The sequence below is a fragment of the Homo sapiens genome, chromosome 3, assembly GCF_000001405.40.
Source record: "Homo sapiens chromosome 3, GRCh38.p14 Primary Assembly".
NCBI classification, from domain to species: Eukaryota; Metazoa; Chordata; class Mammalia; order Primates; family Hominidae; genus Homo; species Homo sapiens.
Genome location: NC_000003.12, coordinates 105099241 through 105653481, shown reverse-complemented (window position 1 = coordinate 105653481; position 554241 = coordinate 105099241). Strand labels below are relative to the sequence as shown.

The window sequence follows — 554241 nt, the reverse complement described above, 5'->3', positions numbered from 1 at the left end:
TCCTTCTATGGGGAGATGATGTGGGATGGATAGATGCATTTTATTTCTCTGGAAATACTCCCTGCCTGGCAAGCTCAGAGGGCTCACCCCTGGAGATGCAAATTCTGCCTAACCCCTCCCACAGTCTTTTGAGCAGAGATCCTCTCCTCTGTCCCTTAGCAGTGCAGGGCCCAATCTCACCCAGTTCTCCCTTCACTGCAAGCATTGCTTCCCCCTCAGTAAACTACCCAAACCTCATTTGTTAGCTTGTTTATGAAGTAAATATCAGGGACATGAAATAAAACGTCTGGCAGCAACTTCCCTAGGACATCAGTGACTGTCCTCAAACTACTCTCAAAAGGAGCTGTACATTTCCCTAAAGAACCATTCCAATGTAAGATGCAAAGTATCCTTGCAGAAAATTAAACCTAACCACAAGTGCCTAGGCCCTAGGCTATTTAGACATGAATCAAAAACAGCAGTACCAAGGCACTTATTTGTATAGATGTTTAATCAAGAGTGATGCTTAATGTCTATCTGGAATTTCTTGCAAAAAAAGAGAGGATAGATGGTCTAAAACAAGACTAATATATCTCTACTGGGCATTTTAATCAGTGCTAACATAATTAAATATTTATACAGCACTTTGGGTTTGGGAACATTTTCTGTTTGATTTTCAAAGTTGCATTTCTCAAAATTCTTGTAAAGTAGGTCCATTACACTTGATACCTTCTCTTTGCACATAGAATTTATAAATCAGAGAACATAACTTTCCCTGAGTCACTCAACAATTGACAAGCACTAGAATTATGATCGTATCAATTAGTCCCACCTCATGCATTAGATATTAAAAATAGACCTAAAAACAGTTAGGCAAGATCTAAGCAATCCTTCTGTGGGCAAGAAAGAGAATTTAAAATAAGTATGTGACTTTCACCTCCTGCTATTATCACATATTGCAGGAGGTATCACCCAGAAAGATAAGTACATGTTGACATGATTTGGCTGTTCTCCACCCAAATCTCATCTTGAAATATAGTTCATGTAATCCCCACATGTTGTGAGAGGGACCCAGTGGGAGGTAATTGAATCACAGGGGCAGTTAACCCTCATGTTCTCGTGATAGTGAGTAAGTCTCACGAGATCTGATGGTTTTATAAGGGGCTCTTCCCCCCGTGGCTGGGCACTTCTCTTTGTTGCCGCCATGTATAAGAGGACGTGTTTGCTTCCCCTTATGCCATGATTGTAAGTTTCCTGAGGCATCTCCAGCCATGCTGGACTGTGTGTCAATTAAAACTCTTTCCTTTATGAATACCCAGTCTCAGGTATGTCTTTATTAGTGTGAGAACTGACTCCTACATGTTAAACATGACTAATACATGTAAACATGTTACTTATTGACTAGTTGGGGTGTTTAAAAAATGATTTGCTAATTGGTCAGCACTAATCATGTAAACAAAATCATGTAGTTGAAGCTGAACTACATATGCACAGCAAATTTTGCAAAGAGATCAGCAACTTGAAAGTGTGGATGAGTTAAGCAACCTGCATTCTAAAGTGGCTTAGCACTATGGGTCTTTCTAGTGCCATTTTTAATGTGTGTAAGTACCTATTTTTAAAATTAATTTACTGTTTACTACGAAGAGGAAAGGAAAAATCACCTTACTGCTTGCCATTTTTCAGCAAAGGAAGTGTTCTAATTGCTCAATTCAGTAAAAAGGCTAATAGGGAAGGAGAACAAATAAATATCCTCAGAGGTTAAATCAAAAAAACACCTGTTTCATTTGTGAACCTTTAATGTGTAGGCACAGAAGCAATTTTGGCAGCCATGCTATTAATCTGTAAGAGGCCATAAACTTGTCATGGTGAGGACACTGCAAATTCAACTTGAATATACTTTGCTTTTCACATTAATGACATATAAGGACACTTAAGCCTCTCATCATCACTTTAGCACCTTGAGAAGACCAATGTTCTTGTTCTCCTCTCAAAGGACCATTACCACTTCAATGTGTGACTTGTCAATCCTTTGTGATACTAACCCCTAAAATTAAACTCTCTTGAAGTTGAAGATGACAACAATTTCATTCCACCTGGAAAATTTAGAAGTATTCAAACCCTTCACTGTTGATTAAAATCAGATTCAAGCTCCATTTTCCTCAGGAAAATGGCCAGGCTATTTGATAAAACATTAAAGAGAGAATGCTAACTCACAGACTAGATCTAGCAGTGTTGTGGTTGTGTGTTTGTTAGCTAAGTTAAACTCTAGTGTCCTCTGATTTTACTTTATGCTCAAATCTCTTAACCTAGAAAGTTAATATATGCCTCAGCATGTTGTGAAAATCCACAGGTGAGTTTAAAAGACCTTAAATGGCTTCAACAATGCTCTCCACATTTTAAAGTATGCATTCTTAAATCCATTGCACTTTTCACAAAGATTAGGAACCAGAACTTCCTTTCAATGGTTGTTTCCCAGCATCATTTAATATACTGCTTCTACATATAATTCCAACTCATCCAGGTTCTTAGAGGGAAATTCTAGAAACTTGGTTGTCTCTATGGGAAAAGCCTTCAGAATGAGTTTCTGGCCTCAACATTGTTTACCCATAACTTCAGAGGTCATTAGTCCATGATTTCATTCTACTGTTATCTTCCTTGTCAATGGCAAGACTATCCGACATTCTGGTCCTCTTCATATTTTTATGTATAGTTAGAAACAATTAAGTTTATTTTAAAATATATAATCTGGCTGGGTGCAGTGGTTGCATCTGTAATCCTAGCTACTTGGGAGGCTGAAGCAGGAGGATCACAGAAGGCCAGGAGTTTGAGACCATCCTGGGCAACATAACAAGACACTGTCTCAGAAACAAAATTTTTATTTTAAATTAGCCTGGCATGGAGGTGCCTGCCTGTAATCTCAGATACTTGGTAGCCTGAGGTGGAAGAGTGGCTTGAGCCAAGGAGTTTGAGGCTGCAGTGAGCTATGATCACGTCTCTGCAGTCCAGCCTAGCAATAGAGCAAGACTCTCTATCTATCTATCTATCTATCTATCTCTATCTTTAGACACACACACACACACGTGAGAAACACACACATATATATATAGTTTGCCTACCAATAATTCAAATTACATCAGAGAATGTTCAAACTTTAGCTCAAACTATAAGTAAAACATGATGCCAGTTACAATCCCATGTTTCATTTTTACAAGTGCAGCATCCACTGTTGAGTGCCGCAAAGGCAATTGCTTCACTCAAAAATATCTCTCTGAGGGACTTACTGTCTAATGGAATGGAATGTATGCATTAGCCCAACAAAACTTCACACTAAGAATCTGTATTGACAAACTTTAATGTTATTAGAGACACATCATTTTACATTATTGCTATCTCTTTGTTTTTAGATTAACTGTGTGTGTGTGTGTGTGTTTGGGGTTGGGCTGCATAATCTGAAATTCGTTTAAAGGAAAAATACCCTGCAATTCTAGTTCTGTCATCACTGATGACTCCTCACAGTGAGGACAGGAAAGATAATTGAAGTCTTTGTGACCTAGTTTCCTTATCTATAAGGAAAAATAGAAGGACTGCCTTGCAATTATTTAAAAGAACTTGGGAAAAGCTAAATGAGCATTATCTTGAAAAGTCCTGAAAACCAATTAATAATATATTGAAAGATATATTGCTTTGACCACTGTGGATGAGTGCTCTAGTGTATGGTTGGTGATTCCATCTTTACTTGAAGAAAGAAGGCATTTGAGAAGAGATAGTTACTTCCTCATTTGAGGCACCCCTTCAATTAATCAGCATGCAGCAAATCTGCTCTTTAGTCAGTGGTAAAATTGTGGCAGCCTGCTGCGCCTGCCGTCTCGTCACAGCAATTATAGTGTGAGAACAGGACATTATTATCAATCACTAGATGCTGAACCAGTGACAACCCCCTCAAAAGGGAGTAAATCAGAGAAAATGGAAGAAAAAGACAGGGAGACAACTGCACAGAGCAAAAGGGAGCAGGAAAATGCAAGACACAGGAGATAAAACAACGCTCTGGAGGAGTATAAAGATATTAAAGGGACAGAAAATATGGTACCAAAAATGCACTGCTGGATCACATTTTATGTGCAACAGGCACATTTGGCATATTTAGCATATTTGATTAGCATTAATCAATAAAACTTACAGGGAACTTCGGAATTAGTATGTGAGACTGCAATTTATTTTCCACCATTAGAGATTCAAAATGAGAGCGGGACTAGTTTTAAGGAAAACAGTGTAAAGTAGGACAAGTTCATTTTGAAAGATCTGTCAGTCCTTTCCATTTAACTCAATACACATTCATGGTCCTTCAGTGTCCCATACCATACAGGATAATGAAAATGAGACGTAGTCCTTGCTGCAGGAGTTTAGGATCTGGGGGTATAGTGGGAAACATTCATAACTAGTTAAGAGTGTTAGGAGTCAAGCGTGAAGCGCGAACAACATCTTCCCTATTGCTGACACTTTATCCAGAGGATAAGTGCTCTACGGGTACCTACCCTCACCCTCACCCACACCCTTTATGCTAGAGGTCCTTTTAGTCTTACTCTTTTGACAATGCCCCATGCTCTGGAGTTTTCTTTTTCTCAGTGTTCATATCCAAAAACTTTCCTGGCCATGTCTGCAGAACCATTGCCCTCTGCTAGCTAACTACTAGCTAAAAGAAACTGTGTAAAGAATGTAACCTAGGAATTAACATAGGGACTTTAGAGTCAAACAATACAGTTATATTACTGGACTGCATCTGAATACCTTTATGATCTTTGACAAGTTTAAGTTTCTTCTCTGTAAAACGCATAATTATTGTATTTACTACATAAGGTAGTAGAAAGGATTAAATGAGTATATTAAGCACTTACATTAGTTACTGTTTTCTATTTTGGGAGTTCTGTTGGTTTACCAGGGCTGCCATAAGAAAATATCACAGACTGGGAGGCTTAAACATCAGAAATTTATTTTCTCCCATTTCTGGAGCACGGAAGTCCAAGGTCAAGGCACTGGCAGCCTTCGTTTCTCCTGAAACCCCTCTCCTTGGCTTGCTAATGGCCGCTTTCTTGCTGCCTCATCAGAAGGTCCTCTTCCTGTTAAAGCAGGCGCCTGTGTTTCTCTGTGTGTCCAGACTCCCCTTGTTATGAGGTCTTGCTCTGTTTCCTGGGCTGGAATGCAGTGTCACAATCATAGCTCACTGCAGTCTCGACCTCCTGGGCTCAAGTGTTCCTCCAGCCTCAGCCTCCCAAGTAGCTGAGACTCCAGGAGTGTGCCACTATGCCCACCTAGTTTTTCAGATTGGATTAGGACCTACCCATATGTCCTCATTTAACCTTAATTTCTCTTTGAAGGCCCTATTTCCAAATGCCTTCACATTCTGGGGTACTAGGGGTTAGGTCTTCAGCAGATGAATTTTGAAGGGACACAGTTCAGCTCATAACAGAGAGTATAACATGCTTACAGTAAATTGTATGCATACACCCACAGAAACACACACTCATACTTGCATGACTGTGTCCTGTAAGATGATTTTGCAGTTTTTTTCTACACTCCAAATATTCCATCATGTACCTTCCCAATCAATACCATCTTCCCTTCCAGAAGTATTTTTTGACTTCTATCATGAGAGAGAAATTTTACCCATCCTTGAACGTTATATAATGCAATCATACAGTGCATATATTTTGGTGTCTGGATTCTTTTAATCAATAACATTTCTACAGAATTTATCCACATGGTTCCATGTAGCAGCAGTTTGCTCTTTTTAATTGCTATGTATGTATGAATATACCATAACTTGTTTATTCATTCACCCAGTGAAGGGCATTTGGGCTATTTCCTTTTTAAGAGTATGAAATGCTACAAATGCTCTCATGTATGTGTTATATGGAACATATGCATTCGTTTCTCTTGAATGGTAGTGCTCATCTAGAGATATATTGGTTAATTTGCAAACAAATTAAATTTTCTAAGTTTCTTTTATTTTTTCTAGTTTAATTTTAACATAGTCAAAAAAAAATACTCTGAATTATTTCAGTCCTTTAAAATTTTTTGAGATTTGCTTTGTGACAATATATGGTCTTTTTTGGTAAATATTCCATGTGCACTGGGAAAAAGTCTATTCTGCAACTATATAGCACAATGTTCAATAAATGTAATTAGTGGCAATTAAGTGAAGTTAGTTCATTTTTTTTTCCCTTTTGAGACAAGGTCTTGCTCTGTCTCCCAGGCTGGAGAGCAGTGATGCAATTATGACTCACTACGGCCTTGTCTGCCTGAGCTCAAGCAATCTCCTGCTTCAGCCTCCCAAAGTGCTGGGAGTACAGGCATGAGCCACTGCACTAGAGCTCTTTTTTTTTTCATGACTTATATGTCTTTACTCTTCGGTGGACTGTTAAAATCTCTAGTTAATTATGCTTTTCTCTATTTCCTTTTTTGTCTTATATGTCTTTACCCTTTGGTGGACAGTTAAAATCTCCAGTTAATTATGCTTTTCTCTATTCCCTTTTTTGTTTTCACCTGACTTATATATTTTGAATTTATGATATAAGATGTATACAAATTTGGGCTGTTTCATTTCCTATTGAGTTGACCTTAATCATTATGAAATATTCTTTCTTAAAGTTTGCTTTTTCTATATTAATAAAACCATATTTATTTTCTTTTTATTCATGTATTCATGTACAACTGTTCTATATTTTAAATTTCAATTATTTTCTCCACGTTTAAAGTGTGTTTCATGTGTGTGTGTATATATATGTGTATATATATGTATATATGTATATATATGTGTATGTATGTATATATGTATATATGTATTATTATATAATTACCTTATCAGCCAGGCTGATGATCTTTGCCTTTTATTTAGAATATTTAGTTCAGATAAATGCCAGTTAATTAACTACATACTTGGGTTTAATTCTACTGTCTTTCTATTTATTTTCATTCACGTGTTTCTTTTTTCCTTGACTTGCTTTGTATAATTCAGGCTTTTTTTATTATTCCATTTTTTCCTCCATCATCAGTTTTTTGTTTTGTTATTTTATTTTATTTTATTTTTTTGAGATGGAGTTTCACTCTTGTCACCCAGGTTGGAGTGCAATGGCGCCATCTCGACTTACTGCAAACTCTCCCTCCTGGGTTCAAGTGATTCTTCTCCCTCATCCTTCCAAGTAGCTGGGATTACAGCCACCTGCCACCACACCCAGCTAATTTTTGTATTTTTAGTAGAGATGGGGTTCACCGTGTTGGCCAGGCTTGTCTCAAACTCCTGACCTCAGGCGATCTGTCCTCCTTGGCCTCCCCAAGTGCTGGGATTACAGGAGCGAGCCACCATTATCAGTTTTTTAATGATACAGTCTTTAATAATTCTCTTGATAGTTACTCTCCTAATTTAGAGATTACAATACACATTCTTTACAACTATCGAATAATTAAAACATGTTTTTCCATTTTAAAATTGAATTTTTCTTTGAATTGCTTTTATAGATTCCAGGTATCTTTTGAAACTACAAATACAATCCTATATTTTCTTGAACAATTTAATTGTATTCATTTTAAAATTGTTTTCTGAAAATACGAATATCTGAATCATCCATACCATATGTCCTTTTCTACACTTTTTTTTTCTTTGGTTTAGCTTATAGCTTCTGATTGGATGCCAGACACTGTGGATAAGAAATTGTGGAGGCTTTTGATGATGTTTTCTTTCTCCAAAAACCACTAAAATATCTTTAAGGGTGTATTACGTTCACATGGATTACTTATAATTTTAAAGGATGGCTTTAGTCTTTGGGCTATTTGGGTTTTGCTCTTAATCCTAGGACATGGTCTTTCAGGGCTTCAAGAGAATGCCTAGTGTTTACTGGGCCCCTTTAACTGGACAGAATTTGAACATTATCTACATGTCCCCAGCATAGTGGAAAATTTCTCCTCAGCTCTTTAAACTCCAACTGCTGCCATCTTCCTGATTTTGTAAATTTCTCTGTGACATTTAAGAGTTAATACCACGAGGAAAAATTATATGTGGAATTTTATCCTCCCTTCTTTTTTTTTTTTTTTTTTTTCTGTCTCACTCTGTCGCCCAGGCCAGAGTGCAGTGGTGTGACCTCAGCTCACTGCAACCTCCGCCTCCCGGGTTCAAGCAATTCTCCTGCCTCAGCCTCCTGAGTAGCTGGGATTACAGGCACCTGCCACCACACCCAGCTATTTTTTTTTTTTTTTGTATTTTTAGTAGAGACGGGGTTTCCCCATGTTGGTCAGGCTGGTCTCGAACCTCTGACCTCGTGATCTACCCACCTCGGCCTCCCAAAGTGCTGGGATTACAGGCATGAGCCACCGCTCCCGGCTTCCTCCCTTCTTTATGGCTGCTTTCTGTCTGGGATTTTACACTTCTGGTTGCCATGATGTCTACATACTCAGTCCAGTTAAATTGATGTGTTTTGTTTTGTTTGAGCTCTAGTCCCCTGCGTAGTTGCTCTGCAGTATCATTACACACACACACTGTCTCTCTCTCCCACCCCCACCCCTTCTCTTAGTTGTTTTCTATTGGCCAGTGGGTTGATCAAATACCAGCTACTCTATCATGAACAGAGCAAGTACTCTGGGTTAAGGTTTTTAATATATTAATGTGTTTCCCCCAAGAATAAATTTGAAGTATAATAGTAGGTAGTAAAATACTAGGCTTTACTGCACAGGTGCAATAGTGTTCATGAGTGTAGATTTCTGGTATTAAGGCAGTCCTCAGGGAAATTTGTAGTGCTTCTAGGAATATTATAGATAGACATGACCATAATTATAGTATTCAGGTGATACATTCATGAAATAGCCTCTTGACGATCATATATCTATGGTTTCAAGAGCGTGTACAGTGAGAGAAAGGATGAATAAATAAACTGGGAAAAGAGTAGAGAGTGGGTAATTATGTGGAAAACGCATGTCAAATAAAGGCCATGAGATCAATTAGACATTTATGGAGTACCCCTATATTAAATGCCTATACTAGGCACAGTGGTATAAAATGATAAGCGTACTTATTTGGGGATGGTTGACCCCAAGAAATTTATAATACTATTCAGAAAAAAGATTAAATGGAAAATTGAGAATAAAATTTCAGGTGCTATATAGCAGTTTAGAGTGGCAATAAAAAGATTTCTGAAAGAGATACAAAGTAGAGCTCAGCAAGTATGTATTGAGCTTAATCCTATCTACATTTAAAACAAAGCGAAGTTAATAAAACAAATAAGCAGGATGTTTAATTCTAATTATCAGAAGGATAAAAATTTTAAATTTCTGCACATTCCAAAAACGAAATGGGGTCAACTGGCACTTTCCCACATAGGGTACTAGGAAAGAAAACACTAGTTTGCACACCCTACATAAAGGTGTATTGTTCAAATGAGAGTTTTTTGTTTTTCTCTTTTTGTCAATTTCAAATTCTATGGCTAACAGGATATTGGTTAGCAGTGTTTTAGACTTGGTGGAGCACAAGATTTTTAGGGCTTGAAGGCTTCAGGACATGTTATTTGAAGTAGGATTAAGGTTTAATTCCATTTATACATGGCTGCACCCAAGATTTACTCAATCACAACCTCAAATCATGTTCACCAAGCTCTAAAAATGTTTCTGATATAGAGCCAGGTTTACAATCCACCGTTTTATACAGGAATTAAATTATAACTCCTTAATTTACACAGTGACATTCAAGGACTGAATACAAAACACCTCTGCCTGATTGACATCATCAGTAAGATATTTTATTCATCAAAATATGTAGTAAATATATTCTGCCAAAAATTAAATTAAATAGATAACTCTAAAGATAGGAAAGGGTTAGGAAACTGTGACCATTTTGAATTTCGTGTCTATATTATGTTCATATGAGAAGCAATTTTCATTTTTGGTTCTTTTAAAAATATACAATTTCTGGTCAGATTATTGTCTATGAAACTGAAACATTTCCTCTTAAAAGTAAGTAGAGATGCTGAATACAATAAAACAAAAGTAATTTTGAGTTTATAATGGAACTTTTCAAGAAAGAAAAGGAAATCTCAAGATGCAGGAAACAAATAGTGAACTAAAAACTAGAATAAAAAAACATGAGAATATATGTTGTGGCTGCCCAAGGGTCCATTATTGTTCTGAATCATGGAAGAGCTTGTTTCATAAAGCTCATGCCCTACATGGACAGTAGGTAGGCCATGGGACCATGCCAAGTAAAAGTTAAAATAGAGATTCCTACATAAAACTAGAATCTCAAAGCGCTAAAATTTCAGCAAAAGGCAAATTAGGGAAAAGCCTGTGCGTAAACATAGGGAGTTGAAGGGGAGCATACCTGTCTCTACCTAGACTCTAGAGAGACAATAAGTATCCCTTGAAAAGCCAAGTTATGAAAATTTTGCCTATTTAGATATTGAAATTATAGCACCCTAGATTTCCAGGACCTGTAAGTCAATCAATTATTCAAAAATAGTTCATGATGAGTAATACCCCTAAAATTCCTGAAAGAAACATTGAATTCCACAATCCAGATCATCCACTCTTTGTACAGAAAACAAAGCCCCACTTTGTGTAAAAATGCTACAAAACACATGATGTAGTTTGCCTGTGTCCCCACCCGAATCTCATCTTGAATTCTCATGTATTATGGGAGGGTCCTGGTGGGAGATTATTGAATCATGTGGTCAAGTATTTCCCCATGCTGTTCTCATGATAGTGAATAATTCTCATGAGATCTGATGGTTTTAAAAAGGGATTCCCCTGCACAAGTTCTCCCTCTCTTTGCCTGCTGCCATCTATGTAAGATGTAACTTGCTCCTCCTTGCCTTGCACTATGATTGTGAAGCCTCCCTAGCCATGTGGACCTGTAAGTCCAATAAACCTCTTTTTTTGAAAATTTCCCAGTCTCAGGTGTGTCTTTATCAACAGCATATAAATGGACTAATACAGTAAATGGGTACTAGTAGTGGGGTGCTGCTGAAAAGATACCCAAAAATGTGGAAGCAACTTTGGAACAGGGAAACAGGCAGAGGCTGGAACAGTTTGGAGGGCTCAGAAGAAGACAAGAAAAGGTGAGAAAGTTTGGAACTCCCTAGAGGCTTGTTGAATGGCTTGGACAAAAATGCTGATAATGACATGAACAATGAAATCCAGGCTGAAGTGGCTTGAGATGGAGATAAGAAACTTGTTGGGAACTGGAGCAAAGGTGACTCTCATTATGTTTTAGCAAAGAGACTGGTGGCATTTTGCCCCTGCCCTAGAGATTTGTGGAACTTTGAACTTGAGAGAGACGATATAGGGTATCTGGTGGAAGAAATTGGTAAGCAGCAAAGCATTTGAGAGGTGACTTGGGTGCTGCTAAAGGAATTCAGTTGTATAAGGGAAGCAGAGCATACAAGTTTGGAAAATTTGAAGCCTGACAATTCCAGAAAATTCCATTTTCTGAGGAGAAATTCAAGCTGGCTGCAGAATTTTGCCTAAGTAATGAGAAGCAGAATGTTAATCCCCAAGACAATGGGGAAAATGTCTCCAGGCATGCCAGAGGTCTTCACAGCAGCCCCTCCCATCACAGGCCAGAGGCCTAGGAAGAAAAGATGATTTCATAGGCTGGGCCCAGGGCCTCCCTGCTGTGTGCAGCCTAAGGACTTGGTGCCCTGCATCCCAGCCACTCCAGCCATGGCTAAAAGGAGTCAAGGTACAGCTCCGACTGTGGCTGTACAGGGTGCAAGCCCCCAAGCCTCAGCAGCTTCCATATGGTGTTGAGTCTGCGAGTGCACGGAAGTCAAGAATTGGGGTTTGGGAACCTCAACCTAGATTTCAGAGGATGTATAGGAACACCTGGTTGTCCAGGTAGATGTTTGCTGCATGAGTGGGGCTCTCACGGAGAACCTCTGCTAGGGCATTGCAGAAAGGAAATGTGGGGTTGGAGCCCCCACGTAGAGTCCCTACTGGGGCACTGCCTAGTGGAGCTGTGAGAAGAGGGCCACTGTCCTCCAGACCCCAGAATGGTAGATCCACTGACAGCTTGCACCGTGTGCCTGGAAAAGCTGCAGACACTCAATACCAGCCCATGAAAGCAGCCAGGAAGGAGGCTGTATCCTGCAAAGCGACAGGAGCAGAGCTACCCAAAACCATGTGAACCCATCTCTTGCATCAGCATGGCCTGGATGTGAAACATGGAGTTAAAGGAGATAATTTTTGAGCTTTAAGATTTGACTGGCCCGCTGGATTTTAGACTTGCACAGGGCCTGTAGCCCCGTCATTTTGACGAATTTCTCCCATTTAGAATGGCTGCATTTACCTAATGCCTGTACCCTCATTGTGTCTAGGAAGTAGCTAACTTGCTTTTGATTTTACAGGCTCAAGGCTGGAAGGGACTTGCCTTGTCTAGGATGAGACTTTGGACTGTGGACATTTGAGTTAATGCTAAAATGAGTTAAGACTTTAGGGGACTGTTGGGAAGGCATGATTGGTTTTGAAATGTGAGGACATGAGATTTGCGAGTGGCTAGGGACAGAATGATATGGTTTGGTTGTGTCCCCACCAAAATCTCATCTTGAATTCCCACGTGTTGTGGGAAGGACCTGGTGGGAGGTAACTGAATCACCGGGGCAAGTCTTTCCCATGCTGTTCTCATGACAGTGAAGAAATCTCATGAGATTTGATGGTTTTAAAAAGAGGCGTTCCCCTGCACAAGTTCTGTCTCTCTTTGCCTGCTGCCATCTACATAAGATGTGACTTGCTCCTCCTTGTCTTCCTCCATGATTGTGATGCCTCCCCAGGCATGTGGAATTGTAAGTCCAATAAAGCTCTTTTTTTCGAAATTGCCCAGTCTCAGGTATGTCTTTATCAGCAGTGTGAAAATGGACTAATACAACACACAATGAGAAAACACCAAGAAGAGGAGTCAGAGTCCCAGCAACCATGAGGGTTATGTAAGCAAGAATTTAATTGATAGAATATAGTCTGGAAATAACACAGAATAAATGTGGATATATAATTACTGAGGCAAAGAAAAATGAATTCTATCAATGAGAAAAGGAACAATAAAAAAGATTTGAATAAAGATAAATAGAATATCTAGAAATAGAGATTTAATAATGGGAAGACAGATTATAGGAAAGTAACCAGAATACAACAAAATTGATAGAATAAGAGACCTGGAAGACATAATTAAAAGGCCCAACATAAGCTGAAAAGAATTCCAGATGGAGAAAATGGAGAGATTTGTGGAAAGCCACTGCTGAAAACATTAAGTGTGTGAGAATGTGATAGAAATAGTGAACTAAGTGAAATCCTACATTTGAGAAGCACGAAAATGCCAAATCAGGATAAATAAAAGTAAGCTCATATCTGGATACATTATAGTAAAATTCACAAAAAAAAAACATGAAAAAGGGGTTGAAATAATATGTACCAAAAAAATCACATGCAAACAGATAAGTAGATTGATAGAAAATGTCTGAAGATTTGACTTCTGCTTCCAGTGATGAAGACAACAAAAGCAAGACTTAGCCTCCTGATATAAATAACCAGAAAACTAGGCCTGAGTGTGGAAAAAATATTGAAAAATGTTTGAAAAATATTGAAAAATGTTTGAAAAATAACCATGTTCCGATATTAGGCAACAGTTTCCAGACTATAGGCGAACAAGGTGAAAACTAAAGAGAGTGTGGCAGTCTTATGAAGTTAAGTTGGCAATCAGTGCTAAAGGAGACCAATGCAGGTGAAATCTGTGGGCAGAGTTCCAGAAAAGGAAAGAGATATGCAGAAAATATATCCCAGATACCTGAATTCGCTTCTCCTTGAGTGTCTGCTAAGGACTATGCCACACATGCATAGAGTAAAACTCCACAAAGCAGAATGAAGGATGACCAAGGAATTGTATAAAGAGCAATTTCCAGAGCTCACCGTGGGTACTGGGTTACTGAGCTCCAGTCGGGCACAGTGGAATGTCCCCAGTGGTCATCACGTCATTCAGTGGAACCCAGAGGCATCATGCCTCAGCAGTAGGCCTGAACTATCCAGGCCCACTAGAACAAAATTAAAGCAGGATTCAAAGTGATCAAACTCATCCATAAGTGCTTGATTCCCTGATAAAAGAAAGCTCAGCACTCTTTAAAATTAGACAATAAAATCCAGACCTTCAACCAAGTAATCATCATAACGTCCAGCATCCTGTCATAATCACTAGATATACCAGAAGCAAAAAATGCAACTCATAGCCAGGGGAAAATTCAATTAATGGAAACAGATACAGAAATGCCAGAGATAATGGAACAAGCATATATTATAATAGCTATCATAACTATATAGAAAGAAAAATATGAATAAAATTAGATAAATGTTAGACATTTAAAAAAAATCAAATGAAAGCAAAAATTTCACTGGATTAGTTTAAGAGCAAATTAAACACAGTATTTGAAGTTATATTAATAACATACATCCAAATGAAGCAGAGAGATAAACTGAAAAAGAAATATTAGTGACCTTAGTTTAATATCAAGTGTTCTAATATATATGTTATATATTTATATATACACATAATTACATATAATTATGTACATAATTAAGCTATTTATATATGTGTATATCCTAGGATATATATTATGTATAATATACGTACATAATCATATACATATATATGATTCAATATATATTCTATGATTATGTATATATATTATATATATGTATATAGCCTAGGATAAGGACAAAGCCTAGCCTGAGGATAAAGTTATATATGTACATATAATATGAATATATATATGCACATAATTAGAGACGTAAGGGGAGAGGAGGAAGGAACATAAAAAATATTGCAGAAATAGGCCAAGCGCGGTGGCTCACGCCCGTAATCCTAACACTTTGGGAGGCCAAGACGGGTGGATTGCCTGAGCTCAGGAGCTGGAGACCATCCTGAGCAACACAGTGAAACCCTGTTTCTACTAAAATACAAAATATATATATATATATTAGCCGGGCCTGGCAGCGTGGACCTCTAATAGTCCCAGGTACTTGGAAGGCTGAGGCAGGAGAATTGCAAGAACCCAGGAGGCGGAGGTTGCAGTGAGCCGAGATCGCGCCACTGCACTCCAGCCTGGGTGACAAAGTGAGACTCTGTCTCTAAAAACAAACAGAACAAAATATTGCAGAAATAGTCTTTGCATTAGGTATATCTTCTAATGCTATCCCTCCCCCCCCCGACCCCACAACAGTCCCCAGAGTGTTAATGCTAAATGACAAGTTAATGGGTGCAGCACACCAGCATGGCACATGTATACATATGTAACTAACCTGCACATTGTGCACATGTACCCTAAAACTTAAAGCATAATAATAATAAAATTAATTAATTAATTAATTAACTAATTAAAAAAATAGTCTTTGCAAAAATTTGAAATTTGATAACAACTGTAGACCCTGATCTAAGAGGCTCAACAAATTTATGTAAGATAAATGCTAGGAAAACCACACAAAGGCCTGCAATTTTTAATTCTGAAAAACAAATATTAAGAGAATATCTTAACAGGCAGCTTCCTGCCACCACACCAAGAAAAAGAAACAACATATACAGGACATTTTTTAAGCGATGAAATAAGCAAAACTTCAATCTAGAAAATGTATATCTAAAAAAAAGAGAGAGAGAGAGATGACTAAACAAAGTCTTTCAGACAAACGAAGGCTGAGGTAATTCAATTTAAGCCCGAGATGACACTTCACAAGAATACCCAGAGAGTGTAAGAAATTGTAGATTTGTGGTTGGAGACCATTTCATTTGATGCACAAAAGACAAGATGATGTTATCTGATATCTTGGCTATACACATTATCATTTCAAATCAGTGGGGGAAATCTGGGCTATTTAATACATGGTTTTAGAACAACTAACATTATTTTGAAAAAATAAAATTAAATCACTATTTCATACAAAGCAAATCTGAGCTGGAGCAGAAACTTAAACATAAAAGATGATACCATAAATGTGCTAGAATACAATATGGAAAAAACACATTATCTTGTTCTGGTCAAGACCTTTTGAAACAGGACATTAAAAAGCCAGAAAACATGAAGGGTAAAGTATATATATGGGCGGGATAGATGGACAAATACATAACTCCCCCATTTTCTCTCCCCACTTTCAGAGCAATTTTAGAAATAAGGCTCATGAGCTGTAGATCAGAACACTTTCATTACTGATTGAGTTCACTGGAGAAAGTGACTTTGTTCCCCTGCGAGTTTGTTTTCACCATGTGATATATTGGTCTGCATGTACCTGCGGGGAAAACTTGGGCCAAGAGGAATAGAAGATCTCCCCAACAGATAAAGTTCATACATCTGATTACCTAGAATAAAGATAAACAACAACAGACAGGGAAAAATACCTTCAATGATTATGACTAGTGATACTACTCCTAAATTCCCACAACATGTGGGCTGTAAATGATTTTGGATTTTATATTTCTCGTGCCTGGAGTAAGCATGTGGCTGAGCTTTTCTGGTTGTTCCTTGCTTGACTGACTCCTTGAGTGAGACAGTAATCTATGCTTTCTTCCCAATTTCTCTTTCGTCATCCAATGAAAATAGTTTTCCTCCATCACTGGTAGGTGCTTTGATTTCTCCAGGGAGGTAAAGAGAGCAGCTGACTTACAGATCTCTAGTATTACTGACTACACTCTTTCTATTCAGTATGGATAAGTACCTAAAACTCTGCAAGAATGCATTCCAAAATACTATCATGGTATAGTGGTAGGATAATGGTTTATTCTTAATTTCCCCCTAAATCTCTTTATTTCTATCATCACAGGTCACAAAGACCCTCAGGTCCCACTGGCTCTGAATCTCATGGAATTAGATTAAATTATTAACTACATTCTATTGTTGCAGGCCTTAACCAACTCCTGGGGCATTTGGCTTCACCCTTGCTCTGCTAAAACCTGGATGAATTAAGGTCCCTCTCACACTATTGCTGTTATAAGAATTAGTGATTTTAGTATATAAGTAGATGATTCTTCCAACACCGTGGCCTCCTAGCTCTTTGACCCTCTCTACTCCAATTATCTTGTCTTCCATTCTACCTTGGCCACTCACACCTAGGGTCACACTCTAGACCTTGTCAATGCTAATAACAACAACCCTCTATAGTCTCAATTTCATGCAGCAAGTTATCTGATCACTAGCTCCTATCTTTCTAATTCACCTCCTCTAATATACTGGGTCCTGATTCCTCAATATTCTCAGTAACTCCAATTTATTAATTCTACCACCTTGTCATTCTCCCTCACATCCTTGATGTTCTCTTTCTCTCCTTTCACAGCTTAAATTCTAGGCCAACCATTATAATCCCTCCATTGCATACACTCTCCATTCTCTTGCCCCTCTCTTGTCATTAGGTTTTCTTGGCACAACTAAGTCCTCATTAGATCACATTTAAACACTGGTTAAATCAAATTCTCTGCCTACTCCATGTTTACAGCCGTGCAGCTACTCATGGCAAAAGAAAGATTTCAACATGCTGACTAGTCTTACTTTAAAAATATGATCCCAGACTTCAAGAAGGACTTTAATGCTGGCCAGAAATCCTGCCTATCTACCCAGGCTATTTATTCTCACTGTTTCTTCGATGAGAATTTTATATCCTTTCTGTTTCCTTAAATCTCCCTAATCTCCTGCCCCACCTTCACTCTAGCTGATTGTTTTACTTCCACGGCACTGAGGATATGAGAACATTGAAGCAATCAGTAAAACCTTCCTACGACTGGCACTACCATATCTGCCCACCTATGAGCCTCTGCTCTCATAGACAGCTTCCCCACCTGACACCACAAAATAGCTCTTCCGGTGTAAGTTACTCCCTCTACACGTGTGCTAGATTTCATTCTCTTTCCAGGCCTTTTCTTAACAATGGTGGGGTGTAGGAAAAGGGTGCAAATGTAATATTCCCCCCGACCAAGTATATATGTGTACATCATATGATATATATGTATGTATTCACATACAGTAAAATAGTTGTATTGATATATGTCATATATATTACATGTATATATGTATGTGCCTATATAATAGTGGTGAAGAAGACACAAACATGAATAAGAAAGCAAATTTAAATTGGTTTTTAGTAATGTTTAAAAAGAAGGGATAATTTCTCTACTCCATAGCAAAAGAATAAAACAAACATTTATTGAATGTTTGCTATTTCCCAAGCAGAGGGCTAAGGTCTTATATCATCTCATTTACTATAGAAACAAATGCATAGAAGGAAACTAAGACTTTGAGCAGTTAAATAACTTGCCCCTGATCACACAACTAATAAATGGCCAAATTGATTTTTCTCCCAGGATTGTCTGATTTCAAAGCCCATGTCCTATTCACTGTGCTGTGAGAGAGAAACATCATAATTTCCTGGATGACTGGTCCTAATGAAATTTCTTAAAAATTTTCATTTCAGGACCATGCTTTGTAATGCACAGCTCCCTGGCATTGAATCAGGAGCTGACATGTGGGTCGGTTAGGACCCGGCTCTCTTTGCCCGTTTTGGAGTGCAGCATGGCTGTCTTTTGCTAACAAGCTGCCTGGACGGGCCCCGGAGGTAGAAGTATTTCAGTTGTGGGTGAGCTGATTCCTAGATGTATGCTTTCTAATCCATTTATAAAGTGCTCTGGGATTCCTCTGGATGAAATGTGTCCTATAAATGTAATTTGTAGTTTTATTTGTCCTACAGTTTACAGCTGCCTGGTGATTTAATTCTCACTGCACTGTATTTTTAAAAGTATATTTAAAAGCATCTTTTACCAGTGGAAGACTTTCTAAATTGCTCTTTCAGAAGTTTCCAAAACAAAAGGTAACTTCTACAGAAAATTTCACAAATAACTATTTCTTATCTCTGGCCTTATTTGTGCTCAGTGCTTTAAACTTCTTAGCCATCCCTCTCTCTTCCCAATTGCTATGCTGTGAAACAAACTTTCAGCTCAATGTAAGGTAGAGGGCCTCATTCTAAATTCCTAATTCCACAATTTAAAAACGCTAATGTTTTCTTCAGTAAGAAGAGTGGCAAAAATATATTGTGAATGTATTTATTTTCTGAAAGCATGGAAAGAAATAAATTTGGTCTCTTTCCCGTAGGGGACTGCAACTTAAGATGCAAGGCAGGGTAGTAGAAAAATTGCACCTATCATGTTAGCATCAGGAGATCTGGTCTTTAGCTCTACTCCTGTAACTGCATACAGTTTTATAGTCCTGAGCAAATCACGTCAGTATTCTGAGACACCATCAATATCGTGAAATAAGACAGGAGCAAGCACAGTTTTCTCATATGTACAATGAGAGTGTTGGACATTTCATGACTTTATGAAGCTTATAAACTGACATTAAGATTTGTAGACAATCAGGTAATGCTACGATGCACTTAGATGGATATTATTATACAGTTCATTGACTGAAACATTCCTCATTTATGTGTGTGTATGTGCATATGTGTGCACAGATTTTAGGGTTAAAGAGGGCTTTATATGTCTTTCAACCCCTCATCTAATGCTGAAACATTCTCCCCAATAACCCCAGCCGATGGAGATCCAACCTAGTTTAGCTTGGCCTTCCATTTTAGGCCAGCCCTTTTCTTAAATTTTCCCTATTTTTGACATAGGTTTTCCATAATCTGAAAGTTTCTCAATCAATCACTATTGTCCTTGGTAGGCGACATCAGCACAAGAGAGAGATTGTGGAGCCACAAAATGAGTTCCTTGGATTTCATTTTTAAGGGTAATTTCTTTTTCTGAAAGTGCTTTAAATTTTACCTAGAATCCTTAAATTGTAATGAACTGATGAAATTGAAAATCGAAACGATATTGTCACCAGCTCTTCCTGTGTTTTCTATTACATTTGGCTCTTTGCACTAAATATTTTTGAAATTAATGTTCAGGTATCATTTATTAGATTTATTTTCGATCTCCCTTGAAGAAATTAACAGCCCTTCTATAAATAACAGCAATTTAAAAGCGGGCAAAGGGGACATCAGAGAATATAGTTGTATAATACATTTTTGAATGAATGAATGATCTCAGTTGTAGACATGAAATTGGCAGGTTAACTTAGAAATGGGGGCAGAAAATCATTGAGGTAGAGGATTTCATCTTCCCAAGTGCAGTGTCTCACTGGGAGGCATCCCTAATTCTTTCCAAAATTGAAGAATTATCCAAAATACTTCTCATTTATCTTAATAATAGACCCAGTATAATTCATCTGCCCCATTCTTTGGGGGTTTCACTGTGTTCTTAGATGTGAATAATATGAAGGTCTTTATCATAAATAAAAGATAGAAACATCACTTTATTGAGACCCAGGATGGATTTCTTTGTATTTAGTATTTGACTGCACAATATCTAAAGTAGAGTGAAATAAAGGCACCTGACTTATAAGGAAGGTTTAAAAGGCACATATAGGTCTATTTAGCAAAGTAAATGAAAAGTACATCTGCATTTGAATATTGCTCACAAAGAAGAAAGAAGGATAAATTAGTTATTTCATTATAACTAATTGTTATTAGTTATAGGCCCAATTGTTATTAGTTAAGGCCCAGGAAGATCTAGGGGCCATTCATGGGCATATAGGTGAGTCAAGAAGTTGGGATGCAGTTTCCTTTGTTCATTCACTAACTCAAAAAATATTTATTTTACAATCTCCCTATGTGTCAGTCTAGGTACAATTACTAGGTATAGGAAATACAGTTTTGAGCAAAAGCATATAAGGTTCAAACTTTCATAGATTTGACATGGAAAGACACTATTCAGACAGTCATGCTAATCAATATAACAAACTGATACAGGTTCTGAGAAAGAAAGAATGAATCATAGTCCTAGGTTCAGGATAATCAGATGTGCACACAGCGACTTTCCAAATGTGACCCAATCAGCCAGTCTGGGAATTCCAGGTTGACACATTCTTATTCCTCCCTCTTCAGACAAAGGCCACAGAAATTGGATCAAGCAATTTGAATCAAGCACCACTGTTTAGCTTTCCAATGTCCTCACTCCAGAACTACAGGGAGAGGGTATACTAACATGCCTCAGTCAGCCTCCAGGGTGAGGCAAAGTTGTGGCTAAGTGAACACTTCCTCCACTCTACTAGGAACCCAGAGGTCCAGTGAGGTGTTGGAGCCCACTCCTGAAGGTTCCCAAGAGCTGATTATGCACATCATGTCCCATGTTCAATGGCATCAAGTTGGTACCCTGAAATCAGACACGCAGGGAGAATTTAAACTCCAAAAACAATAAACACTACAAATCAAACAATAAACACTGCATCTGGGATTGTCTGACCTGGTTTGGATTAAAGGAAGTAATTGATGTTATACCATTGAAAAATAGTTTTGCCCTCCAGAGAGCTGTTTTACCACCCACCACTGCAGGGTTCCCAAAATCTTATAAGTGTCTTAGGGTTCTACAAGAAGGAATATCATCTATGAGGTGTAGACAGGTTGATTAATACAACAGGTCTATAGGTAGCATTTCTACTTATGGAATAGGGAAGCCTGTCCTGGCCAACCAATTTTGAGTGCTAGATATACCAACACAGTGTTTGAAAATGAACTCAGTGCCCTTCAAAGCAGTCCTTTCCAAGTCTTCTGACCTCATACTTCCTGGGTGAAGACTGAATTAGGAAGACTATGAGATGGCAATGGATTCTGTCATCTATAATGGAAATTATAGGGCACTGGAAACACAAAACTCCCACATACATGTCAAAACAAGCAGGATAAGTCCTTAGCAAAACAACCTTATAAGGGCAGGTCTCCATCTCATAGACTTTTTAAATTTCTTTTTTGCAGATGATGTCTCACTATGTTGCCCAGGCTGGAGTGCAGTAGCTGGTCACAGGCATGATCACCCTGCACTTCAAACTCAAACTCTTGAGCTTAAACTATCCTCCTGCCTCAGCTTCTCCAGCAGCTGGGACCATAGGTGCATATCACCACACCCAGCTCGATTTCTACTTTTGATAAAAATTGTGGAAGGGCTTGCTCAACCATCAATCCACCCCCCTATTTGTGAGATTGGAAAGCTGAAATCTGTATATCCCAGACTTCCTTGCAACTTAGATTATGTACGTTAATTAGATTCTGCCCATGAAATGGACTAGTTTCAGTTTTGGAAGTTTTAACAGAGGCAGAGTTTGTGGAAAAGTGAGATTTTCCTGAAGCAATGCTCCAATGTCCAATATATATCTCTCTCTCTTTTTTTTATTTTTTGGTATTAAGATTCAAAGCTTGTATCAGAACCTCAGGGTTGTTCTTAAACTCAGCTCTAGTAATGGCCTCCAGTGAAATAGACTCTTGTGAGTCAGTCCTATATATGTCTGGAAATCATTCCTACAGACTAAGCCTAGAGCATTCTGGCTAAGCCCTTCCGATGATTTTTTTAAATTGTTTAATTATCTGTGTCAAGATTTTTCTTCTGAATATAACTAGAGTGGTTTCTGCTTTCAACACTGATAAGATATTTGGAGCAAGAAGTTAACACTTAGGAGTAAGCATCTGGGATTATCTGACCTGGTTTGGATTAAAGGAAGTAAGGATGTAGTACCATTAAAAAAATGGGATACACAAAATAGATGAGGTACACATGACCAAATAAAGTTACTTAAATTATTGTCCACTGTCACCTGGAATAAATGCTAGGCTTTGTTAGAACAGCAGGTTGCTAAAGCAGGCTTGTTTGAGGACAAAGAGGAATACAAAGTGTAAATTGGTCTGAAAACTTGTGATTGCAATCTATATCGGAGGAGGAGAGGAAGGAAAGAAGGAAGGAATGGAAAAGGAAGTAAGGAAGAAAGAAAAGAAGGAAGGGAGGGAAGGAAGGAATGAGTGATAGGAAGGAGGGGAGAGGGGGAATGAAGAAGGGAGGGAAAGATGGAGGGAGAAAAAGAGGAAAATAATTAAATCAAGGTTTTAAATTCTTAGCTTCAGGAATTGATAAGGACCAGGAGACTTTGTGACTACCCTAAAATGATGTCTTATCAGGATGATGTAGCTAAAAATCAAAGGCAAAGTCTGATCGTGTAGGCTGCTGAAACAGCTCTCCTATGTAATTTAGGGCATTTTTTTAGATACAGGTGGGAATCCATAGACAGATTCTAAAGAATCTGAGTTATCTGGCCCTCCAAATCTATGGTCCTCCCATGTTAGCAGTAGCAACTCCTCTTCCTTGTCTTATGAGGCTGAGTCTACTCTGTTTGTAGATCCTATAAGTCCTCACTTGGGGTAGTTTCCTTGCCAAAAAAAAAAAAAAAAACAACTTTTCTTGTGACCCCACCCTCAACGTTATTGCTTTTTGACTTACAATCAGACCCCAGCATGCCCAGGGGGTCCCAAAGAAAGTCTTCAATGGTATGGGATAGCTTTACAGCAAAAATTTTCAAGATTTTGCCAATTTCCTTGCAACAACATGAGGTTCTAAATTAGGGAAAAAGAACCAAAAATATTAGATTAGGTGAAATTTATAATGTGCCTGCATTTTCCAGAGATTTGTAAATCAGTGGGTGAGCTCAAGCATTTGAGAGTGCTTCTGACTCAAGGTTGTCTCATATGGAATGATGTAAGCATTCAAGGAAGGTTTTGGTATACTGTAGTAAGAGGAATACAAAGATTTAGGAAGGTAGGAATGATGGAATTGATTTATTTTCTATCTTACCCATTCAGCCTGTAATTATGTCTGTTATGGGACCTAGAGAACACACTCTTCACCAAATCACTCAGAAATGCAAAGTGAGAGATACTCTAGATTATCATAAAGCTCTGTAGACACTCTTCCCTGCAGGCCAGCATTAAAGTGGGAAATGCTGCCATAAAAATGGTCTGACTTATTTCGTTGAGTTAATGTATCTTAGAAATACGACTGTAATAGTTCCATGTGTCAAGTTGGCTAGGGTTTAGTACCCTGTTATTTAATTAAACACTGATCTTGGTGTTGCTGTGAAGGTATTTTGTAGACGGGTTAACAGCCAATATTATTTGACTTTAAGGGAAGGAGATTATCCTTTGAAATCTGGGTGAGCTTCATCCAAAGCCTTAAAAACATAATTAAGATGTCCCCGAGGAAGAAGAAATTCCACCTGTGGAGGGCAAAGTTGGCTCCTGCCTGAGAATTTCCAGCCAGCAGTCCTGCTCTACAGATTTCAGACTGGCCAGCAACCACAATCACATAAGTCAATTCTTTGAAATCTCTCTGTCTCTCCTGCCCCCTCTTTCTGCTGTAGTAGAAATCAAGTCCAGAGTGATAATCAAAATGCTTTTATAATTAGAAATCACTGGCAATGGATTAAAATAAGTGGGCAGAAGATTTTTGCCCTACAGATTTATGTAAAATTAAGACAAAAACAAAAAACTATAGGTTTGGCCTGTGTACACCTCACTTGAATTGCTATCACTACAATGATTAGCACTTCTTCCCACTTTCCAGACCTGTAGCAATTCCAGACCACTATTTCTACAGACATTTGAATGAAGAGATAATATGTCCCCTTGACATTGCCACACGTATGTAATATGAAGTTTCTTTGTGGTCTTTCCCAAATTGTCCTGCAGCTATTTGCCAAAGTTACTGTCAACTAGGAAAGGGCAATAGTCAGGCCCTGGGAAGCCAGAACACCATCACTAGACAAGTCAAACCAGGGGCTTAGGGCATAGGGTCAGGAGATAAATGGAACAGCCTAAGTCCATGTCAGAATAGGCCTCATGAGTTTGCAAGTACACCCTGAGATTATTTCCCTTGTTTCTGAATGCATAGTTGGTGTACACATAAACTATACTCAGCAGAATCCTAATAAATGCTCCCTGACCAATGAAGTAAAGGTTATTAAAAGAAAAGGGGCATATTTGAAGCCCCTAAAACAATTGTTCTTCTCAGATCCAATACTGAATTTTTGGGGAAATTGCAGAAATGAGTACCAATGTCAAAGTTTTGAAAAGATACAGGGGTGATGTTATGGTTTAAATTGTGTCTTCCAAAAGACATATGCTGATGTCCTAAGCCCCAGTATGGGACTTTATTTGGAAATAGGGTCATTGCCGGTGTAATTAGTTAAATTATGATGAGGTCATACTAGGGTACAGCGGGCTCTTAATTCAATATGATTAGTGTTCCTATAAGAAGAGGAGAGAGACAAAGAGAGAAGAATGTTAAGACACAGAGGTGTGCATAGAGGAAGAATGCCATGTGATGTGATAAGCAGAGATTGAGGTGGTGCACCTGCAACCAAGGAAAGCCAAGAATTCACGGCCACCACCAGAAGCTAGGAAGAGGCAAGGAATCTTCTCTCCTACAGGTTTCAGAGAAAGAATGGCCCTGCCAACACATTTATTTTGGACTTCTAGCCTCAAAAACTCTAAGACAATAAATTTCCAGTTTTAGACAAGTTTGGGGGTATTTGGTTACAGCAGCCCTAGGAAACTAAGACAGCCGCTATTCTTTCACATCTTCATTTAACTTTTCTGTTTTACCACTGAAAACAATAGATAGTTCTTGGAGAATGATATTGGAATATCTTAACAGGTCAGGTAGTCACCTGAATTGGAACTGCTTTGCCAAACACGGACACTTTACTGGAGTGAATCAGCAAAGCATTTTAGCAAACTGATATGAAACTATTGAGATAAAAATTGATTTTTAAGTACCAATAAGCCAGGATTATCAGAATCAATTTTCTTTTATGTGAAAGAGTCAACAGTATTTTTTCACAATCTTATTCATGTCTATGTTAACTTTCTGATTCTCTATAATGAATTAGTCAACAGGGATGTTGATCATGGTATATTTCCACAGCACATTACCTTTGCCTACAACATTGAAACATCAGACTTATTGTACCTGGTGAGTATAATACACAAAATATCTTGGGAAGAAAAACACATGCAAATTAATGATGGATAAACCCCAAGAAAATTCTAGAGCATGCCAGTTCATTGAAATTTCTGGCTGCCCAGTTTTCTGGGGCATGTCCCAGTTGTAGTCTCCAAGGAATGACAATTCCTGTATCTTGTACTACCAACCACAGAGAATGGTTAAACATTTAGTGAGCATCATTGATTTGGGATGTAACATAAATCATATTTGTGTATGCTGCTCTGACTAGTTACCAAGTAACCTGTACAACTTTATATATGGCCTGGAGAAAGCTCCTTAGCTTTCCCGGTTTGCATTCCAAATACCGTATCACTTGAACCTTAACACCAGCTTATCCAATGGTGCTTCAGTTTTTTTGTGAGATATTAGAATGTTGAGTGAGGCCTGCCAAAACCTTTATGTGAGTATTTCAGAGTTTTCAGCAATAAAATGCACTCTTCAGTAGTTACTTTCCATTTGAGTTACAGCTCTGGATTGTTCCTTGTCCTGGTGGAGACTAAACATGTTGGTCAACCTAAGACAAGTGACCAGGAACTGAAAATACTCGTCTTACGCGGAGTGTTCTCTATTCCACTAAGCCATATCTGGGCATGTGCAGCAGCAGCTCATTATGCAATGGAAGTGGTATATTGGAGATAAGGCTTGAGCAGCTCCTAAAGGCACATGAAATTTGCATAACCAAGTGATTGACACACACGCTTAAACCGGATGCACTACCCTTCTTGCTCTCATCCCACACTTTTGGTTTCATAAGAAAGTTTCCTATGACAAGTTGACTGAAGAATAAAACTTGGGAGCCTGATTTACCAATGCCTTCCTAGGCTATTTGGAAGATTTGCCCCTTTCTAGAAATAAATCAGTATTTCTCCTGGCAGAGTTGTCTTAAAGATAGAAATTGTTTATATTTGAAATATGCCAGAATCCCTTCTCATAACTCTATTTTGGATCATAAAACACACACATAAATTATCTCGTAATTAATTTCTGCTTTACCGATATTATTTTGGTTTGATTTGTTTCTGTAATTAAAGATGGGTAGCTGAAGTCCTGGTGCTTGACTTTGACAAATTCACCAATCAGCCACAAGGCTGAAGGAGTCAGAGACAAGGGGAGAACACAAAGCTTGCAATAAGGCCGGGCGCGGTGGCTCACGCCTGTAATCCCAGAACTTTGGGAGGCTGAGGCGGGGGATCACCTGAGGCCAGGAGTTTGAGGACAGCCTGGCCAACATGGTGAAACCCCATTCTACTAAAAATACAAAAATTAGCCAGGCATGGTGGCACATGCCTGTAATCCCAGCTACTTGGGAGGCTGAGGCGGGAGAATCATTGAACCCAGGAGGCGGAGTGCAGTGAGTGGAGATCGCACCACTGCACTCCAGCCTGACAGGCAGAGTGAGACTCCGTCCCAAAAAAAAAACAAAAAAGCTTGGAGTGAAACTTTAAAAACAAACACAATGTGAAATGAACCCATTAGTGGAAAATAGAGAGACATGCACAAGTGAAGGTAAATGCCACAGATGTTCTAAGCACATAAGATCAGAGTGGCAGATTTGCAGTTGTCTTGAGAGTACAATAAAGGGAGGTTCATGGCAGGTGAGGTAGTGTTGATTAAAAAAAAAAGTATAAACAGAACTTTCAGGAAGATTTTTCTCTTTTTCTTTATTATACCTTAAGTTTTAGGGTACATGTGCACAACGTGCAGGTTAGTGACATATGTATACATGTGCCATGTTGGTGTGCTGCACCCAGTAACTCGTCATTTAACATTAGGTATATCTCCTAATGCTATCCCTCCCCCCTCCCCCCACCCCACAACAGGCCCCGGTGTGTGATGTTCCCCTTCCTGTGTCCATGTGTTCTCATTGTTCAATTCCCACCTATGAGTGAGAAAATGCGGTGTCTGGTTTTTTGTCCTTGCGATAGTTTGCTGAGAATGATGGTTTCCAGCTTCATCCATGTCCCTATAAAAGACATGAACTCATCCTTTTTTATGGCTGCATAGTATTCCATGGTGTATATGTGCCACATTTTCTTAATCCAGTCTATCATTGTTGGACATTTGGGTTGGTTCCAAGTCTTTGCTATTGTGAATAGTGCCGCGATAAACATACGTGTGCATGTGTCTTTATAGCAGCATGATTTATGATCCTTTGGGTATATACCCAGTAATGGGATGGTTGGGTCTAATAGTATTTCTAGTTCTAGATCCCTGAGGAATCGCCACACTGACTTCCACAATGGTTGAACTAGTTTACAGTCCCACCAACAGTGTAAAAGTGTTCCTATTTCTCTACATCCTCTCCAGCACCTGTTGTTTCCTGCCTTTTTAATGATTGCCATTCTAACTGGTGTGAGATGGTATCTCATTTTGGTTTTGATTTGCATTTCTCTGATGGCCAGTGATGATGAGCATTTTTTCATGTGTTTTTTGGCTGCATAAATGTCTTCTTTTGGGAAGTGTCTGTTCATATCCTTTGCCCACTTTTTGATGGGGTTGTTTGTATTTTTCTTGTAAATTTGAGTTCATTGTAGATTCTGGATATTAGCCCTTTGTCAGATGAGTAGATTGCAAAAATTTTCTCCCATTCTGTAGGTTGCCTGTTCACTCTGATGGTAGTTTCTTTTGCTGTGCAGAAGCTCTTTAGTTTAATTAGATCCCATTTGTCAATTTTGGCTTTTGTTGCCATTGCTTTTGGTGTTTTAGATATGAAGTCCTTGCCCATGCCTATGTCCTGAATGGTATTGCCTAGGTTTTCCAGGCAGACTAGTGTTTGAAATTTCAGATTAGGTTGGATGTTATTGATTATGCTTTCACTGATAAAGACATTATATCCAGAAGTGTTCAAACTTTCCTAAAGGAACCTTTAAACATTTTTTTAAATCAAATATTTTCTGGAATTCCAATATTTAAAATATATGAAAGCAGAGACATTCTAATTAAATGGAAGAGATGGTGGAAGCTGAGACCTTTCTTGTCTTGGCCTCCTCCCTACCTTGAAGCTGTTACTGGTTTGAAAACCATCACTGTTTAGCCAAGATTTTATTAAGAACAAGATAATTCCTACTATTTTTAAAAATATTGTTTTCAAATAAAGGACAACCTAAGTTTTCCCCAAAATGCATTTGAAAGCAGTAAAAATGGTAGTTATAAATTACTCTCCTATAGCTTTGACTACTTTCTTAGTTATAAGTCTCCTCACTCATTTTTTGCAATCTCATTGTGACTCTAGAAGCACAGAGTACTATCATTGCTTGAAATAGGGAAAAACATGTTTATTTACCAATTGTATTTGGGTTCCATGGGGATCTAATAGTTTTATCCAACACCTACCTTGAATCAGGACTCAACATTTTGATTAAACCTATAGTAGTTTCTAAGGCTTTGTGGGAATGTGATTTGATTTGAAAGATGCTCTGAAGATTTTGTAGGAAAAAAAGAGGAGAAGGTTGCATCTGCATGCTACACAAAATTACTTAACATAGGCAGGCACAGGTGGTTCCCTCCTGTAATCTCAGCACTTTGGGTAGCCAAGGCAAGAGGATCACTTGAGTTCATGAAGTCAAGGCTGCAATGAGCCATGGTTGCACTACTGCACTCCAGCCTAGGAGACAGAGAGAGATTCGGTCTCATATATATATGTGTATATATATATGTATATATGTGTGTGTATATATATGTATATATGTGTGTATATATGTATATATATGTGTATGTATGTATATATGTGTGTATATATGTGTATATATGTATTTATGTGTGTATATATGTGTATATATGTATATATGTGTGTATATATGTGTATATATGTATATACGTGTATATATGTATATACGTGTATATGTGTATATATGTATATATGTGTATGTATGTATATATGTGTATGTATATATGTGTATGTATGTATATATGTGTATACATATGTATATATGTGTATATATATGTGTACATATGTATATATGGGTATATATATGTATACATGTGTGTATATATGTATATATATGTGTGTATATATGTGTATATATGTATATATGGGTATATATATGTATATATGTGTGTATATATGTATATATATGTGTGTGTGTATATATATGTATATATATGTGTGTGTGTATATATATAATTTCCAATTAGACACTTCAATTTTACCCCCAAAGTTCTAATTGATCTACAGTCACATCATTTCCCTTCCACTCTTCCAGCATCCAACTCTTCCAGCTCTCTTGGCTTTGGTATTTTTCATTATTTGACCATCAACTTTTGCTATGTCTCTCCCTTTTCACTTCTCCCTAGGTCCAGGGCTATTTAGCACTCATTCCCAGCCTCACCATTTGCTCAGCAAAGAATACAGCTTTTGTATATGCCATTCTTGTAAGAAATCAGTAAATAACTGATTATATTTCCCTACTGTCATTTTTTCTACCATATTTTTAACTTACTTAGCTTCACATGACTGGTGGAGCAAATCTTCATTGACATCCAGTTATTTTTTTAAGTGTCTTCATTATAAGTATATAGTTTATAGCCCTACCTCTACGTGTGGCCTTTTCATGACAGAATATGACAAACTTTCTAATATTGTATAGACTAGTTGGGAAAGGCTAGATTATGTTGCAGTAATAAAAAAATCAATGATCTCAGTGACAAAAAACATCAAAATTTATTTCTTGCCCCTTCTATGTGTCTATAATTGGTCAGCTGGAATTTTGTGCTTTTTTTACCACCATCTAGAACCTATCTGATGAAGTAACCACCATTTCAAACAGTGCTGGTCACAATGGCAGAGGAAAAAGCTCTAGAGAGCTGGCAGTAGTAACTGAATGCTTAGGCTCAAAAATGACATATATAAGCCTAGCGTGGTGGCACACGCCTGTAGTCTCAGCTACTCAGGAGGCTGAGGCAGGAGGATGGCTTGAGCTCTGGAGGTCAAGGCTGCAGTGAGCTACGATCACATCACTGCACTCCTGCCTGGGCAAGAAAAGGAGATCCCTCTGTTTATTTTTAATTAAAAAAAAGAAAAAGTAAAAGTGACATATATATTCTATTCATACCTTATCACCCATCCATAAAGGGATCCCAAAGTGCTCAGAAGGTAGAAAGCCAGAAACATAAATATTACAGCAATCACTACACTGTGTTAATAACCTTTACATCTACTTCTTATTTCTTTTCCCCACTAAATGCAGAAGTGCCAGTCTAAGGCTTTGGCACTATTTGCCCCTTGTTTACTAATTTTATTTTTTGCAAGCATGTGTTGCACAAACAGCTCTTTTTACTCTGCCTTCTATATTACTTCCCTTTAATCTCCAGTTTCCTTTTTCTAAAAATTATCCCCCAAATATTTTATCTGTGCTATAGAGGAGCCCAAAGTTGAAATGTGAAACTTTTCCAAATTGATTCTAAAATGTGACTTAGAAGTTTTCTGCATAGAAATTTTCAGAAAATAATCAGCAGACTCTCAGTCTCTTCCACTCAATTATTCTAAGAAATGCTACTGTCTAGCCAGATATTGATTTGTGGTGGAGAGAAACCAAAATTAATTTTTGTTACTTGCAATATTTAGTTTATTTGTAAGGAGAGTAGAAGTAATTTACAACTGGATTATAGTTGATTACAAAACAAAAAAATTTTTCCCTTGTATTTAATTTAGAGGTGATTGGTAGCTGGTGTCATCATTTATTTATTATTTATACTAGAGCACCCAATACAGCTCCACACATAGTAACTGGTCCATAATTATCAATTAAGTTGTATGATGAGACACAGGTTGATTTCTTTGTCAGAATTTCTAAGCAGACCAGCGGAAACAAGAATTAAACTATTTTTTGTAAAGGCCCCACACACCCCCAAATTTACAATTATTAGTACTTTAAAGTGTATAACATACTTTTCATATGTAGCTTTACATTTCCTTCTCAGAGCAACATTATACATACACATTATTTTCTCAAATTTTAAAACGATGAAACAGATTCCCAGAAAGATTAAAATCACTTTGCCCATTGTAAGTGATAACAGTTTTCAGGGAAACTGGCAACAGGAACTCATATTTTCTGAACATAAATCCAGTATTTTTAAAATTAATAACCTATTGTAATTCTGGAAGCCAGGTATATTAGTTAGAATTAGGTTCAACTGCATGTAACAACAACAGCAACAGGATAGAAGTCGCCTTTTACTTACGCCCGTATTCTGAGCTGGGCAGCACTGAGCTGCTCTGGTGACACTATGGCGCTATCAGGGACCAAGCTCCTACCTTTGTGCCTCACCATCTTAGTGCATGGCTGCCATTCTCAATATCATTTTATGTCCCAAGAGAGCTGCTGCAATTCCAGGGTCTCCCACCATCATCTCCAAGTTGAGAGTTACATGAAGAATTGCAGAACACTGGTAAAAATAAGTCCTCCCCAACTGAGTCAGCTCTTTTTAAGCAACGTTCTCTGAAGATGCCACGGCACTTCCATCTATGTCTCATTTGGTCACAACTTAGTCACATGACCACACCTCCACACTTCACTATAATGGCTGCTGGAAAATCTGGGAAACAATAGTCTTTAATTCTGAGAGGACGTGTGCTCAAGGTAAAACTCAGGGATTTGTCATTAAGAAGGAAGAGAAAATGGATATTGCATAGGAAAATGGCAATCTCAGCCACAGTTGAGTACCTGACTTTAATCTGAATTATTTTTCTCCATCTTCAGCTTCAGGTCAATAATAATTAAACAAGAGAATTGTTATGAAATTGATATACTACATTTCATCAGTCCTGATGTATACCTCTTCACACACACCTCTTAATGATATGTCTTACTATCAACAGAATCAACAAAATTAGTGAACAAAATTTTTATTATCACCATCTGTCAATTGCCTTACCAGCCCCTGATTCTCTGTGCCTTAGATTTTATAGATAAGTCTATAGGTGCTGCCTATATGTGGGCTTGCAAGAACCCTAGGACCTGAGCCACTCCAGACTGAGGTAGGACAGGGTCCTACACCTTGTCCTGCTCTGATATTTATTCATTAACTTACCATTCTTCAGTTTGCTTGATACTTCTAAAATATTTACTAAGGGCCTAAGGCCGGGGCCTTTACTGGGCCCTGAGAGGCACCAGAGAATCATGCCACTGTTGTCATGGATCTTGCATTCTTGTGGGGACAATGCACCACAGAAAATAAACAAATTATATAAAAAAAATACCAGAAGCGATAAGTGTAAGGAAAACTATAGCAAGTTATGAGACAAGAAGCATGTCCATGGGAGGTGGGGGGCCTTTTAGAATCTAGAGTCAAAGAAGGTCTTTGTGATAGGTGACATCTGAGTAGCTACTTAATTGAGAGTGACCCCTGTACCTACATGGAGGAAGGACATTCCTGATAGCATGGAAATTAGTATTAAGCTACTCTCTTATTTCCAAGATCTAATCCAGTGGCCAGTGAGTGAGTTTTCTTTAATTAGGTCACCTTATTACCAACACGATTTTATTTATCCTCCTCTTAGATGTCTACAGATTTCTCTGTAGCCAGGCTCAGTCCACTTGCCAAAATACAATTGCTCTTACTGGGCATTCAAAAGCCACATTTCTAGAACATGAATTTGTCAACTGCTGTCTTTCACTATACTCTCCTGCTACATGTTCCACTTGCCTTATTAGTCTCCCTCTTCCTGTGACTGATTGTGCCCCCAATGGTCTGTCCCTGCCCAAAGTGTCTGCTGAGTTTCTAATAATAAATCTCTTTTTACAGCTGGGCATGGTGGCTCACACCTGTTATCCCAGCACTTAGGGAGGCCAAAGTGGGAGAATCTCGTGAGGCCAGAATTTCTGAATCAGCCTCAGGAAAATAGTGAGACCTCATCTCTACAAAAAATGTAAACATTAGCTGGGTTTGGTGGTGCATGCCTGTATCTCCAGTTACTCAGAAGTCTGAGGCCGAAGGATCACTTGAGCCCAAGAGTTCAAGGCTGCAGTGAGCTATAATGGTTGCCACTGCATTCCAGCCTGGCCAACACAGTGAGGCCCTGTCTCAAAAAAAAAAAAAAAATTGAAATACAAACCTCTTTATACTACTTTTCCAACTCTGATCCCCTGATTCCAGTCCAAGGTTGGCATCTAGGATAAAGGATAGTAGGTATTTCAAGCTTTTTGTGTCTGCACTTTGATAGATAATGGCTTGTGCTTGCCTTGAAGCATTTATTTCCAGAGGCAGAAATCCTCTATTGCAGGGAGTCCACAGTATTCAAAAAATTGTTCAGTATGATTACAGAAATACCGTGGAAATGTCCTTATCATAGGTCTATGTTTATTCTTGAATAAAATGAGATTGATATTTATATAGTTCATATTGATATTTATTGATTTTTAAATTTAGGAATGATGTATTATTTTAAACTCCATGAAGAAATGGATATTCTTTTTTACAGTTTTCTCTGCTACAATACATGCAAAACCCAATTTATCTAATAATCATCCAAAAGTTTTTATCCTCATGATCTGTTCGATAGATTAAGGACAATAGCCTTCTAAACTTCTTGTTTCCAGTTTCTGACGTCTCATCATAAAATACAGACCACTTCATATTTAGTACAGCATTGGTATGTTAGCTTTCACTGGATAACCACCTACCCCAAAACTTAGCGATTTAAAATAACAATCATTTGTTTAGATGAGAGAATCTTGGGTCAGCTGGGTGGTTCTTCTGGTCTGAGCCTGCTTTGCTGATTTCTATCAGTCTTTCATGTGTTTAAAGTTGACTGGCAGATCAGTCTGTGGCTGAATAACTCAGGGTGGTCTCATTGGCTGTCAGCCAGGACTACCAGCAATAGTTCGGTCTTGTGCCTCATCATCCAGCATATTAGCCCAGGCTTCTTTGCACAGTGGTGGCAGGGTTCCAAGAGCAGCAAGCACGCAAAGACCCAGTGTCCATTCTTCGTGCTTCCTAGTGAGCCATAGGCCCAAACTAATCAAATGGGGAAGCCTGGCTTCAAGGGGTAGAGAAAGAGATATCGTATGTTGCTGAGGAGAGCTGCAAAGTCACATTAAAAAGAGGTGTGCATGAACACTGATAGGAGTTTTATTCATAATTACCAAAAATTTGAAGCAACCAAGATATTCCTCAATAGATGGATATATAAACAAACTGATACATCCAGGCAATGGAATAGTATTTAACAATAAAAAGAAATGAGCTATCACACCATGAAAAGACATGGAGGACTTTTTTTTTTTTTTTTTTTTGAGATGGAGTCTTACTCTGTCACCCAGGCTGGAGTGTAGTGGCGCAATCTTGGCTTACTGCAACTTCCTCGTCTGGGGTTCAAGAGATTCTTGTGCCTCAGCCTCCCGAGTAGCTGGGATTACAGGCGTATGCCACCACGACTGGCTAATTTTTGTATTTTTAGTAGAGACAGGGTTTTACCATTCTGGCAAGGCTGATCTCAAATGCCTGGCCTCAAGTAATCCCACTGCCTCGGCCTCCCAAAGTGCTGGGATTTTAGGCGTGAGCCACTGTGCCCGGTCGACGTGGAAGACTCTTAAATGCATTTCACTAAGTAAAATAAGCCAATCTGAAAAGGCCTCATATGTTGTGTGATTTCGACTATATCAGATTCTTTTTTTTTTTTTTTTTTTGAGACAGAGTCTCGCTCCGTTGCCAGGCTGGAGTGCAATGGCGCAATCTCGGCTCACTGCAATCTCTGCCTCCCAGGTTCAAGCGATTCTCCTGCCTCAGCCTCCCAGATAGCTGGGATTACAGGCGCACCACCACACCCGGTTAATTTTTTTGTATATTTAGTAGAGACGGGGTTTCACCATGTTGGCCAGGATGGTCTTGATCTCCTGACCTCATGATCCGCCCGCCTTGGCCTCCCAAAGTGCTGGAATTACAGGCATGAGCCACTGCACCAGGCCGATTATGTCACATTCTTGAAAAGACAAAACTATAAGACAGTAAAAGATGAACGAAGGCCAGTGGTTTGAGGGAAGGAGGGAGGGATGAATAGGTGAAACACAGGGAATTTTTAGGGCAGTGAAACTGTTCCTTATGATACTTTGATGTTGGACACATGATATTATACATTTATCAACACCCATAGGATGTATGACACAGCATGAGCCTTAATGCAAACTATGGAGTATAGTTAGTAATAATGTGCCAATATTGGTTCATGAGTTGTGATAATTGTATGACACTAATACAAAATCATAATAGGAGAAACCATGTGTTTTCAGAGTGTAGGGGGAGGAGAAGGAGTACCTGATAAATCTCTGTACTTTCTGCACAATTTTTTATAAATCTAAAATGTTTTTAGAAAAAATAAAGTCTATTTGAAAAGGGGATGGGGAGGTTGTGTGTATAAAGGGATGAGAATAATTTCTGACTGCTTTTGCATTCTATCACAGCACCTAAAATCATTCAAAGTTTACCAAACCTCATTCTCCAGATTCATCTCCTAGTCACGTCTCCTTGCCACTTGGTCCAGAGACCTAGAAACCCCAACCCATTCCCTGAATACAGTTGAATTTCTATGCCCTGTTGTGTCTTATTCCCTTAGCTGGGAGACTTCAACATCTGCTTTTTCATATATTAAAGTTCTTTTCATTTCTTCTCCAGACTCCATCACTTTTTCCATGAATCCTGTCGGCACCCTGTAGTCTAAAATAATTCCTTCTCCCTCTGCATTCTGACAACGTCCTACCAGTGCTGTATTATTTATCCTGGCTGGCCTTTTATTATACTCAGTTTTCACGTCTGTTTCTATCTATTCTCCTTGAGGGCCAGTCCCTTGTCTTAATTTTGATTCAACTATAATGCTGAGCACAGTGCAAGACACATAATTGGAACTGACTGAATGTTGATTGGAATTAGCAATTAAATTTAGAAACGATGTGGTAACAACCATGGAAGTCTTGAATTTTGCCTTAGGCAAAAAGTCTAAGTAGTTTGGATTTTCTTATCTGTCTTCACTGCTAATGACCCAAATGGCATTTTATTTGTAAACTATAAAGAACATTGTGGAAGAAGTTGTTAACTTACACAAATGATAACAACAGTATATGGTTTCATGTAAAGTACGTGGTAGAAAAGGGAATCAGATCTATTGCCTGTAAAGACTATCATATTTCACTTATGGCTTGTGGTAAAGGAAAAATACATATAAATTATTAGCTATTAGAACCAGCAGATTTCCACTGCAGTTGACATTGCTAATATTATACACATTGCACTAGGCATAGTTTCATATGAATGAATTTAGTGATCAATACAGTACCACTTGGGTGTACATTTTTCTTTATTACCATGACAATTGAAAACAGTGGGGATTTCAGTTTCTAATTTTAATTAATAACTCAATGGCCTTTCCCCCAGTATTGAGCTCTAATGGCCCAAGGTCTGCTCACTTTTTCAACATCATTTCTGTGCAATTGAAATAAGATGATCAATTAGTCTTTTAAGCACAGCATCTGTGTTTTGAGGGCAAATTGAGAATGAAAGTAAAAATCAATCGCCTGGATGAGTCTCAGAGGGGCACTGGGTTTTTCCCTTCAGGAACGTTCCCATCTCTGAGCACAAGGCAACTGCCAGAGTTAGGGCAAAAGTGACAGATATGTGTAAGTTCAGTATAGGACCTGCGGTAGAGTTTTCAACTGGTAACAATGGACATAACTGAATGCAAATCTAATGCTAAATTAGTTGAGAAATACACAGTGACCTAAGGAGAGTGATATCTAATTAGTGTTACACACCTGAAAGAGAAAGAAAGCCAGGACCCTAACTGTTTAATACATACAGGATGTAATACTGTCACTATGGGGGATGAGCTGAGCTGTGATAGGAACGGAGGAGAGAGAATCTCCATTGACGGGACTCTCTTTCCTCTTCAAAACTAGGTAATAGCTTCACATATTTCCCTGGGTTTTGTAATATATACTTGTCCATACCAATACTTATAGGGATATCCTGCATGAGTACTGTTTATTTGCAAAATGGCCCTCAAGAATATATGCACTTTAAAGTATATACATAAGACTAATATAACTAAATAATAATCTATAGTAATAAATAAGAAATAGTCTGTAGTAATAAATAATATTCTTAGATTAATGGATGTAGCTCACTATGTAGGAGAAAATGATCAGGACCATGATGCGTGTAGACTCAACTGGCTATCAATGTCCCATATGATGGCTCTACCCAATGGAGTGGAAAAATGCTCAAGCAAGATACGCCAAGTTGAAAAAGATCCATGGCTTCACTGTCATCCCAAATTTTCGTTAAAAATATGCCCTCCTGTTGTTTAGTTTCAAAGATGGAGACCAGAGCTCGTAAGATTTATTTCATCACTATCAACACCAGACGACTGTCCAAGCAGTCATCAGTATTCCTCCTACCTGAAACACACACACACTCTCTCTCTCTTTCTCTCTCTCTCTCTCTAGTCCCAAGGAAAAGAAGGACAAAGTTTTTCACATCTTGAATCAGAGTACAAATATTTACCTCATTTTGTTGTATTGATTATTAAATGAGCCAATCTTTATAAAGTGCCTAGCACATGGAAATCTCACAAAAATGCCTGCTGCTGCTGCTCCTCCTCATCCTAGTCCTTATTATCCTCCTCATCCTTCTTGTCCTTCTCTTTTTACTACTAATACTACTGTGTCTGGCTCCAAAGTATTATATAATTAGATATTAACATTTATGCCTAATGAGTCAGCTATAGTATACTGAAAGGAGCTGATCTTGGAATTAGACCAGCATGGGTTTGAAAGCCACTTACTGACCACAACAAGAGTTTGGCTAACTTACCTAACCTCCCTGAATGTCCATTTCTTTATCTGTAAAATGGGACAGTAATATTTACCTCATAGGATTGCTGTAAGTAATTAATGCAATGTGTCTAGGAAGTAATAGGTGATTAACAAATGTCAATACTTTTGCCATTTCCTTCTAAACCTCCACTATGAGAGTCTTCACTCTAGACAAGAGGATGCCACACTTGAATAAGTGGGCTGTAGCCCCAGACATCATTTCCTCCTCTGAGTGATTGATGGAAACATGTTATCTCTTTCCAAGCAGCAGTTGCTGTTGACTGCCACACAAGTGTTCCCTGGAATGTGCTGTTAGCAGATAGTGATGCTTTATTGCCCACAGTCAGCTGACCATTTCTCTGGAGGAATGAGGAAACCCAAATAAAGTGGGTGAACCAATGCTGTCAGCCAATTCAGAATATGGTCCTAGATGGATACAAATGTAATCACTCCCTGACTACACCATTTCCAGCAATTTTATATGCTTACACAGCCCTGCAAAGTCGAGTCATTATCACTGCATACCCAAAATGTCCTAATTTTTATGTTTATCTTTAAAGCCAATTATATTCTTAAATTTGTTTTGCAGAATTTCTTCCAGGATGTTTTCCAGTCATTCTGGATTTAAGCTATTGCATGGCTTTTAATCTCTTCCCACAATTCCTTCATATTCTATCTCCCACCCAGGTGTTTCATGAGATTGTAAGTGAATACTAATGTGAGTCCTTTACTAGTCCTTCAAAGAGGCAGAATAACCTTGGGAGTATGGGCATGGGTTTTACAGTACATTATGGCCCTTATTGTCATGGGACCTACATCAGTTTAGCCTCAGTTGTCTCAACTGTGAAATGGAGATAGTAAAGCACACTGGTAGAAAGAATTATTGAAGCTTAATTGAATGCGTAATAGAAAATGTCTAGCACATGCTTGATGCTCAATACTTTGCAATACTCAGAAAACTTTTACACATACAGACTTGCTTCATCTGTCTTCTGGATACACCTTCTATTAAAAACTCTTACTCTGAACTTTTTGCACATTTTCCTATTTTTTTAAATTGCTACCTTTTTTTTTAATTGCTAGATTCTGTCCTCAACTAGCTCTGTCATAGAGAAAGGCAAATGGTGAGCAAGCGACAGTGGACACTTCTCCAGTTGTGTCTCTGTGTGTGGTAGTGGGACATGGGAAGAATGGAGCCTCCCTGGGGAGGAAGGGGCCACACTATGTTCCCACCTTGTGTAAGAACGTAGGCAGCTTGACAAACAAGAACGTTTCCTGGCACCCACTGGGCTCAAAGCACCTGATTAGGCCTGGTGAGAGATTACAATGGGATGAGAAGATGGGCCTTCTGCCTGGCTGCTCAGCCAACCAGCTGCTTAGAAGCCTGAGAGAAGCAGGGGAGTCAGGGCTGGCTGGGTGTTGTCACACCACAATGCATTATACTCAAGAGGAGCTAATTTTAAGCTGGCAAGTTGTTCTATCTGTTAGCACAGAAAATATTCATTCCTGGAGTAAAGGAATTGGGAGTTAACCAGATCCAGGGCACCCAGGGGGCCTTGTAAATCACAGAGCTGCTGAGTAACCTGGAAGCTCCATTGAGAACAGCGAGAGCATGTATTCCAGCCACTAAGGAGCACAGAAGCCTTTTGTAAGCCAAGTGAAGGTAGATGCTGTGCAATCAGTCCACAGAGAGGACAAAATCTAGGACAGCGGTTACTATAAAGCCACAGCTAAAGTTCTCCTGTTGTCTTTATTTACTCAGCCCTTCCTTTAAAATTTCCTGATTTGTCACTGTCATTTGTGAATATTGCCTGATCAAAAGGAAGATCTGTTTCTCCAGAGATGGGGCTGGGAATAGATAGGGGAAGCATGTAGCCTGTGGAGGCTGAGCATGTTCTTGGGTACCTCTGTTGTAGAATTATTCCTCTGCCTGGCCAGAGAAGAACTCTGAATAGCAGGCTGTTCCACTTGGAGATAATGTGGAGCATGATTTCCCCTGCTGTCTCAATTATTTCTGAAATGCAAACTTGCAAAGACCAATTCATGTGCTTGTGTTTAGGAAAACCTGAGCCCTCCCAAACAGTCACGGGCTTTGTTCTCCTGGTTTTCTTCTGAGAGTTTCACTCTCCAAAGGATAACTAGATTCTTGTAGAAACTAAATTGAAGCTGGAAGATTAATCCAGGTGGCTTACATGTCAATCACTTTGTAGAAACCTTTGAAGGTGGATGTGTGACAAGCATATCTAATTATTTATAATGACACTTTTATTACTATGGCTCTTTTCTCCTAAGGATTTTCTGATTTCAGAGTACTTTAGAAGGTTATTGCTATTAATCACAGCATATTTATTTAAAAATTGGAGTGAGATGATATGCAAATAAGCAAGCTGAAACTTCTTTTAAAATTATATTTTATATATGTTTCTATTATTACATTTTTATTTGCCAGTACCGAATATTTTCTTTTACAGTTGAATTATATTTATTCTTTCAAAAGCAAATTTCAAAGTTGTAACTTAAAATAGTAATTAAAGACAATCAACATATTCAGTAATGCTTAGAAGCAACTTTAGTTGAAACTGTCTTTGCAAAATTATAACAGTGAGGCAAATCCAAACTGATTTAGATTCTTGCTTCTAACCTGACAAGCTAACTGCATTTGTTAACTTTAAAACAAAGAGGATAACAGTCCCTTCCCAAAACTAACCCCCTCCTTGCTTGGGGACCAAAACCAACTTTGTAAGACTTATAAAAGGCCATGAGGTTAGGGTTATGGGAGGGGCCTGAATTCTGCTAAGATGTATGCATAGTTCAATGATAACCAGCCATTGTTCCCTAGCTTGCCTTTCTATAATTGTTTGCTACATCAGAGGTCATATGATTTGCAACTTCCCCTATTGTTCAGATAGATAACATCACTATTGTCACAACCTAAGATTGGTCTTTGAGATATTTTTCAGACTTTTGCATTCTGGCAACCGACTGACTCTACTCAGACCAGTAAGTCATACCAAGGAACCGGTTCAACCAGTCCTGTAACCCTTATCTAGAAATAGAGTCAGCGTGCCAAAATAATATGAACATTCCTGTAATTTCATCCCCAACCAATTAACAGCACCTATTCCCTAGCCTTCTGCCCACCGAATTATCCTTAAAAACCCTAGTCTCTGAGTTTTCAGGGAGGTGGATTTGAGAAATGTATCCTGTCCTATTGCTTGTCTGGTCCTGCAGTTATTAAACTCTTTCTCTGCTCCAACGCCACTGTCTTAATGAATTGACTTTATCTGTGCAGCAGGCAAGAAGAATCCAGCTGGGTGATTACTTAGTGTAGGAGGAAGAAATCCAGATTTTATACAAAAATATCAGGTTTAGTTTAGATGTACTGGCTAATAAAATATTATTTACCTTTCACAGCCCTGTGTCTTTAAATATAAAACAAGGATGACATATACTTGACTTAATTGTGGTTATAAGGATTGAAAGTGATCAAGTGCATGAAAACTACCAAGTTAAAGAGTTTATAATAATTTTTTTTTCCTGGATAAAGAACATATGGAAACTAATGTTCACAGGATAGCTTCAAACAGAGGTTCATATCTGAGATCTATGGATAAGAATTCAAACATGAACTTCTTCAGGAAGTCCATGAGTTCCCTAAAATGATGTGTAAAACTGTGCACAAGTGTATGTCGACTCTCTGTAGAAACTGAAATCTTAGTAACTTATCCAAAAGAGAGCTTAGGCCAGGCACAATGGTTCACGCCTGTAATCCCAGCACATTGGGAAGCTGAGGTGGGTGGATCACTTGAGGTCAGGAGTTCGAGACCAGCCTGGCCAACATGGTGAAACCCTGTTTCTACTAAAAATAGAAAAATTAACTGGTTGTAGTTCCGGGTGCCTGTAATCTCCGCTACTCAGGAGGCTGAGGCACGAGAATCACTGGAACCCAGGAGATGGAGGTTGCGGTGAGCCGAGATTGTGTCACTGCCCTCCAGCCTGGGTGACAGAGCGAGACTCTGTCTCAAACAAAACAAAACTAAACAAACAGGAGCTTAACAAAAGTATAATGGGAAGCCTGGGTATTGAGAACAGGTGGAACCAGGGCCTGAAATATAGCCAGGTTGCCACTTCAGCCTAGTGGCTTGCTTTCCTCCTTCAGTAGGCATTATTCACAGCTGAACAACTAACATATGCTAGGAAACATAAATTCAGATGATCACATCACTCAAAGGAGTGAGAGACTGAAACTGATTTTCTCATTTCCCAAGTTAAAAGTTCCAGGATAAGACACCACTTGTCATGTCTTGATCAGAACCAATCACTGTGACCAGGAGGCAAGGTATTTAAGATGATAGTGGTGATCAGATGCAAGATATAATTAAATAAGAAAAAAAAAGATTCTCAGAAAGAAAAAGGTGCCTGGGTCTGGTCCTGAGGTGAAAAATTATTTTGTGGGAATTCTTTCTTTGATTTTCAAATGTTTTGACTTATCATAGAAGGACCACATATTTACTGATCTGAGAATTAAAAGAGTGTTCCCTGTTCCATTGTGGCAGATATTTGTTAGAGAAATGCAATGTTTCTGTGATTATGTAAAAAGTATTCATTTACCTCAGTCCTATGATTATAAAATTCATGCAAAGTATTATTTATTAATAACCTTCATACAATCATTAAACAAATTATTAATATTTAACAAATAATATTGTAATTGAATTGTATAAAACTCTAATAAAGCTTTAACAGCTCTTAGTGGGCATCCTAGGCTCTGTAAAGAAGTTTAATATCTGTAAATAGATGTCAATATTAAATAGTAATAAATATTTACTGTATACAAATTTATTTATTATTTATTATTATTTATTTTGAGACAGGGTCTTGCTCTGTCACCCAGGCTGGAGTGCAGTGGCGTGATATCGGCTCACTGCAACCTCTGCCTCCCAGGTTCAAGTGATTCTCCTGCCTTAGCCCCCGAGTAGTTGGGATTACAGACACGTGCCACCATGCCCGGATAATTTTTGTATTTTTAGTAGAGACGGGGTTTCTCATGTTGGCCAGGCTGATCTCGAATTCCTGACCTCAGGTAATCCACCCGCCTGGGCCACCCAAGGTGCTGGGATTACAAGTGTGAGCCACTGCACCTGACCACCATATACAAATTTGAGCTAGACACTGTCAGAAAAACAGTTGACAGCTTGCTGGAAACATCCTTGTAATTTGGGATGGTTAATTTTGTGTGTCAATTTGTCTAGGCTATGGTGCCCTGCTGTTTGGTCATATACCAGTCTCTACGTTTCCTTGAAGGAAATTTTTAGATGTGATTAACTTTTTAAAAATCAATAGACTGAGTAAAGCAGCAGATTAGCTTCCATAAAGTGACTGGGGCCCATCTAACTGTTTGAAAGTCCTAAGAGTAAAGATTGAGGTTTCCTGAACAAGAAGCAATTCTGCCTCAAGACTGCAGCATAGAAACACTGACTGTTTCCAACCTGTGAATTTTAGACTTGAGACTGTAACATCAATTCCTTCCTGAATCTTCAGGATGCTAACCTGCTCTACAAATTTTAGACCTATAACTTACAAGCTACCATAATTGTCATAATTGTAAATGTATACTCATTTTCCCTGAGTATCTTTCATGTACACATGAGATATGTACACATGCACACACACACACACACACACACACAAACGCACACATGCTTTTCTGGTGAACATGATACAGGGTTATTCCCTTGACCTTGATCCTCTTCATAGGCAAGCAACTGGAGTGGCTCATTTTACTTAGTCTGCCACTGGCAACTCCATGTGAGAGGGAGCGTGCGAGCAGGTGAGTGCGGGAACCAGAGCGAATGAGCGCTGGAACCAGCTGGTTGCTCCTCTCTGGCAAGAGCTGCCTCTGTGCAGGCCCCGCAGCAATGTCCAGGCCCCTGCTCTTTCAACACCCAGATTCTTGTCTGGCGTCCAGGAAGAATCAGGTCACAGGAACGGATTGAAGGGAGTGTATGCGGAGGATTTTATTGGGTGATAATTCTCGGCGGGATGGGAGTAAGAAAGGGGATGGTGCGGGGGAAAAGGTAATTTTCCCTGAAGTCGCACCGTCTGAAGTTAGCTCCATCCCTAGTCTCCGACGCTCAGCCGCTTGTATTCCCAACATTCAACAACTTGTATTCCCGCTGTTCAGCAGCTTGTGTTGCTCTGCCAGCTGGAATATTTTGTGGGCACAGGTTAGGGGTGTGGCAGGCCAAAAAGGTAACATTTGGGTAGAAAAATGGGGTCAGCTGTTTTCACTTAGGGCTGTGATTCCAGGCGTAAGGGTGCGGTTAAGCTGGGAACCCAGCTGTTCTGTATCAGACATACACATATATAATATATGGGAAAACAAATAGGACATATATATACATATATATCCATATTTATGTATACATACATACATATGTGTATATATGTGCATATATATACATATGTGTGTATATATGTGCATATATATGTCCTATTGGTTCTGTTTCTGTTTCTCTGGAGAACCGTAATGCAAAATACAGAAAATATAAAAAGTATATAAAATTAAGAAGAAAAAAGCCAACAACTCAAGAAGAAATGAGCAAAAGTTATTAAATTGATTAACATAAAAAGAAATGCAAAATATATTTAATTTTGCTTAAGATAAGAGAAATAACATTAAAACTAAATTAAGATGTGTTTCTCACACATCAGAATGGCAAAAAAAAAAAAAAAAAAAAAAGAAAGAACTGCCCAATCATACTCATTGGTTGTGGGAAAACAGGACTCTCATACATTGCTGGTATAGGAGACCAGAATACGACACTCCAAAATATGCCTTTTAGGCATAAGGATTATTTTGAGCAGATTATATAAAGACACCAAAGACAGAAATGCTCTGAAAAGTGAGGTTACCCTTTTGTAAGGGAAATTTAGATTTATAAGAGAAATCTCCATTTGGAAGGGTGTCTCCTTGTCTGTATCAGTAAGAGAAGGATGATTTAAAATTCAGTAGAGTTTCTTATCAATAAAGAATGCACAGAATTAAATCTGCATAACAAACTTATCCTTGCCTACTGTACTTTTCCTGGTCACCTCCCCATAAACAGCCTCCCCCTTCCTCTTTAATTAGTTTAAGGGGATGATTACATTTTAGTCTGAGCTCAAAAATTGTCTCCTTGAGATTTACTCATTTTCCCCAGTGTAATGGTTAATACTCAGTGTCAACTTGAATGGATTGAAGGATGCAAAGTACTGACCCTGGATGTGTCTGTGAGGGTGTTGCCAAAGGAGATGAACATTTTTAACATTTGAGTCAGTGGGCTGGGAAAGGCAGACCCATCCTTAATGTGGGTGGGCACCATCTCATCAACTGCCAGCATGGCTAGAATATAAAGCAGGCAGAAAAATGTGAAAATGACTAGGCTGGCCTAGCCTCCCAGCCTACATCTTTCTCCCATGCTGGACCCTTCCTGTCCTTGAACATGGAACTCCCAAGTTCTTCAGTTTTGGGACTTGGACTATCTTTCTTTGCTCCTCAGCTTGCAGATGGCCTATTGTGGGAACTTGTGATAGTGTGAGTTAATACTTTATAAACTCTCCTGTATGTGTGTGTGTATATACATATCTACACATACATGTGTGTGTGTATATATATATACACACACACACTTATATACACACACATACATACATATGTATATATATACATATATATATGACCAAACAGCAGGGCACCATAGCCTAGACAAATTGGCACACAAAATTAACCATCCCAAATTACAAGGATGTTTTCAGCAAGCTGTCAACTGTTTTTCTGACAGTGTCTAGCTCAAATTTGTATATGGTGGTCAGGTGCAGTGGCTCATGCTTACAATCCCAGCACTTTGGGTGGCCCAGGCGGGTGGATTACCTGAGGTCAGGAATTTGAGACCAGCCTGGCCAACATCAGAAACCCCGTCTCTACCAAAAATAGAAAAATTATCTGGGTGTGATGGCACATGTCTGTAATCTCAGCTACTTAGGGGGCTGAGGCAGGAGAATCACTTGAACCTGGGAGGCAGAGGTTGCAGTGAGCTGAGATCATGCCACTGCACTCCAGCCTGGGCAACAGAGCGAGACCCTGTCTCAAAAAACAAAAAACAAACAAACAAAAATTTGTATACAGTATTTAAATATTTATTGCTATTTAATATTGACATCTATTTACAGATATTAACCTTCTTTACAGAGTATATATATGTGTGTGTGTGTGTGTGTGTGTGTGTGTGTGTGTACTATTACTTCTGTCCCTCTAGAGAACCCTAACTAAAACAGATTTTGGTATCAGGAGTGGTTCTAGAGGAACACAATATTAAGGATGGAGTTCTTTTGTTGATTTTGAGGTTTCTGGAGTTGGCTGTTTAATGTGATTAGACTAAAAAATGCTGAAGACTCCACTTCTAATAGTATGGAGAACACTGAAAGTCCTTGGTGTTAGCTGTTTAGAGAGTTATGCCAAATAAATGCATTTGACACTCCTGACTCACCACTCTTGAGAGGCAAGGAGTTTAGTGACTCTATCTGTAATACCTTTGTCCATATATAGAGAACCAAGGAACATAATTAAGCTGGCTGGTTGCTTCTCAGTTCAGTGGAAAAAGTGATGGAAGAAAATGGTAAGCTCAGGGATTCTAACTCTTGGCTTCAGAAGCAGATACTAAACCTCAAATCTGCTAAGATTGTCCTGAATGACAGTCTTATCTCCTGTAGAGAAACAGCTGAAATTGTGGAAAAACAGACACAAGCTTTTATCGTGCAAGTGGCTGACTTGCAATGACAAAGGTACATGCACAGCCTCACCAGGTGTCTACTGTTAAAGTGAGGGCATCAGTTGGAAAAGAACGGGACCCTGCAACGTGGAATGGGGATGTATGGGAGGACACTGATGAAGCTGGGGACACTGAGTTTGTAAATTCTGGTGAAACTTTTTTGCCAGGAGTAACAGCTTCCCCATCCCCAGTAGTGGCAACATCCCCTCTACAACCCGACTCATGCTGCCATCAGCCTTTCCACCTTTGTCTGAGGAGATAAACCCTGTGCTGCCTAAGGCAACAGTGATGGCCTCCCCTGAGGCAACTGCCAGGCAAAATAATGTTGACTCTCCTCAGGAGACACCCCCAACACCCCTGTTTGCTTCTAAACCTATAACTAGATTGAAGTCCCAGTGGGCCCTAGAGGTGAGGTTGAGAGTGTGATCCATGAGGAGGTGTGCTACACTCAAAAAGAACTGCTTGAGTTTTCTAATTTATATAAACAGAAATATGGAGAACCGGCATGGGAATGGATATTAAGGGTGTGGGATAATGGTGGAAGGAACATAGAGTTGAATCAGGCTGAATTTATTGATTTGGAACCGCTAAGTAGGGACTCTGCATTTAATGTTGCAGCTCAGGGAGTTAAAAAAGGTTCTAACAGTTCATTTGTTTGGTTAGCTGAAATATGGATTAAAAAATGGACCACTATGAGCAAGCTGGAAATGCCTGATTTCCCTTGATTTAATGTATAGGAAGGGATCAAAAGCCTTAGGGATATTGGGATGGTGAATTGGATTAGTCACTTTAGACCTACTCATCCCAGCTGGGAGGGTCCAGAAGCTATACCCTTGACCAATGCCTTGCAAAATAGATTTGTGAGGGCAGCACCTGTGTCTTTGAAGAGCCTTGTAATTGCTTTTCTCTGAATGTCAGATCTAACAGTTGGAACCATAGTGGCTCAGCTAAAAAATTTAAATACAATGGGAATAGTTGGATCCTGAGGTGGCAGTGGCCAAGTGGCAGCACTCAACCATCAAAGGCAAGGTGAGTGTAGCTACCATAATGGACAGCACAGGCAAAGCAGCAATCAGAGTAGTCTGACTCATGTAGAGCTCTGGCATTGGCTAATTAATCAAGGTGTTCCTAGGAAGCCTCCTGCATTCCTACTTAATTTATATAAGCAGAAAACTTCTAGGGCAAATGGATAGAATAATAATTTGAAACAGAATAAATAAATAAAAACAGAATGGCTGGGTGCGGTGGCTCACGCCTGTAATCCCAGCACTTTGGGAGGCCAAGGAGGGTGGATCACAAGGTCAGGAGATCGAGACAATCCTGGCTAACACGGTGAAACCCTGTCTCTACTAAAAATACAAAAAAATGAGCCAGGCATAGTGGCAGGCACCTGTAGTCCCAGCTACTCGGGAAGCTGGGGCAGGAGAATTGCATGAATTCGGGAGGCGGAGCTTGCAGTGAGCCGAGATCGCACCACTGCACTCCAGCCTGGGCGACAGAGCGAGAGTCCGTCTCAAAAAAAAAAAAACAAAAAACAAACAACAGCAGCAAAAAAACAGAATAACAACCCCTCAATCAATTTCCAGACTTGACCCAGTTTACAAACCCAGAACCCCTTGAATGAAGGGGAGGCCAGGTCCCCTTGAGGAAGGACCTACTACACTACTGACAATTGATGCTGTTACTCTTTCTCCCATCCTTCCCCAAGGAGATCTCTGACCTTTTACTAGTGTAACTGCACTGAGGAAAGGGAAATGATCAGATATCTTGGGGACAACTGGACACTGCCTCTGAACTGACGTTGATTTCAGAGGACCCAAAATGTCATTGTGGTCCTCCAGTTAAAGGAGGGGCTTATGGAGGTCAGGTAATTAATGGAGTTTTCACTCAGGTCCGACTTCCGTAGGTCCAGTTGGTCCCTGGACGCATCCTGTGGTCGTTTCCTCAATGCCAGAATGCATAATTGGCACAGACATATTTAGCAGCTGGCAGAACCCCCACATTGGCTCCCTGACTTGTAGGGTGAGAGCTAGTATGGTGGGAAAGGCCAAATGGAAGCCATTAGAGCTGCCTCTACCTAGAAAAATAGTAAATCAAAAACAATATTGCATCCCTGGAGGGATTGCAGAGATTAGTGCCACCATCAAGGACTTAAGAGACACAGGGGTGGTGATTCCCACCACATCCCTGTTCAACTTTCCCATTCGAGCTGTGCAGAAGACAGATGGATCTTGGAGAATGACAGTGGATTATGGAAAGCTTAACCAAGTGGTGACTTCACTTGCAGCTGCTGTAACAGATGTGGTTTCATTGCTTGAGCAAATTAACACATTCTCCTGTACCTGGTGTGCAGCCACTGCCTTGGAAAATGCCTTTTTCTCCATTCCTGTCCATAAGGCACACCAGAAGCAATTTTCCTTCAGCTGGCAAGGCCAGCAATACACCTTTACTGTCCTGCCTTGGGTTATATCAAATCTCTGGCTTTGTGTCATAATCTTATTCAAGGAGACCTTGACCGCTTTTTACTTCCACAAGATATCACACTGGTCCATTACATTGATGACATTATGCTGATTGGATCCAGTGAGCAAGAAGTAGCAAACACACTGGACTTATTGCTGAGATATTTCCATGCCAGAGGATGGGAAATAAATCTGACTAGAATTCAGGGGACATCTACTTCAGTAAAATTTCTAGAGGTCCAGTGGTGTGGGGCCCATTGAGATATTCTTTCTAAGGAGAAGGATAAGTTGCTGTATTTGGCTCCTCCTATAACTAAGAAAGAGGCACAATGTCTAGTGGGCCTATTTGGATTTTGCAGGCAACACATTCCCCATTTGGATGTGTTACTCTGGCCCATTTATCAAGTGACACAAAAGGCTGCCAGTTTTGAGTGGGTTCCAGAACCAGAGAAGGCTCTGCAATAGGTCCAGGCTGCTGTGACAGCTGCTCTGCCACTTGGGTCATATGACCCAGCAGATCCAATGTTGCTTGAGGTGTCAGTGGCAGAGAGGGATGCTGTTTGCAGCCTCTGGCAGGCCCCCATAGGTGAATCACAGTGGAGGCCTCTAGTATTTTGGAGCAAGGCCCTACCATCTTCCGCAGATAACTACTCTCCTTTTGAAAGACAGCTCTTGGCCTGACTTCCACTCACCAAGGCTGGCCTGGCTACAGCCACTGCTGAGGGCTCAATTCACTAGCAGCAGAGACCATCACTGAGCCCTCCATATGGCACCATTCCTCGGGGTGATCAGCCAGCTACCTGGTGGCAGGTTGATTATATTGGACCTCTTCCATCATGCAAAAGGCAGAGGTTTGTCCTCACTGGACTAGACACTTACTCTGGATATGGGTTTGCCTATCCTGCATGCAGTGCTTCTGCCAAGACTACCATCCGTGGGCTCATGGAATGCCTTATCCACCATCATGGTATTCCATACAGCCTTGCCTCTGACCAAGGCAATCACTTTAAAGTTAAAGAAGTGCAGCAGTGGGCTCATGCTCATGGAATTCACTGGTCTTACCATGTTCCTCATTATCCAGAAGCAGCTGGATTCATAGAACCACGGAATGGCCCTTTGAAGTCACAATTACGATTCCAACTAGGTGACAAGTACTTTGCAGGGATGGGGCAAAGTTCTCCAGAAGGCTGTGTATGCTCTCAATCAGCATCCAACATATGGTACAGTTTCTCCCATAGCCAGGATTCACGGGTCCAGGAATCAAGGGGTGGAAGTGGGAGTGACCCCACTCACCATCACCCACAGTGTTCCACTTGCAAAATTTTTGCTTCCTGTTCCCACAACATTACATTCTGCTGGCCTAGAGGTCTCAGTTCCAGAGGGAGGAATGCTGCTACCAGGAGACACATTAGGGCGTCTCTTAGTATTATCATGCCCTGTGATTAAGGTCAATGGAAAACTACAACAGCCCAATCCAGGCAGGACTACAAATGGCCCAGACCCTTCAGGAATGAAGGTTTGTGTCACTCTACCAGGGAAAAAAACCACAACCTGCTGAGGTTCTTGCTGAAGGCAAAGGGAATACAGAATGGGTGGTAGAAGAAAGTTGTCATCAATACCAGCTATGACCACAGGACCAGCTGCAGAAATGAGGACTGTAATTGTCATGAGTATTTCCTCCTTCTTTTGTTAAAAACATGTCTGTGCATGTATACACTTGTACTAAGAAAATATCTTCATTTTATTTCCTTTTTCCTTTATCATATGACATGATTTATCGACTTCATATCAGCATTTAAGTATTGGTAACTTTATGTAATAGCATTTGGGTTGAGGATTGGTGGATTTCCAGTTGTATGAAGGATAGTTGTATTATGGTCATAATTATGACCTTATTATTGTCTTTATTTGAAGATTATGCATGATCTCAGGAGATGTTTATGGGTTCAAGCTGACAAGGGGTGGACTTGTGACAGTTAATACTGAGTGTCAGCTTGAATGGATTGAAGGATGCAAAGTACTGACCCTGGGTGTGTCTGTGAGGGTGTTGCCAAAGGAGATTAACGTTTTTTAACATTTGAGTCAGTGGGCTGGGAAAGGCAGACCCACCCTTAATCTGGGTGTGCACCATCTCATCAGCTGCCAGCGTGGCTAGAATATAAAGCAGGCAGAAAAAATGTGAAAAGAATAGACTGGCCTAGCCTCCCAGCCTACATCTTTCTCCCGTGCTGGACCCTTCCTGCCCTCGAACATTGGACTCCAAGTTCTTCAGTTTTGGGACTTGGACTGTCTTTCTTTGCTCCTTAGCTTGCAGATGGCCTATTGTGGGGCCTTGTGATAGTGTGAGTTCATACTCAATAAACCCCCCTTTATAAGTGTGTGTGTGTGTGTGTGTGTGTGTGTGTGTATATATCCTATAGTTCTGTCCTTCTAGAGAACCCTAACTAATACACTTGGGTATCTTTCATGCACTCATGAGGTAAGCATGTTAATACATTTCTGTTTGTTTTTCTCTTGTTAATCTGACTTTTGCTATAGGGATAACTTCCAAACAAGATTGCAGAAAAGGCAGGGAAAAAATTAATTTTTCTTCCCCTACACTGTTGAGAATAAAAAGTGATACAACTCTGTGATGTAGTGCTTGGTAATATCCAGCCAAATTGCTTATGCATTTACCCCTTTTTTTTTTGAGACGCTGTTACCCGGGGCTGGAGTACAGTGGTGTGATCTCTGCTCACTGCAACCTCCGCCTCCCAGGCTCAAGCAGTTCTCCTGCTTCAGCCTCCCAAGTAGCTGAGATTACAGGTGCCTGCCACAATGCCCAACTAATTTTTTGTATTTTTAGTAGAGACAGGGTTTCACTATGTTGACCAGGCTGGTCTCAAACTCCTGACCTCGTAATCCGCCTGCCTTGGCCCCCAAAGTGCTGGGATTACAGGCGTGAGCCACATTTACCCTTTGACACAACAATTTCACTTTAGGTATATATCTCAAATATACACTGGTTAAAAAAAAGACTTGAAGTGTGCACAAGACTATTCATTGAAGCTCTATTTGTAATATCAAAAAATTGGACATGTCAGGTTGGGGCTCAGAAACCAATACTCCACAATATGGTGGTTTTTTTCAGGTAGGCAGGCATGAACGGGGCAGGAGAGGCATCTCCCCAACTCACTAGCAATGTCAGGTGATGGTTTAGCAATGATCACATTGCCTTTCTAAAAGTGATAAATTGGCAGCCAGCACCATGGAGAGGCCATTTCCTGGTGGTCCACGCCTGCTGCAGTAAAATGTTAATCGATTGCAGATGCCAGGGAGAAGCAACTTCCTGACCATGTGCATTAAGAGACAAAATGGTGGAGTATGACCTTCTGGGGACACCCCACTGGAAAAGGGAAGAAAGCCTCAGATGGGCAGGTGTACCATTTCCTAGACATGCTGCAGGTACTCACTTCCCAGTTGTAAGAGGGCACTGTGCATGCTTGCAGCCCACCCTAAGGGAAGAATCATAGGAAAGGGGCCAGCCTATAAAGTGCTAGGATCAAGGTTAAACATTGCACTTGTTCTTCAAGTTGCCCCCTTGGGTCTCTTCCAAGAGTATGTTCTTTTCCTTTCTTTCCTGTTCTAAAGCCTTTTAAAATACATCTCCACTCCTCATCTGAAACTTGCCATGGTCTCTTTTTCTTCAGTCGAATTCTTTCTTCTCAGGAGACAAGAACTGAGGTTGCTGCAGACTCATGCAGATCCACAGCTGGTAACTCGGATACCTGTCACCAGTAACATTTTGACATGCTGAACTGAAGAAACCCCAAAGTCTCTATAACCTTCCTCCAGTCCCCCACCATTTCTCTGAAAGAAGCTGAAGTTCCTTTATCTGTGTAAGATCCAGACTCACCAAGGAGAACAACTGTTTTTTCTTCCCCTCCCTATTATCTAATTGTCTATTGCAGAAAAAAGCAAGATGTGACCACGCCTGTGTAGATTCTTTTATGAGCATCTGACTGTCTCCGAGGGTTATTTAAATTCTAAAGAAAACTACTTACAAGTTCATGTCTGTTCCTGGATCCAATCTTTCTCCCTAGCAATTTATTAACCTTCCATAGAATTCTTCTTCTTCCTGTCCCACAACACACTTTATCAGGATCCAGGTCCCCATTCTTTCTATAAACTCAAGGTTGTATAGAGGCTTCTGTGCCTCATTGGGAAGTTGGGTCTTCAGAATAAAGCCTCCCATGTATGAACATTAAATAAATATGTATGGCTTTTTTCCTGTTAATCAATCTGCCTTGCTTCAATGATTTCTCAGCAAACCTTTAGGAGAGCCAGAGCCTATGGGCCCCACATTGACCTAAAAGAAAAAGGCTGAGGCACAAAATATAATTCAAAGAGTTTACTTAAGCCAAAGCAAAGACAGCTGCCCAGAAAACTCAGAGCCGATAATCTTGGATATGAACTTTATTTCTCCTTCGTTACAACCAAGCTTTTAAAAGTTAAAAACAAAGAGAGAGAAAATGGGTTGATACAAAGTTGTTTGTTAGGAATTCTTATTGGTTTAGAGAAATAACATCGCTTAGTGATTGACTACATATATTATTAGGTTATAGGGTGTGTGGTATAGTCTCTGGTATGGCATTATTAAGTTGTGGCAATAGCAAGCTGTTTCAAGAGATGGATACATGGTTCAATAAGGTAATAGGACATGATTGCTGACTCATTTTCATGTCTCTCTGGGCCTGATAATTTAAAAGGACCTGCATTTCTCAGATAAAAGTTATTTTCTTTTTTAAGAAACAACCAAAACAACCAATAGGGAACTGATTAACTCAGTCATGGTGTAATTGAAACTACCTTTGCAAAAATTATGACAATGTGAGAAATCTGACGTAGCTGACTCCATCTTGCTTCTAATCTCAAAAGCTGTCTTTACTCATTCCTGGGCATAGGCCAAGCTAACTATTAGAAGAATTTAGTTTATATTTTAACCTTAAAATATGATAATAGTCCCTTCTGAAAATAACCCTTGCCTTGCTTGGGGACAAACACCACGTTTGTGAAACTAACAAATTGGCTACAAGGTTAGAATTACAGTTAAGCAGTCATGTAGCTGGAGGTCCCAAGATTTGTAACCTCCCCAGTTGTTCCTATAGATAATATCATTATGGTAAAATCTAGGACTCATGTTTGAGGTATTTTTCAGACCTTGCATTCTGATGGACCAGCTGGTACACCCTGACAAGTAACACATACCAAGAAACTGACTCAACCAGTCCTGTTTTCCCCACCCAGGAACTGACTCAGAGAAGAAGACAATGTTGACCCCCTGTGATTTTATTCCCTAGCCCAACCAATCACAGTAGTCCTCGTTCCCTAGCTCTTTGCCTGCCAAACTATCCTTGAAAAACCCTAGCCTCTGAATTCTTAGAGAGGCAGGTTTCAGAAACATTTTCCACCCTTCTGCTTGGCTAGCCCTGCAATAAATGAACACTTTTCTCTGCTGCAACACTCTTGCTAGTGTCATTGCATTGGCTTTTCTGGAAAGTGAGCAAGAAGAACCCACTGGGCTGTAACATGATCGCAGAACGGGGTACCATGCAGCTGTAAAAATGAAGGAGGCTGATCTCTACATACTTATATGAAGTGATTGCTGGGATATGCTATTAGTTGAAAAAAGACAAGGGGCAGAATAGTATTAAGAATATGCTATCCTTTATATAAAAGAGGAGGAAATATGGAAACAAGAACATACAAAAATACGTGTATATGTATGTATGTATCTGCATGTGTGTATATATACATATATGTCTACACATGTGTATATATACATATATATGTCTACACAAGTGTATATATACATATATGTGTACACATGTGTATACATACATAATAACATGCAGATACATGCATACACACACATCTCACATGTATTTGTTATATTTTCTTCTTTTGAAACTTTTATTTTATGTTTGAGGGTACATGTGAAGGTTTGTTATATAGGTAAACATGTTATTTGTTATATTTTCAAATAGAAACAATTGCAGAGTAACTAAAAACTTCCAATATAATGGTTACGTATCAGGGAAGGAAGCAGGAGACAGATTGCAGTATAAACTTGTGTTGTAATTTTGACATTGAAACCATGTAAATGTTTTATATAAGAAAAAATAAATAGAAAACATTTAATAAATTAAAAAATTTATTTAAAAAATAATAGAAATGAATAGAAAGAAAAATAAATGGAAAGAAAAAATTAAAAACAAATATAAACTCAACCATTGGATAATAACACAGAAAAAAGTCACATCAGGTTAAAAAATTTCAAGTGTCAAGTTTTAGTAGTACATATATTGTTACTTTAAAACTATTATAGGTATGTTTAAGATAAAATGAATAAGTAATTACATTGATGTATTTAAGGAAGGAGATTTTCAGCATGAGAAAATTGAAAACAGATACCTATATAAAGTAAACTAGATTAAATAAAAATCTTCAGTCTTGAATTTGAATGACAAATTCATTTTTTTCTCTTAAAAAAACTTTTGTTTCCTGACTCTATTGACAGAAAGTGCCCAGTAGCAAGGAGAATTCTTACGTTTTCTAAATATGATTTCCACTAAAATATTCTAGCAATTTTGGTGAAGTAGCTGATCTTAATTAGGCCTAGGGCAAAAAATGGGAAGATAAACCTGGGACATCTTATTGTAATAGGAAATAAGGAATTTATCTAGACCAGTGATCTCATAGAACAAAAAAACAGAAACCAAATGGGAAGGGCTCCCTCCCATTGGCCTACAATAGGACAACTGAGCATCAACAATAATAATTACTGCAAATCATATAACACACAAAATATATAAGATTCCATTTGTTTAGTAAGAATCTCAAGAAAAAAATACTCCTTGGTCTCCATTTGGGGCTCTCTAGATCCAATCTCTTTACTCTAAAAATTAATAGAGGAAGAACCAAACATCCATTTCCTGTTCCTATGCAAGCTGTGTTTCAGGTAACCAAGTAATTAACTTGTGCATGCTCTTCTTTATGGAAGAATCTCCTTTAATACGTGCAGAAAGAATGATGGAATTAGAAAATGGCATATTTCAACCACTGAATTATCAATGGAAGTCATCAGTGTATGCTAAACTGTTAGTTAAAAGGTTAATGGAAATCTTCATGATGGAATGATCGGTCTGACAGCATCTCAAACCCCAAATCTAGTTGTCACTAAAAGTGGGACAATCAAACATCATATGCCTTCTGATATGATACGAAGGAAACTAGGTATTACCACCTATCGAGGATCTTTACCTAAATAATTGAAACTAAATCAAGTTAAGCATCCAAAACTATAAGTTAACAGGGAATACAGGGTAACAAATGGGTTGAATATGGAATGAGAAGCAGGATTTGAAGTTTGACATGAGGACGGATGGTTGATGGGGAAGGCATTAGAGGTAGGAACCAAACCACAGAGGCAAAGAAGAAGCAAATAGTTTCTGTGGCAAGTAATAGACATTGAGGCTGTGTTTTGGAAGCCCTTGAATGCCTGGCTGAGAAATGTGTAACATAAATAAATGAAATTAACAGTAACCACTTTTAAATGCTTTCTGTGAACCAGGAGTTGGGTTTGTTGTACTGATTTACTTACAACGATCCTTTGTGGGAGGCATTATTTTAATTGTTTTATAAATGGACAACCTGAGGCCTCAGAAAAGTAAAATAGCTTAGCCTTGGGTACCCAACACTTAAACACAGAGATGGTTTCAAAGGTTCAATGTCATTGCTTTCTCTACTGTAGAATTGCAAATTCACTGAAGAGAGAACAGTTGACTCTCAAGAAATACAAGTTTGAACTGCATGGGTCCACTTACACACTGACTTTCTCTGCCTCTGCCTCCCCTGAGACAGCAAGACCCTCATCACTCTCTGCCTACTCAACCTGAAGATGACGAGGATGAGGACCTTTATATCATGATCCACTTCTACTCAATAAATAGTAAGTATATTTTCTCTTTCTTACTATTTTCATAATAATACTTTCTTTTCTGTATCTTATTTATTGTCAGAATACTGTATACAATAAACATAGTGTACAAAATCTGTGTTAATCAACTCTTTATGTTATCAGTAAGGCTTGCAGTCAACAGTAGGCCATTAGTAGTTAAGTGTTTGGGGAATCAAAAGTTATTGGTAGATTTTGGACTGTGCGGTGTAAACTAAAAATAAAATTCTAAGCCCCCCAGCTGATGGAATGGACCCCTTTTCTCAGCCAAGGGAGTCCAAAAGAAACCTGAAAAGCTAGTTCAGGCCATTATGGGAAGGTGGGGTTGGACATGCCTCATACTCTCCTCCCTTTGGAATTCAGGCACAGCTGACCAACAGTAACATTAAAACAGAGATCTTTAGACTGACAAAACAAACTGTAGCAATAAGATACCAAATTCCAAACTGACTCTAGTATAGCATCACAGGACAGATAGCAGGCCCTGAAAGAAATAAAACATTTTAACCCAAAATATATTTCTTTTATGTATTTTGAAGTGGCCCTGCAAAGCTGTCTCTTGTGGGAGAAATTTACATTCTGAAGAAAATCCCCTTCCTTTTCAGGTCTTTTACTGATCCTGAAGAGGTTAGCTGAAAATCTAGTACCTATTGAAAGTCGGAATAGGAAACATTCGCCATCTATTGCCTCTAAAGGCAGTCCCTAATGAGACTTCATTTACTTAATAAGAACCTTGGCCTCCATAGTCCCTCATCTTATCCCAGACATTCCTTTCTATTGATTCCAGTTCTTTAGATAATGACTTAACTCTTTCAACCAACTGCCAATCAGAAAATCTGTGAATCCATTCATGACCTATAAGCCTCCCTTGTTTCAAGTTGTTCCACCTTCCTGGACCAAACCAATGCACACCTTACATGTATTGATTGATGTCTTATGTCTCCCTAAAACTATAAAACCAAATGAAACCAAGCTGTAACCTCACCACTTTGGTCACATGTTCTCAGAACCTCCTGGGGCTGTGTCACAGGTCACAGTCCTCACATTTGGTTCAGAATACATCTCTTCAAATATTTTACAGAGTTTCACTTTTTCCATCAATGGTGGGGATTGGTGCACTTAATCCACCCACTGTTCATGAGTCAACTGTATTTCTTATACTTTTCTAGCTAATGTGAATCATTCTTTGTGATTTATCCTTGGCTTATTTATTATATACTATATTTCATTGACTCAGAATGCCAATTGTAAGACACAATTGTTTTATGCCGTAGGAAAGAAAAATGTTGTAAATCAAGCTATAACACATTCTTTTATTTATCACTTAGAATTTTTGTTTTCTACCTATTGAAAGAGCTCTGATGGTATTGATACAGACAGGAGATGGAAATTCTGGGGAGAAGAGGGCAGTTCCCGGCAAAGGCTCCACCCTCAAGCCTGAAGACCTGTGGCCCTAAATGAGGACTGGCATTCTTGTTTTCATGCCAAAAAGTTGCCTTTTGGTCCACCATGCCCCCTTTCCTGCATCCATATAAACCCCAAACGCTAAGCTCCAGAAGCAGACCAGCAAGCCAGCCGACCAGCAGATGGACAGCAGAACAATGAGGCAGAGAAAGGGAGAAGAGGAGGAACATCTGAACACTGAGAGGATTTCAGCTAGGGGTGGTCAGAGAGGAATCCGGCCGCTGGGCAGCCCAACTCCAGGAGAGGGTCACCTTCCCACTCCATCCACCCATTCTGGCTCCCCGTCCATCCTGCTGAAAGCCACCTCCACCATTCAATAAAACCTCACATTCATCCTTCGAGTCTGTGTGTGACCCGATTTTTCTGGGACACTGGACAAGAGCACAGGATACAGAAAACTGTCACACTGGCCCTCTGCTCTTGCAAAAAGGCAGAGGGACCATTGAGCTGGTTAACGCTCAAGCCACCTGTGGACAGCAAAGCTGAAAGAGCTTTGTAACACTGGGGTTGCAGGCACCCACCCCTAGACACTACCACGGAGCTGGAGCCGAAATCCTGGCCAGGCCTCTGCACCTGCCAGTCTGCATGCTCTCCCTAGGGGTTTGAGCTGCTGGGCGACTGAACAGGCGAGCCACACCCCTCTCGCACGTCCTGCTAGGAGAATCAGGGAACTCTCCCGTTTCAGTATTATTTAGACACTAGTTTTTAATTATATATATTACTCTTGCCATACAAATCAACAATATTAGTAAACTATGTTGATTAACAATTCCTAGAATTTCTCACAATTCTGAATATGACTCTTCCACATTGCTTTTCAGTTGACAGTCACCAAGGTCTACGCTTCTCCACACATTTTTCTTTGTCCAATTAAGGGCCAACCTATAACTAAAGACCATGGGTGCTGGGCTCTTAAGTCAATTTTACAATGATTTCGAGAGATTCTACCTTAGAATTTCATTTGGAACTTGCTCAACCAGCTTGATCCATGCCCTTCTCATCTCCACCCACAACATTTGTATCTTATAGATTAAAAGAGTGTCCTTAATTTTCCTCCAACATTCTGAAACTTAATTTTGCAAGTTTCGATGCTGGAGCTTTTGTTGTTTTTTTTTTTTTTTTAACAAAATGATAACTATATTATGATTGCTGCCAGGCAAAGTAAGGGTTCGTCAGCATAACTTGCGTCTCAGTTATAGAGAAGGTAAAATATGAGAAAGAAAAAGGCAGACCTTAGCATTGCTGAAATATGGTAGTTATAAAAACAATTTGCTTAAACATCATAAGCATGGGGAAAAAATTCTTTAGCGTAATAAGTAGATTGTTGAGTTACATGGTCTCCTCAATTACTATGTGTTCTGTGATATTTCTTCCTCTCTTCCCCTGCCTTCTCCCCTTTTTGCCTTACTTCTTTCCTATACTTATTTACTGAGGGTCTGTCACGACCAGACATTTCTTTTTTCTTTTTTTTTTCTTTTTTTTCTGAGACAGAGTCTCGCTCTGTCTCCCAGGCTGGAGTCCAGTGGCATGATCTTGGCTCACTGCAAGCTCCGCCTCCCGGGTTGACACCATTCTCCTGCCTCAGCCTCCCCAGTAGCTGGGACCACAGGCGCCCGCCACCACGCCCGGCTAATTTTTTGTATTTTTAGTAGAGACGGGGTTTCACCGTGTTAGCCAGGATGGTCTCGATCTCCTGAGCTCGTGATCCGCCCACTTCGGCCTCCTAAAGTTCTGGGATTACAGGCTTGAGCCACCGCGCCCAGCCATGAACCAGATATTTCTAAGTATAGGTGCATGGAGGTCATTAGAAAATAAAATAACGATCACAACTTTATTCAGCTGAATTTTAGTCTTAAAGAGAAGTATTTTTGTCTTTGGCTCTGTTTATATGCTGGATTACATTTATTGATTTGCGTATATTGAACCAGCCTTGCATCCCAGGGATGAAGCCCACTTGATCATGGTGGATAAGCTTTTTGATGTGCTGCTGGATTCGGTTTGCCAGTATTTTATTGAGGATTTTTGCATCAATGTTCATCAAGGATATTGGTCTAAAATTCTCTTTTTTGGTTGTGTCTCTGCCCGGCTTTGGTGTCAGAATGATGCTGGCCTCATAAAATGAGTTAGGGAGGATTCCCTCTTTTTCTATTGATTGGAATAGTTTCAGAAGGAATGGTACCAGTTCCTCCTTGTACCTCTGGTAGAATTCGGCTGTGAATCCATCTGGTCCTGGACTCTTTTTGGTTGGTAAACTATTGATTATTGCCACAATTTCAGAGCCTGTTATTGGTCTATTCAGAGATTCAACTTCTTCCTGGTTTAGTCTTGGGAGAGTGTATGTGTCGAGGAATGTATCCATTTCTTCTAGATTTTCTAGTTTATTTGCGTAGAGGTGTTTGTAGTATTCTCTGATGGTAGTTTGTATTTCTGTGGGATCGGTGGTGATATCCCCTTTATCATTTTTTATTGTGTCTATTTGATTCTTCTCTCTTTTTTTCTTTATTAGTCTTGCTAGCGGTCTATCAATTTTGTTGATGCTTTCAAAAAACCAGCTCCTGGATTCATTGATTTTTTGAAGGGTTTTTTGTGTCTCTATTTCCTTCAGTTCTGCTCTGATTTTAGTTATTTCTTGCCTTCTGCTAGCTTTTGAATGTGTTTGTTCTTGCTTTTCTAGTTCTTTTAATTGTGATGTTAGGGTGTCAATTTTGGATCTTTCCTGCTTTCTCTTGTGGGCATTTAGTGCTATAAATTTCCCTCTACACACTGCTTTGAATGCGTCCCAGAGATTCTGGTATGTGGTGTCTTTGTTCTCGTTGGTTTCAAAGAACATCTTTATTTCTGCCTTCATTTCGTTATGTACCCAGTAGTCATTCAGGAGCAGGTTGTTCAGTTTCCATGTAGTTGAGCGGCTTTGAGTGAGATTCTTAATCCTGAGTTCTAGTTTGATTGCACTGTGGTCTGAGAGACAGTTTGTTATAATTTCTGTTCTTTTACATTTGCTGAGGAGAGCTTTACTTCCAACTATGTGGTCAATTTTGGAATAGGTGTGGTGTGGTGCTGAAAAAAATGTATATTCTGTTGATTTGGGGTGGAGAGTTCTGTAGATGTCTATTAGGTCTGCTTGGTGCAGAGCTGAGTTCAATTCCTGGGTATCCTTGTTGACTTTCTGTCTCATTGATCTGTCTAATGTTGACAGTGGGGTGTTAAAGTCTCCCATTATTAATGTGTGGGAGTCTAAGTCTCTTTGTAGGTCACTCAGGACTTGCTTTATGAATCTGGGTGCTCCTGTATTGGGTGCATAAATATTTAGGATAGTTAGCTCCTCTTGTTGAATTGATCCCTTTACCATTATGTAATGGCCTTCTTTGTCTCTTTTGATCTTTGTTGGTTTAAAGTCTGTTTTATCAGAGACTAGGATTGCAACCCCTGCCTTTTTTTGTTTTCCATTTGCTTGGTAGATCTTCCTCCATCCTTTTATTTTGAGCCTATGTGTGTCTCTGCACGTGAGATGGGTTTCCTGAATACAGCACACTGATGGGTCTTGACTCTTTATCCAACTTGCCAGTCTGTGTCTTTTAATTGCAGAATTTAGTCCATTTATATTTAAAGTTAATATTGTTATGTGTGAATTTGATCCTGTCATTATGATGTTAGCTGGTGATTTTGCTCATTAGTTGATGCAGTTTCTTCCTAGTCTCGATGGTCTTTACATTTTGGCATGATTTTGCAGCGGCTGGTACCGGTTGTTCCTTTCCATGTTTAGCGCTTCCTTCAGGAGCTCTTTTAGGGCAGGCCTGGTGGTGACAAAATCTCTCAGCGTTTGCTTGTCTATAAAGTATTTTATTTCTCCTTCACTTATGAAGCTTAGTTTGGCTGGATATGAAATTCTGGGTTGAAAATTCTTTTCTTTAAGAATGTTGAATATTGGCCCCCACTCTCTTCTGGCTTGTAGGGTTTCTGCCGAGAGATCCGCTGTTAGTCTGATGGGCTTTCCTTTGAGGGTAACCCGACCTTTCTCTCTGGCTGCCCTTAACATTTTTTCCTTCATTTCAACTTTGGTGAATCTGACAATTATGTGTCTTGGAGTTGCTCTTCTCGAGGAGTATCTTTGTGGCGTTCTCTGTATTTCCTGAATCTGAACGTTGGCCTGCCTTGCTAGATTGGGGAAGTTCTCCTGGATAATATCCTGCAGAGTGTTTTCCAACTTGGTTCCATTCTCCACATCACTTTCAGGTACACCAATCAGACGTAGATTTGGTCTTTTCACATAGTCCCATATTTCTTGGAGGCTTTGCTCATTTCTTTTTATTCTTTTTTCTCTAAACTTCCCTTCTCGCTTCATTTCATTCATTTCATCTTCCATTGCTGATACCCTTTCTTCCAGTTGATCGCATCGGCTCCTGAAGCTTCTGTAATCCAGCATATAAACAGAGCCAAAGACAAAAACCACATGATTATCTCAATAGATGCAGAAAAAGCCTTTGACAAAATTCAACAACCCTTCATGCTAAAATCTCTCAATAAATTAGGTATTGATGGGACGTATTTCAAAATAATAAGAGCTATCTATGACAAACCCATAGCCAATATCATACTGAATGGGCAAAAACTGGAAGCATTCCCTTTGAAAACTGGCACAAGACAGGGATGCCCTCTCTCACCGCTCCTATTCAACATAGTGTTGGAAGTTCTGGCCAGGGCAATCAGGCAGGAGAAGGAAATAAAGGGTATTCAATTAGGAAAAGAGGAAGTCAAATTGTCCCTGTTTGCAGACGACATGATTGTTTATCTAGAAAACCCCATCGTCTCAGCCCAAAATCTCCTTAAGCTGATAAGCAACTTCAGCAAAGTCTCAGGATACAAAATCAATGTACAAAAATCACAAGCATTCTTATACACCAACAACAGACAAACAGAGAGCCAAATCATGGGTGAACTCCCATTCACAATTGCTTCAAAGAGAATAAAATACCTAGGAATCCAACTTACAAGGGATGTGAAGGACCCTTCAAGGAGAACTACAAACCACTGCTCAAGGAAATAAAAGAGGACACAAACAAATGGAAGAACATTCCATGCTCATGGGTAGGAAGAATCAATATCGTGAAAATGGCCATACTGCCCAAGGTAATTTACAGATTCAATGCCATCCCCATCAAGCTACCAATGACTTTCTTCACAGAATTGGAAACAACTACTTTAAAGTTCATATGGAACCAAAAAAGAGCCCGCATCGCCAAGTCAATCCTAAGCCAAAAGAACAAAGCTGGAGGCATCACACTACCTGACTTCAAACTATACTACAAGGCTACAGTAACCAAAACAGCATGGTACTGGTACCAAAACAGAGATATAGATCAATGGAACAGAACAGAGCCCTCAGAAATAATGCCGCATATCTACAACTATCTGATCTTTGACAAACCTGAGAAAAACAAGCAATGGGGAAAGGATTCCCTATTTAATAAATGGTGCTGGGAAAACTGGCTAGCCATATGTAGAAAGCTGAAACTGTATCCCTTCCTTACACCTTATACAAAAATCAATTCAAGATGGATTAAAGATTTAAACATTAGACCTAAAACCATAAAAACCCTAGAAGAAAACCTAGGCATTACCATTCAGGACATAGGCGTGGGCAAGGACTTCATGTCCAAAACACCAAAAGCAATGGCAACAAAAGTCAAAATTGACAAATGGGTTCTAATTAAACTAAAGAGCTTCTGCACAGCAAAAGAAACTACCATCAGAGTGAACAGGCAACCTACAACATGGGAGAAAATTTTCGCAACCTACTCATCTGACAAAGGGCTAATATCCAGAATCTACAATGAACTCAAACAAATTTACAAGAAAAAAACAAACAACCCCATCAAAAAGTGGGCGAAAGACATGAACAGACACTTCTCAAAAGAAGACATTTATGCAGCCAAAAAACACATGAAGAAATGCTCATCATCACTGGCCATCAGAGAAATGCAAATCAAAACCACTATGAGATATCATCTCACACCAGTTAGAATGGCAATCATTAAAAAGTCAGGAAACAGCAGGTGCTGGAGAGGATGTGGAGAAATAGGAACACTTTTACACTGTTGGTGGGACTGTAAACTAGTTCAACCATTGTGGAAGTCAGTGTGGCGATTCCTCAGGGATCTAGAACTAGAAATACCATTTGACCCAGCCATCCCATTACTGGGTATATACCCAAATGACTATAAATCATGCTGCTATAAAGACACATGCACACGTATGTTTATTGCGGCACTATTCACAATAGCAAAGACTTGGAACCAAGCCAAATGTCCAACAATGATAGACTGGATTAAGAAAATGTGGCACATATACACCATGGAATACTATGCAGCCATAAAAAATGATGAGTTCATATCCTTTGTAGGGACATGGATGAAATTGGAAACCATCATTCTCAGTAAACTATCGCAAGAACAAAAAACCAAACACTGCATATTCTCACTCATAGGTGGGAATTGAACAATGAGATCACATGGACACAGGAAGGGGAATATCACACTCTGGGGACTGTGGTGGGGTCGGGGGAGGGGGGAGGGATAGCATTGGGAGATATACCTAATGCTAGATGACACATTAGTGGGTGCAGCGCACCAGCATGGCACATGTATACATATGTAACTAACCTGCCCAATGTGCACATGTACCCTAAAACTTAGAGTATAATAAAAAAAAAAAAAAAGAAAAAAAAAAAAAAGAAAATGGCTTACATGAATTTCTCCTTTTTATCTTTAAAAGCTTCCCCCTTTCCCCAACCCCTTTGGATGTGTCTATGGTTCACCATAGCATGCATATGTCCCAGATTGCAATCCCTTGCTATTCCTGAATAAACTACTTTTTGGGAAAAAAAAAAAAAAAAGAGAAGTATTTGGATAATTACAGGGAAAAACAAAGGCATTTTAGGTGAATGGGCTATTGCAAGTAAGTCAACAACGTTGAAATAAAAAATATTTTTTCATACTGTGGAATACAGACTCTTCAGAAAGTACTTTTCTGAGCTTCACATTCCTTATTTACATGAATAGATTGTGTGTGTGTTTATAGGTGTGCATTACACTTTAAAATCTAAATACAGGCTGAGCACGGTGGCTCACGCCCGTAATCCCAGCACTTTGGGAGGCTGAGGCAGGTGGATTACCTGAGGTCAGGAGTTCGAGACCAGCCTGGCCAACATGTGAAACCCTGTTTCTATTAAAAATACAAAGAAACAAACAAAAAAATTAGCCCGGTGCGGGTGTCCTGGTGCATGCCTGTAATCCCAGCTACTTGGGAGGCTGAGGCAGAAGAATCTCTTGAACCCAGGAGGCAGAGGATGCTGTGAGCCGAGATGGTGCGACTGCACTCCAGCCCGGGTGACAAAATGAGACTCCATCTCAAAAAAAAAAAAAAAGAAAAACAACAACAACAACGACACACACACACACACACACACACACACACACACACACACAAAACCTAAACGCAGATGAAGCTACCGTCTATAGAATATCATGTATTCTTCAAGGTGAACAAGAAAAACTGCCTAAAATGATGATCAGTGAAATGCAAAAAGGACACTAGCATGGAAAATGAAATTTAGATGAGGTTTATAAAATTATCTTGGTTATATTTCTCTAAGGTGTTGTTTGTAGCCTGGATGACCCTCTCATTCAGCACATGAGTTCTTGTTTAACCAAGTTGCTTTTGGAGTTACTTTACTGTCATTCAGGTGTGTTCTGAATTTTCTTTTTCCTCCTTAAATCCACAGAGAATATGAATATGTCATTCCAGAATTCAGAGTCATTTTGAACTTGAAGTATTGCTTTGGATTCTTCATATATGAAAAAAATCTATTATTTGGTACGTGAGATATTTTTTTCTTTTGCTTGAGATCACAGGCTAAAGAGCATATCATTTCTCAGCAATTTAAATTTAAATGAGTTAGTGTGCTAACTTTGATTTGCCTCTGTTCCTTCACAGCCACATATAGTAGTTTGCATTAATCAAATTAATAATAAAGGGATTAGAAATTGCTAGCTTCTAAGGGAGGAACATGTCAGTGGTATTAAAAGTTGCATTTGGAATGATTATCCTTGCATATTAATTATAAGCTGGCTGGGATGCAGAGGAATTTCAAGGAAATGATAGTCTAATCATGTGTTATTTTAATTTCAGAAAAGATCCTTTAAGAAACAAATTGCATTGCGACGTACTTTGTAATCAGCCCATGCATTAATTTAGATAGATGACCTCAAATCCTTTAAATCCACTATCACTGGCAATAATTAAAAGGACTCTATAAGGCCGTTTACTAAGTTTTGTACCAGGACACAATGGAAGATGGATTTGTTTACAAAATAGTAATTGAATACAATAGAAAGCTGATAGAAAGCTCATCTCATTAGTTGTAATGGCGATTGGATAATTTGTGCCGTCCACTACTTGGTTTGTGTGTAAGACTTGCATAAGAGAAGAAAAACAGGAGGAAAGGTAAGAAAGAAATTACCACTAACAGTTCTTCTCCACAATTGCCTAATTTCTTTTGGCATTCTAACGGATGTTACTTATGGCTCCATATAGCAGGTGATTTTTCCTTTGTTAAGCGTAGGCATAAAAGTAATAATGTGGCAAAAATTAGCAATTGTTAAATTTGTTGCTGTATTGTTCACTCAATGACTTTCAATCTAAAGAAGCAGATCCCTAAGCAAAAAGGGCCTTATTTTTAAGTTCCCTGCCCCTGGATGGGAACTGGGGCAGAATTCATAAGTTTCTAGCCCACTCATAGATAATAAACAGTTTTATAGTCACTTAAAATCACAAAACATGGACTCAACTCAATAAGGGTGTCTGAGCTATTAATCAACAATCCAATCTTCATTGTAAGGTGTGGCTTTTCTTTTTTTTATTTCTTATAACTAAGGCTTGGAGACAGAAGTGAGATCTGACTGCTCTTTTTCTCCATTCCCTCCCAGTGCTTGCTTTGCATCTGCAGCTTTGATTCTCTCAACTTGAAGCATAAGGAAGGAGAAGGGAAAATAGTGGGAGGTACGAAGATTCTTGTTTGATGATGCCCTCTAAATCTCTGATCGGTGAGGATCTTTAAAGCTCTTTCATTAAATTATTTAATTTTTTTCTCCCAACATAGCATGCCAGGTTATATAGTCAAAATAGACTAGGATACAAAGAAAGCAAGTAACTAAACTGAATTGAAAATTGAAAGAGGTGATGTCACCTAAATGTCACACTGTCAATCTTAGCTGTACTGAGCCACCTGTGTCCACATTATTTAACTGCTGTAGACAAGGATAAGTAAGATGTACTCATATACATTGAGTGCCTGCTGTGTAGGAGGTAACTGTTGAGACAGGATAGTTCCCTTGACACCCTTTGTGGGTGGGAACTTGGATGGCTTGTTTTACTCAGCCTGCCACTTGCCACTCCTTGAGAGAGGGAGCATGCAATTGCACAGCAAGTGTGGGAACCAGAGGGAATGTATGCAGGAATCTGCTGGTCGCTCCTCTCTGGTGGGAGCAGGCTCTGTGTGAGCCCTGCAGCAGTGGCCAAGCCCCCACCCTCTTGGCACCTGAGTTCTTGTTCATCCAGGAAGAATCAGGTCATGTGAATGGAATGAAGGGTAGGGTATGCAGAGGAATTTATTGGGCAATGGTTGTGGCTCTCAGTGGAATGGGGAGTTGGAAAGGGGATGGTGTGGGAAGAAGGTGATCTTTCCCTGAAGCCTCACTGTCTGAAGGTAGCCATGTCTATCCATAGTCTCTGATGCTCAGTTGCTGCTTCTCTGCTCACCACTCTGCAGCTTGTATCCCCGATGCTCAGCAGCTTGTATCCCTGCCTGTAAGCTGCTTGTATTACTCTGCTAGCTGAAGTCTTTTTATGGGCACAGGCTAGGGGTGTGGCAGGCCAAAAAAGCAACATTTGGGTGGAAAAATGAGGTCAGCTATTTTCACGTAGGGCTGCAGTTCCAGGATTAAGGGTAGTGTTTAGCCAGGAGTCCAACCATTCTGTATCACTGTGATCTTTAGCCTATGATAAATTTTGACATTGCAATCTACCCTGCTGACAGAAGCACAGATTTGACTTTAGCTAAAATGAGAAATGCTTCATATATGTGGAGATAATTTCCAGGAGTGACTAGAAACAGCTAGGCCAGTATTTGCATAAAGATTAATCTATTAGACCAAATACCACCAGCAAGTAAGCAGCTCTCAGAAACTGCTTTCCCAAGATGGGAAAAGATACTGCTTATGACTGTCATTAAAAAACAAACAAACAAACAGACAACAATTTTTTTTGTTTACTGTCTCTAATTTGGAACATTATCCTTTCTGTTGAATTGGGTTTCTCTGCTATGCAGTAATCTAATCTGTACTTAATAGTGGGTCCCACAGTCATTTCCGTTTTTTATAATTTTAACAGTGTGTATTAGTCTCTTCTCATGCTGCTCATGAAGACATACCTGAGACTGGGTGATTTATAAAGGAAATAGGCTGAACGGGCTTCCAGTTCCACATGGCTGGGGAGGCCTCACAATCATGGCGGAAGGCAAAGGAGAAGCAAAGGCATGTCTTACATGGCAGCAGGCAAGAGAGCTTGCACAGGGGAACTCCCATCTATAAAACCATCAGATCTCGTGAGGCTCATTTACTACCATGGAAGAGTATGGGGAAAACTGCCCTCATGATTCAATTATCTCCACCTGGCCCTGCCCTTGACACATTGAGGATTAATTGTTACAATTCAAGGTGAGATTTGGGTAGCAACACAGTCGAACTATATAATAAGGTTTTGCTCTGTTGCCCAGGTTGGAGTACATTGGTGTGATCATAGTTCACTGCAGCCTCAAAATCCTAGGCTCAAGTGATGCTCCTGCCTCAGCCTTCTGAGTTGCTGGGATTGCAGATGTACACCATGATACCTGTTTTTTGTTTGTTTTTTTTTTTGGGGTAGATACAGTGTCTAGCTGTGTTTCTCAGGCTGGTCTTCAACACCTGGCATCAAGAAATCCTGCCACCTCGGCCTCCCAAAATACTGGGATTGCAGGTATGAGCCACCATGCCCAGCCCCCATTTTCTCTTTAATGTGTGCATTTTATCCTTTAAAGAGCAACAAGCTCTGATACAATTAATATTGCTGCCATCCTACAGATCATGTAATTGAGGCTCAGGGGTTTAGGTATTATGCTCAAGGCCTCACTTCTAATAAGTTGTAGATCCATAGTATTCATTTAGAAGTCCAATCAGAGTCTGCTTATTTCTAAAGGTCATGGTATTTCTATTAAATCATTAAGTTCATCTGTCCCTCAAGAATGCCCTGTGCCCTTTGGGAACATAAGAACAAAGTACGCCTGTCTCCCCTCTCATCGTTGTTACTGTTGCTTCATCCAGGATATGGTGGACAGTCAGAATCCGAAAGCTTGCAGCAAAATGGGTGAGGATGTATGCATCTGTAAGTATGTTTAATAACTACTTCCCAAGTACATGTCATTTAAATAGACAATCCATATTATTTCCACCTCCTTTCCCCGAACCTTGTTGCTGAGCAGTTTTATAGGTCTAGAGAATAAGTGCCTGAAATGTGAAAACGTAAGGAAAAGGTTAATGAAAGCAGTGAGAAAACTTTTTTGATTTCTTTTAGGGCTGTTGCCGGTGATCTTTTAGATTCGTGTCTCCATTTAGTGTCTGGACACCTGAGTGCTTGCTGATTTGTATGATTGTCCTAATGACCAATGACATGAATTACTGAAAACCTAATTAGGCCTTTTGAGCTTACAGTATTTTTTAAGAGACTCTGACATTTGGTGAGGAATGTGGTGTCAGCAGAATCCCTTGCCTGAATATAATTTCTAATTTGAGGAAAGGTATTGGCATGTAATTATGTGGGCACAAAGAAAGAGCAATTGTACGAACCTATCTTGAACGATGAACTTTTGGAACAATGAAAACGGGCAAATGTGGCCCAGCCCAGGCAAAACACATCACATGCCCGGTCTGTCAAGAGACTTGTGTGTGATTTGTATACTTAACAATGATCTCTAAATTGCTACCTGGCATTACTACAATAGATTTTTATTTATTGATACTAAAGTATATTCAATAGCATATTTCTATACGTTGAGGGTTTTGGGTCGTGAATGTTGGTCCCAGAAAGCTCAAGGAGGAAGGAAGCATTTTGATAGCACAAAAGACTTATCAGTGGAGTTTTAATAAAATGTCTCTGAATTTTTATGGAATGACTGTTCTTGATATTACCATAACCAATAAGTCAATCAGGAACTCAGCTGCCTGTGAAAAGGTGTACTAGTTAGTTATTGTTGCATGATAACAATGTAAAAGTGCAATGGCTTAAAAACGACAATTATTTATTATTGTGGCCCACATGTCTGTGGATTGTCTGAGAGACAGCTGGTACAGATTGGGCTTTAGTGACATTGGCTGGACTTGCTCATGTACCTGTGGATTGGCTAGGAGCTCTGCTCCAGGCTGGCCTTGAATGAGGCACCTTATGTGGTACAGATCTGCTCTCTGTGTCTCTCAACCTCCTCTTGGCATTAGCAGGGTTATTTGCTTCTGTTTTTCTCATGGCAGTGACAAATACAAAAGGGCAAGAGGAAACACAGTAGGCAGTTTCAGGCTGAGGCTCAGAACTAGTGGACTGTCACTTCCATATGATTTTCTTGGCCAAAGCAAATCATATGGCCCAATGTAGGATCAAGAGATGGGAAATGATGCTCTGGCACTTTTGTGGGAGGAGCTGCAAAGTCACATGGCAAAGGATATGGATATAAGTAAGGGTAAAGAATTAGGGCAACTAATGCAACAAATGGATCATCAAAGAAACAACAGGATGCTTTTTGCAAAAGCTTTTAACTTAAGGAGGCATCTTCTGGTACCTGCACAAACAGGGATGGAGGGAAAAGACTTACACTGTGGTAGCTTCCTCTAAGAAGCTGCTGCCTCCAAAGTCCAGAGAGCCATCCCTGCCCGCATGGGACTCACCTTAAAACTGAACACAAACTTCCCACTTTTGTAGAAGCCCTGGGAGGGAAACGGAGAGAAGAAAATTTTCTTCTCTAAGAAGAAAATGTGAACCAGGGATAAAACCAACTGTTTTGATTGGTGCTGATAGTTAGTCACATGCGTCATTACACAAAGACATCTTTCAGCAAATGCTCAGTTAATTGCTATTATAAATACATGTGGTTTAAATCTGGAAATTCAAGCTGATTTGGAGACCCAAATCATAACTGAACCGCTCCCCATACTCATCCAAGTTTCCAAACCTCAGCTGCTCCATTCTGGACTTTAATTTTTAAAATGGAATGCAAATTATTTTGGTAAAGCCCACTTGATTTTGCTCCCAACCACAGGATTTCCCCATTGGATCAAAAGCTTGGAAAAATCTTTTAAAGGAGAAACTGAGAAGCAGATTTCCCATTCACAACTTATACAAGCATTCATATGCGATATCCAATAATAAGAGTGAGGAATGATGAAGCTGAACCAACAAAAGCTGCCCCGCCCCTGCACTGGGTTTTCTTTGGTGCAATGCCAGGTACTACTGGGCAACGATGCTGAAGAGACCAATGTAAAGTTCACTCCATCAACGCTATAGAAACTTCATGAAATCAACTATATTCCTCAATCAATGTAAACGTTTGAAATGAACACTGATTACATACATTACTATTGTTATCAGGACAACAAAACATATAGTTAAGTGCTGTGGTGATAACTGTGAAGTACATATTTGATATTTTAATGAGTTTATTTTATTACATTCAAGAAAGGTTAAACTCAAATTAACAGAAAAGTAACAAAGCCACTACAGGCAATCTTTTAATGACATTTCTCTGTAAACAGATTCATCAGTTAGGAACATGGGGGCAGATGGATCTGTTGTTTATGTGGTGGTGTTTCCATTGTGACCAAAAACCCATCATCTTTTACACAGCTTGTATGCTGCTATTAGATTTAAACAAAAAGCTCTCTAAATTAAGAAATGTTATAAAAAGATTACTACTTTTTGTAGTAACTTAAAATATTTGTGGTAAATAAACCTACAAATATTTCAAATAGTCCTTCTTCTTGGAATCAGATTCAACAATAGGTTATGACTATTTGCTTTCAATTAAAGACTATTTTAAGGATATTCGTAGACAATTATAATCAAGCTAAGAAAAAGAAATTTAGTGATTACCAACAATGTAGAAGCCCAAAATTTCAGAGCAAACTTGGTTTTTAGAAAAGGTTTAGCATACAAGGAATGACTCTAATGCTTAGATATAAACCTTTTTGTAACAGAAATATTCCATTTCCTTAATAAGTCATTCCAGGGAGGGTTGTGAATCAGTTTTCAAGCAGTAACCCCATCTTATTTAACTAAAAAATGTGGCTTCCTTACTGATGAGAATTCAAAGAATTACACAGAGCTGTCCAAAACTGCTATCTCTGTGCAAGTGAGCCTCTCAGATGTTATGTGAATCAAGCCGTGAATTTAAACTGCTAATTGAAGCTAAAATTATTATGGCCTACCTGAGAAAGTAGAATCAAAAGAAAGATATTTTTGGGAGATCTTAAAATTTTATTTTGATTATTAACTCCAAAATAGTCCAAATTGAGTTGCTGACAGCATCCAAAAGTACTTTTTTCCCCCCCTGAGACAGGGTCTTGCTCAGTTGCCTAAGCTGGAGTGCAGTGGAGAGATCACTGCAGCGTCCACTTTCTGGGTTCAAGTGATCTACCCACTTCAGCCTCCCAAGTAGCTGGAACTACAGGCTTGTGCCACAACATCTGGCTAATTGTTTGTGTCTTTTGTAGAGATGGAGAGATTGGGTTTCACCATGTCGCCCAGGCTGGGCTCAAGCAGTCCTCCCACCTTGGCCTCCCAAAGTGTTGGAGATACAGGCATGAGCCACTGTGCCTAGCCCCAGATTTTTCTTTTTTTAATCAAATACTGTACTTTCTGGCGACTATAGCTTTTGCTCTCTGATAATATGTGGTCTTTCAAAGAATGTAAAAACATTATTTTGAGCCTCTGTGATATTAAGGCTCTTACTTGTTTCTTGGTAGCATAGAGATTATATGATTAGGTTTACTCAAACAAATTTTGTTGCAACTATTGGGTCTAATACACTATTGGACCTTTGACTTATGAATGCCTCCCATCAAAGCATCATGAATACTTCCACCTCTTAGCTGCTTTCTATTTTTGACAAATATTTTGTAGTCCTTCGATTTCTTTTCTGATAAGCAAATCCTGTGTTCTCTCTTCAAAAAAAAAAAAGGGATAAAATAGCCCATAGTGTGTGTGCCTCTGTGTGTGTGTGTGTGTGTGTGTGTGTGTGTGTTGTCTGCCTCTGTGTATTTGTGTGCATGCGCATGCATCTATATACCCAATTGAAGATCTTTTCTCTCATTCAGAGGCTTGATCATTACAGGGTAAAACCTTTCCCAGAGACAGACAATAAAAATGGATAAGACAAATAACTTGAGAATGAGATCTGCTTTTGGAGTCATGTGCCTAGGTATTAATTTTCCAGTGAATATTTGTGCATGTGAAAATCATTTATCAGGAAAAAATATGAGAAGCAGAATTAGGATAAAAAGAAATTTGATTAGAATGAGGATGAACAGGTGATGATAGAGTGCTAAGAAAAAAAATGAGCCCCAGTTTTCTGGCTTCATGTAAAAATACAGAGTATTTTTAAGAAGGTTTTAGTGAAGAAGCCTACATAAGAAATATATATTCAGTGTTTAACTGAAATATTTCCCACTGTGAAAGTATAATGTTTATACAGCCAAATATACTGCACTGACTTTTCAAATAGTAGTTAGTTCCATTTAATTCCTTAGATATAAGATTAAAATGCAGCTAACATTTACACCGTCATTTATTATTTTCAAAGCAGTTTTAATGTCTTATTTTAATCATATTACCTTGAATATCAATGGCACTAGTTACTAGAAAAACAAATAGGTTATTTAATGCTAATATATCTTTTTGTTAGTCTCTCCAAGTGTAGACGGATGTATATTCTTATAATGGGATGATAAACAATATAATGAATCGAGCCTGAACTTCAGCAACTTGAGCATGGGTCCTGGCTCAACCACTCTGTATCTGGAATTGTGACAAAGTTATATGCATTGAGTCTTCATCTTTAAAATAGGCATCACACCTCTCCTATCAGAGAAATTCAATGAAACATTATTTAAAACACGCACCAATACAGTACTGTCTCATAATAGGCACTTAGTATGTAATAACATATGTGAAGTTTAAAAATATGATGTGGAATATATTATACATTCTAATAACATGTCTAATATGTTTAAGTACTGTAGAAAAATTATGCAATTTTGCCCTTCTGAATGATTTAAATATCTCAGAATAATCCTTTTATCAATGGTATAACCCGTCCATGTGTCAATTAACGTTTTCCAATTTTACATATTATGAAAAGGAGCATTCTTTAGAGGAACTTAGGGAAGTACGTAGGTTGGGGCAAGGATTCAGATCTAGTTTGATACCCAACTTATCTACTTTGAAGCTAACGGCATTTGGGAATTATGAAGTTTCTCTAAACCTCAGGTTTTCAGCTGTTAAATGAGGGGGATATTTAGTACTATTTACAACTGTTAACTGTTAAGCGTTAATGTATGAATGACCCTAGCACATAGTATGGGCTCAATAAATGTTAATTTCCTTCTCTTATGTACACAGCTGGCTTTACCTTATTTTGGAGGGAATATATTTTCTGAAAGTTCAGGCCTGGGTAATTCCAAATGACAATCTGAATAGAATGTTATTGGCAGAAGTGAACAAATATGAAAATGTTCTCGTAATTAAGGTCCTAGGAGAGTTACATGGGACACCCAAGAGTAAGTATGATCCTATCTTTGAAGACAGATGCATTATAGAATCTATCACTGGTGAAATCTAGGGACTAGCTAAGGTAGCCCACCTGACCTAGTAGGAAGGCATGGTGAATTTTATTTTTCTGCACTCCTTCTCTGGAAAGATGGAGAGTCACAGTGAGTTTTCCACTATTTGATAAAGACAATCACTTTCCACACATGAACATTCTACTTTAGACAAGAGTCAGACAGCTGTGGGAGACCTGTGAAGACATATTTCAGTTTTATTATCTTTTAGGCATAGACGGGTATGTTAATCCATTTCCACAAACAATTCCTATAATCACATATAGGGAGTGAACCTTGAACTTGCAAAACCTGTTTCCTGTTGCCAAAGAGTTAAATTGGAGAGCCGAAACCTCAAAAGTTGAGGATTTGGAATTCTTTTTCTTCTTAGCATCTTCGTGCATGTGGCTGCCATTAAACAAGTAAGCTTTCCTCTTTATCCAGGCACTGAATCGATGGTAATAATGTTGTCTTTTTTTTTCCCGGCAAACTTTCTGCTTTCGGTCCAGAGCTCTGAGTTTCTCATGTTCTGCTCTCGAGGTTCTGACAGCTGTTTTTGGACTTAATTAACCATTGCAAGTGGAAACCAAGAAATAATTGTAGCATAACTCTCTCTATTGTCATGTTGCTTCTTTCTGCAAATATATCTTAGAAGTTAGACTTTAAACCTTTGATCTCCCACACCAAAAGAGAAAATAATATTTATATGGAAGTAATTTTATTTTAGTGTTTGTGATTTATTGTGGAGAGCAGGTGTTTAAAAATTTTAGAATTTCTTTAACAAAATTCTAAAGAGAAAATAAAAAAGAAATCACAGTATTTACAGAGATAACAGAATGGCTTAGCCATGCAAAACAAATAACTTTGGTTTTTCCCCTTTTACTTTGGTTTAAATGTTGACCAAGATTCAATTTTTTTTCCTGCCAAATAAAACTTCAATAAAAGTTTAGAGGCAAAATAACGTATTTTCTTTTTTTCCCATAATATTTTATACAGCATCGAGTCTAAGAATATTTTATGCATTTAATCCATACCAATGCACTACGGAAGCTTTTATTAAACGGAGTCACTATTGCCCAGACAGTAAATGGTTTACAAATGTACAATAACGTATGTTTCTAAATAATGCAGAAGTGGCAAAGTATTATTCCTATTCTCATCTGACTTTAATTTTCAATTTATTTTTCATTGCCTTCATAATTTTTTATTTCATGAGTCTAAGAAACAAACACCAGTTTTCCTTTTCCTTTCAATAACATAGTTCTATACCTAGAAATCTGATGTTCATTTATCTTCCCTTTAAAGTTGTGTAAATCCTGGGAAAGAAATCGCTGTGCAGTGTTCTCCCAGAAACCAGGCTTCTGCTTGAAAGAGCAAAGTTTAAAAGTCTAGTCACAAGTAGCCCATATCTGGTCTACTTCAAAAAGTTTCCATTTATACTACCACCTTAAAAATTTCCTCAAGCATAAAACATGTTTATAAAGTTACAAATTTGAATGTAACTAAAGATACATAGACATTTTATTATTACACTTTCATGTACTGCTTGATAAATTATGTATCAGTTAAAAACACTAAATTATCTCAAGGTGCATTCAATATCTGTAGGGTAGTTAACAAAAACACACACGAAAAAAATATATATTCTATATTCTGTGGAAAATAACACAGCTTTGATAATGACCACTGTTAAAAACTCCAATTCTGATTGATATCTTTTTAAACATGAAATAGGTATAATTTTAAGGCAGTGGATAACCCAAAGGATTTAACACCAATTTGTAATTATAGTGATTTACATTGTGATCTATGAAAATGGGAATGTTGACCATGATTTTTCCAAACTGTCTCTCACACATGCTTGTGTTTTTTCTTTTGACAGAAAATAATTTATTAGCAGGTGTCTGTAGAGGTAAGTGCTACCAAATTCTGTTTTATGTCTTTTTCAGAATAGGTAAAATTGTCAGTTTGGGAGTACCATTATGTATGTGTGTCTATATGCATCTGTGATTTATTTCTGAGAGTTCGCTGGTGGCATATCAAAGAGTCGGCTCCTATGGTGTCTATCAGTCTGACTCTCGGCCTCCCCTCCCTTGTGATAAAAATCACAGTTTTTAATTAGGGCAATATGAGTGTCCCCAATCTTCACAAGCTGCCACCTTTGGGTTTTAGGTGCTTATGAGAAAGTTTGGGGCATTGCTGATAGCAATCAGAATCAGAAATGTACCTGCTCAGATTATCCATATAAACAATTGAAATAAAAACATTACATTATACATCAGATTAACAGCAACTCCCAGAACAAAGCTTACAGTGTATAAAAATAGCTACGTAAAAAATTTACATAAAAGGCAAACCAAAAAGAAATCCTCAGTGCAGACATTTACGGAAAAAAAATTGAACCAAACACAACATATGACCTATTATCATGGCTGCCAAAACTTGTTCTTATTGTTTGTAATTAAATTTCATTTGTTTTACTTGAGATAATTCTCTGAAAACCTGTGACAGCTTGGTAGAATGAACTGCTTAATACTTGAACCATGAATTGCTGTCAATGTCTTTGTTTATGTCTTAAATACAATCCACGTTCATGCTTCAATTGGTCTATATGATTTTTATCTCTGAAATGAAAAAAAAATAATTTAGATAAGCTTCCAAAGCAATAATTTTTTAACATCAACAGATACTTTGTACTAAAAGTAATTTAGTAAATTACTTTACAGGAGGGCCTTTTATAAAACTCCATTGTCCCCAAGCCCATCTATAATCTCAGGCATTGCTTCATCCATTCTACAAATAGTTTTTGGAATTATTCAGAGTTTTCTTTTTTTGTAAAATTAATACTAATATTACAAGTTTTTTTTCAAGAAAATATTTCATTGCATTTCTCTTTAGGTTAAAAGTACACTCATTTCTTCAAATCACACTATTTCGTGGGATTTGTCTTCAAGTACAGTTTTTCATTGAGAAGTTATACGATTTTGAAGAAAACAGTAGTTAAAATCTATGTTTACAAAGGACTGGGGAAAAGAACCCTAGAGAAGTGGAAAAAACAAACAAAAAAAGTCATGTGGGAATGCTGCATACTTGACCTCCAATGAAAGGTGAGATAGAGAAGCAATCCAGTTCTGATTCCTTTCACCCCATCAGTTTAAAATCCTGGCTTTCAGATTTTAAAAACCAAGTCTTGTTTCAATTATTCTATTGTTCTCCCCTGTGTGCATCCTTTTAAATTCAGTATTTTCTCACGCTCCATCCTTACTATGGGATTAACTTGGATGACCCACTCAAATTGTGACTTGTGGTTTATTTATAATGAACCCGAGGTTTACTGTGGCGGTTGGGGCTTGTCATATCATATCGGTAAGCTATAGTAACAGTTATTCTAAAGGACACATTAATAGTCCAAATGGCTCTTCTATTTGCTTGGTTTAAGGGAACACAAATAAAAAGAAAAACCTCAAATTGCAGGTGGCAATGCCATGGAAACATACCTCTTTTGAGATTGTCTTAAAAATCACACACAGCTATTTTATATGTTAAATATAACAGTCATATGCCTCTACATATGTGCATATAGATACATGGATACATATATACACATACACATACATATACTACCTATAAAAGCATATGCGTATATGTATACACACGTGCACAAGTTTGTTATGCTTTTCATTAAAATGATTTGGGATATTGGCTGTATAAATACACTCACGCTTTTATTAAATATCTAGATTAAAGTTTTTTATTTTTTTATTTTTATATTTTGAGACAGAATCTCATTCTGTCACCCAGATTGGAGTGCAGTGGCACCATCTTGGCTCACTGCAACCCCCACCTCTTGGGTTCAAGTGATTCCCCTGCCTCAGCCACTGGAGTAGCTGGGATTATCGGTGCTTGCCACCAGGACTGGCTAATTTTTGTATTTTTAGTAGAGACGCAGGGTTTCACCACATTGGCCAGGCTGGTCTGGAGCTTCTAGTCTCCAGTGATCCACCCGCCTCAGCCTCCCAAAGTGCTGGGATTACAGGCGTGAGCCATTGCCTATACCTGGCCTAAAATTTTCATATTTTAAAATTATTTTCATAATCATTTATTTAAAACAAATCTAAGGTATTAGAATCTGTTCTTACTGAACCCAAACACCAATTCAAAAAATAAAGCTTCTTTGCACTTAAAGTTTTTGCATTAAAATATAAAATGATAGTTGAATGTTAACATCTCATAGTTGGTTTTTATTATTCAGAAGATAATGATTATTTTGAGGAGGGAGTGGGGGAAACTGGTAAGTTTCCATTCTTCCGAAAACACTTTCTGAGTCACGAAAGTTTCCTTTCGAAAAACTCTCTTCCTGTTTTGAGAGAATGTGGAAAAATAGGAACGCTTTTACACTGTTGGTGGGAGTGTAAATTAGTTCAACCATTGTGGAAGGCAGTGTGGTGATTCCTGAAGGATATAGAACCGGAAATACCATTTGACCCAGCAATCCCATTACTGCGTATATAGCCAAAGAATTATAAATCATTCTACTATAAACACACATCCACATGTATGTTTATTGCAGCACTGTTCACAATAGCAAAGACTTGGAACCAACCCAAAGGCCCATCAGTGATCGACTGGATTAAGAAAATGTGGCACACATACACCATGGAATACTATTCAGCCATAAAAAAGGACGAGTTCATGTCCTTTGTAAGGACATGGATGAAGCTGGAAACCATCATTCTCAGCAAACTAACGCAAGAACAGAAAACTCAACATTGCATGTTTTCACTCATAAGTGGGAGTTGAGCAGTGAGAACACATGGACATAGGGAAGGGACCACCACACAATGGGGCCTGTCAGGGGGTGGGGGGCTAGGGGAGGGACGCATTAGGAGAAATACCTAATGTAGATGATGGGTTGATGCGTGCAAACTACCATGGCACGTTTATACCAGCGTAACATACCTTCACGTTCTGCACATGTATCTGAGAACTTAAAGCATAATAAAAAGAAAAAAAACCCCTCTCTTCCTGTTTTGAAAGCTGTAATTATGGAGCATCTTAACATAAAGGACTTCATCTTTAAGGATGTTTCCTACTTGCTAGGGAATTATTTCTATGAACCTCGTACAGACTACTCACCTGGACAACTAGGACAGTTTCTCTCTTAGGCTTCAGTTTTGTGATTGTTTTCTTCTAACTTTTTGTTTTCTTCCATATTACCGAGGTCCTTGTTTACATGTTTTGATGCAGTCCTGTAAGAGAATTAAATAAACTTCATCATATTGACACATACATGTTCAACTTTTATATTTAATTTTAAGATTTGAATTAATGTGTCTTTGAAAAGCAAATGTTTTACAGCAAACCGCTAGGCAAAAATTTCCATATCTGTGAGCCTTGACTGATAATGGAGCACATTGTACTGAAATTAGCTTGGTGATGGGGTTCCAGTAAATGTATGCTAAGAGAAAAAAAAATCAATTATTTTGAAAACAGACTATACAACACTTTGTGCATCATGTTTTTAGCTAGGTTATTTTTCTCTCCACTTTCTGGGAAGTAACTCATTTGATAGTGTAAATTTTTGTTCTAAGCGAATTTTCTCCAAAAAAATTTTCTTAAGGACATTTCATGAAGGCGCGTTCCCTTCTGGTGTTCCCTATCATGTATCCCAGTTGAGCTAACACCCTATGTCTATCTTTATGAATATTCTGTTTTACTGAATACAACAACAACCAGATTATTGAGACCAAGTTTATGATAGAACATCGACAACAGAAGCTATAGCAACTTTAACGTGGCTGGTTCTCAAATTATGGTCCCCAGACCAGCAGTATCAGCATCCCCTGTGAACTTGCAAGAAATGCAAATTCTCGGGCCCTATACCAGAACTACAGAAACAGAAACAGAAACTGTGGGGATGGGACCTGCGATCTCTGCTAAACAACTCCTCAGGTGATTCCACTGCCTGCCACAGTTTGAAAACCAATGCCTTAGCGGCTACTTTGATTACCCATGCCTAGGCTCTTATTCTTTAAGACATTAAATCAGATTTTCTTAATTACACAATTAAGGGTTTGTGGCTAACTAGGAGAAAGCAGAACAAATGGTAGCTGTATGTCCAAGAGTGCACCCCTTCCACCTTCCCTCCCTCCCTTCCTTCCTTTCCTCCCAGCATCCAGAATAAGAGACAATTGCAGACCATTATATGACCTTGCAGTCTACTTCCTGCCCAAAGGCTACTACAACCTGAATTCTCACATAATAGTTTTACCTGCTATTGTAATTTGTACATAAATGGAATCATCTCAGATTTATTCATTTGTGTTTGCCTTTTATTTAAACTCAACCTTAAGTTTGTGACATTCATGTATAATGGTGCATATGATTATAGATTGTTCATTCTCATTGGTCTATAGGATGTCATAGGGTGAATAAACCACAATGTATTTATTTATTTTACCGGTGATTGCTATTCTTGCTCTTTCATTCTTCTGGAATTTCAATTCTATACATAGCTTAGACATGTGTGTGTCCACATGTTTCTTATGCTCTTGTTGGTCTTGGCTGTTCTTTTTCCTCTCTGTGCTTCAGTCTGTGTGTCTTCTATCGATGTGTATTCCAATTTCCTTTTCCTGTGCTCTGCTGTGGCCCATCTGTGTTAAATTCATCCACTGAAAACACAGTGTTTAATATTATGTCTTTCAGTTCCCAAATGTCAATTTGATCCTTTAAAATCAAATTGACATTTTGGAACTGAAAGATATAATTCTTTTTCTCTTTTCAATTATTGCATTTGAATTCTCTACTCCTTTTATCTCTTTTGAGTATCTTTTCTTACACATTTTCTTATATATTTATAGTTATTTTCATTGCCTTATCTATTAACTACAATATTCAAATAATTCAGTTATTGTTTGCTTATCTTACCTACTTTTTCTCTAGATTATTGATTGTATTTTCTTGACTCTTTGAATATCTTGTCCTTTTAAATTTTGCTGACCCTATGAACAAAAGAACTGTAGAGACCCTACAGAATGTTATTTTCTATCAGCTATGGCTCCCCCTTTCCTTTGTTAGGCTAAGGGGCTGATTACACAATTCTATCAGGTTATTGACTTTTGTTGGAGCCCCACTGCAATTTTAGTAAAATTTGGTCTACCTTTGGCTTGCTCCTATTCCTAAGGCATGGTTCTTTCAGGCTTCTAATTGACATCCTAGAAAGTATCCCTTTCTTTAGCTCAAAAAATGCAAAGAAATCCAGCTTTTCCCTTCAAGCTCTTAGCTCATTTCTCCATCCATCTGCCCCAAGGAAACACTGAGATGTGAGACATCTCTTTAGTTTCCTTGACTTGACCACAAACTCTTTGAGAATAATAGCCATGTTTTATTTATATTTTATCCATAGCACATAATACAGTGACTAGAACATGGTAGGCATCCAAAAGATCATTATTCTACTAAGTTGAACTGACATGATCCTTTATGTCTATTTCCTTCCACTGTTCCTTAATATATTAGTGTTCACCAATATGAAGTCCATACATACCCAGCTGCTTTTTTTTATAAGCAAGTTGACAAAATACTACATTGAAATGACAGAACTTGAGTGATTCTTAATCCAACCTTTCCAGATAGTTCTGCACAAAATTATATTCATAAACAGGTCTTTGATTATTCTAATAGCTACTAACTATATATCCTAATAACTATAATTTCTATAAATCAGTAAGATATTGTGGCAATTTAAAAAAGCCACATAATCCCCAAAATCTCTTCTCTCCTCTCTTTTTTCTTCCCCTTGTCTTCTCTCAGTCCTCTAATTTTTTTCTCCATTCCATTCCTCCTTTCTTTTTCTTTCTACTTCTCCTTTTGCTTTCTCTTTTTGTCTGTTTTCTTTTAAACTCACTTCATTAACTGCCACTCCTTTCATCTAAAGTAAGAATCATAACTTGTTTGGAGCAACTAGAGAGTGATACATAAAGAAGTCAACATTCAGTTGGTAAATCCTAAAAAATAAAATTAAAAAAAAAACAACAATGTAATACATCAGGACAGTGACTACTATAATATAAATTGCAATTTTAAGTTTTTTAATCTGCCTTGACCTGTATGGTAAGAATAAAGCCATATTCTCATTGAGTGTGCAAATGATTTCACAACCTTAAAATAAAGCATGGACTACAAGGAGTTCTGTTTTGAGTAACACTGAAAAAAAAACAAAACACCAAGTGTACTTTGTTAACTCTTATATTTATAACAATTATAAACCCTCAGAAAAGTACAGAATGAAGTATGTGAATGTATTTGAGAGTGACAAAAATAAAGTAGAAATTGAAAGAAAATTTTACATGGCTTTTCCTCTGAGGGCACTTCTCAGCTTGGGAGGCATGGTCTAAGTAGACCAAAAGCTGGAAATCAAGGAAGAAAAATCTTAGAAAGGAGACAGCCACAGGGTGGCAAGAATTCCAAATTTGCGTATACACTATGATAAGCTCCTTGGATGACCCCCTGAATAGCATATGTGGGAGAAATTTCAAAGAGCTTAGTGGAAAGCAATACCAGAAGGCTTAGAAGCCTGATAGATTTTTAGGTACTACCCACACAGTTTGGAGTTGAACTTCACCAAGCCAGAAGTGCTTAGCAAACACATCAGTCTTGGTACTGAAACCCCAGAAAAAACAAGAAAGACTATGTGTCAGAACTAGACACAGGCTGGGCTCAGTGGCTCACACCTGTAATCCCAACACTTTGGGAGGCAAAGGTGGGTGGATCACTTGAGGTCAGGAGTTCGAGACCAGCCTGGCCAACATGGTAAAACCCCTACTAAAAGTTTTTTGTCTAAAATTTTTGTCCCTACTAAAAATACAAAAATTAGCTGGGCATGGTAGCGTGTGCCTGTAATCCCAGCTACTTGGGAGGCTGAAGCAGGAGAATCGCTTGAACCCAGGAGGCAGAGGTTGCAGTGAGCCGAGATATTGTACCATTGCACTCCAGCCTAGGTGACAGAGCAAGACTCCATCTCAAAAAAAAAAAAAAATAAAATAAAATAAAATAATAAAAAAAATAAAATAAAAGAACTAGACATTCATCCTAAGACAGACATGGAATACAAACCGTAAAATTAACCATCACAAGCGCAAGGTGACAGTAGAGTAATTAGCCAGTAATCTAATTGTCTGCTAGGAAAAGCAACTCATATCCTTTAGAAAAATATAACAGAAATTATAATCTAAAACATATCACCCACAAAATCCATTATATAGTAAAAAAGTTACAATACATACACTGAATAGAAAAATGTAACACAAAGTCCAGGGAATGTCCTTAGGTGATGCAGATTTACAGATTTTGGAATCAGCAGGCAAGAATTTTAAGTCAATTATATAATACTCACTTAATGGCTTAAAGGAAAATTTGGTAACAATGAGAGAGCAGATGGAAATATCAGCAGCAAAAAATGTGAACAAAAATAATTCTATGACTGAAAACTAGAATATTGATATTGAACAATTCACTAAATGCTCTTAACATCAGATTAGAGGTGGCACAAGAAAGCATTAGTGAACCTAGGAACAAAATTGTAAGTCACAGATTCTGGAAAACAGAGAGAAAGAAAACAGTAAAAAAGTGAGGAGATGGTGGAGTCCAGGGCAGTGGAAAAAAAAAAAGTGAGCAGATCTTCAGTGGCCTGTGAGATGATAGTGAGCAGGCTAACATATGCTGACATACATGTATTTGAAGTCAAACAGAAGAGAAAGAGAATGAGGCAAAACTATATTTAAAGAAACAATGAGAAAATTTCCCAGGTTTGATGAAGCCCATTAACTTGAAGATCCAAAATGCTCAGAAGTCCGGAAGGAGGAAATGCAAAAGGAAAAACACACTCAAGTTAATCATAGACATACTAACCAAAAGCAAATATAAAAAGAAATGTTTGAAAGTGCCACAGAAAATTTGTTCAGGAGAACAATAACATAAATAACAGGTGATGTCTCATCAGAAAAAAAGTGCACACCAGAGATAATTAAACATCTTTAAAATGCTGAAAGGAAAAGTTTTAAACCCAAAATTTTATATCAGTGAAAAGATCCTTCACTTAAAGGCAAAAGAAAGACATATTAAATTAAATGAAAAGAAAGTAGAAAAAAGTATCACCAGCAGACCTTTCCTAAAGGAAGCATTAAAGGAAGTTCTTCGAAGGGAAGTAACACCAGATGGGAATTCAGATACGTAAGAAAGAATAAAAAAATACAGATTGTAGATATGTAAAATATTTTAAAAGACAACTAACAGTTTAATATATATGCTTTATATGCATATATATGTAAAACACAGTTGATCTTTATAATATATGCAGATAAAACAGATGTGACAATAATAGCAACAAAGATAGAGGAAGTTAAATGGGATTATGCTTCAAAAATCTTAGATTTTTAACATGAGTAGATTGTTTTGAGTTCTTATTGTAATCCTTATAGCAACCACAGTAAACGAACACAAAGAGGTATAGTTAAAAGGCCAGTAGAGGTATTAAAATGTAATACTAAAACTTAATTAAGTAATTCAAAAGAAGGCAGGATGGAAGGACAGAAGATTCCTAGAAAACAGATAGGGAGGTGGTCTTACATATAATTGATAATTATCAGAGATAATGAGAGATATTTTGTAATTACAAAGGTTTCATATATAAGGAAGTTATAACAATTGTAAGTATATGCACCTAATAAAAGTATAAAGTAAAAACTGACAGAACTGAAGGGAGAAATAAATAAATGTACAATCTTTATTGAATGATTCGATATCACTTTCTCAATAATTGGTAAGACAATTGTACCAACATTTAATATGTATGATCCTGATGAAGTAAATAGTACAGTTGTCCCTTGGTATCAGCAGTGGACTGGTTCCAGGACCTCTCTTGAATACCAAAATCCACATATGTTCCAGTTGCTTCACTGGGCTAGCTCTCTTGCCATAAACATGTATTTTTAAGAAAAAGAATAAAAGAACAAGTATTTTCTGTCATTGGACAACAGGTAGCAAAGTACTCTGATCTGTGTGATTTCTAAGGGAAAAGCCACTAGTTGCACTTGATGACAATCCAGGCTTTGTGCCTGGAAGTATTTTCTGGTGGTGCCAAAAATAAGGACCCAAGCAGAAAAGAGTTTTCACTGAGTTGAGAAGGCAGAAATCATACTTGGCTGGAAGGAGATGATGAAAATTGCAGGAAAGAGGTAGAGTTATGCAAAGAAAAGCGCATGAGAAATTTACATAAGCATTCCTTTGATTCCTTCTTCAAGTACTAATTTGGATACATCCATCATAATCTAGTTTAAAACCAAGCTCCAAAAAAAGTTAAGCTGATCCATAAGTAACTTGGCTACCTGTCAAACAAAATTCAAAACAATATAACATCCAAATTTCCAACATCCAAACAAAAATTACTAAACATGCAAAGAAATAGAGCAATGTGACCTATAATTGGGAGAAAAAATGAATTAATAAAACCCTACAAATAATTAAATTAGTAGGCAAGGATTGTAAAATAGGAATTACAGAAGTTTATAAGAATTTAGAGGAAAACATTAGTATAATAATAATAGAAAGAGAAGACTGAAAATAAAGTTGAATATTTAGGACTGAGAAACACAGATCAGAAATGATAATTTCATGTATGGGGTTACTGGAAGATCAGATATTGCAACTGAAATAAAATCAGTGACAATTAAGTTATAGACATAGAAATTATGCAACATGAATCTTTTCAAAACAGTAAAGGCAATAAAAATTGAGACAGGATCTGTGGGACAATTTCAAGCAGTCTAATATATGTATACCAGGAGTCTTATGAAGAAAGGAGGGTAAACATATATGTAAAAAAATTGCTGAAATTTTTTCCAAATTTTCAAAAGCAGTGAAAAATAATATCCAATTACTTCTTTTTTCTCCAGAGATGGGGTCTTGCTCTGTTGCCCAGGCTGGAGTTCAGTGGTACAATTATAGCTCATTGCAGCCTTGGACTCCTGGACTCAAGCGATCATCCCACCTTAGCCTCTGTTTTTTTTTCTTTCCAGACAGAGTCTTGCTCTGTTGCCCGGGCTGGAGTGCAGTGGTGTAATCTTGGCTCACTGCAACCTCTGTCTCCCAGGTTCTCAGCCTCCTGCATAGCTGGGATCACAAGCGTGTGGCACTATGCCTGGCTAATTTTTGTATTTTTAGTAGGGACAGGGTTTTGCCACGTTGGCCAGGCTGATTTCAAACTCCTGGCATCAAGCAATCTGCCTGCCTCGGCCTCCCGAAGTGGTGGGATTACAAGTGTGAGCCACCCACCTGGCTGATCTCCTTGTGTAGCTAGGACTACAGGTTTGCATTACCACACCTGGCCAAAGTCCAACTACTCCTCATTAAAAACAATACAAGCCAGAAAGCAATGGCACATCTTTAAGGTACTCAATATTCTAAGAAGTATCAACCTAGAAATCTGTACCCATGAAATTAGCAAACAAAATTAAAAATGAAATAAGAACATTATCATAAAAATGAAAACTCAGAATTTACTGGCGGTAGACATGCACTCCCAGTAATGTCAAAGGAGGTTTTTCAGAATGAAAGTGATAGACAAAGGTTCAGATCCACTAAAAATAAGAAGAGTGCTGGAAGGAGTAAATAAGTAGATACAAAAGAAAGTTTTCTCATAATTTTTAATTTTTAAAACAGATAATAGACTGCAGAGCATAAAATAATGACAGTGTGTTGTGAGGCTTAGTACTTAGAAGATAAATAACAACAATGGCACAAAATACCTGAAAGGGAAATAGAAGTGTATGCTTGTTACCTTCTTACATTACATGTGAAGTGATTTTGTATAATTTAAAAGAAGTAAGTAAGGGTAAGAATATTTAAACAAACTATGATTCACCTTAACCTAATCCTAAATGACAATTATACAACACTACACCCATAAGCCCCCAACAAGTTTTTTTTTTTCAAATGTCCGTGGAGTATTCACAAGGAAAAACTGCATGCTAGGCCAAAAAATAAATCTCAATGTACTTCAAAGACTAAAAGATTATGTAGTAGGTTGTGTTGACAAAAAAGAATTAAATAAGAAATGGGCCGGGCGCGGTGGCTCACGCCTGTAGTCCCAGCACTTTGGGAGGCCGAGGCGGGTGGATCATGAGGTCAGGAGATCGAGACCATCCTGGCTAACAAGGTGAAACCCCGTCTCTACTAAAAATACAAAAAATTAGCCGGGCGCGGTGGCGGGCGCCTGTAGTCCCAGCTACTCGGGAGGCTGAGGCAGGAGAATGGCGTGAACCCGGGAAGCGGAGCTTGCAGTGAGCCGAGATTGCGCCACTGCAGTCCGCAGTCCGGCCTGGGCGACAGAGCGAGACTCCGTCTCAAAAAAAAAAAAAAAAAAAAAAAAAAAAAAAGAAATGCTTGGAATTTCATACAGGTCTAGTCACTTGACTTCAAGGAAGAAACCACAGGGAAACATTCACTGAATGAATAAGAAAACACAACATACCGATATTTGTGGAACACAGGTAACAGTGCTGAGAGGAATTTATAATTTCAATGCTTGTCTTATAAAAGAAGAAAGTCTAATACTAAGAATCAAAATTTTTATTTCAAGAAATCAGAGAAAGGAGAAAAAGTGGAAATGTAAAGAAAAAAGTAGTAATGATAAGAGCAAAATCATAAAAAATAAGCAATAGAGATAAAAAAAGCAAAAAGTTATTTGAGGTCATTTTGAAAATTGATAACACCCTATAAAGACTAAGAAAGATAAAAGAAAAAATAAATTAGCAATATCAGATAACAAAAAAGGGTTATCACTATAGAACCCATAGGCATAAAAGGGATAAAAAATTCTACCGGCTTTTTTTTTTTTTTGCAAAAATGTCAATAATTTAAATGAAATGGATAAATTATTGAGCAACCTGCCAAAATTTATTCAAAAAGAATCAACCCTGTATCTATAAATTGAAATTTGGCTGGGTGCTGTGACTCATGCCTGTAATCCCAGCACTTTAGGAGGCCAAGGAGGGCGGATCACCTGAGGTTGGAAGTTTGAGACAAGCCTGACCAACATGGAGAAACCCCGTCTCTACTAAAAATACAAAAATTAGCCAGGCGTGGTGGCGCATGCCTGTAATCCCAGCTACTCAGGAGGCTGAGGCAGGAAAATCATTTGAACCTGGGAGGCGGAGGTTGCAGTGAGCTGAGATCGTGACATTGCGCTCCAGCCTGGGCAACAAGAGTGAAACTCTGTCTTAAACAGAAAAAAAATGAATTAATTAATTTAAAAATTTACATTTTGTTTTGAAGCAAGTTCTCATAAAGAAAACTCAAGGTCCAGTTAGTTTCATTATTGAATTCTATCAAATATTTAACGAATTAACAAACTTGGAAAAAGAAGAGGATGGGGCCCTTTTATTGATCCATTTTATAAGATCCACATTATTCTAGTACCAAAACTTGATGGGAATGTTATAAGAAAACAAAATTACAGACCAATATTCCTCATGAACATAGACAAAAGAATTGTTAATAAAATGTCAGTAAATAGTATCCATCAATATATAAAAATTATGATACATCATAATAGACTAAGATGTATTTCAAGAATGCAAGACTGGCTTACCATTCAACAATCAATGAATGTAATTTACTATATTAACAGAGTAAACAATATGATTATTTTAATAGATATAGAAGAACATTTGAGAAAATCCAACAATTTGTGATAAAAACTACTGGTAATCTAGGAATAGTAAAAAAGTTATTCAACCTGATAAAGGATACTTTGTAGTAAAGAATTTGCTTCATCCAAAGAGATATCTGACCTTTGTTTTCAGTTTCTGGGAGGCAACATCTAAACAGTTGGAATTTTATGAGTTACACAGGTTTTCTTATCTATGCTGCTCCCTTAAATTACACCTGATAGCTTATGCTAATGAGATGTCTCAGGGCAGGGCCTTCTACACTAGTCAGTCTTAGGGTGGGGTATAATGACACTAGAAAGACCAATCATAGTTTAGGGAGGGAACTTTGAGCTATGTGATATCAGCCTGACCTGAGGAGGAGACAGGCTGGAGGTTAAGTTCAACCAATTAATCATGCCTATGTCATAATGCCTAGTGAAAACTGTAGACACTAAAGTTTGGGTGAGCCTTTCAGGTTGGCCATACTCCATGCTTTTGTTACACATCGATGCTGGTAGAATAATGTATTCCTGAGGACAATGGAAACTTCGCATTTGGAATCCTCTTAGACTCTGCCCTATTTGTTTTTCCCTTGGCTGATTTTTAATGTAACATTTTCTTGTAATAAATATAATCAGGAATATAAAAATTTTAGTAAGTTCTGTGAATCTTTCCAGTGAATTATCAAACCTGAGGATTCTTTTGGGAAACACCAAAACTTGCATTTGGTGTCAGAAGTAAGGGTGATCTTGAGTGTACTCTTCCCTCTTACTTTGTGGTCGGACCCTAACTCCTTGCAGGTGGAGTCAGAATTCTTGGGCAGACTAGGTAATCTGGAGGATTATACCCTTAACTCTGCAGTTTGACTAACTCTGGGTAGGGACATACAGCTAACATCGTACATAATGGTAACTATTGAGCAATTTCCCCTCTAAGACTGGAAACACGCAAAGGTGTCCATTCTGAACATTTCTATTCAGCCGTGTATTGGAGGTGCCTATGAGTGCCAAAAAAGCAAGCAAAAGAAATATATGGCATATAGAGTAGAAGGGAAGGAGTAAAATTATCTCCATTTGCAGATGCAATCATTGTTTACATAGGAATCCACAAAACAACGAATATAACTACTAACAAGGTAATTTAGTAAGATGTCAGTATACATTTCAACATGAAAAATTAATCACACTTTCACATACTACTAGGAACAATTGGAAACATTACAAAATTAATTGTATTTATAATAGCTGCAAAATGTATAAACATACAGGAATAAACTTTTAAGGACATATCAAATGTCTACATTTAAAATTTGAAATATTACTCAGAAAAAAATTGAAAAGAGCCAAGTAAATGAGGAGATATATGATCATGGATTTGAAGACCAAATATTAGTAAGTTGTCAAATCTACCCAAATTCATTTGTACATTAAAAGCAACGCTAATTCCACAAAACTTTTTGTGGCACAGAAATTAGCAAGTTGCTAAAATTTATATGAACATGCAAAGAAATAAGACCTCTGAAACAACCAGAAGATTATCACAGTTGAAAGTCTCATACTATTATGGTAAATTAAGTTTTGACAAATGTGTTACGGCTGAAAGGAAGTCCTTTTAACAAGTGCTGGAATGGCTTGATAAATAGATACAGCAAACCCAAAAACCAAACAAAATCCCACCTTTATCTCACACTAGACACAAAATTTTAGATAGATCATACCCTTCAATGTCAAAGTTTAGAAGTTTCTAGGAGATAACATAGGAAAATACCTTTGCCATTTTGGGATAAGCAAAGATTTCATATAGTAGACACAAAAAGCACGAACATAATAGGAAAAATTGATAGCTGTTCTTCATCAAAAGGAATAATTTCTGCTTATCAAAAGACAGCATTAAGAACAGGAAAACCAGGCTACAGACTGGGAAAAAATGTTCAAATATATCTATATATGTCAAAGGATTTTAATGCAAAATATGTTAAGAACTCTTACAAATCAATTACAGAAAGACAAATACCAATAAAAATCATAGGCACAAGATTTGAATAGTCGCTTCACAAAGGAAGATATAAGATAGCCTATACATTTATGGAGCTTAAAATTATTAGATCTCAAGGAAATATAAGTTAAAACCAAAACTAGTTATTAATTCACACCTCCTAGAATGGCTAAAATTCAACAGAATAACACCAGATTTAGGCAAGGATGGGAAGGAACTAAAACTCTCATATGCGACTGGTGGGAGTTGTAAGCAGGATGACTATTTGTTTATTTCCCATAAACAAATGTCTGCTGGAAGATCAAGCAATTCCACTCCTAGGTTTTTACCCAAGAGAATAGAAACATATGTCTGCAAAAACCACTTGTATAAAAATGTTTATTTTAGCCATACTATTTGCAGTAGCCCAAACTGGAAAGTATCCAAATGTCCAAGAAGAGAATGGATTTTAAAGATATGGCATATTCTAATGATTAAACACTATCAGCAATATAAAAAAAGAAGCCACTCATAGGTGTAACAACATGAATAAATCTCAAAAACATGTTAAGGGGAAGAAGCCCATTATAAAAGAGTACCTTTTCTATAATTCTATTTGTATGAAGTTCAAGATTAGGCAAACAATCTCTGGTCATAACAATTAGCCAGTGGTTTCCTAAGGAGACAGGGATGATGGGGCTGGACAAAAAAGAAGTCTAAGGGAACTTTCTGGGGGTGATGTAATGCTCTTTATCTTGAAGGGAGTAGTAGTCACTGCTATATACTGAATGTTTGTGTCCCCCTGAAATAGATGATATGACCATCACATGATTAAATTGTAAAGGTGGAGCCCTTACGAATGAGATTAGTGCCCTCCTAAAAGGGACTTTGGAGAGCTCTCTTGCCTCCTGCCATCATGTGAAGTTACAGCAAGAAGGCACCTCTATGAACTAGAAAGTGGGTCCTTACCAGACACTAGATCTGCTGGTGCCTTGATCTTGAAATTCCCAGTCTCCAGAACTGTGGAAAATAAATTTGTTTTGTTTTTTTTTAAAGCCACCCCGTTTATGGTATTTTGTTATAATAGCATATATATTACATATATGTGTATATATATAATATATGTATATATTATATATGTGTATATGTATATATAAATATGTATATATATGTTATACGTACACATGTATACATGTATATATGTAATATATGTATATATTATATAAGTATACATGTATATATAATATATATACATTTATTTTACAATTTATAAAATATAAATTATGATGGTTATTTATTTTAAATTTTCCTCATCGGTGCCTCTTTTTAATAACCTTAAATGAGAGAAAATTTAAATTACAGGATCATAGTAAGTTACCGTGGGAAGAAGTGCTAAAGGTGACCCTCTAGTCTAAGCTGCAAGGCAGAGAGGGGTCTTGGCCTTGGGGTCTGCAAGCCTGGGTTTTTATCCTCATGTATTAATTCTGAGCTCCAAGATCTTAGACAACCCCTCCTCTTAAGCATGCTTGTTCATCTATAAATAGGGGAAACAACAGGATTTCCTCGTAGAGCTGGTGTGAGGATAAATGTGATAGTGTATGTGAAAGCAGCTGGCAGGTTACATGCAGGGACTCACCAAATTGAAGGTGAGTCAGGGAGCTTGATGGCCAAGAGCAGCAGAAGAGAGTTTAAATCTAAGTCTCAACTCCTCATTCTGTGTAATTTCCCTTAAGCGCAGTGCGTTTAAAGGGCTAAAGTTACTTTCAAATAACTTTTCAGAAGATTTAAGACCTTTTTTGGTGAGATTTTCCCAATATTCTACACTTGTTTTGAAATCTCAAAAGGGGTAGGGGACTGCTTTGGGGGTATCCCGTAAGTATGCCTTTAACTGAACAATAGCATAGTGAGAGGATAGAGGAGGCAGGACAAGTGAAGGGGATGACAGTGGTAGGTGCAGCCAGTAAATCACAATCTGGCTGGTATCATTTGGAAAAGTCCAATAAAATACTATAATAGAATTTTATATTTAGAAAACCAAAGCAATACTCACTTAAAATATTTCACACATAAAGGAGTACATGAGATTTTAGGTTTTCCAAGCAGGCTTTCAGTTTGTATAACAAATTGAAAATTCTCTTAGAGCGGGTGTGAGGCATCCTTATTTCTTGCTAGTTAGAGGAGTGTTTTCCGTGAGCATCCCTGCCTCACACCACAGAAGGTACCACAGCTGTTGGTATTTAGGACTGGCATCTTGGCAGTGTAGAGTTACCACTTCCAGCAAACCGGCCATTGATACCTGTGCAGGTAGTTAGGGTCATGCCCAGGAGTATGGTTATTTTTTCCCCTTCTTTGGTCACAGCTCAGTAGAAGGAGTCTCCCCTTGGGCCAAGTTTAATGAAAAACTAGAGGAGGACAGCAGGACACTAATCCCCACTGAGAGTTATGAGCAATTTCTTGATTGAAGAAGGAAATAGAGAAGAATAAATAGTTGGTCTTATTACTACAACTTACAATTTTATAACCTTAGAATTTCTAAGACTCTACAAAGAAATTCCTCATGAAAATTTTATGTCTTTAGAATTTCTAAGACTCTACAAAGAAATAGGGAATGCGTGTGTCCTCAGTGAAAACAGAAAATGGCTTTTCCATCTAGGTCAATAGTGAATACGACAACCATTAGGTAAAAGGCTGAGGGATCAGAAAAAACACAACTGTACTGAATGTGCATGAAAACAGGAAGCCACCTGCATGCACTCAGCATCACAGCTCAAAATGTTTCTTTAGGGTAGATGATGGGACACATACAGCCTGGCTCATGCCAGAGAATGGGACTTTTTTGTTCCTTAGCCTTTGGAAAATATATTTAAAACAAGTGTGATCTTTTTTAAAAAAATGAAACGAATATATAGAGAGGGGATTTTGAAATATGAACACATTATATTTTGATGCAAGCCCTTTCTTCCTTGTGGAAACTTTCAGGTCACATGCAGCAGAAGAGGAGAGGGCCATGGATGGTGCTGCCCTCTGAGTGGCCGGTGACCCTGTGATTGACTAGATGGAGACTCTGGCATTTCCACATTGTTTTATTTCCCATCAAGTCCCCTCTATTATTTATGGTTTGATAAGATAGTGAGGTATTTTCTTTTCTTCCTTCTGGCAGCCTGCTAGGTCATGGGTAGAGAAAAGAGAGAAGTCAACGTTTGAATTAGTCTGACTTCTCATACAAGTGGAGAGAGAGGCTGTGTCAGCCTGCCCTTAAGATCATACCCTTTCCTCCATAGTACCAATTAAATGCCAGTAGCCAATCAAAGTCAGAGCTAAAATTTTAATTCCAAAAAAGGCCTGGTAAGGCAGCAAAATAGATTTGAAAATACTATATGGAATTTGGAACAAGATACTACTTATGATATCTTGAGCAGGTTACTCCCACTGAGACTTAGATACTACAAAATGGGGTTAATTGTATGTACCTCATTAAATTGTTGAGGATTTCAGTAAAAAATAACCAAAAAAAGAGAAAAACGGTAGGTTCTCATGCAGTGATAAATGAGAAAAGTCACTTAAAATGTGCTTTAAGTGGTCCTCCAGCACTATCTTTTCAATTTATTCAGTGAGGAGTCCCTCTTCTGAGAACATATATTTGCTTTTAGCTGAGTATTGACTGGGAAATAGAATTCAGTTAAAATCAACTTTTTTGCAAGATCGTGTTCCATATATTAAGAGACACCAACAGGAAGGATTCTAGAAAGGCTTAATTAACATTGTTAATTTTAACAATGTTAACATAACATTGTTTATTGAGGTTTCAGTGTTGTAGGCAAGTCCTCTTTAGCCCTTCAGCCAATTTAGGATTGTCTCTGTTTTCTTCCAAGAAAGTACTGGAATAATAAAGCATCGTATAAGGCAGAACTAACAAAGGGTATTTCTGACTTTTAGATTTTCGGATTATTTCTATATTACACACTAATTTTCATGAAAATAGTCTTGAGTTCCATAGCTGCAAAAGGTAAATCTCTCAGTAAGTTTCCAAGATTTACACAATGACTATTTTGAGATTACAGATGTTTGGTTAACACTTGCTTCCAGTTTAGTTATAGGAATTATGGAGGTCAGAGTCTCTTAAATACAACCAACCTTGAAATTATGGTCCTAATATACTTGTGAAGAAGTTTGTGGCTACATCACTCTGCCTTTACATTTTTCCTTTAACTTCAGCTCTTTTAATTTTTCATTAGTTCTTGTACTATGAGATATGCAAGATAGGAATGAATCTTAAATAGTAACATTTAACTTCCTGTAGAACTAAAAACCATGTTTGGAGGACAGGGATGAGAGAAATGGAAAACATAGTAGAAGGTAACCACTGAAATATCTCTAGTTCTTCAATGCTTTTCTACCTGTTAAACAACTAGATATAGGGTGGACTAATTAATGCCTTTTCCTGACTCTGATAGTTAATACCCTACATACATGGAAAAAAATCAGAGTCATCTATTCTCGTCATCAAAGCACCTTCAGTTTTTTTTAACAAAAAACTTCCATTGGGAAGTTATATGGATTAAAGCAGCAAAAAAGTCATGAGTCCTTACTCCTAAATGAATATGTCATTTCACAATGGGAAAAGAACACAATTGCCAAGTCTTTCTTGCTCCAGTTTTCCATTTTTGAAAATTATAATAAAAATATTTAGCTTCTATTAGTGGAATAAGGAGTGAATGCTGGCTAAATAGCCACTAGGTATATTAGCAAATGTACTCTTAAATTTTACTAGAAATAAAAGATTGTTTCTCTTATCTTTCTCCAATGACTTTTAAAATTATCAATGCAAAGAACTTAGCTAAATGTTGCTAAAATTTCACTGCTTTGCTAGCTGTATCACAAAAATGGCGTTAGACATTCTTAACTTGAAAGATCTTATTATGAATCTGAACTTACTCTGCATGAGCAGCTTGAAGGGTTAAGAAGACTAATTCATATTCCAAAAATGCCTGCTTATTTCAGAAGGCACAAGCAAGGAATAACTAACCAGGAATGCAAAGCACTCAGCAAATCTGAAGTATTCCACAAATTCTTAATAAAAAGCCTTGATGCTTCAGATGAGAATTGCAATTTATTACTTTGATTACCAATAATATCAACTCTGTCAGAGTTGGTGAACTTTTCGATTAGGTAACAGTTATTTAGATGAATGTTCAGATCAGGTGGTAGAAGTTGAGCTTAATTTAATGAAATATTTTAAAGGAAATGCTTGAGGCTCTCACCTAAAGACACCATGAAGTCAGTGTCCAGCATATATTTATCCATCATTTTAATTTGGGGTTACCACATGAAGAAACAAAGGAAAGAACACATACACACACACAAATTTATTTTATTCATAGAGGGACAAATGGTGTCTGATGAGATACTGGATGTTGGGGGTGCTCCAAGAATTTAACATTTATTTGACCCTAATGTAAAGAATTATAGTTTTTTTTTCCAGCTAATTTTCAAGGTACAGGGAAATTTTATTTTCATTGTTTTAAGAAGTAAAATTACTGTGGAGTATTCAGAAGTCATAATAAAATGAAAATACCCTAGAACGCAAGCTGTTGGATTTGTGAGTAAATTATCATGGATTATAAAGGGAGGATAAGATTTGATATCAGGAAACCTGTACACACAGAAGGAGAACTTCTATAAAATGGATGTTGCCTCTGGGCAACTGTTTGCTTTTCCTTTCACTTACATAGCACAGGTCTTCCGAATTTTCTATAGATGCCATGGACACAAACCCATGTGAAGTGTTTATAGGTAAAATGTTCATTGAGAAAAAGAACATATTGGTTACCAAGTTGTGGTGGTTAATTTTATGTGTCAACTTGACTGGGTCATGTGGTACACAGACATTTGGTCAAACATTATTCTGGCTGTGTCTGTGAGGGTATCTCTGGGTGAGATTAATATTTGAACCGAATCAGTAGGCTAAGTAAAGCAGATTGCCCTCCTCTATGTGGGTGGGCCTCATTTAATCAGTGAAGATATGAATGGAACAAAAAAGGCTTAGTAAGAGGGAACTTCTTACTTGACCACTTGAACTGGGACATTTTTTCTTGCTTCCAGTCTGGGACTGAAACATTAGTTCTTCCTGGGTTTTAGCCCATGTGGGTTTCAGACTGGAACTTACACCTTCCTGGTTCTCAGGCTTTTGGACATAGCCTGGAACTACACATTAACTCTACTGTGTCTCCAGCTTCCTGCCTGCAGATTTTGGTACTTCTCAGCCTCCGTAATCATGTCAGTCAATTTCTTATAATAAAACTTTCTTTGTACACACACACACACACCCTCTACTGGTTTGATTCTCTGGAGAATCCTGACTCGTATACCAAGTATTGGTGTGGGCTGCTTAAGACTAAGGAGAGAAAGGCCAAGATGAGGAGCAGTTGTGCCATCATGTGAGAGTGGACATCGTGTGCATCAGTGACAACACACAACAGGAGAAATGTTTCTGCCTAATGTGGCACAAAATAAAGCAAGTGAGAGAAAGTATGGTCTACTCCTTCAACACAAAGATTCTAAAACATCACTGCCTTAAATCAAATAACAATTCTGTGCCCTACAAACTATGTAACCTTAGGCAAGTCATTTAACCATTCTCTGCCTCAGATTTTTAAAATGTAAAATATGAATAATAATGGTGTGTACTTTATAGATGTGTTGTGAGAACATGAGCTCAATACATGCTCATGCTGCTATGTGACTTCAAAATTTCAGAGCTTCTGCCTCCCTTGGATGGCAGCTCCATTTGAATATTGCTTCATTGGAACTGGCATCTTTACAAGGTGAGATCATGGGTCCTGATTTAAATCTGATTTTTCTTTTGATTCTCTTTTAAGTCAACTTTCTTACATTTTTTAAAGGGGACATATCAGACATAATATAAAATTAAGTCCAAAGTTCCACTAGCTATAGACATCCCATTGCAAAACTTAATTTACACATTTATAAGATAAGGTGGTTTAAAACCCATGTTTGAAACTAGCAGCATGCCGCAGAATCACCAGTGAAACTTTTTAAAAGTGCAGATGCTGGAACCCCACCCCTATCAATGGTATCTGAATCTAGGGTTGGGAGTGAGATGATGAGAAGTATAAGACATGTGTGTATGTTAAGAATCTTCGCTGGTTCATCGGATTTTCCTTATAAACCACTGTTAGATAATTTGTAAGGTTCATACTATCTGTAATATCATATAACTAATAATGTTTAACATCTCTAAAGCATTTTTAATGTAGTGTTGGTACTTTAATCCATTTTTAAAAACTCAAGTTGACATAATGACATGATTTTCTCTGATATAGACTCTTATATGGATCAAAGTCAACTAACTAGAATATGGGAGTAATAACAATAAGATATTCCTACCTCAGCAGCAGTTTCATTGCTGGCCAGATGTGTCACTGCAAAGACACCTGGCAGTCCCTACAAGATGTACTAGGTACTTTTAATGAATCTTCTCCAACTTCAACCAAAAAGTCTATGGTTGTTGACCTTTAGGAAGTATACGCTTTAAAAAATTCACTCAAGCACTGAAAAAATCAAATAATTGAATTCAGGCTATTGATTGAGACAAATAAACGGACACATGTGAAACAGTATCCCAAGCCATGTCCCTGACAAAGGCAGTGTAGTCAAAATTAGTTGAAACAAAATATATAATCAACCTGATTTGGGGATACATCTTCCTTATTGTATAAATTATATGCACGACTGGAGTGAGCAAAATTAGCACATTGTATTTTCTCCCAGTGAAAGTCAATGAACGATGAAGATCTTTTTTCCACAACTCACTTTGACTTCTTCATGTACAGCCAGTAGACGACACCAGCAACAAGGGCAGCAAGGAGGAGACCAACAACGATTCCCACAATTAGTTTTGCCTGGTCATTCACCTTTTCTCTGTTTTCATCTGCAACAAAGAAGAAAAGTCCATGCAATTACAGACAATGCCAAGGATTTTCAGAAAGTCAATCTAGCTATTACTTTGTATTAAAAATGACTAAAGCTCACTACAGTAATTAACATGCAAACTTGTGATTTTTAAAGGGTAAAATTTTAGCATTCTTACTATCTTGTCTTTGGTATTTTAATTCAAGTCAAAATTGTGGACAGCTAAGAAAATTACTTATACCATGACACTTCATAAATCTTGAGCTGATAGTCAAGGAAGAAGAGTCGGCAGCATAGTACCTACCACTTATCTCGTCTGCCTCATCGTGTTCTGGAATACTTACTGAAATGAAAAATGTTAATATGAAATTAAAAACAAAATTTGTTGATATATGAAAGTCACCTTTACCATTATAGTATGATGTAATAATACTCAAAGATAAAATGTCTATTCTATAGCTAACAGTAAAAAAAAAAAAATCACACTTAATAAAGTATGACCTTGCCTACAAAGAAATTAATCTTGTTTTAAGGAGAGGAGCTACAACTGCAAAGATATTAATCTACCATAGAAAATTTCATAACTGATGACCTATAGAATTAATCTGAAATCCATATTGATTTTCCCACTATCCACCACCTTTTAATAGTCATTCTTTTTTTAGGGAAGCAAGTCGGCACCTAGGAAGTCTACAGTGTGATGTTTATCAACTTTTCTCAACTTTCCTGCCCGATATAGGAGAATTCATTGTCATCCTCCAGTGTCAAGGACTTACCACTAGAGATGTTCTCAAAGTAGTAGGAGTAGAGGTTAAAACTGGGGATACCTCCGAGATTAAGAAGCAACATACATGATGTTTGCAAAGCTCTCCAAATGACTCTGATAATGCCATGCTCTTTGTCCATTTTAAGAATTACCACTGTGTTGAATTATTATCTAATATTAAACTCTATAAATAAACTTCAAAGTGCATGGGCATGCATCGGAACTGCCAGTGACATTTGATAAAATGCAGATTCCCGGACCTCTCCTCATACATGCTAAATTGGCATCTCAGGAGGTGCTCACTGAATTTGAAAACGACTATATTAAATGTTGATAAAGTCACTGCAAGGCCTAGAAAACTGAAGCATACCATTCAATGGGTTAACATAAAAAGAGAAACTTGTGTTCAGGAAGAAAGGGTAGGTTCTCTTCCTAGGTGGGACAAATCAATACTCACTGAATTGCATTCTGAGAAGTCAATGCTTCTATCTTAGAGTTAAATTTGTTTGGTTCTTTTATCCTGTCAATCCATTAGGCCTTTATATTCCAGTCATAATCTGTGAGGGACCATTATTTTTTGATGATTATTTTCTCCTAGCTCTTGCTAATTCCCAGCTAGTGTAGTCCTAGCCTGCTAATGTCATATACAGGTTTCCAACTGAATGAAGAATAAAAGTTTGGCAGGTCAGTTAGCATCCTGTCCAGAACTGAGCCTCATTCTAGGCCAGTCCTGATTTAAGGTTGACAAAACAATAGGAACAACTATAGAATTGAAGATTATGGACAATTTCACATTAAATGACAATTGTTTTCTGAAGAAGCTGTTGTTGGTATGTATGTATTACCCTGATTTCAACATCGACAGATTTTTCCACATTCTCTGAGATAGTTTCACTTATCTGATTTTCGGCTATAGTTTAAATATGATATGACAAAAGGAACAGTTTTGTAAACTAGATTCATGAATTCTAAAATCACTCTTGCTAGTTTACTAAATGACTTTAAGCTTGTGGCATTCTAGTACAACATAAGGGTAGGATAAATACCACAAAGAATTAGAAGGCAAAATAATAGATCAAAGGGAATTACAAATTTACCAAATTTAAAACTGTTACAAAAATGTTTTAAGATGATCTTTGAATTATCTCCACTCTGAACATAAAACATGAATTAAATAAGAGAAACTTATTTTTTATTCTCTGTTGCTTTTGGGAACTATTCCTGTACAGGATAAGGCCTCTGACCCATAAAACATGAAATGATTTAACTGTCAAGACAAGGATAGTACAAGAATGGACAGGAAAAAAGAAAAAATAACCTTATGATGATGATACCAAATGCAAAATAAATAAATAAAACTTACCATAATGCAGTACAGGAAGATGGAATTGAAGATTTTAAACTAATGAAGAATAACTTCAAATTTTCTTACTTTTGTAATGCCAGAAATAAAATACTCACTAGCAGAGACATTCAAGGAGTTTACTGTTCTCTCCAGTTGGTTTTCTGCTGTGCAAGTTAATGTAACATTCTCTTCAGGGGAAATGATAATTTTACTATAATACCTGCCATTAATATAAGGAGATTCCTCTGTCTGGAAAAAGAAGAAAAAAGGTGGGTTTAGAAATCAAAATGGATTAAAAAGCATAGGAAAGAGTAATGATGACTGTAATAGGATAGGCGTGGTGCTCTATAGAGCATTCTGGTGTTCAAAAGCTATGTAAGATCATAGATCAAGACCCATGTATGCCAATATCTACAAAGATTAGTAAATCCATAATGAAATTTCTGTTTATGTTTCTTTTGTGAATTCTAATAATTAAGTTAATTAAACTCTTCTTTTTAAATAGAATCTCAGGTTTAGTCAACATTTTGGCCTGATGATACTTGTTTCAAAATAATTAATTGGTGACTATTTAAACACCAACTTTCCACCAATAAATATATGAATTTAATTATTTATAAATTTAGTCACTGTTCTTCACTGTGGGAATTAATTCCTTTATCTTAAACCATTATATCAAAGTATGTATGTATGTATAATTTGCTCATGGGTACATGAAACCATTTTTTTCTAAAGTTTTCTGTTGTAAATACAGAGGATGGATGATTTTTCAGTGATTGCTGTCCCTCTGATGTTTGTGAGGTGTTAATGAGGGTAATCACTGCATTTAATTCCTTCAAATATAAAATACAATTTACTTTAATCTCATCCCTAGGATTTGACTCCTAAACCCAACAAGGTTGAGGCAAATAATGTACTTGCACTCTTTTCTCGGTCATCTTATGAACTCATTCCCTACATTTTTCTCTTTCTATATTGTTTGCTTTCTCCTCAACTACATGGTAAGTGCCTTGAGGACAAGAGCTATTCTCCTGTTTTGGTTATCTTCTAGTTGCTGGGGTGGAGGAGGGGCAGAGACATCTTCTAGTTGTAAAATAACAGATTCACCATGTATCTGAGAAGGGAACAAATAAAATTGTGATTATGGATGCATCAGCACAAATCCCAGAACAAGAAAAATAACATATCACCCAGTGGGCCAGAATCAATCTTTCTCCTTGACAATGAAAGATGGCATTATTATTTTTATCCTCACAGTAAATTTACCTGCTATTTTTTCACTTCGTACTAGGATTTTTCATCTGACTTTCTCACGGAATCTTTGTTTTTGTTACTTTAAACTCTACAAAATATATTTTCTCATTTCTAGGATGGTCTTTTAAATCTTCATATCTTTTCATTAATCAAAAACTTACTGTCTGCTTATGTTTCTGTTTTCTATGTCTGTATTACCAGTACCTAAAGGTTCTTTTTTGCTGCAGTTATCACTTAATTGAACTAGAGAGCAAAAACAATAGAGTAGAAAAGAAACCACCATTTTTGATGCTAAAAATAGATCTGCACATTGTCAGCAATTTAGATGGTTCAAGTCTTTATTCCAAATCAAGAAAACTGCATTTTCCTAGGTTTGAGGAGCCCAGAGCTTCTTTGCCTCCTCTTATATGCTTTCTTACTGTGTGTCCCCATCACACTTAACCAAATCAGGAGTCATTCACTTCACGTGTGCCTACTCTTTTGAGGGCTTTCCATATCTAGAGTTATGCAGCTATATATGCATCACCTATAGTTGAAAGAGCCAAAATCCACTTTGCACTGCAAAACTGCATGGCGTAAGCTGGGACAGTGGCCCAACTTCCCTAGAAAGAGGAAGAGTGGAGATTTTAACTTAAAATTAATTTACAGCTCTTTGCTTTATATATGTCTTCTCAAATTTCAACTGGGTCAAAATCTGAGAAGTACAGAAGATTTAAATAATCCAGTGGTACCTCTGGGTGCTCCTGAGAAGCCTTTACAGATTATACTGAGAAGAGGGAGACACGAAGACTGTTGTAGAGAACAATGGAATTAGCAAGTATGTCAGCAACCCAAGCAGATTGGCAAATTACTGGGATTACAGTTCTGAATCCCTAGTGGTAGGCCAGATTCTCATTTTTCCTTTAAGGGGAGGGTCAAAGACTTAATAGTAAAAGAAAATAACAGGTAGTGTTAACAAATCCTTAACCCTTTACTATTACTAAAATAAAAAGGTACAAATATTAAGGTCTGGTTTATGACCCTTTTGTTCAGAAGGGCACATCCTAGGCACTATATATGTAGCTTGCCTTATTCTGGCCCTAGCACTGCATAGGCATGTCAGACCACACATTCATAAGCAGTAACTGTGTTCTTCTCCACCATTCCTACACGAGGACATAGTTTTAAGAAGTAACACCCCTTAATGTGCATAAGTTGAGCACAGTATTAGAGTTCACTTATACTGAGATGCATGAGCTTATTTTGCAGGAAAGTGTATATCTTAATGTTTTAATCACTCACATTTTAGGAATGAATGATCATGAAGTAATACCTAATTTATATTCTTTTAAAAACAGATACTGACCATGACACAATGGTTCTTCCCTTCTCCATGGCCCTGGGATAAAATTTCTCTTTGAGCCATGTTCTTCCTCTAGGAAAATTAAGAAGTTAGCAAAAGCTTCCTCTGAGCATGTACTGCAAATTCTATGTGGTAACAAACCAACCTACACACTGCAAATTTTATGTGGTAACAAACCAACCTATAGGGTAGGTTCGTGAAGGAAAAAAAACGCATTGGACGAAGTGCAGCATATAACAAGAAGACAAATACTTGCTTGGTTTATGACGCTTCCACTGCCAGTAATTGTCCATTGAATGGCTGGCTTTGGAAAACCTTCCACATGGCAGATTATTGTTTTAGATAGTCCACTGGGATCAGTTTTCTTTGTCATTTTTATTTGAGGTTTGCCTGAAATATTACAATTAAAATAAGATGTTGAACTGAGATCATAAAAGAAACCAGGTAAAAAATTCTCAAAGAACAATTTGAATTAGTGCCCAAGTATTTTATTACCTTCTACAATGAGAGTCAATGACTCTCTTTTCTTTAGTCCTTCAACCTCCTGCAGAGCAGTTTCGCAGACATAGTTTCCAGCATCCTGATAATGAAGACTAGAAAATGACGGGCTAGATCGAAGCCTGATGTTATCCTGATTAAATAAAAAGTAAATTACCTCATGTGGCAGAATTAAAATTCTCAGTGTATTTATTAGATAATAATTAAGCCTAAAACAATTCTTCTGGGAATAATATAAATGCAAACTTCTTTTTCTTAACTTCAGATGCTTTCAAAATAGATTTCCTTTTTCTTTTGTTGTTTTAGAGTCAGACATGTCAGATTTTTATTTCACGCTCTTTCATTTACTGAATTTATAATTTGGAAAGCGTTCTATTCCAATTTCTATGAACAAAGGAAATGTATCATTTAATTTTAAAAAATAGCCTGATATACAGAAAATAATCCTATTATGTCAGGAATTGAAATGCTCCTAAGCAGGCAACTAGACACAATCCTAAGATTATGTGGTCTTTGTCCATTAGGATATTTTTTCCCACTCCCCATTAACTAACCAATAATCAGGGAATACTGATCATCACTATTTTGAATACATGAGCTGTTCATGACAGTTAATTCATAACAGTGATTGCAGTTGATTGTACAAACAGTTTAAACCACAGTAAACTTAGTTTCTCTAGTCCTATAGTAAAACATGCAATGAGTGTTCAAATGATTATGAATTAGTCTAGTTGCCTAGAACTTGTCTAGCCTTGTGATCACTGATTACTACAAACATATCATGCTAGATTGCAGCATAGGAAGTGGCACTTTATTTTAGTGAACAAGTTGTGATGAGGCTGTGGCTGAAAGAGAGTACAATAAGAAACTGAGCTCACAGAGTAAGACAACAAGTAGCAGAGGATCGAGTGTTAAAAAGGATCAAAAGGCAGGCAGTAAAGCAATACAAAATAATTTCATCAATATATTTCCATCAAAAAGAAACTCTAGAAAAATATTTCTCCACAGTTTCTTATAAAGGTAATTCTTGTCAACTCCTATTTCAAATGGTATGTGTTGTTTTCTGAACCCATCATGGGTTAAGGGTTCTTGTCACATGTCATGCTCTGGTAACAAATGCACTGGGAGTTTGGATATACTAGCCAAGGGTTTAAGTGGAGGGATCGCAATCACAACCTTTTCCTTTGGTGATAACCTTGTCTCAAATCACCAATTATCAGTCACACTTCCTTACTCTAAAAGGATAGCCAATGGCCTACATTTCAGACAATTACAAGAGTATAAGCACTTGTTCAGGGAATACTGAATTAACTCCTACTATGTTCCAGGTATTCTACTATAGCTCAGGGATAAAAGGGATTGCTTTCTAGGAGCCCTTGATCCAGTGGAACCTGTTTTCAGAAACTTAAGAGTGGTCTCAGCAGCAGAGAGACAAAAGGTGTCTTATCAAAGCATAGTATTCATACTCAGTAAGGTCTGGCCTTGAGTCTCTACTCTGTCAGTTATGAGCTTTCTGATTTATTTCCCTTCAATTTCTTTATATGAAGAATGTGGGGAAAATAATAATCTTTGTATTTCACAGGGTTGTTGTAAATATCACGTAAGGATAATGTGGGCAAAAACACACTGTAAATTATTAAGCCCTGTGGTATATAACTATGTTTGTATGTGCACACATGCGTGTGGTGTGTGTATAATTAGTATATACACATAATTGACATAACACCCCAAACTAAGTTTCAGAATACCAATTATGGATGTCACCGTGTTGAGCACCTCTAAAATTTTATTGTTATTTTATTTCTCTTATCAGAAACAGAGAGAGAGAGAGAGCTGGTATATAAACACATCCATGAATATACCTACTTGAATACAATATAAAGTGCATAAGAAACCTAAAAAGAAATCAAACCAAACAGCAGGGTAGTACCAAAAATATTACTTACTTTCATCCATACCACAGTTGCATTCCTGCTAGCAGATATTGTGCATGACACGGGTAGGGCATCACCAATCTGTCTAGTCACTTCTCCACTTGGGTTTAAGGACAAATCCAAATCTGTGAAGCAGAAAATCTGTTCAAAGTGCTAACTCTGAAATGTAAGATAGTCAAAATATTTTGGAGAAGAAAAGATGAAAGAAAATAAATTTCTTCTAACTGCATTTGAACATTCAGAACTGATTTATATGACTAAAATAATTGGACTATAGCATGATTAGCCTAGTTTTTCAAGCCAGCCTTGAGACTAGTTTAGACAAGAGAGTGGTCAATCTAATTGATTATCCATTTATTTGCAGTTAACGTGATTGATATTTTGAGGGGATATAAATATTCCCCTAGGGCCTATCACCTTAAGAAAAAAAAATCTTAAGTCACTTCTGGAAGAAAATAAAGATGATGACTAGGTAAATATTATATAAAGAGACAGTAAGGCATAAATGTTGGAAAATCAAGCATCTTTAGACAGCAGGTGATAAATTGAAAAACCATGAGATAGTAGTTGTGTTTCTTCAGAGAGAATTTACTATAGCAGCAGATATTTTTAAAAAGTGCTATTCCATTTCTCATCCAGTTGATGGAAAACAATCTTTATAAAAATCTTACTGTCATAGTCTGATCTGTATGAGAAAATTCCAACTCAACTGAACAAGTATTTATTGTACAGCTACTAAGTCCCAAGCACTGATGAGAGATGCAGAGATAAATAATGACCTTATAAGTCAATGAGGTAGAGGTACTATGCTGACTATAACACACAGCCCATAAAATCAGCACCTAGTAGCAAACCTGACACTGATTTGGAGTTCACTAAATATTTGTTGAAAGATGAAAGGCAGGCTAGAAACAGAGGTACAAATGAAGACTTAATGGAAGTATAGAGAACAGAGCCAAACTGGGTTTCAAAGCAGTAATAAAGGCTTTGTAAAGGGAACACTATATGTTCGTGGCCTCTGATGGTTGAGAAGGACTTTGATAGGGGAAGATGTAAGGAAAACTTTGGTCACATAAGCAAAGGCGAAGAGATGAGAAAGCTTGGCAGATTTTGTAATGGTGAGTAATTGGGTATAAGTGGTGACAACTCATGGAAGTTAAACTCATACAATTCATTGAGACCAGACTGAAGAGGACCATGCTTGCCACACTAGGAGTTGTGTCTTTGTTCTACAGTATGAAGACTTGCCATTACACTCCAAGTTTCTCCTTGGTTTAAAATGTCATAATTGCAACTTGTTGACTGCAACATCATTTTTAAAGTTTGTCTCTCCTATCAGACTGAAAGCACCATGAGGGTAGTGATTGTGACTTGGTTTGTCACTGATATATCCACAGTGGCTGAGACATGGTAGACTCTCAAACATTACTATTGAATGAATGAAGGGAAGGAGCATGCTTTCTCAATTTCTCATTAATATGAAACCATGTACCAACATGTAGAAAAGTGGAGTTTCCTTGGAACATTTGGGTGAATTGTATTTAGATGAAAATTTTATTCTGGATGAGTTAGAAGTTTTTGTTAGCTGGATAGCTAATTTTCCAGAGAGGAGATAAACAATTTTACAGGACAATGATGGACTTTGAAAGCTCTGATGAAGACTCTATGTGTGCATATATTGGCAGGGAAACAGTGACTTTCATCAGCAACTAGGAATTTGTAGGCTGTGAGACTTGATGAGCAGTCTATTCTGCAAACATGTGCAAGAATGGGTTGGCGCTTCTCTACCCACACTTCCTTTAGACATGTTTGAAAAGGAAACAAATCTTGTTTTTGGAAAATAAGCAAGCAATCAAAGATAAGTGGGTAAAAATAGGATTTTTATGTTTCCATATAATTTAGAATCAGATGTTGATTTACTTGAAATACTTTTTTTCAGCTTTTGAGGAGGAACAGAGTCAGCAACAGAGTTAAAACCCAGTGTTAGAGTCTACCTGTCAAAACCAAGATGCATTTAAATCTAATTAAATGCACTAAAATCCAGTTAAACTTTTACACACTTTTGTTTAATTTTCCCCCATCACAGCCAAACACGTAGGCACTATATGGCTGCAACCAAGTCTTTTGCTTTGTCAGTCTGCCATCTATCCTCCCCTGCCTTATCTACAAGTAAAGTAAATAAGAGCCCTTTTCTTTTAGAGACCTGTGTACCTTGCATCTCTTAAAAATAAGCACATCACACCATCTCTAAGGCACTAGATTATTGATTATTGGCCCAAAGACATCATGAGCAATGATAATAGAGAGCTAGCTATTCCACATATGGTTCTATCTGCTGGCTATATTCTCTTTCTTCATTATTTTATTTTCATGGAACAGGACTGGATAATATTGTTATACTGGAAGCTACTGCTTTCTCTGTAACTAGCCCCTGATGGGAGACACATTCAAACCCAAGCAACATAAGCAAGGAGTAAATGGAGAAATGGCCCAGCTGTGAACATAACAGTCCACTATTTTTACAGGGCTCTCAAGGGAGCACTCCCAACATCAGACAATCAGAAGCAACCATCTGGTTGCTTTATTCCCCAATGTACCTCCCTGTATCTCTCTCAAAAATTTAGCTCATATCCCACATGTTTTTAAAGTATTATGAGTCAAATGAAAGAGTTAGAACTATGTACTCAAGACAATTTCTAAAGTCTCTTTATACTCAGTGGGATTGTAGTGGATGATGTCTAGAGGAAACCTTATTAATGGTACTGTTGAGTGCAAAGGACTTATTAGGAAGTTTGTACTATACCTCTAAGCAAGACTGACATTTGCTTAAAGCACTCTGAATTCTAGTGTCACCAGGGTGTGGTATGAATTAGTTTACTGTTTCCATGATTCATCAGGTACATCAATAATATGGACTGTCATGAAGAACTCAAGTTAAATGTCTGGTATTTACATGTGTCTTTTTCTGTTACACCGAGGCAAATATAATTTTTGGAGTATTTGGAGATCAAAAGCAAATTAAAAGTTAAAAAGTTATGTCCACAGTGATTTTCAAGAGGTTCTGTTTCCAGAAATTTCCTACCCCTCTATATAGAGTACATTCAGCCAATAAATAACTTCTAATGATCTCTACTTCCTGTTCCCAAAACTGAGTCTGTAGTAACTTTGTATTGTCTGAGTTTGGGTGTTAAATTTATTCTGTAACACAAATGATAATGCTGGGTCAACTGCAAAGCTGGTGCACTTCAAGAACATGGAAATGTTTTCTTAAAATATACAGAGTTGTTTCTTTAAGGTCTATATGAATATTGTTCATTGACACCACAAATTGAAGACACTTAGAAAGAAGATGGAGATGTACCACTGCCAAAAGTTGCGGTTATCAGAGCCATGCAAGGTTTCAATATTGCAGTACAAATCTGGACAAAGTTGAGCTTATCCCGATGCTTTCTCTCTCTACTGCATCTATTGCAACCAAGTTATTTAAGAAAGATATACGTGCAGTTTATTTGAAAAGATAGCTACATTAAGCTATTAGAAGCCTTTGAGGTGAAGCTGCTGATGAAGAAGTAGGTGACTTACAGTGAACTGTGATAGCTGTTGAAGCAATCATGCTTTTTTTGTCTATCAGGGAACACTTGTAGTCTCCTGTTGCATTGCGCCTCACATCCGTCAGTGTGTAAGTATTTGAGCTTCTTATTCCTTCGGGCTGTCCCTTTTGATAGAGGCAAAATGTCAGATGATTATACTTGGTCGCTACAATGAGAACAGTTGTATTTCTTGATGAAGATAGCATTTTATCAAGTAAGATAAAAAAGGGAATGTGTTTCATTGATCACACAAAAAGAGTACAGTTTGTGTTACCAATATCTGATTCCTGGGCAAATAATTAATATTTTGGACCTAAGGAATTTGAGAGCTGATTTATTTTCTATTGATGACTTTTATTTTATTGACAGCATGGCTTTTGCTCAAGTTTCAAGGGCATTTTTAAAAAGTCCAATGTTTTATTTTTATATTTATGCCTTATGTAATTTGACAAAAATATTTGAGGCAGCTTAAAAGGAAATACACTATATATCCAGATTAAAAGAAAAAACATAAAAGGAAGGAAAGAAGGAAGGAAGGAAAGTAAAAAGGAAGAAAGGATGAAATGAGAAGAATGAGAAAGAAAGAAAGGGGAAAGGAAGAGAGAGAGGAGAAGAAAAAAAGAAAATGACAAAAGAAAAAAAGAAATTAAGAAATTAAGACTAGGAAAAATATAGATGATGTAGGAATAATATAAGTTAACAAAGAAAGATATTCAGCAGGTATTATTGCTAAAACTGAGACACAAATTTGGCTCTGTCATCCCCGATAGCCAAAGCAGAAACCTAATTAGTTTTAAATTTTCCTTCGCAAAGGAAACAAAAACAGCAATTAATTCATTGGGAGAAACAAAGTTTTCTGTCAGCATAAAGAAATTACTTATACTAGTCTTCTGAATAATGTAGTGAATGACATTCTTAAATACTATTGAGTACTGTGGTAGATGAAATTTGTAAGCACAACCCTGCAGTAAATGCAGTATTGAGTTGCATTATGGCTTCCCTCAATGTGAAAGTGATGTCAAACACAAAGATATGCGAGAGCAAACAGGCATCCTCAGAGCGAGCTCTCTCCTTGTCTGCTTCCAGATCCTTATGACATGCAGAGCACATCCGAGAGGAATTTTCCAAAGTATCCTCTATGCATATCATTTCCTTCAGCTATGATATGGAGAAAAGTTGAGGAAATGGCATTTCAAGATTATACATAATGACCAAAAAAGAGCCATAGCATTATCCTAAATATAACGTGCAACAGAACTATCCCTACTTCTGAGGGTTAGAGGTGTGTTCGGGGCAATGTTGTGGGCAGATTTAGAATCCACATCAGTTCATTCACTGTCATCAGTTTTCATTTTGTAGTTATCTGCTTCTGAGGAGCAGATTCTTAAAGTTTATTTGGATAATTAAACTTTAAGTTTTTGCAATTATGGTTTCCTGTGGTTGGCTTTTTTTTTCTCTTTGTCCTTGAAATCTCTCAGCATTGAGAAAAAAGGCAAGAACAGTGGCAGGTGCAGAAAAAGCTTCCACGTGACATTTTATAGGTGGCGTCTCTTGTCTCCAGCAATAACATTTTTTCTCACTTAATCTATCCATGTAGAAGTCAAACAACAGGAAAAATGATAGTCATCCAACTGAAGTAATACTTAAGCACTTACTGGTAAGTAAAACAAAAATTCCTCTGGGGGAGGGTTGCCATTCCCTAAGCATTTAAGAGTGATGTTATCCCCTTCTTTGATGGCATTTTTTGGTGGCAGCACTTGTATTGTCACCTGCTCTGTAGGATCTGTAAGAGTTACAGACACAAGTTAACCATTTTTGTCAAGTACCGAATTACTCTGTGCATACAATGTAAATGACTAAATTATACATAATTTTCTCAAGAAGCTAGTAATGGTAATTGCTTAAATATACCTTTTTATAGAAGGATTGAAGCTAATAGCTACTTGCTATACAAGTACTAATCTTAGGGCCAACTACAAAGAAACCCTGTTACATAAAAATCAATTTCTTCTTAGCAAAATGTCTTTAACTGAGGTAGGAATGGTGGTAATTATTTTATGTATAAAAGACCATAGGAACAATCAAACTGCATGGCTTTATGATAGGGAAATTTAATTATATATTATATGAATCTTATAGTTTGGAAGGACAAAAATCAGCTAGCAAATAGCTAAAGCTATTAGATGCCACTGTACTCATATTGCATGATAATACTTCATATGAAATAAAAAGAGGAGACATGAGCTAAACAACACCAGCGAGGATTTCGGCATGCAGGAGAGAAGATCTGCTTAAAAAAAGATGAATCCTATGAACTGAGGGAGAACCTTGACACAATCAACAGGACTGTAAGTGTATTGTAATTTTGTCCTGTTCATTGGAGCCAAGATGCAACTTTCATTCCATTTTGGTCAATTTATGGAGAAAATAGGGCTAAAGGGTATGCTTCAGCACTCAATAGTAGAATGCTAATGAAATTAAATGCTGGATACAGTGAACCATATCTAGCAAACAGGAAATAAAATGAAGTGGTGCTGGCAGTTAGAAATGATCCACTAACCTATCCATTTGTTATGTTGCTGGATAATACAATGAATAATAAATTTTGAAATCATATAATGCAAAGGTATGTTTTATAGAATGTTTTCCACAAGACTTAATAATTATTGAGGCATGTGTATATATTTCCAAACTGGTGGCACTAAAAATTATCTATGAAAACCTATTTTTTTTATTAGCTAACAAGTGAAATGAGTAAGTTATACTTTTGGAGGCTTTGTTCTATCTCTTGCGGTCATTTATTTACCTTTCTATAGATAAAGTGCAGATAAAAAAACTTAGAAGTTTGTTATAGATTGTTTCTTTGCCTTTTCTCTATGCTTGGGCATCTCTGAATACTTGTCCAGTACATTCTGAGGTTAAACGGTGATTGATTTAATACATTTCTTATTTGTTTTTCTGGATTTGCCTGAAGTAGTTTCCTAACCAGCAGTTTCCGGTGAGGTTGAAAAGTAAATAAAATCTGGTTTTGGTGCCCTGCTGACCTTCCGTTTCCGGGCCTCTCTTGCTTTTCTTACTTGGCCCTTCTCTGACTAGTGCTCATGTTTGGCCTGTGGCATGTCACTGTGGCACATCTCTGATCAAGGTTGACACAACAGAACAGCCAGGGATGGCAATCTCTGACTTCCTTCTCTATTTTAAAACTCCCCTTCTCTGTGTTCCCTTTTCAATAGGCTCCGCTTTGTATTAGAGAGTCATCAAAGGGTTAATGTAACACATTTGCGTTTTGACAGTAACTCTCTGCATGTCCACTAACGTGTTTACCTCAAAGTTAAGGATCCCTTGCTCTGCGTTTGCCCCTGACTTTGAATTTTACTCTGCCCACTAGTAAATCATCATTTTGCCCATTGCCCTGGCTTTCTCCTTTGCCCTCTCTTATCCATTCAGTCACCATGTCTTGATGATTAATACTTTACAATATATTTTGGGTCTGATTCTCCCCTTCTATTCTCACTAACACTTCCCTAGTCCATGTCCTAATTAACCTAAACTTGAAGCAATGCCATCAAATTTCACTTGGTTCCTCACCTTGAGTCTCCTTCCTTTTGATCCTTTCATATATATTTCCTCTGAATCTGTTTTCTGAAGTAGCGCTTTGAATATTACAATGATACTCAAAATCTGTTACACATTCCCAACATATGAAGATTAAAAATAAAAATTCCTTAGCCTGGTATCCACAATTTGGCTTGAACCCAGCTCAAGTGAGAGTCTTCTCTCTTACTCTGCTACATAAACCCCTACAAAATAACCAAAACTGTCTGCTGAAATTTTCTTTTCATGTATTTATTTATCCTACAGTCCTTCTTCATTTATTCATTTGTTTGGCATCTATATTGTGCAAGCCTTAAGTGCTGGAATTAGGAAGTTGAAAACCCTGCCTCAATGAACTTTTCCTCTATTTGTAAAGACACCAAACTTAATAATTAAGAGTATGACCACATAAAACCTGCATATGACACAAGCATAGGGATCCTGGTAGCCATCATTACATGAGACTAGGAAGCTTCCTGGAGGAACTGACCCTGGAGCTGGGTTTTGACACATAAATGGGTATTTGCTAAATGATAAAGGTGGGAAAATGACAGCATATGCATAGGCATGTAAGTATTACTCTACAGAAGGAATCTGGAAAGTAGAACAGACCACAGTGGATACAGGCAGTGATGAGGGTTGAGACATACTGTAGGACCATGGCTAAAACGAACTCAAGGCATACTGCAATTGGGGGAGGGGGAAGGATATTAATCTGAGAGCTCTGGGGAGTCACTGAGAAGTTTTTGTCACATTTGTGTTTTAGAAAAATATTTCTGGCAGCAGTTTGGAGGGCAGTTTATTTGGGGGTGAACAGAGAATGGTGGGCAGACAAGAGAAATACTATTTTGCAATTCATTGGAAAAATACTACTTTGAAATCCATCGCAGGAATAGAGGCAATGAGGAATGGTGGCATAAACGTAGGCAGTGTCAGAAGGCAGAAATCAGATCAAAACAAAGATTAAAGAGCTAGATTCTCTAAAACCTCGTTACTGATTGAATAGGGTAAGAAAGGAGTGGACTGGTGCATTTTTCTCAAGCTTTCTCAAGATGAATTGGCCAATTTTTTTTTCTTGAAATGGACTCGTCTCTCCTTTCCATTTAGCACTCTTCTTCTGTTCTCTGAAGTCTTCCTAGAGCAGTGGTTCTCCACTCGTAGTCCTCAGATCAGCAGCATTAGCACCATCAGGGAATTTGTTACAAATGCAGAGTGTCAATCACCGTCCTATACCCACTAAATCAGAAACTCAAGGCCAGGGTGCAGTAATCTGTGCTCTAACAAGTCCTTCATGTTCTTCTGATTTACACTACAGTTTGAGAACCACTGTCCTTGGGCACCTGAGCCCTCAAGACTCTTAATACTGAGTTCCTAAGACTTTTACCCTTACAACCTTGCATTGGCAATTTCCTTCTGATGTAGGTGTCTTGTTTCTCTACTGGAGTAGTACACTCCTTGAATGTGAGGACTGTCTTAAACTGCTTCTTTGTGCTTCGTGTTTTCACCATGAAGCCCACTGTGGCTTCTTAAAAGCCATGACAAGTGCACCTTACACAGCCAGCATGATAAAATCATTTTCTTCGTATCCATTCAAGAACTTCTCCGTCTACCCAACTCTGCATGCCTCATACTCACAGATATTTCTATTCTTTCTGAAGCCAATTTCCCAATTCTTATTACTTATCTTGATGTTCTCTCCTGTGTTGTACACCTACACTTACACTAATATGGTTTATTTCCAATTGAATATTTCTAACAGAAAGAATTCTGGGCCGGGCTTGGTGGCTCACACCTGTAATCCCAGTACTTTGGGAGGCTGAGGTGGGCAGATCACCTGAGGTCAGGAGTTCGAGACCAACCTGACCAACATGGTGGAACCCCACCTCTACTAAAAATACAAAAATCAGCAGGGTGTGGTGGCATGCGCTTCTAATCCCAGCTACTTGGGAGGCTGAGGCAGGAGAAGCACTTGAATTCAAGAGGTGGAGGTTGCAGTAAGCTGAGATTACGCCACTGCACTCTGGCCTGGGCAACAGAGTGAGACTATGTCTCACACAAAAAAAAAAAAAAGAAAGAAAGAATTCTGCCTTCACCTAAAAAAGTTTGATTTTAGATAAGCTATACATAATGAAATATTAATTTCTTGGGTTTAAATCAAGTTGAAACTTATTTCCCAAGTTTAAGGCAAAACTACCTTTTAATATTAGGGCAACTTTGGAAGAATTTCACTTTTGTTCTCATATAAGATATTGTGCCCTAGGGAACCAAAAAAAGAAATGTAGGTGAGGTGATTCTTTCGAAAGGCTCAGCAGGCATTCCTGGCTTTTCTCTAAAATAGATGTAGAAGTGCTAGGTTACTGTAGAACACATGCCAGTATCACAAAAATTTTAGATAAATTAATAATAAGAAGAAAATCCTTTATTGCATTTTCCCCCCAAATATCTTCAGCTCTATGTTTATATTGTGATAATGACCATATAATAATAATAATAAAGTACTTAATAATGACAATTTAATGTGTGATGTAGCATGCTATTTTTGATTTGTGATTTCACTTACTCTCTATAACAACACTATCAGTTAGGTATTATATTTTTCCCATTTTAAAGTAAGAAAACTGAGATGTAGAGTAATTAAGCTACTTTTCAAGAAATGGTAATTGATAATGCTGGGACTAGAATTCCAGAATTTTTGCTTCTAATCATTAGATTATCTTGGCACCTGTCTTACAAGGAAAGCACAGCAATGGAGAAAAAGATTCTATTCTAATATCTACAGCTAATTTAGGGCAAGACTCTGTGCCTCACTTTACTAACTAAAATAATGAAGTTAGAACAGATGACCATGAAGATTCCTTTGTAGACAAATACTCTGTTTCAAATACACAATTTAGTTAAGTAAAATGTCTTGTAATACAACATCCTATCAAACTTATGCAATTGATCTTATTATTAAAATAAATTTCTTCATTAAAATGGTAATCTCTTATTTAGAAAGCCAGTTAAAGTCTATATTTGTCTGTCATTCATCCAGAAAATAAGTTATAGATCTTATCTTTAAAGAACTTAGTGTGTAGTGGAATTCAGAAGAGACACTCATAGATAAAATGTAGAGAGTGAAAGATATTATAGGATGGATAAATGTTTATTCATGCTATGGTCTCCTAAAGAGGAAGAGATTATTTGGGTGCCATCAATTTGGGGTGCAGACTGGAAGCAGAATTCAAAGAGTAATTGGATTGGGACCTCAAAGATTAATAGCATTTGAATATTATTTCTAATACATTAAATAGCATAATTATATATTGAATTACTTACAGTAAATATCAAATACTGCCTGTTCAGAATGAATTGTTTTCTGGCCAGATGGTCCATAATATGTCACCGAGCAGGTGAATGGCATTTGTATGTCAGCCTTGGTTGTCTTGTACTCCAGGGTGGAAGTCATGGTATAGAGCTGAGTCACTGGGTCCATTTCCTTTTTAAAAATTATGACCACCGCTGAAGAAAATAAAGAACACTGATGATAGGGTCTTTCATCTGACAATCACAATCCTTAACGAAACAGCACCACACCTTTGAGAAGTGTTTTTTTTCCTTCTAACTGTATTCAGCAGGAGAGAAAATTGACATGTAGTGAGGTTAGATGTCGTTTCAAAACCGTGAATCAGAGACACAGAAATAGAATCCTGGAATCCCTTTTCCCACTCACTTAATTAACTTCTAGATCATGCCATATACAGAAATTATTTCCTCTGCTCTTGATTCTTCTGTACAAGGGCTGAAAATGATGTTTAAAAAATCATGTATTAATTTAGTACATACTTAAAGTAACAGAGCATAAGAGTCATAGCTCAAAAGAGGGCAACATATTTAGATCCTGAATAGTTTAAAGCGGGGGTCTCCAACCTCCAGGACTGGTATGGGTGCAAACAGCAGGAGGTGAGCGGTGGGCAACCACAAGAAGCTTCTTTTGTATTTACAGCCACTCCCCATGGCTCACATTACTGACTGAGCTCCTTCTCCTGTCAGATCAGTTGTGGAATTACGTTCTTACAGGAATGCAAATCCTGCTGTGAACTGCACATATGAGGGATCTAGGTTGCATACTTGTTATGAGAATCTGATGCCTGATGATCTGTCACTGTGTCCCATCACCCCTAGATGGGACTGTCTAGTTCCAGAAAAACAAGCTCTGGGCTCTCACTGATTCTACATTATGGTGAGTTGCATAATTATTTTGTTATATATCACTATGTAATAATAATAGAAATAAAGTACACAATAAACCTAATGCCTGTGAATCACCCTGAAACCATCCCCCCACCCTGATCCAAAGAAAAATTGTCTTCCATGAAACCAGTTCCTGGTGCCAAAAAGGTTGGAGACCACTGGTTTAAAGAATACCTAGAACAAAGAAAGTCAGAACAGGTCCTCTGAATGTACTCCCTGTCCTCCTGCCCTCACACCCACCTCCTTCAAGGGGATGTAGCACTTTTCCATTCCTGTACCATGTGATATTGCCATCTGGATAACTGTCTTCTGAAATGCAGTCACCCAACTGCAAAATAAAAAGGCAATGTTATTACCTTGGTTCAATCAGGGGCTGTCAATTTGGAAACTCCAGAAACTCAGGCAATGCAGAGTTATTCCAAGGGTTTCTTGACCCGTTTATTTTCCAACACTGACCAAAGACTGAATACATGCTCTCTGGTATAAAAACAATGTCTTTTTAAGACCTTTTTAACAATTTATTTGAAAATATACTTTTGACGATTTTTAAATGTGCAATAGATGGTGTCACTATTATAAAATCACATTCATTTGAAAGCATTGCCAAATTCATTTTGACACTATTCATTTTTAACATTAACCAAATAACATTACTCTATTAACACTGACTATTACCATGAATCATAGATCTTCATACGGAAGAATAATTTGGTGTTAAAATGGGGCTGTGTCTCCAGTTTCATACTACATATATTTCAAGAGGATATACATTATCATGCTCTATAATTCCCCTCACTTTCTTTAAATGTATTTTAACTTTAATATTTGGTATTCATCAAATAATTTTATGCAGTAAAATTTAATATGACACAAAGAATGTAGGACTTGGGTTTCCATCTCCCAACAAAGGAAAACTTTGGTATTTTAGTTACATTATTATTCAATATGGAACTCCAACTTTGTCCCCCACTTTAATACAGCTTCCCTTCACATATCTGCTAATGTGTTGTTCGAATCTGATCTCACCTCTTTACTTCAATCTTTCAGTAGCATAATTTGCCAACAGAATAAAGTCCAAACTCCCTATTTAGTATGTAAGATTTGTCATGATCCAACTTTTCTTTGCCTCTCCAGATTCATCTCTTTCTATCCTTTCTTGTTTTCTGTCTTGGCACCCAGTTTCATCAATGCCAAAATTTGCTGTTTCCCAAACACACCGTTCTCTTTCACATCCTATTATTTCATATTGTTGGAAAGCCATTTCTACCTTTGGCTTGGTGAAAATCTATTCATCTTTCATCATTCTCTCTATATATTTTTTCTACACAGGGTCTGGCTCTGTCGTCCACAATGGAATGCAATGGTGCAAACATGGCTCACTGCAGCTTTGACCTCCTAGGCTCAAGCAGTCCTCCTTACCAAGCATCAGCCTACCAAGCAGCTGGGACCACAGGCATGTACCGCTATGCCCAGCTAACTTTTAAATATTTTTTATAAACAAGGTCTTGCCATGCTGTACATTCCTGGGCTCAAGTGATCCTCCCACCTTAACCTCCCAAACTGTTGGGCTTACAGGCATGAATCATGCTAACTGGCTTCATCCTTCTATTAAACAATCCATTAATTCAAATGAGAAAGACTCCTCTTTTCAGAAATGACCCCACCTTCCTTGATGTCCTCATGGTTACCTGAGACTGTGAGCATGTTGTACCCTCTGTGCCTTGTAGATAATTTCTGATTGGTAGCTGCAACACTGTCATCTCCACAAGAGCAAAGCCTTTCTTACTTGTCTTGGAATGTAAGGTCAGAAGAAGGCACTTACAACACTGGCTAAATAAAGGTATTAATCAAAAACAATTCTTACCTTTTTTAGCTGCTCTGTTTCGAGAAACAGTGCTTTGCTTACAATTTCAGGTTTAGATGGTTGCTCTAAAGTTAAGCAGAGAAAGATTTTAAGTACATATGTAAGAAAAACGGGACTTCTGTGATTTGATTCACAGCAAAAACAATTCATTTACTCAATACAGAAGAATAAGCAACAGAATAAAAATAGATTTCGTTATACAATCTGGATTTGGGGAATCTATAGGTCTACCCCTTCAAATATTTATTATCTTAAATATTATTTTCAGTGCTTGTAATTCCTTTGAATAAAATATAAATAATGCTTTCTGAATGCTTTATAAATAGTGAATATGGATTTGATAGTGAAACAGGGGCTAATGTCCTATATAGGATATATTGTCTCTAATTGATTACCATGAGCACTTCTTACTTATCAGTAACTTCCAGCTCATTAACTGAAGACATTAATTTACATGAACCAGAATCACAAAGATACTTGTTTAAAATTCAGATTTCTGAGCCCTATTTGGCCTACTGAATCAGAATTCCTGAAAAAAAAAAATCCCATAACTCTACATTTTAAACAAGTTTCTAGGGGATTCTCAGTCACCATAAAGTTTGAGAAACACTGTTCTAAAATCATGGGAAATAGAAAGCAAGTTAAGGAATTTATAAACCCAAATTTCTGAAATATCTCTAACTTTACCTCTTAAGCCAAGTCACAATATGAAAGTGTAAATGTGAGAAAATCTTTCAAATGTGGAACCTGAGATGATGGACAAAAACATTTTAAATATAGGTAGTTCTAAGAAACATAAATTTTAATAAAGACTTCAGGAGCAATTGATTAAAAGTTGCAGCAACAATTTATTATTTAAACTGATTTTAAGTTATTTTATTCTTAGCTGCTATTTTCTATCAATGATGGATTTTGCGCTTTTTAAATAGCTCCAACAATTAGTTTACACAAAAAGTATATTGCCTCATTGTCACTGATGTTTGTGAGTCTCATGGACCAAAATTATTCTATTTTCTTATAAGCAAATGTATTTAAACAATCAGCTACTTTTTCTTTTATAGTCTTATTGTTTACCACCTAATACTTTTAATTTTGATTACCAAACTAAACTAAATTGGCTTTTGTATAATTATTACTCAATTTGGAATTCAGTTATTAGACATGTTACCTCCCTAGATCATTATAGAAAACAGGGAAAATGACAAAATGTCTCTGCGGTAGCAAAATGGATATCTTTAGATTATATGAGAAACAAATGTAACCTTCTTTAGGTTAATATCTAGAGTTAATTTCCCCTCATAAATATGCTTTACATGAGATATTAGAATAATGAACAAAAACAATAAATCCTCCCATGTGTTGAACTCATGCTCTTTAATTATAAGAGGGCCTACTTAACTATTAATTCTAGAAATATAATTCCACAAATACAATTTTCACAATGATGATTTCTAGTTTCCAAAGACACTGATTGGGAACAAAACATAAGCAAGATAGAACAATAGAAAAAATAAATATAGAAAAATAGGAAGACACAACAGAGAAAATTAACATTAACACAAACTAGAAGTGACACTTGACTACCTGATTGGTAGGATAGTGACCATAAAATGATAAAAAGTTGACCAAGAAAAAAAAGCTTCTCAAAATAGACACCAGTTTCTGGGAAACATATTGTGTGGGGGTTAAAGCCTTTCACGTAAGAGTAAACCTTGACATTATCACTATTTTAATAGAATGTTATTAATGTTCATAATTGGAACTCTGATTTATTGATGAAACACTGAATCTTATTTGGAATCCACGTTTTAAAAAGGCAAATATCTAATACATTTGAGAGAAGAATGCATCTGAAATATTTAAACAAAAAGAAAATTCTTGGGGTGTAAGTAAGTCAAAGTTTTCTGGAAACTGAAATCAGTTATTTAGTGACACCCTCTCTGAGAGCTCAATAGATGTAATACATGCAGTTAATTTACGTGGCCAATGAAGAGTCAAAATGAACAGAAAAAAAAGGTCAAAACATTCTTAGTTTCTCCTTCAAGAGTACTATGCCTGGAATATGTGATGATATTTGACAATTCTCCCCATAAATTTAGGTTCTAAATAGACAGATTTGGTGGGTCGCTTTGCCAAGTTTCACTACTTTCCAGTTCACCAAAGTAAAATATCCAGACTGTTGTGCACATACTCTTTCTCTAATAGAAAATGTATAACTTTACTTTGCTTTGTAAACCCTGTAATGTTTTATCAATGCACCCATAATCATAAACACTTTGTATTTCAGTGTTTGGTCCTTTACTCATGGTCATGTGTGTTTTGTTGCCATAAATGCTTTATAAAATTCCTTATTTTTTCAATGAAATGAAACTGTAGCAAACCTAAGGAAACCTGATGAAAGGATGTTTAAAGCTTAATCCTGTTTACATTATGATTCGTCTTTCTATTTGGAAAAGAGGGTCACAGTGAGTATTGTGAATGTAATGGTAATACTTATTTCATTTTCCTGAGTTATTTTCTCCTTAAAGGTTTGTTTTGAGTCCTCTATATTAACTATGTATCTTGAATGTAATTTTCTTTTATATTAGGTTGTGACAATTGATGAGTATTAGTTGGAGGACCATAAAAGAGGACATGCACTATTTTAGCAAAATTGCATATTGATTCCAAAGTGTTAAAAAATAGTCTATGTGAATTATATCTTAACATGATTCAAAGATTCATAACCAAGTATAGAATTGAAGGGAAAAGCAATGCTACAAATTTACTTGCATCATTAAAGTAATTTAGTCAAGGGCAATGATTTAAGCCAAATTTTGCTTCTGAGTCTTCTTGGCTAAGTTTCTCTAAATCATTCAACTGAATATTTATCAAATGGAAAAATCATGCCTTTGTTTATTTTCTTTTTTTGCTGACCTGGCTATCTTAAGTAGTTAGAAGCTATATTATAATAGGGCCACACTATGGTAGCTTAAAATTATAGAATAGGGAGATTAAAAATATCTTACAGTGTTTATTCTAAATCTGATAGTATTTTACAAGGTGTGTGTGTGTGTGCGTGTGCACGCATGTGTGTGTTGGAGACAGGGGCAGCTGATATTCATGGCAACATGTAGTATGTGCCAGTATCTTGAACAATGATATATAATGCTAAGACTCAAATGGTTTCGGTTTGTAATACTTTTGTTTTAAGCTCAGGGGTACAAATGCAGGTTTGTTACATAGGTAAAGTTATGTCATGGGGGTTTTTGTACAGATTATTTCATCACCTAGGCATTAAGCCTAGTACCTATTAGTTATTTTTCCTGATTCTCTCCCTCTTCCTACCCTCCTCCCTCTGAAAGGCCCCAGTGTGTGTTGTTCTCCTCTATGTGCCCATGTGTTCTCATCATTTAGCTCCCACTTATAAGTGAGAACATGCAGTATTTGGTTTCTGTTCCTGTGTTAGCTTGCTATGGATAGTGGCTTTCAACCAAGTAAATTGTAGGGCTTTCACTAATACCCATTAAGGGCTGATCATATATAGTGAAAAGTTAAGCTACATGTAATATTTAGTGTCAATTAAAACATTTCATAAATAGTGCCCTTACTTTTCCCTCTACTTTTCTTTTTGTTTTATATCATCTGCAGTTATACAGGAGATTTTATAGCTGGAGAAGAAATTGTGGTAAGGGGCTGGGGAGTGGTCAGAAAGAAATATACTGAAATAGACAGCTCCTTTTGTTCTAATACCCAGACTATTGCTAGTAAGAGCTATGAACATTAGCCTTCAAAGAATCTAAAAATCAGCAACCTACTAAAATGTATATTTTTTGGCATGTAGCCAGCTCACAGCAAGGTGAGAATGTAGTGAAGACGGCACAACTGCTCTGTATGACTCACAGTGTTCTAGTATTACTATAAAAACCCACACATAGGATAGCTCAATTTAATAAGAGAGGAGAGCAAGTGAAGGCAGATGCAAATGGTCGTGTTGACTCAAAACGGCTCCTCCCAGTACTTTGTCAGCAATCACCCCTCATAAATCATGAAGTACTTTAAGCCAACTACTGTGAGCAAAAGGTATCTTTTATATTTAAATAATCAAAATGAAATATCTGGTGTAGATCTCATTGTTAAACAGAACATTTTCTGCTTCCTCCCCCCTCAATGCCCCCCAAAATTTTACTTTTAGGTTGAATGACTTTTAGGAGGAGGGTGAAAGCAAAGACACTTAATTTTGATAAAGCAGTCAGAACAGTATCCAAGTGGGAGGAATCCAAATAAAAGCTCTGAAGTACCTCTGTGTGAAGCCACTAAACATGGCCTATCATCATCATAAGACCTGGTCCATATGTACCACAGAGCAGACTCTATGTCTGCAATACCACAGAGCAGCACCAGAGTAGACTAGACTTGCAATTAGCACAGGGTGTGGTTTTCAAATTTTTTTTAGAGCTGGAGCAACTCCTCTGTTTTCTTTTTTTTTTCATGAACAAATTATCATGAAAAACTTTGAAATGTTGAAATAGACTGAAGCCTCACTAATCAAGTAGAAATAGCTCCTTACCTTCCTCAACTGTCTTCATTAACTCATGAACAAGATCCTAGCATCAGAATGGGAAAACCTCCCGTCTCATCCAAAGTATTCATTTTACTGATGAGGAGTGAATCTTAGCCCCAGACTGGTGAGGTGACTTGCCCAAAGTCAGAAATTAGCAGCAGATCTCATAAAGTAAGTTCTCCTGGTGACCCGCTCAGTGACTGCTCCATCTCACCAACAGCCTTCTGGCTCTCTGGGTACCCATTTGACTTCTAGACCTTTTTCACAATCACTAGAACGAATCTTTGGGCACCTTTAAAGGCTGACACTTGCTTCTGAATGGTTTTATTAACCTCAAATGTGCACTAAATAAAAACACAGTTTGATTTTGATGCCATTCAACTAAAAGAAAAAAGCTGATTAGTGGTGACTAAGAATGCCACTTATTTGGATTTGGGCTGATTCATAGGTATGATTTCTTGCATATGAGGAATAGCTTAAAATTAAACAAGCAAACCTGCATTAAAGATAGCAAGGTCATTTGCCAGGGGCTGTAGTTAGAATAAAAACAATTTGACTTAGCTCATGAGGATGGCAATCAGCAGCAGCCTGATCTGAGACTGGCTCCCATTAACCACACTTGATTCTATGGTACACGGTGCACGTTGCTAAGTGATTCAACAGAGGGAAACAGAGGACTGATTGATGGGCTTAGTAACTCTTAAGTGACTGCAATATACACATGCAGAGAATGAAAGTCTCCCTGTCACAGCTGCTTTTTGCTTCACAGAAAGTGACCCAAAGTAAATTCATTGAAAACAAAACAAAACAAAAAAACAAACCAAAGCCCCTATATGTTTTTTGTAAACATTGTCTTTATCATAAGCTTTGCTGTTCATTTTACTGGATTTGGAGGGTCTCACGATTTCTAGCATAAAACACCATTTTCAAGAGTGTGTAACTTGTCTATGTAAATTCTCCCTGGCCCACAGCCTGGAATGCAAATTCTGTTTCTGAGAATCACTTTGTTTTCAACAACATCAAAAAGAGAAGGGAGTAGGGGGGTGTTGGCGGTAGGTGGGGTGTGAGTTTGTTTTCACAATAATAGAAATTCCCTGTATTCCAAATCAGCTGATAAATTTTATTGAATTAGGCCAGCTGAATTTTTTTCAGATTTCTGAAAAAATCAGATTTGGCCTGATTTACAGGTATGATTTCTTGCATATGAGGAATAGCTTAATGTTTTTTTTTTTTTTTTACAAAATGTTTTGAAAACTGTCACAAATAATTCTTCCAAATGAAACAAACTGAATTTTCTCAACTCCCTTGTATATTACCATCTCAGTGTAGGAAAATTTTAACACCTTAAAAATGAAACCTGACAATGACAAATTAATACATATAACCATTAGAGTGCTGTGACTTAACCTCTGTAGCTACTGTGGTCCATTTTTGATGTCTGGTTATATTATGACATTATAACTATCACCAAAAAACTTTTTGATTACTCGCTTTAGAAAAGTGTCCTGAGCAGTGCACTATTCATCTTTCTAATAACATGAAAGTGAAATAGAAGAAAAGAAAAAAATACATGGGCCACTGGCAAATGCAGGATGCAGACTATTTGGGATGTTTTATGGAAACAGGCATGACTGCAAACACTTGGTTTGCACTTGGTTTGATTCATACAACGATCGAGAAGTGTGGATGGTTTCTGGAAAGTGCCTTCTAAGCTGAAAGGTAATCAACTGAAACATGTAATATGCTCTTACAAGGTTCTTCTAGGGAACAAAGGTTTCCTTTGATAGTATAAGCATGCTTTGAATCTGCATCATGAGCCCATAGGAGCTTTGAAGTCCGTATAAATACTTGAGGGACAGACCTACTTAGTTGCATAGGCTATTACAAGAGAAACAGGAAAAATCCATAGTTACTTGCTGTAGTTGGAAGGCCCTCTGGGTTTCCTTCTTCCCTATTTATTTTAATAATTTCTAAGCGCTGTCAAGTTATCAGAAAGCAGAGGGGAAAAAGTTGTAAAGTGAAACCTTCTTCCCTAATTAAAAAAGACTGAAAGACTGGCATTCTGAAACTTTTGAGACCTGTTTCGTTCCCTGTAGTGTCTAAAATATTGTGAAGTAATAGAGGCGGGACTTTTTATTTGAGTTTTAAAAGATGAAATACTTTAATTATAACTTCTCAAGTCATTCATTTGCACAGTTATTTGCACAGTAACATTAACTATATGCTATCATTAGGCAAAGTAATTTTGTCATAGTGACTATAATTATTCCAAGTTTCTTCTACAATTTTCTCTTCTTCCATCACTACTCTACTTTCTCCCCTTGGTGTATCCCACATAAGCATTCAGGGTATAGTGAGTTTTTTTAATTTTAGGACAATTTTCTAAAGCAAGTGAATACTTTTTGAAATCTAAATCAATAACCAGTCAATAAAGGTCAGGATGGAAATGTATCTATATCTCTAATATATATAATATATAAAATATTTGTATGTGGATATATATGGGATATTTATATATGTGGATATATATAAATGGAAAATTTATACCTCTGTTAAAATATAGTTTGAATTTGCTTATATTTTTTTATTATGCAGCAAAATGGCAATTTCATTTGGTTCAGCCAAATACATGTATATGTATGCGTGATATACATGATTACATATATATCATATATCTATGTATGTATCACACAACACTTATTTGTACATGTCAGTAAAAATTAAGATCACCTGCTAGTTATCAGTAGTAGTACTTCATAGCTCACGACATTTTTACATGACAAAGTAACAGAGAATATTATTTTAGTTCCTCACTGCAAATCTCCTATTTGAATTTCATACTCTTTGTTTTCTTTGCTGATAGTATATATGAGCAGAATGAAGATCTCTTTAAGTCCCCTTATATAGATACCTGCTATAGAGACACTACAGAGAGTTCAGTCTTCTTTCTAAAGAACATGGTCTGGTACTGGCCATCAATCCCACTTAGCAGTGACACTGCTGCAGACTACTTACTGAACACCTTGACTATTGTAGGTGCCTCAAACACGTTGTCCTCAGTTACTAGCATGCACACAAATCTCTTTTCATCACTGATCCTTGCATTACTGATAGACAAAGTGTAGTTTTCTGAGAGGTTCAATCTGTCTTTGTATTCTGGTACATCGTCGTACTGCACACTTTTCTTTGTAGAGGATCTGAAGGCAATAAATACTGGGGAGCCATCGGGCTTTTCCTAAAAATTAAAATAATAATACATTTAAACACAAGCATATTCAGATGTTTCAGGATTACATTCAAAATAACATTTCCTTGGCCATATTCTACCAATATCTATATTTTTTGTCTACGAAGAATAATTTTTATACAAGTCTCACGTAAATATTTGATTACAGAAAATCCTTCATAAGAGAGAAGCCATAATGAGTAAAAATGAAAGGGTAGAGCTCTAGGAATCAGATTTTTTTTTCATTGAGAAGATAGAATTATTAACTGTTTTGAAACTTACATGGGCTGCATATGTTTAATATAAAATAAAACATAAATAAATGCAAACAAAGGTACAAAATGATGTTCAGATAACCATCACGGCAGGTATACACTTGAGCTGCAAATACTGGTTTGGATATTTTGGGCAATTATCTTTGGAATATTCTTTATTTTAATCCACCTATTTTAAATGTCCACACCTCTAACCAAAACTGATGTAGCTGACCTTTATACATGGAATAGTTTAACCAGTCTTGATGGAGAAACAGTATTTACCCTTGTAAAATAATTATGTCCATTAAGGAATGAGTCAGATTAACTAATACAACCCATAGTTTTGCTGAGTCATAACAATGAGCTCAAAAGTCTTTCATACAAAAACATCACCAAAATAAGATGTACTCTGCATACACAATTATGCCAAGAGCACTGAGACATATAACGCATTTCTTCCTCTGGTCCCACAAAAATTCTCTCACCTAATAAGCAATTTAATGTAAAATCAGGGGCAGTCCCTCCTTTATGTACCCTACAAGACCTTTGAGAAAATTAAATGTGATATATGTTATAGTCCATGACAAATTTTAGGATTCTATGGAGGATTCAGTTTTAAGAATTAATAATATCAATTACTAAGTTGATATTGGAGTCCAAAAGTTTTATTTGCTTAAATATCTGAATACATCAACAATATTCTTCTTAACTGTTTTAATCACAGGTTTACAACGCAAATCCTCTTCTTAAGTCATTCCTTCATTATGCAAAGTATGTTAGACCACTACCTTATTCATCATCCCCTTATTCAATAAATAATAGTTACTAATTTTTGAGCACTTAACTTTATGGCAGGTGTTTTCTTTGGGCTTTCTTTTTTTTTTTTTTTTTTTTTTTTTTTGAGACGGAGTCTCGCTCTGTCGCCCAGGCTGGAGTGCAGTGGCACAACTTCGGCTCACTGCAAGCTCCGCCTCCCGGGTTCACGCCATTCTCCCGCCTCAGGCTCCAGAGTAGCTGGGACTACAGGCACGCGCCACCACGCCTGGCTAATTTTTTTGTATTTTTAGTAGAGACGGGGTTTCACCCTGTTAGCCAGGATAGTCTCGATCTCCTGACCTCGTGATCCGCCCGCCTCGGCCTCCCAAAGTGCTGGGATTACAGGCGTGAGCCACCGTGCCCGGCCTTCTTTGGGCTTTCTATGCAGTAATTGGTTTTAATATTCATAACAGCCTTATAAGTTAAACTTAAATATTAGCCTCATCTACAGACTAGACCATGGAGGTTGAGTTTGGTTAAGTAACTTTCCAAGGTCTTGGCTGGGAAATCTTAGCAGAGCAAAAATTTGAGCTTAGAGCTTGGCCTCATTATGGTTACACTGTACCACTCTTGATAGCCTTCAATCCCTCTTCTGCACCAGGCACTATGGCAGATAATGGTGAGGAGGTGTCAGGAGTAGGGTTGGGAGGAGTGAATAGGGAGCTGTAATCTCCATTCACAGGGAGTTTACAATATGATCCAGGAGAAATCAGGCCATTTCTTCTCTATGTTTACTTCGGCTCATTTTTCCAAAACTTTCCTTTGTCTTTTAGGTGGTTACATTAAATTAGAGCATTGCAAATGCTCTATTTTAGCATTTCTGCAATCAAGATTGACTTTAGAGCATATAGTGCCTCAAATGTATCTCAGTTTATTGCTGAAGCCTTTTGCTTAACTAAAAATTTGAAAATTGCCATTATTGTTTGATTTCTGCAAATCAAGATTGACTTTAGAGCATATAGTGCCTCAAATATATTTCAGTTTATTGCTGAAGACTTTTGCTGAACTAAAAATTTGAAAATTGCCATTATTGTTTGATTTCCAGTGCCACTGTGCCAGTTCAGTTTACTGAACTGTGTTACTCCCTGGGTTTACTAACTCCCACATTTCACTAACTGTGCTGCTCCCTGGGTGAATGCTACTCCCTGGGTTATAGTTAGAATTTTCTATGATCATCAAAGTTTGCCATCACCTGACTCCATTTGTTTTGGCAGCAAATTTGATTGAACAAGTGCATTGTGTGGTAGTCTCCCAGGCACTTGGAATTTTGTTGGCACTAATAGACTCTGTCCTCAGAGGCCTTAACTTCACATTTCCACATTTATAGGAAACCAGAAATAGTTCAAAGTTACCTCGAGTGAACTGGATACTAAATAGAAGGAGGCTACAGAGAAATGCTGTGCTGCCTTACCACCTTCCTTTCCTTTCCTTTCATTTCCCACTCACACGAGCATAGTATGGTTAGGATTCTGCAGCATCACAGACACGAGTTCACTTTGTTGAATGATTACTACACGACAAGTACTAGGTAAGTATTTTGATATCAATTTCTTCGGGTACTCTGACAACAACACTATGAGGAAGATATTTTTATCTCATTTTATGGATGAAAAAATAGGGATTAATTCCTCTGCCCAGAATCTCACAGTGAGCACATTGTGGAACCTGTTGATTTCAGAACCTATATTTTAAAAGACTGTGTTAAACCACCCCTTGAGTGCAAGCTTAAGCACATTTCTTACAGTGTGTTCTGCAGAATGTTTGTTCTTGGAGATATCTGAGGAAAAAAGTTGTGTGGTCAAATAAATCTAAGCAATGAATCAAACTATGACCCTCAGACAATTCTTAATGCATTTTACATATGAAAGACTCCGAGAAGTGATGCAATAAACTTTTTTTTTTTTTTTTTTTTTTTTTGAGACGGAGTCTCGCTCTGTCGCCCAGGCCGGACTGCGGACTGCAGTGGCGCAATCTCGGCTCACTGCAAGCTCCGCTTCCCGGGTTCACGCCATTCTCCTGCCTCAGCCTCCCGAGTAGCTGGGACTACAGGCGCCCGCCACCGCGCCCGGCTAATTTTTTGTATTTTTAGTAGAGACGGGGTTTCACCTTGTTAGCCAGGATGGTCTCGATCTCCTGACCTCATGATCCACCCGCCTCGGCCTCCCAAAGTGCTGGGATTACAGGCGTGAGCCACCGCGCCCGGCCGCAATAAACTTTTTGTAAAGTATTTGACCATCAAATTCTTTTCCTTTGCAAATACCTTTTAACATTTCAAGGAGCTAGGGAAATTTTGATATTGTGTCCAGGGAAACATATCTACTTGAAGCTTGCAGACTGTCATGAGTCTCCTGTGGTCCAGCATTGGGAAATTGTACCACACAAACACTTTGCATTAATATTGATTAATTAAATTGAGACATTTTATTACTCAAAGTTACATAGCCATTCCACATCTCCCTACCAGGATCTCTACCCTCCATTTTCAGACCCACTTGTACCTTCATACCTGAGAAGATTTGATTTTACTATCTGCAAGAAATATGGGAAAAAATCAACACCGTTAAATATAAAAAAGACCTATAGCATCAACACATTTTTAAGGCTAAATGCCAGAATCAAGCTTGTAATACTGATGATTAATTCCGAAAGACTGTCTAAGGCTCTATCTACTGATATATCTTGTCTTTGCAATAACCACATCAAGTAGAACATGAACAAATGAAGAAAGGTTGCCATCCTCCACTGAGGTCTGTCCTATAATCCACTGATTTATTCTGGAACTCTGCTTTTTTCTTTGCCTCTAACACTTAAGGTGGAATCTTTCAGACTAATACATTCTAAGAACTATGTGTTTATTGGCTTTATTTTAAAATATCATTTGTTATGTAAGATAGGAATTATTTTTTTGCCATATTCCACACAATTTTACCTTCCTACATTTGTACTCACAGTTTAATATTGCATTTAGGTTAATTTGAAATTCACAGTTACTCACAGAAAGAATTTTATTTAAAAGAACAAGGGCAATTAACCAAGTCCCAGGTAGGTCACACTTACATATTTCCATTTGCCAAACATGAGATTCTGAGGTACGTCAAGTCGGCAAGGTATGATAATGGTATCTCCATATGCTGAATTTACAGTATACCATCCAAGGCCTTTGGGGGAAAAAAAAAAAGGAAGAAGAGAGAAAGAGAGAGAGAACAAAATTTTAAATGCTTTCTTGAAATGACAAATAACTTCAAGATGCATGTCGATGAAGGTTGTCATCTGCTATAGTTTTATTTTAAATGGTATACAAAAGGTATGAGACTAGAATATATTTTCCATTTAAAAATTACCACCTTTCTATTTAGCTACTGAATGTTTGAATCCTTGACTATCACACAATCAAAATTTGCAGATCTCCAATTTTACTAGAGAACAGGTAAGTGGTGTATTCCAAAGGAACATCGTGGAATCTGCAGATGAATTATCTTCTTTACTGTATTTCATAGAAATAATTTCCACCATATTTTATAGAAATGTGGGACTACACAAAGACTAACATGATTAAAATTCTCAAAACTAGCTTTAACTATATTTGTGTTTTTCATTTGAAAATATTATCAAATTTTTCTTCTGTAAAATTCAAAAAACTATTAAAAACTGAGAATTAATACACATAAGACCACAACTGAATTTTATTTATAAGGGGAAAGTGGCTTATTTTGTAGTAGTATAAATTAAAATACTAATTTAATTTTGTATAAAATATTAGCATAGTAAGAATTTATAGTATGAACATGCTTCATAAAGTGCTATTTACAAAGTGATTATGTGAATTTTTGGAAGACAATATAATTTAAACCACAATTTTGTACATACAGAAAACTGCCTCATCTTATTTAATTCTATATTAAGAAAAAATATAAACAATAAAAAATTAAAATGTGGAAAGAAGCAATTTTTGCATATGAATGAAAAGCATTATTCAAATCTGGATATATTTATGAAGGTTAAAAAAACCCAGGCATTTAAATTGGTTATAGTACTTGGGAAACATTTCAATTTTTTAACCTTAGTTTATTTACAACAATCTTTAAAATTTAGAACTTACACAGCTGAATGTCTATTAAGGTGTATCATAATCGGGTATAGAGTGTGAAGGGGCTACTTTAAACAGTAGAGAAAAAAACAAATGATATTTTGTCCACCAGGTGGTGCTAAAATGCAAAGCGACGGCAATCTGCAACACATAAATAAAACCATCTTCTGACTTTCTGAAGAAACAGGACTGGGAGGATACCATCTTTCGACTGTTATCTATCAATCACCATGTATACCAAAATTTCATTTAAGGTTAAGAATTTTGCCCCAGTGAACAGAAACATAACAAAGAACACACACTTCATGTAAATATGCAACATAACAACTAGTTTTCAGCATTTTTAACATTGTTAAGACAGAATACCAAATATGCAAAGTGAGAATGCATTTTCATTTACTACTTGAGACATGAGGTTTACTTCAAATTGCTTATCATATGTTCAGTCTCATAATAAAAATTTATCTCTATAATTTTAAAATTGTTTTGTGTTCTCTATACTGCAATTATAATCCCTTTTAACATCAAACCAAGCATAAGACTGTAAATGAAGAAATTTTTTTATTCAACTTTGTTAAAATAAAAATAAAGGAGCTTTAGACAGGTGGCTGCAGACATGCAGACTAATAACATTTAGGAAATTGCTTTATTGCACATGACATTACTTGTTCTCTGTGATATTTGGCTCCTAAATGTGGAATTTCTGCTGTGTGTATTAAGTCTTGTTCATACACTTCACAGGTAGAGGTCTGCAAAGCCAAGGAAACCATTTTGTAATTTCATATTTTGTTTTTTCATCAGCTTATAACAAGGCACTTGAATATGTAATAATTTTGAGAGGATCCATCTCTATACCTTAATTTATGTCAGGGCATGCACCTGTAATTGTCTCCTATTATTTGAAATCATACCTTCCTTTGGCAACTAACAGTGTTTTCATGATTGGCCAAGGAGTGAAAACAGTTTACAGAGCTTAGGTACCAATGAAGTGAATCCTTTGCCAGGTAAAGGGAAATAAGAAAATTCCTTTTCCAAGAATTTAATGCTTTGCCCTTTCTCACAGACCATTTTTCTTTTCTCTTCTCTATAGAACTTTAATGTGCTACATATACATAATATTTTATAATGAGTCTTAAAGCTCTATGAATTTCAAATACATAGTGTATTGGCATGATGAAAGCACAATCAGAACAGGGAAGAGATCATGTATTTTTAAGCTTTGTATCTCCAGAAACAACGCCTAGCATCTAATGGGCACCTACTAAAATGACTCTGGAGTTCTTTCCATTTTGGTTATCAAACTAACATTTTGGAAAATCAGAGAGCAGTTGACAACACTGGAATTTTGAGAATTCTCATTTCTGCCACATACTCTAAAGCCATTCATATCTTATCTTGGATGTGTAGAGAACTTGGATTTTGATTTTGGGTGGCAAGCTCTGTCTTGAGGAGAAACAAACAGCAAACACATTTTATAGGAATTCACAGATGGAATGACAAGAGAGAACATTTTCCCTTCCCTTTAAAGAGAAATTAAAGATTGATTACTTGTGCTCCCTAATTTGCAAATGATATCATGAAATGTCCCTTTCTTCACTTGTGATGACCGTAAAGTAAAAGTTGTTTATTCAAGTATTGGAAATTCATGAATGGTGTCTTTTAATGACAGCTCCAAATCCAAATCCAAATCCTCAGCCAGGAAAGAACTTTGAAGAGCAGGACGAACACAAAGAAATAAGATACCACACTAGACAGAGGGCAGTAGGTAAAAAGCCAACAATTACAGACATAAGGCCTAGGGCAGAATGAGTGGCAGTAAGTTGGATGGCATGTTAGAAGCCATAATCGTGCTTATTTTAGAATCAATTTTCAAGTTTGCTATAATAATCAACTTCTCTCTTCTTGTGAGAGTATACTGACTCCCAAGTTCATCTGACAGAAGGACTGAAGGCTTGCATCTGTGGGAGAGCTAACATCTCGCGCCCCCTAGGGATAAAGTCGCTACAAAGACCATGGTGATTTGGTGATAAATTACGTCCTAATTTCTAGTGATATCTTAATCTTTGAGATGAAGTGCCAGTGAGACCCAAAGTACCTGTCAACTCGAATGATTCTGTTTACATTTTTCATAGAAGAAACAGCTTTTTATCTTTGAATTGCCAAGTCTAAAAATTGAGTTTAGCTTACTAGAATTCCCTTGCAATTTTCTCCCTGTAATATTTGTTAGTTAAATTATTCATGGTTTTGTAGCCTAGAGATTATCGGGCACTACTGGACATAGAGAATGCCTGTGACATCCTTCCTGAAAGAGGCTAAATGTCAAGTGTAAACCAATGTGGGAATGTATAAGTGTGTTCTGTATGTGTTATGGCTGTGTGTATAAGCACAGGTCAAAAGAAACTTTAAATTGGACTAGAACCTTCTGTATTAAATGTGTTTATAAATTTAAGACATTTTATGACTTATTATTACTGTTGCTATTAAAATGTCTTAACATACAATACGATATAAAATGTGTCATACTTGAGAAGCAGTGTGTAATTATTTAGGCATTTTTAAATAAAAGGTTATTAACCAAAGGTAAAGAACAATAGAATTACAAAGGTTACATAGAAGTATTAATGGAAATTCAATGCGGTGAGCACAGGAAAAGAAAAATCTCTTAAAGAAGTAATTCTGATATATAGAATCTCAGGCAAGTGACGATAAAATATAAGCTAGTTACAGTAATATGTTTTGTATAGAAAATGATTTAAAAGAGGCACTGAAAACAGACTCTGGTAATGTTTTGAAGTTAGGTAAACATTTTATTTCTAATTGAAATAATAAAAATGTAATTTTGGCCATTTTGGTGACAAATGCTTTTTTCCATAAAACTAACTGCCAAATTCAGAGGAATCATTCTCTTTGCATTCCTGACATATAGACATTTGAATTGAGGTAGATTAAAATTCAGAATCTGCTACCACATTTCAAGCAGAAGAACATCAAATAATACAGAAAATAGAATGAGAATTAGACAGTCTATTTTCACATGCTGTAATTTAGCCTGGTTAATTATTATTTATTGAACCAATACATTAATAGCATCATCATCCGTAAAAGAAGTTTTGAGCTCTAGCTCTGCTAAGTGTCATAAAAGGGTTAACTGCAACTACAATGGACTCAGAACTTATAAGAACTAAATGCCGGTTTCACAAAAATTTTACAGAGACTTATTTGAACAAATGAACTGTCCCTGAGGAGGCAGATAGAAATGAGAAGTTTATCCTTAGAAATTACTTTCATATTTTTTTACTAATTTTGACAGACATGCTAATGCTCCTATTTGTTTCACTAATGAATTAGGATATGTACAACTCTAAAGAAAATGCAAATATTTTGTAACACTAGTTTATAGCGGTGTTTCTCAACCTGGTCACTATTGGACCAAATAAGTCTTTATCGTGAGAGTGCTTTGCTGTGTATATTACAGGATGTTTAGCAGTAGCCTTGCCTCTACCCATTAGATGACAGCACCACTCTTCCCCCAGTTATGACAGCCAAAAAGTCTCCAGGCATGACAAATACCCATTGGGAGGCAAAATTGCCCACCAAACCTTATGCAAATCAGAATCACTTGTTTAAACCTTCAGCCATTGGTTTCTCACATGTGATTAAACTGGGTTTCCAATAAAGGAATTTTTGGAAAAATAGAATCTTAGCATAGGACTAAATAATCACTGAACACAAGCTAAGGGATAGAAGCAGAATGATACATGATAGTATCTGGTTATTATCAAATTTGTTTGCCACACAGAAACATATTAAATCACAATGAGGGATTAATTCCTGACTTCAGGAAGTGGATTCCCAATCTTTTTACAAAAATGACAAAGACTGATAAAATATCATAGTTCTACTGATAGAGTGAAAAAGGTATTTTTTTCAAACCTGAGATTTTATGATTCAATCACATGGAGTTATCTTATCTCTCAGCTTCTCCCATACTTTATTGTATAAACAAGAGTTTAAGATTCTCATCAAGGTCATGAGGTATATAAAGTAAGTTCTCTGTGTGTGCATTTGTGCATGTGTGTGTGTGTGAGATACAAAGGGCTATAACTGCCAAGTAATTTGGAAGGGATGCTGAGTTAGAGAAGTTACCTGATGAAATCTAATGTCATTTTGTGAAATAGAAAGAAGGGCTTTTTCTCGTTTCTTTTTCTTTGTTAATTTTCCTTCAACAAATGGGGGTAGTTAGAGGCCAATTTGGGTCTGCTGCATCTGAAGTAGGGATATGTTTATTCAAAATTCATTTTCTGCATTGCCTTTCTCAAGTGTTATACATTATAATGTAGATATAATTGAGTGAGGCCTACAAATAAGATAAATAGTAATTATTCCTTCCTCCTCCCCCCACCACTTGCCACTGTGGAATAATCTTCAGAGGGAAAATGCCCATGTTACTAAATTATAAACTACTAGTAGTACCCAGGATTATGTTTTAAGATAGGTACTCTTTATTTTACTTCCAAGTTTGATATAATTTAATGCTCTAAATATTTATCTTTTTATTAAACAATAAGCCAATATAATAATCCATATTATGTCATAGAAAAGAATTACACAAACAATAAAGTTTTAAAAATACACTATCGATATTTACATTGCTGTGCAGAAAATTACCTTCTTAATTTACCTTAGCCTGATAGTTTGTTATTCTACAAGCATGAAATGATCTATGGGGCTGGATACGTCACAGTTTCTCCCAATTAGTTTAGGCTTTACCCCATCTCTACCTAATTTTATGGTTCCTTGGCCCCATCTACTCTGTTCAGATTCCTATGTTTCCTTTAAGGCCTATCTCAAAAATCATCGAATCATTCAATCATGCATCAAATATTTATTGGACACCTGCTACAGGGCAAGTTTTAGGTGTGCTTTGTGAAGAAAATGTATAAGTAAAATACAGAGGCCTTTTCCTTAAGAAACAAGATGAAATCAGTGTGAGGTTTTGGGTTGGTAAACCAAATGCTGTGGGACTGTATAGAAAGGAATCCCAGCAATGAGATTGAGGATATTGGTAAAAGCTTCTTGGAGGAAATTTCATTTGACCTCATCACTGAATTGAGGTTTCTATAGATGGGAAGATAGGAACTACCTCAATAGCACAGTGCATGAGAAGCACTGAGTGACGCTTGGTTTTCTCTCTTTGGGCAAACTCAATTTTTATTATAACAATTTCTACAGAGTAGATCTTTGATCTTCATAAGGAACATGTCCTAAGACTGGCAGTTTTCCCAAATTCATAAGCGCACATAAAATTTCTCTAATAAAATGCAATAAAATGTTAGATCTCTATTTTCTCTTTACTTTCAGCATCAACACTAGCATTTGGATTCCTTTTGGGGCCATTTTTAAATTATAAGCAAAAATCTTATTTAGAAATGATCAAAAAGCAACAGAATTGACTGAAGTTGTGAAACCTTATTTTTATTTTTTGAGTTGCCTCATGAATTTTAAATCAGAATATATGCAGATTCTACTGCACTCATTAGCATTTCTTAACTTGAGATCCAGGAATGAACTTTAAGGCATCTACTATACTATTCTTTGAAATTTTAGGGAATACAGCTACAGGGTAGTGAGAGGGGAGCACTGTGGTGATTTGAGATTAGTGTTCCCCCAAAATTGTCCCCTCTTAAAATTGTCCCCCCAAAAGCTATTTTTGCTTTAAAAACATTTTAATGGAATATAATATAGATGGAAAAAAGTACACAGATCTAGACTTACATTTGAAATGTCACTAAAAGCACTGGGCTTTAGGGTTTCCTTGGCAATGATCCTCACATTCTTTTTTCTGAGCAGGAGACTGAGATTCCACATACTTGTCCACAATGAAACCCCTGTGTTACCAAGTCATCATTCCTAAATGATGAGTATTTTTGGCCAGGCTATGGGGTCTATGCCAACATGCTAAGTAAGGCACAGGCCCTTAAGTGGTGATAAACTTAAATAAAAAACATTTAAAAATACTTCATGCTCTGTATGCGTGGGAAGGGGGTGCTTTGGGGGGGATAGGCAGAAAGAATACAATGAACCAAAAAAATCTAGATTTTGTGTGTAAAAAGAACAATCGCCTCTATTTTGTTTTAAAGTAGATTTTCATAGTAAGGAGGACTAAACAGGAGAAATGTTTAAGTATGTTTTTCTTTATACTATATATTTTGCTCAAAAACATGTATGTAATTAATAATTTGTGTTAACTGAAGTTCCGAAAGTTGACTATTTCCTACTATTATACTTCTAATTAGGATTTGAGGCTGAGTCCTTAAGGTGCTCATATAAGTAGAGTCCTTCACTCAGATAATTAGTCAATACAATAAAAATAACTAGCAAAGTATGATTTTCCTTCTGCTCCCCTCTCCCCTGATTCATTTTCTCAATTTAATTCTTGCTAAAGAACTAAATTTTCTTCAATTTAGTCTAGATTCTGATCCTGTTGACTTCATTTGGGAACTAGCTTAACTGGAGATGTAGAAACTTATATTTGAAATATTAGTTATATTAATTCAGGCTAAGTAATGCAAAGGACAGATGAATATATTTAGATTCTATTGCTCTGTACATTTTCTGAGCATGAAAATCTAAGTTTAACTATTTCAGAGTATCAGTTCTACTTAAATGGAGAAAAATTACACTTTCCTGTGCATTTTACCACATAAGTTGTATTGAAATTATGAATACAATTCACCTATTTTAGCAAGAAGAAGAGTGTACTGCATTCGTAAAAACATTTCAACAGAAAGGCAGGCATAATGCTTCCCAAAGGATCTTAATTGAATCATCTGAAGTAATGGAAAATTTGGAGTTTAGAATGAAGTCTGTCTTCAGAAAGAACTCACAGTTATTGTGACATTATTAAATTTGTTTTCTGCAAATAGTTTAATGTCATGACAACAAAAAGATCTCTTGATTTGAGAAAATCAAAGCTATCTTTGATAACACTACCAAACTCCAAAACCAAAAGTTTCTAATGCTTTAATATCCCTCAAAATGCTTTAGAAAAAATATATCACAAAGACTTTTAGCCAATAAGATCATCATTGTTTTCACAGAAAGCATCTGTTAATAATAGCTTACATGAACTGTATTGCTTTAGCTTTTAAAGTAATATTCAATAGTATTAGAATTACAGACTTAGAAAATGCTGTGTTATAATTGAGGTAGTGAATTACCAGGGATAAAAAAGTGGATTATTAGGGCTACTAAATGAGCAGAGTAGTAGATTTCTGCTTCTGAATTGGTTGAGTGATCTAGTCCGGTATGCTAGCTTCTGGTATATTCCACATTAAGTATCTAACCTCATACTGAAAAATGTTTATATCAGTTGAAATACCTTTTTGCTCTTTTCTTCACATGAATCACAATTAGCATTGCCTATGTCTCCTGAGGATATAGATTTGTACAATCAAACATGGTAAGTAGTAAAGGTTAAAAAGCTATTTAATAGATTTTTCCACATATTTGGTGCAGCTTGCTGGCTGATTTCCGAGACTTAGATTTGTGTAAATTCCATGCTTTTAATTGACAGCTCCCTGGAGGGGTTGCAATATAAGTTAAGGTCATAGGAAGAATATTACGGCTTTCTATGGCATTTTGTCCTTTCTTTAAGAACTGAAGTCAGCTTACTATAAGATCTAGTTTTCTAGCTTTGAGGAGAAAGGAGAGATGGAATGTTTGTCCAAGATAAATTTTTGAAGGAGACTAAAAGCACAGGAAAGAGGAAATTAAAAATAAAACAAATAGTCACATACACTTGGGAAATCAGTATAATCTGCTATCTGAAGATAAAATCATCTTTCTGCCTTAAGAGATGGTGTGTCACCTCAAGGACTGAGTGAGAATGGAGAGTCATGCTCATTGTAGCTTGCCCACAATGGTAGCCCAGTGGGGTAACTCTGGAATGCATGAACTTAGAGAGTCATACTGACATCTATTAATATTTTAACAATAACTTTTCATGTGTTCCATTTTTCCTGACAGTCATTCTTCTTAATTGAAGAGTGGGAGGAAAGATGGGAAAAAGAACAAGATAATTTAGGAAGGCAATGAGTAGAGATGAGAAATATAGGAAGCTGTATTGAAAGGTAGTTTTATCATTTCTAAGGGTATGAAATCTGCATCTGAAGGTGCCTCCCGTTTTGAAATTTTCCAGTACTCCCAAAGATTTTAACTCTTTGAAAACTTCATTTTATATCCCAGAGGCCAAATGTAGTTTTTTAATGTCTTATATTTATTCTGCAATTTAGGAAATGGTTAAATGCACCGCCCAGAAGAATTTTTGGAAGACTAGCTATCACAAACAAGGTGGTAAAACATAAACAAAAACACTGGATAAGGAAAACAAGTTCTTACAGCAGGTCAATGGCACCTGTAGACTGATTACACAGGAACTCGAACATGAGGACAGTGTTACTAAACCCTGACATGAACCCCTCTTCTGGGAATGTGCCTGCTCTCAGATGGTTTCCCACACTTGGTAATATTTGCATTCTGTCTCACTTGTCTCTGCTTCTCCTCTTCACATCCTTAGTAAAACATTATTAAATAAGTGGTTCATCACTTTTGTTTATTATTTAGGGAAAAAAGTCTCTGTGAAGTCTAGTGGACATGAAAATGTTCCTCATAGATCTCCAACTGCTGGGAACATAACTTACCCAACTGCCACATTCTGTCTATTACCAGATTTGTGCTAAGGTTACACTTTTACCAGCTGTTCCCAGCTAATAATTGAATGCAACAAGTATACTAAGACAGGCAAGTTTCTTGGTTACAAGAGACTCCTATGAGGGCTGATTATAGCTCACGGATACCCCGATTCCCTGATGAACCTTCCTTAGACTGCATGACAGTCTAGAACGCTTCCACCCAACCTTCATATCCTCTCCCTTTCACTTGGGACCATCTTTACTCTGCGGTATGCTTATTCTCCACACCGACCACCCCCATCTTCTTCCTCATTTTTTCTTGCATAGGTGTTTTTCCTAATACATTCTTTGTATGTTAAATCCATTTTGACATCTGCTTTTCAGAGGATCCTAACATCTGGAGGAAATTAGGCAGATCATAACCGTATTGACCCACTGACATTAGTAGACTATGAAATTCCAGAAAATAAAGATTTCAGTACTGATGTGATGAAAAAATCCCACCCCAATTTAGTAAGGGGTTAGTTAAATTAAAAATAAAAAATATACAAAAAATGAGTTTAACATTGATTAAAGACTTAAATGTAAGACAAACCTTAAAGCTTTTAGAAGAATGCATAGGGGAAAAGCTCTTTGACATTGGACTTGGCAATAATTTTTTTGGATAAGACACCAAAAGCACAGGCAACAAAATTAAAATACGCAGGTAAGACTATATTAAACTAAAAAGCTTCTACACAGCAGAGGAAACAACCAGCAAAATAAAAAGTCAGCCTATGAATAGGGAGAAAATATTTGCAAACCATATACCTGATAAAGGGTTGATATCCAAAATATGTAAGGAATTCATAAAACTTAGTAGTAAACAAAACAAAACCCACAGAGAAGCAGATAAAAAAAACAGGCACATGACCTGAATAGGCATTTTTCCAAAGAAGACATATAATTAGCCAATAGATATATGAAAAGGTACTCAACATCACTCATCATTAGGGAAATTAAATCAAAATCACAATGACATATCATCTCATGCCTGTTAAGATGGTTCTTATTGAAAAAACAAGAGATACCAAGTATTGATGAGGATGTAGAGAAAAGGAAATCCTTGTACGCTCTTGGTGGCAATGTAAATTGGTACAGCAATTATGAAAAACGGTGTGAAGGTTCCTCAAAAAGTTAAAATAGAACTACCAGATAATCCAGCAATCCCACTTCTGGGTATATGCCTAAAAGAAAGGAATCAATACTGAGATGCCTGTACTCCCCTGTTCACTGCAGCATTATTCACAATAGCCAAGATATGGACACAACCAAAGTGTCTATTTATGGATGAAAGGATAAATAAATTGTCTATATAGATACAAACACAATAAAATATTACTCAGCCTCAACAAAGGAGACCCTGCCATTTGTGACAACACAGAGGAACCTGGAGAACATTATGCTAATTGAAATAAGCCAAAGAAAGACAAATGCTACATAATCATACTTATATGTGGAATCTAGAAAAGGCAAATACACAGAAACAGAGAGTGGATGGTGATTACCAGGGGTGGGAAGATGTCAGAAGTGGGGAGATGTTGGTCAAAGGCTACAAAGTTACAACTGTATAGGACACAACTAGAAATGTAAAGTACAGCATGATGACTGTGGTTAATAATAGTGTACTGTATAGTAGAAATTTTCTAAGAGAGTGGATTTCAGGTACTCTCATCACACACAAAAAATGATAACTATGTGAGGAGAGTGATATGTTGATTTGCTTAACTGTAGTCATCATTTCACAAGGCATATGTATATCAAAACCTCATGTTGTATAGATTAAATATATACAATAAAAGATTAAATAGACCTAGAAATACATTAAAGCAATTGGTAATAATACTGAATGTTTTTATGGTGTTTTATAGTTTGCAACATTCTTTTATATACATTGTACATTTTTGCATTTGGGCTTCACAAAAGTCCTGTATGATAAGCAAAGAAACCTGTATGATGAACAAATATTATTATCCTTCATTTTACCAATAGGAAACTGTTCTCCCTGCAAAGTCAAGAGAATAAGCCAATATCACGAAGCCAGTATGTGATGGAGATAGAGCTCAAAATGAATTCTCAGCTCAAGTCCAATTCTCATCACTATTAGATATACAAAAAATGATTCCATGTCCTTATTTCATTTTATATTGTGGATAATTCAAGAATATTGTTTTGGAAAGTATTAAAATGCTTTTCATATTTAGACAAATATTTTAAAAAACATATAGGTTAGAAGGACTAGAAAGAAAATGAACTAACACATTTTATCACTTCTTTCTCAATGGGATGCTATGTAGCAATTTGGCACTTGCTCCCAGGAAATACAAGTCCTGTCCGTGGCAGCTGTTCTAATTTTCAAAATAAAATAGAAAATCATGAATATTCAAGAAGATAGGCATCTTTCAGATCAGGAACCAGAAGTCTAATGAGGCTTTTTAATGTAGGTGGGGCACTCAGGTTACAGGCAGAGGAGCCCTATATGCATTTCTAACACCAAAAACGGCAGGGGTAGCACAGTAGACCTCCAATAAAAACGTACTGAATGACTAAAATGGCAAGGTTGAGATTAAAGTCTTTCTAACTTAAAGACCTGTGTCTTTCCTCTCTGTCAAAAACACTTTTCACAATTAACGACTTTTCAAATGAGTTGCAAGTTTATGTCCACACAAAAACCTGAACAAGAATGTTTATACAAGCTTTACTTATAACTTCTAAAACTTGGACAAGATGTCCTTCAACAGATGAATGAAAAAATTGTGGTAATCCAGACAATGAAATATTATTTAGCAATAAAAAGAAATGAGCCAGCAAGCCATGAAAAAAACACGAAGGGACCTGAAATGCATACTGCGAAGTAAAAGAAGCCAGTCTGAAAAGGCTAAATACTGTATGATTCCAACTATATGCCATTCTGGAAAAGGCAAAACTATGGAGATAGTAAAGAGACCAGTGGTTGCCAGGGTCTCAAGGGAGGGAGGAAAGAATGAATAGACGGAGAACAGGACATTTTTAGGGCAGTGAAATTATTCTGATATGATAATGAATAAACATTATTAAGTGTTTGTCGAAACCCATAAAATGTACAACACAACAGGAAAATCTAATGTAAGCTAGGGACTATAGTCAATAATAATGTATCAACATCGGCTCACCAATTGCAACAAATGTACCACACTAATGCAAAGATGTTAATAATAGGGGAAACTAGGGGCAAGGGGGTGGGGAGGCAGGGAATTGCGGGCCTATATAGGAGCTCTTTACTTTCCACTCAAATTTTTCCATAAACTAAGAACAGATAAAAATAGTCTATTAATTAAAAACAAGTGATACACACAATTTCTTCAGCCTATGCAATATATTCTACATTTAGACAGTCTCATCTAAATTCCACTGGTATAGGGAGAGGGAAGGACACAAACATCTTCAAGGGCAAAGCTTTGGCATCCATTAGCAGAGGTGATTCCAGTCTAGGCAGCTGAATCCCCAGGCAGATTTCAGCAGGTGCTGACTTTCCAACAGCACCAAAACCTCTGATGAACAAGAGTGTCTTGAGTAGAGGCTTAGCAATTGCTGTTTTATGATTATGTTTTTCACATATTCCCAATCCCACTGAGGTGCTAATACATTTGGTTCATCTTTCCATTTTAAAAGAGACAATGGCTTTGATAATTTGTTCATGGTTACTGCTTAGGGAGATAATGACACTCAAAATTCCCCTAACTGAATATTATAATATTACGTCTTTGGCTCTGCTATTTTTAACAGCTTTTAAAGACAATAGTGTCATTTGGGTTTAAAAAAAAGTTCACTGTTCCTACTCATTAAAGGAATACTAGGTTATAAAGACGAGCTGTAAGAGTCCTAGCAGGGCTTCAGATTATATCATGTATTTAGTTTATGAATCTCATTTTGTTATGAATCTATAACTGAAACAACTCCCAATGCTTCCCCCAGGAAGTAATTAATTGGAAACCAAACAAACAAACCACATGGAAAAGACTGAAATACTTTGTATTACTGTCTGAAAATCCAATGGTAATTTTCAAGTTCATTCCCACCTGAGTCCTACAAAAATATGCTATAAGTGTGTGTTCTTCAGCTACAATTCTACCTCTCTGTGTATTTACAACAGCTAATAAGAACACCACCCCTAGAATCAATTTAAAACATTTTCTTTATGTTTTGTGAATTGCAGGAAGCCTCAACATGCAAATATAACTATTAGTACATGTTTAATTAACAGGCATATATTACATACTTCTTAGGTAAAGAGTATCATTTTAGAGAGTTTGTTATGTAGAAATCCATAAATTTGTGTTTCTAATTTTAAAAACAGGGAGCTGTTCAACAAAGAAAATTTCCAATACAAAATCTTATTTAACAGTCACCAAGGTAAACACATAAGATCAATAAAAATCGCTGATCATACTTCAACACAATTATACTTCAGAAAGATAAAGTTATGGAAATTTTCTATTTGTTCTAAAGCCTTTGTAGCTATGAGAATATTTATAATGATTTCTGTGGGAAAGCCAATAAAATCTTTTGAAAATGAAAAAAATTAAATATATCTGAAGAATAGTGTAGGTTATATCTTTATCTAATATTGTTGATATAATCCAAAGACTGTAAAAGATATATGCTAAACATCTGATTAGAATTTAATAAGTTATTTATTACTGATCTGTGCCAAACAGTCTTCAATATTTTTTCTAAGAATGTTTTTCTGTGAAAATATTTTTATTTTTAAAAATAAAATTTCCTTAATCTAAAAGGCTCTGATTCGTATTAATTCAGATAAATTGGACATAAAGCTATTGATTGGCTAAAATGTCCAGATACTATACTCCTGCTGGGCATATGATATGATTTGGATTTGTGTTCCTGCACAAATCTCATGTCTAATTATAATCCCCAATGCTGGAAGAGGGGCCTGGTAGGAGGTGACTGGATTATGGGCGTGGATTTCCCCCTTGTTGTTCTCAAGATAGTGCCTTCTCATAAGAGCTGGTGGTTTAAAAGCCTGTGGCAGCTTCCTCATCACTCTCTTCCTCCTTCTCTGGCCATGTAAGATGTCCCTGGTTCCTCTTCACCTTCCGCCACGATTGCAAGTTTCCTGAGGCCTCCTCAGCTGTGTTCCCTGTACAGCTGGTGGAACTGAGTCAATTAAACCTCTTTTCTTTATAAATTACTCAGTCTCGGGTAGTTCTTTATAGCAATGAGAGGACGGTCTAATACAACATATACATATAAATAAGCTACCTCTTCCAAGGAGATAAAAATCTAGAAGACAGAAATGAAACATAATTAGCAGCAGAGTGTAGCAATTAAGGCATTGTTTCTGGCCTCAGACCTGGTAAGGATGAATCCAGCTCTGCTACTAATAAGCTAGGTGACTTCTAGTGAGTTACTTAGCCAATATGCACTAATGTTTCCCAGCTGTAAAATTGAGGACAATGATAGTGATATGGAAGGGAAGTGCTGGGTAGGGAAGAGCGTGGTCCCTTTAAATGATACAGAAGGGGGAAGGGAAGAGCTGGGTAGAGGGGGACGTGGTCCCTGGCTAGGGCTCCACCCCCAGGCCTGTGTCCCCACACCTAGGTGAAGACAGGCATTTTTGTTTTCCTGCCCAAATGTTGCATTTCCCAAGACCACCCTGGCCTGCCATGCCCCCATCCTGGGCCTACAAAAACCCTGAGACCCTAGCAGGCAGAGACACACAGGTGGTCGTCTGGAGGAGCAGCACATCGGCGGGGGGAAGGTGGGGGGAACAAACGAGCAGCTGGACGTCAAGAGGTATGTATTGACAGGCACCAGCAGGCCGGCAGGCCGTGGGCTTGCAGAAACAGACGCGGAGTTGGCGGGGGCAGCTGAAGGAGAGGCTAGGCCGCTGAGTGGCCAGACTCCAGGAGAAAACCTTCCCACTTCATCCTCCTTCTGGCTTCCCCCATCTGCTGAGAGCTACCTCCACTAAATAAAAGCTTGCACTCATTCTCCAAGCCCATACGTGATCTGATTCTTCCGGTACACCAAGGCAAGAACCCGAGATACAGAAAGCCCTCTGTCCTTGTGACAACGTAGAAGGTCTAATTAAGCTGGTTAACACAAGCCGCCTATAGACGGCGAAACTAAAAGAGCACAAGACACTGCGATAGGGTCGGAGCTCCATAACCTGCCCCATAACCTGCCCGTCTGTGTGCTCCCTAGAGGTTTGAGCAGTGGGGCACTGAAGAAGCGAGCCACTACCCCTGTCGCATGCCCTGTGAGGGGGACAAGGGAACTTTCCCCCTTTTAATAGTATCATGCTCATAGTGTTATCATGAATATACTAAATTAATAAGTATAAGTTGCTTTAAAAAAGTGCTTTTCATACAACGAGTGCTGAAAGTTATTATGTCTCTTTGGCTTTTATTTATTGGAATAATGGAGATTATATGCCAAATGTTGCAGGAGCAGAGGAGGGATTGATGAATAGGCTGGAGAAGGCTTTGCCTGGAATGGACATTTATACTGAATCATCACAGATAAGAATTTCTTCAAGTGGAAAGAAGGATGAAGGAAACTCCTTGCAAGAGAAAGGCTGGAGCAAGGGTATAATCATGTTCAGCCAGTGTGGCTGAGGTTTAGGGGCTGTAGGAGGTGATGGAAGGAAAGGCACCTGGGAAAGAAGCAATGGGGTGATACTTTGAAAGCCTTAAATAATAGCTTAAACAATTTGGACTTTATTCTGTAAAGAATGTGGAGTCAACAAAAGGATTTTTGGTTCATTTTAAGGATGGCAGTGAAGTGGTCAGATTTTTGCTATTGAAAATTATGGCAGCAGTATGAAGGCAAACTAGCTGGAGAAGGGACTCGGGGAAGGTAATCGTGTTAAAGTGTTTAGGTTATGTACTCATAGTGAAATAGGGCAGTGGGAATGAAAAAGAGGCACAGTGAAAAGGAGACAGGAGACATTTCTAAAGTAGAATCGATATGAGCCTCAGTCAGTTTGCTGCATTTTTCAACTACAAAGTTCACATTTCCCAACATAACTAAGTACACAGCTCACATGAAAAACAGCTAATACCAAGTCTCTGTAGAAGCATATCATACACTATGTGTGAAATCACACACTCACTAGGCAAATAGGAAAGCTGTCTTTTTGTGTTAGCTCTTTGGAAAAGCTTGAGACTAAATAAGTAGAAGAGTCCAAAGCAAATATTAACTCTGGTGGTGTTAGGTGCTTGGATTTCTAAACGCAAATTGTTAATGCAAAATGCATTTTGGCTTTAACACACGCGAGCCCTTTTTGCCACACACTATAAACTACAGAAAGAGAAAAACCCAAAGCTGGAACTTAAACTCTCCTAAAGAAATACTGTTGTTTGTTTTCTTAAGCTTTGTGCTTACCAATTTGAGATTGGAAAAAGTAAATGCAAAAATAAAATGTTAATAACAAGTTCTGTAATACTGTGCTTTTTAATCAGTACTAATTTTTCTTTTTAAGAGAAGTTTCTGAATTTATTTGGGAATCCAGAAGTCTTTCTGAAAACACTGATGAGTAGATCAAGGACCTCATGTAAAGCTCTGATACAAAGTACAAAGCCAATTCTAGGTGATAGTGTGACCAAAGATAGTTGCCAAAGACTATGGCTGTTAATTTTGGTTACTAGTGAATTTCAGTTTTGACTTGACATACAATGCTTTCCCTGCACAGGGAGGCAGTGGAAAATATCATTTATATGTCTTTCAAATACCTCTTTCAAAAGTTATTGGTAACTGAGAGATAGCAGTCTCTGATGTTCCTGTCTTTCTTTCCCAGCTGTACAAAAGGGTAATTGAGCAAACTGTGCCCTGCTCTGCTGGGAAGTCAATCCATCCGTCTAACCTGCAGCTGCCTGGCTGATGGCCTTTCTCCTATTCACCATTCATTTGCTTTTCTGTACTCTCCTCAAATGCCCCGGCTCTGGGAAATGATTTCCAAAAGCATGGCCTCAAGCCCTGAAGAACATGGACTCTGATAACCACCCAGGTCTTCATTCTTACAATGCTGTCTGCCACTAATGTTAGGTAGTAGATGATAAGAATTTTTTAAAAAAAATTCTACATAAAATATCTGTTTTATAACTCATACTTGAAAGAACACTAGTGTAAAGAGACTAGAGAAAACAAGTTTCTTGTTTCATCTTAACCTCATTGTGACCTTGCTTTCTTGGGCTTCAGTTTATTTATGCATAATATGATATAAGACAAGGCTTAAATATTCTAGGATTCAGATTCTCCAATATGAGAAAAAGCATACAGTTAATTTTCAGTTGGAATTTCTAGCCCTATTACTTTTATGCCTGGACTGGCAAAAAGATAGTATGTCAGATTTCTTATTTTCATCTTATAATTTAATTTGCTGTTGGAGTTTTCAATGAATATTTTAGTAACTTGACATTGAACAAACTTTGATTTTGGTTTCTAACTCTATATCAATTGATAAGTGTTTTCAACTGTAACTTGAGTTTGCTTTAGATTGGTTGCCACTATCACTTAAGAATTATTAAACATTTTTATTGCATTGCCTCAGCATGTAATATGTTTTAAGTATTGGCAGGCACTATGCTTTATATCTTTCCAATACTACTCTCATAATAAGCTTGTGAGCTTAGAAGCCATGCTGCATGCAGGAAATTCTGATTCAGGCATAGTACTGTTTCATTTAAATAGGGAACAAAATGAATTAATATTATTCATCTTAATTACTACCATTATGGATAAGAAAAATAAACTACATTTCAAAATTAAAGTAATATTTTATGTATTCAAGATCACTCAGATATTATTTTCTAGGTATTTGAAATCTAGATTCTTATACCTTATAGATTTTTATTTTTAAATTATTTTAGATGGAGAATATTTGGAACATCTGGAGCATCTTGCATACTCTTCTGATGTCAAATAAAATTACATGTCAAAATACCATTATATAGTGCTTAAGATTTCACTTTCCAGTTACACTATCTGTTAAACCAAATATTATTCAGAATGTAAATAAACATCTCCTTGATAACTGTTATTTCTATAAGCACATACTATGCTATAATTCAGTGAGACTTTCAGGAATTACTGAACTGTTTCAACCGACTTGCCAATATACTAAACAGCCCCACCCCAAACAGTATTTTGAAATTCCTGTGCTTTGTTTACAATGATTTATCTTTTCTCTCACTATTCCTGTCAGTTGTCAGTCACTCTCGCTAATGATAACAGCCCGCATTTGTGCAGCACCTCAGAGCCTTCGAAGCACTCGCCCATTTATTGCTCCCTTCTGTGATTGTCTCATAGTCCCTTTCCAGTTTGCCACTAACATGCCAGGCCTTTGAAAACAACATAATCAAACTTTAAAAGAGATTCAATGTAAAGAGTAAACAGTCTCTGTGAGAGGGGCCCAAGGAGTTTCCTTGTGAATAAAGTTTGGTTCATGGACATCAGCATTTATTTTGACTGCTCAAAACCTGGGTGTTTCCTGCAGAGCTGGGCTCTGAATGGTTGAGGTTGGCAGATAAGAAGACTCCAGCTGTAGGAAATATTTCTGTTATTGCCCTTTTATAAGGAAATGTTTAGTGATTCCAAGATGTACATTTGAAATGATAAGTGACCTTAGAGATAATTTATTGCAGTCACTCATCCTGTAACTAAAGAAGCTAAGGACCAGAGAATTTAAAGTGTTGAAGATAGAACCAAGTTAAGGAAATGACTCTTGTGACTCTTAATCCAATATTGTTTTTATGAACACCACATCATGTATTTGTTCTAAATAGTCTTGGTATTTTAAAGATACTGAATTTTTGTAAGTTTGGCATGGTGATATGAAATGGAGATAATATATTTCAAGTGCATTACTATAACATGCAATGGAGTATGTAATAGAAAATTAACTTTCGTATATTAAATTTTAAATATTGTATCAGCATTTTCTCCATAGTTGCTGAAGTTGGAAAGGAAATATTTTAAAAGAGAGATCTTTTAATGTCATCTAAACACCCACCACAAACAGAGCTTGCATCGTAAAAATACAGAATCCTAAGAAAAAAAGAAAGAAAAGGGAAAAAAGAAGAGATGGTGAGTGAAAGAAGCTAGGAAGGAGATGAGAAAAGAGGAAGGAAGAAGAAGGCAGGCAGGCTTACAGGAAAAGTTCATCATTCTTTGTCGTATTAATATGAAGAAAGTATGGTAATTTTTTGTGAGTTTTTGTATTGTGAAATAATGTGGAAACTGGTGGTAAATCAAGTGTAACACTTAAGAAATAATTTGGGAGACATTAACTGATATGAGCTCTAAACAAAACCTCCAGTGAGGATCCTGTGTAGTCTGTGAACAAAGCCAATCTACTGCACACTGACCTTCTACAAAGAGGCTCTGAAAACAAAGTGGTTGTTAGGTGAGGTAAATTGAAATAAGAAAAGATAGCAGATATTACATTAAAGGCTCCCGTATTTATTAAGGGTACGGCAATTCTAAAATCTAATTGTGAAATGCAGTTCTCCCTGAGGATTCCTACAGCTAATTGGAACAGGTGAGAGAGAATGTAGAAGAAAGAGGTAGCCATATTTGTACTTAGATAGTTTTGGGTAAGCTGTCTGTTCTGTCTAGAAATCACATCAGCTTTCCAGCAGAGTACCATGAGAAAATGCTTTTGGTTCTGTTTGCCATCCCTGCTAATGTTTACCCTACTTAATCATTTGCATTTAAACTTGATAGACCAATTACATCAAACAGCTACCTCTCCGCCCCAGCAGATTTTAATCAACAAACAGAAATTAATTTGTATGTAGAAAGACAGACATGAACTGATTTATAGAATACAGTTTTAAGGCAAAAAATATTTCTTTTCTTTAGCAAGATAAGATTAAAGGACTCTTCTGTACATGACTGGAAATGAAAGCCATGTTAAAGTTACATGATATTTTTGGCCTGGAATTTAGAAAGAATTAGTAAAACAAACTTTATTACTAGGCCTATTTTCCAAACTGGTAATATTATAGTATGAAAGAGTCACATAATTTCTTCCTTTTTTGCTACAATTTAACATTCTAGTTTGATCTTTTGCTTTAAATGGTAATTCACTTAAGTTTTGGTCTCCTCTCACCTAAAGTCACTTGCTCTTAAGGAATATAAAACATATGTATATTTAAAATTATTTTCTAGTTCTTAGATATTAAAGATATAGGGTTGCCACTCCACAGGGCTTTGAAAAATTCTACTTTGCTTGGGTTTTTACAGTGATTAAAGTATTATTTCTCTTTAGTAGGTACATTTTAATCACTGAACTTAGAAGATATCTAGTGATATTGTACTATTGTAATTTGTTGTCATTCATTTGCCTAAAGAAAGGTGAGATAAGTTATATCCTTTGTATTGCTGAAAAAATACATCATTTTGAACATATATCAATACAATAAGCAAAACTCTGAAATACATTAATATTTATATAACTTCTTCAAGAATTTTCTCACACTGTTTTAGCAGTTCGTGATGGAACTAAATCTATTAGAAAAAATACTAAAGGCATTGTACAATATCTCATATTGCATTCTTGTATCCCATAAGACAATGGGAATTTAGCAAGGAGTCAGGATCATCTTAATTGTTAAACTAAAGTTTTCATTTGAATTTCTGTTTTATTAATGGATCACCATGTGCCCCTGAAGGTTTTTATATTGGAATGTTTTACTAGATTCCTTAACAGCCATTTGCCTCTCTTGGATAGTGGAGCTCCAAGCACAAAACTTTGAAGTGTTATAAAAAGCAGAACACTCCTGGAATCTTTACAAATGGAACAAGACTAATACCTTATGCCTACATGATATCAAGGCAGGTAAAATTATATTATACTAATAAAGAGAAAGATGATTAAAACACACACACACACACACACATTTGGCAGGCTAACAGACAAAACATGGTGGTGTCAAGGATACCAAACTCAAGACAAATGTCATTATTCTTCTCTATGTAGTGTTGAGACCTGGGTCCTGAATTTCTTAGCACATTATTCACACATTTACTTTTTAGAAAACTTCCCACTTATGCTGACATTTTACATTGTGTTTTGTGTGACCAGAAACTACAGAATACAGAAGCAGAATACTATAAAGAGTGGAGGAAAAAACCCAGCAATTTGAAACTCAAACGTCCTGGTTTTGAACCCTGACACCAGACTTCCTAGCCATATGACTTTGAATATATTTAACCACTACACCTCCCTACTTCACAAACTGTAAAGCAGGGACAATCACACTTATCTTTCAGCATTAAGTCGATAATGAATGTACGATATCAGTAACCTGGAACATGGTGGGTGCTTCACAAAGGATAGTCCAATTTCCCCCCTTTTTTTTTTTTTTTGAGGCAGAGTCTCGCTCTGTCGCCCAGGCTTGAGTGCAGTGGTGTGATCTTGGCTCACTGCAAGCTCCGCCTCCCAGGTTCACACCATTATCCTGCCTCAGCCTCCCGAGTAGCTGGGACTACAGGTGCCTGCCACCACGCCCGGCTAATTTTTTGTATTTTTAGTAGAGACATGGTTTCACCGTGTTAGCCAGGATGGTCTCGATCTCCCGACCTCGTGATCCGCCCGCCTCGGCCTCCCAAAGTGCTAGGATTACAGGCGTGAGCGACCTCACCCAGGCCCCCAATTTCCCCTTTCAAACAGTAAGAGCCAAAAAGTTTTGATGGGCAACATATGGGTTCAGTGACTATATCTTCTAAATGCAAACTTGGGATATAATCTTCCACGTATGAATGCACTTACCATGACAGCAGGACAAAATATTTGAAACTATGAATGTCACCACAAAACCATGATGGGCGTTTATTATGCCATGAGGAATGTAGACATCAGGAGACTATCCAAGCTCATTTATTTTTAAAGAAATTTGATTTGCTAACAACCCATGCTGTTTCACTTAAAAAAAATAATAAGCAAGGCTAACTAGTGCACAATACACATCCAGTAAGGCATTTTCTCTGAAGAAATTACATGCATTATATAATTCATGTTATTGTGAATTGTAGTGTTGGCCAATTAGGAAATTTATACAAATATGAAGGCAAAAGAACTTAAAGTTCCTTATCATCATAAATGGCTGGGGAAGTCTTCTCTTTCTTCTCTATTTCCTCATCCTATATAGTATTTAAAGAAAAATTATTTCTTGTCTTCAGTATATTCTGTGACCTTTTAAAAATCCTATTTTCCTAGTAAAATGATTCATAGCTTTTTAAAGAAACTAAGAAGAAAACATTCTTACGGTTTTGGGGGTTTAGGTGAGAATACACTTTATATGAATTCTTTTCCTTAAGGGTACCATAAACTTTCTATTCTGCATTGATTAGATTCAAAAATAGAGTAAAGACGTTTTTTCTTTACCTGCTAAGAATAGTTAGAATGAGGTAATAGGGTGAAAGAAGAGATGGAAACGTCCATTTAATTCTTTCCATATTTGAGGACTAATTTTATTACACTTCTTCATTGCTCTTTTTCGTCTCTTTTCTGTACGTTCCACCACACACACACACACGCATGCACACACACACACACACACACACACACACCTCAATTGGACTATCAGAATATCTAACTGCACCAATGCACCAAGCAGAATGAGAAGTAATTTCTTCAGGATGGAACTCTTCTATTAATAAAAAATCACCTCACAATTTACTTTAAGATAATCTTATCTACCTCAGTCACTCTGTTCTGTTAATGTGCCTAACACCAAGAATGTCAAAAGACCTTGCAGAGAACCAGTGAATGAGAGGGGGCATGCTGAGTGACTTCTGGGGTGACTGGTACGACAAGTCCAGCAAAAGCGAAGACAATGAGGGAGATACAAAATAGGCATTTCCTCTTCAGTGACTGAGGAGGACAGAACGCTTTTGTAACAGCCTGTTTAGTGTTAGCATTCAAAGTATTAACTTTCCTTCCTCTTTCCCTCCATCCTTATCCCATTTTTCTCTTTTTCTTTGCACACTACAAAATAAGAAGCAAAGCTCTCTGTAACTTCTTGTAACAGAGTTGACTTTTCTGGGGAAATGACTGTTAGTCCTTTCTGAATGGCTTTAAGACCACAATATAAAATATTATTATATAACAAAGATATATTAAGCATTTGGGTTCTATATAAACTAAAAGATTTGGCTATAAAATTATTCGCCTAATTTGAAAATGTAAGATATATTCCTCTATGTGAATATAAGTATTTAATTATAGGAAACTACAATGTATTGGGGAACTTGCGTATTGTTATGCTCTGCAATGTTTCACATATGAAAAAGGCCTTTTCGGCTCATATTTATTTTCTCATACGTCCCTTAAGTTTTCTGATAGCAGAAAAAAGTGAGTATTTTAAAAATCCACATACTTCCGAAAACAGCTAAACTGAAGCTATCAGCATTTTTGCTAAGCACTTGAAACTTATAGTGAATGGAACTATTTGGGCTTTGAGAACAGCCAATTGTTGAAAGTTAAGAAAAAACAAGAGAGGGAAAGCAGAACTAGTTTAGTTTTCTTTTGGAAAACATCCATGTGCATTATTTAACTGAGACCTATTCTACAATACTGTGATTTTTAATTCCCTTAACTTTTCTTTTACTTTTTAGGTAGAACCATCAACCTGTTCTTCTTTAATCATTAATTTGCAGCCATAGGTAGTAAATGGCACTTTGATCTTGTTTGCTAATTTTAGACATAAACGGATTCTGAGTGCGTGCTGTGTAAAATGTATTATTCCACCGTGCTTTGCATACTTTAAGTACAACCTCAGGTTCTTCATATAAAAATAAGTTCTTATTTATGTTGCTGTTATCTATTTTAAAACTTGTTGTCTCACTATTTCATTGCCTGAGTTTAAATATGTCATTTTTTTGAACCAGGGCTCTATCTTTCACAGATTCTCTTTCTGTCTATACCCATCTTCATGTTTTGTTTTGTTTTTTTTTTGTCCCTTTGTGGAACAAAACAAATTTCACCCTGTTCATTCTTCTAGTGCTCATCACACTAAAAGGTCCTGCTGGTACTGCAGTTTTTATCAAAAAGTTTCCTACTTATAGAGAATCTGAGATATCAGCAGCCCCCAAGTGGTTTCAAGGGCTTTCAGCACCAAAGAGGAAAACAAGGAGCTAAATTACTTTCTGGATGCTCCAGATTTCTGATGTGGAATGTGGTATCATATGCAGTGCCAAAGAGTCCACATAGCTTTCACAAGCTCGTCACCACAGATGACACAGATTAAGTGGTGTTATTTTGGTAAGGAGTTTATAAAATGTTCAAAGCTTCCGGGCAAAAAGATCTCTCTCAGTCTGTATGAGCAAAGAGAAAGTTAGGCTTTAGTGCACCAAGAGGACAGGAGGTGTCTGGGAGTTGCGATAAGAATAAGATTAAGATAAATGGGGGCATCATAAGAGTAAAGAGAAAACAGTGGTCCAGGTGCAGTGGTTCATGCCTATAATCCCAGCACTTTGGAAAGCTGAGGCAGAAAGATCACTTGAGGCCAGGAATTCAAGACCAGCCTAGGCAACATGGCAAGATTCCATCTCTACAAAAAAACGAAAAGATTAGCCAGGTGTGGTGGTGGGTGCCTGTGTTCCCAGTTAGTCAGGACGCTGAGGTGGGGGGATCACTTGAGCCCAGGAGTTCAAAGCTGTCGTAGGCTATGATCGTGACGTTACATTCCAGCCTGGGCAACAGAACAAGACCCATTCCCTAGAAAAAAAAGAAGGAAGGAAGGAAGGAAAGAAGGGAGGGAGGGAAGGAGGGAAAGAGAGAAACAAAATGAGAGAGAAAGAAGGAAAGAAAGCAAGAAAGAATTGTTGTCTGACAAAATCAGCAGGATGTCTTTCTTAAGAGGGAGCAACTTTGTTTTCCTTCTTAGGTGAATGAGTTCCTGCTTAGGCCGAAAAAAGAGAAGAAAGGAAGAAAGGGAAAAGAAGAAGGAAGGAAGGAAGGAAGGAAGGAAAGAAGGAAGGCAGGCCCTTTATAAAACAAAAGATTCATTGTTATATTCTACAATATAACAGGTTAGTGATGTCACATTTTATTTTTCCCTTATAAAATACCAGGAAATACCTCTGATTAAAAGAAGGTTGAAAACTGATGACTTTATACTGAACATATTGGATTAAAGAAAAATAGAAAATTGATGACTTTAGAAAGAAAAGGAGGACTAATTTTACACAAAGTATATAATAGCTTTTTCCCCCCCATTGGGCCCATATGTCTCACAGAGATTTCCTCATTGACCCTTCTTTTCAGCATGCAGTTAGTAAAGAAAAATTAGTTTCATTCTACGGTAGAGGAAATGAAAACAAGAACTCTTAAATTGTTTTGAGATATACGTTTTCTAATAATTTTAAGGACATCATCTTTATCCAACCAAAGCAGTCCTGGGGTCGTATGCTGGCTTTACTATTTACAAGTGATGAGCTTGAAAAGCTACTTAAAATATCCTAAACCTTAATAATAATGGGGATAATAATGGCCCTTATTTCTTAGAGTTGTTGTGAGGCCAAAAATAAGCTAATATAAAGTACTTAGCAGAGAGCCTGGTACATCAGAAATTTTCATTGCTGTTGTAACAAATTACCACAAACACAGTGGTTTACACAATACAAATTTATTGTCATATAGTTCCTGGAGATCAGAAGTCTGACATAGGGCTCACTGGGCTAAAATCAAGGTGTCAGCAGATTGTTACTTTCTGGAGACTCTATGGGAGAATCCAATTTCTTACCTTTTCCATTTTCCAGAAGCTGCATGTGTTCCTTGTCCTGCTTTCTGCCTTTTTTTTTCAAAACCAGCCACACTGTATCTACGTCTTCCTCACTGCGGCCAGGAAGTGGCTCTGTTTTAAGGCCTCATGTAATTAGGTTGAGCCCGACTGGATAATCCATGATAATCTCCTCATCTCAATGCCCTTAACCTTAATCACATCATAAAGTCATTTTGCCATGTAAATTAACATATTTCAGGTTCTGGGGAACAGAATCTGGACATCTTTGGGGAGATCATTATTCTGCTTACCAGAGCCTGGCACATCAGAATGTGCTTAATAAATGTGATTATTATTATTATCACCATCATTACTATTTTATTGACATAAGCATGGTCATACCCCTATAGATTCTTATAACTTAGTTATTATTTAGGGACCGAGCCTCTGAAAATTTCTTTGATGAGAACTGAGAGACCAAATTATGTGAAATGATTTGCAAAAGGCTATCCAAGCAGTTAATTCTGATTTTGTATAATTCATAGCTTCTGATACAACACAGTGCTTTCCTCATACTACAGTGCTGAGAACAGAACTATAAAATGTACACCTAATATTTACATATAAGTTGAAATTTAATTTGTATCAAACCTAAAAAATATCTAAAGTACTTAATTTGCAGAACTGAGAAAATGAAAAAAATCAAAACAATAATTTTTCTACTTTACATATAAATGCTCTTAAAAATTCATTAGGTAGAATGCTTATAATGGCTAAACTATATTAAAGTCAAGTTGGAATTAAGTTTTGAAAAAGTGAAATTTAGAGGACAAATGTCATATTTCTATGTTTCTTTTTCTTTTCTTTCCCCTTTTTTGTTTCTACAGTTCTGAATGAATGTACATGTTCAGTAGGAAAAATTAATACCCCAAAAATAGAACAACATTTTTCATTTCTAATTTATGATAGCATTACATTGCTAATGTATTATTACATTTTTGTCTTCGAGGAGTTTCCATATTAGTTCAAATGAGCTACCCACCAAAATTATTTGACATATGTTGGGTTATAGTCTATCCATATACCCTGCTAGATGGAAATAAGCACAGACTAATGATATCTTGCAAATAAAATTTAAATAGTCAGAGAAATCACTCCTAATCATTACATTTTTTGGCAATTATGCATTCTGTCTTTTTACTTTGGCACCCCATGGGAAGAGGTTTCTTCATTAACAAAGGAATTGGTAGTATCTGACCAAAAATCTGTTCAGAAATTAATTTAGCTATTTGAAATTTACATAGGTGATATTTCTGGTTTAGATGTGATATGGTTTCACTGTATCCCCAACCAGTTCTCATCTTGAATTGTAGTTACCATAATCTCCATGTGTTATGGGAGGGACCCGGTGGGAAGTAATTGAATCATGGGGGCGGTTACCTCCATACTGCTGTTCTTGTGATAGTGAGTGAGTTCTCATGAGGTCCGATGCTTTTATAAGGAGCTTCCCCCTTTTCTCAGCTCTTATTCTTCTCGCTGCCACCATGTGAAGAAGGACATGTTTGCTTCCCCTTCTGCCATGATTGTAAGTTCCCTGAGGCCTCCCCAGCCATACTGAACTGTGAGTCCATTAAACCTCTTTCCTTTATAAATTATCCAGTCTTGGGTATGTCTTCATAGAAGAGTGAAAATGGACTAATACAGAAAATTGGTACCGGGTAGTGGGGCGCTGCTGTAAAGATGCCGAAACATGTGAAAGTGACTTTGGAACTGGATAACAGGCAGAAGCTGGAACCATTTGGGGGGTTCAGAAGAAGACAGGAAGATGTGGGAAAGTTTGGAACTTACTAGAGACTTGTTGAATAGCTTTGACCAAAATGATGATAGTGATATGGACAATGAAGTCCAGGCCTAGTGGTCTCAAATAGAGATGAGGAACTTGTTGGGAACTGGAGCTAAGGTGACTCTTGTTATGCTTTAGCAAAGAGACTGGTGGCATTTTGCCCCTGCCCTAGAGATCTGTGGAAATTTGAACTTGAGAGAGATGATTTAGGTTATCTGGCAGGAGAAATTTCTAACCAGCAAAGTGTTCAAGAGGTGACTTGGGTGTTGTGAAAAGCATTGTTTTATGTATTCACAAAGATATGATTTGGAAATGGAACTTATGTTTAAAACAGAAGCAAAGCATAAAAGTTTGAAAAATTTGCAGCCTGATGATGCGATAGAAAAGGAAAACCCATTTTCTGAGGAGAAATTCATGCCAGCTGTAGAAATTTGCCTAAGTAATGAAGAGCCAAATGTTAATTGCCAGGACAATGGGAAAAATGTCTCCATGGCATGTCAGAGACCTTCGCGTCAGCCAATCTCATCATAGGCCCAGAGACCTAGGAGGAAAAAATGGTTTCATGGGTTGGTCCCAGGGTCTTGCTGTTTTGTGCAGCCTTTGGACTTGGTGTCCTGAATCTCATCCACTCCAGCCATGGCTGAAGGGAGCCAAGGTACAGCTCAGGCTGTGGCTTTAGAGGGTGCAAGGTGCAAGCCTTGGAAGCTTACATGTGGTGTTCAGCCTGCAGGTGCACAGAAGTCAAGACGTGAGGTTTGGGAACCTCTGCCTAGATTTCAGAGGATATATGGAAATGCCTGGATGTCCAGGCAGAAGTTCACTGCAAGGGTGGGGCCTTCATGGAGAACCTCTGCGAGGGCAGTGCAGAAGGGAAATGTGGAGTTGGAACTCCACACAGAGTTCCCATTGGGGCACTGTGAGAAGAGGGCCACCATCTTGCAGCCCTCAGAATTGTAGATCCATCCACAGCTTGCACTGTGTGCCGAGAAAAGCTGCTCAATGCCAGCCCATGAAAGCAGTTAGGAGGGGGCCATACCCTGCAAAGCCACAGGGGAAGGGTTGCCCAAGGTTATGGGAACCTACCTTTTGGATCAGCATGACCTAGATGTGAGACATGGAGTCAAAGGAGATAATTTTGGAGCTTTAAGATTTGACTACCTTGCTGGAGTTTGTACTTGCATGGGGCAAGAGAATGTTCAGAAACCATATCCTAAATCCTAATCTATAACATGCTTTCTTCCCAACTATGCCTCCCAAACAGCACACAAACAACACACATGCACAGACACACACACATACATACACAGTGCTTCAAATGTGAACAGAAAATATACAAAAAATAAAGACTCATAGAACACAAGTGTGTACTTAAGAAAGAAAGAACAATACTTTTACTTCTATTTTCAAAAGTACTACAGGCTAAGAGGATTCGGCGGTACAAAGGAAATCTGAACAGATATCTTTATTTATACACCAGTTTCTTTCCTTAACGGTTAAAGCTATTTTATTCAGCACAGTCACTTGACGTCACTCTTCTAGTACAAGGCATCAACTGAATGCTTGTGAAAGGGTAGGAATGGAAGACACTTCAAACAGTTGGTATTTAGAAAATGTGAGATAATAAAAACTTGTCTGCAATGCCTCAATAAGGAAGACACTTGCAACCTAGAAACTCTCAACAAAGAAAAACTTCTGCAAGAGAGGCCACTTGCAGCCTAAGACATAATACATTTTTTTAGCCTCACTTCTCCAAACTTCTTAGTTACTTTGCTAGGTAAACAAAATATCTTAAAATGTACATTGGAATCAGATCTGAATGGTAGGAACTAACAGCAGCAGCACTAATTCTACTTTCTAAAGTGTTAGTGGCATGACTGGAATGTGAAAAATAACACAGGTGAAAATCAGTAAATGGTGATAGAGATGAACAGGTTCAAGTAATATGTAACAAAGAATATCCAGATCAATTTTATATTTTTAACAGGAATATATTTTTTTCTCTATGTCAGGATAGTGTTCAGAGAATGTAGCTTCCATTTAGTACAATAAAATATATTGAATTATGCCTAAAGGCAGCATAAAAATGTGTATTTACACTGGTACCTCTGCTATGTATTTTTCCCTGGATGATATAATGTCCTGGATGAAAAAGATTTCAAAATACCTAAAATATACCCATTTAATTATATAATTATATTAACAAAACATGCTTTGACATTTTAGATGACAATTTTTCTAAAAGGCATTGAATGCTCCACTGATTTATCCATCAAACTTGATAATATGTTGAATATAATCTATCCTATTTTTGATGATATGTGATCATAACTATTGTCCTGTATTTAAGAGAATGAATCAGCTCATACAAAACTAGTTCTGGATAACTATCATTGTCAACATGGCCAAAAGTCTGACTTTTGACTGAACAATTATGGTATACATAAATTTGCTTTTTTCACTGTAAGCCATTGGAATATAATATATACTTGGATATGAAAGCAAAGTGGTACTTATTGATATAAAATTGGAGCTTGTTAGAAATAAAAATCTCGGCACCGCACCCTCTAAGACCTACTGAATCCGAATTTTGATAATATTTGCACATGATTTGTATCCACATTAAATTTGAGATGCATTGATTTTGAGCAGAACACTCTCCAACAGAAAACTCTTCAGGGATGAACTTCCATTACTACCATCTGTGAAATCAGGGTTTTATGTTCTTGGATCTCAACTTTTCCCTTTAATACTCTTCAGTCCACCTTCATGGATGCCTTTGTTGTATAACATACTCTTAACCAAAATTTTATCTTTGTGATAAACTCTCATGCTTTAAACAAGTTTGTAACAGATAAATGGATCCATTATTCAACTTGGTTTAGTATCATGAATCATAAGTTCCTAAATCCTTAAGGAACATTATAAATCATCCAGGTTCAATCTAATCTTGCATTTTGCAGAAGAGAATACGGGAGTCCAACAAGGTGAATCGACCCGTTTACCACATCAATCAAGCATTAACATCCTGTACTCTATCTTAATCACAGGTCTACATATTCATTCATTCCCTCCTTCCTTCCCTCCTTCCTCCCCTCCCTCCTTCTCCCTCCCTTCCCTTCTTTCCTTCCCTTCTTTCCTTTCCTTCCCCTTCCCTTCCCCTTCCCTTCCCCTTCCTTCCATCCTTTCTTCCTTCCTTCCTACCTTCCTTCCTGTCTCTCTTTTACTTTGTTTTCTGTTGAAATTCATGAATTCACTCTTTTCCCACACATTAGTGTAAAAGCTGTTTAATAGATTTATTCTTCTTTAGATTCCTCTAAAATGTCTTTATCCAAATTTGTAGTAATGTTCCCATTTATTTGTACCTCACAGTTCCACCTTTGCTACTGTACCTGTATCTAAATTAAAGCTTTATTAGTTTTTAATGGAGCTCTCCTGGTCTCCATTTCTGCCTGGATTGGCCTTTATATTCAGGCTGGTGGCATCCTGTTCAAGCTCTTTGACCACTGATGGCTGTCTTAGTCTGTTTGTTAGGCTGGGTAATTTATAAAGAAAAGAGGTTTATTTGGCTCACAGTTCTGCAGGCTGTATAAGAAACATGGACCCAGCATCTGCATCTGGTGAGGGCCTCAAGCTGCTTCCATTCACAGCAGAAAGGGAAGGGGAGCCAGTGTGTGCAGAGATCACATGGTGAGACAGGAAAACAAGGGTTGGGAAAAGTGCCAGGCTCTTTTAAACAAGCAGTTCTCCCAGGACCTAACAAAAGTAAAAAGTCACTCACAGCCCCCAATCCCCAGAGAGGGTATTAATCTATTGATGAAAAATCTACCCCCATGACCCAAACACCTCCCATGGGGTCCCACTTCCGACATTGGAGATCATATTTCAAAATGAGATTTGGAGGACTGAAAAATCCAAACTGTAACAGTAGCTCAATCTAGGAACTCTCATGCAAGCCCCTTGGTCATTGTTGGCTCAATCTGGGAACTCTTCTTAAACCAGCAACCTAGCCTTTCTCTAGTAAATAATTAGCTCTCCTGAGCTGGTTTTGTTTTCTCGCTGAAAGTCTTTGTAGTCTCACTTCTGGGGTTAGAACAAAAAACTCAGTTTTACCTTCTACCCTCTCTGACCCTATACTTACTCTTAAGAGGTACTAATGTTAGCCATGACAAAGTCATAATTGCTAGGAGAATATAATTTCTGGTGAAAGAAAAAGAACTTGATAACTCTTCTGTTTCTAGTCCTCCTATTTTGACATCTCCTACAACTCTTAGATTACTTGTCCATTTTCATTTTTTTTCTCTATTCCTCCAGTGTAGCTGATAGAACCTGGGGGCAGAAACACTTCATTTTCTTCTTATAAACCTGTGACATAAGCTAGGGAGAAGGAAACATGGAGTTGGCTCCACAAATTTGATTTTAGTCTTGGCCTTATGTTAGATGTACACTCCATCTATTAGATGGAAGTTCTGTGCAGCTAGCCAAGGGCAGGAATCACAGAAAGATTTAAGAGTAGACTATAATTGGTAATAAAATTATTAATTTACCTGGAATCTCCCTTGGGCATAACTCTCTATAAGGATCTGGGAGATGGATGTAGATGGGAGAATAGAATGGGACGGATCCTTGTTATCCAAAATGACAACAGACCCCAGAATTTTTTTCATGGTTAGTTTTTTTAAAAAATAGTTACTCCAACTCAAAAATTTCCAACTCTTGCATCTTAACTGGTTTCACCAAATAAAAACTTGTCTTTTTATAGAGCTTGTAGATAAATCTCTTGCCAAACTAGGCAAAACTCCTCTTCCTTCACTAGTAACCCATTTTGAATCTTAGCCTAGCAAAGCGTCTAAATAAATAAATAAATAAATAAATGTCTTATGCTCTGTGCAGAGAGATAGCCGAAGAATAATTCACTGCTGAAAATAATCATTTAAATGCAAGTATTTATTTTCAAAACATAATTCATCCATTTAAAGTTGGACCTTATGCTAACCAATTTGAAAACTACTGTTGAAAGATAAATGGAAACTATTTCTTGAATCAAGTTTTCCATCTATATTTTTATGAATATATTTGGATTGGTTAACTATAAGAAGCTGACTTTCCTATATGTCCCCTATCTAATGAATTAATTTAACTGTCTGTATATGTATTCTGTTCTGTGGTAAATTACATAGTAAAAAACCAGTGTAATTATAATGGATGCATGCTTGCTAAAATTTATAAGTTGAAAATGTCAAATGATATAAAACACATTCTCTTCTTTTTAAAAACAAAAGCTAATTCCTTCTAATATGGACTGTATTGTACAATTTGTTCTCCTCCTTTAAGAAAAATTACTGAGTTACAGTTAAGTACAATATAAAGATAAAATTTAAGTTCGTTGAATGCCCATTTGGAAGGTAGAAAATATATCAAGCCTTATAAACTGGTACAATAGTCTTATTCAGAGAGCAGCAATTTATGTGAAAATTCAGTAAGTGCTACAACACCTCAAATAGCTGAGTACAGTAGGCATCCATTATGTATGAAAGCATTTTTAAAACATCAAGCTGCACTTTAGAAGTATCTTTCACTATATTAGGCTCTTCATTCAATAATTTGGACGGGTGTCTCTCCCAGTAGGACTATCACTAATGACACTGCCCAGTGGGATGCCATTTTATGAAGCATGGAAGGATCAATGCTTTCATCTGAAAACATTAAATTTAAAAAGGTTCAAGGTTACTATAAATAGGCTAACCCTTTTAATGATTTAGTTAATAGTTACAGAAACAACTGTTTAATCCAAAAAGTTTCATACCAATAACTTTCTATGAAGAAATCTGATCTTGCTGTTATTTTGGCAGTTGGTAAACCACCAAGAGGAGCAAGTACTTGCTTAACTCTGATTGTAAGAACTATTCTTTTTGGTAAATTGATGTAATTTGTGTCCATTTCTACAGCAGAGTCAAATCTTAACTTTGCAGGCCATTATTTTCATTCATATAAATTTGTGCTTTTACTAAATTGACCTTACAAGCTGTTGAATTAACATATATCATTATTCAGTGATTAAATCAAATACTAGGCAGAAAAATATGAAACAGTCATTTTTGAGGTAAAAATGATCACTTACAGGCAATATCATATTGCTTAATCTAAAACCGAAGTATGTAAATATATAATTTCATTAACATAATGATTTTCATACAATAACACAGATGATAATAGTAATAAATATTTACTATGTGTATATTTATTAAATAAATGAATAAATGATAGTTGATCAAACGTTTCCACTTATTATTATAGACCTAATGCTTAAATTGAACATTTCTGGGTTAAAATGTACTGGTTAGATATATTTTTTTGCATTCTAGGAACCAAATTCATATTTTTTGGTTATGCAGTGGACTCTTTCTCTCTGTCACACACATGTGGATGTGCGCGCACACACACACACACACACACAATGTAGTTCTGTCTGGAATCTCAAAAATAAACTAGATTATCTACTAGCTTTCTTTCAGGACTATAATAAGATTTCTTCCAAATGTATATCAATGCTGTACTCAGAGAAAAACAAGGGCATTTTTTTGAGCAGGAGCAGTTTGTATGTGGGTGTTGATGCCAGCCATTTGGACAAAACATCCACAAGCATCTTTTCATGATGCATTAAGGATGCAAGATTTGGTATTACCAGACTATGCCTACTTTTATTTCTATTCCCTTATGTAAAGCATAGTGTAGTTTGTTTTCATAATTCGAGATTTGATAGATAAAAATTGAACAATGAATAAAAGGTTATTCTATTTTAATTTTTGAACAAATATTTATGGAACCTATCTGAATATTTTAGAATGTTTTCAAGATTTGTATTATTTCCTATCCCCCACCAAAAAAAAAGAATTCTTCCAGACTTTAATTTTGTCTATGGGCTCAGTGAAAAGTATTTGCTTTCCTAAGGTATGAGCATGTACTGGTTCACTAACTTCCCAGTTGTTTTTCTGGCTGAGAAGAGCTTTTCTTCTGGTGGCACATGTCCATGACAGCTGTTTATTCCACATGTTTCCATTGAAAGCATATTAACCTGAGCAAATGGGGATAATTATCACAGTGTAAAAATGCCTTTGGATGTTAATGATTCCTCTTCTGTCGTCTCCTTTGATTGGCCTGACCCTCGTATTACTATGTATTAATATCCTTAGATCTTCATGGTACCAAGGACATTCCAAAAGTCATCCACATTGACTTTGGCTCAGAAAGCTTGAGTTTTGGTAAATATTTTTCAATTAGGTGTGTAGAAATCAATCAATAGACTATTTCCTCCCATGACCATATGTATTAATATTGACTAGTAATAATTTGATTCACTGACCTTTCAGTCATCTGAAATTAAATTATTGAGATTTAAACATTTTTTTCTTTAAAATCCTGGGTATGGCAGCATGCCATTTAGATGTAGCTGGTGAAAGGGAATATCACAGATATCCGGATCATAGATATTCTTGATTTGATTTCCCAGTTTATATAAATAAATATATATATATAACTAAAATTATATATAAAAAGTATATGTAACAAAAGTAATTCATCCAGTAGAGCAAAAATGGTAGTAGTTACTTTGTAACTTTCCTAGTTGTACTATTTCAGTATTTCCTTACATGGCTGATTTTCTTATATATAATATGTATTTGACATACAATGGCTATATTTGTCTACTTTTGTTAGGAAATTGCTTCTGACCAAGAACGCTTTCCTTTATACCTCTAATACTGTATGTAATATATTAATGTTAGGCGACAGCTTTCTGATCATTTTATCAAATATCTTCATTTTTACAAATAAAGAAAAAACATGAGAAGGAGACAATAAAAGACTTGTCTAAGAACAGGTAAGTTGTTAAAAAGTACTTGTCACTTAATTGGGTTTTGTATAATCCCAGGCACGTTAAGCTCTGGTATTCTATACGTAGCAAACTATAAATCTGATAAAAATTGTTCATTATTAGGTGTAGTTCATCTCATCCCTTTTCACCCCAATGCAACTTCTGTTTACATGTGTTCTATAACACACATTCCTTGTTTGATCTCCATGGTATCTTGATCTCCTGCATGATCCTTCTCTTTCTCTGACTGCAGTTGTTTAGATTATACCAACCACATCCTTTTTTAGAGGGATCTTTTAAGGACTGCATATCCAGCTTTGGCAACACTCCTATGATCTAGCCCCACATTTGCAATTGCTCACAAATCTTTTTCACCTGGATGTTTCACAGACATTTTACAGGCACAAACAGAACTAATTGTTTTCTTATTTTTCTTACCCTATCTTCCATAAGCTTCTCCGTACATTTTCTTTAGGTCACTAATTTGACCATCTATACAAGCAACAAAATTGGGCACTTGGGAGTCACCCTGGGTTTCGCTACTACTCTCAGCCACCCACATCTAATCAATCACAAAGTTCTCCTAATATCTTTCTTTTACTGATATCTGGTATCTGTCCTCCCACCCTTTCCTCTCTTTACCACAGCTCACTTTAATGCCTAACACATAGTAGGCACTCTGCAAATATTTATTGATGAATAAATAGGACAGAAATGAGTAAACGATGACTAAGATATAGCTTCTCCCCTCATTTACTTTATTGTAATAAATGAAGAGAGACAAAGAAATAATACATGATGCCTGCTATCTTCCAGCAGTAGGCATATATGAGAGGTAAATTTCCCCAAGTTGGAAGTCAAAGAAATCTTTCTGAAAAATGAAAGCCTAGGCAAAATCTAAATTCATTTACTCATTTATAATCTAGTTGGTTTTCTACTAATCCCCTTAGATTGAGAATCAGGGGGGAAATTGGCTGGGGACAAAGGGAAATTTAGTTGTTTCTATGAAAACCAGTCTGGCTTCCCTTCTCCTCAGGTAGCCATGACTACTTACATGTTCTTGGGTATGATTTTTTTCTAAAGCACCTCAGATTGCTGTCTTGTAAAATTAGTGACTCACAGAGAAAGACGACTCCACAAATTCTGAAATTTGTGATTTCAATCACAAATCCTGAAACAATTAACTAGCAAATTACATTGCTTTTTAATATAACATTTATAGAACAACATAATTCTAATGGATGTTGTGTTTTAATATAAAGTATAGGCTGAATAAATACACTTTATCAAAAGCTATAGGATAAGCTTCAATCTTACCCTTCTTGTGTGGTGTGTTCCAGTTCTGGCCTGGTCTCAGACATGTGGTATCATTCAAAATGAACAGAATTGTCTGGTGGTTTTTATATAATTTATTTGTTCTGAAATGGACAAACTATACTAAAATAATGAGAGTAAAAATAATAATTCAAATTTTCCTAATATATTCTCTGGAAACAAAAAAAGCTCTTACTTGAGATTTTTGAAATTTTTCTTTTAAAATATGAATTAAGGGCCAGGAATGGTGGTTCACACCTGTTATCTCAGCAGTTGGAGTCCAAGTTATGCAGATCACATGAGGCCAAGAATGTGAGACCAGCCTGGGCAACATGGTGAAACACTATATCTACAAAAAATATCAAAATTAGCCAGCGTGATGGCACACACCTGTAGTCCCAGCTACTTGAGAGACTGAGGTAGGAGGATAGCTTGAACCCAGGAGACAGAGGTTGCAGTGACCAAAGATCGTGCCACTGCATTCTAGCGTGGGCGACAGAGTGAGACTGTCTCAAAAAACATAAAATAAAATAAAATACGAATTAATATTAGTGGAAAATGATCAGTTTTCAAATAATATTTCTTGGCTCTTTTGTTCATTTGTTTTCCATTAAACTTTCTTTTTAGGGTTAATTAGTCTACGGCTACGAAATCTGTTAAATAATACTTTTGTTGACTCTCAAATTACCTGATATAATTCAGTAAATAGTGAAAAAGCGAATAAATGTAATTCTCATTTTGAAATTAAACATATAAACTATTTATCTTTAATGAATTGGCCAAATAGCTCAAATAACACCTTTATGATTTTATAAGGAAAAAATTAGGAAATACCTAAGTAACAGATAAAGAAAAAACATAACTTTAAAAAAAATTAGACTTATTTCTTTTCCTCCAAAAAAGAAAACCTCTGATTCCTAACTCTGTCTTAATTCACATAATGTAATATGTGGAGAAATTCAACCAACAAAATCTCCTCGGTTTGGTTCCTTTTTGTAAGGATATCATTTAAAACTGTATTTATGGACTTGTTGTAGAATTAGTCTTCTTATAAAAGATAAGAAAAACTTACTGATTTAAAATGACATACCATCTTTAATCTTCATTTTACTTATTTTTAAGTCCTTCAATACCTAATGTTACATTTTTAACTTGGTGACCCATAATCAGCACTACATATGTTCTATGCTTCAAAACAGAAGTTTAAAAAATAAGCCATCAATTCCATCAGTGAAAAATGAAATTGCAGTTGTTTTCCAGTATAGGAAGACAAATAACATTAAGCTGTGAGTAATCAAAGTCTCCCCTGGTTCTGCTTGCAATCAGTGAGTAAGATTTAAAAGTTGATTATAGTCTATAGTTACGGACTCAGTTTTTGGTTTGGGAAAACAAAATATTTGTATGTGTCTTATATAGGAGCCAAATCTAGTGGCATTTGCTTTATTAGCCCCATTAAGCAATCTGACCCCACCAATTTTTTCCTTAACTTTCTGGGTAAAAGATACATTTCACTTTTCACCCTAAGGCTGCTGATGGTTCCTATTTTTGTAAACAGTGCTAGTAAAAAAACAAAACCAAACAAAAACCTTCTTATATCCCAAGGTTGTGCTACTTTTAGCCTCTCTGGGGGTCAACAGATAGGGCAATGAGAGGAGTTATGCACTGTCACAGCCGGAACAGAATCTCATCAATCAGACAACAGGATTTCACTCTCTGGTGCCTTCTTTCCACTAGAGTGGAAACAAAGGAAAGAATCCCCTAGAAAGCAATTCTGCTGAATTACTTTATAAGATCAGGAAAACAAACAATAGTACTTATATCTCTAGTAAGCATTTCCCAACATGGATAAATTGTTCTCAGAAAATACTTTTTATGTGAAATTTTACATAAATTTTACAGGGAGTTCAAAGTAATAGCAAATAACAGCTTAAAAAAACTAAAGTCTAGCTTTCTGCTATGGATGGGGAAGACATAAGTTCTCACCCCAAGATCTGTTTTGCTACATGTTAGCCTAGCATGTCCCTACAACAATTCCAGATGACTGCCATGGTGAAGCCATGCTTTGGAGGGACTTGCATCTGAGCACTATGATTTTCTGTTGAGTCAAAGGTGCAGAATTCTGTTTCATTCTCAAACCACCTCTTAGAAAATATTTCAGACTTCACAATATTAACACACCACACTCAGAAACATACACACCTGACACACAAACACTCCAGCAACAAGAGCTTTAAAAAACACCAGCTAGAGCAGCAATTTATTTATTTATTTATTTATTTATTTATTTATTTATTGAGACAACATCTTGCTCTGCTGCCCAGGCTCTGGAGTGCAATGGCGTGATCTCGGCTTACTGCACCCTCTGCCTCCTGGGGTCAAGCAATTCTCCTGCCTTAGCCTCCCGAGTAGCTGGGATTATAGGCACGTGCCACCACGCATGGCTAATTTTTGTATTTTTAGTACAGACTGGGTTTCACCATGTTGGCCAGGTTGGTCTCAAACTCCAGACCTCAGGTAATCCAAATAAATTTGAGGACAATGAATGAATAAACTTTTAAATTATTCTTATTTCAACTGTGTGTTTTTTGGGGGGCATCATTAATTTGTTTGTTAACAGATTATGCCAAAATGTGTATATTCAGATTGTTTGGATGGAAATTAAGGAATGTAAAGATGCTATAAATAAAGGCTAACCTATTTTGATTTGTGCTTTGTGTGTAGGGAGTGGTAGACTGGTCACAAATAAATTGAATTCCCATAGTATAACGTATGGTTCAAAGCTTTGCAGACATAAACAGTATGTGTAATTGGATTTTAAGGGACTGATAAACACCATGTAAGTTCATAGGGAATGGCTATTTAATTCAAAATCTCAACAGCTAATTTTCCAAAAAATCATGAAACTGACAAGCAGATGCGAATGAACTGGCAAGTTGCATGAAGGCATGCAGGCAGAATAAATAGTATATGATGGTCATTATAAAGAATGTTAACAAGCTAAAGCAGACTTCATATGCAATGTTTGTATACATATAATTTTTGTCAAGTGGTCTAAAAGCATGTCTGAAGCTCGTTGTCTCTCTTTCTAGAAAATAATGTGAAAAGCCAGAAATTCATATGTTCCATTTGCTTTCTGCTGTGCTCCAAGCATTTTCATGTCATTAAAATATTAGCAATTTAAATATTGTATTTTATGTATGATATTTTAGTAGTTATTTTGATGATATTTAGGAAGGTTTCTTAAACTCATCAACTAAAAAGTAAACTATCTCCATTCACCATGCTGACTTTTGTTAGTACCAGTTTTAGATAGTTATACTTTCTGACCTTATCCTGTAGTATATATTTGCCTCATTTTGGTAAGGTTTTTCTATTAATAACATGAATGACTAGAAGAGAAAATTACCATAAGTCATAAATATTGCATACACACAAACTACAAGAAATGTTTTCTAATTTTGTTTTTACCAAACATAATGAAAATTTTGAAGTCAGATAGAATATGAATTTTATTTAAAGAAAAGTTTCCTGTGATCTTACTGTGAAAATACTTATTATTTTAGATACACTTCTATCAAGCTCTATTATCTCGTTTCCTAAATCTGTTATAGACTAGACACAATACATTCTTTTTAAAAACCTGTAAATGTTCAGTGACTGGCTTGATGATACACCAATAAAATAGGAGGGTGATAAGTGGCACTAGGAAAGTTATACATGTTAATTCTAGAACTTAAAAACCAAACCAATCTGAGGTTATTTATTATAAGCTCAGAGAACTCTAAATCATCATTCATGCCTCCCGTAAAATATTTATTTCCAAAAAAATCACAATCTTGAGATTTCTTCTCCAAAACCTTTTCTTTTTATTATCTCTTTAAGTATTATAAATGTATACAAAGTGGCTAAAATATATTTGCAGAGTTTAGTTTTTACCTTTAGTAATGACTAGAAAAGCTCTTATTGTACTGATCCTCTCACAGATAACTATAACACATGAAAAAATTTAAGAAACAACTGCTCAAAAGCACTGAAATATAACCAGTGGAAGATTCTATTATAGGGTTGTCAATTCTTGGGAGAAGAGAATGGCACTGGTGAGTTTCTGTGTGTGTTTGCGTATGTGTATGGACTGCACTGGGAGTCATGGAGATAACTAAAATCACTGTTAAAAAATCTTGACTTTCTGACTTGAGAGGGGCTGCCTCAGCTACTAGAAATTTTGTAAGGGGGAATCCTGGAGAGGAGAGAACTATAGAGGCAATGCATAAAATTCTGTAAATAAACTCTCCCCAAATTTCTGTCTGAACCTCAAATCATATATGCATGAACAGACTCCAAGAAGCCTGTAGAAGATTAAAAGAACATAACAAAAATTTAAGCTGCTGCACAAGAACAGCAGCCTTGAATCTAACTTAATTGGCTGTTACAACAAATACACAAAATTCAACACTCTTGAGATGAATTTAACAGAATCCCAAGAAGTGGTAACATAACATTGAAAATGTCAAGGATACGATAAAAAATTACTAGATAGTAGAAGAAACAGAGAAATATGAGCAATTTTCAGGGGAAAAAATCAAGGGAGAATGATCCAAAGATGACACAGATGTTAGAATTAGCTCACACTATTTTAAAATATTTACCATGCTAGTCTCATGATATCAAGGGAAAAAATGGCTTATAATGAATTAATACAGAAGATATATTACTGAGAAATGGAAATTATAATAAAGGAAACAAATGGAAGTCTATGAGTAAAATTTAAAATATCTAATACTGTATATTTGAACTTAATAGCAGAATAAAATGACTGAAGAATCAGTAAACTTCAAGAGAGATAAAACATATTACATATAAAAAGTGGAAAAAACATTAAAAAAATCAGTGCTTCAGGAAGCTGAGCATTGATACCAAAAGTTGTAATATAAATGTCTTCAATGCAAGAATGAGAGTAGAGAGAGAATGAGGCAGAAGAAATAATGGCCAACATTTCCCCCAATGTGGTGAAAGACACAAATTTACAGGTTTAAGAAGTTCAGTAAATCCCAAGCAGTTTAAGTAGAACAAAGCCAAACTTAGGCACAGCATAGTCAAACTTCTAAAAAACAAAGACAGAAAATATTAAAATGGGCAAGAGAAAATTGACCTATTACATAGAAGAGAATAATCAGAAACAATTGAGGCAAGAAGACAATAAATCAACATCTTTAAAGCACTGAAAGAAAAATATCAATCCAGCTAGAATTATGTATTCAACAAAAAATATTTTACAGAATGAAAGCAAAATAAAGATATGTACAGATAGACCTATATTACTAGAAATGCTAAAGTTAGTTCTTCAAACTGAAGGGAATTAATACCAAATGAGCTCAAAACTTCTGAAAAAAATGAAGAGCATTAGAAAAGGTAAATATGTGGGTAAATATAAAAGGGAATTTTCCTTTTCAATTTTTCTAAAATACATATACATTTGTATTAGTTCATTTTCATGCTGCTGATAAAGACATACCTGAAACTGGAAAGAAAAAGAGGTTTAATTGGACTTAACAGTTCCACATGGCTGGGGAGGCCTCAGAATCATGGTGGGAGGCAAAAGGCACTTCTTACACGGTGGTGGCAAGAGGAAAAATGAGGAAGAAGCAAAAGCAGAAACCCCTGATAAACCCATCAGATCTTGTGAGACTTATTAACTATCACGAGGATAGCATGGTAAAGACTAGCCCCCATGATTCAATTACCTCCCCCTGACTCCCTCCCACAACACATGGAAATTCTGGGAGATACAACTGGAGTTGAGATTTGGGTGGGGACACAGCCAAACCATATCAACATTTGAAACATTTTAGACATGGTACTTAAAATGGGAAGAAATTGTATATGTCTTTGGAGACTAAACGAAAGAACAAAGGTGAACAAATGTTTTCTAGGTTTCTGGCTTGAGCAACCAAAGGTGGATATGCCACTTACTGAGATGGCATATTTTTGCTCAAATTGAGCTGCTACAGGATTTTTTTTTGTTGTTTGTTTTATTCATTGTATTTATTTTCGTACAGGGATAATCCTTAACTGGCAGTTGAATAAATATACTAACTGGAACCAGTAAAGTATACTAACTGGAACCAGTAAAGAGATGGCGAAGATGGAAAAGACAGAAGTCTGTGAAAGAAGATGGGGTACTTATTGGGATATAATAAATTTAGGCAAAAACTATGAGACATTCTGAGGAGAAATTTAGGTTTGGACATGAGTGAAGTGTTTTGATTTAGAGGTATATATTTGAGCATTATTAACACAGACATAACAATGGTAGTCATGGTTGTGAATGGAAACATTTAGAGGAAGAAGAGAGCTGGTACAGAAACATATGCCGGAGGCTCAAGGAATTCCAGCATTGGAAGTGTAGGTAGATGAGTGAGCAGCAAAGGAAACCCAGGATTAGGAAAGAAACCAGTATTGTGCCCTGTGTTGGATTACAGGAACAAGGTGTTTCAAAGAAGAAATCATCAATAGCTTGGAATGCACCAGAGAAGGCATGAAAATGAAAACTCAGAAATCCCATTGGATTAGAAATACAGGCCATTGTTGGTCTTAGGAGGAATCATTTTCGTGGAGGGCTGAAACTTGAAATAGAATTAGACCCTCAGGAGAAAGGTATGCATAGAAAATGAGGATGTGGGGACATAACAGCAGTTATAGATAGCTATTTACAAAAAGTTTGGGTGTAAAAGAGGAAGGAAGAAGAAGGTGATAGAAGAGTTGGGGAAGGTAAAGTTATGGAAATCTATTTTTTATCTTAAATGGGACATTTAAGAGCATGATGGGGGCCAGGATCCAGTTCAGAGGGAAAGGGTGTACACAAGCGTGTAAAGTTCCTGAGAAACTGGGAGAAGCTATGACAGATATGAGCTACCAGTTTTAAAAACTAGTCCAATAGTCAGAAACAACATTAAAAAAGTGTTTTTCCTTAAACTTATTCAAATAATCAAATGTTTTGCTGAGCATGAAATTTATAAAGTAGTTACATTTGATGCTAAAAAAATTTTACTACCAAATTATGTGTTCGTGATGAAGTCTTCTGTGTTTAAAACTTATGCGCCAATTAACAAAAAGTTACAGATATATTTTCTCTACTCAGTAAAGACCATTTTAAAGGGAAGTGATAACATAGCCAGCAAATTAGTTTCAAGCAAGTACACAACTGAAGCAGATGAACAGAATGCATATTGCAATTTACTGTTTTATTTTTCTAGATTTACCTGAGTGATTTCTCCTCAGAGCAACCAGAATATTTTTTAAATCTCATTTAAATTTTGCTAGCATATAAACTAAATTCATATGGAGGATATTATATAGAGTTATCTGTACCATTTTAAAATGCATTCATTGAGGAAACTATAAACTTAAAACCTTCTACATTAATAGACTATGCTTGACAGTTGAAATTCAAAATCCAGGCTTCAAAACAACCCCCTTAGCCTATTGACAATGTAAGCAAATATCTTCAAGGAGAAAAGCAGGTTAGAAAAAGCCTTGCCAGGTTTTCAGCCACTGCAGGGACTAAATGGGTGATGCTGGCTATATATTCGAACTGTATGATGAGATGAACCCACCAGCCACATCTCAACCACATAGTTGTTAGATAATTAAATTTTTTTTTGCTCAAATTGAGCTGCTACAGGATGATTTTTTTTGTTGTTTGTTTTATTCATTTTTTTTTTACACAGGGATAATCTTTAATTGGCAGTTGAATAAATATACTAACTGGAACCAGTAAAGCATTTTATATGTGACAAAAAAACAACAACTAGTAAGCCAATAGTAGTTTAAAGACAGTAATTCTTATAAATAAATTATAATAAGTAAACTATTAAACATTTAAATTTAAAATTATAGTATGTTCATTGTCAATGATCTCAACTTTCTTCATTTTCAAAGTAGTAGATGGATCTCACTTACTTTCATACGTAAAAAAAAGAGATTGCCCTTGAATGTAAAATGATAATAAAGCTTCTTTTCTTTCTCGCTCTCTCTCTCTCTCTTTTTTTTTCGCAAGAAAAGGCTTAAGCCTGAATATTTCCATTTGTCAGTAAAGGCAGAGCTTTTTTAGCAAATTAGACCAATAATGAATGAAGTTACATAAGGTTACGGTAAATCTCTTAAGTAGTAACCTCATGTTCTGGGACAATTTAATCAGACTGAACATCCTCTCATGCAACCAGAAAAAATATATTCTCATAAAATTTTTCATATAAAACCTCAATCTAGTCTAAGAATTACTTTATGGAAGAAGTCAGACCATATACACAAACACACAAAGTTGCTTCATGCATAACACAGAGAGGATTGACATGCACAGTGCATATCAACAGTTCTATTCAGTGCCTGATTACATCTTTAATTCAAAATTATGGGAGGGCAAGTAACAGAACAGCATCAAAATTCTTGTAACAAAGTCTACATAATCTATTTGATGTTGTTGGAAAAACAGCATATGCTTTGGGTAATTGCTAAAACCTCAAAGGATACTTTCCCAATTACTGAGAATGAAACCAAATGCTACAAAATTTAGCTACTACCTGTGGTAGTGATAGACCCACAGGCACTGATGGAACCACAGGTACATATTCATAATGATGGAGTTGGTAATTATGTAGTGGTTGACCCTTAAAAGCATGGCTCAACCTTGGCAGTAATCTTTTGAATAATTAGATGTGACAGACACAAGAAGGCAGCCACCTTAACTTTAAAAAAAAAAACAAAACAAAACTGTCTGGCTCTGCCTTATTATCAGCAGCTCACATTGTCTAGTGGCTTAATTGACCTAAATACCTTTCTAGGACTTCAGTGGGTTAGAGTGGTGTAGAAGATGGAATGTGCCATGAAATCCTGTGGATGGGAGCCCTATACACACACTCCTTAGTCATAATGTGCTTTGAGAGAAACTCTAAGCATATAACAAAGGAATTCACTAGAGCCAGACTGCAGGGTTTCTGAGCTGTGGTGTGTGTTAATCTGAGGTTTATGGTCATGCACATTGTATGAAACCTGTCATAATACTTGAGTAATTCTTATCCAGCTATGTTTACCAGTTTGTATTTAAGCCTAGGGTATGCAGATAGCTGGATTTATAGAGGTTTGGGTTTGCTAAGTAAGAAAAGTGGAAGATAAAAAGGACAAGAGAGTTATAGTTTGTAAGGATCTAACTATAATAAAAGACCATGGGATACAGGCTGGAGAAGGAGGAAGTAAGATCATGCTGGTAGAAGGGAGTTGGATGTTAAAAAGCAGGTATTTTCTTGTAACATCAAGACTTTTTGAAGTAAGGTAATTAAAGTAAGCTAGACATATATGTTGTTGTGGTCCAAAAATGGGCTGTTTGAACCCATGATTGAACTGCAAATTAAAACTCTTATTTGGTTAAACATGCTTGAACTCCACTTCTGGCTCTACTATATGAATATATATATATTTTTTACATTACAATATTTGGGTACACTTTATTTTTATATGGGTTAGCATTCTGCTATATTTCATTTCATTAGTTTTGAGAAACTAAAAACAATGGGAAATCAAGGGTAATCAGTAGGTGATTTGAGGGAAATTTCCAACCAACATGTGAGTCTTGCAGTATATATTTTTGTATTAAAAGAGAATAGTTATTAAAAAATTACTATGGGCCCACCTTATTAGCATTATTATCTTATATACACACAGCACCACTAATCATTTTTATACATTATTCCGTTGAATCATGCTAATTATATTTTGAGTTAAATATTTTTATCTTTGTCCTTATTTTGCAGATAAGAAAGTTGAGGAATCTTGAGAAGATCAGACAGTAGTTGGTGGCAATAAAATACCACTGTACTTGAGAATGTGTGTTCTAGCTCTCACTACTTGAAATATAACCTTTGGTAAATTACTCAGTGTTTTGATTTTCAGACATCTCAATCCGTACAAGAATGTTCCTTGCCTGGAACAAGAAAGTGCCTGAAAATGATCTTTTCATGTTTACAATCCTATTTGCTCCTCAGTTTCTAGACCCATAAAACAGGTATATTGTCACATTGTTTTTCTTTGTTCTAGACAGAATAAGAGGAAATGAGTTACATACACTTAAGTTGATACAACAATTAAGAGGGTGCTAGCTGCTGGTGTCCTGCTTCACAGCAGAAATGATAACCTTAGGATTATCAAGGCAACTTGTCTTCCTATTAATTCCAAAGGGGTATGTGATGTCATGTCAAGCCCTAAAAGACTTAAACTTTAGAATTTAAAGCTTTCCCAGTCTGTCTTCTTCCATAAAAGGAAGCAATTAGGGAAATGAATTCTTCTCAGGTATTAGTGATTTCTATGTATATTGCCTTTCCCAACCAGAAAAGTTCAAATAAAGAAATTAATTCATAAAGGAATGAGCATCAGTAGCACTGCCTAAAAAAACAAACAAACAAAGAAACAAACAAAAAAACTAGGCCTACATGAGGGTGATAATCTATTCAGCCACAAGAAAGAAGGAAATCCTGTCATTTGCAGCCACATGGATGAACCTGGAAGACACTGCGTTCAGTGAAATAAGCCAGGCACAGAAAAACAAATACTGCACAATGTCACTGATATGTAGAATCTAGAAAAGTTGATCTTACAGAAATAGACGGTAGAATGGTGGTTACCAGAGGCTGGGGTAGTCATTGGGAGAGAAGGTTGGGAAGATGCTGGTCAAAGAATACATACTTATAGTTAGGAGGAATGACTTCAAGAGATCTGTTGTACAGCATGGGGACTAGCGTTAATAATGACATACTGTATTCTTGAAAAATGCTAAGAGAGTGGATGTATAAGGGTTTGGGCCATAAAAATGATAACTATGTGAGGTAACACATTTGTTAATTAGCTAGATTTAACCATTTCACAATGCATATATACTTCAAAACATCATGTACATGATAAATACATATGATTTTATGTCAATTTAAAATAAATAAATTTGAAAAAAACCAAAAAGTCGTTTTTCATGATTAATCCAATAATATCATTAAAAAACACAAAATGAATTATTTTCTTATTACTTCGCAGCTGATCAGCTCCAGCACCAATTTTGTGAGCTATCTCACCATAACAGACGTCACCCCAGAACATAACTAATCTAAAATGAAGTCGTATTTACGTGGAAGCTCTCCACACCATCAAATTTGTCTTGCTAAACTTGACCCCTTTTACCTGGACCCATTTTCCATTTGTGCACTTTTTTGTGGGATAATAATCAGGATTTTTACAACCAAGAAGTTCTTAGAAAATGACATTTTTCCATCCCATAAATTTCCTTTTCCTATGTTTACTTTTTCTTTTTCTTTTAACAGTTTGACCAGACTGGATTTAAATTCCGGCTTCCAAAAAAGAACTATTTAGTTACTGAACAATAAAAAATTTTATTCCCCACACTTTCAACTTCGATCTGTTCCACACTATAAAATCTTCCAAGTGACATTCAAATTAAATGACGATAAACCAATAAGTTGACCTACATGTATAAGAATAAATGGCTTTCCTATTGTTTTCTTTCTCCTTTCCTCAGTCTCATTCCTTTTTGGCAGTTGAAGTTGAGTGTAAGGACAGGAAATTAGCATAAAAATAAATGTAACCTTTCACAGAGCAGCTTGGAGGTTTAAAAAAGTATACCCTAACAAATAGTGCAATGCTTTGGAAATGGGATGATCTGACTCATTAAATTTCCTCATGAATTTAAAGTAAACCAGGGAGGAAAACATTTTTAAAATTTCATTCCTTATTAAAAATCTTTTGAAAATGATTGAGAATCCCCTTCTTGGCTTATTAAGTATAATCTATGGAAGGGAATGAACATATTTGATGAGTTAAATTGTGCAACTCAGAATCATCATTATAAATATCAATTATTATTTTACACTTATAGGTTGTCTTAGGAGTTAGAACTGATTATTTCTAATCTTCAGAAAATGCCACAGAAGGTTCTCTTGTGAATAAATCCTGTTTATCGCTCTCTTTTTCTCTTTCTTTCAAATCTGAGTGTTACAAAATGCTGATGAATGATAGTTAATCCTACTTATAATAACTTTATACCAACTTTTTAGGTACAGACCATTTTCAGTTATTAAGAGGTCAATTATTTTAATTATAATTTAACCCCTAAACACTTGTTTCCTAACTTCTATGAACATGGTTTCTTATCCTATTAATTAAGCCATTGCTTGACACCAATATATTCAGTATTTACTGTGGCACAAAAGAATAATTTACCATATGTGTTTTTTTTTGAGTTATCAAGTAAATGCATAAACTCTTTCTCATCTTGGCCTTCATACTTGATTGCAGCCTTCTGAGACTTTAGGTAGCAATTGAAAAATGCATGCCTTTCAATTTAAGTAAAAATTGTAGACAGACGTTAAACCCATAATTACACCCATAATTTGCTGAATAGTTACCAGGTATCAACCATGCTAATATGTGTGTGTGTGTGTGTGTGTGTGTGTGTGTATGTATATAACATATCATACACACACATATATGTATATGTGTGTATATAAATGTGTGTGTATGGTATGGTATGTTACTATTATATATTATATTAATATAAAATATACCATACATACATGCATAATATTGTATTATTAATATTGATAATGCCCCTATGAGGTAAGAATGATTATTTCTGTGTTTATAGATTTGAAAACTGGGGCTCTGAGAGGTGAAGTAAGCCAGGGAATTTAAGTTCCAATATGAGATGATGATTGCACTGTCAGCTAGAACAGTAAGAAAAAGATTCCTTTACGACTACAATTGGGTCCTAAATGTTTGATAAACTGGGATAATATGAAATAAATTTGAGGGATATTAAAAGGACATATTCCAGAAGGTGATAACAGCAGTTAAAAAGTTTGGAGTGGAGTTCTGCTTTCAGAGTTCCAAATAGACCAACTTCCCTACAGATACAAATTCTAAGCTACAAATTGTGGAATAAATATGTATATATAGTACATTTTGTACAAACATTTAGTTATTTATTTGGTCCTCAGACAAAATCCTGTAAAAACAAGAAACTCACCCAAACTCACCTAGGGCCATTCATTTTCTAGGTTTTGACTTTTAATTTTTTTCTACTTTCTGTTTACTTTTGGTCTGTCTCCATTGCCTTCAATTTATATAAATAATGTTCATGGTGTCACTGGTTTAAAAGAAATAGAGTTTGGAACCACCATAGCACCTGGAAAGCGAGGAGAAGAAATACTGAAAAAGAGAGAATTGGAGGGAGAAGAAGGACAAGTGCTGTGTGTAAACTCTACCTAATATCTAGCAGAACTCTGAACTGTGCAGTACAGACTCTTAAAATACTAAGGCTAAAACATCTGAATAGAAATTTCAACTGCTGCCTACCGCAGTGGTCACAAAGTATTGAATTGATTGCCTTATTAAACAGACAAGTATCAACAACAAAAAACCCCGCAATACTTGTTGGGGGAATATAACAGAATCCAAAGTCTCTACAATAATTCACAATATCCAGTGTATGATACAGAATTGATACACATATGAAGAAGCAGGACAATGCTCACATATAATGACCAATCAAAAGAAACTGTAAACAGGTAATGACCAAAATGACCAGTTCAAAAGAACTGGTTCTTTTGAAACCCAAATGCTTGAATTATTATGCATGGATTTTAAAGCATCTAACTATGCTCAAACATAAGCATTCATGCTCAAGATTAATAAATAAATAGCACATGAAATCAGAAAAATAAAAATCAAATAAAGTTCTAGTGCAGAAAAATACAATACTTAACTAAAAGGTTGCAGGGGACTTACAGCATTTGTTCAAATAAACATGAATGCATATAGACACGCTACTTCACATTTTAAATACAAACACACCACAAAACTGAACTGAACTGGACATTATCTTTATGTACTCTTGGTCATTGCATATGGACCTGCGCAGCCTTGGTAGTAAGGAATTCTTTTTCAGAAAGGGAACAGAAATGGCAAAGTACATTATACCAGCAACCTTACATGTACTGCCAACCAGGGACATGAAACCACCATCTTCTTCATGACATATGTGTGAGCTGATTTTCCTGCAGTGCTGACAGGCTAACAAAATGATGCATATTCTATATTCTTTTATGACAAATTAATATTATTGAATGGATGCTAGTCAAGACTATAAATACAGTCTGATGATTAAAAGAAGAGTTTACTATTTATCACTTGGGAAGAATGTGGACCATCAAAGCCATGCCATCAGATCTCAGCCTTACTATTGAAGCAACCAATGAACCAATGATTGATTAACCAAACTTTTTACTAATTTATTTTTATTAAGTGGCAATTAACAAGGTGGCTTTATTACATATTGTATAATTATTTATCTTGGTTCGTAGTAGTGCCAGAGAAAGAGAACGGCAAAGCCAAGAGTTTGGTAACAGATTGTCTCATTATTTCTTGACTAATTTGCAGGTACATGTTTAGTCTGAATCAGACGCTCCCCTATTGCTACACTCAAAATTTGTTCTTCCACATTAGCACATGATATTATAATTATGATTTTATTGCCTTCATCCCACACCTTGCCTAAACTTCTTGAGAGTTGATATAAATTACCACTTCTTTTTCATGGGGCAAAAATCAACCACATTGAAGGGATTCCTCAAATCTGATTCCCATTTTCAGTTGTCAACAAAACTGAAATACTGAACATGAGAAATGAAAAATGAGGAAAGAAGTTTTATAAGTGCTTGAAGGCAGTAGTGGTAAAAATGTACAGTATTACATGAGCCACAGTGCTATTTTGCAAAATGAGATACCTCATTTTAATTGTTTTTAAGTGTAATTTTAACTATGTACACTGAAGATACAAAATAAGTTTCAGGGTTTGAAAATCATCAGAAATTAAAGTCAGTAAGAACCAACATGAAAATGTAGAAACCACACCCTAATCACTTCTGATAATTTTAAGGTATCTCCAAACCTCATTGAAGATCCTATAATATTTTTCTAATTAAGTACTCGTCCCAAAAGTTTAGGAGTCAAATAAACTAAGAATGTCATCTTCTAAGTAAGATTATAATATGAGAAGTTAACATCTCATTAGGAGTATTTAAAAAGGAGCGCCGTATAGTCAACATTTCCCTGTGTGCCTCTCACATTCTCCATGAGTGAGGCTCTTTAAGGCTAATAATGTTCAATACCAGCAATCCACGCAGAGACATTTCTAGGTTAAAGAAGATCAATCCATTAATCCTGTACTAGATAAAAATATCATCCTTTGTGTAATTCCATGTTCACGAAATAACTATTTAATTTGTAGGCTGACATTCTGAAGGAATCCACCCACAAGTGCACCAAACTCTTACTAGATAAACATTTCTGTTCTCAATAGAAATGATGAAAAAGAAACTAATATTTACTTAGCACATAGTATATTCCAGAGAGGTTTCTAGGCACTTTTCATACTAGCCTATGTAATTCTCACCAGAGTCCTGAATATGTATTATACTCATTTTAGAAATGGGAAAAATAAATTTAAAGAGATTAAATTACATCTCCAAAGTTACACAGCTATTAAATGGTAAAGTTGAGAATTAAACTCCATTCTACACAGTTGCAAAGTCCCTTCTCTTTCTCTTCTACCTGCAAATTGATAAAATGCCATTTTGCTCTATAAATCAGTTTCTGACAGCCTTACTTAATGTAAGTCATTTCTGCAGAGTCTGCTCACCCTGTGTGAGACTGATAAAATCAAAAGCCTAACTTGTTCAAGCTGTTGAAACTAGACACTGAGTCTCCTTGTGAAAAAAAAATCCAACATCCAGGCTTCTAGCATTAGAAGCTAAAAGTCGAATATCTGCTTGCTCATTTGAACTGGATATAGATAGAATCAATTCAGGTCATTTGTCACTAATTAATATGTGCTGAAACAATGTTCTAAACATTCAGGGTTTATAACCTTTTAATTCTGCATGTCTCAGGGATACCAGAGTACAGTCACCTCTTGATTAAGTTAGATGGACAAGTTAACCTTTGGGCCACATCCTGGCACATGAAAAAGAATGATTTTGATAACTAATGAAGCTTGGAAGAGAAGATTTAAAAAAAAATTCCAGAAAGAACAAATTGATATAAGAAAAGCACTTAAACACTTCTTGTACAAGGAACAGAATCTTCTGAACATATGCAGCTTTAATAAATCAGTAATCGTTAAATAAAAATGTGAAGATCGCACAATGTTAAAGAATGCTTTTGCCTGATCTCTTGTCCCTGATTGCTGAAATGGCTGCTATTTGCACTTAAGCATGTAGTGACACTGGCTTATTCATCCACGCTCTCTTGGAGAACATTCAAGATGCACAGAAAGACACTTACTAGGTGGAGCAAGCACTGAAAATTGGGGGAATCTAGACCCACAAGGACAGGAGCTCCTCCAAATTGTTGAGCAGTTAAGAAGACATAATCATGGAGCAGGGATAATAAGTCATCATGATCTTTGAGCTAGCACTTAAGGGCCAAGAAATAAATGGTACAATAAATTTTAAAAAATAGATATTTTTAAAATAGAAACTGTGTATAAGGACTGCTTTCAATAAAAGATGAATGCAAAATTAATGTTTTATGGAGTAGATGACAATTTAGAAACCAGCATCACTGTTAGTGATGTCATTGTAGAGCTGCTTCTAGGGCAACAACTGTCTTTTTCTTGCTGTATCATTCCTTGTGTTTAAAGTCAGAATCTATTTACCTCTGGCAATGCACAGCGGTCTAGACTTCTGGTCAGATTTAATCTGAAATATAGATACTTTTGTGAAGGATGAAAAACTGTAAAAATTTCAAATTTTTTGAAAGAAGATTTTATTAACAAATACATACTAATGTTTATCTACAATACCAGTAGGTGTAGAAACTTAAAAAAACCAGTAGGAGGAGAAGTAAAACATTTCCTAAACTTGCTGAGGATTATCAACCTTGATAGATTCAAGTAAACAAGTTAATTATTTAAAGCTGGAAAGAGAACTGAAGTATGAGCTAGAGAGGGCTACTTTCAGATTTTCTGCTAAAACTGGTAACAAACTAGTCCAATCAACATATAATCAGTGAGCAGAAATGTCTTATGCATAGTAAATGCCATTCCTTCAATCCTTACTATTATCTCTTTTTCTCTACATATTTTTACTAGGGCTCTAATTATCATTCCACAGCTGATCTTCTGCTGAACCCATCTTGCCCATGACTAACATTGACTAAATCATGTCTTCTGATTCTTCTGAACCTACTCCTTAACAGCTCAGAATTTTCTGAAAAAGGTCATGTAACAGTGTTGACTGACACCACTACGAATTTATGTTTGCACATCGTGTTACCTTCAATTCAGAAAAGATGTTTTTACTCTTTCAAAATCACATCGTTGCTACTCCTGCTTTTGAATCTTTTAGCTCTTTCTTGCCACAGATCTTTTTCCTTGAGCTCATGAACAATATACACAAGCCTTTTCTATTTTGACAACACTTTCCTTGCCTCTTCTAACTTCTAAGTGATACTATTTTTTCTCATTTATTTCATTATCACAATATCTAAGTATATACCATATTATTTCATTTATATGAAATTCAGACAAAGCCAATTTATGATGATAAAAATGGAAGCACTGGTTTTCTATGCGCTGGGTACAGGGGAGATTGACTGGAAAGAGATTGGGTGACGAAGATGTTCTATCTGTTGACTAGCTTGTTGGTTACACCGTTGAATGCATCTGTCAAAATCTGTTAAATCCTACCACTAAGATCTTTATGTAAATTATATTTTTAAAATATTCTTCAAGGATGGCATGCATACTAATATTTCCTCTGCCAAACTGTTGTCTTATACATTCATCTCTTGTCAACTAATTCCACCATAATATTATCTGCAGTTAATTTTGCAAAGACAGAGTCCTCACATTAAAATGCTGTTAATCAACAGATCCAGTCTTCTGGGAAGGATTACTCCTTGCTAAAACTTTTCTGTTTTTATGATAAAATATAGTTTTCTATATGGTAGAAAACATACTACATTATTTCAAGAGCCCCCAATGCAATAAAAAGTTGTTATTTGTCCTAATATGCTTATAATTATGAAGGAGAAAATATAAAGGAAAAACTAGGCTCCTGACTCAAACACACTTACAATCTCTTTGTGGACTGAGATTGTCCTACCTTGAGTAACTAAGAGTCACCTGTACGTCTTTGTTAAATAGAAAATATTTCTTTTAAAGTTTTCATTTTACCCCCCATAACTAAACTCTTTGTATATAGAAATTTTATCTGTTTGGGAACCAGGATTATGCACAATATAAAAATATTAACCTATTAATATTTTAAAAATTTGATCCATTATATTCCATTTCATAGTCAAAAATTCCTTGAAATAGAAGCTTTTAGTAAAAGTTTTAATTAAAAAAATCTTAATTTTACCAATACTATCTAATAATATAGTCGGACAAGACAAAAAATGCATTTGACTAGCTAAGTTATGATTGTCCCCTGTCCCATGCACTATTTAGTCCTCTGGAGGTTGACAGATTGGTTCTTTGAGAGCAGCAGTTATTTCATAGTCACTAAATGTGAAATAACAAGTTGCATATTTCATTAGCTTATTTTAATCTTGCTTGTGGTGAACAAAATATCTGTGCAATATAAAAACCTTCTTTAGGAAAGATGCAAGTTTTATAAATTGTCAATCACCCATATAAAGTAATCTGCAGTTCCTAGGAAATTGCATTCCTTCTATTGACTAAGGGACTTCAGGGAAAATACTACTGTAACAAAACAAAATCTCCCAGATTTCCAAATAGCTTTATTATGTCTCTGAATCCACAGCCTCACTACCCTACAGTTAAATTTTATAACACATTCACTGGGAAAAATGTAGTAGACATCTGTGTTACCTCCAAAAGTCGACAAAAGATCATTTAAAGTAACTGCCAATTTTAACCTTTCAAAAGAATTAGTCTAGCCTTATGATGCAGGTGGTATCCATTGAATAATCCTCTTTTTCTCAAATCACCCCAAATTCCCAATTCTTGTAAATTGCAAAGCAAAAATTTAACAAGAAAGTTTTATTGTTCACCAAAATGCCTTAAGAAAGTATGTTAAATTTCTCACTGTAGAAAATTCTGTCTCTAAAGTTATGTAACTTAAAGGTAGCTATAACTTTTGACTTCTTAGTCTATAGACTAAAGTTTACTGGACACAGAAATAGACAAATTAGGAAATACATTTGCGAAGATAAAAATTCCATCAGAGCAGGCTGTAAAATGTATGCAAGAGCATCAACATGAAAGAGAAAACCATCTTAATGGCTGCTAGCTGAGATAATGTTGTGCTGATGCAGTAGAAATAGGACTGAGGGAGGTGAAATATTACTGAAATTTCAATACTGGAATGGTCCTTTGGGTTATACCTTTTCTAATCAAAATTATTAAGTGAATATTGATTTGTATCCCTTTTCGTGATTGCAGTATGGATTTGTGGAAGGTGCACAGGAAAATAAGGTTAAAATGTATTGTATTTGTTATGTAGTACGTCAGCTATGAAAGACTAGCTTTTAAAAATAATATCCAAGATACAGATTTAAGATGGTCATGCTGACACTTTATTTTTCTTATGATATGGATCTGATCTCTCTCAAGGTAAATTTAGAGAGTGCATAGCTAATATTCCGTATGTCTTGGAAAACTACCTGGATAAGAAGACTGTGAGAAACAGATGGAAAGGTTAGGCCAGCAACATAGTATGTTTTGAACAGAATGTCACTATGCAATGAAAGCTTTGTAAGTACATATATCGTATTCAGTCACCTAGCCTTTAACTAATCTCTTTGGCATGGCTTTCAACTGCTTGATGATGTTTTAAAAGTAATATTGAGTTTGAAACATCAACTTAGATGTTTTATTAACTTTCTGTTCTATAATTTACTTTGCTATGGGCAATGAACACTTGAATAAAGTTTTTCTTCCCAGTATTAACTCATATTCATTGGTTAACAGTGTAATTATTTTTAAACGCATAACTTTGTACACTGTCAAATATGGGTCCTTTGATACATAATGTACTTCAATTGTAAACCAGACTGTCATATTTTAAAAAGAGCATAAAGGCATTTGCTGAAACTAGAAATCCAATTTTTAAAAAATTATTTATACATGTATATTATTTCTTTATACAATGAAATGCTACATAAAATATATAATCAAAGATTTGGGGTGGCACACATCAGTTTCACCCTCCTCAAAATATTTGTTCTTTTTCTCTTTTCTATTCTCTCCAAATCCACATGCCACCTTATCAAAGGGCATAAGAGCCAAGGAACAAAGTATAATAATATTACTTACATTGATTTTAATACTTGTCCCTATGATAAGTACTCATTCAATGGCTGTTGAATGAAATGTGTTCATTAGCTGATCAAATTGCTATTTTAGTTTGGCTACCCATTTCTAAATTTTTATTAGCTTTAGATAAACAAGATATTGTTTAATACTCATTTGCTTCTAGAAATATTGGCACAACTATTTGCTCTTGATATAGTATGTCCATATTCAAAATTTTATTTTTTACTATATTTCCCCAGGATTATGAAAATTCTCAAATAATTTCCCTGCCTTCTAGAATAATTAAAGTGTATCTAGTGTGAATGTTTATGTAAAAAAGCTGGAGCTGACCTGTTTCTCTATGTGGGAAAGCATGTATACAGCATTAACATATACTGTACCTTATACCCTAGACAAGTGTTTGGCACACAGTAGGTGCTCAATAAATATTTGCTTAATTAATTAATATTTCTATGTATCCCTGTTTTATCCAAGATCAAATAGGAGGTGGTAGAACATGGAAGATAAAACAATAAACCAGGAGTTAGGAGAAATGGTTCTAGTTCTTTCTTTGTTTCCACTAAGAATAAGCTACTCACTGTCTTCCCTAAGCATCATCTCTATTTCTCCCTTGTTTATTGCCAATGATAGCCAATCATTCCTCAAGTTTCAGGCAAAGCCCCACTTCTTCACATAATTTTGGTTAAACCTCAACCAACATTGATCTCTCCCTTTCCAGAATACTTACAAGTTTATCCATTGACACTTAATTTTATTTAATTTGACTTCCAGTTATGTAATGGCTTAGACCACTCTTCAATTTCTTAACATGTTACGTGTCTTTTACTCCCAATAAGACTTTAATTCAGAGGTCTCAAACTAGTATCCTGTGGGGCTGAATTTGCCTTATATATGTGTTTTATTTGGACATCATAAAATTTCAATTTTTAGTTAGTTGCAGATATTCATGTGACATTGAACGAACAAAAATATAGTTTTCCAGTTTCTCTTGGAAAAACACCAAATTTGGTCACACTGGCCTGCATTCTTCTTTGGCAGTAATCAACCAGAGCTTAATAGCTACTGACCCTTTTGTCCAGCCACATATTCCTATCAGCCCCCATCCTGGTTTTGCTTTATGTATGTATGTTCTCTGTCTGGAACATGTGAGATATGTGAGATTTTAACCCCTGTATTATACTTCATAGTAATACATTCACCCCAACGCACACCACACACATGCAGACACACATACACACACACACACACACCATATTTACTTGAAATCTCTAAAAAGTCCTGAAGCTTCTATCTATATATCTCTTAGGCATTTCATATTCAAGATGTTTAAATTGAAAACATATATCTAAATTGTCAATTTATCATTTTATTTCCTATATATCAGTAAAGTAGTAATCAATGAAAAGAAATGTGAAAACTAATCCTCCTTTAATTCTTATCTTCACCAATGGCATGTTGGGTAATTAAAAATTGAAAAGCCATTTTCACTTATTTTTCTACATCTCTGTACCCAAATATTTCCCAAGTTCTGTCAAATTTACTGGCAGAGAGAAGAGTTATGATGGGAGAAGGGGTATTCATTTCCTTCTCTGTGTTTCTTTTGCCTCTGCCCTCAGAATCTTCACTTGAAGAAAGTGTACCCTTCTCTCTGTGAGTTCTTGTCCTTGAAATTAAGAGAATCCCACCAGGAAACCATTTGACTTTGACTCCAGATTCCAAACACCAGAGTCAATTTACAGTCAATAGTGAAAGAGTTGTTTTAGAGTGTAAATTCACTTTCTTAAAGCCTATGAAATAGCACTTTGAAACCTTTACAATGATCTAAGAGACAATTGGTGAAATGTTTTGGCACCATCAAGTCTGGCATGCAGCCCTCAAGACAAGCAGCATTTCAACCTATATCCTGAGTTGACTTTCTCTATTAGAAGCACTGCATGTGAGAGAAACAGGAAATCTGTGCAGCACTTTTAAAGCAATGCGGTGAATTATAAATTAATGAGGGTTTAGTATGGGAAGGGAATAACATCTGCAGAAGAGTGGATTTCATAACGACAAAAGGGAAAAAAGGTTTCCCTTAATAAAACATAACCTTTCTGCATGCACAATCAATTCTCAATTAGTCATACCAGAGAGACTATCCACCACATACTGTCAAAACTGCCTCACTTTGACTGCTTCCTTCCCCAAACACAGTTCTGATTCTGCTTCCTCTCACCTAGATGCTTCTTGAATTAATGTTTCCAGCAATTTTTTCTATACTTTTTTGTCATCAAAAAATCCAATTTATTTTTTTATTTCTATGGTACTTCTACTGCATTATACAGCTTTCCCTTCCACAGCCTGCTGTCCCATCTCTATGCAAGTCTAATTAGTCTATTAGAGTGGGTAAGAAACCAGAAGAGAGCGGGAACTAAGAGGAGAAATGATTTCCCTAGGAAGTTTTGTAATTCCTTCTTTAAATGTCTTTATTAATCACACAGCAATGATGTCATCATTTTAGAAGTTCAAACAAACTACAAGGAAATTTGTTGGAGTACTTTCAATTCAATTCAGTAATTATGGATTGAGTACTTACTACATGCTAAGCATTTTTCTAGGTATCACATGAGTAATAACTCCCTGATCTTCAAGGGCTTACAATCTAATCAGAAGGGAAGGTAGAAGGCAATTTTGCAAATAAACATGACATACAATAGGGCTTGGACCATGGTAGTGCCATCAATTTATTGCCCACCGAAAGCAGGCAGGTGATAACTCAGTAATTTCTTCAGTAGACATTAACTGAACATGTACTATTTGTCATGGACACAAGATGAACAAGATAATACCCCTGTCTTCCCAATCTATTAGAAAAAATAATGCAAGGACACAAAAAGTTACAAACACCATGATTAAACTTATCATGCAAGTATTGAAAACATGGCTATTTGAGCACCAAAACAAAGTCTCTATCTCTGCCTAAGGATGGGAAGAAGTGACAAGAAGTCTTTACAGAGGAGATGAGTCTTAAAAGGACAAGAGGGAAGAATATTTCATGCGGAAGCACCAGAATATGCAAACAATTGGAAATATGAGAGAATATTCTGCATTCTGGAGGAGTTCATACTTCTGGATAATAAATGTACTCATAGACTATGAGTGGGGGAAAGCTGGGAGTTGAAGCAAGGGAGACAATCTTGGAAAGATTTCGCATGTGTTGTTAAGCATCCAACACAATGCATGACACATAACAAAAATTTGTGTGAATAACTGAGTGAGAAAAGAATTTGGCTTTTATTCCAAGGTTGTTAGGTATTTATAGAAAGATTTGCATTTATGAAAGGTATCCAAAAGATGAGTGTAAAGGTTGGATTAGAAGGGTAATGACAGAGAGACCAAATAGGGTATTTCTGCAATATGCCATGTAAGATGACATAAGCCCCCAAATAAAGAGACAGCTAAAAAACAGGAGCAGAGCTATTTCAGAAGCGAAATGCTGTAGCTTGTTGAGTAACTGGATGTGGAGTGGTAGAAGAGCTCTCAAGGCAGAAAAGCAGGTTTAATATCCACCTTAACCATCTCATACTCATCAGAATGTATTCAGTTAGGTCTACATGAGGTACATCATATTTTTACTTAGATAATTTTAAAATAAGCTTAAATATCTAGTTTACTAATCTAACTTACACTACACATGGAAATTTTTGAGTATGTAAGTATTTGGAGAGTTGTAAGAAGTGATAGCTAATAGCTTAATCAAGGAAAGAGACAATATCAAAGACAAAACATCCAATTAGAGCAGCCTTTATTTCTGGCATGATTAAAGCCATTTTACATTTCTCTGCATGCTGGAGTAGGATCTCCTTTGGCCCAGGTACAGGTGCATGCCTGCGTACCTTACAAAAGTCAATGTCATACCCAGTTCCATTGACAGGAAAGTAAATTGCTCCATATTTAAAGAAGCAACATAGAATCACTGTTCTCAAGATACATTAAAGTAACTTCAAATTCATCATTGCTTAACACATATCAAATATTTGGTTGAAATAATAATTTCCTACAGTTGTATAATGATTTGCAATATATCTAACCTGCTAAAATATATCTCTGAATGAAGTGAGGCCCCTAGTTGCAGGTGTTAAGTTGCACTGTGTTAGTTCAACTATAAAGCTGGTTTTTTTTTTTTCCCCTGAAGTGTGTGTACAGTAGGAAAAGCTATAAAAATAGCTCTAAGAAACTAGTTTTTTAGATTTATAATGAGCATGTTTATTAGGAGGAGCTCCATTGGAAAGCTCCATTGAGGAGCTTTCAACACTATGGAGGAGAAAGGTAACTAAACATTCAGGATACGGATGAGGGATTTTTGAACAGTGTTTTCAAAAAGAGTTAGCCAGGTGGAGAGTGGTGGAAGGACATTCCAGGTAAAACAGAGAACATGTGGGAAGCTGTGGAGACCCTGGGAAGTTTTGCTCAGTGTCAGAAATGGTTCTGATTCTTCTGCACCTTTGAACACAAACAACTGCAGCCCATTTGACATCTCCCTGTTTTGGGGGCTTGCTAGTCATGTGTGCCTTCTTCCAGCATATGGGCAGCAGTTCACAACATGTACTTTGTGTACTAATATCGTCCCCAGCTTCGTCTTATTCATTCTACTTAATTCATCAGTGTCCTGATTTCTTCGTTTTCTTAACATTTAAAAAAAAATTTTTTTTTTTAACTTTTAGGTTCAGGGGTACAAGTGCAGGTTTGTTACACAGGTAAACTTGTGTCCTGGAGGTGTGTTATACAGATTATTTCATCCCCCAGGGATTAAGCCTAGTACCCATTAGTTATTTTCCCTGCTCTCCCTCCTCCCACCCTCCTCCTTCTAATAGGCCCAGAGTGTTCCCCTCTATAAGTCCATGTGTTCTCATCATTTAGCTCCCACTTATAAGTGAGAACATGCAGTATTTGGTTAAATGCTCATCAATGACAGACTGGATAAAGAAAATGTAGTACATATACACCATGGAATACCATGCAGCCACAGAAAAGAACAAGATCATATCCTTTGCAGGGACAGGAATGGAGCTGGAGGCCATTATTCTTGGCAAACTGACACAGAAAAAAATCTTTTAAGATGTATTTTAAGGAATATTAAGTCCTTTAGCATAAGGCAGAGCATAAATAAATAACTCTAATGGAGGGTGGAGGACTCACAGTAGTAGTACCATGAATTACAACATAAATGCCTGAAAAGAGCCTAGGACAGCATCTGTGTGTAATTAATAGTCATGATGATCACTCCTAAGTCACTAAGAAACAGTTTAAACTTTGCATGTGCTACATAAAAACGTACATTAATTTAAAATCTTCTGATCATTTTTAAATGGTTAATTTTGAACTTACAAACCTTCAGATAAAGAGAAAACTTGCCTAACTAGAGGGTTTTTTTTTCTTTTTTACCTGAAGACTATGGCTTCATTATACGCAGAAGCTCTTATGCATTTGTCTTAGAAACAGCCATTTTACAAAATACTCCAGCATGCAGAGAAATGTAAAATGGCTTTAATCATGCCATTTTGGGCTTATAACATAGCCAAAAACATCTATCTATGAACTCTACTGTACTAATATTAAGAAAACATCACCCTTCTGTACTTGAATGAGTTTGGGTTGAATGTTACATCCACATGTTAAACGATAAAGAGGAGTCCAAGGTAACTCTATGTAGTTGCTTATAAGTTTTAGTCAAGCTTGAATAAAGAATTATCACACAAACTATGAATTTTTTTCTGGGAATACATAGAAAAACAGCAGGAAAGGAAGCTTTGTTCCTAATATAACATTGAAATCATTTTTAAGGGCTCAATTTTGTGATTAACTTATTAGTGTCAATTTACATTTTGTCATTGACAATTTGTAACTTTTGAAGCCATTCTGATGCAGGACAGTGGAGCTTAGTCCGCAACTGTTCTTGGCTTTGTCCAGCAGAGAATTCAAGGACAAGCTGGTGGTAGGGTAGAAGAAAACAGTTGTATCGAGGCAGCAGTGTTAACAGCTCTGGCAGTGTTACAACTCTTGTGACTGCTCCTGCAGAGAGCAGGGCTACCCCATAGGCAGTGTGCTGAGAGTAGCAGTTCAGGGCAGGTCTGCAATCACATTTACACCTACTTTTTTGTTTGTTTGTTTTGTTTTGTTTTGTTTTGTTTCAGATGGAGTTCTCTCTGTCGCCCAGGCTAGAGTCCATTGGCGCGATCTCGGCTCACTGCAACCTTCGCCTCCCAGGCTCGAGCGATTCTCATGCTTCAGCCTCCCGAGTAGCTGGGATTACAGGCCTGGGCTGGCTAATTTTGTGTTTTTAGTAGAGATGGGTTTCCCCATGTTTGCCAGCCTGTTCTCCAACTCCTGGCCTCAAGTGATCTGCCTGCCTTGGCCTTCCAAAGTGCTAGGATTACAGGTGTGAAGCCTGGCCTACTTACTTTAATACAGATCAAGGGGTGATTTAGGTAGAAATTTCCCGGAAAAGGGTAGTAACTTCTGGGTCATCGGGTTATTGCCTGGAAAGGCGGTGGTCGCTCGCAGGTGCTGCCATTGCAATGGTAAACTGACATGGCACACTAGTGAGCATGTCTTCAGGAAAGCTACTTCCGCCCAGTCCTTGTCTTAGTCCTCAATTTTGTCTGGTATCTGAGCTCCACCTCCAGAGTTGAGTCCTGCCTCCTAACACAGTTCCATCTGTACTTTTATGTTTGTTATTCGTGTGTACCATTTCTACCTTACCTGTTTATATTTTGAACTTATTATCTCTAATAAAAGTTTTCTTTTCTCTTTTTTTTTTTTTTTTTGAGACGGTGTCGCACTCTGTCGCCCAGGCTGGAGTGCAGTGGCGCATTCTCGGCTCACTGCAAGCTCCGCCTCCCGGGTTCACACCATTCTCCTGCCTCAGCCTCCTGAGTAGCTGGGACCACAGGCGCCCGCCACCACGCCCGGCTAATTTTTTTGTATTTTTAGTAGAGACGGGGTTTCACCGTGTTAGCCAGGATGGTCTGGATCTCTTGACCTCGTGATCCGCCCGCCTCGGCCTCCCAAAGAGCTGGGATTACAGACTTGAGCCACCGTGCCCGGCCAAATGTTTTCTTATACAAATCATAACTTGGTAAAATCTCACTATACATATAACCAAGCTTATAAATAACATTTTAGAATAAGTATTATCAAAGACAGGTGTTTGCCTTAACCTCTTCCAGTAATTCAACAAGAGTTTCTTCACATAAGCCATTCAGTTAATAAATTTTAGTGAGCATTTAGGCCGGGTGCAGTGGCTCACGCCTGTAATCCCAGCACTTTGGGAGGCCGAGGCCAGCATATCACTTGAGGTCAAGAGTTTGAGACCAGCCTGGTCAACCTGGTGAAACTCCGTCTCTACTAAAAATACACACACACACACAAATCAGCTGGGCGCTGTGGTGTGGTGCTTGTAGTCCCAGCTACTTGGGAGGCTGAGGCACGACAATCACTTGAAACCGGAAGGTAGAGGTTGCAGTGATCGGAGATCGCGCCACTGCACTCCAGCCTGGGGACAGAGCGAGACTCCATCTCAAAAAAAAAAAAAAAAAAAAAAAAAAAAAAAAAATTAATGAGCATCTACTATGTGCCAATACTGTTCTAGGTGCTATTGAGAAATAAACAATGTTGAAGAACTTATTTGTAACCTCTGTTTCTAATTAGATAGGACTGGAACACACAGGCAGACCGACTCAGGGTCAACTTCCTAAAACTGTGATCTACTCAGTCTCCCCTGTCTAAAAATGAAGTTAATATAGAGGAAAGCATGCGGGGAGATGGGGAGAGATAATATTCTGATTACATATTCAGTACCCAGATCCAGCCATGTCTAAGGCCATCTGTACACTTGTACTTCCTAGTACTTCATGCCAAGAAATTATCTTTTTGCTTAAAATAGTTTGTTTACTCTTGGTTGCCACTAAATGAGACCTACCTAATAATCTTTTGGATAATTTTGTGCAATTCGTCACTGTGGATATGAATAAATTAAGAAGAGTATCATTTGGTAACAGTATTAATTGACAACAAAAGCAAAACACTTGTCAAAAAGCTGCTAGAGTTTTCAGAATTATATTTTTAAAAATTATAAATATTATTTTATCTCCCTTTTAATAGAATAGGTGTGCTCTCTTGAGCAAGTAATTTAATCTCCCAGGGCCTCAATTTTCTCATCTGTGTAATTGGAAAAATGATAGCACATAGGATGATTTGAACACAAAATTGAATAAAATAATAAACATATAGAATTTGAAGCTGTATCCTGAGGACACAATTTTAGTTTGTGTATCTCTCAAGATACAAAATCACTGTGCAAAAATCATAAGGATTCATTTACACCAACAAGAGACGAGCGGAGAGCCAAATCATGAATGAACTCCCATTCACAATCTCTACAAAGAGAACAAAATACCTAGGAATACAGCTAACATGGGATGTGAAGGATCTCTTCAAGGAGAACTACAAACCACTGCTCAAGGAAATAAGAGAGGATGCAAACAAACAGAAAATCATTCCATCCTCATGGATAGGAAGAATCAGTATCATGAAAATGGCCACTGCCCAAAGTAATTTATAGATTCAGTGCTATTCCCATCAAACTACCATTGACATTCTTCACAGAATTAGAAAAAACTATTTTAAATTTCATATGGAATCAAAAAAGACCCCATATAGCCAAGACAATCCTAAACAAAAAGAACAAAGCTGGAGGCATCACTCTACCTGACTTCAAACTATACTACAAGGCTCCAGTAACCAAAACAGGATGGTACTGGTAACACCACAGACATTGGGACCAATGCAGCAGAATGGAGACCTTAGAAATAACACCACACATCTACAACCATCTAATCTTCAACAAGCCTGACAAAAACAAGCAATGGGGAAAGGATCTCCTATTGGATAAACGGTGCTGGGAAAACCGGCTAGCCATATGCAGAAAACTGAAACTGGAACCCTTCCTTATACCTTATACAGAAATCAACTCAAGATGGATTAAAGACTTAAATGTAAAACCCAAAATTATAATAACCCTGGAAGAAAACCTAGGCAATACCATTCAGGATGTAGGCATAGGCAAAGACTTCATGACAAAAATGCTAAAAGTAATTGCAACAAAAGCCAAAATTGACAAATGGGATCTAATTAAACTAAAGAGCTTCTGCACAGCAAAAGAAACTATCATCAGAGTGAACAGGCAACCTACAGAATGGGAGAACATTTTTGAAATCTACCCACCTGACAAAGGTCTAATATCCAGAATCTGCAAGGAACTTAAACAAATTTACAAGAAAAAACAAACAACCCCATCAAAAAGCGGGCAAAGGGTATGAACAGACACTTCTCAAAAGAAGACATTTATGCAGCCAACAAACATATGAAAAAAAGCTCATCATCACTTGTCATTAGAGAAATGCAAATCAAAACCACAGTGAGATACCATCTTACACCAGTCAGAATGGCAATTATTAAAGTCAGGAAACAGTGGATATTGGTGAGGCTGTGGAGAAACAGGAATGCTTTTATACTGTTGGTGGGAATGTAAACTAGTTCAGCCATTGTGGAAGACAGTATGGCAATTCCTCAAGGATCTAGAACCAGAAATTTCATTTGACCCAGCAATCCCATTACTGGGTATATACCCAAAGGAATATAAATCATTCTCTTATAAAGACACATGCACAAGTATGTTTACTGCAGCGCTATTTACAATCATAAAGACACAAAACCAACACAAATGCCCATCAATAGATAGACTGGATAATGAAAATATGGCACATATACATCATGGAAGACTATCCAGCCATAAAAAGGAATGAGATTATGTCCTTTGCAGGGACATGGATGAAGCTGGAAGCCATCATCCTCAGGAAAGTAACACAGGAACAGAAAACCAAATACTGCATGTTCGACTCTCACTCATAAGTGGGAGTTGAACAATGAGAACACATGGACACAGAGAGGGGAAAAACACATACTAGGGCCTGTTGGGAGGTGGGAGTGAGGGGAGGAACTTAGAGGATGGGTCAATAAGTGCAGCAAACCACCATGGCACATGTATACCTATGTAACAAACCTGCACATTCTGCACATGTATCCTTTTTTTTGGAAGAAAAAAAAACCAAAAAATGAAAAAAAATTATTTCACTAAGATACTGGAAGGGAGAAATCTTGCTTAAGAAACTGTGAAGGTAAAATTGAGAATATGAGTAAAGCCACAAACCAGAGGCAGATAATACAACTTGCAGTGCAGACCCAAATCAAGGACTACCCTGAGATAAGCCAATGAAAAAGTCAGGACAAGAGTGATGGGAGTGTATATGGGGTGAATTTGGGACTTGGGGAAGGTGGCAAACCAACGCAGTGTCCTAAAAGCTTTTAAATTATGCTGTTCAAATCTCAATTATCCTTGCCAATATGGTTTTATACTTGATCTGCCAATAACCAAGAAAGCTGTATTAAAATAGTGAAGGATTTATTAATGCCTCTTCATAGATCAAACCAGTTTTGTTTATATATTTTGAAGCTGTACTATTCAGTAAATAAAGTTTTCAATTGTTATGTTCCTAACAAATTGAACCTCTTAGCATTATTTATTGACTCTCTTTATCTTTTTTAATGCTTTTATTTTCCCTCAAAGTCTGTTTTGTTTTGTAGACCTGCTTTCTTTTTGTTAATATTTTCCTGACATATTCTTTCTAGGCTTGACATTCAAACTTTTCATGTTCTTGTGTTTTATTTAATTAGTCTCTTGTAGAAATGACATAGCTGGAGTTTGTTTCTATGCGGTCTGAGGGTCTTTGTGCTTTAACAGGACAGCTTATTCCATTTTCCTTCTTTCTCTTTCTTGCTTTCTTTTCTTTTTTTCTTATCTCTTCATCTTTATCCCTCCCTCCTTTCCTCCCTCTCTCCCTTCCTTCATTTCCTTCCTTTCCTTCTTTCCTTCCTTTCCTTCCTTTCTTCTTGCTTCCTTGCTTTATTTTTCTTTCAAGATGGGGTCTTGATATATTGTCCAGGCTGGTCTTGAACTCCTTAGCTACAGCAATCCTCCCACCTTAGCCTTCCAAGTAGCTGAAATTACAGGGTTGCACCACCATGCTCAGATTTTTTTTTCCTTTATTTTGTTTACTTACTTCTTTGGATTTATTTCCACTCTCTTATTTCTATTTATCCTTTCTATTCATTCTGCCTTTCCTGTTTTACACTCACCCTTCCTACCTCCTTTGGGTGTACTTTTTCTCTTCCCCATCCTAATTCTCCCTCTACATGTTTGGAATTGATTAATTAAAACTCTACGTCATTCTTCTGAACGAAGTTTAAATAGTATTTTTTTTCTCCAAATATACCTTGACCTCAGGATGCCTTAAATCTGATCTCCCACCCTTCTAAATTTACATACTACTTTTGTCCATTCTAGGCTCTTTGCCCCCAACAGACATTGGATATTATCATTATTTAGTGAATTATATGTTTTCTTCGTTTTCTCTACAAATTTACCAAAATACATATTCACCATCTATCCTTGCACACTCCATCTATTCTGTCTGAGACATATAGAAAAAAAGAATTTAAAGTTGTGCATGGCAAATTAAAAGTACTCAAGTATATGACAAATATTACTATTATTATCATTAGTTTTCTCAAAGAGACTTATGGCACCCATACAATTAAAGAAACAACACCTTATGGTTTGATATGTATTTTGCTTTGGAAGTTATTTAAGGTAACAGATGATTGATTCAAAGTGTATTAAATCCCTCTGAGAATGCTAAGGAGTGTGTGTATGTGAGGTAGTGGGTGAAAATGAAAGTTGGCCTAGGACATTGAGAAGGTAAAGGAGGTGGTATGAGATTTGTGCTGCAACTTCTATCAAAACGTCCCTGCTCTGGAGAGCAAAGGGAGTAATGCTGAGGAATTATCCGGAGTATCAGACAATAGTAAGAGAAAAGGAAGAAAAGAGAAGTAGAAGAGAGATATTTCAAGCTTAAATGAAACAGATGAGGAAAGAACTCAACCCATGATTTAAGTCTTGGGGTATCTCAACCATTTCTTGAAATCTACTCTATACTATGTACATAGCACCTTCAAACTGGTAAGTTTTCATGGAACTATTATTAGAACTATTATTAATAACATTATGGAAGAAACAGTGCCCAGAAAGTAGTAAACATACAGCACACTTTTTGATTCAAAGACACATATGAATGTGTATCTATTGTGCTTCCTTTGTTAGTAAGAGATGCAATATAGAACACAATAGACGAGTTTGAGTTTAATTAGCAGGACATTTTAAATCCATCATTTAGAAAACGAGGATAAAACAATCTATTTAATGAAAGTAGTATATTGCTGTTGAAGTGTATAAACTGTGCCACCATTCTCTTGGTGGTTTTCCCCCTCTATTTCTCATTAGTTTCAACTCATTAACATTTTCTGACAAATGTAAATCCTATAAAGCTGATTGGTTTGATTAACCTAATAAAGAAAAAAAGCCAGCCACTTATCAACCTTCACTTGACATTGACATAAAGTCTTTACGTGGCACAGTTCCTGGATTTTGTCATTTGAAATGGGACGAGGGATTGCTAATAGGATGAATAGGGTGGTAGTGCAACAGATTAATTAAGCAGCTCTCAGGAATGATATTGAAAGGTAACTGATTAATTGAACATTGAAGCCATCTAATCAAATAGTGAAACAATAAATATGTTTCTTCAGAGATAAATTATGCATTCATTAGCATATTCATTTATACAGTTGAGTTAACTCTTTGTGTGCTTTTCGTTTTGCCTAGTTGGAAATATCCACCTGCTATAGATTCTCTTTCTCTTCTTTCTAAAAATGCCTGGAGAACGTGCCTGTATTTCTTCAAGATTTGAATAACTTACTTATTAAATATGCAAGCTTTTTGTTCACAAAACTGTGAAAAAATTCACTAAATCAATGCTTTGTCATCTTATACAACCTGCAGCCAAGCAGACCATACAATAGCACTGAAGATAAATCAGTAAGATACTATTTTATGCTGAACCCAGAGTTTAATAAGAACATACAGTTGTAGAATCATTAATGCCAAGGATCCATCAATATATTCATATGTAAATATGCAAACATGCCTTTTACCATGTAGAAACATGTTTGTTTTTTTTCCATGTGAGCCTTCAGAGAAGATGGTCACTTCACAGCTATGAAGTTTTAGTAAAATAAAGAGTGGATCTGAAATCTCAGGGCATCTGGGGAAGATAAATTCAAAGAGCCTAAAAGCAGTTCATTTATACTCAAGCTGTTTCCCTTTTGCCTAAACTGAAGCCCTGCCCCCATTGTTGACACCCGGGCAGAATCCAGTTGCCACAGCTGTGCAGCTCAATGAATAGCAAGATTCTGTTCCCTGTGCCTGTGGATGCTCATCATCAAAAGATGTCTGTCACCCTCTTGTCCATAGGCGAGTTCCCTGCCAGACTGGAGGAGCATAGCTTCATGGGGGAAGGGCACGAAATCTCAGAGATAAGAAACATTGCCTTGTCAGCATCTGAACCCTGGCAGCTTCTAGTCCTAGTGCAGAGTCCTGACTGAATTCCTGTGTCAGTGACTTTCTTACAGAAATTTAAGCTCTTCCTAAGGCAAAGCTCTCCAGGAGAGAAGTCCTGTTAATACTTCTACTGCCACAGATGTCATGTGGAAAATTGGATGGAGCCATGGTTACTCATTGCTCTAGGTTGGAATTGGCTAAAAAGGCAGTATCATGTATAGAGGCAAGATGTTACAGAGCTGTTGGCTGAAAAAAGATTCGAAAGATTACTGGAGTGTTTTTTTTTTTAATGGAGACTACAAAATGCAAGGACATTCTTTTTAGGTCAAACAAATTTAATTATTTTCTTTTAGCTTAAAGTTTTAGCTTAAATGAATATCAGATCAGTTACTACAGTAGGTTTAGTGACTGATATTCTTTAGGGTTTTATAAAAGGTGGAAATGTGGTAAAAATCTATACATGAAAATTGCTTTAAATTGAAAAGACAAAGAAGACCTCTAAATCAGGACCAAAATGATTTCAGGACTTCTCTGAAATAATTACAGTTCAGGTTCAGATGAACTTTAAGTAGCTAATGTGTCTTATTTTTATAAAACAGGGTTTCCACACCATTAGAAATCATAATCCCAACTGATTTTTTGTTGTTGTTGGTAGTGAAATCATATATCAAGGTTTCATGTTAAACACATCCAATTGCAGAAATCTAGAGATCTATATGAAAACAATACAATCAGATTAACTAAACCTCTAGTATCTTGCTTGTTATATTTTTGGCCTACTCTTGAGAACATTAGAAAGAAAAATAGGTATAGCCTTTTATTTTCTTTATGTGTTTATTGATAATAATGTCGTGAGCCTCATTCCACTGCCAGCATTATTTGATAACAAAAGCAAAGCACTTGTCAAAAATACGCTACAGTTTCAGAATTATATTTACAAAGGTATAAACACAAACTTATCTTCCCGCACCTTTTTAATTTGAGACAGTTTCTTGCTCTGTCACCCAGGCTGGAGCGCAGTGGCATGATTATGGCTCACTGCAGCTCGATCTCCCTGGCTTAAGCAATCCTCCTGCCTCAGTCTCCGGAGTAGCTGGGTGGTAGCACCCCAGATGCATGCCACCAGGCCTGGCTAAATTTTTAATTTGTATTTCTTGGTAGAGATGGCATGTCCCTATGTTGCCTAGGCTGGTCTCAAGCTCCTGGGCTCAAGCCATCCACTTGCCTTGGCCTCTCAAAGTGCTGAGATTACAGGTGAGAACCACAGTATCTGTCTTAGCTTCCTCTTAACAGGACAGGTAGTGATTTACCTTTAAAAATACAATCTCTAAAATTCTGAAATTTACTCCTGCACTAAAAGTACTACTCTTTTTCATCTTGTCGTCTTAGCTCAACATTCTAATTTTTTTTTAGTATTTAGGATACATTGATTTTAATTTTTTACTCTTTAAGTTTAAAGGAGTAACATATATATATCACATTTCTCTTTGCATTTTCAGAAACCTTAGTATAACAAGATTACCATTTTTGAAATTTTGTTTTTAAGAGACACATAATAATAAATATATTTATGGGGTATATAGTGTGATGTTGTGATACATGTATACATTGTGCGAAAATCAGATCAGGGCATTTAGCATATCCATAACTTCGCACATTTATCATTTTTTTTTGTGGCGAGAACATTCAAAATCCTCTTTTCCAGCTATTTAAAATATACAATACTGTTAACCATTGTCATTCTACTGTGCAATAGAACACCAGAACCTATTCTTCCTATCTAACTGTGACTTTGTACCTGCTGACTCAGTTTCTCCCCATCCTTCCTCTTGTACACGTTCCAGATCTGGGAGCCACTATTCTGCTCTTTAGTTCTATGAGATCAACTCCTGTAGATTCTACAGGTAAGTGAGATAATAAGGAAGGCCTTTGTCTTTCTTTGTCTTGCTTATTTCACCTATCATAATGTCCTCAAGTGTCATCCATGTTGCCACAAATGACATGATTTCATGCTTTTTTAGGGCTCAGTAGTACTCCATTATGTGTGTGTGTGTGTGTGTGTGTGTGTGTGTGTGTGTGTGTACACCAAATTTCCTTTATCCATTCATCCATTGGTAGATACTTAGGTTGAATCCATATCATGGCTATTATGAATAGAGCTTCAATAAACATGAGAGTGCAGCTATCTCTTCAACATACCAACCTAATTTTCTTTGGATTTATACTCCATAGTGCAACTGCTGGATTTTATGGTTGTTCCATTTTTAATTTTTTGAGGAACCTACATACTGTTTTCCATAATAGCTAATACTAATTACATTTCCACCAGTGTATAAGAATTCCCTTTCCCCACATCTGCCAGCATTTGTTATTTTTTGTCTTTGTGATAACAGTCATTCTAATCAGAGTGAGGTGATATCTCATTGTGGTTTTGATTTGCTTTTCCCTGATTATTAGTGATAATGAGCATTTTTTCATATACCCATTGCCATTTGTTTATCTTCTTTTGAGAAATATCTACTCAGGTGTTTTGCATATTTTTAAATTGGATTAATTGGGTTTTTGCTATTGAGTTGAGTTCCTGATATATTCTGTATATTACCTCTTGTCAGATGCATAGTTTTCAAATATTTTCTCCCATTCTGTAAGTTCTATTTTCACTCTTTAGAGTGTTTCCTTTGGTGTACAGGAGCATTTACATTAGATGTAATTCCATTTTGCTATTTTTGCTCTTCTTGCTTGTGCTTTTGTGGTCTTATCCAAAAAAATCCTTGCCCAGACCAATGTCATGAAGCATTTCTCCTAGGTTTCCTTCCAGTAGTTTTATCATTTCAGATCTTACATTTCAGCCTTTAATCAATTTTGAATTGATTTTGTACATGGTGAGAGATAGAGGTCTAGCTTCATTCTTCTGCAGGTGACTATCTAGTTTTCCCAGCACCAATTATTGAAAGACTGTCCTTTCTTCACGTGTATACTTGGCACCTTTGTTGAAAATAAGTTGGCTATAAGTGCATGAATTTATTTATATCTTCTCTATTCTGTTCTGTTGGCCTGTGTGTCTGTTTTAATGCCAGTACCATGCTGTTTTAGTTACTATTAGCTTTGTAGTGTATTTTGAAATCAGGTGGTGTGATGCCTCCAGATCTGTTCTTTTTGCTCAAGATTGCTTTGCTATTTGGGGTGTTTTGTGGTTCCATATGAATTTTAGAGTATTTTTTTCTATTTCTGTGAAGAATTTCATTGATATTTTGATAGGGATTGAATGGAATCTGTAGATTGTTTTGAATAGTATGGACATTTTAACAATATTAAGGGTTCTAATTCATGAGCACAAAATATCTTTCCATTTATTTGTGTCTTCTTCAGTTTTTTTATCAATGTTTTTCAGTGTTTTAGTGTATTGATCTCTCAGTGTAGTAATCTTTCACCTCCTTGGTTAAACTCATCCATAAGATTTTTTTGTTAGTTATTGTAAATCGGATTATTTTCTTGATAATTACTTGTTCATGTATTAACTAACATTTACTGTATCTGAATATTCAGAAATTGAATAGTAGGACAGCTTGATTAATTTTATTTCTTCAATATTAACTTCTCCAATATTTTCTTGTTGCTATTTGAGCTCATTATAAATAGCATTATGATTATATCGTATAGACTAAGATAAATGAAGTTCACTTAAATAATTTGTTTTATATATCATACATCAGATAAACTGTTGATTGTCTCCTGGATGTATTTGGAATGTATGAGTCATTAAACATACAGGCAAATTTGTTTCTAGGGATGCTTTCAATTCTCAAAAGAAAAGTCACTGTTCAGATTTGTTAAGACAATCCAAGTTGGTGTCATTATTTATTATCATATAAAACTGCATTAGTGATTATTTAACTAATTGACTGCTTTTCTTTAAAAAAGATAGAAATAGGGAGATGAAGAGCATGAATACTCTTTAAAGTTTTACACAAACTAAAATAGTATTATTAAGCATTTTGGTTCTAATTGTGAAGATAATCACCTTGCAAACTACCCTGATTCAGAAGTCATGGTATTTTAAGTTATATTTTTCATCTTTGAAACAAATTTTAGGATGTATTTTGAGGTCCTTTCAAAGTGATTTTATATTATGTTGGTGATATGGTTTGGCTCTGTGTCCCCAACCAAATCTCACTGCAAATTGTAATCCCCATAATCCCCATGTGTAGAGGGAGGGACCAAGTGGGCAGTGATTGTATCATGGGGGTGGTTTCTCCCATGCTGTTCTTGTGATAATGAGAGAGTTGTCATGACATCTGGTGGTTTTATAAGGCAGTTTTCCTTGCTCTTGCTTGTTATCTCTCTCCTGCCACCATGTAAGATGTGCGTCTTCCCTTTCCACCATGGTTGTAAGTTTCCTGAGGCCTCCCCAGCCATGTGGAACTGTGAGTCCATTAAATCTCTTCCCTTGATAAATTACCCAGTCTTGGGTATTTCTTTATAGCAGTGTGAGAACAGAGTGTAATACAGTTGGTCAATATTCTTGCTTACTAACAGAAAATGAATTGCAATACCAGTGTAAAAGGAAACATAACCACCTCCATTTTGAATATATTATAAAAAGAGGCATTTCTTGCTCTATGATGGACATACCATGCATTTTTTTAAAGAGCCCTTTAAGAAATTAGAGGTGGTTACTGTTATTTGAAAGGTATAACACAAGTTCAGCACTTATACTGTGCTATAAAATTACCCTAGAATTTCTTTATCATATAAGAAACATTATTAAAACTTCAGTCTATGTTTTTTTGGCATTGTGACAGCAGTCCTCTAAAATTGGGTGTGGATTGAATGAAAGTAGGCATTATAGAAACATTTGATTCATCTCTCTAATAATGTAAAAGTAAGAGAGTTTTGAATTCAGTTCAAAGAATGAAAGCTATAACTGGCCTGATTTAAAATTATTCATGTCAGCAAGTTTATATGCAGAACCATTTGAAACCTGCCTGTGCCTTTTTAAGTGGAAATGAAATTTAGTTCTACATTTGTCCATTGTTTAATAAGATGTGCCTACATGTATATGTTTTATTATAATTTAAAAGAAACCATTTTAAATTAGATATATATTTTACTGGTTTAAGAGTCCATTATTTTAGAAAAACTCCAGTTATACTTTTTATTAATGAATTCTTAAATTCTATTGTATATCTCTTATTATTATTCAATGTCTTTTAGATACCTATGGTTTTATTCATTGGTTCTCAATATTTTTTTCAGCTTTTGGAAAGCTCGCGTGCATAATATACTTCAGTCAGACACACTGCGCCTTGCAGAGTATGGTTTTCAACACAATGGAAATGAATAGAACAGGGAGGAGACATATCAGGATCTGGAGAAAGCTGGGGAGTTAGGAATGCAGTTAGAAAAAATATATAATTTAGCCCCTGGGAATATAGGCATGTCTTCTTGAGAGAATTAGTGATTGAATGGATAATGTTTCCATTTCATTTTCCAAGTAATACACATAACATGTTAATGGTGTACTTGATCTCTTATAAAGGGTGCACCCAAAATAGAAACAAAATCTTGGCTGGGCGAGGTAGCTTATGGCTGTAATCCCCAGGCTTTGGGAGGCCAAGATAGGTGGATCATTTGAGGGTAGCAGTTTGAGACTAGCCTGGACAATATAGCAAGATCCCCATCTCTATACACAAAAAATTAAATTAGCCAGGCATGGTGACCTGTAGTCCAAGCTACTCAGGGGGCTCAAGTGGGAGGATCCCTTTAGCCCAGGAGTTCAAGGCTGCAGTGAGCTATACTCACTATACTTCACCATGCGCAACAGAAGGAGACCTTATCTTAAAAAGTATATGTATTTAAAGTTGAAGGAATCAGTTTTATTAAATGTAATTTCTTTCTTTCTTTTTTTTTTTGAGACGGAATCTCGCTCTGTCACCCAAACTGGAGTGCAGTGGTGCGATCTCGGCTCACTGCAAGCTCCGCCTCCCGGGTTCACATCATTCTCCTGCCTCAGCCTCCCGAGTAGCTGGGACTACAGGTGCCCGCCACCACGCCCGCCTAATTTTTTGTGTTTTTAGTAGAGATGGGGTTTCACCATGTTAGCCAGGATGGTATCGATCTCCTGACCTCGTGATCCACCCGCCTCAGCCTCCCACAGTGCTGGGATTACAGGCGTGAGCCACCGCGCCTGGCCGAATTTACTCATTTTTTATGAGTAACTCTCGCTCTTTTTAAAAATCTTTTTTTCTCTCAAATATTTGATATTTTTCTCACTTATCCTAAGAAACAAACTGAAAATGTATTTTAAATATTCACTTAAAGTAAAATAAATATGTATAAAAATTTACTTGGCTAACATCCTGTAATGCGTTAATATATTTTGAAAATAATAGTTCATTTTACTTGAGCCCATATTATGTTTAAAAGGTAACAGGGCCCTAAATGTGTCCTGATACCTCAAACCTGAGGGAGAAAAAAGAAGTATAAAGGCCCAAGATAGATTGGTTCTAGTCTCATTCTAATGTAATAATCTCCACTTAATAATATAAAATCTCATCCAACCTCAAACCCAGCATTGACACATCTCCAACTGTTTACTCTTCCCAATAAATTCACAAATGTATATAGAAAGAAATAATATGTAGTGGTGTGCATTAAATACCTTTGGTTATTTTTTAAAACTAATGTTAGACTATTTTTTAAATCTGAAAATAGATTCTAAATGCTATTTGAAAGGGATAGCTGCAATGATCTATGTGCAAAGGCAACACTCTTGGAATGAATATATTGCCACTCAGGGTAACTCTTTGAAAAAATGCAGCATCCACTTAGATATTTAAGTGGAGTTGAAATTCTTAAGATACCAATCTTGTCAACTAATTCTTTTATCGTCATTTCTAAGTATTGAGAAGAAATGTTAAGCTCTTATTTATAAAACTTATAAACAGGATTGGAGTCCATTACAGAGGAAAAGAATGTTTTATAGAAGCTTAGATGATGTGTGGAAAAACAGACATTGGAAGGTGAATTATGAAGGGTATGGAATACTATTTCACTTATTGATTACAGGATTTATAAGAAGTAAGTTGGGAAGGATGCACAGTCAAGGTCAGTTGCACCTGTAAATATAAGTTCACACATTACTGATGATTTACAGCTCCATATGTTTCCTACTAAAAATCCATGAAGACTTTTTCTTTCAATTGATTAAAAGCAAAGGAAAGTTGACAAGGGAACTAATGAGCTATACATAATGAATAAGGTGGCAATGTTCTCATCTAGTCAATTTTCCTTTTTATAAAACTGGGAGCAGAAACTTGATTTAATGCATTGCCATAGACACTGAACCAGTAACTTAAGCCATGGTAGCAACTATTCTGTTCAGACCATTTAGTTAACATAGTTAAATAAACTGTGCAAACATGAAAAACTGAATCAATTACCTGATTCAGAACTAAAAAAAAAAAGAAAATGTAAACCCACAAGAAAAGTTATATATTAAGAACTTTCATATTTCCTTTTCTTCTTGTTTGGTCACGAAGTGCCATTGGCCTTTGGCAAATACTCTGTTAATAACCGAGTGATTATGATTGATGGGTAGAACCAAGACATAAAGTCAGATCTTAATTTACATTAGCTCAGGCATTCTTGGATGGAGGTTCTAACTCCTAGAAATACCCTAGGTGAAACTAAAAATCAGTTGAAGTTTCTTTTCAGTGCTTTTTCTCTGCTCTAGCTTCACCTTTCTGTCCTGTTTCCATGCCTTCATTCCTTTCCCCAAGCAGATTCACCAAGACCCTAAGTGCCAGGACTACCAGAGTAACTCACATCAGTCCTTCAATGCCTGAAAAATATATCCTGGGGCAGAAGATCAGAGATAGCCTAAACAGAAAAGAAATTTGTTTGGTTATCCCATGAGGTAATTAATGATTAAGTGTTAATCTACTTAAGTTTCCTGACTGATTTGCTTTTAAAAGGGAGGTGTTAACATAAAGGCATCTTGATTAGTGACAAGAGGTGGTGGACTGCTAACAGATTCCCCAGGGCATGTGGGCGATAAGAGGTCAGTAATTCAGCAAATCTTTAATGACTGCCAGCACTACACTGGCTTTTTTTAAAAAGGAAGTTTCCCATTTGCTGGGCCTTAGCTGAGTCCTGAATCAGAGACAAAGAGGAGATACTCTCTAATTACTGCCTTTGAGAAGTTATAACTTGGAGGTTTTTCTCCAAGTCCATCCTCCCTTCTTCAACTTCATCACAACCTCAAAATTTAAGCAAAATAAGACAAGCCTGAAAAGGCCCTTTGTGCTATTCTAAGACGGGCAGTAGATAATCAATGAATATTTTGCTTATTGACATTAGAATTGTGCAACCAATGCTTTCTTTGTTATCTCTTCTCAAGTGCCACCTCCTAGGAGGAGAGTTCCCTTCCTGGTTCATGTTCTCTTGACTTCCTTTCGCCTCATTTGACTTAGATGCTATGCCTTTGTATTTCTATAGCCAAACTTCCCCAAGGTGCTTTCTCTAGTTATGACTTGGTTTTTTCCTGGTCCCCTCAAAAGCTTTAGCCTGATCACGTTAATTTTCATTGATTAGTAGAGTTCCTTGTAAATACTAAGTGGGCTTTAAATATTGTTGAATGGATGGCGTGTGAGATTTTTCCTTTTATAAAGTGTTTTCTGACAGAATTCATTTATAACATTTACTAACCTTACTTTTTATGATATTCACAGAATAGAAAAGAAAATATCTCTATAAGCACACTTTTCCTCTTATGTTATAGCCAAATATCAACAACAGTAACAACAATGACAACAACAAATAGAACAGTGTCTGCATCACAGGGATTTTGCACTCCAAGAAATGACTATACTTTTTGCCCTGACCTTCAGCCTGGAAGACTCCTTCAGAAATATAAATAGGCCACAGAAGTTAACTCCCTCTGCCTTGAGATTGAATTCATTCTGCTCTCTGAATACGTGTATCCTGATCTCAGTGCACATGACATTTTAGATTTCAGATCAACACTTGCTTCAATTTTCCAATTCAGAATGGTAGAACTTCAAAATTTCATATTGAGCCCCGATTATTCACATACCCAATTCCCATAATATAAGGTACTTACTTTCCAAAAGATCATAAGCTTATTTCAAAATTAGACCATTTCTTTATCTGTAGCCTAGTAACTGTAATTTGTGGAGTACTTACCATATAGCAGGAGTATTCCATATGACTTTCTATATATGAAAAATAAGAAACTAACATAGGAGGTTTTTTTTTTCCATGCTTATTGGTTAAAAAACAAAAACAAAAACTGAGGCATATGTCAATTGCACAAACCATTCAAATAATGACTGCTCTGGGATTCTAGTCCACTCTGTGTCATCACCACTATGGAACTTTGCACTCAGTATAGGTCTATAACTTAAACAATTAAATAGAATTTCTTCTGAGACCTGGTTACACTTCCCACTCTCAATTAATGATTCTAAAGTTCTTTGGATCCTGACTAGTGAGAAATACAAATCCTGTATCATTAATCCTAACTCTCTAACTCATTACCCTAGCTACTAGCAACTAGGAAGCCATAGTTTCTGCTTCCAATTTTGATTACTCACTGTCTAAGGCCCCCCAGCCATCTTGCTCTGGCAGGAAGAGCAAATGCTTTCACCTATTTTGCAACTGTCATTACCATCCTGATTTCATATACCTTCGTCTGTAGTATTATAACATTATTTCTGCTTCTTCCTTCCTCCCTTCTTTCTTCCTTCCCTCTCTCCCTCCTTGCTTCCTCCTTCCTTCCTTCCTTCATTTATTTATTTTAAACAAGATCTCACTCTGTGGCCCAGGGTAGAGTGCAGTGCACAATCCTAACTCACTGCAGTCTCAAACTCCTGGGCTCAAGAGATCCTCAGCTTCCCAAAGTGCAGGGATTACAGGTGTGAGCCACCACATCTGGGCTGTGTCTCTATACAATATCTGTAGCAACATGATTGCTTCATCACAGAGACAAGTATTTGACATTTTTGTCATTAGTCAACATTTGCCAGTGACACTTGTAAAATTCAAGTATTGAGAATTACAAGAAAATAATAAAACCTATATACCTAATAAAATGTTTGCATAATAATTAGATAATTCATTATCATATAATTTTGGTATCTATTCTATGGTGAAACATTTTCTTTTAACATTTATCGATTAAATCCTCCCTAGTAGATACTGAATAAATACATTATTGAATTATAGAGATTTTTCATGTTTTTCTGAGACTTTTTAAAAGCTTAACTAACATTTTAAAAATAAAATTATGTGTGTCCCTTATGTATAAAGATAAGTAAGTAAAATGCCAAGGAGTCCGAATTATGAATAATAGATTATGTCAGCAATATGGGGGAATTATGTAAAAAGCAAACATGTTAAGTATAGTATAAAGTTGTATAATATAGTACAAACATATAGTGTAGACTATATACTAGATCAGTATATAGTCTGTGAAAAATTAAGGATTCTCCATCATACCCAGTAGCAGAAGATCAATAATTGGACTATCAAGCTCATACTTTAAGGAAGATCACATTCTTTTTAAAGGACATGACAGATATGACTAAAGGTTTAGAAAGCAAAGGCTATTAGTGGGCAGCAGAGGGAAAATTCTTGCTTTCAAGTTTATTTTACATCATAGGAGTGATTGTTTAGAGACTTATTTATTTACAAATAAACTTTGAGTTTAGGCTACACCATTTCCTTTAAAATATAAATGTGGCCTAAATTTAAGATTGATAAAAATATACATTTTCCTACTATAAAATATGAGAGTTTAGGAATCTCTTCTTATTTATAGCTATAAAATAAATTGCTTCTAATTTGTATAGAATAGTTTAAGTATGGTATTTTGAATACATTTAAAATTTTAAAAGGAGTTTTACACTATTGTAATAAATTTTGGGGTAGATTTCAAAAGAAAAATTTTCCACGTTAGATTATTTTCTTTTTCTTCCTTTGGAGGAAAAAAAATGTACAATCAGAGGAAGAAGCTATTATCCTAGAAAGATGATATATGTATTAGGACAGCAGTCTCTTAAATATTATAGCTAATTGGATTTCCCTACCATCTATGTACCAAAGGGTTCATGTAATATAGTTGAATTAATCAGAATATCTTTATGCATTCAGCTTGTCTTCCTTATTAATTATTGTGGATGAAATGTCCTAATGTTTTAGTCTCATTTTTGCCATGAAGTCCTATTATTGTCATAGAAACATATAGTATTTCAGAAATTGGGAAAGGCTTATAAAAAAACAGCTAAAGATTTCTCCAAAAGGTATAGGAAAAATAATCAAAGCAAATAATTACTTATAATAGATGATATCGGTTTAAAAATATATAATTACATTTTTAGATATTTCTGTTATAGGCAACAATCAGTTGTAAGTAAAATAAAAAAACTTTAGCAACTTTGAGCTCCTCAAAATTACAGAGGATGAAAGTGAGAAATTAACCAAGCAAATCCAGTCTTAGACCTAATATTTGAATCCAAATAATTCCCACATGATGAAGTGTTTTACACCAATATTTTTGCCAGAGGTCAACATATACACTGTCTCTCCCACCAGATTAAGAGTTACATAAGGACACAAGAATTTTTTGTCTGTTTTGTTCACATCTGTATTCTCAGTGTACAGGACACATGGTAACACTTCAAATACAGTTGTTGAAAGAATGGTCCTTCCCTTTCTGACTCTCTTTTTCTTCCTCTTTGACTTTTGTTTGTAGTGGATATCTATTGCTTGTGATAACCTAGCAGTCATTCACCCTTCTGGGAATAGCACCCTGACTGTCATTGCATCATCACTCCTCCCCAGTACTCAGTTTATGCAGTTCAGGAAAGTTGACTTCATTCCCCACTCCAACCCTGACCAGCTCAAGAGATGTGCACATGCTTAATTTGGCCAGAAGAAAGAGTCCATCTTATTGAATCATAAGATTGATTTAGATGGACATGTGAGCTACACTAAACTAAGAAGACTCAGTTGAAGAACTTTTGCTAGAACTATTAATTTAAAAAAATTAAATACAGGCTCATGCCTGTAATCCCAGCACTTTGGGAGGCTGAGGCGGGTAGATCACGAGGTCAGGAGATCAAGACCATCCTGGCTAATACGGTGAAACCCCATCTCTACTAAAAATACAAAAAATTAGCCGGGTGTGGTGGCAGGCACCTATAGTCCCAGCTACTCGGGAGGCTGAGGCAGGAGAATGGCAGAGCTTGTGGTGAGCCAAGATCGCACCACTGCACTCCAGCCTGGGCGACACAGTGAGACTCCGTCTCAAAAATAAATAAATAAATAAAATAAAATAAACTGTTTACACTGAAGTTGTTGAATGGATGGATTTTAATCCCTGCCATCCTAAAATACACTGGCAACAAGTTGTCCAAATGAAGTCAAGACAAGGGAAAACCAAACTAATATGGTTTGGCTCTGTGTCCCCATCCAAATCTCATCTTGTAGCTTCCATAATTCCCATGTGTTGTGGGAAGGACCTGGTGGGAGATGATTGAATCATGGGGGCAGGTCTTTCCTGTGCTGGTTCTTGTGACAGTGAATGGGTCTCATGAGATCTGATGGTTTTAAAAACGGGAGTTTCTCAGCACAAGCTCTCTCTTTGCCTGCCGCCATCCATGTAAGATGTGACTTGCTCCTTCTTGCCTTCCACCATGATTGTGAGACTTGCCCAGCTATGTAGAACTGTTAAGTCCATTAAACCTCTTTTTCGGGAGGCTGAGGCAGGAGAATGGCGTGAACCCGGGAGGCGGAGCTTGCAGTGAGCCGAGATCGCGCCACTGCACTCCAGCCTGGGCGACAGAGCGAGACTCCGTCTCAAAAAAAAACAAACAAACAAACAAAAAAAAACCTCTTTTTCTTCCCAGGTTTGGGTATGTCTTTATCAACAGCATAAAAATGGACTAATACACAAGTGAAGCAATGGTAAGATGTGCATTTTGGCATCATATAGGCTCTGGATTCTAGGCCTGCAGCCAGTCCTACCCCATTATTTCTAAGTTTTATGTGACCCAATAAATTTCATTTTTATGTAATCTAGTTTGAGATAGCATCTTATTACTTGCTACTAAAAGAATTATAACAAATGAATCTTCCAATACCATTTTATCAATTACTTATGGCCCTATAAAGAGTAAAAATGAATAGCACTGTGCTGACATTGAGTCATATGATAGCAATGGAAAGAAAATAGTGACAGTCATAATGTGCTCTCAGAAACGTCCAGCAGGGTTTGTGTCCTCCTTTTATTTACTCAGGAAAGTACTCGGATTTAAATTCAGAAGCAGTAAGAGTGGATTTTATTTTACTGTTAACAGCTCTAGGAGACACGTTTTTTGTTGTATGACTTGTCACTGGTTGCTTCAGCACTGCTGACTATAGGTATGACATCAGTTATAATTAATCTTATATTTTTGTCAGTAGTAAACAACCATAAGCATGGTTTAGAAACAGATAAAAAAATACATATTTTAGAAAGTGATCATGTATTAAATCATATAGAAGCCTAAAATGACCTGAGGAGTCATTAACCTGTATGCCCTTGTTTTACAGTTGAAGAAAGTTAAGGAATTGCCTGATGCCATATCATTGATTAGTAGCATAGGCAAAGACTATAATATAGCAAGCCAAACAATGATTTTACTTATTTTCATACAACAGTTTCTCTCCAGAGGCTTGCTCTTAAATCACATATATAAGGATTTTAAAATATTAAGTTTAGGATGCGTTTCACATGAAGAAACTGGTTGACAGTTTACATATACATGTATAATCACTGGGAGAAATGGCAAGAAATTTCATTAGGTGCTCAACTAAATAAGACCTCATTTAAACAATGATTTCACGAGCACCTTCAAAATTCCAATATAAACTTACCCATGAGTTAAGAAATAAACTGCTTCATTTCTAGAGAATTAACTGTCTTTAAGTCAGTGAAACATAATTTATCTAATGTTACTTTAGTGTCCTGACAATTTAATTTATCCCTACTTACCAGTAAGAACAGGTCTATGAATTACTTTAGTAATTGCCCAAGAGGATAAAAAGGCCAATGTAGAATACATTTATATATATTAATATATAAGATTTTTAGTGAAAAACTCAAAATCGGAGGAAAAATAATCTCATATTTTTGAAGTAAGGACAAGCCATTTTAAATTAAAATCTAATTTAAAAGAAACAGATGTTAGCAAAGCTAAGTTTTAAGTGCAAGCATATTTCATCCTAATTTACCATGGGCTACAGAAAACTGAGATAATTAGTCAGGATGAAATCTTATGTATTTGAAATTTCCCCCAATATTATACTTTGTTTTCCTGCATGTTTTCTCGCTCCAATATTAATCATAAAATATTTTATAGTCAAACTAAATGATCACAGAATGTGACAAATAAAGAGTGCTTTGAAGTTCTTGGATGAAAAGCTCTGTGTTAGCACAACACATTATTAGTTCCATAAATACCAAATAATTTAAAAGGGAAAGTCACTTCATATGGAGAATAGACAATATTTTAAAGTTGTTATGAATCATGAAATTCTTAATGTCAAGGATACCTTTGTCTTATATTTTCTGACCAGTCTTATAATTAAGCCCTTTCCTATATCCCCCTTAGTGGGACAATGAAATAAGTGATGTTTTGGGGGATGGACATCAGAATACAAAAAAACAACTGCATTGATCTTAATTACTCAGTTTTCTTCCTGGCAACAGACCCAGGAGGACTGTTTTTGCAGTGGGATAGACTTTAATTGGTAGATTCAATCCCTCTGACTAGTTCATCAGATATCCATTACAAAATTTAAATGCACTGTCTATAATCCAGTGTTCAGTATATCAGCTTGTCTGAGAGTGTGCATATATTTCTTAAGGTGATAGAAAGCCCTTTCCTATATCCCCCTTGGTGGGACAATGAAATAAGTGATGTTTTGGGGGATGGACATCAGAATACAAAAAAAAACTGCATTGATCTTAATTACTCAGTCTTCTTCCTGGCAACAGACCCAGGAGGACTATTTTTGCAGTGGGACAGACTTTAATTGGTAGATTCAATCCCTCTGACTAGTTCATCAGATATCCATTACAAAATTTAAATGCACTGTCTATAATCCAGTGTTCAGTGTATCAGCTTGTTTGAGAGTGTGCATATATTTCTTAAGGTGATAGAAGCAAGGTCAAGCTACTCCTTCTCTTTAGTCCCATCCGAAAGAAGTAAAGGAAGAATTTAGTGACTTGGACATCACTGGTTTTCAAATATTCTATGCAATATAGTGTTCAGGATCTTGTAGTGAAACACTTTTTGCCTGAACTACCAGAATGTTCCACTAAGCCAAGGCAAGTTCTGACTGGAAAACGCATACTGAACATCCATTTATCAATTAGGCCTGTTTCTCCTTTATTAAATTTGGCTTCAGGATTTGGGCACCTAGAATGGTGAAAAGCATCTGGCAATAGCAGAAAAATTAAACTAAGAACAGTTCTTAGAAATCCTTGTAGCCTGATTATTATAGCCATAAGCAAGAGTTTTCATTGTCTCTGAAAGGAGGAACAAGTGGTATTTATGCTAAAGTTTAATGTTTGCAATCCTGATTGCTTTCCTATATGGCCACTTCTTAAAGTCTTCTGAACAAAGTTCTCCAGCTTAATATACCTGAAAATCTTTTTAGTGTTGATATTAGTTTGGAAAATTGGTTATATGAAGCTGGTTAATATATGCTCCTGTTACGTTTCACAGAATATGATTAGAACAAGAGTGTATATAAATCCTTGTAATAACATACTGGTTTGTGCCAGTCATTTGTTTTGCTGAAACTCTGCAGGACAATTTCCTTTCTAGTATGCATTTTGCATTCTATTATGCAAAAGAAAACTATTGGAGTGGAGTACTAAGTAAGTAAATGTAAAAGTGTACATCTTGGAAGGCAGGAGTAAGGAGTTAGTAAGGAGTTTGTTATGTGTGAAGCGCTGTGCTAAGTTTGACATTTTATGTAACACTTAATTCTCATTAAAACCCATATGAGGCAGGCAGATTACTTCCTTTTTACAGATGAGGAAACCGAGGATCAGAGAGATTAAAAAAACAAAAACCTTTTAAACCAATTTTACAAAAGAGAAAATCGGAATATCTACCTAGAGCTTCCTGGAGGATCTGAAGCTCACATCTTTTTCAAAACAAAATGCTACCTCAAACATAAGCAGTTTTCTATGGGAAGTGTAATAGAAACTGCTTCTTCCAGGATTGTATTTAGAACTTGAGATATGAACATTGAAGTTTATGTTTAATTACATTTCATACATTATTTTCAAATGTTTTAAGAAAAAGGGGACTTATTTCAGATGATTTTATTTGAATTTTTCTACAGAAAAAAATAGGATTTGATATGCATGAATTCTTAAAGCTTAATTTAAACAAACCCTAAAACGAAAAATTTGCAAGTTGTATATTTTGCAATTGTCAATAACTCTATTTGAAAGAGCATTTCCATGGAGACCTCATTATAAGTAAGAGTTTATGCTTTACTGAATATTCTCTAAGAATAGAGTATTCATATGTCTAATTCTGTCATAAATGTATATGGAAGAGATTTATAGGCTTAGCTTATTCTTTCGTTTTTTCAGACCTGTTCATTATTACAGCTCAAGTTTTGCTGCATGAAATCTTCATTCATATTGGAAACATACTCTGTTAAAAAGCATTTGTTCAGTAAGATTTCATTATAATCTAAAATGAGTGCAGAATTGAAAAGTAAATTACTATCATACTTTTAAATGATTTGGTCCTCAGTTTGGGAAGAACGGCTTCTGAAATATGACATAGTTAATGATAATGCTGCACTTCCACTCACTGTCATAATTCATAACAAAAACAGGGTGAAAACTGATTTCAAAAATAATAAACACACACCCATGAGAGCTTAGACTCGTTCCTTTGTATAGTTAATGCATGGTAGATTGATTGGTTTAATGGTCTCTATTCTTTACCCTTTCCTGTAGACACTATATTTGCCATGTGACTTTGCAGTTTCTGGCACCACGGAGTTACAGTCTATTTCCCCACTTCTTGAACTTGGGCTCACCTTATGCTGTCCTTTGGCCACTGTAAGGATAGCAAATGGGATACAAGCAGAAAGCACTTACACATTTTGCTTACTTGCCTTTGCTCATCGCTATGACAACAAGCTCAGGCTGTCCTGCTTCATGATGAGAGGCAACCATGGACCAGAGCTGAGTTGCTCCACTTATGTCATCTGAGGCATTACTAGCTCCAGATGACTCCCCCTGTGACCACTCCACCTCTGCCATATACACATATGAGTGAGCCCTGCCCAAGTCAGCCAAACTTAACCCAGATCAGCTTACCCTGATAGATTCATGAGCTAAATACATTTTCATTGTTGTCTGCTGCTGAGTTTCATGGTTGTATACAATGCCACATTACTGTGGCAATATCTAAATTATATACCATGTCTCCTCTTTTTTTTTTTTTTGTTTCGAAGGATATAAGTGGGGATTTGCAATTAGGGATCGAGTACCTCTTAATAGAATATACTTTCTATTTTTAAATTAAAAAATGGCCCATGAGCATATTTTTAAGTTTAGGTTCACACTAAATTACCATTAACGTCTACTATGTTTCTGGCATTGTGCTAGGAACTTCCAACCATAAGTAGTTCAAAAGATAATGTCTGAAACTATTTGAGCAACAAAATAGAGTAGTAATGGACTATAATTCATAGTATAAAATAATATCCATATTCATGAGTCCATACTGATAGGATGATTAAATACATTTTAAAATGGAAGATAATAGATAAGTCTCTCATGCAGAGCATAAATCCAAACAATTTAAGTAAATGCTCCACACTCAAAAGGGTGGAGGATAAATATTCACTCCTTGGAAAAGCAGCTTCTGGAACATGAGGTGTGAGCTTTGCATAGTGACTTCCTTCTAAAGACCACAAAATGAAAAAAGGGAAGAAGCGTAACTTCATAGTGGAGAAATACGGCAACACCAACTTAGCCAGGGGATCAAGGACAGTAGTAAATCATGTTAACAGTAAGTACCCTTGATTTAATGTGATGAGAATGCCATTTTGCCTCTGTTGTTTTCCTCCCAAAACCCAATGACTGTTATCCCAATATTATCATAAGAAAAATGTCAGACAATTTCAAATAAAAAGACATTCTAGTAAATACCTGACCAATACCCCTCAAAACTGTCAAAATTATTTTTAAAAATGTAAAGTTTCAACAACTGTGACAGCCAAGAACTTAGAGACACGATGACTAAACATAAAGTGGTATGTAAATGTCACAGAAAAAGGACATTAGGTAAAAACTAAAAAAGAAAACTGAATAAAATATGAATTTTAGTTGATAATAATATATCAATATTATCTCAATTGTGATAAATGTACTATAAATATGATATTAATATAGAAGAAAGTGGGTATAAAGTATAAGGAAACTCTGTACTAGTTTTACAACTTTTCTATACATTTAAAAATATTCCAAAATTAAATTTCTATTTAAAAATATAGTGTCCATGAAAATGTGTTGATATATTGTGTGTTTATTAAAATTATCATACATTGCTCTACTGCATAGATTTAAAATTGTGCAGGACTGGTTATAAACAACCTTTTTGTTTATGTATTATTAATTTGTTTGTTTAACTTTCATTACTGAGTAAGGCTCTCTTGAACTTTCAAGCATAGCTTTAAAAAGTTCAAAAATTTATAATTTTCCAAGCATTACAATATAGAAATGAATTTTAACATATTGCTAATTTAATGTAGATCAATAATAAAACAGTACTATCTCATTTTTAAACATAAGTTTTGTAGGTGAAAATAATTCATTTTAATTCTAAAATGCATTTAAATGAATAGTTGCATACTATTTTAATGTAATTTTGAAAATAAAATGCAAGTTACATAATCAATTGGTGTTCATTACATTTTCTAAAATTATTGTTAAATATCACTTCTTGTCACATTTTCTCTGGAGAAGATTAAAGGTAGGGTCACAGGGATACCAGCTGTTTAAATACTCTTTTTGTTTATAGTGCTAGCTTAATAAATAACCAATTTGTTTAACAATTATAACCTTTATTCAGCTGAAAAGCTTTCATGGAGATCCCCTAGATGTGGAACATCATTTTTTAAATACCAGGTCATTACCTTTAATAATTTGATACTATAAATGTTCAAGCTAGTTCATATGCCTGTGACTTAAAAAATCAAAATATCCAATGGGCTTTGGTAAGCAGGTCTAAAAGATAAAGGAAGCAGGTGTAGAAGACATTTAATAAAACATGCTTCTCATTTTTATTCCTTTTCTGTTTGGTTTCTTGGGAATCTCTGTTTGACAGTGAACTCCAGTGTATTTGCTTTGGGCAGATGCTTTTATTCTGAGTCTACTGATGTGGCAACCAAAAGAAGGATGACAGAAAGTAAAGTTGAAACCTAATATTAAGTTTTAAAAGCAAAATAGATTTTTTGCAGATGGAATTTGAGTTTAAAAAATTTTAAATGGTGGCTTAATAATTATTATCTAAACAGGCATGATATGAAGGCATAGATTATTGATTCTGACCATAGGTTTTATAATGAATCACATTGTTTGATTTTTTTCCTGTAAAAAAGAATATCAAGAAAAATTCATTGACTGTGTTTCTTTTGTGCCCAATATGATGGTTTTATCAAAGGTTAATGGAGAATTGTAAGATACTAAGGCATAAAGATTAAGGATTCATTTTTTCTTTTTTAAAGGGCTTATTCATACCAATTCCAGGCTAGTAGCACCACATTGTTTTTCTTGCATGTCCTCACAACCACATTTTTCAGTTTTAATATAGTTTTCAATTTATTTACTTCAGTAGTATTGATCTAACTTTGCTTTGGATAATGGTTCACACAACAACTACCATGTTTCTATAGGAGAGGCAAATAGTGAACTTATTGAGAGATACATAAATACAGTGTTCTTGAATTACCTTTTGAAAGTGACAATTCTGAAATACTTACCAGAGGTCAGGACTGTAATGTCTATCTTTGCACTTTGCTCAATATCTAGTTTCCTCATTCATGAAATTGGCACAAAATTAAATAATAGTATTGTACTCATTTCTAGTATTTATAATATATCCATTATATATTTAAAAAATACGGAGTACTCAATCTCTTCCAGGGCCAGAAAAAAAGAAATATTATGATATATTAGAAAGATGAACTTTTAGAAAAATCTTTTCAAATTAGTGGTTTAGGGCTATAAGGGTGAAAATTAAAGTTGAAAGATAGAAAGAAAATTGTTGATGTGCATGATTTTCTTTTTAGGCTTTATTGTTTCCAGTCTGTTTAAACTTATGAGGATCACTGTTCTGTAAGAAGGATATTTTAACCCTGGAAAACATTTAGGTCAAAACATCTAAACTTCTAATTCTAAAATTGCATGATAATATTTACTCAGTCATGGGGTATTTACACAGGATATGAGAGTAGTGTGGTCCCAACAACACATAGCAACTCCCAGCCTTTGCAGAGATTCAAATATTTAGTTCAGATATTTCGTGATTACAAATGAATAATTAAAAAATAAATTAAACATTTTTTTTCTTTTTCAAAATTTTTGTGTGAGTAGGAGCCAAATATATATTACCTCAATCCAGCTTATTATTTCCTATTTTATTTAAAAAAGTATAATAGGTTTTCTCCAACCTTGAAATGATTTTTCTGGAAACTTTCTCTGTGTATCATTTAAAGGTGTTTTCCAATGGTAAGAACTTTGTGCATATAGTGGTTAGGTTTTCAGAAGAGCCTATGGAAGCCAAAGAAGAATATTAAAAAGCACAGGTGAGTTAGGTTATGCTGGGTGTATCTAAAAATCGGAGAAACTCTATGAACCCTCCCCGCCCCAAAGACACCCAAACTCTACCTACAATTTCACAGAGTAAAAAACATTGTACAGCTTATTTAGGGACTATTGGAAGCTCAGGGGTTAAGAGCCCTTGTCCTAGGCAAGGTGTCAGATGAGGGGAGGGGGTGGGTAGATGAAGAACACAGTGGATACTGAAAGAGACTAGAGCTTCCTGTCTTCAGATTCCTCTCTCTTTTCCTCCCCCTTTAAATGCTAGCTTCAGCCCATGGTGATGAAGCAGTGGGGACAGGGGGCCAGAAGTGGCAGCCATGGAAGTTTTAAGGCAATCTATGAGTTTGCCTTTCACTGCCAACTCTTCTTTCCTTTCTCTGCTTTTCAGCTGTTCTTCTTCCCTTCTTCTCTACCTCTTTATTACAGAGGAACAAAAGCAACAGTAGAGGTAGGGGCAACTGCAGCTTGTCAGGTAAAGAAGGAGCACAGGCAATGAGAGTCCTTTCCTAAAAGGGTGAGAGAGATTACCTTGCCTCTCATTCTGTTCTCCTAGTTCCCTGGCCTCCCTCTCTATATATACTCTCTTCTTCCTGTGTTTTCTTTCTCTCCATTTTCACCCTGGGCATGGGATTTCTAAGAACCGAAGATACTTCTTTGAAAAGGGTAAGCAGTGGTGACAATAAGGAAAAGATTTCCTTTTTTTCCCCTTCCTTCCCCACTCCTTAAAAATCCCTTCTCCTAGGACAGAACAGTCCCACTTGGCTTGAGGAAGACAGATGAATTTCCATGTCTCCCCAGAAGGATCATTGTATATAAAGTACAAGACTGCCTATATTTTGTTAAGTTGTGCTTTTATTTAATCAATAATAAAAAAAATTGAAAATAAGTTTAAAAATTGTTTCCTATGATTCCTTTTTGTTGTTTTTTTGGGAGGTGGGGGCAATCATAGCCATACTTATGTCCAAAGGAACAATATAAATATTGTTAAGTACTGTTAAGTATTCCTAGTTGCATAGGAAGTTAACAATCTAATTTGCATAAATGGAAAGCAAGTTCGTTGCTTTTCCTCATGTCAGAATACTGAGGGGCTTCTTTGTGAAAAACACTTGTAGAGATATTTGTCAACGAGTACAAATCTACAGTAAGATAGGAGGGATAAGGTCTGGTAGTCTATTGCACAGCAGGATGACTACTATGATATATAATACAATAATGTATTCCATATTTTAAAATAGCTAGAAGAGACTTTTTTAATATTCTCATCATAAAGAAACTATAAATGTTAAAGTCATGGCTATGTTAATTACCCTGATTTGATCATTACAAAATTTATACATTTATCAAAACATCACATTTTGCCATAAATATGGTACATACCATAAATATGTACAATTGTTATATGTACATTTTAAAGAATATAATAATGTTTTATTTCCAAGATATTATTAAAAGAACCTAGGTACCAACAACCTTAAAAATACAATTAATATAGAAATGTGATTCTTTTGATTTGACACTAGGTAAAAAGATCATTTAATTTAACCTTCTAATTTTACCAGTTAGAACACTAAGGCCCAGAGAGCTTAGATGACTTGTCCTAGGTCACTCAGCAAGTTAAAGTCACTAAATATAGTTTGAAAAATACCCTGACTCTCACTCAAATTAAGTGTCCAATTCACAACTTTAACATGTGAAACATAGACTAGACAAAATGGGAAAAATAAAGCTTAGTTTTGCTGTGACCTAAAGCTAGCATTTCCTTCTACTGAAGGGATAGGTCTCCCATGAAAACTAAGAATATACATGAAATCATGTAAGCATCTCCATTTGAAAGAGCGCCTGTTCGCTCTTTAAGAGAGGAACAAATCACCAACCACATAGCCAGTTAGGTAAAGATTATTGCACAAGTTTTGAAAAAATATTTTGCCCTTTTAATGATCATGTGATTGATACCCCAACTCTACAGAATCTACTCCACTTTAAAGTAAAAAAAAAAAAAATTAAAAATATGCCAGTGAAAATCCCTAGTAGCAGCCGTATTAATATTTTTGCTACATACATATTAGTGACTATTTAATTTATGCCTACTTGTTATAAGGTTCTGCATGGTACATTTAAAACATAAGCTTACAGTTAATCAGAAGCTAATTAAAAACTTTCCACTATAATTTTCTGTGCATGCTTTCATCTGTAGTTTTACAGGAGTAATTATATGATTTTTACAGTGCAATCTATTTAATTTTTGTGATAAATTATTTTTTAAATCATTGCTGGAGAATGAAAATCGTTTCTCCGGGATCAGAAGTGTGTAGCAAAGGCAAAAAGCATAAGACATCTCCAATGCCCAATGCAGGAGTCTCCTTTGAAAGACTGAGAGGTTCCACTCTGGACAATGAGGAAATTTTGCCTCCCCTGCCCTGCTCAAGCCTAGGTATATAACATACACACAGGCGCACACACAGAGCAAATAGAACCAATGTGTCATCAAACATATGAGGCACAGCATAACCTCAAGTAAATAAAATAATTTTTCATAGAGACTCACACTTATGCTAAAAGAACTATAAAAGAATTCAATAATAATGAAGTACAAAACAAGATTTCGAAGGTTCTGAATTTTACAACTGATAACTCTGTTGTTAAGACAACCTGAGGCATCTTTGAGCCCTATTCTCCTCATCTGTAGAATGAGAATCAAAATAGCTAAATGGCACTCATAGGTTGGAGGCAGTATAGTGAAATTGAGAGTAAGGACCTTCATGCAAAACACCCCAGAGTTCAAGTTCTAGTTCTACCACTTACTGCATGGTGCTAAACACAAGGGCAGACACATAGCATGTATTCCATTTTGATTTATTTACTAGGTGAAGGAGGCCAATCTCTCAAGTCAGAAAGTAAGGTACTCTTTCCCCTTATTCACCTATTATAGTCTATCAACGTATCATTTGTTTCTTATAAATATCTATGGTTTTCTGGACATGGTTTTATTAACCGACACCATTTTAGTCTGGCTGTGTGACCTCACACCTAGATTCCTACAAAATCATCCTCACTTGTCTTGCTAATCTTGTCCCCTTCCAAACAGATTTATCTTTTCCTGCCATCTTAAGACATACCTAAATATAATCAATGTCTTCAAATGTCAACCTCAGCAAATTCCTATTATAATGCCTGTCTTTTCAGATTGTCTTTAAACTGGCCATCCAACTATTCAACATTACCTACCCACAACTCTAAAATCAAGAGGGGTAAATTCTCAGTAGACCACCATGAAACATTCTGATTTCAACACCAATATGCTTATGCTCACAATATTTATTTTGCCTGAAATGTCCTGTCATCAATGTAATGGAAAGAACATGATTTTGAAATTCGGACTATTCTAAGAGTTCATCTGAATTCTGGAATTTCTTAGACGTATAATTTAGGATAGCATGGCTCCTTGCAAAATGAGAATAATAATAATTACCCAACAGGCTTATTGTGAGGATTAAATGAGAATACAGTAATTAATAGTATCTAGGATTTGATACCATAACATGGCTCAGGCTTCATTTTATTCTTTACATATGTTTTTATGTATTTGATACCCACAAAAACCCTACAAAGTAGATACAATTTCTCAGACACAAGGAAATTACAAAATGGAGAGCTGAAGTAAATTCCTAATAAATAATATCTGGCTTCTAACCTGACAATTTTAACCACTAAAAAACCCCACATATCTAGAATAGTGTACATGGCACATGTACCAAAAATGTTAGTGAATGAATGAGTAATCTGAAATGTTAATGAAAATATACATTAAAAACATACTAGTTAGATGTCCCCCAAACTATTCAAATAAGGGTAGCTTATTTAATTCAAGACAGAATAGTCATCATGAATCTAAGTTACTGACTATATGATTAGGCTCTTTTCTCTAGCTGTGTTTCTCTTCTGTAAAATGTGTGTGAACTTTCAACTACAAGCTCAAGAGTTTGTTAAAGTGGTGATTGCTTTGAACTTTAAATACTGAGTTCCTTATGTTATAGAATGAGAAAACATCAATTTGTAGAATAAAATGACAGATGTGTGTGTATAAATTTCTAGCGAAATATTTGCAAGTGTTGCGTTACAAACTCAAAGAATTTAATACTCATCTAAAAGAAATCTTGGTCATTAAAGAAACAAACAGAGTCCTGGAGGAGAATTAGGCAGAAACACATTGAACAGAATTTCAGGAAGACCTGATTATATGATGTTTTCTTTTTTTTTTTTTTCCCTGAAAGAACAGATGTTAAAAAAAAATGCCTAGTAGCTATGATTAACTATTACCCAAAGTTAAAGAATTATTCAATATTAAATTTCTAGGATAACTGATTAAGCCTAATGTTAAGTCATTGGCCCTGTTTGTTCTGCGCCAAAAGAATCTGTACTCAAATGAGACGCCATAGACATGATAACAGTCATTTGTCACAATATTTATTGTTTTCATAAGCCCTGAAAAAGTGCATCAGATATTTTTATTGAATAGTGGGAGGGAGAGGATTTCTCAAAGAACCAAGGATATTATAGTAGTGAACTAAAGACATTATAATATAATGTTTATAATAAATTATTGCAATAAAACTCTTACTCTAAAGACTTTGATTCACCATCTACATTACAGGAATGCATCTCTTATAAAAAATTTCTATTTCATCTTGCTCTTTCAAACAATGTACTTGTGACCAGCTGTTTCTTTCACTGCTAACAATGGGAACTTACATTAGAAGATTCCAGTAAAATTATATGACATAACTATACATTATGTTGTAAAATGGGATAGCTACTGTATTTTCAAGGCCGAACTAGTACAACTGATAGTTATGAGTGTAATCATTTCTGAAAAGCATGTTCAGTTGTTCAACTATGTCATTCCCCAGAGTAATGACTACACTTTCCTTCTGTCCATTAATGCTTTTCCTCACTCAAACATTTTGTATCCCACTGACTCTTCAGGAAGAGGTTGGAGAATAAGTTCATCTGGCATAATTTCATTATTATCAGTGGCTTGAACACAAGTTGTTAGAAAAAGCTGTTCTATCTTATTATTATTGAATGTTCTGCTCCGTAATACAACAAAGAAATCCAATACTGTACCATAATGACAACATTTAGCATGTTGCACACATTAAATGATTACAACAGCGCCATAAATTAAGGAAAGGCACTATTTTCTCCATTTATCTTTGTGGTCTGGAAGAGTACACTTTTTTGCCCAAGGCTATAAAATATCTCAGGGGCAATGCAAAAAATCAGAAACTTTAATTGGCAATTGGCATACAAAAAGTGCATTAGTTCAGATAAAAATCCAGGAGTAAAAAAAAATTTCTGCCTGAATGCATTACCAGTACCACTGGAAATAATGTTGGAATCATTAGTTGTTTTAAAGTACTTTTATCCAGTCATTATATGAAAAAGACATGTGCACAGGTATGTTTATAGCAGCACAATTCACAATTACAAGGATATGGAACCACCCTAAGTGCCTATCGACCCATGAATGGATAAAGGAAATGTGGTATATATATACTATGGAATATTACTCACCCACAGAAAGCAACGTAAAAATGTTTTTACTAGCAACTTGGAAGAAGCCAGAGGCCATTATTCTAAATGAAGTCACTCAGGAATGGAAACTCAAATACTGTATGTTCTCACTTATAAGTGGGAGCTAAGCTGTGAGTATGCAAAAGCATACAGAGTGATATAATGGACCCTGAAGACTCCAAGTGGGAAAATTGGGAGTGGGTTGTGGGATAAAAAACTACATATTGGGTACAATAAACACTACTTGGCTGACTGGTTCACTAAAATCTCAGAATTCACCTATGTAACTCACCCATGTAAAAAAAAGAAAACTTGTACCCCAAAAGATATTGAAGTTAAAAAAAAAATTAAAAACCTCAAGAAAAGTATTTTCATCTTAAAGAGGCTAAAATTGTTCAACACTGAGACCCCAGAAGTGGAACAAAATGTTTTAATCTCATCAAAGTTTTGACTCAAGAATGAACAAAATTCTTTTAGAAATTTTCTTAACTACAGTGCTTCTTCTTGAGAGATCCACTTTGAATGCCATGGATTGGTCACAGCTGTGGAACCTAGGATTTCTATGGGTGACAAGTCTTAATCCACATTTCAGGGTAGTTCTTTTCTATCAGAACCATTTCCTTCTTAAGCCTTTATCAGAATAGAACAGGCTGAGGAAAAGACTAGATATAATTAAAAGTAATCTATTTGTCTTCTTTTTTTAAAAATAGAGAATTCTTTAAATTACCAATTTTGTTGGCATTTATAATAAATGTTTATTATGAATTGAATATGTGGTCATTGAAATTTGGTATTATCAGTGTTACGTTCATCACAAAGAATTAAATTGCTATGGACCACAAAAGAACCATAGCACAAACACAATTCTCCTTTTCTATCAAGGCTGCAATTTATCTCCTCATTTCTATATGTTTCCCTCTTATATTTAATTCAATCAGACAGACAATTGGTGGTGATTATTAACTGTGTAAATGGAACCACTTGCTCATTCTCTCTGAACCTATTTGTTCATCTCTACAAAAAAATTAACAACTCTTACCTGAGAGGGTTATTACTACTATTAAAAAAGTAGTATAAGGAAAACATCTAACTCCTAAAAACAGTGCTTTAAGTACTGCCTGAGGAATAAAAAGAAATATTTACTATAGATCATTTTCTCACAGGTTACCAATGCTTAAAAAAAGTTGCCCCGGAGTTAACTTTTTACCAATCCATCATTGATTTCCTTGCTTAAAATACAACCAAACTGTGTCTAAGCCCTTGAATACTCTTCCTCAGAGATTACAAATCTCCCTCTTTTTACTTTCCTCTCTTCAGTAAATATACCTTCTGCACCTCCACCAAGATATGTTGTTCACTCATTTTTGTTCCCATAGCAATATCTCCATTATAACCCTCAATCTCTGTGCATTATAATTAGGTGTAAATATGCCTGTCATCTGTGCTACTCTGTGAAACAAAGAAAAGTTGGTTCTTATTTGTCTCTAGATCTTTAGAAGCTGGTAGCTGCCTGGAACATGGTAGACTTTCTCTAAATGGTGGCTGAACTGACTGGACCAGGAGTGGCATTAATAAATGTCCTGTGAGCTAAGGAAGATATTATGACAAAAGTTATTCTTTGATAGGACACATAATTTCCAAAATTCAGTAATATAATTCCAAATAATCTCATCTAGCAAAGCAATTCATTCAGCTTCATTTTCTAATTAGCATATTTTGGCTGAAGTTTAGATGCAGCATTTCTTCACAGTAACATTCTCAGAGGCAAAGTTGGGTTCATTTTTAGTAGATACCAGTGTGCAGAACCTGTCATTTTCTTTAAAAAGAAAAACATTGAAATGTGTTCAGTGCCTACATAAGTAATGTTCTTTATTTCATTTGCAGAATTCTATATTAAAAATACTGAGAAGACCATTTTTTTAATAAAGGTGTAGAAGACAGGGATAAAGAGAGAAAGGAAGAGAGAGAGGAAGAGGAACATCAAAGGGTGGCTCTTTTCGAGATGTTAGATAAGGCAACCATCTCTCTATGGTAAAATTGAAATACTACCTTTTAGAAAAAAATTTTAAGTGTTTTATATTTGCTATTTTTTTGACTTTAAAATATGAAGTAACATTTGCAATTCTGCAAAAATTCCAAAACGGTTTTTTTATTTGTGCTTGTATATATAAAAAGTCTTTATCTCTTTCTCTGACTCACCCGTCTTCCATCTATATATCCAGATAGAACCGTGAAGCTAGCTGTGCCAGGCACACAGTAGGCACTCAACAAATATTCATGTTGGCAGATGGAAATGAATTATATGTTTATTATTTGACCTTCTTCAGAATGTGAATCATGTGATATTATAATTACTTGTATGTCACTATTATTCATTCTCCAGGGAAATTTAATTTCTTATAACCACCTGCTTATTTTGGCCACAACAAACTGTTAAGTTTCAGATAAGCAGCAGCTACTTCAATTGGAAAAATAAGACTCCTTTGGGACAACTAATACTTTCTAGTCTGCCATATTTTTAAAAAATTCCCTATGGGAAATTTTTCTGTTTCAAGGCTTAACAAAATTTTGCTCTTTATATTCATTTTCCTTCTTTGTCCCTGGACTTTCCCTGTCAAAATGACTGTTGAAACATCGTGCAGTTGCTATGTTCTCTGCAATGCAGTTTGGCGTATCACCTCTACCAGCTGTCAAGGTGAATGCAGTTTAGCCCTTTCTTGATGTACTTCCTCATTTTCCCATTAGTGCTCTAGAACCATTAGTGTTTCCCTGACTTTTGTTCTTTGTTTTCACTTTTATTAGTTATGTCTTATATAGTCAGAATGTACCTGTTTCTACACTATTTTCTCAAATGCAGCAATGAAAAGAAGTGGCGTCAATCTGAACGTGACTCAGAAATCAAGTCGTCTATTTAACTTATAGACATTCCAGAATTATTCTTTAAATTCAATTCCTTTGGCCTCACTGTAGAGTTTCAGGAAGTAGATGAAGAGAACCTAACTTTAAACTATAATACTACATTATTTTTAAATTATGGGGGAATTTATTATTTTGTATACATAGGTATTATATAATAATTTTTATCCTATATAATACAGCATCTTCTTCTAACAAGCTATAAAAATCAGAGACCCCATAGATGCAGTTGTATCTGGAGGCAAAGGAAAATGATATCTAAAGAAAGTAGGATGTATCAATTGCTCAAATAAAGCACAGAAAATGGGATTTGATAAGGAAGGTTTATTTGTAAGAAAGAAAGAAAATGGTAGAAATGAAAGAGTAGGAAGATAAGAAATTCGGTGAAATGTTTTGGGGTTTGGTGTGAAAGTAACAGAATTTGTGACCAGAAGTCTTTTTTTTTCTACAGTGAATATCTGGAAAACTCTAGAACCTGAAGATAAAATTGAAGATCTATAGTATCAATCACTGCTTTTGCTCTATATTTTTAAAAGCATATTTCACCCCTCATTTTACTTTGGTCATAGTCTTCTGATGTAAACACCCCACTACCCCAATTTCTGAGGGAAATGCATCAAATTAACTTAGTGGCAAGACAAAACAATACAAAATGACACACACCAAGAGAAAAACATAACCCAATTCTTCAACCATTACAATCCTCCATTTTAGAACACGTTACTCTACTAAGTGAATTTGAACTGTCATTAACTGTTTTTTTTTTCTTTGCTTTAAATCTCATGGTAGTAAAAACTGATTGAAAGAGGCACATCTGCTTGATCTCAGATTCAGGAAGAAATAGTGCCATACTCAACCTCTCAGTTGTTTCTTAATACAGAATTAACTTCAAAGCTTTTAAGAATTTAAATTCTTACTCCAATGCTAACCAACACACACAGTACCCCATGTGAAAAACTGAAATCTAATTTAAAAATGGACAGCTGGTGAAGATTGCATTTTAATATTCCTAAAACCAAAAGAGTTACCTCTTCAATGCCTTTGTTCTGTTTTCCTTTACATATCAAGTAAGAGACATTTTAAAAATACACAAGATTTTCATTAGAGCTTATACTTGGTGAATTTAAAGGCCTTTGTAAGAAAGACCACAGCCATATATTAGTAGGAGGAAATGAGAATGTAACGAATTTTTTACTCAGGGTGAGTCAGCATCAATGTACTACATAATCACATCCCTCAAATCAATCAGCAAAAGGACAATTCTTTTTTCTGATACTTTTACCTTTAGATCACTGCATCTCCTCCTCAGATTATAGCCAAAAAAAAAGAATATTCATTTTTGAAAAAAAGGGGCAGTAAGTCCTCCATTTCTAGGGACACTAAAATGGTTTGTCATCAATCACTCCAAGAATATTGACAAGAGGGACCAAATTATCTTCTGTATGTCCTAAGAGAAGATACAATAAAATGGCATGAATGCTTTACACTATTCAATGTTAATACTACTACTTTGGAAGAACAACTTTATAAATGAAAAAAAAGAGGAAGTAAAATTTATAGAAAATATATTCTATGTTAAGTGCTTTACCCATGTTTCCTTATTTTACTCTTACAAGAATAATGAGGAGACTATAATTATCTTACAATTTCCTGACTGAAACAAAACAAAATCAAAGAAACAAGGCTAAAGAATTTGTTCAAAGTACCAGAGGTAGCAAGTGGCCGCGCTGGGATTTGAGCTTAGGTTTGAATGGTTAACAAAGCCTAGCATCTTCTCACTATAGTTTATTCATCTCATTCAACAATTATTTATATAATATATATAATACAAAATATCTATTTTTCATCTATGTTATATATACTTGGACCAAACTGATGAAAACAATGAAATTGTCTCTATTTTCAAGGAACTTAAAAATTAAATAGCAGACCCTGAATAAGAGAATACAACACAGAGAATGTAGTGTAAAAGTATAAAATTCTAGAAATTTTAATAAGTCAGCAGTGGGGTGAAATGGAAAGATATCAGGAAAGCTTCTGGAAAAAAGTCACTAGACTTGAAGAGTAAGTTTACCCAGGCGACATAAGAGCCTTCCTGGAAGAGGAAATGGGGTGTGTGAATGTCTCGGGTGGAAGTGGGGCTGGGAGACATTTTTGAAAATAAGGAAAGTTCAGAAAAGCCAAAGCTTGAGTACAAAGGTGATAAAGAGGAGATGAATGGCACAGGGGAATTAGGCAAAGGACATGTCATGCTGGGCTTTTATTATAGCTCATATCAAGGATTTTAGACTTCATATTAGAAGTTATGAGAGGCTACTGAGACATTTTAAGTAAGAGGTAACATGATCAGACTTAAATATTCCAAAATTCTCTCCAGCTCTATTATGAGTATGAATTGCACAGTATGCAAGGGAAATGTAGGGAGATGAGTTAGCTATTGCAGTAATTCAAGGAATTATGAAAATGAATTATATCTAATTTATTAACATTTATCAGTAATTCAAGGAAGAAGTTATCAGTAATTCAAGGAAGAAATGATGGTGGCTTGAACTTAAGAATACGGCAATGCATAGAAATAAGATGAGTGAAGATGTGTCAATGATAATTCAGGACATTGGTCTAAAAATTGGTCGAATGGTGGTAACATTTATCAAGAATGGGAACACAGGATGAGGAGCAATACGGAGCAATTGCATAATAACGGTTACTATTATCAATAATAATAATATGCAATTGCTGAACTATTACTGTGATCCATAAACTGAGCTAAGTATATTATATGTATTATTTATGGTGTGATTTTATATATAATTTTCTCACAACAATGCTCTGAAGCAATTATTCTTATTATCACAATTTTATAAGTAGAAAAATTAAGAACTGAAAAGTTTAGTAAATTGACCAATATCACATAGCTGGAATGTAGCAATGCCAACTATATAGGGTGTATTAAAAGAGTGTTAAGGAGATATTAAATGTTACATTTGGAAAAACACAGCTTCAGGCACATTAAAGTCTTCCCTTAAGGGTATAAAGTCTTACAGAGACATCCTAATGACTAAGTATCCTTCAATGTAAACAGTGATAAGGAGAGTCTTATCCTTAAGACTTATCCTTATCCTTAAGAGAAAGAACAAAGTCAAGTTGAGAATGACAGATGCAGCAAAGAATCAGGAGCCAGATAGAAGCTAATAAAAATGGGCTGAATTTGGGGACAAGGAGAGAGTTGCAAGACTGCCCCAAAGAGCTTTATCCAGCATATCTGGTTTGTCTTAGCAAATAAATTGCGCATGTCATACCTGGTTGCCTTAAATTATAGAGATACAATGGAGAATGTCAATTTGAAAAGCCAAAAACAAAATAATAAACTTTCTTTAGGCCCCAAAATATTTTAGTTTCTATATGTTTTAACTATACAAGCTACATATAGCATGACAGCAAAGCCTAGAAAATAAATTATCTTTGTAAAGTGTAATGATATTCATTTATGGTTGCATCAAAGCAAGCCACTAGCAAAAGTATAATGAACATAATATTTTGACATAAATCTGTGGAGGTAACTTGAAAAGAAAGAGGGCACAGAAAGAAAACAAATATTTTAGGAAAAATATATCACTTTAACAGAAATAAATAAAAGGTTATCGATTCAAAAAAACTAATTTATGTGTGACCAATTTGATGCAACATGCTCATTGTTATGGTTTCCAGAAGAGAACCAATAAATGTTTCTTTGGCTGATATTAATGTGGCCTTGGGGCTGATCATCAGGTTGTTTTCCTTTAAAAGAAAGCTGTTGTCAGTGGACAGAAATGTTTATTTCCTATGCAAAAGCTAATGCTGGGGATTTATTATTTGTTGATCTCAGCTTATCTTCTACTTTACACAATTTTTGCATGTCTTTTATTTGCTGGGCTTCCAAAGACAGCATGGACGCATCTATAAGATTTATTTGTATCAGGAAAACCATATGTTCCATACTTGTTCTTTTTGAGGCACTTCGTCTCAACTAATTAATCCTTAAAACTCTCTGAGACCAAAGGGATGAAAGCAAGTAATTATGTTTACAGAGAAAGCAAATTGAGGTACCTTTCCTGGAGTCTTTCAGTAAATAAGCACGGGAAAATGGACATCTATCAACTCTTCCAACATGTGCTCTAAAAAGGACTACGCTGCATGTTCAGGCTGCTAGACTTACAAGTCATTCGAAACACTGTTTAACAGAGGAGGCCAAACTATCCAGGCTGACATAGATCTCTTGAGTCAGCTCTATTTTCACAGCTGAGGCTCTAGGTCAGACGATATCTGCTTTTTCCCCTTATCTTCACATTAGCTTCCTAAATGCTCTCCCAGCTTTAAACTCACTCTCTGCAGACATATCTTAAACAATGGCATCAGGGTTATCTTTCTCAAATAAAAATTGGGTTTTTTCATTTCCTTGGTCAAAAGCCTTTGATGTATTCCCAATATATACAAAATAAGATCACACACCTTGGCCTAGAATTCAAGTCCTTCTTCAATATAATTATAAGTTATGCTTTTAAAATTTATGTCCCCCTATATTCTGACCCTTAGCTCATTTTTCACAAATAAACATAACTGCACATACATATAAGCACACCAGCACCCTACATTTCAGTACCCTGAACATGCTCTGAGCTTTCTCAAATCCAAGTCTTTCTTTGTTCATGCTGTTTTCTAGAGAGCGTTTAAACTTCATAGCAGCCTCCTCTTCCTTTCTAGGTCACTTGCATAAGGAGGCGTTCCAATTCACTCCATTCAGACAATCCTGTATTCCTATTCTATCTCACAGTTTCCTATTCTATCTCACAGTACTTTATTTTTGTTTGTTTGTTTTTGAGGCAGGGTCTTGCTCTGTTACCCAGGCTGAAGTGCAGTGGCATGATCTTGGCTCACTGAACCTCCATCTTCTGGGCTCATACAATCCTCCCACCTCAGCCTCCTGAGTTCCTAGGACCATAGGTGCGCAGCACCACACCTGGCTAATTTCTGCATTTTTTTTTTTTTTTGTAAGATGGAATTTCATCATTCCATCGGTTTTGCCCAGACTGGTGGCAAACTCCTGGGCTCAGGATATCCGCCAGCCTCAGCCTCCCAAAGTGCTGGGAATACAGGTATGAGCCACTGCACTCGACCATTTATGCATTTCTTCATATACTTTTACTGACAACCGTAAATTAACCTCTGTGTTTCTGTCAATCACTGGATTTTAAGTCACTAAGTAGCAGAACTATATCTAATTTATTAACATTCATCATCCCCCTTTGCCAGCATTGAACATGATGTTTTGCATATAGTAGGCATTAAATTTGCTAAATGGAACTAAATAATGTTTGATAAATAACATCATGGCACATGACCATATTAGGCCTAACTAATTATTTATTCTTCCATTTAGTGAGTGCAAAACTTTAGTCAAAAACATTAAACATACTATTTTCTAATTACCTTATTTTGCATTATTTAATTGAAAGAAAGTGTAATTAAAAGGAGGCCTCTAATGGACAAACACACATTGCAATAACAGCAGCTGTGGACACTTTACTTATTCAGTATTAAGTCTGTTCTATGTCAACTATGGAGATTCTTGACATTGTTACATCTGTACTTCCAAGCAACCTATTAGTTAGCTATCAATGATCTCATTTTACAGATTACAACTGAAGTTCAGAAATGGGCTAGGTGACTTATCCCACATCCATCTACTATGCACCAGAGGAGGAAGTAGATATCAAGTATGTTTGACTAGAGTCTGCGCATATTCTAGCCTACAGCACAATCACCCAGGTCTGTAAGATTGGAAAGATGTGCAAATGTGTAGAGAGAAGATGGAGACACTATTTTCTATTCTTATTTACAAGAAAATGTATACAGAAATTTAACATCAGAAGAAATACTGTACAAATATACACATATAACCTAAACTATATGGTGTTATCACATGCATTTTAAATCATATATAATAATTACAAAATGTTATCTCCACTGACACCTATCAAACATCAGTCACTGTATGAAGCACTTAATTCACTAATTAATTTAATCCTCACAAGGGCACTGAGATAAATAATATCATTATTCACATTTTACAGTCGAAGAAATGGAGAACTTAGAGATGTTACTAACCTGTACAAGGTCACGTGTCACTATGCTAGTTGGTGGTAGAACTTTTGTTTAGAACTGGGTCTACCTGAATGGCAAGATATATTTCTTAACTACATGCACAAATTAATAGAACCCAAGCAAAACTTAAGCATCTAAAACTGTTAAATTTAGATAAATATTTAATCATGTTTTGTTTATTATATGATGAGTGATTTATCGGCACAATGTTTATGATCATTTCCTTTAAAATCTTTCCTTGAGAGAAATTCTATTTAATATTCCTATTAACACACCCATCAGTTCTTATTTTGTATCTAATATAAAATGTTAAGCCCTTTGGATGAACATTATGTATTTTGTATTTTTATTCACACATATTCCAAGTATTTTCCAAAATTAGGTGGCTAGGAAAACTTTTTCTTAAGTTAAACAAAACGTCATTTGCTTTCTCCTCATGTTGACTTCTGGGGCTCAATGTAAGTTGTTTTTCTTCTGAAGAGCATAACACTTAAAACTGTAAATCATCTCACGTGTAAAAGAAACAATATGACACTTTCAACATTCCGATTCTGAATTACAATTCTTCTACTTCCCAAACGCAAAAGTGCAAATACAAGATTAATAATTTGCATAAAATGAAGTCCATATGGATCGCTAATTTTACTAGATTTGAGTATAAAATTATTCTCCTTTATTTTACCTCTAACAGTGTTACAGTGAGAGGAATACATCTGCTTAAATTTCAAGTACTGCATTTCAAATTAATTATAATTATATAGCTCAAGTATTATCTATCATATCAGTTCACAATGAGAATAAAGCACATTTGTTTCTAATTCTTTTTGACCTTGATGTTCTTTGTTTCACCACAGTCTTCAAGGTTATTAAGACAGAATCCTGAAGGAAACCAATGTCCTAATTATTTGGACACATAGATCTATTCCTCCCATTCTAATATATTAAACATTTAAGAATTACTTTATAAAACCATAGACCTGAAAATGACTCTAGAGGTTTATCCCTTCTTTCTCAGGGTTTTACTTATAGCATTTTATCCTGATGCTATTAGTCCTGACATTAAATGCCTCTAGGGGAAAAGATTCTATTTCCTCCTTCAGCAACCTGTTTCAGTTCATAAAAATGCCCTTATCAGTATGAGATTTTTTTCGCCTTTGCTCCTGTTTACAACATAAATTTTTTATATGTGATTAAATCATTTCTTATACTTTTCATCTTTAGAATAAAAATATTCTCCTCCTTAATTTTAGGTTATACTTCTTTTCTAGGTTATGGGATCCTAAACACAGAGGACTGTAGAGCTTTCTCTGTGTTCTCTCCAACATCAGAAGCTATCTATGGCAGCAGGTGCCTAGTCACCTGAGGATTTCTGTTGTCTTTTAGGCTGGAAGAAGTCCTGTTCAGCTCTCTTCAAATGACTACACAGCATCTCTAAACTTTGAGCACTGCATATCTATTCTCCCTTTGTCCCTTTGCTCATTTTTGATGAATAATATTCTCATAGACAGTATTCCCTAAGATGGGAATTACCCGTGTTACAAAGAGCGTTATGAAAATTAAATGAATGGAAACGTGTAAAGAGGTTAGAACAGTGCCTGCCACATAGTAACAGTTAATAAAATGTTAGCTAATGCTCCTGATGCCATTGTTACTATTCCTATTATCCCAGCTGCTGCTGCTGCTACTACTACCACTTCCACTGCTACTATCACTGCTACTGCTATTTCTACTGCTACTTCTGCTGCTGTGGATGCTGCTACTATGCAATGAAAAATGTACTTTCTTTTACCAAGTGGGACATCCAGAAGTGAACTGGAATGCCTTAATATATTGAGGATAACCTCCTCCTAACTCCCAGCTCTTCTGAATTGCACAGTTGAGCTGGGTTCTCCCTGATCAAATGATCTCTAACACAATTATTATCCACTTTATAAAGATACTGCAGCAAATTTATACAGATCAGGGACTCTAGGATCTCTGGCCCTTCACTATTCCTGAGATCTTTCTGACAGTCTGTCATGTTGTAAGAGCTGCATTAATGTTTTTCCATTACCATTAATAATTGAAAGCTCATCTAATAGAAATATCTTTCAATATTATATGATGTTTAACAACTCCATTAATGGGTTAGGAGAAGTATGGTATACACAAGTATAGAAAATTCTAGGGATAAACCAAATATGGAATTCCTTAAAAAGGTCTACAATGGGAAAAATTACACTTTTTCCTCTGTAAGTTGATGTCAAAGGGTGTTTTGAATATAATTATCATTTCATAACAATTTTTATTTTCAAAGTGCCCCACAATCATTTCTAATATTTATTCTTCATACAAACCCTCACAAGAGAGTACTGCATTCATCAAACATTTTTTCACAGATGAAGCAATTTAAGAATGGGTCAAAATGTGATTAGATTTCACAGTCTCTGAGTTGCTAGCCTGCTGTTAAGTCAATTGAACCTGCCTGCCTCGGAAAGGTAAACAGAATAAATGAGTTAGCATTTAGATTTACAAATGTATCAACAGTGGATCATAAAACAAGTTAGCAAAGCCTATATCCCCGGAGATACAGACAATACGGTGGTATTACATGGTGGTTCATGTATGTGTATATGTTTGAGTATTTATGTAGTACCACATAACTACATAAACACTCAGAGTGGTACTACATAAAGACTCAAACATACACACGTACATGAACAAGAAATGGACATTAACTCTTCTGACTTACTTCACCTTAAACCAATTCTAATTTTCAGATAGATTTTACGGTAGATGTCTTGGTAGACACTACCTTTTTTCCTCTAATTTAAGACAATTTGTCTTTGTGGTTATTAAGGTGGCCTAGCCAACCTGCCTTTCCCATTGTGCTAATTCTGGGTGACCCATATTGGCAATCTTGGAGACAACCTACAAATAGTATGGGTAGTCAGGTGGTTCTGTTACAGCATCAAAAGATGACTATGAGAGTAAAATAAAACCAGCACTGTAAAGATACAAGGGCCAAATTCAAGTTCCGGTTGGTACTCCTATTTTTAAAGATAGGAATAAATGTCATGACACATTTTCCCAAACTCACAGAATGTACAACAGCAAGCGTGAACCCTAATGTAAGCTATGGATCATGGGTGATAATAATGTGTCAACGCTGGGGTCATCAGTTGTAACAAAGTACCTCTCTCATGGAGCATGTTGATAATGGAGAAGGCTATGCACATGTTGCAAAAGGGGATATATAGGAAATTTTTGTACCTTTTGTTGAATTTTGGTGTGAATATAAAACATCTCTAAAAAATAAAGTATATTAGAAAATACAGATCAATCTGGCCCAAACTCGTTGTTTAGCTCCTATTGGCAATATATGATAAAATAATTCATTGATTGTTAGGACAGGAAATTTCTTTTCTTTTTAATTTTTTTTTAATTTCTATAGGTTTTGGGGAACAGGTGGTGTTTGGTTACATGAGTAAGTTGTTCAGTGGTGATTTCTGAGAGTTTGCTGTGCCCATCACCTGAGCAGTGTACACTGTACCTAATGTGTCATCCTTTATCCCTTGCCATTCCCCAGCCTTTCTCCTGAGTCACCAAAGTCCAATGCGTCATTCTTATGCCTTTGCACCCTTATAGCTTAGCTCCCACATATGAGTGAAAATATATGATGCTTGGTTTTCCATTCTTGAGTTACTTAACTTCGAATGATAGTCTCCAATTCTATACAGGTTGCTGTGAATATCATTATTTCCTTCCTTTTTATGGCTGAGTAGCATTCCATGGTGTGTGTGTATATATATATATGTCACATTTTCTTTATCCACTCATTGACTGATGGACATTTGAACTGGTCCCATATTTTTGCAATTGTAAATTGTGCTGCTATAAACATGCATGTGCAAGTATCTTTTTCATATGACTTCTTTTCCTCTGGGTAGATACCTAGTGGCGGGATTGCTGGATCAAATAGTAGATCTACTTTTAGTTTTTAAGGAATCTCCACATTGTTTTTCCATAGTGGTTGTACTAGTTTACATTCCCTCCAACAGCATAAAACTGTTCCCTTTTCACTGCATCCATTCCAACATCAATTATTTTTTAATTTTTTGATTATGGTCATTCTTCAGGAGTGAGGTGGTACTGCACTGTGGTTTTGATTTGCATTTCCCTGATAATTAGTGATGTTGAGCTTTTTTCCTTATGCTCATTGGTCAATTGTACATCTTCTTTTGAGAATTATCTATTCATCTCCTTAGCCCGCTTTTTGATGGAATTGTTTTTTTTCTTGCTGATTTATTTGAATTCTTTGTAGATTCTGGATATTAGTCCTTTGTCAGATGTACAGATTGTGAAGAGTTTCTCCTACTCAGTGGGTTGTCTGTTTACTCTGCTGACTGTTCCTTTTGCTGTGCAAAAGCTTTTTAGTTTAATTAAGTACCAACTATTTACCTTTGTTTTTGTTGCATTTGCTTTTGGATTCTTGGTCTTGATGTCTTTGCCTAACTCAATGTCTAGAGAGGTTTTTCTTATGTTACCTTGTAGAATCTGTATAGATTCAGGTCTTAGATTTAAGTCTTTGATCCATCTTGAGTTGATTTTTGTATAAGGTAAGAGGAGAATCCAGTTTCATTCTTCCACATGTGGCTTGCCAATTATCCCAGCACCATTTGTTGAATAGGGTGTCCTTTCCCCACCTTATGTTTTTGTTTGCTCTGTCAAAGATCAGTTGGATGTAAATATTTGGGTTTATTTCTGGGTTTTCTATTCTGTTCCATTGTTCTATGTGCCTATTTTTATACCCGTATCATGCTGTTTTGGTGACTATGGCCTTATAGTACAGTTTGAAGTAGGGTAATGTGATGCCTCCAGATTTGTTCTTTTTGCTTTGGCTATGTGGGCTCTTTTTTTGTTTCATATGACTTTTAAGTTTTTTTTTTCTAGTTCTGTGAAGAATAATGGTGGTATTTTTGATGGGAATTGCATTGAATTTGTAAATTGCTTTTGGCAGTATGGTCATTTTCACCATATTGTTTCTACCCAACCATGAGCATGGGGTGTGTTTTCATTTGTTTGTGTCATGTATTATTTCTTTCAGCAGTGTTTTGTAGTTTTCTTTGTAAGGTCTTTCACGTCCTTAGTTAGGTATATTCTTAAGCATTTTATTTTATTTTTTGCAGCTATTGTAAATCAGGTTGAGTTCTTGATTTGATTCTCAGCCTAGTCACTGTTAGTATATAGCAGAGCTACTGATTTGTGTACATTAATTTTGTGTCCTGAAACTTTGCTGAATTCATTTACCAGTTCTAGGATCTTAATAAGTCTTTAGGATTTTCTAGATATATAACCATATCATCAGCACACAGTGACAGTTTGACTTCCTCTTCGGATGCCCTTTATTTCTTTCTCTTATCTGATTGCTCTGAATAGGACTTCCAGTATTGTGTTGAAAAGAAGTGGTGAAAGTGGGCATCCTTATCTTGTTCCAGTTATCTGGGGGAATGCTTTCAACTTTTCCCATTCAGTATGATGTTGGCTGTGGGTTTGTCATAGATGGCTTTCATTACCTTAAGGTATATCCCTTCTCTGCCAATTTTGCTGAGGGCTTTAATAATAAAGGGATACTGAATTTTGTCAAATGCCTTTTCTGCATCTATTGAGATGATCATGTGATTTTTGTTGTTAATTCTGTTTATGTGGTGTATCGCATCTATTGACTTATGTATGTTAAACAATCCCTGCATCCCTGGTATGAAACCCACTTAATCTTGGTGGACTATCTTTTTGATATGCTGTTGGAATTGGTTTGCTAGCATTTTGTTTAGGATTTTTGCATCTATGTTCATTAGGGATACTGATCTGTTGTTTTTTTTTTGTTGTTGTTGCTGTTGTTGTTATGTCCTTCTCTGGTTTTGGTATTAGGGTGATAGTGACTTCACAGAAGGATTTAGGGAGGATTCCCTCTTTCTCTATCTTTTGGAATAGTGTCATTAGGATTGGTGCCAATTCTTTGAATGTCTAATAGAATTCAGCTGTGAATCCATCTGGTCCTGGACTTTTTTTTGTTGGCATTTTCTTTTTATTACCATTTCAGTCTTGTTGCTTGTTATTGGTCTGTTCAGAGATTCTGTATCTTCCTGGTTTAATATAGGAGGGTTGTATGTTTCCAGGAATTTATTCGTCTCCTCTACATTTTCTAGTTTATGTGCGTAAAGGTGTTCATAGTCGTCTTGAATGACCTTTTGTATTTCTGTGGTGTCAGTTGCAATATCTCCCGTTTCATTTGTAATTGAGCTTATTTGGATTTTCTGTCTCCTTTTCTTGGTTAATCTTGCTAATGATCTATCAGTTTTATTTACCTTTTCAAAGAACCAGTTTTTTTTTTTCATTTATCTTTTTATTGTTTTTTGTTGTTGTTGTCGTTTAAATTTCATTTAGTTGTGTTCTGATCTTAGTTATTTCTTTTCTTCGGCTGAGTTTGAATTTGGATTGTTTTTGTTCCTCCAGTTCCATAAGGTGTGACTTTAGATTGTCTATTTGTGCTTTTTCAAACTTTCCAATGTAGGCATTTAATGCTATGAACTTTCCTCTTAGCACCACTTTTGCTGTTTCCCGGAGGTTTTGATAGGTTGTGTTGTGGTAGGTCAGCTCTCACTAACAGCTGTTTCAGTATTGACTGAGTGGTTAAGTTAAATATTAAAAGCCAGTGCCCTTATACAATGGCTGGGATGTAACAAAAAGCCCATCAGGAGTTTTGCCTAGGCCTTTCCTGGGCCTTAAAGCATGACAAAATAACGAAGGAATTCTTAATAGGACCCATTTAGGACTAAAGTTTTATTGTGGGTCTAAAGAAACTTCCCAGACCTCCACAAACAAGTTTATTGGGGGTCTGAAGAACTCCTCAAACCTCCATGATTTAGCAGGAGACAAGATAAGGGTAATTACCCCAGTATCTGGACCCATGTAGATTAAGTAAGACATTTACTGAGGCTCCAGAGCAAGGTCTTCAGGACTCAGACCTTAGTTACAGATTAAAAGAAGTTGATCACTGTGTCTTTAGGCGAATGCACACTTACACATAGACATATAGCCTAGAAAGTATATAAGCTCTGGAAAACTTTATAATTTTGAATTGGTCTAGTGATAATTTCCAGGTCTTCTCCCTGTAACCGGTTACAGAAATAAAAACTCTCTTCCTCCCCAGTTTATCTGCATCTCATTATGGGGCTGTGAGAAATAACAGCCCAACCCTCAGTTTGGTCCGGGAACAGTGTCACTATTATCATTCAATTAAATGAATTTTTAAATTTCCATCTTGATTTTATTGTTGATGCAATGATCATGGAGGAGCAAGTTATTTAATTTCCATGTATTTGCATGGCTTTGAGGGTTCCCTTTGGAATTGATTTCCAATTTTACTCCACTGTGGTCTGAGAGAGTACATGATATAATTTTGGTTTTCTTAAATTTACTGAGACTTGTTTTGTGGCCTATTATATCATCTGTCTTGGAGAATGTTCCATGTGCTGATGAATAGAATGTATATTCTGCAGTTGTTGGGTAGAATGTTCTGTAAATATCTGTTAAGTCCATTTGTTATAAAGTATAGTTTAAGTCCATTGTGTCTTTGTTGACGTTCTGTCTTGATGACCTGTCTGGTGCTGTCAGTGGAGTATTAAAGTCCGTCACTATTATTGTGTTGTCATCGATCTCATTTCTTAGGTCTGGTAGTAATTGTTTTATAAATTTGAGAACTCTTAGGTGCATATGTATTTAGAATTGGGGTATTTTCCTGTTGGTCTAGTCCTTTTATCATTATATAATGTCCCTCTTTGTCTTTTTTTTTTTTTTTTTTTTTTTTTTTGAGACGAAGTTTTGCTCTTGTTGTCCAGGCTGGAGTGCAATAGTATGATCTTGGTTCACTGCAACCTCCACCTCCCAGGTTCAAGCGATTCTCCTGCCTTAGCCTGCCAAGTAGCTGGGATTACAGGCATGTGCCACCACGCCCAGCTAATTTTGTATTTTTAGTAGAGACAAGGTTTCTCCATGTTGGTCAGGCTGGTCTCGAATTCCCGACCTCAAGTGGTCTGCCTGCCTCGGTCTCCCAAAGTGTTGGGATTACAGGTATGAGCCACCCCACTGGGCCCCCTCTTTGTCTTTTTTAACTGCTGTTGCTTTAAAGTTTGTTTCGTCTGACATAAGAACAGCTAATCCTGCTTGCTTTTAGCGTCCATTTGCGGAATATCTTTTTCCACACCTTTATCATAAGTTTATGTGAATCATTATGTGTTAGGTGAGTCTCCTGAAGATAGCAGAAACTTGGTTGGTGACTTCTTATCCATTCTGTCATTCTGCATCTTTTAAGTGGAGCATTTAGGTCATTTACATTCAATGTTAGTATTGAGATATGAGGTACCATTCTATTCATCGTGCTATTTTTTTTCCTAAATACCTTGTTTTTTTTTTCATTGTGTTATTGTTATATAGGTCCTGTGAGATTTATGCTTTAGGGAGGTTCTATTTTGTGTATATTGAGGATTTGTTTCAGGATTTAGAGCTCCTTTTAGCAGTTTTTGTAGTGCTGGCTTGGTAGTGGCAAATTCTCTTAGCATTTGTTTGTCTGGAAACAACTGTATCTTTCCTTCATTTATGAAGCTTAGTTTCACTGGATACAAAATTCTTGGCTGATAATTGTTTTGTTTAGGAGGCTAAAAATAGGACCCCAATCCCTTCTACCTTGTAGGGTTTCTGCTGAGAAATGTGCTGTTAATCTGATAGGTTTTCCTTTGTAGGTTACCTGATGCTTTTGCCTCACAGCTCTTAAGATTCTTTCTTTTGTCTTGACTAGATAACGATGACTACATGCCTAGTCAATGATCTTTTTGCAACGAATTTCCCAGGTGTTCTTTGAGCTTCTCATCTTTGGATGTCTAGATCTCTAGCAATTCCAGGGAAGTTTTCCTTAATTATTCCCTCAAATATGTTTTCAATACTTTTAGATTTCTCTTCTTCCTCAGGATCACCAATTATTCTTAGGTTTGGATGTTGAACATAGTCCCAAACTTCTTCGAGGCTTTGTTCATTTTTTTTCCATTCTTTTTCTTTGTTTTTGACAGATTGGGTTAATTCAAAAGACTTGTCTTTGAGCTCTGAAGTTCCGTCTTCTGCTTGTTCAATTCTATTGCTGATACTTTCTAGTACATTTTGCATTTCTCTAAGTGTGTCCTTGATTTCTAGAAGTTGTGATTGTTTTTTATTTATGCTATCTATTTCACTGAAGAATTTTCCTTTCATATCCTGTATCATGTTTTTTATTTCATTAAGTTGGACTTCACTTTTCTCTGGTGGCTCCTGGATTAGCTTAATAATCAACCTTCTAAATTCTTTTTCTGGCAATTCAGAGAATTTTGTCTTGGTTTGGATCCATTGCTGGTGAGCTGATATGATCTTTTTGGGGTGTTGAAGAAACCTCTTTTGTCGTATTACCAGAATTGTTTTTCTGATTCCTTTTCGTTGGTGTAGACTATGTCAGATGGCAGATCTGGGATTCAAGGGCTGTTGTTCAGATTCTTTTGTCCCACAGGGTGCTCCCTTGATGTGGTGTTCTCCCCCTTCTCCTAGGAGTGGGGCTTCCTGAGAGCCAAACCGTCATGATTGTTTTTGCTCTTCTAGGTCTGGCAACCCAGTGGAGCTACCAGCTTAGGCTGGTACTGGGGAGTGTCTGCAATGAGTCTTGTGATGTGATCCGTTTTCAGGTCTCGCAGCCTGCTCCGGTGAAGGTATCAGGGGAGTGAAGTGGACACCATAAGGGTCCCTGGTTGTGTTTTTATTTAGTGCACTGATTTTGTGTTTGTTGGCCTCCAGCCAGAAGGTGATGCTTTCAAGAGCACATCAGAGCTGGGTGTGGCGGTTCACACCTGTAATCCCGGCACTGTGGGAGGCTGAGGTGGGTGGATCACCTAAGGTCAGGAATTCGAGACCAGCCTGGCCAACATGGGGAAACCCCGTCTCTACTGAAAATACAAAAATTGGCTGGGCGTGGTGGCGGGCATCTGCAATCCCAGCTACTTGGGAGGCTGAGGCAGGAGTATCACTTGAACCCAGGAAGAAGAGGTTGCAATGAGCTGAGATTGCACAATTGCACTCCAGCCTGGGCAACAAGAGCAAAACTCCATTTAAGAAAAAAAAAAAAAAAAAAAAAAAGCGCATCAGCTGCAATCCTATAGAGAAGATGCAAACTTGCCCTAGGGACACCTGGTTAAGTATTCAGGTTTCTCAGACGGTGGGCAGGGCTATAGGGCTCCCAGGAGATTATGATCTTTGTCTTTGGCTACCTGGGCAGGCAGAGGATGACCACTAGGTAGGGGCAGGGATAGACGTGTCTGAACTCAGCCTCTCCTGGGCAGAGCTTGCTGTGGCTGCCATGGGGGATGGGGGTGCAGTTATAACTCCAATGGAGTTACATTCCAAGGGGGATTATGGCTGCCTCTGCTGAGTCATACAGGTCTCCAAGGAAGTGGGAGAAAGCCAGCAGTCACGGGCCACACCCCGCTCCCATGCAGCCTGCACACCTAAAGGCCGGTCTCACTCCCACCATGCCCCACCAACAGCACCGAGTCTATTTCTATGCAGCAGGTGACCAGGGCTGAGAATTTGCCCCAAACCACGAGACTCCCCATTGAGAAAGCAAGCTGACTCACAGTTTTTCAGCATCTCATGGAGCCTGCAGCAGTGATACAGTTCCTTCAAAGGGTCTGTGGATTCTCTCTGCTTTCCTGGTATGTTCCTGCTGTAGTTCTTGGAGCAATGGTTCACAATGAATCTCCACACACTGCTCTGTCTGTCTGAGTGGGAGCCACAAGCTAGTCCTGCCTCCTATCCAACATCTTCTAGTTGCAATATCGACATTTCTAATAATATGACAAAGTATCTAGATTTGGCACATTTCTTGATGGAATATTTCCATTGAGTATAAATGAAATCACTATATTATCTAAGAGTAAGCTGTTTTATTTACTTTCTGTATAAGCCTTATCTTGACATCTATGATGGGGATGTTTGGTAAAGCTTCATGATTGTTATTTCTATCACTCACTTTGCTTCCTGTTTGTCATCATTCACTACCCCAAGTTGCTATTTTTCTTCTCTGTTTTTTTCAAGCAGTCGTTTGCAATCATGGCTACACATTAGAATCACTTCTAAAGCTTTTAAACAATACTAATGCCTGAGCCCCAAGTCTAGAAATTCTTATTTCATTGTCTGTGGTTAGACTCAATTATTCATATTTTCAAAACTTCCAAGATGATCCTAAGTGCAGTCAGGGTTGAAAACCACTAGTCTAGAGGAGTTTACTTTGCTTCAGAACACCTAAGTCACATGGACATTCCTTAATAATGAGAAAGACGGGGTCATTAAAAGGGCTATACTATGGGGGTGGCAACTTTACTCAACTTCTTCAACTTAATATGAAGAAGTCTTTCTAAAAGAGTCAGAATGATTTAAAACAAATTTTAGACATACTACAAGTTCTACAAAGGCAAGGACTCTATCTATCTTAGTGATTATTGTATTTTCAGGTGTTGGTAGTTCCATGCTGATAACATATAAACACTTGATAAAAATTTACTGGATGAATGAATGAATAAACAACCGCACTGAGAGCAACCATGAGCTTAGTGGAAAATACAGCGTATTTCTTGTGACAATGCTATCTGACTATTATCTTCTCCTGAACATTTTGTACTGCTCCTCTACTGTGCTGCTCCTGTGTCTCAGCCCCTAAGGAAACTTCCCAAGTAGTTGTGTATAGGAGTCAGCAAAATTCGTAAGATTCAGTGGTGATCTTTCAAATACTAGACGTAAATTACAGAGACAGTACATAATTTCAGTTTTTATTTATTGTCTACTTACATTTATTTCTATTCCACACAAAAGGGGATCATCAGCTACTAAGGTGTGGGTGTTCCTTGTGGAATCAGTAGCCAATTTCTAAGAAACGATCAATGCCTGTAGCAGTTCCTTGTTATGCACTAATCTAGGTTCAACTTCCATGGAAAATACACTTCTGGTATAATTCTGATTGTCCAGAGTTTGTTTGCTTTTCCTTTATAATACAGTTTTGCTTTTCTTTAATAGTAAGAGTCTTTAGTAATAGTTCGATTCTTGAGTGCCTACTTTGTGTACAAAATGCTTTAATACACATTTTTAAAATTTAATTATGCCACTAACTTTATAAAACAGGTATTACCTTCCCCATTTTACAGATGGGAATTAAAGTATCCAAAGACTGATGTAACTTTCTCAACGGCAAATGACTAGCTGGTAACTGAGTAGAAATCTAATCCCTGGTCTACTTAACCCCATCTCTGAACAATAGATTAGTTTCTCTTCTCTTCCCTCAACCAACAAATCCCACCACCACTTCCAACACAACTACCATCATTCCATCTTCAGGGAATCTTACACTTGAGTGTTTAGTATTTCTTCACTTCTGTCTAGAAAGAGTTCTTCTCTTTACGTATGTCCTGAGGGTCTTTTACTCATCTCTGAACCTGAGACTAAAAAATGTTAAAAATTCTTATTATTACTGTATTACTCTTCTAAATTTATAGTATTCTAAAATGACAGTGGTAAAATCATTATATAAATGCAAATGATACATTATGCTCAGTCTATTAAAGTTCTCCTTCACAGTATCAATGAATAAAATTAAAATTTATTTTACATTTCTTTTACAATATTTCATACCTGCAAAAATGAAGATATTAGGTTTCTGCTTATTATTTATAAGTTAAATGACATATTAAATGATGTTTGCAGCAGATTTTTTTAAGGCATTTTTCAAAACCTAATAGTAAAGTATCTGTTTTATCAATGGCAGATTAGAAGCTTTCAAATACTTTACCCACAAACATGCTATAAGAAAAATACTTTATCATCTTCTTAATGACCCAAACAAGGGCTATCTGCTTTTCTCATTCTTCCTGTGTATGTTTAAAAGCATCTATGCCCTTTTATCAGCCTTAACAGGACAACGTAGTTAACCCTTCCAACTATTATGCTTATAACCTCAATTATTTAAAAACAGGTAGGGACAACTTATAAAATCTGTATATAACAATAAAGGTATTAACAAGTCAGTGACAGAAAGTAGGTGATGATAGTCAGGGATGGGGTAAGGAAATTTAGGACAATGTTTGCTACTTTTTAAGAACAGTTTTTATACGAAGGGATGTAGGCTGTCTGCTAACCAAGTTAATCTTAGCCAGTGGGTAAGAATGCTCTGTATTCTAAGGCCAATGGTGACTGCTGAAAAAGAGCCAAAGTTTTCCAAACAGAGTGGCTCTTGTTGTCTTTGTGGGAACTGACTGGCTCTTGGATTTTCCAGGGAGGGCAGGTTTTCATGGTTTGAGTGGTCAGAAAAGGATAGCCTGAAAGATTGGTCAAAAAACATAAAACCATCAGGATATAACATTAAACCATTAAGAGATTATGAAATTAGCATTAGTTACAGTAACTGGATATAGTCTTTTGCTTATTTCATTCACTTTTTTTCATACTGAAATCTGATAAGAAATTAAAAGAATTGTAGACAATAAATCTAGGCCTAATATGTGTATTTATATGCAACAATATACATTTATTGCCACTAAATATTCCCTCTTAACTACTCTGAATTGCTTTAACTAGTTATTTGATATATGGGTAATAATAAAATTTATATTCTGATGTAATATGACATTTTGATTTATACTTTCAAACTTACAAAGTTTAAAAGGAAAGATGAGTATTGTAAATATACCAACAATCACTGCACTAGCTTTTAGAAAGGTAACAGGCATGCAATTTCCTTGAAACTAAAGTGTAAAGAAAAAAAATAGGTCAGCAAATATTTACTGAAATTTGCTGGGTACGATGATGCATACAGAAATGATCAGTGTCTGAACTATATCTGAATAATTTCTGTTAAAACTGAAATGCAATTATTTTTGAAATGCAAAAGACCACCAAACTCAAGTAGCATTTTAAAAAAATGACAAAAATCAGTTGCAGTCTGTGTTTTAAAGGAATTTCAAATATGCCTTATAAGAAATTCACATTAGGGGCTGCATTTCTATGTATTTTGAGTAAACTAACCAAAGTAACTTAAGATTCACAAGGAAAAGAGATGAGAGTAGAACAAAATAAAAGAAGTGTGAATGTAGTAAAAAAAAATCAAAGAAAAGGAAGAAAAGGAAAAAAAAAAGCTTATGAGTCCTAGAAGGGTTAGAACACTTTTTTTTTCTTGCTCTTGGCAGAAGGAACAAAGCAACAAGCAATCTCCAGTGCTAAGAAAAATGTAGACATGAATTAATGGTGATTAGAAATTGGTAAATATTACCAGCTTCTTTATAAATGGCTCTCCTAAACATGCTATGGTTAATGGTTTAGGGTACAAAAGATATGACCAAAGCAAAAGCCATAAAAGAGGCTTTTATACTAAGGAAATAATTTATACAATAAACACAAGTGTAGTCATTCCAGCTGGCATGCTGCTATCCATCTTAATTATTGCAATAAATGAACCACTGGCCATCACATTTAAAAGACTATGGAAAACTGGATGGCTACCAAAAGATCAGAAAGAAAAGCTTTATGTTAAAATAAAGTGATGATTAAATTGAAAATCAGGCCATAATACTGATGATACATTTTCACTAGGCTAAATAAGGTAGCATTATCTCTGAAAATTATATTTACTTGACCTCGTAAATTTCTCAGTAATTTAAGAAGCAACTATATAATTTGTGCACTATCCACATACCAGATTGTATTTACAGAAAGCATTTTTTCTTCTGAAAAAAAATGAAAGAGGGGGAGCTGCAGTGGGCATGCATGGGTCAGCACAGCATAGGCTAATTGAAGTTTTGGTATATAGACAGCACTGCCTCCTCTAGGACAGCTGTTCTCAAAGTGTGGTCCCAGGACTGGCAACATCAGCAACATATGGGACCTTGTTAGAAATGCAAATTTGGAACCCCACTTCAGAAATACTGAATCTGAAACTGTAGATGTCAAGCCCAACAACCTATGTTTTAACAAACTCTCCAGGTGATTGAGAGGCACGTGCAAGTTTAAGAACCACCATTCCACCAAAACAAAAGCTTCATAGGACCATGTTTTCTTTATCACTGCATCCCTAGCATCCAACTTAACACAGTAGCTAACCCATGGTAGTCACTCAACAAATATTTGTTGAATTAATTAGTTAAGAAAGCTTTTATTAAAAAGTGGATTTAAAATGATATTCTAAAGCATTATTTTACATATTTTTAGTGTTGTCAAATAAATAATTCCATTTATCAAACAGAAGTTCAATTTTTTTAAAAGCTTCATTTTATTGGTTCAGTTCTTATTTGCATTTAGTCAAATTATATTTGGAAAACAAAGTGTTCTTTAAAAAGGTATGTGACAATCATTATACGTAAATAGTTTAGAATTTCTGGATGAGTGGTTAATTTGTTGTGTTTCGTTGTTATTGAAAATTGGAGGGAGGGTTATTTGAGGAAAGCTTGATCATGAAAAATGGAATCTACTACCTATTCATGAATATATTATGTTATGTTAAATAACAAGAAGTGATAGCTATAAGTTTAAATTGATATGTTTAAATCTATTATCTCTATACTTGGTATAAATTATTTTTTAAATTTAGTCACCCATTTAAACTTAGAGTTATCACTTTTTGTTATTCAACATAACATAATGTACTTACATAATTTTGAATTACAAAGCAACTCAAGCACTTTGACTAAGTTTACTTCATATATACATGTGTACAACTTGCAGAAGATACACTTTATTTTTCAAAAGTAATGTTTATAAGGAATAAACAAAAATCAAAACTTAAAACAATAGTATAATATTTATCTGTAAAGCTTAAACTCACATTGCCAGTTAGATAAGGGAACAAATGCCAAGAGAAAAATTTATTAATCTCAAAAGGCAGAGTAATGGCCTCATCATTTCACAAAGCACAATTTCAGGAGACACACTTTATTGTATTTCTTTGTGTGAATTATAAACTTTAGTAGAAAATGGGAAATAGGCAAAGTAATACATTTTAACTGTAGCACACCAATTGATATAGCCTCGCAAAAAAAGGTTATTTTGAAAAATTAATTCAATTCATCTACAATAGGAAACCTGTCACCATAAGCTGAAATTGGATAAAAGTCCACAGATAGTTAACACTTTCATGCCACCTAAAAGTATACATATGCTTTTTATGAAAAATTACTATCTCACATGCTAACATTTAACAAAGGAACTATAAAACTGCTAAGAAATGAATCCAGAGGCTATGGTCTTTGGAAAGGTATGGTAACCTTTAAGAGGGCAATCACTTTTTCCTAAATACTACTTGCAGAGTTAACCATCCCAATAATCGCTGACACCATGAACATCAAGGACAGACAGAGGACTGGGCAGTAGGGAAGCTATGGTTCCACAATATTTTTACTGTTAGATAGTAGATATTGCTGAAGAATGTCCAAAACTTCATTAAATCTACTAGAAATTAATTCTACTTAAAAACTCAATTTGTACTAATGCTTTTGTTCATCCTTTGTTTCTACCTTTTAGGAAGAAGTCCAGTAAGTTTCTAGTAATCTTGTCCCGTTTCTCAGTTTTGTCTCTTTCTCCAGATTTGAGACATTGCCCAATCAATCCCTGTGCTTTTCCAAGTTCAGTTTTGCCCTTTGAGTCTGATCCTTCTTTCCTTTTGGCTCCCACAGATATTCAGGTCTCTTCTATTTCAAAGATTCTCAGGAAGATCATACCTCCTAGCTCCTAAACCTCCTATTTCTCTCCTTATGATCATCACTAAGCTCCATTCTCTGTCTTCACTGTACTCCAATGATTTGCACAGCAGCCACATCCTTGAATTGTTGAATATAGATACAGTATTTTACTCATTTATTCAGCACCACGGTTATAACTTGCTTATGATGAGTGTCTAATAAATATTAATTTAATTAAGCAAAAAATGCTATAGTAGGCAGTTATTATTGTGCTTGCCCAGTCTACTTTATTAGCACATCCCAAGGCTTCTTGAAATTGCACAGAAACCTATCAAATTCCCCTCCTCCAATGTTAGTTGACTGGTCCTAAATGGACACCTGACCCAAGCTAAGCCAATCAGAAACCTTGCCCTGTGAATTCAGAACTAGGCAAACTATGTTTATTAAATGGAGGAGAACTCAATCCAGGAGACATGGGCTGCCATATGGCCTTAGAATCAAAATGGGATAGTCTTCAGAAAGAGAGAAGGCAAATGAAAAGAAAGAAGAGCTGAGGAATTGAGACAGACAGAACTGATAGCCTTCATGCCCTTAATTTAAATTCGTTCTTGAGATCTAAGTCCTAGCTTCATTATAGAGATGCATATCTTACTATAGCTCTGTTACAGAGACTTCTTGTTCCCTCGTTATATATCCCCCATATTTGCTTAAGCTAGATCCTGTTGATTCCTGTCATTGCAATAAGATATCCTAAATAACATGGTGTCATAAGTCATATTGAATTAATTGCTTTTAACTTAATAGTAAAAGAAAAGCATATTTTCATGGGAATAATCTAAAATGGAGAGCTGATGTAAAAGAATCACTTGACATCAAATAGAAAAAATATGTCACATGAGTATACATACATAACAATTTAGTAAGAAAACATCTCTGGATATAAGAAATAAGAGCTCATTTGTTGCTGTGAATTTCTCTATTTCTGTGTACTCTCCAAGGACAAAAAACTCTTGAATCTTCATATTATACTTTATAGGATTACAGTGACACTGTATGAAACATCCTCCTGAAAAAGTTGCATTGAAGATTGTACAACCTGAAGAGTAAAAACATATTCCATTGTGGTCACTAAATATATATTTTAATGGAAAGATCTTGAAAGGCCCAAAATAACTGCCAAAAAATTTTAATACCAGAAATCCTTTGTTAATAAGTTGGCAGGGCGGTCATTTGATGAAAAGTCAAATCATACATGTTGATTAACTTAAGATAAACTTTGAGAATAAGTTTATGGCATGAGGTACATGCTTTATTTACTGTGCTTACAGTTATAAAGTTAGAAATTACTCCGTGAAATACAGTCATTATTACCTTGCTTGCATTTTATTTCACCAATTATAAAACTACAACTACTTTCCACATTAGTAGAAAAAATGAATATATACAACCAAACCTTACAGGTCTGCTATAATAGGCTCAGAAAAAACAAAGGCAATTTGTGTAAGCTACTGAATTATCTAAAAAATTTCCCAAAATATAGTCATTGGTTTGCCATGCTTGTTTTATGGCTGCAGTTAATATTAAAATGGAAAAAGAAACCACCTTTCTGCCTAAACAATTTTGCAGATGTCAATAAATCTATAGATTGCAGGAGAAAATTGGAGTTGTGTAGTACTAAACACAATTTAACTCTGAAATTAAAAAAATATTTTCAGGAGTAGTTTATGGAATATATTACATGTCCTGTGTTTTCCCAAAAATAGTGAAAACTTGTTAAAATTCCTTTGGGACATAGGTCTGATTTATAAAGCCAGACTAGCTGGAAGGCATCTAAGGAAATCCCTGCAGTTTTGGTAAATGTAAATAACAACAAAGAAGCAGAGACATTTCTATGGGCCTGTTGAAAAGAGAACCAGGGATTCAGAAAAGCCTAGGCACGTGGGAGGAAATGCAGTCATTTCCAGATCATGACGTGTTTGCTCTGCAGGAGATAAGTACCTCAACATGCCTATGCTTCCCTCATCCCTCGCATGTCCCTTCCGCGTAGCTATGTATGTCCTTCTCAGACACAGACATACATAGGTAGTGAGTCATATGTCAGGGAAACACATAGCAAAGTAAAATGCGAAGTAAACAAAATTAACCGATTACTTTAAATTATTTTGTATTAGTGGATTCAATTGTCTAAGAATAAAATTTTAATCTTTTCAGCTTTAGGAGGCTTACAGGCTGTTACCATACTTAGTCAAAGTACTATAGTACTTGGCTACTAGTGAAAGTACCATAGTACTTGAATACTGATGTGAACCTCTTGAAAGAATGGACTCGAAATATTTTGTAAAAATACACAGGCACAAAATAACAGTATTTTGATATTACTGACTGCTTTTCCAAATTTGCAATTATCTATATTTGAGTGAGCTTAAAATAAAAATTTAGATAATATAAATTCCAAATCATGTGGAAAACTTACATGTATCTTCATGGAAATAAATAATAGGGCTTTTTGTATTTATTTGTTTTGTTCTTCTGTTGTATTTTGACTTATAATGAAGAATTATGGTTATAGAAGGTACCAGACATCAAATAGTCCTAAATCTAGACACTGTATTTCATTCATGTAGTATATTTTACTTCAAAACACTGCTTTCCAAATGCTGGTTTTCCAAATGTCTCAAGTCAGACATAAGGTTAAACAATGTAAACAATTTCTTTATACCAGGAGTTAGCAAAGCTCATTTCTATTGTGAATTCTAAGAGTGAGTATAAGTATATGCCATTATAAAATTAATTTGGTTGTGGTCTAATTATCTGGATCACAAGAATTTAGGAAATACTTCTCCAGAAATACTATGCCACAGCTTTTAAAATAATCCATTGTATTAAGTGTGGTTCAACAATCTTGAGTGTCAAAAAATTATTGATACAAAATTTAAATTCCTCTTATGGTATGTTTTCTTCTCATACTTGCTCGCCATAACATGTATAAATTTATTTCTACTGAAGAATATTTGCACTTCTGTTAACTGTATGTTTGGGTGATTTTTTTTTTAGTAGATATCCTCTAGGCTTACATTGTTACATTTGCAAATCACTTCAAAACATCAATCAAGAAGCAAACTATGCAACTTCATCTTAAATGTGATTTAACTTAAACATAGACTAATATAAGAATGGCAATAAAAATGAAAGATCATTTTAATTTCAATATGTTTGTAGGTTTATTGTAACAAATAAGAAAAAAATTCGCAAGCCTAACGGGGAAAAGAAACAAGCAACACATAAAAATGAGCACAACTGTTATCCTAAAGTTTCATAGGAACTATAACCAAAATTCCTAATTTCTCAATTCATAATAAATAAATTACTATGTGAGAAGATGTATCTTGTCTACAATTTTGGTAGTAATACTGTTGTTACAATAATTTTGCACTACAATCAAACTAGAACTCAAGATCAAGAAACTCACTCAAAATCACACAACTACATGGAAATTGAACAACCTGCTCCTGAATGACTCCTGGGTAAATAATGAAATTAAGGCACAAATCAAGATGATCTTTGAAACCAATGAGAACAAAGAGACAGTGTACCAGAATCTCTGGGACACAGCTAAAGCAGTGTTAAGAGGTAAATTTATAGCACTAAATGCCCAAATCAAAAAGTTAGAAAGATCTCAAATCATAAACCTAACATCACAACTGAAAGAATTGGAGAACCCAAAGCAAACAAACCCAGAAACTAGCAGAAGGCAAGAAATAAACAAGATCAGAGCAGAATTAAAGGAGATAGAGGCATAAAAAAACCCTTCAAAAAAATCAATGAATCTACGAGCTATTTTTTTTAAATAATAATTATAATAATAAAATAGCCTGCTAGCTAGACTAATAAAGAAAAAAAGAGAGAACAATCAAACAGACATAATAAAAAATGATAAAGGAGATATCACCACTGAACCCACAGAAATACAAACAACGATCAGAGAATACAATAAACACCGTTATGCAAATAAACTAGAAAATCTAGAAGAAAAGGAAAAATTCTTGGATACATACACCACCCCAAGACTAAACCAGGAAGAAGTGGAATCCCTGAATAGACCAATAGTAAGTTCTGAAATTGAGGCAGCAATAAATAGCCTACCAAACAAAAAAAAAGACCAGGACCAGAAGGATTTACAGCTGAATTCTACTGAAGGTACAAAGAGGAGCTGATACCATTTCTTCTGAAACTATTCCAAAAACTGAAAGACAGGGACTTCTTCCTAACTCATTTTGTGAGACCAGCATTATCGTGATACCAAAACCTGGCAGAAATACAAAAGAGGAAAACTTCAGGCCAATATCCCTGAAGAACACTGATGTAAAAATCATCAATAAAACACTGGCATACTGATCCAGCAGCACATCAAAAAGCTTATCCACCACAATCAAGTTGGCTTCATCCCCAGATGCAAGGCTGGTTCAACATACATAAAACAATCAATGTAATTCATCACATAAACAGAACTAAAGGAAAAAAACCACAATAATTATCTCAATAGATGCAGAGAAAGCCTTTGATAAAATTCAGCATCCCTTCAATAAATCAGGTATTGAAGGAACATACTTCAAAATAATAAGAGCCATTTATCACAAACCCATAGCCAATATCCCACTGAATGGGCAAAAGCTGGAAGCATTCCCCTTGAAAACCGACACAATATAAGGATGCCCTCTCTCACCACTCCTATTCAACATAGTACTGGAAGTTCTGGCCAGGGAAATCAGGCAAGAGAAAGAAATAAAAGATATTCAAATAGGAAGAGAGGAAGTAAAACTGTCTCTCTTTGCAGATGACATGATCCTATATCTAGAAAACTCCATCATCTTAGCCCCAAAGCTGATAAGCAACCTCAGCAAAGTCTCAGGATACAAAATCAATGTACAAAAATAAGCAGCATTCCTATACACCAACAATAGACAAGCAGAGAACCAAATCATGAATGAACTCCCATTCACAATTTCTACAAAGAGAGTAAAATACCTAGGAATACAACACACAAGGGATGTGAAGGACCTCTTCAAGGACAACTACAAACCACTTCTCAAGGAAATAAGAAAGGACGCAAACAAATGGAAAAACATTCCATGCTCATGGATAGGAAGAATCAGTATAGTGAAAATGGCCATACCGCCCAAAGTAATTTGTAGATTCAATGCTATTACCATCAAGCTACCACTGACTTTCTTCACAGAATTAGAAAAAAACTACTTTAAACTTCATATGGAACCAAAAAAGTGCCCATATAGCCAAGATAATCCTAAGCAAAAAGAACAAAGCTGGAGGCATCATGCTGCTTGACTTCAAACTACACTACAAGGCTACAGTAAGCAAAACAGCATGGTACAGGTACCAAAATAGATACATAGACCAATGGAACAGAACAGAAGCCTCAGAAATAACACCACACATCTACAACCATCTGCTCTTCGACAAACCTGACAAAAACAAACAATGAGGAAAGGATTCCTTATTTAATAAATGGTGCTGGGAAAACTGGCTAGCCATACGCAGAAAATTAAAACTGGACCCCTTCCTTATACATCAGACAAAATTAACTCAAGATGATAAAGCATTAAATGTAAAACACAAAACTACAAAAACCCTAGAAGAAAATCTAGGCAATACCATTCAGGACATAGGCATGGGCAAAGATTTCATGACAAAACATCAAAAGCAGTGGCAACAAAGGCAAAAATTGACAAATGGGATCTAAGTAAACTGAACAGCTTCTGCACAGCAAAGAAACTATTATCAGAGTGAACAGGCAACCTACAGAATGGGAGAAAATTTTTGCAATCTATCCATCTGACAAATGTCTAATATCCAGGGTCTGCAAGGAACTTAAAGAAATTTACAAGAAAAAAACCCAACAACCCCATTAAAAAGTGGGCAAAGGATATGAAGAGATAGTTCTCAAAAGAAGACATTTATGCAGCCAACAAACATATATAAACAAAGCTCAAAGTCACTAATCATTAGAGAAATGCAAATCAAAACCACAATGAGATACCATTTCATCCCAGTCAGAATGGCGATTATTAAAAAATCAAGAAACAACAGATGCTGCAGATGCTGGCAAGGCTATGGAGAAATAGGAATGCTTTTACACTGTTGGTGGTAATGTAAATTAGTTCAATCATTGTGGAAGACAGTGTGGTGATTCCTCTCAGACCTAGAACCATAAATACCATTTGACCCAGCCATCCCATTACTGGGTATACACCCACGGGAATAGACATCATTCTGTTTATAAAGATACATGCACAGGTATGATCATTGCAGCACTATTCACAGTAGCAAAGACATGGAATCAACCTAAATGCCTATCAATGATAGGCTGGATAAAGAAAATGTGGTACATACATACAATGGAATACTATGCAGCCATAAAAAGGAATGAGATAATGTCTTTTGCAGGGACATGGATGAAGTGGGAAGCCATTATCCTTAGGAAAGTAATGCAGGAACAGAAAGCCAAACATCACATGTTCTTACTTAAAAGTGGGAGCTGAACAATAAGAACACATGGACACAGGGAGGGGGACAACACACAATGGGACCTGTTGAGGGGGTAGGGGGGAGGGACAGAATCAGGATAAACAGCTAATGCATGCAAGACTTAATACCTAGATGATGTGTTGATAGGTGCAGCAAATCACCATGCCACACATTTACCTATTTAACAAATCTGCACATCCTGCACATGTATCCTGGAACTTAAAATAAAATTAAATGTAAAAAATAAAAAATAATACTAATTTTGCACTAGTAGTTTATTTTAAAATAATGTACACATTATAAATATTCAAATCAGATAAAGCATATACTTAAAAAATAAGAAGGCTTCCCTCCTATCTCATATTCGCAGGCCTCCCTTTCAGAGAAGCCCATTATTAAGGTTCCTGTGTGTTTTTTAGAAAAAAAAAAAAAAAAAAAAAAAAAAACTATGTATATATGAGCATACAAGTAGGTATATGGTTTTGTGTGTTTCAAAACACATTCCGTTTTAAGCAAACATACCACACACTGTTTTGCGTATCTTTCTTTCTTACTTTCATCCCGTATTTTTAATAAATAAGGATAAAGAAAATTGTAGTGGGATAATTTTCTACATAACAGAAATTTTTTCCTCTTTTCTGTTTGAATGTGTCATATTTGTCATATTTAGTACACCATACCTTCCACTTTTCTTGTGTAAATAATAAATAGCTAACATTTCTGAAGTCTGTTCTACTTGCCATTCACTTTGCTCATCATTTTCCAAAAATTATCTCACTTTGTTCATTCAACAAAGAATTCATATAAATACTATTATTCTCCTCATTTTACAGACAAAGAAATTGGCTTACAGATTTTACTTGCCCACCACTTAAGTTACTTGTTTCAATTATTCTTTCTTCCATTTTTCTTTCATGAAAGCCTTAACATACTCATTCAATCTTTACTATCTAAAACGTGATTGTAAAATCTCATAGTTTTGAATCCTCAAGAGCTAAAGATCCACAGGGTGTGATTAGGACCATTTGGAATCTAATTATTAAGTTCAAAATATATGAATTACATATTTTTTAAAAGAAAAATATCTGGTTTCTTAACCCTAATAAGTTTTCCTAGAAAAGTATTTCTATAACCGAATATTTAGTGAAGCTTCAAGTCCAACATCCCCAAAATAAAAAATCATAAAGAATTTGAAACAGAAGGAATCTTAAATTAGTTTATTCCTATTAAGTTACAGATAAGAAAAATGTTGCATTTATTACTAAATTTATCACCAAATTTACCATCCTTTTATACTAAACTAAGTTTAAAGAGACAGCAGAACATCTCTGCTTGGAGTATGGTATATGTATAACATTTTGTAATACTCTAAGAGGTAGAAGTCCCTGAGTCTTCCTCAAAAGTAGCATTTCAAATTTGAGGAACTAGCTTTTTCCTTCAGCAATTGCATGCTGTTTTGTTTTTGTTGTGGGACAGTCGTCTGTGGAGATGAAGAATCATGGATCAGTGTTCTCATCACAGCTATTAATTCACCTTTTACTTCTTCCTTCTCCAGGTCTTTTCCCTTCTTTACAACAACTGTATTCTATAGGTTTAATCATTTTCTTTTCTCTGAACCAAATCTAATTGCTCTATTTATAAATATAACATTATACTCTCCCAAAAATTTTGTTCAGTGTTAAACAGAGGAGAGGTTGTACTTCCTTGTCTTTTTATTTTCCACACTCTGTTACTGCTTGTTTATACTGTAATGCATTTTTATTCCTATGTCTCAATTATTTTATTTATGGTGCATGGTGACTGGGAAATCTCAATCTGCAAAATGTTACATGCTTAGTGCTTCATTATGGATACTGATGAGAACAAAAAAGTGCAAATATTAAAAAAAGAGATAATGCAAATATTATTTTTATTTGGCAGTAGAATAAAGTCTCACAACCACACGGAAGGGAGCCCACTCAGCTGTAGCCTAATGTCATTGTATAAGCAAAGAAGCAGAACAGAAATATGAAGTGATTAACCAAAATCTCAGGGCTGCTGGTAAAGGCAGGACTGGGTCTCCTGTTTTCTTCTCCAGCCTTTCATATCCCTCTGCCACTGATCACTACTAAAAGCCCTCAGCAAGAAGGAAGTTCCTGGTCTCAATTATTAACTTGACAATGATCCTGGTAACCGTTACTGATTCAACAATGATGAACCAACACTCAATACTAAATATTTTTCCGTTTAATCACTAAATAATAGAGTTAGTGACGCAGACTATTTACATAGAATCTGTTTTCTTAAATTCTTTCTTATTGTATTGTTTGTGAAGCAACTATATTTAACAATGTAGGTATGTAGTGAACAAGTACACACAGGTTCTGCTGTGAGAATCAATGTTTTTTTTTTTAAGTTAGTAGTACCTTCTGTATCCTTCAAACATCTAAAGAGAAAAAGCTAATAGATTGTGCAATATTTCCAGAAGGCAAAGTAAACATGCAACAAAAAAGTAAAGTAAAAGATGATCTTATGTTTGAAATGTTTCTGAGCTTTGTTTGATGGTTTCTTGATTGTGTGTGTGAGTGTGTGTGTGTGTGTGTGAGGGTGGGAAGGATTATTTATTTTATTTCTATTTCCGCCTGCCCTTCCCTATAGCAGCAACCTCATTTGGACGCTCAGCCTGTGAGACTACTACAGACTGCTGTGGAACATATAATTAGTCCTCAGTTATTCTAAAGATTTATCTTGTGGAAAAAATCTCAAGATTTCTATTTGGAGAATAACGTGGGGTAAAAAGAAGAGGCAAACTGAAAATTTGTCAATTTGAACTGTCACGAACATTCAATATAATTTTAAGTAGGGTGAGGCTGAAACTATTGGAAAAATAACATTTATTGGGTAATTTGCTCATGTAACCTTTGATGGGTGCTTTCAGATGAAAGAGTTAAGATCAAAAGAACAGCATTCCAAACATTGGGGAATATACTTGGAAAAAGAATATAATGATACTAGTTATCTGGTCATTCCTGAATTAGCGCTTTGCATCTAACATGTATACTTCTTTTAAATATTCCTAACTTGATGGGAAAGAATATACTTTCCACACAAATTTAATTTTAAATGAAAAAACCTTCAATTCACTAAGGAAACAATTACAGATATATATATATATATTTATGGTGGTATAATGACAAGCCCAAGTCTAGACTGTCAGGAAGCAGGGTCTAATTTATGGTGGTATAATGACAAGCCCAAGTCTAGACTGTCAGGAAGCAGGGTCTAATGCTAGGGACCCATGGGGAATAGGGATAGGAAGGTAGGGTATAGAGAAACATTTGCACACACTAGACATTTAGGGTAATGTCTACAACCAATGAGGATGGATTTAATTGGGCTCTATTTTTGAAAACAAAACAAAACAAAGAAATCTGTAACTGGAACCAAATCCATTTATGCCAGCCTTGAGTATTTCTATTCAGTTGGCCCATGCATAAACCATTGTGCAGTTGATTCAAAACAGATGTAGAAGCACCTGTTCTAACAAAAGACATTTTACTGATTCACTTCTGTCTTCCTAACTCTGCTTTTCTAATATTAATTTCTTCTTCCTTCAGATTTGTTTACCCAAACTTCCCTTTTCAGAATTTGAGAAGTCACCTACTTGTGTCTCTCTTATACTCATTTCTTAATTTTAACTTCCTCTATAGTCTTGGAAGGTCAACTCTTTGGGTGAAGAGAAGCAGATGCTCACTGCCCAAGTCTTATTTCAGGCCCACCAATGCCTAAGTTTAGAGCAGATCATTCAATAGTATGTGCTCCATTCACCCATGAGGGAGTAGTTTTGAAAACACTGGTTTTCTAGATTCTCACTGGTTCAGTTATGGAACTGAACCTATATAGACAAGTCTTCAGCACCCACCACAGATCTGAATATATTCAAATGCACTCTGTTGAAAGCCAACATGTGCATGGCATATTTATGTAATTTTACTATTAAGTAACATTCTTTAGACTATTTAACTGAGCTTTAGTTTCACTATAGAATTAAGCAGACAAATACAATTCAGAATTCCTAAAACTTAATAAAGAACCATAAATTCACATCTGCTGTTGTAAAATTTGACACACATTGTTAAATTTGGACCAAAATGCTCTGGATTTCAAGACATATTTGCATCAGAATTTCTCTGTAGGAAGTTTCTTTCCAGCCATTGCTCTTCCCACTTCGAAATAAGAAATTAACTGAATGTTAGTTATCGAGAAGAGATTCAAATTTGGGCTTACTAGAATGTATTATCAATTAAGCGTCATGGCAAAGCAGTAAAGAAAATTTATTTTACATCATGATGCTACTGGTCCACATAAACAGTTTGTTGTAATTTTAAATAGCAAGTTCCTTTTCATGCTGGCTTTTCATCTTATCTTTCTTTCCTCTCTGAAGAGAGGTCCACTCATTCCTCTCCCCTTTCTCATCAGTACAAGCTGCTCCTTTAAGCTTCACTTGTCCTCCAGCTTTTACAGAATACTCTCTTTTACAGAAATCACATCTTTTACTATAAAACTTGGCTTTTCAATCTAATCCTATTTACATATACTAAAATAAGGCTTGTTAATAATGAAAATTATTTCACCACATTAACCCTAGATTCTATTTCCATGGAAAATTGAGAACTCCATATATTTTTATATGTTTGTGGAAAGATTATTTTGTTGGGTGACAACATCAAGAACGTGAAGCCTAGATTACATGCCAAGAATCCAGGAACTAGACAGTATTTGTCTTAGAAATGGGTGACATTTTTTCAAGTAATAGAAAAGATTTTTTAAAAAATTGTCATGTAGCCTCTTTGATTAATCCAGAATCTTAACTGATCACTGATATGGCCCAATTAGGTTTATATATTTCAACAAAGAGAAAGTCTTGTTTACTTGGCTTTATTTGATAATGTCTTTGCTCTGGCTACTTCTTGATACATAAACTATACTGCATTCAAAGTCCTATATTTAAAAGGCTGAAAGTGAGATTACAATTTATAATTTAAAAAATTAAAAAAGAGTCACAGTTTTTAAACTTAAAATTGGTTATACAAATATATTAGCCATTCTTTCGTAAAGTACTATTTTACATGGAGTACAGCAGGTATTTAATAAACGAGAGTTATCAGTGGTAATGTGTTGTATTTATATTGGTTTATCTGGACAAGTATTTTTAATAATATATTAGAAAAGTCTTAGAATTTCTGGGCAAGAATTCAGAAGACAGCTTGCCTCAGAGACCAAAGAAGTAAAAATTTACTAACAAGGTAAATTGGGAAGGTAATATGGGAATTGGCAGAGTAAAACCATGATATAGAAGTTAAAATTCTGAAGGACTGGGAAGGATCAAAAGTAAAGTAAGGAAATAAAACAAAGCTTATAAAAAAAGGACTTAAGTTGAAAGATTATAAGAATTTAAGATTATTTTGTCCAGAGAAGTGACACCAGACTTAAAACTATTAAGTTCTCAGCTATTAAGTACCATTGAATAATGAGATCTGTGATAAATCCAATTCTGCACTGTTTTTATCAGTAAAGACTTATTTCTCAAAATGATATGTTGGTTTCAAGAGCACAAGGTTTATTTTTCAGTAAAAATGAAACATCATTCAAATTTATATAATTTTGTTAAGTTAGTGACTGAATTTTAAAGTTCTCTTTCAATAGTCAATAGTTTTGTAAAAATAAAACCAGATTTTCTCCAAATTTTCTCTAATATTTTACTCTCAAAAGCATCCAAGACATGGTCCACAGTACAGATGTATTTTCAGTGGTACAAATATGTTAAATACTGCCTGCGTGACTGATCAATCTGCTTATGAAGTCTTTTCTATATTATTTCTGCTAGATTATGAGAAATGCCGTGATCCAAAGGTTTAATCTATTAATTAAAAATAGAAGAACTAATATTACCATTAATTTACTTCTATTTTGAATGTATGTCTACAATTATCCTGTGGGAGAAAAAGTAGTTTTAGTATCTTCACAAACCTACAGTTTTTAAAATAAATTAGTTTAAATAAATTTCTATAATTCTCAGGATGATCTCACATTTAATGAACAGACTATGTTCAATATGGAAACTCAAGAAGAGTACTTATGTTAACTTGGATTGGCACTCAGAAGAAATCTAACTTTATTCCATTTGTTTTAGCACTCAATTTGCATAGCATGGGTAGAATAAGGCAAATTCTTTTTAGGACCATATTTTAGGAGAGTTGTCATTCCCTCAATTTTTAAAAGAAATTGAACAATTTTCTCAATGTAGATATTTCTTATTCATACAACATTATATGTTGTTGTTTAAAATAGGCTTCATTGATAATTATGAAATGTAATTTTGACTAATGCCTTTATTCAATTGTCATGTATGTACTGAGAAAGTTCTATGTATCAGTAGACTAAGAAATCTAATTTTGACTAATGCATTTATTCAATCATCATGGGTGTGTACCGAAAATGTACCATGTATCAGTAGACGCTGGGTAGAAAAAAGATTAAGTAGACACAGCTCCTGCCTCCAGGAATATAAAAATTCACTAAGGGAGAGAGAGAAGAATGAATAGGCAATACATGAAATGAACTCTGGAACTACAGAGGACAGGCACCTTAGAGAGATCAGGGAAGAATTTCTGGAGGTGATGGCATATAAACTGTGTTCTGAAGGATAGGGATACACGTTATTCAGGCAAAGAAAGGGTGATTGAGAGGGTGTGAAGCAAAGGGTGTTCTTGAATAAGACAGAGACGTGAATAACAACCCACTCAGGAAGCAGGAAGGGCATGGCACATTTAGAAATATGGCTAGCACATGGAATTCCAAGAAAAATTGTTCTGAGAAATGTAAGAAAAACTTTAAATGCTATATTAAGAAGTTACTATTTTACCCTGACTATATTGGGAAGTGTCCGAAGTATTTGAAGCAGAGCAGTTATAAGAGTTGATTCATCTGACAAAGGGCTAATATCCAGAATCTACAATGAATTCCAACAAATTTACAAGAAAAAAACAAACAACCCCATCAAAAAGTGGGCAAAGGATATGAACAGACAGTTCTCAAAAGAAGACATTTATGCAGGCAAGAGACACATGAAAAAATGCTCATCATCACTGGCCATCAGAGAAATGCAAATCAAAACCACAATGAGATACCATCTCACACCAGTTAGAATGGCAATCATTAAAAAGTCAGGAAACAACAGGTGCTGGAGAGGATGTGGAGAAATAGGAACACTTTTACACTGTTGGTGGGACTGTAAACTAGTTCAACCATTGTGGAAGTCAGTGTGGGGAGTCCTCAGGTATCTAGAACTAGAAATACCATTTGACCCAGCCATCCCATTACTGGGTATATACCCAAAGGACTATAAATCATGCTGCTATAAAGACACATGCACATGTATGTTTATTGTGGCACTATTCACAAGAGCAAAGACTTGGAAAGAACCCAAATGTCCAACAATGATAGACTGGATTAAGAAAATGTGGCACATATACACCATGGAATACTATGCAGCCATAAAAAATGATGAATTCATGTCCTTTGTAGGGACATGGATGAAATTGGAAATCATCATTCTCAGTAAACTATGGCAAGGACAAAAAACCAAACACTGCATGTTCTCACTCATAGATGGGAATTGAACAATGAGAACACATGGACACAGGAAGGGGAAGATCACACTCTGGGGACTGTTGTGGGGTTGGGGGAGGGGGGAGGGATAGCATTAGGAGACATACCTAATGCTAAATGACGAGTTAATGGGTGCAGCACACCAGCATGGCACATGTATGCATATGTAACTAACCTGCACATTGTGCACATGTACCCTAAAACTTAAAGTATAATAATAATAATAAAAAAGAAAAAATAAATAAAAAAATAAAGTAAAATAAAATATGACAATAAAAAAAAGAGTTGATTCAGATCTTACATCACTCTGATGGCAGAGGGGAGAAAAGATTAGAAGGGACTAAAGTTTGAGAAATATGTTAGAAAATGTTTACTTCTTTTGGTTTCTTAAAATATGATCACTGGGCCCTATTTTATTATTGTGTAGACTCTGAATCTACAGAGTCTACATAAATGTCTTTCGAGCACAGTCACTTGTATACTCCTAAGTTACCTATGGCCTACTTACACTAATGACCTAAAACAATTGCTTTTAGACACTGTAAACTATAGGCTGCAAAGCATCTCATTTTTAGCTTCAAATTCACTTTTAAATTTATATTTCAACCTCAAGATTGCAATGCAATGATGTTTCATTAACAGATGGGAACTATGACATAATGAATATGATACTAACAATTAATGGATAAAGTCTTGGAGTTTGTGAATGGTTTATTTGTTTTACAGAGTGAGTAGATTCAAGGTTACGCCCCATAAAAACATGACATCACTCTCATTCAGATTCTCTTTTTTGAGTGGAAAGAAAGGTAGAGTGGAGAGGAGCTACAGCTGGCAATTTTATAATTCTGAACCTGTGGCCTCTCTTCTTTATGTATAATATCTATGTGAATCAGTTGGGTGTATAATCGTATTTTGGGGAAGTGGGAAAGATTAACTGAGATTTAATTTATTTAAATACTTGAATAATACTAACACCTCTTAAGAGCTTACTACTGACAACCACACTGTTTAATGAACTTTATGTGTATTAATTCATTTAACTTTCACAGCTATCCTACAAGATAGGTGCTATTATTCCCATTGCATAGATTAGGACAGAAGAGGGTTTAAGCAACTTCCCCAATGCCACCCAACTGGGAAACTGGAGAAAGGAGACACAGGTTTCAAAACTAAACAATTTGGCTACAGACACCATATTCTCAAACTCTGATCTATAATGGAAAGTAAGCACAATAAAATGGGCACTTACTTTAAAAGGTATTTTAAATTGTGATTTGTTAAAACTGTGATGAAGAACCCACAGGCCTTTATCACAAAGCTCCTTTCCCAGTATGGCCGTCGTGACAGATAATCTAATTTCAATATGAGATTTTTAAATCTGTTTCTGTGTTGACAATTCTTAAATATACCAGAGAATTGGACGATTTCATTTACTGATATAATTTTAGTAATAAATTAGGAGGTCTAATGTGTGATATTATACAATTTTCTATAGAATGTAATAAAATCATTTCCATTTCAAATTTAAAAATGAGGCCCATCATTGAATTTTTTTTCCTTAATTAGACTTCAGGTAAAATTATTGCTCAACACTGACTCAAACATACAAGTGCGCGTGCATATTCTTCTTCTAAATCAAAATATAGTTTTGAATCTTAGAATTTTTGAGCTGTGAAGAAATCACATGGTACAATACTTCCATGAGAAAAATGAACCTCATAAAAGGTAAATGAATTGTCAGGGTCACACACAGAGTGGATAACTCCCTTATGTAGAAACATCTTAGGAGATGTCTTATAAAATTGAAACCATTTAAATTTTTTAACCATGTTAGTGGATTTTTGACAAAATTATAAATTTTTGAACAAAATCAACCCAACAACTTCTTTCATCATAACAAAATTAAAAGGTAAAGTAATAATAGATAAGATGATGAATATCAATTTAGCTTGAAAATACAATTTGGGATTACCTAAATCAAGGGAATATATGAGAAAATAAAAAAGGAAGAAGACCATTTCCATGTGGAAATCTGTAACCATTTGGTTAAAAATCTAGGCAGAGTAATTTTAAAAGATTTTGTCTACTATTCAAATATATAACAGTTTTAACTTAATAGCTACCACAAAATTAATATGAAAACATGCATTATTTTATCACTAGAAATGAACTTTTTTCTCTTTTGATGCCTTGGTGTATTAAAGTATGTTTCTCAAGAGTATACCTACTTTAATCATGTCTAGTGAGTTATTATGCAAAAGGTACAAAGAACTAAGAACTGGGGCTTTAAAACACATATTATTTGTGGAAGCATTTTTTGAATTATATGAATAGAAAGAGGATACTATTCACTTTCCAAAATATCCTTAATATTAAAATTATAGGTTTTTAATAATGTTCACTATTAAATTAGAGGTCATTGGAAAATCATAATAAATGGAAGCATCCTACAGTGCTCATAAAAGGGAAGCAGTGGAGCTCCCTCTATTGAATTACACTTGAGAAATAATGTATTTAAAATCATAATTTTATTATCAAAATGACAGCATTGTAACAATCGGAAATTTTTCTTTCTAAGTTCTAATATTTTCAAATTACAGAAACACATATAATAATGTCAATTTCTGAGAATAATATAGTGCATTACATATGTCTTTATAATTTTAACACGTGTTTTTTTCTCTTTTTTTTGTGGAAAATTACATTTTAAAGCTATAATTTTCAATTATGTTCTTTTGTTTTTCCTGAGATGATAAAACTGAAAGGTTACTTGACATTCATTGAGATTATGAAACATTCTAATAAAATATACTTTTCAGTTTAGTTATGGAAGCCCAAAATGTATTCAGATGGAACTGAAATATTTCTCAATCAGTAAAATGAAGTATTTCACAAGTTTTTCTGATGTGAATAACTGATATTATTAGGTTACTGAAAAATGTGATTCATAATGATTATTATTTGGTTGAGTGTCTACAATGTGCTAGGCACTGACAAACATAATATAAATTCATTACCTTCTTGAATATTCCTACCAAATGAACTTGGCTGCTATCCTCAATTAACAAATGAAAAAACAGACAAAAGCTAGAAAGCAAACTCATGCTCTGATCCATAGCCCAAGCTCTTGAGCTGTTATATAAAGAAATCTATGCTATGCAGATTTCAGTCTGGAGTCTCTGAGCATAGACAGTTCATGAAGATCAAGCCTGGAGAATAGTCTTCTTATACCGTGGAGATACGGCCATACTGCCTACCATCAAATCACTACTCAAGCAGTTCAAATCATTTCTAACCAAACACTTTGGATGGATTCTAGAAAATGATAACCTCCAAACCATACCCTGAAACCCTACTCCTTTTTTACTATTTTATAATCTCTTTTAGAAAGGTGGCATTTTCTAACAGCAAAGAGGAAAACAGCTGAGTGGATAAAGGTTTTGTTTTAATAAACAGATACGTATTTGCCATTCTAGTATGATCAGAGAAGCTATTTAATCTTATACTAAACAAGCATTTCTCAAAAAAAAAAAAAAAACTATTTGAGAACTAGCCAGTATCCATTGAGGCTGGGTGGAACAGGGGATTTATGTAATGGAGTAAATCCAAATATAAATTACATTTTACTCTTAGATCTGATATCAAAACTGTTATTCATACTTAGATCCATGACCATCTCTGCAAAAATATAAAACCTATACCTTAAAATCACCATAAACATTCTTCTTAGAAAGTGTTGTACCTATCACCAGGTAGGGAAAATGCTTGCAGAATAAAGTATAAGTGCCCCAGATTTGAACATCTAAACTAAATACCAGGCAGAAACTGCTTTACTCATTAAATTACAGTATGTGCATACAAACATTACCTCCATTATGAATATTTATCATTTGTTTAAAAATATTACTTTCGGCATATAATTTTTCAAAACTATATATATATATCCTGCTATTTTCTATGTAAAAGTGACTAAAATAGATTTTATTCCTACTTTCCTTAATGGGTTAAAAAATTACAGGTGAAAAATATTTAGTGGCACTGATTTTTAAAAAAATTTGTAAAATATTGTACTTTTTATCAGTTTATACAAAATTCTGACAAGCTTTGTTGGAAGAATTGTTCAAAAGATGATTTACTTAAGGCTTAAACTTGTTGGAATAATTGTTCGAAATATGATTTACTTAAAAATAACTGAAGTTTGTTTAGTAATGACTATTATACAGGGTTTACAAAGTGGCATTAGTCAGACCACCCATAAAATGTATACTGTACCTACAACGAACTAATACAAATATTTGGAAACCATTTCTTTGTGTTGAAAAGCAGTATTAAATTCACTTATGGCTCAAATGTGGCTGTCTCTTAATCCTGATTGTACAGAGTATTAATTTTACAAAATGGAAGAGGTTATGGCTTATAATTATACAGTTTATGTTCTAAAAGTTAGCAATCTTATGTAGAAAGAACAATAATAAAAATTCATGGTAAATACCTGTCTTTTCCCATTTCTGGCCCAATCTCATGTATAATAAAGTTAGGCACCAATATAGGTTTTGCCTTGTATGTGAGTGTATATGCCTACTACTCCTATAATTCTAACTTTTCCAATAAGCTTTAAATAAATGAAAACCAACTTATGATACTGGTTAAAAAGAGGAATGTAATAGTACAGATTTATGAAGAGAGTTTAAGAAAGGCATTATCTTACTTTTGTTGGGATTTTTTTAAAGATGTGTACTCTTTGAGCAGTAATTTTACAATTTCTTTCTAAATGAAAAACACATCGTTGACTCAGTAACTTCACTTCCAAGACATTTTACCAACAACTGCCACCAATTGCTTATATGGACAATAACATGATTAGGATGTTCACTGCTCTAGTTTGTAATAACGAAAGATTGGAAACAACCTAAACTTCCAGGAACTTGTGAAATGGTTACATTAATGATGATAGTACAGTAAAATCCAATGCACACTTTTTAAAAATGAGGTAGAGCTATAGGTGCTGCTATGAGACAATTTTTTAATCTCCAAAATGTACTGTTAAATGAAAAAGGAAAGGTACAAAATGATGTATATGGTATGTTTCCACTTTATTTTTTAAGTAGGGAGGTATACATACAAATATTTACTAATATGTGAATATTTCAATAAGACAAAGACATCCTTTTGTAGATCCCACAACTGGCAAGTCAATTAGGGAGATTGCAGGAAAGTATTTGAACAACTTCAAGGAATCCTTGGTTTTTGCCTCAACCTTCAAAACTTCTTTAGTTTTCATGAAAAGGGATAGGCACATTTTCACCTCCAGGAGTTAGAAACCATGTTTCTTACCACCTTAGCATCCTCAGTCATGTTATTTCCTCAGCCTACATCCTTTGCTAGATTATTCCTCAGCACGTAGCTCAGATATCACTTCCTGCTAGACGTTTTCTGAGTTTCTCTTAAATCCCAGACTAGATCTGGCCCCTTTGTTGTAAAATGCTGTTCATTGTTCTTGTGACATTTACCAAAATTTCTAGCAAATAGTTATATAGTTAATTAATTGATATCTGTTTCCCTGAGAGAACATAACATCTTTGAGTGATAGGATCTTGAATGTATAGTAATTAGTTTATTTCCATATCCTCAAGCACAATGTGTAGTACATACTGAGCACTCCATTAATATTTGTTGAAAGCTGTTATATATGCTGAATGATCAATTGACATGAGTTTTAGTTCTGGATTGGCCAACAATGTGACCTTAGTCAAGTAGTTAATTAATTTTTAGGTTCTTTACAGGTCAAAACCTTTAATCTATGAGTTTAGGCGCAAATGAAACTGAAAACATGTCACTAGGAATTGTGGTTAATTTGCTACTGGATTTTAGGTAATCTCTTAAACCTGTGGTTTCATTTATTTCAGCTCTCAAATGGGGGGCTAAACAAAAAGAACATCAAAAGAACATTCTCATTTTTCCAACAACCCTTCTTTTACCATATTTTAACTTGTGACAATAAATTCCATGCCTCTAATCCTTCAGAATTCATTCTCTCTCTCTCTCTGTCTCTGTCTTTCTCTCTCCTCTCCAGCCCCCAACACACACAAACTCACACACACTGAACTTTCCATAATTTAACTCTGGAGAGAGTTAAGGTTTTCGCTCTAAGTGAAAGTATTCTTATTCAACACTGCTTGAGCCTCTCAAAAGGCCGTATGTTTTGCCCAAGGATCTAGAAGGTGAAAATTGTTAATACAGGGTCAAAGTTTCCGCGATAAGCGTCTTTGCTGTTGTCACACCCTTGACTACAACCGTATCCTAGCCATACTGTTGGTGGCCACATCAGGTCGCCTTTTCTGACTGATACAACTTAGTTTGCATGTACAGAAGAATGCTGGGGCTTCCTTCAACATCCCTGGTTTTTTTAAGAAAAAAATTGGTAGTGTGATTACTGAGAAATCTCATAGAAGAACAGAATGGGAGTTGTACAATTTGCTGCAAAAGGAATTCATGCTCATACTGAAATAGTTCTTCCCTAAATAACCCCGTAGCTAAGTGTAGCTCCCAGGTGAATTTCAAACAAAATTATTCCCTTGGCATCTGAGGTCAATTTAGTTTCCATTCCAAACCATAGGATCCTCAATGTTTCATATCCACAACATTCTGGAATTCTAGAGGCTACAACCTCACATCTTTCTTTCTTATACCTGACATGAAAGGGGCATATAACCCATTAATGATATTTCACTGTAGCTGATAATTAAATTTAAATGGGTTAAAAATATGCACTTGGTTAGGATGAAGAGTGCATTTATCACAGTGAAGTACTCCAAGACATAAAGACAAGTTACAAATTATTGTGGAGCCTGTATGATATGTTATGCAAAATGCACTTCTGAAAATGAAAAAGGATGCCATTAATAATTGTACCAGCTCATGAGGCATAAACCAGGACAGTCTTAGGTATACCAAGATGAATGAATGGTCAACCTACTAATAATATGCATATTAAGCAAGATAGCACCAAAAGATATACAAGAAAGAAAATAAATGTCTATAATAGGTAACACACAAGTTGACAACAAATGACACCATAGGTGTCACCTGGGGAATGGTTAGCTGATTGTACCACAAACAAGCTGAATTTGGAAGGGTTCAATGTGTAGGTTTCAACCCTGAAAACTTAGAAGCTTCTTTTGGCTGCTTACCAAACATTTTCCCATCTTTTAAAGATGAATTCTCACTAACCAAACTCATAAACCAGCTTATTGGTATACATAAGAGCAATTATTGCCAAGGGAATACAATGCTTCTCTTCCAGCTAGTGCATCCTCTGACTGTAAACTGGCTATATAAGAAGTCACATTGGGCTCGGTGCAGTGGCTCATGCCTGTAATCCCAGCACTTTGGGAGGCCGCGGCATGTAGATCACCTGAGGCCAGGAGTTCCAGACCAGCCTGGCCAACATGGTGAAACCCAGTCTCTACTAAAAATACACAAAATTAGCTGGGCGAGCTGGTGGGCACCTGTAATTCCAGCTACTTGGAAGGCTGAGGCAGGAGAATCGCTTGAACTCGGGAGGCAGAGGTTGCAGTGAGCAGAGATCGCACCATTGCACTCCAGCCTGGGTAACAAGAGCGAGACACCGTCTCAAAAACAAAAACAAAAACAAAAAACAAGCATCACATTATAATTAGAAGATTTCTTAGTGACCATGAAATTCCACCATGGGAAAGTTTACTATATGACTTGAATATTCAGAGCATTACGTTCTTTTTTAAGAAAAAAAGAAAATAGAGACAGAGTTACACAATATTGGCCAGGCTGGTCTCGAACTCTTGGCCTCAGGTGATCCGCCCGCCTCGGCCTCCCAAAGTGCTAGGATTATAGGTATGAGCCACTGAGCCTGGCCCCAGAATTAGGTTCTTATAATGAGTTTTATCTATCTCAACAAAAAGCTATACCTGCTAAGGAGACTGGGCAAGTCATGTCTGCCAGTTAGAGGGGCCACTTACTTTCACCATAAAAGAAAGTGTTTGGATTCATTAAGTATAATAGCTTCAATAACCACATTTGGCCCAACTCCTCTACTTTTTCTGTGTTTCTCCAATGACCAAAGTCTTTTTCATCCTTAATCACAGGTCCTTTACGAATATACATGTTCTTTTCTTTTTGTTTTTCATTAATACTACTAAAGTGCCATCAGGTCTTGATAGCCTGTCCCACTCTGTTCTTTCATGATGGTTTTATTTTCCAGTTCAATTCTCAGTGAGGAATATTATATCCTCAACTCCCAAACTCCTTGAGAAAATTTCTTAGTAATGCATGAATGTCAGGTGCTGCCATATGGAGTTTAATTCTCCACATATGCATTGCTTCTACTGTATTTAATGCAAAGAAAAAATGTGAAGCAGCTTCTAGGTGTCAAGCTCTTAACTAGACTTGAGGATACATAGACAAAGATGATATTTGGTATTCAAAAAATTTATGTTCAACTGAAAAAAGTCACCAATATCATAATACAATGTGGTAAAAACTACAGCAAAGACAAGTACAGGGAAAAGGAAAAGGGAAAAGTTAAGACTCACTTTAGTCATTATCAACATTCCAATGTTGATTTTGCACCAAAGGCAAGTAAGTACAGGAAAGTTTTTTTTTCTTCATTCACAGTTCAAATAAGGTAATCTAGACTCTCTCTAAAACTATACAGATGGAGAGGATAAAAATCTACTTATATCAATTTCTAAGGTGAAAGTATCTTTGAGATTTATCTCCCTCAAGAAAACATTGTGTTGGAGTGCTGGTTGATATCTTAATCTACAAATTCAGTTAACTTCTCTAGTGAAATCATCATAATAAGTTAAAATAATCAAAAATAAAGTCTTTTTTAATTACAAGTTCCAATCTTCCTAACATTTATGGATTTGATATTACTGGTTTTCACTGTTTACTGTAACCCCATAATCCATTATAAGTAGTAATTTTTTTTTCTAAAAGCAGGTGTGTGAAAATCCTACTGGAGAGTCAACCTACCTGGCTGCTAACCCAACTCATAACATGAAAAGGGTATTGCTTTATTATTCATTTATTCATGGAAACTCATATGATGTAATAAAAAACTTGCTTAAGAAAAAGGGCCAGGTGAGGGTAAAATTTTTCTAAAACTTGAAATGTGATTTTGCAGAGCTAAACAAATTATTCATAGTGGAAGTGTCATTGAGCAAAGGCCAGAAGACTACAGCAATTGCCATGGTCATAGTATGTTTTCCTGTGAATGAACATCAAGGGTCTATAATATTTATAGGATTTGAGAAGATTGCAAAGGTTTAGTTTCATCTCATAGATGTTTTTAGTCTTACTTGGGCCAAGATTTTGCATCAGTTCCTTAAGTGATACAGAAAAGAGCTAAAACAATAATAACAGTAATAGAGAAGCAAATCAGAGAAGCTGGACAGCTGTCTAATTTCTGATTAACCTATTCCCCAGCAGTTTAGTTTCATTGTGTTGAAGTACTATGAATTCTTAGACCAGACAAGTATAGACATGTTCATTGAAGTACCTCAACTCAAAGTCAAATTAAGTAATCCTTTGGTTAGAAGATGTTTTGGATTGTGCGCAACTCTGATTTCCCCTTCAATGGAATGGATAATTGAGAACTGACTGGATAAATAAGAGAGGAAGCATTAAAAGCTAATTTCATTCTTGGAACATAGACTACAGTAATGGGCTATGATAATAGGTTAGCATAAAACAATTACTGAATACCATACCACATTTGGAACTAGGCCTATCTGAAATATATAAGGTATTCTATTCAATAATAAGGGAGAAAAGAGAATGTAAAATTTATTATTTAAGCAGAGAAATTAGCTGCATGAAAATATCAGTAACTCCAAAAATATGGTAATGACTTACGTACTATAGGGACACTATAATAATTGTAGGATTTAGATTTAACCTTACCAAACAGCCTGCAATATTCTCTTCCTGAATATAGAATATCTATTTTAGTCTTGAATTTACTCTCCACAAGGAAAGGAAAATTCTACCCTAATAAAAAAAGTAATCAAAAGTATAAATGGATTTTTTTCCATTTCTTATTGAAAATAAACTGAGTTGAAATCCAAAAGTAATAACCAAATAAATGTTATCACCCACCACACCCAAGAAACCATTCTTTAGTATTCCAGTAAGTTAGTTCATTCTTCATATGTCACATACATGTGTCACACACATAATGTGTAAGAAATGAGATTAGCCTCTGTGAATACTTAACAATGAAGAATAAAATTAACACATTGTGAGAAATTGCATTTAAGTTTCTATGTATACATTGAGACAGAGACATATTCTTCTATCATAGCTATACCTAAGTGGATCTTCTGCATATCTGGGCTATAAATTGCATGTGTCTACTTGAGTGAATACCTTCAGGGAGCTAGAACTCTTTGATGGTGTTTTATGCTAAATAAATGGCCAGAACAGAAAGAAGTGTGTTTGGAATTGTAAAACATGGTGATTATAAAGCATTTAAAATACTATCTGACAAACTGCTGCCATCTTACACCAAGTAATATTGACAACTTAGGTGGTACTAAGTTTTACAAAGGCCCACGGTTAGTGGCATGAAAATTTGACGGAGAAAAAGAAAAAAGAGAAAAAAAAAAAGAAACATCTTTCCATTATTTTAATAAAATGATAAAAGTGATAATTAAGTGGAATAAATTAAAGAATGTTATTCTATTAACAATATAATAAAAGCCTTAATTAATATAGCACGTTTTACTTAAAAAATTTGAAATGCTGAGCAAGGGAATTACTAATCTCAACACAATCAGAACCACACATTGCACAGAAAGAAATTCACAGATGGGAAATAAAAAAGAGCAGAAAAATAATTTTCCCAAGGTCACAACATTCTTACATGACATAGTTAGAAACTGAACACATGAATACTGACTACAATATACAATTTTTCTAATAACACAAGACTATTTAATTAATTTTCTTCTTTTTGATAAGTCAATGGTAGACATGCATTTTCATCTGAATGTCTATTAAAAAAGATAAGCTAGTTTGAATTTTTTACAAAGTCAGAAAAGGTTTGGAATCTGGTAAGACAAGATATTTTGGATTTCTACAAGTTTTAAAACAATAGAAAAATATTAGTATTTTCTATTTCCTTCTGTCTTGCATTTACAACCATGTTGCAAATCAACTTTTTGAGCAACTTTAGGATGTACAATATGAGGCTTTGTCATATGAATATTTAAGCATAAACCATAATTTACATCTCATTCTAGGTACTATGTATGCAGTTTATATAGGAACAGGTTTGCAGGAGAGATGAGTTACACTAGCAGGGCTTTCTGAGGCCTACTATCCTTTCTTACTTTTGGGTCCTCTTTTCCCAGGAGAGTGGAAGGCTAATTTCTCTCCTTCACGCTTTTTTTTTTCCCTACTAAGGCTGGAAAGAGTAAGCATAGATGTTATCATGAATTTTTAAAGGTAGAAAAAAAAAGGAAATTAGAAATTGGGGTCTACTGATACTTTTCTAATAATACAATTTATATGAATTTTGTCTAGACTGAGATCCTTAGAAAAATAGTGTTGAAAAATGACTCTGCCTGCCTAAATTGGTTTTTTACCTTAAGACTTCAGAAACAAAGAGTTTTTGAGCTGGGAGACATTTCAGAGAGTAGGCCTCTAGTCTGTCTTTTTATTTTGTATGAGAAAACTGAAGCTCAAAAAGGTTAAATGACTTGCTCAAGTGCCTGAAGGTAGATGTCCTGAAGAAAGCCTAGAAAAGCAATTTACTGCAAATAATGCTCCATTAAATTGTAAATTGCTATTGGATTAAATAAATCCTTAAGGAAAAAATATATATATATTGGCTGTTAAACAGTTTTTAGTTTTTAAATTAATCAATTTCAATAGTCCTACATCAATAGTCTTTGAAAGGACATTATTTGAGTTGATGCTTTCCCAAGTCCTGTTGAGATCAATTGATATGTTTCAAACATAATATCCCACTGAAGAAAGCTTTATGTGTGCTTATGTCTTAGAATGAATCTTATATCAGTGAGATCAGTGAGTAGTTATGAAAAATCCCATAGAGGGGTTCATACAGATGACCCAAGTGAAGAAAGAGTTAACTGCAGCGCCCCATCTCCTTGTAAATAATCCAGAAAAGCATTCTTTTTTTAAGCAATACAAAATGTCACCACAGGCTGACGCTCTTTCTACAAGAATAACGAGAATATTGCTATCTCGGATGTTGAACACACACTTCATTGCCTTCATCTCTGAATTCAGTTTTCGTGGTTCATATATTTTTCTCCTCCTTTCAAAACAGGTAACGTGGCACGCCTAAAATATATCAATGACTTTGTAGCGACTACAAGCCGAAAGACCCGGGGAAGCAGTTTCACAAACTCGAGTTTTTGACCTCTACAACTGGACATACACTATTAAAACTGCTCCGGAAATGAAGAGTGGCCGGCAGGGAAGGCAGTTACCCCGCTCAAATGAAGCCGGCCTTTGGCACCGCGCCCCCACCGGGCTCTGCTATGCAGAGGGCTCCGAAGAAGGCGCACTTACTGTCCAAGACTTGCTTCCTCAGTGTAGACACGGCGCCTTTAGTGCTGTAACCTTTCCTTTCAAAACACACTGATACTGCAATGAGAATTTCGGCAATGCCAGCTCGGTAATTCACCGAAACCACGGATCTGAGGGTCCAGGGCCGATATCGGATCCTCAGATTCACGGTGGCTGGTTGCGGTGAGCCGGGGCTAGCCGCTCGCCGAAAGCGCGCAGCTCGGTGCCCCCTGGACACACGAGCCTGTGGCGCCAAAAGAACCACCGTGAAGGAGGTCTGAAAGCGGAACTTTCCCCCTTTTAGCAGTTAAATGTGTAGAAAAACCTATCCTGCGACGTGGCCCGCCTGTGACGGCACCGAAAAGGAAACTGGTTATGTGCCTGTGTCAGGGGTGTGGACGAGGGTGAGATTACATTCTCCAAGTCTCGAGGGGGTTAATCGGAAAACCAACTGTGGGCGTGTGGACGTTTGCATGTTACAAACCGACATCACCCTTGTCCTCCCTTCTTGGCTCATTCCCTGGCTCCAAAGTGTCCTTTCCTCCATCGGACAGTGGAATCTCGAAAAAGTGAAATCCACACTGTGCCAGGCCCAAGGGGGTCTCGCCTTTCCACCTACCTCCCCAGCGTTGTTACACTAGGACACCTGCTTTAAATCCGGTTGAACTATGGTTTCACAGTCCCCGCCCCAGAGCCCGAGATTTGTCAGAGAACGCAGACGCCTTTTTTTTCCCTCAGCCTCAGAAACATCAGGTGAGCTCATTACCTCACCCAGAAATGTAACTTTAATAAAGAGATCTGGAGAGGGCACTCCTCCCGCCCACACACACAGCAACGGCAGCAGCAGCAGCAGCTCGCAAACACTTGTAATCTCTTCCTCAGGCTCTGGCCCCCAAACCCCTCTCCCCGCCAGTTCCTGGGAGAGATTCAGAGGCTTTCAAACCTCTTCTGTGACCTGAGCTTGCCGACAGCTGAAGGGATGTGCACGGATAAAAGGAAGTGAGATTTTTCTTTGATAAAAGCTAAAGAAAAAGCTAAGAACAAACAGGCCAAAATACCAGGAAGTAGGAGTTTAACTGGCAACTGTCTACGCAGGGATAGAAAAAAAAAACTTCAAAGAAAAAAAAATCCCCTAAATTTTCAGTTTAGGGGAGCAAAGGAACCTGCTGCTCTGTCAGGCAACTGTGAGCGCACGGAATACCCTGTTAGAACAACTTGTGTCAGCCGCCAGGCGGGCCTGAGGATACCAGGGCCAGGGGACGTCCCCGAGGGTGTGGAAAGGGATTTCCCGAGAGATATTTTAGTTGTTGGGAATTTTGCCTTTTCTCTCTCTCTCTCTCTCTCTCTCTCTCTCTCTCTCTCTCTTCCAAGACTCAGTACAGAACTGAGAACTGAGGCTCTATGAGCAGGTCCTGGAAATTCACAAACCTCTCACTGAGGTGTCTCCCAGGCCTACCTACTAATTCCTGTTCTGGCTGTGTTATCTGCCTGCGGTCACCCTTTCACTCACCACCCGCCCAGACAATGGACGGGGACCGCAGGGGGTAACGTTGAAACCACGATTTTAAGCTTTAGCAGGTTTCGCAAGGGGGGCGGGGGGAGGTGATTAAAGTCCTCTCCTTCTCTACCCCTCCCATCCCTTCCTCGGCTCACCAAGGGGAAGTTACTAGGGGATTTATCACGAAAAAGTGCCGGCAGTTATTTCATCCGAGAACTAAGCGAAAGAAAAACTGCTCGGGGCGCAGTGACGTGGACTTGGATACCCAGAGACAGGAGGAACTGTCAGAGGGCAAGAGTCCGCCGCCTAGCTGGGAGCCGCAGGGACAAGGGGAGAGCGTCAGGCGAATCCTGCCCACCCCGGAGCACCAAGTTCCTGGAGATTCACCCAGTTTCCCCAGCTTGATGCCCAAACTTGAGCTAACCAGCCAAGCCCAAACGTGCGGCACAGGTGACCGAGCCCGGGGACAGCTCTGTGCCAGGACAGCGGTCCCCTTACCTCCACCACGCGCCTGGGCGCACTGCCTCGGGGGTGCGAGGCTGGGACGGGGACCTAGGAAACTGCTCCAGGCCCACGTCTGTCTGGGGCTGCTCCCAGGCCCTTGCTCACCTGGCCTGAAGACGGTGGCGGAGATCAAGAGGCAGAAGAGCAGACGGCAGGAACTGGCCCCCTTGGATTCCATATTCCTCCTCCTTCTTGGTGGGCCACTGACGGAGTCCACGCCGCAGGAGGGGGCGTCGTCCCGGGCCCCGCGGTGCCCGCGCGCTGGCGGGTCCCGACGCAGGGGCAGCGTCTTCTCCCAGACACACCGTCCCCTGGGCTGTGGCGCTGCACCTTCGGTTCTCTGCCGCACGCAACTTTCCACCACGCAATGCCCCCAACTCCTCCTCCCTCCCGGTCAACACCAGCCCACGGGCCCTTCGGCTGCTCCTCCGGGGACAACGACCCTCTGTTTCCAGGAGACACTTGAGTAATTCGGAAAGGTGTAAGCGGTTCTTTTCGCTGGTATCTTCTTTTATTTTCCTTGTATTGGAATGATAATAATAATGGCAGTGGCAATGTGCATGAAACGCCAGGTGCTAAGAAGGACTCGCAGGAGGCGGCGACGGGGGGGCGGCGGGTCTCCTCAGGTGGCAGCGGTGGTAGCAGCGGCAGCGGCGGCAGCGGTCTCCGGGCTGCTCTGAGTAGAGGGACTGGAAGGCGTGTGTAAGCTGCCTCTTTCCTCCTCTCCCCGCCTCCTCCCTCCCTCCCGTCTCCTCCCCACTTCCCCGGACGCAGCGCAAAGCAGGTGGTTGAAGCGCGGATCCGCAGCCTAGAGGCGCTGCAGGACTGAGTCCGAGCCCTGAGCCCAGCTCCGGGATCAGGGAGAACCGCGTGCCCCGGTCCTGGAGCCCGGATGAGCGGTGCTTCACCGCGGCTCCGCCCCCAGGGCCAGGTCCGCCAATAAGAAGCAAGCACAGGAGCCGCGCGCGCCAGGGAGAGCCCTGGGACTAACACTTTCTGTGATGTTGCAGCGCCCCAGTGATAAGGCCTCTGGCTTCCAACTGCCCACCCACCCTCGCTGAGGTTTAAAAATCGACTGCCCTCTCCCTCCACCCATACGCCCATCCCACTGACTCATTCCTCAGAGATTTTTCTCCGCCGTGCTGCTGCAGCCTTCTGTCCTGTAAAGAGAATAGTGGGGCAGGGCGGTGGCGGTGGGGAGCGAACCTTGGGTCCAAGAGCGGGAGTGAAGGGAAAAGGAAAGGAAAGGGCAGGAGGAAGTGGCAAAGGTGGAAACTTGCTTCTTGGGAGTTAACAGGAATAGCTACTTGTTGGCAGGGGCAACCCCTGTACTGGACTGATTCCTCCTGTACTTTTCGAATCTCTCTCCTCCCCCTGCTCACCCCCACCACTCCCCTCACACCCGGCTGGCATAGACTTGGTTTTAAAGGAAGACTACGTGAGTCGACTGCCCGGTACCAACAGAAGATATTTGCTTTTCCCGGGGGAAATTAAATCCGGAATTTCTAAACCGTACTTCGTCATACGGATTTTCCCAATGTCTACAAAAGCCCTCTAGAGAGCGTGTCACTTTTTTACTTTGAGTTAAGCGGTGATTTTAAGTTATAGACAGAAAATCCTCAAATTATTTCAGATTAAAAGCCAAGTCCGTCTTGGTCCGTTCCCGAAAGCCAGGCACTCCAGCAGATGGACAGGCTTCTTAGGCAATTTCTAAAGATTGAACCACCTCCCAGGAGGAACATCGGGAAGCTGTGTTGCTTTCAAATCAGGCAGAGAGCATGAAGGAAGATTTTCCTCTAGAACACCGGGGTGGAGCTGTCGGAGCCCTAAGTGGCTCTAAATCAGGGATGCAGGATCACAACTCTCATCACCAAAGAATAATAAAATCTTGGTCCCTGAAGCACTTCGCTGGGGCATTAAATAGCCTTTCGTGCATCACAGGGTCACCCTTTTGTGAGACTGGTCTCCAGCAGAGGATGCCAACTAGTAATCGTTACATACTGCACTTTCATCAGAAAACTGCGAGTTACCAGCGAGATTGGAGACTCGCAACACACAGACACACACACACACACACACACTCACACACTGATTTTTAAAATTGTTTATCTTTTAGTGCTCTAAACTATTAAGCCCTATCTTCAGCTGTGATTTTTCTCAAAAGCCTGCTTGTCCTGTTCTTCCAGTTCTCCTTACATTAACAATATTCTAGAGTAGAGCTTTTATACCATATTTTTTTCCTCTCAAAATAAGTAGTTTCTCCCACTTGGTTTAAACATTAACATTTCATTTGCATCTTATGAATCAACAGGAAGGCTATCGCTAGGAGGCAAATGCCTTTTAACTCTATATTCCTTGAGCTAAGCTTGGCTGAAATGCTAGCATTTCCATGGACTCCTGTAGAATTGCTTTAGGGAATTGTTTTCTTTTTCACTGTGGTTGTAAGTGGGGTGTATTAGAATAAATCGACCTGACAATATATTTAACCTAGGTCCGCGAACGCTCTATCTGATCTCCTCTATTTTACGATGGGAGTTAATACAGCATAATTGCTTAAAGGTAGATTTGCAAAAGGAAGACTGATTTGGGCTCTGACACTAACTGTATGATCTTGGTCAACTCACTTAACCTCTTTAAGCTTCAGTCTCCTTTCTTGTAAAAAGTGATAATAGTGCTAGCCTCATGGGATTGCTGTGAAGATCAAATGAGATCAAACACACAAACACACACGTGGAATTCTGGGAGCAACTGACTATACAAATATGTACATATTATACTTATACACAAACACATGCATATATATATGGGCATATGTATAATATATATTTGAATGTGTAGTCCACTGCTTCCAGAATTGTTTTTAGAAAGGAATGTGTCCTAGTTTAGGAAAATGCCTTGATAAGCCACTTGGACTAGTAACTCCAAAGGCTATTGGTCATTAAAAAAAAATGGTGAAACGGCTCTATATTAAACAAAATAATAACCATGAAAATAGAAATTTGGCCTGGGAGTGGGGACGAAGGCAACAATACAAAGCATGAGTTTAGAAATGTTCAAAGGTCTTTAGATCTATTAATTAGCAACACTTACATGTTAGAATATTCTAAGCAATTTATATGAATTAATAGATGTATTCCCCTCATAAAAATTTATTGAAGGAGTTGCTATTTTCATCCTCATTTTACTCATGAAGAAACTGAAACCCAGAGACTCGAAGCAACTTTTCCAAGGTCACACAATGATTCATAGCAATGGTAAAGCCAGGGTTCTACCCAGGCATTCTGATTCTTGAACTGAATTCCTATCTACTTTGCTCATCACTATCCACTTTGCTTATCAAGAATGCGTAGCAATAAATGTATGGTTTTTTTGGTGGGGCGATTGATTTAAACATAAGTTCTCTCATCCTTTCACACACATTTTCATTAAGGAAATTTATTAATAAAGCAGCGCACCCTATCTGCGTAGGCCAGATACAGTGCATATGAGATGACAAGACCACTTCTAAACTGAAATAATGTAGCATAAGCAAGAGCTCAGAGTTAGAAATAAACATAAAAATGTAAGCTCCACAAAGTAATGTAATCGAATTAATCTTTCAAAATCTAGTCAATGTGGGATTGGATCCATCTTACCTAATTCTTGAGAGGAAGAGTGTTTCCAGCTACATGTAGATCACAGTCACTTTTGTTACAATTGAGAATACATAGTATTCCAATAATATTTATTGTATAGTTTAGTCATGCATCAGAGAATCATAAGGGTACATCTTGCTGAAAGGGAAAAATGAATAACATTTATCCAGGGGGAAAAAATTTCACGTTACCTGGGACATGAGAAGAGCTTTGTATTTTAAGTATAAAGGAATTCATCATCAATCAGGATGATATGCTCAAAAGCAGTGACATGGTACCGGAGGCAAGTTTCCTACTTACGGTCTGTTGAGATAAGGACTCAGGATTCCCAAGGCTCAGGCCAGGACCCCTTCCCTGTACTAAAATATTAATCCCATCAGTATGTGACAACATAGCCGAGTCAATTGTGTGTGCCTTTGAAGAATGGAAGTAGTTTTTCTCCCCTGATTAGCACCGCCAAAATTTCCACTGGAGATGAAATTTCAACAAAGATAGTTTTGGAAGCTGAGAACATTTGTTCCTACCACTGTATACCATTGTGTTTTGTTTGCCTTCCTACTCCTTGAACAAAATTGTATGCAGTTCCAGAGCATGCAACAAATCTGATTCACTCTTCTCTCCTTCAAGCGTCACCTACGGTGAATGCATGTTCAGCCATACTTAAAAATAGATTGGACACTTGATAAATTTTTGTGAATGGATGATAAGTGGTGAGAAAAATACCTAATGGAATATAAGCCTTCAAACCATCTTACAAGGGTTCATGATATGAGAAGATGAAAGGGGTTTCCATTGGGTCTTCAATGATTGGTCTAGGCAGACTAAGGTTTAGGAAAGGCAAAAAGAATGAGTCAAGTCCTAGTCAACAAGGTGATAACTATGAAGTATAAAGTGAGGAAACAATCTACAGAAGAAAGGCTGTACTAAAATTATATGCCATCAATTAGAATAAAACAAAGTGGCCCATGCTGAGCACAGAAACCTGATTAGTAAAGGTTCTAGGTGATCAAGCTAGGGCTTAGGCTAATATACTGATGACAAAGATTGAAATAAGGGCCTAAGTGGGATTTATATTAAGTCTAGGAAGAAACACAATCTTAAAGAGGCACAGAGATTACATCTGTATAATATAAAATTCTGTTTTATTCTAGACTCCAAGTTGTTTTTAAGTAAATGATTTCCAAAGTTATTGTATTAAATACACATGGAGGACCTCTGGGTATATCTCTTCCCAAGTCCATTGAATTTTATTGTTTAATTTCAGTTGTTAACAGTATCATCTGTCAATGAATTAATACAATTCTGCAACTCACCTTTTCAATAATGCCAGCTAATAAAGACATATCACTGAAGCTCAGGAGAGTAAAAACTTTCAAAGTCTATGATAAACATTATGTTCTTATTTCACAGAATGTTCAGTCTGGGTACAAAAAGAAATACATAGCTATTTCAGTTGAACTAGAAATCCACTTAGTCATTTTCCTTCCTGTCTCAGACATGAGGAATGAAGAAAGAATTTAGCTACGCTATTTGACTATGAAACTTACACTATATTAAATGAATTTCAAAAACTCTCAGTGTATTAAAAACTCATAATTTGTGGGTGATTTCAGTAAGTGTATAAATTTACATACAAAAAGTGTAAGAGTCTGGGTTTACCCCTTAACTTGAGGATTTCTCTTCAAAGTTTTCCCACTTTCAACTGAAATAAGCAGGTCTTTTAGTTTTGAGTAAGTAGAAAATGACTCAAGGTATGGCTATTTAAGTGTTTGATGCCTTTAAAGAAATTCCAACTTGAATTATATATTTTCAAGAAGTTTCCCAGAGTTATCTCTAATTTCTTTGATATATATTTATTACCCATTATGATCTGCAATAGTTCTATTCAGGAATATGAGGTGAATATATAATGACTGTAAAAATATGAAAATAATATATATTTGATTTTCTAAAGCAAAAAAGTCACTTTGGATCTAATGGATTTCTAGAAAGTCTAATTAATTAATTAATTACTAGGCCCCAATTTTCCATACTATTTTCCTCTTAAGTAAGATAGTTAAGTTCACAGGAAAGTATTAACAAACGATGGTTGGACAAATGTATGTTTTTGCTCCCTAAGGAGCAAAAACTCTATTATTGATTAACAAAAAAAGAAGTATTAATAACATGGAGTCAAGGATCACTGATCATATATTATAAGAAAGAACTTTAGAATTTTAATGCTTTTCAGGGCCTTAGAAGTATCTTAAGTGAACTGTTTTCAATGCTTAAAAGCAACCCTTTTTCTTCTAATACATGCATACTCTGAAGTCCAGTTTTATATTTGCCCCTTGTTCAATTTATTCAAATCATAGTAGTCTCCTCACTGCTCCTAAATGTACTTTGCATACTCCCACATCGGTGCCTTTGCACTTGCTCTTTCCACTCCTTGGAACTCTTTTCCCCAAGTTATTACGGTAGCTTACCTCCTCATTGAAGCCTTCCATAAACAAGTATTTAAACTGTCAGTCCCAGCCCCCAAATTCCTTTTCCTGCTTCATTTTTCTCCATAGAGTTTATCACCATATAGCATAATATCCATTTAACTCATGTAGTTTGATTATTGTCTGTCTCTCTACTAGAATGAAATCTCAATGAGGACAGAAGTTTGTGTCTGTTTTACATTCTTCCATATGTTTAAAATAGTCACATAGTAGACACTATTGGATTCAAAAAGTCAGGTTCATGAATACATGAGTTATTGTGCAAGGTAATTAATAAGCTGTTAGAGGTGGGGCTGTTTGGGCTGAATCTTTGTAAGCAGCCTGAGGTTTCACCTCCTCCTGTAGACACTCTAAGGGTTTCCAGGACAGTTAGATAAACCACTGGAATAATGTAACTACCTCATATAACATATGAGGTAGGTAATTGAGGTCCCGGGAGGAAGAACACTTAATCAAAATTAACACAGCTATGGGCACCATTCTTGTTTAAATGCAAATTATGTCTTTCAAGTAGGGTAAATATACAAGATACCCTGTAACTTAAGTCAAATTCTTGGGATAATAAGAAGACTGGATGCATATCAGACACCATTAATCAATTTCAAATACGGCACATTTATCCAAAGTCTTTTCAGAGCAAACATTCTGAATGATGTTCTGTATAACATTTCACTAAGGCATGATTATGGATGCAGTACCAATATTGCAAAGTCTACAGACTTAGTTAAGTATTAAAGAATTTAAGCCTCAGTGTTCTTTATACTTTGTTCTTTACAGGGTGAATTTGGCAAAATTATAATTCTAAGCAATGTATTCCACAAACATAGATGATTCATAACCTATTCAGCTAACAGTGCTATAGGACAAATATTTAATTTAATTTAATGTCCAGCATTTTAACATTACGTGGAGGTGTTTAATGTGTTTACTTTTCTTTGTAAGGGAAAGAAATTCACTTAATAATTGTACCTCAAGGTGAAAAGCTTGTGAGAAAATGCAATACATATAAAACAGTTATATAAGCCAATGCATAAAAAGATTTATAAATATGTATATGCTTTCATTGAAATCACCAGAATTCTGTGATGTGTTCTAGATGGTAAGGAGGTAGATGAAATTATTTCAGACCTTGGCTTCTGGTTTTAAAATGCTGTTAAAACTAGTTAACTGATATACCTCATAAGGAAAATTATTTGTCTTACTATGGAGAATGGCATCCAAGTTACAGAGTGAAACATCCTATGCAAGAGTGGTTAATGTATCCAATTAGAAAAGAATTTCCAACTGGTGCAGTTGCAGTGTCTCATACCTATAATCCCAACCCTTTGGGAGGCTCTCTTGAGCCCACGAGTTTGAGACCAGCCTGGGCAACATAAGGAAACCTCGTTCCTACAGTTCCTACAAAACCAACCAAACAAACAAAAAATTAGGAGGGTATGTTGGTGTGCACCTATAGTCTCAGCTACTTGGGAGGCTGAGGTGAAAAGATTGATTGAGCCCAGGAAGTGGAGGCTGCAGTGAATCATGAACTGTGATAGTGCCTAGGCAACAGAGCCAGTCCCTGTCACACACACACACACACAAACACACACACACACACACGCACAGAATCTACAAATGGTGTACTTCTCAACTAATTTTTCTAGAATCAAAGACATTTCAAGAAGTGCATAGTCCATGTTTATTCCTTGGATTTTTCAGGACTGAGGCAAATATCGAGGCCGGGATTAAATGAACACTAGATGTAGCCTCTGAAGCTAAAGGAACGCCAAGGGGAAGCTTGAGATGCACATACAGGGTGGGAATCACATCATTTAGCCAGACTGAGAAGGTGGGCCTTAGTTACTCATATCAGTAGCTTTGTCCCACACCAGAAGCTGAGTCATCTTCTATTCTCAAGCCTTCCCTCCTACTGCCTCCAGCTCCTGAGATCTTCCCAGAAGGACTCAGAAAAACTCCCAAATTACTCTATCCTGAGGTAGCTCTACCCCATCTGCATAAATTCCCGCTGTGAAATTTAAGTTGAAGTAACTTTTCCTAGTGATGATTTGTCCTTCCAGTTTGAAAATGATCAACATCTCTTCTCTCCTTTCTTTTCTTCCCAGCTTAATGCCTTATCTTTGGCCCGTTTTGTTAAGACTTACCATGTTGAGCTAAATAATAAAGCCATGATAATTTATGAATCAAAGAATGAGCAGTGAATGTATTGTGGTCTGTGTGCCAATGAAAGAAAGAGATGTCCAAAGAGAGATGAGTCATAGGTCAGAGAAACAAAAATAGAATAAATTAGCTTATCTTAGAATATAGGCCAAGAAAGAAATTTAGCTCTTAGTAATTTCCCACTACCACCTCCTTCCCCCTTTTCTTAAAAGTTAAGGAGACATTATTTTAAAAGTTAAGGAGACATTATTTGTATAATCCCGGCCAGCCTGCAGGAGTTTGTCCTCAGGTAAGGAATTTTTTTTTTCTGTGGTTTTTGTAATGAAAGCAACAAAACCCAACTCTACACAGCCTAAGCAAAAGAAACAAAGATGGGAGCCAGACATGGTGGCTCACACCTGTAATCCCAACACTTTGGGAGGCCGAGGTGGGCAGATCACCTGAGGCCAGGATTTCAAGACCAGCCTGACCAACATGGTGAAACCCCATTTCTACTAAAAATACACAATTAGCCAGGCATGATGGTGCGCACCTGTAATCTCAGCTACATGGGAGGCTGAGGCAGGAGAATTGCTTGAACCCAGGAGGCGGAGGTTGCAGTGAGCCAAGATCGCACCATTGCACTCCAGCCTGGGCAAAAAGAGCGAAACTCCATCTAAAAAAAACCAAAAAGATGAGGAGGGGACTTACTGATTTAAATCACCAGAAATTCCAGAAGTGTGTATTTGTTGAAGCATAGCAGGAGCCAGGCATTTGAGCAAAGTTTTCAAGGGTCTTTGTCCTTCTTTCCACATTTTAGCTCCACGTGCCTCTGGTTGTCTTTATTTTCTCAATTTCCTTTGCTACAGCCCACCTTCCTCTTTACTGAAAACATGGTTACCTGAGGATCTGAGCTTATAGCCACAGAAACTGAAATCCTTAAGACAGAGAAAACTTCATGGAAAAGGTTTGATTGACTCGGTCCATTTTTTGAGCAATTTACTGTGAACAAGAAGATCCAGTACCATGATTGATCAGGTAGTCTTGTGTCCACCCCTGTAGTCAGGGAGCAGGAGGGCATCATGTTTGACAGCACCTCAAAATCACAGGGACAGAAAATCATTCCCCAGTGAGCACACAAAAATGACAGACATCCACTTCATTTTCCTTATATTATTTTTACTTGATTCTTAGGACTAATAGGCTTTTCCATCCAGATTGTGCACAACAGGGACCTTTTGATTAGCGGGGGGAAAATAGAAATATACTGCAACGTGGGAAACCTAATTTTATTTTCATCCTTTCCTATTTTAAAGGGCTAGATTATCAGCTCAGAGGGAAAGAGCGCATTATTTGCAGGTACCAGATAATGTTTTTTTCTCCTTACTATCCTATGCATTATCTAATTATGTGGGGAATAACGGAAGCACTGGTGTTGTTTTATACTTAGAAAGATGTGAAATAAAGTGACAAAATAGATATCTGAAGTATTTGCAAATACATTTATTTCCCCTGGATACAAGGTCAATATAAGGTACACTCAAACAGTTTGACAATACAAGCAGGTTTTGAAGGTGAGTTATTCTTTTAAATTTTATTATAAATTTTTCCATCAATATACCAACTTCATCAGTTTGCTGTCATCCTTGCTATAAAGAAACAAAAAAGTAGATTAATAGCCAGAAATTCATATCAGTTAATCTTTTGTATTCAACTATTCCTGATTTCAATCTTTGAGGTATGTTTTCAGTTTTTGCAGTCATCAAAACAAGTGCCTACAAACATTTTCAGATGGAATAAATCAATATTTTGGTCTTCTTCTTCAAGAAAATTGCCAACTCTTAGGAATGGTCATTTTAAGGAAGGAGCTGCCCTCAGCCAATCCTAAGTCATTCTTTTCATTTGGTCTAACCACACTTAGTTTAATCTGTCTATCTTCTTCAAATATAATTATTTGAAGAATAATTCAATCCCTGCTCCAGCCTTTATTCATTATCCCAGCTTTCTCCAAAAATTACCTACTCTCCCACTTTGCCTCTAAAATATTGCTCCAGCATCTCTTCCTCCATGGTACAATTGTATGCTGGAGGCTCTCCAGAGCTGATTGTGCACATCTCTTCTCAATGCAGCCTCCAGTGATGTCATGTTGGCAGCTTGAAATCTGCCACTGTGGCATTATTTATGCCCTGCAGAAATTGGAAATTGCCAAATACTACAAATAAAGGCTTTTTCTCTGAGTGCTGGTTGTTAAACATTTATTAGTACAATATGGTCCATGGAGCTGACTTTTGTCTTCACTGGCCACTGTAACAGCAGCAACACAGTGCATAACGGCCTGAGTTTGGTGTCAGATAAACTGGAGTTTGAGTTCTGGCTTACCTATTTAGAATTTGTGTGACACTGAGAAAGTTATTTCACCTCTCCAAGTCAGTTTTCTCAAATAAAATAATACATGCAAAGTCACTGGGACAGGAAAGTGCTGATAAACCTTAGCTGTTTCTCAATATCCCCTAATCCTTCATGTCTAAGCCATAGGAAGTTTCGATTATCTATGTCTGTAGTTGCATGTTAATATCATTTATATTTGCTCTGTCTTTCACCATTAAAACCCCTCAAGTTTTAAAAAAGATCATCATTATATTTTGTTTAGTGTGTTTGGTAGGCAATGAATCCATAATAAATTCTGCTTTAGGGCATATTGGTAGAGTAGGCAGACAGTCAGGGATGTGTGCCCAGTGATGCTTGAAATGCATTTAACAGAGTATAAAGGCATCAATGACTAGTGAAGAGAACCAGAGTTTAAGAGTAAGGATGCCTAAATTTCAATCTCAGCACATGGCATATAAAAACTACACAAATTGCGAGATTAGATAACTATAATTTTAAATCCCTGTTCTGTCTCTATCTGTGTAGCCTTCATCAACTTTTTGACTTTAGCTTCCTCTTCTGTTGAGCGCAGTTAAGAGTAGCTTTGTACTTACCCTGAAAAGTCGTTATGTGGGTCAAATGTATTACAGAATGTTAAATGTGTGAATAGTAGTCTCTGAATAAAAGGTGGCTGTTATTCTTCCACTAGTTGATTGCGTGGTTTCATCTTCCTAAGCTTCATAGACTTTAACTATACCTATAAAAGGAAGAGGGCTGGTTTGGTGCTCTCTTAAGAGGCCTCCTTGTTCTGAATGAAATTCTTTGTACCTAAAGCCTTTTATTCCAGAAACAGAAGTCTTATTGCCAATATTCTTTGGAAAGCAAAAATCCCTTTTTTCCAGTTTCACTACTCCCAGCCCAGGCCCTCATCACCTCTCATATCTATATAGCAAGTTTAAAACCAGTGTCCCTGCCATCTGGCTCTTCTCTTTATTCTCCAGACTTCCCCTGCTCATCTTAACACAAACAGACAGACACAGACAAATTTGATTATGTCACTTCCTTTCTTTAAAATCTCTGCTGGAGTCATTTAATCTTCACAATGAAAGCTACACTTAATAGCAAGATCTATAGAGTCCTTGACATTCTTGCCCCTAGTTGTATATTTGCCCCTTTTTGGTTTCACAAACCATATCACAACACTCTGTCATGAACTCTACGCTTCACTCACTGTTTTCTAAACATACCATGGCAGCCTTTCTCAACCGTTTAATTACATATGTGGTTCCCTCAGCCTGAATGTACCTCCCACTCCCATCCCTTTGACTGGGTTACTCCCACTCATATTTCAAGACCCACCTCACATGTCAAATTGTCTGTTAAGCCTTTCCTGATTCCCCTAGGCAGTGTTAGTCACTGCTGCCACTGTATTTCTACAGCTTTAGCACTTACCTCTTTGATACATTTATCTGTTTACAAGTCTGACTCCTCCACTAAAACAGTGACTCCTTAGAAGGGATGTACCACAAGTCTGGAGTCAGACTGTCTGGTTTACAACCCCCTGCATCAACACATGTTAGATGTGTGCATTTGAGGAAGCTTCTTAGCTTCTTTAATCCTCAGTTTTCTCACCTACAAAATGGAGCTAATATGCTGCTGATCTCAGATAATCCTTATATTATTGAAATGACAAAACACATGTAAAGCTCCTACGTCAATGTCCGGCATATATTAAGGACTTAGTTAATATTACAAAAAATGGTGATGATAAAGATGGCTATAATGGAAGAGATAGTAAGGCAGTGGGAGGAGAGAAGGTGATGCAATAGAAACCTCATTTATGTTTTTAGCACCTTGGCCTCTTCTCAATGTCTAGCCCATAGTAAGTGCTCAATGCATGTTTGCTGAATGAATGCTTGTGTGATACAACTTTACAACACAGCCAAAATGTCAAATTCCAGCTCTTTTCTCATATCTGATTCAAGGAAGTTGAATTAACTTTTTGGATGCCAGAAACTCAAGTTCTAACAAAGAGGAGAAATTAGATGAGGAAAAAAGAAGAGGGGGGAGAGAAAATGGCAACAGCTGGGTTGGAGGTGCAGAATATAAGTATATAAGTCAAACTAACCTCCTTCACAGCTTTGCCTCAGCATTTTACATGGTTTTACTGCTGGGGACTGAAATAGGCTTTAAAGAAAAGAGTGAAGATGTGCGGATTCCAAATCTAGAGAGCAGCTCCACCATAGGGACCAACCCAGGGTCTAAAGACAGTCAAAGCCAAATTCCTTTGATGTTCTCTGAGAGCCTGCAGGCAAAATAGCAACTCAGCAAGGGTTTGGAATGCAAGTGGCATGGAATGAAAATGTGTGTTCCTGTTACAGGGCCAAGGAAGGGAAGGACAAACCTCACCTATTAAAGAAATCCCTGGACTGGAAAGGACTGGAACATTGGGAGTGGAAGTCCACATTAGCGGAATAGTATGTTCTGAAGGCATTTGAGCAGATGAAAACCTGATACACGAGACATAAAACCTGAGGAAAATTATTTCATGGGAACGGTAAAAATGGTGGAGAGGGTAAATTGGGCAAGGGAGAAGAACGGAGGAGAGGGAGAGGGAAGTGCTGCTGAACTTATTTCAAAGAAGAAGAAGAAAAAAAATGATCTCTTGTTTTTCATTAAATAATGGATGCTCTCCAGGCCAGCCAGAGTCGCGGCTGATTCTGTTTTGCGCTCAGTGGAGGAAAAATCAAACCAAACCAAAACATAAAACAAAACGGGAAAAGATGAGCGTTTCCTTTTCCTCCTCCCTTCCTCCAACCGAGTTCTTCCTTCAGCCCCAGGGCCCGCGAGGGGGAGGTCTTTTTCCTTTGCTGCCCGAGGTTTGCGTCCTTCCGGGGCCCAGCAGCCCGAGATGCGTTTGGTCCCGAAACCCGACAGGCGGGGAAGCGGGCTCAGTCTCTCCCTCCTGGTTTTCTCTCTCCTCTTCTCTCCGCTGCTCTTCTCAGTGGGCACTTGCTCTGTCGTGCGTCTCCGCACCCGGCGGTTCGGAGCAAGGGCCATTGATACTTCTGGGGGATTGGGAGGGTCCCAAATGGTACACCAATCCTTCCTCTACAAGGAACCGTGTCTTTATGAGCGGAGAGTGATTTCGATGGCCGAGGACCCTTGTCCTGCATCCCGCGGAGCTGACCCAGGACCGCTGGGTGGGCGGCGCTCTAGCTCTGGATGCGCTGTCTCGGAGCTTTCCCGGAGGAGGCTGAGGCGACACCGGCCCCCGGGTAAACTATGGCTCCTGCCTTGTGTAGAGGAGATCTTGGTGAGGTTGTGGTTCCCGCAGATCGTCCTGGGATTCTGTTCCTCCAAGTGAAAGGCCAAAGCCCTGCCTTGTTAATAAATCATAAGCCGCTGACTCATTTCAGGGAAGTGGACAGACTGACTTAGGTAGATGAGTGTCACAAATATGTTAAACAAAATTAGCAAATACAGGCCGGTCTCTTGCCATTATCACTGGCAAGATGAAGTCCAAGGTTTTCCCATATATTTTTCTGGGGATATTCCTGGTACCTTCCACCCCAATAAACGTATATTATAAATGGCACTGTATTCTTGATAGTGTTGTTTAGAAACGATGATTGCACTTAAATCAATAATATGAACCTACCAAAATTAAATACAACTGTTTCTAGTTAAAAAGAAATCCACAGCAATCAAGAATGCATAAGTTCGCAAATTCTGATAATAGAATTGCTCCTCTAGAAACTGTGGACAGGGTTGTGAAATGCATGACTACAGCTGAGTGGATTGCACAGCGAAAGGCCTGTTCAAGTCTGAGGGCTTCTGGGGGATTGTTTTGTATGTAGGTGAGAACGCTGATCTCTGCACAATTGATACATAGAAAGTTATTGAATTGATGTGGGAAACAAAATCATAAGAAATCCTTTGGCAATATCTGAAAGGTAGCATTTAATTCTCTGTCATTCAAGAAAAAGGAGCAGTTCAGCTTTCAAAATGTATCCACATTATACAGTCAGCCAAAAAAGTATAATCCCCATTCAAGCTATTAGAGTACAACATAGGGTGACAGTGGGATTTTTAGCTTGGTTAAAGCAAATAAAATACTGTAGAAGGAATGAAATCAAACTTGTTGAAACTTGGATTTGCAGAAATATAAGGCAGCTTGGAGAAGATGAATACAGGTGGAAAATGACCTTTTGATTATGTTCAGGAAGGCATTAGAATGTCAGGAGAAATGCTGGAAAGGAGATTTATTGCCGTAAGCACAGTTGACAAGTTCCATTTTGTCGAGTCTCTTGGATGGAGGAAGGAAACCAGCATTTCAGGAGGTGATTAAAAGAGCCCTGCAAAGTCTTCAGTAATCCAGGGAGACCCAAATACAGAAGAATTCTGTTGCCCCTAGTCTGTTTAGAGACTCGAAGAACCCTACTATTGGGTTTCCACCACAGATATGCTTATTCCTTGTCAGAATGTTTGTACTAGATACATTGTATGACTTATAAGATGGACTGGACCAACATATGTGTGTATCTTTCTTTCTTTCAATAGAAAATTTCTTCCCTCTCTTCTTCCTTCTTTCTTTTTGTCTGTATTTGTATTTTTACATATGTGTGTATATATATATATATATACACACACATCTGTGACTATATATGTATATATATATAAATATATGTGTGTGTATACACACACACACACATGCACACACACACACACACACACACACATATATATTCAGAGACCCAGAGAAGAAGAGGGGATCGAAAATATAAATTATTTTTTGTGATAAGATGAAGCTACATGTATATACTCTTTTACATTTTGAAGACTGCATTCATATTCAATGACTCATTAGAGACACACATCCACATTTTTGTGGCCAACAGGTCTAATATTAGAATTCCCATTTTAAAGATGAGGAAATGAGGATAAAATAAGAGAAGTGATGTGTCTAATGCCCTTTTCATTTTGCTACAAGACCTTTCACAATACTTGTGATTCATAAGCATGAACTAAATCCACATGAGCCTCAACACATCCCCCTTTCATGACCATTTTCCTTCTCTTCTTTTTAATTTGCATATTTGGTTAAAATCCTATACGATTTCAATAATTCTCCATATATACCAACTTTCTTTGCTTTATTTTTCTCATTAGCCCTTATGACTATTTAGCATACCTTAAATTTTACATGTTCATCTTTTTTGTGTGTTGCCTTTCTGCCACAGAAAATACACTCAAAAAATATAGGAAATTATTTTTAGGGGTAATTATTTTTAGGAGTAGGGGAATACTATTTTCTGCTGTGTCTCCAGTGTCTAGAAAAATGCTTCACAAATAGTAAACACTCCATAAATATTTGTTAAATCAAGCCGTTCATGAATGACTCCTTACAAATTGTCCATTTGGATCTAATTACCATCTTTCTGCGAATGCTTTCTGTAAGGAAAGAGTGGTATTAATTACTTGCAAGAAAAATAATGAAAGTAAGCTCATTGCAAGACTCTTGATACTTGATGGGGGAAATGAAATTCTTTCTTTGTTTTCCTTAGTTCTTTCTGACTATTAACAAAATGCAGTGTTTGGAACCTCATATGACATGGCCAAATGATGCCTCTGCTAAGGCAAGAAAAATTTTTATGAGTCTCATGTCTTTACTGCCTTCTACTCCTCATCACCTTGCTCTCACGTGTATATAAACTTCAGGCAATATCCCTTGTCTACGATCAGCCAGGAATGTATTTTCCCTGGACCAGTGCCTTGCACATACAATCTTTCCAGACTTTTCCCTTCCTTATTAAGTTTTACCTGTCCCTTTTCCCATTTCTTCCACTGTCTACTTTCGTTACTGTTTTAGCTTCCAAGATAATATATTTCAATTTTGTTGGAATCAAGTAGCCTCAGAATTGGATGGACACACAGTACGGCTTCTCTCCCAGTACAGCAAATCTTTTTTACAGGATTGACAAGTGAGAAGCAGTGTGGGTGAGAACTCTCTCTCTGAACACAAGATAGATGTGCTTTCTGCCTTTTACAAAGGCAATTATTTAACCTTTTAAACTTCAAACTCTTTATGTAGAGAATAATGACAAAGTAGTTCTCATCTTCTAGGGCTGCTGTGAGGGTTAAATGGGAAAATGCAGGCAGAGTGCATGGAATATTCCTTGTCAGTAGTAAGCACTAATACATATTAGCTAATACCAGTAACATCCTTGATAAATTATCTTTCAGATTCCATTTCAGTGCCATCAGTATTGGGGAAGGAGACCACTACTTTCCTGAGTTAATCAGTTCTTTTTAAGACAAATTCTCCAACTGCTATTAAGATTCTTTTTAATAGACTTAGTCTATTTCCTTATAACTTCTGTCCATTGGTTCTTGGTGTTTACTTAGAGAAATATAGACAAAATATGTGTCACCTCTTTGATAGGGCAATGTTTAAAATTTTTAAACACAATTATTATGGCCTATCAACGTCTACTCGATTGCATTCTAAGATTTCCCAGTCACATCAACTGTTGTATATGTATACACACACACACACACACACACACACACACACACACACAGTGGTTTCCCACCCTGACACCAACCTGACTGCTCCTCTTGTGATAAACTCCAGTTTGCCTATGTACCTCTTCAAGAGTAGCATTGAAATTTGATGCAAGAGCCTAATTGTTATCTAATTAGTACAAGCCACAGGGGAGATATTATCTCTCGAGTTCTGGACATTGTATTCTTAATGGAGGCTGAGATTTCATTAGATTTCTTAGCAACCTTGTCACGTTGTTGGGGGCATGTCTAGCTTGTTAACCAAAAGTTAGAACTCCATGTCTCTTTCATATGAATCACTGATGAACTAGCCTGTTCTGTACATGAGTAACTAAGAATGTGTCTAACACCAATGTCTAGCATTTATTCCCACTAAATCTCACTAAGGAAACTTCTGGAGATGATACCTTCAACCTGCTCTTCACAAACTTCATTTTTCCCTTCTCAATACTGATGAATGATGGTATTCACATAAACTACAAATGCTCATAGGCACACCCATGATTATTTGGAATTCCCATCTGCCAGTTGTAACTCCACCCTTTACTCTTCTGTGGAAAAAAGCATATCAGAACTTAAGTGAGTCAACTAATGAACTAAATTCAAAAGGTAATGGCCTAAAGCTTTTTGAAGAACTTAGGTGAAAATCTTTATTATATTGGGGAAGAAAATAATTTCTTATGCATTGTCAAAACAAGAAAGAAAGCACAAAAAATAAAAGAAGAATCTAACACATTTGACTTCATTAGGATAAAAACCTCACCAAGATATCATAAAGAGAATGAAAGATATTTGCAAAAAATGTAATGGACAGAAGACTAGCCCTTTCACCCAAATTATAAAGAACTCTTCTAAATTACTAAGGAAAAGACAATCAAATAGATAAATGGCCCAAAGACTTAAACATGTGCTTCATAGAAGAAGAAATCAAATCGAGCAAAAATCACATGAAAAAGATTAGCAGTCAGGGAAATGTAACTTAACACTCAATGAGATAGCATTTGACACTCACTAAAATTATAAAAATAAAAATGACTAATAATGCCAAATGTGAAGGAGTAGTTACAATAATGAGAACTCATAATCTGCTGATGGGTATGGTTTTATTTAACATAACAACAGTTCCAAGTGAATGGTCCAGTTTTAGAAGTGGCTTCTTCTACACAGTCATTCAAGGATCAATGATTCTTCTATCACATTACTTGGTCATTTTTTAGGTATTGTCTATTTTTGCATGGTCTATCAGCTGGATTGCAGGAATGTCTGTGTCCCAGAGTGTGGGAAGGGGAGAGAGAATACGGAAAGTATATATCAATTTTTTAAGGCCTAGACCAGAAAATGTCTTACCTCCTTTTCACGAGACTCCATTAGCAAGAACTGAGTCACATGGCCAAAAATGGCTTTGAGAAGGCTTGTAAATGTCTTCTTCAGCCCTTTATTTTTATGAAATAAGAGAGGAGCAGATAGTAATGAACAATTCTATTCCTAGAGATTTGTTTCCAAATGTGGACCAGGAGTTGTTTTTCAAGAACAATATTCTTAGAACATAGAAGCATTGTTTTTGTAACTAAAAAACCTGGAAATAATTCAATTACCTATCAACAATAGACTGAATAAATGAATTGGGGTATACAATAAAAACTATATATAGCCATGAAAATAAAATACTGTTATACATCAGTATAGATTAATGCTATAGCTATGCTAAAAAATTAGTCAAAAATATATACAGGATGATACCATTTGCATAAAATTAAAAAGGGCAAAATTTGAAAATATAATATTTAAGGATATCTATATGGATGATAAGCTGAAGACAAGTAAGATAATGAAACCACAGAAGTCAGGATAATGAGTCGAGTCACTGTCTTTTGAGAGGAAGGAAGGAGATGAGATTGGGAAAGGCACTCAGTACAGGCTTTGCCCTATTTCCTACCAAGAGGTGATCACATCAGAGTATTTCCTACATTTTAAAATGTACAGATATGTTTGCTATAATTTTCTGTGCATATGTTGAACAACAAAACTTTTTCTAACAAATTTAAAAAGTAAATAACTTTAAAAATCATATATTTTCAGTATATAAGTAGCTACTTGTGACATGTAATTGGCAACACAAGTGTCAAGACAACGTAATTGTTGCTTTTCCTAGAGGATGAATTTGCAGTGGAAATTTCAGCCATTCTGAGCCCTACTTTAGTGAAGATATTTAGGGGATGTTGAAGAATGGGTGCTTCTTCTATCACATGATGCAGGCTCCTTCTTTCTCTCTTCTGTCTTCTGGGTTAGTCAACTCATTCTGTGCCCACTTGCATGCAAATCATACAAGAGTGAACAAACTTCATTCAAGCATATAAGAACATTTCTGCTTTTAAAAAGTAGCAAGCTACAATGGACTGAATGTTTGTGTCCCTCAAATTTTACATGTTGGAATCCTAATTCCAAACACAATGGGATTGTATTTGGAAGTGAGACTTTTGGGAGGTAATTAGGTCATGAAATGGAGCCCTCATGAATGATGTTAGTGCGCATACAAAAAGGACCTCAGAGTGCTCTCTTGCCCTCCTTTGCTATGTGAGGAAATAGGGCAGTCCACAATAGGAAGAAGGCTCTCCCCAGGACTCACCACGCAATCACCCTGATGTTGAACTCCCAGTCTCTATAACTATAACAAACACACAATTTTTTTGTTAACTTTAAGCCACCCAGTCTGTGGTACTTTGTCATAGCAGCTCAAACTCTGACACAAACATATGTCAGTGTTCTCATCAATTCCTTCAATGCAGCAGAGTGATAAGAATATGGTTCTAGAATCAGGGTGCCTGGGTTAAGATCTTGGTTCTGCTCTGTCACCATAGACAACCTTCTTAATATATCTAAGCCTCCATTTCTTCATCTATAAAACAATAATTTAAATAGTACCAACTCTGCAGGGATATTGTAGGGAATAATATAATGTATAATGATTTTACACATGCCTATTTTATAGTAAGTGCTTTAAATGTTGTTAAAAAGTACAATAATAGAAATTATTTTCAGTTAGCAGTTGGTTAATACCAAGATATGTAGAAATGTCACATACTGCATGGCCAAATATAGTCTTTTAAATTTTGTGCAAAAACTAGTTCTAACATGTGGTAGCCTTGGTATGTAATGGGCACCCAATAAATCCTAGCTTCTGTTTACTTTAAGGTATTCAGAAACTTTGTCCTGTTTCTTTCAATATGTTATTACCTATGAGTCTAGTAATTAAAGCGAGAAGTTATAATTAGGACATAGGCTATCATATAAGATGAAGTCAATATCTCTATAGTGTTGTGAGTTTTTGTCTTAAAATTTTTGCTGTCTTGGAGTTCAGACTTTCAAGTGGTCAATGATGTAAAATAAAATTATGTAAAATTAAATGGGATAACTATTTGTAAGTTTTAGTACTGTAACAGCATGTTATAGGAACTTAGTACAGTTAACATTTTTCCTCATTTGGAGTTGCTTTAGATACTGCATAAAACGTTGTAAAATATATCCTTAATATATTTTTGTCTTTGGAGTTTGAGTCTGATTTTTGGAAATAGCTAAAAGCCACTCAGAGCCAAGTATGGTGAATAATGTGAGTGAACAAGTTGTGTAATACCATTTTTGGTAAAAAATGAGGTATTATAAAATTAATGAGACTTTTTCTTGTATGGTTTATAAACTGGCTCTGAAGGCAACTCTAAAAAAATGTTCCACACATGAGTTAGGCAGTGACAGTATCTTTGGAATAATTTTAAAGACTGCTTTTTATCTTGTCAGGCCATGTTGACATCAGCCATATGCAGTACAGCTATATTAGTTATTAAAGTATTGAAGTAATTCTCTCCTTATTATTAATAGCCTTTTTCTTGAATTCCCCTAAATATGGTTTCTCCAACTGCACAGCTGCTTCGGCCCCTAGACTAGGTTAACTCATGGTATGGCAAGGGGTCTCTAACCCTGTTTTAGTACTACAGCAGTCTTGATTCTGATTGGGATGTAGAGCTATTCAGTTTGCTAATTATTTTGAATGTCACTACTGTCTGTCATATTGTCTGACCAGAAATTTTATTGCCTTGGCATGGCTCATTTGGATGTTAAGCATGGGTAGCTTGAAAAACATCAACAACAGTATCTTTCTGGGATAACTAGAACAGAAAATTAGTAGTTCTTCTCTGAAATACCTGATCATGGTAGGAATTCTCTTCTTAATCTGGTGCTACATGCGGCAGATTAAGACTTCATATACCTCACATCAATAAACAAATGCTTTGTCACTGCAGGATAGACAGAAAATAAACCTGAATACTTCTGAAGTTATTTCCAACGACCTTATAATTGTTAAAGCATTCTAATTCCAGTGATAATTGCATGGGATTTCTAGGTATGCTAAAAAAAAAAGTAGAATAAATTCCTTGATGCTTATAAGGCAGATAGTACAGATCAATCAAATCTACAGATGTGGTTGGAAAAAAATCTTTAAAAATCCATTTAGGCATTTATGGTCCATTTACTTTCACAATTTTCAGTTGTTCCCCATTGTACTCACTTCATTGATATTTTTATTGGTCACAAAATGGTGATTGTTTTATTTTTGTCATAAAATCCCCACCTTATTGACAATTTTCAATTAGAGTTTCACTTAACATTAATTGAAATTGCTAGCTATTGACATCATGTGATCATACATTCACGTTGCTGCAGCAGTTTACCTACAATAATCCCAAAGAAGTCGTATAATGAAGTTAATGCTATATTATAAATGGCAAGTTCATGACTTTTTATTCATATGTTTCAGTGTTGGAGGTGGGACCTGATGGGAATTGTTTATATCACTCAGTTCACATGAGATCTGGTTATTTAAAAGTATGTGATACCTCATTCCTTCTCTCTTGCTCCTGTTCTTGCTATGTGATGTGTCTGCTCCCCCTTTGCCTTCCAGCATGATTGGAAGCTTCCTGAGGCCTCGCTAGAAGCAGATGCTGCGATGCTTCCTGTGTAGCCTGCAGAACTGTGAGTCAGTTAAACCCCTTTTCTTATAAATTGCCCAATCTGAGGTATTTCTTCATAGCAGTGCAAGAACAGCCTAATACAGTGAATGAGGGAAGTATCTGGGTATAGAAATGACATTCCTGAAGTAGTTTCATCAGTTAAAATTTTGGAACTCTTGGCTGCAGGGCCTGTGGTAGCCATGCCGAGAGTGGGGTTTAAAGCAGTCGAGGGCCCCGTCCCTCCCAGCTTAATTTTTAACTTGTGAGAACTAGATGGCAAACAATATGCACAGGTTTTGGGGCTCTTTTTAAAGATCTTTCTCATTTTAAGAAAAAGAGACACTTTAGAAGCTAAGGAATGAAACAGTGTGACAAAAATGCCAAAGTCCAGACTGATACTCTTTCCCACAATGCTGTGTTTGAAATAGCTGGTGTAGACTAATAAAACAAGGAGAAATAAATGGAAACAGAAAGATTATTTTATGTATATTTCCATACAGGCAATAAATAAATACTTTGCTTGGCTTAGAGTCTTTGTTACAAAGTCATAGAGCCTAGGCAATAATATGGTTCTCAACACAGCAGCATGTGGAAGTCCTGTGAAGCATTATATAACTTTGCTGGTTTCTTCTCTGGGGATATAAATTTCGTGTTTATTTTAACAGTTAATGGTTTCATTACTGAAAGAAGAATCAAAGTAGAATTATATTAGTTATTTATTGCTGTGTAACAAATTACCCCAATACTTAGTGTGCTTAAAACAAAAGTAAACATTTGCTATCTCTCTGTTTGGGGGCCGTAATTTGAGGGTGGCTCAGCTGCACTGTTCTGACCCAGGGTTTCTCATGAGACTGAGTCAACATGTTGGCCGGGACTACCCTCAGATGGAGGTTGGACCTCGAAGATTTGCTTCCAAGATGGCTCACTTATATGCCTGGCAAGTTGGTGGTGTTTGTTGGCAGAGGCCTCAGTTCTTCCCTGTGTTGGCCTCTTTTGTGCTGCTTGATTTTCCTTGTGACACGGCTGCTGGTTTTGTTCAGAGTGAGCAAACCCAGAGAGGAGAGATGGTAGAATCAATGATTTTTATAACTTTGCCTCAGAAGTCACATTCTGTTACTTCTTCAATATTCTATTGCCAAACACATCAGTCTTATCACTCATTGTGGGAGGGAACTATGTAAGGACATGAATACCAAGAAAAGATTACATCCCAGTGCGGTGGCTCATGCCTGTAATTCCAGCACTTCAGGACGCCAAGACAGGAGGATTGCTTACATCCAGGAGTTCCAGAATAGCCTGGGAAACATAGCAAGACCTTTCCTCTACAAATAACATGTGCCGGTAATCCCAACTACTAGGGAAGCTGAGGTGGGACTATGTATGCGTGTAGTCCCAGCTACCCAGGAGGTCTAGGCTGCAGTAAACTGTGAATCATGTCACTATACTCCAGCCTGGGCAACAGAGTGAGACTCCATCTCAAAAGAAGAAAGAAATATATATATAATTTTGAGAATCATCTTGGAGGCCAGCTACCACAAATATGAAAAACTTCAATGTAAATATCATGCACTCAAGGGATGAACAATGGTAATATTTTGTCTTCAGTTCTCCATCTTCCTTATAGATTTCATTAATATTGTATCTACCAACATGACCTCATTTAATTCCCACCACAAAGAACTGTAAGCAAGATTATTGATCTCATTTTCACATGAACAAATGGAGGCTTAGAGTGATAGGTAACTTATACATACTAGATTACACAACTAATAAATGATTGAATTAGGAGTCCAATTCACTGCCACTCATGGATTTCTATTTAACACAATGCAATAAAAGACAAATAAGTTGGCGGACTGCCACTGTTTAAGTAATAAAGTATAAATAGAAAATGAGGTGGAGTTAGAGGGTTTATGCTCATGTCTTAGATACTACTCAGATCTTGCTTGAATTTCTCTCAAAATTAACAACTCTAGCTGTTAACACCTGAGCTAGACTAGTTTCCAATGTCTAAGCAGTAGCTTTGTTTGCTACAAACTTGATTTTGCCCAATTCTTAGAGTCTTAGATACCAAGACACTCAATTTAAGTTAATGAACAATTGATAGATGCATCAAAATTCTAGGTAATTCACTTACATATGAAATATAACTATCAGGCCAATTAGGTATTTACTTTGATCTAACTAGCACATTCTGCCTCTGCAGGAAATTATTTAGTCAATTCTGTCAGTTGGTATAATCTAGATGATGCTACTGTGACAATCCCCAAATTTCCTGAAAAAGATTGATTTCTTGCTTATATATGTTTAACCTTTATCATCAGGGTAGCCTTCTCATTGTAGTATATCAGGGAAATATGCTGATGCCGACCCTATGTCACACGCTGTCTGTGACAGGTCCAGGATTTGTGGGGTCTTAAGGCTTATACTGTTTCAGATGCACTTTTTAAGATATATAACGGCAGGTCGCGGTGGCTCATGCCTGTAATCCCAGCACTGTGGGAGGCTGAGGCGGGCGGATCACGAGGTCAGGAGATCGAGACCATCCTGGCTAACACGGTGAAACCCTGTCTCTACTACAAAATACAAAAAATTAGCCGGGCGTGGTGGCGGGCGCCTGTAGTCCCTACTGAGGCAGGAGAATGGCATGAACCCGGGAGGCGGTGCTTGCAGTGAGTCGAGATCGCGCCACTGCCCTCCAGCCTGCGCGACAGAGCGAGACTCCGTCTCAAAAAAAAAAAAAAAAAAAAAAGATACATAACACAAAATTACAAGTTTTAATAGCTTCACAATAAATCATCCTCATGCTTCAACGATTGCCATGTCAAGGAAGAGGAATATGGTGAATCACATACTCACTGTTGTAGCTTCAATCTAGAGGTGACACAGTCCAAAGTCAAAGTGGATTGGGAAGCACAGTTCTACCATGTGTCCCCAAGGAAGAGAGCTGAGAATATTTGGTAAACAGCACTAACGATTACCACAGTAATCAAGAAGCAGAGGCTGGAGAAATACAAGATTTAAACGCATAGTAGCACCATCTTTTATACTTCGATGTGTCTACTCATACAAAATGTCATTAGCTACCGCCCCCCAACAGACTACAATCATAAGTTAGCTTTCTGATGTCTCCCTTCTAAGGATTGCACAAAGATGGGTATAGGCAATGCTTGTTTCAGGAATTTTAATTTCTGTTTTTTTTTCAGTGATCAATTATTTGTCAGATTAATGCAGTCTTTCATAAACATGATATTACCTTTATCAAGGTATATGCTGGTTTAAAAAAAAATCTTTTCATGTGGCTTTGCTTATAACCACTGTTTTTATATATTGCTTTTCTAGTCTGTTGCAAAATTGTCTTACTTTCAAATTCGTGGAAATGTACTACCTAAAATACCTTCTAGCATTATTATAATGATGCCCAGAACCCAGTTTAGTAAGTATGATTTCTCTGAGTAATGGTTGCTATTATGAGGGTCTGAAATAATCATTTTGAATTAGGTTTTAGTATAAAGAGAAAGATGTTTATTTAAAGTTGAGTTTTGGTTTTTGATTGGATATACTGGCACAGTAGAGTACAGAGAGAATATTCACAATTGACTACTGTTTGTGAAACACAAAATAATTATATTTTATAGTGCATTAATAATACCTATAACATTATTTGAAAGACAAATCTTTATTTTTACTTGCAATTAATTTGGAAGTATGTTAAAAATTAGATATGTGCTTTTGTACATGAACATATTCATGTCCATCTCTCAAAGCAATTCTAATAGACCATTTGTTTTTCTGTACTCAGCTCCTAACCATCTACCTTAACAAAAAAGGAGTTGTGGTTTGGATAATATTCAAAAGAATGACAATAGAAATCTTAAAATGTATTTAATTCCTAGTAATGTAATAAGAAATGATGATTTATATTAATGCTACTTACCTATGACATTTCATAGCATTTTATAAAAGACAATTTACTTTCTCTATTGTTTGAGTTATACTGAACTTTCAATTTCCACTACAGTAAAAGGGAGACTTGGCATAAATTACATTAAAAAAAATGGTAATGTTTAAAATGTATTGAGTGTGCTTCATGCTAGACACCATGCTACTTTATGTGTTTAATATCAGTGAAACTGCCTAATGACTCTATGAGGTAGATCTAATTTTCTCCATTTTATTGATGAAGAAGGTGAGACTTGAGAGGTTAAGGAATTTGGGATTGCACAGCTAATAAATGATATAGCAAGCCAACCTCATTCAGAACTTCAATATATTATTTCATTAATTACATTTCCCTTGTACTCTTCAAATCCTGAATAAATGCGTGGCCAGTAAGAGAGAGGTAATTAAGAGCCCTGAACAATGAGAAAATGGTTCTGTCTAGATAATGTGCAAATGGAGTTGATTTTATGTTTAAAGAAAGAAAGAAACACAGAACAAAAAACTAAATATATAAATAAAGAGTGCTCAAATATGGTTAATAGTAAACTAGTCAGAACTTAATTTTCATTGGAATTAAAATCCTATTTGAATTTGTTCCTAACTTTCTAAGCTATGATTATAGGAGCCAGCTAATATAACATGGGAGTAAATGTAGCATCTGTGCTTTTGAGATACTGCCTGTAATTACTGGTAGGGATAGGGATATTAGAAAAAAAAACCTGTAAGATTTATTGCTCTTTCTTTATGAATGGAGAAGTAAGTACAGATTACTTAGAGTTTGCTTAAAATATCAATGAATTAATATTATTGCAGATTTTTTTTCCTGTGTTCCTCATACTAATATAATGAAAAGTATTTAGAAGGAGGAGGGAAAGAAGAGGAGAAAGATAAATTCAAAACCACAAGATATATTTCATAAAAGTAATTTCTCTCCCAACCAACCCTAGCTTTTTATTTATTTAAGTGCCTGCTAGTTGGTTTCCATAATTTCAGATATTTTGTAGTAGAATATATGCAAACTGTACATTATTCAAATATTTATTTTACAGGAATGTGCTTAATGCTATTAGCAATTCATCTGCATGTATTCCCAGTGTGTTTGAGATTCAAGTATGAACACATATAAAAATAGTATCAGATGACTATTAATTAATTGTTTAAAGGACCATTTCCCCCTTCAGACAATAATTATTTGACAGATTGTATGGATTCCCAGTTTGCAGTTACAATGTCTTTTCCACTGTGCTCATGCAACCCATAGCTCATGTGTCATCTTCCTTCACTTCCTTCATAGTCTATAGTTGTGTCTGACTCTTAACTCTTGAAGCATGAATATTTGTAATATTCATTTGTGTCTCATTTGTTTTTTATTTAAATTTCCTAAACAGAGTGCCACCCTTCAGATCAGAGGAAGTTAATTGATATATTGAATGTATACTTTAAAAAAGTACTTCCTGTTGAGGCTTGCAGTTAATGTTTGTTGAATGAAGTAACAAAAACGTAGAAATCATTTAGCCAACATAAAGTCACTTCAGAACTTGTGTTGATGTTATGCACTTTAGGCCAGTAGAAAAGAATAGAAACATATATTAATTTATTAAGGATATTTTTAACTAGAAAAATTATAGGTTAAAAAAATAGTAAGAGTTCTTTGGCACTTTGCCTCTTACAAAGCAAACAAAAAGGTGTGTGGTAGAAATAACCAGAAAAATTATTATTGTAAGAAGACAGCACAGAATTGCAGCATTGGTAATTTTTGCTCAATGTTCCATAAAATACAAATGCAGATTCTTTTAATAAAAAAGTAAAAGTGGAAAAACACAAATGTCAAACAAATTATTTATGTCAAGCTTGAGAGTTGATAGCTATATGACTCCCTGCACATTATTAAATTAAGTCACTGGTTCGTTTTTGAAAATCCATTTTCTAGTTGGTTCAACAGATGTTTACTAGTCAGTTTTAAATGGAAATGCATATTAAAATAGTTCAAATTATTAACATGCAATACAATTTGTCCAAAGATGGAAAACACTGGATAGAATGGCAATCTCAGTATGTTTCACTGAAAACAGGATTTTAAAATAGTATAAGCCACTCTTATATATAAGACTGGGGAAGGAAGTTGGGATGGAAGACTTAATTTTTTGCCAGACACTTTATAAGTGTTTTTGCATATAGTTACTCATGGTGTCTTTCACTGGTTAAAGTTAGTCTCATGAGATGTTACCTCTCTCTGCACTTTTAGATTTTTCCCTGGCATCTACAGGGAAGGGTTGCACTTCATCTAATCCCTGAAGTAGTGAGAAAAACCATCATTTCCAGCTTGATATTTTGTTCATTATGAATTTTTGCATTAACATTGATGTTTGGATATATACTTTGGATTTTAAAAAATATTGCTTTAAAATATTCTTTTTACTAATTACTGAGTGTATTACAATCTGTTAAATTATGTACCTAAAGCAGCACCTCACTTGCCTCACTGAAATCTCAACCCGCCAATGCAAGCTTATATTCCCACGTGTCTGGTTACTCAACACAGCATGAATTGAAAGTGAACAATTTGCATATCATCTGGTTTAGGACCTCAAAGTCACCAGGCTCCAGAGAAAGTCAGAATCATTCATTTTTTAAATTTCTTCACTTATTCAAAAATAAATTCATTAATTCAACAAATACATATTAAGGTGCTGTGTGCCAGTAAATGCTTCAGTGGATGGCTGCAAAAATTATAAACTAAACATATCAAAATACATAATTTCTGTTGTGATGTCCTACAATAACTGTTTCCTGGAAATTTGTATTGGTATATAAATAAGCTGTTTGCCTTCAAATATATATATATATAATATATATATATGCATATAGTCACTCATGGTGCCTTTCACTGATATATATATATATATGTATGTGTATATATATATATGTATGTATATATATGTATGTATATATAGTATGTGTATATATATATATATAGAAAGAGAGAGAGCGTGATGCATCAGTTCCCTTTTAAAAATGACAAGTATGTCATATATGTATTATATGACATACTTGTCATTTTTAAAAGGGAACTGATGCATCATGCTCAATTACATACTTTCACATGAAAATTACCAACTTGTAGAAGAATATTGAGAACAGTCTATGTAGTTCCCTACTTTTAAACCATAGCTCAACCATCTTTCCATTAAAAACAGTAAAACAGTTTGGTTGACAGTAACCCCATATTAAAGTATAGACTCTATTGCGGAATCTTATGTACTACTCTTCTAAATTTTTCTTTATACACGCTAGGACTTCTATTAAAATTTATGTTTCTTTCAGTTTTTGTCTTAGTCCATTCCTGCTCCTATAACCAAATACCTTAGACTGGCTAATTTATAAAAAGTGTAGGTTTATTGCTCACAGCTATGGAGATGGGAAAGTTCAATATTAAGACACTGTCAGGTTCCATGTCTAGTGAGGGCCAAGTCACTGCTTCCAAGATAGTGCCCTGAACATTGTATCTTCATTTGATGGGAGCATTGAAAAGAGATGAACACTATGTGCAGCTTCTTTCACAATGGTCTTCATCTCATTCAGTAGGGTAAAGCCCTCATGACCTAACTACCTCCTAAAGGCCCCACCTCTTAATACTATTTCATTGGGCATTATATCTCAACATGTTAATTTTGGAGGGAGACACATTCAGACTACAGCAGTTTGGATATTTCTTTTATTCCTTACTTATTAAAAAAATGTACTTGTTACATGAGAGAGAAATTGAATTCTTTGTGAGCTTAGGTGTACCACACATACAGGGAATGTATATTTTTAATGCACTATTAATTATATTTCAAAGAGAAATAATGATACAGTCCAGAGAATGGTAATGGTTCCTTGAGTTTCCCTGTAGATCAACTTACCAGGTTGAAACACTGTATAAAACTAACTTCTAAGTGTACTAAGTACTAAGTATACTACTGTAATTCTTTCTAAGGAAAAAAATAATTTGAAACAGAAGTTGATTCATTACCGCAACGCGTAATTATTTAAAACTAAGCTCTAATTTTTTTCTGAGTTGATATTGAGGACACGATATACTAGATAATGAACAGATGCAGACTTGAATGAGTGACTGAGAACATATGTTAAAAAGAAACTCAGAAAGATAAACTAGATATTATTGGGAATTTTAAGTGGATTGGAAAAAAAACTTTAAAAAAATCACTGGATTTTTATCACAAAGTAGATAGAAACAAGATAACGTGATACAATAAAAAGAAATACCTGTAACAGCAAGCTGTTTCCCCTTATGCTCATTGACCCCTCTGAGTCATATGTTTTTGAAGACCAGTAAACAAACTTGCAAAATTGTGGTAGTTGATTATGTAGCAGAATCCAGAAATAAAGAAACATTTTTTTCTATATATTTTATTTTCAAGGCAATAAAATGAAAGTTGAGGCACTGGAAGGAATGATAGTAAAATAATCGATCTTAAATTGGCCTACCACTTTGGTCTTATGAAGCATAACTATATTAAGGCATTAAAATAAGAAACTAAGTATAAATCCCCCAAATGTGACAAAGTTAAAAAATAGATAAGGCAATAAAAGTAGCAGTAATGGTATTTGCTCTGTTATAGACAGAATGACTCAATGAAATTTAGGATAAGAATGTGCAAGAGATGTTGCTGATAATGTGAATCTTCTGGGTGTGTTTCATGTTTCCTAATTTTCTTTTGATGAGTTATTTTGTGTTATAAACTGCTATTTATGTAAGAAGACAATGCATGGATATTACCAACATATTTTCTCATGTGATTAAGATTCTTTGTACATTGTTGATAGTCAGCCCCGATTAATCAAAATGAATTAGTAGAGTTAAATCTACTCACATATCATCCCTGTTTCTACGTTCGTATTCACAAGAATTGGCACAAAACAAACCTTTAAATAATTTCCAATTCATTTGCTTTTTAAAATATAGGATTCTAGTCCAATTATTGGATAGGTAAAGCTTCATTATTTTTTTCTACAGAAATATATTCAGTTTTTACAGACTTAGACATTTATTAAAAATAGTACTACTTGCTGAAAATTTATGTTTCTATAGAATTTCTCATTTTCAATACATCTATGTCTAGTATAATATAAAACAAGAGCAATAAAACATATGCAATAAAACATGTCATATATATAATACAATGTAATAAATAATGAATATATTACTTTATTAGCAGGAAATTATATTAATTGCAAACATTAAGGGAAATACTCAGAATATATTTCATTGTGACTATTATATGTTTGTCATCATTTTTAGTGATTTAAAGTTTTTAGAAAATAATATTATTAATTGTAATGATTTCTATGATCTCCATTTTAAGAATAATTTAGGGAGAATATTTTTTCTTTTATTGCTATGATTTATTTCAAATGTCCTCATACTATAATTTACAGTAAAACACTTTAAAGATAGCATATTATACCATTAATGAAGTTGTGCCCTTGTTGTACACACAATTAGTACATACACACAATTCACCCGGAAGCTTAGTGATAACTTGTATATGAAATGCCATCCTTGCTTTTTAGCATCAGTCTAATAATTGCAGGGATACTTAAAAAACTTTTAGACAGCAGAAAAATTTCACAATTATTTTCATTTCAATTCCAATTACCATGGCCTCAAAAAACTCCTTTTAAAAGACCAATTTTTGAGAAACCATTAACACTAAATCATTAAGCAATTTATAGAAAAAGAAATTAATGGTTATCCTAAGGGAGTAATCTTAGAAGCAGCTTTGTACTTACTCAGGTGTAGGATCCTGACAAATACTATCTTGGACAGTATTTTGGAAACTTGTTGTAGTTTCTATACTTAAAAACTGGAATAAATCAAGCACTGAAGATAAGAGATCACTACATTCTGCTTGGACTGGGCTTGGAAGTGAAAGCCTGGATCATGCAGCTCACAGAAGCAATAGATATTGGATTTGGCATGACCGGTGAAGCTAAAGGACATACTACCTCTGAAAAGACAAATTAACTTAAGTATTACAGAAGAAAGAAGAAGTATATCAAATCACCGATTTCATGTGTGTAGTCTTGGTAGACCAGAAGATGACTTTTGAAATAAAGACTCTCAGAGATTGTTAAAATACCCACCCCTACTTTGTTAAAGATTTTTTTTTCAGACTATAGGACAGAATTTCCCCTTTTTCATGGTAAGAAGACTGACATGGTTCTCACAGTTCATTCAAATAAGAAGAAAAAGTCTCATCCTTTCTCTCACACACAGTATCCTTATCTGTCTCCCCAAAAAATTCATCTGGCCCAGTGAGTTCATAGTCTTAACGCTGGACCAGTCACTGTGTCAGGGTGAAGAAGTACTCTACTTGGTATCCCTGGGGCCAGGGAAACCAATGCTTAATTAATCCTGTACCACAGAAATAGAGAAAAGTTACCTCCCCAAAGGAGGGAATAAGGAAAAAAAATGGAAAATTAGAAGATGTATTTTCCAGAGATGAACAAAATCTCTGAAAGCAACTAAAATTTGAAAACTGAGCCATTGATGGAATAATTTTCTCCTTCATGAAGACAGTCGAATTTGTTTCAAATATTATTCCCTACCAAATTTTGCCATATTGAACAATGATACAGCTTTTTCATCCCTAAAAGAGAAAATGTAATCATCTGCCTCTACATTCCTAGAGGCTGCATCATTTAGTGGGGGTAAAATAGCTCAGAGAAAGATGTTTGGAAGGCAGTCATGGCTGATTAGTAACCTGTGGTTGCTAAACTAGAGTAAACCAACTTCAGTTAAGGTGTTCTCCACTTTCCACAGCCCTGTGAAAGCTGTGTTTGGTATCAGGAACTTGAGTACAGATTTTAAGGACTGATGCAGGAAAGAAAACAATAGAGTCTTTGAAAGAACAGTGGTATGTGAATTATCCATGCATAAGGAATAGTCTGAGTGTTGTGCCAAATTTAAATTCTAAGCTTTCATGGAAGATTTTCTAGAAAGCTCTATGAAGATCACTTCTCTCAGAAACATACTCCTTATTACCTGTTCCTATCTTAACTTTCTTAAATCTGACTTCAGTCTTTGCCAGTGTACTGAAACTGTGTTGTGGTTTCCTTCTTGCCAAATCACAAAACATTTCCTCTGTATTCATATGGAAACTGCTTCTTTAACTTCAATATCACTGATCTTTTCTTGCTCTATTTCTACAGCTTTGTTAGAACAAATCCAGTGGCCCTTTCACAGTCCCTTACCATTGATTCCTTGTTTTCTAGCCAGGGGTATTAACAAAGACCCAAGTTGTAGACATCTTTCTTCTTTTTGTCCATTTTTGAAAAAGCCCCTCCTTCCCTCACTCCCTTCTTTCCTCTGTACCTCCCTCCCTCCCTTCCTTTCCCCTTTTATTTCCCTTTGCCTTTCCCCTTCCTTTCCCTTCCCTCCTTTCTTTTTTATTTTTTCTTTCCTAGCTCCCTCTGTTCCAATCTCCCTGTGAACCTAAAGTTTGCTGTTAGCTTAGTTTTTAGTGGTAATCTTTCTTTAAACAAATGTCCTTGATGGATAACTGTAGCTCATACATGTTTAAGTAGTACTCCAAATTCATACTAACCCTACATTTTTATCCTATTGGCCAGTTCCACTTGATGTCTTATAGCATTGCATCAGAATAAGCTAGATTAAAACTAACATTATCAACATAATTGTCACTATGATACTCTTCATTTTTGTCATTGTCATCTGCCTACAATCAGATTCTCAGCTCTTGAAAATTCTTCTATTCTGTTTCAATATACATCCTATTTATTTATATTCATAGTTGACACTTAATAATTGTGCATGTTTATGGGGTACAATGTGATGTTTTGATACATGTATAAATTGTGTAATGATCAGTTCAGGACAATTAGCATAATCCATCACCTTAGACATCATTTCTTTGTGATAAGAGCATTAAAAAACCTCTCTTCTAGCTATTTTAAAACACACAATGCATCATTATTATCTCCAGTCATCCTCCTATGCAATAGACCACAAGAATTTATTCTTCCTAATTGCAGCTTTAAATCTGTTGATCAATCTCTCACCACCTACCCTCTCCATCCTCTACTCTACTACTACTCAACTTTCTGCTTTCATAAGAGCTATTTTTCAGATTGAATGAGATCATGCAGTATTTGTCTTTCTGTGTCTGCACTATTTCACTTAACATAATATCCTCAAGTTTCATCCATGTTGCAGCAAATTACAGGATTTCACTCTTTTTAATGGCTGAATAATATTCCCTTGTATAGATATACCACATTTTCTTTATCAATTTGTCTGTTGATGGACATTTGGGTTGATTCCATATTGTGGCTATTGTGAATAGTACGGAAATAAACATAGGAGAGCAGGTATTTCTTTGACATACTGGTTCATTTCCTTTTATTAAATATCCTGTAATGAATTAACTGGATCATGTGGTAGCTCTAATTTTAGTTTTCTGAGAAACTTTCATACTGTTTTCTATCATGGTTGTACTAATTTACATTCCCTGAAGCAGTGTAAAAGAGTTTCCTTTTTTTCCAAATCCTCAACAACATTTATCTTCTGATTTCTTTGATAGTAGCCATTCTCACTCAAGGGAGGTGATACCTCACTGTAATTTTGATTTGCATTTCTGTGATGATTAGAGATGCTGAACATTCTTGCACATATTTATTGGACATTTGCATGTCCTCTTTTGAGAAATGTATCTTCAGGTCTCTTACCTATTGAAAAAGCAGGTTACTTGTGCTTTTGTTGAGTTGTTTGAGCCCTTTATATACTTTGGATACTAGCCCCTTATCAGATTTATAATTTACACATATATTCTCCCATTACATAGGTTATCTCTTTGCTCTGTTGATTTTCTCCTTTGCTGTGCAGAAGCTTGTTGGCTTGATGTAATCCCATTTAACTATATTTGATTATATTGCCCATGTGTTTAAGGTTTTATCCAAAAAAATCCTTGCCTAAACCAAGCTCTTTCTCTATATTTTCTTCTGGTAGTTTCATAGTTTTGGGTCTTACATTTAAGTTTTTAATCCATCTTGAGTTAATTTTTGTATGTATTAAGGAATAAGGGTCTAGTTTTATTCTTCTGTATGTGGATATATAGTTTTCTCAGTACCATTTATTGAGAAGGGTGTCCTTTGTTCAGTGTATGTTCTTGGCACGTTTGTCAAAAACAAGTTGGCTGCAGATGCATGGGTTAATTTCTGGGGTTTATGTTCTGTTTCATTTGACTATGTATCTGTTTTGTTTTTGTTTTTGTTTTTATGCTACTACTGTCCTGTTTTTGTTGCTATGTCTTGTAGCATATTTTAAAACCATGTACAGACATCTTCAGAACATTCTTTCCAAAGCTCTAGAATACACACATTCTTCTCAATGGCCCATGGGACATTCTTCATGATAGATTACATGGTAGGTCACAAAACAAGTCTCAGAAAATTTTTTAAAATTAAAATCATATCAAGTGTTCTTCAACCACAATGCAATAAAACAAGAAATTATGACAAGAATTTAAGAAACCTTTCAAATACATTGAAATTAAACAACATTCTTCTGAAGAACTGATGGATCAGTGAATAAATTAAGGAGGAAAATTTTTAAATTCTTGAGATAAGTGATAACGAATACAACATATCAAAACCTGTAAGAGATAGCAAAGGCTGTTCTAAGAATGCAGTTTATAGCAATTAATTCCTACATGGAAAAAATGGAAAGATCTCAAATAATCTACTTAACAATACAACTCATAAACTAAAAAAAAAAAGAAAAACAAATCAAATGCAAAATAAGTAGAAGGAAAGAAATAATAAAGATTCGAACATAAATAAAATAGAAAACTAAAAAAATTATTAAAAAATTATAAAAGATCATTCCTTGAAAAGATTATACTGAGAAATCTTTAGTTAACCTATGGAAAAAAGATATAAGACTCAAATAAATAAAAGCAGAGACAAAAAGGATCATTACAACTAACACTACAGAAATACAAAGGATCATTTGAGACTGGTTTTTTTTTTTTTTTTTTTTTTGAGACAGTCTTGCTCTTTCAGCCAGGTTGGAGCACAGTTGCATGATCTCGGCTCACTGCAACCCCCGCTTTTCAGGCTCAAGCAATTCTCCTGCCTCAGCCTCCTGAGTAGCTGGGATTACAGGCATATGCCACCATGCCTGGCTAATTTTTGTGTTTTTGGTAGACATGGGGTTTCACCAGGTTGGCCAGGCTGGTCTCCAACTCCTGACTTCAGGTAATCCACCCACTTTGGCCTCCCAAAGTGCTGGGATTACAGGCATGAGCCACTGCACCAGCCCATTTGAGACTATTATGAATATGATATACCAACAAATTGGAAAACTTAGAAGAAATAGGTAAATTCATGGTGGACACATACAACTTACAAGATTGAGCCATAAAGAAATAGAAAATTTGAGCAGACCAATAATGAAGAAAAAAATTGAATAACAAATATTATAAAGTTGCAAGATACAAAATCAATGTACAAAAATCAGTAGCATTTCTATACACCAACAGAGAACTATCTGAAAAAGAAATCAAGAAAGCGTTCCTTTTGCCAGTAGCTACAAAGAGCACATAGGAATAAACTGAATTAAGGAAGTGAAAAATATTTACAATTAAAATTATAAAACATTGATGAAAGAAATTAAAACAGACACAAAAAATGAAAAGATATCCCATGTTCATGGATTAGAAGAATTTATATTGTTAAAATGTTCATACTACCCCCAAAAAATCTACAGCTTCAATGCAATCTCTATAATAGTAATGAAATTTTTTCATAGAAATAGAAAAACCAATCCTAAAATTCCTATGGAAGCACCAAGGACTCTGAATAGCGAAAGCAATCTTGAGCAAAAAGAACAAAACTGGTAGCATCAGTATAAGTTCTTTTGCAAAACAAGCAAGCAAGCAATCAAACAAGACCATTGGATTGATCCTTTGAAATGTATCTCAGATCTCACTGCTTTCAACTTTGTCTGACTCTTATCATCTTATGATAGTACCAACGGTTATGGTTTCCTAATCATTCTTCCTGTCATTAGTTTCTTCCTTTTTCCATCCACCTTATATATATTATAAAATCCTTCACATGAAAAATTTATGTAACGCCTAATATGTAAAACACTGAATTAATCATGTTATTCCCAATTATTACATATTCCAATAATTTCTCTTTGAATTCAAACTCTTCAATGGGGCATTTAAGATGGTGTGCCATCTGATTGAGATTTCTTTCTATAGTTTGGCCATGCATTTGCTTGAGTCAAATTCTCTTCTTGTTTTAAAGTTCAATAATAAAATTATATTTTAATTTTATTTTTAAAATTTTTTCTTTAATAATTCTAGCCATCATGTCTCCTGTTTCTCTTAATTCTGACAATTTGTGCTACACATTTAATATCTCTCTCCTATTCCATATATTATCTATTCTAAAATACTGATTTAACATTTACCATATGCTAAATAAATACATGAAAAACTCAAAATATTCCCATTAGTATCTCTGTTCTAAAATCTAAGAAACTAAAGCTTAGAATGTTTAAACAGTTGTCCCAAATCAATACGCAATACATCTAAGATTCAAGTTTTGACTTTAAAAGTATGATTTTCTAGTATATTATACTGAGGTGTTTCACCTTGTATTATTACAAGGTTTTTTTTTTTGAGATGTAGTCTTACACTGTCACCTGGGCTGGAGTGCAATGGCATGATCTCGGCTCACTGAAACCTCCGCCTCCTGATTTCACGCGATTCTCCTGCCTCAGTCTCCTGGGTAGCTGGGATTACAGGTGCACACCACCACACCCGGCTAACTTTTTGTATTTTTAGTAGAGACGGGGTTTCACCATGTTAGCCAGGCTGGTCTCGATCTCCTGACCTCGTGATCCACCCGCCTCGGCCTCCCAAAGTGCTGGAATTACAGACGTGAGCCACTGGGCTCGGCCAATTTTTTTTTTCCTTTTTTTTTTTTTTTTTAGATGGAGTCTCACTCTGCTGCCCAGGCTGGAGTGCAGTGGCACTATCTCAGCTCACTGCAAACTCCGCCTCCTAGGTTCAAGTGATTCTTGTGCCTCAGCCTCCTGAGTAGCTGGGATTTACAGGCATGTGCTACCATGCCTGGCTAATTTTTGTATTTTCAGTAGTGATGGGGTTTCACCATGTTGGCCAGGCTGGTTTTGAATTCCTAACCTCAAGTGATTCACCTGCCTTGGCCTCCCAAAGTGCTGTGATTACAGGCATCAGCCACCACGCCCAGCTACATCAGCATTTAATATAATCTTTGATGAGGAGAGTGTAAGAAAAACATCAATGCAATGAATGAGTGGATGAATATTTTAAGACTTTAAGTCTAGTGCTCCCAATAATTTAAGTTGCTTGGGAGCAACTAAACATAAAATCTTAAGTTTAAGTTTAAGATTTCAAGTTTAGTTGCTCCCAAGCAACTTAAAATATTTGTTCTTGTCTTATACTAATGTATATATCTTTAATGGCATTACAATTGTAAGCATTATAATTGCTAGTGCTTATTGAAACTTTACTAGTGGTTGTATGTTACATGTGTTTTCTTATTTAATCATCAAAATCCTCATTAAATTATTTTTTTCAATTTGCACTTAAAGAAACAGAAGTTCGAAGAAGTATAAAAAGTTGCCAATGGGTACATAGTAAGTGCCATAGCCAAAGATTATATGTGGCTACACTCACTTCTTATTCTTGTCCACTTCACTGTGCAGCTTTGCAATAAATACTCAATGATTAAATACATGTGCCCTCCTGAGCTCTCCTGGGGATTTCAAAGAACTGAATGCCAAAAGTTATCTGAAAACAAGCCTGAACACATCGTTTACCATGTAAACTGAGGTGGCTGACTCTATTACAGTGATTCATTTTGCTTCTGGTGGTGTTGCACATGTGGTGCCCAAAGGTCTCATTTTCCAAGTCAGTTTGTCTGAGTGACCATTTGGACCTTTCTTGCTTTCCCTCTGGGAATGGCTGAAGCCATTATTCTCCGCTGTGCTTTGACTACAGGGTGAGCCAGAAATCACAGGAAAATGTGTGCATCCTAAATCAGTGTGCATATTTTGGGAAAATAGGATAAATGTGTAAAATTACTGCCTATTTAAGTATTTGTGTATTTCTACAACATTTGTTACAGTCAAATTGTAAACATGAGCTGCAATTGTGAAATTTGTGTCTTAAGTTATTACAAGTATACCTTGGAGATATTGCAGATTTTGTTCCAGACCACTGCAATACAGCAAATATTGCAATAAAGTGAAGTGAGTCACACAATTTTTTTTTTGTTTCCCAGTGCATATAAAGTTATGGTTATACTGTACTGTAGTCTATTAAGGGTGCAATAGCATGTCTGAAAACAATGTACAGACCCTAATTTAAAAGTACTTTATTGCTGAAAAATGCTAACAGTCATCTGAGCCTTCAGCTAGTGTCATTTTTTTTGCTGGTGAAGGGTCTTGCCTAGATGTTAGTGATTCCTGACAGATCAGGGAAGTGGTTGCTTTGCTGAAGGTTGGGATGGGTGTGGCAATTTCTTAAAATAGGACACCAGTGAAGTTTGCCACATTGACTGACTCTTTCATGAAAGATTATCCTTAGAATATGATGGTGTTGGTAGCCTTTTACTCACAATAGAAATTTTTTTCAAAATTGGAGTGAAACCTCACAAACTCTGCTGCTGCTTTGTCAACTAAGTTCATGTAATATTCTAAAGGCTTTGTTATAATTTCAACAATGTTCACAGGATCTTCATCAGGAATAGATTCCATCTCTAGAAACCACTTTTTTGGCTCATCTGTAAAAAGCAACTCCTCTTCTGTTCACATTTTATCATGAGATTGCAGCAATTCAGTCACATCTTCAGGCTCCACTTCTAATTCTAGCTCATGCTATTTCTACCACATCTGCAGGTCCTTCTTCCACTGCAGTCTTGAACCAGTCAGGTCTTCCATAAAGGCTGGAATGAACTTCTTCCAAACTCCTGTTAATGTTGATGTTTTGATTTACTCCCATGAATCACCAATGTTCTTAATAGTGTCTAAAATAGTGAATTATCTCTAGAAGGTTTTCAATTTACTTTGCCAAAATCCATTAGAGGAATCACTATCCATGGCATTTATATGAACTATACTTCTTAAATAATAAAACTTGAAAGTTGAAATTACTTCTTGGTCCATGGGCTGCAGAATGTATGTGGTGTCGGCAGGCATGAAAACAACATTCATCTCCTTATATATCTGCATCAGAGTTCTTGCATTACTAGGTGCATTGTCAATGGGGAGTAATATTTTGAAAGAAAATTTTGTTTTCCAAGCAGCAGGTCTCAACAATGGGCTTAAAATATTCTGTATACCATGCTGTAAAAAGTTTTGTTGTAATCCAGGTCTTAATTTATAGAGTACAGGCAGGGTGGATTTAGCATAATTCTTAAGGCCCCTAGGATTTTCAGAATGATAAATGAAAACTGACTTCACCTTAAGATAACTGGTTGCATTAGCCCCTGGCAAGAGAGTCAGCTTGTCCTTTGAATCTTTGAAGCTGGGCATTGACTTCTCCTCTTTAGCCCTGAAAGTCCTAGATGGCATCTTGTTCCAATAGAAGACTGTTTCATCTACACTTAAAATCTATTGTTTAGTGTAGTCACCTTTATCAATTATTTTAACTAGATCTGGATAACTTGCTGCAGCTTCTATATTAGCACTTGCTGCTTCGCCTTGCACTTTTGTGTTCTGGAGACAGTCTCTTTCCTTTAATCTCATGAACTAACCTCTGTTAGCTTCAAACTTCTTCTGCAGATTCCTCACCTCTTTTAGCCTTCACAGAATTAAGGAGAATTAGGGCCTTGCTCTGAATTAGGGTTTGGCTTATGGAAATAATGTGGCTGATTTGATCTTCTATCCAAACCACTAAGATGTTCTTCATATCAGTAATAAGGCTGTTTGGCTTTCTTATCATTTGTGTGTACATTGAAGCAGCACTTTTAATGTTCTTCAAGAACTTTTTCTTTGCATTCATAACTTGGCTGTTTGTTGCAGGAGGCCTGGCTTTCTGCCCATCTTAGCTTTTGTCATGCCTTCCTCACCAAACTTAATAATTTCTAGATTTTGGTTTAATGGTTTAATGTGAGAGATGTGCAAGACCTTCTTTTTGTAATCCCAGCTACTCGGAGGCTGAGGCAGGAGAATTGCTTAAAGCCGTGAGGTGGAGGTTGCAGTGAGCCGAGATCGTGCCACTGCACTCCAGCCTGGGCAACACAGCGGGACTCCATCTCCAAAAAAAAAAAAGCCATACCTTTTAGTTGGCTTTTGTTTTAAAGTTTAAGCCATAGGTTGGAGTGTTGATAGGAAATGTAAAATATTATAAAATACTTGATGTATATGGAACCAGTAAAATTAAAAAAAAATATATGGAGCTTCACATAAGTAATTTAGAGTATCACAAAGCCTTTGTTTTCAACTTGCTATTCTATTAACGAGTCAGAGAAATTGTAAGTAGCGAGGCCAAGCTGTTGACCAAAAGTAAGGATTTTCTAAAAACCAAAAATAAAAAAAATCACTCAAGACAATAATTATTAAGTGGAAGATAATGATATTATTCTTAGCAAAATAACTCATGGAAACTTTTGGCACACTGAATGTAACCAGGTAATTTGTTCTGTTTTCAAGACCTGTTTTCCTGCTCCTATCACAATGAGAATTATTTTTCTTTTTTACTATCACTTAATATTGATAGTTAATATAAAAAAATCACAATCATCATATCATCCCATTTATATTTCTATTTCTAGGTTAGTGAGTAATGAAAGTAAATAATATTGTGCTCAGTTAAATGTTAAAATTAAAAAGATGTATAAAACATGCAAAATAGTAGTATATCCAATATTTATGAGCAAAACTGTTTGGCTGGTGTACATGACATTAGCATTTTTCAGTGATCACAGAATCTCAAGCCAAAAAAACAAACAAAAACTGTTTAATGCAAATCAAAATATTTCATTCGGTCAAATCTAATAAACCGAATATTGGCAGGCAGGGTGGAGACCTTGTGGAGGATACCAGAGGGTGGGCTACATTGAGATATGCACACACAACTGTAGCAAATTTATTTGAAATATTCTGGCTTAGTATCACTTTATTTCAGTTCTAACTCTGCAGTTAATGTTCTAAGCTTTTAGTGCACACGTCTACATGATAAAAAGTATGCCAGAGCTTGTTTTTAGATAACTGATGCCAGCAAAAGCTGTGCTAAAGAGACACACAGTGAAAACCTATGTAAGAACAGATTTGAAAACAGAGAAAATATTTTGATATTATGTTGTGGACTATTTCAACACATTTGTTGTTCAGGGAGCTTTTGTGGCATAAAGATGACATAATTTATTAAGATTTATTGTATTTCAGAAACATACAAAATGCTTCAAGTTTCTATTTCTTATCGCTGTGGTGAAATGAAATGAAATATAAGTGATGTGTCTACCCAATTTGGGCACCAGGGTATAGATACGCTGGTTGAATCCAACACAACCGAATACTTCTCCTTAGCAAGAGCTGGAGTTTTTTTTTTTTTTTCTTTTCTTTTCTTTTTTTTTTTTTTTTTGAGATGGAGTTTCACTCTTGTCCCCCAGGCTGGAGTGCAATGGCTCGATCTCATCTCACTGCAACCTCTGCCTCCCGGGTTCACGTGATTCTCCTGCCTTAGCCTCCCGAGTAGCTGGGATTACAGGAGCACAACACTGCACCTGGCTAATTTTTTGGATTTTTAGCAGAGATGGGGTTTCACCACGTTGGCCAGACTGGTCTTGAACTCCTGAGCTTGTGGTCTGCCCGCCTCGGCCTCCCAGAGTGCTGGGATTACAGGCGTGAGCCAGGGCACCTGGCCTCCTCTGAAGTTCTTTTTTTAATCTCAGGATTGTACAATGACAACAAAGGATTAGTCAATAAATCCACTGTGATATGATTTGGATCTGTGTCTTCACCCAAATCTCATGTTGAATTGTAATCCACAATATTGGAGGTGGGGCCTGGTGGGAGGTGATTGGATCATGGGGACAGATTTACCTGTTAGTGCTGTTCTTGTGATAGTGAGTTCTTATGAGATCTGGCTGTTTAAAAGTGTGTGGCACCTCCATCTCATTCTCTTCGTCCTGCTCTGGGCACGTAAGATGTGCCTGCTTCCCTTTTGCCTTCTGCCATGATTGAAAGTTTCCTGAACTCCCCACCAGAAGATGTCATGCTTCCTATACAGCTGGCAGAAACATGCGCCAATTAAACCTCTTCGTCTTTATAAATTACTCAGTCTTAGGTATTTTTTTTATAGCAGTGTGAAAACTGACTAATATATACTATAATCAATTTTATAAAACAGCAGTTAATACAGGCATAAATATATGAATCAAATGGTCAATATAGATTTGTAAAAAATAAAGGATATCTGAATATATCTGAATATTAGTGCCAATATTTAATGATGAAGTAAGTTCCTAATGTGTTCCAGGACCTTTATAAAGGTCATATGACTTTTTATAAATAGAGAAACTGAGGTTTAAGGGGGGGGAAATAAATTTGCCAAAGCTCACATCACTGGTTTACTAGAGTCAGATTTTGAACCCACATCTCTTTGTAGCAAACCTCATCCTCAATTCACTATACCACACTGCTTTCTGCACAGAATCACTTCCCAGTCACTTAGTGACTCTGCTAGTGTTTCTGTCCAGCTTTGGAACCTCTTATATGTTCTTTGGTCATCTTCTTTTTGTTTCTTTAATCAATGTTATTACTGCTATCTCACGTTATCCATAGTGGTTTGATCCAGGTTGATATGTTCACTGTAATGAACTTATTTTTTCTATTTAAAATTGCTTAGAATCCAGTCCTTAAAATGTTAGAATTTTGGCTTCAATTGTAGAGACCGTGGTGCTATTGCTGTTGCTCTTTCTTTTTCTTGTGTTTTTACTCAAATCACAGCATACATGAGGCCATATATTTTCTGTATCTCTGAGTGTTTTCTCCTGTACTGAGCTACTGCTGCCCTGGAAGAGTTTGATAGTAAGAAGACTGTAGATCATCTTTTTTTGTTGTTGTTCTCTCTCTGTCTCTCCCTTCTCCCCACCTTACACTTCCTCTGTTGTATTGCCCTCCCTTTATTATATAGGGAATTAGAAATCTAGCTGCCTAGGGACTCTCATACTTCTCATCTGAAAGACCCACTATGACTCATCAAGGGTATTTTTTTCAAAAAGAAAGGTGTTTGCCCTCATGTTTTCACTTAAGCAGATGTTTTTTTCTTTCTGCTGTGTTGTAAAGGGGAGTTTGTCAGCTGAGTTGCCAATCTCTTTTGCCTTCATGCTGAAGCAGCCACAAAGCCTTGCCCTTGTAAGAATGAGGGCTCCCAAAGGCTTCTGCAATTGTTTGGTTAGTTTCTGTGAAGGATACTGATTAGAAATAAAAGATCCCGAAGCTCTTTAAATTAACTAAAGCTAATTTAAAATATTTTAAATGAAATATCTTCAAGAAATACGTTAAGTGATTCCACCTCTTTTATGTCCCCAGAATTATTACAGGGTTAAGCAGAGAATTTGTCCCTCGGTGATTCATACAGATACACCAAAGGAGGGACATGGCTTAAAGGGTTAGTGATAGTGAAAGAATGGAGGATCACTGCTCATTATACTGATTTCATTTATGTATTCTTTCAGAGATTTTCCACAATGTATTTTCATTTTGAGGGTTTTTTAAGCTACAAGATAAATTATAATAGAGTTCATGTCATTATTTTGACTTTCTCATGAGGATGGGAGTGGGGATTAGGGCTGGGGATAGTCACCTCTTTTGAGCACATGGTTGCAAGGAAGAAGGTGGGAACCCAGATGAAATTGGAGCACTGAGATGAGGAAGGTGGCATTGTTGAGTAGAGTTGGGAGTCAAGGGATAAATTATTAATATATGCTGAAAATTGTATCTCTCCTACACATGGTCTAAGGAATAAATCTAAAGGATTATCTCCAACTAAAAGCCCAACATTATTTCTTAATAATAATCATCCTTTTTTAGTTGTTTGGCCCAATTCCAGAATTGGGTATTATCATCAGAGTTGAAAATAATCACAGTCCTTATACTCTTAATCTTGTCCTTCATACTGCCGTCAATGAATCTGACCAATGGACAGAAGGTTAAAATAGAGAAAGAGTTGCTTTAGTTTTGCAGGTAACGTTCTGAGACCAAAGAATTATGACAAATCCTCTCAACTATCTTTTAGAAAGAACTGTTGATAGGAAGGCTTAAATAAATTTTAACTACTCTGCCCTTAAACCACATCTTTCAACCCTGTTTCTTGAACAAGACCTCCAGGAAGTTGAAAAAACAGAAATAAAATAAAATATAATTAAAATAATTGGCAAAGACAGACAACAACTCAAATGGAAATCAGATGAAGTCACACATAAATGTATTAGTTTTAAATTCTTTTATGAAATAACTCATTTATTTAAAAAATGAATTAAATCAATAGGAGGCCTGGGCTAAGCAGTCAGGCCCAATCTAATAATGAAGATAGGGCAGGGAATACTGTTTCTCATGGAATTACTTCTGTAATGTGAATGATTGATTGAAATCATCTAATGATGACTAAGCATATCATTTCTCTAGGTTTTACAGTTTTATGATGTACTCATTTACATTTTCTAACTTCCAGGATTTTCTTTAAGATAGATCCAGTAACTTCATCGATTTTAAAATTTAAAGCTGAAAAGGGGCTTAGAAAAGTTTTTTTTTCAAAAGAATATCTCAATCTCAACACTGAGTGGTTGGACCATATCTATGTTATTGTAACGAAAAATTCAGACATACTTTCCTTAGGATAGACTCAAAGTTTAGTGTATTTTATATTAATGAGAAATATTTTACCTACCCGGAATTAGAAAGCCATTTTCCTGATTATTTTCTCAAAGTGCAGTACTAGCAACTTTCTCAATGAATTTTGACTGATTTTTGACCTATTATCTTCCACAATGCCCATGTACATATAATTCACTATTAACTCTTAATACACTATGAATAGATAAATACAGAAATTGTTTATAATACAAAAAGTGTATAAAAGTATAATTTAAGTTCAAATGAATGGTATTTTAATCTTATAATCCTTAAGTTAACCTATTCTAATGAACTTCTATTTCAAATTTTTCTCTTACACATTTATCAGAGAAAAATAAAATAAAACCCCAAAACCTTTGTAGTAATGGTAATGGTTGTAGTCTCAACTGAATATTTCTTTCAGATCTTGATTGAATATTGTCTGAGCAGGCTTATCATAGGTAACAGTTAATTTCTTCAACTACACGGGCCGGAAAACCTGAGCCAGTCTCACCCAAACTCAGTCGTAGTTCCTAGGACTTTTGCTTGTCCATAAGGGGAATTTAGATAAATCCATGTCTGTTCCTATAAAGAAAAAAAAATGAGATTCAATTCTATATCTGCCTGGGACTCACCTACATATAGTTTACAATGTTTCTCTTGCTGAGAATATGACAGGCTTCTACACTTTTAAAACAGATTTGCCAGCTGCCTCAATGCTTGGCATCTAAAGCATTAGGATTTCTTTCTAATAAACAAAACATAATATTGCTTCTTCAGGCTGTGTCAGGAAGTCTAATCAAGAGTTGACTGTAAGCCAACACTTGCCATCAGCTCCGTTGAGATATAATAATGGAGGCTAAAAATATATTAACTATTCATTTCTCTAATTTCTCTTAGTCGAGTCTCCATATCAAGTCAGGTCAGCTCGAATAACACATCTGAGTGATATTAGCTTAGTTTCTTTCAGAAATACTTTCACGGATATATGATTTAATGTTGGGCTGCAAGCTTTTATAGAGAGTCAATATAAGACATGTCCACCTCAAAAATGTTTCTTTTTTTTACTTGACAATGGTAGTGAAGACATAGTCCATTATGTGACTTAGAATCTCTTATATAAGATTCCATGTGATAAACAATTTTTAAATTTCAGCTTGAGGGAAAATTTTTGTTTTGTTAGGCAAACTTGTATGACTTTATCGGCAACTGAAAGCCACATAAGACATCAGGTCTCATAATCATAGTACATAAGCAAAAAAAAAAAAAAAAAAAAAACCAAGACACAATAAACAAACAGAACTTCACAAAATTATTCAAAATAAAGCTTTTTCTATTGTAACTTAACAAGAAGTCTCCCAGAATAACTTCTCAAAGCTGTAAAACATTGATTTTGAACAAAACTCCTTTTCCTACCCCACCATTTAGGGTAATGAGACTGATAAAAACAAAATGGCAAGTGAGGCCTCACAGAATGATGTTCATTAATCTCCCTTTACATAAAGTTCATGGGAAGCAGTGGAGCTTTTCTGTTGAGTGTTAAGACTCTGGAGAATGACTTTCTGGGTTTAATTAAACCCCAGATCACTCTCCTTATTAGTTGGTGCCTTGTGCTAATTTACTTAATCTGTCAGTTTTAGCTTCCCATCTGTAAAGTGGAAATAACAAAATGCCTGCTTCCTGGGATTTGTGGTGAAGATTTCCTGAGGTAATTCTTAAAAAATACTTAGGATGATACCTAGCATGTTATGTTCAAGAATTAGTAACTATGGATATTTATATGTGAATATTATAGGTGATGATGATGATGCTAAGTATGATGACGACGATGATGACATCAGTGAAGGTAAACCTAGATGAGGACAACTCTCTTTCTTTACAATCTTTTAAATTCATATCATACGGCTGCATCTTTAGCTTCCTGCTGAAGAAACACCTGCCCTCAGAGTCTGAAAAGCCCCAGGTAGGAAGAATAAAGACTTCCTCAGGAATAGTTCTGCATTATAATTTCAGGAAGAAGTGTAAAAAGTAATAGAAGTTTTCATTCTCTAATTGTAAGAATAAGACAGACTGATTGGCTTTCCTCTTTCAGCCGCTTGCTACCTCTGCAAAGACAAATATGTCTGGGTTAATTTTGGATAAAAGAAAGGGCCAAGCTCTATTTTGCTTTTTGAGGATAAAGATGAAAGGGGCTGTTTGAAGTTTATGCTTGGTCTACCTTGCATCCTAAGAATAGATGGGCACACAGGGATTCATGCAGAATCTCCAGTCACAGTAACAGAGTGTCCATTTCCTGCAGCATTGGTTCTCAGACTTTTTGGTTTCATGACCCTTTTACTTAAAAATTATTGAAGATGACAGTTAGTTTTGTTGATGTGGGATCTAGTCATTGATATTCATTGTATTAAAATTAATTTTGAAAAATGAAAAATTTTTTAGCTTATTTAAAAGTAGCAATAATTTTAGCCCACCATGTCTTAATATTGTGAACATTATGTATTAATGTAAAAATAATTATTTTTATGAAATAACTATTTTGGAAAGCAAAAACACAATGAGCAGAGTAGAATTATTTTCTATTTTTTAAAATTTCCTTATTAATAGAAGACAACTGAATTCAAATATCTGCTTCTGCATTCAGTCTGTTGTGATGTGTTGTTCTGATTGAAGTAAGCAAAATAATTCCAATGTTACAAAGACAAGTACATAGTTGAATAAAGAAGGTGTATTTTAATAGCTTCTTACAGCAATTTTGGATATTCTTTTTCACACTACATCAAAGCTCTACAAGTAACAGTTAGTTGCAATGAGAAAACTGAAATAATATTAATGAACATTTTTACCCTGTCACATCAGAATCATTTGGCTGTCTTTGCATATTCTGCTATGCCTTATTTTGTAACATCATCCATTCCTCAATTGGAAGATGTTGGTCCACTGAATTATGCAGATATTCCAAATGCTGAAACATTTTAGTATACATTTTTAAATAGTTTAAAATGTTATCTAACCTCATTAGAAAAATTTGTACTGAGGAGCTGTCAAGATTATAGTTACAGATATAAGTTTTCCATTATTCTGGCTTTGCTTAAAATCTCAAATTTTATACTTGCCAGTAAGTACTGTCCGTTGTTTCCTTGAAGTGTCAGGCGGACTGTGTTCATTTTTGAGACAATGTCTACCAACTGCCCAAGTCTGAATTACCACAGTTTGTATGTTCATGGTTCCTTCAAGTAAACTTAGTCCTCCATGAAAAAAGCAGCTAGTTCAGCTTGCAACTCAGATAATTGCACAAGAGCTCTTCCTGGAGACAACCCTCGTATGTGTTATAGCAAAAGTAATTTAGATTAACAGTCATGTACTCAAGAGTTGGGATAAAAGAAAATCAATCTTTACTGAATTATTAAGGAAACTGAATTATTAAGTGAAACTGACATACTTACTGCAAGTGTATAGCAGGGAGAAATGTAATGACTCCTAATTCCATTTGGTGCTTCTGCTTTTTTTGTGTGTGTGCTTAGGTATCAGCAGTTTCACCCACTTTGCTTTTGCAGCAAAAATGCAAATATTAACACAGTGGAAGAAGCACATTATGTCTTTATATTGCTATGAACTGCTATGAAACCATTAAATGTGGAGTTGGGATTCAGAAATTTGGGATGAGGATTCACCCAAAGCCTCTGATTTCCTACCTTTTAATATATCAGACAGATCATGCCTTCTAGTTTCTCATTTTAGGCAACAAGACCAGGAGGACAACAAAGACTCTGAAGTCACTTTCTTATTATGTTTTAGCGTTAATTAGTTTGGTAGGTATGTATTTTAAGAAGTATGTGTGTCTCCATATAATTTCAGTGTATTTTAAGAAGTATGTGTGTCTCCATATAATTATATAACAATTATATAATTTTACAGTTTTATTATATGGACTGTTATAGACTGAATTCTGTCTCCCTCCCCCAGATTCATATGCTAAGTCCTCAGTCTCAGTATTTCAGTATGTAATTGTATTTGGAGGTAGGGTCTTTAAGAGGTAATGAAGTTAAAATGAGATCATTAAGGTATACCGCAATTCATGGACCAGTGTTGTTATAAGAAGAGTTTGGGACATAGACACATAGAGTGGGAGACAATATGAAGAAATAGGGAAAAGATGGCCATCTACAAGCCAATGAAAGAGGTCTCAGAATAATCCAACTTTGGTGACACTTTGATCTTGGACTTTGAGCCTCCAGAGCCGTGGAAATAAATTTCCTTTGTTTAACCACTGATCTCTGGTACTTTGCTATGGCAGCCTTAGAAAACTAATACATGGACTACTAAAAGAATGTCAAGCATCAGCATCAGTAAACAAATGCAGAAGGAGACCAAGAGTAAAGTGTACTTGATCATTCTGAAAAAAAGGACAGGATACCAACTGTAGCCACTTGGCACTCATAGCCCAAGTTTCCACTGCCTATTCTTCTAGGGCTCTGAAATTCAACTTAGTCCTCATGCTCCCTAACACAGCTCCCAGCTCCAAGAACACACTTTTCACATAAATAGGTTATATTTTCAAATATTAATTTTCTTAAAAATGAAATCTCACCAACACTAATAGAATTCTACTGCTCCCATATATTATAGGTCCGACAGCATTCAGCTGTCAGTGTAGAATATTCCAAATCCTTGCTATTCAAACTGTATCTGCAGACCAGCAGCATCAACATCATCTGAGTTTGTTAGATATGCAGAGTCTCAGATCCTACACTAGAACTACTGAATTAGCATCTACAGTTTAAAAAAAATTTCCATGTGCTTCTTATGCATATACAATTTGAGAAGCACTTTCCTTAAGGAATATGTCTAGAAACATGTCATTTTCTTTTATTGGATTTGAATATTTTGTAAAAAGGCAAGACTTGGAATTTTCTAAAATAATGTGCAATGTGTGGGAATTTTCCAGACCACATGCCGTACAGTTGTTTTCGAAATCATTTCTACAATTTTTCAGTCACCAGGGTATGTTTTGCTTGACATACAACTTCTCTTTTCTAGGAATGACTAGGACATGAAGTCCTGCAGGAAGCAATGACATTTCTCTTTCTGTGTCCATGCTTGTTGGGGAAAAAGCATTTATTACAAATGTAGCTGAAAAGAATGGGAATTACTTCTGTGCATTTTCAACAATTGAAAAGATTTTTTTGCACCTGCTGATTCTATTTTTGTAAAGTATTTAGTGAGGCTAACCCCAAATCTACTATAAATACAATGTGCTTCGAGTACGTATTTTCTTGTTAGATCATTACAAAGTTGTGTGCCTATACTGAACTGCCTCGCAGATTCGTTTGTTGAGTTTAGACTGGAGTCCAGCTATGCACCACAAAGTGGTGAACAGCTGGATGTCTTACAGATTTCTCCTGTACCTTTTACAGATCAGGACTGAATGTATTTTCCCAAGAAGTATAGTGTAAGACTATGCGAGCCTGCTGGAAATCTCTCCTGCCAGCAGTAGTGTTCAATCTGGACATATGTATTTACTTAGTGAAAGCACTTGTCAGATGATAACACCATCAACAACCTGTCAGATTGAAAAAAAATAAAGGCTTTTTCATCTTCATGAAGTGCTATCCATTTTGAAGAAGTTGCCAGCTATATCACTTTATTTGTAGATCCTAAAATAATGTGTACTGGCACTACCATTGTAATCCATATTTAGGCCTGCCATTTGCTGTTTTATACTTTAACGACAATCATAGTTTTGGGCAATAATTTCCATGTGAGAAAATTACATCACTTATTTTTGCATTCTTAAACTGTACATTGTGAGGATGAATTTAAGCTAAGACATATAGTGGTTTTTTTCTTTTATTATTATTTATTTGTTACAGTGATATTCTATGATAGAGATGTTCACCATTAATCCCACAGAGTGTGACCTCCATAAATAAAAATAATAGTCTTATTCACCCACATATACTGATATTTGGCAAGCAAGCTGTTCTAGCTCATTCATGGAAACCCATGTCATCTTTTGTGTCCTTCCAGATGTTCCTAGCAGATATTTACCAAAATTGTGTAAATAATAATGGAAGAATAAGAGAGGTATTTGAGATCTTTCATAGAAACTTTGGTTGAAGCTTTCTTTTGTATTTGCAATACAGTTGTTTCTGAGATGATGCAATCACTAAACATTGGAACAATTACAGCATGGTATCAGCTAACGATCATTGGCATATTTTAAGCTTAACAATATTCATTCTGTATGAATGGGCCAAACTTGGAATATGTAATGTAGTTGTACAGGATTCTGATGATTTTTCACTGGTTGCATTTTCAATAGCTGTACTTCTAAAAAAATAAATACAAACACATGGCAGCAGGTTACAACTTATTATTAAAATTTTCTATTTATAAAAATAATGACCTTAGGCAAATGCCATTAATTATGCAAAGTTATCAAACTCCTTGAAATCATTTTCTATGGAAAAATCCTAAATCATTAATAGTACATTTTATGACTTCCTTAGAAATTTGCATTAATGTGCAAGTTAAAAAATTTATATCAACACAAACTAAAAGAAATAGAATGAATGACCATTTTTCATTTTTTAAAAAACAACTTTTATTGAGTTATTAGTTATTGGTATTGAATATATATACAATAAAAATCACTCTTGAAGAGTACAAGTTGATGACTTGAGAAAAATATATATAGTTGTGTAACTACCACCACAGTTGTTATGCGGTGAATTGTGTCCACCAGAATTTTTATGTTGAAGGCCTAACCCCCAGTACCTCAGAATGTGACTGTTCATAGGTAGGGTCTGTAAAGAGGTAACTAAGGTTCAATGAAGTCATATGGCTGGACCCTAATTCAATCTGACTCGTGTTCTTATAAAAGGATCCATATTTTGAACACACAAAGAGACACCATGAATGGGCCGGCACAGATAAATGACCACATAAAGAGGCAGCAGCAAAAGGGTGGCCATCTGCAAGCCAAAGAGTGAAACCTCAGAGTACACCATCTCTGCTGGCTTCTTGATCTTAGACTTCCAGAGACCCAAACTGTGAGAAAACAAATTTCAGTTGTTGAAGCCACCCAATGTGTGGTATTTAATTATAGCAAACTAATACAGCAGTTATCATAAAGAACATTTCCATTAGCCCCAAAGTTCTCTTCTCCTTCTTTGCAGTCACTCCCCTCTCTCCACACTTAGCCCCTATTAATCACTGATCTGATAACTCTCTCTATAGCTTTGCCTTTTTCAGATCAGAATGCTATACAGTATGGAATCATTCATTGTAGCCATCTGAGTTTGTCTTCCTTCTCTTAGAATGAAGCATTTGATATTGACCCCTGTTATCGTGTATTAGTAGCTTGTTCTTTTCTTATTGCTGCATATTATTTTATTGTTCATATGTACCACAATTTATCTAGTTATTCCAAAGTGCCTGGACCATTTTGCATTCTATCAGCAATATATGAGAGTTTCAGTTGCTCTACATCTTCAGTGCTTAGGATTTTCAGTCTTCTAAATTTTACTAATTCTGGTAGTTGGGTAGTGCTGGAGTTTTGATTTTTATTTCCTCAGTGATTAAATATTTTGAGCATATTTATATAAACCTACTTGCCATTTGTATATATGTTCTTTAATAAAGTGTTCAGATGTTTTGCCCATTTTAACTGTTCACACTTCCTTCTGGTAAAAGTTTTTTTAAACATATTCTGAATATAAATTATTTGTTATATATATGTAAGCTGTGTATAACATGATATTTTGATATACCTACACACAGTGAAATGATTATTACAGTTAAGCAAATTATATTATCCATCACCTTCCATTATTATTTTTAATGTGTGGAAATAGCACCTAAAATTTGTTCTCTTAACAAAATTTCAGTGTGCAGTACGATATTATTAACTATAGTCCTTATGCTGTACATTAGATATCCAGATTTATTTATCATGTATAATTGTAAGTTTATACGCTCTGACTTTTCTCTATGCCCTCTGTCTCTCCCTGCCTCTGGTAGCCACTGTTCTACTCACTGTTTATATGTATTTGACTTCGTTTTAGATTCTGCATGTAAGTGATACCATGCAGTAGTTTTCATTCTGTGCCTGGCTTATTTGACTTAGCATAATGTCCTCCAGGTTTTTCCGTGTTGTTGATTTTTAAGGATAAATAATATTTCATTGATATATATGCCATAATTTTTTTATCCATTCATTGTTGATGGACACTTATGTTGTTGTTTCCGTATCTTGGCTATAGTGAATAATGCTGCAATGAACACGAAGTCCACATATCTCTTCTAGATCCTGATTTCAATTACTTTAAATATACCCAGAAGTGGAATTGCTGAATCATGAAGATAGTTCTATTTTTAATTTTCTGAGGCACCTACTCTTTTCAATAATGGCTGTATTATTAATTTATGTATTAATTCATTTATATATATAAATGCGCTTGCTGACACTTATCTTTAATTTTTTTGATAATAGCCATTCTAACAGGTGTGAGGTAAAATCTCATTGAGTTTTTGACTTCCATTTCCTTGATGATTAGTGGTAATAAGCACTTTTCCATATACCTGTTGGCCATTTTTTTTGAACACGTGTTATTAGTGTTTTTGTGGTTTAAATTTTTGTATTTGTATATTTGTATTTTTTTGTCTGGCTTGTTTCACTGAAAATAATGACTTCCAGTTCCATCCATGGTGCTGCAAATGACACAATTTCATTATTTGTCATGGTTAAATAGTATTCCATTGTGTGTGTGTGTGTGTATACATGTATATGTACACACAACACTTTTTTAAATCCATTCATCCATTGATGCACACTTAGGTTGATCTTTGCTATTGTGAATAGTGCTGCAATAAACATATAAGTGCAGGTATCCCTTTGATACATTGATTTCTTTCTTTCTCTATTCGGTTCCATTGATCTATGTTTCAGTTTTTTTACAGCACCATGCTATTTTGGTTGCTATAGCCTTGTAATATATATTATACTTTAAGTTCTGGGATACATGTGCAGAACATGCAGGTTTGTTACATAGGTATACACGTACCATGGTGGTTTGCTGCACCCATTGCTCAATCATCTACATTAGGTATTTCTCCTAATGCTATCCCTCCCCTAGCCCCCCACCTCCAAACGGCCCCCGGTGTGTGATGTTCCCCTCCCTGTGTCCATGTTTTCTCATTGTTCAACTCCCACTTCTGAGTGAGAAAATGCGGTGTTTGGTTTTGCATTCCTGTGTTAGTTTGCTGAGAATGATGGTTGCCAGCTTTATCCATGTCCCTGCAAAAGACATGAACTCATCCTTTTTATGGTTGCATGGTATTCCATGGTGTATATGTGCCACATTTTCTTTATCCAGTCTATCACTGATGGACATTTGAGTTGGTTCCAAGTCTTTGTTATTGTGAATAGTGCTGCAATAAACATATGTGTGCATGTGTCTTTATAGCAGAATGATTTATAATCCTTTGGGTATATACCCAGTAATGGGATTGATGGGTCAAATGGTATTTCTGGTTCTAGATCCCTGAGGAATCACCACACTGTCTCTCACAATGGTTGAACTAATTATCACTCCCACCAAGAGTGTAAAGCATTGCTATTTCTTCACATCCTCTCCAGATTCTGTTGTTTCCTGACATTTTAATGATTGCCATTCTAACTGGCATGAGATGGACTCTCATAGTGGTTTTGATTTGCATTTCTCTAATGACCAATGATAATGAGCTTTTTTTCATATGTTTGTTGGCCACATAAATGTCTTCTTTTGAGAAGTGTCTGTTCATATCATTCGCTCACTTTTTGATGGGGTTGTTTTTTTCTTGTAAACTTGTGTAAGTTCCTTGTGTAGATTCTGGATATTAGCCCTTTTTCAGATGGATAGATTTTAAAAATTTTCTCCCATTATGCAGGTTGGGTGTTCACTCTGATGATAGTTTCTTTTGCTGTGCAGAAGCTCTTTTAATTAGATCCCATTTGTCAATTTTGGCTTTTGTTGCCATTTCTTTTGGTGTTTTAGTCATGAAGTCTTTGCCCATGCCTGTGTCCTGAATGGTATTGCCTAGGTTTTCTTATAAGATTTTTATGGTTTTAGGTTTAAGTCTTTAATCAATTTTGAGTTAATTTTTGTATAAGGTGTAAGGAAGGAGTCCATTTTGAGTTTTCTGCATATGGCTAGCCAGTTTTCCCAACACCATTTATTAAATAGGGAATCCTTTCCCCGTTGCTTGTTTTTGTCAGTTTTGTCAAAGATCAGATGGTTGTAGATGTGTGGCATTATTTCTGAGGCTTCTGTTCTGTTCCATTGGTCTATGTATCTGTTTTGGTACCAGTACCATGCTGTTTTGGTTACTGTAGCCTTGTAGTATAGTTTGAAGTCAATTAGCATGATGCCTTCATCTTTGTTCTTTTTGCTTATGATTGTCTTGGCTATACAGGCTCTTTTTTGGTTCCATATGAAATTTAAACCAGTTTTTTTCTAATTCTTTAAAGAAAGTCAATGGTAGCTTGATGGAGATAGCATTGAATCTATAAATTACTTTGGGCAGTTTGACCATTTTCATGATATTGATTCTTCCTATCCACGAGCATCAAATGTTTTTCCATTTGTTTGTGCCCTTTCTTATTTCCTTGAGCAGCGATTTTAGTTTTCCTTGAAGAGGTCCTTCACATCCCTTGTAAGTTTTATTCCTAGGTATTTTATTCTCTTTGTAGCAATTGTGAATGGGAGTTCACTCATGATTTGGCTCTTGGTTTGTCTATTATTGGTGTATAGGAATGCTTGTGATTTTTGCACATTGATTTTGTATCCTGAGAATTTGCTGAAGTTGCATATCAGCTTAAGGGGATTTTGGGCTGAGACAACAGGGTTTTCTAAATATACAATCATGTCATCTGCAAACAGAGACAATTTGACTTCCTATTTGAATGCCCTTTATTATTTTCTCTCACCTGATTGCCCTGGCTAGAACTTCCAATACTGTGTTGAATAGGAGTGGTGAGAGAGTGCATCCTTGCCTCGTGCCAGTTTTCAAAGGGAATGTTTCCAACTTTTACCCATTCAGTATGATATTGGCTGTGGGTCTGTGATAAATAGCTCCTATTATTTTGAGATACATTCTATCAGTGCCTAGTTTATTGAGAGTTTTTAGCATGAAAGGGTGTTGAATTTTACTGAAGGTCTTTTCTGCATCTATTGAGATAATCATGTGGTTTTTTTTTTTTTTTTGAGACGGAGTCTTGCTCTTCCACCCAGACTGGAGTGCAGTGGCACTATCTCGGCTCACTGCAAGCTCTGCCTCCCGGGTTCATGCCATTCTAATCATGTGGTTTTTGTCATTGGTTCTGTTTATGTGATGGATTACATTTATTGATTTGCATATGTTGAACTAGCCTTGCATCCCAGGGATGAACCCAATTTGATCGTGGTGGATAAGCTTTTTGATGTGCTGCTGCATTCAGTTTGCCAGTATTTTTTTTAGTATTTCTGCATAGATGTTCATCAGGGATATTGGCCTGAAATTTTGTTTTTGTTGTTGTTGTTGTGTCTCCACCAGGTTTGGTATCAGGATTATGCTGGCCTCATAAAATGAGTTGGGGAGGAGTCCCTCTTTTTCTATTATTTGGGATAGTTTCAGAAGGAATGGTACCAGCTCCTCTTTGTACCTCTGGTAGAATTCGGCTGTGAATCTGTCTGGTCCTGGGCTTTTTTGGTTGGTAGGCTATTAATTATTGCCCCCCAATTTCAGAACTTGTTATTGATCTATTCAGGGATTCTGCTTTTTCCTGGTTTAGTTTTGGGATGGTGTATGTGTCTATGAATTTATCCATTTCTTCTAGATTTTCTAGTTTATTTGCATAGAGGTGTTTATAGTGTTCTCTGATGGTAGTTTATATTTCTGTGGGATCAGTGATGATATCCCCTTTATCATTTTTTATTGTGTCTATTTGATTCTCCTCTCTTTTCTTCTTTGTTAGGCTTGCTAGTGGTTTATCTATTTTGTTAATCTATTTTATGTATTTTGTTAATCAAAAAATCAGCTCCTGGATTCATTGATTTTTTGAAGGGTTTTTCGTGTCTCCATCTCCTTCATTTCTGCTCTGATCTTAGTTATTTCTTGTCTTCTCCTAGCTTTTGAATTTGTTTGCTCTTGCTTCTCTAGTTCCTTTAATTGTGATGTTAGGGTGTCAATTTCAGATGTTTCTGGCTTTCTTCTGTGGGCATTTAGTGCTATAAATTTCCCTCTAAACACTGCTTAGCTGTGTCCCAGAGATTCTTGTACATTGTGTCTTTGTTATCATTGGTTACAAAACTTATTTATTTCTATCTTAATTTTGTTATTTACCCAGCAGTCAGTCTTTCAGGAGCAGGTTGTTCAGTTTTCATGTAATTGTGCAGTTTTGAGTGAGTTTCTTAATCCTGAGTTCTAATTTGGTTGCACTGTGGTCTGAGAGACTGTTAGATCAACTTAATGAAATAAAGCAAGAAGACAAGATTAGAGAAAAAAGAATGAAAAGGAGTGAACAATGCCTCCATGAAATATGGGACTATGTGAAAAGACCAAACCTACATTTGATTGGTGTACCTGAAAGTGACTGGGAGAATGGAACCAAGTTGGAAAACACTCTTCAGGATATTATCCAAGAGAACTTCCCCAAACTAGCAAGGCAGGCCAACATTCAAATTCAGGAAATACAGAACACCACAAAGATACTCCTCAAGAAGAGCAACCCCAAGATACATAATTGTCACATTCACCAAGGTTGAAATGAAAGGAAAATATGTTAAGGGCAGCCAAAGAGAAAGGTCACGTTACCCACAAAGGGAAGGCCATCAGACTAACAGCGGATCTTTCTGCAGAAACTTTACAATCCAGAAGAGAATGGGGGCCAATATTTAACATTCTTAAAGAAAAGAATTTTCAACCCAGAATTTCATATCCAGCCAAACTAAGCTTCACAAGCGAAAGAGAAATAAAAGCCTTTATAGATAAGCAAATGCTGAGAGATTTTGTCACCACCATGCCTGCCTTACAAGAGCTCCTGAAGGAAGCACTAAATATGGAAAGGAAAAACTTGTACCAGCCACTGCAAAAACATACCAAATTGTAAAGACTATCAACACTATGAAGAAATTGTATCAACTAATGGGCTAAATAACCAGCTAGCATCATAATGATAGGATCAAATTCACACATAACAATATTACCCTTAAATGGGCTAAATGCCCTAATTAGAAGACACAGACTGGCAAATGGATAAAGAGTCAAGACCTATTGGTGTGCTATATTCAGGAGACCCATCTCACACGCAAAGACACACATAGGCTCAAAATAAAGGGATGGAGCAAGATTTACCAAGCAAATGGAAAGTCAAAAAAAAGCAAGGGTTGCAATCCTAGTCTCTAATAAAACAAACTTTAAACCAACAAAGATCAGAAAAGACAAAGAAGGGCATTACGTAATGGTAAAGGGATCAACACAACAAGAAGAGCTAACTATCCTAAATATATATATACCCAATACAGGAGCACCTAGATTCATAAAGCAAGTCCTTAGAGACCTACAAAGAGCCTTAGACTTCCAAACAATAGTAGTGGGAGACTTTAACACCCACTGTCAATATTAGACAGATCAACAAGACAGAAAATTAACAAGGCTATTTAGGACCTGAACTCAGCTCTGGACCAGGTGGACCTAATAGACATCTACAGATCTCTCCACCCCAAATCAACAGAATATACATTCTTCTCCGCACCACATGGCACTTATTCTAAAATTGACCACAAAATTGGAAGTAAAACACTCCTCAGCAAACGCAAAAGAACTGTTGGCCATTTTTATGTCTCCTTTGGAAAAATGTCTATCAGGTCCTTTGCCCATTTTAAAATCAGGTTATTATTATTATTACTATTTTGCTATTGAGTTGTAGCTATTTCTTATATATTTTGGATATTAACCCCATTGGAAATACGAATTGCAAATATTTTCTCTCAGTTCATTGACTAGATTTCCATTTTGTTGATTTCTTTTTTTTTTTTCTGTGCTGAAGCTTTTTACTGTAATGTAGTTCTACTTCTTTATCTTTGCTTTTGTTACCTGAGCTTTCAGTGTTATATCCAAAAGTTATTGCCAAGCCAATGTCAAGGAGCATTACCCCTGTGTTTTCTTCCAAGAGTTTCATAGTTTTATTGATTTCCTCTTTCAATAATCTATTTATTATTGAAAATAGGATATTGAAATCTATTGTTTTAGTATTGCAGTATTGCAGTCAATTTCTCCTTCAGATCTGTCAACATTTGCTTTATATACTTAGGTGTTCTGGTGTTGAAAATATGTTTATCTACAATTGTTATATCTTCCTGTTGAGTTACCCTTTTATCATTATGTAATGATTTTGTCTCTAGAGAAAGTTTTTGGCTTAAAAATCTACTTTGTCTGCTGTAAGTATAGCCACTCCTGCTTTCTTTTAGTTACCATTTGCATGGGATATTTTTTTCCATCCCTTTACTTTTAGTCTATGTGTGTCATTGAATCTAAACTGAGTTTCTTGTAAACAACATGTAATAGAATTTTGTATTTTTAGCCACTTAGCTACTCTGTATCTTTCTACTGGGGATTTTACTTCATTTACATTTAATTATTGATAAGAAAGGATTTACTGTTGCCATTTTGTTAGCTGTGCTCTGTTTATCTTTTTTTTTTTTTAAATCTCTCTTTTCCTCTCTTAACTGTCTTTGTTGGTATGTGTTTCATTATTTATTTGTCTGTTTGTATTGGCAGGCTTTGATTTCTGTCTATTTTTCTTTTGTGTAGCTTGTATAGGGATTTTTGTTCCTAAGGGGTCTACATAACATATCGTACAGTTATAACCATCTATTTTAAGCTGAGAACTTAATTACCCTTGCATGCAAGACTCTCCACTCTTACTTATATTCCTCCACATTCTATATTATATAAGTCACAATTTACAACTATCTAGTCTATGTTTTAATTAACATAATTTAGTTATAGTTGTTTTAAATACCTTTGTCTTTTCACTTTTGTAGGGGGATTACAATTGATTTAGTCATTATTGTTATAGTAATATAATTCGTTTTTGCCTATATATTTACCTTTGCCAATGAGTTTCATACCTTCTTATGCTCTTGTGTTGCTATTTAGCATTTTTTCATTTCTACTTGAAGAATTCTCTTTAACGTTTCTTGAATGGCAAATCTAGTAATGATAACTTCTTTCAGCTTTTTTTTTGTCTGAGAAAACATTTTTCTCCACTTCATTTCTGAATAATACATTTGCTGGGTATAGCATTTTTAGTGAACAGTCTTTTCTTTTTTCTTTTAGGTGGGGTCTCTCTCCTTGTTGCCCAGGCTGGAGTGCAGTGGTGAGATCATAGTTCACTACAACTTCAACTCCCAGGTTCAAATGATCCTCCTACCTCAGCCTCCCAAGTAGCCTGGACTACAGGCAAGTGCCACCACGCCCAAACGATTTTTATTATTATTTTTTTTTTGTAGAGACAGCATCTCACTATATTGCCCAGGCTGGTCTTGAACTCCTGGGCTAAAGTGATCCTCCCACCTTAGCCTCCAAAGTGCTGAGAATACAGGCATTAGCCACTACACCTGACCAGTCTTTTTCCATTAGCACTTTAAATATATTATTTATCTCCCTTTCCGGCCTGCAAGATTTCTGCAGAAAAATTCACTATAGTCTTATAGAAGTTTTATTTTAGGTAATAAGTTGTTTTTCCCTTGCTACTTTCAAATTCCTCTGTCTTTAACTTTTGACAATTAGATTATGTGTCTTAAAATCTTGGGTCCCTTTGGATTCATTTTATTTGATGTGGGCTTCTTGGATCTGGGTTTCTATTTTATTCCTTAGGCTTGGGAAGCTTTCAGCCATTATTTCTTTGAATAAGCTGTCTTTTCTTTCTCTCCTTATTCTCCTTCTCATATTACAATATTGCATACATTGCTCAGCTTGATGGTGTCATATATATATCCCTTAAGAAAAAGATCCACTTATTTTCTTTCTATTCTTTTTATGCACCTCAGATTGGATAATTTCAAATGAACTGTCTTTAAGCTCACTGATCCTTAAGTCCACTCCACCTAGTCTGCTGTTGAACCTTTCTATTGAATTTTTCTGTTCAGTTATTGTATTCTTCAGCTCTATAATTTCTGTTTGGCACTTTTTGTATTTTGTATGTTTTGAAATTTTCACTTTGGTCTTGCATTGCTCTCCTGTCCTTCAGTGATCATCTTTGTGGCCATTTTTTTTTTTTTTAATTTTCAGTCATGTAAGTCAGATATCTTCATTTCATGAGGATTGGTTGTGGAGGTTTATAGTGCTCTTTTATTTGGAAAAAAATTCATTTCTTTATTATCCTTAGTTCTTTGTGTTGGCTTCTACTCATTAGAAAAGAAAACCTCATCCCCCAGGTTTTTCACACTGGTCCTGTATGGAAGGTAGACATCGCCAATCACCCTGGCCAGAGATTCTAGGTGCCTCTCAAACTTTTGTGTTTGTCTAAATAACTGTCTTTATTCTTATTGCCCCCTCAAGAGACTAGGGTGTGACAAGTATTATCAATGCCCAAAGACAGGCAAGATAGAAGTCAGTTCCTTGTGATGCAGCTGGAAAAGTTGAGGTGTTAGATGTGTGTGCTAGTACTTTCTATCTTCAGGGAGAAGCTGAGAGCTGGAGTTTATCTCTGACTCACTCTGCATTAAGCTGAGGAGGAGATCTGTGGCACATACCTACACTTTCATTTAGACCACACACTCCAAGGCTGGGGGAATAGCAAATGGATGTGTGCTGGCTGAAAAACCACCCTTTTCTCTGTCATGTGGGAGAGTCGAGAATGCAGAGTCCAGTCAACTACCAGAGCTAGGTGATTAAGGAGACAGTTCCTCAAATAGGAGCTGTAAAATTTCCATCTTTAATGTGTGCCAAAATTCCTTCTGGAGATAATTTGAAGACCTAGACTTATTGCTGGAGCAAGCTTGGGAAGAATTTGTGGGAAGTGATTCCTTTCCTGTTCAGGCTCCTAGAGTTCTATGACTTATTTGCTTCCTAGGCTCTCAGAAGTAAGCTAGTTAAAAGCCCGACCTTCCAGCAGCAGCTGGGAAAGTGTGCAGACAATCCTCTTCCAGAGAGAAACTGGGAGCTGAGTGTTTTGGTCAGTTATCTCTGCACTGGTCCTGGGGATTATAGTCCCTGGCAGTGCTTGCATTCTGGTTTAAAATCATTTTTTTTTGTTTTATGTTGTAGAAAGACTCATGAATGCTGAGTCCCTTCCACTCTCAGAGCTAGATAATTTAAGAGAAAAATTCTTTGGGAGGATATAGGAAAATTGTGGCATAATATCTGTGGCCTAAACCCTTTGTTTCTGAAAAAGAAATTAAGAGTTGGGGATTCCTTCTGATTCTGTGGCACAGTGCCCAGGGCAGAATTTATACCTGAGAGTGTCTCAGTTTTTCCTACCCATATCCCTGTGGATATTTTCTCATTTACCCAGTGTGTAAGAGTTATTCAGCTAGTTTCTAACTTTCTCTCAGAGAGAACTGATCCATGTGTACATGTTCATTTGGTGCATCTGAGAGAAAATTAGAAGCCTCCAATTCCACCATCTTGCTGACATTTTTGATTTAATTTCTTTATTAGATCTTGCCATTCATTTTCCATTTGTTCTATCATTTCTTTGGTTCCTTTTCCTAAAGTGAACATTTTTTATGATTTTTTTCTCTTTTTGGGGGGGTGTCAAATTGACTAGGTTATGGGGTACTCACATAGCTAATAGAGCATTTATTTTCAATGCTTTAATAGGCACTGAGCCTGTCCCTCTTCTGTTGAAAGGGAATTCAGTTGGTTTTGCTTTTGGTTAGAATGATTGGGTTCCAGGTGTGTCTGTGAGGGTGCTTCCAGAGGAGATTGGCACGGGAATTGGTAGACTGAGTGGAGAAGATCTGTTTTCAATGTAGGTGGGCACCTTCCAGTTGGCAGAGGTTCAGATAGGCCAAAAAGAAAGAGAAAGGGTGAATTCTTGCTTTCTGTTCTAGAGCCAGGATGGCTTCTTCTGCCCTTGGATGTCAGAACCCTGGGTTCTCTGGCTTTTGAACTCTTGGAATTGTGTCCCAGAGTTCTAAGAGTTCTGAGCTCTGAGAGCCCACCATGGCTCTCAGGCTCTCAGGCCTTCAGGCTCAGACTGAGAGATCACTGTTGGCTTCCTTGGTTCTGAGGCCTTCAGACTTAGACTAAACCACACTACTGGCTTCCCTGCTTCTGAGGCTTTAGACTGGGACCAAGCCATGCTCCTGACTTCCTTGATTCTCCAGTTTGCAGATAGCTTATTATGGAACTGCTTAGCCACCATAATCAAGTGAGCCAATTTCCCTAATAAATCTCTTCCTATATAGCTCTCTTTCTCTCTCTATATATATACACATATATATCCTATTGGTTCTCTTTGGAGAACCCTGACTAAAATGACAGCCAATTATTTTTCAAAGAGATTAAACATCACAAAAAATATGTGTTTATATTTACCCATACTTTTGCTACTCTCAGTGTTCTCCATTTATTTATGTCAATATAAATATCTGGCAGAAATTGTACTCTGAAGAACATCTTTTAAATTCTTTTCTGGTGGTGCAGATCTGCTGTCACTAAACTATCCACGCTTCTGTTTTTTGAAAGCTATTTCTTTTACCTTTATTTAGAAAGATATATTTCCTGGGTGCAGAATTCTGTGTTGATAGATTTTTTTTCAGTTCAATAAACATTTTTGTTTATTATCTTCCAGCTTGCATACATTCTGATGAGTTAACCTTTTGACATCCTTTTCTTTCTCTGTTACAATTCTTTTTACTAGCTGCCCTCAAGATCTTCTCATTATCTTTAGTTTTCAGCCATTGTACTATAATGTGCCAAGGTAGGTTTTTCTCGTATTTATTTTGCTGAGATTCTGTGATCTTAGATATGTGGTTATTGCTTTTCTTTAATTTCAGAATCTTGTTGGCAATTTTTTTTTCAAGTATGCCCTCTGCTCCTTTCTTTTTTGTCCTTCTGGGACCCCAATTTTATGGGTTTTTTTTCTTTTTTTTGTACCATGTAATATTTTCCCATAACTCTGGGTTGTTCTTTTCTCTTCATCTCCCTCTTCACTTCTCAATCTCTTTCCTTATTATGTATCTACTGATCTATCTTTAAGTTCACTATACTTTATTGTGTCTAATCTGCTGATAAAATTTCATTAGAGGAATTCTTTTTTTTCTTTAATTAATTAATTTATTATTATTATACTTTAAGTTTTAGGGTACATGTGCACAACGTGCAGGTTAGTTGCATATGTATACATGTGCCATGCTGGTGCGCTGCACCCACTAACTCGTCATCTAGCATTAGGTATTTCTCCCAATGCTATCCCTCCCCCCTCCCCCAACCCCACAACAGGCCCCAGAGTGTGATGTTCCCCTTCCTGTGTCCATGTGTTCTCATTGATCAATTCCCACCTATGAGTGATAATATGTGGTGTTTGGTTTTTTGTTCTTGTGATAGTTTACTGAGAATGATGATTTCCAATTTCATCCATGTCCCTACAAAGGATGAACTCAACATTTTTTATGGCTGCATAGTACTCCATGGTGTATATGTGCCACATTTTCTTAATCCAGTCTATCATTGTTGGACATTTGGGTTGGTTCCAAGTCTTTGCTATTGTGAATAATGCCGCAATAAACATACGTGTGCATGTGTCTTTATAGCAGCATGATTTCTAGTCCTTTGGGTATATACCCAGTAATGGGATGGCTGGGTCAAATGGTATTTCTAGTTCTAGATCCCTGAGGAATTGCCACACTGACTTCCACAATGGTTGAACTAGTTTACAGTCCCACCAACAGTGTAAAAGTGTTCCTATTTCTCCACATCCTCTCCAGCACCTGTTGTTTCCTGACTTTTTGATGGTATCTCATTGTGGTTTTGATTTGCATTTCTCTGATGGCCAGTGATGGTGAGCATTTTTTCATGTGTTTTTTGGCTGGATAAATGTCTTCTTTTGAGAAGTGTCTGTTCATGTCTTTCACCCACTTTTTGATGGGGTTGTTTGTTTTTTTCTTGTAAATTTGTTTGAGTTCATTGTAGATTCTGGATATTAGCCCTTTGTCAGACGAGTAGGTTGTGAAAATTTTCTCCCATTTTGTAGGTTGCCTGTTCACTCTGATGGTAGTTTCTTTTACTGTGCAGAAGCTCTTTAGTTTAGTTAGATCCCATGTGTCAATTTTGGCTTTTGTTGCCATTGCTTTTGGTGTTTTAGACATGAAGTCCTTGCCCATGCCTATGTCCTGAATGGTAATGCCTAGGTTTTCTTCTAGGGTTTTTATGGTTTTAGGTCTAACGTTTAAGTCTTTAATCCATCTTGAATTGATTTTTGTATAAGGTGTAAGGAAGGGATCCAGTTTCAGCTTTCTACATATGGCTAGCCAGTTTTCCCAGCACCATTTATTAAATAGGGAATCCTTTCCCCATTGCTTGTTTTTCTCAGGTTTGTCAAACATCAGATAGTTGTAGATATGCGGCGTTATTTCTGAGGGCTCTGTTCTGTTCCATTGATCTATATCTCTGTTTTGGTACCAGTACCATGCTGTTTTGGTTACTGTAGCCTTGTAGTATAGTTTGAAGTCAGGTAGTGTGATGCCTCCAGCTTTGCTCTTTTGGCTCAGGATTGACTTGGCGATGCGGGCTCTTTTTTGGTTCCATATGAACTTTAAAGTAGTTTTTTCCAATTCTGTGAAGAAAGTCATTGGTAGCTTGATGGGGATGGCATTGAATCTGTAAATTACCTTGGGCAGTATGGCCATTTTCACGATATTGATTCTTCCTACCCATGAGCATGGAATGTTCTTTCATTTGTTTGTATCCTCTTTTATTTCCTTGAGCAGTGGTTTGTAGTTCTCCTTGAAGAGGTCCTTCACATCCCTTGTAAGTTGGATTTCTAGGTATTTTATTCTCTTTGAAGCAATTGTGAATGGGAGTTCACTCATGATTTGGCTCTCTGTTTGTCTGTTGTTGGTGTATAAGAATGCTTGTGATTTTTGTACATTGATTTTGTATCCTGAGATTTTGCTGAAGTTGCTTATCAGCTTAAGGAGATTTTGGGCTGAGACAATGGGGTTTTCTAGATATACAATCATGTCATCTGCAAACAGGGACAATTTGACTTCCTCTTTTCCTAATTGAATACCCTTTATTTCCTTCTCCTGCCTAATTGCCCTGGCCAGAACTTCCAACACTATGTTGAATAGGAGTGGTGAGAGAGGGCATTCCTATCTTGTGCCAGTTTTCAAAGGGAATGCTTCCAGTTTTTGCCCACTCAGTATGATATTGGCTGTGGCTCTGTCACAGATAGCTCTTATTATTTTGAAATACATCCCATCAATACCTAATTTATTGAGAGTTTTTAGCATGAAGGGTTGTTGAATGTTGTCAAAGGTCTTTTCTGCATCTATTGAGATAATCATGTGGTTTTTGTCTTTGGTTCTGTTTATATGCTGGATTACATTTATTGATTTGCGTATATTGAACCAGCCTGGCATCCCAGGGATGAAGCCCACTTGATCATGGTGGATAAGCTTTTTGATGTGCTGCTGGACTCGGTTTGCCAGTATTTTATTGAGGAATTTTGCATCAATGTTCATCAAGGATATTGGTCTAAAATTCTCTTTTTTGGTTGTGTCTCTGCCCGGCTTTGGTATCAGGATGATGCTGGCCTCATAAAATGAGTTAGGGAGGATTCCCTCTTTTTCTATTGATTGGAATAGTTTCAGAAGGAATGGTACCAGTTCCTCCTTGTAACTCTGGTAGAATTCGGCTGTGAATCCATCTGGTCCTGGACTCTTTTTGGTTGGTAAGCTATTGATTATTGCCACAATTTCAGATCCTGTTATTGGTCTATTCAGAGATTCAACTTCTTCCTGGTTTAGTCTTGGGAGAGTGTATGTGTCCAGAAATTTATCCATTTCTTCTAGATTTTCTAGTTTATTTGTGTAGAGGTGTTTGTAGTATTCTCTGATGGTAGTTTCTATTTCTGTGGGATCGGAGGTGATATCCCCTTTATCATTTTTTATTGCGTCTATTTGATTCTTCTCTCTTTTTTTGTTTATTAGTCTTGCTAGCGGTCTATCAATTTTGTTGATCCTTTCAAAAAACCAGCTCCTGGATTCATTAATTTTTTGAAGGGTTTTTTGTGTCTCTATTTCCTTCAGTTCTGCTCTGATTTTAGTTATTTCTTGCCTTCTGCCAGCTTTTGAATGTGTTTGCTCTTGCTTTTCTAGTTCCTTTAATTGTGATGTTAGGGTGTCAATTTTGGATCTTTCCTGCTTTCTCTTGTGGGCATTTAGTGCTATAAATTTCCCTCTACACACTGCTTTGAATGCATCCCAGAGATTCTGGTATGTTGTGTCTTTGTTCTCGTTGGTTTCAAAGAACATCTTTATTTCTGCCTTCATTTCGTCATGTACCCAGTAGTCATTCAGGAGCAGGTTGTTCAGTTTCCATGTAGTTGAGCAGTTTTGAGTGATATTCTTAATCCTGAGTTCTAGTTTGATTGCACTGTGGTCTGAGAGATAGTTTGTTATAATCTCTGTTCTTTTACATTTGCTGAGGAGAGCTTTACTTCCAACCATGTGGTCGATTTTGTAATAGGTGTGGTGTGGTGCTGAAAAAAATGTATAGTCTGTTGATTTGGGGTGGAGAGTTCTGTAGATGTCTATTAGGTTCGCTTGGTGCAGAGCTGAGTTCAATTTCTGGGTATCCTTATTGACTTTCTGTCTCGTTGATCTGTCTAATGTTGACAGTGGGGTGTTAAAGTCTCCCATTATTAATGTGTGGGAGTCTAAGTCTCTTTGTAGGTCACTCAGGACTTGCTTTATGAATCTGGGTGCTCCTGTATTGGGTGCATATATATTTAGGATAGTTAGCTCTTCTTGTTGAATTGATCCCTTTACCATTATGTAATGGCCTTCTTTGTCTCTTTTGATCTTTGTTGGTTTAAAGTCTATTTTATCAGAGACTAGGATTGCAACCCCTGCCTTTTTTTGTTTTCCATTTGCTTGGTAGATCTTCCTCCATCCTTTTATTTTGAGCCTATGTGTGTCTCTGCACGTGAGATGGGTTTCCTGAATACAGCACACTGATGGGTCTTGACTCTTTATCCAACTCGCCAGTCTGTGTCTTTTAATTGGAGCATTTAGTCCATTTACATTTAAAGTTAATATTGTTATGTGTGAATTTGATCCTGTCATTATGATGTTAGCTGGTTATTTTGCTCGTTAGCTGATGCAGTTTCTTCCTAGTCTCGATGGTCTTTACATTTTGGCATGATTTTGCAGCGGCTGGTACCGGTTGTTCCTTTCCATGTTTAGCGCTTCCTTCAGGAGCTCTTTTAGGGCAGGCCTGGTGGTGACAAAATCTCTCAGCATTTGCTTGTCTGTAAAGTATTTAATTTCTCCTTCACTTATGAAGCTTAGTTTGGCTGGATATGAAATTCTGGGTTGAAAATTCTTTTCTTTAAGAATGTTGAATATTGGCCCCCACTCTCTTCTGGCTTGTAGAGTTTCTGCCGAGAGATCTGCTCTTAGTCTGATGGGCTTCCCTTTGAGGGTAACCCGACCTTTCTCTCTGGCTGCCCTTAACATTTTTTCCTTCATTTCAACTTTGGTGAATCTGACAATTATGTGTCTTGGAGTTGCTCTTCTCAAGGAGTATCTTTCTGGCGTTCTCTGTATTTCCTGAATCTGAATGTTGGCCTGCCTTGCTAGATTGGGGAAGTTCTCCTGGATAATATCCTGCAGAGTGTTTTCCAACTTGGTTCCATTCTCCCCGTCACTTTCAGGTACACCAATCAGACAAAGATTTGGTCTTTTCACATAGTCCCATATTTCTTGGAGGCTTTGCTCATTTCTTTTTATTCTGTTTTCTCTAAACTTCCCTTATCGCTTCATTTCATTCGTTTCATCTTCCATTGCTGATACCCTTTCTTCCAGTTGATCACATCGGCTCCTGAGGCTTCTGCATTCTTCACGTAGTTCTCGAGCCTTGGTTTTCAGCTCCATCAGCTCCTTTAAGCACTTCTCTGTATTGGTTATTCTAGTTATACATTCTTCTAAATTTTTTTCAAAGTTTTCAACTTCTTTGCCTTTGGTTTGAATGTCCTCCCATAGCTCGGAGTAATTTAATTGTCTGAAGCCTTCTTCTCTCAGCTCGTCAAAGTCATTCTCCATCCAGCTTTGTTCTGTTGCTGGTGAGGAACTGAGTTCCTTTGGAGGAGGAGAGGCACTCTGCTTTTTAGAGTTTCCAGTTTTTCTGCTCTGTTTTTTCCCCATCTTTGTGGTTTTTTCTACTTTTGGTCTTTGATGATGGTGATATACAGCTGGGTTTTTGGTGTGGATGTCCTTTCTGTTTGTTAGTTTTCCTTCTAACAGACACAACCCTCAGCTGCAGGTCTGTTGGAGTACCTGGCCGTGTGAGGTGTCAGTCTGCCCCTGCTGGGGGGTGCCTCCCAGTTAGGCTGCTCAGGGGTCAGGGGTCAGGGACCCACTTGAGGAGGCAGTCTGCCCGTTCTCAGATCTCCAGCTGCGTGCTGGGAGAATGGCTGCTCTCTTCAAAGCTGTCAGACAGGGACATTTAAGTCTGCAGAGGTTACTGTTGTCTTTTTGTTTGTCTGTGCTCTGCCCCCAGAGGTGGAGCCTACAGAGGCAGGCAGGCCTCCTTGAGCTGTGGTGGGCTCCACCCAGTTGGAGCTTCCAGGCTGCTTTGTTTACCTAAGCAAGCCTGGGCAATGGCGGGCGCCCCTCCCCCAGCCTGGCTGCCGCCTTGCAGTTTGATCTCAGATTGCTGTGCTAGCAATCAGCGAGACTCGGTGGGCGTAGGTCCCTCCGAGCCAGGTGCGGGATATAATCTGATGCGCCGTTTTTTAAGCCCGTCGGAAAAGCGCAGTATTTGGGTGGGAGGGACCCGATTTTCCAGGTGCCGTCTGTCACCCCTTTCTTTGACTAGGAAAGGGAACTCCCTGACCCCTTGCACTTCCTGAGTGAGGCAATGCCTCGCCCTGCTTTGGCTCGTGCACGGTGCGCGCACCCACTGACCTGCGCCCGCTGTCTGGCACTCCCTAGTGAGATGAACCCGGTACCTCAGATGGAAATGCAGAAATCACCCGTCTTCTGCGTGGCTCACGCTGGGTGCTGTATACCGGAGCTGTTCCTATTCGGCCATCTTGGCTTCTCCCATTAGAGGAATTCTTTACCTCTGATATCATGATACCTAGAATTTTCAAGTGGCTTTGTTTATAGTTCCTATGTCTCTATGGAAATTACCTCTCTGTTCATACATGTTGTCCTCCCCCAACTAGATGTTTTAAAGTGTCCTTTGCAGTTATTTTAACACTTCTGTTTGATAGTTCCAATGTTTGCATAGTTTCTTGGTTTGGTTCTGTTGTTTTTTTGTAGGAATGAGTAATTTTTCTTTCTTTTTTTTTTTTTGGTGTGTGTTTCACAGTTATTGACTGTATGTCACCTTTTTTGTAAAAAAAAAAAAAAAAAGGATAAAAGATATAACAAAGGATATAGCATTTGCCTGGAAATCAGCATACCTTTGCAAGTGGCAGATTGTTGTTGCTTTTTTTTAACTTTTAAGTTCAGGCATCTATGTGTAGAATGTGCAGGTTTATTACATAGGTAACCGTGTATCATGGGGGTTTGTTGTACAGATTATTTCATCACACATATATTAAGCCTAGTATCCATTAGTCATTTTTTCTGAGCCTCTTTCTCCTCCTACCCTCTGCCCTCTGGTGGGCCCCAGTGTGGATTTTTCCCCTTCATGTGTCCATGTGTTCTCATTGTTCAGCTCCCACTTAGAAATGAGAACATGTAGTATTTGGTTTTCTGTTCCTGTGTTAGTTTGCTAAGGATAATGGCCTACAACTCCATTCATGTCCCTGCAAAGGACATGACCTTGTCCCTTTTTATGGCTGCACAGTATTCCATGGCGTATATGTACCACATTTTCTCTATCCCGTCTGTCATTGATTGGCATTTAGGTTGATTCCATGTCTTTACTATTGTGAATAGTGCTGTTGTTGCTTCTTAATCATTTGTTCTGAGGCCCATGGTAGTGATGCAAAAGTTTCTCAGTCAAGTCTTGGTCTTAGGCTGTCACTGTATTCTTGGACTTAAGGGTTAACACATTGTCAACATTTTTGCACATTCTCTCTCCTCTTCAACCCCTATAGCAGCTGAACTCTGTTTTGCATCATGGAAGGCCTTGCACAGGAACAAATTTTCTACCCCTTTCCTAACATTAGTGGCACTCTGCTTTGTATCTATGCGGAATCCTTGACCCAAGCAGTTTCCTATCCTTCTGCAGTAGTAGAGGCTTTTCCTTCTATTCCTCCTTCACAGGAAGCATACCTTCGGGTGGGACCAGTAGCAGATCTTTCAGCTCTTTCCTCAGTTGCAATTGGCTCTTGCTTATACTCCTCCCTCAAAAGCAGCAAATATTTCCCTTGTTCCCAGGAGTTGAAAGGATTTCCTGTCTTTCCAGCAGCAGTCTATGCTTTTGCTTTTTTTGAGAGAAGAGACTGGAAAGCAGGTGAGATTTTGTGCCTGTGTGCCACTGAGAAAGCCTTTCTCTGGCCTTTGGCTCTGTCCCTAACCTTTCTTACGAACGTCCTGTGGATTCTGGAAAAGAGCTGGTGAGTAGGTGCAAACTTCTGAGGCTTATAGGCATTGTAAACTTTCATGCTAACCATGCTTCACTCTTATATAATCATTATAATTTCAGCAGTTTTTTCTTACCCATTTTTCATGGTTACTACCTCTTCTTTCCACATTCTGTGAAAAGAAAACTTCCTATGTTATATCACTGCTTACAGGGATTCGCCAACCTTGAAATTTGATTCATGTAGTTGGCTTGCAATCTCAACTCTCTGATGGGCTCAAGAATAGTTTTGATGATAGAGAGAATCCTGCTCTTTTTTCTTATTAGAGGAGCAACATTGTTCTTTTGTAGCTTTCCATGCCCCAGGCATAGTGAAATTTACCATGTTCTGTTCTTGAAATAAGTTTTCAGTATAAATTATATCTCATTTTGTATGCTGTGCTCTATAAAATTTTAGTTATATCATTATTTGACAAATTTCATCATGCCTTGAATAATTGATATGTATAAATAATATTCATAGGATAACTTTTTTTGAAATAACTTTAAACTTTATCATTTGTGCAAATGTGTGTTTTTAAATATGTTGTTTTCCTTCAAAGTGAAGAACATTCTCCCAAGAATTCCCATTCATTGTCAATTCAATAGTTATTGAGCAGTATGTGCCAGGGATTATGCTAGGAACTTTTATAGTATATGTATTTTATATAAACATCAGCTTCTGAATGAAATTTTGTTTTGGATGATATATTTTGACTGTTTGTGTTTGTTAGGAGAAAAGAAGCACATGAATGGCCAGAGATGCATTTAACTGTGAATAATGAGAAACTGCATTCTAGGATCCTATCATGTGTCTCTAAAAATCCTTTTTTTAATTCGAAAGAAGATCAGTTTATTTTGTAATGCTTCTTAAGAGTAAGGAGTGAATAATTTGAAAGCTGATAATTAATAAAGTTTGAACTACCTGGATTTTAATAACTTCTAGCAGAGCTGTTCCATTTATTAATGTGAGTACTTGATATCTGATTTTATTGTTATTTTTAATGAAAAAATGTTTTTTGCCCCACAAGTTCCTGTGTTAACTGTTATGACAGGTTACACAAATAATGACTCAGATTTTATCTTCAATAAGCCTGCTTTCTGGGAATGACTATAAAATAGATACATTAAAAATTTAAAAAAGGAAGTTTTATAACAATAGTACTGTTAAGTAGTTATATAGATTCAGAGAAAGCAAAGATAACTGGAAAGAAAAAAAGTTTTGTGGAGGTGGTGGCACTTGAGCTCCACTTGAAAGCTGGACAGGATTTGGAATATGTAAGAATGGGTGAGACAGGAGAGGTGCGAGATGTTTAAAAAGACGAAAGTGCTTGGCCTATTAGCAAGGCAAGCTGTAAGGCAATTTTAATAACCTAAGCTGGAAAACTGTGTTGTACTTAAATAATGGAGAATTTTGTATGTTAGGCTAAGTTTCTGGAATTAATATCATAGGCTATTGGAGACTTTGGAGCACAGAAATAATATAATCAGGGTTCAGTTTCAGGATGATTAACTTTGGTAGCAATGTGGACTGAAAGGAGGAGAGATTGGAAGTGTTGGGAACAGTCGTTGGCTGTATATACATCACAAGAAAGAGGTGAACAACGTTTGACTATCGTACGGAGAGTGAAGTGAGAGAAACACGTATAAAAATATTTTAGAGATAGAATCTGGCAATTAGTATTTGCTTAATACAAACTAAAAAAATAGTGTTCTGTCAGGTGTTGTGACTAATGCATAATGATCCAGAAGAATCAAGGAACTTATGATATGCTACATCACATATTTGTACATAAAGGTAATACAAAGCAGAATGTGATTAGAAACTTTAAAAGGTTACATAGAACTATAAGGATGCGAGTTGGAGAACACTCATATATCTCATCTTCCTTCAAACTCCCGTTGGAAAAATATATAAATTAAGAAAAATAATAAAGCCCAAATTACTAAAAAAAAGAAAGGAAGCCAGAAGACAGTAGAAATCTTGGAAAATAGAATTTGGAATACAGAACCAGTAGGGAAAACCATTCAGGAAACACAATAACCTGAAGCATTAGAGGTGTGAGCTATTATTTCCAAGGTTGCCCAAGAGGAAAACCTAGTGCTGTCAGCTTTACCATTTATGAGTGAGTCCTGTTAAGGAAATAGACGTACACAACTCTAAATGAAATATGTGCCATCTATCTATTCCCATTAACAGCCCTTGATGCATCAGTATGAACAAACTCTTGGGGAATATTCATAGCATAAATAAGAATATTCAAGTAATTCCTTGGAAGAGGTAGGAGAGAACTTAAAATCATCTGGGAGATTTGAGAATGTATTTCAGTAGTAAAACTAGAAAAGACTGCAATGAGAATGAAGCAGAAAATATAAAGAGGTCTTTGAAATTAAAAATTTGGTTACCAATATTAAAAATACAATTAATGAATAGATGCAATAATAGACTGATTAGGGCTAATGACCAAACTGGTAATCTGGAAGTTAAAACGAAGGAAATCTCTCATAACATAGGTGAAAATGCCAAAGAGCAGGAAAATATGAGAGAAGGGTAATACGCTAATGAGGATGTTCTACAGGGCCAACATCTTGCTTGTAAGTATTCCAAAATCAGGGAAAAAAGGCAATGTAGGGGTAAGCATGGTTTTTATAATTAAAGAAATGTCTCCCATTAATCCTAAAATTTTTAACCATAAAAATATTTCTTGAAAATATAGCCTGGAAACATGAAAAAAAAGTGAATGCAAGATTAACTTGGACTTCAGATTAGGAAACTGACTTCTGATTGTCACTTGGAAAAAGCAAAGAAAAATAAAACAACAGAATTAACTGATCAACAATGGAACAGGAAATAGCGGAGAGTTGTGGAGGGAAAGATGTGCAAGGCAAACAGAAGAAGGAGTTAAAGCAAACAGGGAGTTTAAGTTCTTGGAAGAATAGTGGAAAGTCAGGAGAAGGAGCTGGGGTTATAAAATAGAACCGTAGCTAACATCTCCATTGCTTCTTTTATGGTTTTCCCAAAGTGTTCCCAATTGGCTGATTCTGTGTTGTTACTAAAAAGTCTCACAACGAACCATGAAAATTAAACATATTTTATTTTTAAAATTATATGAGTATTTCATAAAGTTGTCTATGTGGTAAATTATAATCCTTGCCACCCACAGGTAGCCACTGCTATTTTTAGTGTCCTTTTAAAAAAATAAATTGTCTTTACTGATGCCATGTATCCTGCTTTTTACACAATCACATTTTTAATTGTTATGAACCCCCTCAACAAACTTAATATGTAATGTCTGTATGATATTCCATTTCACATATACTACATAATTGGGATAGCTGACTTCTAACTTAAACAACGATTAGTTGGATCAGAAAATGATGAATGTTCATTATCAGAAAAAATCGAGTTGAAAAATTTGTTGTTAACTACTGAGATATTAAAACCATAATTTGCGAATTTTAGGAAAAGTTGAGTGTCTCTGTGTGAGTGATCACTTACAGATAAGAACATTATGTGTTAACCCTGTAAAACTTAGAAAATGATCTTGATAGTTTTAAAAACATTTGACTGCTTTAGGTTAGGTTGCACCAACTCAGTCTCACTATTTTTCTGATCCAAGGTTACGTGCTAGTAGACTTGTCTTTCTGATTTTTGTATCCTCTGCTTTTGGCAGTAAAGCAATTTGATAGAGAAACGTTGGCTTGATTTTGCCCTAACCAACTTCAAATCCCAATTCCCTAATTACCTGAAAACCCATAGTAATTCATTTAACAGGTATTACATTGTTTCCAGTTTCAGAATATAAATAAAATTACTCTGAATATTTGTGTGTGTAAGTCCTTATTAAGCTATTAGTTTACGTCACAAGAAAATATTCATAAAAAAAGGTTTTGTCAAAGTTGTTATACATTTGCTGATCATTTTCTTTAAAAATATATATACCAGATTTTCTTCTAGGGTTTTTATAATTTTGTGTTTTACATTTAAGTAAATCTTGATTTAATTTTTGTATAAGGTGTCAGGAAGGGGTCCAGTTTCAATTTTCTGCATATGGCTGCCTGGTTCTCCCAGCACCACTTATTAAATAGGGAATCCTTTCCCCATTACTTGTTTTTTGTCAGGTTTGTCGAAGATCAGATGGTTGTAGATGTGTGGTCTTATTTTTGAGATCTCTCTTCTGTTCCATTAGTCTGTGTGACTGTTTTTGTATCTGTACCATGCTGCTTTAGTTACTGTAGCCTTGTAGCATAGTTTGAAGTTAGGTAACATGATGCCTCCAGCTTTGTTCTTTTTGCTTAGAATTGTCTTGGCTATACGAGCTCTTTTTTGGTTCCATATAAATTTTAAAGTAGTTTTTTATAATTCTGTGAAGAATATTAATAGTAGTTTAACGGGAATAGCCCAGGAATACCATTTGACCCAGCAATCTCATTACTGGGCATATAGTCAAAGGAACACACATCATTCTATTATAAAGATACATGCATATGTACGTTTATTACAGCAATATTCACAAAAGCAAAGACATGGAATCAACCCAGATGCCCATCAATGATAGAAAGGATAAAGCAAATGTGGTACATATACACCATGGAATACTATGCAGCCATAAGAAGGAACAAGATTGTGTCCTTTGCAGGGACATGGAGGGAGTGAGAAGCCATTACACGGTAACATAAAATCAAACACTGCATGTTCGCATTTATCAGTGGGAGCTGAACAATGAGAACACATGGACACAGGGAGGGGAACAACACACACACGGGGGCCTGTCCAGATGGGGAGTGCAGGGGAGGGAGAGCATCAGGATAAATAGCTAATGCATGTGGGGCTTAATACCTAGGTGATAGGTTGATAGGTGCAGCAAACCACCATGGCACATGTTTACCTGTGTAACAAATCTGCATGTCCTGCACATGTATCCCAGAACTTAAAATAATAGAAAAAAAAATATATATATATATACATATATACCAGCAGTGTTTTAGGGTTAATTTGATTTCAAATGCATCACATTTTAAATATCTTTGTTAATTTAATTGGAGAATTTGTTATTGCCTTAATTTTCATTTCTTTGACTACAAATTCATGTGAATTTTTTCATATAATGGATTTTCTTTATTAATGAATAGTACATTTGGATTCATTTTTCTAGTAATCAATTTGTATCCTGATTTTTTTCTTCAGAAACTCATATAAGCTTTTCATTCATCAAGGGTATTAAACACAGTTAACACATCTGCTGCAAACTTTCATATTTGTTCTTCATTTAACTGTTATTCTTTTTAAATATAAATAGACTTTTCAATGTTGTCAAATCTAGTGGTAATTTCATGTAATTTGATATTATTTTTAAAATTAGAAAGTTTTATTCTCTTTTATAGCTTACATGAATATGTATTTTTTTCTAAAAATTTGAACTTTATTTATTTGTTTTCCCATAATTTACCAGCCACCTGGCATTTATTTTGATTAGGTATAAATTGAAGCTCTAAAATGCATTTTTCCAAGTAACTAACAAATAGCTCTAGGACCACATTTAAATACTTTTATATGAATTTGTTTCAAATTATTATTAGTAATGATAATGTCTACAAATAGATACTTATATTTAAAAAATTAAAAAGAATTAATGTTGGAAATGAAGTCTTCCACCTATTCATGTTCTCCAATTTTTCACCTTTCTTTTGCACCACAACCATTCTTACCATTTTTATTTGCATGTTTTTATTTAATTGTATGCAAATTTATTCAGTACATATATGTTATTTGAAAATTGAAGTTGATAGCATACTACACAAGCTGTTATGGACCTCAATTTGTTTTCCACTTAAAAATGTACATCTTGGTAATAATTCCATATCCATTTCATCTGAACTGTCTAATTTATTATAATAGCTTCATAATATCCCAACTTACTTATCCAGTCCTTTATTGACAAACATATATTCTATTTAGATTCCTTTATCATTTCAAATAAGTCTTTAATTATAAACCTAAATATATCACTTTGTTCACATGCAATTATAGCTGAAGGAATACTTTTTAAAAGTTGAAATGCTGAGTAAAATGTTGTATGGATTGTAATTTTGACTGATATTTTCAAATTGCCCTCTGTAAGGGAATACTGGTTTACTTTCCCCTGTTACTGTTTATTCCCTGAGTAACAACATTTTTGATCTTCATCTGTCTAAACAAAATAAATATCTTGTTTTATTTTGCATTTATTTTACTATGAATGAGATTTTAACATCTTTACATATGTTTAAAACCACTTTTATTTTTTGTGGGAAGTTTTTTTCTATATTTTTCAAGAATTACCCTTTTCTTCTTTTAATTTTACTTAAGCTAAGTTTTGTCAAGCATATTTTTTGTTTATTATTGTAGCTTATTATATCATTTTTTTTCTTTACTCGTTTCTGGTTTCATTGTTATACATTAGAATGTCATTTTCAATCAATAATAGAATTTTTCCAGTTTTTTGTTATATATAATTAACTTTTTAATTAAGATTTAAACTTTGATCATATGGATATATATTTTGTGTATAAGGTATGATAGATTATAACTTAATTTTTTTTACACATTTAACCAAGCACTCCTTAATGATCAAGTTATCTGTTTTCCACTTATATGGGATGCCAGCTTCATTTAACATATAGTAAATTGTGTCTTATAATGAACTATATTGTTTTCCATTGTTCTGTCTACTTAAGCATCAACACTACATTATTAGATAAGTATAGCTTCATAATAGATTTAATATGTGATAGAATTTACTGATTTGTCCTTCATCAAATGTTCAATTCTCATATAAAACAGGGTCTGTTTACAGGCTTTAATTTTATACATAGATTTGTCTCTTTTTGTGCAAGTTTTATCCTGATTTAATTTTAGTAGCTTCAGATTTTTTTTGCAAAATTTTCTTAGTGAAATTTCCCATTGTTATTACTGTTTAGTAATTTTTTCTTATTTCCTACTGCTTATATTACTAAATGCACTCAAATGTTAGCTTTTCTAATTGAAGACAATTTTAATAAAATCTTAGTAGTAATTTGGCTAATAACAAGGAATTTATCTGAGAAAATTTGGCATCTTTTTATATTTGTACTATCTTATAAGAGAAATATGTCCAGACCGTGAGGCTAAAACTTTGCCAAATCAATCTGAATATATCAGGAAACGCTTGCAAGCCCTTGGTGCCATAGAGATCCAAGGAAATAGAGGTTGTGAGTGCCTATAACAGCCACTCCTGAGGCTCCTTCTTGACGATTGACTTTGATTTCCCAAATGAATTCTTCTATATCCTGCAAGAACACATTCAACATTCAATATTTTTCCTATATGTGATTTATAAAAGTAAGACAGGTTTTTTTGAATTTTTTGGATTGCTGTTTGCTTCTTTTATTTGCTAAAAAATTACAATTTGGTTTTTGATCTATTCTCAATGATTATTTCTCACCTAGTGGAAGAAAATAGAGCCAAGCAATTAATAACAGGAGAAACCTCAGAGCCTGCTCTATCATAATTCTCTTTTTATTAGTCTTCATAGGTCTTGAAGGAAATTATTAAGGGGAAGCAAATATCAGTATCTTTTTCTATATACAAACCACCTCAAATCTTAGTGACTCAAACCAACAACCATATATTTAGCTCACAATTTTGTAGCATGGCTATTATTGTCTGGGTTCCGCTGTGCAGTTCTTCTGCTGACCTTACTAGATTCACTCATGTAACTGTAGTCAGCTGCCAGTCAAATAGGCAATTCTTCTTCTGGGCTTGGCAGACTGTGGATTAGGGTAACAGTGGGTCACATGTGCCTTATCATTCTGCAGGCTAGCCTGAGCTTTTTTCATATGATGCCAGTAGCAGAAGTCCCTAGAACATCAAGAGAAGACGCTGCTAGGTTTCTTAAAGCCTTGGTTTGTATTTTCCTAGTGCCAATTTCAGTGCATTCTGTGGATCAAAACAAATGACATGGCCTGTCCAGATTCAAGAAACAAGGATACAGACTTCATCCCTTTATGGCAGTGGCTACAAGTATTGTGGCTACATTTGCAAACTGCCACAAGCAAACACAGGCCTAACCCATAGGCAAGTAAACTGAGCATAGGTCCTAGAAGATTAAAGGGTCTATGCTTTCTGTCTACTAGCAATGACATTATATCCTATGGGTGTATAATTTCACCCAATGACTCTGCCTGAGGAAAGCATTTTGTAGATCTATGGTTGAGCCAAAATTCTGCATTTCTAACAAACTTTGAGGTGATGGTGATGCTGTTGGTCTGCAGAGCACACTTTCTGTAGCAAGCCACTGGAGTATTGCTACTCAAGGTCTGGTTGGTAGACGGGCAGCGTCAGTATTACTTGTAGGAAATGCAGCTTCTTGATTCTCTTCTCTAACCTAATGTCTCAAAATTTTTGAGAAAGGCTCCCAAATCTGTATTTTAACAAACTTTCCTTAGGATTTTGATGTACACTGAGGTTTGGTAAGCGCTGCACTAGAGAGTATTGGGTAGAAAATGAAGGAGTGTGATTGAGGAGGAAGAGAATCCTAAGAAATCTAAATCGCTGGACCTATGTAGTTCATGCAAGATTTGTTCTACCAAACATGAATTCAGACCTTTTGAAGAACACATATAACTACAAAGAATATTTCCAAACACCAAAAGGTAGACATAAATGTAATGCTTGCCTGGGAAGAAAAGGATGAGTAATGATGGTTGGCCAATACCTGGAAAATAATTACCTGTTTCTTTATATTTTGGCAGCAGTCTAGAATTGACCATCCCTGCATTATATTTTTTATTAATGTCCTCATAGTGAACATTGAAGGAAAGCCTCTTTTGTGTATGACTGTGAGTGTAATCAATCAAAGCTCAGGCATGTTTTATTACTGTCAGCTATGATTTGTTCTTTTCATTTTCTTGTCATAGAATTCTGATAAATTCATTCAAAGTGGCCCAGAGCAGGTCAAATAATACAGCAGTGCCATCATAGCTTAAATATTGTCCAATATGCCAGTCTCCAGCACAATGTCTGGCACATAGAAGATATTCATAGTGAACTTGAGAAATTATATAAAATTTATAGAAATCTATGATATGCACAATTGAAATTTAATCCAAAAATTAAACTATTTGTTGAGGAGTTTAAGTATTCAGTTGAAACCAAGTTGCTTCATTGTAGTGTAAGTGTGAAGCAGTATGATGGAAAAACAAGGAAATATTTCAATTATAGTCCAGATTTTTCCTTATACTTTGATATTTGTCTATGCATAGCTCTTCAGCTGATTAAGATATGACATCTTCAAACTATTTAAAATTCTTTTTTTAATTAAACCACTGGGCCACATGAAATATACACACTCTATTTGTAGTTATCTGTAGTTCTTTTCAGAGTTTACAAAAATAATGGTCTTTGATTTATCTCATGTAATTTGTATCCTATTCACCAACATTGATTTGATATTCAAATCTTGGTAAACTATTGAAGACTCTACTCACACTTAAAACAACAGTGAAGAACACCGGATATAATTTCTTATTGGCTGTGTGATCTTAGGCAACTCAGTTACCCTCTCTAAGCTTCTTGATATTGCCTGTTATTTGATGAAGATGCCTGCAAGATATTCATGACTAATCTGAATACCATACAAAAATTGTCCTTTTTATGAGTAATCGATTTGTTTTTATCCCATGGTTATGGTGAGTAACCAATTTAGAGAGCTAGGTAGAGAGAGAGAGAAAGAGAGAGAGAGAGAGAGAGAGAGAGACAGAAAATGTAGCTATGTTACCAACCTAATAACAGCATTGACTCTCATTTTTCTCATCTTTAAATGTAGAAGATTTATTTAAATATAAGCTCCTTTCTGATAAATTAACAAGCTGTTGTTTCCAAATTTTATAATTTGATGCAAATTTAGAAAGTCGAGTGTGCAGGATTTTTCTCTCTGTATCTGTGTTGGCTATTATTTGGCTAATTCAAAATATCCAGGGATTAGTTTTTTAGTTATTATATTAGGCATTGTCTAGCCATTTCCTCAACTGCTCTCCATTTTCTTTCATGCCCTTGGAATGAAAAGGCTAAGTGTGCATATCATCAACAATTGTTTTCTGAAGTGTTCAGCCAATGCTGATGCTTATTCAAAATTATATCTTTGTGACTTTGTCTCAACTATTTTGTATGCTTCTTACATTCTATTTTTGAAATGACTGAGAGACTAAAGGAAGTATTTATGAAGTAATGATATTTTAAATTTCCTAAATAGTTTCAGTATTTTGTTGCTTATTTGTTGCTTATAATTTTTAAAATTTGGTTTTTCAAAAGAGATAAGGAGAAACACTAATAATTTTTCTCCCCAGAAATAATACATAATATCCACCCCCTCTGGAGTATCTTTCTAATCTTATTGACTTCAGTCATATTAACTTTCAGTCTCCACAAACCAAAAAATTCTAATAGAAAATCTTTACAAGTTTTCATATTAGTACATGGTAGAATATAAGGACGACTAGAAAAATAGCAGATTAAAGAATCCATTCTATAAAAATTATAAAAATAAACCAAACAGGGCATCTTAATTCTAGGAACCTTATTTCCATACAATAGATCTGGAATATATATATTTGTAACTCACATGCATTTATCTCAAAAAATTTTCTGAAGTATTCATTGGTTTTTCTTTTTTATTAAAAAGCCAGGATAGAAAAAAGTTGAGAAAATCCACATCTAATAGTAAGAGATAACTAGATCTGATTTCCTTGGAGTGCCATGTTTCTTCTACATTAAAGCATAGTATCAGTAAGACCAAATCTTTTTCCATCATCAAATGAAGGGAAAGGACTGCCAAATCTTAATTCTGAAATTCCTACCTTTTTCTTTTTGGTCAGGTTTTCTCTCATTAAAAGCTGCTGTTGGTGGCCTTTTAGGTACATTTTGCTAGAAGGAAAATATTGCAAGCGAAGGTGGAGAGAAAGGAATAGAAGTTAGGACCAGACATTTTGCCATGGATCATCCTGCATATTATACATGCCCGAGTCTGCTCTAAACAAGATACTGAAAATTAGCAAGGGGTAATTCACAAGAAAGTGAAAATGAGCACGGGGTAAATTTTACATCTTCACTTTGGTAACTCACAACTTATAATGCTTACAAATTCAACATGACATAAACTTGAGGAGTTAGATGTATGACTTCTGGGTATATTTTCTTTAAGTAGGGTTCAGTGCTGATAACATACTATTATTGCAAAAATCATTACTTTAAAATAAAATTTATGAATATATCTGGTTCCATGCATTGTCCACTGTTGACACTTTTTAGAAGAACTCATATAGAGGGATTCCCATTCACCGTATCTTAATTAATGTAAGCTGTCGAAGTTTCAGCTTCTGCTAGATTCTATTTGATTTAAAAAAAAATACTAAATAAATTATAAATTCAGTTTTCTATCTCATCAGAAAGAGGAATGTTTATTGTAGCTCTATATTTCTTGAGTTGTCTCAGAAATGCTTGCCATAGGGTCAGTGCTCAATTCATTCTTCTGTAGCACTGGATACACAGAAATTCATGATTTCATGCAGTAAAGGAGACTCCTCAGATTTCTCCTGCTGTTTTAGCTTTGGGTGGGAGGTAATGCAAAGCTGGACACTCACTACAATAAAGGCACTCCTGTGTTCAGAAAGAAAGTATATTATTCCAAATAGCATATTTCAAAGAGAGCCTTTTATTTAGTTTCCTTTGTGTCCTCTGTGCTGACACCATTCTATTAGCAGTTGCAGAGTAGGCAATGGCATGGGAGGTCCCACATGGTGCACGCATCACAGTGTGGATGTTCTACATGGCTGTTTTCTTAGAACATTAAGCTACAGTCCTGGAATTAATTTTCTCTGAAAATTTTTTCTTTATTAGCCTTAAATTCTTAGTGATTTTTTAAACTTCTTCCAGTTATGCATGTTATCAATTTGATTTATTTTAGAACTTTGTTGTTTTAGATTAACATTTGTATTAACTTTTTTCATTTAAAATTGCAGTACGTTTAACTTTGCTTGCTGGCCTTTGAAATCATGGTATCTTGAGAGGGGCAGATAACTCTCTAGATCCTGAAGTAGTGATAATACCACCTATGTCCACTTTTTATCTTTTGCAGAGGTAGCCAGACTCTAGAATATTGAGGCAGGAATGGACTAGGTTCATATAACTACAGCAGCTTCAGGTGGATTTAGGGGATTACAGGATCATAGTTTAAATATGAGGACAAGCCTTCTTAGAATATAACATCACTGCCTGGAATGATACATTTGTTAGAAATAGATGGCATTTTCAAAAGAGTGATTGAAGAGAGTTTAATAAATAAATCATTTACGTGTGTGGACAAAATTAATGGAAACTAACATGGATGGTGAAACACCCTGGGACTAATAACCCAGGAAAATACTATCACCCTTGAGCTTGAAGGAAGAGAGAAAGGAGTCCTTATCAGAACCAAGGGAGGGGGCTGCTTGACAACAGCTGTGGTCTCTGATAAAGGAAATAGTCTCTACTGATGTCTCTCTTCCTGCTCTTTGATCTTCTATTGCCTTCCATCAACTAAACCTAACCAAAAGCTACAAAGCAAGGAAGATTGTAACAGCAAGAAGGTGAGGAAGTGTAGAGGGTGGTTCTGGTAGGACAGAGTATCCACCACAGAATACCTCTTTTGTCCTTCAGCATCCATTCTTGATGCTTTTTCTGAATGACAATTCTGTGTCCCTTACACAGGAAACAGAAATTCTAATCAGTGACTATATCATTACACAGTAATGTCAATTCAGTCATACTTCCCCCAGAAACATAACACATTAACCATCGCGAGTGTGCTTCATAACCCTTACTATCTATCAGCACTGTGACTGAGGATTTTATCATTTTGAGAGACACAACTCCCAGAATAGAACTTATTGGTGGTTCTGTTTTTATTCGATTGTTTCTATTGATCAGGGTTATGGGTAATGGAGAACTAAGGAGTGATCTAGTGAATTCTCAAGTTTTAGAGAGAATTCACTAGAACCCTCCTTGCCCTCATTATGAGGCAGCAAGCCAATTTCCACTTGGTAATTGAGATCAATCACCCATTCAGTAGAATGTTGTCTTTCTCTCCCTCCTGGTTTAATGAGGAGTACAAAATGGCCAGTTTCCAGCCTCAGCTTCCATTTAATACAAACATTAACTGTGCTCCCCTAATGGAACCGTGTCTCCCTTAAGCACAGGACCACCAAGTTCACCAAGTTCCATATTTCAGGGGCCAGAAGCATACATTTCTTAAGTGAATTATTTGGGGTAATAATAAGAAGGGGTCATCTCATCTCCACCTTTTAGGTTCTATATGGGTTAAACATTTAGACTTCATCTTAAAGAAGTATAAACCTAAGAAGCCTCACAGGATGGTTTGTTGGATGTATAACTAATGAACCCTTAAGCAACCATTCTACCTTTGTATTATTATTATTATTTATATAAATTTAAGGAGTTCAAATGCAATTTTTTTGCAGGCATATATTACGTAGCTGTGAAATCTTGGTTTTTAGTATATCCATCATCTGAATAATGTATATTGTAACCATCAAGTAATTTCTTGTCACCCTTTGTCCTTCCTCCCCCACATCCTTCTGAGCCTCCAAAGTTTATCACTCCACACTCCATGTCCATGTGTACACATTATTTAGCTCCAACTTATAAGTGAGAACATATGGTATTTGACTTCTGTTTCTGAGTTGTTTCGCATAAGATAACAGCCTCTAGTTTCATCCATGTTTCTGCTAAAGACATGATTTCATTCATTTTTAATGGGTGGATGGTGTATATATATGTGTGTATATATATACACACACATATGTATATATATGTGTGTGTATATATACACACATATGTATATATATGTGCGTATATATACATACACACATATGTATATATATACACACACATATATACATATGTGTGTATACATATATATATATATATATGCCTCATTTTCTTTATCCAATCATCTGTCAATTAACAATTAGGTTGATTCCATGTCTATGCTATTACGAATCTGACTAGGTGCGGTGACTTACGCCTGTAATCCCAGCACTCTGGGAGGCCAAGGTGGGAGGATCACTTGAGCCTAGAGGTTTGAGACCAGCCTGGGAAACATAGTAAGACCCAACCTCTACAAAAATAAAAATAATTAACTGGGCATGGTCGCCTGTGCTTGTAGTCCCAGCTACATGGAGGCTGAGGCAGGAGGATCGTATGAGCCCAAAAGTTGAAGCCGCAGTAAGCCATGATAGTGCCATTGCACTCCAGTCTGGGCAACACAGGGAGATCCTGTCAAAAGAAAGAGAGAAAAGGAGACAGAAAAAAAGAGAGAGAGAGAGAGAAAGAAAAAGAAAGAAAGAAAGAAGAAAAAAAGAAAGAAAAAGAAAGAAGAAAAAAGAAAGAAAGAAAAAGAAAGAGGGAGAGAAAGAAAGAGAGAAAGAGAGAAAGAAACATATGAGTGCAGCTGTCTGTTTGATATAACTATCTATTTTCTTTTGGGTAGATATAGATATCTTAATGGGGTAAAAACCTCAGAAGACTCCAAGGATGGTTTCTCACATGTACAATTAATGAGCCTTCAAATGACTATTCCACTATTATTTTAAGCCAGTTGTTTATTATTGTTAAGGCACATGGTAATATGAGTGTCCGCCAATTGTCACAACTTTTTCAATGTAAGTTGCTTTCCCAGAGGTGACATTGTAAGGAATGCCACAGCGAAAGAGAAGACATTGTCTAACTCTGCAGATGATGAAGCTGTCCAAGAGAAATAGCCACGCACACATTGCAGAGCATCAACAACCGAGCAGGAGAATAAATACCATGACTTATCTTTTCTCCCACCTTTGCATCTCCTTCTGGCAATACTCAACCAGAAACCAGAAGGCAAAGGAGCCTGTTTGATGCAGTCTATAAAGTCAGTGTCCAGCTTATACGTACAGAGTTGGGTAAAGAAGAGTGAAGAATGAAGCTGAGACGGTAAATAGAAAACTTTCTAAAACCTAAAAGTAGTTCATGAAGTAACCAGAGTCAAATCTAGATGTAGCCACAATGCTGAAAGCCTTTTTAAAACTCTCAAACTCAATACACCACACTGAGTTATTATGGAAGATATTTTTATGTCAGAGAGCTTGACTTCAAATATTTTCTTTCCCATTCATTAGTTGAGTAACCATAGAATAGTTCTTAAACATTCTGATGTTCAATCTTAAAATATTTTCAAAGTGGGTACTATCTACACTCTGAATCAGTGTTCACTGTATAGGGTTGTTTCTCCCATAGCCAGGGTTTATGAGTCCAGGAATCAATGGGTGAAAATGGCAGTGGCACCACTCACCTTTAGGGATACCCTAGCAAGATTTTTGCATCTTATTTCTGAGACTTTATGCTCTGTCGGCCTGAAGGACTTAGTTTCAAAGTGAAGACTGTTTCCACCAGGAGACACAACAATGATTCCTTAAACTGGAAGTTAAGATTGCTACCTGGCCACTTTGGGTTCCTCATGCCTCTGAATCAACAGGCAAAGAAGGGAATTACTGTACTGGCTGATGTAATTGATCCTGCTTATCCAGGGAGAATTGACCGCTACTACACAATGTGAGAAAGAATGAGTATGTAGAATACAGAAGATCTCTTAGCACTTCTCTTAATAGTATCATTCCCTATGATTAAATCTAGTGAAAACTACAACAACGAAATTCAGGCAGAGTTATTAATGGTGAAAAGCACCAGAAATAAATGTTTAGTTTACCAGTTTACCCCACCAGGCAAAGAACCATGACTAGTAGAGGTGCTGGCTGAGGACAAAGGGGAAATGAAATTGACAGTAGAAAGTAATTATAAATAACACTACAACCATATGACCAATTGCAGAAATGGAGACTATAATTTTTATGAGTATTTTGTTTTGTTATAAATATGTATATGTGTGTTGTTAAGCAAACATATTTGTTTTCTTTCTTCTCTTATCCCCTTATCACATAACATAAGATACATTAACTTTACATCCTAGTTTTTAGGTATTTTTAAGTTTACACCGTAGTATTTAAATTACAGGGTATCAAGGGAAGAATGAATGACGCCGAAGGACTTTGTATCCTCTTCTGAGGGTTAGTTTGTTAGCTTTTTGTTTTTTTAGACAGTGTCTCGCTCTGTTGCTCAGGCTGGAGTGCAGTGGCACGATCATGGCTCACTGCAGCCTCAATCTCCTGGGCTCAGGTGATTCTCCCCCTGCCTCCCAAGTAGCTGGGACTACAGGCATGTACTACCATGCCCAGCTATTTTTTTGTGTGTTTTTTTGGTAGAGATGGGGTTTTGCCTTGTTATCCAGTCTGGTCTCGAACACCTGGGCTCAAGCAATCCACTTGCCTCAGCCTCTCAAAGTACTGGTATTATAGGCGTGAGCCACTGTGCCCTGCCTAGCATGTTTTCATTTGTACACAGGACAGTTCTATCATGTTAATTGAAAGTATGACTTCACTATTGTCTTTATTTAGAGATTAAGTATGGCTTAAGTACATGTGTATGGGTGCCAAGCTAACAAGGGGTAAGCTGTGATGGTTAAATTTTATGTGTCAACTTGGCTAGGCTATGTTGCTCAGTGTTTTGGTCAAACAGTAGTTTAGATGTTGCTGTGAAGGTATTTTGTAAATGTGATTAACATATGTAATCAGTGATTTTAACTGAAGAGATTACCTTTGATAATGTGGGTGAACATCATTCAATGAATCAAAAGTGTTAAGAAAAAACTTGGTTTCCAAGGAGGACTTTACTTCCAAGAAGAAAGTCTGACTCATGGCTACAACATAGAAAGGCTGCCTGTGTCTCCAACCTACTGGTCTGCCCTAAAGATTTTAAATTTATGACTGTAACATCAGCTCCTGTGTGAGTTGCTAGCCTGCCAGCTGCTCTGTAGATTTCAAACTCGAGACTACAACATTATTCTCGCCTGAGTTTACAGCCTGTTGTCCTGCCTATGGATTTGGGAGTTGTCAACTCCCACAATCACATGAGCCAGTTCCGTAAAATCTACATCTATCTATCTATCATCTGTCTATCTATCTATCTATCATCTGTCTATGTATGTATGTATGTATGTATGTATGTATGTATGTATCTATCTATCTATCTATCTATCTATCTATCTATCATCTATCAGTTATCCGTCTTATCATCCTATTTGTTGTGATTCTCTGGAGAACTCTGATACATGTACTAAAAGTTCCTTTATCCTAGAGATGTTGTGCACATTAAATGAAAATAACATATGTAAGTGTGATGCAAATTGTGTATTTTAGTGCACACAACAAATAATTTAACTCAAATTGGCATACGCAATAAATGTATGTTTATGTTGTAGATTATCATTTTAAAAGATGGGTCTGCCAATACATACTCCACAATTGGTGTGCTGCACCCATTAACTCGTCATTTAACATTAGGTGTATCTCACAATGCCCTTCTTGTAATGTGATATTGACCACTTCCATGGAAATATGGAAGTTTATATTTCCTTTCCCTAAAAAGTGGATACACTTCTCCAAGTAAGAGATGCAACAGAATGAAGCAGAGGAAATCTTACTTGAATTTTGATTAGGTCATAATAGGCAACATAGCTTTCTCTCTCTCTCTCTCTCTCTCTCTCTCTCTCTTTCCCTCCCCCCTCTTTCTCTCCCTCTCTCCCTTGCCTCCCTCCTCTCTCTCTGCATGCTTTCTTTTGGAACCTAGCTACCATGGTGAGACAAAGCCTATTCCACATGGAGAAGCCATGTGTAGGTGTTTCAGCCAGTGATCCCAGCTAGTTCCCCAACTGTCAGCCAGCATCATTGTCCAAATGCACATGTGAATAAACTTCAAATGACTCCAGCTCACAGATATCAAGCTTTGAGTGTTTCAGCTGAGGCCCTCTAATTATGAATCAGATAAGTTATCCCATGGTGTGCAGTCTGAATTTGGACTTATTGAAAACATAAGAGATAATAAATGCTTATTATTATTTTAATAAGTTTTAGGACAATTTGTTATTCAGCAATACATAATGAATACAATTTGCTTTACTGAAAAAAATCAAAAGGTAATATCAAAGATTGGCTATATTTCTCAGCAATTATTTTTCTAAATTCTGGCATCCTTTGTGTCTTGGCTTTATTCACTCATAGAAGAAAATAGCTACATTTGTTCCACTGTTTCACATCTGTATAATATATAGTTCAGAGCAAAGAGGTCACTTTTGTTCAAACATTCCCAGGAGAGAGCCTGACATTAAATATCATCTTGAATCCCATGGACACCCCTCAAATAATCTTGGTATTCAGGAATTTGTAATGTAATTATTGTCATATCTTGATATATTTAGCTCCTCCTCAGAATTGCAAAAATTTTCAAACCTATATCAAGAATTCTCAGGAAAAAAAGAATGGATACTGCGGAAGCTACTACGGATTTGCACCATAAGCATTTGGCATAATATTTCATATATGGAGTTTCTTTTACATGATGGTGATTTTTATTACTTTCTTCTTGAGTTTCTCAAGTATTGGGTCAAGTATTTTCTTATGTATTACCTTGGTATTCATCAGTTACCAAATCTTTTTATTGCTATCTCATTCAAAAGATAAAAACAATGCCATTATCCTCCAATCTTTGCACCTTTAATTTTAAGGCTATTTTTATAAAGCCTAGTAAATGTGCCTATCTCTAACTGAATTAGTTACAACATTCATAGGCTATGTTTAAAATTAAGCCATTCTATACATTCTTTCTGGGAATTGTCTTCAGAATACTTAGCAATGTTGTGTGGCAGCATATGTTTAATGTTGTAAAAGCAGAATTATTTTAGCAAAGATCTGGAACAGTTCTTTAAATTTACAAAAGGTACACCTTACATTGGTCCTAGAATAGCATCTAATAAGTTTAGAAGGAAGATAAGTTGGGGTAAATAACATAAATGCTGTAAGATATGTGGAGTTAGTAGTAAGACTATTTCACAAATTGTGTTCTGAAGAACTTTAGTTTCATGGGAAAAATATTTAGAGGTTAAATATGTTTGGAAATTGCAATGCACTGTATTCCACTTCTAGAAATTTAGAATCCAGATTAACATATTAAAGGCTTCAGAAGTTCTATAGTAAAGGAATTGTTTAATTTTACTAGCCTAGCTTTTCCCAAACAGGTTTGGGAAGAAAAAATGGATCACTTCTGTTTAAGAGATAGTCATCATTAAAGATGGAAATAACATTGTGATGTGTACTAGGGAGTCATATGATAAAATATGATTTATTACTAAAAAAATGAGCCTCAAAGCAAGAAGTTGGTAGTTGAAACCTTAGAGTAGTGAAAGAGGTGAAGGAATGTAGGCAATGTGAATGTCAACTTAAAATAGCAATCTCTAGTTTCAGCTAAGAAGGATTAAACCCACTCCACCCTATTTCTTCCACTGAAAACAACTAAAATTCCTGGACAGATTACACAAGGCAACTATCTGATGACTCTGAAAAGTAAATAATACCAGACAGATTTACTAGAGAAATCAAAATCTGAAAAATGAGCAATACAGTGGTAAGTTTCCTGGATTTGTTTTGTTTTCTTTTGTTGAGACACAAGTTTTGCCATGTTACTCAGGCTAGTTTGGAACACCTCACCTCAAGTGATCCTCCCCCTGCAGCTTCACAAAGCACTGGGATTATAGACATGAGCCATCACCATGTTTCCTGGTTTGTTTTGTTTTTCTTTCCCATATCTCTGGGTTTAGATTTTAGGTGCCCTAAACCATGGAATTTCACTTTGTGCACTGACAAAGAAAGCTCCAAGAAAAATCCTCTTTCATAGCAGAGGACTGGGAAATGGGCTTCTCTGAGATAGAAAATGTACATGTAGGAAAAATTACCATAATTCTTCTTTCCCTTTTTACTCCTCTAGCTCTGACTGGAGGCAAGCCCCATTTATGAAGGTGCATTCCTGTGTTGGCAGGGTGACAGCAGCAGTTGCATAGGTGCTTAAAATTCTGAGAGAAAATTCTCTCTCACCAGATGAATTTGGAAAAGAAATATACATGTTCTGAAGAGTGTCAAGGGAATACCATTATTTTTATTCTCTTTTTTACTCACTACTTTGTCCAGAGGATGATTCAGACATAAGAAGTGTGGACAACATAATGAGTCTGTAGCCAGGGTCTAGGAAAAGAGCCCCTGGAAACCAGAGAGTGTGAGGTAAACTATAGAGAAGAGATAACTGAATATTTTAAATTTATGTATGAAGACTTAGGCTAATCCTTGGGCTGCACTGTGCAACTGAAACAAAGAACCATAGAAATGCTTAGATAATTAAATTATGGTGTACACCACTGCCCAGGTCCCAGGCTTGTCCCTAGGTGATACACGTTGGAAGTGGGCTTGCAAAGCAGCTTACAAAAGCTAAGCTGATATTGGAACCACAACTCACAGAAGGCAGTGATTTGGGAATTATAACCTGAATCTAACTAGTTTGATTGCATGCTAACACAAAAAACAAACTAACAATATTCTCTAGAGGCTTTTTATAGTACTTAGAGTCCCACTATATGTAAAATGTTCCAGAATTATTTGACATACAAAGAACCAGAAAAGCCTTAATTCTCTTAAAAGATGATTATCATATGCCAACCCCAAGATGGCCCTAAGTTTGGAATTAGTCACACCATTTTAGTCCATGAAGTAAGACAAACCCTCTTGAAATGAATGGAAAGGTGAACGTTCTCAGCAAAGAGATAAGCACTACAAATAATCATATGACAATTTTAGACTTAAGAAGATGCAAAAAGAAAAGAAATGTTTATTAGAGGCTCTCAGTGTATATGAGAGAGTGTATATTTTGAATTTGAATATAGGTCAATACAAATTATTCAAATTGTATAGGAAAGAAAAAAATAGCATAGGAATAAACTGAGTCTTGAAGACTTGTGGAACAATATTAAAAGGTCTAACATTGATGTCATTGGAGATTGAGGAGAGAGGAAAGAGCCCGGTGCAAAAAATAAAAGAAATACTATTTTAAAACATCTCACATTAAATAAAGGACATAAAAAATTTACAGAATCAAGAGGCTCAATGAACCCCAGCAATATAAGCAAAAAATAAAATCCTATATACATAAAAATCAACTGATGAAAACAAAAGATAAATAAAAAATTAGTAGTCATTGAGACCAGAAGAGAGTGAAACAATATTTTTAACATGATAAATACAAATAATTGTCAACCCAGAATTCCATAACCAGTAAAAACATCTGTTAAGAATGAAGGTGAAATAAAGACTTTATTAAATGAAAGAAAACTAAGGTAATTCATTGGCAGCAGACCTTCTCTAAAGAAAAAAAGCTAAATATCTTTTGGCTGAAGAAAAATAATAAAAACATAAAAATTAAAGAATGAAGGAAGAGCAGTAGAAATAATACATGTATGAGTAAATATAATCCCTATTTCTATTCTCTTTAGTTTCTTAAACTATTTATAATGCTTGAGAGCAAAAACATCATATTGTATAATGGAGTTTACAATTGTGTGTGTGTGTGTGTGTGCCTGCTCATTTGCGTATGTGTGTATATACACATACATAGACACACACACACACACATATATATGTGATTCATATACATTAGTTTTCTATTGTTGTCATAAAATTACTACAACTTTGGTAACTTAAATAATACAGATTTATTATCTTATAGTTCTGTACATCAGAAGTCTGACATGCGTCTCACTAGGCTAAAACCATGGTTTTGGTTGTATTCTTTCATGGAGCCTGTACAAAACTATTTTCTTGCTCACTCAGGGTGCTAACAGAATTCAGCTTATTGTGATTGTAAGACTGAAGTCCCTATTTCTCCTTTTGATGTCAGGTAAGAGCTGTTCCCGGCTTCTAGAGGATGTCTACATTCTTTGGATCATGGTCCCTTTCTGTCATCTTCAAAGTCAGCAACAGTGAGTCAGGTCCCTCTCACACTTCAAATCTTCCTCTTTCTTTTTTTTCATTACATCTCTTTGACAGCAGCCAGGAAAGGATCTCAACTTTTAAGGATGCATGTGATTAGACTGAGCCCATCCAAACAATCTGGGATAAGATTTAGGTCTTTGTTTTAGTCTATTTGGGTTGCTATAACAAAATGCCCCAGACTTGGTAATTACAAATAATACAAGTTTATTTCTCACATATCTGGAGGCTTGAAAGTTCAAGATCAAGGTGCTGGCAGATTTAGTGTGTGCCGAAGCATTGTTCTCAGGGTGCTTGGATCCAGGATGCTTCCAAGATGGCACCTCGTTGCTGCATCCTCCGGAGAAGAAGACAAACGATGTGTCCTCACACTGTGGAAGAACAGAAAAGCAAAAAGGGACAAATGCTGTGTCCTCACATGGAAAAAGAAACGGAAGTCCCAGGCAGCTTTCAAAGGTCTCCTTTATAAAGGAACTAATCCCATTGGTGAAGGCAGATCCCTCATGACCTAGTCACCTCCCAAAAGCCCCACCTCTTAATACTATCTTCTTGGGGTTGAAGTTCTAACATATAAATTTTGGAGGGACATTTACATTCAAACCACAGTAGTCCTTAACTTTAATCACACTCACAGAGATCCTTTTGCCTTGTAAGTTTACTTATTAATAGGTTTTGAGATTCAGGGTGTGAATATTTTTTTGTGTTGGGGAGGGGGCATTATACTGCCTACTACCTCATAGGAAATTACAGCATAAAGGGAGAGAGGTTAACAGGACCTATATGGTTATAAGATTTTTATCATTTACTTGAAATTGTAAATATTAATTTTAATAGACTAATAAGTTATACATATATATTGTAATTCCTAGAGCAATCACTAAGTTATATATAACACACACACACACTCACACACACATGAAAAATGGTTATAGGTAAGTTAAAATAAAATATGTATCAGATATCTACTGCTTCATAATAAATTATTCCAAAATTTAATGGTTTAAGACTGCACACATTTGTTATCTTACCATCAAGAAATCTATCCAGGTTGGAGTCTCATGTGAAGGCTCAACTGGGAAAGCTCACATAGTTCTTGTCAGAGTTCAGTTACTCATGGGCTGTTACTGTCAGGTTCTCAATTACTTACAGGCTATTAACCAAAGGCTGCCCTCAGTTCCTTCACACATTGGCCTCTGTACCATGGCAGCTTGCTTCATTAAAACATGCAAGTGGAGCAGGCCATAGTGAGAGATTTTCAGCAGGGTGAAAGCCAGAGTCATTTATAACCTAATTATGGAATTGATATGCATCCCTTTTGATGTGTTGTATTCATTAGAAATCAGTAACTAGGTCCAACTCACACTCAAGAAGAAGGGATTATACAAAGGTATTGTATTAGTTTTTCATTGTAGTTTAGCAAATAACAGCAAACACAGTGACTTGAAACAAAACAAATTAATTATCTAACAATTTTGCAGGTAAACATTCTGACATTCTGGGTTCTCTGCCTGGACAGTCTCAGAAGGCCAAAATTAAGGTGTAGTCCGGGTTAGTCTCTCATCTGCAGGCTGTATGGATGAATCCACTTTCAAGCTCATTCATGTCATTGGTCAAATTTACTTTCTTGTGATTTTTGGCCTAAAGTTCCCATTTCCTTGTTGGTAGTCAACTGGGGGCTTCTCTTAGGTCCTTAATACCAACTCACATTCCTTCTCATGTGCCATCAAATGAAGAGATACATCCTCTTTTTGGACTGAAAGACTTAGTATTGTTCAGATGTACTGTTTTCCCAGGTTGATCTATGTTAAAAGCAATTCCAATCAAAATGATGGCAAGAATTAGATGTTAAAAAGCTGATATAACATTTCTTTCTTTGGACAGGAGAAGGAACTAGTAGAGACAAAATTCTTTTAAAAAATCACAAAGTTTGGGGATCCACTCTATCTAATTTTAAGATTCACGCTAAATTTACAGCACTCAAAATAGTGTTGTATTGGCAGAAGAATGGACAAATTGATCAATGGAAGAGAATAGAGTACCAAAATAGATCTATACGAATAAGATTGACTGCTATTTGACAAAAATGGAAAGACAATGAAAAAAATGATGTTTTCAAAAAACTATGCAGTGCAACTAGAAATATACATGCAAAAATATAAATCTCAATACACATCTCATGACTTTATATAGAATTAATTTAAATGGGTGATATGCCTAAATGTAAAATTGTAAAACATGTAGATAAAACATAAGAGAACATTTTTATGACATTGGGTTAGTCAATCTGTTTTTAGATGCCCCAAAGGCAAGATACTTACAAGGAAAAAATGGATAAATTTCTGTTTATCAAAATTAAAACTTTTTCACTGCAAGAGACACTGACTGTTAAGAGATTGAGAAGATCAAGAAGACTGGAGAACATATTTTCAAATCACATAGTATCTGATAAAGGATTAGTATCTAAAATATATAAAAAGCATTTTAAAACTAAATAATAAGAAAAAAGAAACTAAAAATAGGCAAAAGATTTGGAGAGACACTTTACCAAAGAAGAATCAAAAAAGTTTGTGAAAGATATTCAAGAACAGTAGTCATTAGGGAAATGCAAATTAAAACCACAATGAGATACTACTATGCAAAGAGCCCCTGGACAGGGGCTGGTGCAAGCCCCGGTGTTCAAAGGCTGAAGAACCTGGAATCTGATGTCCAAAAGCAGGAGGAACAGAAGCAAGATTCCAGCACAGGAAGATGAAAAAGGAGCCAGAAGACTCAGCAAACAAACTTACTCCACCTTCTTTTGCCTGATTTGTTGTAGGCATACTCGTAGCAAATTGCATGGTATCCACCCACATTGAAGATGGACCTTCCTCTCTTTTCACCAACTCAAATGTCAGTCTCTTCTGGAAACACCCTCACAGACATACCCAGAAACAATACTTTTCCAGCCATTTAGGCATCCCTCAATACAATCAAGTTGACACCTAATATTAACCATCACAGATAACAAAAGCTTTGAATACACACATGTGCACATGTATATACACATACATCTTCAAATAATTTAAAATAGAAAAGGCCTGCCTTTTGTGTTATTAACATGAATGGTTTGTTTGTTTTTTAACAGAGCTGACATCATATCCATACAAAAGGAATGTACTCTAGGGGATTTGCACATCGAGGTATCACAAGATATTTTTAATATTTGAGATTCGAAGGGAGATTTAATATTTTACTTTTGAAATTTAAAATTTCATTTTCCCTAGTTATATTGGAAGGATTTCCTTTATAAATGTAGAGAGTTTACAAATGAAGGTAAGTAAATAAGCCCACAAGTGCATCATATAGTTGCATCTACAGTCTCTATTTCATTTCATTACTAAGAACCATTGTTCTAGTTTATATAATTCTTCTGTTTCTCAAAGTTTTAAAACTAAAATGATTCCTATTTGTATAATATTAGTCAGTTTTCACACTACTGTAAAAGAACTACCCGAGCCTGGGTAATTTATAAAGAAAAGAGGTTTAATTGACTCACAGTTCTGAATGGCTGGGGAGGCCTCAGGAAACAAAATCCTGGTGGAAGGTGGAAGGCACATCTTACATGGTAGCAGGTGAGAGACAGAGTGAATATGGAAAGGCGAAGAGCCCCTTATAAAACCATTAGATCTCATGAGAATTCACTCACTACCACAAGAACAGCATGGAGGAAACCGCCTCCATGATTCAATCACCTCCCACCAGGCCTCTCCCGAGACATGTAGGGATTATGGGGATTACAATTCAGGATGAGATTTGGGTGGGTGGGGACACAGACAAATCATATCAGTATTCTACACACATGCACACACACACACACACACACACACACACACACACACACACTGTCTATGTGCTTGCATGCATTTCTTTTGGGGATTTAGTAACTATAGTAACAGGTTAACCTGGCTCTAATTTGAAACTGGATATATTGTGTGATCTTTTAACATTTTTGAAATGACTGTAGTCCTAAGAAGGTGAACATGTTTCATAATATTGGGCAGTTATTGTACATTCAGTTGACAGGAAAGACAAAAAAGTATCCCACATTTTCAGCCCAAAGGTAAGATGGATGGAGGTAGCTGATCAGGGCATATTTTGGTGACTTGAAATATAGAAGACATCATAAACTATGAGATCATATTTGGTGACTTGTTATCCATCTAAGAGAGGGAGAAAAAAAGCACCAAGACAATATTGTACCATAATAATGAATTTCTTGCTGCTGTCAGTTCTATTTAACATCATTTTTTTCTAAAATATTACATTACATACAAATTTTATGTAAATTAGTATATTAATGTATATACATAGTATATTTTTGAGTGGAAAAAATTTGCATATTTTAGTTCTATACTTTTTTAAAAATCTAGATTAGATCTGAGAATTTTCCTTTTGAAAGATTTGGTTCCTTTATTCTTAACTTTAGCAAATATTTATTGAATATCTACTGTGTACATATAAACTGTGGTCACTGTATTCAAAGATTTAATAATTTTAAAATGGTGATAATTTTCTTTCTTTTAAAACACCTCTTCCCCACAAAATAGTCTTTACATTTCTTAAATTGAAGTTACCTAATTATAATATCTTCAGGGAAAAGTCATTATTTCTCAAGCATGTAGAGGACAGTAGTTTCAATACTTTCCCTTTGTCTGTTGTGAAGTAGAGATATATTCATGGTATTAGTGTTTAAAGTGTCTCACATTGGCAGACATAAGATGGTCCGAATCAAGGTGGGCAGAAGAACTATTTAAAACATATTACCTTGCCAGGTTAAAAGATGCTGCATAATTGTGGACTATTAGGAAGCAATAGGGTCAAATTTAAGTTGAGTTGTGTGCAGTGACGTATGTTTAGGAGCAAACGAGCTAGAGAGAGAACAGTTCTAAGTAAAAGTAAATTACTGCTCTATTTTGATTGATTTATTCACTTGTTCATTCATGCAATAAAATGTGTGGGTACCTACATACTATGTATCTGTCTTGGCCAGTGTTTCTTCGTTATGGCTACACGTTAAAATTATCTGGGAACCTTTAAAAAATTTTACAGATGCCTGAGTCCCAGACTACGCCTATTGTAGCAGAATCTCAGGATGCCTATGGTGGTAAGCCTAAGGAATCTATAATCCTATAAAGTTCTCTAGGTGATTCTAATATGCAGCTGGGTTGAGAACAACTGGTTTAGGCCTTTGGGATTCCCAAAATTAATGATCCTGTTTGATTAGTTTATTTTTTATTTTATGTTATATTTTGTTTGAAACAGAGTCTTACTCTGTTTCATAGGCTGAAGTGTAGTGGCAAGATCTTGGCTCACTGAAATCTCTGCCTCCTGGTTTCAAGCAATTCTCCTGTCTCCACCTCCCGAGTACCTAGGGCTACAGGCAGGTGCCACCATGCCTGACTAATTTTTATATTTTTAGTAGAGAAGGAGCTTCACCATGTGGGCCAGGTTCTCAAACACCTGACCTCAAGTGATCCTCTTGCCTCAGCCTCCCAAAGTGCTGGGCTTATAGGCTTGAGCCACTACACCTGGCCTGAATATTTTAAGAACAGAAAAGACTTACAAGTATCTACTACATTCAAATTTCTTTATGTAAATTATTTTATTTTGTTTTAGAAGCCAGGCTTTTCAGGATAACATTTCCCTTTTTCTCTCTTAATTTCATCTGCTAATTTTATTTATTTGTTTATTTATTTATGTATATTGTTTTAGATTCAGAGGGTACATGTGCATGTTTGTTACATGGGTACATTATAATGCTGGGGTTTGGTTTCTATTGAACCCATTGCTGGGTAACACTTCTTGAAGCCAAATTTTAAGGTGGAACTATCATTGTATGTTGATAGAATTCTGAACAGGAAATTTCCTTTTAGTTACATGGAGTCATTTTTGTCCACTCTTCACCTAGGTCAGAGCATCAGAGTAATTTGTTATTTTCTAAAAGGGTTAATGCAAAAGGCACTGTAAGACTTGTTTTCCATCGGGGTAAAATAGTGTCAATACTTATTTTGAAGCTTCATCGCAAGCATATTAGACTGAATGAGATTACAAGTATTAAACGTACTACACTTTTGGAAGATTTTTTTTTTTGCTTTTGATAATACTACCCTTATTATGTTTGTCATTAACTATTTATTTAGTTTTATTAAAATGGAGAAATTCCAAAATCTAGTGCCATGTTCTAGAAATTGCAGCAATGTTTTTTTCTCTTTTTAATCTGTAAAAGTTGACTATGTGTTTAAAAATATCTTTGGGTCACAGAGGAAGATCTCATGTTCAGAAAGAATGTTTTCATCAAATTGACTTATGCTCATTGATTTCTAAAGCATCAATTTTGAGAATTTGGCCATTCTCCATAATTTTTTCCTGAGGAAGCTAATTCATTCAGTTGCTCAAGCTGGCAGCATTTGACTGCTCCTTCCAAAATAAAAAATGAAAAATTCGTTTGAATCCGTCGATAAAGTATGAGCTGTATTTTGGTTAGAAATCGAAGCCAATGCATAGTTTATGTTATTAATTACCCTAGCGTTGAAAATTTCCTTTTGTTTTGTCATTCTTGACTGTGTATATTCATGAATTTCTTTACCCATATTAATTTGTAGAATTAAGAGTAGTATATTTTGTTCATTTCTATTGTTTTGTTATGAATCATAATTATTCTACATGCATTTTTAACCTAATTTGAGTTTTTAGAGCTTCATTATTATTCAAAAATAAAACAAACATGATCAATCTTATTGATTTACAGAAAACGTCTTAGAACTTATAGGTAGAACTTGCAGGTAGTTATGATTATTCAACTTCCCAGTTTGAAACACGATGTCAGCCATCCATCAGCACTCATTTTATGTCTTATTTTCACACACATGCAGATAAGGATTTTGTATTCTTTTTATTTCTTGGTTGTGGCTCAGTGTGCTGAATCTTATAAGACAAAATTTCTGTAAACATAGACCATACTCTAATTCCAAATGATCTGTCTTGCTAATATACACCAACTCTTGGGGAAATAAAAATACACTATATTAGAATTTATGCATGTTAAAATAATCTCTTTGTTTTTCATCAATTCACTGTTTACCACTCAAAAAGTATTAATTTTACATAGAGGAAACATTACACTAATGTATTATTCAAGACTTTGGGTTGTAAGCAATAGAAACTAAACTCAAAGTAGCTTAAGCAAAAGAGCATCTCCCTGAAAGCTCCGTTCAAAATGCCCTGAGGGTTACTCTTGTTGAGTTCATGTACCAAACCTTGAACTAACTCATCACAGAAGAAGAAATATTGTGATTGGCCAAATATGTTCAGAGAGATGGGTAGGTGAATGAAGATTAACTTTTTTTCCAAAATATATTTCCCTAAGAGAGAATCTGATAACATCCTATTACTTAAGTAGTAAAAAGGGATGTTGGACTAGAAGAAAACAACCACTCTCCATCAAATAGAGTTGTACAAAAGTAAAAACAAAAACTGATCTTCTAGCAGTAAATTACTATGAATTTAGCTTATCTTCAAATTTTTATCCTGACCTATTAAATTCTGTTAGAAATTACTAGTGTTTTATTTTACTTGTAGAAGATTATAGAAAGAATTCAACAATTCTAAAAAACATGGACTTTTTTAGACTATGTATGGACTTTCTTGATTTTCAAAGGGATCAGATCCAAATAATGATGCTACTTTTACAAAAACGCATGAATAGAGAAACAACAGATTAGTGTATTTGATAAAATGTAAAGTAAAAGCATTAGCTAGAATGGTGTTTTATGCTATTTTGCTTTTCTTTATTTCCCTCAATTTATCTCCTATTTCCATTTTTCTCACTTTTTTCCCCTTCTCTAACAGTGTTCTTTGTGCTATTACATCTGGAAAGAATCATTCAATAGGAAATGTAAAATAGGCTTTTAAAAGTAGAGGTTAATGTAAATTATCCTTTTAGGTTGCTTCTGTTTTTTTCTAGTTAATTATTGTTAGATATTCTATGTTTGTGCTATAAAGCTATGACATCATAGGCTTATATTGTAAAAGATTTAAAAGTAAAGTCTTACATATAAAGAATGCCCTAAATAAATGTACTTTAATGAATAAATTATTTAGGAAAATGTGGGATATATAAGCCAGATGAATCACTTAAGAAAGCATTACTAACTATAGCAATAATCTGAAAGACTCTTTAGCTGGACTTAAATGATGATGAGAAAGTAATTTTCTGAAAATTACTGAATCTAATCTTTGAAGAAAACTATACAACATGTTGTAAGCCTATAAAATGAACATAAAATATAATGTTCAAGGCATTCTGAAGGATGTATAGCAGATTCTGGTATCAGTCTCTAATACATTATCTCAGTGAAAGTGTGGTAATACTATTTCTTCAGTAGTGTGGTTAGTAGAACAGTAACTGTGTTGATCTTGTCCATTTTCTTATGACTTATTCTTTTCTCATGACTTATTCTTTTCTCATGACTTATTCTTTTCTCATGACACCTTGTCTATGGTAACATGTCTTCTTCCAGCTTTAGGGCCTTTATTACTGCTACCTTTTTTTTTTTTTTTTTTTTTTTTTTTTAGTGTAATTGTTAACTTCAGCAATAGCTGTGCGGCAGTATAGCTCTGTCACTGAAACCTAAGCGCTCTGCATCTATGTGCGTTGGGGGTGGAGGTCTTCATTCACTTTCCAGAATAAGAAAAAGAGTTTCTGCTGGCAACTGATTTGTATGTATGTGTGTGCATTTGAAGAAAAAAGGTTAAAAGTCCTTTAGTAGCAATTAGTCTAACATGAAAGCAGTTTCTCCACTTATGCAATACCTTGGCACTTTTTGTGTGGTGGGAGACAACGTCTCCCAGGCAATGGTGTTTTGGAACACTACTATTTCAGTATTCAATATTCCAAATCTGCATGTGCTGGTAACACTGTATACCTTATTCAGTTTTCTGCCCTTACATTGCCCCCATCCTCCAGGCACTTTTTGGGACATTCTTCACTAATTTTTAGGAGGAGGATGGTTGGAGAATAGTACACAAGCATTAGAAAAAAGATGTGGATTTCTGGAGCGTCCTCCAATGGATTTTACTAGGTGCTGTAAATTCCTTGAAATATTGCACAGAATTTAACAATTATGTACATTAATGATTAATTCACAGATTCTTAAATGGGCCCTTGACCCATAAAGGATTAGAGGCTCCTTAAAAAATGTCTTTTAAAAAAAAAATTTTTTTTTTTTACTTTAAATTCTAGGGTACATGTGCACAACGTGCAGGTTTGTTACATATGTATACATGTGCCATGTTGGTGTGCTGCACTCATTAACTCGTCATTTACATTAGGTATATCTCTTAATGCTATCCCTCACTCCTCCCCCAACCCCACAACAGGCCCTGGTGTGTGATGTTCCCCTTCCTGTGTCCATGTGTTCTCATTGTTCAATTCCCACCTATGAGTGAGAACATGCAGTGTTTGGTTTTTTGTCCTTGTGATAGTTTGCTGAGAATGATGGTTTCCAGCTTCATCCATGTCCTTGCAAAGGACGTGAAATCATCCTTTTTTATGGCTGCATAGTGTTCCATGGTGTATTTGTGCCACATTTTCTTAATCAAAACCACAATGAGATACCATCTCACACCAGTTAGAATGGTGATCATTAAAAAGTCAGGAAACAACAGGTGCTGGAGAGGATGTGGAGAAATAGGAACGCTTTGACACTGTTGGTGGAACTGTAAACTAGTTCAACCATTGTGGAAGACAGTGTGGCGATTCCTCAAGGATCTAGAACTAGAAATACCATTTGACCCAGCAATCCCATTACCGGGTATATACCCAAAGGATTATAAATCATGCTGCTACGAAGACACATGCACACATATGTTTATTGCATCACTATTCACAGTAGCAAAGACTTGGAACCAACCCAAATGTCCATCAATGATAGACTGGATTAAAAAATAAGTCTTTATTCCTAAGGTTTGATGTTTTGAATCAGTCCTATATTGGGTAACTAGAAGTGCCTTGAAATAACCACACTAAGAAATCAACTTCTTGATCTAATTTTTTGGTTTATTATCAAGACTTTATGTATTGGTAATAATTATGATTTTGCTCATTTCTAGCCAAAAATTTCTCAGTATCTATGTTATGAATGATAGTTTCTCTTTTATGTCATAAAGAAAGGAATTTCATTACTTTGAAGATACGTCTTGCCACATTTCTATCCTAATGTTATCAGTGTTTTCAGTTTTGATCATGTGGATTTGAATGGAGATTTTTGAGAATTTTAGTTTTATTTTACTGTGTTGTGTGTGTTGTGATATTCTAGAGATTTCACTGCAGTGTGAGCCTGTATTGACCTCCACCAAAATCTTATTCCATTAAAAAAAGATCAAGCCATTCTTGTACTAACATGGAGATCACCATATGGTGCGAAAAAGAAATCAGATTCAATTCCCACATGAATATTTTTCTTCCTCTTAAGATAATATTACTTACATAGCACTCAGTTAAAGTGCTTCACTAGTCTCATTTATTATTCATAATGTTCTCTGTTGTTAAGAGGGTCTGACATGCTGGGGCTTCACCTCAGGGAAATGGTCCCATAGAAAAATGAAACTAATGATTCTGAGTAAATGACCTTAATAGGTAAATTGGAATTACAGTGTAGATTTTTCCTCAGCTCTTGGATGACTCCAAATTCTCTATCTTCTTTCTCTTCGCAGATATTATCCTTCAAGTGTAACTGAAATTTGGTTTCATTAAAATGTATCAAATTAAAATATAACAAATATACTTTCCACCTGATAAGAAGGAAAATAAACGTCTTTTGCCTGAGCTCAAGATGATTCTATTACATTTACTGGAAATTCAGAAGCGGTGATTCAAAATATCACAGTCCAAAAGAAATTTCCAACTTGGGGCTGAGTTTAAAAACTGATTCAACTAACTGCTTAGTAACCATTGCTAACTGATCAGTGGTATCTGTTAAATAAAATCAGAGGTGTTATATATATAATTACATAATATAAAAACTAAAGTTTAAAACAAAGTGTATTTTTTATGTGTTCCTAGCAATGTCTTTTTTCTATTTTTAAATTTTGAAATCTTTTATTGACAAATACAAATTGTGTATACTCAAGGCATACAACAAGATGATTTGATACATGTATACATTGGGGAACCATCATTATAGCTGTGTGACATCAGACAAGTTACATGACCTCGCCATCTCCTTAAATTTAGGGATAATAATCTGCCCTGTATGATAATCAGAAGGAAGAGCATACGATGAAATTGCTTTGCAAACTGAAGCACATTACAAATTTTAGTCTTAACTAATTATATATATACACACACATGCATATATATATATGTTTATAAGTTTACGTGAGTGTGTGTCTATATATGTATAAATTTGAGACTACTGCAAAGGGGAAAAATTTCTCTCTTATAGATAATTTAGTGGTGGGTGTAAATCAGCCAGATTAGTAATCCTGCTTCAACTACGGAGTAGCTGGAAGGATGAAATCCTTTAGGCTTTTCTTAGAAAAGAAAGTTCATTTCACAGACAAGGTGGCTGGGAAGCCAAGCCTGAAGAATTCGTTTCTGTTCCCCTTCCCTCTCTGGACCTGATTCCATGGCAAGGGATATCCTTGGGAATTATTTCATCCACAGAAAAGCACAATGATCAAAACATTTCTATGGTTTTTCTGATCCTGATCATGAGAAAAACCTTTAAAAGACTAACTTTTTAAAAAATATATAACTTACCTTTTCTCATTGCTTCTTCATGAATAGGGAAATCAATATTTTATTCAACCTATTTTTTCAGTTGTAAATATAATCACTTGATGTGTTTTTCCTGGTCACTGCATAGACAAAAGCAATTCAGTGAGCCAGTAGTAGTGCAGTAAAAAAAAAATTTAATTAATGCAAAGCTTGCCATGTGGAAGATGGAGTTCATTGTTAGTCAAATTAGCCTCCCTGAGAACTCAGAGGCTAAGGTTTTTATGGATAAATTGGTGAGGAGGGGACTAGAGAATGGGTGCTGCTGCTTGGTTGGGGATGAAATCATAGGGGTATGGAAAATGGTCCTCATGTGCTGAGTTCACTTTCGGGTGGGGACCACGGGACTGGATGAGTCGTGAGTCATGAGTCATGGTCCAAGCGGGATTAGTCTGTTGCTAGAGTGCAAAAATCTGAAAATCATCTCAAAGAGCAATCTTAGGTTCTATAATAGTGATGTTATCTGCAGAAGCAATTGAGGAAATCACAAATCTTGTGACCTCTGGCCACAGGACTCTTGAGCAGTAAGGGGGGATTATAGAAACTATGCCTACATTTTAGCAGAATTCAGACCCGTCCTATACTCTTAATCTCCTGGCCTTCCATTTATTTTATAAAGATAGTTTTCCATCCCTGAGCAAGAAGGGGGTTAGTTTTAGGGAGGGACTATATCATCCTTGTTTCAAAGATAAGCCACAAACTAAAATCCTCCCATGTTTAGCTTGGCCTACACCCAAGAATGAGTGAAGACAGCCAGCCTGTGAGGCTAGAAACAAGATGGAGTCAGCCACGCTACATTTCTTTTGCTGTCATAATCTTTGCAAAGCAGTTTTATGATTAACGAATTTTTCTATAAGCAGATTAAGTGTTTTAAATGAATGCTACTCTCCTACCTTTATTATAGGCTTTCTGTTTACTCTTCATATTTAAAACATTACAATTTTGGTAGGAATAAAAACTTAACAGATGAAGGTGGATGTTTGAATTCAGGTAATTCCATGTAAGTATAATGTTTTACTATCTAAAAAGTAGAGAGCAGATTTCTGACTCAAACCATTGAAATGTAGGTGACAGGTGTAATTTCAATTTTTATATAAATTACGGTGTATAATATGTGAGTTACATTGGTTTAAAGGTAGTGAGAAAACCTTTTAATAACATATTCTAGAATTTTGCACTTGCTCTGCATCTTTTCTCCCTTATGAATAAAGCCAACTCAGCATTCTTGCTCTCACACAAATGCTCTCTCTCTGCACACATATATACCTGTGTGTGTATATATATATATAAAAGGTGTATACGTAAGGTGTATATATATATATATATATATATGGTGTGTATATATATATATGGTGTGTATATATATATATATGGTGTGTGTATATATATATATGGTATGTGTATATATATATACATGGTGTGTATATATATATATAAAGTGTGTGTGTATATATATATATATATATATATATATATATATACACACACACTCACCTTATATATACACCTTATTTATCAGGCTGGTATTCTAAGGAATATAAATATATAACTATATATATAATATAGTTACATTATATATATTATTATATACAGTTAAATATAACTATATTATTATAGTTACAAACATATTATATATAATATGTAACATATATTATGTATAGTTACAGTTTATATTTAATCCAAATCCAATGAGCAAGAAGAAAACCCCCAAAATTAGGTATATATACATATATATATGTATGTAATTTATAGACTGATCTAGGTCAGATTATTAGATACACACCTTAGATTCCAATATGTTCAAAAATTTCCTTTTAAAATTGTAATAACAGCCAATTCACCTTTCTCAGGTTCTTCTCTGTTTCTTCTTTTGTTCTTCAAATTTCCATAAAGCACATAGTAGATTTCTCTTTTTCTCTGATTTACATAATTTTTTCTGGTCTGGAAAAATGCCAGACTGTTAGAGAATAAGGCAAAAATCCACTGAGCTTATATCATTCGGCAGTCAGAAAGCACAAAACTTGTAGAACTAAGTATTTGGTCTGAAAAGAACACACTCGGATCCAAATCTGCACATAAACCTGGAGGAGTAAATGAATTGATTTTTATTTTCTAACAATATACTGCATATTCAAAGCCTCATCATTAGCGGAGAGTGAAACTTAAAAGAGGATCCTTCCTTCATCCCCAAATAATAAATGTGGTTACACAAGAATGTTAATGTAAGGGACTTTTCTTTTTCTTTTCAGGTGGTGATAATTGGGAAAGAAAAAAGAAACGTAAATCCATTTAGTAATAGGAACCACCTTCCATGGCAAAGTAATTGCATGTAATTATCTCTTTCTTTTCAGTTTCCAGATTTGATTTTATGTAAATCAGATGACTGTCAAACAAAGAGTCTCATGGTAGTAGTAAAAAAAAACTTCTTTAAGATTCTTTCTAGAGTAATTGTATATATATATATATATATATATCAAAATAAATATATATAAATATACGCTTTAATTCTGATGTTTAACCTCCTCTTTTTGGTTGCCTTCTGTGACTTGGGCAGCTTTTATTTTAACACTTCTGTATTTCAATTGGCCCTTGTAAGTGAAATAGATAATTTCCAAATGAATACATAATAAGAAGTAATTTAGTATTTGTTTGAACTGCTGTTTCTTATTTCCAACTTTCAGGATAATACTAGCTCTATGCATGTGTTGAAACTTCACTCCTCAGCTTCCCAGAACAGACATGCTCTCAAGCATTCTGTCTAACTGTAAGTCTGATTACAAGTGAACTTGTACCAGTTACATAAAATCTCTGAGTATTGCCTCAGAAAATATAATTAGCATCCATATATAGCTACAGATACCCTTCAAATAATGAAAAAGTATCTGGGTCCTAGAATGTAGTCTGGCCTCTTTTGTACCCAAGGTCAATATCACTTTTTTCTCTGGGTCAGTCCAGGCCCAACTGGGTAGAGATTTCCAACTTTGTTCTTATTAATATTCACATACAAAAATAGTTGCTTATTTATGTAGAAATTACATGTACACATACATAGTTTTAATTATAGCTTTATTAAGGCGTGATTTACATACCATGAATTTTACACTTTTAAAGTGAATGATGAAGTGGTTTGTAGTATAATATATTGCAGTTGTGTGATCATCACTACTATCTAATACCAGAACATTTTTATCACCCCCGAAAGAAGGTTATTTCCATTTTCAATCACTCCCCATTTCCCTTTCTATACAGGCCCTTGGCAGCCTTTAGTCTACTTTCTGTCTGTATAGATTTGCCTATTCTGGACATTTTATATAAATGGAAACATGTAATATGTGTGTGGTCTTTTCTTATTCAAATATGTACTTTTTGACTAGATGAGAGACCATTTTGAAACTTCTCCCAGAATGAATGATTCCAGGAGGAAGTCTAGAGATATTACACTTTTAAAATCATTAGAAAATGTTTCCTATGGATACATTTGCAAAAGTTTACTAAGATTTATGTACAAGAGTATTCTTTGTGTCTTTCTGTGTAGTATCAAAATCATCATCAACAACAACAAAGACCTAAAGTTGCTTTCAATAGCATACAGATTAGAGTTATATATCCACACAATTTCATGTGGAACAATCCTCAAAAGACTGATCTAGGTCACTATGAAAACAGATGGGATAATCTCTAAAACAGATTTTCATAAAAGTAGAGAACAGGATGCTTAATATAAAATCTTTCTATGTGAAATCATAATTGATATTTATTTTCTAACAATGTGCTGCATATCCAAAGCCTCATCATTAGTGGACAGTGAATATATGTGTGCATTCAGTTATGGTGATTTCCCATGCCCAGAGTCACTTGAAACTGCAGAGAATGATTTCTCTTGAGGAAAAGGAAGGAAAGACAGACTTTCACTTTTCATTTTCTATCTTTTGGGTATAGTTTCTATTTTTCTAATCTAACGTGTATTTCTCACTTTTTTTGTCTGCTAACAAATATAAACAGAGTTATCTGAGTAGTTAAGTTTATTTTCTGCATAATAAAAAAGTTGTATTGAAAAGAGATCTGTATAACAAAACAATAAAAATAAAAACAAACAAACAAACAAAAAACCATGGGGTAAAGGCTGACTGAAAGCTGGCATCATAAGCAAGAAAATTACATATGAAAGATAGCATAGCAATGTCCTGATGGCTATGCCTCATCATAGTGCTATCTAAATAAAGTAGCCGAACTCAAAGACCTGCTCATGGCAAAATTCCAGGGTCGTTTTAGGAGTTGAAATTCCTCTTTGGAGTTGATTAGAATCCTTAGACCCTGGCCTGCATCCTGCCTGGCTTGTGTCTCAATAGCCTATGGCTAATATCTGGGGGGTAATTTAGAAACTGTGCAACTTAATTGAACTCAGCAAAGCCAGGCACCTGCTAAAACTGAAGTTTTTAATGTTCTCTGAGGGTTTTCAAATAGAAAGCCTAGAGAGGAAAATGACACTCTAGTGGAGGATTCTGTGCCAGAAAATCATGCCCCCCTCCTGTACTATAGTTAATCTGACTCTAAAGCATTTGTCATTCAGTATTTGTGTTGGCCCATTTGATGCTGTTGCCACCGCCCTCAATCCAGAGTTGATAAGAAGCACCCAGCCGACTGTCCTGATTATAGTTGGTGCTCCGGGGACTCTCTCCAAACTCTGGTTAGACCAATGGTCCCAGGTCTCCTAGAAGGGATGTATAGAACTAAGCTAACATTATGGGTTTGTGAAGGTGGGTGAGAGGAAATTGGGACTAACTGTAATTTAGATATGGTTAATTTCTGTGGCTGTGATGGCCGAGTGGTTAAGGTGTTGGACTCAACATGGTTAATTTCTGTGCAGCATCACACCTTATCCAGGAAATACCTATTTCCTACTCTTTGCTATCTAATTGTGCAAACTCATTAATGTTAATGCATTAGAGCAGTGGTGCTCCACAGCGTGATTTTGCACTCCACCCAGGCTCCCCAGGGGACAGTTGGCAATGTCTGGTTTTGATTGTAGCTACAGGCAGGTGCTACTGGCATCTAGTACAGAGAGGTCAGGGATTCTGCTAAAATCCTACAATACACAGACAACCCTGGCACAGAAGGAATTATCCGGCTTGAAATGTCAACAGTGCCACAGTTGAGAAATATGATATGGAGATTTGCATATTCAGGAAGTCTTCTGAAAACCTTGCTTGAATTATCACTTGGAAATCTCTCAGCCAAAATCTAGATTTTTTTTTTTTTTGGTGGAATATCCTCTAGAGTGTAATCTCACCAGTCATACCTTGGCAAGTCTGAGAAAATGTTTCTTTTTACTTGGCTAATGTGGCTATATACTCAGAGGGGATCTTCTGGGCTATGACCAATGCTCACTCAGGACGTCAAAGAGAATTAATCATGTTGTCTAAATTTGCCAGAGAAGAGAGCAGCAGAATAGGACACGAACAGTTTATCTCTACCTAATACTTCAGAATCTGTGATACTTATCTGTATTCCTTCTACCTCAGCCAGTGTCTGTATTTCAGTCTCACTTTTCTTCTGCTTTTTTATGGTACTTAAAAAAATTCTGGAATCTCTTTTCTTTTACCTCTGTCTTCCCCATCATTCTGAGTTTTTCTCCTTTATTTTTTTTTTGCCTCTTTTGTCTTTTCCATTTCTCTTTTCTCTTCCTCTGATTTTCTCATATAGTAATCCTCCCTTCTTACATGTTTTTATTTGTCTTGTGTGTTAACCTCTCTCCATGTGTATCTTTCCTCAATGTTTTCCTTCCATTTTTCATTCTCTCTGAACCCTTCTGTCCTTTTTCTTCTTCAGTTTTCTTTCTTTCACGTACTAATAGAGCTAACGCATAAACAAAGTATTTGTTTTGCTTATTGAATACAAATTTTAGCTCTCAATTTATATTCTTTCTAAAAGAAAAAGATCAATTTTTATGTCTTTAAATTGTAAGATCTTTAAAAATCTATCATAAATATCACTATATTTCACTGTCTCCAGTATGAAGCAATGTAGCATGGGCCCTTGTATAGGACACGTAGGTTTTACCTTATAAACACTTAATGAATTTAATTAAATATTTTTTATTGGTGTACTGATTTCCACCCCATCACCAATTTTACCTCTTAATTTTAACACACATGCCACACCCCACATGCAGGCACACTAAAAGGGTGCACTAATGATGGTGTTGTTAGACCCTGTTTAGACTTAATGATGAAATCATCATGGGTAGGAAAACTTTTTTTCTGCCTCAAATGATAACAAAGGGTAGCTGACCATTTCTCCTATGTATTGAGCTACCATTGGCTGCAGATTTCTTGAACTGGCCTCAGCTTTGATCTCAAATCCTGAGGGACTTTATAGGCTGAAGCCTTTCAACCTTCATTGTCCTCAAACAGTTTCTCAATGGTGGCAAGTCCCTAAATTCTGAGAGTGTGTTTAAAGCTTTGAAGTGTATTTCACCTTCTCCATAAAGGCAAAGACAAACAATGACTTGAAAGGTGACTTTCTAGCAGGCATGCATCTCCCAGACTGTGGTTACTCTGCAAATTGTCCAGATCATACTGTGTAGCGCTCCAGGGTTATACATGTACTCACGACTCAAGAGCTATTGTTGACCTTTTATTGGTTGAAAATTCATTACATTTAAAATAGGTTATACTTTGACCATAGTTTTAAAATCTAATAATGTTGTGCTCTTCAATTTTCTTGATGTCTTGCAAACCTCAACACCTTGAAAGCTGATGATTTTTGAGTAGGCTGTTGCAGCTACAAAGATGTCATATGGAAAACATCCATGAGGCCTGTATTTAATCTAACACTGGTTTCAGCAGCACTGAAATATGTTGTTGCTCTCAGGCTCCTAGATGGTTAAACTTACTGGGGTTAGAATTTCTAAAAATTGAATGGGGGAAAATGCCATGTAGGGATGACCTTTTGAAAGAAATGTTCCATGTCTGAGACCTAAAGTAACTGATAGAGCGCATGGAGCCATAGAAGTCTGACAAGAAAGCATTAAAAGGCATCCCTGCTGAACAAGGAATCTCTTTCTCTTTCTGTTTTTTCCCTTTTGTGCTGCTAATTGGTGACTTTCTCTATTGTTTTAAAATAAATCTTCTTATGGCCATAGAATGTGAAGCATTGCTATTCGTGAATAGACAGAATCTGACAGCAGGTATATATTCAGAACACGGGGCACATTGTGAAGGTAACAAGAACTACTGTCTTTTAAATTTATGTATTACCCAGGCAATTTACTTTATGAAAATATGCAATCTATTTTCTACTATGATTCTTTTAAAAAACTTTACTTCAGACACTTCCCCAGCCTGAACTAAGTGTTCCATATTTTAAAGCTTCTCATCTCTCCACCTTCTCACCCAAGGCCCCCTCTGGAACATTAATGGCAGTTTTTGTTCCACTTTAGATAATGAGCATGATAAGCTGCAGGTTTCAAGAGGATTTGTGCTATTGGTTGACAAAAACAACAAAAGGGAACCTGGACTCATTCCCGGTTTCCGTGTAACTATTTCCTGGAGAGTTTACCATGTAGCCATTAGCTTATCTCAGCGAGAAATGAATAGAAATTCCTAGTCAGTATAGTTTAGGCATATTAAATAACATTTTAAATGAAATGATTTGCTTCCCTTTTCAGGGATTTAAAAAAAAAGCAGCTCAGGTATTAGTCTGGTTCACTAGTTCAGAATTAGGATCCTATTACCAAAACAGAGGCAATACAGACCATTTGGGTGACAGTGGCTAATAGCGCACATGTACCTCTTGGAGCAAGCCAGACAGACAGATCCAGCAACCTTTGTTCCCCATGCAGATTTTCTGTCCATCACCACTCCTCAAAGAGCAAAACTATTTCTCAAAGATCTCTGACTCTGAAGTAATTCATGTTGAAAAGGGATGGGGAGAATGCTCTTAGATCCTTCATGGTAGTTCCTGGTGGGTACAACTCTGTCCTCCAGAAGCTTATTTATCTACCAGACTGCCTGTTATTCCATTTTTTAAAACATTGTCACATTTCATGTTACTCGGTATTTTACACTGTCACTTTATTTAAATCCTTTTTTTTCCAAACTAAAGAAAAAGACAAAGAAGAAAATTACCATCATTCATATTCTCACCACCCAGTAATAACTTGCCTTTTGAGAAAAAAAAGTTATATTGTTATTTATAAAAATAATTTATGCTCATTGTAGAGAATTTAAACAGTACAGAAATGTACAAAATAAAATTAAGAAAAAAGCAATCCCACTATTTGAAAATAAACCTCATTACTCTAGACAAACATTATATAAGACATAATTCAGATAAATAATAGAAAAATAATTTTAGAACTATTGAACGGTACTGTAGAAACTGAAAAATAAAATAAGATTGATTTTACTTTTACTTGAAATCAACAAGAAAAAGAGACTAAAATGAAATTAAAAGAATTGATGAATCTCAAATAAATTTACAACAAAGGATTTAAAAGAAATTCTCCTTAAGGAAAAAATTGTGAAAATAATTACAATTTTTGAGTTATATTTTTAAAAGAACATGTTTATAATTGAAAACAATTGAAGCCATGCCATGAAAGAGGAAAATTTAGCATTTTTGATGCATCTTCTCAGCTTTCCTATCCTTATATTCTGGTTCTTATCACTTAAACAATTGATTTTGAATTTTCTAGGATTATAGAATTCACATCTAGTTTTGCAGTCATAATTCTCTTGTTATTCGGTAATTTTATGTCTAAATGGGTCAGCTTCATGCACACAAATATTTTTGTTTGTTCCTTTTCTCTGCTCAATTCCATTTATTCAGAGTAATGCCTGGAACATATTAAGCACTCAATATATATTCAGTGGGATTTTATTTATTTGAAGAATTTTTTTTTGAGTTAAGTGTCTATATTTTTATAGAATGAGTTTAGTGTTCACTTCTATGTCTCTTAATATAATATCTCTATTTCTCAGGTATGAATATTAATTCCAATCTAAAATTGGCTGGTTTTATTATTTTTTTCTCTACGAGGAGTGTAGGTAGCAAATTTCTGAACATTTTTTTGTGTGTTTAGTAATGACTTCTTGACAGGTTACTTGAGCCCAGGAGTTCAATACCAGCCTGGGCAGCTTGACAAAACCCCATCTCTACAAAAAATACAGAAAATTAGCAAGGCATGGTGGCACACACCAATAGTCCCAGATACTCAGGAGGCTGAGGTAAGAGAATCACCTGAGCCCAGGAAGTCGAGGTTGCAGTGAGCCGTGATTGTGCCACTGAACTCCAGCTTGGCCAACAGAGTAAGAGCCTGTCTAAATAAATAAATAGAGACTTCTTGGCATTGATAACTGAATGGTATTTTGTGTGGGTGTATTGTGGGTATGTTGGGTCACTTTGTATACCACAGTTAGTTTTGCTGTATTTGAATGTTAATGTGAAGTTTGAGGCCAGCCTGATTTTTTTTTAATCTTTTGTAGGTTAGTTTTTTCTGCCTTGATATGTATTTAAAAGGAATCTTCATTTTGCTTATCATTTACTTTCTTCATTAGAGCCTTTAATATTTTAATCGTAGTTATTTTAAATTCTCTGTCTCATATTTTCTGCATTGATGACATATCTGGGTCTAGTTGTGTTGATTCCTTTGGCTCTTTGGATGTGTTATTTTGTTTTGCCTTTTCGTATGCTTAAAATTATTTGTTGATAGCAACCCTCTTGTGTAGAAGAATAGAGATGGGGATAACTAAATTGTATCCCTGGAAGTGGATATACCTTTTTTCTTTTCTTTTTCTTTTTTTTTTTTTTTGAGGCAGAGTCTCGCTCTATTGCCCAGGCTGGAGTGCAGTGGTATGATCTTGGCTCACTGCAACCTCTGCTTCCCGGTTTCAAGTGATTCTCTTGCCTCAGCCTCCTGAGTAGCTGGGACTACAGGTGCATACCACCACGCCCAGCTAATTTTTTGTATTTTTAGTAGAGACAGGGTTTCATCGTGTTAGCCAGGATAGTCTCCATCTCCTGACCTCATGATTCGCCCACCTCGGCCTCCCAAAGTGCTGGGATTACAGGCATGAGCCACCGTGCCTGGCCAATATATCTTTTTTTTTTTTTATGAGGCCTTTAAAGCAAATGTTTAACTTCATCTAATCTGGAGGTGGGCTGGACTGGGGTTTTGTGGTTGCCTTAATTATCCTTGTGGTACCATAGGCATCAAATACCTCCAATGATACCTTGTATTATCTTGTATTTAGCATGGGGGCTGATATTCCAGTGGTTTTCTCTCAGTGTTGCTCCACTCTTAACTTTTGGTCACTCCTTTGTGCTGCATCTCTGGGAGAAACTATCTCCATGATCTTGGTGCAGTATTCCATTGATATTAGTCTGATAATGGAGGTAGAGGAAAATTGCATTTTTTATTATTCTGATTAAGCTTCAGTCTTAGGCAGGCACTATATTCCTGAGTGTCAATGCCGTGACCTTCTTTGTGCTCATATCCCTCCCTCAGCTGTAGCTCTGGGGCCGGCAGTCATTTCTGCTTCTTCCTCAGAACTAAAGATTTTTTTTTTCTCTCCCCTTCCATAGCAGTAATGGGTTTTACCAGTGCACTAAGAGTGGCAGATTATATTGCCCTTCTACAAATTAAATCTCTTATTCCATATAGTGAAATTTGGAAGGGTCCCAGTGAAGACTTTTATCATCCCTAAACTACACCATGAAAAGCAACTCTTCAGTACTCTCAACAAGTTGGGCCCATGTAACAAAAGTTGTCAAGAGGGTGCAAATTCCCCTTGCATTTTCAGCTCCATGGATTCCCCCACTCTCTTAGCAACCCACATTTACCTCCATCAACTGTTAACTATTCTAGCTAAATTGTTCTTACTGGATTGAGTTGTGTCTGCCTCAGATAAACATGTGTTCTCATACTGTCTATTTCTGCAGCCTCCTGTCTCTTTGCGATCCTGGATCATCTTTCCCTAACCCCCCTTATCCTTCCCAGCAGGAAACAGAAGCCTGTCTTTATATCTAAATAATTATTGTGTCCCTGAAGTTCAGTTGTTCAGTGCAATATGTCTTGGTTTAAAGAGTCTACATTAAATTTTCCTGTATGCTCTTTTAATCTGCAGTTTTCTCTTTTTTCAAAGGAAATTTTCTTGAACTACATCATTGAATGAAGTCTGTTATTTATTCATTTTATGGATAGATTTCTACAGGAACAATGCTATGGTTTGGATATATTAATAGTTTGTCTTTACCAAAATTTTATCCCCAATGTGGTCATTTTGGGAGGGGGGGATTAGTGGGAGGTGTTTGGGTTGTGGTGTTATTATAGATCTCTCATGAATGGATTGGGGCTATGTTCACAGCAGTGAGTGAGTCCTTGTTCTCTGGAGTCTGAATTAGTTCTCAAGGAATAGATTGCTTCCCGTGAGAGTTGACTGTTATAAAGCCAGGAGCTCCTCAGGTTTTCCCCTCTTTGCACATGTGTGCTTCCCCTTTGAACTTCTGTACTATGCTGTAGCATAGCATGAAAGCCTTCTCTGGAAGCCAGGGCCATGCCCTTGAACTTTTCAGCCTGGCCAACTATGAGCTAAATAAACCTCTTTTCTTTATAAATTATTCAGTGCCAAGTAGTCTGGGTTAGGCTGTTCTTGCATTGCTATAAGACTTGGTAATTTATAAAGAAAAGAGATTTAACTGGCTCGCAGTTCTGCAGGCTGTACAGGAAGCATGGCGCTGGGATCTGCTTGTTTTCTGCAGAGGCCTCAGAGAACTTTTACTCACAGCAGCAGAAGGTGAAGCAGGAGCAGACACATCACATGGAAAAAGCAGGAGCAAAAGGAGGGCAGGGGGCGGTGCCACACACTTTTAAACGGCCAGATCTCATGAGAACCCACTCACTATTCCAAGGAAAGCACCAAACTATGGGGGATCTGCCTCCGTGAACCAAGCATCTCCTACCAGGCCTTACCTTCAATATTGGGGATTACAATTCAACATGAGATTTGACAGACAGATATTCAAACTGTATCATAGTCTGTTTTTAGCAACAGAAAACAAACTAAGAGCGACAGCAGTTATTATAATGGAACATTTTGCCTGATTTTTAAATATAATTCGCTTCTGTCTAGTTTCTTGAAACTATTTTTTAATCTACATTTAGTTTGATGATATTTTCCTTCTCAATTTTTCAAATTCTAAACGCCTTTATTCTACTGCTTTCTTTGTGCGAATCTAACTTATTTGTCAGTTACGTAGAGATGGTGTCAATCTTTTCAAGTCACTTAAAATTTTTATTTTATTTTATTTTATTTTTCCTGAAACTTTTATTGTAACTTCTGGGGGACATATGCAGGATGTGCAGGTTTGTTACACAGGTAAATGTATATGCCATGGTGGTTTGCTGCACAGATCAACCCTTTCAAGCCACTTTAACAAAACATCATAAACTGGATAGCTGATAAACAACAGAAGTTTACAGTTCTGGAGGCTCAGAAGTCTAAGATCAAGATGTCAATAGATGCAGTGTCTGATGAGGGCCTGCTTACTAGTTCATGGACATCCATCTTTTTTCCATGTCCTCACGTGGTGGAGGGAGCAAGGCAGCTCTTTGGGGCCTCTGTTATAAAGGTAATAATTCCTTTCTTGAGGGCTCCAATGTTATGACCTATTCACTTCCCAAAGGCCCTTCCTACTGATACTATCACTTTGGTGATTAGGTTTCAACATATAAATTTTGGAGGGGGCCACAAATATTCAGACACAGAAGATTATTTTAGTCTTCAACTTTCTTTGTTGTGTCTTAAGTCACTCCTTTTTATCTTATTCTTTTATTTCATTATCCAATCTTTGAGTGTTTGTTTTACTGAATCAATGGATTTATTGTTTCTGTATAACATGGAGAAATTATGAGGAAATTCTTTTCTGTAAGATTGACTTTTTTCTAGTTTACGTTCTTTGTCTTGTTTGGTACATTTTTCCTCTTCTTTTTAATGTAATGTACTTTCATGGTATATTGCCATGCTCTGGCCAGAATCCAGATACCACCTAAACCTGCTTGCCTGATGAGCATTACCCACTTGTACATTACATAGTACATTAAAATTTTCCCAACCTGAACTCATTATCTCCTTCTATCTCACTGCTATATATATATATGTGTGTGTGTGTGTGTGTGTGTGTGTGTGTGTTCTTTCTATTTAGTGTACCTTGTTTAAAAGCACTATCAATGATCTGCTTTCTTAGAAGCCTTTGAGTAATTCTTGAATCTTCCATTTTCTTCATCCCCAAGAGGCTCTTGCTATTATTTAGGCAGGAGATATGAAGCCTGGTTTTAGGCACGGGTAGCCTTGATATGTAAGAAAAGATAAGTGTGGGAAAGATTTGTGACTTACTTGCTGTATGACTTAGTCAGGTAATTTAAGTGCTCTAAGCTTTATTGTTTTATTTTTAAAAGGGGATAATATTAGACTATATCTCATATTATGGTGAAGTTTAAGTGATTACTCAGGGTCTTCATAGTGCCTTTTTCATAGAGACTATAATATGCCTCACAAAAAAAATTCTTATTATTATACATTCCAAGTTAATAAATACATCAAAAGTCATATAACTAATAAATAGCAGATAAGAGATTAGAAGCCAGGCCACTTGGGTTCCAACAAACTATTTTTTTTTTCTTATCATGCAGCATTGTTTAGATTGGAAGGAACAGCAGACTGGAGGACAGATGAATGCCAATCCAGCAATGGGTCAGTGTATTTCTGAATTGGATGCATGGGGCTTTTTAAACTGCCACAGAGCAGAGGAAGATACTATTACCTGAATTTTTCAATATTTTCTGGCCAAGATATCTGAGTTTGTCTTGACTTTTCTTGCATCTGTGCTGTCCACAATAAGAAAGCTTGCTCAGAACTCATCCTTTTCACATACACCTATACTAATAAATCAGGGAAGATAAGGCTTGTCATCACAAACTTTATTTTTCCCACCTGGATTAGTGGGCAGATCACCAAATGCACAGTGATTTTATGCCCAGGAAACCTAAAGAATCATAGATCAGTTGGCAGACAGACTGTGAAACATGGAATGTTTATGGCGATCTGTGTTGTACAATCATATGAGATAGATTGCATATATAATGCTCATCAGTGTGGAATCATCTGGGGAAGCATCTGCTGAATTTTGTTTGCCAGCTTAAGGAAAAGATATTGCCAAAAGGCTGGCAAAGGCTTTTATGCTCTTATTGTATGATGCAAATTTATACTTTTTACTGTGACTCCTGGAGTGAAAGTGAAGCTGCACCTCCCCAGAGAAGTAACCACCGGGCCACACCCACCAATCTACACTCCACCGAGATGCACCATATGCCACAGGATTCTCAAGGGGTTTGATGGCAGAGAGTTTTATACTAACAGAGTCATTTTCTTTAATGCAAAAGCACAGCTGGAAAATATTCTTCTTAAGCAATAAGAGCATCAAAGTGTGCATATTACGTGTACTCCTAAGGACATGAGTCTATAGCTGTGGTACTTGCAGGGATTTTTAGAGGACCACACAAATGTATCGATAAAAGGAAAAATACTTTCTGAGATTAGAATGATGCTAGTTTTTTTTCCCCTGCTGATCTTTCACATAAATTACATATATAAAAATAAATTATTCATTATGAAAGTGTATCTCTGGAAATGCATTTTTAAAGAACCTTATCAAAGCGTAAACTCAGGCTCAGACAGAACCATAGCTCATTAGAAATTGCTAAATTACAGCTTCTTTTTCATCCATATGATTTGAAGAAAACTCCTTATGGTTTCCAGTACAACGTAGAAAGTAAATATTTTTTTCTCTCTGGCTGTCTTCACTTGAAATATCTCTCACATAATTTAATCAACTAGGAATAAGGCAGGATCTGAGGTTAGGAATCTCATGTGTTGTCTGTGTGTCAACTGCTTCCCTACTAGGGAAGCACTGTGTGTTAGAGAAATACTCTTTAAATCATATTTTAACTCAATGCAAGTAGTGACCAAGTTATTTTCCACAGAGATGGTAACCTTTGTTCACTTTTTTTTCCAGTAGTGAATTCCAACAACATATTTAGCCATTAACTTGGTTTCATCCTCACAGAGGTCCTGATCGGTTAGAACAGTGGTAATTTTTTTTTTGACTTATAAGAGATCTATTAGCTCTCTGAAATGATCTCCTTTAATGACCATTCCTGAGTTCCCTTTCCAGGACAGGAAATTTATTTTTGAGTCCCTTAAGGTTTTCAATATCTCACTCTTACTTATCTCAAATTTTGGAGGAACCATGTTTTTACCTTGATTTTTCCCTTTTTAACAAAAATAATAGTTTTCCTATTCTCTTCCTTGTATTTAGTAATGGCTTTACACAGATCTTCATCATTAAATCCACAATCAAGATTTTTTACTTCCTTTAATAGTATGACTCCATTTTGAAACTTCTTGGTCATAGATGAATTAGGGAAATGTTTCTTCCCGACTGTGTTATAAATGTCTTGTCATGAGCCAGTTGCATATGGCATAACATTAGTCTAGATTGCTCTACCAGTGTTGTGACTGTACTCATCTTTCCTAATGTTCATATCTAAACGTAATACAAGGTGATGTCTTGTCCTGATCAGTTTCAACTCGTTCAATTAAGCTTGGGCTTTATAGAATCTGACTTCATTCCTGAGTGTTTTAGAAAAAGTCAGGATATTTGGCACAAAGCTACATTATAAGGTTCGTCTTGTTTGCACATATAATCTCATTTGAATCAACTAATATTTTACAATGTTTGCAAATTTGAAATTATAGTATTAGCATATATATGTGAAAGATTGGCATGTACATTATATTGAGTGAAAAATTTGGGGACATGTTTTGAGTAAGAGGTTAATTTAATGACTGGAAAATACCAGATATTCCATTACTCATCTATCAAAACATAAATGCTTTTGGACAACTTAGGGATCTGAAGAATCTTATTGTCAATGTGACAAGGTCAGCAGATGTCCTGTAACTGATTTAATATTTTAAAGAGTTGTAACCTCTGACCAATTTTCAGAGAAATATTAAATTGTAGGCCATTTAGTAACAGTAAATTACATTTTAAAACTTATTCAATGATAACTGATTAGTCTAAAAGCAGAAAATTCCCACTAATATAGAGGTTTAACCTCTTTCTTTCCTGCTCTTAGATCATTATTTGCATGTCTTATTATGCTACTATACTTGGAAAATGCTATGGGTAACATACTTAAAAATAATGGCTGGGTTTTACACATATCTGCCAGAAACTATAAGAAGTCTAAAATTAATACCCATTAGGAAACAAAACTCTATAGGTTGTAGTATGTTCATTCAGATTGTTTGATCTAGGAAGTCATTAAAATATGATTCTTTCTTTTCATTTCCACTACATTAAATTCTTGTTTAGATTGATTACGATTTATCTTTCTTGTTGTTTTATGTAGCTATGGCTTTTCCCAGAGTGAAAATGAATTTGTAAGCAATTATAAAAGTCAAGGCTTTGAGGATTAGAGGGATTATTTTAGTCTTTGATAGATATAAAAAGTCATTGATGACCCCCCATTAAAGGACAAATAGCACTTAAACTCTTCACCATATGGTTATTGGTTATATTCCTAATGGGTGTACCAACTAGATATGAAAAATTAGATGACATTATCAGGAAGAATCAGTGCAGTTAGGATTATTGATGATTCTGGAACCTGTAGAAAAGATCTTGTATTCATGATGTTTCCCATATCTTCTTTACAAACTAAATTTTTATTTACCAAGAACTTTCCACATCATTCCTCCCTCCAAGCCAACATTAGCAGTTAAGAGATTGTTTTCTCCACTCTTCAAGTAAAATATAGCAGTTAGGAAGTTACTATTTTCATATAACTTCTAGATCTTATGCTGATTTTTTGTTGTTGCATGATGATGATGTTCACTCTGTGCAACCCCTGGAATCAACAACAACAACAAAAAAGCATGGACAGATTACTCCAGGAAATCCTTGCTAATTATCCTTCCATTCTGTGCAAGTCATGGTATAATGAGCTGTGACATACAAAGGGAATAAATGACAATTCTTTCTTTTAAAGAGATCATAGCCTATAATTTTGCACAGGAAGTCTTCTTATATGAACAAATTTCACATGGATAACACTATATATGCATCAAATCAGAGTTCGATGACCATTATCTATGACTGCTTTCACGTTACAACAGAAGAGTTGAACAGTTGGATCACAGACCATATTTGTATAGTCTGCAAATCCTACAGTATTTACTATCAGGCCTTGTTCAGAAAAAGTTGCTGGACCCTTTTCCTAATGGGTTAACAAAAAAGTCAGGGGAAGTAAGCTTGGTTTATAAAGATAGGTTCATTTATAGACATCATGATTCTAAAGTAATTGTGGGATACCTAAACGTAAACATATGGTAGGTAGTTGATGAGACTCTAGAACTTACAAATATGTTCAGGGCTAAGCCTATTGTTTTAATCACCATCCAGTAGAAGTGCTATAGTTAATGTATTATAATAGAGTATATATACTCTGATGGAGATTTGTAATGATGAATAAGAAAAAAAGAAAAGCAGAAGTCTGATCTGAAGGCTTTTGAAATCTTGGAAGTATACTTCTGAGTACTGAAAATAGGTCACATTATAGGAAGTCAAGGAATGAGAGTTGAGAATATAAAACCGTATTCATGAAGTTTGGTTGTAAACAGCTAGAAAGAAATATGAGTGTAACTTGAGGAGCTTACAAGTCATATGAAGATTTATTTCAAGGTGAGGGATCCAGACAAGTGAATATTTCAAGGCAGACAGAAGAATTCACTGAAGTAAGAATGATGAAATATTTTGGAGAGAGGAAAGGATAATTGAGTGTATATGGAAGACCCTAAAGGAATTGGCAGTGGATAGGATTTAGGAACACATATGGAGGGGTGTATCAGACAGAACTCCGGTTACAAGTGACTGAAACCTAATTTAAACTAGTCGTGACCAAAAAGAGGAAAACTTTATTGATCTTAACTGCTCTTCCCCTGCTTTCTCTTTCTCTCTCCATATCTTTGCTTCTATGTGTCAATTTTAGTTTTTGAAACTAACTGTAAAAAAATATAACAAACCATGATTTTTCAGCTGCTTTTACACTCATATCCTTGCAAAGTCTCATCCTGAGAAGAAAGGCCATGTTTGGGAAAATTATTTAAAAAAAAAAAACCTCTCTGCTTGGCTCAATTTGATTCACATGCTGTTCCCTGGAAAAAACAACCTAGGCCTTATCCCACGATGAGTGAGGATGCGGAATCTTCTCAGTGCCATCTTAAGTCATCTGTCCACCCCTCAGAGTAATCACTGTTGCTCGGGCAATGAGGTATAACTATTGGCTCCACTCAGACCAGCTGTTGTCCTTTAGATCTAGCACTGTGTCCAAGATAATGGCAGGGTTCCAATTCAAAACCCTTCTTAGAACAAAGAAAATGGAGAGGTGGTGGATGATACAGATTTCTCCCTTGAGGTAATGGTTATGAACTGGCAGCCACTGTGATCTGCGAATCTTATAATTAAAGCTGATTGTCATGAGTATATTCCTTATTGGCTTGATTGATTGGTTGTGGCTGGTGTCTATTCTGATTGGTTGTGGAATCTGTTGTAATTGGTTAAAACTGGTTTTCGAATATTTTAAATATCATTTCTGTTTATAAGACGACAGTCATAGAAATAAATTATGTCATTTATATCTTAAGATAAGGAAGAATAAAAGAATTGCTATTAAGATAGCGCTTTAAAGTTGAAAATAAAATAAAACGAGAAAGCTTACTAGATTGAACTTGAAGAGAAAATGTACTAGCAGGTCAATTTTATTTCAAAGACAAATTGCAACTCTATGTGTGAATACAAGACTGAGAGTTGGCAGTGATTGCTTTAAGCCGTTTTATACTTTATTTCATGTAAAACTCACAAGAATCTCTGAGACAGATATAGTTGACCCCTAACAATATGAGAGTTAGGGCCGTCAACCCTTGCACAGTTGAAAATCCTTGTATAAGTTTTAACTCCCCCCAAATTTAACTACTAATAGCCTACTGTTGACTGGAAGGCTTATTGATAACATGCAACATAAAGTCAATTAACACCCAAATATACTAGTATCTATGTATATTTTACACATTCATGACATAATTTTTTCTTAATTATTAGGATATTTCTAGGCTACGCAATTAGTCTGCAAGCTTTTTCAAATTGTGACAAATCTCCAAAACATTTTCTAAAATATTTATTGAAAATAATCCACATATAAGTGGAACCACATAGTTCAAACCCATGTTATTCAAGGGTCAATGTATTATTCGTAATTTACAGGTGGAAGGACTGAGGTTTGCAAATCTCTTATGTCAAGTCACTATGATCTGTTGGTACCAGAACCAAACCAAACCTGTCTTCTTATCACTGTATTCTTTCTGCCTTCCCTAAAAATCAAACAAAAAAGTGAGTTGACTATATTTTATTTTCTTTCTTTGTCTAATTCTTTTTCATTTTTAAACAAAAGCTTTTCATTTTGTGATACCTTTAGATATACAAAAAAGTTGCAAAGATAGTGAGTCCTTATACTTTTCACTCACTTCCTTCTTAGCTAATATCTTACAAAAGCATGATACTCTTGTCAAATCCTATTCCTTTTGTCAAATCAATGCTAAAGAGAAATTAGCATTGCTGCATTATTGTAACTAGAGACTTTATTTGGATTCTGCCAGTTTTCTCCACTAACATCCTTTCTCTCTTCCAAACCCAACCCAGGATATTACATTGCATTTAGTTCTGCTTCATTTTTCCCATTTCTTTCTCCTATTTGTCTCTCATTTTGCTCCAACTTTCCATCCTCTGGTCACATATTCTTTTTCCTTTTCCAGATTTTCTTTCCTTTCTGCCTCTCATTATTTTATTTTATCTGATTATTTCTTGCCACATTGATACACCCGGAAAAAAGGAAATATTGTGAAGGGTATTGACTAGCTTGGGAAATTTTGTAGTGGCTTTGTGAAGAGTTGTTTAGCATGAAATTTTTGTTTTTGTTACTGTAGTGTTGTCATAAATTGAGAAAAATTGGGTTTTAAATCTATATCAATACAACTCCCTTTAGAACCATGACTTAAAAGAGTATATTTGTTCTTACGGTTACTAGTGAAATCCAATTCCCCATAAAATAAAATGTTTTTGAAAAAACAGATTTAAAAACCAACTTTTAGAACAAATGGAATTTTAATTGGGGATTTCCATTGTACTCTATACCCTTGAAAATATTAATGCCTGTGATTACATAGATTTCTTGTTGGGCTAGCATATATTTATTTTGTAGTTTGCTCTGAGAATTAATCAAAATGCCACAGTACCAAGATAGAGTCTTAAAGCCAAAGCAACAGGCATGAAATTCAGATTCTGATGGTAAATTGAAGGCAGGAAACCCAGCATCTCAGTAGACAGACACAAAAGGCATTGCATGTGATCAGCCTGAAGACAAAAGACAATTTTTACTGGAAATTTTTTGAATTTTCAAGTCAGAGATTGGTACATTAAAGTGAAAGTGATTGTGGGAGAAATTGTGAGGAGTAAACAAAATTGTGAGGGTGGGAATGAACTTTAAAATATCTCAGTTAAAGATAAAAATGAATACTGGAGAAGTAAGGACCATGAGAAAAAGGAAAATTACATTCCACATTACAGAAACTTAAGGTCTTTCCATTTTATTTTGTTACAATTTATCTGAAAACAGAAGAAAAATGATCCTATAAACGATAAAATGTCAGTATCACCCAATGAGGAAGAATTTTAAAGCAATGTTATTTTCTCTTAAAAATGGTGGAGAGTCAGTTAACTGGTTTAAGGTGACATACATAAGTGATGATGCAGCTCCCAATGAGCCTCTAGGGACATGCTGTACTGTAATTAGATTGGCACCCTTCACAAAGTCGCTTTCTCACTTGCTCGCACGCTGAATCTTTTAATTTGGTTAGCTTATAAGTGGTTCTAAAAAAACCCCACACACATTAAAAAGTTTCCCATCTCATGAGCCCTGCAATTTAATATGCATAAAAATTATCATCATGTTATGCTTATTTTATTTTTTTCCAAGACACTGATTTTAAACTGATCATTTAAACTAACAGTGCTCACAAAATACTGTACAACTGATCCCACCACGTGGATTACTTTTATTATTGGGTTTCTGCAACAGTGGGCCTCTGTTTGGTCCTGGAAGGTAGTGCTCATATGCATGCTTCACTTGGTGTGACATATTTCAGGTAATGTTAGTGCATAGCAGATAGACAACTTTTTAATACACAAAGTCAGGTGTTGGCAACAACAGATGCCTGAGAGAAAATAAAGAAGCTATCAGGTAGGCTGGATGTTTACCATATAGAATCAAAGGGTAAGCAAAATTTTGAAGGAAAAAAACATCACTCTCAGCAACTAACACAAGAACAGAAAACCAAATACCACATGTTCTCACTCATAGGTGGGAGTTGAACAATGAGAACACATGGACATGGGGCAGAGAACATCACACACCGGGGCCTGTCGGGGATGGGGGGGACTAGGGGAGGGATAACGTCAGGAAAAATACCTAATGTAGATGATGGGTTGATGGGTGCAGCAAACCACCATGGCACGTGTATACCTAGGTAACAAACCTGCACGTTCCGCACATGTATCCTAGAACTTAAAGTATAATAATTTTTTTAAAAAAGAAATTGTGTGGCTGTACCTTACTTTAACTTTTCGCTTTAAATGCAAAGAGAAGATACAGAATAGTACAGGACTTCCAGGAAGTGAAAAAGATTTTCCAGCTAGATGTTGTTTAATGGAAATTGTCAGTGATACCACTTGGGAATGAAAATGTGTGCTATCTGTTTGCAGCATCAGAAGGAAGGCAGCTTTTATTATGCAAGAAAGAGCTGCATGTACCCAGTGAGGCTTGCAGCTTTTATTCTAATTAACCCTGTTCATTGGGTTGGCAATCTTTAACATTCTTTGGGCCAATCTCTAGTGGGAAATGATGTGATTAATGCTAGGAATCAAGATATAGGTAGTAGGAATTCATCCTAGGAGCTCACATGAGCTGTTTCAGAGAAAACTTTAGAGTAGAAGCTCTAAAAATATCAATAGTATGAAAGACATCAGAATCAAAATGGAGTCATTTGTGTTCAAAAACAAAACAAACAAAAATCCTGACAAATACAGCCAGGGAAGTCTGTGAAGAGAAGGTTCTCGTGTTTATATTTCTGTTAAGAAAACCATCACAAAAGACTGCAAAAACTGCAACCTTGCACAAAGACCACTGTAATCTTACACAAAAAAGTACTACTGCAAGGACATCTGCCCAGCAATTGCCTGTCCAAACTCATACTGGTGTCATCCTTGTTATTGATTTGTAGCCAAGGTTAATTATCTCAAAGCAATTATGTAATCTTCTCATGTTTCCTTTAAAAACTTTTGTCTTCTTTTATCTCCTGAATATGCACATAGTTTACTAGAGTATATGTAGTCCCACTGCAATGCTCCATTCCCAAATAAATAGCGTTTTGCTTTAGATAGCCTGTCTCTGTTTATTATTTAGGTTAACCATAGAAACATTATCAGTAACCAGCTTTTATCCAATGCCTACTATGTATCAGAACATAGGTATACTAGCTTCTTGCTGCCCAGACCAGCACTGTCAGCCTAGCCTCATCTGGAAGTGGCTTAGTCAGTTTAGGCTACTATGACAAAGTACCATAGACTGGGTAGCTTATAAACCACATTCTCACAGTTCTGGAGGCTGGCAGCTCCAGATCAGGTGCCAGCATGGTGGGGTTCTGGTGAAGACCCTCTTCTGGGTTACAGACTGTCAACTTTTCATTTTGTCCTTATATGGCAGAAAGAAGAATGAAGAACTGTCTGGGGTCTTTTTTATAAGGGCACTAGTTCTGTTTATAAGGGCTCTACATTCATGTGTTTACCACCTCCTAAAAGTTCTATCTTCTAAAACCATCGTATTAGATGTTAGAATTTCAACATATAAATATGAGGAGAGCATATTCAGTCTGCAGCAGGCCTCTTGATAGAAATGCATAATCTCAGACCCCACTCCTGACTTGCTGCTTCAAATTCAGCCTTTCAACAAGATCCTCAGGTGACGCACCTGCACATTCAAGTTTGAGAATCAGTTCGGAAGAAACTTTACAAAATTCACCTTAACATTTATTATTTAATTTAAGAGGCCACATTTATCTCTAGAATAAAGGCTAAGCAGGTGTTTCTTCGAGAGCCCAATGTATAAGTAAATCCACCTGTGAGACTTGTAGATTTTGGTGTATATCCTCATTACACAGAAGCATGAGCTGCTAAAATGTGAGGTTGCTCACTCAATATTCGAATCTGGTACTTAGTGTAATATTTAGAGTCGGGGTATAGTCTGGGTGGTGTAGCTGCTCTGTCCTCTTGCTTTAACATTTTTATACAGGAAAAATCATGAGGAAAAAATGGGCTATGGATGGAATCAGAGAAGGAAAGATTGAAGGCAGTTGAAACGACAGGAGAAAGAAGATGCATTCTTTTGTTTTGGAAACAGTAATAGGCTTAAGAGCAGAGTATGCTCATCTGAGCCTGCAGATACATTTTAATATTGACTGGCAGAATCATTGTCTCCCTTAGTGACAGCTGACATGAGTCTCTGCCACTTCCATAGCCTCTTGTGAGTGTGAATGCATGGGTGAAGAGGGGTGCTCTTATGGAGTAAAGAACACCACTGATTTTTCATTTAGTCTCTGTCTTCTCTGCAGACCAGAATGGCAAGCCTTTTTACTCTCCATTTACACTGAACATCTTTAGCTTTGCAAGAAACAGATTTTTTTGCAGCAGTGCTTTTATTGGTAGTTTTTGAAGTAGAAAGTTGCTGCTTTCTCCTCAAATATCTTCTGTTTCTATAGACTTAATGGTTTTCTTTCTTATTTTTTCCTGGAGTCCCTTCTCATGTCATTTATTTTCTAGTAATAAGTGTGCATTTACCTGGAGGCAGCAGCAAAACCTAACTCTGGTCTACAAGTGTACAAGCACTGGGGGAGGCGATGGGAGGACATTACATGAAAGTAAAAAAAGCAAGATGAAATTAGAAATGAAATAAGGTGAAGTAATAAGTAATGAAAAGGGGAAGGAATACTCAGCCATAACTAGCTGAGGAAAAAATGATGGAAAAATTGTTACATGGTCTCAATATTAACTATTTCATATTTGAATGTAAAATTTTCTTGCCTACTTTTGCTATTATTCCTGACAGTCAATGAACAGAACACAGAACACAATTTATTCAAAATTGTAGCAGGTATGGAAGAATATTCCAGCTTTCCTCTAGTTCTTCTTCCTCATCACCTTCTTCTGAAAGAATAAGCTGAGCACCATAACAGAGTGGCTTCTCGGGAGAGATTTTTCACATACTTTCGTTCTAACTGGGCTCAAGTCTGTAATTTGGATCTGTTTCATTCTGTCATTACAGAATGAGTGAAAATAGGGCCAAAATGAGCGAGAAAATTTGAGTAGTCAGCAAACCATAATATGCTCAGTTCTTCACATTTATGAAATAAAATTATTTTCTGCATCCCATCTGCCCTGATACAGTGTCATAAATTTGGATTATATGTCAATTATCTAAACTTACTTCTCTGTGGTTTCTCCTTTGAATATAAATGTGAATTTTAATTTAAAGCATTCTTATACACAAAACTTCTCATAAGAACTTTGTTTTAACCACCATTCTGGACTATTTCATCCTCAAAAACATCTTTTTTTCCCCCTCCAAGGTCATCTGTTTCACCACATCGCTGGAAATAAAGCAGGATGTATGGTTCTGTTTAATCAAATTTTATGCTCTGCTGCCTCTATCTTATGGCCTCTGTGCTAATTGATCAAGTTTTCAATTAAAGCCTGCCATCTTTGTTTTAATTCTTTGTTAAGGTTTTTATCCCATTAGATAACTTCATGAGGGCTGAGCTCCTACAAAACCCTCTTATCCCATCATTTTATCTACCCAATGTGGAGTTGCTTTGTGTGGAGAACATACAGTTCTTTTTTACTTCATCACATTTCTCACAGTGAAATTTCTCCTTGGATTGGCTTTGTCTACATTCAGTATCTTTAAAATTTTGATTTATTTGTTCAGGAGGGGATTAATTTACTTCTTGTGTTATCAGGGATTTTTTTTTAATTCTCCTTGTGCACTTTTCAGCTGTCTTGTTCAGTAGCAATTAAGCAAATTAGAAGTATAGTCTCCTAAGCAGAAGCTAAAAAATGACTCTAGTTAATAAATGCAAGGCATGTGACACTCCCTTTTAGATAGGATGCTTCTCTGTGAGGTCCCTCTAATGAGCTCTAACGCTACTTGATTACCAAACCCATTTTATTGTTTCCATAGATCAGTTAAATGCTAACACAAATATACGTAACAGCACATGTCTCTGGTTATACTGATTACTCACTATTACACTTGATAAGCAAAGTTTGCCCCAAAGCTGCAGTAAATCAAATCTACCCTGAAATTTACTAACAGTGTATTTAAATATAGTAGTTCTTAAAATCAATACTTTAAAAAAACAAGTAAAATGTGTTGACAGGATCAATGTAAATAAGTTTTGTCTAGGAGGGCTTTGCTCATTGCAAAATAATTCTTAATTCCAGAATGTGGAATTTTAACTTTAAGTCTAATACTTTCAACCCTGCAGGAGAAATTCAGATGACACCATTTCATGGAAGGCTGTGAAATGCATGACAGGCTGTATTAAAGGTTTACTGTTTAGAGGTTTTACAGTATGAAATTCTCAGTTTATGATAATCTTCAAATAAAGTGTGAAAGCCCATGAAATACATTTCTTTTGCCTGCTTAAGATGCAAAGAACAGACATAGTTAGTTTCTTACCTTGGTTTCTGCATCTTGAAACAGAGCTCATGCTCAGATTGGACCCATGGCTCTTGGCACTCTTTCTAAGACATGCTGTTGATCTGTGAGCGGTGGGTTTTGGAACACATAATATTTTGCTTCTACAAATATGTTTTAATGATTCAGAACCTAGTGATAATTATAACAAGATTTGTTTATACTTTCACAGGTTCTTTAATTTTCACTCACTGCCTGATAAAGATTTTACTTATTGCCTGGATCAAAAATGCCAAAGAGCAATTTTAAAAGATCAGAACATTTAGAATGCATGGAATATGTGTTGTTAGTCATCACACCTTCTTGGAAATTGGAAAATTAAAAACAGCAACTTGTGAAAAAATTTTTTACCACATTCAAGTTTGGGGAATCAATAAAACTCAACTCTAAGCCAATGTGCGTTTAAGGATATTTTCTGGAAAGGGATCTAGAAAGCTAATTAAGGAATAAGTTGTGTAACCTACTCTAAAACTTTCCTATATTTTAGATAGATGTATACTTATAAAATTAAAAACAAAACAAAAACCCATAACTGAGCATTTTGCCAAGAGTCCAACTTCCTATTTTATAAGAATATTCTGAAGTCTCCAGATATAAAACTGCTCAACTATCACAGTGGATGCTTGCCTTAACGAAAATCATTTTGTTTTAAAAATTTATGATGTGTAGTGGCTGATCAAATTGAACTATATCATATCATAAATTCAAAACCAATTTTGTCTAAGAATGTACATTATCAGTTGAAAAGGCATTTTCCACTACATTGCATTGTTTCTAAGGCAGAGATTTTCCCCTTTCAGGGTGTAGCAGAATCACTTGGAGATTCAGAGTCAATTGATCTGCAGCTGGATCCAGGAATCTGTATTTCATGCAGCCCCCCATCATTTCCTCACTCCCCATGTCATTCTAATGCAGCTGTCTATGAAGACCCTCAGAGTACACTGAGAGGAACATGATTTTAACATGTCAATATTCCAGCTTCAGTTAAAGACCTTGAACTTCACCTACTTACTGGAAGATGTTGGAATCTTAATTTACTCGTTGATTTTTTTGGATTACATTACCAAAAACTATTGAATAGCATCTCCCTTTTTCTTTGTGGTTCAATTTCAATTTGTTAATAACCTAGAAAGATAGCTCAACCTGTTTTCTTTTTTGAAAAACTTCTCAAAATGACCATCTTCTCTAATTTTTACTCAAATGAACCTGTTTTTGAAGGAAGAAATTATTTATTTTCTGGGTTTAGGTGATTGATTTTCTGGGTTTAGGTGCTTGCAGTGATCCTTATTGGATAAAAAGCGCTATGCTTTTGGGTGCACATCCCGTCTTTTCCATTATTTACTCTCATGAAAAAATCAAATAATTTCCATGCGACTTCTTTAATGTTAGCTATGACTTTATGTTTCTACTTCATGAAGGCAGGCTGTTTTTCTTGAATGCTTTAATTTGAAATAAAGTGACAGTTGCAGATTAGTTGTGTTAAATCTGCATTTGTGCTGTGGTTCCCTACTTGCTAGTTTCACTGTAAGGTGGTAAGGTACCATTTATTTCCTTCAATGACTGGGGACAACTTTGGATCTTGGAAGCCCAACTTAATTAACTGGAAGGAGGAGATGAGAGTGGTAGTTGAGAGTTGGTCTTGACTCATGCCCATAGACATGCTGAATTGCATTTCATAACAGGGAGCTGGGGAATTCCAGATTCTTATTTCTGATAAAAATTCTTGACACTGAATGTGCAACATATTCATGTTATTCATCCCATTTCTCTACTGCTATATGCAGGTAAATCTCATTGAAGAGCATATTAGAATAGGCCCAAATAGCTCTATGCATTCAGGTTCATGGACATTTCCGTTCTTATTTGTTTGTTGAAGGGTGCATATAAGAACATCTCTGCAATGCTTTTTTTTGGGGGGGGGTAGTGGGTGGCATTGGGACTGCTCTTCCAAGAACTTTTCTTTCCAAATAGTCTTGTTAATTAATTATGTTATTCTAAGGAGGTTTTAGATTTGAAATGACAGGACACTTCAAGGAAGTGGTTGGAGATAAAGCCATTAGGTACTCCTCCTCCCCCAGTCTTAGAGCAGCCAGCCTGGCTTCTCTAGTTCTAGCCCCAGGCACAACAATATGGATTTCCAAATCCCAGACTGGAGTTTATCTTCACCATGGAAACTGAGTGGGATATGACTTAAAAAGGAATATGAGGCTTATTTTCTTAAGTGCTTCCCCAGAAAACTTATGTTCAGACTCTCATTTCCTTCTGAGCTGTTCCAACTCTTTGAACTTCTGAGAGAAAGGAAACTATATAATGACAGGGGAGAGTGAAACTAGGGAAGCAAGGGAATGCAAATACCAGGAGAGCAGCGGATCCTCAGAACAGGGTTTTCTGCCTTTCTAAGGATGGTGGTTTATTTTGTCCTATAGTTTCCCATTTGAAGTGATTTGGGAGAAAGATGTTGGTAAATAATAGTATGAATCTGAAGGAAACTTTCGTTCAGCAGTTTGTCAAAAAGCAAAATGATTAAATGCTATGTTACCCTAAATTCAGGAATGTCAAACCCTCCTTCAATAACACAGTGGATGGAACTAGCCATGGTCTTGGGATCAGAAGAGAAGCCAAGGCTCGCCATGTGGGTACAGAGTGTACTAGGCAGGTCAGCTTATTTCTACAAGCCTCACTTTTTCATCTATCGAAATGGACTGCCATGATCCTTCATGGTTCTTAGCCCTAAAAGTCTAAGATTATAAATAGGAACTGATTATTTCTCCAGCTTCTGAGGTTGATAAGGCCTTCTCCAGAATAGATGCTTGCTTGCATGTTCCTCTGGATAGAGGCGCCAGCCCTAGTGCAGGGTGCATGGGTAAGCTTTAGTTGGTTTGTGAAACCAGAAGAGCTCATGTACATCTAATGGATGAGTGTTCATAGGCATTTCGTGGGGATCACAGGTTTTTGTTTTTTTGTTTATGTTTTTTTAAAATCAGATTCTCAGAGGAACTTATGACCCCAAACAATTGGCCTAAAAAGGGAAGTGTTAGAGAGACTATGAGATCCTTCTAAATAAGACTGGACGGGAGCTGAAGTGGTTAGGCTCATACTTTCCTACTTCCTTTCTGGTATAAGCCAGAATTCAAAATAAAATCTTGCAGGAGATATTATTATTTTAATGGAATTCTAAAACATATTGTGCCAGAAAGCAAAAATGTATTCAAGCCAAGTAAATCAAACAACCTCCCCAATGATGGCTGTATGTCAAAGGGACACAGAAGCCACCAAAAGAGCTCCCAATGGCCAATGCTAAAACCATCTGGGCAATAAAATTGATGTAGTATTGGATTATAATCCAAATTACAAAATAAAGATCCATAAGTCTTATGCTGACTAAATAAATGATTGGACCAATAAATAAATTTGAAAGAACAGGCAAATCTCCTGTGATTTCCAAATAATTAATGTAGGTACTCAACTCTTTAGAAGATAGAGACTATTTTCCCAGTTCTTAAGCGGAGGCTAAGCATAGTGACTTTCTTCCAAAGAATTCAGTATGGGAACTGGACAAAAAAATCAACTTTACAGTGGAGAAACTTGAAAAATCGTATCTGAAGCCAGATAATCAAGGTTGACATCAACAGTGGTAGGTCATATTGACAGTATATGCCCGTGATATTATGTGATGAGAATAGTCATTTACCTCTGTGGTCTTCCTCCTAAAAACACATTACCCCTGCCCAATAATGAGAAAAAAATAAGACAAATCCCAATTAAAGGATATCTACAAGACACCTGACCAGTAATCCTCAAAACTGTCATGGTCATAACAAATACAGAAAGTCTGAGAAACTGTCACAGCCAGAAGGGCCTGAGGGAACATGACTATTCAGTGTAATATAGTATCCCAGAAGAGAAAAAAGACAAAGAAAACCCAAGATCATCTGCATGTAATACAGGCTGTAGTTTAAAAAATATTGTGTGTTTGTATGTATGTGTGAACACATCTCTGCAAACATAATAAAATTTATTTGGAATGTGATATTGTGCCATCATTAAGGGCAGACTCTAGCGGCTGATTTCTAGGGTTTAATTCCAGGCTCTGTCAATAATTTTTAGCAGTGTGGCTTTCGGTAATTATTTAACATCTCTCTTCCTCAGATTTTTAAATTGTAAAGTTAATACATATAAAGATTTTAGGATAGTATCTAGCCCTTAGAAGATGTTCTTTGTTCATTATTATTACTTTTTATTATTTATTTATTTATTTTTTAGAGACAGGGTCTTGCTATATTGCCTAGGCTGAACTAGAACTTCTGCCTCAGACTCCCAAGTAGCTGGGACTACAGGCATGTGCCATCATGCACAAATGTTCATTATTATTATTATCAACTGGAAAAATGAAATAATGTGAAAATATGAGCTTATATATCTGCCTATACAGGAACACTTGTGTTTAAAAATAATGATTATAATTAACATTTATATAGTGTTTTATAGTTTATAAAATAATGGCGTGTATCTATTTTTTGGAGCTTCACAACATCACTACGAGCTATTTTGGTACAATACAATCTCCATTTTACAGATGGAGAAAACAGTTCAAAGAAGTTAAGCTACTTTTTGGAGATCATAGGTAAATGCCAGAGTGGGGATGACATATTCTGATTTCAAAGCCCAGGTTCTTCAAACTGTGTAAGGCTGCCTTTTAGGAAATATCTACTTGCAAACTCTCCAGAAGTTTTAAATTAGAAAAAGTCCTGAAGATACTGCTCCAAAGTTTTGTTCTCAACATTTTATCACATTATTTTTCACAGCACCCTTACAGCGATAAAAGAATAAACACTGACTTCTATATTTTGCAGATGAAAAAGCATGGCTCTAAAATTTTTGTTCTTTTCACATCAAGAATTTGTTAGAGTCTGTGAGAAAATCTACCTTAAAGTAGAACAAGTTTTATTATTTGCTCCAAAAAGAATATGTGCTATACTCTATGCTAGGAGTTATAGGCAATACAATAGTGAATACATTAAGATTATTGTCCTCAATAATTTGGCTATGTATTGTTTGGTTCTTCTTTTCATCTAAACCTAAATTAGGCAATATATTTCTCATATATATTCCAAGATTAGTTTAATGTATCATAACATGATTGTATTTTTAACAACCAAATATTAGACAAAAGGTAACTGTGAAGATTTTAAGTTTTAAAAAGACAGATCAAATTTGTATAGTAAAAATTTTGCTGTGTTAAAAAGAACATAAAAAAAGTTGTATAAAAATGGGACTTTTTGAAATTATATGCATGCATTTGTATATAATTTACTATAAATATATATGTGTATAAAATATGTATATGTGGCATTCTCAGACCATGTATGCAGATACTCTGCAGAAACACAATCTTGGAGGCATCTGAATACAGGTGTTTTGCAAGAGCAGCTAAGGGAAGAGGGAAGCCCTATTGGCAATAAGTAACATATTTATTAATTATTGTGTAATGAGTTACCCCAAACTTAGTGGCAGAAAGCAACAAAAAATCATTTCCCAGTTTCTGTGGATAAGGAATCTGGGTGCATGCTCCAGTTGAAGGTTTCTTATGAGTGAAGTTTCAGTAAAGATGTCAGAGTTGGGGCTGTAGTCTGATCTGATGGTGCAGTTGGGGAAGGATCTGCTTCCAAGTTTGCACACGTGGTTGTTGGCAAGATTCAGTTCCTCACTGACTGTTGAGATCCTCAGTTTCTCACTGACAGTTGGCCAGGGACCTTCCTTAGTTCCTTGACGTGTGTGTTTACCCTTGGGGCAGCACATGGTGTGGGAGCTGACTTCCTTCAGAACATGAAAGCAAGTGAGTGATCAAGAAAATCAGTCATTTTATAACTTATTTCTGGAAGTGACATAACATCGCCTCTACCTTTTTTTTTTCTTTTTTTTTTTGGTTGAAGTTCATTGTTAGGTCTAGCACATATTCAAGGGGAAAGGATTGCACAGGGCGTGCATAGCAAGAGGTGAGAATCACTGTGAGTCATCTTGAGGGTTGCCTATCACACATGCACAGTTTGTATAATGAAATATTGGAAAACACTGAAGGAAAGTTATCTTGGCCCAGGAATACATGAAGGAAGTGGGAGGTGGAGGCTCTATGAGCCCAGCTGACAGGTTGTATCCCAGATGTCTGGGTGGGTCGTGGCAATGTGGTGTCTCCTGTCTAGTTGCAGTATACAGAGTTGAGAGATATGTCGAAGCCTGGATAGCTATTTAGCAAACTCATTGACTCTCATTCCTGGGCACACAGCTTAGATCTTTCTTTGAAGCTAGGTGTGGACATGTGACTGATTTCTAGCCAGAGTAATGTAAATAGAAGTTATGTGCACCACATTCAGGCAAGCACTAAAATCTCCCATGCACAATCTTCCATGTTTTTTCCACTTCAGTATGAAAAGAATAGAGATGATCTCAAGTGTGACTTTTTAAGATCCAAGTTGAATATGGTAGAGCCTGAGAGGAAGGGAACCTTGGCACATGACAGGAGAGTCACCTACTGACCAAAAACATCATGTGAGAAAGAAAGAAATTTCTTCTGGATTAAGCCACCACTGATATGCAGTTCATTGATTATAGGAGCTAGCATTACTCAAACTACAAGAGCCAGATCATCTGAAGCAGCAGTCCTGAACCAAGCAGTTAAGCTCTAATAATGCAAAAGAAAACCAGAAATGTAAGAAGCTGGCTAAATTAGCTTTTAATCCAAAATACCTAAGATGGTTCTTGGCATAAAGTAAGTTCTTTATAATTTTGGTTAAATGATAGATACTGACTAAAGTTAGTCAGTTATTAAAGGGAGCTGACACATGTAAGGTTTATGAGATAGCAGAATTAATTTGAGCCTAGAGCAATACTCTAAATAAAATTTCAGATGAGGATATTTTTGTTTTGTTTTGTTTTGCAGTTGTTAATGTGTTGCCTCTGGTTTGGGAATTTGGAACTAATTAAACAGGTAAGAAAATGAAAGGCCCCCATTAGGAGCTTTAGAGTGACATATTAGATTTAAGAGCAAGAAATTTAGAGGCACTGACAACACCAATAAATTTAGTTTACTAAAGACTTACCTTCAGCAGTCAGCTTTTACTGGCGGCCCAGATATATTACAGCTCTGCAGTTCCCCGAAGCATCTTAAAGACTTTTGATTCCTTTATAGCTCATATAATATTTTGTAGACTGGGTCTATAGTATGTGTTTATTCTCTCCTATGTTTATTTAACTGTCATGTATTGAGCACCTACTATGTGCAAGGAAATATTGAGATGTATGGTCTGTATCTTTGAGGAGTTAAGTCTAAGGAATTTAAGGAAAACAGATGTTACCTGTTTATAGGCATGCTTTAAGGGGTAGCATCTAAAGTGCTAGCATTATCAGCATAATACTTGTAAAAGAAATATAAATAAAAATAACAAAAGTTGATGTTAATATTCATCTAATTTTCCCTATTATTACTACACCTCTTGCTCCTAAACTCTGTATATTCATATACACAAGATACTTTTTCCTTTTTAAAATTCTTTTCTAGCATATTTTCTTACACATTTTTCCATTTGGTTTGTTGCTAAAAAAGAACGAAAATGACACATACCAACCACATGGGTAACCTTTCTGTGTTGTTCTAATGAAATCTTATAATTCTGTAACCAGAAAACTTTTGCTTCTTTGTATGTGGCAAAGGATAAATCTCAAGGAGCCAGACATCTGGCTGGCACCGTGGGGCAGAGCAGGGCAGTGCAGGATCTCTCTAGCCTGGGCAATCTGGAAGAGGGAGGTGAAGCACTTAAGAAGGAGGGCCTCTCTGTGAACTGAAATATGTCCTGTGGGTTTTCAGAACAGTCACAATCATGCTGAGGACCAAGATTTAATGGAGCGAAGGAAGGCAGTTCTGGTTTGATAATCGCTCTTCTATATTTATGCCACTTCTTTATTTTGTTGTTGTTAATTGTTGTTGTCGTCGTTGATGCTGCTATTTCCTCTGTAGCTCTCTAAGCCCCTAGCTCATAGCCAGTACCTTGAGCACTTATGTCATGCCTGGCACTGGTCTAAGTGCTTCACTTAACATTATCTCGTTTAATACATATAGCAATTCCATAGGGAAAATATTTCTCTTGTCTTCATTGTACCAAAGCAGGAAGTAAGTGAAGGTAGGTTTAACTGTTGCATCTCTAGTAAATGATGTGGTAGTCTGATTTTCATGGCTTGCCTCTTGATAACTTTACTTTCTGAATATTACTCCTTCCTTTTTCTAAAATTCTTTCAGCTATTAAATTTGAGAATTTCTCCAAATACCCAAACTTATCAAATCACCTGTTGATTTTGATAACTTTATTTTTTCTCTCTTCATTACTAATTATAAGGAATTTAGAAAATAAAGATAAGCAAAAGAAGAAAACAAAAATCACCCACAGCTCCTTCATCTAAGAGCAAACAGTGTTATCACCTTTGATAGGTGTGAAATACATATTAACACATGCAACTGACATTTACTGGACATCTCTTATATGTTAAGTCTTTACAGATATAGAATTTTGTGAAACTTTTTCAACTTTCAAGTCACAGATACACATTCATGCTAATTCAACCAATGTTCTATTGAATGAGTAGAGAAAAATAAAGAAACAGAAAATGTCTCAGTAGCTATATAGCTTGCCTTGTGAAACTGGAACATAGTTTAGGAAGCAAAGACAACTAGTTATTTAATATTAATTCTAGGTAACATCTCCCCTGATGTAGCTGCTCCCTATGCTGTAAGTCCACAATTTCTTGTGAGCGTTTTCACAGTCTTCTCTTCTCCTATTATACCTTTTCTTTTGTCACCAAAGAAATGTCTTCTCTCCCCACTCCTCTTTATTGATTTTTTTTTGACAGAGTCTCGCTCTGTTGCCCAGGCTGGAGTGCAGTGGCGCGATCTCAGCTCACTGCAACCTCCACCTCCCGGGTCAAGTTCAAGCAATTCTCCTGCCTCAGCCTCCTGAGTAGCTGGGACTATAGGCGCACACCAACACTCCTGGCTAATTTTTGTATTTTTAGTAGAGACGGGGTTTCACCATATTGTTCAGGCTGGTCTCAAACTCCTGACCTCAGGTGATCCACTTGCCTTGGCCTCCCAAAGTGCTGGGATTACAGGTATTGCATTTTCTTGATTGTAACTTCTTTTGCCTCAAGATGTCTGACTAGTGTCTTTTCTCAATATGTATCTCTTTTTCTCTTCATCCTCTGTTACGTTTTTCTCTGAGTAGTTTACATTTAAACCCTCCAAGATATGACCTGGTTGACTGCCCAAACACCTTTTAGGCTAGTGTAGAACATCCCTAGTGAATACCTGAGATTACTCTCAGGTAGAGTAAAGTTATCTTGGATTGGCTCAGAGTCCTGGTTTACAACTGTTGGTCCAGCATAATTAATAGCAGCATCTCTTTTCACTGTGAAAATTTTCCCACTTTGTATGATAAGTCGTATTATTTCGTATTATTATCTGGCTCATATGCTACTGGTAAGACAGTAAAAGACTGGTTATCAGTTCTTCAATAATAGATCCAAATGAGAAAAAGTCAGTGAAACTGCCATATTAAGATTATCCTAATTAGATTGATAACAAAGAGACAAAAAATTCTCAGAATTCTAATTGAATATCATGATTAGTAAAATAGAATTAACTATTATTTGTAGAGAGCATAGAAGTAGGATGTGGAAATGCACTTGCTTTTCAAGTATACTAGAACCCTTTTCAAAAGGATCACATGCTGGGATGAAAAGGTATGCAAGCGATTTTTAAAAGCTGATATCCTATGGGTTACATTTTAGGCTACAATACATTAAAAATAGAAACAAATAATAAAAATGGAATTAAAATGAGCCAAATGCATAAAAACATTTTTAAAAGTGTTTTAAAAAAGTGCCTAGGTCAGGGAAGGAACCCAGAGCAAGAAAATGCAATGAAAATATACATACAATATGTTTTAAAAGTATGGAATGCTGCCAAAATAGCACTTAGTAAAACATTTATTACTCAAAATTCCACAATTTGTATAGAAGTAAAGAATAATAATAATAAAAAAGATGAACTAAGCCTCTACTTAACATATTCAGGAAAATAATAAAACAACATGCCAAAAGGAAATAATAACAAATAAAATTGAAAGTATATGGGGAAAACAATGCAAAAGGAATCCAATTTACAATAAAGTAAACATTTAGTAAATATTTAGGAATAAGTTACAAAGCTACAAATGACGTGAAAAACGACTAAGTTTTATTGGGAGAATATTGAAATAAACAGAGGGGCAAACTGTATTTCTGAATATAAAGACTATCATATTCTAAAGATGTCAGATGTTCGCAACTTTCATTATAGCTTTGGTAAAGTCTCAATGAAAGCATAAACATGACTTTATAAATGATAATTCTAAGAATGCCTCTGGGAGCATAAATAGGTCAGAATATCAAAGAGTTTTCTGAAAAAGAATTGAGAGTTATTAAATGTCTGTGTCTAGAGTAAAATGAAAATAATAAAACCAAAGCTTCCTTTTAATGAAAATAAAACAAAATAAATAAAAGTAGATTTATTGAAATTTTAAATACAAAATTTTGTTTTATAGAAACAAAGGAAAAAATGACTGTTGACTAGAACCTTATAGTGGTCACTTTGTAAGTAGAGAAATGATAGAAAATACCCAAATGGAAAAGGAACTACAGATTATACTATAGTTTTTAGCCTCTATAAAAAGATTGCAACCGGCTGGGCGCGGTAGCTCATGCCTGTAATCCCCGCACTTTGGGAGGCAGAGGTGGGTGGATCACGAGGTCAGGAGTTCACAACCAGCCTGGCCAAGAAGGTGAAACCCTGTCTCTTAGCCAGGCCTGGTGGCAGGTGCCTGTATTCCCAGCTACTCGGGGGGCTGAGGCAGGAGAATCGCTTGAACCCAGGCGGGAGAGGTTGCAGTGAGCCGTGATCACAACATTGCACTCTGGCCTGGGCGATAGAGTGAGACTCCATCTCAAAAAAAAAAATTGCAAGCTAAATTAAAAACTGCAGATACGTTGCAACTAAATTAAAAACTTTCAGAAAAAGTGAAAAAACTTTAAATCGGTATTATATAAAGTGTTTGCTTAGCATTTTGAGAAAAATCTGGACAACATAGCAATTAATTAGAGGATGTTATAAAAGAGTTACTTAGCTCGACAGACATTTATTGAACAACTAACCTCTCAGGATACTAGAAAAATATTATCACTGCCCTCAAAGTGCTTTGGAGCTGTTAACCAAGTAAACATAGTCAAGACATGCAAATTAGGAGAAGACTATTAAAATATTTTGTACCTATTTAACTGGAATTAATAAAAATTAAATATAAATCCTTAGTATAGATGAGACTTTTTTTTTAACTGATTTATTCACATTTCAGGTATCAATTCTCAAAATCTATTTAAATTTTTGTAGTTTTAAAATTTCACCATGATCCACACTGGCTGTTGAAAAATTCGAAATGTATATTAGCAAAAAGAAAACATTGCTAATAACATCCAGTAATAACTATAGTTAATATTTTAATGTACAGTCTTTCCAACTTTTTAATGCATACTTATTTACTTACCAAAATGGGATCATAAAATTATGTTTGTAATCTGTCTTAACATTTTATTATATAAGTATTATTCATATTACTCTTATACTTACAAATTATAATTTTCCTTTAATCAAATTCCATAGTAAATATATACCATAATGTATTTGACTAATCCCCTTTTGTTGGTTAAGATGTTTCCGGTTTTTTCTTTTTTATCTAATTCATTCATCTAGTAAATACTTATTCTATTAATTCCCCTAGGTTTTGTGAACAGAGTAATGAACACAGCAGATGTTGTGCCTTTACCCGTAAGCTTTATATTTTAGATTGTTTTGTTGTTCACCTGCGCTCTTTGGCTACAACTTGATGAGGCATGCCCACGCGAAAACCACATCCCATTTTGCAGCAGTATGCCACCTTCCGGAGGGAATGCTGCCACCATCTCCCACCTCTACCTGTGGACCACAAAGCTTAGGCTCTCCAGCTTCTCTGATTTTACCGAACCTCTCACTAAAGGCTAAGAGAAATGTCTGACATCACATTAGTCATCTTTTATTCTAGCCTAGGGCTGAATTCGATGAATTTGGGTTGTTTCCTATCTTCAGGAAACTGTTAAGATCCAATTCGTCATGGCTAACTTCTTTTTTTCCTTGATTATCACCAAAAATATGATTTCTTGCAGGCATCAAATTGATTCCCACATGTACTGTATTTTTCAAATGCTCAGTGATGGCTTTCTCCTATCTCAACTTCCTGCCTCTCTCCATCCTCCCAAACCTCCTCACAGTGCCCTATTAATTTATCATCATGTTATAAATAAGTTCACCTATATCCATAGACACTTTTCACATGAAATTTTTATTTTCTTTTTTTGAGGCAACCACCACCAGCCTCATATAGGCTATCCATTTTCTCCAATACTTACTATCTTAAGGATGGATGTACAATTAGTGCTTGCAGGGTCATTACCATATATCATTTTACATTTTCTTTTGACTTCCCTCCCTTAGGCAATAATTCTAATTTGTTTAATTTGTGTTTGTAAGTGTTCTTGTAAAAAATATACTTTCTGATGTATATCAGTTTTTAATACATTAAAAAGTATTATGTTAGATATTTCATTCTATTCTTTTTTCCAGTTAGTACTACATTCTTAAGGTTCCTCAGTGTGGCTATGTAGAATATCTACTCTCTTTTATCTTATCCTTGCATAATGCTCAGTAGATTCTATATTTCATACTATGCCTGTTTTCTCTACCAGTAAGGAGTGCCTAGATTCCCTCCAATTACTTGCCAAGTCACATAATTCTGCAATAAATGTCCTTTTATAAATGCCCCTTAAGGAATTTTGTGAGACTTTCTTTGGGATCAAAGAACCTGAAATTGAACGGCTGAATAATATGGTGTAAATATACCAAATATGGCTAAATAGTGCCAGATTGCCCTATCGCTAGCTCTACTATAAGAAGGTTCCTATAACTCATACTTCCTTTCCACTTTTTTGTATTATTCTTTTTTTTTTTTTGAGACGGATTCTCACTCTGTCGCCCAGGCTGGAGTGCAGTGGCGTGATCTTGGCTCACTGCAAGCTCCGCCTCCCGGGTTCACGGTATTCTCTTGCCTCAGCCTCCCGAGTAGCTGGGACTACAGGCGCCTGCCACCACGCCTGGCTAATTTTTTGTATTTTTAGTAGAGACGGGGTTTCACCATGTTAGCCAGGATGGTCTCGATCTCCTGACCTCGTGATCCGCCCGCCTCGGCCTCCCAAAGTGCTGGGATTACAGGCGCAGGGTTTTTTTTTGTTTGTTTGTTTGTTTTAAATTTTTACTAGTCTAAGAGACTTAAAATGTTATTTCATTTTGCTTTTATTTTGTATTCCATGAATTAATAATGAATTTGAACATCTTTTTCTACATTGTCAGCCTCTGCGTTTCTTCCTTTTGAGTTATATCTTCATAACCTTTGCTCGTTTTTTTTGGAGGGGTTCTGTGATTTTTTTTTTTGTTGTTGTTGAAATAGAGAAGTTTGTAGTATAATTTTGATATGAATCCCTTATAAATTTAGGATTTAAAAATAGTTTCTCCCTTTTCATCATCTAGTAATTAATGATTTTCTTCATGTCTTTTGTCTTACAGAAATCTTTATTTTTGATAGAATCAAATCAAACATCAAATTCATGTTTTTGCCTTTATGGTTTTTGTTTTGGCAGTTTTGTTTAAAATTTCTTTTTAATTCCTAACTTTATACTTCATACTAAATTTATTTTCATGTCTTTCACGAGTAGATTGTTAATTAACCGGAATTTTATCTTTTTATGTGGTATCAGGGGGAGGTCTAGTTTCACTCTTCTCTGTAGGGTGAACTAGTCTATCAAAACCACTGTGGTAGTCAGCCTCTACAACAGGCTCCAATGATCCACGCTTTATGGTATTTACTCCTTTGTTTAATCCCTTCCCAGTAAGAGTGGGCTGTAACCTAGTAATTTGCTTCCAACCAACAAACTATGGCAAAAATTTCGTGATGTCACTTCTGAGGTTAGGTTCTAAAAAGTGTGGGACTTCTTTTTTTTGTTTGTTTTTTTTTGAGACGGAGTCTCGCTCTGTCACCCAGGCTGGAGGGCAGTGGCGCGATCTGGGCTCACTGCAAACTCCGCCTCCCGGGTTCACGCCATTCTCCTGCCTCAGCCTCCCAAGTAGCTGCGACTACAGGCGCCCGCCACCACGCCCGGCTATTTTTTTGTATTTTTAGTAGAGACGGGGTTTCACCGTGTTAGCCAGGATGATCTGGATCTCCTGACCTCGTGATCCACCCGCCTCGGCCTCCCAAAGTGCTGGGATTACAGGCTTGAGCCACCACGCCTGGTCTAAGTCTGGGACTTCTGTCTCATTTGCTGTCTTCTTTTTCCTCTGGGGAAACAAGCGGCCGTGTTGTAAGCTGTCCTATGAAGAGGGCCACATGACAAGAAACTGATGCAGCCAACAGCCATTGAGGACCTGAGGCTTGTCAGCAGCCATGTAAGTGAGCTTGGAAGTAGATTAAAATGACTGTAGGCCTGACCTCCATCTTATTTGCAGCACTATGAGAGACCCTGATGAAAGGACTTGCCTAAGCTGTACCTGAACTCCTGACACTTAGAAACTGTGAGATAATAAATGGTTACTGGTTTAAGTTGCTAATGTTAGGGGAATTTGTTATGTAGCAGAAATCTCTAACACACGATTTAATAATTTTATTGTCTTTTCTCTATTGAATTATATGTAATCTTATCATTGAATCAATCATTAATTCCACTCATTTATTGCTATAGATTTGCTGTATGCCCATATGTAATACAGTATTTCCCCCTGCTTCACCATCTTTTTATTTTAAAGTCAACTTTGCTATTTGTTAATTTTTCTTCTTCATACTTTTTAGAGCAAGTTCACTGAGTTTTTGAAATATAGTTAGAATTTTATTTAATTTGCATCAAATTTATTGATAAATTTGCAGAATTTGTAACTTTATTTCACTATAATCTCATCTAAGAGTCTGGAATGTCTTTTCACTTATTCAAATCATGATCATTTTCCTTTATTGGAGTCTTAAAGTTTTATCCATAGAAATCTTTTATATTCTTTATTAAGCTAATTCCTAGAAAATTCATACATTTTGTTATATTTTATAGTTGGTTATAAAGAAATGCTAGTACAACCACTATGGAAAACAGTATGGAGATTCCTTAAAGATCTAAAAGTAAATCTACCATTTGATCCAGCTATCCCACTCCTGGGTATCTACCCAGAGGAAAAGAAGTCATTACCTGAAAAAGATACCTGCACACGTTTATAGCAGCACAATTCATAATTGCAAAAAATAGAGCCAGCTCAAATGCCCATCAATCAATGAGTAAAGAAAATGTGGTACACACACACACACACACACACACATGTTTATATATATATATATAAACATACCATAGAATACTATTTAGCCACGAAAAGAAATGAAACAATGGCATTCACAGCAACCTGGATGGAATTAGAGAACATTATTCTAAGTGAAGTAACTCAGGAATAGAAAACCAAACATCGTAAGTTCTCACTTCTAAAGTGGGAGCTAAGCTATGAGGGAGCAAAGGCATAGGAATGATACAATGGACTTTGGGGACTCAGGAAAAAGGGTGGGAGTGGATGAGGGATAAATGACTACACATTGGGTATAGTGTACACTGCGCCGGTGATGGGTGCACTGAAATCTCAGAAATCACCACTAAAGAATTTATTCATGTAACCAAACACCACCTGTTCCCCCAAAACCTGTTGACAAAAAAGTAGAAAATAAAACTTTCTGATTAAAACAACAACAAAAGCCCAGAAATGCTATTGCTTATGGTCATTAATTCTTTTATCCTGCAACCTCTCTTATAGTGGTTGTCTGTTGGCTGACAGAATAAAATAATAATTAATAGTTTGTCTACCTGTTGTTTCTGTTTTCTCTTCCAATATTTATACCATGTTGGTTGTTTTCTTCCTGTTTTTATTGCTGTGTACCAAACACTCCAAAACTTAAGGCCTTTAAAGAAAAATAAAATATTTCTTACATTTCTCTGGGTTGACTTGGCTTACTTGGTTGAGTTTTGTTTTTGGTTTTTGTGTGGTTATAATTTTGGTCTTTTGTATGGTTAGAATGTTGGCTGGTGTTGCAGGCATCTGAAGCTTCACCGGGATAGCTGTTCAAGGTGGTTCATTCATATAACTGACAGTTGATGTTGGCTGCCAGCTGGAATTTCAGCTGGTATCTGCCTGCTATAGCTTCTATATGTAGCTTCTTCAAGTGGCGTAAATGTCTCACAACACAGCAGGTGCATTCTAAGAGTAAGTATCTCAAAGGTAAATTTTATAGTAGGTCAAGTTGGAAGAGTATGCCATATTGTATTTGTCAATTAAGTCACAGAGACTTTGATCATTCAAGGAAGTGGAAAAACAAACTCTGTCTCTTGATAGGGAAGTAACAAGATCACATTGCAGAAGCCTGTGAGTAGAAATTATTCTTGTAAATATCTATGAAAAGACAAAATGTATATTTTATTATAACATAGGACAGAACCTCCAATACAATTATAAAGAGCAGAATTGATAGTATCAGCATTCTCTCTGACCTTAAAAATAAAGTGCCTCTATCAATTGTTAAATATTTACTGTTTTTTTTGTGTGTGTACTTTAAGTTCTAGGGTACATGTGCACAACGTGCAGGTTTGTTACATATGTATGTATACATGTGCGGTGTTGGTTTGCTGCACCCATTAACTCATCATTTACATTAAGTATTTCTCCTAATGCTATCTCTCCCCCATCACCCCACCGCACAACAGGCCCTGGTGTGTGATGTTCCCCACCCTGTGTCCAAGTGTTCTCATTGTTCAATTCCCACCTATGAGAACATGTGGTGTTTGGTTTTCTGTCCTTGTGACAGTTTGCTCAGAGTGATAGTTTCCTGTTTCATCTATGTCGCTACAAAGAACACAACAGATGCTGAAGAGGATGTGGAGAAATAGGAACGCTTTTACACTGCTGGTGGGAGTGTAAACTAGTTCAACCATTGAGGAAGACAGTGTGGCAATTCCTCAAGGATCTAGAACTAGAAATACCATTTGACCCAGCGATTCAATTACTGGGTATATACCCAAAAGATTATAAATCATGCTACCATAAAGACACATGCACACATATGTTTATTGTGGCAGTATTCACAATAGCAAAGACTTGGAACCAACCCAAATGTACTTCAGTGATAGACTCGATTAAGAAAATAAGGCACATATACACCATGGAATACTATGCAGCCATAAAAAGGGATGAGTTTGTGTCCTTTGTAGCGACATGGATTTTTAATGTATAACTTTTACCAAGTCATGAAGTTTCCATTTATTTAATTTGTATACAGTTTCAAAATTATTAATAATTGTTTCTTGAAATGGTTGTATTACTCAGAATTCTCTAGAGGAACAGAACCAGTAGCATATATAGATACAGATATAGACACAGAATATTTATTATGGGAATTGGCTTATGCTATTATGCAGGCCAAAAGTTCTGCAACATGCCATATGTAAGCTGGAGAACTAGGAAAGCCAGTGGTGTAATTCAATCTGAGTCAGAAGGCCTAGAAAATGGGGGGTGGGGTAAAGGTAGAATTGAATGGGTGTGTTTGTGGGGGTGGAGGGTGAGTTCTGATGTAAATTCCATAGTCCAAAGATCCAAGAACCAGGAGCTCTTATGTCTGAGGTCAGGAGAAGATGGATGTCCCAGCTCAAGAAGAAAGACAATGAATTCTCCTTTTGTCTGTTATTCAGTCCTTCAAGGTATTAAATGTGCCCACTCACATTGGTGACAGTGGATTTCCTTTACTCAGCTCATTTATTTAAATGCTAACCTCTTACAGAAACACCCTTACAGATAGAGTCAGAAATAAAGTTTTAACAGCTATCAGGACATGCCTTTGCTAGTCAAATTGACATGAAATTAACCATAACGATAGGTTTTTTTTTTTACTTAGTTCTGTTAATTTGGAGAATCATATTGGTAGATTTTTTTTTTTTATTTTGGACCAACTTTTATTCTTGGAAAACTTTTCACCTATTCATGTTGTGACATTTTCAAATATTCTTTTGCATTGAGTTAACTAATGCTTTCTTTAGAAATTTTTAAAAATCGTTATCTTTTTTTGCAAAGAAGTATACATAATTAATTTGTGCAACTTAAAAAGTTTGAATGTAAGTAAACACTATGGAAAGCATCACCACAATCAATGCCATAAGACTAATTGTTGCCTCCAAAAATTCACTCCTGCCCTCTTATTTATTATTATTGTTGTTTTCTTGTGATAAGAACACTTAACATAAGATGTACTCTCCAGCAAATTTTTAAGTGTGTAATACAATATTGTCAGCTGTAAGCACTATACTGTACGGTAGAGCTCTCGGACTTATAAATCTCATATAACAGAAACTTTTTGTTTCTGTTTGACTAATATCTCCTTGTTTCCTCCTTTGGCACTACTATTCCACTCTCTGCTTCTATGAGTTTGATTATTTTAGGTTCATCATATAAGTGATATCATGTAGTATTTGTCTTTCTGTGTCTGGCTTATTTCATTAGACATAACGTCCTCCGAGTTCACCCATGTTGTTGAAAATGGCACAATTTCCTTCTCTTTTTTAATGCTGAATAAATATACTTTGCTGTATGTATATATCACATTTTTTAAATCCATTTATGGATATTTAAGTTGTTTCCATCTTGATTATTGTGAATAATGCTATAATTAACATGGAAATGTAAATATCTCTTCAAAATCTTGACTTAAATTCCTTAGGCTATGTATCTAGAAATGGGGCTACTGGATCATATGATAATCAATTTTTACCTTTTGTAACTAAGAATAAACTTAACCAAGGAGGTGAAAGACTTGTACACTGAAAACTATAAAACACTGATTTAAAAAAAAACAAAGCAGATACAAATGAGTGGAAAAGACATCCATACTTACGGATGATAAGAATTTAATATTGTTAAAATGTTCACAGTACCCAAAGCAATCTATAGATTCAAAGTAATTCCTACCAAATCTCAGTGGCACTTTTTACAGTAGAAAAAACAATCTTAGGATTTATATGGAACCACAAAGGACACCAAATATCCAGAGCAATTTTGAGCAACAAAAATGAAGCATGATACTGGCATAAAATCAAATATATAGACCAATGGAACAGAGAGACTAGAAATCCAACTATACATATGTGGTCAACTGATTTTTGACAAGGGTGTCAAGAATAGACAATAAGGAAAGAATAGTCTCTTTAATAAATGATGTTGGGAAAATTTCTATACATGCGAAACAATGAAACTGGACCCTGATCTCATACCATACACAATAATCAACTCAAAATGGATTAAAGACTTAAATAAGCTAGAAACCATTAAATTCCTAGGAAAGAAAAACAAAAACAGGAAAAATCTTCAAGGCATTGGCATCAGTAATGACTTCTTGGCTATGACTTTAAAAGCATGGTCAACAAAAGAAAAAAACCAGATAAGTAGGGTTATATCAAACTAAAAGTTTCTTCACAACAAAAGAAACAATCAACAAACTGAAGGGCAATCAACAGAATGGGAGAAAATATTTGTATACCATATATCTTATAGAGTTAATATCCAAAATATATAAGGAACTCTTATAACTCATAGCTCAATAGCAAAAAAAAAAAACCCCTCAAATAACCTTGATCAAAAAATAAACAAAAGAATTGAATAGACATTTCTCCCAAGAAGACATACAAATGGCCAAAAAGAAAACATTCTTAAGAGAAAACAATGAAGAAAAAGAAACGTCAAAACAATTAATGACCAAAATCCTCCAAAATCTCATGTAAAACATTTACTTGCATAATGAAGAAACTTGATATACCCCAACCAAGATAAATATTCACAAATACTCCAAGGCATATCATAGCCATACTTCAGCAAGCCAAACATTAAGAGTAAATCTTGAAAGCATCCAGAGGAACAAAAATTTGCCTAAAGGGAATTAATCATATAATTAATGACTCACTTCTAACCTGAGACTGTGGTGGCTAGAAGATATTGGATTGACATATTCAAAGTGCTAAAAGAAAAAATACCAAATAACAATTCTATATTAAGTGAAACTATCCTGCAAAAAATAACAGTTAGGAATACTTTTTGCCAGTGGGCCTGCTCTGCAAAATGTTTAACACAAGTTCTTCAGCTGAAAGGGAAATGATATTGTATAGCAACTCGAACCTATGCAAAGAAGTGAAGAGCACTGGGAATGCTAAACATGTAGTGAATAGGAATGATAGCATATATTAACAGTATACATAGAGTACGTGTGTGTATATATATATATATATACGATAATTTTTAAAAAGACATATGACAATTTAAAGCAAAAACTATAACACTATTTGTGAATTTATATCCTTATCTAGATAGATAGATAAATAGATAGATAGCCTACATATGTCAATAATATCAGTAAGGATTGGTGGAGGGAAAGATGGTCATATACTATCATAAGTTTTCTATATTTTATTTAATGTGTTTCACTATTAACTCTATATTTATTAGCATAATGTAAATGGGGTTATTTTAATACTTAATCATTAAAAATAATTCAAAAAGTTGCAGATAGGCAAAAATAAAGAAACTTAAGTAGATATTAAAACTAAGGAAGGCAGGAAATGAGGAACAAAGAAAAATATGTGATATATAGAATATGAATAGTAAAGTGATAGACATAAACTCTTATCCATAATTTATGTACACATAAAAGCTTCAATCAAAATTCACATATTGACTGAGTTCAAAAGCAAGAACCAATGATATTTTATCTTGAAGAGATGCATGTAAATAAAAAGATATAGATAGTTAAAGGATGAAAAATTACATACAGTACCAATACTAAGCATGAAAATATTAGAGTGACAACATTAATATCAAGCAGCATTTGCTTCAAGACAAGGCATCTTGTTGATGTCTTGTTGATAGAAACAAGACACTTCAAACAAGAAAAGGATAAAAATATCAGGAATAAAGCAATTACCAATGTATAAACACCTAATAATTTAATTGTCTCAGTCTGTTTGTGCTGCTATAACAAAATAACTCAGACTACGTAATTTATAAATGATAGAAATGTATTTCTCACAGTTCTAGAAACTGGCAAGTTGAAGACCAAAGTGCTAGTACTTTGGTCATCTGGGGAGGGCTGACCTCTGCTTCCAAGGTGGTACTCTGGTCCTAAATCCTCTTAAGAGGAAGATCTCTGTGTCATCACATAGTGGAATGTGGAAGAGCAAGTGAAAGCTGAATGCTATGTGAAGCCTCTTCTATAAGAACCCTAATCCCATTCATGATGGGATAAACCCTCATGACCTCTTAAAAGTCAGTTCTTAATACCATCTCATTGGGTATTAGGTTCCAATACCTGAATTTTGGAGGGCACACATTCAAACCATAGCATAAAGCTTCAACATACATGAAGTAAATATTGAAAGAACTAAAGTGATAAATACACAAATCTACAATCATAGTGAGAGACTTAAAACAAATCTCTCCATAATTAATAGTTCAGCTAGACACCAAATCAATATATAAAAATCAGAATGCATTGATCAACCATATTTAGCTAAATGATATTCATAGAATACTCCAACCAACAACTGAAGAATATAATTTTAAGTGCACACAGAGCAGTCATCAAGGTAAACTTCATAGTGGGCCATAAGAATATCTTAATAGACTTCAAAATATTGAAATATTATAAACAATATTCTCTGACCACAACAAGATTATGTTATAAATAATCAATAACATATGTAGAAAATATCCCAATATTTAGAATTAAACATTTCCATTTTACACAGCAAAGAGAAGTCACCAGTTTTTTAAAAATAGATTGCATAAAAATGAAAATACAGCATATTCAAATTTGTGGACTACAGCTTATCTTTGCTCAGAGAAAATTTTATATTTTTAAATGCTTATATAATAAAACAAGAAAGTCAATAATGAATGATTCCATCTTGTAAAGCTGAAAATGGAGGAGGAAAAATTAATTCAATATCATGTGGAAGAAATAATAAAGATAATAGCAGAAATGGGTAAAACAGAAAATAGATGTCCAGTAGAGAAAAATCAATAAAAGTAAATAACGGTTTTTTGAAATATCAATAAAGTTGATAAAATCCTAAACTCATATTAGCAAGCATTTTCAGAAAAGGGCTAAATGATTTACTTCTTAGGACTTACTGCCATGAGATCTTTGTTATAAATATGCAACTTTATTGATGTAGCATAAAAGCAAGCATATATTGGGTTGTAAGTAAATGTACACAGATGTTTTCCAATAAAACTTTATTGACACTGAAATTTGAATTTTATATAATCTTGGTGTATTACAAAGTGCTTTTCCACTTTTGGTATTTTTTCAAATATTTAAAATTATAAAAGCCATTCTCAGTCTATGGGTGATACAAAAACAGGTAGCAAGATGGATATGCCCACGAATTGTGGCTTACCATCCCCTGTTAGAAAGATTGATTACAATATTTAAAAAGAAAGCAATATTATAAATATCAGGAATGAAAGAGAAGATGCTAATACAGACATTAAAATCTTTAAAACAATAGTTAAGTATTATTTAAAACTTTATACTAATATGTTTGACAACTTATTTGAACTGAAAAAATTCTTCAAAAGTAAAAATTACAAAACTGTCAATAAAATAAATAGAAATCCTGAATACCTCTAATTAACAAAATGTATTGTATTCAAAATTTAAACTTTCCTGCTAATAAATCTCAGACCCAGAGACTTTCACTGGTTAATTCTCAAAAAAAAAAAAAAAAAAAGTACAAAGAAAGAATGCCAATCCTACCTAAATTATTTCAGAAAACAGATAAGGAGTGAATACATTCCAACTCATTTTATGATATCTGTAATCCTCTGATACCAAAACCAGACAAATATATTTCAAGAAAAAATTATATGTTAATATCTTTCATGAACATAAGTAAAACAACTTTAACAAAATATTTAAGTATCAAATCCAGTAATATAAAAATTATGATGCATCAAAAAAGCACTTGACCAAATCACTATCTATTGAAGTTACAAATTTTTGGCCAGCTGGGAATTAGAAGGAATTTCCCTATCCTGATTAAAGACATTAATGGAAATTATATAGGTAACATACTTAATGGAGAAAAACTCTTTTTTCCTCAAGAGTAGGACCAAGACAAAAATGTCAAGATATCTATTGGCAGTCTTAGTAATTTCAGTTAGTCAAAAATAAGTAAAAGACATATAATTGAAAAAGACCAGAAATGAAAGACTAAAATATCTCAGCCGGTTTTGACAGGTTGATTTTAAAATTTAAATGGGAATGCAAATGAAATAAAAAACCAATTTAGAAAGAACAAAGTTGGAGGATTCATAATACTGGATTTCAAGATTTTTAATAATGCTGCCGTAATCAAGATATATGTGGTATTTGTAAAAAGATAAATATAGATGAATTAAAAAATATAGAATCTAGATATAGATCAACATGGTAAATTGATTTTTGAGAAACGTGCTAAGGCAATATAATGAGGAAAGGGCATTCTTAAAAAAAATGCTGGAACATCTGGCTAGTAATGTTAAAAAAATGAACTCAGTCCTTACTTCATATTATTTAGAAAAATTAACTTGAAAAGGGACATACGTAATAATACATTAAATTTTTATAAAAATAAAAAAATTGGTTTTCAAAATACACCATTATAAAAGCAAAAAGACAAACCACGAAAGGAGAGAAAATATTTATGTTACATTTATCTGGCAAATAACATGTTTCAAGAATATGTAAAGCGTTCTTAAAACTCCTAAATTTTTAAAGTTTTAAATAGAACAAACTAATAAAAACTAGACAAAATATTTAAATGAGAACTTCACAAAAAAGATATATAAATGGCTAAAAAGTGGATGAAAAATATTCAGCATCATTAGTCATTGGGACAATGAGAATTAAAACCCCAATGAAATGTCATTATATACACATTAACATAGCTGTAATTAAAAATCCCAACAAGAGTAACATTGATGAGAATATGGAGAAACTGGAACCTTCCTCATACACTTCTGGTGAAAATGGGAAATTACACAAGCACTTTTAGAAAACTATTTGTTAGTTTCCTTGTAAAGTTAAACATGTACTTACCACAGTATCTTGTACTTTCACAGTGAAAGCATCTGAACACACAAAAATTTTTACATCAATGTTCATAGCAGCTTTATTCTAAATTGGTCCAAAGTGGAAAACACGCTAATTTCAATCACTATGTAAATGGATAATCAAAATGATAGTATATTCAAAAAATGGCACAGCACTTGGCAATAAAAATGCACCAGGCATACACACAACACATATGAATATCAAAAATAGTATCCTCATTGAAAGAAGCCAGACAGAAAAAAGTGCACATGCTATAATTCCATTTACATGAACTTCTATAAAATGCAGACAAATCTACAGTGACAGAAAGCAGATCATTCCATTCTGAGGGTTCTGGGGTGGAAGAAGGAACTGACTACATAAGTGCATGAGAAAATTCTTTTAGGGAGAGAAAATGTTCTGTATCTTGATTGCAGTAATGGCTTTAAAAATGTATATAACTATCAAAATTCATTGAATTGTACAATTTAAATGAGTTAAGTTTATTGTACAATATTATACAGCAATAAGGTTAATTGAATATAATGTTTCAGAAAAAATCTAAATGTCTTATATAGGGCAATATAAATATAGTGATATATTCATATACATGTTTGAACATTATTTGCCTATTAGAATTGTTTCTAGAAAAAGTTTATTATTTTATAATCTTAAATAAAAAATAGAATTATTCCAGAAAATATGTAAAGAAAATGTTATTTACCTCCTCTCAGGAAAAAGATCCAGAAGGATATAATAATAATAAACGTAAATACCCTGAAGAAGGCCCATTAGGAAAACGGTTAAATATTGATTCATTGTTTTAATGGAATACTCATAACAGGGCAACTTCAAGTAAGTAGATACATAACACTTAAGCATATATGATATTTCCACATATATTATTTCATAGATTTATTACAATTATGTGAAATTGATGTGTTTTTACTTTTTGCAAATGAAGTATGGATAACTAGGTTAAGTAACTTTCCCTTATATTGGTGCTTCTATATATTTCTAGTTAGAGTGTTGATTGCTACATTTTTAAAAAATTACTTTTAAAGAACTCTATATTCAAATAAAAACAATACACAAATAAAAACAATAATCTTTTATTTCAAACAAAAACAATAGTCTTTTCCAGAAATGTCATTTTTCATAAATTTCTATAAATATAAATGTTCTGAGGATAAATGTGCCTGGATATTTATTGCAGCATTGCTTATAAAGATAAGATATTGGCATCGGCACAAATATTCAAAAGGGAATAGTGACAGAGCAAACATGCATTCAATGATGTTTATATAAATGTAGTGCACTCATACTACGGAATATTATACTGTTATTAAAATAGGAATTACTTTTATATAAGTATGTATGTTTGTGTTTAGGGGAGGAGTGTGGATAGTTAAGTCTCATTATTTGTAGATTCCATATTTGCAGATTTGTCTACTCAATAAAATTTACTTCTAATCCCAAATTAATCCTTTAAGCACGTTCATAGCCATTTGTGGACATGCACATGTGCAGAGTGGTAAAAAATTTCAATTGCCAATATACATGTTCCTAGCTCAGACTGAATAAGGCAGTAGCAGTAGTTCTGCCTTCTCATATTAAGTCTTATGCTGTAAATTAGTGTGCTTTTGTAGTCTATTTAATGTCACATTTTTCACATTTTTTGTGATTTTTTTTTTTTTGGTGATTTGCTGTTTAATATCTTCCCGGAACACCGTGAGAAGTGCTGTCCAGCGTTCCTAAGCACAAGAAGGGTATGATGTACTATTTGGAGAAAATATATGTATTAGAGAAGCTTTCTTCACACATGAGTTGTGGTGCTGTTGGTTGTATTCAATGTTAATGAATCACCTGTAGAGTAAATAAGGTACCTTGGAATAGAAACAAACATTAAAACAAGAATATAAGTTGATTAGTTGCTGAAAATTTTGCGTTAAAAACTTGAAACATTATTTACTTGCCCAAAGTCAAAGAACTAATAACTAAAAATTGTATTACCACTTTCTTTCAATAATTTATTTGTGATTTCTAGCCCAGGGTTTATTTCCACTACAATGTATTATCATTATCCCTGATACATATGTAGATTATATCAATATCTAAACAAAATGAACAAAAAATGCTATGTTCTGATGGTAGATGTGCCTATAAAGGAGAATTTTGTGAGTTGTGAGTAGGGTTATATATTTATTCATTTGTTTTTCCACTTTAAAGTTAATGTAAAGTAATTGTAACAGTAGACCAGGAAGAATCTGAAGGTAATAGTGGAACCACTATATAGATTTTTAAAAGTATCATGTGTTTTGTATAATACCCTGGATTAACCAGGATAATAATTTATAATGACTACCTCTTATTGAGTACTTGTTGAGTCAGCCACTTGACATATATAGTTCCATAACTTTTCAGATGTTTTAAGTCTCATTTCCCCTTGAATTTTCTTTATCTATTTATGAAGGAGGCCTGCTCCTGTTTAGTGCCTCAGAGGAGATATGAAGAAAGGCAGAAGGTGGAAATAGCCTGCACACCTTACTGATTTTTATGTTCCATAAGTCAAAGCCTTGAGGAAGATTTAGATAATTTTCAGGTTAAGTCAGGCAGTTTTTGGTGGCTCATGCCAGATACAGTTAATTTTCTCCAATATCTCTGTTCCCCTTCTTCCATAGGAATAGTTACACTTTTAGTTCTAGACATTTCTGCCTAGAAATAAATAAAATTATTTCCTACACTTCTATGCATATTAGGTTTGGACACGTGAATAAATTTCATCTAGGGTAATGTATTATACTCCAGATCTGGGCACTTTTCTTCAGTCAATCTGCATGTACACTTTGCCTCTATTTACTTCTTTGCCTCATCTGTCTTCCTGAATGTAGGCATGATAGCTGAAGTCAGTGTGGCTATTTTGGTCCATGAATTTGTCTTGGTAATGGTGGTCAGGAATAGCAGAACAACATAGTAGGAAGATTTATTGTAGCAGGTACATCCTATAACTTCAGGACAAACCACTGCTGACATCTGCATGAGAGAGAATTGTACTTTTATTTAGCCACTGTCATTTTGGGCTCCTGTTATTCACAGTTTAGCCTATTCCTAATTAATACATGGGTATAGAGGTGTGATGGGGGTGGGCCAGGAAAAGCACTTGGAAACAAGCAGGGAAATTAGATACTTTTCACACAAACCATAGAGGTATTGTCTACTACTGGGAAGTTGAGATTAGCAGAAAGAACCTGCACTCTTTCTAAGCCTGCAAAAAAGGACTACATGGTACATCTATGAGGATGGACCTGGGCAGCTTCACAGTAGATGTTTATAACCAATGAGTAACAAAGAAACACTATAAACTCGGTGGGCCCTATATATGTCATAACTCTGGGAGCCATTAATGATTTTTTTTAAAAACACCCATCATAGGATATGTTGAGTAATTAATTATTCCTTTTTAAAAGAATAAAATCCACCTAGTGCCAGTTATATGCTATATATTTTGCATAAATTATTTCATCTGATACTCACAAGAACCCTAAAGGTAAGAATCGTTATTGATAAAGAATAATTTCAATATTATTGATAGTACTGATAAAGTGACTAAGTACTAAAGAATTTAACTTGTTCAAGGTTACATAGCTAGAAAAATCACTGCTAAGCTAGCCTTTAAACACAGGCCCATCTCTTTCTAAGCATCTTCTATAATAGAAAAAATATAAAAACATCACTAAAAAGGAAAAATAACTTTAAACATTTTAGAATATATTTAAAAAATACTAACAAAATCAAAATAATTGGATCTTAAGTATCTGGTTATAAAAAGATGTTATATGTAAATATAAATATGTAAACATATGTGTATTTTTATTTATGCCTATACATACATACAGACCTCTCATATGCACACACAATGGCACTTTAAACACTTCATGGAGAAAAGGAATTAACATATAAAAATAAAAAATACAAACTTAATTTCTCAACATAATCTCCATCAGGTTCAAGGTGCTTTGGTAAGCAATAATATCAACCATTCAGTTCATCCCTAAATAACTGAGGTTTCTGGGAATTTAACCATGCCAATGCAATCCTTTTACATTATTAACTGAAGAATAGTAGGTGTTTCTTAAAGATTTTTTAGATTAGGAAACAAAAATAAGACAGAAGGAGCCAAATCAGAACTATAAGGCAGATGCCTAATTATTTTCCATTGAAACTCTCATAAAATTGCTCTTGTATGAAGAAAGGAGTAAGCAGGAACATTGTCATGATAGAAGAGGACTCTCTGGTGAAACTTTTCTAAGCATTTTTCTGCTAAAGTTATTACCGACTTCCTCAAAACTCTGTCTTAATAAGCAGATGTTATTGTTTTATGGCCCTCCAGCAAGCAAAATGCCTTGAGCATCCCAAAAACCTATTGCCATAATCTTTGATCTTGACTTGTTCTCTTTTGCTTTGCCTGGACCACTTTCACCTCTTGACAGCCATTGCTATAATCGTGCTTTATCTTGAGGATCATACTGGCAAAGTCATAGTTCATCTCGTATTATTATTTTTCAAAGAACTCCTTCAGGATCTTGACATTGATTGTTTAAAATTTCCATTGAAAGCTGTACTTTTGTTTATAGCTGATATGGGTGCAATGGTTTTGGCATCCATCAAGTGAAAAATCTACTTAACTTTAATTATTTAGTCAGAGTTGTGTAAGATGAAGCCCTTGAGATGTCTGTGGTGTTGGCGGTTGTTTCTCTGTTAATTGTTGATCTTCTTCAACTAAGACATGAACAAGATGAATTTTTTTCTTGCAAATTGATGTGGATACTCTGCCACAGCCAGCTTCATCTTCAACATCATCTAATTCCTTCTAAAATGGGTTATCCATTTGTAAACTGATTATTTCTTGGAAACATTGTCTTCATATACTTTTTGTAAAGCATTAATAATTTCACCACTCTTCTACACAACATTCACTATAAGTTTTATATTTGTTCTTGCTTCCATTTTAGCAGAATTCATGTTGTTCTGATAGGGTTTCTTTTCAAACTGATCCTTTTCTGTACTTCAAACTAGATGCTGTTCAGATGCATTGTAACAAGTTAGTATACATTTGTTGTGGTGAAAAAAATGTTTTGAAATCTATGTGTAGTTTTTTTCCTAATGTGCATTTTTCATGAACTTTTTGAAGACCTCTTGTGTAAATGAATTACATACTTAAAGAAATTTGAAAAAAAAAGCATTTTAGTATTTTACATGCATTTTAGTAACTTAGAGGCAGATCCTTGTCTGGTAGATCTCGTGGTCTAGTATCATTATTACCAGATGAAATAAAACTAAATATAGAATTTGGACAGATACTAAGCAGGAACTTGTTCCATAACATGACAATACATAGAATGAATACAAATAACTTATATCTTGATGCTTCCTAAATTTAAATAATCTGGCTTGAACTCCTATATTTTCGGTAGTATCTAGGAAACAGAATATCAGTCATGCTTATTGGTAGTTAGTTACTGCTTCTTTTCCAGAATCATTCAAGAGTTCTGGGAGATTTACCTAGTCCAGAGAAAAGAAATTGGAAAATACTTCTAATTTTCTATACATCTTGTCACTATGATCTTCACTGTACATACAGGTGTGGTACATTCTAAGGAAGAAGTTCTGCTCTCACTGGACCAATCTTTGACACAGTTATTTTCCATTCTCAATTCACAAAGCTGTTCTACTTAGTGCAGATAACTGCCTTAGTGTATGACCTGGGTGTCAAACATTCCTCCTGGTCTACAGTAGGTAGGAGGAACCCTACCTCCTAATTATGGCAAGGGTCAAATTCTTCTGCTAGTATGATAATTCCTTTCTTTGCTGATGTACTGGAATAAGAGACTCAATCTGATTGTAGTCATGGCTGCCTCTATTGTGTCCCCTGGTGGAAGTATCATTCCTCTCAGATTGAAGACTTCCAGCTTTAAAGAATCCAGATATGACAGGAAAGAAGGCAGAAATTCCAGGTGGGTTGTTGGAATTGAAAAGGAGTCAGGGGAGTCACTTGTCTTGGTTCTTGGACCCATGCATTTTGTCTAATGGGGATACAGTACCATACAGTGGCCATTGGGTTATGCATCCTGAAGGATATTGCTCTATCATTGTAGGTTGTAATTCCAAGCTGATATCTCACAACTATGAGTTCATTTAATCACTCTTTCTGGTCAACCATGAATGAATTGTGCAGTATTTTGTATGCAGTCCCTCCAAATGCTGTTTTCCCTCACCTGCTTATTTCCAATACTCCAATTTTGCTTCTTCAGGTTCCTGGCCAACCAGTCAAGTAATGAGACACTGCCCATAAATCTATATGAGTTTTATCATGGACCAATTTTCTCTTCACAAAATGTAGCTGAGAGGAGGATTCTGGGAAAGTGTTGGAGTAGAAAGCTCCAGGAATCTATTTCTGCAATTAGATAGCAATTGCATAGGCAGAATATGTCTAATGTAATTGTTTTGGAACTCAAGAGTTTATTGAAGGCTTGCAATTTTTAGGGGAAACGTTGGACAGTAAATTGAAGTTAACTTCAGCTCTTAACACAGTAGCAGCTACCCATCCTCCACCCCAAACTCCGTATCAGGCAGCTATGCACCTTTCTGGGGCAGCTTGCACACTGCTAGAAGTATCCATTGGGTGCAAAAACGACGCTGTCCTCCAAACAGTGGAGATCTGCACTGATCACTGGCTGATGCTTTTAATCACAGAGATGCAGACAAAAAAGCAGGAGGACATTGTTTTTGCACCTCCCCCCATTGTGCATGCCACTCCTCCTTTATCTTAAGTGATGTTCAGAGGATTTAAAGGTCTAGTGTCCTCCCTACTTTCATTTTTACCTTTTTGGGAGCGAGACATTAAAGAATAGGATTCAAAAGCAACTACACATGGGGGAAAATTAGAAAGTGGCTGCACATACCCAGCAAAAGTGACAGGCTCAAAAAACACAGGAGAAGACCTTAAGTTTATATCGCAGACTGATCCTTGACTCAAAGATAGCCTACAACAATTTAAAAATAATAAACACAAAGATTAACAAAACCCAGCAAACTCTGGGAAAGGGAGGAACCTGATTTCCAGATCATGAAATAATATTATATAATACACTAATATATAATTATTTTTTTTCAAATGTCCAGTTTTCAACAAAAAATAATAAGGCATCCAAAAAAAACCCCTCGGAAGTATAGTCCATTCAAAGAAAAAAATAAATAAATCAACAGAAACTGAACTTGATAAAGATCTATGGCAGATCTACTACACAAAGACATTAACACAACTGTCTTAAAGATGTTCAAAGAAGTAAAAGAAGATGTAGAGAATGTTAATAAAAATGATGGACGAGCCCGAAGAAAATATCAATAAAGAGATTGGAAATCTAAAAAGAAACAACAAGAAAAATGTTGGAGTTGAAAAGTACAATAACTGAAATGACAAATTCACTACAGGTGTTCCAAGGCATATTTAAGTAGGCAGAAGAGAGAACCACTGAATTTGAAGCTAGAACAATATAAATAATAGAATCTGAGAAACAGAAAGAAAAATAATTGAAGAAAGGTGAACAGAGCATAAAGAATCTTTGGGACCCTCAAGTGGATAAATATATGCACTGTGGCAGTTCTCGAAAGAGAAGAGAAAGAGGAGAGAATATTTGAAGAAGTAATGGCTAAAACTTTCCAAATTTGAAGAAATACATGAATATATACATCCAAGAATTGTGACAAACTCTAAATAAGGTGAACTTAAAGGGACCACATTGAAACACATTATAATAAAACCTTCTTGAAAGCAGCAAGAAAGATTCAATGCCTCATATTTAAATGATCCTCAATAGAATTATCAGATATTTCTCAAGACACATTGGAGGCCAGAAGGAAGTGGGCTAGTATATTCAAAGTGCTAGAACAGAAAAACAAACAAAAAACAGCCAACCAAGAATCCTATATTTAGCAAAACTGTCCTTCAAAAGTGAGGGGGAAATTACGGCATTCCCAGATAAACAAAAGCTGAGAGAATTTGTTACCTCTAGACCTGTGCTATAAGAAATGCTCAAAGGTGTCCCGCAGGTTGAAATTAAAGGACACTAGACAGTAACTTGTTTTATAAAGCCACTGAAAGATGAATGGATAAGCAAAGTTATATAAATACAATAGATTATTAATCAGCTTTAAAAGTTATGCATATTGTAGTATATGTCGGAAGAACTTTTGGAATATTATGCAAATTGAAATCAGCCTGTTTTTCAGGGTTACTCTTCATTCCAGTTACAGTACAATAGCATCAGTTTTCAGCTGCGATTGACATATCAAGCAGATCAATTCTATGAATCAAGCATAAGTTAGTTTGTTTGTTTATTTATTTATTTATTTATTTATTTATTTATTTATTTATTTTGTAGAGACAGGCTTTTGCCATGTTGCCCAGGCTGGTCTCGAACTCCTGAGCTCAAGCTATCTGCCTGTCTTGGCCTCTCAAAGTGCTAGGTAAAAGGCATGGGCCACTGCACTTGGCCATTATTCTTTCTTTGATAGGTGATCATAGAGAACCTTATATAAGGCCAGAGGTACAAGCTAAGGGAGACACATAGATACAAAAGTGATAGATGACATAGGAGTCTGAACCACTTATTTGTGTAGCTAATTTGTACAGTCTGAAACTGCTCAAAATCAATCCTAAACGTAGTAATTCTGTCTTAAGATAGTATTACTTCTGTCTTAGGCTGGATTTCTATTGGGGTCTCCCAATTTATGACTTTGTGCAATTGGGAGCACTGAGTTTATCATGGACATTAATGTGAGAATTTCACCAACTATAAAGCATGCCCGTTCTGATTTCACATTCAGAAACTGAAAGGCAATTACAATGTGTCTATATAAAACAGAATGGATTGGATGTCCCATTATTAGATAACCCTGTAACACTCTAATAGATGGATCATAATGGAGCTTTGGATCTTTGAGTATCCAACATCCTTTCAAAGAAATTGCTCTTTATACAGTTTATATTTACTTAATAGAAGATAAAAGGGCTCTTTGTGAAGACTGGGGAAATCTTAACTCTATATACTTGCTTTTTTATATCACCAAAGGTGCTATGGTTTGGATCTGTGTCCTTGCCCAAATGTCATATTGAATTGCAATCCCCAGTGCTGGAGGTGGGGCCCGTTGGGAGGTGATTGGATCATGAGGGTGGTTTCTCATGGTTGCACACCAACCCTGCCTTGATGCTGTCATCGTGATGATGAGTTATCCTGAGATCTGGTTGTTTAAAAGTGTGTGACACCTTCCCCACCCTGCCACTCTCTTTCTACTGCTCTGGACATGTGTAGTGCTGCCTCCCAATTCCGCCATCATTGTAAATTTCCCAAGGCCTCCCCAGAAGCCAAGCAGATGACAGCATTATGCCTCCTTTACAGCCTGCTGAACTGTCAGCCAATTAAAGTTCATTTCTTTATAAATTACCCAGTCTCAGATATTTCGTTATAGCAATGTGAGAATGGACTAATACAAAAGGGATCCAGCCTCTTTTTACATTGATGGCTTCTGAGTATGAGAAATTTCGGTGTAAAATATTTTTAAAACATATTCAGTGCTCTTTTGACAAAACTAAAGTGCTACTAAACAGATTTGGATAAGTAGTTTTAAAAAGCTTTTCAATCCCTCCTGAATTCATGATTCTCTTTCTCCCATTGAAGATCAAATTTATAATTTTTTTTTGTTTTCTTTCCAGTTAGGTGGTTGTGGTTTTCAGCTAAATATGAAAAAAAATTCCAACTGGAATAGCCTAAACAGTAATTAATATTTACAGTCTCACATAACAGAATGTTGTAAGGTGAGCGGTCCCAGAGCTAGTTAATTAAAAATGTCATCAAGGCAAAGAGATCTTCCGTCTTCATCTTTTGTTTCCTCAGTGTATTGGGTTTTTCCTCACCTGGTCCCCTTTGTGATCACAATACGGGTGTTGTGGTTCCAGGCCTTAGATGCAGATATGCCAGTGTCAGCATGTACATCTGCCTTTATATCAGTAAGGAACTTCCCTCAGAAGTTCCTAGTAGAACTCCTCCCATGTTTTATTGGCCAAAATTGTGTCAGATACCCTTATTTAAATCAGTCATTTGAAACGTAACTTGGGGGTTTTATAATTGGCTTAGTCCAATTAAGATTTAACCCTGGAGTTGGAGACAGGCCACTTTCCCCTGAATTTAAAATTTGAAGAAAAGAGTAAAAAAGAAATAAAGCATTTCATCAACTCTTCTAAATTTACTTAAATCTTCTTAAATATTATATTTAAAACAACACTACACATCGCCAGCAGGTATTTACCTTAATGTATGACCTGGGATAGAACCACATGACTTTCTATCTTCTTATGTACTTGGTGTGTGCTACAGTGCAGGACAATGGTTATTTCCTTTAAAGGAATAAATAAATTAATAAATAAATCTCGACCATTTTTCATGTTTATTAACATGAGAACAAAATGCTAACCTTTTGATGGAAAGCTCATCACAGTAAGCTTTTCTAATGTTGTCCCACCAAGTGTGGCAATCCAGTTAGGAAAGTGAATGTATTTGAGTGAGTCTGTTGGCATCATTTGACAGCAAAAACAACAAGTGGTTGTAAATTATGCAGCAGATAACATCATTAGCACCTCCTCCATATCCACATACTCTACTGTAGAAAAGTAATTTTTCATTGTAAGAGACTTAACTAACCTGAATGTGAGTTACTTTCACATGGACTTTGAAGGTAAGACAACAGGACCAAATAATAAAATGGCTCTGTATCCCAAATGCTGCATGCATGGCTGGAAACTGCCAGGCATCCTGAAAACCAAGTTGCTTTCAGTGTCTTTAAGGTGGAGAGGATTCTGGTGGTGTTATTATAGCATTATTTTGTTTTAGCCAGGTACTAAGTGCATGAATTTGTCAGACAAACGACTGCTGACACGAAAGATTAAAGAATATTATATTTTAGAAATAATGTGTTCTGCCTGTGTGAGTAGCACAGAGTTTGGTGACTGGGTCTTGGTAAACATTTTATAAAGACACAAATAAGCCATTTGTGACTTCAAATTGCAACCATTTTGAAAAACCTGAAAGCTGTTTCATAAAGGAAATACCAAATTTATCGCAAGTCAGTACAAAAGAAAACACTTGTCTTTTCAATATCTTTCACAAAGCTATATAGTTAGTAGGCTCTTCAGGTTTAAAATAGTAGCCTGATACTTTTGTATAATTTTTATCTTGATTACTAGCTATCTATGGAGCTAATAGAAAATCAAATAAGGTTTTGAGAAATCAAAGGTTTCCAGCATTCTCCTACTTTATTGAAAAAAAGAAAGAGAAAAAAGATAAAAGAGAGAGACTAAAAAAAGAAATATAAAGGAGATGATATGAGAATTGCAGATAGTAGTTAGCTATTTTCCTTCCGGCTAAAGGGTTTAAAAGACAACCTGTGAGTCCATATTTTTATAGCTTTCATTTGCAATATACAAAAGTATTATTAGGCAAGCAAGTAAATTGCTATATATATCACATGTGGGGAAAAATTCTTCTTTTTCTATTACATAAATATACATCTTGAACAAAATCTGGTAAGACATTAAATGTTGGCCCCAAATATCTGCATTACCGCAGCCTATATCAATAAAATGAAATCTTAGGTTTGTGCCATGAATCTTTATTCAGATTATTATTTGTAGATTGATGACTTGCTGAAATGAAACTAGGATGGCGGGTCAAGATTTTTCTACTGAGTTTTCTTCATGAACTGTGGAACATATGGCATTGCTGTGACTTGAGTGGGAAGGATCCTTTTTTCTCACTCCCTGCTATGGTATCTTTTCTTTGGGATCTTTGCAGGGTCAAAGAAGTTTAAACTGATTTTTCTTCAAGACTAGTGTTAAATGAGGTCTTTGTGACAACCTACTTTTGCTGTTTTGTTTTTTGTTTTCCTATGAGAAGGAAAGGACATATATGGTAAGAAGAGGATCATAAGCGAATTAGTTATTTTGAAAAATAAATGACCGTCTCTTTGATTTTAGGGCAGGCTGTCTCAGAACCAGTTAGCATCTATTGTTATGGGTCTTCAGAAATAGAAGAAGAGGCGATTTTAGCATGCAGTTACCTTTTGCATCATTACTCTGGTATAACAGCATTAAAATCAAAGTGAAAGGGACGTTTCAAGATAAGAGAGATGAACCTCCTTAACCCCCAAGATAAGAGGGATGAAAGAATAACGAGCCAAAGCATTTATTAATGGAAAGCTGACCTTCTCAATCTTTTATCTTACTCATTTTTGTCTTCCCCCACTTCTACTCTGCATTCTGCCGAGGTAAAACCATCCATTATTTTTTGCCTGCTTCCCAAATTTAGTCATAGGTGACCAAGCTATGCTCTTTTTGTGAACTGCAGCACTATTAGCCTAGGAGAGCAGATGGGCTGCTCAGTTTGAACAAAATGTCACGTTTACTATAGAGCTTGACCCCTTCACCTGCCAGAATGACTAGTCTTAGACACAGTTCCTCTAGTTTATCTGAAGTTAAATCAAGATCAGTTCTTGGTCTTAATCTTTGCAGATTTAAAGCTAAAAAAAGATTTCTATCTTTTTTTAAGTTACTTTGACTTAAAGTCTACTTGATATGAAGCTCCAAATTGGTTCTTTACCTGCTTTATGGATAGCTATGAACAGCTTCCTAGGGAAATTGTTACATTTTCTTCAACTCTATATCCCAAGCTCCATTATTTTTCATCACTAAGTAACCCTTGTTAACAATTTGTGCATTTGTGCCAACTACATTATTATCCTCCAGGCTTCCTAAATGAACTTGTTTTCCTTTATTCTCTTTCATTGGTGTATGCATAGTTTCCAAGATTGAACCATCATTCTTTACAAGACCCCTTATATTTGTACCTTCCTCCCCATTCACACTTTTAGCATTGAGGTGTAGACCCCCAACCCACAGGTACCATACCCTTCAACCTGATATTTATCTCTGATTTCCTTTCATTTACCATATTTGCTTATAAAATAGATGCAATGGTTATTATTTGATAAAGTCAAAATCCTGATCAGCAAGAGATACTCAGGGGTTTCTTGGTCTGGTTTTATGAAAGATTATATGGTGACACTGAGCAAGTTAGATAAGCTTTGGTGCCCTTTTTTTCGTTTACTATTACCTGGGTTAATGGTCTACCTCAGAGAGACACTATAAGGATTTCAAGGAGACTAATTAAAGTATCTATCATATGGGGAGCAGTACACGTGTTTGTTATTTTTCTAATCTGTTATTAGAAAATAAAATCCACTTTTATGTTTACTGTTTAAAAGTCTAGTAGGTTTCTATCAATTTCTGGATACAAATTCCTTAGTCTAGTTGTACAGGACTTCTATTAAGTTAATTCATCTTTCTTTGATTAATTATTTTCAATGCTTTGCATTATTTAGAGTAAACCTTAAGTCATACTCCCTGTCCTCCCCTAGAAACTCAATACCAAATTCCAACTTTGTGAATGTTATCCCATTTAAAATCCAATCCCCCCTATACTTTTTTGTTTGTTTTTGTTTTTGTTTTGTTTTGTTTTTTACAACTTGGCTTTGCCTCAACTATTCTACACAGTATTTTCAGATAAGTTCACCCCACAGTAATTTTTATATCATTCCACAATCTTTTTAAAAAATGAAGCATACGATTTGTGCTGATCTCTTCTTATGATTTAGATGTTTGTCACAACATTGCTCTCTGATTTTTGCATTTATGGAGGTTTTCTCAAATAGATTATAGTTCTGTGAGGGTAGGAACCATGCCTCTGTCTTCTTTTGCAAATTCTTAGTGCCTGTAATAGTAAAGTATGCAGTAATAATAAAGATTTGTATAATTTAGGTAAGTAATGGTTTGAAAATTTTCCATCTAGATTCCTCTATATATACATTCTTGGAAACAGTCCAGGACAAAAAGAAAATGAAATTTTAATTCATTTTGTCTTATAGCCTTTCATGGCTTAAAATAGCTAATTAAAAATAAAATTCCCTACTTAAGAAACTGGCAAACTGAAGAGTACAATTTTGTCAAGATAGAGAGGTTTTGGAAGATTTCTTTTAACCTTGTATGAGGATTATTTTTCTTTTTTCTCCTATACTTCTCAACTTCTTGCCTGATCTACCCTTTTCTCCCCAATTCTCTCCTCTAAGCAAATCCTGCGGAACTCTCCGTAATGAAGTCCATTTCCAACTTTTGAGCTCATGTGATTCACTTTCCCTCTTAGCTCCCGTAGGCAAGCCACACTGACCCCTTTTCTTTTCCTTGAACATACCAGGCTCTTTGCAGCTACTTCAGGACTATTGCATTTGCTGTTCTGTTTGCCTGGAATGTTCTTCCTCTGATTCCAGCTGTATCTACTGCTTCTTTACATGGTTTGGGCTAAACTTCAGGGTATATCCTCATGGATCACTTCCCTCACCACTCTGTTCAAAGGAAGATCTTGGCCCCTTCCCATTACTTTCTGTCATATCACCCTGCTTATTTCCTTTATAGCACAAAACACAGGCTGAAGTAATTATATCTACCTTCTACTTCCTTGTTTGTTGCTGTTTTTCTTCACTGGTGTGTAATTCCGCAATGACTGGGACTTTAGTCTCTGTGTTTATCACTCTATTTCTCGTACTTATAAGAGTACCTGACATAGAGTGGGCACTCACATAATTATTGAATGAATAATAAGCTGTAGTTTAAGCAACAAAATATATGTATTACCTATTCAGGTATAAAGTAAATATTCTTAAAAGGGGGTGTAGTGAGGTGAGAATATGAAAGCTGGTCGCTTATGAATTCTCCACAGAGAGAAAAGGGGTCTAGAATGAAGTTAGTCTCATATAATAACCCAATTACTTTGATAAAGCAGGATTTCATTTCTACCCAGCTGTGAAAGGACTAATGGATCCTGGGTATATGTGTTTTTTTTCTATGCATTTCCTCCCTATTGTATAACAGATGAAATGAAGAGAATTATTTTAATAGTTGCTAATGTTTTTAAGCAAAAGTAAAACATGTCTTGCCCTCAGAGCTTGCCAGAATTTCTGACTCACTCTGCCAGTCAGTACAGAAAGGAAATAAAATTTAACCCTTCAATTCCTACAGACTCATGTTGATGCAGAAATAAAACAATGTCTTAGTTTATGTTATAAGAACTTATATGATGACATTTAATATATAAATTACATACATTGATTAGGGCAACTTCTATACTTTCTTCTCTGACCACTGTACATCATTTTTCTTTTATTTACCATTAATTATTACTATCCATGTTTATCTCTTGCTGTCAACTGTTCAGTCCTCTCAGTATACAGTTCTTGATCTCCAGTAGTCTAATACTTACCCTTTTCTTCGTGGGTTGGTTGATGCTACGTTCCCTGACTGGATTACCAATTTTATTTCAAGGTTTGGTCCCAGTCCTATATCTTCTGTGAGTTGTCCTTTTCTAATATTATTTTGTTATATTTTTCACTTGTGTCCTTAATCATTTGCTGTATTAGAGTTTTCTACTTTTTCAAAATCTATGTGTATTTTCTCTCTAATAAGATTAAAGGTTCTCTAGGAAAGAAATCATTCCATATATTTCTTTTTCAATCATTGTAGCTCCTAGCACTGTCTGAACCCTGCCTGAACAGTGTCCTAGCACTTTCACGTGTGGGTGCTCAATAAATCTTTACTAAATTAGAGTGAATTATAAGCAGCATGGAGAGACTGGAAGGTAGAAATCTACAGTGTCTACTAAAGCTCCATTGGGTCTATGTTTCTAATTTTTTTGCTCACCAAATCTTTGAAGAGAGCTTCAAAGAAGTTATAAAACTAACCTTTTGTCTCCTTTTTCTCTTCTTGTAGAACTGGAGATGTCAATAAGAATGACTATAGGGCAACAGCCTAAGTTGGGAAGAGAGCAAAATTTTAGATATTAGCTAACTGAAATTATTCCCATTAGTCTGAATCTTGGGTTAGGATTCTGCAGAGAAATAGAGCCAATAGGAGTTAGATCAATTGATCAATAGATAGATATAATAGATAAATATGTGAGATTTGTTATGAGGAATTGTCTTCCTCAGTTACGGAGGCTGAGAAGTCATGATCTGCTATGTGCAACCTGCATTCCCAGCTTTTCACCAGGAAAGCTGGTGGCATAAGTTTTCATTTTGATTCTGAAAGACTGAGAACCAGGGAAGCCAATGAAGTACATCCCAGTTTGAGGGCTGGAGACGATGAGGTGAGATATCCCAGCTCATACAATGGGAAAGGAAAATGGAAGAATTTCTCTCTTCTTTGCCTTTGGTTTTATTGGGGCCCTCAACAGATAAGATGATGCCCACCCACACTAGGAGGTGGGGGTGGGGAGCAATCTACTTTACTAAAACCACCCATTCAAATGCTAATCTCATTAGAAAACACCCTCACAGACACACCCAGAAACAATGTTTTCTCTGGGCACTCTAGGGCCCACTCAAGTTGACAGATAAAATTCACCATCACAAATCTCTAATTGTGCTAATTTTGCTCTTCTTGGAGAAGTATGCCCATCATCCACAAGACACAACAGAAGCTAAAGAGCTGTTTGGCAATATCTCATATTACAGAAATATGGTCAAAGAGACGAGAAAGACATGAAGACCTCTCTGTCCTAGTCTGTAGTGTATATTTGAGAAATCTGCCCATTTGTGTTAGCCTCTGTCACTGCTCTGGGCCCTCAAACAAACGTGTTGATTTGGAGATTGAATTTGTCCACTGTTGGTTCCTTTAGATCTCATGTGTAGGAAAACTTTGTCTCTCATAACAATCAGCTTTCTATATGTTGATAATCAGAACAATGGAAATGCTGGCTTTTTCCTTCTTTCTCTTGGTAGACAGAAAATTTTCATAATACTATAGGGCTTTTCCTGAGCTGAGATTTTTTGCCATAATATTTTTATTTCTCTACTTCTCCCTTATCCAATTTATTTTTTGTGGTGAGTTATTTCTAAAAAACATATTGTTGAATTCACTGTTTTTCTAAATTTCACCTTCAGAAAACTTTCTGGAAGAAAATGGGGCAAAGAGTATTATTTTTAAAAAATTTGGCCTATGATCACAAGCAAATATTCCACTTGATATTCAAAATATAATGTAAGATTTATTACACCAACATGCTTTCCCTCCTTCTGTGCTCTAGACCATGCACTAAATGTTGCTATACCTTGAGAATGTGTCTTTGCAGTGGGGTCTCTTGATTACTCTGGCCTTGAGAAGAAGTGATCTCATATATTATATATATTCTTTATTATCATACTTTAAGTTCTGGAATACATGTGCAGAATGTGCAGGTTTGTTACATAGGTATACAAGTGCCAGGGTGGTTTGCTGCACCCATCAACCTGTCATCTAGGTTTTAAGTCCCACATGCGTTAGGTATTTTTCCTAATGCTATCCTTCCCCTTGCTTCCCATCCCCCAACAGGCCCCAGTGTGTGACGTTCCCCTCCCTATGTCCATGTGTTCTCATTGTTCAACTCCCACTAATGAGTGAGAACATTGTGGTGTTTGGTTTTCTGTTCCTGTGTTAGTTTGCTGAGGATGATGGTTTCCAGCCTCATCCATGTCCCTGCAAAGGACATGAACTCATTCTTTTTTATGGCTGCATAGTATTCCATGGTGTATATGTGCCACATTTTCTTTATCCAGTTGATCATTGATGGGAATTTGGGTTGGTTCCAAGTCTTTGCCATTGTGAACAGTGCTGCAATAAACATACATGTGCATGTGTCTTTATAGTAGAATGATTTATAATTCTTTGGGTATATATACAATAATGGGATTGCTAGGTCAAATGGTATTTCTGGTTCCAGACCCTTGAGGAATTGCCACACTGTCTTCCACAATGGTTGAACTAATTGACACTTCCACCAACAGTGTAAAAGCGTTCCTATTTCTCCACATCCTCTCCAGCATCTGTTGTTTCCTGACTTTCTAATGATTGTCATTCTAACTGGCATGAGATAGTATCTTGTGGTTTTGATTTTGCATTTCTCTAATGACCAGTGATAATGAGCGTTTTTTTCATATGTTTGTTGGCCACATAAAAGTCTTCTTTTGAGAAGGGCCTGTTGACATCCTTCACCCACTTTTTGATGGGGTTGTTTGTTTTTCTCTCGTGAGTTTGTTTAAGTTCCTTGTAGATTCTGGATATTAGACTTTTGCCAGGTGGATAGATTGCAAAAATTTTCTCCCATTCTGTAGGTTGCCTGTTCACTCTGATGATAGTTTCTTTTGCTGTGCAGAAGTTCTTTAGTTTAAATAGATCCCATTTATCAATTTTGGCTTTTGTTGCAATTGCTTTTGGTGTTTTAGTCATGAGGTCTTTGCCCATGCCTATGTCCTGAATGGTATTGCCTAGGTTTTCTTCAAGGGTTTTTATGGTTTTAGGTTTTATGTTTAAGCCTTTAATCCATCTTGAGTTAATTTTTGTATAAGATGTAAGTAAGGGGTCCAGTTTCAGTTTTCTGTATATTCCCAGAACCTTTTATTAAATAGGGAATACTTTCCCCATTTTTTTGTTTGTTTGTTTGTTTTTGTCAGGTTTGTTTTTGTCAGATTTGTCAAGATCAGATGGTTGTAAATGTGTGGTGTTATTTCTGAGACCTCTGTTCTGTTCCATTGGTCTATATATCTGTTTTGGTACCAGTACCATGCTATTTTGATTACTGTAGCCTTGCAGTATAGTTTGAAGTCAGGTAGCGTGATGCCTCCAGCTTTGTTCTTTTTGCTTAGAATTGTCTTGGCTATACGGGCTCTTTTTTGGTTCCATATGAAATTTAAAGTAGTTTTTTCTAGTTCTGTGAAGAAAGTCAATGGTAGCTTGATGTGTATCTGGCAAGATGGCCAAATAGGAACAGCTCCAGTTTGCAGCTACCAGGAAGACCAATGCAGAAAGCAGGTGATTTCTGCATTTCCAACTGAGGTACGTGGTTCATCTCATTCAGACTGTTTAGACAGTGGGTGCAGCCCATGGAGGGCAAGCAGAAGCAGGGTGGGGCATTACCTCACCCGGGAAGCCCAAGCAGCTGGGGAGCTCCCTCCCATAGCCAAGGGAAGCTGTGAGGGACTGTGCCATGAGGAACTGTGCTATCTGGCCCAGATACTACACTTTTCCCACGGTTTTTGCAACCTGTATACCAGGAGATTCCCTCAGGTTCCTACACCACCAGGGCCCTGGGTTTCAAGCATGAAATTGGATGGCTGTTTGGGCAGACACTGAGCTAGCTCCAGGAGTTTTTTTTTTTTCTTTCCCCCCCAGTGGTGCCTGGAACCCCAGTGAGACAGACCCGTTCACTCTCCTGGAAAGGGGGCTGAAGCTAGAAGTGACCTCACATTTCCCTGCAGCACCACAAAGGCAATACTCACCAAGTCAGTGATTTCAACTAAAAGGGAGAATTGAGAATGTTTGTGCAATGCCAGTAAGGGAGAGAGATTTTTATTTCAGCAGTAAGGGAGAGATATTCTTATTTCAGCAATAAGATAAAGAATATGCATTTATGTGAACTACCTGAATTCAGAAGCTTAACTGGGCAGTTGGGTGGAATATTTACTTCAGCTCTCCTGATAAGCAAGCCCTGAAGAGAGATGTTCAGAATTAAGATGGGGCAGACTAATAGAATCCTCACAACCTTGAGCAATACAAATCCTGCTGTACTGAATCAGTCCAAGAAAAACATAAACTTCGTTTCTGTGTGCAGAAACATTAGGGTATCTTCATCTAATATTTTGTTTGCACCATTCAGAATCACTTCTACTTGATCTAAATCTAGTCAAGAGCATATTCCAGGGGAAGAAATGCCATATTGAGTCTCTTTAGGGTGAGAAAATTCTATATTGGAATAAACATTTTGATAAGCATAGTTATGCTGAAGTAGTAGTGCCTAACTTATACAACGTAGTTGAGAATAAATGGTTTCAAGCTAGTAAGTTTTCTTGATAAACCAAATTGTCCTTTACTCATCACAGCTTTAAATTTTGATCACTTGAGATGGAAGTCATCTAAAAGGTATTATATACTGATTTACCTTTCTCAACAGAGCATAATGATCATTATATACTCATTTTATTAATAACCAAGAGTCATCAAAATGAATAATAATTATTATTCGGTGCTATGATACAGAGATGTTATTAACAGTCTGAAGTGAGCAGAACATTCTTAGTGACTCACTAGTGTGATACATTGGGGAGGTCAGTATCCTTATGGCATGATGTGAGAGAATGCCATTCAATAAGTGAGAAGTTGAAAGGTTAAGTGTTTAAAGCCTAGAGTTAATATTGAGGTCCAAACAACTTGTAGGTATATTTGTCTCATGAGACCCAAATTTAATATTGCTCTGCTGTTTCAAAATGCCTCTGAGCTAGCTTCCCATTTCTCCTGAAAATTAAAGCGAATACTTGAAATGGACAGAACAGATATAAGAACAATATGCCCAAAAGGAAGATGGCTCTAGCTTGTCCACTGCTTTCCATTTTTGACTATGTCCAAATGCAACATTCAGTGAAAATGTTATGTCCTTTCCAGAGTTGCAGTAAAGGTTTTCAGTTATTGTGGAAGCCCTTTACGTCACCCATCAGAGTCATTAAAGTTGTTTTGATTAGATGTCTGTTACAGGGACACTTTCTTTTGTGATTTACCTCTGGTATAGTTTAATTGATGAACATATAGTATCATAGTGGGTAACAAACACTCCCTTTGAAAGGAGAAAAACTTTGTTTTGCTGTCATGTCCCTTGACTGATTTTGGGTTCATTATCCTTCTCCCGATAGAACTTAACATTTTGAATAATAGTATTCAGTGAGACTTGTTATGTTGCTATCCCAACTGACTGGCTGCAGCCTTTAAATTATTTTTTCATTGTACATTTTAAATTTAAGAAAATTTTTGAAACCCAGTGTTTTTATCCAGCTATTAACATAGCGTCCCTAATCTCGCCAAACTCATTCATAAATGGAATATTGCTATCCTTTCCAGATTGCAGACTTTCATATCTTTGATCTGATTTACAGTGTCACAACATTTCTTGAGAGCAAAATGCTCTCTTTGTACTTAATGGGAGATAATTTTAGGGTAATAAAGAGAAGTAACAATTTGATTGGAGAGAACTGTAACCTGACAATAGCTGCTTGCTTTTCATCACACTCCAACTTGGTCTTTGTTAAATATCTGGAATAGAATTCCATACATTTTTTGTTTCCCAAAAAGGCTTACCTTTCTAATAGCATTGAAACATGGCCTTGTAGAGGAATGTTCTGTGGTGTTAAATTGTGACAGCTTTTCTCTGAACCGCAAGTCCTCTTAAATGAGAGACAGATAAAACTGTATCATCTATTTCATTTTCTCTAATTCTTTTTTTCCCCTTTGCCTCTGGAGGAAAAGAACCCAGAAAATAGTTGGCATCACATTAAGGACACAAGGCAGAGAAAAATGTAGGTTCCTGAAATGTTTAAGGGAGATGGAAATCATCTACTTTTGGGAACTGCCTAACAGAATTTACCTGCTGCATTAGTTATCCAAATTACCTCTTTCTTTTATCACACAGACAATACACAGCTAAATTGTTAAATGATGTGCGCTTTTTTTTTTCTAAGAGCAAGATTGGACACTTAATCCGGTCAATAATTATTCATGCATTAGCACAGTCTCCTTAAAGTGTAACGGTGACTCACTGAGTATATAGTCATTATTACTGATTAGCAGGAAATTATTTTTGCGCATCAGTGGTTCATGCGCAAATAGCTAAATTTATGATGCTGAGTTATTTAACAGTTGGACCATGTGAGAACTCTGGTGTTACTGTTGTGATTGAATCTTTATACATATACCAGTAGATAACTATTAGAAAACTACCCTGCAGAGTAACCATTGCAGTTAAACTTGGTATTAACATATCCCACTTTCTGAAGTTGGATACTCACTGTGGATATTCATAATGCACTTCCACATAAAGTTCCCTTAAAGATGAATTTATTTGATAAAAAAAATTGTGGGAATAAGTAAATAATATGAAAAAGAAGGTAAAATTTAATCAATAGAGAATAAGTGAAAAACAAACAAGAATGAGAAGAAAAACAAAGGAGGAATGAGGCAGATATAATTTCACTTAGTTTGAATTGTTAACTTTTTGATATTTTATAAAATATCTGAAATTTTCTTTGGTTTACACAACTGATTTTTAATGTTAGAAATGGCAAACAAACAAAACAATCTTAACTAAAAAGAACAAAGCAGAAAGCATCACATTACCTGATTTCAGAGTATACTACAAGGCTACAGTAACCAAAACAGCATGGTACTGGTACAAAAACAGACAAATAGACCAATGAAACAGAATAGAGAAGCCACAAATAAAGCCCACATTTAAACCACCTGATCTTTGAATAACTTGATAAAGATAAGCAATGGGGAGAAAAGACTCCTTATTCAATAAATGCTGCTAGGTTAATTGGCTATCCATAAGCAGAAGAATGAAACTGGACTCCTACCTATGATCACATACAAAAATTAACTCAAGATGGATTAAAGACTTAGATGTAAGATCTCAATCTGTAACAGTCATAGAAGAAAACCTAGGTAATACCCTTTTCAATATCAGCCTTTATGGCAAAGAATTTATGGCTGAGTCCCCAAAAGCAATTGCAACAAAAACAAAAATTGGGAAGTGGGACCTAATTAAACTAAAAAGCTTCTGCTTGGCAAGAGAAACTATCAAGGAAGTATACAGACAACCTACAGAATGGAATAAAATATTTGCAAACTATGCATCTAAAAAAGGTCTAATATCCAGAATCTATAAGGAACTTAAACAAATCAACAACAAAAAACAAATGGCTCTATTAAAAAGTGGGCAAAGGACATGAACAGGAACTTCTCAGAAGAAGACTTACACATGACCAACAAACATAAAAAAATGCTCATCATCACTAATCACAGAGGAATGCAAATCAAAACCACAATGAAATATCATCTCACAGATGGTATGGTATATAAAAATCAGACAGAATGGCTTTTTTAAAAAGTCAGAAAATAACAGATTCTGGTGAAGCTGCAGAGAAAAACGGACACTCATACATGGTTGGTGGGAATATAAATTAGTTTAGCCTCTTTGGAAAGCAGTTTGGAGATTTCTCAAAGAACTGAATGTTGAACTACCATTTGACCTGGCAAGCTTATTACTGAGTATGTACTCAAAAGAAATTATCATTCTACTAAGAGGACACATGCACTCATATGTTCATCCAAGTGCTATTTAAAATAGCAAAGATTCCAAGTCTTTGCTATTGTGAATAGTGCCACAATGTGTGCATGTGTCTTTATAATAGCATGATTTTAATCCTTTGGGTATATACCCAGTAATGGGATGGCTGAGTCAAATGGTATTTCTAGTTCTAGATCCTTGAGGAATCGCCACACTGTCTTCCACAGTGGTTGAACTAGTTCACAGTCCCACCAGCAGTGTAAAAGTGTTCCTATTTCTCCACATCCTCTCCAGCACCTGTTGTTTCCTGACTTGTTAATGATCGCCATTCTAACTGGTGTGAGATGGTATCTCATTGTGGTTTGGATTTGCATTTCTCTGATGGCCAGTGATGATGAGCATTTTTTCATGTGTCTGTTGGCTGCATAAATGTCTTCTTTTGATAAGTGTCTGTTCATATCCTTCGCCCACTTTTTGATGGATGTATGTTTGATTTTTTCTTGTAAATTTGTTTAAGTTCTTTGTAGATTCTGGATATTAGCCCTTTGTCAGATGGGTAGATTGCAAAAATTGTCTCCCATTCTGTAGGTTGCCTGTTCACTCTGAGGGTAGTTTCTTATGCTGTGCAGAAGCTCTTTAGTTTAATTAGATCCCATTTGTCAATTTTGGCTTTTGTTGCCATTACTTTCAACCCAAATGTCCATCAATGATAGACTGGATTAAGAAAATGTGGCACATATATACCATGGGATACTATGCAGCCATAAAAAAGGATGAGTTCATGTCCTTTGTAGGGACATGAATGAAGCTGGAAATCATCATTCTGAGCAAACTATCGCAAGGACAGAAAACCAAACACTGCATGTTCTCACTTATAGGTGGGAATTGAACAATAAGAACACTTGGACACAGGATGGGGAACATCACACCGGGGCCTGTTGTGGGGTGGGGGGAGGGGGGAGGGATAGGATTAGGAGATATACCTAATGTAAATGACGAGTTAATGAGTGCAGCACACCAACATGGCACATGTACACATATGTAACAAACCACGTTGTGCACATGTACCCTATAACTTAAAGTATAATAAAAAATAAAAATAAAAAAATAAAAAATAAAATAGCAAAGATATGGAATCAACCCAGGTGCCTATCAATGGTGAATTGAATAAAGAAAATATGGTACATATACACCATGGAATACTACACAGCCATAGTAAAGAACAAAATAATGTGCTTTACAGTGACATGGATGCAGCAGGAGGCCATTATAATAAGTGAACTAAAGCAAAAACAGAAAAATACCACATGTTCTCATTTATGTGGGAGCTAAATATTAGGTACACTTCAATATAAAGATGGGAACAATAGATGCTGGGGATACTAGAGGTGGGAAAGAGGGAGGGGGAGCAAGGGCAGAAAAACTAACTATTGGTTATTTTTCTCAATACCAGGGTGACAGTTTCAGTCATACCCGAAACCTCAGCATCACACAATATACTCTGTAGCAATCCTGCACATATACCCCCTGATTCTAAAATAAAAGTTGAAAAAGGGAAAAAAAGAGCAGGCAAGTTTTACATTTTATTTCAGTCATTTTAACACAGAAAATATTTCAAGAAGAAAATGTGCAAAATATTACTAGTATTTGTCCCTTTTGAGAGTGGGAAAGTAACCACATGTCTTAAAGACAATATGGTCACTTGATACTGATCTTGATTTTTATCTTGCTTCATCTCTACTTCCTCCTACTCTGTCAACTCAGAATAGGATTATTTTAATTATTTTTTTTAAAAACCCATTAGAAATTATTTATTAATTTTGTAAAATATCAAGTGTATGGTTGCACTGTTTATTTACAGTTGGTTTGTTTGAAGCAGTATCCAAATAAAGTTAAAACCATGTATTTATTTTTGCATATTTTAAAATTTATCAAGATAAAACCACGTATCTATTTTTGCATATTTTAAAATTTATAAGTTAACCCTCCTATTACTTTTGTTGTGATTTAATTGTTGAAAACCAGATTATTTGTGTGTCTTTATCTGATTCAGGCTCACTACTTTTGGCAAAAACACTTTATAAGTAGTGCTGTATTTTCTGTAAAGAGACACATAGTATCGGGTTGTCTCTCTCTTTTGGAGACACAGTCAAGTATTTTTTTACCTTGAGTGTTTTGTTTTGTTTTTTTAATGTGGGAAAAACATATTAAATGTTTGCTTGTTTCTTTCTATTTACCCTAAGTAATAAATTAGTTTTCTACCATCATCTAAAGTGATTAATATATTTTCCAAATCTCATTTTTGCACATATGGATTTTAGCATATTTGATTGTTATCAATTTATTGCACTTTTCGTTTTTATTCATAGTCAATTAGTCCATCTTCAGCATGAAGAGACTTTTCAAGTTGTCTTTTTCATTCTCTAGATGTGGCCACCGTGGTTTTTGATGGACTCTTTGCTATGAGGCTCATCTTCAACACTTCTTTTTCCAAATCTGGCATTAGCCATTACCTCAATGATTTCTGGTTCTTTTTCGTGAGAAATGGTATTTTGAGATTAAAATTGAAAGTTAGAGCTTTTTCTCTGCTTGGCTTTAAACAACATTTCCTTATTGTTTCTAGGACATTTTGTCTTGGACAGGCTTATGAATATCATTTTTAATATAAAATAAGCCACAAGTGGATAATAACATTTCTAATTCTAATTTATTATTTTGGGTTTTAATTAACTTCATAATTTCAAAATTTCTTAATTGCTCTTTTGTATATTTAATACTTTATAATGTTGTTTTAACCAATTATATATAGGATTTTTTTCTTTATCTCTTTCTGTCTTTAACGTAAATTCCATACAAGATAGAGAAGTAAAAATCACTATTTTTAGTCACTTGAAATTATTTTTCTTTGTTGGTTGAGCTAATAACTAAGTATATGGTAAGTGTGATTTTGTTTCTGAATTTGGAGATTTGCCGTTTTTTATTTTGATATAATTTTATCTTATCATTACAAAATATTTACATGGTTCAAAACATTTCTATAAAGTAAGTATATTCAGAGAAGCCTAACCTCTGTCATTGGTCCCTAAATCCTATTCCTCTCATTACCATAGACAAGCATTTTACTAATATTATGGTTTAACCTCTCATTCTCATTTAAGACTAAAAAAAAATACATATATAGTCATTGGACTTATTAGATAAATGGTAGCATGGCTTTCTTTATTAACTTAACATTAAATTTTGAAGATTACAGCTCTTTCTGAAGCTATCTCTTCTTCCTTTTAATGGTTGCATATATTCCATTATTTGAGTTTACTAGAATTTATTCAGCTAGTTTGCTATTGATGACCATGGGTTTCCTTAGAATTATAACAGTTATGCAATTTATAACTTTAATGAACATTTCACATAATAAATTATTTTGCATAATTTTATCAATATTTTTTGCCACAGTACTTTGTAGAACAGATTCTTAGAAGTGAAATTTCTGGGTCAAAGAATAAATGTATATGTAATTTTGCTATATATTGTCAAACATTTTACCACCATTTTGCATTCTCACTTCAATGTATGAAAAGACTTGTTTTCCCACAGCTTCTACCAACAGAGTGTGTTATCCATCTTTTGTATTTGTACTATATTGATAAGTAAAATATGGTAACCCAGTATAGTTGAATTTCCATTTATCTTATTAAGAGGTGATTTTAAAAAATGTTTAATAAGTTTTTGTGGTTATTCTTGGTAAGTTATATGATCACATCTTTAGACTGTTTTATATATGATTGTTGGCATTTTGGTTTTTCTCGTTAAATAAATTTTATGTGTTAGAACTTATGGCAAGTTCCAAAAACGACCATACTCCTTCATTCCTTCTTGTACTCATTCCCTTTATAATGTTACTTTGCAGCTCTTCCTATGAAAAGTTGGAGTTCAATTTTCCCTGAATTTGAACCAAGGTTAAGCTTGGGATTTATTTTGGCCAATGGAATGTAGCAGAGATTACCTTGTTCCAGTTCCCTGCAAGTTCCCTAGAGAACTTGAATGTGCCTCTCAGTTTCTTGGAGCCCTGTCTAGCTACCACGTGAGCTAGCCCTGACTAGCCTGCTAGAGGATGAGATTTTACATGGAGCAGAGACAAGCCATCATTACTAAGGCCAATCTAGACCTGGCAACATGAGTGAGCCTGGCAGAAACCAGAAGAACCATATACCCAATCCAAAATTTTAACCTCAGAACCATAAGTTAAATAAATTATTTTTGTTTTAAACGTTTAAATTTTAGGGTGCTTTGCTATGCAGCAAAAGTTCACACAATATCAGTTCTTTTGCCATTAATGGTTGCAATATTTTCTTCAGTTTGTACATTGTCTTTATTTAATGGCTATACAGGCTGATGTTTTTCCTTTGTGTATCTATTTTCATTTTAAATTTGCTTTTTATTTTTACTTTTACTTCCTCTTGCTGTTTTTTCTTCCATACGCAAACATGGTTTAAATGGTAGCAATTATTTATTTATTTATTTAATTTCAATTTTTATTTAAGATTCAGGGGTAGGTGTGCAGGATTGTTACAAAGGTGTATTGTGGGGTGCTGAGGTTTAGGCTTCTATTTATTCCATCACCCAGATAGTGAACATAGTATACCCAATAGGAAGTTTTTCAGCCCTTTCCCTCTCCTACTCTCCCACCTTTTGGAGTCCTGGTGTTTATTGTTCCCATCTTTATGTCTGAGTGTGCCCAAGATTTTGCTCCCACTTAGAAATGAGAACATGTGGGGCCAGGCGCGGTGGCTCATGCCTGTAATCCCAGCACTTTGGGAGGCCAAGGCGGGTGGATCACGAGGTCAGGAGATCCAGACCATCCTGGCTAACACGGTGAAACCCCGTCTCTACTAAAAATACAAAAAATTAGCCAGGTGTGGTGGCGGGTGCCTGTAGTCCCATCTACTCCAGAGGATGAGGCAGGAGAATGGCGTGAACCTGGGAGGCGGAGTTTGCAGTGAGCCGAGATGGCGCCACTGCCCTGCAGCCTGGGCGACAGAGAGAGACTCCGTCTCAAAAAAAAAAAAAAAAAAAATGAGAACATGTGATAATTGGTTTTCTGTTTCTGCATTAATTCACTTCGTATAAGGGCCTCCATTATATGTATAATGGTGTATATACACCACATTTTTTTAATTCAATCTGCCACTGAATGGCACCAACCTGGGTTGATTCCATGATTTTGCTATTGTGAATAGTGCTTCAATGAACATATGCGCATGTGTCTTTTTGGTAGAATAACTTATTCTCCCTTGGATATATACCCAGTAATGGGGTTGCTAGGTCAAATAATAGTTCTATTTTTAGTTCTTTGAGAGCTCTCCAAACTGCTTTCCACAGTGGCTGATCTAGTGTACATTCCCACCAACAGCATATAAGCTAAACCCATAATCTTTATATTCTTCCTTTTAAATTTAACTATAGATCATAAATATTTTCCTATATTTCTATATTATACCTATAATGACAAATATTAATTGCAAATCTTATTATATCCTTAAGTTTAGTATAATTATTAATCCTTTCTTTTCTTGTTTTGTGTTTTTTTGCTACTATAGATAAATTTATAATGAACAGCATTTGCTTTATTGAATTGTTTACTTATGACAATTTGTCATCAATGGAATTACTGAGTTTAAACATGTAAAAATCTTTATAGTTCTTGCTATATTTTGACTATAGCTTTTACAAGTAATATAATTTGTAATTCTACCAGCAGTAAGTACTGTGCTCTTCCTAGTTACAGATTTTTATTTTGTACAGATTGAGGTGTGTCACTTTTTAAAATAACTTTGGAAATGTTTTAAAAACTAAAAGGTAACAATATAAGGTATAAAACTACAATATTGTGTCCATTGCCTTTACAACAGTTCCCTGCTCCACTAATGGATCCACTTTCAAGTCTTTTAGCCATCTTCTCTAGTGTTTAGGTCTAGGCTCCAAAATAACTTATTCTTAATATCTTCATAACTTTTATATACTATGTATTAACTTCCTACTATAAAAACTGAGGATTTAGCTCTCTTAATCTCCATCACACTTTCATGTCCTTCTCACAGATATATATTTCTCCTCTTCCCATCAAACCACCCTCATTTATTAACATTTTACTTGAGTCATTATTCAGAGTTTTAAATTATTGTGGCTGTGTGTATGTTGTTTAATTCAGAACCAAGTTGAGCACTATAATTAAATTTCCTTTCTTGTTCATATTTTGTGGAGTTATATGCCCATTAGCATTGTTGTTTCTGCTGTTGTTTCTTATAAGCTATGGCTCAATATTCCCACACTTCCCAAAACTTCTCAGTCCCATTTTCCACTAAATCAGAGTTGCCAAAGAATCTATGAGTTCTATTTTTTTTTCTTGGAAAATTCTTCCCAGAAATTTAATTTTTAAATCTCCTGCTTCAGTCTTGCCCAGTTGTTCTCCAGGCTTGTTGAACATCCATTATCTTCACATTTCTCTTGCTGTTCTCCAGGACTTTTCCTTCATCTCTCTCCTAGGCTGGATATCATTCTTAAAAGGACATTTGTTATTTGCTATTTGTTTTGTATGCCCGGCATCTGAAGCCTTTTCTATAATTAGGGAAATCCCCACGCTTAAGGATTCTTCAGGAAGGTAAAGAACGGCATAGTACAGTTCATTTTCCCAGACTCCTTTTCATCCAAGATACAAATGTGTCAGCCAGGATGGCTCAGTCAAACGTGTTCATAGTGGACTCTGTCTCAGTTTAAGATGCTCAAAGGAAGAGATGAGGAGTGCTCGTTGTTAGTAGCAGAAATAGCGGTATTTGTAAGGTGTGGTTCCTGGTGTAGAAACAGTTGGGTTGTAAAATATCACATCTCTTTGGTGACAGTGCTGTGATGTGGCTTTTCTAACCCTTCCAACTATTCTATAAATTATCTTCCAGATCAACTGCATTTAGATAATTATATAATGTGAGTCCTCTTTTGTTGCTTGAAACTAGGAACTGATTGATATAGAGCTAGAAGATAATATTTCACCTTCCTTACTTATTTGCTCCCTTGCTTTGCTGGAGAGCATCCTCTAGCAGTTTTTTAAGTATATGGAGAGAGAAAATTTGACAGCTTGCATGTCAGAAATTTTTATTTCTTCTCTCAATGTTGGTAATTAGTTTAGACATAAAGTTGGTAGCAAATCATGCCTCAGAATCTTAAAACATTTTTACATTTGTTTCATTGCACTCTGTATTGCTGTTGAAAGGGCCAGAGCTACTTAAGTGCTTTGTATTTTCTTTCTCTCTTCATCTGAAAATGTTCAGGGTCATTTCTTATTGTTCAGTTGATAAAATTTTGCAATGATGGACTTTGGTCTGAGTTTTTGTTTTGTTTTATTTTGTTTCTCTTCTTGCTTCTATTGGATGACTTATACTCTTTTCAATGTGGAAATCCATGTCCTTCAGTTAAAACTGGGGAATTTTTCTTATAATAATGTTTCCCTTCCCATTTTCTCTGCTTCCTTTATATCTGCAGCTCATATTATGTAAATGTTGAACTCCCTGAATCAATATATTTTTTCTTTCATATATTTTCTGTCCTATTTTTCTGTTTTGTTTTATTTTCATTTTCTGAAACATATCCTAGAATTTTATTTTTCAATATGTCTATTATGTTTAGTGTTTGCTATTATATTTTAATTTTCTAAGATTGTGTGTGTGTGTGTTGTCGTTGTTATTTGGAATAATACTTTCATAAAAGATAGCATTCTGATTTGGAGCTGCAGATACAATGTTTCTCTCATTTCTTTAAGACAACACAATATTTTTTAAATATCTTTTGCTTTTTAAATTGCCTTGGTTTTTTTTTTCTGTTTTCATTTCCACGTTTTATATTAGAGATTTTCCACAACATTCTGGTGATTATTGGCCCCAATTTCTATTAAGAGAGAGGCACTGGGAGTGCTTACTGAAGCTGTTGTTTCTTGGGGTGGGGTGGGTTTCCTGCCGAGTTTTACCCATGAGAGAACTCCAGCTTTTTGTTGTTGCGTTTGAGAGGATCCCCTATTGTCAGTGTCAGTAGGATTTTTGTTTGTTGTTTGTTTCTGATTTTTGAGCCAGGGTCACTGTCACTTAGGCTGGAGTACTGTGACACAATCAAGGCTCATTGCAGCCTCGGCTTCCCAGGCTCAAGCCGGCCTCCAACCTTGGCTTATTGAGTAGCTGAGACCACAGGCGTGCGTCTTCACACTCTGCTAATTTATTGTATTTTTAGTAGAGACAGGGATTCACTATGTTGCCCAGGCTGGTATGGAACTCCTGGACTCAAGCCAGCTGCCAGCCTCAGCCTCCCAAAGTGCTGGTATTACAGGTGTAAGCCACCACGCCTGGCAAGGATTTTTTAAAATCTGATTTTTCCTTCTATCTTTGCCTGGGGAATATAGACCCGGATGCTAGTAGTCTAAGCACAAGATGGGGAATGCCGGTGGGCTCAGTATTCAGTGAATGTTTTTATTTAAACCCCATTTTTAGTACCTTACTTACCTCTTCTCTTCTCCGTGCCTTATAGTTTTAGATGAGTTCTTCTATTGTTCAAACTTTTCCGGGACTAAGTCCTCGGTCTTTAACACAAACATGAAGAGAGATAATTGCTTGGCTGATTGGCTGATTGGGATATGGGAAGAGGATATAAGAGCTTTTGTAAAGACCCTCAGCTACTTAGTTTGCTTTCTGCTCTTCTTTGCGTCTTCACTGAAGTAACTGATCCTTCCAATTCCTCAGTCTCCTGTGGTGTGAATCTGCTAGACTCACTGCGAACCCCACCTTCTGCTCACACATACCCCTTCTCTATACAGGTCTCCTAAAGCAATAATAACTGCCTACTTGCCTTCCAGTTTCTGAAATTTCGTTAATGTCTCTACTCTGCATTGCTCTAGTTTTCTTCAACTTTGTGAGTCTAGTCTTTTATTTTAATTGCTGCAATTTTGTGGTGTTTGAGATAGAGCAAACATATATACATGTGTTAAATTCGTAATGCTTACCCAGATAATTCTAAGTCCATTTCTTTCATAAGTAAAAATCAGGTGCTCAGAATCCCTCCAGAGACAGGCTTGATACTAAAGCCTATATAGAATTTCAGAAATGGAAATTCTGAATTCTATAAACTCTACCTGGTTTTTATTCATATGTCTGCTCTTCATAGATTGGCCTTTATTAGGAATGGCTTATTCTAGAATTTTATCTTTCTGCCTTTCTTCTTTTTTTGTATTCGGTATTAGAAATGTGTTGTTATTATCTTTTCTCTCATGCCTTGCTTGTAAGTCTCTTTCCATGGTAAGATGACCTGCTGTCACAGGGCCACAGGCGAAATCCAGAACTTGATAGCTGAGTGCTTCTTTAAGAAGTTAATGTAAATGGGTCCAGAAGGCAGAGTATATTGCATATTTAATTACTAATGTTCATATAATTTGAAACACATGGAAAGCATTTGGCAACATGTAGAAATACCAAATGGATTCGTTGGAATGGAGAATTTATTTTTGCAGAAGTTTATACATTTTATACTGTGATACTCTGCCTGTGATGCTTTCTGGAGAGAAAAAGATTTGGCAAAATTATGCATAAAAGTTTCTTTTGTATGTTTGTCATTAATTTTTTTTCAGTACTTCCTTTGTTAAAAACACTAAGCAATATGCTTATTTACAGTAGCTTTGAAGCTAAAACAAAACAATTTCTAAAGGTAGAAGAAAAAAATACATTATTTTACCCTCAGAAAGATGTACAAAGTATGCTTTTAAGTAAACAATTGATTGCTAATTGACTTCTGGCCCTGTTGCTAAACCAGTATTACCATAACCACTATTATCTAGTGATGGAGTTTAGGATACATTATCCCAAAATATGGTACCTTGGCATTTGAGAAAACAGCAGAAGCAGGAATATCATTCTCACTTTCCCTCTGCCCTTCTCCCCAGAAGCAGGTCATAAAACCTAGGAAAGATTTTCTGACCTTCCCCTGAAGTAGATCATTCTAGAGGTGACCTTCCTACACCTAGAGGAAAAAAACATCCTGTTCCCTGAAGACACAGGGACACACGAGAACCTGAACAAACAGATTTTGTTATGTTTTCTCCAATTTAATACGATTAGATCCTACTTTTATATCGTGTCATACTTCTCTGTGACTCTTCACTTCATCAAACTTAGTATAAAAAAAATACACAGATTTACACATTTCTGTGGGTCCTCATTTCTTTATAATGGCTCCTATGTCGTGTAAAACTCATATTAAATACATATTTCTGCTTTTCTTCTGTTAATTTGTTTTGCGTTAGAGGAGCCCCCACCAGGAACCTAGGACAGGTGAGGAAAAGATATATTTTCTCCCCTAAAGTTGGAGAATATATGTTTGTTCCTGATTGAGATGACAGAAAAACCTTAAAGTGTGTCATTTTTGTTTCCAAGTTGGCAACTTGTTCTACGGCTTCATTTTGCTCTTTTTTTGTTTTGGACTAGCAAATCTATTTTTTCCTTATGCATTTTTTTGTCTAATTAAGGAATCAAAACTTTAGATTCTTGAAGACAGAAGGGTCATAAATTAACCAGGCTTAGGAGAAGGATATTTTCGCTGTTTCTTTCCTTAAAATGTTCTGGGCTTCTTACTCCAATCCTAGAGGCACCTTGCCTCTGATCACAGAATCATTTGCTTCACATTGATTCATCTTACAGTACTTTGTTTGCATTCCATACATGTAAAATTTTCCAGAGTAGGTACTTCAAAATATTCTTTTCCATGTTCTATTTTAAGAAAACAATAAAATACAATATTATCCTTTGTTCATTTGTCAAATACTTCTTCTCTTTACTTACTATCCTCACCAAATTATATTAATGCTTTTCTTCTCTTCCAGACTGTATACTCCAATATGAATATGGATTTTGGTTCTTTTAGGTCACTTTTATATCTCCAGTGTCTAACATCCTATTTCTCACATAGTAGGCACTCTATAATTAATTTATTTAAAAATGCTTTGACCCCACCCTTCCATAAAGGACACATAGTACTTGCTCTTTCTTTTCCACATACAGTAATATAGATTTAATATTTTAATCACTGGAATGGAGATGAAAAATGATTGCTGTGTCTTATCAACTGGAGTGGTATATGTTCATGGAATAACAATAATGGTAATGTCTTATTTCACTGATTTTAAAAATACCTTTTCTTCTTACATTACACCATCATTGAAATTGGAAAGCATCTGCAATGATGATAGGTCATAATTTAATTGGAAACTCCTTTTCCTTCCTTTCTCTCTCACTCCCTTCCTTTTCTCTCTCTCTCTTTCTTCCTGGATCATAACAAAGTGATGATATGACTTAGAATTAATATGGACATGTATTTGATTAAAATAACACAGCTACAATTTGTTGAGCTCCTGTTTCATGTTAATGTTCATAAAGTCTTATTTTTTTCCATTTTACAATGAGGAAACTGAGGCCCCAAAGTTAAGTAACTCACACAAAGTTATGTATTTGGCAAATGATGGCCTTTGAATTGCTATCGCTCTAGTCTGAATATTGTGCTCTTTACATAAACAAAAGATGTATCTGTTTACCATATGCAAAGTATACCTGGGCAGAACTCAAAAGTCACCAGGAATAGAATCATAGTATAATTGAAAGACAATTTCTTCATTTTGTAAAGAAGAAAAGAACTACAGATAGGTAAAGTGATTTGTTCTAGGTAATAAGACTCAAAATTTACAGACATGGGACTAGGACAAATTCATGCATATTTATAGTAATAAACACCACAGAAATGTAGAAAGAAAGAAGAAAGATTCCAACTTTAAGACATAAAGCATTTGTTCTCCAGTCTTTCAAATAAGATCCAAACATAGGGACTACAATATGAGCATCTCTGAAAGCTTACCTTGAAAATTACTTTGGAAGTCAAAAGGAAAATATTGCTTGATGTGTAATTCTTCTAACCTGTCTCCTGCTACCTTTATTATGAGGGGAAGCATTGATATAGATAACATACAGAAAGGCTTGAAAATATCTACTATGTACTAGGAGTTCATCATGCTTTAACTTGTTTAATATTTTAACTCGTTTAATATTCAATCACAAAGTTTGAAGGTAAAAAGTAACTACCTTTGTTGCTATTTTATAAATGAGGTTGCAATAATTTAGAGAGTTCAAGCAACTTACCAAAGGTGAAAAATGGAACAATTGAGGACTCAGATTCTTCGTCAATGAAGGATTAGGTCACTCAAACCTCACCTGGCTAAGATTCTGGCAGATGGTAGAGGTAATACTCAAAGGGTAATGACAGAAGAAGCCAAATATATTAATTAAAATCCTATTACCAATTATAGAAATGAAGACTGTAGAAGATTTGCATATTTTTATTTGACTACATATACATGTTTATCTGTACATATGTGTTAGATACATGTGTTCATTTAAAAACATATATTTGTTAACCATGGTTTTTCGTCTCTCACTTTTCTTTTTTATATTATATAGATGATACTGGTGGTGCAACTTACAATTTAGTCTCTAGGTCAGAATAATCAGTGGTACTGCTACTGAATTTGAGAAGCAATTAATGCAGCCTGGGATGGATACAATGACTTTTTGAGCTGTTCCTCACTTTGAGAGAAGAATAAAACCTTCTCTTTTAAGAAGGATCACTATACAGTGTTACGTAACATATAAAGTTGTTCCGTTGTTGTATGGCAGTCAGAGTGTGAGTAGCAGGGAGCATATGGAAACTGAATCAAAGGAGTGGGCTGTGCTCCTTATCTGTTTATTGCCTCTCAGCTCCAAATTCATCCTTTTTGCCTGCTCTGTGAAAACAGATATGGGCCCTTTGCCAACTGGTATAATATTAAGCTTTGTCAGTACCGAGTGATGGAGAGGCAATGTGGGAGGAAAGGACTTTGCTTTCTGGTTTTGGAGTGCTTGTTCAGTAGGCTCTCTCACAGCATGAATAGTTTCTTCATTGCTTGGCTCCTGTATGGTGGGCAGCTTCCTCAGCATCCAGTACCTTCAGTGTATGCCAGGCAGCCACAGCCAGTGGCCAGCAGCTTCCACTTGGATTGTTTTGTAGTGAAAGGCACCTCTTAGTGAATAGCTTTCACAGAACTCTGTAACAAGATTCCAGCAAGTTCTGCAAGCTAGGCGCCTGAGCAAATTCTCCATCATTCAACAAGTATGGCTATGCCCTCTCCTATAAGGCCTGTATCCAAGCCCTAGGGGTAGTGACTGCTTCTTATATCTGCTATTGATATATTTTTTAGATTTCATTTCTTGTTTTTTATTTTATTTATTTATTTTTTTGAGACAGAGTCTCACACTGTTGCCCGGCCTGGAGTGCAATGGTGTGACCTCGGCTCACTGCAACCTCCACCTCCTGGGTTCAAGCAATTCTCCTGCCTCAGCCTCCCAAGTAGCTGGGATTACAGGTGCCCGCCATCACACCTGGCTAATTTTTTGTATTTTTAGTAGAGATGGGGTTTCACTATGTTGGCCAGGCTGGTCTTGAACTCCCGACCTCACGATCCTCCCAACTCGGCCTCCCAAATTGCTGGGATTACAGGTGTGAGCCACCGTGCCCGGTCTCCTATTATTTCTTACTAGTCAATCTGTCCTTATTCTGATCCCTTGTTATAGGTAAAAATGAATTATACTAAACTATCTGTGTTCAAATTACTGTGTGGGTTTCTCTCATTTTATTAGAATCAAGACTGTCTGACCGGCTGGGCCTGGTGGCTCATGCCTGAATCCCAGCACTTTGGGAGGCCAAGGCAGGCGGATCACCTGAGGTCAGGAGTTCGAGACCAGCCTGGCCAATTTGGTGAAACCCTGTCTCTACTAAAATTACAAAAATTAACCAGGTGAGGTGGCGAGCACCTGTAATCCCAGCTGCTCAGGAGGCTGAGGCAGGAGAATTGCTTGAACCCAGGAGGCAGAGGTTGCAGTGAGCTAAGATCATGCCATTGCACTCCAGCCTGAGCAACAAGAGTGAAACTCTGTCTCAGAAAAAAAAAAAAAAAAAGTGTGACCTCAATTTCCATGTTTTCTGACCACTAACTTTTACAACCACTGTTCCTTACCATTTCACAGATAAGTTAAAATTGATAGTGTTGCTCTAATGTTGCTCGGAATATTTTTAAAAGATGTATAATTAATACTTAAGGTAATAAAATTTTAGAATTTCAAGGTAGGAAAGAACTTGAGAAATTATTTGGTCCAGTATTTTTTTAAAAGATGTTGAAACCAAGGCCAAAACAACTGCAAGTGGGCTCTGACACATACTTTGTGATTTTTATATCACCAGTGCTTATCACAGAGTGTAAATGTGAATTCAATTAAAATGAGTGGATTTACTTAGGACATAGTTACTGAGTGCTGTGCTTATAGCTACAGATGGAATGATAATTGAGACACATATAGTTTTTACCCTCAAGAAGATTTCAGGCAAGTAGCAAATTTGGAATCAGAAATATAACTTTAGTTAAACCTATGCCCTTATTATTGTGTGAATTCTGAGTTGAAACTGGAAGTTTTGTTTTCTTTGTGCAGTCTTTGCACTTGTGTCTAAAGCTTTGTAAGAAATTTCATGGGCACATATTTAAACTTAAATAAGTGTAACTCTGATATAGCATTACAGCCGTTATCTTCTGGAACATCACTGTTGTTATTGTTACTTCTAAAAGCTCAATTTCCTAAGCACAGATATGATTGTTTATGGTTTTACTTTTCACTTATGGGGTCATTATGCAAGAACCCTAAAGTCTTTAGATTTTAATTTTGTAGAAACTTTCTTACTCCATTTTCTAGAATGATGGGTGATAGGAAGTAAGGCCATAAACTAGTGAGGTCTGATTGTGAAGTACTTTGAATATTTAGTTTATAAAATGTTAATAATAAACCTTGGCTGAATTGATTTATGCATTCTAATAATGTTTTTTCTTTTTTTTTTTTTTTTTTGAGACGGAGTCTCGCTCTGTCGCCCAGGCTGGAGTGCAGGGGCGCGATCTCTGCTCACTGCAAGCTCCGCCTCCTGGGTTCACGCCATTCTCCTGCCACAGCCTCTGGAGTAGCTGGGACTACAGGCACCCGCCACCACGCCCAGCTAATTTTTTGTATTTTTAGTAGAGACAGGGTTTCACCATGGTAGCCAGGATGGTCTCGATCTCCTGACCTCGTGATCTGCCCACCTCGGCCTCCCAAAGTGCTGGGATTACAGGCGTGAGCCACTGTGCCCGGCCTGAATTCTAATAATTTTTAAAAACCTCATAGATATCTGTCTTTCGAATAGCTTAATAAATGTATCTTTGAAATTGTTGTTTGTAAAAGCCTACATCATTTATTTTGTTAGTGTTAGGTCACTATTCCTCCCCCTTTGGAAGAGTTGTTAGAATATACTTGAATCCATTAATTTCAGACAAACTTAAGGTGAATTTTAATCAAATGGATTTTTTCTTTTAAATTCTGGGCATAGAGCTAGGAATATAAGTTTGCCATCTTCATTAGTGGTTGTGTTATTTTATATTTCATATAAATATCTTTTCCTAGCCATTGGGAAGAACTGTGTATCAGAACATTTCACAAAACCTTATAATGAATTCTACCTTTAAAAGTCCAGAATTATAACAATGAATATATTTTACACAGATTATTATTTGACTGATAAACAGGTTTTTATTGCCTTCTATAGCATTCGTTAGCAGACATGCAAACTGAAAGAGATCACTAATTAAGTGGCCTTTAGTATAATTTTGTAATTTTGAAAGAAATTGAAAAGCAAAGGAAAGTGAAAGCTGTTGGGCTCTAAAAATTTTTTAAAATACTATTATTAAATAGTGGTTTTGATATTCCTTTGATTCAAGTAGCAGTTTAACATAAAATCTTAATTTTAACCATTCACTTTGTGTCTAGTATGATCATATTTAAATTCACATTAATACTTAAATTATTAACATAAATTTAAATATCTAAAACATCATGAATATTTTTGAACGTATCACCTTGTCTGCTTCATCTTCTTCCTCTTCCTTATATTTGTGTCCATTACTTGATGATTCTCAGTTTGTAAACTCATTTCCTCTGAAACACCCTTACTCCTTGAGTGTTCAGAATTTCTGCTGACTTTTAAAAGGTCATGCCAGGCACAAATTCTCTATTTGGTCCTTTGCTTTCGCTGGTCCCTTCAGAGCTCTCTCTCTTTTTCTGTAACCATGATGTTGAAAACATGCTTACTGTTTTTTTTATTATTATTAAAAAGTACTAGAAGCAGAGTGAAAGAAAAAACTTAAAATCTGTAATAATCAATAAGAGAATCTGTATATAGCACTTTAATGTATTTCCTTCTATTTTTTTCTAGGCATTTTGGGGATATAATTAGGATTATACTTTACAAAAAGTCAGTGGTATAAAGTTTTTATATTATATTACATTTTTGGCATTTTTTATGAGGGAATTATCTTCAAAAACCTTAATTTTAATAGTGTCATATTTCACCATATGGAATGGCACCTTTTAGTTGTCAGTATAAATAGATTCCCAAGTGACTCCACAGTTTATGAAAGAGGTAGGCAGTCTCATAATGAACTGTGGGAACACTGGGGCATGTTGTAGTGCTCTAGGGAAGGCAACAAGCAGAGCCACTGCCAATTACATTCTCTACTGGTGAGAGCACAGCCCTCTGCACAATGATTGGCCTGAGAAAGAGATAAACCTGCCTCAGTAGATTGGTTCATTTAGTGAAAAACAAACAAACAAATAAACAAACAGAGGCAGAAATTTGTCCTACCCCCTAACATGATAATTGCTAAGTATGTAATCCATAAAAGGAACAATGAAAATATACGATTATATAAATAATTTATGGAATATCCATCATTCACCTATACGAGCAAATCAATATTATATTTTGATCTTAATGCACTAAGAATGATGCAATCTTTCTTTAAGTTCTTCTCTTTATTTAGCCCTTCTCCCAATTTTTACAATGGGGTGATAGCCACCAAAGTGACCTTCAGGTTATCAGTATATCCAGTTTGTTTTAAATGGCCAATCAAGATTAACAGTTAACTGCTCTCAAGAATGTTTAAATTTTCATAAAATCTGAACTCTTTCTTAGAGTAAAAATGTTCACAATAGCAAATATAATGTTAAGTAGAGAGGAATTTTCTAGGATGGTGAGTTTTATTTTATTTTTCTCTAGTAATAATGAGAGACAGAATTCTCTAATCCAGATTTATTGCTTTTGGTAGTATAATGATGTTGGCCAACAGGTATCCAAGTGGTACAAATCAGTGGAGGTTGATGAGTATTTTAAAGACATTTATTTTGCATATTTTCATACCTCGTCATAACAAGGTCTGTGACTAATATTTGGATTTGAAAAACCTTTTTAAAATGAGAAACATTAGTGATTATTTCTGGCCTTAGAGTTCAAAATAGATATGCTACTTTGAAAGTGAAAATTAAATGGAATGTTAATGTATCTATTCAAATGATAGAGCAATGTAATGCTTTTTTGAAACATTATTTGAAATATATCTTTTCTGAGGTAATGTTCTCTATTTATATAATGGCAATGTTATATTCTTAATAAATATTTGCGCTATTTGGCTCCTACTGAGTATCTTTTATTGAAGTTTACCGAGATGCCTAAATTTACCAATTTGATTTTTTTCTGGGGGTGCAATCAGACCCTAATTGTAATTTAAATTGAAACCTTTTTTTCGTAATTATTTTGAAGCTGACTTAATAAAGGAAAATAAAAAGCACTGTACGTGTGTGGGAGAGAGAGCAAGAGAGAGATAGCTATGAAAGGTAAGGCAACATTTAAAAATAGAGTCTAATCGTTTATTAGGGAGAAAGAACTAGCCCATAAATGTTAACAAACAATGATAATAACAACTCATGGAGTGCTTTAAAATTTAGTGTACATTCATTCTCTATCGTTCTTACAGTGTGCAATAATTTCAACAGGATGTATTTATTTGCTTGTTTGTTTATTTTTTGATGTAAGATTCACTTTGGGACCAAACATTTTGCTGCAGAAAGTGAATCTCTTGTTTTTAAGGTATATGGCCAGATTAATATACGTTTAAAAATATGCTTTTTAGCTGAGGTTAATTGCTATCTTCAGTTACATGAGAAAAATAATACAAAGTGAAAGAGATAAATTTTTGCTTGACTGCTATGTTATCATCTTTATTGCTTGAATGAATTTAGAGCTCTTCTAGTCCAATACTTCTTCTTTTACAGATGAGGATCCCTATGTCCAGAGAGATGGTCGGACTTTCTTAAAAGCTCACTAGAGAAAAAGTTGGGAGTGAGAGATGAGGCCTTTAGGTCCCCAGGTTGTTGCTTAGCTAATACTCTGTGAAGATGTATTTGTTCCCTTTATTTTGTTTAATGAAAGCCCTTGTGTATTTGTAGGTTTCATGCAAGCAGGTACTCTATCACACAATTTTTTATTATCTATTGGTGATGAAATGTGTGGCAAACATAAATATTTTCACTTTCTTGATTAGATAAAATTATCATTAAAATTTGTAATTTATAGAGTATTTCCAAAACAGCATCTTTTAAGTATGAAAATAAGAAGTAAGATTTTTGTTTCTGCCATCCAGAAACAAATAGCATTGCCTTTTGATTATTACCACAAATAAGGAACTAAAAATGCTGATCAGGTCCTGTTCTAAATACCACTTGAAATTTTTTATATGACATCAGGTAAGTCCTTTAAGCTATTAGCACTTATATTTCTTCACTGCAAAAAGGTGATAATAGCTGTCTTCTGGATGTTAACCTTTGACCAACAAACCGTGCACACATTGATTCCTCTTTTATTGGAATATTAAGTTCTTTGATGTGTCTGTGTTGATGATAGGGCTGAATATTTTTTAATATCCCTGCAGGGCTGTAGAAATAAGACAAAAAAGTAGATGAAACTTACTTAATCCTCAGATTGAAATTTTGGTTATTACTGTGAACTTTTCCTAAGAGTCATTTGAGCAATGTAGCTATTATAGGTAACCCTAGAATGGAATGTACTCATCTAAGTCTGTGTCTTCCAAAACATGATACCCCAACTTGAAACATCAACATCATCTAGAAACTTGTTAGAAAGCAAAATCTTGAGTCTTACTCTATGTGTGCTCAATCAGAAACTCTAAGGTTGAGTCCCATCTATCTGTATTTTAACAAAGTTTACAGGTAATTTTGATATATATTAATATTTGAGAGCCACTGGTATAAACTAAAACAAAAACAAATTAAGATAGGCTTATGGAAGTTAAACCTCTCAGACTTAGCAACAGAATTTATATAAATATATACATATTTATATGTATGTATATGTATGTATATATACATATTTATATGTATGTATATGTATGTATATATACGTATTTATGTATATACATATAAATCTGTATATATATAAAAATATATATATATTTTTTTTTTGACGTCCATTCAGGGAGACAAGAGACTGTGTTAACCCTAGGTGGGTTTTTATCTTAACTTTAATGTATCACTAAAAGTGTTGAAAGAACTGAGGAAATTTGACAGTTTTGATAACCAACGATTAAAATATTGAAAAAAAGCGGAGAAATGTCAGTAAGGGAAGGATGGTTGCTGCTGAGATGTTGGTATCAGAAATCCAGTAACTTTTTTCTGTATACAAATAAAAGCTAAGAAAGGGTATAAGGCACATGTTAAAAGATTATAATCATTTGAGGGCACTACTCATGCTCAGCATTTGTTTTTATAAATAAAAGTTTCATTTGGTATGAAAACAATGATAGATCTTGAGATTTACTTCAGTTTTTTGTGAGATTAAAAAGATCAAAGAAGTTGAAGAGATTTACTTCATTACAAAGCTATTAATGCTTTATATACTTTATACTGGTAGCAAATTCTTTTTTTCTTTGGTAGCAGAAATTGCTTGTTTTTCCCCAGAGAAGATGAGTTATAAAAGAAAGTTACTACAACTTTTGTACTTTTAACATAAAAAGTACAAAATTATTTTTATAGTTGTGGTTGTTTAAAATAGGTTGCTGATACGAGCATTGTGGAAGAATGATATTTAGAAAATGTAGCCACAGTTTGGTTTGAACATTGTTGGCTGTATACCAGTGGTTCTCAAAATAGTTGTTTTGAAGAGATGAAGGGCAAAGTGGTGAGTTAGTCAGAATAATCTGGAAGTCTTACATTAAATAACTCATGTTCCTCAATGCTGTGCACCTATAAAGAACAGTGGCCTTAGATTATCTTAAGTCTAACAAAATTTTTCTTTAGGAATGTCTTATGTATATAAATATTACATATGAATTCAACTTTAATATTATGTATTTCTACAAACATGGAGTAAGAAGAGAAACTGAATGTTTCACACTGATTTTGGGGGGTCTCTTTTGTAACTAAGATACATAGAGTTTTTTGTTCTTGTTGTTTTACTTATAATTTTTTTTTCAAAAACTTCTTTCACTTCTCCCAAATCAAACCATAAACAACATTAAGGATGAGACTGAGAGTTGGAGAGGTCAGAAGGCCTGCCTTGGCCAATCAATAGATATTTGCAAAAAAGACACTTCTGCATATGAAGTCACCTATTGATTGTTTAAAACCCTACTATTGCTCCTAATCCTTTTGATTCATTATCATTAATGGAGTGAAGTAAGTTTGTTAATATCCAATTTTGGGGGGATGCTTGTTTTGTGAAAGAAAATCAAAGTGACTGCTTTAGACCTCTGAATTTGGAAAGTAGGTTGTATGAAAGTAGAGAGCCTCTTTAATTTGATCTTCTATCAGCTGCTGTAAGTGTCCTTCAGTCTTTGATTAACCTCTTCCTGTCAGCTCTACGTGATCTTCTCTGGGAAGCTCTTCTCTGCTTCAGTTCTAGTTAGTGGTCTGGCCAGGGCCGTTGGTCAGCCTCAGTTTTTGCCTGCCTTCTTCTCTGGACATCTTCTTAGATCCTTGGCCTCTGTTGTCATCCTAACAGTGTCATCAGTTGCTCTGTCAGGTACGGTCTAATCAAGACGTTCTTTTTAAGCACCAACCAACATTGTCCCTGAAAACATACTACATGCAGAGGTAATGCTGAATCAAGGCAAAGTTATTGTAGATATAACTTATTTACAATAAGTTACCTTATGGATACCTTGAACTTGAGGAACATAATACACTTTCAGAAATAAGGTACAGACCACACAGGGGCAGAAGATGTGATTTCACGGAAGAAATCAAGTTACCTCTTGTGCTCTTTTAGCATTCTTTTTAACATTTGTCTGTTTCTCATTATACATTTTCACGATTACTTAATTAATGTCCTAAAAGTATGTTTTATGAGAGCATGGTCTGTGACTGTTTGGTTTGCTGTATGTAGACTCTGAACCCAGTGCCTGACTTATAAGTGCTTCCAAAATATAAGTTGAAGGAGTTCTGAAAAAAGATACATAATCGTCCCGAAAAACTTTATCATGTGATGTACGGTTAGTTTAAATGGAGCTTAGAACTACAGTAATATGTGGAACTGTAGGTATTATATAAATAGACAGAGGTTGGCAGATAATCCCAATAAGGGAAGCAGCATGAACACAGGGAGTAAGGTCGGCATGTAAGGAGTGTTCTCACCTAGCTTGGGCAGAGCATTCCTGTGAGCAATAGTAGAATGTGTAGTAGCGTAGGAATAGTGTAGGAGTAGATAGGCATAGTAAAATGTGAAAATATAGTAGATATGTGAAGTGGACAGAAGATGAAGGGCATGGATCAATGGTATCCTGCAGCTGGTTTGAACTGGTTCACAAGACCCTATTGTGCACAGCTCTTCCTACCTTCACAGAACCAGCCATGATAAGACTATTTACACTATGGAAATCGGTAAATAATACACATTAGGGCTCTTCTCCCTGCCCCAACCTCCCACCCCCATAGAACCACTTGTTGATATTTGTAACCAAATCATGGTATAGATATTAGGCTTTAGAGGTGGTACTTGTTTCTAGGTTCAACTAAGAGATGGCAGGATAAACGAAGATATTTGTAAGATTAAAATCCACAACTTAGCACCATGGTAGTGTGGAACTATTGCAATAAATAGAAACTAAAAATACTGAAACTAGTAATTTCAGTTAGAAAATAGCATGGTAAAATGGATGGTTTGGGAATATTTTCTTGTTCTGCCAGTCTTCGACAGATTTATTACTTAAGTCCCATCAAATTATTGAAAGTTCTCTCAATCCCAGAAAATCAACTGCTTTTAGTATAACCTGAATTCTGTAGAAAACTGTGACAAAGGAATTTTAAAATTTTATGTTTTTGTATTTTATATTTATATTTCTCCTTATGATATAAGGAAACACTTTCCTATATAAATAACACATTATAAAAATTGGATAATATAAAAATTATAAAAGAGAAAGTACTCTAACATATAGATAGCCATTTTTAACAGTTTTTATTGTTCGTCTAAGGATAATCTAATAATTTCAATTTCTATTTTTTCTTTCATTTTTCTTTATAGCACTTACCACATTCTAATAAAATACTTCATATTTTTGTTTATGTTTTTCTTTCTCTCCTTTAGACTACAAGCTTCATGAGGGCAAGAATTTTTGTCTGTTTGCTTATTGCAGTATCCCTGACACCTAAAACAGTGTTGTACATAATCAAAAAATATTTGACTACTGAATATAGTTTCATAAATGAATATTTTAACCTAATATTGTGAGTATTTTTGCACATAAAAATGTAAATGTGTATCATCATTTTAGTAGCTATGCAATATGCCATATTCTACTACATATGTATTCCATATATATATAATTGACACACATGCATATTTCACATATATATGCTTAGAAATGAAATATTTGAATTAAAGTTTATAAACATTTCTAAGTACTTTAATGCATACTGCCAGCCTAGTTTCCAAAAACTTCCTAAAAATTTATATTCTCACAAACAGCACATAGTTTTTTTGCTGTTTATCTATTTATACATACCCAAATTGGATAGGGTCAATCTTATCAATGTTTAATAAGTGGATATCATTTTAATATTTATTTTTTCATTACCAGTGAAACTGAAATTTTTCATATTCTCATTGCACAGTTGTATTTCTTCTTTTGTTAATTGTTCATGTCTTTTTAAAAATTTTGAACTAGTGTTTATCTTTATTTATAATCTGAATATATTAAATCTTCATAATTTGTATTGCATCCTTCACCCTAACATTTTCCATTTGTCTTTTAATATTCAAGTGCATTTTTAAAAAACATTTTTGGTATTTTTGTTTTGTTTTCTTGTTTATTTTGGTTAATCAAAAAATTTTATGTTTATGGAAGTAAAACTTTCAATCTTTTCCTTTCAGATACTGGGGTTTTGTATTAAGGTAATATAAATGCACTTATATTTTTCTTCCAATTTTAGGATTTTATATTTTACCTTAGTTCTTTAATACTTTTTTTTTTTTTTTTTTTTGAGACAGGATTTTACTGTCTTACTGTCACCCAAGCTGGAATGCAGTAGCTGGATCATAGCTCACTGCAGCCTCAAACTACTGGGCTCAGGAGATCCTCCTGCCTCTACCTCCTGAGTAGCTAGGACTACAGGCATGCACAACGAATCTCTGGACCTCAAGTGATCCTCCTGCCTTGACCTCCCAAAGCACTGGGATTATAGGTGTGAGCCACCACATTTGGCCCTTTAATTCATTTTAAATGATTATGAATGAATTTTGATATGAGAATGGCTTCAACATTTATTTTGTAATTTCATCCATTTCATGACTATGGCCTTGAAATGCCACTGTTAGCATATCCTAAATTTCCCTGTACACTTGGCTCTGTTTCTTGTTCTACATTAATTTCACTCAATTATACATTCAGTCACTCATCTGATAAAAATTATTGGATATTGTTATGTACTAGGCACTAGGCTAGTTAAATGGCATTGGGACAACTAGCTCCATTCCCAACTAACCCAAGGCTCTTTTCAAAATTCTGCCTAGTTCAACCTTGCTTAGCCCAATCTAGTTCTGTCCAGTTTAGTCCAGTGAACTCAGATTTTTTTTTTAAGACCTTGACTTTGAGCCTAAGATTAAGTAGTACAGAAGTAGAGGTGAAAGTGAGAATAAAAACCAATTGGGGAAAAGCAATGGGAATGTGGGGAGAACTCAACAAGGGAAAAAGTGAAATTTTTGAGCTGGTTTTAAGATGGGACTAAGGCAAATAAAACAACAGTTTGTCTCTTACTTTAAAGCCCTTAAATAGCCCTGAAAAGTGAAATTTATATTCAAACTCTGTGAGACTTAGGAATAGCCCCAAGAGATATTTTTGAAAAATGTGCTGTTTCATAATGTACATTAATTCATTTATTTCAGAGGAAAATGAAGGCACAAATAGAAAAATAATTAACAAAAGGAAATTAAGAAATTAATAAAAAGCAGATTCTGCACTTATGGAACTTACCAACCAACAACTGAGAAGTCAGAAATAACAAATATAGAACTATGTGTACAGTAATAGAAACAGATAAATGCTTTCATATAAAAGCCCATGGAGGGAAGGGGCAGGCTTCCTGGAACAGGTGAAACTTGACAACGGTCTTCAAGTTTCAATATGAGTTCTACAGAAGAGAGAATGTTGAATGTCATGTAAAATAGAATATTTCTTTAGGTAGGTGCCCAGAGAATGAATTTCAGAAAAGAAAATAACTTTAGCAAATGTTAAGAAATATTTTTAAAAATATGTATTATGCTGTGAAATAGTTCTGTTGTGTAAGTGGTGGGAAAGGAGGCTAAAAAGTATAGCCTTGGGCTGTTTCTTTGAATACTATGTGTGGAAGGCTCTATTGGCAATCTACCCCATATCCATTTCAATCTGTTTTTCTTATAAATGGAACCCCATTTTTGTTCACTGAAATGATGTACCCAAGAAAAATGTACAGTTTCAAGACTTCTGGGGGTGGCCATGTTACACAATTTTTTATGTTTTCCTTATGTATTTGAACAAGCATTTCTTACAATTTTTTATAAGTCAGGCACTGGAGATACTGTAATGAAATAAAACAATAAGAACAGACACAGTCTCTGATGTGGATAAACTTAATTTTCTAATGGAGCAAAGGATGACATTCAACACATCAGAAAAAGAATCATACAAAATATATAATATGGTATAAGTAACCTGGAAAGAATATCAAACAGGAAAAATGTTTTACTTTTAAATAGTATGACCAATGAGAGTGGGCCTCATTGAAAAGAGAACATTTGATCAAAGACTTAAAGGTAAGAAAGTGCACTGCACCTGTTGATTTCTGGGGAGAGAGAATTCAGGGCATAAGGGAGATGAGGTACTAAAACTGTGAAGAATGTGCTTACTGTGTTCAAGGAATTGCAAGCACAGTAGGAAAGGAAGGCAGAGAAGAATTATCAAGAGGTAGATGCTCTAGAATCTTTTAGGCATTTTACTCTGTGAGACTGAAAGCCATTAGAAATTTCAAGCCAAGAAATGACAAGCTTTGACATGGTTTTTAACAGGATTTCTCTAGCGGTTGTGTTGATAGTAGATGGTAAAGAGTCAAAGTTGATGTCAGCGAAGCAAGTGACAAGACTGTTAGAGTCATCAGGTGAGACATGATAGTGATTCAACACAGGGTAGTAATAGGAAGGTGGGAAGAAGTGGTCAGGGTCTGGGTATGCTGTACTTTGAAGGGAGGTTTCTGGAAGATTACATGTTAAAATGTGAGACAACTTAGGACTTGAAAATGCTGAGAATTTGTACTAAGATAATGATAAAATGTTATGGCTATTGAGAAATTAAGATAAAAAAAGATTTGGGAGAAAATGGGCTTTCTGTTTGTTTCATTGTTTGCTTTCCTAATGGGTTTAGAAATCAGAAATTTGGTTTGTGACTTGAAAATTTGAGAGTTATCAGACATTCATGTAGAGTTGTCAAAGTGGAATTTGACAGGGGAAAAATCTTGACTGGAAATATATATTGGCTACTGTTAGCGTAAAAACAATTTTAAAGATTTGAGACTGCACAAGATGATCACAGGATTTGGTGGAGAGAAGACAAGAGGAGGGGAGGGGAGGGGAGGGGAGGGGAGAAGCGGAGTCCTGGGGCTTTCCCATGCCAAGAGTTCAAGTTGGAGAGAGGGTATTACCAAAGGAGATTTAGAAGGATCAGCCAGAGACATAGGAAGAGAATGAAGAGAGTGGGCATTCTGGATGTCAAGTGAAGAAAGTTTCAAAGCAGGTAGAGAGATTAACTATTTCAAATGCTTACTTGTAATACAAGTGAAAAGAAAATTGAAAATGTCTACTGGATTTGGCAATGTGGAGATCATTGATGAGCTTGGCAAGAAGCATTTTGTTGGTGTGTTGGGAACTGAAACCTGGTTTAATTGTGGTCAAGAGAAAATGACAACAAAAATATCGAAAGCAGTTATAATATACAAATCATTCTTTGAAGGAATGCACAATAAATAAAGACAGGTATGGACTTAAGTTTGTTTGTTTTTTTAAACTAAGGTAGAAAAATGATGGCATGTTTACTTGTTGATCGGAAATAATCAGAGATGGAGAACAACATTCTCTCATGGTTGAGATGGAATAAGATCTTGTAAACAAGAAAACATTTTGGCAAAATATACAACCTTGAAGCTGGTGGGAGTAAATATGATGATGGAAGCTCATAGACATTTTCTATTGCTTGCTTCAGGTTTCTCAGTGAACTATGAAGCAAGGTCATCAGCTGAAAGTGAAGATGTGGTATGGAGGCATGGAGGCTTAAGGAGATGCCATATGAAATAGTCCTTGGGCAGTGGAGAAATGAATGCAGCAGGAAAGATTGCTGGGCAGCATGCAGGGCTTCCTCCATTCTTTCTTGCATTAATTGTAGATGCAGTGATGAAGACAATAGCAACCTTGCAATCACACCAAAACAAATGTGAAAACAAAAGCTTCATATGAATCAACAGAAAAAAACTTTAATTTCTTTCATGTTTTGGAGCCATTCTACCTTTCCTTTACTAACTTCTGACTTCATGATATGTGAAAAAAATCACTATTTTATTAATCCTTAATAGTCAGGTATCAGTTTTATGTGCTCTTAAACTATCCTAACCTATGCTTCACGTTTGGACTTATTTGTTAGATGAAGGGGAGTCACTGAAGTTTTTGAAGACAAATGTGACGTGACTAGTACTGAGATTTAGAAGATTACTCTAATGTGGCAGATGGATTTTCCCAAAGTATACATTACCTCTATCCCTTGATAACACTTTCCTTGGCTTAGCATCAAAAGCCATTTGCTACCGAATGTAGAAGCTATTACAGCTTGTGCCAAGAAGGAGAGTTATTCAATCAAAACTCATTGAAATATGTTGTTATCAGGCTGGTGTTTTCTGCTGTGAAATTATTAGGTGAATGCAGTGGTGTCAAAGATTGTTTGAGAACAAATTGCTATAGGCCTTCAAATTTATAAAAGCGGAGTTTAGATTCCCACTGTGGATTTTGGGCACCCTGTCAGTGTTCTGATGTAGACAACTGTCAGAATGAGGATAGGCTTTTATCATAAGATAGGTTATCTATTTTCATCATTAAAGGCCCTGAATTCATTTTGAGTTGTTCAATATGTAAATCTTTTATATAATCATTTATTGCTCTAATAAAGATAGATTTTTAAAAATTGAGATTATTTTGGAGTTTTTTTAAAGGTTAGCAAGTAATATTTTTATTAACTTTATTAAAATTCTGTCAGATATTCTTCAACTGAGGGGCACATGCCACAGATATATGTGATAGTGTTCTGGGAGGACCTGAATGCTTAATGCAAACACAGTACATCTTCCTATGCAATCAATTTATTTCATGGCAGTAAATTTAAATACATTTCTGTTCAAAATAACCAATAGTTTTATTAAGTAGTAAAATGCAAATTCTTACAATTTTGAAGATACATGGAAGAGAATTTAAAAAATAAAGATATCTAAAGTTAAATTCCTAGATGCCTCTTTTTTATCTGCTATTTATTTTTGTATATTGATATCTTATTTTGTGACAGGCATTGTACTAGATGAGAAGAATAAAGCATCAGATAAGAAAAAACAGGACTTGATAATAAAAGTCACATCTATTTTGTGAAAGAAGTAAATAGGAACTAAATTTACTGCACACACACTATGTGCCAGTCACTGTGGGCCATACCTTTGACATATTTTACATATCCAGCTCCATTGCTTAGTGTAAGCAGCTTCACTGCTTAGTGTAAGGCCATGCAGCTGGCAGGCTAGCAATAGCTGAATGTCTCTCGTTAAAAATAGTTGAAGGGATTTCAAAATGATTATAAAGTAGGTAGGCTCTTGTTGAATAGTCAACAGTAAACTATATTTAAAATGTATTCATGCAACTCGAATATTGTAGCACCTGGAAATATCAATATAATTAAACTTCAGTCTAGATTTTACCTTGAGCTTTTAGGCAATGAACCTTTAAGAAATTATTAGCATTAAGCGAAAATTGGATGCAAGATGTAAATGGTAAGGAGTTATCTGCTTAAGTAACTCAGAATAATTACTTCAGAATACATTATGTAAATTTCTGTTTTTTAATCTAGAGATAGATTACTTAGTCTGTGAACTATCCTGGCTTCATTCAAGCCATTTTCTCCAACTTCTCTTTTTTTTTTTGACTTACAAATATTTCTCTAATTTCTACCAGTGTTTCTTCAGAAAGTCCTACAAAAGTTTGAAGAGGAAGGAAGTTGAACTTAGTGACTAAAAGGAGGTATTTTGTTGATGTCATGTTTTGAGTGCTCAAATAACATATATATGGAAACTTATGTTGGTTCCACAGTTTTTTTGTATTTATTTTTGGTCTTTTTCTCAATTCCCTAGCTTTTGTGTCACCTTTTCTGTTTTTAGGAGATACATTGTATCATAATGTATATTCAGAAGAAAATCCACTTAAATGATAACATTAACATCTTTAGTGTGGGAAAGTGGATGATTTTATTATATTACCTTTGTTTTTCAATACTTTCACATTTTAAACAGTGAGAATTGTATTAATTTTATGAACAAAAATGTTTAAAATTTTAAAATAAGTCTCGTGTTAATGGAAAAGAAACTCTGTAAAACATTGTAAAGAGATTTTTCTGAGCCAATATGAATTACTGCATCCCAGAGAAAACACAAACCCAAGAAGCCTTGAATAAGGGGTCCTCAGACAATCAGGATATAGTTTGGTTTTATACATTTTAGCATGACAGTGTCAGAGGTGTCTAAGCCATTGCAACGCCACCTTGAATAGGAGCTGGGTAAAATAAGCCTAAAAGCTACCGGGCTGCATTCCCAGATGGTTAGGCATTCTAAGTCACAGGATGAGATTGCAGGTTGGCACAACATACAAATCATAAAGACCTTGCTGATAAAACAAGTTGCTATAAAAAAACCGACCAAAACTCACCAAAACCAAGATGGCCATGAGAGTGACCTCAGGTCATCCTCACTGCTACACTCCCACCAGCGCCACGACAGTTTACAAATGCCATGGCAACATCAGGAAGTTGCCCTATATGGTCTAAAAGGGGAGGCATGAATAATCCACCCCTTGTTTAGCATATAATCAAGAAATAAGCATAAAAATGGGCAAACAGCAGCACTCAGGGCTGCTTTGTCTATGGAGTAGCCATTCTTTTATTCCTTTACTTTCCTAATAAACTTGCTTTTCCTTTTCGGCTCACCTTGAATTCTTTCTTGCACAAAATCCAAGAACCCTCTTTTGGGGTCTGGATAGGGACCCCTTTCCTGTAACAACAAGAGTTACAAACAAGGACATAAATCAATACATGGAAAGTATAAGTTGGTTCAGCCAGAAAAGGTGGGTCATCTCGAAGAATGCCCTTATAAGACATTCTTTAGTTGACAATTTGTTGAGAGGGTTAAGCTATTGTATAAAGACTTGAAGTCAATAGAAAGGAACGCTTGAATGAAAATAAGGAGACTGAGGGGTGGGGGGCCCACCAAGGCCCTTGTTATGTAGATGAAGTCTCCTGGTAGCAGCCCTCAGAGAGAATAAATGGTGAATGTCTCTTTTCAGACCTTAAATATGTCAGAATCTCAGCTAGAGATTCTGAGAGGAGAGATTCTGATCTCTCCTAGATCCAAGAAAGGCCTAGAAAGGGAAGGCATGGCTGCATTAATGGAGATTCTCCACAGATGCAAATTTCCCTCACAAAAGATGGCTTCGCAGAACCATTTCAAAATATGTCAAATAAATATATTTGGGGGTAGGATATTTTGATTTCCTTCAGGCTCTGCTGTCATGTGATGCTATACTAGAGCAAATCCAAAAAGCAAGCCACCTTATACAGAGTTATTAAAAGAAAATTTCCATTTTATTCTTTGTAGGGTGTGACTTAATCTTTGCTTGCATGGTCTTAGGTTTTGTTGAAAACTTGGTGTCTTATTGCCACAAAGAGATTTGGTGTCTTATTGCCACAAATATTAAAATAGATTTCTATTTTAATCTTAATGCTAGTTAGTTGTGCCCATACTCCAAAAGGAATGGGATATAAGGAGACGCCTCTGACCTCTCTTCCCATCATGGCCAGGAATTCAGTTTTTCAGGTTTCTCTAGGGTCTTGGCCTTGGCCAAGAGGTGGTCTGTTTAGTCAGTTGAGGGGCTTGGGATTTTACTTTTGGTTTATACTTGGAGAAAAATAATTAATATATACGACTTTAATTCTTTGGTAAATGCATGTGGGTAATAAGCACAGATTTCAAACAATATTAGATTTTTTAGAAATAGTATCAAAACACCAGTTAGTATATCACAGAGTTAACCACTGTTTTGTTGCTCAGTGACACCAACATTTATGTGTTAATACGTACAAAACCCTGAGAGTGGTTTTTCCTTTATGAAGGATCTTTGCATGTATGACTTCAACTACAGAGGAAATGAAATTTCCCAAAGTAGGCAGATGCTTGCCAAGAAAATATTTTCTAACCAATAGTTGAGGGAAGTGGGTCAAGGAAAAGAACCCAAAGCACCACTGTGGAATAAGTAGTAAAGAGTATCATTTGCACATGAATACATCAGAATTTCCATCTTAGAAACCTGAGTGTTTCCCATGACACAAGAAGTTCCTAAACTAGACCGTTATTTTCTTTAAACAACACATTGCTGACATTTTTGCCCTAAAGATTACTGCTATATTGCTAGAGAGAAGTATCTCTATGAAAAGTTGTAAATTTACTTGTGGTAATATAATTTGAAAAAATCTTATATTTCTGGAGTTTTATGAATGTATTTTCTGTAAGAAAAAGCATATCAATAAATGCAGCAGTTGAAATTTTTCAGTGTAGTGTGTCCTTTGTATAGTACATTTGTTGTAGGTAAATATCATTAATTAGTAATTTATGTTAAGATTTATCGTGGGGCTTTGCTGATGCTTCTATAAGTACCAGGGCATCTATATTTGCAGCTTTAGTAGTTAGAATATCATATTAATTTTATATTTATATATTTTTAAAATTAAATATATGTGGATTTTTATTTTTCTTAGAGAAAGTGGATCTAAGTAATTATTTTAAGGCAAGATTCTCTTTGTAAGTAGCATGGAAAAAATTTATCTATAATGACATGAATATTTGAGATAGATGACTTTTTAAAAATTAACTTGGTATATATAATCTTCAGTACATTGATTTCTTGGTCTATAAAATAGGGTTTTGAGAGGAGGACTGGAGGATGAAGTGAATAATATTACTTGAGCATATGGTCTATTTTTACAGGAATGTACATTTCTGAGGAATAGTTGAAACTGGCCACGGACTTGTGCTTTTTCATATTTCTCTGAGTTTACCAATTGTTTATCTGATAGCTTCTTGCTTTCATGAAATACATAGTTTCCTTCCCCAATAAACAGACTTTTAAAAATTGATATAATTTAAGTTCTTATTGCTAGGAAATATATTCTAAAGCATTGCCTATCTAATACTCTAACATTAGGTAAATTTATACATACGTAAAATTAAGACAAACAAGTAAATTAGCAAGTTATTAATAAGCAGGATCTTTTAAAATTCCCAACACAAAGGAATGATAAGTGTTTTAGTGCTGAATATACTAATTACCCTTAATCTGATCACTATATATTATATGTATCAAAGCATCTCTCTGTATCCCATGAATAGGTACAATTATATGTAAATCAAAAAATAAAATTAAAAAATAATAAAAATTTTTAAAGATGCATATTAAACATTTTTGGTCTAACTAGGCCACATATTCCAGGAACTGGTTGGTCTGGCTTTTCTTGTCAGTGTTGATCAATCAGACCAGACACAGAATCCAAACATTCAGGGTGGACATGATCCCTCTGAGACAATATTATTTGTTCTATGTTCCTATGCTTGAGTAAAAGGAATAAGAGAGACTATGAGAAGTGGAGATGCAAAAAGTGAGGGAGAATACCACAGATGATAGAATGAAATGAGAAAAGGAAAAAGATGAAGCTAGAATATAATGAAAACCACAAAAACATGTGAACACATAGTTATCATTTAATATTTAGAAATTTGTAAAATATTAATTTAAAAAATATTTAACCTTCAGATTAATTTATATGAATTTGTAGTAGTGGAGAAAATACACTTTCTTTACAAATGCAGGAAAATTTATAAAGGGAATTATATTTAGACCCCTGGAGCCATCTAGAAGGTCATAACTTGGAACGAAACAACACGGTTAAAAAGATAATGCAGACAATGAATTATTATAGGCTAAACACAAAGTAGTGGACAGGGAAAACAGTTACTAGTATTAAAAACCAAAGAAAATGTTTCGGTGCCGAAACGTATAACATTTTGATTAAGAACATGGACTCTGGAGTCAGATTCCCCACATTTCAAATATAGGCTTTATCACTTACAAGCAGAATAATTTCATACAACTTTTGTACCTCATTTCCTCATTTGAAAAATGAACATGATAATAATGGGACCCAAACTTATAGGATTTTTAGGAGGATGTAATGTGTATTGTATATGATTGTGTATGTGACTATGTATAAGTAAATGATTTCACATAGGTGTGTGATTTTGTATGTACGTGTGATTGTACATATGTGTGTGATTGTGTATGTACATATTATTGTGTATGTGATCATGTGAATACATATATATTTGAGCACGTATATGTTTTCCTGCCCATGTTTATGAGTATGTGATTGAGTTGAAGTATGTGATTATAATTGTGAATGTGATTATGAATATATGTTTATGAGAGTATGTGCATGTGTATGTAATATACTTACATATGTGCATGTGAGGATATGAGTCTGTGTAAAGTACTCAGAATGCTTGCCACATAGTAGGTGCTCCCTGGAAGCTAATTGTAGCTAAAAAAGGTAATTGCATTGAAAGGGAGGGAAGACATGGAGGGAAAACAGGCTGAGAACATTTTAACAACAGAATGACTTTGAGTAAAATTAGCACACTTTTGTTTGTGTTCAGAGGGGTGAGGACTGGTTTGGACAATTAGCGGGGAGGAACTGATTTAAAAGCTGCTAAAATGAAAGCAAAGAGGCAGAAGGTAACACCTCAGAGGCAGGTGAATATTAGACCTAGATATAAGCAGATCATGAATCTATGAATAAGTAAGTGACTTAGATCTCACCAAAAAATGTCCTTGATATAACAAAAGATATTTCCTTTACCCCAACTTCTCTAATGAAATTTGTGGGTTTATTGAGGTTCTCTTGATTTTGCCAGTATTTTTCTATGCATCTGTATGGTCATGCTCCAAAAACAATTAGGTTACATGGACCTAGGGGGAAACTTCTGTAACTTTTTCAGCAGTGCTTTAAAATTTTGAGTTTTTTTCCCCTTTCTGATATTACATTAAAAATTTGCTAATTTTTTGATTAAAAAAATTATGGGAGTTTACTCTGTTGGCTTTTCAGGTATAAAGTTAACTTTGGACAGAATTTCTTCAATGTTTGCACTAGAAGAATTTATGTCATCAGTAAATATGCAAGTTAAATATAACAAGGGTGGCGATAACTATTTTTGTTTCTTCTATTTGCTGTGGACTTTGCATATTAAATTCTGTCTAGATTCTAGATGTAGAAGCTCATTCTGTCAACATGTAAAAATGCACCCCATTATGCCTTTATGGCACAAATTTCTTTTATCCTGTTCTAATGCAAATTAAAGAATAAATTCTCTATTCCATAGAAACTCTCTTAAAGAGTTCAAATAAATTTAATAGGCCTATTTGCAAAAACAACCACTGAGGAAGAAGTTATTGCAATGATATGCCTTATGTTGGCTAAATTTTTAGATTTCTAAGACATATTAAATTCATTGACCAATTAGCTCACATGTTAAATTCATTGACCAATTAGCTCACATGTTAAATTCATTGACCAATTAGCTTACATATTAGTCCTTCCTAGGTAGTATTAGCCTCTTAATATTTTAATGAATGACAAAGATTTGTGATTATTTAAACAGCCTCCTTTTGAAGAACACAAAATATTTCTGAAAATCCCCTAAGCTCTGTACTATTCTCATGAAATCTGGAAAATGTGAAGCATTAATATTTTCATGTTAATGAGAGGAAAGGAAATCAACTTGAAGTAGAATGACCTTACCAAAGTATGTAGTAAATTAGAGTGTATATTAGTATATAAATATAATGTGTATGTATGTGTGTATAAATGGATTAAGCATGATTCAACACATAATTAACATATTCACATTATCTGTCACGTTAATTTTTTAAGAATCTTATCATTAATATTAGGGAGTAGTAATTGAGCTTGGAATGTCAGTCTCTGAAGCCATAAAGAAATTGCTATAGAGAGCAAGAAGGTCAGACTTCCCCTGAATGGGCTTAGGATTTATCTAGGAAATGAAAAGATGTATTGGAAAATATAGCTCCCATTATGAGCTAGCATGTACTAAGTACTAAACAGGTGGTAGAGCTGATGAAGGTCACCAGAATTTAGTAGTGAGAAGTTAAAATAAACTGAAGTAATTTGTGGAAAGTCTGATTAAAACAGGTAAAAATAAGATGGTCCTCAAAGGAAAAGTAAGACCTAGAGAAGAATTGACAAATAGATTTCAACTGAAGTGACAATTCTAATTAATAGGTAGTGGCTTCCTAGAGTCATGTTAAAGACTGTGAGACTATATACGTATGACAAAATATTACCTTTATTGGCAGAAAAATGGGATTGCAGAATGAAGTTCTTGTTTGAAGTTAGCATATTACTTCTTACTAGTTCTCCCTTAAAATTTAAGGCATAAGACTTGCCCATGGAGAGATGGGGACAAAACAGATATTTATCTAACCAGTTGTGTGGAGGACCTCATCGTTCAAGATTATTTGAGTTGGGATACAGACAGAAAGAGTTGAAAAATAACATGCTCTACTGTCGTTTGAGCAGACAGGACAAGAATAGGAAGAAGAGGGCATTCCTTACAGGCAGGTGAATTCCAGAGAGAAGCAACAGTCAACATTCTTGGCCAGACATGAGGAGTGCCCTTTATCTCAAACTCACTGAGCCAGTAAGTTTTTCCACTATTTATAAGAAGGAGTAAACAGGGGCTCAGAGAAAATAACCAGAGTTTTTTTGTTTTGTTTTGTTTTGTTTTTCTTGCTATTATTCCCTCTATTATTCTCAAGCACACACACACACACACACACACACACACACACACACACACACAGAGTAATGACTGTCATCATGTTACATTTTTGCAAGTTTGTTGCATTATGACCTGGGTTCAAATGACCTACAACACTGAAAAATCTGGGGACCTTAAGCAAATCACCAAATGCCTCTGAGACTCAATTTGTTCACCTGTGCATTGGGTGCCTTGCTTTCCTTACAGAGTTTTGTGAGGTTAAAATATAACAATAATACACCTGAAACTTCACACATTTAAGTAATCTTTTATAACATATCTGCTAAACTTAAAGTGGCTAGAATAACCTTTATTATCTGATCTCTAACTAAGAAATGCCATTTCCTGTAGGAACTTAAACCCCAATCTGTATCCACCTCAGAACCATCTTCTGTGTTTGCAAAGATCACTAACAGTGGTATTTCCAAATTATCATCAACCAGTGTTGCTGTTTGCATAGCCAGTGGACTTTCTAGCAACACTTATTGATGATAATTTGATACATGATTGTTGCTGATCCTTCCCGAACATAGTAGATTAAAGAAAAATGCAAGTTTACAGAAGCCAGTTACGCTTAGCTGAGTATTAGTGTATGCAACAGTATAACAAAATTGGAGTTTGCTTTGGTAGCTATGTTCTCTTTTTTTAACTAAAGAAAAATATTTGCGTTTCATGAGTACTGATCTTAGTGGGAAGTCTTTACTGGCTATATATCATTATTTGATTGGCTTGGAGGATACAACTTATGTAAGAAGTTATGTGTTAGTGTTGGAATGGAAAATATAGCTCATTTGTGTGTTTCATAGCATACTTGCTACTATCCGTATTGGTGATATTAAAATGTCAATTTATCAACTCCGGACTGCTTTGAACCCTGAGCTGTATATTCTTTTAACAACTAGCCTGTATTCATTCCTCTATTTTTAGTAGATATTGTTTAATCTTGAAGGGTAAAAAACCATAACACAGTCATTATTCTTGAGTACAGTTTGAAAGCACATTCCTATGACAAAACTCACTCTTCCCTAAAGTATACTTTGGACACTGAAACATCGACTTGGAAACAGATTGATAATTGGCATTGTGTTGCCCTTCCAAAGAATTATTTTGTAACTAAGTATGACAATGTTGATTGTTAATGTGGTTTGCTGTGTCCCCACCAAATCTCAACTTGAATTGTATCTCCCAGGATTCCCACGTGTTGTGGTCGGAGGGACCCAGGGGGAGGTAATTTAATCATGGTATTCTCATGATAGTGAGTAAGTCTCATGAGATCTGCTGGGTTTATCATGGGTTTCCGCTTTTGCTTCTTCCTCATTTTCTCTTGCTGCCACCATTTAAGGAGTGCATTTCATCTCCCACTATGATTCTAAGGCCTCCCCAGCCATGTGGAACTGTAAGTCCAATTAAACCTCTTTTTCTTCCCAGCCTCAGGTGTGCCTTTATCAGCTGCATGAAAATGGACTAATACAGTAAATTGGTACCAGTAGAGTAGGGCATTGCTGAAAAGATACCTGAAAATGTGGAAGTAACTTTGGAACTGGGTAACAGGCAGAGACTGGAACAGATTGAAGGGCTCAGAAGAAGACAGGAAAATATGGGAAAGCTTGGAACTTCCTTGAGACTCGTTGTATGGTTTTGCCCAAAATGCTGATAGCGATATGGATGATAAAATCCAGGCTGAGGTGGTCTCAGATGGAGATGAGGAACTTGTTGGGATCTGGAGTAAAGGTGACTTTTGTTATGTTTTAGCAAAGAGACTGGTGGCATTTTGCCCCTGCCCTAGAGATTTGTGGAACTTTGAACTTGAGAGAGATGATTTAGGGTATCTGGCCAAAGAAATTTCTAAGCAGCAAAGCATTCAAGAGGCAACTTGGGTACTGTTAAAGGCATTCAGTTTTAAAAGGGAAACAGGATAAAAGTTCAAAAAATTTGCAGCGTGATGATGAAGTCAAAAAGAAAACCCCATTTTCTGGGGAGGAATTTGCATAAGTAACAAGAAACCTAACGTGAATCTCCAAGACCATGGGAAAAATGTCTCCAGGCCATGTCAGAGACCTTCATGACAGCCTCTCCCATCACAGGCCTGGAGGCCCAGGAGGAAAAAGTGATTTTGTGGGCCAGGCTCGGAGTCCCCATGCTGTGTGCAGCCTAGGGACTTGGTGACTTGTGTCACAGCCCCTCCAGCCATGGCTGAAAGGGGCCAATGTACAGCTTGGGCTGGGGCTTCAGAGGGTGGAAGCCCCAAGCTTTGGCAGCTTCCATGTGGTATTGAGTCTGTAGGTACACAGAAGTCAAGAATTGAGGTTTGGGAACCTCTGCCTAGGTTTCAGAAGATGTGTGGAAATGCCTGGTTGCCCAGGCAAAAGTTTGCTGCAGGGACAGGGCCCCCATGGAGAACCTCTGCTAGGGTAGTGCAGAAGGGAAATGTGGGGTCAGAGCTCCCACACAGAGTCCCCACTGGGGCATTGCTTAGTGGAGCTGTGAGAACAGAGCCACTGTCGTCCAGACCCCAGAATGGTAGATCCACCGACAGCTTGAACCATGCACCTGGAAAAGCCACAGGCACTCAATTCCAGCCTTTGAAAGCAGCTGGGAGGGAGGCTCTACCCTGCAAAGGCACAGGGGCTGAGCTGCCCAAGACCATGGGAACCTACCTACCTCTTGCATCAGCGTAACCTGGATGTGAGACCTGGTGTCAAAGGAGATCATTTTGGAGCTTTAAAGTTTGACTGCCCCAGCTGGGTGTGGTGGCTCACACCTGTAATCCCAGCACTTTGGGAGGCTGAGGCAGGCCGATCATGAAGTCAGGAGATCGAGACCATTCTGGCTAACACGGTGAAACCCCGTCTCTACTAAAAATACAAAAATATTAGCCAGGTGTGGTGGCAGGTGCCTGTAGTCCCAGCTACTCTGGAGGCTGAGGCAGGAGAATGGTGTGAACCTGGGAGGCGGAGCTTGCAGTGAGCCGAGATCATGCCACTGCACTCCAGCCTGGGTGACAGAGCAAGACTCCACCTCAAAATAAAAAAATGTTTGGCTCCCCCACTGGATTTCAGCCTTGCAAGGGCCCTGTAACCCCCTTTTCTGGCCAATTTATCCTATTTGGAACGGCTGTATTTATCAATACCTGTACCTGCATTGTATCTAGGAAGTAACTAGCTTGCTTTTGATTTTACAGGCTTATAGGTGGAAGGGACTTACCTTGTCTCAGATGAGACTTTGGACTGTGGACTTTTGAGTTAATGCTGAAATGAGTTAAGGCTTTGGGGGACTATTGGGAAGGCATGGTTGGCTTTGAAATGTGAGGACTTGAGATTTGGAGGGGCAGGGGTGGAATGATATGGTTTGGCTGTGTCCCTACTAAATCTCAACTTGAATTGCATCTCCCAGAATTCCCATGTGTTATGGGACGGAGGGACCCAGGAGGAGGTAATTGAATCATGGGAGCCAGTCTTTCCCATGCTATTCTCATGATAGTGAGATCTGATGGGTTGATCAGGGGTTTCCACTTTTGCTTCTCCCTCATTTTCTCTTCCCACTGCCATGTAAGAAGTGCTTTTCACCTCCTGCCATGATTCTGAGGCCTTCCTAGCTGTGTGGAACTATAAGTCCAATTAAACCTCTTTTTCTTCCCAGTCTCAGGTATGTCTTTATCAGCTGCGTGAAAACAGACAAATACAATTATGTTGTATAAACATAGCAGGCACTTAAAGTTTATCAGGGGTGTCTGTTTTTGCTTCTTCCTCATTTCTCTCTTGCTGCTGCCATGTAAGAAGTGCCTTTGCCTGCTGCCATGATTCTGAGACCTTTCTAGCCACGTGGAACTGTAAGTCCAATTAAGCATCTTTTTCTTCCTAGTCTCGGGTGTGTCTTTATCATCTGCATGAAAATGGACTAATACAATTGTGCTGTATAAACACAGCAGGCTCCTAAAGTCTGAGTTTCAGTTTGTATTAAAATATATGCCAGTAACTTGACTAATATCTTTTTAAAATAGTGGTCATATTTGATCAGCATAATAATCTGTCAAGCACCTGTATTTTAAACACAACATACACACAAACGCACACACACACAAATAAACACACACACTTGTCATTATAAAATACTATGATGTAAAAAAAGAAAAAGAAAAAGAAAGCCATAATGAATTTGAAAAATGAATTTGGTTCTCAGGCCCTCTTCTTTATGTTATCAGAATATATTAAAATAGAGATCTATTTTCTCTAACCTCTCTGGTTCCTGTTACTTCTAACTCCTTGCTTTCCAGGTCCATTTGTGACCCAATCAATATTTTAAATGGCAGTTGCTAATCTTTGGCTTTCCTTACTCCCTGGAGACTGGTGCACTGATGGCCTTAATACCTTTCCTTGCTAGCTAGAGATTAGAGGAGCAAATATACCATACGAATGAAATGTGACAAGGGACTCTATTGAGTATAGCCTTGTTCATCTGCAGAAGCCATACAACTGGTAAGAGCTGCTAGGGTCGCCACTACAGAGTGCCAGCTCTTTGCTATTCTCTTAAGACAGAATGTCAAAACTTAAATGTTGCAGCAAAGGCAAAAAGAATGAGGTGCTGGGTAAGATAATTCCATTTTCAGAGGTCACAATTACCCTGGATTCAACTCTGATTACATGTAATACTGTATATTGGTGTATTGTTACACGTATTCTTAAAAGTAATAAATGTTCTCATGGTGAATCGATTGATTGTCATTATTGTTTCTACTATTAATATTTGACAAACTTTAGTCAAAATGAGGACCTAGTTTTTATAGCTGAATAACAGTTAGGAGGAGCCAGGATCAGAATAAATTAGTCTGTGAAATTATCCTGCTGTACACAAATATTTCTAAAAAATAAATAAAATAATTTTCTTATGATTTTCTTTTTCCTGGTAGAATTTTAACTTATCCTGAGAATGTATTTACAGAACATCTGGTACAAAAAAGTAGTAGAAACAACCAAATAATCAAAAGATTAGAATTACAGAGATTAAATTTATTAGTGATATTCTCTTTTCATTTAAATATTCTTATATATTAACAGCATTCTTTACAATGCCAAGTTAGTTCTCAGGAAATTATAATTTATTTTATATTTCACTTTGCTATGCTTGAGTTCTTCTTAGAAATATTTTCTTATAATTCAATTTTTGCCATTGAATGATTGATAGTATTTAATCAACTTTGCATAAAATAACAAAATTCTTGTTGCAGTTACATTATTGTCACTGGAACTTATTACTGGAACTTATAAAAAGATATGAAATCTTAATTAAACCTTTGTAAGAGATAGATAAAAACTAGTGTTTTTTTTTTCTGTTCTCATACACCTCACAATGTAACACTTCTGACCACAGATGTATGTCAAACAGTTCAGTGGACACCAATACATTGTCCTATAATTTAACTCGATTCTGACACTATCTACTGAGAGATAGCGTCAGATTCCACAGGTTGAGGGCTCAGTTCCACAAGACTGCAATCACATCAGATGCCAGTTGCAAGCCCCCAGGTTGTAACTTGGGTTTCTGACCAACTGGCTAGAAATCAGTGTTCCTACAGTCCCCTCCTTAAGTTCAATTAATTTGCTAGAGCAGCTCACAGAACTTAGAGAAACACTTTACTTACACTTACCCATTTATTATAAAGGATATTAGAAAGGAAACATACAGAAGCCAGATGAAAAGATATATAGGTGGAGGTCTGGAAGGGAAGGGGTATGAAGCTTCATTACAAAGGCATGATCTGATTACATCACTGGCCATTGAGGAACAACTGGACCTTTAGCTACCGGTGGATGGGGCATGGAGCTGAGAGTTCCAATCCTCTAATCACATGGTTGGTTCCCCTGGCAACCAGCCCCCATCCTGAAGCTATCCAGGAGCCTGCCACAATAATTGCCTCATTAGAACAAAGATGTTCTTATTACCCAGCAAGTTCCAAGGGATTTAGGAGTCTATGTCAGATACTTCTATCACTCAGGAAACTACAAAGGTATTAGGAGTTCTGTATTAAGAACTGGGTCAAAGATCAAATATTGAAAAAAAGATTCTCCTAGCACCCTTATCTACAAGGGTTTTATGAGATCTAGGTTAGAAGTCAGGGCAGAAGCCAAATATGTATTTCTTATTATATCAAAATATCACAGCTTTACATATTAAAGCTACTAAAATGGATTATTTAACTTTTAGTGTCAATTTACTTAAAAATTAATTTCAGAGATATATCACATTTTAATTCTGGGTAACAAATTTCTAAGACTGCTTAGAATAAGTTTTATTTCAAAATTCACATAGTGAAGTTGATCCACATAGATTCACATGAATCTACATTTTACTGAAAGGTCTCTGGACTCTTACTAATATAAAATAAGATACTCAAGACATCACCAGCACAGGAATATTTGAGGCTGGTTAGCCTCAAATAGAAATTGAGAATGTTGTTCACTTACTTTTATGTTAAGAGAGTATGACGTCATTTCAGGACTAGGTAGATAGAGGCCAGAGAAGGAAGAAAAAAAAAGCTGATTCAGGCTAAACAGGAAAATCTTAAATAATAAGGCAATAGCTCCAAAGCAGTGACCAGGAAATTACTTTTTGAGTAAGATGCTCCAGGGCAAAAGTCTTTTCTTAACAAATATTGTTTAAGACAGTGAAATCTGTTTGCTATCATTTCTTTCCTCCCAGGTGATTAAATGCAAAAGAGAAACAGTCATTTGATAGCCACAGAAGCTATTTACTGAAAGTATATTCAATCACTATAAACATTATTTTTACAGCAAGACTAGCAAAAGATACTATGGGGGATCCCATAAAACATTTTTAAAAAGAAAAAAGTGATGGTACCATATATTTTTATGAGGGTTTCAGAGTGATCTGTATGCAGCTGTTTCCCCAAAGTACTGCCTGACATTGCAAGCTCTGGTTTGGAAGCCAACCGGCATAAAACTCAGTTCCCAAATGGCAGAGATTTCATAGGCCAAAAAATTGGTTCAGGGTTTGTTCTGTTGTGCTACTAAGGATGATTCTAGGTAATCTATTGTAATATAAACACTGAATAAATATAAAGCATTTTACTGGCTATATGGTTTAAAGAAAGAAACAAACAAAAATCTTCATAATATGTCCCCCAAATTGCAATTTTTTTTTCCCATTGCCTCCTTTTGAAGGTTTGACCTAAGTAATTCTGAAGGAAAAGATGAATAAATTCAATTCTCTTGGGTTTACAAGTAGATCCAAACTTTCAAGGTATATCTGGCCACATCCTAGCTGGTAGCATCCAGGAGAAGTGTGGTGAGCCACAAAAGGAGAGCTGTCAGTGGACATACTAAGACAAAACAGCTACTATAATCCCTGGTGGGGGCAATGAACTGCATTCACTTATGTGGAGCTGGGATCCTCTACTGAGGCTGAGTTAAGTGACCATTAGGTAGTGATCCAGCTCCCTAATGCTGGATCAATACTCCTTACATTTTCCTTTGGCTCTAAGATATCTCCCCTGTGTTCTTTTGTCCTAGCTCTCTCTTCCTGATATCCCTTCATCTTTCTCCTGTCTTTTCCCAATTCAGTGGCAACAGAACCTCTTTAAACCTTCAAACTTTCCCTCAAGGTTATAGACTTTCTAAGCACAAAGACAGGCAGAGACTCAAGATTTTTCTTTATTCTGTCCTACCATATAACCTCCTTAAGGCAATAAGTAAAAAACTGTCTATCTCAGTTTTTTTTTCAACACTGGCTGCACAAAATAAATATCTGAGGGAGTTTCTGAAGTATACCACAGTGTGGGCCCTACCCCAGAGGTACACTGTAAGCAAGAGTATTTTTTAAAAGCCCTGTAGTGCAGCCAGGTTTGAGAATATTTAGTTCACTATTTGAATGAAGGAAGGTAAAGATAAGAAAGGGAATGAAGAAGTAATGGTGAGGACTCAATATTAAAAAAGTTATTTTGTATATACTTGTTTTAAACTATTAAGTGTATTTATATAGTTGTTTTAAAAGATCAAACACACCTTCAAAAGGAAGTTTGTCACCACTCAAGGTATTCAAAAAAAAAGGTTACAAACTTAGAAGATATTTTCAGAGTATTTTGAGCCCTAGCACAATGGCTGGAATGTATATGGCTTCTACCAATACAACTATGTTGAAGGGGTACTATACAGCTGTAACCCACAATTCTTATTTGTTAAAAAACTATGTAATCCTATTAATTTTAATCCCTGTATAGTTAGTTACTAAGCTTTGTTTTAAAAATCCCAGTGGCATTTATTATGTTTTAAAAATCCCAGTGGCATTTATTATGTTTTAAAAATCCCAGTGGCAAAAACTTAAAATCGATGACAAGTCCGTATTTTTGTAAAAAGGAAAAATGGCAATTTTCTTATCCACACTCTCAGGTTCATTGCACTGTAACTTGTCATGGAAGCCTAATCCCGAGACATTTATCTGAAATACCCAAAGCTTTGCACATTTTCTGATATATAATCTGACTGTCTTAGTAGGTGACATTTCCCATGCTTTGGATATGGGCCCAATGTTTCTCTACTCTGCTGTCTGCTATTATATTTTTCTATCTTTTCCAGTTTCAATTTCACTATTATTTAGACAGCATTCAACTCTGTTCCAGCCATTTTATTTTCCTAAATTAGAGTTTTTCATTTTCAAATAATTGCTGAATATTCTTGATGCCATATGAGGGTTGTCATCTCTGATTCCTTTTCATATGTGAAGGTTAGGAAAATATATATTGGATTTTAACGGCTCCTTCCTCCTGTCTTTAATTTTTTAATCAATAAAAAAATGTGAGAGATAGATCACAATCCTGAAAAATATAACCAGGACAATATATTACCTTCATTATATCAAAGGAGATATAATATAGTCCTCAGCTATATTCCAAAAATTCATAATAGAATTATATTGTAAATATTATTTTAATATACTTAGAGTATATGATATGGTTCGGCTGTGTCCCCACCCAAATCTTACCTTGAATTGTTCCCATAATCCCCATGTGTCGTGGGAGAAACCTGGTGGGAGGTAATTGAATCATGGGAGCAGTTACCCTCATGGTGTTCTCATGATAGTGAGTTCTTGTGAGATATGATGTTTTATAAGATCTGATGAGCTTTCCCCTCTTTTGCTTGGCACTTCTCCTTGCTGCTGCCATGTGAAGAAGGATATGTTTGCTTCCCTTTCCACCATGATTGTAAGTTTACTGAGGCCTCCTCAGCCATGCTGAACTGTCAGTCAATTAAACCTCTTTCCTATATAAATTACTCTGTCTCAGGTATGTCTTTTTTAGCAGTGTGAGAACAAACTAATAGAGTATATTTATAGTAAAAATAAACACAATTAAGTATTAAAAATCATGCATTTAAAAGGAGCATTAACCATTTTAAAATAAACATTATAAATATCCTTTATAATTTTAATAGTATGTTTTTCTCTTGAGAATGTGCTGGGCTATTAGAAAATAACTGATACTAGACATAGTACTTTAATCTCTCAATTTCATAGAGAGTTAAATTTAAGAAAGAACATTAAATGTAATCTCTAGGGTACTGAACTGAGAAAAGTTTTTTTTCAAAGTATCTTGATTATTTTTCATATAGAATATCACTCCTTTCTCTCCCTGACCTCAAAGCCTAGCTGCTGATACAGGGGGAAAAATATTTAGATAAGTTTCTATGTTTTTATTTATACTCAAATGCATATAATTAAAACAATTTAATAGAGACTATAAACTTATACTGAAAGTTTGTGTATGCAACTAGAGATGTAAGATAATTACATCTCTAGTTGCTAATACACTGAATAGCTTTTAAATGATAATAATAACAAAGATAAAACTTACTCTTAGGAACTTAAGACCTTGATATTGCAGAGATCTTCAAGGTAAGCTCCAATTTTTTGAAGGGCAAGCCATCATATAAAAGCATGCTAGTATAAATGAAAAGTTAAGATGGGTTTATTTTTATAAACAAATTCACTTTTCATGTTTTATTTATCTTGAAAAAAGCCACAACATATTTCCAGAACTATTATGACCAGAGGCTGTTTTTGGAGGTACAGTGTGCACATAGCCAGCGTGCAAAGCTAGGCTGGTATGCCTGCTATTTCGTCCTTTGTATGAAGATTTTTTTTTTTAGGTGGTTGAACCATTTTGATTTGATAAGCACTGACCTGCACAGTGAGGATGTAACCTTCATTGCCTACCCTGGCATGTTTTTTTAAACAGCTAGGTAAACAAGATTCTTAATTGTGACATTTCCTATGAGCATGTGGTTTTGTTTTCAGCACAGAAGTATACATTCAGAGGATATTCTGAGAATTCTTGGCAATAATCTGAAATGACTTCAACAACTTGAACAAATTGTTCTTCTCCATTTGCTCAAATAATTATGTGTCCTTTTGGCTTATCTGTGAGAGTCCTGTTTACCTTTGATGTTGCTGGAATATTTCTCTGATCACGTGGTCAGAGTCTTTAACTTGTGTCTCAATTTTGTTACAAGTAGAAGCTTATTAATATCTAACCCTGTAGGCATTGCGGAAATATTTCAAAGACTCTTTAGCCAGCAGAAGTATGAGATATTTTCACTTCCTCAAAGTAATAACAATAATAGTTATCAATATTACTATAAAATAGAGAAAATGTTTTGGAGCCAGAGATTGTAGAACCTGATCTACATTAAACTTCTGGAAGATTGACTCTAGTTGGCCCACTGGAGAGTCTTTGTTAGGCAGTAGGTGCAGATGTGTGCTTCCTTTAATGAGCTATAAGCAGGACCCATGTGAATGCATGAACATTACCTCTGAAAGAATTAAAGAGGGCATCCAAGGTAGACCCCAAAATACATTCTCAGGGAAACTGGAATTTAAAAAAGTATGAAAAAGCTTGGAATCTGTGTTAAAAGAATACGAATTATATATAACTATAAGAACAAACATTACTGGTAAGTAAACAGAAATAATTTCAACATCAAGAATGCCTCAGTTAGGTGTTACATTCAATTTACACAAGAACAGACACTTATACTAGAAACATATGTTGTTAAAATAATTCCCATAGTCATTCTGGGGGAAGTAATCTAATAGAACTCTTTATGTGCAGATGAGAAGATGTAAAACCATAGTGGTTAGGTAATTTTTTTTAAAGTCTGGAGGAACCATTGCTTAAGCTTCCTGCTCTACAAATCAGCTTAGACCATTTCACAAAGCCACTCTACCATTCTAATCATTTTCTTATATACTTAAAAGAAATTGTATTTCCCATTTTCTTTTGAAGTATTTTATTAACAAATGCAAAGTGTTTGATAATGGAATATCTATTAATTAGGCTAACATATTGAATTCTCATTTTGCTAAGAGAATATTTTCTTAAAGAGTTTTTATTCCCTCTTCTTTTACTTCCCTTTTTGAGGTTTTTCTAAGAATGAACATTTAAGTAGTGCTCTCAACATTATACACTCCTGAAAAAAGACATTTGCAGCCGGGCGTGGTGGCTCACGCCTGTAATCCTAGCACTTTATGAGGCCAAGGCGGACAGATCACTTGAGGTCAGGAGTTCAAAACCAGCCCGGCCAACATGGTGAAACCCCGTCTATACTAAAAATTCAAAAAATTAGCCGGGCATGATGGTGCACGTCTGTAATCTCAGCTACTTGGGAGGCTGAGGCAGGAGAATCGCTTGAACCTGGGAGGCAGAGGTTGCAGTGAGCCAAGATCATGCCACTGCACTCCAGCCCGGGCAACAGAGTCAGACCCTGTTAAAAAAAAAAAATTTGCTGTGATCAATGTCCTGCGGAAGTGCAGTGAAATAAAGGCTGCTCTAAAGATTTTAAGGCTTGCTTTTTTATTTCTTGTTATCAGTATTTGGTCTTTCTGAGAACAATGTCTGTAGTATAAGCTTCTTAGGGTTGCTGTAACGAAGTGTCACAAACAGGGTGGCTTAAACTACAAAAATGTATTCTTGCACAGTTCTGGAAGCTAGAAGTCTGAAATCAAGATGTCAACCGCGTTGGTTCCTTCAGAGGGCTGTGAGTTTCATCACTCTCTCCAAGCTTCTGGTAGCCTCAGGGGTTCCTTGGCTTCCAGTGTCTTCACAGCATCCTCTCTGTATGTCTGTCTTTGTGTCCAAAATTCCCCTTTCATAAGGATATAGTCACATTAGATAAGGGCCAACTGTAATGACTTCATTATAACTTGATCATCTTCAAAGATCCTACTTCCAAATAAGGTCACATTTGTAGCACTTTGGGGATTAGGGCTTAAACATCCTTTTTTTTGTCTTTTGAGAGAACACAATTCAATCTATAACAATGTCATATCCAGGGTTAATGAACATATAATAGCCATTTATATTCTGATGTTTGTAGACCATTTCATTTGATCATTTCCATTAGTTTTTAAACATAACCCAATGACTAACAAAAATATCTTCTCTCATTTCAATATCCCACCTAAAGATATTTCTATTTTTATCACCTTACAATTGCACTTCTTAAAAAAAAAAAAAAAAAAAGCAACTATTCTATGTTTGTGGTCTCTATTCTCTCTCATATCCCACATTCACTTTTCTTTTTTCTTTTCTTTTCTTTTTTTTTTTTTTTGGCAAAAACTTTTTTTTGTTTGTTTGTTTGAGATGGAGTTTTGCTCTTATTGCCCAGGCTGGAGTGCACGTGGCACAATCTCAGCTCACTGCAACCTCCACCTCTCGGGTTCAAACCGTTCTCCTGCCTCAGCCTCCTAAGTAGCTGGGATTACAGGCACACGCCACCACACCCAACTAATTTTGTATTTTTAGTAGAGACAGGGTTTCACCATGTTGGCCAGGATGGTCTTGAACTCCTGACCTTGTGATCCACCTGCTTCAGCCTCCCAAAGTGCTGGGATTATAGGCGTGAGCCACTGCGCCTGGCCTCACATTCACTTTTCAGCCCACTGTAGTATGTTTTTACATTACATCACTCTGACAAAACAGCTCTTAATAAGGTTAACAATGATCTCCATTTTGCTAAATTCAAGATTTTTCCTGTCCTCAATTTGCTTATCTCTTCAGGATCATTGTTCAAAGAAGCAATCTACAAGGGGCCTTAAGCATCCCTGTATGTTCTTCCTGGGCATGCTGTGAAAGCAAAGCCCTTGCTATACTTTACTTGGGCCATTTCTCTGGGTTGTATTTCCAGCAAGCAACCCTGAGAAATAAGGTAGCATTTTCCAAAAGAAAAACCACATACTTGTTTCCACTTTACCATATAAGTGGTGAATCTTCCAAACTTCCTAAGTTTCCCTCCAGTAATGCAACCCACTGCATGTGCAGGCATCCATTATGGGCACTTTGTGTTATTCCATGGACCTGGAGGATGGGGGAACCCATGCAAGCATCATGTTGCCCTCTGAACTACTGTTTGTGCTATGAATAATGCAGTCCTTTGTCTCTGAACCAAGAGTCATGTGTTTTCTGACAGCTTTGCTAAAATAGTAACAGACTAACTTATTAGCTTGCAGATGGTGAAAACTCACAGAATCTTTGTAGTTCCTGATAATTATTTGATATTATTTGGCATTCTTGAAATGCCACCTCTCTGACCATGCCGTTTTGGTTTCTCTTGCAAGCAGTTCCTTTTCTACTGGGTCACCAAATCCTGTAGATTTTTGAAGCCTTAAAATAACTTTTTCTGTTATAGTCTCTCACTGAGAGACTTAAACACATCCACAGTTCTAATTACTGTGGTGGTGTTCAGATTTATTTCTCTAGCCCAGAGCTCTTCTCTGGGCTAGTTGATCCAACTACTGATTTGACCTATCACTTGCATATTTTCAAGATATCATTAATTCATGACATACATGACCATATTTGTGGTCTTCCTCTTCTATCCTTGTCCTCTTTCATTATTCCGTCTCATAGTAAACAAAATCTTCATTTATTCATTTGCTCAGGTACTCTCCTACTGTATCCCTAACTCTGCCTATCTAATCCATCACCAAGGCCAATTAATTACCTTTATCATCTCAATATCCATGGAATCAGTTTTTCTTTTTATTGTTACCTTCACTCGGTCCTTACCTACTATTAGTGGACCTCCTAACAAGTTCCTCTACTTTCATTCTGCTCTTGCTCCTATCCATTCTTCAACTGAAGCCAGAATGAGTGATCACTTTAAATCTTACGTTGTTCAGTCAGGAGGAATAAGTTCAAGAGATCCACTGGACAATATGATGACTACAGTTAATAACAATATATTGCATATTTGAAAATTGCTAAGAGAGTAGATTTTACGTGTTCTCACCACAAAAAATGATAAATATGTGAGGTAATGCATATGTTAATTAGCTCGATTTAGTCATTCCACAACATATACATTTTTCAAAAGTCATGGTGTACACCACAAACATCATATACAATTTTTTTTTGCCAATTAAAAAATAAATTTAAAAACTCACATTGAATCATGTTACTCCCTCACCCCTCCATCCCTGTTTAAAACCTTCATTGCACTTAAGGTAATATAATCAGTTGACTGGTATTCATTCTTTTTATTGCAGCCCATTTAAAGCCTTCAGTGACTTCCCAGTCAGATTTGGATCCATTATTATACGGTCAGATATAACCTTGTTTTCTTCCTTTGAGGACTTTTCATTATTATTTTATTGGCATGATTATTAAATTAATGTCTATTTCCCTTCTCAGACAGTAAGTTCTATGCGAGTAAAGACCACTGTTTGAGTTAGCTCACATTGTAACTAGTAGTGCTTGTCTCAGAATTGGCACTCATATATTTCAGACTAAACAAAAGAGAATGAACACTTCAGAGAAATAGCCACTCATTTTTTCTTATTTTTTTGGTTGTACTTTAGCTAACAATTGGTACAGTAGCCAAGACAGTATTTTAAAATTATAAATCAAACCATGTTACGCCCTTACTTAAAACCCTCCGTGACTTCCCATCACACTTAGAATGAATCCAGATTCCTTACCTTGACTGTAAAGTCTTACATGATTTACTCCCTGGTTAACCCATGGCATTTCCTTTAGCACTCTTCCTTTCACCCACTTCCATAAAGGCACACTGGGCATTCCTCCCTCATTAGCACACAGAAGCCCATGTGCCAACTGCTCCCCTTAATCTTTCATTGATTTATTTTGCCACTTGGTCTCAACTTAAATATCAACTAAAATTTATCTGTCAATCAAATCTTAGGCAGTGGTTCATTCTTTCCTCAGTACTTTTCACAATTTAGTACCTTTTCCTATCTGCTCGTCTATTTATTTACCATCCAAGTTCTATCACCTCTATACACACGAAAACACAGCCCTAACCACTTTCTTGTTCATTGCTGTATCCCCAGAACTTATAAGAGTACCAAGTACATTGTAGTAACTCAGTGCTTAATTGCTGAATAAAAAATATATATTAAATTCATGGATCAGGTAGTTTCCACCAGTGCCTTTGGTTTAGGAAATAAAAACAGCTTCTTATATGACCAAATGTAAAAGTAATATGATTTCCATCATGGCTCATAACAATTTTTATAATTTGGAGTTTGTCTTCAAATCAGCAGAGAATCAGTACGCTTGACTTTTCTGTTTACTTCATCACTGATTTACCTGGGGAAACAGCTGCCTATAGCCCCTTAGCAAAGTAAAATTAAGCAAAGATTTAAACTAATGTGACAGAATCTTTGGATATCCAATTTGGGGTTAGTGCAAATCCAGAGGAGGCAAAAGATCACCTAACACTCCTCCAGTCTTCAAATGTACCATCCTGTACTCTCTCCGTGTTTGGATTTGAAAGCAACAGCCTGCACAACCAAAGACACTTTATCATCTTGTGAAAAGTAGAACTTAAATATTTCAGCCTCTTTACCTTTGAAATATGGATGATTTCTTTTTCCTTTTTTTTCTAGTTCTATAAAGGTACTACCTTGAGCACTCATACACAGCCCATTTACCTCTGCTTTATTTATTATTTTTATTTATTTATGTATTTATTTTTGGTTTTAAGGAGTGGAGAGTTTAATAAGCAAGAAAGAAGGAAGGAAGAAGAAAATAGCTCCCCTGTACAGAGACAGAGGGAGGGTGAATTTGAACAGACAGAAAACCCCCTGTGTGTGGTGGAAAGGTGGCTGCTTATATAAGGAGGCTGGAGGAGGTGGTGTCTGATTTGTATAGGGCTCAGGGGATTGCTTTGTCCATGCATGTCATTCATGTGAAACACCTGGCCCTGCCACCCTAGACTTTTAACATGCAAATGCAGGGTGCCATGATATTCTACAGACATTGTGGATATGTGAGAGCGGTTATGTTGCCAGGCACATGTCGGGGCAAGGAAGAAGAAGGCAGGAATTGCCACGTTTGGGTGGACCCAGTTTCCAATGGCCTGCATTTGCATATCAAAGCTTGCTGGCCCTGCTCTAAGAGCTGCTTTAAAAGAAACAAAAACTTCCCAAGGGCCCCTTTCCTCTCTACCTGTCTAAAATAATTTCTTAATAACTCCTATAATATTCGCACCTATGGAGATGTCGCCCTAACTGCTGTTAGTGGGTTTTGGGAGATGACTCTTTTTGGCCACTTCCTGCTGAAAAAGGGGGTCGAATGGGGAACAGCAGCTAGGGTTCCTCCTAGGGTGCTTGGAAAAATGGCGTGTCCATATGTGGTTCAGTCTGAGGCACCATTTGGAGTTTGATTGCTTCTAGGTGAGAGGAAACAATTCGAGTTATAGGATTGAGTATACAGGGTCCAAATATTAATATAAGACATAAACCCTCTGTCCAATATTTCAGTTAGAAGGTGCTACCATGTATAACCCTGCTGCAAATAGTAGAATGAGTATAGCAATTCCCACAAGTGTGGTGTAGCAGATAATTTCCATCTAAAATTTTACTTGCCAAGATATAGAATTTCCCTTTAGTGGTTTATGAAGTTCCTTGGTTTTATTTCCAAAACAAAGAAACCTCCAGGTTATGGGCACCCTAGTCACTTTCATTACCTGGCAGAACTTGCAGGATAATTGCCCAGAACCAGCATATTGATCCAGATTTTTACGTTACCCATCCCTTTTTCTTTCTTCTGCTTTAAATTGCACTGGTATCACAGTGATGAATTAAAGCTTGAAATCTCTAAGACTCTTAAACACAAACCAAAGAAATGTTTGGAAAGACGTTGGAAAAAGTACTTTGCCCTTATTTAATACTTTCAATAACACCAGAATAATAAAATGCCTCTCAAATACAGCTCAGCACTCCACTTTTTTACTTACTTTTGTGAGATAAAATTAGGTATATATTCTACACTGCTGACAACCTTCCTGAGATATGTTTTGATCTTCCGGGTTAGTCTTATACACAACATTTGAAATTATTACTGTGAATCTGGTGTTAGTGCTCTCCTTTATTTTGACATTGGCAATCTGTTACCTCAAGGGTTTGATATCTTAGTTCCCCATTTCTATCCTTTCTCAAAAGCGTGCCACACTTGGCGAGGCACAGTGGCTCAAGCCTGTAATCCCAGCACTTTGGGAGGCTGAAGCAGGTGGATCACAAGGTCAGGAGTTCGAGACCATCCTGGCCAACATGGTGAAGCCCTGTCTGTACTAAAAATACAAAAAATAGCTGGGCATGGTGGCGCATGGCAGAGCGAGACTCCATCTCAAAAGAAAAAAAAGAAAGTGTGCCACACTCTGTAGCTTTCTCTTCCTTTCCCTCTTCCTCTGCTCCCCAACAATGCCGCATTTAGCATTTAATCTTATTAGCAAATTTAAGTTAGAGAAAACTAACTGGTTAATGTGTCACTTTTTTAGAAAATGATTTTCTCTTAAAAGCAGAGGCTATCTCTTCACTGAAGACTATAGTGTTAATTATCTTCCTGTTTAAGGCTTTACAGTTTGTTTTTTCAAAATCAAGTAAGAAAAAAGTTTAGCTTGAATTCACATAGATATATTAAGAATAGTAAGTTAAACAATCACAGACTCTTGTGGAAAGGAAGACTATTATTTGAGAAATGTATTTAATAGAAGTTCTAACAATTTTTTAAATGGACAGCTTCCAAAAAGGCGTGAAGTACCTCATGATGACACATTAGCAGTATTGTCACTTCAGATATGGGTAGTGTGATCAAAGACACGATGGTAAGGTGGTAAAGGAAATCAAACCCAAGTTTCTTCTTTTGAATATTAATGGGCCAAAAAGAAAATAAATAAAAGCAGTACCAATTATAGGATACAATTGTGAACATCAGTTGTGGACTGCTCTCATGGGCAGCTGTCAGAGCCTAGTTTCATGAGCCACAGTGAGGTGCTTTTCCAGGAACCATACTCCACATTGTGCTTATTGTGCAGTAGCTGATATTTTGTATTCCAGAAAAGAAAGGTCCTTTGGAAAATCTTGTTCACTGGAGGGCAGAAGCAGAAGTACTTTTCTTAAAACCATTTATTATTCTTTAACAAGAATTAAAGCATTCACTCTTCCATGCCCCTCCTCTTTAATTTTCTACTATAACTCAAGCATAAGTGGGCATGAAGCGATTGTATAGTAAAATCTTCATGAGTCAATAAGCTGCCTAGATAAATTAAGCGAGATACTATTTGTTCAGTGCAGCTCATTCTGTTTGTCAGTAGTAGGTGTTTTATAAATGACAGCAATTACCTAAATATAGTATTATTAATGATAATATTATATCCTGCATCTATAGATTGGGCAATAATATACCATTTTTAATTTTTAGACAGAATCATTAACCACATTTTTGTTAAACAAATGAATGGTCTTCCAGTCAGCACTCAGTCTACAATATACAGTTTTTCACTTAAAGCCACGGAATTTAGTAAGACATGGACTTTTGGTAGGTAATAGCAGAATCACTTTGCATTGGTAAAGAGCATGATGAATAGAGGTGCCTGCTGATTTCAAATAATATTGATTAGAGGTAAACAGGTGGTGTTTAGCATATATTGGCTAACAAGTATATACTAAGCATTTTATACACACACATATAGATATAATTATTGATACAGATAAATAAATATGTAGATATATAAGCCCATTCAATAGGTATATTATCTGTAACTCTGTATCTATATATCTCCCTCTAATCTTTATAATGATTCTCCATGATAATTTTTCTCACTTTATATATAAGAAAATTGAGTATAAATTGTTATAAAATTGAGCTTTAGAACTTCAATGAGTTCTAAACTTCTAAAGCTGTATATAGTTCTATATTATTTTAAGTTTCTCTGGTTCCAAACCTGTGCACTACTTTAAGAAAGAAATCAGAAGATAATATAGGACAGAATACTGGAAGAGAAAGTGAGGACGCATGGTAGGGCCTGGTGTGATAGCTTTTGGTATCAGATGTTCATAAGTTTGATAATACATAGTTCCATTAGGTATGGCCTGGGATATCTTGGTCAAGAAAATTAATCATCATAAGCTTTGGATCCCTTATTTTTGATATGGGGTTAATGATACTTTTTAACAGAGTGTTGTGAGGGTTTTATGAGATACAGTGTATAAATTACTTAGTAATGTGTAGTAGGCATTTGGTGAATAAAAGGAAAAGATCTCAAAAATAGTATGTAGTTTCAGTGTATCTAATGATATAATTGTTGATTGATGAATTTCATGTAGATTGTGCCATAATGAGCCAATGATAAAAAAAACTATGTTGGCATGTTTATAATGTTACAAAAAGAGTTTCTTATTACTAGTAAAAATTATTAAAGCTAATGGATTCTCCAGGCATTTCTCATCACCCTTGTGCTGTCCAGTACTTTTTATAATTTATTGCCTGAAAAAATCTTATCCTTGATTACCTTGCCAAATAATATAGACTCAAGACACAGCATTACTCTCAGCCTATAGATTACTCTTCATAGGTGTTTATGGGAAAAATCATTTGAAATTGGATTAAAAATATATTTGTTTTATAAAAATATATAATATTTGTGTTATTGTAGTTTTAAATCAAGTGATGTGGAAAACAAGGGAGACTATTTTCTATATGGAGATATTAGCATATAGCACAATGCTATTTCAAATAACTGTCATCCCAACCTCCAACTCTTTTGAATATTTCTTACTTTGTATTAGAAAATTTGTAGGGCTTTCTTAGTAACTTATCTTAGGTTATGAAAAGGCAGAAGTGTCTCAGTTTATAGTCTTCATACTTCCTGCCACATGACATCTTCTCTTCCATTATCAGAACAGTTATTACAAATAATTCTACAAAGGGAACCCCATCAGGCTAAAGCAGAGTTCTCAGCAGAAACGCTACAAGCCAGAAGAGATTGGAAGCCTATTTTCAGCATTCTTAAAGAAAAGAAATTCCAATCAAGAATTTCAAATCCTGCCAAACTAAGGTTCATAAGTGAAGAAGAAGTAAAATATTTTTCAGACAAGCAAGCACTAAGAGAATTTGTTACTACTTGACCAGCCTCACAAGAGATCTTTAGGGGATTTGTAAACATGGAACTGAAAGAACGATACCTGCTACCACAAAACAAAACAAAAAAAAAACACTGAAGTACATATCCCACAGATCCTGTAAAGCAAACACATAATAAAGACGAAACAGCAACTAGCTAATGACTTCACAGTAGGGTCAAGATCTCACACACCAATATCAACTTTGAAAGTAAATGGTTTAAACGCCTCATGTAAAAGGTCCAGAGTTGCAAGTTGAATTTTAAAAAAAGACCCATCTATCTGCTATCTTCAAGAGACCCATCTCATAAGTAATAACACTCATATGCTCAAAGGAAAGGCTGGGAGAAAGAGCCATGACACAAATGGAAAACATAAAGAGCAGAAGTCATTATTCTTATATCAGAAAACATTTTAAACCAACAATGGCTAAAAAAAAAAAAAAGGACAAAGCGGGCATTACATAATGACAGAAGTTTCAGTTCAACAAATAGACTTAACTGTCATAAACATATACTCATCCAACATTGAAGCACTCAGATTCATAAAACAGCTACTTCTAGACCTAAAAAAAGACTTTGACAGTCATGCAATAGTGGTGGAGAACTTCAACACCACACTTACAGTGTAGATAGATCATTGAGGCAGAAAACTAACAAATAAATTCTGGACTTAAATTTGACACTTACCAATTAAACCTAATTGACATGTACAGAACATGCCACTCATTAACCACAGAATATAATTCTCATTTCAACACAAAGCATAATCCAAGATTGACCACAGACTCAGCCATAAAGCAAGTCTTAATAAATTAAAAAAAATTGAAATTATACCAACCATACTTTTAGACCACAGTGGAATGAAAATAGGAATCAATACCAAGAACATCTTCCCAAACTACACAATTACATGAAAATTAAACAATTTGCTACTGAATGACTTACAGGTAAACAACAAAATTAAAGCTAAAATAAAAAATTCTTTGAAATAACTGAAAATAGAGATACAACATACCAAAATATCTGGGATGCAGCAAAAGCAGAGTTAAGAGTAAAGTTTATAGTACAAATGCCTACCAGAAAAAGAAAGATCTCAAATTAATTATCTAACATTACACCTAGAGGAACTAAAAAGATATGAACAAACTAACCCCAAAGCTAGCAGGAGAAATAACTAAAATCAGATTGGAACTGAACAAAACTGAGACCCAAAAATCCATACAAAAAATTAATGAACCCAAAAGCCAGTTCTTGACAGAATAAACAAGACCCAAAAGCCAGTTCTTGACAGAATAAACAAGATCAATAAACTGCTAGCTAGATTAACAAAGAAAAGAGACAAGATACAAATAAGCACAATTAGAAACAACAAATGTGACATTACAACAGATCCCACAGAAAAATAAAATATCCTCAGAAACTATTATGAACACCTATATGGACATAAATTAGAAAATCTACAGGAAACAAATAAATTCCTAGAAACACACAATCTCCCAAAATTGAATCAAGAAGAAATTGAAACCTTTAACCGACCAACATTGAGCCCTAAAATTGAATAAGTAAAGAACAAAACCTACTAACCAGAAAAAAGCCCAGTACTAGATGGGTTTGCAGTTGAATTTTACCAGATGTACAAAGAGGAGCTGGTGTCAATTCTACTGAAGGTATTTCAAAAAAAATTGAGGAAGGACTCCTCCCTAACTGACTCTATGAAGCAAGCATCACCCTGATGCCAAAACCTGGCAAAGACACATGAAAATATAAAATTACAGGTCAATATCCCTAATGAAGATAAATTCAAAAATCCTCAACAAAATACTAGCAAACTGAATCCAGCAGCACATGAAAAAGTTAATTCGCCATGATCAAGTAGGCTTTATTTCTGGGATGCAAGGTTGGTTCAACATATAAGAGTCTTCTATGACAAACCCACAGCCATCATCATACAGAACAGACAAAAGCTGGAAATATTCCCCTTGAGAACAGGAACAAGGCAAGGATGCCCACTGTCACCACTCTTATTCAACATAGCACTAGAAGTCCTTGCCAGAGCAATTAGACAAGGGGAAGAAATAAAATGCATTCAAGTAGGAAAAGAAGAAGTCAAACTATCTCTCTTCACTGATAATATAATTTCATACCTAGAAAACCCTAAAGACTCTGCCAAAAGGTTACTGGGACTGATAAGCTACCTCAATAAAATTTCAGGATACAAAATCAATGTACAAAAATCAGTAGCTTCTTAGCTTGATGGGCGGTAAAAAATCAGTAGTAATTCTATATACCAATAATGTTCAAGCTGAAAGTCAATAAAGAATGAAATCCCATTTACAATAGCCACAAAAAAGATGCAAAATACCTAAGAATACATCTAACCAAGGAGGTAAAATATATCTGTGAAGAGAACTACAAAACACTGATGAAAGAAATTGTAGATGACACAAACAAATGCAAAATCATTCCACGCTCATGGATTGGAAGAATCAGTATCATTTTAAAAAATGGCCATATTGCTCAAAGAAATCTACATATTCAACATTATTCATATCACACTATGTCATTTTTCACAGAATTAGATAAAAAATTATTCTAAAATTTATATGTAACCAAATAAGAGAACGAATAGCCCTAAACAAAAAGAACAAAGCTGGTGGCATCACATTACCAAACATTATTCTATAAGCCTACAGTAACAAAAACACCATTGTCCTGGTACAAAAACAGAAACATAGATCAATGGAATAGAATACAGAACCCGGAAATAAAGCCACTCACCCACACCTATCTGTTCTTTGACAAAGTTGACAAAAATCAACACTGCGGAAAGAACTCCCTATTCAATAAATGAAGTTGAGATAGCTGGCTAGCTATATGAAGAATGAAACTTGATCCCCACCATTCATCATATATAAAAATTAACTCAAGATGAATTAAAGAGTTAAATGTAAGACCTCAAACTATAAGAATCCTAGAAGAAAACCTAGAAAATACCATTCTCGACACTGGCCTTGAAAAATCATTTATGACTAAGTCCTCAAAAGCAATTGCAACCTAAAAAATGTTGTCAAATGGGATCTAATTGAACCGAAGAGTTTCTGCACCTCAAAATAAATATGAACAGAATAAACAGACAAGCTAGAGAATGGGAGAAAATATTTTCAATCTATGCATACAACAAAGGTCTAGTATCCAGAATCTACAGGGAACTTAAACAGTTCAATATGCAAAGAAACAAATAACTCCATTAAAAAGTGGACAAACAACATGAATATGCAGTTCTCAAAAGAAGACATACATACAAGCAGCCAACACATACGAAAAAATGCTCATCATCACTAATCATCAGAGAAATTCAAATCAAAACCACAATGAAATAGTAACTCACATCACTCAGAATGGCTTTTCTGTCAAAAACAAAACAAAACAAAACAAAACAAAACAAAACAAAACAGATGCTTACCAGGCTGCAGAGAAAACAAAACACATATATTGTTGGTGGAAATGTAAATTAGCTCAGCCACTGTGGAAAGCAGTTTGGAGATTTCTCAAAGCACTTAAAACAGAACTACCATTTAACCTAGCAATTTCATTACTGGGTATATATCTAAAAGAAAATAAATCATTCTACCAAAACCACATGCAATTGTATGTTCATTGCTGACTATTCATAATAGCAAAGACAGAGAATCAACGGAGATGCTCAACAACAGTGGATTGGATACAAAATTTGGCACATATACATCATGAAATACTACACAGCCATTAAAAAGAAAGAAATTATGTCATTTGTAGTGACATGGATGGAGCTGGAGGCCATTATACTAAGTAAATTTAAACATGAACAAAAGATAAAATACTGCATGTTTTCACTTACAAGTCAGAGCTAAATATTGGGTACTCATAGACATAAAGATGGCAACAGTAGACACTGAGGACTAATAGAAGGAAGAGAGAAGTAGGAAGTCAAGTGTTGAAAAACTGTTGAATGCTCACTCTCTGAGTGACAGAATCATTCATATCCCAAACCTCAGCATCACGCTATATACCTAGATAACAAACCTACACGTGTACCCCCTGAATCTAAAATAAAAGTTGAAATTATTAAAAAAAAAGTTTATGTTCTCTAAGGTTCCTTCTGACTCTATTTCCTTATTGAGCTATGTAGCAAAGGTGTCTTGAACATGGTAGAACTTCATCTGCAGGACATAATGTGGAGACCTGCTTTGGTTCCTTTTCTAAAAGGAAGCATGGTTTGAAGTCTTGATGAACAGAGAAAGCAAGAAAATTCCACAAAACAAATTGAACTTGTCCAGTTAGAATCTATGATAAGTCCACAACTCTTTTTAAAATTATTTTACGTTGACCTTAGAGCTTTCAGTAAAGCTTTTGGATTTTCCCCCAGCTTCCCCGGGTCTTATATTTTATTAGTGGATGTAAAATTTCAAGCTTTATTTTTTTCAAGTCAACGTTTTTAGTCATGAAGAAATCCTATAGATTTTTGAATTTAAAAAATCTTTTTCTTTCTTAATTTTTGACTTGCAGGTTCAAAATAATATTTTATTTTATCAAAGTTATTAGCAAAAGAAAATATATAATCTAAGAGAGTAGCTTGCACTCAAATTTTCATGCCCTGTTCTGCATTCTTTTGTATAATTTTTTAAACATACGCCCTGGGTCAAGGATTGATTTCTCTCATGTCCTACCTGGCATCAAAAAACAGGCTAGTATTTAATAGATAATATTACTGGACTAAAGTCATCATGTGTGGCTGGAGATATCAAGACCTATTTGCCTTCAGTTTTCCCTCCTTTTAAGGTCATTGCTGGAAATTTCACTTTTCAACTCAGTCTTGCTCTGATGTTTGGGATTAGGTGAGGTCTATGTTCCATATTGCCTCTCTAGATAAGGGATTTTTAGGAAATTAATACAAAATTTGGAATTTAGACTTTTTCCATTTCAGTAGGCTACATTTCATAAAAACTGATGATTATTTCTGGATTTAGAAATAAGACAGATGCCAGATGATGAGCGTGAAAAGCAACATTCAAACCCAAATGCTACAGTAGATAGAAATAAAGGAAATCATAGCTGGGCTCAGTGGCTTATGCTTATAAACCTAGATACTCAGGAGGCTGAGGTGGGAAGATCACTTGAGGCCAGTAGTTTGAAACCAGCCTGGGCGACATGGAGAGATCTCATCTCTTAAAAAACAACAAAAAATTAGCCACGCATGGTTACTCATGTCTACAGTCCTGGTTATCCAAAAGGCTGAGACAGGAGCATCACTTGAGCCCAGAAGTTTGAGGCAGAGTAAGATCTTGTCTAAGAAAGAAAAAAAAAGAAAAGAAGATAAAGGAAGACTTATTATAGTATAGTAAAATATTTTAAATAATCTTGTCTACTTCATGGGCTCTCCAGAGTGAACATTCTTCTTTAAGGGAATAAATTTTAACTTTAGACTCCTAAAGGGCTATCAGAAATTTAAAAAATTATAAAAACACATAACATAGAAAGAAGGATGCTTTCTGAATTGAGTTTTAGAGTTTCTAATCTCTCTCTCTTTTTTTTTTTTTTTTTGAGATGGAGTCCCGCTCTGTCGCCCAGGCTGGAGTGCAGTGGCACAATCTTGGCTCACTGCAAGCACTGCTTCCCAGGTTCATGCCATTCTCCTGCCTCAGCCTCTCGAGTAGCTGGGACTACAGGCGCCTGCTACCATGCCCGGCTAATTTTTTTGTATTTTTAGTAGAGACGGGGTTTCACCGTGTTAGCCAGGATGGTCTCGATATCCTGACCTCGTGATCTGCCGGCCTCGGCTTCCCAAAGTGCTGGGATTACAGGCGTGAGCCACCGTGCCCGGCCTCTAATCTCTATCTTTTTTGGAAGAAGTCTGTGTTGTAAATTCCCTTAAAACAACGGATTGGTTTTAACTGAAGGCTTCACTCATTGACAGTTGGCAAGGTAAACACTGCAAGTTCCTCTGAGTGGTAGATGTAGGTTAGGACAACGGTCAAGACTTAAGTATATTTTATGGTCTAAGTACTCTCTTGAATAATCTAGCTTCAAAAGTGAAGGCAGAAATGCTGGGGCAGGATTGTCTTGGTGGTGAGGGGATAAATGGAATGGTGACTTTATGTAATATCTGGTACCCTAAACTTGGAAGAGCATTGTGTGTATGGGTGGGTGTGCTGTGTGTGATTATTCTGTTTCTGATTTTTAAGCATACTTATAAATCTTAGGACAAACTTTGACTCAATCTTGTGTTATATTACTTGTAATAATGACTTCAATAATTCTCCTTATCTCTGTGTTCATGCCTTTTTGCAAAATGTTTTCACCACCTCTCTAATCAAAAGGTAAAATCTGTTTATCCACCTCTAGAATTTGGGCTCATCTGTGAGTTGCTTTCACCAGATGAATATGGCAACAGTGACATGAGTATGGCAAAAGAGACTTGGCCTCAATAGGCTTGGCGGTTTCTATCCTTGCTGTCTTGGAACACTTCTACCATTAAGTGAAAGCTCTGTCTAGCCAGTGCAGGATTAAAGGCAATGTGAGACAGAGAAGAGCTGTTGTAGCTGAGGTGTACAAGACCAACCAGTGAACAACTACCATCAGAAATGTGATTGAGACTTTTTAGCCCCAGTCAAGCTACCATATGACTTCACCCACTTGAGTGCTTCTAGAAAAGACCAGCAAAAGAATTGCCTAGATGTGCACCTAACCCAAATTGCAGAATTGTAATAAAATGAAATGTTTGTTGTTTTAAACTACTAAATTGGTGTTTTGTTACATAGAATAATGATTGAAACACATTCCTAGCATTTAATGTATTGCATATCATTCCTGTGGTCCCTAGGCAACAATCTTGCCTTGATTTTTACTTTAAATTACTGTCGTGCCCATGTATTAAATAACAATATATACTGTATACTTTCTGCATGTGGTGTGTGATTATACACCTCTTACTTTCTTGGGCTTTACAAAAGAAAATCACCAGAAGAGTTTTGATTTTATACATTAATATATTAATATAATACTATAGATTAAGGGCACTTTCTTAAGAATCTGTAGAATAATTTATGTTTTACTCTGCACATTTACATGAACATATTTGTCAAAGATGGAATATCATAAGGAAAGGAAGCAAATGAATATCAGAGGAGGAATTCTGAAAGATCAGTTTTGACATGAGAACAGGTGAAGTGAAGCCTAATGTCCTAATGCAATTCCGAGTAATAAACAATGTCAAGGCAATAAGAACTTACAAACTTCAACATTAAATTTCTGTTAAGCTTTCAGCACTATTGTGCCTTATAAAAATTGTATGTATTCATTGATGTTTGAACTGTTGCTTTTACAGTAACTTATTGCCAAAATCCCAAACAAATGTCCTTTGGGAAGAGGTCCTACTTTTAACTTGAAAAACAAAAATACATTTTAATAGTTCTCCTTCATTGTTTTCCATAATCATTAAATAAATAGTTATATACCAAATTGTTTTCAACTCTTTTCTCTCTATTTTCATGTTTCCTTCCCTCCTTCCTTCTCTCCCACCTTCCTTTCTTACTTTCCTTTTATCATTTCTGTTTATTTACTCTTTGTTCCAAAAGGTATTTGAAGAGCAGTTATTGGATATTGCAATTCATCTTACTGTTAGAAAACAAATATCTCCTTAACAAACAACTTAGCATGTGAAGTTAATTAATTTAGAACAGAAAATGTGGACCAGAAACAATTATCACCTGATAGCAAAATCTAGAACACATCCACAGTAGCTGTTCATAGGTTATACTAATGAATTAAGGAGATATTATTTGCAAAGAAAGAAATGTAAATGAAACCACATTAATTCACCCAGGCTTCCTCAAAAACCAACCCTCACCCTTTTATTTTCCCTTGATTTAGGCAGAAGTTGTGAACATTTAAATCAGAGAATTGATTTCAAAGTGGGAAATAAGTGTTGCTCCTAATTGTATCAGACATTAATATCTTGCATTGTGAATAACTGCTGTTTTTCTAAGTGATTCTTTTTGGGCCACCCCAATTTGATACTTCGGCTCCTCTTTAGAAGCAGTGTGTTGCTAGGCTTATCGCTAAGTAACGCCACACAGTGAGAAAAGCTAAATTCTGAGATTTTAGTGGGAGATTCCAAAATGTATTCTTGATTTATAATTTAATATTAAATGACATGTATGTCCATATTATATTGAATTATGAGAAGTAGAACTTATTTCAGATAATCTAGAAAATTTCCTGCTCAGAATGTGTTTTTTCCAAGTTAAAAATGACCTTAAACTATACAGCATATGTCATCTTTTAAAAATTTAACAAGCAATTGCATTACAGACAAATCTAACGTTTTAGAGCTGTGCAACTCTTGGCTATATCCATTTGGCATTTTCAAGAAAAGGGCTAGTCTTGTCAAACATATATGAAATGAAGGTACTGGGAAACAATTCTCCATGGATCTCTTACGTTTCTGTATGTCTTCCAAACAGGGGCACTAATAGACTTTTCTCTAGGCTATCTTTTCAAGGATGCTTGTATAACAAACAATGTTGGAAGTAGAGAGTGTGTCTCCCTTCAGAGCAAAAGCAAGTTTGCTTATAGCTGTGAAAGATAATAGTGGCTCCTTCTAGAGTAAAGGTCAAGCATATCTACTGCCCATTAAAAAAGGTACTGCTAGCTCAGGTCAGTGTTCCTCTCGGGTAATGCAATTCACTGTGTGTGCAAGTATCACCTGGCCCTCTTTGCATCAGGTCCCTCTGTGGTAACTGAGACTTGGGGATTCTGTATAAGAAAAAGTTGATACTCTGGCTACTGTTATTGCCGTGATTAATAAAATCCTTTGTCTCTGACCTAGGAGTCTTCTGACTTCTGACAGTGTTTACCACATTGTGGCAGGCTAACTTATTAGCCTGATTGTAGGGTAAAATCAGGTTCTTGATTTTACCTGGTTCTTCACAGAGAGTATACTTTTTTTGACAATTCATATTACAATAAGTGTATTCAATCAAATAAAACATTAGGGGGCTTCTCTTAAAAACTAAGAAACATAAAAGTATTTATTATAAGTAGCAGCATGAAAATGTGTGTTCTAGGAAATGTGATTAAGTGCATACATTTTTTGCCTTATCCTTAATCTTATGAAATAATTGGTTCCCTCCTAAAGAAGTGTAACCAGGAGCCAAGATGTCAAGGAGAAATTCTTTTGTGTAGGTACACCTTCTTAACATCTTTAATGGCATTCATTTAAATAGAATGCCATTAAAATGTCCAAATTCACACTTCTGATCATACCTCATCTAAGAAAAATCAAATTTCTAATGTATGATATTAATGTTAATACATATCACTGATTCTTACTTTTTAATATGCATCAACATTACCTGGAGGGTTGTTAAAGCACAGATTACTCGGTTCCACTTCTAGATTTTCTGTTCTAAGGTGTCAGAAATGGGGACCAAGTATTTGCATTTCTAACAAGTTCCCAGGAGATGCTAAGGTTTCTGAACAAATTTTGAGAACCATTGATAAAGAAAGATGCTTGGAAATGATACAACATATTTAAACAACTCATTGTTTAGAATCATACAGAATTAGGTTAGAATCTCAGGTCTAATATTAATTAGCTGTGTTACCTTGGAAAATTTGTATAATTTCCTTGAGACTCAGTTTCTTCATCTGTAAAGTGGGACTAATAATAACACCTGTCTCAAGGGGAGATTTTGAGTATTAAATAAGCTAACTCATGTAAAGTGCTTTGCATAGTATGTGGTGGCACTTACTAGGTTCTCAGTAAATGAAAACATCATTATTATATTACTCTTCTCAAGTAACTTGTTTTACAATGAAGATTTATGAAATAAATTTTTAAATATTAAATCCTCTCTCAGTTCTTTTAAACTGTGGTTAGAATGGTTATCTTATAACTGCACATATCTTTGTATAAAAAAGATACAAATATCTCTTAAATATTATAGAACTGGTTGAAAATATTTTCTTTTTTTTTTCTTCTTTTCTTTTCTTTTTTTTTTTTTTTTGAGATGGAGTCTCCCTCTGTCGCCCAGGATGGAGTGCAGTGGCGTGGTCTCGGCTCACTGCAACCCTGCAACCTCCGCCCTTCCGAGTTCAAGCAATTCTCTGCCTCAGCCTCCCAAGTAGCTGGGATTATAGGCACCCATCACCACTCCCTGCTAATTTTTTTGTATTTTTAGTAGAGGCAGGGTTTTGCCATCTTTGCCAGGCTGGTCTTGAACTCCTGACCTCGTGATCCGCCCATCTCGGCCTCCCAAACTGTTGGGATTGCAGGCGTGAGCCACCGCACCTAGCCAATACTTTCAGTTCATCAGCACATGGTCTCTGGAAGCATGTTATTTACTTCAACAAATTCTCCCTGGCTTGATTAAACTGTCTCATGCGTGTACACCAAACCTTTCTTGTTATGGAGGCTGGCTTATATTCCTGCTAATGGTGTCATGTGCATACCCTTATTGTTGGTGTAGTTGTTTTCAGTTTACCTCATTATACAAATGGCTTTGATTTTCCAAGAATTGCTACAAAGTCTGAGAAAGTCCATTAGGAGTTACAAGAGAGAATCTTCAACTTCTGGTATGATGGTGTTTTATGAAGATTTCTTTTTCTTTACTGAAAGCAAAAAAAAAAAAAACTTCTTAAGTATCAGAAAAAAAAATTCATAAGAAGTACCATGCTTTTTGATTTATGGAAGCTTATTTTAAAAAAATTTTTTGAGTGTTTGCATATACAGTTATGAATCAAATAACGATGAGGATATGTTCTGAGAAATGTGTTGTTAGGCAATTTTGTCATTGTGAGAACATCATGGCGTCTACCTACACAAACCTAGATGGTATAGCCTACTGCACTATATGGTATATCCTATAGTTTAGTAGCCTATAGGCTACAAATATGGTATGGCCTGTTGCGGGTAGGCTACAAACATGTATATCATGTTACTGAACTGAATACTTTAGGCAATTGTAACACAATAAATATTTGTGTATGTAAACATACAAGAGGTACAGTAAAAGTATAGTATAAAAGATGAAAAATGATACACCTGTATAGGACATTTACCACAAATGGAGCTTGCAGAACTGGGTGAGTCAGAGAGTGAATAATGAGTGAATGTGAATGCCTAAGATGTTATTATACAATACCGTGGGCCTCATAAATACTGTACACTTAGACTACACTAAATTTATAAAAATACTTTTCTTTAATAATATATTAGCAATAGCTTACTATAACTTTTCTACTTTACAAACTAATATTTAAACTTTTTGACTTTTAAAAATAATACTAAAACTTAAGACACATATACATTGTACAGTTGTACAAAAACATTTCTTTTATTCTTATTCTATAAGCTATTTTATGTTTTTAAAATATTTAAAATATTTTATTTAACTTTTTAAACTTTTTTCTCTAAAAACTGATACACAAATACACACATTAACTCAGGCCTACCCAGGGTCCAGATAACCAATATCACTGTCTTCACACAAATACACACATTAGCCCAGGCCTACCCAGGGTCAAGATAACCAATATCATTTTCTTCCACCTCCACATCTTGTCCAACTGGAAGGTTTTCAGGAGCAGTAACACACATGGAGTTATCATCTCCTATAACAATGAGTTCTAGAATACGTCCTGAAGAACTTGCCTGAGGCTGTTTTATGATTTTTTTTAATAATTAGGCGTATACTATAAAATAAAGATAAAATGTATAGTAAATGTAAACCAGTAATGTACTCATTTATTTTCCTTATCAAGTATTAGGTAGTATAAATAATTATATGTGTTATACTTTTATACAATTGGCAGCACAGTAGGTTTGTTTATACCAGCATCATCATAAATACCTGAGTAATGTGTTGTGCTACAACATTATGATGACTGCAACGTCGCTATGCAATAGGAATTTTGCAATGTCTTTATAATCTTATGGGACCACTATCACACATGTGGTAATCATTGACTAAAATTTCCGTAGGCAGTGGATGACTATATTTATGTGTTTTTGTGGGTGTCTGTGTTTGTTTAAGCTTGCATAATCCTCCAATGACCATTCATAATAAAGTCTACTTAAATAATTGCAAATAAAAGTGAGGCCCATAATTAGGTAGCATTGGCATCACTAAGAAAATTGTTAGAAATGCAGAATATTAGACACCTTCTCAGACCTACTGAATCAAAATCTGAATTTTAACAAGATTCCTAAGTGATTCTTAAGTACTTTAAAGTTTGAAAAGCACTAATTTAATATTGTATCTGTGAGTATAAATTTCATTTTATGCAATTGAAAGTTTCTTCTTTCTATTAAAATCAGTGTATGATTTGTGATCTTAAAATAGGAAGAAATAAAGAGAAAACACCTTTACTTACAAGGAATTACTGTTACTTATTTACATTAAAATATATAACATTGAGTGAATGTCACCAATTATCCTCAAGCTCACATAAAACTAGACATGAAATGGTTAAAAAGGAAATCTTTAACGTACTTCAGGAGACATTAAGAATGGGAAGGGCTGGCCAGGCACGGTAATCCCAGCACTTTGGGAGGCCGAGGCGGGTGGATCACGAGGTCAGTTCGAGACCACCCTGACCAATATGGTGAAACCCCGTCTCTACTAAAAATACAAAAATTAGCCGGGCATGGTGGCGCGCGCCTGTAATCCCAGCCACTTAGGAGGCTACGGCAGCAGAATCGCTTGAACCCGGGAGGCGGAGGTTGCAGTTAGCCGAGACTGCGCCATTGCACTCCAGCCTGGGGAACAGGGCGAGACTCCGTCTCAAACAAACAAACAAAAAAAGAATGGGGAGGGCTAAGGCTAAGTGTTGATCACAGTAAATCATGGCGCTCATTTTCCTTCCCAGAAAGTACTTGTTATTCTTCCTAACAAAAAGTGATAAATTTAGACATCCTCCTCATTGCTGAAGCCTGGTAGAGAACATAGACCCAGTGGTGAGAGAACAGCACACAGGCCCTCACAAGGATAACGCAGGCTCCATTCTGTGAGAGACCATTCCCAAGGTCATAGTAACACACGGCAGCCATTTCTTCAGGGAACCTTCAAGCACAGCAAATGTCATAACACTGACAAGAGCAAGGATCTAAACAGCAACTTACAGCTTTCTGTGATTGGTAGTGAGAGTTTTGATATAAGTTTGAAACCATTCCAGAAAGAATAACATGGAATACTTTACAAGAAATACAGCAGAAAAGAAGGTCTCTGAGAAGAGGAAGTCAGGCTGGACCAGACATGGGGAGCTCTGTTAATGTTCTAGAGGGTTTTCAATAATTCCCAGTCAGGAGGAATTGGAAATTAATAATGATAATGATAAACAACACTTTAGGACTAAGAGTTTGGTTGTAATCACGATTTTGAAAACAGTGTCCATAATGAGGGTTCAAGTGTTGCTATAAAGTTTGTAGATAAATTTTCTCTGTGGGTATTGCTATTGATAGCCATCAGACTCCATGGGTCACAAACTGCAGTTTCCAGAATGGTCACTATAAAAATGGAATACCCTGTTTACAAAACTTATTTATGGATAATGGAAGTGTAATTTGCACTGAATCAAGAAATAAGTCTGCTACAAAGTGGTTCCACTTAAGTATACAGTAGATGATGTATCAACTTCAAAAGATTTCCCTTTTTTTTTTTTTGAGATATAGTCTTGCTCTTTTGCCAAGGCTGGAGTACAGTGGCACCATATTGGCTCACTGCAACCTCCCCCTCCCTGGTTCAAGTGATTCTCCTGTCTCAGCCTCCTAAGTAGTTGGAACTCCTGCCTCAGCCTCCTAAGTAGTTGGGACTACAGGCACATGCCACCACACCCAGCTAATTTTTGTACTTTTAGTGGAGATGGGGTTTTACCGTGTTAGCCGGACTGGTCTTGAACTCCTGACCTCAAGTGATCCACCTGCCTCGGCCTCCCAGAGTACTGGAATTACAGGCATGAGCTACTGCTCCCAACCAAAGGATTACCTTTTTAGTTAATACTGAGATGGAAGTCAGCAAGAGTGGTCTAGTTTTCACTTTTTCCTCCTTTTTCCATCCAGTTTCTTGTTAGTAATGTTATTTTTATAATTTTTGGAGCATATACATTGTGTGTATTATTCTGTCATCTTTGTTTGTCCTTATGTTTTAGTCCCCAGATCTTATGCTGATGTTTTTCTTTTTATTCCCATCCAGGAATGTCATAACTATGTATTTATGAAGGATTCCACTCTTATGTCTTTGCATGTTTTCAAACATATCAATATAGCTTTAGACAGATTTATTATTATAACTTGAATATTAATCTTTATTATTTTAAATTTAATATGTTCATTTATCACATTTTTAAACTGGAAATAGCTGAATAGCTAGGACATTTTTCTGTGTTAAATTTTTCATATGCTTCCAGGCTGATCTCTCTAATAGTTCTATTTTTACGTGAATTTTCTTGGTTTTTTTAATGTATATTTTTCTTATCTATAAATAATCCATATAATTATACATTCTATTTTATTTTATTGTTTTTAATTACATGGGCTAACAGAATTATGTTAAGTAAGGGTAGAGATATTGTGAACTCTTGTCTCATTTTAAAAATCTGTAGAGAAATTTGGGAGAAATAATATTTTACATTAGATGGTTTTCTTGTATTACATTTTCAACTATTACATTTAATAATAATGTTCAATGAATTTATCAGATAAATTTGGGGCATGCATTTGAAAATAAGAATTTGTCCTTTGATCTATGTATGTAGTCAACTGTATTAATAGATTCATAAACAAGAAACACCTTCGAATTGCTATAAAAATTCTCTTTTGCCATCACAGTTTTAAAATAGTATGTGTTTCAGGGAGTTCAATTCATTCTTGCTCATAGAGGGAAGATGCTCATTATGCCATCCTGTCCAATCAACTCTATCTGATTACCCAACTGTAATATTTGGTACTGAATGAGAACGTTGAGGTTGATTGCTAGTGCTGAACTATTTGGTGCTCTGCAGTGGTTATAGCCAGATCATCCTTAGTAAGGGAAATTCTCTATTTTAGGTTAATGTACAAATGCCTCTCTTGACAACAGGGCTACTTTCATCCTTAGCCTATTAAGCAAATACTGGTGCAGTCAGTGGACATAGCTGGCTTATTCACCTTGTTGATTTTGTTATTAGGAACTTCACTCATTGTAATTGCATCTTAGCAATCATTCATTGGGGACAAGGAACCCCCATTCATGAGTTGTGGATAATGATGTTATAGTAGGGTTAGGGCACAGAAGGAGAAAGACTGAAAGGTGGAGGAGAGGGAGGTTTGAAGAAGATATATGTCGCTAACTTTTCAGAATGTGCAAGAATGTGATTTTTTTAAAATGAAATAGAGATTAAAATTTATTTTTAGTTAGTTTATTTAGAATACTGATGTTTTATCCTGTCAGGCGTATCTTTTCAATTATATTAAGACTTTGCAATGAGGTTAAGAAGTAATTTTTGAAAAATATTTACTCTACTTTTGAGTCTTTAATTAGTGACAGTCACCAACAAATGTTAAGCAAATTTTGGAAAAATTAATTGCACCTATAGAAACTCTTAGCAAATTACTTCTTCCGTTTATTACATAGTATATATTAATAAAACATCTAAATATGTTTAATATACTAGTAATAAGTACCTGAGACATAGTAAGATCTTGATTTTTATGATAATAAACTTTAGGAGGTGGAAGGCAGCATCTTCAAAGTATATGTCTCCAGTACACTCTTGCAGTGTGACATGTATGGCTCCATTTAGTTAGGAGTTAACTGAGCAGATTATCACATGTGAGCTATTGCAATTATTTACAGTTAGTACTATACATTTTTACTGCTGGCAAGTTAGTAGTTTTGTGTTTTCCTTTTATTTTCATATCAAACAGTCCACACAGTTAATACATGGTATTATGCCTATTACCAACTCAAGTTCATGAATAATCATCAATATTTGCCTATTTTTTCATATTTTATACTGCTGTTGCTATATATAACTGTTTATTTAATCATCTTCACTTGAAATTCTTTCTTTATTTATATTTCTGTTTTTTCTTGAACTTTTAAGTTCCAGGGTACATGTGCAGGATGTGGAGGTTTGTCACACAGGTAAATATGTGCCATGGTGGTTTGCTGAACAGATCAATCCGTCACCTAGGTATTAAGCTCAGCATCCATTAGCTATTCTCCCTGATGCTCTCCCTCCTCCCACCCCAACACATGACAGGCCCCAGTGTGTGTTGTTTCCCCCCAAGCGTCCATGTATTCTCATTGTTCAGCTCCCACTTGTAAGTTAGAACATGCGGTGTTCAGTTTCCTGTTCCTGCGTTAATTTGCTGAGGATAATGGCTTCCAGCTCCATCCATGTCCCTTCAAATGGCATAATGTAATTCCTTTTTATGGCTGCATTGTGTATATGTACCACATTTTCTTTGTCTAGTCTATCATTGCTGGGCATTTGGATTGAATCCATATCTTTGCTATTGTGAGTAGTGCTGCAATGAACATATGTTTGCACGTATCTTTGTAATAGAATGATTTATACTCCTCTGGGTATATACCCAGTAATGGGATTTCTGGGTCAAATGGTATTTCTGCTTCTAGATCTTTGAGGAATTGCCACACTATCTTCTACAATGGTTGTACTAATTTATGTTCCCACCAAGAGTGTAAAAGTGTTCCTTTTTCTACGCAACTTCACCAGCATCTGTTGTTTTTTGGCTTTTTAATAATCGCCATTCTGACTGGTGTGAGATGGTATCTCATTGTGATTTTGATTTGTATTTCTCTAATGATCAGTGATCTTGAGCCTTTTTTTTTTTTTTGAGACAGAGTCTTGCTCAGTCGCCCAGGCTGGAGTGCAGTGACACGATGTCGGCTTATTGCAAGCTCTGCCTCCCAGGTTCATATCATTCTCCTGCCTCAGACTCCCAAGTAGCTGGGACTACAGGCACCCGCCACCACGCCCGGCTAATTTTTTCTATTTTTTCATAGGGATGGGGTTTCACCGTATTAGCCAGGATTGTCTCGATCTCCTGACCTCATGATCTGCCCACCTTGGCCTCCCAAAGTGCTGGGATTACAGGCGAGCCTTTTTTTTATATGTCTGTTGGCCACAGGAATGTCTTCTTTTGAGAAGTGTCTGTTCATGTCCTTTGCCCACCTTTTAATGCTGTTTTCTTTTTTTTTTTTCTAGTAAATTTGTTTAAGTTCTTTGTAGATTCTGGATATTAGACCTTTGTCAGATGGACAGATTGCAAAAATTTTCTCCCATTCTGTAGGTTGTCTGTTCACCCCAATGATAGTTCCTTTTGCTGTGCAGAAGCTCTTCAGTTTAATTAGATCTCATTTGTCAATTTTTGCTTTTGTTGCAATTGCTTTTGGTATTTTCATCATAAAATCTTTGCCAGTGACTATGTCCTGAATGGTATTGCCTAGATTTTCTTCTAGGGTTTTTATAGTTTTAGGTTTTACATTTAAGTCTTTAATCCATCTTGAGTTAATTTTTTTGTAAGTCGTAAGAAAGGGATCCAGTTACATTGTGCTGCATATGGCTAGCCAGTTCTCCCAGTACCATTTATTAAATAGGGAATCCTTTCCCAATTGCTTGTTTTTGTCAGTTTTGTCAAGGATCAGATGGTTCTAGATGTGTGGTCTTATTTCTGAGTTTTCTATTCTGTTCCATTGGTCTATGTGTCTGGTTTTTTTTTTTTTTTTTTTTTTTTGACAAGTACCATGCTGTTTTGATTATTGTAGCCTTGCAGTATAGTTTGAAGTCAGGTAGTGGGATGCCTCCAGCTTTGTTCTTTTTGCTTAGGCTTGCCATGGCCATATGGGCTCATTTTTGGTTGAACATGAATTTTAAAATACATTTTTCTAATTCTGTGAAGAATGCCAATGGGAGTTTAATGGGAATAGCATTGAATCTACAAATTACTTTGGGTAGTATGGCCATTTTTATGATATTGATTCTCCCTATTCATGAGCATGAAATTTTTATTCATTTGTTTATGTCCTCTCTTATTTCCTTGAGCAGAGGTTTGTGGTTCTCCTTGAAGAGGTCCTTCACTTCCCTTGTGTGATGGTTGATATTGTGTCAAATTCATTGGATTGAAGGATGCAAAATATTGTTCCTGGGTGTGTCTGTGAGGGTGTTGCTGAAGGAGATTAATATTTGAGTCAATGAACTGGGAGAGGCAGACCCACCCTCAATATGGGTGAGCACCATTTAATCCACTACCAGCATGGCTAGAATAGAGCAGACAGAAGAATGTAAAATGAGATGATTTGCTGAGTCTTCCGGCCTTCATCTTTCTCTTGTGTTGGATGCTTCCTGCCCTTGAACATCAGACTCCAAGTTCTTCAGCTTTTGGACTCTTAGACTTACACCACTGGTTTGCCAGGGACTCTCAGGCCTTTGGCCACAGACTAAAGGCTGCATTGTTGGCTTCTCTACTTTTGAGGTTTTTCGACTCAGTCTGGCTTCCTTGTTCCTCAGCTTGCAGACAGCCTCTTGTGAGACTTCATCTTGTGATTGTGGAAGTCAGTATTCCTTAATATACTCCCCTTCATATATACATCTATTAGTTCTGTGCCTTCAGAGAACTCTGACTAATACACCTTGTTAGCTGTATTTCTAGGTATTTTATTCTCCTTGTAGCAACTGTGAATGGGAGTTCAGTCATGATTTGGCTATCTGCTTGCCTGTTGTTGGTGTATAGGAATACTAGTGATTTTTGTACATTCATTTTGTATCCTGAGTCTTTGGTGAAGTTGCTTATCAGCTTAAGAAGCTTTTCTTAAAAAGAGGCTGAGACACTGGGGTTTTCTAGATACAGGATCATGTCATCTGCAAACAAAGATAATTTGACTTTCTCTCTTCCTATTTGAATACCCTTTATTTCTTTCTCTTGCCTGAGTTCTCTGGGCAGAACTTCTAATACTATGTTGAATGGGAGTGGTGAGAGAGGGCATCCTTGTCTTGTGCCAGTTTTCAATGAGAATGCTTCCAGCTTTTGTCCATTTAGTATGATATTGACTGTGAGTTTGTCATATGTGGCTATTATTATTGTGAAATATGTTCCTTCAATACCTAGCTGAGTGAGAGTTTTGTTTGTTTGTTTGTTTGTTTGTTTTGAGACAGAGTCTCACTCTGTCGCCCAGGTTGGAGTGCAGTGGTGCCATCTTGGCTCACTGCAAGCTCCGCCTCCTGGGTTCATGCCATTTTCCTGCCTCAGCCTCCCGAGTAGCTGGAACTACAGGAGCCCGCCACCTCGCCTGGCTATTTTATGTATTTTTAGTAGAGACGGGGCTTCACCGTGTTAGCCAGGATGGTCTTGATCTCCTGACCTCATGATCCGCCCACTTCAGCCTCCTAAAGTTCTGAGATTACAGGCGTGAGCCACCGCGCCTGGCCTTATTGAGAGTTTTTAACATGAAAGGATGTTGAATTTTATTGAAGGCCTTTTCTGCTTCTATTGAGATAATCATGTGGTTTTTGTCTTTAGTTCCATTTATATGATAAATTACATTTATTGATTTGTGTATGTTGAACCAACATTGCATCCCATGGATGAAACCAACTTGATCATGGTGAATATGCTTTTTGAGGTGCTGCTAGATTCTGTTTTCCAGTATTTTATTGAGGATTTTTGCATTGATATTCATCAGGAATATTGGCCTGAAGTTTTCATTTTTTGTGTCTCTCTGCCAGGTTCTAGTGTGAGGATGATGCTGGCCTCATAAAAATGAGTTAAAAGAGGAGTCCTTCCTTTTCAATTGTTTGTAATAGTTTCAGAAGAAAAGGTACTTAATTCACTACTTGTATCCTTAGTCTATTGAACAAATACTGGTGAGGTTACCAGACAAAGTTTGCTTATTCTCCTTTTGAAAGAATAGCTAACGTACATTCAACCTTTTATTTTTCACCTTAATATATAAATGTGTGTATAGTTTACATTTATAGCTATGTGATTTGTTCCAAATAAATCTTTGGTCTTATCCTATAGGATTTTATATATATAACACTTATAAATTTTGTTTTATATATGATTTGTAATTTCCATTTTCATTTTAATTACTCATTTTCCCTGCAGAGTTATCTAGAAGCATTATATGTTTCTGAGTAGAAAGCTGATTCTTTGACTAAATTATTGCAGTATGTTGAATGGATGTGGCATAATTTTTTTTAAATTATGCTTTAAGTTCTGGGGTACATGTGCAGAACATGCATGTTTGTTACATAGGTATACACGTGCCATGGTGGTTTGCTTCACCCATCAACCCATCATCTACATTAGGTATTTGTCCTAATGCTATCCCTCCCCTAGCCTCCACCCACTGACAAGCCCCAGTGCGTGATGTTCCCTTCCCTGTGTCCATGTGTTCTCATTGTCCAACTCCCACTTATGAGTGAGAACATGCGGTGTTTGGTTTTCTGTTCTTGTGTTAATTTGCTCAGTATGATGTTTTCCAGCTTCATCCATGTCCCTGCAAAGGACATGAACTCATCCTTTTTTATGGCTGTATAGTATTCCATGGTGTATATATGCCACATTTTCTGTATCCAGTCTATCATTGATGAGCATTTGGGTTGGTTCCAAGTCTTTGCTACTGTGAATAGTGGGATGTAGCATAATTTTTTCTATGTGAAATCTATTGAGGTTTTAGCTATTCCATAGCACTTTGGCAAGTGTCTCTCTGTGTATAACAAATACATTTTTTAATTGTGGTACACTAATTGTACCCCCATTGTATCTGGGAAGTAACTAACTTGTTTTTGATTTTACAGGCTCATAGATGGAAGTGACTTGCCTTGTCTCAGATAAGACTTTGAACTGTGGACTTTTGAGTTAATGCTGAAATGAGTTAAGACTTTGGGGGACTGTTGGGAAGGCATGATTGGTTTTGAAATGTGAGGACATGAGATTTAAAAGGGGCCAGGGGCAGAATGGTAAGGTTCGACTGTGTCCCCACCCAAATATCGTCTTGAATTGTAGCTCCCATAATTCCCACTTGTTGTGGGAGGGGCCCAGTGGGAGATAATTGAATCATGGGGGCAGGTCTTTCCCATGCTGTTCTCATGATAGTGAATAAGTCTTATGAGATCTCATGGTTTTATAAAGGGGAGCTCCTCTGCACAAGCTCTCTCTTGCCTGCTGCCATGTAAGACACGACTTTGCTCTTCATTTGCCTTCAACCATGATTGTGAGGCCTCCCTCTCCATGTGGAACTGTGAGTCAATAAACCTCTTTCCTATATAAATTATCCAGTCTCTGATATGTCTTTATTAGCAGCATGAGAACAGACTAATACGTCTTCACAATAAGAATTTTTATTTTAGAAATTAAAAAGTTGATTCTTAGTGGCTTCTATGTGCCAGGCTCTAATCCAGACTTTTGGAAAATATCAGTAAGCAAAAGAGAAGAAAATCTTTGCCTTTGTGGAGTTTACCTTCTATTGGAGAAGACAGACAATAAACAATAAATAATTTAGAAATATCATCTACCAGGAGGTGATAAATGCAGTGGAAAAAAATACAACAGAGTAAAGCTGATTGATTCAGAGTGTCTGAGCTGCTGGTCAGTGATAGTAGTGGTAGAAAGAGGCAGTTGAAAATTTTCTCAGATTTTATTTTGAAAGCTTTAAACCAACAAAAATAGTTGCATGAAAAGTATATGTATTCTTTATTTAGAGTCACCAATTGTTAAATCTTTCTCTCCTCTTAGAACTCTCTCTTTTTCCCCCCAACATGCACGTGCATGCATGCACACACACACACACACACACACATGCACACTTTTAAACCTTTCGAGAGTCAGTTTCAGACATTGTAATGCTGTATCCCTAAATATTCAGGAAGTTTAATTACTGATAACAAAATGCTGGCTGAAGTAGCACTCCCAGGCTGGCTACTTCAGCATTACCCAGTATGGGTACTAAAGATTTAAATAGGACCTGCTTCTCGTGATTCTAAAGTAAATTGGGGCCCAGCAATATATATTTTATCAAGTCTACTTCCAGTGATTCAGATGCATAGGTATGTTAAGGTCAAAGAGCTTGCAAGTAAATAAAAAAAGCAACAGCAGGCACAAGTCACCTGGGAAAACAGTTCCCTGAAACTGAGACAAAGCATGCCAAAGGAAGGAAATCCTTTTCAAATTTCTTGCTATAGTGAAAATTAAGACTGCACAGATTCCAGTCTTATATTAGGTTAGAATATAGCTTGCTATATCCTAATAGAGCCTGCTCAGATTCCAAGATTTTTCAAAAACTATTTAAGATTATTCTTCTTAAGACTGCTTTAATTTATTTTTGTAACCTTAAGATAAAGCTCACCTGAAAAGTAGGAAGTATTCAATTAGTATTTGTTAGTTGAATGCTTAAATTGGAGAAAGAGTTAATCTTTGATGCTTTCGTGTCTTTGCTAAAAAAAAATTGCTAATTGCTAAGTATTGGAAAATTTTTCCCTTCTTTGTATATTCCCCAAGTAAACTAAAGTACAAAGATATTTAGCATTCCTTAGATTTGCCAGGCATATATGTAATGTCAAATGCTAATACATTATTGTTTTCCAAAAATAAAAAAAAAGAAAATGGGTTTATGACCAAGACAATTGAGAAACTGAATTGTGTTTCATCCCCGTCTTGGAGATAATCTACTTTAGCATTTTGAAGACCCTAAGTCTTGCAGCTTATGATGTTTAACCTAAAATTTCCAAAATACATTTGGAACCTTTTGGAAGGGACCTTTTGGAAGGGAGTCATTATATTTAACCTTCAATTATTTTCAGTAATGGAGAGGAAAAATGGTGTGAAACTGCACTGGTCCTTAAAGGATAGTCCTTGGACGTCACAATTAACAGCAGCAGAGAATTTGTTTATAATGCAGAACCTCAGGCTCTTAGATCCCCTGAATCAGAATCTGCATTTTAACAAGTTTTCCAGGTGATTTATATGCATATTAAATTTAAGAAGTACTCATGTAGATAATGTGAAAGACAAGATATTATTAATTTTATTGATTCTGCAATGTATAAAAATGTTCTTTCGTTTGAGTTAAATTAATCTATATTCCTTGATTAAACTCTGATGAATGAAAGGGAGAGTGTCCCATAAATGTTATAAATAGCATTAAAAATATACCCTGGTTATAATAGTTTCCCACAGACTAATGTTCAGTGTAGATCATTTTTTTAAACCAAACCTCAGTTGGGCACATCTATTTTAAATGTTTTGCCTGACATTATTATTTTGTTTTCAAATAAATTTTTTAATTTTATTAAAATAGTAGTAGGTTGGTGCAAAAGTAATTGCAGCTTTGGTCATTCCTTTCAATGGCAAAAACCGAAATTATTTTTGCACCAACCTAAATATATTATGTATAATATACATTTCAGATATAATACATATATGTAAACATACACAAATCTCCACAGTTTAAACAATGTCCAATAGTGCTATTAGTTGCATAAAGAAAAATTGATTCCTTACCCTATTCTTCCCTAGTCCTAATTTCTGCTTTTCTGAGGCTACCACTTTAAATTATATTTTCTTTGTTCTGTATATCATATGTATATAACATATATATATTCACCTATATCTTGCTTTTTCAAACGTTGATATTATGTTTTGACTTCTTAAAATTGACACTGATATTATAACTTTCTAGTATCACTTTCCTGAGGCACCCCTGCTAACTCAATACTTTTAAAACAGTGCATCATGATTTTAATTAAATTAACATTACAAGTTTTTAAATTATGAGTATAACAATATTGTTCGTTTCTTACACATGAATATCCTATTGCTATATAACATTGTGTATCTTCTTTTTCATGGGGACAATACTTCACTCCTTTTCACTATTTCTTTTTCTTTTTACTAATTTATCCCAAATTATTGAAAAGAACTGTAAAATTGCCCTTTCTAGTCTAATATATCAAATTTCTGTCAGTCCCATTTATTGCCAGTTAATGCCATTTCTCCCGCAGACTTTTGTCTTCCTATTTTGATCTGGACTCCCTGTTCTTTTGTCCTGATCAGCAAATGTTTTCCTAGAATTGTCATTCATCACCATCCTGTAGATTCTGTTTATCTCCTTCTTTCTTTGGATCCTCGATTTTCTAACTTTAGCTTGAAGCATACTGTAGTTTTCAGACGGGTGTATCCAGTAGCTTCAAGCAGTAGGGGTACACTTGTGAAAACTTGCAAGTATGAAACTATCATTTGCTTCCCTTACACCGTATTGCTGTGGTTGATCTCATAACCTGTTTAAGGGACCCGTTTTCCTTCTTTGACAATTTAGGTTTTTTCTTAATCCATCATGTTTCGAAACTTGATGATAATATTCCTTGGTGTGGGTTTCTTCTCATTTATTTTTCTCATGGACATTTTAATTCTGTAACATCTCCTTTTTTTAATTCTGGGAAATTTTCTTAGTGTTATATTTTTCATTACTTTTCCTCCATTTTCTCTGTTTATTATTTCTGAAAATCTATTATCTGGATGTTGAATCTCTTACATTGATCCTCGATTTTAGTTATTCTTAAGAAATACTTAATAAAAGTATTATTTTTTATCCTCTACTTTTGACAGTGGTGTCATCAAGTTTATATTTTGTTATGAGTAATCTTTTAATTTTGTTCTTAATTACTGCTTTCATTTATAAAATTTCTATAATTTTTTAATTCATATATTATATATATTTAAAAACAACATCCCATATATATTTTAAAAATATCATAATTTTCCTTATCTCCTTGAAGATATTGATCATATTAGGTTTCCTCTGTTCTTTTTTGGCTTCGATTTCCTTTCTATTTTTGTTCTCTTCGTTTTGGTCTCTTTTGTGTTTTTATGTTTTAACTTAATTTAATTTTCAAATCAATTTGAAGGGATAGGAATTGTATTAAGTTTCAAATTATATATGAATAGAATCACTTAAATTGCACCATGTCACTTGGCAAGAACGTGATGTATCAAATCCACAAACATGACGGCATTGCTGGCTTTCTTAATTCCTAAGTTATATTATCCCTGCCATTTTCACGTTGATAATGAGGCACTGACTCCCAGAAACTACTGCTAATAGGTAAAATTTGGTATATTATCAGAAAGAAAAATAAATATAGTTCAATGACTGTCTTTTTAAAATTGTGTAATGCTATGATCTTTGAAGTTTCTCCTAAGCTTTTGAAAAGATACAGTACTTATGTAATGCACTTTATATGATCACCTGAATTACCTATGGAACAAAAGATTTCTAGTAGGTGAACAATTAGCATAATCTTTGGTTAAAAGATTATGTTTTGGTATGTGTTGTATAAAAATAAAACAAACAAACAACAACAACAAAAAACCCCAAAAAAACCCAACAACAACCTAGTGGCAACTAGTGTTTTAACCCTGTGTATCTTCCCTGAGAACTGAAGTCCAGGTCCCAGTCCCAGCTACCCATTTGGGAGCCCTGTGGTGTCTTGGACTGCCCATGAAAGTAAAATGTCTTTTATTGGTATAGTTTAGTGGTTGACAAGTCACAGATGCATAAATGTCTTTCAAGTTTGATTTGAACCCCTACCCTACCTGAGTAGCATAAAAATTAGCTTACATTCTAAGTTCATTTTTACCTTTTTAAAATCTAATATTAAAACCTGAAGGAAACATTGTGCTTGTATGTTTCTCAAAGAATGTCCAGGAGAATTCCAGATACATTGAAAATTGATAGTGTTGAGTGAAAAAGTTTCCACAGACAGATACTTGTGCAGAACCCTGGGTTAAATACAAGTTCTATTTTAGAAGGCTAATGTGCAAAACAACTTTCCAAGAAAAACATTGAGTGTATTTTACAAGATATAAAATGTATTTTGCCATTCATGCTGCCTATATTTGGTAGAAGACTGGACATTATAATATACAACTTACATCCTACTTTTATATTTGAAGAAATTGAAAATATTAAGTGTATTATCTGAAGTTCCACAGCTGGTTAATGATAGAGATGTAATTTGAATACCAGAGGATCTAGTCCAACTTCCATTCTGCTGGTTTACTTTCTTTCCCACCAGGTTAAACCCTTCAAGTTTAACCTGAGTATATAATTTGTGGGTTCCAGTATAATATGAAATTTAGAGCCCCTTATTCAAACTGCTTTAAGGAAAAAGTGCAATTAAAAATACCAAAACATAAATATGTTTTCTTAAAAATATTTTATTGCTTATAAAACATAGTAGTTATAGTAGTGAGACATGAGTTAAAATATAAACTTAAAAGTATGAGGAGAAATAATAGTTTGACCTCATAACTTATGCAATAATGTCATGTATTAATATACTTTGTCATCTATGAAAAATAATAATAATCATTTGTTAATGTGATATCTTGATTTTTTCTGACCTGCTTTCCTAAACTTTATTTATTGTCATCAAATTTATACTTTCAGCAACTTTATTTTAATTTGTATAAATGAAAGCAACATTAGTTGCAAAAATCAAATGATTCCTGATTACTTTTAATTTTGAGAAAGATTTTTCTGCTTATGCAACTTACTAGAGCTGGAATAACGGTCTAATACATTATTTAAAAAATATATATTTTAGTATATCTAGAGCTTATAATTCCTGAGGAAAATTTTTGTTAAAAACGTTATACTTTTTATGTGAATCTGTTTTATGTAAGTCTAAATTTAATTTTAAAAGAAAATTTGTACAGGGGCATTCTAATGTTTCCTGTGGCATTACTTGTAACTTGTGGAAGTTATAAAAAAAGACTTCATAGGTTTTTTAATAACTAAAAATATCTGTTCATTCTTTCTATATTTATCCTTTAATTACAAAAGAAATAATTTCAAATATATTTCTCATTAGTCATTATTTCATTTGAAGCTTCCTATGAAAATAGTGTTCTTTTCTTCTATAAGTGACAATCTTTAAATTCAATTTCTATTTTTCTGCTTATGGATATTTGCTTTGCAATTCTTCCCTAATGTGCTTTATTGCAATGTCCATCTGTATACTTATATTTTGTAATAATTTATTGATAAGGAGAGTTCATATTCGTACAGATGTGGTAGAGACAGGTTCTGGGAATGGACAAACAAGCTGGCATCCCATTATTCTTGCTGCTGCTGCTGCTACCATTGCTGTTCTCATTGCCACCAACCTGGGTCCAGCTCCCAGTCCCAGCTGCCACCTTGGGGACTTTGCAGTGCCCCGGACTTCCCCTGATCTGCACATTCTGCAGCCAGGTCACCTCCTTGGATGCATGCTGCCTACCTGAGCCTTTGGGTACACTTAGCCTGTCTCTTCTGCTCGTGCATGCTCCATCGTCCCACTGGACTTCACTTACAGAACACAAGTTCAAAGTTAAAATTGTCACAAATAACAAGACAGCAAGAGCAGAACAGTAAACCAAGTGCAGGACCCAACGGTCTATGACTATGCAGGTTACATGCTCTGTTGCTGACTCTCTCTACATATAAAATTTATGTTATCTCTGTGTAATTGTACGTCCCAGTGTACTGAAATCTTTGAACATTAATCCAAACACTTGGAAAATTTCCAGTCCTCAGACTTAAAGTTGGAAGATTAGACTATATTCTTCAAATTTCTCTCAATAAAGCATTTAATGTTTTTTCTCACTCTTCTCACTGTCTTAATAGCATCATTTTACCCTCTTTTCAAAAGTTACCTTGGGTGTGGTTTGTAGGAAATGAATATGCGAACCTTATTGATCATGTGAAAGCCATGCTTGTTGACTTATAAATGATGTCACTTTCAAGGATTTCTGGTTAGTGGCTGTTTGTGACAATTTTATATTTCTGAGAATTTGGTGAATGAATCTTTTCAAAATTAATTTTCAAATTTCTACTGGGCGATAACTAATAATCATTTATTTAAAACTTGACAATAAATACAATTGTTTATAGGAGTTATATACTCCTAAATCGGAGGAATATACTTTTGACATAATCTACTTCCACTTTATGACTCTACCCACTAGACAAACATACACATAAACATCTCTAAAGAAACTGATGAATAGGATTTAATAGGTATTGCATTTCATGACAATTAGAGCTTAAATTGTAATTGCATGTATAAATGAATAAAATACAGTAATCATTTATAATTATAATTATTTATAATTTAATAATAGATAAAATTTGTTGTTGTGTTAGGTATCAATAGTTGGAAAATATTGGCCACCAACATTTTCATACAACTTTTTTCAACTAAATTTACCAAAATTGATTAACTAGTGTTGTTCCATTACACACATGAAAAGATAAATGAGACATGAAACTTTGGTTTAAAGTAGCTTAAAACTCAGGAAAAAAAAAAAACCTTGATTACAATTCATTACAAATTTTATTATGAGGAGAAGGCATTTGCTAAAACCCAACCAAATTTTACAACAAGTAACCTGTAATCTGATTTTTTCTGACTTACTGTTATACTTAGTAATGTGCTCTAAGCTGACTATAGCATTCAGTAGTTGCTCCATGAATACAAACTATCATTATGCACAGGGACCAGGGACTTTTTCTTTTTTGTGTGTGAGACAAAGTCTCACTCTGTCGCCCAGGCTGGAGTGCAGTGGTACGACCTCGGCTCACTGAAACCTCCGCCTCCCAGGTTCAAGCAATTCTCCTGCCTCAGCCTCCTGAGTAGCTGGGACTATAGGCACCCGCCACCACACCTGGCTAATTTTTGTATTTTTTAGTAGGGTTTCACCATATTGGCCAGGCTGGTCTTGAACTCCTGACCTTGTGATCCGCCTGCCTCAGCCTTCCAAAGTGCTGTGATTACAGGAGTGAGCCACTGCGCCCGGCTGCACAGGGACTTTTATACAGGTTATCTTATTAAGAATCACAACTCAAAGGGAGGCACATCATTGTCTTCTCCATCTTATAGATGAGGAAACTGTATCACTGAGAGATTTAAAGAAATACTCAGGTAATTCAGCAAGTAGTTTGCATAATTAAGAAATGAATTTAAAACCAATTATTTTTTATTCCAAAGCTCTGTCCACTGTGCTTTGTTGTTCCTATGGCTGTCTTCTTTGGGGTGTCACTCTGAAGGCACAGGCTTGAACAGAGTTTCTCAATTGTCTGCTATAGAGTATTATTCTAGGAACGTGTTTTAGGAGAAAACAGTGAGTGCAGCCGATGGGAGAATGGGAGGTCTTTATTGTCAAATATGTTTGGTTAATGCTGCATTCTTTTCCTCCCATGGAAAATTCCCAAAATATATTAGTATGTTCAGTAATCCAAGATGCCTTGCAATACAAAAAGCAAATCAGCTCTGCTTGTTCACCTAGGACAGATGCCAAAAAATTGCAAAGAAACACAAAATAATATCATAGTTCTTGTACAGGGATAGCACATATAATTTGGAACACTTCATTTTTTGGTATACTTTATCTATTTCAAGATAAATTTTAAAATATATAAATATAATGAACTTTGTTTAACTGCAACAGTGTTTCTCATATTTATTTGATTGCATATCCTTTTTTTCCCCAAGACTAATTAACATATACTGAACATACTGGTTTGTCAAACAAGTTTTTGGGGAAAATGATGTGGAGATGTAGCTCCAGGCAGAAGACATATAGCTATGTAGAAACATTAACCACAGCATCCCAAAACATACACTCGTATATCTGCGTCTCATTGTTAGGCCCCATTTTGTTTTATTGCTAGTACTCTGTAAGAAGTAGTGTCTTAAAATTTATAAACTGGTAGATGAAAAATTATATTTTCACTATATAATTGATGCATAGTGAATATTTTGGACAAAATAATCATCGTGTAGATTTGAGAGGAAATTATTTTTATGGAAGGTGTCTTTTGTTAACTGGTCTATGAAATCATCATTGGAGTAATGATGTAGAATAGTAGAACAATAGTAAAATGAGTAGGGGAGCTTGTGCTTTGTATAGGACATTTGACCAGAGGATAAAAGGGGTGTTCAGATTGAGAATAAGGAAAAGAAACAAAGCCAGATCTAGGCTTAAATCTTAAAGGTCTGCAACCTGAGGAAAGTAAACATAATGTTAAAAGAGAGGAAAAAACGTCCAAGAAATAAAAAGTAGAAGAAAAATGTTGATGGTGATATTTTAATGATATACAAAATGATAAGAGAATATGGTTTTAATTCACAAGTTTATTTGTCTAAGCCTGTATTTTAAAAACTTTTTAAAAAACTCAATTTTTTTTCTGAATTTAGGGAAAATAAGTCTTTAGTGTTTGATATATCTGCTGTATTCCTTCGCCTTGCTTCGTTGCTTGGGCTCCTGAGTCATTACCTCATTAATCAACTTAGGCAAGCAATTTCTTTGGGAAAATCAGGATATCAAAATAGTTTCGGCTCTCAAACTCAATTAAAAATTAATGCATACAAATAATAACCTTGACTTGGCAGTTATCTTTTTCAGAAGAAGGGTCAGCTCAATACTGTAAAGTATGGCTTTCTTCATATCTCTGGAGTTGTCTTCTCAGCTGAGAATCTATAAAGTGAAGATTTGAAGGACATATATAGGGAATGTTCTGAGACACTACAGGATTTAGCAAATTATGATTTTTTTAAAGAACACTTCTTCTTTAGCAAGTAGCTCACGTATTTGCTGTAGGGTGTCATGCTGGGCATCAGAAGGAGGAAGATATGGGCAGCAGGGCTTGAAAATTTCTATTGCTTTGGTGCCCTGCAGCAGTGTTTTGAATGGGGCAGGTATTTTCAAAATAACACTTGCCTAAAATAATCCATAGCCTTTGTAGGAGTATCAGCAGCTTGAAAACTTCCTGACTTGAGTTTCATTACTGAAAGAAAAAAAAAAAACCTAAATGAAACTTCTGTTGGGAGAATATAGCCACAACAGGGGTCCTGATGTGGGTCTCCTTATAATAGAAATGAAGGTAGACTGCCTTTTAGATTGCACTAGTTTCCCAACATCTGTTTCTTATTCAGTTTCCCAGACCCAGGATTCTTTACCTTAATGCTAAATGTATATTAACTTTGTAAAGTAAGCATGAAAAGGAATATTCCCATGTGTATTTTATTTGGGAGCAAAAATGAACGTGGAAAATAAAGTAGAAACATTAAAACAACATCATTTTTATTAATTGTAAAAGAATCTCAATTATTATATTTGAACATAGATGCCTATATACATTCTGAAAGTTCTAGGTCCTAAATATCTTCTTTATTCTTGAATAATAAATAAGCACTTTGACTTACTAAGAATCATTCCCTACTCCATCATCTCAATTCATTAGGGACACATAGATAAGAATGCTTAGAGCAGTGCTTCTCTACGTGTGGTCCAAGCATTTCAGCAACAGAAGCAATCACCCAGCACACCTTGCTGCTTCTTATAAACAGATTTCAGAGTCTCTCCCAAGATTAATTTAATCAGAATCTGAATGAGGTGGTACTCTGGGAACTGTATTTTATAGAAGTTTTTCAGCTAATTTGATGTGATGTGTTGACTATATGTGCCTTAATATTGAAGGAGAAATAATTTTTTGTCCACAAATGTTGAGAGTTTTTTTAAAAATGAAAGATGTATGCACTAGTCTGTTAGGGCTACCATAACAAAATACAACAGACTGGGTAGATTAAAGCAACAGCAATTTATTTTCTCACAATTCTGGAGGATGGAAAATCCAAGATCAAGATTCCAGAAGGGTTTGGTTTGGGTTGCGGGTTTTCTTCGTGGTTTGCAGATGGTCACCTTCTGGCTGTATGCTGACATGACCTATTCTTTGTGTGATGAGAGAGAGAGACAGACAGAGAGAGGTGGGG

The 554241-nt window shown here is 35.9% G+C and overlaps 1 protein-coding gene and 1 long non-coding RNA gene across 5 annotated transcripts, besides 14 other annotated features; both read right to left on the bottom strand.

Annotated features, from left to right (window-relative positions):
• Positions 76582 to 286573, bottom strand: ALCAM (activated leukocyte cell adhesion molecule). 4 transcript variants are annotated; one of them, NM_001627.4, is made up of 16 exons: positions 286001 to 286573; positions 133315 to 133415; positions 128974 to 129193; positions 121416 to 121480; positions 119792 to 119879; positions 118637 to 118819; positions 113380 to 113507; positions 111717 to 111849; positions 108147 to 108259; positions 106198 to 106333; positions 105959 to 106092; positions 103223 to 103355; positions 101300 to 101338; positions 100897 to 101014; positions 81518 to 81630; positions 76582 to 79005 (listed from the first exon to the last, which is right to left on the bottom strand). In NM_001627.4, exons 1-15 carry the CDS (start codon positions 286071 to 286073, stop codon positions 81543 to 81545), a joined length of 1752 nt encoding a protein of 583 aa, NP_001618.2. In that variant the 5' UTR covers positions 286074 to 286573; the 3' UTR covers positions 76582 to 79005; positions 81518 to 81542. The 4 variants fall into 4 exon arrangements, with proteins under 4 accessions (NP_001618.2, NP_001230209.1, NP_001230210.1 ...); NM_001243280.2 differs by lacking the exon at positions 101300 to 101338; NM_001243281.2 differs by lacking the exons at positions 76582 to 79005; positions 81518 to 81630 and having other exon boundaries at positions 100311 to 101014.
• Positions 148291 to 148821: an enhancer, noted in NCBI's record as "H3K27ac-H3K4me1 hESC enhancer chr3:105223505-105224035 (GRCh37/hg19 assembly coordinates)". NCBI's record gives its function as "activates a minimal SCP1, AML or CMV promoter by ChIP-STARR-seq in primed H9 embryonic stem cells {active_cell/tissue: H9 hESC(primed)}" and the evidence as "EXISTENCE:reporter gene assay evidence [ECO:0000049][PMID:30033119]".
• Positions 148822 to 149352: an enhancer, noted in NCBI's record as "H3K27ac-H3K4me1 hESC enhancer chr3:105222974-105223504 (GRCh37/hg19 assembly coordinates)". NCBI's record gives its function as "activates a minimal SCP1, AML or CMV promoter by ChIP-STARR-seq in primed H9 embryonic stem cells {active_cell/tissue: H9 hESC(primed)}" and the evidence as "EXISTENCE:reporter gene assay evidence [ECO:0000049][PMID:30033119]".
• LOC124906263 (uncharacterized) lies at positions 202208 to 214599 on the bottom strand. Its single transcript, XR_007095989.1, has 2 exons — positions 213997 to 214599; positions 202208 to 212670 (listed from the first exon to the last, which is right to left on the bottom strand). It is a non-coding gene; the product is annotated as an uncharacterized LOC124906263 (long non-coding RNA).
• Positions 250264 to 251463: an enhancer, noted in NCBI's record as "MED14-independent group 3 enhancer chr3:105120863-105122062 (GRCh37/hg19 assembly coordinates)". NCBI's record gives its function as "activates an origin of replication core promoter dependent on BRD2, BRD4, P300/CBP and CDK7 cofactors, and independent of MED14, by STARR-seq in HCT116 cells {active_cell/tissue: HCT116}" and the evidence as "EXISTENCE:reporter gene assay evidence [ECO:0000049][PMID:35650434]".
• Positions 283551 to 284051: an enhancer, noted in NCBI's record as "H3K27ac hESC enhancer chr3:105088275-105088775 (GRCh37/hg19 assembly coordinates)". NCBI's record gives its function as "activates a minimal SCP1, AML or CMV promoter by ChIP-STARR-seq in naive H9 embryonic stem cells {active_cell/tissue: H9 hESC(naive)}" and the evidence as "EXISTENCE:reporter gene assay evidence [ECO:0000049][PMID:30033119]".
• Positions 284052 to 284552: an enhancer, noted in NCBI's record as "H3K27ac hESC enhancer chr3:105087774-105088274 (GRCh37/hg19 assembly coordinates)". NCBI's record gives its function as "activates a minimal SCP1, AML or CMV promoter by ChIP-STARR-seq in naive H9 embryonic stem cells {active_cell/tissue: H9 hESC(naive)}" and the evidence as "EXISTENCE:reporter gene assay evidence [ECO:0000049][PMID:30033119]".
• Positions 284889 to 285048: an enhancer, noted in NCBI's record as "active region_20195". NCBI's record gives its function as "activates an Ori minimal core promoter by ATAC-STARR-seq in GM12878 lymphoblastoid cells {active_cell/tissue: GM12878}" and the evidence as "EXISTENCE:reporter gene assay evidence [ECO:0000049][PMID:35858748]".
• Positions 286079 to 286198: a silencer, noted in NCBI's record as "silent region_14581". NCBI's record gives its function as "represses an Ori minimal core promoter by ATAC-STARR-seq in GM12878 lymphoblastoid cells {active_cell/tissue: GM12878}" and the evidence as "EXISTENCE:reporter gene assay evidence [ECO:0000049][PMID:35858748]".
• Positions 286529 to 286628: a silencer, noted in NCBI's record as "silent region_14580". NCBI's record gives its function as "represses an Ori minimal core promoter by ATAC-STARR-seq in GM12878 lymphoblastoid cells {active_cell/tissue: GM12878}" and the evidence as "EXISTENCE:reporter gene assay evidence [ECO:0000049][PMID:35858748]".
• Positions 299386 to 300204: an enhancer, noted in NCBI's record as "H3K27ac-H3K4me1 hESC enhancer chr3:105072122-105072940 (GRCh37/hg19 assembly coordinates)". NCBI's record gives its function as "activates a minimal SCP1, AML or CMV promoter by ChIP-STARR-seq in primed H9 embryonic stem cells {active_cell/tissue: H9 hESC(primed)}" and the evidence as "EXISTENCE:reporter gene assay evidence [ECO:0000049][PMID:30033119]".
• Positions 299518 to 299667: an enhancer, noted in NCBI's record as "active region_20194". NCBI's record gives its function as "activates an Ori minimal core promoter by ATAC-STARR-seq in GM12878 lymphoblastoid cells {active_cell/tissue: GM12878}" and the evidence as "EXISTENCE:reporter gene assay evidence [ECO:0000049][PMID:35858748]".
• Positions 299708 to 299797: an enhancer, noted in NCBI's record as "active region_20193". NCBI's record gives its function as "activates an Ori minimal core promoter by ATAC-STARR-seq in GM12878 lymphoblastoid cells {active_cell/tissue: GM12878}" and the evidence as "EXISTENCE:reporter gene assay evidence [ECO:0000049][PMID:35858748]".
• Positions 330180 to 330449: an enhancer, noted in NCBI's record as "active region_20192". NCBI's record gives its function as "activates an Ori minimal core promoter by ATAC-STARR-seq in GM12878 lymphoblastoid cells {active_cell/tissue: GM12878}" and the evidence as "EXISTENCE:reporter gene assay evidence [ECO:0000049][PMID:35858748]".
• Positions 356346 to 356975: an enhancer, noted in NCBI's record as "H3K27ac-H3K4me1 hESC enhancer chr3:105015351-105015980 (GRCh37/hg19 assembly coordinates)". NCBI's record gives its function as "activates a minimal SCP1, AML or CMV promoter by ChIP-STARR-seq in naive and primed H9 embryonic stem cells {active_cell/tissue: H9 hESC(naive and primed)}" and the evidence as "EXISTENCE:reporter gene assay evidence [ECO:0000049][PMID:30033119]".
• Positions 495680 to 496513: an enhancer, noted in NCBI's record as "OCT4-NANOG hESC enhancer chr3:104875813-104876646 (GRCh37/hg19 assembly coordinates)". NCBI's record gives its function as "activates a minimal SCP1, AML or CMV promoter by ChIP-STARR-seq in naive and primed H9 embryonic stem cells {active_cell/tissue: H9 hESC(naive and primed)}" and the evidence as "EXISTENCE:reporter gene assay evidence [ECO:0000049][PMID:30033119]".

Coding starts and splice junctions, on each gene's coding strand:
- ALCAM (NM_001627.4), bottom strand. CDS start 286,073: ATGGAATCCAAGGGGGCCAGTTCCTGCCGTCTGCTCTTCTGCCTCTTG. Junction 113,508..118,636: donor GGCAGTATTTGATATTTACT/GTAAGTAATTCA, acceptor TAACTCTTACAG/ATCCTACAGAGCAGGTGACA. Junction 106,093..106,197: donor ATTGACTCTCATTGTAGAAG/GTAATAAAATAC, acceptor GTAATATTTCAG/GCAAACCTCAAATAAAAATG.